The sequence below is a fragment of the Bactrocera oleae genome, chromosome 2 (genome assembly GCF_042242935.1).
Source record: "Bactrocera oleae isolate idBacOlea1 chromosome 2, idBacOlea1, whole genome shotgun sequence".
NCBI classification, from domain to species: domain Eukaryota; kingdom Metazoa; phylum Arthropoda; class Insecta; order Diptera; family Tephritidae; genus Bactrocera; species Bactrocera oleae.
This window is the reverse complement of record NC_091536.1, coordinates 229143-704034: the sequence shown is the minus strand read 5'-3', so window position 1 is coordinate 704034 and position 474892 is coordinate 229143. Positions and strand designations below refer to the sequence as shown.

At 34.6% G+C, this 474892-nt stretch overlaps 21 protein-coding genes, 5 long non-coding RNA genes and 2 pseudogenes across 69 annotated transcripts; 11 read left to right on the top strand and 17 right to left on the bottom strand.

Moving 5' to 3' along the window:
• Positions 1 to 5750: 5750 nt before the first annotated feature.
• Irc (Immune-regulated catalase) lies at positions 5751 to 17157 on the bottom strand. 2 transcript variants are annotated; one of them, XM_014241251.3, is made up of 11 exons: positions 16967 to 17157; positions 12902 to 13010; positions 12288 to 12618; positions 12070 to 12223; positions 11828 to 12015; positions 11150 to 11763; positions 10936 to 11083; positions 10697 to 10867; positions 10386 to 10506; positions 6409 to 6568; positions 5751 to 5884 (listed from the first exon to the last, which is right to left on the bottom strand). In XM_014241251.3, exons 1-11 carry the CDS (start codon positions 17055 to 17057, stop codon positions 5836 to 5838), a joined length of 2136 nt encoding a protein of 711 aa, XP_014096726.2. In that variant the 5' UTR covers positions 17058 to 17157; the 3' UTR covers positions 5751 to 5835. The 2 variants fall into 2 exon arrangements, with proteins under 2 accessions (XP_014096726.2, XP_036229636.2); XM_036373743.2 differs by having other exon boundaries at positions 10936 to 11080.
• Positions 17158 to 17790: 633 nt separating this feature from the next.
• Positions 17791 to 22306, top strand: Sf3a1 (splicing factor 3a subunit 1). 3 transcript variants are annotated; one of them, XM_014243256.3, is made up of 9 exons: positions 17791 to 18090; positions 18183 to 18347; positions 18416 to 18593; positions 18649 to 18974; positions 19031 to 19872; positions 19929 to 20193; positions 20265 to 20440; positions 20901 to 21074; positions 22035 to 22306. In XM_014243256.3, exons 1-9 carry the CDS (start codon positions 17973 to 17975, stop codon positions 22134 to 22136), a joined length of 2346 nt encoding a protein of 781 aa, XP_014098731.1. In that variant the 5' UTR covers positions 17791 to 17972; the 3' UTR covers positions 22137 to 22306. The 3 variants fall into 3 exon arrangements, with proteins under 3 accessions (XP_014098731.1, XP_014098718.1, XP_014098725.1); XM_014243243.3 differs by having other exon boundaries at positions 20244 to 20440; XM_014243250.3 differs by having other exon boundaries at positions 17792 to 18090; positions 20247 to 20440.
• Positions 22307 to 23926: 1620 nt separating this feature from the next.
• LOC106623315 (xylulose kinase) lies at positions 23927 to 35219 on the bottom strand. Of its 2 annotated transcripts, none has more exons than XM_014242778.3 (7): positions 34919 to 35219; positions 32535 to 32656; positions 32368 to 32479; positions 30523 to 31238; positions 28492 to 28713; positions 24492 to 24681; positions 23927 to 24418 (listed from the first exon to the last, which is right to left on the bottom strand). In XM_014242778.3, the coding sequence occupies exons 1-7, from the start codon at positions 34979 to 34981 to the stop codon at positions 24149 to 24151; spliced, it is 1695 nt and encodes a 564-aa protein (XP_014098253.2). In that variant the 5' UTR covers positions 34982 to 35219; the 3' UTR covers positions 23927 to 24148. The 2 variants fall into 2 exon arrangements, with proteins under 2 accessions (XP_014098253.2, XP_036229672.2); XM_036373779.2 differs by lacking the exon at positions 34919 to 35219 and adding an exon at positions 32738 to 32757.
• Positions 35220 to 36817: 1598 nt separating this feature from the next.
• On the top strand, positions 36818 to 45821 carry Patr-1 (Protein associated with topo II related - 1). Of its 2 annotated transcripts, XR_004978801.2 has the most exons (6): positions 36818 to 37016; positions 37243 to 38158; positions 38211 to 39796; positions 40291 to 40536; positions 44392 to 45102; positions 45162 to 45821. XR_004978801.2 is itself a non-coding variant. In XM_014243185.3 (5 exons), exons 1-5 carry the CDS (start codon positions 36978 to 36980, stop codon positions 44668 to 44670), a joined length of 3066 nt encoding a protein of 1021 aa, XP_014098660.1. In that variant the 5' UTR covers positions 36818 to 36977; the 3' UTR covers positions 44671 to 45821. The 2 variants fall into 2 exon arrangements, 1 of the variants encoding a protein (XP_014098660.1); XM_014243185.3 differs by having other exon boundaries at positions 44392 to 45821.
• A 4972-nt stretch (positions 45822 to 50793) lies between these two features.
• On the top strand, positions 50794 to 55967 carry LOC118683001 (uncharacterized). The gene is made up of 3 exons (XR_004978835.2): positions 50794 to 54385; positions 54442 to 54596; positions 54650 to 55967. It is a non-coding gene; the product is annotated as an uncharacterized lncRNA (long non-coding RNA).
• Positions 55968 to 56694: 727 nt separating this feature from the next.
• Positions 56695 to 57565, bottom strand: LOC138855881 (uncharacterized). The gene is made up of 2 exons (XR_011395027.1): positions 57041 to 57565; positions 56695 to 56979 (listed from the first exon to the last, which is right to left on the bottom strand). It is a non-coding gene; the product is annotated as an uncharacterized lncRNA (long non-coding RNA).
• A 1807-nt stretch (positions 57566 to 59372) lies between these two features.
• On the top strand, positions 59373 to 102389 carry Dad (Daughters against dpp). 12 transcript variants are annotated; one of them, XM_036373799.2, is made up of 9 exons: positions 62916 to 63042; positions 74599 to 74879; positions 92095 to 92165; positions 92584 to 93484; positions 95642 to 95689; positions 96116 to 96181; positions 100200 to 100409; positions 101101 to 101251; positions 101329 to 102389. In XM_036373799.2, exons 4-9 carry the CDS (start codon positions 92638 to 92640, stop codon positions 101492 to 101494), a joined length of 1488 nt encoding a protein of 495 aa, XP_036229692.2. In that variant the 5' UTR covers positions 62916 to 63042; positions 74599 to 74879; positions 92095 to 92165; positions 92584 to 92637; the 3' UTR covers positions 101495 to 102389. The 12 variants fall into 12 exon arrangements, with proteins under 12 accessions (XP_036229675.2, XP_036229674.2, XP_069962213.1 ...); XM_036373780.2 differs by lacking the exons at positions 62916 to 63042; positions 74599 to 74879 and adding an exon at positions 59377 to 59742; XM_036373796.2 differs by having other exon boundaries at positions 92095 to 93484.
• Positions 102390 to 109446: 7057 nt separating this feature from the next.
• On the top strand, positions 109447 to 120139 carry FASN3 (Fatty acid synthase 3). The gene is made up of 10 exons (XM_014243425.3): positions 109447 to 109780; positions 111164 to 111681; positions 111753 to 113570; positions 113834 to 114257; positions 115422 to 116699; positions 116762 to 117374; positions 117430 to 117704; positions 117770 to 118119; positions 118186 to 119281; positions 119350 to 120139. The coding sequence occupies exons 1-10, from the start codon at positions 109592 to 109594 to the stop codon at positions 120025 to 120027; spliced, it is 7239 nt and encodes a 2412-aa protein (XP_014098900.2). The 5' UTR covers positions 109447 to 109591; the 3' UTR covers positions 120028 to 120139.
• Positions 120140 to 126397: 6258 nt separating this feature from the next.
• Positions 126398 to 140881, top strand: LOC106622658 (uncharacterized). The gene is made up of 5 exons (XM_014241907.3): positions 126398 to 126645; positions 133595 to 133784; positions 135814 to 135966; positions 140077 to 140228; positions 140483 to 140881. The coding sequence occupies exons 1-5, from the start codon at positions 126557 to 126559 to the stop codon at positions 140697 to 140699; spliced, it is 801 nt and encodes a 266-aa protein (XP_014097382.1). The 5' UTR covers positions 126398 to 126556; the 3' UTR covers positions 140700 to 140881.
• Positions 140882 to 141844: 963 nt separating this feature from the next.
• bdwf (bedwarfed) lies at positions 141845 to 143464 on the top strand. The gene is given in 3 exon segments (XM_070110014.1): positions 141845 to 142328; positions 142331 to 142622; positions 142625 to 143464. Coding segments are annotated over 3 exon segments (723 nt in total). The 5' UTR covers positions 141845 to 142127; the 3' UTR covers positions 142855 to 143464.
• On the bottom strand, positions 142879 to 146581 carry LOC138857600 (uncharacterized; annotated as a pseudogene).
• Positions 146582 to 147503: 922 nt separating this feature from the next.
• LOC106622051 (uncharacterized) lies at positions 147504 to 160080 on the bottom strand. 7 transcript variants are annotated; one of them, XM_036373885.2, is made up of 5 exons: positions 159173 to 159256; positions 158971 to 159111; positions 151037 to 151421; positions 148862 to 149037; positions 147504 to 148803 (listed from the first exon to the last, which is right to left on the bottom strand). In XM_036373885.2, exons 3-5 carry the CDS (start codon positions 151387 to 151389, stop codon positions 148265 to 148267), a joined length of 1068 nt encoding a protein of 355 aa, XP_036229778.2. In that variant the 5' UTR covers positions 151390 to 151421; positions 158971 to 159111; positions 159173 to 159256; the 3' UTR covers positions 147504 to 148264. The 7 variants fall into 7 exon arrangements, with proteins under 7 accessions (XP_036229778.2, XP_069962201.1, XP_036229781.2 ...); XM_070106100.1 differs by lacking the exons at positions 158971 to 159111; positions 159173 to 159256 and adding an exon at positions 160056 to 160080; XM_036373888.2 differs by lacking the exons at positions 158971 to 159111; positions 159173 to 159256 and adding an exon at positions 159735 to 159994.
• Positions 160081 to 161420: 1340 nt separating this feature from the next.
• Positions 161421 to 162128, bottom strand: MED21 (mediator complex subunit 21). Its single transcript, XM_014241786.3, has 2 exons — positions 161968 to 162128; positions 161421 to 161911 (listed from the first exon to the last, which is right to left on the bottom strand). The coding sequence occupies exons 1-2, from the start codon at positions 162007 to 162009 to the stop codon at positions 161519 to 161521; spliced, it is 435 nt and encodes a 144-aa protein (XP_014097261.1). The 5' UTR covers positions 162010 to 162128; the 3' UTR covers positions 161421 to 161518.
• A 2048-nt stretch (positions 162129 to 164176) lies between these two features.
• Set1 (SET domain containing 1) lies at positions 164177 to 170207 on the bottom strand. The gene is made up of 6 exons (XM_070106064.1): positions 170102 to 170207; positions 169646 to 170040; positions 169337 to 169586; positions 165358 to 169274; positions 164660 to 165284; positions 164177 to 164606 (listed from the first exon to the last, which is right to left on the bottom strand). Exons 2-6 carry the CDS (start codon positions 169921 to 169923, stop codon positions 164433 to 164435), a joined length of 5244 nt encoding a protein of 1747 aa, XP_069962165.1. The 5' UTR covers positions 169924 to 170040; positions 170102 to 170207; the 3' UTR covers positions 164177 to 164432.
• A 4191-nt stretch (positions 170208 to 174398) lies between these two features.
• LOC106623512 (ubiquitin-conjugating enzyme E2 G1) lies at positions 174399 to 193793 on the bottom strand. Its single transcript, XM_014243059.3, has 3 exons — positions 193546 to 193793; positions 185351 to 185453; positions 174399 to 175051 (listed from the first exon to the last, which is right to left on the bottom strand). Exons 1-3 carry the CDS (start codon positions 193589 to 193591, stop codon positions 174694 to 174696), a joined length of 507 nt encoding a protein of 168 aa, XP_014098534.1. The 5' UTR covers positions 193592 to 193793; the 3' UTR covers positions 174399 to 174693.
• Positions 193794 to 196026: 2233 nt separating this feature from the next.
• LOC106623349 (calcium/calmodulin-dependent protein kinase kinase 2) lies at positions 196027 to 230030 on the top strand. 5 transcript variants are annotated; one of them, XM_014242834.3, is made up of 9 exons: positions 196267 to 196297; positions 204614 to 204678; positions 210491 to 210822; positions 217874 to 218228; positions 223510 to 223697; positions 227896 to 228129; positions 228206 to 228486; positions 228871 to 229032; positions 229769 to 230030. In XM_014242834.3, exons 3-8 carry the CDS (start codon positions 210541 to 210543, stop codon positions 228983 to 228985), a joined length of 1455 nt encoding a protein of 484 aa, XP_014098309.1. In that variant the 5' UTR covers positions 196267 to 196297; positions 204614 to 204678; positions 210491 to 210540; the 3' UTR covers positions 228986 to 229032; positions 229769 to 230030. The 5 variants fall into 5 exon arrangements, 4 of the variants coding, with proteins under 4 accessions (XP_014098299.1, XP_014098333.1, XP_014098321.1 ...); XR_004978809.2 differs by lacking the exon at positions 204614 to 204678 and having other exon boundaries at positions 196027 to 196297; positions 228871 to 229043; XM_014242824.3 differs by lacking the exon at positions 204614 to 204678 and having other exon boundaries at positions 196027 to 196297.
• LOC118683006 (uncharacterized) lies at positions 204503 to 227008 on the bottom strand. Of its 4 annotated transcripts, none has more exons than XR_011395012.1 (5): positions 226373 to 227008; positions 209990 to 210127; positions 209625 to 209916; positions 206322 to 206507; positions 204503 to 204712 (listed from the first exon to the last, which is right to left on the bottom strand). It is a non-coding gene; the product is annotated as an uncharacterized lncRNA (long non-coding RNA). The 4 variants fall into 4 exon arrangements; XR_011395011.1 differs by lacking the exon at positions 226373 to 227008 and adding an exon at positions 211258 to 211299; XR_011395009.1 differs by lacking the exon at positions 226373 to 227008 and having other exon boundaries at positions 209990 to 210492.
• LOC106623369 (uncharacterized) lies at positions 207680 to 209085 on the bottom strand. Its single transcript, XM_014242870.3, has one exon. The coding sequence runs from the start codon at positions 208899 to 208901 to the stop codon at positions 207822 to 207824; it is 1080 nt and encodes a 359-aa protein (XP_014098345.2). The 5' UTR covers positions 208902 to 209085; the 3' UTR covers positions 207680 to 207821.
• Positions 230031 to 236707: 6677 nt separating the features above from the next.
• On the bottom strand, positions 236708 to 248411 carry Ythdf (YTH domain-containing family protein). Of its 6 annotated transcripts, none has more exons than XM_014242789.3 (10): positions 248193 to 248411; positions 248084 to 248135; positions 247957 to 248002; positions 247754 to 247846; positions 247593 to 247694; positions 238789 to 238940; positions 238565 to 238726; positions 237867 to 238504; positions 236907 to 237798; positions 236708 to 236850 (listed from the first exon to the last, which is right to left on the bottom strand). In XM_014242789.3, the coding sequence occupies exons 2-10, from the start codon at positions 248105 to 248107 to the stop codon at positions 236830 to 236832; spliced, it is 2130 nt and encodes a 709-aa protein (XP_014098264.1). In that variant the 5' UTR covers positions 248108 to 248135; positions 248193 to 248411; the 3' UTR covers positions 236708 to 236829. The 6 variants fall into 6 exon arrangements, with proteins under 6 accessions (XP_014098264.1, XP_014098272.1, XP_069962169.1 ...); XM_014242797.3 differs by having other exon boundaries at positions 247981 to 248002; XM_070106068.1 differs by having other exon boundaries at positions 248084 to 248411.
• Positions 248412 to 250872: 2461 nt separating this feature from the next.
• Positions 250873 to 302466, bottom strand: stac (C2 and C2B_Munc13-like domain-containing protein staccato). 3 transcript variants are annotated; one of them, XM_070106051.1, is made up of 14 exons: positions 302265 to 302466; positions 292598 to 292850; positions 275813 to 276153; positions 275697 to 275744; positions 275456 to 275615; positions 274270 to 275087; positions 273977 to 274197; positions 270066 to 270346; positions 265338 to 265493; positions 264910 to 265275; positions 257101 to 257361; positions 256863 to 257032; positions 251175 to 251353; positions 250873 to 251114 (listed from the first exon to the last, which is right to left on the bottom strand). In XM_070106051.1, the coding sequence occupies exons 1-14, from the start codon at positions 302345 to 302347 to the stop codon at positions 251029 to 251031; spliced, it is 3423 nt and encodes a 1140-aa protein (XP_069962152.1). In that variant the 5' UTR covers positions 302348 to 302466; the 3' UTR covers positions 250873 to 251028. The 3 variants fall into 3 exon arrangements, with proteins under 3 accessions (XP_069962152.1, XP_069962161.1, XP_069962159.1); XM_070106060.1 differs by lacking the exons at positions 292598 to 292850; positions 302265 to 302466 and adding an exon at positions 289688 to 289720; XM_070106058.1 differs by lacking the exons at positions 292598 to 292850; positions 302265 to 302466 and adding an exon at positions 283267 to 283669.
• A 4106-nt stretch (positions 302467 to 306572) lies between these two features.
• Positions 306573 to 310550, top strand: Calr (calreticulin). The gene is made up of 4 exons (XM_014243268.3): positions 306573 to 306774; positions 306840 to 306944; positions 309412 to 309884; positions 309946 to 310550. The coding sequence occupies exons 1-4, from the start codon at positions 306681 to 306683 to the stop codon at positions 310480 to 310482; spliced, it is 1209 nt and encodes a 402-aa protein (XP_014098743.1). The 5' UTR covers positions 306573 to 306680; the 3' UTR covers positions 310483 to 310550.
• Positions 310551 to 316182: 5632 nt separating this feature from the next.
• side-VII (sidestep VII) lies at positions 316183 to 461381 on the bottom strand. 6 transcript variants are annotated; one of them, XM_036373693.2, is made up of 16 exons: positions 459672 to 459774; positions 457139 to 457268; positions 440512 to 440720; positions 440337 to 440447; positions 432973 to 433179; positions 426340 to 426491; positions 424312 to 424456; positions 420763 to 420893; positions 412964 to 413123; positions 406367 to 406537; positions 399627 to 399749; positions 391117 to 391250; positions 382724 to 382898; positions 372388 to 372656; positions 364885 to 365019; positions 316183 to 316622 (listed from the first exon to the last, which is right to left on the bottom strand). In XM_036373693.2, the coding sequence occupies exons 1-16, from the start codon at positions 459757 to 459759 to the stop codon at positions 316605 to 316607; spliced, it is 2358 nt and encodes a 785-aa protein (XP_036229586.2). In that variant the 5' UTR covers positions 459760 to 459774; the 3' UTR covers positions 316183 to 316604. The 6 variants fall into 6 exon arrangements, with proteins under 6 accessions (XP_036229586.2, XP_069962130.1, XP_036229582.2 ...); XM_070106029.1 differs by lacking the exons at positions 316183 to 316622; positions 459672 to 459774 and adding exons at positions 353894 to 354435; positions 459904 to 461381; XM_036373689.2 differs by lacking the exon at positions 316183 to 316622 and adding an exon at positions 353894 to 354435.
• On the top strand, positions 319027 to 324792 carry LOC106622556 (cytochrome P450 307a1). Its single transcript, XM_014241776.3, has 2 exons — positions 319027 to 319520; positions 323510 to 324792. The coding sequence occupies exons 1-2, from the start codon at positions 319136 to 319138 to the stop codon at positions 324700 to 324702; spliced, it is 1578 nt and encodes a 525-aa protein (XP_014097251.2). The 5' UTR covers positions 319027 to 319135; the 3' UTR covers positions 324703 to 324792.
• Positions 329812 to 344948, top strand: SpdS (Spermidine Synthase). 2 transcript variants are annotated; one of them, XM_014241533.3, is made up of 2 exons: positions 329812 to 330120; positions 344144 to 344948. In XM_014241533.3, the coding sequence occupies exon 2, from the start codon at positions 344220 to 344222 to the stop codon at positions 344880 to 344882; it is 663 nt and encodes a 220-aa protein (XP_014097008.1). In that variant the 5' UTR covers positions 329812 to 330120; positions 344144 to 344219; the 3' UTR covers positions 344883 to 344948. The 2 variants fall into 2 exon arrangements, with proteins under 2 accessions (XP_014097008.1, XP_014097000.1); XM_014241525.3 differs by lacking the exon at positions 329812 to 330120 and adding an exon at positions 338616 to 338822.
• On the bottom strand, positions 333884 to 335130 carry LOC138857416 (uncharacterized; annotated as a pseudogene).
• On the bottom strand, positions 345113 to 347869 carry LOC106622719 (uncharacterized). Its single transcript, XR_001330960.3, has 3 exons — positions 347609 to 347869; positions 345839 to 346363; positions 345113 to 345744 (listed from the first exon to the last, which is right to left on the bottom strand). It is a non-coding gene; the product is annotated as an uncharacterized lncRNA (long non-coding RNA).
• Positions 363195 to 363849, bottom strand: LOC138857427 (uncharacterized). 2 transcript variants are annotated; one of them, XR_011396501.1, is made up of 3 exons: positions 363667 to 363849; positions 363496 to 363594; positions 363195 to 363383 (listed from the first exon to the last, which is right to left on the bottom strand). It is a non-coding gene; the product is annotated as an uncharacterized lncRNA (long non-coding RNA). The 2 variants fall into 2 exon arrangements; XR_011396503.1 differs by having other exon boundaries at positions 363678 to 363849.
• Positions 461382 to 470339: 8958 nt separating the features above from the next.
• Positions 470340 to 470910, bottom strand: ND-MLRQ (NADH dehydrogenase (ubiquinone) MLRQ subunit). Its single transcript, XM_014238864.3, has 3 exons — positions 470749 to 470910; positions 470553 to 470699; positions 470340 to 470497 (listed from the first exon to the last, which is right to left on the bottom strand). Exons 1-3 carry the CDS (start codon positions 470788 to 470790, stop codon positions 470435 to 470437), a joined length of 252 nt encoding a protein of 83 aa, XP_014094339.1. The 5' UTR covers positions 470791 to 470910; the 3' UTR covers positions 470340 to 470434.
• Between the last annotated feature and the right edge of the window lie 3982 nt (positions 470911 to 474892).

The window sequence follows — 474892 nt, the reverse complement described above, 5'->3', positions numbered from 1 at the left end:
ATAAAAGTGCGATAAATCAGTAACAAAATGCGTCAGAGACATTAAATTTTACGAGCAGGAAGGCACAACAAGGCTTTGTAGGAGGCATTGTCAAAATTGTACGATGGACGTGGTACCGCTCACTTTTAGGTAAAAACACATATATCGGGATCTGTTGGACCGATTTCAACCAAATTCGGTACATGACATTTTTCTGTTATTCGTATATTACAGTGTCTAAATTGAGTATGCAAATAAAGCATCAATTAGTGTAACGGAATAAAACTTTCCACAAATAGTTCCTTTAAAGTGTGCCACCTTATGACCAAAAATTGTCCAAATTGATCCCAAACTTTTCAAGTCCCTACGTACTAAATATGTGGACCCCACTGCCTTTAGTTGACTTTTTACCGAAAATAGCGGTCAATGTGTGAATTATATAATTGCAATTCAGAGAGAATCCTTTCCTTATAATAGTATGTCTGAATGTCAAAAATGGGTTGAGTCGGGTCTTCTCTTAAACAAAAATACATAAAATCGGGTCAATACTACACCAACCATATAATGATTTTCGTTTTCTAACAAGTTTTATCGCGAATATGCGTAAGATATACAATCAGCCCGTCCTCTCTGTCCCCAATATATCCCATATAATGATTTCCGTCCTTCTGCCTGACTTTAAACCGTTTATTATGTGGTTTAGCGCTGAAATATAATGGAATTGGTTTAGATCTTGGTCTAAACCTAATATCCCTAATAGGAAGAATTCCGATCCTCTGGTTGACGTTTTCCACATCATCAAGTATCTCATTTGAAGATGTTTTTAAAATAATTCAAATTTGATTGTAATTTATTTACGATTTCTTCGGATAATGAATGCTTAATTTTTTCCCAACATTTTTTTTTTTTGTAAAATTTTACAGCATCTGAAGGCATTTTCTTCTTGCATGTTGCAAGAAAATAAAATGCACGGTTACACCCGAGCTTAACTCTTTCTTACTTGTTTAATATAGAGTTTTGCCAATACCTGATGTTAAATGTTCGGTTACACCCGAACTTAGCTTTTCCTTACTTGTTTATTATCGTTATAGTCACCTGTGCGCGAATACACAACACACATACTTACATATACAGGTACTTACACATGTACGAGTATGCATGTGTGATATACAAATGTACGTATATATGAAAGTATGTCATTTTAATTATGACCTCAGTTTGCTATTTGGGTTTGGGTATTTTACTTATTTACTTTTTATTGTACTATCACTTATGGTATACGTGCATGTACATATATAACGAGTTATACCTAAACTGTGGTAATAATTGACATTTTGAATTAATAATTTCCCCAATTTTCGGCTTCTTGTAAGGCAAATGCAATCTACATTGACTATATTTTGAGCTTCAGGGCGTTAACTTTATTCGGGAGTCTGTAATGGTGTTCAAAATGTGTAGACATACTTTTAAACATATAAGAAAAAAAGATTTTGAGCTGCATGCTCCTGCTGCAGTATAACAATATATATTTCTTATTAAGCGTCTGAAAAATAAGACTATCAGTTCTGAATTTCTCTAAAATCATTTACTGGTTAGTACAGATCCCGTTATAACAAATAAATTTAATTCAGTTTAATGTTAAGGAAAAATGTTACTTTTAACAACTCAAATTAAACAAATAAGTTCATTTTACCGAAACTCGGATAACCTCAACTTACTATTTGTATATGTCACACATACATACATATATGTTAGTAACCGTTCAAATTCCAATACAATCGCCGTTGCCTATCTTATCAATCAACCTGTAGGGAAAACTATATTCGATGCTTTATTTTTAGATAACAAACAACTTTTTAAAAAACCTCATTTGGATGTATTAACCCAAGCATGCAGTAACGATTCTCATAAAATATACTATCATAAGGGTTGTAACATACTTGCATACATATATGTATACATATGTATTTACAAATATAAATTAATTATGGGTATTACCAACAACAATATTGTAACAGTATCTTGAGAAATATACATAACTTAAAAGCACTGAAAATTTGGTTAGCGGTTTAGGATGTAATTACGAATATTACGTTATATTAAAAACAAACATGTTATCGCAGCCTTATTTGATTGACAGTAAAAACTTATATAAAACATAACAAAATTCAACTTAGCTGCCTGCGTCAAATATATCCAAGTAAATATAACAGAAATAGCGAAAATATAAATTAACAATTTATTGAATATCTTTTTTAATGCCGAAGTTTCTTAATGTAAGAAGTGCCCAAAACACATGCCTGATGTAAAAAATAAGATGGGCAACATTTAAAAGATGGAAACCACGACAAAGTAAAAGTTATCAAATTAGTAACGTTATACAATATTTTAGGATTTTTATCTTTTGACAACGATTTATAAACTCTACCAAACGAATTACTATTTTTGTTCATCTTACCTAAAACTAGTCAATATAGATACAGAGTTATATATGTATATAAATATTCTGATCATACGACGACATAAATTGGTATCCATAACTCTCTAACTAACAACCCTAAAGATAGTAGAAGGTAGTTTTGCATATGAATCGGTATAATTAGACAATGGCCGTACTGCCATCTACTTTTGAACGAAATCCCATCTCTCGGCAATAAATAAAACAATTCAAACCTAAATTTAGAAAATAAGCTAAGTGATTGAATGACCACTATTAAAAGTGTTGATAGGATACATTATTTTATTGTAATCGATTCACAATTTCATTAAACAAAATATTGAATTCATATGATATATAAAGCTTTGCCAACTCCTGGAACTATTTCCTGTCCTTGATTTTTACAAATTTCGAGAGTAAAAAATTTTCCACTACACTCGATATTTAACCTCGGTAAACAACTGGTACGCCCTTAATAGTACACAACACTAATTTCCTTATTTCTTATTTTACGGGGAGCCACCTTATACTGTAGACAGACATATGGTATCCGGCACAATGACATCATTGTGTACTATAATGAAAGCTCGAACAACCATATACATGCACCTTAAGATTTCAAGGGCTTCTTGCACGATATTCTAGTACGGAACTCCAGCTACTTTTCTGTCACAATATGTCTGCCTTATATGTTTTATTCAAGGTTGTAGCTTTTGGACGAATAAAGCTGTCTCTTTTACAATTTAAAGAAATTTTTTATTATACTCTCGCAACACGTTGCACAGAGTATAATAGTTTTGTTGACCTAACGGATATTTGGATCACCTAAAACTAATCGAGATAGATATGGAGTTATATATATACAACTGATCAGGGTAACGAGACGAGTTGAAATCCGGGTGACTGTCTATCTGTCCATCCATCTGTCAGTGCAAACGATAAAATAATGAGTAAAAATTGTGGACGTGGTTCTTTTTAGCATTTATTTATGCTGTGAAAATAGAGAAAATCAAATAATAACCACGCCAACCCACCATATAACGGTTATGTTGAAAATTACTAAAAGGGCCAAGATGGTAGGGAAGGGTTTTTTATAACTCGGTGTAACTATTGGACAATGGGCGTGGCACCGGCCATTTTTAGGTGAAATCCTATATCTCAGGAGCTACTAAAGCATTTACAACCAAATTCGGTATGTGTGTATCATACATTGTGAAAATGGGCGAAATCGATTGGCAACCACGCCTACTTTCCATATAAGAAACCTTTGAATTCTATCTTATTCTTTCACTTTACAGTATACAAATATCAAACATCAATGCAGTTATTTGGGTAAAACTTTTTACAAATATCAAAGTATTTAATCTAACGCCCAAAAGTTGTTGAAATCGGATTATATCTTTTCAAGGACCCAAACACCAAATATGTGGACACCAGGGCATATGGCTAATTTTTATCATGCATACTGGTTAATCTATGAATTCCTTTAACCCAAATACCTAATATAACTATTTTCAAACTTCCGGGTGACTTTATACCGCATCTATTGGTCAATACATCTTAAATTATACATTATTAAATATGTTTTATTATATAACAGCCAGCGTATATATATATAGACTAATATACGAGTCCGTAGAGAAATCGAATTTGATTTGAAAAAAGAATTAAGCAGCCGATTTTCTTCCACAAATTTCATATTTATTGATTGTTGATTTGTTTTATTTGACAGTTCACATTGCTCGTCGCACTATCTCTCCTTGATTGGTACCAGGCAAGTCGTCAATACCGTGCTCCGATTCCTCAAGTTGGTAATCGATCACCTTGTTGGAGTGTAAGGTTGTGTAAGAGCTCGCAAGGGAGAATCCATTTGTATAGTTTTCTCACTCTGTTTTCATCTTTCTTTCAATGCTAAATTCAAATTCTAATGCGACTGAATATTTGTTGAAACAAAATATATTTGGTTTTATGCTAACTCTGAAATTCTGTCCAAATGGCGTTATAACAGTTCTAGAAAATTTGTATGTAATATTTGTCATTCGACAATTCAAAACACTACTAACACCAAATGTCTTATGTGTAATATATGATCACACACGGCTTGAGCCTTAACAGCGTAAATGTACTTCCGTGAGAATGACGCTTCTTGGTTTTTGTGAGGGTTTTCCCGGTATTGGAATTTCGATGCCATCCCGCGTATCCTATGAAGTTAGATAACTCTCTCCAAAATTTCAGATTTGAGGTTATGCGTTTCTCGGTATTTGGCCAAAATAGATACTGGTTTTAATATGTTAATAGCGCATTCACACATAAATGCATTATGCAACAAAATGGCAAAATGTGACCTGATTGAAACCACCGTCACTGATTCCGCAATCTTTGACAGAGTAGCTCCATCATGGCGGGAACCTAAGCGATTTAATACTGTTACGAGTTGCGTTTCATGTATAATAGAAATTGTTTTCACGATCGACTTTGATTGAAACGATCGTTTTCCTTTATTAAACTCAAAATTGTATCTAAAGTGTTCCATGTCACATGTGTAACCTTCTTGAAACCGTTATCATCAAGTTTTTATATGACTATTTTAAATAAATAGTAGATTGTATCTGCATTCTTCACCCACGGCCAACACATACATTAGATCCTAATCAATCATATACCATTTCATCTTCTGTTTTCCATCTACTTCATTTAAAGCGTCTTTCACTTGAATATGATTGTAAAGGCTAAGTTATTCATAATGAAAATTGTTTGAAATATTCTTTTAAGATAAGGTGACAATAAATCATTACATCTATTTAATGATATTTTAATTCGGCCAAATATAGTTACAGAACCTCAAACGTCAACGTGAAACATTTTCCAATCACTTACTAAATATAACTGTATTTAAGGAATGATTTTTATTTTGCTAATAAAGGAAGCGTTATTAAGATTTTCGAGTTTTGGCGCCAGTATATTTTTCAGTAATTTTTAATTAAAGGGCACACCGGATGTAAAAATTATTTTTATTAATTATACCTTTAAAAAAATAGTAAAATGTTTTTTTTTTTTCGTTACAGCCCTCTAAAGCTTAGCCGCTCGGATCAATCAGTTCATCTTTAAACGCGTTTTTCTCAAAACTACATTTTTTAAATTTCCTTGAGTTATTAATCTGCAGCAAATGATCCCGCCACTAACAACCTTTTTCTGCATATTTTATATATAGTTCTCCATACAATGAGTTTTTGATCTGATCGAAAAGGATCAAAATTTTGAGTAAAGTTCAACTTTACTCGAAGAACTGTGTTTGTATAAATATACCGCTAAAATTTCAAAACAATTGATGGAGTAGTTTTAATTCCCACTCTTAAATTTTTACACATTTATTTAATTGATTTTTACAATTGTTCAACACTATAAAAGTCTACAATATCTTAGGGACGTAATAATTCCACATGTTCATTACATGATAACATAGGATTTCTGGAAGAAAAGAAATTTAAAACCTGGTTATTGAAATATTAAAGGAATTAATTTTATAATAAAGCATCAAAATAGTTCATATTTTAAAATTGTTAGATCTTGCGATATCAATTAGTCCATTATCAATCAGTCGATTCTAGTTTTGGTTTCACAAAATGTTAGCTATTTCCATACTCTTTGTATGTCTACTTGATTTTTTGAGTGCTTTAAAATTGTTTAATATGCTTTTTTCGAAGATATGGCGTTTCCAAAAAGAAAGTGATAATAATATGCATACAAATAACATTCCAATTTTTTTTTATAAATCAACGGGATTTTTAAGACAATTTGAAATTGTACAATGTTATAGAAATGAATGAGCTATAAAAAGGCATACTCGATTTGGTTTTGAAATTTGTTGTACTTGTATTATAAATAATTAAAAAAAATAAGTAAAAAAGAAGCAGCATACGTACAATTAAAATCAATGAACCACCAGTATCAGTACATACGTATCATACAAATAAAGATTTCAATAAACTCACTTCTCCGAAGATAAGCGAAATATATTTCCTGGCACATTTTTCAATTTAGAATTTGCACAAAGCAATTCCACGGCGTTTACTTTTCTAAATTGTACTAAATCCGTTTCTATTGCGTCTATATCAGGAAGCTGCCTCTGATATATCTTCGAGAACTGTTCGGCTGGAATTTTAAAAATGTTAGTTGGTTAAAATAAGTGGAAAAGAAAAACTTAATATTAAATTATGTATGTGTGTTATTGAATAATAATGTGAAAACAAAAAAATTTCAGATTATTACTTATGTATAAAAGCTTTTATCAATCCATTCGCTTACCTTTTTTCACCTATCAGGTACCATAAAAAATATGGGTTTGTAATTTATAATATATATGTATATGTATTATAATATATACCATACAAATATGTGTGTTATTTGGACCATATGATAAAAAAAATATGTTATCTTGTAAATGATAAAATAAAATGAATCTATAGAATAATATGTATTTGAAATAGTAAAAACTGTAAAATATATTAAAGGAATATCAAATACAAATAATAAGAGCTATGTACTGCTATGGAGAAAATATTATATCAAATGTGTAAATATTATTTGAATGAGAGCGAGAGTTTCAAATTATTTCTTCCTTTCAATCGAAGCCCCATTTGACTTGTTTTTATGTAAACGTCAACCTCTTCATACTCGTGGCTTTATAGCTTTACATCGAATAAAATCATAAATTACATATGTTGTATCGTCTTAACAACACATATTTAACATTCAAATTAATTTTTGGTTTCAACTTTAGTATGTATGCTATTGGGATACAGGAATGGCGTTGTTCTTGTTGTAACGGTTATCTAATCCCCGATTGGGTGGTCAGGTTCAGTTTAGTTGTCGTCGAGGTCATCTAACGGAAGACCCAGAAAACGAGCTGTTTCGACGGGATCGGACCACAGGAAGAAAGGTGTTAGATGAGGGGGGTTCGTTGGGAATGCAAAGAGGTGGTTAGTGTTATGCAGAGACTCATTGTATGCTGGACGTATATTTGGTATGTCAGAGTCGATTCTGAATAGATAGGAGTTTAACCTGCTACATTATCCATAACGAAGTTGCGCAAGGGTTTGACTCCAAGTATGCCATTTACTGAGAAGAAGTCGGTGAAGGTGTTAATGGCTTGACTGTAAATGGCGGTCAGTGCATGTCTGAAGTTAGTTGCGTCCGAAGTCTGGTCCGTGTACTGTTCAATATCGTCGACGTGGTCAAGGAAGGACCTCGTGATCTTCTTCGCAGGCGGTTCCGCTTCAAGCAAACAACTGCAGGGGTGGTTTCTGCGAAAACATCCTAGCATAAACTGCTTGAAGAGGAGCTCGTTATGTTCCTTAACCGGAAGCACACGGAGCTCCCTGTGTAGGTGTCCGACTGGAGACATCAAGAGCCATCCCGTGATGATCCGGAGTGCAGTGTTCTGAGAGATCTGAAGCTTCTTCGTCAGCGTTGCACTACATCCAGGTGCGACGTTGCCAACAACGTTTCTTTATCTTTTCCCCATGAGCTACTGGCAAGTGACTTGAGGATTTTGTTGAATCTCTGTACTTTTACAGTTATCACGGTCGTGTGAGGAGTGAAGCACAGGCTATCAAATGTAACACCTAAAATTTTAGGATTATTGACCATCGGAATTTTAATGCCATGGACTGTAAAGTTAAGATCCAGTCTGTACTCCTTCGTCTAGATCGTGAATATAGTAGTAGTGGATTTATTGGGGGAGAGTTTTAAACTCCTTGCAGCGAAGAAGCGAGAGAGGTCGAAAAGATAGCCGTTTACAAAAGTATAGCATATACCATCGATACAGGCAAAGTTCACCTCGGTCAGATGCAAGAAAGGAATAACGTGTATATATGTGGTTAAATTATGCATGTCGTTGTTATTTATTTTCTAAACAAATATACTTAGTAAGAACATTAATATGGAATATACTACAGTCATTTATACTTTTTTCTCCCATCTACATAACATTATTAAATATAGGCATTACTTTTGCGAAGGTTTGCTACGAAGTTTGTAACACCCAGAAGGAAACGTCGGAGACCCTATAAAATATATATATAAATGATCAGCATGATAAGCTGAGTCGATTTAGTTATTTCCGTCTGTCTGTCCGTCTGTTTGTATGTATTATATGCGATCTAGTTGCTCAGTTTTTGTGATATCGATCTTAAATTTAGCACATGACCGTTTCTCCGCTCATTTGTCAAAATGGCCTGAATGGCCACAAACTGAACAATCGATATCAAGTTCTTGTATGGTAAACGTTTTCGTTTGACGAGATATCTTCACAACATTAGGAACAGATCATTATCTAGGGCAATAATGGAATCTCCGAAGAAATTTTTCGGATCGACTCGCTATAACAATTGTCATACTAGCTGAACGATCGGAATCAAGTTCTTCTGAGGAATCTTTTGTATTTGTGAATAGTATTATAGCTTCGATGCAACCAAAATTAACGTTTTTTCTTGTTTTTAATTGATTTAATTGTCGCCGCATGCGGACATATGGTAGAATAGATTATTGCCAACCTCTACTCTGCTAACGAATTTTTCATGCTTGGTTGAATTACTTACAACTTAAATAGTTACATAAGGAAAAAATACATATTGTCATCGAAAACATTACACATTATATGTTATAAAACTTTTGGATGCGTGTGGCAAATTGCCTGAAATATACGATTATTTTGTACTTTCAAATTGTTATTACTGTGTATCAGAGCACTAGACTTTTCGTAATTCCATTCTTTTATTAGACTTTATTCTCATAGAAATATGAATCGTGAAAAAATAGACCTTCTAGTAACATATGTATCTGCCGTCGATACAGTTTTTTGAGCGGCAATTTTCTACTAATTTTCATGTTATTCGCTTACGAAATTTGTTAGGATTTTATAAGGTGTTATATATAGTAATACTAGCTGTACTTGGCGTGCCCGATATGCCCCTTTTTATACTCTCAACATGTTGCTACATAGTACAATATAATAGTTTTGGTCACCTAACGGTTGTTTGCATCACATAAAGTTAGTCGAGATAGATATGGAGTTATATATACATACCTATATAACAGTTTTAAAATTCTGATTCTGTCACTTTACAGTATAGAAAATGAGAGCCAATAGAGATATCGGGTTAGATAGCATAGTGCTGTTTAAATGTTCAAAAATTGCAGTAGCTATTTGTTGCTATTTTATTTTTTTGTAGTAATAAAATATTTAAATGATTCTTACATGAATTTTGAACACATGCTTATGATTTGAAATATGATTTTCTCGTTTATGAATTCAGCCGTTCTTGAGTTGTAAATAATGTAACTAACACGACTTTCTTCTTCTTCAAACGTGATTTTGCAACAAAGGCCTACTTTAGGACCTTCAGCAGGAATAAACGAATACCTGTGCAAATTTCCATGTGTTTCCGTGCTGTGGTTCGGACCTTCTATGGTTACATACCGAAAAAGCGTTTAATTTTCATATACATACTAGAAGACCCCGGCCACGCCTTTCTGTGGCTAAAGTATAATTAAATTAAATTAATACGCCTATAGTGCACCAATTTTATATAATATAGACAATATTCCCATCATATTTTTATATAAATGAAAGGAATTAACTGTCACTTTTAAAAATACAACTTATAAAAACGATGAACAACGACGAATATAAATTTGCTCCTCCGAATAATTTAATATCGTATACATATGTACGTGTCTACAGTTTTCTAGACATTTTTTCAGGGTATTGCATGTACTAATCCGGGAGTTATATTTCAGGATATCAATGACTTATGCCTGACGATAGAACAAACATTCAAATGCATTTAATAATATCTTTAAGTGAGTAAAATTCTGAGGTTCATATTCCACTTTATATTCACATATTAATAGTGAAAAATTTTGATAGATGTTAATGTTTCTGATGTGGTCCCCTTTAGATGCTTACCCAAAATATATTTAAATGTTGGTCCAACTATTGCTCCGAGTGAATTTTTTTCCGCCATACCACCAACGAGAAGGTCAATGTTTTCAACATTACTGTATGTACCTTTTAAAACATTTAGGTCCTAAAAAAAATGTGATGAGGAGTACATCGTCATTGCGGCAAAACTCAACAAAAATAATTATACGTAATTCAGTAACATAAAAATTTAGGGTATTGAACAAAGCAAATGCAAAAATGTGGACAACCACATATGTACATGTTTTTGCTGACTCAATGACCTTCTGTGATTTCCATTAGTTTTTAGTACGCACGTCAATTTCAATAAACCTCTCGAGATCTTTCCAGCTACCGATGTTTTTCCCAATGGAAAGCTTCAAATAGTCAATATAACCTCTTAAACCATGATCTCGACCTCGTTGAATATCGAAAGCTAGTAGATCACCATGTGTGGGTCTATTCACACCAAATTTATTCCAAATAAGCTGAATATATTTAAAGGTAATAATAATTAATTGTTAAGTTATTGCACTACAATATTTTCCGCACTTACACTTTCCTCATATATTGTATCTAATTTCATGGCATGCTGATTCAAAATCGAATCGAGTATGGTATCAATTTGTTCATGAGTATATTCCAAATCAGGCTTATATGTTTGATCAAGGAGTGAAACTACATTTTCGTTGCGGATGACACTGCTGTGTACAATATTATCTAATTGATCAAGGCTACAGATTTGTTAAAAAAATAGTAGTCGTACATACCTACTTTCTTGAGGAGGCGAACCTGATGTAGTGTACTCCACACGTTTTACTTCAGTAAAATTCTGCAGGTAATTGGGCATCATGGACATGTAAAACCGCATAGCTGCAATCCCAAATTCATTTGAAATTCTGTCAACGGTCACAGATCCCTTGTTAGGCGAAACTTCTTTTATTTTACCAGCAACATCCTCACCCAACACATTGGGCACCCACTCGTCAAAAACAATATTCCTATAGATTTGTATGTTAATTGCTTTTGCCGTTCTGAAAAGATTTTCGTCCTGCCATGATGGATATTTAATAGTTAGTTTTTTGGCAATCTGGTTATGATTTCTCATAAATAGTGTATAAATAGATATCGTTAGTGGGCTTTTGTTTACGCGAGAATCACCAGCCATGAAACATTGGCTAGTTACCCTGGAGGGATTTTTGAACGCACAATAATTACTCCAATCGCCAGTTATCACAGCTAGTCCGTCAGTATACATTTCTGAAGGCGTTACACTTGCGGTGGATTTAATTTGACCGTTATTCCACGTGCGCATGCGCTTTTGCGCCTCATCTGTGAAACCGTAGAGTTGTGATAAGTCCAAAAGGGATGTTGCTTGGTTTAACTGACAAAATTAATTGATTTTATTATTAAAGGACTACATATGTACATATAACAAAAACAATTACTTGCTCTACAGCGCCGAATGTGCATTTTGTGCTGGCAGCAACAGCACTACGAACATAATTTAAGCAGTTAACTTTAGCATACTGCGATTCATCGCTTTTTATTGTCAAAGGAGCACAAAAGGGATGTCGATATCTTGGTAAAAGCTCAAAGCTGTTACTATCGCAGCATTCAATATGACTACCGTCTCCTAAAATATATTAATTACAGTTAAGGTGACAGAAATCTATTTCAAAGCGTTTACTCATTGTTGTAACTACAGGTTGACTGAGATCATGTTCAATGAATTGAGTCCACTGTACCACAGCCAGGTTTCTTTGCTTGTCCTCGAGATCTTTTTTCACACTCAAGTTGTGCAGGGATTTACTTACCCAGAGAGGTGAAACAAGAGGCAACATCTAAAAAAAAAGTTATTACATTAATACTGCTTCCCAGTACTTACAAACGTGACTAAAAACATACCTGATAGATGCCATCCTGATAATGGCGATCCAATAATCTTCGAAATGCGTTGTGGCCATTGCGCCGATTTTCAATTATTCTTAAACATTCTTGTAGTAAGTCACTGCCTTTTGGAAGTGTCTTATTTGATAAGAATGTTTCGCAACTCTGGCCATCGATTCCATGGGGTAGACATTTATTATTGAAGACATAAAGACTAGTAGCCAAAAGCTTTCTAGCAACGTCATTGTCCATTTTGGCTTCTTCGTTTGGCAAAGCATCCAAAAGGTTATGATGTGAAATACCACCATCTTCGACAATTACTCCGGATTTCACCAGATTTTCTTCTAGCCTGTATGAAAAACTTACTACTTGACTTTAAATTTTAAAACTTTACAAAAAAAGAAAATCAACGGCTAAAAAATCAGTACCCGATAATCAATTGTGGCCTTACTTAGTTCCGATTTCACTTAGTATAGCTAAAGATAAAAACTTAACCGACAGATCGCTAAAAATGCGTTTCCACAATGTCTACTTGGTACACATCTGTCGATTAAATTCTGTTTAAATTGGTAAAAGAATAACTTGCTAACTAATATTATATGTAAGAAATTACATTTTAGCTTTATTTTTACCTTTTCTGTCTGTTTACTGATTCGATTCCGAAGTCTAAGTCACGCTTCCAATCTTCAGAGGGAATACTATTCAAGTATTGAAAGCTTCTTTCATCAATTGTGTGAGCATCTGTCAGAGGGCAAGAAATATATTTAGAAATATATTATATAACAATAATCTATCACTTTATTGACAATTTGGGGACCCTCTATATACATTAAGTCAACCTTCATATAGAAAAGGTTACAACAACTTATTTTAGATTTCAAAAATATTTAATTTGGAAGTAAATATTTTATACATCAACGTTCATAGAATACAAGGTTACGACAACCTTGACGTCCTTGAACGAACATCGTCATACTTACAGTTGGATAAATGTGAAAAACAAAAAAATTTATTTATGTTAATGTTTTTTCATTTTATTTTTGCAATTTTTGTTCAATTATCTCATATATGTATCTCTATTAAGAAATCTAGTTTCAAAATATATTTGATATAGCAAAAACAAACGTTTAATTTTGTCACTACTATAATAGTAGTTTTGTTCACCTAGCGGTTGTTTGTATCAGGTTGACAAGGCGTCTGTCCGTCCGTCCACCTGTCCGTGCAAGCGATACCTTGAGTAAAAATTGAGATACATATGTTCTTTAGCACCCAAGGTAGGTTGCCACGCCCACAACATGCCTTTAAATGAAAATTTATAAAGTGCCATAATTAAGCACTAAATGAAGATACAAAACTGACGTTTGTTACAGGGGATCGGAGTAGTGAGGGATATCTGTAGGCTAAATGGTTTTATGTACTTATCATCCAAACCATTAAATGTAATTCAACCAAACTGCATGGAAGGAAATTTATACACTGTGAAAATGAGTTAAATCAGATAATGACCACACCCACTCCCCATATAAAGGTTTTGTTGAAAACTACTAAAAGTGCGATAAATCAATAAATAAATGCGCCAGAACCATACAATTTTACACCCGATATGGTACAAAGAGCGATATGAAAAAATAGTGTAGGTGATGTCCCAATCTGAACAAAAAATTTCCGAAAAGATAAATGATAAACAAAAAAACTAGTAACATAATTAATGATTTCCAGTCCATAATACCATGTAGCCAAGGCTTGGCTGCTAAGCAGAGGCGGAGTTTGCTGTTAGTAGTGCGTCAGCCAGAGAATGGTCTGCTTATAAGATAGAGGACCCAGCGAGATTGATTGCGTGAGCTAAGAGACAAAGGTCAGCTGAAGAGGCTAAGCCAACAGCCAAGAGACCGAAGACTTATTGTGTGACGCCTGCAAAATCATTTGCTGATGTGATCATTATCATTGGTATGCTGGATGAGGGAGATTCCGAAGGAAAAATTCCTAGAGCCCAATGGAAATGGATGCAAGCCGCAGAGAATACAATAATTAATGCGTCTTCTCCACCATAGCAAACTAGATTCTCTTGCCCTATTTAACCGCACGGCAGAAGAACGGCCTGACTTCGTCCTTATTCAGGAGCCATGGGTTAATACAGGGCGTATTTGTAGACTGAGGACACCGGGGTATAATTTATACATTGCCAGCTACGTTGGTAAGGCTGGGACATGTACTATATTGGCTAGTAAAAGCTTCATGTCTTTTTATTACACAGCTATAGTAATAAAGACACAACAGCAGTAAGCTGGGAGACGGACGTGAATAAATACCGGCTGGTGCTACATGCCGTATGACGAAGAAAAAGTACCATCACAGCTGATTAAAGAGTTGGTACGAGACTGCGAAACATCCAAGTGCTCGATTTATCTTGGCTGCGACTCCAATGCATATCGCACACTATGAGGCAGCACTGACATCAACGAAGCGGGTGAATTACTCTTTAATTTTTTACTAGGAACTAAGCTTTTGTTATGCAACAGAGGCAGTATGCCAACATTTATAACTAGAAATCGACAGGTAGTATTAGACATAACACTTGTGTCGGAAAAACTGGTAGATAAAATGACCCATTGGAGAGTTCTTGAGGATCACTCCTTTTCATATTACCGCTACATGGAGCATATAATTGAAGGTAATGTAGATAGGGTAGAAAATTTTAGGAATCAGGAAAGCGAACTGGCAGATGCCCCCGCAAGAGCTAAAAAAGCGTATTCCTCATCGTCATTTCAACCAGAGCACAAAGAGGACCTAGACATCCTCGTTACACAGTTCACAGATTTTTGTCGACAAGCACTAGAGGTGGCTTGTCCAATAACACGTAGTAGGGAAAGAATTAGGTCCTCCTGGTGGTCCCCATACTTAAAAAGTTGCAGAAAGATTGCAGGAAGCAATTCAACTTAGCCAAACTATCCCCAGGGGAAGAAGAGTGGGGCAACTGTTATGACCTCTTCAGAGCAAATAAAAAAGAGGTAAGGAAGGCAAAAAGAATTTCGTGGAAATATTTTTGTCATGATATCGCAAATACGGCAGAAGCATCTCGACTTAGAAAAATAATGGCACAGTGAATACATAACATCGAATACCTTCAGAAGCCAGACCACAGCTGGACGGTATCCAGTGAAGAGTCTCCAGGCCTGTAAATGGATTCTCACTTCCCAGACAGTTCCGAGATCTACACAATGGATGGAATGGAATTCAGAAGCCAGTCCACAGCTAGACGGTATCCAGTGAAGAGTATCTAGGCCTGTAAATGGATACTCACTTCCTAAACAGTTCCAAGATCTACACAATGGAGCATACACTGGGCAGTGAAGTGGAAGCAGAGTCCGCTCCTGTATTCATTGAGATTCAGATAGTAATGTATATATAAATCCTATAAATCGCCGGGACCAGGCAGGATATTTCCGGCCCAGTTACAGCAGTCTCAGAGCTTAATAATAAACTAGTTATAAACCATGCTTAAAGGGGCACTGCAATTAAACTATATTAACTCGTTATAGAGGAAAGTCAAGGTGATATACATATAAACCAAAGGCGGGCAGAACCTTACACACCTAATTTAAATACACACACTGCAGTTTCGCAGCACGCGAATTCGAAGGGAAAATCCAGAGAAACGGAATTAAGCTCAGTTGCAGAGATTGAAAAATCTCTGGAGATAAAAGAATACACCCTCGTAGCTTTCTTAGACATAGAGGCACTTTCAATAACAGCCGAAGGCCATACTGAGCGCGCTTAATGATTTGGGAATCCCTGAGCCTCTCAAGAAATTAATTGAACAGATGCTCTTGGGTAGTTCAATTATTTCAACGCTGGGAACTTCAACGATGTGCATATCCACCCCAAGGAGGCGTGTTATCCCCATTTCTCCGGATCTGAAAAACAAAATGTTGGTGGATCTGGAAAAGAAGGTGTTGTGGCCTAAGCTGACGATGTGGCAGTTTCGGTTATAGGCAAGTTCCCGAATACGTTCGCTAGCCTAATGCAGACAATACTAAACGATATTAACCAATGGATCGCATCATGCAGACTGAACCTGAATGCTAGAAATACAGGAATAGTATTGTTCACTAAGAAACACAGTACTCCAGAAATTACGCCCCCATTATTAAGTGGCACCAGGCTAACGATAGGAGACAAGGCAAGCTACTTGAGACTATCCTAATCCTTTTCGCTGCTGTTTGTGCAGAAAGGAGTTTGACGCAATTGAATTATGAACACCCCGGTTTTTGACCGACCAGAACAAAAGAAATTTTGACTATTACATTTCTTTAGTATATTTTTTTCATAAGAAAATGTTTAACACACTGAACTGGTAATTACAGCTAAGAGATCTGAATTCTACAGAATTTTGCCGCTACAACAACAACAACAACTAAGTGACTTGAATATGTGATATGTGCAAAGTGTGTAAATAAATATTGAAAAATATACATAAATTATTGAAAAAATTCACTTTCCGCTCACGGATTTGTAATCTACATAACTTTTTTTTAAGGGGTGACCGACGGGTAATTCCTTGGAATTCATAAAAAGAAAACTTAATTGTGTCACCCCTTACAACCCCAACCCCCTACGAAGTGGGGGTCATTAAGTACATATAATATTTACCATTAAATTAATTAAATATGAGTACGGATAGGAGATCGGCAACTTACTTATATTTAGCATTAACGTCCAGCAACATATAATCAAAATCCTCAGATCCAATTTTACGTAGTAGCTACAACTATTTCGTACATGAAACATGTTATCCCAATAATTTGATATTATATAGAAAACTACAAATCTAATGTGTTCTGTTACAGTGCTACTTTAAAACTGCCTATATACGTTCTTTTATAAACACATGTTGTAACTGCGTCAACGAAATATTTCATCTTCACATCAGAATAAAAATTGAATTGATATAAGTATGTACATATAATACATATATATATTATATGTATGTATTTAAATCATTGATGATAAGGTTTCGCATCTACTAGGGCATTGATACTACATACACATGTACCTAGAAACATAAACATGTTTATCGCTTGTATGAACATCATTGACCCACAACCCGACTCATCTATTTATTTGCATTCCTACATCTTATTTATATGCACACATAAATACATATATTTATTTTTTTTTTTTTTACTAATATATATATTTTGAGAGTCGTTTTTTCTAGCAAAGCGCGAGAACGGTTGTACTTACAGCTATTTTTTTTTTTTAATTTAATTAGAGATTCTATTTATATATGGACTTCTCATCCATGTTACAGGAGCGTTTATTACAACATTGAGCAGAGAAGGTAGATATTTACATTGTCTGGTTGGACCTTCTCTATATTTTGCATTCTCTGAAAACAGGTCTTCTAGAACATTCTGGCAACTACGAATTCGCTAACTCGGTGCTTCTGCAATTTATCGTCGATTCGATTTTGTTCTATCATCCGTGTTCGTCACAATTGATGCGGTAACGTTAAGTTTTGTTATCGCACATCTCTAAATACATTGGTTTATTAAAAATGCGTTAGCCAGAGGGAAGAATTTTAATTGACATTTGTAATACAAAAACTAATTGTAATTTTTAATAGATTTCGTTATATCTTATTAAAGTTATTGACCAGAAATATTCAAGTTATTTCAAAATATAAAGTAGGTTTTAAATAAGATGCCATCGTTGGAAGTGGAAAATGGTGGAATTATTCCCTCTATTCAGGGGGACGATCAATCAAAACCTATGTCTGGACCCATAATTGGGATAATATATCCTCCGCCGGAAGTGAGGAGTATCCTTTTAACATATGTCGTATTATTAAATCTAACTTACATACTCGTATACATATTAATTTTCCTTAACCATGAAAATTATTTTTCATAGATATTGTTGATAAAACTGCTAGCTTTGTAGCTCGAAATGGACCTGAATTTGAAGCGCGTATCAGACAAAATGAATTGGGCAATGCCAAATTTAATTTTTTGAGTACAGGGGATCCTTACAATGCATATTATAGGCACAAAGTAAATGAATATAGGGAGGGAAAAGGTAAGAATTAAAAGTACTTAAACAATATACAAACTTCTTAATTCTGTATGAAACCTTCTTAAAAACAGATGCATCGGGCGGCCCAAGTGTTGTTACTAGTGTTAAACAATTATCTGTTACAAGTGCTGCACAGCAAAAGCAACAGGAACTTCTAAAACAAGTAGCTGAGCAACAATTTGTACCAAAAGACCCTCCCTCAGATTTTGAATTTATTGCAGACCCTCCGTCAATATCTGCTTTGGATTTGTAAGTATATAACTAACTTAAATAATTGTTTTTTTTTTCATAACGTATTTTACAGAGACATTGTTAAATTAACAGCGCAATTTGTAGCCCGAAATGGTCGTCAATTTTTGACAAATCTCATGAATCGTGAACAACGTAATTTCCAATTTGACTTTTTGCGACCCCAACACTCATTGTTTCAATATTTTACAAAGTTATTAGAGCAATACACAAAAATATTAATTCCACCAAAAGACCTATTAAATAAATTACGTGTAGAGAGTTCGGAAGGACGCACCAGTATGAATTTAGTTTTAGAACAAGTAAAATACAGGGCAAACTGGCAAAAGCATCAAGAAGCTCAACGTCGACGTGAAGAGGAGAAAGTTGAGAAAGAAAGAGGTAAGATACACGCTATATATTTATTATTAATAATATTATAAAGAACTTTTTGTCAGTGGCTTACGCTCAAATCGATTGGCATGATTTCGTAGTGGTTGAGACAGTGGACTATCAACCTTTTGAGACAGGAAATTTTCCACCACCAACAACACCAGAAGAAGTAGGTGCTCGAGTACTAATGGAAGAACGATTGCTGGAAGAAGATGGAGATATAGAAATGCAAATTGAGTCAGAAGAAGAGGAAAGCCAAGAGGAAACAGTCAGACTTAAATTGTCACAAATGGAAAATCGGACTGGTATACAAATGAAAAGCACTACATATAATCAACAAGGAACTAACGTAAAGAAAGATAATACACAAGTTCAAGACATGGATGAAGCCTCTAGTGATGAAGAGTCACCATCTAACTTAAAGATGCAGCCACCAGTAGCACCTCTTCTACCACCAACACACGATAAGGTTGTGGTTAAGAAATACGATCCGAAAGCTATTCAGCAAAAACAACAGAAACCAGCAACCGCAGATGAGTATCTGATTTCTCCAATAACAGGGGAAAAAATACCGGCATCGAAGGTGGCAGAACATATGCGCATTGGTTTGTTGGATCCTCGTTGGGTTGAACAGCGTGATAAACACACCGTTGAAAAAATTAATCAAGATACAGTATATGCTGCTGGTACTGCTATTGAGGCTAGTCTAAAACAATTAGCAGAACGTCGTACTGATATTTTTGGTGTTGGCGATGAAGAGACAGTTATCGGAAAGAAATTGGGTGAAGAGGAAACAAAAAAGGATGATCGTGTCACTTGGGACGGGCATACATCAAGCGTGGAGGCAGCAACGCGAGCGGCACGAGCTAATATTACTTTAGAAGACCAGATCCATCAAATTCATAAAGTATATTTATATATTTTTTTTAATAACTAATTATATAACACAAAATTTAAATATAGGTAAAAGGCCTTCTTCCAGATGAAGAAAAAGAAAAGATTGGACCTAAACCAGTTACCAACAAACCTACATTGTCAGCTCCACCACTGTCACATCAGGCAGCTATTAAAGGTCATTCTCAAGTTGGATATCATGCTGTTTCTCACCACCACCATCAATCACAGCAACTGCCGCAACAACAAACGCACAATCAGTCATCTTCGCATAACATGCCACCTTCTGCACCAATAATGATGATGCCAATGAGACCACCGCCCCCAATGTTAGGTATGGAATTTGTCGAATTCATAAAATTTCTTAAAATAATGTAAAATTAGCAGCTCCACCATTCCCCGTAGGTAGTTATATGAATATGCAATCTGGTGGACCCCCTCAAATGTCATCAGTACCAAATGTACTGGATCAAACAATGATGTCCCTTCCACTAATTTCAGTAGATGAAGAGCCACCGAACAAAAAAATGCGATCAGAAGATAATCTGATTCCAGAAGAAGAGTTCATATCAAAACATAAGGTATTTATAAAAAAAGCGTATAACTACAATGAAATTTTTTTTTATTACCAAATCGATTAACTTAATAATATAATATATACAGAAGTGCCCTGGAGACGATCAAATAATTCCATCAATGCTTTAAGTGTATTCGTGTCGTCGGCTTTTATCGGCTACACGTACGCTACACCGACTTGTTGTCGGCTCTGTTTGATGAATATAAAAAAAATTTCTGATATTTGAATTTGTCATTTGAATAGTGACATTTAAAAGATGAACAAGTGCGCGGACGAAAAAAAAACTTTTTTTAGTCAAAAGTCTAAAATGTAATTAAAAGAGAGATAAAATGATTATTGACGTGTTTGTTTGAACGTTTGCGGGCAAGACTTCACTCACGCATATGCAATGCTTGACTTAATTATTTGATGGTCTCCAGGGCTCTTAAATCTCTTAATCATATTAATAAAAATTTCTTTTGCAGAGCCCCATTACTATTCAAATACAAATTCCTAACGTAGTTGACAAGTCGGAGTGGAAATTAAACGGACAAACTATAGCATTTTCATTATCGCTCGCAGATACTGTTTCTAACTTAAAAGCGAAGATCCAAGATGAAACTGGAATGCCCCCAGCTAAACAGAAAATTTCATATGAGGTTAGTACTGTCCAGAATCCTGAATACTCATATTCATTTTTAGTTTATTATCCATTTTACCAGCTTAAATGTTGCAACCATAGTTCTGTTCTATTAACTAGGATACCTAAAAAGTGCAATGTAATTTATACCTGTTCAAGCCTTAAGGCACACAGGGAGTGGACCACACGTTATGTGGCCCCAGGCTGCCAACGCATAACTGACACAAGCCTTTACTGCGGTGCATTTAGTTCGCCACACTGCGCCGCCACTCCAGTCGAGTCGCAAACAAAGGACCTCTACGGCCCCAAGGAGCTCAACTGGGTAGCATGACTCTCAGTCTGATCAATCCCCCTCCAACCTTCATTACGCTCTAGTCCTCGTGCGAGAACCACTCGTTAACTCTTGGTTCCTCGTACAGTTGTTGTTGTTGTTGTAGCGACAGAATTCTGCCGAGTTGACAGTCCTTGGCCGGAATAAATCCGGGTCCGTTCCGGTTACGTAGAAACGACTGTTGTCGTACAGTCTGCCCTGTGGGTCAGGCCGCCATACGTCGGAAATCACATCAGTCAAATGCACCGCTCTTGTCATTTCCCGACGGGTTCCGGCATCCGGTATGGTGGCCCCATGCTGCTGGAGTTTGCCTCGAAACATCCCTATAGTGGCGTCGGCAAACAACACCACAGTGCGACAACCGTGTTAAATTTAAATACTACAAATTTTTTTAAAGCAAACCTATCTGCCAAAATTTAAAATTCAAAAAAGCATCACTGTCCTAGCTGTTACGCAAAACTTGCAACATTTGAAAAGTAGTTGCACAAAAAATTACACCGAAACCAACTGTGCTAGCTAAAAAGTAATTGTTAGTGATGTGATGTTAAATCTAATTTCAATATGAGAATATTGATATTAATCAATCGAACTTCCTTTTGACAATAAAATTGATTGCTTATTATAAATATTTGTGTATTTTCATTTCAGGGAATGTTCTTCAAGGATAGTAATACTATGGCGTTCTATAATCTACTTAGTGGTGCCACAATACATCTACAAATCAAAGAACGTGGTGGACGTAAAAAATAAATTTCTTAAAATTTTATATTTAAAACAGACAAGGGAATTAAATAACGTTTTGTAAATCCTCTTAAAATCTCTGGATTATTTTCATAAACTCAATAATTATGACTTTCTGTGTTTTATTTTAATGTTTTGCTCCATAGAAATAAAGATGTAACGATTTACAATAATATAAATTAATTTCTTAACTTACTTTTCAAATCTGTCTGCGACTATGCTCTTGCTTTGTTTCTGATAACAAAACCTATAAAATTGGTTTCTGTTACACCCAAAAACGATGCAATTTCCGTTTCGAACGTCAAACCAATAATATCTGAATTCATGACACCTACTACATTTTTTTATCGGTTTCAATTCTGATTCCGACAACTATCAGATTCTACATTTTATACAATCAATTTAATAAAATTAAATCATCAGGATGAATTTAAAATTGTTATATATGGGAAGTAGGCTTAGTTATAGTCCGATGTAAGGTAGGGATGTCTGGATAATATTACACACCAAATTAAGTTAAAATTGGTCAAGTAATTCCTGAGATATAGGATTTCACGCCCAGCGTCCAATGTATCAACAGGCTCCTTTGAAACTTTTCCGTTCATATAAGACGTGAAATTTAATTCTTCTATGGTGTTTATTTAGTGAGCAATCGCAGTGTTAGTAGTTTTCAAAATGACCGTTATATGGAGAGTGGGCATAGTTATGATTTAAAACACATTCACATACAGATATAGCATAGCATATAGAGCTAGCGCGACACAGGATGAGGGACAACAGTGCCTCCCCTGCCTCAGAGAAGCGAAAGGGTGGCAATACCGCGACCAACAGAAAACGGAGTAGTGGAAATCGAAGTCAACGCCCAGTAAACGCAACTCAGACCGCAAGGCGGGATTGCGAAAAAGCAGCGCCTTCGACCACCCAAGCCGCGAAGCGCAAAAGTGGGCAGCTGACGCCACAGGAGCCGCCTAACTCCAAACGGCCAAGGGGCAACAGCGCACAGGCGACCGGAGGCCATCACTCCACCCCGGGCAGTGGAGGGGCAGATACGGAGGGCGGTCAGGATGAGGACCAGTTCCTCATGGAACCGATCCTGTAGTGGAAGGAAGTGTGGATCCATACAGGGAAGTTGCCCAGGTGAACCTGCACCACGCGGCGTCGGCCTCGGCTGTCATCGCGAGCAGGTTCACATCGGATGGCCTTTGCATACTGTCGATCCAGGAGCCATGGATCTACAAAGGAGAGGTCAGAGGCCTCAAAAGAGAGTCAAACAGGGTAATCTGGAATCTCTCTAGTGAGAGACCTAGAATCAGCGTAGTAGTTAGACAAGATATTGATTTCTTTTGTATTTCAGGAATTTTGTTATTGAGTTCCATCTGCTCTGAGCTATTTGTTAAAATGCATATAAAGCTCTCTTTTGATCGTTCCGAGTGGGTATGGTATTGACCTCGCCTCGGATTCGTCTAAAGAGGCCCTTAGGTTTGCCAACTCGTCTGCCTTTTCGTTACCGAAAATGTTCCTGTGACCTGGAACCCAAATTATCAGGGATGTTGCAGAAAGTGATAATTTTCGGAATCAGAATTGAAACTGATAAAAAAAAACTACGTGTTATGAATTCAGATATTATTGGTTTGATGTTCGAACAAATATGTTCTAAAAGACGAAAATCCAATCAGATCCTGTGACCCCACTGAAAAAAAGAATTGGTTTGCAATATTGACAACTGAGCAAATCTGTCTCGGATTCTACAACACCTCTGTATGGACAAGTCGAGTTGACTTGACAATGAGCTTAAAGTCTTTCTGCAGTTGTTGACTATAATTGGTATAAAACATTTTATCTTTGTATATTTTGACGTTTGAATAAAAAAATATGCTTGTACATTAATATATAAAATATAAAAGACTGTTTAAGGAACAATTAGTATTTTTATAATATTACAATTATGTAAATTTAGATATTGTTTGGTATTTAAAATAATTACCAATGGGAATGTTTTATATAGACCTATTGAAGTACGTTCAATTTTGTGCCAAAACTATTGCCATTTTACGATAGCGCTCTAACATAGGTGCATAGATTTGTTCACAATCTTTGCTGGGTTCACAAATTAATTTTAAAAGATTTGGAATAAATTGCATAATATAATCATGGTAGTTTAGCGGTGTCAACGTTGAATTCTCTATATTGATATTTCCGTTGCGTATATCATTGGATGCTTTAATTGAATTTAAGTAAAGAGAATATTTTGCCCGGTATGCCGCACCAAATAAAGCCGCTTCACTTTCATTCTGCGTAAAGAAAAAAATATATTAAATTTAAAAATATACTTATTAATACAGGACGCATCATTTCATTCTTGACCTGCACAAAAACTGGAGCATTGAAAACATCCGAAACAACTTGTAAAATCGATTTATTTACCGAAGCACCACCAGTAGCTATTATTTTTGTATCAATGCCGAAATGAAAGCCCATGTTTGCAGCTACAGCTCGTTTGTGCAACATCTGTCCCTCAATCAAGGCACGAATTTCAGTTTGAGGCGATAAAAATCTGAAACAAAATACATTTGTATTTGCTGAATAACAAGTATGTATATAACTAACTTAGTTAATTTAAAATTCTGTACAAATTTATTGATGCGAGGCAAGGGGAAGCGTAGCCGACGGAATAAATAGCATATTCAAGCTATAATGATGAGCGATGCTCGAAGAATACAAAACACTAAGGCCTGTTGGAAACCAATAATAAGTTGTAGGTTTCGTTGTAGTGGAAACCAATTTGGTCGGTTTTGCTATCAGAAATAAACTAAGATCAGAGAACTTATAACAAAGAGAAAGTGCTGGTTCAAAGCGAACATCTGAAAAATTTCAACGGGGGAATTCACCTGAAATATTAACATTGTTTTTATTTTAAGCAGAGAGGAATCTGTAAAGGTTAGTTCTGTCCAGTTGTTAACATTCTGAACTTTTTAATGATGGGAACCGATCACATAGCATATTGTAAATTTTTATACTCTTGCAACATGTTGCTACAGAGTATAAGTTTCATTCACCTAACGGTTTTTTGTATCACCTAACGCTAATCAAGATAGATATAGGGTTATATATATATAAATGTTCAAGATGACGAGACGAGTTGAATTCCGATTGACAGTCCGTCCGTCTGTCTGTCTCTGCAAGCTGTAACTTAAGTAAAAATTGAGATATCGTAATGAAACTTGATACACGTCTTGGTGAAAATAAAGCATAATCGGACCACTGCCACGCCAAGAAAACGCAATTAAACGAAAGCCTATGAAATGCCATAACTAAGCACTATATTCAAGCTCATTTCAAACCCCTTAAGCACCACTACCGACACTGCAATAATGGCTGTACTTAGATGATAACCCCGCACGCTCCCCATATAACTGTACTAGTTAAAATTACGAAAAGCGCCATAAATCAATAAATAAATGCACCAAAATTTAATTAAATTTTACAACCGAGATGATATGAGATGGCTTTATAGGAACCGGTGTCAAAATTGGACGATGAGCGTGGCACCGCCCACATTAAGTTAAAACCCGTATCTCAGGAGCTACTTGACCGATATCGACCAAATTTGGTATGTATTATTATCTTGACATTAATATGTTCCAGGGCGAAATCTGACTACAACCACGCCTAATTCCCATATAACACAATTTTAAATTCCATCGGAGTCATTCACTTTCCAGTATGCAAAGCAAGCATCAATGAATGTCTCGGCATTAAACTTTGCACGAATAGTGCGCCTAAAGTGGGCCACTTTATGATCAAAAATTGTCAAAATCTCACTACACCTATTCAATCCCCAGACACAGAATATGTGGACCCCAGTTGTTACAGCGAACATTTTATCGAAAATGTCGACCAATCTATGAGAATTTGAAGGAAATCATTTTCTTATAAGAGTATAGTAAGGATGAAGGCTTCTTTTATACGCCATATATCTTACACAAAGATTTTCACATTTCCAGTTTACTTTATACCGCATATATCGGCCAATATGTGAGTTATCTTAGTGAAAACGAGAAGCGTGTTTTACTTATATTTAACAATGTATCTTTGTGTCAAAAATTGAGAAAATCGGGTGAAAACTTGTCCTGGTGTCAAAAAAAACTAATATCCACTTTGGTGATGGTAAGTGAAGTACATTAATGAAACTCAGCATATTATTAATATGTGGCATGTTAATAGTATGTGGTATTGAAAATAGATAAAAATCGGTTCAATACATCCCTTAAGCCTCATATACCTAATATACAACTTCCAGTTGGGCTTATACCGTATATACGAATTACCCCCACTCACATTTTCGTTTTCTAACAAGCCCTATAACGAATATGTCGTTCAGTGTGTGAGTAATATATTTATAAAATAAATCCAATCAGCCCTCCCTTTCTCTGTCTCCAATATAGCATATATATAATGATTTTAGTTATTTTATTTTAAGTTCATCATTAAGTTTATACTTATGATTTTAAAAATATTATATGTCGAAACATTTATTTAAATGATTTATGTATGTATATTGGACCATTATGAAGTCGTACAAGCATTGATTTGCTGTCGGCATTTTTTTATGTACATGTTATGTCAATATTTATTATTTTAATAATTATTTCTTTATCGTTTGCATTCATATGAACATATATTTAATTAAATACTAATAAAAAAAATACTTATTGTAACGTAAATATAACTATTTGAGACATACTTATGCTGTCGCGACATTTTTTGTAAATGTAAAGCATTTTTAGGGCATTTTTTTACACCTTGGGTTACATTTTTGGCCTCATAGTAAGAATTTCTAACTTAATATAATATAATACAGCATATGTAAAAAACGATGTTCGCCAACAGAAAATTTCAATCAGCAAATTGTGTATATGATGGTAGGGCATATATTGTAAATATAAATAAGATTTCTACTCGTATTCATATTTTACATGAGATATATGAATGAAAAATATTTTTTGTTGTTATTTACGTAAGTACGTAATTTGAAAATCCATACTAATATTATAAAAGTAAATGTAAGTTTGTTTGTTACGTTTTCACGCCGAAACCCCTTAACCGATCATTATGAAACTTTGTACACATATACATAGGATACTTATTATTAAAACAAAAGTAAATTTTTTACGGATTGAGAAAAAATCTTTTTTGGCAGATTTGATATTTTGTAAATGCGTTGAGAGCAGCAAATTCTGGTATGCTCGATATATGGTACGTAAAATATGGCACAAAGCACCCGACGCCTTCCGCACATAATACGAGTATTTTTCGATCAATATTACTATTAGTTTATGTTAAGAACTATTCTTCCCTTTTTAGTTTGATGTGCTTTAAAAGCGTGTTTTTTAGTTTGTATACTCTTGCAACATGTTGCTACAAAGTATAATAGTAACAGTTGTTTGTATCACCTAAAACTAATTGAAATATATATGGAGTTATGTACATATAAATGATCAGGATGACGAGTTAAATTCCGAGTGACTATCTGTCTGTCCGTCCGTCCCTCAAGCACCAATGAATATATCGGAACTTAGTCATTGCTTACTTGTTTAATATAAAGTTTGTAAGAGTATAAAATGTGGTTACGAACTTGGCCTTCCTTACATGTTTTATAAAAAGTGTTAACAAAACATGAAAATATTCAAACAGATGGAATTTAACATTATTTTATATGTGAAGTAGGAACGGTTTTAATTTCGCCAATTTTCACACTGTAAAATAAAAATGCAAATAAAGTGTTATATAACAAACTTGGTTGAAATTGATCGAGTAGTCGCTGAGGTATGAAATTTCACATGTATTTAACCCTGAACCCTTCTATTATTTTCAAATTTTAAGCTTCATGTTTCTATAGTGAGTTATCGGACTTTTGGTAGTTTTCAACGTAATCGGAGCAGTGTTATTACCCGGTTTCACTTATATTGTGTGAACCGATTCCGATTCCCACATTTGCAATACCAAGTTTCATTAAAATATCTACATTTTTAATTAAGTTACCGATTGCAATAGCAGATGGACGGACGAACGAACGAGGAAACAGATATTCCGACCCCTTTTCGTTATCTTGCTCATTACATATATATAATCTATATCTAACTCGATTAGTTTAAGGTAATACAAACAACCGTTATGGAAACAAAACTATTATACTCTGTGACAACATGTTGCATTTATTAATATTGCAAAGCAACAAAAAACGTTTGTAATTTATAAACATATACAGATTTTATTTGCGTCAACTTTGCTCATCAGAATTGCTTACGTGCTTTTAAAAATTGTTTTAGATTATATACTCGTAAATGTTTAGATTATAACTTACTTTTGCACACCTTTCGCTGTCTCAGAAGTTTCCCCCGAACTACTTCTAGTCCAGCGCAAAACTCCTTGAATGTTAGGTATTATTTCAATAGAATGAAAATGTAAAGCCATATTGCCGTAATTTCCACGTGGTGTGGAATCAAGTAATTCATTAAACTTCTTCCAGTCACTGTTGACCTCAGTTTTATTAAAATAATCACGTACCAGAGATCCGTTTCGAAAACTAACAACAACAAAAAGAAAAATTAAATAAGCTCATTGATTTGTATGGTAGTCGTTACTCTAATTAACAAAAAAATAATTTGAGTAACAATACCCTCTTGTACAGAGTCGCCCGATATTAGAAAAATGTTTTGCTGCTAGTCGGGAGTTGGGATGGAACACAGACCGTCTAACCGGTACATAACGGTGGCAATAATGAAGATATTATATAATAAAGTAATTGGCACCTTCTAAATTGGCAAAAAAAAAAATTATGTGATGTCGGTCGATTTCCCACCTATCCGACTATTTTCGATACGAAACTATTAATTATTTTTGAATGTAGTTAAAATGGTGTTATATAGGAAGCAGTCATCTAATGCAGTTTTAATGCTTTAATTGATTACACAAATATAACAATCAGGGGTCTTGTAGAATCTGATAGTTTTCGGAAACAGAATTGAAACCGATAAATAGAAATGTAGTAGGTGTCATGAATTCAACGTTCGAAATAGAAATTTTATCGGTTTTGTTATCATAAACAAAGCAAGAGTAAGCTAGTAACTAGTAAGTTAAGAAATTAATTTATGTTATTGTTACGATTTAATTTATCTATATTTCTATAGTAGAAAACATAAGAATGAATCACAAAATGTCACAATTATTGAGTTAATGAAAAAATTCAGATATTTTTGGAGGATTTACAAAACGTAATAAACGTAATTTAACACCCAAATGTGTCTTTATTCAGCCGATAACGTGATATACATACAAGTAAATGCAAGCCAAATTTCCTCTGGGGCATCAAGTGGATTACATGATCTCTTAATATATTCTTTTTAATTTTTTCGTTGCTTTTTTCTTCCAATAAAATAAAATCTAAAATAGGGGAATTCATTGTAAACTTTAGTAGACTTTTTTCAGTATTTAAAAATTAATAAACGCTTCCAAATTTATTTATTTGCAATTTTGTCACATTAGTAAATAGCGGATTCGAATATTGGTTCTTGATAACTACGCAAATCTGTCTTGGATTCCACAACACCCCTGAATAATTTTCTACTTGACAGAGTTGTCAAACATAGCAAGTATAGCGCCAATGACTTGCTTATCAAAAAAAGGAATCTCGAAAAGTAATTGAAGACAGGAATATCTTATAATTCCTATTCGATCAAGGGAAACTTTAACAAAAGAAACCAGTTGCTTGGACTGATATTTTGTGATAGTATTGCAGGCTTTTCTATCAACTTTTCATACCCTGAACAGGGTTCAGTAAGTTAGCCACGAAGAACACCCAGAAGGAAACATCGGAGACCATATGAAATATATACATAATAGATCAGCATGATGAGCTGAGTTGATTTAGCCATGTCCGTCTGTCTGTATATACGCGAACTAGTCCCTCAGTTTTTAAGCTATCGATCTGACCTTGTCCTTTCCTCACTAAGAAGCTGCTCATTTGTCGGAACGGCCGATATCGGACCACCATAGCTAATGGCTGTCATACAAAGTGAACAATCGGAAGCAAGTCTTTGTATGGGAAACTTTTTTATTTGATCTAATATCTTCACGAAATTTGGAATGACATATTTTCTTAGCCAACAATGTAATTTCCTTGGAAATTGTTTAGATCGGATCACTATAGTTTATAGATTCCATACACACTGAACAATCGGAATAAAGTGCTTGTATGGAAAACTCTTTCATTTGACAAGGTATCTTCAAAAATGAGATTGGAATCAGGTTCTTGTAAACCGAAGTTAACGTTTTTTCTTGTTTCATATTACATTGCGACCGAGTGTGTCATGATGCACGTATTGTAAAAACGTACCATAATAAACCCATAAATTGATCCATTTCAGTTGGGTGACATAGCACATGTCCTTCTTCAAGATGAGGCTGCACTTTTAAATTCATCATTAATGTATCACTTGTTCCCAAAGACATGACTAAACTGTCCTGCTCAGTTACCATTCCAGATAACGCCGATAAATTATCACCAGTAAAAGCTGTAACTTTACATTCAGCAAGAAACCCAAACCGTTGCACGAAAAAATCAGAAACATTGCCAATTATTGCGCTGGTGGGAACTGGTTCACCTAACCGCTCTTCCAGGTCAGGAGCACAGGAGTTCAAACATGGTTTCGACCAATTTTTTGCTTTAATATCAAAAAGATTCATTCCCGATGCATCCCCATAGTCTATAGGTGCAATATCGCCCAGAAACACTGAAGATAAAAAGCTGCTAACCAAAGAAATTCGTTGGGTCTCTTCATATGCATGCGAACGCTCTTGGTAAATTTTTCGAATTTGTGGACCTGTAAACCGAGCATAACACTTTGATCCTGTGATGTTAACCATCTCCATACGTCCACCAATTGCAGTTTCCATTTCTATGCATTGCTTCTCTGTTGTACCATCCATCCAAATGGGAGTACGATTCACCGTAAAAGCGGAATCATCTATTTGAATATGAAGGAACTTATCGGGATCCAAGTTCTTTAAAGTTTGTACACCATGGCGAGACCAATATAAAGAACCATGTTGCTGTTAAAATTAAAATAAATAAATTTAGTTCATAAGAAATAAACATAATCCACATAAATTAAACACAAACACACAATTTTTTGATTTTCTTTGTCAAATTGAGAGGGGAATGCTGGAATCCGTTCATAAGAGTCAGTAATTGTTGTATTACAGTGATCTGCGTTAGTGATAACAACATAATAACACTAAAATAGATCTGTATGAATTTGTTACATCTGTTCTATATAGAATCGAAAAATAGTTAGATTAAAAGTACATCCAATGGAATACCGGTTATGCAAATATACTCCAAAATTTCCAGCTATAGCTACTTACATATACACACTTGTATATATATGTATTGTATGTATATATATTTTATACTTTTATACTCTAGCAACTTGCAAGGATCAAAGCTGAGAAAGAACCCTCACATTTGAGGAAAACTTTATATTAAACAAGTTAGGAAGGGCTAAGTTCGGATGTAACCGAACATTTTATACTCCCGCAAAGTCAAATGGAACTTACTTCTTATGGTCGTTTAGCAAATTGATTATAGCTGACTACGATTGGTAATTTCTCTGCTCTCTTGTCAAAAAATTTACATGTGAAAGCAACACCAAAGTTATCGAGTTTAATTAAAGCAAGAGAGTATTCGGATACCTCATTAAAGTGGTATAACTTCTATATATTTAATGCTGCCAAGATTTGTTTTGCATATTTTACCTCCATTTTACTATTGTGAATGGTTCAAATGGCAAATGAATAACAATTTTTTTATTTTCCTTGTATTTTGAAAACAAAAGATTTAAAATAAATTATAATTTATATAAAACCAAAATAAATGGTGACAGCAATGTTATTCAAATTGATCAGACTTCTGGAAACCGGTGAAAATTAAGCTCTAAGATTCCATTACATACATACAACCCAAGCTAATAAAAGCGTATTAAAAATGCTCTTGTTTTCTAGTTTAAAAATTAACGGTTCAGTTCTGATACCTTTTGCTCTATATAAAAGTTTCTAATTTGAATTGAAATTAGGCGTGGTTGTAATTGAGTATACCAGCATTACTTATAACAAAATTAAAATACATCATCACATGCACAGCACATGTTCATTCTAGAAATGAGATTAGACCTGTATGTACCTGGGCAGAGCCACCTATCGCTTTCACAGTACCAAGATCAGCACCTTGCATCACCAAACGATCCAACACAATATCGATTGCTTTGACCCACATAACAGGTTGTACAAAAACCCTTCAAAAGAAAAATTAAATAGAATAATTAAATAGTTTGTGTCATCATTTCTTACTCATGATTTCTTGATCCGAAATTAGCACCACCATTAGTACGAAATTCAGGCAAGTCAGAGTCAAACTTTACTTCCGCAGATGCATTAACCTCTAATTTGGAAGACAACTGGACTGCTTTGAGCTGGAATATAAAAACATGGATAAGAATACATACTTGTATGTATACGCATTTATGGTATTTTTACATATTTATTACACATACCATAAAAAAAATCAATATTCTAATGATGTTGCAACTTAAGCCGTCAAATTATTTATTTAATTAACTGAACTTTGTATATTGTTTCCGGGATATGAACTCTAAAGCCGAGTCTAAAATACATACGAATATACATACATATATCTATATCTAACTCAACGATTTAGCGGACAAGTCTAAGTTACTGGAACGGACCCGGAAAGGCATAATAAATCTGCATCAAATTACGACTTAAGTATTATATAGGGAGTATTTGTTTTTATGTTTTTAATAGTGATCGAGCCATATAATCAATTGACGCAATAATCTTATCATTTCTCTCTGAACTATTTGACATTAAAAAAAAGACGAAATTTGTGAAGCGTTTATTTAAAAGTAAATTTCATTAAATGAAGATAAAGAAATAAAAACATAAATATGTATGAAGTATTAGTAAATGAACATGTTTTAACTATCTACAAAGGCGCCCAGTTACCACTACACAAGGCCTTTTTTTCGCATAATTTTTACGCAAACTGAGCAAATCCCGGTTCATACACAGACTCTCCGAGGGGACGACGAAAGGACCGTACCACTATTCTTGTTCGTAACAGCTCGCTACTACCATTTCAGCATTCCTTTTCTCTTTGAATGGTTGCAAGAGCGCTCGGTTTTAAATATATATCATTAGTTCAGAACTTTGAAGTCTGTTATCTATAGAATAATAGAAATAATTTGAACAAGTAAGGAAGGGCTAAATTCGGAAGTAAACGAATATTTTATACTCTCGCAAAGTTAAATAGTGTACTCGTTTGAGATTTCTTTATATATTTTTTTAATTAGAAGTATAAACTGCTGCCTCAGTTATATACAGTGAAGTTAATTAGAGCAATTTGTAAACTAAATTTACTCAAATTATGCGAAATCGTTCTTGTGTTTTTTGTATACGCTTATAATTGATTTTATTGTATTGAGGAGTATGAAAAGAAATCGTTTTTGGACAGTGAACAACATTTTTTTTTATTATATCGATATTATTATACATGTTTTCCTTAAAAATAATTAATATTAACAACTTTAAAAATTATGTTATTATATTGTCTTGTATATAATATTTTCAATATTAAACATACATTTTTACATTGTTGTCTGATATATTTTGTTATAAGTTTAACATGATGACTGTGAAAATATACCTATCCACCGATTATCACCAAATATTAGAAGAAATATATGTATGTAGAAATCTATATCTATCTCGATTAGTTTTAGGTGATGCAAACCTTTTGGTGAGCAAAACTATACTCTGTTGCAACATGTTGCGAAAGAATTCAACATTCATGATTCAATTATTATTTGGTATCTTATTAACATATGTATTATTATATTCTTTTACTTTTTCAAAAACTCGCGGTAATTGTATAGTTTAGGTCCCCCAACAAAGAAAACCCCGAAACTTAAATTTTTTTTTTAAATCATCTTATTTTGACGCGAAGATTACAAATCCGTGAGAGGAAAGTCCTTTATTTTCAATAATTCTATATTTTTTGACTTTCTTAAAAATGAATTTTTACAAAAATTCAAAAAATTTCACACTTTGGACAAAACCGAGGTGTTCATATTTCATTCACGTCGAACACCTTTTCGAACTGGCAAACTTCAGCCGCACTTCAAAAATATTATAATTTTCGGGGCCTCCTTCATTGGGGGACCTAAACTACACATTTACCGAACTCGATTTGAGCAAGCAAGCAAATTCCGGGATACAATTTACACCATATTACTTATTGTTTTTGAATGAATATGTAACATATTTCTTTGTTATCTACTATATCTAAATTAATTTTGGAGAGTTTCCGCAGTATTCAAATTGTGAGAAAATTATATTTGAGAAGTAATTTAACTTAAAGTAGTAAAGAAGCAAAGTAACTCGTTATTATTAAATATCGAAACCCACATACAAGTATATCCATTATCTGATCTGATAGTGCCAATAAAAATGTTATAATGGAATCTAACCGGGAAACCGAACTTAATACAAAATTTCTGGAAATACATGGGATGCATGACATTAAAATAAGACGATAAATACTATTTTTTATGTTTTCTATCTTATAGAGTATTTAACGCGTTTAAAATGTTATACAATTTCAAATTTCTTATTTCATTGTACAAGTTCAGTAAATAAATTCTCTAATATCTTACCTTTTGTGTGCTTAAATCAAAACCTAAATAAGTGCCTTTATCGTCATCAGCTTTAGGAGCCATTTCAAAGAAGTATATGAAGACCAATTGTAATAACTCATGGATTTTACAGTATTAAAGTATTAGGAATGGGGAGAAATCTTTAAAAAACTTTTAATCGCCTCGTCAACTGTAAACAGAACAAAATTATTTTCGGTCGCCTTAATATTTTTAGTCAACTATAAATTCGCCGTCTTCACTTTCATACAAAGTACTTATATTTAACCATAAACTTTTTAATCTGCAACCTAAATAGTAAATATCAGCCGTTGCCAGTATCAAACGAATGTCAAACATCGATAAGAAATTATCTAAGTTCCACTATCCACAATTATTTCACCAAAGGAAATAATTCTTGCCACTCAACTGACAGTTTATAAAATTAGAATTAATAACAGCATATTTCTCTAAGCATTCATTACATTGATAAAAAAATTTAAATAATGGCGTCCGCGAACGTTCGAGATATTTAAGAAGAAAACATAGAAGTTGTTATAGAAGAAATAAAGAAATGATTATTTTTATTTTATTATTATAGATACTCCTGCTCTTCTTCGTTTGCCCTCTGCCAGAACTCTCCCTCAGAGTAATTCGGCATGTAAGCCGAGACAAACCAGAGATTCCCGTCACTGTTTTCCAGCCTAGCAGCGACGAGCTCTGGTTCTATCTATATTAGTCGCCGCCAGGAGCTTGTGGCTCTTTGTCCTTAATCCAGAGATTCTATTTCTGTTTAGCCACGGCTCTTGGATAAGGAAAACGTCTGCTTCGTCCCTTCCTAGACGAAGCAAGAGAGCGACGGAGGACACCCTTGTGAGCTGGACATCACATCCTGGCATGTGCTGGAAGACGCATCCATCAACTGACTATCTACCCCTCGTGCTCACTGCGTGGGAGGGAAGGATTGCAATAACGTAACAACTCCTCGAGTACTTCCGCGGTGAAGGGTTTGGCTGGAATCGAGACAAGAGCACGAAGCCGCATCAGGAGATCCGATTTGCCAACCGCTTTGAGCTTGGCTCCCTCCCATACGTCCCCCACCGTCTTCTACTAACTTACCACTCGTCCTTTGTTGATATTGTATTGTCATCTTGTTCATGTTATAAGAGTTTTTGTAATACTAAATTCTTTTACAATAGTTAATTCTTCCGGTCCACTCATAGTAAAATTGAATTTCAAGTTTGTCCATAAATATGTTAATTAAAATGCTTAAAAATATACCGCATATTTACCAATATCAAAATGGTATAATATCATATTTTGTAAACAGCATTAAATATCATTTTATAACAAAAATTAAAAATATTTATAAATTGCCACCCTAACTCATAGAGGTTTTATTGTGAACGTACGCCTGGGATGCCATAGTTACAAGGCATCCCCCATTCGGGGATAAAATGTGTATTTGCTGAACTATAGTTTTTAAGATATTGTGTTTGTAGTTCATAATTTTAAATATTTTAAGTATGTAATTTCTTATATTGTTTACTCTAATATCAACTAACACATCACTAAATTTTTTCTATACATTTGTGTTAAATCAAATATTGTAAAAATAGCTCTGAATCATATTTAGAGTGGCGTAGTGTGTTCTGGGTGTATTTGTTAGATTTTTTTGGCTTAGAATCTCTCAATGCAATCAAATTTCTGTAGTTGTGACTTGTCGGGAATTTATCGTTAACTATGTTACTGGGTTTCTTCAAATACTGTAAATTCCGAACACTTCCATTGGTACGAATTTAGCAAGGAAGTGATGCCAGATATTTTTCAAATAAATTATGTGTATTTAAGAAGAAAGTAGCTTATTTATTAGTGAATTTAAAAGTATTCAAGTAGATTTCAAGTATTTTTACGTTAAGAATACATATACACGTCATTTTCTTGGTAAAATATTTCCATATATCAATCATCAAAATAATTTAGTTATATTCAAGTAAAGTGTAGGCAACCGTGGCGAATAGTCAATGGCGGCGGTGCATATATGACAAATGACAATTTCGTGTGAAATAAACAAATTTTCTAGATGGATGATTCTTTTTTTGGTTTCGACACATCAGTACCGGTGAGTAAAATGTATAATTACATTACAATAAGAAAATATGATATATATAAAATTTCCCAAACTAGATTGTAAATGATAACTGTTGACTTAAAAATAGTCAAACCATGCCTTCACGTTAGGGTGACATTATTAATCAGTAGGTCGAGTTGTAGTATTTATATGTGGATTGTGTTTTTACTTTTTACATTTATATTATTTTTGTTTGATATTATTCTGTTTTTTTTAGTACGAAGATCATGGGGCTAGTGGTCAAATTGCTGAGCCTTCTGAAGAGGAGTATGATGCCCTTAACGATGAAACATTTGGATCCGCCACTAATGGGGATTGGGAAGAAGCCCATGAAACTATGGTGCGGCTTACAGACTGCTCCGTTTCTGCTAGATCCCACAAAGAATCTTTAGATGGTGTGCAACTAATTAGTGGAAAGATTGTAACATCCTCTCAAGCTTCATCGCCATCAAAGGCAAATATCTCGCGTGGCCGTTATGTAGAGAAGTTTGCAGATTCGGATTTGGAGTTAAATCTATCGGCAATGAAGTTGGACGATGTCGACTTGAGATTCGACGATAACGAAAGTTTATCTGGAACAACTGGAATAAATTTGGATCCTAGTGTTTGGGCTACAAATCCTTTTAAAAGTTCGCACATAGCATTAGATGGTAGTGAACATTTATCAATATTTCAATCTAGAGAAAGATGTTCATTAATTGGAATGAATGATGTAAATAACAGTGAAAAAATTTTTCAACAAACACAAAATGCAAATCTTTTTGCGCAACATATACAGTTGGAGAAAAATCAGTGCACAGATATAAAAATGATTCAAAGAGAATTGCCTCACCACCTTGGCGGGGCATTTGGCTTACCCTCAACTCCAAAATTTTGTACTCTGGAAGATATTGAGAGAAATATTATTATTGAACAAAGTATACGAAAAAATCGCGATAATTATTTACAACCCAAAGACCAACGAAATCAGCATCATCAAAATCAGAAACAGCAAATTCAACAGCATATTAATGACACTGTTAGACAGTCCTCAAACACAAACACACCTCCACCTCAATCACATCATATGCAGCAACATCAAATATTACATCAACAACTAAATCAGTCAAAACCTCAAGTTCCACAATTAAAAGGTATTACAGTTTTTTATACATAGTATAAATTAATGAAATATGTTTTACATAGGTCCGCCAGGTTTTCCTAATCAAGGTCACCCATTGAGACCAAACCCTAATTTTGCAAATAATCTGACACAAAACCCTTTGGGTAATTTAGTTCACCAACAGCAAACGGGTGGTGGTGGCAATCGTCTTCCACCAGGATTTTCTTTATACTCAGCTGGATTAAGCCCGCATATGCAGCAACAAAACAATCATCAGCTTCATCCACATCCTATACTTAACCAGCATGGATTACCCCCCAATTTTCCGAGACCACTGCCAAGCCCGCATCTGCCAATCGCTTTAAATAATTTTGCAATGCATCCCAATTTTAATGCAATGCGTGCTGCTGCAGCTGTTGCTGGTATCCATCCGGCTTCTTTGGTACAAACGCCACAAGCCGCTCGTATAACACCACATCCTCCTAACTCAGCTGTCTTACTAAATTCTCAGCAATCGAATTCTATGTATAATATGTTCAATATGCGTTTAGTTCAGGAAATTCAACAAAACCATCCTCTTTTGCAAAATATTGCACGTCAAACACAACAAGTACAACAAAATATTGGATTAAACTCTCCACAAAATCTTGTACAACAAAGGATCAATATTAGTGGAATTAATAAGCCAATCCATCAACGGCGTGATGGAGGATCTGCAAACGGAAACTTGCCACATGAAGAGTTTGATGAATATGCGAATTTAATGAGTACACGCGACAAACATTGGCTAATAGGTATACAGCTTTCGCAATTGAACACGGATACTCCCTACATTGATGATTTTTACTATACGGTATACCGTGAAAAAAAAGCTATCCTTAATGGCAACCTGCGCCATAGTCAAGCACATAAAGACAACCAGTTAAATCATCCACTAACGCAACCTAAAGGTCACGCTCAGCTCATTTTAGTTCAGCTCGGCAATAAAAATGGAACGCGGAATGGTCAACATCGCGAACGTCGTAATTCAGAGAGTACCGGGACAGTTGGAAATAATAGCGGAAATTTAGGAAACATTCAAGATCAAAAAACACCATATGTTTTTAGTCCACTAAAGTTTGAAAACTCGTTAGGTAAGTTACAGTATGGAAGTGTAACAGCACCGCGTAAAATAATTGACGCTGAAATTATGGGAAATGAAAATGCAGTCAGTGGGGCTGGTGATGGTATCCCAATTACTGGAAGTTGTAGTGGTACCAATTCATCCATCCTTAAGTCAAACATAACACCTGTAGCTCCTTTAACAAGTGCAATCGGCGATTTTACATCATCAGCTCATCGTAAATCGCGTCATATTTTGTTACACATCGAAACCCTCTACCGTATTGTTTTGAAATTGGAGGATTTAAATAATCCTACTGCAATCGCTACCATTATAATGAAAAAAAAGAAAGAAAGTGAGCGCATAGCTACTTTAGAGCAGATAGAAAATGCTAGCAAAAGTCAAGAAGAGCGAATAGCCGAAGCATCTAATCCATCAACGGTGAATTCTGCGTTGAAAAACAAATTCACATATGAGATTGAAAAGAAAGAAGCACTCGTGACAAAGCTAATAGCTGGACTTTCACAAGAAGAAGTTGCAGCAATTATGAATGTTCGCAAAGGAAAGGTAATATAATAAGTATTTAACGTCCGTGATCAATATTTTAAGTATAATTGTTTCAATGTTTATAATATTTATACAAAGTAACTCTATTAATTTTTTTTCTTTTTTCAAAACTCTATAAGACTAAGACATAGAAAAATCAATACACTGATTGGTATATTGCAATATATTTGAATATTGTATAGTATTCTAATATATATTATTATTGGTACTGGGTAATAGTTGATTAAAGATAATGGTAAACTATACGGAAAGTTTGGAAAAGAAATTCTTATTTTCTCAGTGCATCATTAACCTTCAGTTTCGGAAAGCTCTATTTTCTATTTAGCAAGTAATTATTATAAGTAGCAAAAAATAACAAAATTATTTACATTGCTACGTCATCAAAATCAGCTATCACTTTATTATCTCAATTTCTCCTCCATTCTCTAAAACTTGTAAATTTTAAGTTATTATTTGTGAATTTATTTGTTTTATCATTAAATGTTATTTTATAGACTCTGATTCGGCGTATAATGACATATGTGGAAGCTTATGACATTCGTTGGACAATTTGGATGGGAGTTTTTTCTTCTTTGCAGAATGTTATAAAAAAAGATAAGGATGATACTGATGGCGTTTTATATGCACTTTATCCTGAGTTTAGAAAGCAAGTGCAACAAGCAGACTTTGAAATGATTGTCAGAATTTCAGTCTCTATACCCCTAAGTGAAAAGAAATTTAATGGCATATTTTGTAGTAAGGTAAGTTATTTTCATAATTTTGTACATTTCATTGTAGGTTATTACAACATCTGTTTTACTGACTTCATGTCGACTTTCTTAATTTGCTAGTGTTTTTAAGTTAATTACGTAATTATTATTTTCACTTTGCACTTTCTGTTTGCAAATTTCTGTTGGCAGAAAATTTTCAGGCTTCTCATTAATATCAGCTATATATTTAATTTTTTTTAATTTTCCCTACATTGAGGGATATTTGTTTACGTGAATAGAATATATAAAATTAACAATTATATTAAATGGATTACCGCTAGAAGTAATGATTACACTTTAACTAATAATGAAATTTTATATATTCTAATGATTACGTTACCTTTCATATTACATAAATACGAATGATGACATGCTTAATGTGCCCTTACTACAGTTTCTAACTCAACTCCTTTTCAATATTATCGATAGCAACCCAATTCCTAAAAAAATGGAATTAAATTATTGTTGATCTTTAACTTTTTTGTGACATTGGTGTTTACAATACTGTCCGGAAGTCTATTGGATTCTTGCTGCCGGCATACTTTATATAATACCATAACATGATTTTGCTTTGCGGATGGCTATTGAAGCGAGCATACTTGAATACGTAGATGACAACCCTGAGTTTTAATTTTTGAAAAACACTCTTTAATGTGATATTCATTAGAATTAATTTGTTTGTGCTTGTGAAATTATTGAAATAGTTTATTTACCTGCTTTATATTTTTTGCATTAATATTTTTTTTTGCATTAATATTAGTTCAAAATTCAACTGCACGAATGTTCCAATGTTTTTGATAATGGTCGACTGTGCCACAGTGTTGTAAACGGTATTGCTACAAAAAAGTTGAAGTACAATAATACTTCAAAAGATATTTTTTTGACGGATTGAATTGAATAAATAAATTTCGTATTCTTTGTTTTGTGTACTAGTCCATTCACTGCCAAAGCGAAATGACTAGTGGTAAGGCATCAGTCCCCTATTAGATGATCCTCGGATGCCTTACAAATGGTGTTTCATTACCAAACACATTAAATTTGGACTTAACAAGTAATTTACAATAGTCTAAAGCTTTGATCATATATTTATGGCAAAGGAAGATTGCCCTTTATTTATTATTAATAGAAAATTTATGTAAAATGGTTTTAAACTATTTTTAATTAGCTATTTAGTAAAAATACATGAAAAAATCAAGGTTACAATAAATTGAAAAACTTGTTGCGCTCGTTCTGAAAAATCCCTAAACTGGACAACGCAAGTCACAATTTGGAAGCATTAAAATAGAATTTACGCACTATGGGAAATGCTGCGAAAATAGGAAGTCTATACAATCTACTATTCCTAGGAACACACTTTTTGAGTAAAATAAAAATCTTTGATTCTATAACACAACAGTAATTTTTATAATCCCGAAAAATTTAACTTCACCTAAATAAACGCTAGCTCGAAACCGGTTTTAGACCCATATTCTCTTAGGCAAAGTTGTTCAGAATGAACCATAGAATATTTCCTGCATACGTGATTTTTCCATTTTTTTTGGCTTTGGCTCCCTAAATATAGTAAGTGGCAACACCTCAAGCTATAAAGCTATAATTTTTTGTGTTTTTATTTTACGAAAATCTTCAATATTAATAATTTTTATAATCTCGCAACTTTGAGTATAATAGTTTTGTTCACCTAACGGTTGTTTGTATCACCTAAAACTAATCGAATTAGATATAGGGCTATATATATAATATATAAATGATCAGGATGAAGAGACGAGTTGAAATCCGAGTGACTGTCTGTCCGTCCGTCCGTCTGTGCAAGCTGTAACTTGAGTAAAAATTGAGATATATTTATGAAACTTGGTACACATGTTTCTTGGCCATTGCCATGCCATTAATCAAGAGCAAATAAATTGCCATAACTAAGCTCCACAACAAAATACAAAACTCTTATTTGGTATACAGAATCACATTAGGGAGGGGATCTGTAGTTTAAATTTTTTTTTAAGTGGGCCATTGTAACGTCTTTTCCGGTGACCCCTCGAATAAAAGGTGCGTCCACGTTGTCAGCAAACTCCTGACAGGATCATCAAAAATTAAAAAAAAAAAACACCTGTTTTAGTTAAGACCATAAACTCGTGCTTGGACGGAGGAAAAAAACAAAGTAAAATTGGAAATTTGGCAGACCTTTTTCCAACAAAATTAAAATTTCGGTAAAATTTGCTCGACATTTCTTTTTTGTTAATAGTTGTAGAGATATTATAGAATTAAATAAGACAATAAAAACGACGACGTAAAGCTTTTTAAATCATACACTTCAACTGATAAAAGATGTCTGTTGCAAACATACTTAAACAATTTTGTTGCTTGGTGTGATAGAATTGATTGGCCATTGAATCTCAATAAATGTATGATGATGTGTTTTTCCCGTAGATCTGTGCACCCCTCTTTTATGTAATAAACCACCATACTCCATAGGAAGTTTTGAACTATGTTGATTTGGGAGTTAATATGGACCTTAAGCTTAATTTTAGTCTTCATATTGATACCATGGTCTTGAAAGAAAAAGGTGTCCTCTGTTTTGTTAAACGTTGGTCTAAACAATTTAGAGATCCGTGTATTACTAAAACACTTTATACAACTTTGGTTAGACATATATTGGAATATGGAATCTGTTCAAAAACAATTTTTACTTTTCGCCTTAAGGCATTTCCGCTGGGATTCTAGGGAAGTCTACCTCCATACACTAGTTGTTTAAAACTTAATATTACCTACACTTTCTAGAATCAAAAAAAAATCAATCTGCTCTAATGTTGGTGTAATATTATTAACAATATATAAATAATAATTTTGTTTCAATCACGTCCTGGTTTTTTTTAGACAGCTACATGTTCTTTTTATATACGTTTTTTTCTAAATATGCATTCGACTAACCTACATCATTTACACGTTTGTTACATCGTAAACATGCCACGAAAGTGTTCTAACGCCCCGGCAGTTTTTTTTATGTGTATGGAGAATTAACTTAACTATTCTCAGCGTCGTAATTTCTCATAATTGAACAGTGTTATTTAAACTATTTTGGATTTCCTATGAGAAATCGAGAAAAAACCTGGGTTTCACATAAATGTTGTGTAACGTGTGTGAGACTGCTATTAAGTTGAACAACAACCCGGACATATGCCCTTTGCTATACCAATGATTTAGAGCGAACCAAAGGATCATGTAATTTGTTTGACTCAAACGAAACGCATTACAACCATGTTCAAACACACTACTCAGTATCTAAACTTCTCTTCGGCTAACAGAGCTTTGAAGAAAAACTTAATGAAATCGCTTAGAAATGTTCGGAAAATTACAAAGGCTTAATAAATGAACTTATAAGGTCACATAAAGCTTTGAGGTTTAATATATACTTAAAAATTCATATCCTGGACTCTCATCTTTATTTCTTTCCGCTATCAAGGGAAATGGAGTGCAGGAATGCTAGCAGATTATTATTGGAGACTTAAAAATACTTTCCAGAAGCCAGATATTCACGAAAATAAGTATTTTTTCTATATTAAGCAATACTTTCTCTAAAGAAGAAAATATATGTTTTGATGTCACAAGAAAACCTGACGTGTCATTTTTTTTCATTCATATATTATTGTTAAGGGGCCCTAGTAAATTCAAAATTTGATACGAGCTTTCATGCGACAAAAAAAAATTTTTAATTTTGCTAACCAGTGTAAATGTTTATGCGTAATCGTAGACCCATCCGGTCAATGCGAAGAAAATAATCATACATCCCATTTCAATAGATATTATTTCCATAATTAATAATGGACTACATATTATCTTATTTATTTTTTGCAGTTTGGGATTTCATCACTGGTTTGCCTGGTGTTGCAAGCTGAGCATATTTATATGTCCGGCAATGATAGTACCCTTACTGATGGAAACAAGGGAAAATGGCGCTATTTCCTGGATCAAGTTGCAACGTCTTTAAATCGAACGATTCAAAACCACACAGTTTGTGCAGAAATCGAGTCAGATTCAATCCAACCGTTGATGAATCATTTTGCACGTTTTGAGGATCTAAAACTTGATTCCCTATTGGCACTTATTACTGAGGCCAGACAGCAGATTAACTAAAAAAGATATGGCGTGTATAAGAATTTAAAACATAAACTTATGAACGATCGGAAATGAGATTGCAAAACCTAAAGTTAAACTAAATAACTCACATTCATAAAAACTGTAACGGTAAACTGAAAAATTTGTTAGATATTTGCAAATTATTCAGAAGGGTTTTATGCAAAAGTATGCACATTACTAAAACTTCTTAGACTTTGACCTGTGGACATGGCAACACTTGAATGCATAATATTGTTAAAAATTAAATTCCCAGGTTAACAACAAATATGGTCTTATCAGATAAGGCTTTTTTGGGCTGATACAGCAGAAAAACTAACCGATTGTGTAGTTTTGGCTAAGTAACTTTATCTGGTAGAAGCCAATGTTTTATTTTTAATACTGAGGATCTGCTCTTCTGTTGGTCTTGAATCCATTTTTGAATTAAAATAGGTATTTTTATCTCTGTTTTTTCTTAATTAATAAAACCTTGCACTTTTAATCTTTAACAGATCTGTCACCAATATTGAAATCAGCGACTTTATCAAAACAACATTTTTGTAGATATATTGAAGAGTTTGTCAATCTTTAGCTGACGATTTAAAGTTTCAAAAAGAAATAATAAGAATTTTAAAATAATTGTCCTTTTTTATCATTGACTTTATGTATATTTATGTTTTTTTTTGGTGTTTTGTAAATATTAAAATATACATAAACTTAGTATTAGGATCAAATTTTATTTAACAAGAGATGAATATAAATATTGATATCTATTATAGAAACAATTTGTATGAACTAAAAAATAAGACGAAGGCATTCGGCGTATGCAATGAAACTGATTTCTAGTAGTCGTGACAATTTTTAATCTTCGTATCTTCCTTCATAATTCATATATACAAACAAGTACATTCATATACAAAAAATAAATAGATAAATGCTTCGTTTGGTGCTTCTCTTCTCAAATTGATTATAAATTGTATCAATAAAACCAATTATGTTACTACAGAATACTTACATCTTAAAATATATTTATTCACATATTGACGGACATTTAAATACGCGTAAAATTTATTTTTCATTCATCCATCAGTCCCTGATCCCGTTTTAACCGTGTTCGAATTTTTAAACAAATGTAAAAATAAATATTTTTCAATAACATTTAAGAATGGGAATATTTTAGCTTTTTAATAAAGGTATGGGCAAATAGTGTACCAGTTTATTTTGCTTAGTTATGTAACAATAATTTGAAAAATCGGGTTCAAGCAATGACATCAGTTCAGGTAACTACTTTCTGTGTTTTTCAAGGGTAATTATTAAATCAGTGTCGTCAAAGATATTGATGATCAACAGTTCAACAATCAAAATATAAAAAATACTTTTATAAGATATCCATATCCATACTCAAAGTTGGCTGCTGAAAAGAAAAGTCGTAATCTTGGAATCTCTTAATGCTGTAGAAGCCATTTTACTGTTACATGATCTGTTCTTATTTCAAATCACTGGTCATAAATTTTCCCCAACACGTGTTTCACTAGTTATCACGGCCGCAATCTACTAACACTTCTCCAATAGAGCTCTTTTGAAAAGTTGTTTGTCCCATTGTCTCTATCTATTCCGGCCCAAATCACTGATTCTAATTTTATTGAAATCTGCTGTGCATTTTTAGCGCATGTTTTCAAAACGGCCAATGCCCCGCTGTAGTAGCTGGAAGTCTGAAAATAATATTCCTAGACCTCTGTAATAAGGGGTTATATACAGTTAGAAGGCCGAAATAAAGTGAATTTTCCAGAAGTTTTTCTGAGAAAACTTAAGTTTATTCATCCAAAAATTGATACACATATTATGGTATCTTTTAACTACAAGTATATTTTAAGGCTTGGTACTAGTAAACTAGTCCGGGAGCTTCTCTCAAAAAAGACATTTTGCGGTGAACTCTATATCTCTGAACTGAATCATCTGAAATTAAAAAAACAAACAGATTTCGTTAAAGTAATGTTAAATCTAGTAATTAACCGAAGGAATTAGCAATATGTATTTTTTTGACAAAATGGCGGTTTCTAAAAAATAAAACGATTTTTCACCGAAATTTCGGCCTTGAATTGTTTATAAAAACAAAAATATTTATCAGAAAAAAATCTTCGATGGATTACTAAAAAATAATTTAAGAAGTTCGTGTTAAAATTTGAGACTAATCGGTTTAGCCGTTTTCGAGTAATCTTGGTCACCGACTTTGAAAAACTATTTTTTTATCTTACATGGAGTCGTCTATTCGGTAGCTTCTAATAAAATCTGCGAGCCATTCTTCCATCTCGGGTGCTCTTACGCTTTGCGATCGGAAATGTTCACGCGCTGCTCATCTTCTTTTTCGGAATATGAATGCGCATTAGGCCCAAGTGTAATTCCTATTGCCTTCATATAATACAATAGTGATGCCATTCCTTGATATACAAGCTCGCATGTCCATTGATCCACAAAATTTTCCTGCACCTTCTAACCCTAATCCGAGGACTCTCATGACAAACAAAAATCGTCGATTTATTTCATAAGAGTGCGCGACAAAAGGACTAGAATTTATGTTACGATCTGCACACTTATCACACAGAAAACAATTTTAAAACCAAGTCCTCGTTCAGAATCAGTTTAAAACTTGACATTTCCGTCACAGATCTTACATTTCACATATTCATAAATTGCTGTTATAAAATTTAAAATGCGATACTCAACAGACGGATCACGTGTAACTGAGATTTCCTGTTCTTTAAATGTTTTTGCCCTTTTTTGTTCTCGACTTACGTATGTTAAGAGATTTTCTCATTTTTATAGAAAACTTCATTTTCACGAAAAATTACACAAAAAAACATAAACGAACTCGCAAGTTTACTGCTTGGCTTCGTGGCGTATACTGGCTCCCACTCTTAAATATTTTCCAGTTTAGGGTTCGAAAAATAAAAATTTACATTTCAGGTACATTAGAAGGGAGCATTTACAATAGACAGGTGCATAAAAGGGACAGCGTTTAGGTAGTCGCTGCCGCTCCGGCCTTGTACTTCCAAGCCCTCTGAAACGCCTTTTCGAATTTGCGTGTAACTTCGAAAATATTCATCGATATGAAATTTTCTGTGTGTATTCTTAAATATATTCACTTTAAGAAAAAATCGTTTTTGAAAATTCTGAAATTGTTGTACAACCGAGTGAAGGAATATTAAATTGAGGTATTTTGGTATTATTCCTGAAACGCATCAGTTCCGTTTTACTAGTGTTAACATCTAGACCTTTGTTCACAACCCATATTTATTTTCATAATCTCACTGATTGTGGAAGGAAATATTCCCGATACCATCAATACCATCGTCGCCATATGCTATTGCTTTCACTCCTCATCCATTAAGTTGAAGTAGTTTTCCATTCAGCGCCATAAAAGCGGGGAAAGGACACCTCCTTGAGGAGTGCCTCTGGTTACGTAGCTTGTTCGTGTCGCTGAACCATTTGGTGCTATAATCATTCTGTTCAACAGTTTCTGTTGATCGACCCTTTATGTATGCATGCTCATTCGATAAGGTATCCGCTGGGATGACCTTAGTCGATTAGCCTTTCTCGAATCTTCAGTATGAAGGGGGTGAGGCTTATAGGTCTAAAATCTTTGGCGTTGTCGTGTGTACTTCTGCCCAGTTTAGGGAGGAACACAGCCGGACCCGCCGCTTTAAATGGCAAGAAGCTGTTTATAGCGTATATAATTTTCTTCTTGCTTACTATGTGGTCGGATTGTTCTGCCATATTTGCACGTACAGGTTGCATCTCCACAGGGGTTTGCTGACTATCAGGAAAATGTGCTTCCAGTAGTTTCTCAAGAGATTCTTCAGCAGAGGAGGTCCAGGCTCCGCCCGTCGTCTTGAGGTAAGATATATTGATGTGTTCCTTAGACAGTATCTTACTCAGTCTAGCTGATTCCTTACAACTTTCTATCGATGTGTTCAAGAGTCTGCCTTTGTTTTCCTAACTGCTTTATTGTATTGTATTGCTTTAAGATATATTTATATGGTTGCCAGATTTTGGTCGTATAACTCTCATTGAAGGCTTTTCCAAAGTTCCATTTGGGTTTTTAGGTTTTTAAGATTATCGTTCCACCAAGGAGGCGACTTCCTCTTTTTGAGGACGTTTAACCGTGTAGATTGATTGAAGGAGGATTCCACCTCTAGTTCTTGAGAATTACTGATTTTTTTCAAACATACTTGCTTCTAAGCTTTTTCTTGCTATCTTAATAAATTTACTTCAAGCTATTTTCCTGGGGTTTCGAATGCTGGAGAGTATCCAGGAGCGATCCGACATAGATGGCTCCTCGGATACCCTCCAGTCATCGACAACCGATGACCGCGTTTCAGTTGGTGCTTCCCCATATCGTATGTCTCGCATTGGCGTCACATCCTATTAGGATATCCTCTCTTCTGTTTTTCTCTGTCAGTCTTACTAGGGTATAGGTGGCACGTCATTGTCATGGGCCATGCATAACGACACCAGAAAGAAATTACCTCCTTCCTGTTCCACCCTTACCACCGTGTTATCTGCTGTGCTATAGTTAGGACAAAGAAATGCGTTTATATATTTCTTAATAATACATGCCCTTTCTGAATAATAATACATGCCCTTGGTTTACCTTCATTTTGCTTGTAAGAGATGTTGTAGTCGCGTTTCCTTTCACCTAGGGCTCTTGGATTAGACTGATGCCGACGCCTCCTTACTTAAGAGGATTGTCAGATTTGCTGTAGTATTTTTGAGTGCAGCAGATAAATATCTGAACGCATCTAAGCCTCTTTGACGTTCTCTAGTATCCCCACCCCCCTTAGCAACTGGCTGGTGTCGTCTTCCTTGCCCATTTTGTCGAAGCTGATCTTATTATCAGCCTTTGATAGAGCCCCTATCGACTCCTCACAAATGGCTACTAGGATGAGTGTGCTTGCTTTGTTCGGCTTTTCCTTCTTGATCAGCTGCCAGTTATCTATACCTGGTATATACTTATTCTTTAGCTTGATGCATTTTAGACACGCTTCGCCTTTTTAATGCAGAGAGGTCAGCCAAATGCGAGCACTAGGCCTCCTTGGGATATCCTTGGCGGGTATGAGCTTCAATTTTAGGCCTTCAAAGGCTTCGCTAATTTTAGAGACTACCCGTCAAGAAATCCAAGAATGCCTTGTCCGCGTATTTGATGACTCTGTAGCCCCTAAGGGTTTCTGAAGAGTCAAACATAGCTTAAAACTAGACTAGACAATCTGACGTCGATCTCCACCCATCTCTCCTGTATGGTGCTCGGTGAGGTAAAGTTGGCGTCTATGACAGCCACCTTCGGGATGTCTCTGGTCATATCACAGAAGTGCCTTGCTGCTGCTGCACTGTGCTGCTTTCGCTTGGGCTTTTTAGGCATAGTTCCCATCGCTTCATTCTGCAAGCGATTTCTTTTTTGGAATACACCTTGCCTATTGGTTTCGATGAGAGTTTCTGATTGCTTCCTTTTCAGAAAGCTTTCATGCTCCACCACTATCTGTCTTTGGAGCTTTAATACCCCTTCGTCAATTGAGGTGCCGGCAGCCTGGTCTTTGGCAATCGTACCTAGTATGAGGACCGCCGTCTTCATTGGCTATTTCTCACCAGATTTAGGGATTTCTTCCCTTTCTTACGTAGACCCTCTCATTTAGCAGCCAGTGTACTTTGGTTGGTACTTACGGCTGCTTAAGAGGTAGAACATTAGAAATTCTTACCTAATTGTAAATATTTACACAACATTCCTTCTCACCCATCCTATACCTAATTAAACTGTAAAAAATAGTTTAATTTTATAAATTATATACTAGACTATATCCTTATTTAGCTATATTAAGTTAAATTGCACCATCACCACGGGCACCTCGACAACATTTAAAAAGTAGTTGCACAAAAAATTACACCAGAACCAACTGTGCTAGCTAAAAAGTCATTGTAAGTTATTAATATTATATTAAATATAATTTTAATATTATTGTTTTATTATATATTTTTGAATTTCATAGGAATAGTAGAAAGATATTACGTCAGCTAAAGCTATCACTCTTATCATAATCCGTTTGACTTAAAGCTGTTCACAATTAATACATTTCTTTTTTTTTACACGATTCATTCTCTTTTAGTACTTTCTGGAAGATATCGATAATTTTTGCTGTATGCTCTATGTTTGAAAATGCAAATTTTCATTGCTCAGTATTTAACAATTTCAAGTAAGGGCATTAACCAGTATAAAATCAGCAATGCAAACTGCGCAGTGTTGCCAGTATTTACTGCATTACCCAAACAGCCCTTTAGTCATGTATATCTCCTAACTTCGTAAAAGGAATGTGGGTATCAATTTTGGTTGCAACCATTACTTTTACTTAAGCCCCCTCTCCGCGGCAAGGCGACTAACGCTGAATTAGCTAATTATAACTTCGTCGACTATAAAACTATGTAAACGGCTACCTTTCCAATTACGGTCTCACAGATTACCTCCCAGAGAACTTGAGTATCTTCTTCAACTGCCGTACCTAACTTTGCCTCTCTTAATGGTCTTACTTTTCCTTTGGCCCTTTTCGACTGGTTCGTTTTATTTACCGAACATTAAGTGATCGATTACTAAGCAGAAATGCAGTTTCGTGCGTTAAAGCATACGACACGGTTTCCGTAAACATCATGCTAACGCAACATAGCGTGTAGTCTCATCTTGTATTCCAATAACGAAGTTCTGAATTTTTATGTGCTATATGTATTCCACGGATTTATGTGCATGAGCTAAGTAAACTAAGCTTTCAATCTTGCCTTACCAAATTGAAGCTTAAAATCTGGAACAGAATTGTGCGGTCAAAGAATGGAGTTTTTAACATGGTTGAGCCTGTTGACATAATAGATCAATTTGTAGCTTGCGGAGACGATTTTTCAACTCATCCACTTGACCCTTAATTTTATCGTGTTTTTCCCAAATCTGCTCTTTTAACGGTAAGGACATATGTGTGTCTTTGCGCGGCCACTTCTACTTGTAGCAACAATTGTAAAATTTATTTTCAGTTGATGACTGGGTTGTTAAATAAAAGTCACAATTTAATGGCTATATACTTGTCTTTATTTGTAATTTAAATAACTTAACACTTTATTCCACGATCTTGGTGTTTATAACTTCTTAATTATACAATAACTCATTTACACTTTATTAGGCAACACTGTAATTAGACTCTGACTCTGTAACTCTTTAATTAAAGGCAGGATACCCGAAATTAAAATATCGGAATATTCAGTTGCATGGAAGATATGTGATAAAGCTGTCCGATCTGGCCGATTCCGACAAATGATCAATATAATATCCAAATCTATCTATGTATTAAATTTCAGTCGGATGTTTCAAAAACTGACGGAGAAATTTTTAATATGAATAAAATATAAACTTTGACTTAAAAATCGATGGCTCGAAACCGGTTTTAGACCCATATTACCGTAGACAAAGTAGTTCAGAATGATTCGTAGAACATTTTATAGAAAAAATCGATCCGTTCGAATGTATTGTACATACTTTGACCACTAAATAATCGCACATTTGCGAATTATGCTAATATATATTATGTAAGTATGTATTTATTCTGGAAAGAGTTTTGGTGAAATTTCGATTATTTCTATTTGTCCGTTAACTGCTGGACAAATTATTTGGAAGACGAGGCTGCTATTACCGGCGAGCACAGCAATCCTTCAAGCTGTGTCGCCATCGGCCACACCAACGGGAGCAGGTTGCGGTGGTTGTAGTACTACTGCCAAGCCAGCACTACAGCACTCAGGACATGCCGTCGTTCGCTGGAACAGAACGACTTAGCGGAGTCAAAATCCTGAAGTGTAATACTGACCCGTGGCCAACATGAGCTAAGAAAGCTGTCAGAAGGCTTCCGAAACTATGGAAAGATGAAAAACTGGAGGTGATGGCCCGCAGCAATATGTCATCGGTGGTGAACCCAGAACATGCGATCCGGCTACTACAAGGACAGAATCCGGACGTCCCTACTAGCGACTGGACGGTGAAGTTGAGAAGAATCTAGGCATAGAAGAACTCATAGCGACTTCATTTGTCCTACCGGATTCTAATGGTTTCAAACCGAGAGCTGAGGTTACTTAGGGGAACCTCCACAAAAGTAAGATCGCCTTTGCCGAGCTTCTTTTCAACTTAAAGAAGGGCGGCTACGACGTGGCTTTAGCTCAGAAACCATGGATTGCATCGAGTAACGTGGTCGCTGGGCTAAAAAAGGAGGCAAGTGGTATCTAATCGAAGTTAGAAACCTACCTATATAGGACCCACCTGCAGAAAATACCTAGACATAAGGCTATATATTATTAGAGATGCAATGGTAAAGAACTGGAGGGTGCCAAGTACACCATCATTCTCAGATTATAGGTACATCTAGTGCTCTATTATATCTGAAGCAAAGATCAGACACAAAGTTAGGACAAATCTCAGAAACACAAACTGGGATCTCTACAGGCAGATATTATAAGCAAATGACCTAGCGTCTATAACTCATAATAAAAAGCTTGAAAAAGGCGTGAATGTATTCACGAGTGCTTTTAATACAGATTACACTGTTACTCAAGCACAAAACTAAGTCCCCTTGGTATAACAAGGGGATCGGGTCTTGCAGACACAGAGTAAGGGAAATTTTCAGCTGTGCCAAGCTAGCAGAAAGCGAGGACTGTTTGAACGAGTATAAAGATCTTCTAAAATGTTAAGCAGAACAAAACGACAATCCTGGAAGAACTTTTGTAGCAGCTTTGAAAAGACCAATGGAGTGGCGAAGCTCAAGAAACTATTATCAAAAAGCTCCGCCTCGCCCGGTATTATTCGCAAGAATTGCGGAGAGTGGTAGAAACAGCCCAACTTACTCCAAGGAGCTTAGGCTGCTGAAAACTTTAGAGAAAATATTGGACGTGCACGTCAGGGTCTTAGCGCCTCCTAGAAGCTTGTCCAAAGTGCAACGCGCATACACAAAAGACAGATCAGTAAAGACTGCACTTAGACGGCAAAGCCTTTAAGATAGTGGCATATGCAGACGACATTGCCATCTTAATAACGAGAAGGTGTCTACACACCATTAGCAATATTACGACCATCCGGAGAAAACGGATCTCCTTGTGTTCACAAGAAAATACAAAATCCCTCCATGGAGACTTCCTTCGAGATATTTGACTCAAGGCACCTGCTCGGCACAACCTGGGTGACTTTCTCCTTCTCTCATGCACTGGTGCTGCATAGCTATTGTAAGGCCAATTCTGTTCTAAGGTGCATTTGTATGGGAGACAGGCAGAGTAATAATACAAATAAAAAGAAATCTTGCTCAAATTTCAGCTATAAGTGGTACAATTATTTCATTATCGAGTTTTTAAATCTTGTGCGTTGGGAACTATCCTACAAGACGGAGGTAACCAACTCACTACTCCACATGTAAAATTTCAAATCTTACACCACTACATATTCAAAACAAACTTTTTGATTTTAAATGGAAAATACTGTTGTAAGAGAAGCAACATTCATTATGCATAATTTTGGAATATGTAAAAAACAGACACACATATACATTGACATACCATTTTCCGTCAACAATGGCCAGTATTTCTTGGATAAATTTTTTTACGTAAGCAATTTTTTTGATATGCTTGTTAAATTTTATGTTATTTTATATAGATTCAAAAGACGTTTATAAAGAAGGTAAGTTCTTGAATTGTATGTTGTTTCTAAAGAATTGATTAAATATAATTGCATAGGACGGAGGAAAACTTACAATGCGCTGCCCGGACTGGAAATGTAGTGACATCAATTATTTACATTGTCTTGCCTCCTCTAGGTTGTTCGAAATATTTTCCACATCAATAAACGTATGTCCACAGTCGCGCAGAGTTTGGGTGAACGTGCTACACTGGTAAGCATGGCTAAATTAACTACTTATTAATTTACTTTGTGTTTTTTTTTAAGTGTTTTTAGATGACACTCAACCTTTCCATTTTGCTGGTGTGTCGTCAAATAACGTAACATTGGGTACGCGGCCTCTAAAGGAAATATCTCCAAGAAACCAAAAAGCCCTAACTTGCGGTGCAACGCGCGACGGAAAATAACCACCTTGCGGAAAATAACGGTCAATACTGCTATTTATGGTATACGCGAAGGACTATCAGCTCGAAAGATCAAGAATTCGTAAATGTCTACTATGATAGTTCTCTATTAAGCGGACATCCCAAATTTTCCTTACAGTTTTCATACAAATGACGCTCTAATAAAAGGACGCTTCTTTGTACGGAATTCAATTTCTGCTTACGGATTTCTAATATTCGTGTCAAAATAAGACGATTTAAAAAAGAAGTTTAATTTTTGAGGCCTCCTTAGTTGGGCGACCTAAACTATACATTTACCTCTCTAGTACTGTCCCAAAAGATCTTGGATTTTATAGGAGAAATTTGTATAAGTGGAAAGCTAGTCAAAGAACGTTTAAAATGTTTACCTTGTATAAGCATGGCTGGCGCAAAGCAGCAGATATCAGTCATTGGAAAAGCAGCTCACCTTCGTGCTTTTAAAAACATAAATGTAAAAGATTTACCAGCTCTTTGGAAGTCAAATCGAAAGCCCTGGCAAAATGACAAGAGAAAGAAAAAAAGTTTTGCTATTTTTAGCCAACGCCGCTTCACATACCAGGGACATGACACTCAAAAATATAAAGTTAATATTTTTACTCGCCAACACAACCTATGTTTGCCAACCACTTGATCAAGGAATAAAACAAAACTTCAAATTGTTATCGCAACTCTATATTATAAAAATTATTATCTCAAATTAAGGGTGCCACAGAACCTGTAAAATCAATAAACAAGTTGAAGGCTTTATATTTTATTAAAAACGCTTGGAAACAAGTTAATGCTGTAACAATACAAAACTGTTTTCGCAAAGCGGGAATCGTAAAAATTGAGTGGTTGAGTAGTGACGATGATTTGCCGTTGTTGTAAATTATTTCCCCTCCTGAAGAGATCTAAAAGTGAATGAAGCAGAATTGTTTACAGTACTTATTGATGACAGTAGCAACTCAGAAGAGGAATGAGAATCAGAAAATGATTCCGAAGCCAAACAAACGTACTGTGAAGCTATAGGAGTCAGTTTTCCAATCTAAACTTCTAAAGTAGGAAGAAGTGAAAAAGCAGCAAACAAAAATTACGAAATTCTTTTTAAATAATTATATAGGTGTATATATGTATATACTTGCATACATTGAACATTACTAAATAAACAAAATTATTTATTGTTAGTTATGCATGTGTATATTTTTTAATGCTTATACAGAAAGGATGGTCCCATCAGTGTCCGCTTCTGGGAAATTCCACTGTATGAGATGCCCGATTTCAATCTAACACGCATTTCGCCATGGTTGCTGTGTATCGAATTGAAATATTACAACAGTTTTATTCTTAATGTTGAAAATGTATATATACTTTATTTATTGGAATTTTTATTTAAAAAATTTTTGACGTTTCATAACATGAAAACCAAGGTAGCCACCGTTAGAGTATATACTATTATATCTATGTTAAGTAGCATGTTATATATTGTAGCCCTTAACTAGAAATAGCTTCCTTTTAGGGGACGGAGCCATGGCAACTTTTTAAACTACAGATACTCCTTTCTAACGCGATAATAGTTTTGTATGTTAATTTGAAGTTTTATAAGTTTTTGATAACCAGCTTTTTGTAGGCGTGGTAATAGTCGTTAGTTGAAGATAACTGTTATACTCCATAGCAACATGTTGCCAGAGTAAAACTATTCAATTTCCACTAGAAAAGCTATGATAATAAATTTTTACTCCTCATTATCTTCTTGCTCTTGATTTGCGTTTTTTGTCATCTCTTCTTATATAGAATCATGCACCAAACTATCATGATTTTATGCTTATTTTAAATATATAAATTAGTTCTGATATAAGAATTTTTTCATACTTTATGGGACCCTTAAGACCCATTCGTCTACTGTTGCTTGGCAAAGCGTTAAAAGATGAGAGCTGCCCAACATTTTGCTTGGCTTCGCGTCGAAAACTTTTTATGTGAACGTACTCATACAAAAGCGTACATCGGGCATTTCTGACAAAACAAATGTCTGACGCAAAGCGAAGTTAAAGTTATACATATGTGAATTGGCCATTAGCATACACATAAGTATGAATGTACATTCATACATGGACATCATCCATCGGAGTTCGATAGTTGTACATTATTTTTAAATCTCTGCTATTATTATCGATCATATATAGTCGACTTTGTTCAAATCTATAATAGAAAGGAAGTATAATATGTTACTATATTTACATACATACATTCGAATAAATACCAAAAACTGATGCCAATTAGTTGACTGTCGATGGCGATGGAGCTTTAAAGAGGCCGCCACTTCAGCCAAGGAATTGGTGATGGTTATACACACATACATTTATATCTGGATAGTAAGTTAGAGAAACAAATCGAGTGCGCCGTTGTCGACCCGCGGAGCCAGCTGTCGCCATTTAGTTTGTTATGATGTTTCTGATGTCGAACCGATGCTTCAGCACAAAAATAGTTAAGCACAGACAGTTGGGCAGCGAGCCTTTGCAATGGATTCTGCGCAGATAGATATTAGCTTCGACATCATGGTGCCTAGACTACAAATGTCGCCAGTTTATTTTTTTAGTGGTATGGCGGTGATGGTGGCGGCGACAATGGTGCACTAGCATTATAGTTGTCTTAATTATTTCGACTGCCACCGTTAGTGTTATTGCCATTACTAATAATATTATTAGTAATTAAACGAGTATATGTGAAGTATTTCTTACATACTACGGTCCATTTCAAAGTATTTAGGCACCTGACTTTAATTAAAAAATCCCAGAAAATTAGCTTACTACCGTTTCTTATTATTAAAACTAACTAATGCATTTACTCAAATTATTAAAAAATTTTAATTCATGTTCAGTACATTTATTGCTCCGAAATAACATAAACTACCCGAAGGCAAGATATGGTGTGGGGTTGGGGTGGCTGTTTGAAATGAAAATTGTAAGCCATATTTAAGGAACTTCTAAAAGTCAATGACATATCAATAAAGACTTTGCAGCTAAGCATATAATTTATTAACATGTACTATACTCGTACATATGTAAATAGGAGTTTATATAATATTTGCAGACATACAATAAATGGAATAATTACATTCTAATGATCTCGAACTGAACCTACAGGTAGGAATTTGCTGTGGTGCTGGATTCATATTTAGGAATATGCAATTATCATTTAGAATTTACCATTTTTAATTTATTATTTCTATATATTTTATTTTGCATTTTCATTAATTATAATTAGAGCTATTTTTATAATTTATTATTTTAAAATAATATGTTATCCTTAACTGATAAGATTGTTTTGGCAGCGCACTAGCTGTGTAGTTAAAGTTTATTACCTATAATTTATTCGAAAACGATCACCATATACATATGTATGTATGTAGGCGAGATACGTTGTTCTTGAAGATAGTATTGAGGTTTTACATGCAAATCAATAGTTCGTCCAGAGCGGCATCAGTCGGCATTTACCCATTAAATATGTATACATATGTATCCTATAAACATACGCGTATACATAGTTGATGACAAACTGTCTAACAGTCAAAGCAAAAGAAATTCATAACTATTAGGCGTCCACTGGCTACCATGTATTACAAAAAAAAAAAAAAGAATTGTATTCGAATTAGTACTCTTTAATTAACCAAATATATACATATGTATGTATGTCTGTGTAAAGCAATAACACAACCAATGCAATTTTTTCGGGTTACGCCTGCCTCATTATAAAATAAGTTACTGGAATATTATAAATATGAAAACTGCTACGATGGGAATTTCAAATAATTACAGTCTCTCAAAAAAATAAATAATATGGCGAATATGTATGTTACTTAAAATTTGAGAATTTTTTAATAACTTCAGGTATATACTTACCATACATAGAAGGTATATCGCAATTGCCACTCGCTTACAAAAAGTTGGCTATTATCAATAGTTTTAATTAAATTATAATAACATTTTTGTTGATGTTGATGGAAATGTTTAAGAAAATAAGGAGTTTTTCAAGGATGTTACAAATTGAAACAAATTAAATAATTTCATTTCTACATACATAAGTATGTATATGTATTTAACTATTTAAGAACATTATTGGTACCATGAAACTCTAACAAAATAAACCAAATTTTTGTTTATGTATTAAATTCACTCTAACGCCACTAACAGCGCGACAAAGTGGCAGCCTGGCGTCGTATAAAAAAAATCATGGCTGCCAGGCTATGGAGCCGAACTTGCCATAGAAACTCAGGAGTCAGGATGAATGGCGACCGGCAAACTGATGATGACTAGAAAGGAATTGAATTGCGCAAATTACAAAAGCATCATTTGAAAATACATACATATGTATGTAGGTAGTATGTATACTTTGTACAGCAATTTTCCCGCGCTCATCATTAACAGAACGACTGTTTATATGTACTTATGTACATAGCAAGTATGAATGAGCTTTTGTGCTGTGCTCCTTCTCTTTACATTCACAACAGTCCGAAGCGCCACGTAAGTTGTATATAAATGGACAAGTGTAATGTTCTCGCTTTTAGTCTGCTTCCAAGCATCACTAACAGTACTACGTGCCTCCTTAAAAGCACTTACGAGAACAAGTAAACAAACGTAATTTTCGAAGATGTACTCTTCGTGGGGCGTAGTAAATTTTAAAAACTCTAACAAATTTAATGTGAGAGTAATTAAAAATGTGAACATTTGAACGAAATAAAAGAGAAATATGGACTTCGCAAATGCTTAAGCAGGTGTTTTTGATAAGGACTATGTTATGAATGTTTAAGAATTTCCCTAAAAGTCAAAACTATCAATGCCATAAGATAATGCTTTTAAGAAACCTGGTTGAGTGAATTGCAGTGAATTTAGTAGTATTGTATGGATAGTAAATCTCAATTCAAAATAATAAGTTGGCAGGTTAATGATACACAAACGAGGGAAGGTAGGTGAAAAACATTTGTAACATTATTTTTGTGTTTTTGTAAATCAAAGACGACTTGGGAATAACCCGTTACGAAAGAGCATTAGTAATTGAGTTCGCGATTTCCCTTCCTTATTCCATCCATATTTGCATCAGGAAACTAATAATTATAGTGTAGTTACAACCATCTAGTGATCTAATTCTCTAAGTAGTGGAGTATATTTTCTTTGGGTGTTACAAACCAATCTAATTTGACATCAGTAATACCATGAGCCTATACGATGTCGCGAAATTTTTTTTGATTGTTATTCAGTGATTCAATTTATTGTCTTATCGGAACTATATTAAAATTTATGAATAAATAAATACCATTCAAAACCTTTAAAACCTATTCGTAAAAGAGGTTTTGGCTCTGTTACGAAAAACTTAATCAGGGGTGTTGTGGAATTCAAGACAGATTTGCGTAGTTGTCAGAATTGTAAACCAATTCTGATTTTGAATGGTGTCACAGAATCTGATTGGATTTGCGTCTTTTTGAACATATGTAAAACCAATATTCGAATCAGCTGTCTACTAATGTGACAAACTTTTCAAATTAATTATAATTTGAAATGTTGAACGAAGTCTACTAAAGTTTGCAATGAGTTCCGCTATTTTAGCTTTTATTTTATTTGAAGAAAAAAACCAACAAAAATAAATAAAAGGAATATATTAAAAGATCACAGTAATCCACTTGATGCACCAAGGGAGTCGCATGTGAAATTTGGCTTGCATTTACTTGTATGTTTGTATACATGCTGACTTTACAGATTCATATCACTTTATCGACTAAATAAAGACGCATTTGGGTGTTAAATTACGTTTGTTACGTTTTGTACATTCTCTTAAAATATCTTGATTTTTCCATAAACTCTATAATTATGACATTTTTTGTTTTATACTTATGTTTTCCCTATAGAAATAACGATAAATTAAATCGTAACAATAATATAAATTATTTTCTTCACTTACATTTCAAATCTGTCAGCAAAAATCCTATTGCTTTGTTTCTGATAACAAAACCGATAAAATTGGTTTCCGTGACACCCAAACCGATACCATTTCTGTTTCGAACGTCAAACCAATAATATCTGAATTCATGACACCTATTACATTTTTTTATCGGTTTCAATTCTGATTCCGACAACTATCAGATTCTACAACACCCCTGAATATATTATACTTAATTAAGTCGTGAGAAGGGAAATAATTAAAATTATCAATTTAACTGGTATTTTAGGTATGATCTAAATATATACCACTGTAAAGAGAAAATGTGACGCTTCAAGGAAAGTTGTTTTGGTTCGTAACCATTAAATATGTCTTGCACTGTGTAATTATTTAAGATATTATGTTACTGAAATTCTCTGTTTCAGAGAACAATAGCTTTGTCCTAACGTTTAGATGTCACGTAATTCGTCCCTACTCCTGGCTTGTCATCAACCTCTTCACAAATGTACAATTCGTATTTAAATACTTTACAGTTTTTTTAATAGTCCAATTGGGACTTTTAGGATGCCTCGTTAGAAAGGCTGCTTCAAAACTTTTCTTATACTAAGCTCTCATTTTTCTTATTTCACGGGACGACGTGACACATTATGAAGATCGAAAAAAGCAACCGAAAGTTGTCGTGCACTAGATCTATGGAGGCTAGGATAGTAATTTAACTTTAGTGTTTTGTGAGATATGCGCTTTAAACTTATTAGGGGCGAGGCCACAGATTCTCCATGCTTCGGTTCCCTTCTCTTCATTTGTGGTTTATACCAATTAGTAGGTTTCGACTAACGGCGCTTCGTGAGCGTGGCCAAGGATGACATAATACGAAACTATTTGCTTCGAGAGAGAGAGCTGTCAAAACCCACATTTTTTATAATATTTGTCAATCATGCCGCTGTTCAAAGTTCCCCAATCTTTATAATCAGGGAAAGAGAATAACAGAAAAATTAGGGAAAATGAGAGAGTCTCGTATCATGTCATCCTTGCCTTATCTGCAAAACCAATATTCTCAGAGCGCCAAGGAACATGTATATATACCTAGTTTCATAAAGTTTTCACGACTTTAACCGAAGTTATCGCTTGCACAGACAAACGGAGCGACACGATTACATATCTATTTTGACTATTAGATGAACAAAACTATTATATCCTCCTGTGTAACATGTTGCGATAGCACACAAATCTTGCAGATCGACTGTTGTGGGAAAGCTTTGGTAAACTTTTACCGAGCAACAACCAATCAGTAGTCTATCTATTGAATTTAGGAGTATATCCATGTTTTATTATTGCCAGAATTTGGAGTACAAAACGTGGCGTCCGTCCCGCGCAACCTTTTTCACTTGGAAAAATAAATCAAATCACGAATTATCCCAATGTTTTTAGACGTACTGCCTTTTGTGGCCTTCCTCAAAAAGATGCAGCATTTGTACTTGTACGGTTACGACATAAATTTGCAAACCATTACTTACCGTTAAATGTGCTGTGGTAAATTTGAAGTATCGATATCTTTATCGATCATTGCTTTGCATCAATGGTGCCTTTGTCATCAGGAAACATTGTTTTATAAAAACACTAAGGGCTGATTCACATAGAACTTATGCTTCGTTGTGCTTCAGACATTTGCTTTGACAAAAAAGTTCCATGTATGCTTTTGAATGAATCCGTTCACATCGAAGCGAAGGGCTACAAAGCGAGGGAAAATGTTGCGCAGCTTTGCCAAGCAACAGTGGCAATTTTTACTAACAAGTATCATGGCAAATAAAGCGTTCATTTTGACATACGCTTTGATTTCTTCGCGTTTATGTTATAGTATGCATTCTCAAACAAAGCGAGGAAAGTTGTATGTGAATCGGCCATAAATTTACTAATTGTAATACTTTGAAATTATTCTAGTTTAGATGAATACTCTTAAACAAGGATATATATTTTTTGTTGGGGCTACGATTTCAATTTAATAATCAATAATAACACAAATAAAGCAAACTTAGACTGTTTCGGATAAATATTTCTTTATTGCGGCAACACTGGTCACAAAATCAAATTGGGAATGTTACCAATACATTACAATGCATAGCCATACACATGTCTATGCATACATTTGCGCGTATGAGTATAGGTTTAAGAGAATTTTCCAAAGAACTAAACTTTTAGTTGCTGCTATCTGTTGGTTGACATAAGCCGTTGTTAAGTCAATTGGAACTAGTAAGCTTTTTGTTTCTTCGGGTATACGACATTTTATTTAGTGAAAATGTGATGTGCGAAAATTAAGAATTTTAAAATTAGTATGTATGTACACATATGATGATCCATATATGAAATTTGAAAAAATAATGGTGTCGTGTGTGAATTATGTGTGTCTCGAGTATTCAACTTATGTGAAGTCTGTATAAACATATATTAATAATTGAATACAAGTAAATTAAGTCAAATCAATAAAACGAAAAATTACAAAAAAATAAAAAATAGAAAAATATACAATCAGTGGAATATATGTACATGCATACATATCTATATTTATTAATAGAGCTAAAGAAATATGCTTATGTGTGCATCTTTAAACATACATACATAAGTATGTACGTACATGTCTGTTATTTGCGGCTGCTCTCATCAGCTTATCCATATAACACAAGCTTGTAGCCCAAACAGTCACCGACATTTCTCCCTTCCGTACGTCAACTGATACGATTTGTCTTATGCGAGTGCAATATAAATGAACACTCACCACCGCTTCTACCGTCCGCTTCAACAGACCGTACGGTAGGATTTCCGCGAAAATTGGATTTTTGCCGTAGGAATGAGTGAGCTGAGAGTGAGAGAGCAATCTCTTGCAACGTAGGGTTGTCAATCTCGATATTTTGTAGTATTTAAAAAATTAACTTTAATTTATATATGAAATATTTTTAAAATAACTATACATAAAATAAAATACATATTTATAAATAAGTAAACTATTTTATACAAATAGAACAATTGCAACATTTGTGAAATGAAACCAAGAACAACTGATTTCTGTGTTGCAACTACGGGTATAACTTTTGACAAATTTGGCTTGACACGGGCGGTAAGTACGGAAGAGAGGAATGTCGGCGACTATTTGGGCTATTACTGCTCATTTATGTACTCTCTTTTTTCTAAATAATTGGTATGCGTATTTTGACGAGAATGTACAGACGAATGTATACAGATATATAGTTAAGAGAGAAATTTATATTGCACCTCACATGGTTTGAGACAGAATAATTCGAAAAAAATTTGTTAAAATATGTGATTTGTTTTTGGTTGTGGCGCTAACAGAGCTTGTTTTGGGGGCCAAATTCAGATCTATCACACGAGCTACTGATATATGTATGTATATATAGGTATATACATATATATATATATACGTTTGAGTGTGTATACTTAGTACGAAGTTGTGTACCCTACAAGAAACTGCTTATGGGTTCACCAATCCACTCACATTTGTTTTGTCTGTACTGACATTGTTAAAAAGAGACCCTTACGATTTATATTGCTTACTATAGCTTTTCATATGTAAGAATGAAATAGCTGCATTCTTTAGTACTGTCACCACTGACAGTCAAATTATAAGTAAAATGACTGTCAATGTTTACGATTTTCCCAAAAGCAAATTTTGTATACGTCGAACAGAGATAGCATACATTTTCATATAAGTTTCGTGAAGTTGTGAAATACCTACATATGTAGCTGTTATTCCGTTCGATAAACCAAAAGTGTTCCGTGCTCCTGTTCAATAACTATTTTTGTGTTCGGAAAATAAATAAATAACGAAGGAGTTTTCAAATATAATATACGTAAATTATTATTAACTTTCAAATAAATTTTATCAATATGTTTAGTTAATTTTAATTATTATTTAGGCATTTGTAAATTCGAAATATCCGTGAACTGGAGAAACACGTACAGCAGAGCTTTGGAAAGGAGCAAACATGGATTCAAGTGAAAATGTCTTTTCATAAATTATTATTTGATTATATTTTTGTTGAACTCCTTTTTTATATTTATGTACTCGTATATTATTGTAACTAATTTTAATTAAAAGGTTTGATTTTATCAAAGAAATAAAAATTGTATTATATACTGCGCAAAAGAAATTTTTAATTGTGATCGATTTACAGTCCTAACTGACAAATTGCAGCTATGATAGCTTTTCAGTAATAACTGACAATTTTCAGCTTTGAAGGATTTATGATCAGAAATGACTCAGAAAAAGGCATGGGAGTGAGCAGTATTAATATATAGTGAATCAATTCTGAATATCCTTGTGTCGAAGGGAGATGCAAAATCACACATGTGATTTTTGCACAAAGCTCTTAAGAAAATTTTAGAAACTTTGTTCTGCACGCTTACAAAAATTTTTCAGCTGTGAATGTCATATTGCCGGTCAAATGACTGACACTATTATTGCAGGGTATAAAGTGTGCTCATAATATATTTACATCTATATACACAATGTACATGTGTGCTCATGAATGTATGTTTGAAGTTTGAAGATTAACTCGCAAGAATGCCAGAAAATAAAATTACAACAAATTTTTTAAGTTTCAAACTACGAAATGAAGTCAATCAATATTTTTTCGAAATTATGAAAAAACGACACGTGTGTAGATTTTTAATTTTTCTTTTCGGGTAAATTTTAGAATAGCATCCCCCGAATTTAGGGTTAAAATGAGTATGTACGTGTAGAAGAGGTTCTTCCAATTAAGAAAATGGGTGCGTTCGAGCTACGTAATAATTGCAGCAGTACATCTACTATGTTGCATATTTGCTGATACTCTGCTGATGTGCAGACAAAAATTTAGTGTTGCCGATTATTTGCATAAATTGCGTGCAAAAAGTGACAGTAGAACGTGATGCTGTTGCAAGTATTGCCAAAAATTCACGCAGGACGTGATACTTTGACTAATTTGCAGCACTGCTGTCGTGATTGCCATCTCGAACGCACCCAATATACACATTTGCCGCTGACTTATGGGTTTTGAGATATTTGCATTTAAAGTTCAAAAATTCAATTATTTAAAGTGCGTGTTCCTTTGATATATGATGAATTTTCTCCCATATCTTTAACTTTTATATCCCTTGGAGTCCATTAGTTTAAACTGGTCTGAGCACCTGCTTGTAAATAACAGTTGGCTGGGATTTAGAATAGCAATTCTGGGTTAAAATGGGTATAGAGGAGGTTCTCCACTAACACTTCACTAATTCGTTTCTACACATTGGTTTTGTATTAATAGTGCAAAACTAACTTTAATTCAATATTTTACTTTGGTTCAAATCCATTTACTCATATAATAAAAAAATGATTGCATGCAAACAAAAAATAAGTGTAGCCATATTTTGCAAACGAATACAAATAAATAAAAAAGAAGGATTATACCGGCAATACAAAATTCATAACCATGTAATGAGTAACGTAAACTCTTTCAGGTTTTCCTTTCTCTTCGTAAATCCCGGTTTTGGATCAACCAGGGTTATTTTTTTTTAAGTGCGCCCTAAGACCGCCAATGAAAAAAACAGTTTTACCCGAAAGACCTGAGGACACAGCGGTATTGGACAGACTAGGGTTATGTTTTTGATGCGCAGCCAAAGGCCGTCAACGCAAAAAGGAGTTCTAAGCGAATAAACTGAAGACACCCCGTTGTTGGAGCGACCACGGTTTTTTTTGAAGCACGTCCGAGGGCCGCCAACGCAAAAAGGAGTTCTACGCCAAAAACTGATAACGTGTTATTTATTTCCTGCCATTGGGGTATTATCTGTTTTTTTAATTCTTTTGGTTCCTTTGTAAAATATTTAGGTAAGGTAACACTGATTATTTGTTAGAATGCAACAATTTTGTTATTGGGTGAATAAAATGAATTAAGCAAAAGTTAAATATTGATTTAAAGGTATTTTTGGAGTATTTAATATTAAATAAATGTGTGGAAAGGAATTAGTGAAGTGTTAGTGGATATAAAAGTTAAAAATAAAATGTAAAATTAAATCCAAGAATCTTGTTAGATGTGGATAGGGCAGAGTTTCTGCCCAAAAGCCAATACATACATATATATGAATTTTGTTTCTAATTATACTTTATTCTTTTTGATATGTGGTCTCCATCTAAGTTTTATATCCAGAGTCATGCCTAGGTATTTCGTAGTATGGTGATATGGTTTTTGCACACCGTTAATGTACAGTGGCATAGATCTAACATTGTTGTAAGTGAAATCAATATGTGCTAATTTAGTTTCGTTTAATTTTATTCGCCATTTAGCTGTCTATTTAAATATTTTGTTTAAATGTTGCAATTTTGTAATTGATGCAGTTTGTAAATAGTAGATAAAGAATGAGTCCTAACACACTACCCTGAGGAACACTAGTTTTTAGTTCCTTTAAATCAGAGTACATAAAATAGTTAAAATATTGTAATAATAGTTAAAATATTGTAATATGCTTTTGGTAAAAGCATCAAGTACGCCATGGCAAACTTTATCAAAAGCTTTGGCAATGTCGTGAAAGACGCCCGAGCAAAGTTTTTTTTTCAAAAGCATTTTCAATAATTCGAGTTATTCTATGCACTTGGTCAATAGTGGAGTGATTTTTTCGGAAGTCAAACTGATGTACGGTATCAGCTTCCTCTCTTTAATTATGTTGTTAAGACGCGTAGCAAGCAATTTTTCCATAAGCCTTGAAAGTATTGGCAGGAGAGATATGTACCGATACGTAGTTATGTTATGTGCTGGATTTCCAAGTTTGTTGATCATAATCACCTCTGCAGTTTTCCAATTAATAGATACGTATTGTAGATTAAGAATATCGTTCATTATAGCAGTCATTTTACTTATAACACTTTGAGGAAGCTGTTGTAGTATTTCGCTGATAATAAGGTCAAACCCATGTGATTTTTTTTACTTAAATTTTTAATTTCTGCATATACCTCGTTAGTTACTAGAGGGATTTAGGTGTAATTGTAATTATGAGGTGCTAACTTTTAATTAAAACAGATGTGTCATATGGTTTAAAGACCCCTTCAAGGTATTCCGAAAAAACATTTGAGAAACACGATATAGAGAAATTTCGCTTTTGGCCCATGTCTGATCTGTCTTTCTGATTGGATGATGCTGAATTACAGGTCGAGACAAGTTTTTTGTACACTTCCCAAGTGAATAATTATTCCTATAGTCGTTAGATTAACTTTTCAGATAATAGCTAAGAGTTATATTTTTAAATGCCTTTATCTTACCGGCAAGTTTTTTTACATATTTTGCTAAGACAACTTTAGTCAGATGGAGATCTTGTTTATTGCCGCTTTTGGCATAGTCGGCGTTTTTCTGTTACCAATTCTTTAATTTCGTTAGCATACTTATGACCTGCTGTGACGTTTCATTTAATTGGTGTACTACTCCAGGCTGCATTTTGAATTATGTTTGTCAAATTCAATATTGCGTTAACTAGCTACACACTTACTACTTATTTCGACGTGATTATCAACATTAGACAGCATTTGTTTAAAGTATTTCCAGAAAGTGTTTTTATTTGTTAGTGTAAGTGGTGGTTCCTTAATAATAATACTTTCGTGTGATGTTAAAAATATTGTAAGTGCATGGCAAGCTGTTGGGATATGACCTCTAACCTTGTGTGTAGATTCGTAACGCATTTACATCACCAAAACTAGATATTCTAAGAACAACAAAGTAAGATGGGTTTCATATATTTATATACATACATGTTAGTACCCTACCTCAGTTACAGTCGTCTGACCGGCAATATGACTTTTACAGCTGGAAAAATTTTGTCAGCGCGTAGAACAAAGTTTCTATCCTTAAACACAAGGATATCCGAAATTGATTGACTCTGTAGCAACAAGTTGCGAGAGTATAATAATAAATTATGAAACGAAATTTTAACTTGATTCCATGCTTGCTCTTCTCAAAAGCTCTGCTGCATGTTTTCCTCCAGTTCATGGATATTTCGGAATTTAAAAACTAAATTATTAAATATAAATTAAAAATTAACTAAAAATATATTTTTCATATAATTATTTGAAACTTAATAATTACTAACATACATATATTATATTTGAAAACTTCTTCTTTATTTATTTAAAAGTATTTTCTTAACACAAAAAGAGTTATTGAACAGGAGCACGGAACACTTTTTGTTTATCGAACGGAATAACAGCTACATCTGTAGGTATTTCACAACTTCTCGAAACTTCTATGAAAATGTATGCTGTCTCTTTTCGACGTATACAAAATTTGTTTTTGGAAAAATCGTAAACATTAACAGTAATTTTATTTATCATTTGACTGTCAGTGGTGACAGTACTAAAGAACGCAGCTATTTCATCGTTACATACTTATGTAAAGCTATAGTAAGCAATATAAATCGTAAGTGTCTGTTTTTAACAATAACAGTGACTGTCAATTGACGGGTAAATTGACCGTCAGTACTGATATATCAAATGTGAGTATATTAAGATTGTTTTTATTATAAAAATTAGTTTTTATTAAAATTCGTCGGGTGTACGATACAATAAATAGAACAGAAACGAGATGAGCGTACACTTTTGACGAAAGAATTTCTTTGGGGCTGGAACAAAAGTCCCGTTATCTATGGCGTCGCCTGTTTATGTGGTATGATGAGTCACGTTATCAATTTAGCTTACTAAGAACAATTACTCGTATAAAAAATTTCAATTCTTTAAGCGATGATTCCTAAGATTTAAAGCCGTACACATTATGAGGGCTGGTGTACATATATATGTAAATATGTAGGTACTAGTGCGCGAAAACAAAAATATTTAAATTATATTATAGAATTAGAGTTCATATTGTGTAATATAGTACATACAGTCAACAAAATTCGTGTTCAAACACCCTATTTTTTCAGTGAAAATAGAATTTTTCGATCCAATTTAAATTTTAAAAACTTGACATTGTCTTGTTGAAGCAGATATCGATCCCTAATCCTAGTTTACAAATATCAAAGTATTTCTCAGCATTCATAATTCCGGTGACGGAACCTCCACCGAGTTGAAATGTGAGCAAAAGGTTCATGTGATGAAGACGTTTATTTTTCTCGCGCCATATTTTTACCCTTCCATCACTGTATTAAATATTAAATTTTGATTCATCTGTGAATATTATACGTCTGCCTATATAAAGGGTGTTTTTTTCGAGGTATAGAACTTTAAGTTGGCATTACTGTTCCAGATGGCGACCGATTTAGCAGCTGTCAAGTGATTTATTATCAGTTTAGTTTGGCAATTCATCATGAATAGACTCACGCCTGAACAACGCTTGCAAATAGTGCAATTTTATTTCGAAAATAATGGTTCTGTGCGGAATACGTATCGCGCACTACGTTCATTTTATCGTATGATGCGATGAAGCGCACTTCTGGTTGAATGGCTACGTCAACAAACAAAACTGCTGCATTTGGAGTGAAGCTAATCCTCAAGTGTATGTCGAAACACCGTTACATCCAGAAAAACTGACTGTTTGGTGCGCTCTGATGAATCATTGGCCGGAATTCTTCAAAAACGATGATGGTCAGAACGTTACAGTCAATGGTGATCGGTATAGAGCCATGATTACTAACTTTTTCATTCCTGAATTGAAGAACCATGATGTCCAGGAGCTGTGATTCCAACAAGACGGCGCAACAGCCGTGGCGGTCATATGCCAGAAATCATATATAAAATGTAATGACGCAAGATTATTTTTCGGATAAATAAAATTCATGTCAGTTGAATAATCCATCGTTGTTTTATTGCAATTTAAAGTTCTATACCTCTAAAAAAAAAACACCCTTACATACATTTTATTGCAGCGGATTTGCTCCTTGTTTTTTGATTTCGAAGAGTGAACGGTTTGCGCTTTTACTGTCACTCTTTGGAATTCAGTTAACATTTTTTTTTTTTTTTTTTTTTGCTAACTTTGGTACCGAAATTGTTGGATCCTTACGTACGTCTTTCACTAAAAATGACACATTTCTGGGAATTCTGTGGAATTTTGTTTTTACATTCGTTTCGACGCCTTTTTTCAATGTTTTGTATTTTTTAAATGTATTAATTATATACTGAACTATTCATGGCTTCGGTGTATTATTTTTCCAATTTCCCCGTAGAGATTTTCCGTCTTGATGCAGTTTTAAAGACAATTACCGAATGTCATTTGGAACTTCCGAACCCGTTTTATAAAAACACCTTGTTGATGACCAAAATAAAAATGATGCATAATTTATAAAAAAAATACGATCTTTATTTTGGGCAATTGAAATATTTGCTCTAGCTAACGGTTATTTGAACCCATTCTGAATTAGCGGATTATTGATTGGTGTATTAATACGAATTTTGCGTTCGCGCTAACTGAATTTTGCGAATTCATGGAAAATGTTTAGTAGAATTGAAAAATTTTTATTATCCAATTGCTTCATATTTGTTTAAATACAGTTTACGAATAAATTCAGTTTTTTAGTTTGGATGATTTAGTAGAAAAAAAATGTTATTACTTTTAAAAGAGGGTGTATGAATGGAATTTTGCCGACTGTATATACATATTTATATGTACATACATGAGTATACACTGGTGGCAGAAATAGTAGGGACAAAATCATTGGCATATTTCAAAGCTCAAAAAAACTTTTTATCAGCATAGGTTTGAATCACTAGTCACTATGCCACAATGCTTGATAACAGTACTTTATGTTTGTTTCGTTTTGCGTCAATTATTTTTAGAATGTCGACGTAAATGCTATTTTGTTTAAATGTATAGCGTTTAGATCTTGCAGAAATAATAGGGATAATTTAGCTTAAAAAGGATAAATAAAGAAATAATAATCTTTGGTTTGTATTTTGATGATGATAGGAAGAAAATTAAAATATCGGTCCCGGGTCCCGAAGTGCATTGGAAAAATGATGGTGAAACTATACAAGAAAGGGAAAATTATAAGGTAAATACTCAATATCATAAACTACTTTAAGAATATGATATTAAATGCCGTTCACCACGTGAAAAACCCTGAAACTAAAGGAGAGAAAAGCAAAACCTAAACCCGTTTCAACTAAATGTTGATATGTTATGTCCCGGATAATCCATTAAAAGCTTCCAACGACTTGAAAATGGAACTGAATGATCCAATTACAAGTCGTACAGTTTGGGAATTCTTTGAGCTTCAAAAGTCTGATTTCCGAAAAACGTTCTGAGGTTTATAAATTCAAGTGAACATATTTTTAAAATTTTGTCACATATCAAATGCAAAAGTAACAGCAAATATTGTACATGCATATAATGTTACCCTAATATGTTAAGTATGTACATATAAAGAGGTTCGAACTATAAAAATTATCCAGTTCTACATACAAAAATATTTAGGTATACTTAGCAGTCTTCAGCTAATTAGAAACGGCATTTATTTTACAATAAATACTTTTTTTCCACTGTAATACGTATGTTCATAATTTTTGCGTATATTTTATTTAAACATACTATCAACCACTTAAGGGGTTACATGGGTTGTGTCGGGTAAAAAGGCCTATTTTCAATAATTTGTTTTCTATATAAAAATTATTTATTTAATTCAAACTTTTTTCTCTCTTAAAGATACACATTTAAAAAATAACTTCTAAGATTTAAAAAAAATTAAAACTCCACCGTTGTAACGTCATTTCCGGTGACCACTCGAAAAAAGGTGCGTCCGGTGAGCATAACTCCTGACAGGATCATCTAAAATGAAAAAATATGTGTTTTAGTTAAGACCATAAACTAGTGCTTGAACGAAGGAAGAAAAAAATTAAAATTGGATTTTTGGCAAACCTTTTTCCAAAAAAATGAAAACTTCGGTCAAATTTGCTCAACATTTCTTTTTTTAAAATGGTTGTAATTGAAAAAAAAAATCATTCGTCCAAGCACGAGTAAATTGTATCTCAAACACCTGTATAAAATTTCATCAAGATCGGTTGAGGTTCACAAGAAATCTTGATACCCGACTTTGAAAATACAGTTTCGAGAAAAACGCGTTTAAAGTTTTAAGCGACCACATAGCTGACCTCGAGCGCGCAACTTTTCAAAACTGTATATCGAAAACTATTACTGGTATCAACTTGAGATTTTAGGAAAATATTCTAGAGATGTTATATAATTAAATAAGACAATCTAAAATCTAGCTTCGCTTCATAACTCCAAACTACATACATACATAGCAGACCAATGGGGCCTTGCAAAGTCTACCCGTTGTTATCTTCGAATGTTACTAAAAAGTGCCTTATTGCGTGTTGGTCTGCTATGCAGTCCAGATTTGATCAAACGTTGAGAATTTGTCCTTTGGGATATTTGGATATTAAATTTGTCTTGTTGAATGTTAAATGTCTGTTAAACATTTTTTTGGGTATCTTCGGGATTGATTGCTTCCTGCTGAGGTTTTTTGGGGCCTTTTTCTCCATGCATTGTTATAATTTAAGGAATCGATTTTTAACTTTACGAAGGCCAAAAATAAAGCTGCAGGGGCAGGTGCACAGCTGGCGCCTTTACTAATGAAGTTAATTTGTTTATTTGTTAGGAACAAATTAAAAATTCTTTTGTTTTAATTTTACACAGATTTGGCAAATTTTTATATTTTATATGCAGTTTTTTTTGTAATAATGCGATATTAACATGTGAAAAAATAAGACCACTTCTTTTACTAAAACAATTAGGAAAATGTGGTAAACTAGTTTTCATTCAATTGTGTTAATATTTATTTCTAATTGGTTTAAAATTGATCAACTTCTCTTCGGCATAGAATCAACTAGGTTTTGGCAGACCAAACTGGAATTTTCTGGCGTTCCATGAATTCCGAATAAGCTCGTCCTTGTTACTTGACGCTTTTACTTCAATATAATGCTTTAAAGTTTAAATAACTGTCTTTTTTCGTGTCCTTATGGTTGTACGCGGTTTTTTTACTTGATCATAGTTAAATAAGTTTATTGTTTGTTTCGTTACACCAGATAATGTTACGCCATTTCTCTTTAGATCGGAGCATATGTTCTTTAGCATCCTTTATCTGTTTTTGCACGTACTTTTTTGGCACCATAGGCAATTTTCTTGGCTTCGAGACTTTAGATTTTCCTTTGCGAATAGTTGATGTGTCAACATCAATATTCTAATTACATTTAATTTGTTTAGAAGAAATAAATGGTTTTTTTAAACCATTGTTTTGGAAACTTGAAGTAAATTTGCTATTGTACTTTTCTGTACGAATTTCCCTGTTTCACAAAAATTTTAATATGCTCTTGAGTTGCTGTACTTGCCCTTTCCCATACATACTTATGTATGTATGTACATATCTATTCAACAAAAGGAAAAACCAGACTCTAATTGGTTGATACAAGTAATTAACCTGAAAGTATTATTTTTACCTTATCTCCAAAAATAAGCACATTTTAGTAAAAATATTTTCGTTATTGTTTCAAAACGACACGCTGTCCTTAAAAGAAACGTGAGTGGTTCAAATAGAACACCGTAATAAACTTTTGATATACATACATACACATGTATTGCATACTTATGTACATACATATGTATGTATAATGGATGTGTGGATATTTCAAAATATTTATGTATGTATGTTCACATATCTATGATTTCTAAGAATGACAACAAGTTTAAGCATCAAATATACAAACCGAAAATATATAAGACTAAAAAAAAATTATGAAAGTAATACTACCGGTTGTGAACGAAAATGGTCGATTGAATACTTATAGACACACATAAGTATGTAAATACATGTGGTTGTATGTAGTATACATGTACACTATTTTGCATATCGCAACAAATTAATTAAAAAATGTGTACAATTCAGATTTGTTCAGTTACTGTTAAAAAAGAATTTTACGTTTATACATGGTTGATATATAAAGAGTGTTTTAATGAAAATGTACTAAATCAAACTCCATACAAATACATATGTACATATGTATATATGTATGTATAAAAAACACAGCCTGCATATCGAAATAAAACACGGATTAGGACTCAACAAAAACATATCAACGCAATATTTATCCAAATGTAAATAAAGATCCTTATTACGCAAGCAACAAAAGAAAATTTACTATACGGATATTGTTGATAAGAAATCATGTAAGTAGCAAAAATCACAAAACAAATATTTTTTTTTGTTCATGAATATGTCTATAAATAATACGTGAAAAAAGTTTGAATAAAGTAGTTGAATATAATTACTACGTTTTTCGGATATATTTTTGGGAATGTATACAGATTATAATTGTTTTATATTGAGGATAAGTGCTTGTAAAATGTAATCCAGAAATTAATGAAAACAAATGTCGAATTTTGCTTTTCTCGGCCCGCCACTGATATCCGCATACGTATACATATGTATGTATGTACGAGCAAGTATGATTTTACACAGCAAACAATTCAGCAAATATCCCACAATATATGTATGTACTTAATCAGAAAAGTATTTTTTCCGATGACCTTACACAATAACGATAAAGTATTGGGCCACATTATTAAACTATTCCTTAGTAAAAGAACCGAAATCTGGAATTTAAAATTATTTACATACATACATACATAAATACATATATATGTACTTAGGTATGTATGTGGTACAATGTGGATGGCAAAAACAATAAGAAAAGGAAAAAAAGAATTAATTTTTTGTTTCTATTTGAAGAAAAGTGCTGCAGAGTCGCATCGAATGCTAATCGAGGCAATTTGTGATCATGCTCTATCAGAAGCAAGATGCAAAAGATGGTTTCAACAATGAATTTAATGTGAGAAATGAAGAACGTGGAAGACCACCAAAAAAGTTTGAAGACGCCGAACTGCAAGCAATATTCGATTAAGATGATACTTTGAGTCAAAAGAAACAAACAATTTTAGACCATTTGAAAGTTTTGGGAAAGATCCAAAAGTGTGGAAAATAGGTGCCACGTGAATTGAATGAAAGACAAATGGAAAAAACACTTGTGAAATTTTGCTTCAATGACGCGAAGGAAAATCAGTTTTACATCGAATTATTACTGGTGATGAAAAATAAATTTATTTTAAGAATCTTAAACGGAGAAAAATCATGGTTTAATCCGGGACACTCATTAGTTGAGTAGCACTTCGGTTCCTACGCAGAAGTCGAAAATACTTAAGTAAACTAAAAACTCGTTGTCTTTTTCCGAAAAATACCAGTAGAAATTAGAAATTAATTGAGGTTTGCACCGCGACTTACATGTTTGAACCCTAAACAAAAAAATAACAGTAAATCAAATATCAAAATGTTCTAAGGTTGGTGAGCAAAACTGGACGCATGAGTTTCGTTTGGATACCCTATGAAATTATTGGTTTATGTTACCTTTCTAATATTTATTTTATTTTTTGACGTTTAAAGAAATAAGTATGCACTTAAAAATTTCAAGCAAATTGAATAATTATTGCTTTTTCTGTAGCATCATACGTTGAAGATTTGACAAACATCCGAACAGTATTGCAAACCTAGCTTTCAAAACTTTTAAAACGACCATGCCACTTTCAACTGTGTTAAATTACAGTTTAATTTGTGATTGATTTAGAGCAATGCTGGTTAGTGCAGATGGCTGTGGCGTTATGCAGTAAAGTTAGCTGGGTCCCAAGAAACCTAGTAGCAAGTTTCATTAAGTATCATCATATGTATGTATATGTCATTCATAATTAATAGAAAAAGTCTATTTTGTTACCTTTACATAACATTTTCACTAATTAAAATTGATGACGATTGCATTCATACATACATATGTATGCACATATATTCAAAAGAAAAAATTGTGCTTCTATTGCGAAATTTAATAAACATCTCAAATATCATCATCAAATTTGACTCAGATAATTGATTGACAAAAAAACTACATTTTCTCGTATTTTAACACAATTTATTATCGCCTCTAAAACAGACTCCTAAGCCCATACAAGCATGCTAATGCTTAATCCAATTTCCCCTACATTTGGTATAGGTCTCAGCTGAGATGAATTTTTTAGGTTTCGGCTTATTTTTGGAGTACCATTCGCTAGATTGTTAGACAGTTTTGACCCTATATTTAAAAGCCCACGTCTCGTCACCAGTAAGGACGCGTTTCATTAATGTAGGGTCGTCAGCTATGCTGTCAAGCATCTCTTTAGCGACATCGTTTTTGCAAAAGATTCCAGTCTTTTTGGTATGAGTTTAGCATTGACATGTTTCATACTCAAAACCCAAAATATATTAAGTCGATCCATAACATATGTTGAGATCCTCTGCTATTTCTTTGATGGCGATTTTCAGTACTGTTTTCTTAACTTTTTCGATGTATCGTTATAAACAAGGTAAACGGACGACTCGCATGAGGCAAATTTTCGATGACTTCATGACCCTCACCGAATGCTTTGTGCTTCCTAAATACTTGTATTCGTGATAAAGTATACCTTGCAAAACGCTTCTGTAACAATTTCAATGATCCCGTTATTCTATTCGAAACACAAAATTTCAAGCAACCACATTGTTCAATATTTTTTCCATGGGAAAAATCGCCAGACAAACCCTTTGCCTCGTACAAAAAGCAGCTGCCAAATACCATACACATTAATTGACATATGGAGATCAAACTTCACACGAATATAAAAAAGGTTATACCATACTAAAAAAAATTTCGGTTTGTGCGCTCAGCTTACATAGACCATGCTCAGTTATTGAATTGCCGAGCCTCAGAGCATTTAATGCATTATTTTTACTTTTTTTAAATGCAACTTTTAAATGAATATTTTTATTAAAAAATCAGCTTTTTTGTAAGGTGGAATATTTTGGATTAAATTGTCAATAATAATACCATGTAAAGTAAATGGAAAAAGTAAACTGATTTAGACACGGCTTAAATTTAATATACTTAAAGAGCTTTCAAGGGCGTTTGCAAAAAAAAACCTCAAATTGGAGAAATAACGGACACCCTAATACATATATACATGTATATATATGTATATACATACTACATCTGTATGAAACCCAATTTGTAAGGTGACCAAAGCTAAACTATGTGCGTACATATGTATGAAAGTATTTGAAAAGTATATACATATGAACATATGTTTATTTATATTCATTCGTATGGACCTACTTATGTATATACACATAATTTGCATCGTGGCGCCAAGATGTTGAGAAATTTTATCCATCCACACAAAGCTCTGTGTGCGCATCTTTCAGCGATACCTACATACATACATACAATGTATATACATATGTATATAATTCTCACGACTGCCAACTTGTGGCTTGAGCAATGCCTTTGGAAAAAAGTTAATCATGCTAATCACAACAACTGTAAAGAAATTAATAAAACGAGAACTATATTGATAAGGAATTATAAAAGATATTTGAAATATGACGTACTGCTTTGGGGAATAATTGGTTACAGGTTTTGAGACATTTGTTTGGATCACAATTTATTAAAAGCATTTTATGTAGGTACATATATGTATGTTTATAAGTATGTACATAGTATGTATGTATATTAATATGTTAGTAGCTGTCTTCGATTCGCCATATCTCTGATCGAGTTGAATTTGTGAAAGAGGTATAGCCGCTATCTTCAATGCTATCAAGTTTTGTTTGTCATAGTTTAGATGAGTTTAACTATTGTGAATGGTTCAAATGACAAATGAAAGTACAAATTTCTTTGTTTTTTCTTAAGACTTAAAATCATTTGTAGTAATTTATAGAAAACAAAAAGAAAGGGTTATTGCAATGTTTTTGACGCGAAAAAAGAATTTCTGCAGTAAGAAAGAGTTATAGCACTACAGCGCATGCGTCAGCAGACATGTTAGCGCAGTTCGATTCGCTGGACATTAAAACTTGTCGAATCGAAAGCAGGTAGTTTAATCCCTTTTCAATTCATTATTCCACTACTGTTGGACTTTGTTTTCGACAACAACTTTTTCCCTCTTCTTGATCAAACTATGTATGTATATATGTTTAAATATATTCCGCAATGTACATATTTGTATTAGTTGTTTGCGTTTTGTATTGCGATTCGAAGACAAGATATACTACTAGACAGAAAAAGTCTGCGTACAAGGTACCAACCAAAATAAATCGTTGAAAAAAATAATTTTGTATACTTTTTATAAAATCCAATGTGTTTGATATTCATTAAAGACGTTTTAAAACATCCGCTAAAGGTTTTGGCATAAAATAGACAAGCTTAGAGGTTTCAGTCCAAGAGATGTGAGCCCGATCTTCGTTAAGCACATCTTTGAATCACATAGGTGCTTTTTAGAAATAAAATCTGGTGATTCTGGTGGTGTTTGAAGCTGCTTGAGAATGTTATAGAGTAACCAAAGCTCAACTATGTCTATGCTATATGATTCGCTATTTTTAAGATTTTGGCCGCCCTAGACGGGCCGAGATATTAAAAAGCCGGTATCTTTGTAATTTTGTATTATTCTTTTTATGGAAAAATGTGTTCTTCCAACAATTCGACCGATTTCACCGTATGTTTTTCCTTCTTCCAAAAGTTTAACCATGATTTCCCTTTCAGAGGTTCCCTTTGTTTTCTTTTAGGCGAGATTCGATGTTCTAAATTTAATAACAAACTGAATAAAACAAAAACCCTTTGAAATTGCCACTTTTGCCAAAACAAGTAAAACTATAATGCTCCCGACACTTTTACCCTTGGTTTTTACCAATCTTCCCATGGAAAGGATTATGCAACAAACTAGTAATAAAGTATTTAATGTGATTTTATTATTTTTATTAGTACATGAATAAAAGATATTTTTTAACAAAATAAAATAAGACATACGTGCGTACGCAGACTTTTTCTGCCGAGTGTACATAGATACATAAAGTGAATCAAGAAAAGAAAACTTATACAGAGATATGCTTTGACTTTCAAGGGACTTTTTTCTTAAACTATTTCAGCTTTTAAACTGCAAACAGGAGTAACAATATGAAAGACCTTTGTATTTTTAGTATTTTTAAAAAAAATTTAACAACAAATCAATTTTGATGTTAACGATTGCAAAAAATTAAAATATCTCTCTTCTGAGCAGCAAAAAAAAAAACTTATACACTTACGTTGGCAACACATTAAATGCAGTTATCAAGTAGGTACCGCTATTTTTGTCTGGTATTATTTGCGTTTATACTTACTATGTTCAAAATGTATTTTTTGGGAAGCGAATTTCTTTTGTGCGCTTGCAGTTTTTGAAGAAAAAATTATGAATAAATAAACATCTCAAGATTTACAAGCTCCGGTAGTCAAATATTGGCAACAGAACAAAATTACCCGCGAAATAGGCAATATTTTCAAAAAACCACATACTATTTTTCTAAATTGAAAAAGACTGGTGGAGTTAGAAGACTTGATTGGAACAAGGAACAGCCCAAAATATCTGCTGTCTCTAACGCCAAGAGGTTGGAGGAAGCTGGCATGGCAAAAATCCAACCTCAAACTGTTCAGAATTTCTTGGTTTTAACTCAGTTTAAAGCGAGCACAAGCCACGCTTATCGAAGTGAAATATTTGTAAAGAGAAGTAGAAGTAACGAAAAATACTCCAAAGAGTATACTTATATGTACATACATACAAGCATACATATGTATGTAAGTATATCCAACGTGATAACGAATTTCGGGATTCTGTAATTTTTACCGATATGGGCCCAAATTTAATTTAGTTGGATGCAACGGTCGTCGATTTGTAAGGCGTAAGGAAGGCTAAAGCTAAAAGTTATGACTGCTCTTCAGAAGATGTGGACAAATATACCTACCATTATGGTGTATTCTATAAATAAAAGACTGCATACAATGATAGAGGGCAAAGGTGTACGTACAAAGTACTAATTTTTCTTCAAGAGTGTTAAAATGACAATTTATGCAAACTGTACAAGTTTTTTTTTGGCTTTCGAAAATGGATTTATTTTTATTCTTTTATTTTTTGGAAAAAACTGAATTTTTAAAAAAATATTTCAATTACATTATGAAAATTAATAAAAACGGACTTTTTCTCTCCTTTGGATGCAACTCAAAAGTTTTAATAGTTTAAGAGTTAAGTCACTTCAAACAAAAACAATCTCCCTGTACAACATTTTTTTTTTTGATTCACTGTATGTACATACATACATATGTATATGTATGGAAGAAAAAAATCATACACGGTATGAATTTAAAGTCTGTTTAATAACCCTGCCAGTCACGGCTAACTACTTTCCCTAGAAGTTTCAACACAATTACATATTTTTTCTTCAGGCACTAACACCAACTCATACTTTTGGGATATTTCTTTTTTAACTGATTTTGAATTTCCTAAACAAACCAAACTTCCAATCTCATTTCTTGAACTTATTGAGCAAGTGAGAAAACATATTTGTCATTAGTGCCAATATAAAAATCCCAAAAAAGAAAATAAAAATATTGACAAATGCAAATCGATTGTTTTTGAAAATACAAAGGTATGTTCACAAATTTTTTTGTAAAATTATAATTGTGTAATTGAGTGGTACAGTATAGACACATCCATAACAAGAAAGTTGGTCGAATCAATACCAAGACGTTTAAAAGAAGTAGTCCGAAAGAAAAGGAAGAGCTACGCGATATTAAAAAGTGAATTTTTGTTTTTTAACTTGGATTTTACATGAATTGTCGAATAATTTTTTTGCTTTTATTTTTGAAGTAAATCAGTTTTTTGCTTTTTTGGTTAGTTTTGTTGTTTTCATTATCATAAAAGTCATCAAGTTACAAACACACTGGTTTTTGGTCTTTTATTAGTTTATATTAAATAAATATAAAAAATGGATATGTCGAATACTTTTTTTGGCCAGTGTATGTACAAGTATGTTCAACTACGAAGAGTACACTATCGGAAGTTTCAGTAAGTATACATATTTCAAATAACTAAAATAAGAAAAAAAATTTATAGAAATGTATTTTGATTCCAGGCAGTTGATAGGTGTCTTAATAAGTCCCATATGGCTATATATGTACATATGTATCATAACCTCAAATATCGTTGGATTGGCGTCTTCGCGGACAACAAATACCACTTTTTTAACCACTTTTGGCTGGAAGGGAATTACATACATATGTACATAATGCATATGTCTGTTGTTGTATTAAGTTATTCATTATACGTTTTTATATCCAAAAGTATTATTCCGTTTATGTACAATATATATGTATGTATGAACAGTTGTCCACAAAAAAGGAGTGACATCATTAACAAAACGAATCTTTAAATTTTTAATAAAAAACATGTTTTAAGTTTAAAAATCTTTATACAAGACGTTCACTGATGATATACTTATTAATATTTCCATAGTGCATATGTTTCAATGAACGTAAAGAAAATTTAAAATCACAGTTTATGTTAACATAAAGTAAAAATTAGTTTCACATAAAAATAGGAGTATTCTATGTAGTACGAAAAGTTCTGAAAGTTTTAATTAAAATGATTTCAAACCTTTACTGAATATTAAAAAAATTAATATTTCTTTGAATAGCTTTGGTGTCTTTATAGAACATCACACTGTCTGGAAATAAAGGCTATAAAATCTTGGCAATGCTGAAATGATTATATTTCCCAATTCTCTTTTACTACTGCCAGAAATCACTCGAATTGGCTAGTTTCCGTTCAATAACACTTTTCTCATATCAGTTCTAAGGGTTTTCAAGGGGTTGAGGTCAGGAGACTGAAAAGACTGAGACATACGTATTTAACTTCAACTTCGTTGCCTCTACATCATTTTTTCTCACACTTGCTGAACTGTTTCTGGTCATTATCTTGTTCGTTTACTCATAGAAATGCTATATTCCATTAGACATATTATAACATTATCTCATGTAATATTTTAACATATGCCATTTGATCCATGAGGTCTTCACTCAAGAGAATTGGACCAACTCCACTATGTGAAAAGCTACCCTCTACCATAATTAGGGGATTCTTTTCCAAATTAGAGTTTCAGTATTAACTGATAAATTTAGTTCATTGCTGATGCTCCTGGAAGTATTAATTTTACAGTAGTGTCATGCTTATATTGGGATCGTCAACAATGGTTTCATTTGTATTTCTATAATTTCCTCCATTTCTTGTATCTCCTTGTACGTTTTTCCTAATTTTCAATTTTGTTTTTCATTTCCCACCTTACATCTGTAAAATGCTTTCCTCTACCCTCTGAACTAAAATCCAATGACTAAGTTTACCATAACTAATTAAAATTGCTGCTAGATTATGGAACTCTACTTACTTTTCTAATCTTGCAAATATTTTTTAAGTTAATGATTATTTTAGTAAGGAAATGTCTAACACTCCTATTTTTTTGTGGAAAGGAATTTCAAGGGCATCAGCAAATCCGAATGAGAATAACAATCATCTCATTATCATTGGTTTTCTGTTTTAATGTGAATATCCCGTTATGTGTATTATGCTATTGTACCCCGTCATTTACATGTGGTCCAGAAACGTTTTATACCCAAATATATTTTTGATATTGGCACTCTTATTATTTTGTGGACAACTGTATTATTTACCATTTATTTTATAATTTTAATTTTGGCGTTATTTGAACATCAAAAATTGCAATACTGATTAGCCCCCTGATGTGCGTTCAGTGACGAAAAACGTAACGTTGTGGCGCCAGTATCTGCATACATATGTATGTACATATGCATACGTTTATATATATACATATGTACATTATTATATGAAAAATTTAATGATGTTTTTGTTTTTAATGTTGTCTAGTAGCTGTATAACAACATACATATGTGAATGCATTAGTAAATAAAATGAAATTACTTGACTTGCTCTCCAACTTGAGAAACAAGTGCCAAACTTATACTTTGGTGCGCAGTATATGTATATGTGTGGGCATACACACATAAGAATTTATGTATATGGCTTTGTATGAAATCATGTTGGTATACCCGGCACAGCCATAAACCAGGCGACTCAACAAGAATATTTTTTAGTGGCGCTGCTCGTTTAGTGAGGATACTCTATATGGTGAGAGGTGATGTGGCGCAGACATGTTAGTCGTTATCTGGTTATTCACTGGCGTCGATACGTAAGCACTACTGAATTTGTTCGCCCCTGTATAGAAATTCGTTTGTGTTTGTGTGTTGTTTCTGAATGCGACTGCTTGTATGCATGCACGAGTATGTGCTTATATATGTTTATGAACCCTACAAGAACAGTGACAGTCATATGACCGGTAATATGACAGTCATAGCTGAAAAAATTTTGTCAGTTCGCAGAACAAAGTTTCTATCATTTTCTTAAGAGCCTTGTGCAAAAAACCAATGTAAACCAACGTATGTGTGCGAGTTTGCATCTCTCTTTAACAGAAAGGTATTCGATATATCTATACTGCTCACTCTCATGTCTTTTTTTTGAGTCATTACTGACCATAAATCCATCATAGCTGAAAATTGTCAGTTATGACTAAAACGCTATCATAGCGTTGACTGTAAATCTATCAAAAGTGAAAAATTCGTTTGCGCAGTATATAATATAATTTTTATTTCTTTAATAAATTCAAAACTTTTAATTAAAAGTAGTTATAATAATATACATACATAAATATAAAAAAGAGTGTAACAAAAATAGAATTAAATAATAAGTTAAGCTCTGCTGTACGTGTTTCTTGAGTTCATGGATATTTCAGAATTTAAAAATGGCTAAATAAGGATAAAAATTAACAAAAATATAATTTTATTATAAACTTAATAATAACTTACGTATATTATATTTGAAAATTCCTTCGTTATTTATTTATTTTTAATAAAACAAAAATTGTTATTGCACAGGAGCACGGAACACTTTTGGTTTATCACACGAAATAACAGCTACATATGTACATAGGTACTTCTCGAAACTTCTATGGAAATGTATTCTGTCCCTTTTCGAAAATTCGCTTTTGGAAAAATCGAAAACATTCACAGTCATTTTACTGTTCATTTGACTGTCAGTACTGACATAATAAATGTGAGTGTATTAGTGAACCCATCAGCAGTTTCTTGTAGGGAAGATATGTCTGGCTGTGCCGCGCCGCATTTGTGTCTGAATTAAAGGCGCCATCATGACGATGTTGGTAACGTTACTATTATTTCTTTTATTACGTCAGTGGCGCCCACTGGCGCCTGATGTTTAAGATGCCGCTGACTACCCGCCAGCCTGTAGCCTTATGTTATACTTGTTGTTGATTGTACGTTTGCTAGCTGCACGCAAGCCCGAGAAGGCATTATATTGTTGTTTCTCTGTTCGCACTGTATTTTCTGGCTAGCTGTCGGAGCGTCTGGTTTTCGACCGTCAGCCACAGCTCAGCGCCGCAATGTACGATATATAAATACATACATATGTAAGTATATGTGCACATGTATATCATATAGGGTGAATAGATACATACATATGTATGTGTAGTCTTATTTATTTGGAGAATAGAGAGGAGTGCGCGACCGACTTATGAATGTATGCATGTACAAGCATACATATATACAAATGTAAGTATTAATAATAAAAAATAAAGAAATATTTGCATGTTTTAGTGAATATAATAAATATGAAATAAAACATTAACATAACTAAATAAATTAATAAATAGTAAATATGTATGTAAGTATGTACAGTTTGTCAATAAATTCTTCGCAAAATGAAAAACAACATGAAAATTAAGTTATGGACTTAGTAGTTGACCGAAATTCATGATTTGTTTTATTTTTTAATTTTATAAGAGAAATCTTAAATATGTTAAGCCGAAAATAAAATAGTGTGCTACCTATTAATTCTGTGCAAAATGCTAACACAAGTCCCTAAGGCTATGTTGACACGCGGACTCTTTTTGTCGCCCAAACATTATTTCGAAAGTAGGAGACGACAAGGAAAGACGAAAGGACCGTGCTGCTCGTGTTCGGGAGGCAAGCTATGTGTTCTTGTTCGCAACAGTTTCCCGCTACGAAATTTAGCATTATTTTTCATTTTGAAATGCTCATGGTTGCAATAGCGCTCGCTTTCAAATTAAAATTTATATTGCTATCTACATTTTGTATGTTATATGCAGTTTTGTATAATATAATAGAACTGTTTTGGAAAAAATGAAATTAGGTAATCAAAAATAATTTTGTTCATCGCGTAGATCAAGTGTACAAAAATTTGAGCATGTGATATGAAAGACAATTCAGAAAATTGTCCGCCTCAAGTTGCCGGACTCGTGTTCCTTCTGTGAACGCAATGAGCGACACCGAAAGAGAATTTGCTGATAATGAGCGACAAAAGAGTTCCCGTCTGAACGCCGTATAAGCGCATGTTCGGACAAGGATTCTTTTTGACGATTAAACCGATTTTCGTAGGCGAGGGGACGACGGGGAAAGACGAAGTCGTGCTCGAGTGGCACGTTCTGCGCTTTTGTTCGTTGCTACGCAATTCGCCATTCCTTTTAATTTCGAAAATTGTTTCATGGTTGCAATAGCGCTCAGTTTCAAATTAATATTTACAATATATTCGGAAATTTGAATTTAAACTATTTTTTGTATGTAATATGTGAATATGCATATAATATGTGAAAATACATAATATAATAGAAATGTTTTAGAGTAGGGTGAAGAAGGATTATAATTAGATATTTATGTGAATTTGAGAAATAAAAGAAAATGCAGAATATTCTCCGACTCCGGTTGCGCACTCGTGTCGCTCATGTGAACGCATTGAGCGCCAACCAAAGAGAATTTGACAATTTCACAGGCAATAGATGTTGGGCGGTTTCAGTAACGGTGCAGTTACACGATAAAGAAATTGCTTTCAACTTGATCACTCAAACTAATTGTCCAAATTGATTTAAATTGACAGCCGTGGCCTACGTCAAGCAACTTGATAATAAATAATAAGTAGTTCCAAGATATCATCGTCATGGAAATAACTTAAAATCTTGAAAGTTTTGCACGAAATTAATAATCAGGGGTGTTGTAAAATCCAAGACAGATTTGCGTAGTTATCAGAATTGGAAACCAGTTCTGATTTTGAATGGTGTCACAGAATCTGACTGAATTTGCGTCTTTTCGAACATATGCAAAACCAGCTGTTTACTAATGTGACAAAATTTGCAAATTAATAAATTAGCAAGCGTTTTATAAATTCGAAATGCTCAATGAAATCTACTAAAGTTTACAATGAGTTCCGCTATTTTTGCTTTTATTTTATTTTAAGAAAAAAAAGCAACGAAAAAAATAAAAGGAATATATTAAAAGATCACAGTAAGCCACTTGATGCACCAAGGGAGTCGCATGTGAAATTTGGCTTGCATTTACTTGTATGTTTGTATACATGCTGACTTTACAGATTTATATCACATTATCGACTAAATAAAGACGCATTTGGGTGTTAAATTACGTTTGTTACGTTTTGTAAATTCTATTAAAATATCTTGATTTTTCCATAAACTCAATAATTATGACATTTTTTGTTTTATACTTATGTTTTCCCTATAGAAATAACGATAAATTAAATCGTAACAATAATATAAATTATTTTCTTCACTTACATTTCAAATCTGTCAGCAAAAATCCTCTTGCTTTGTTTCTGATAACAAAACCGATATAATTGGTTTCCGTGACACCCAAAACCGATATAATTTCTGTTTCGAACGTCAAACCAATAATATCTGAATTCATGACACCTACTACATTTTTTTTATCGGTTTAAATTCTGATTCCGACAACTATCAAATTCTACACCCCTGAATATAATGGAAAGAAAAGGTGAGTTAAGAAAGACAATCTCTATAAAAACAACTATAGGCTAAATTCAAAATCCAGATTTTTGCCTTTTTCCACTTTACTTGTTCTGCACTATAGCTATTCGAGAGACACCGACATTTTAATTTCTTCAAAAATTTATTGATATACTTATATTTTGATACCAATCCATGAATATAACGAAATATTTATATTCCCGACAATTGCATGCTATTTGTTTGCAAAACTATGTGATCAGCTGTCTTAACTTGATTGTCAACTTGTCCCACGACTTTAATGGAACAATTGATATCAAGATGGCGTTCAAGTTCGAAAAGTTAGAGTGTAGTAGTACAGAAGTGTGAGTGTATTGCAACTTGAAAGTGCCAGTTCACACACGGGCTCTTCTATTGCTCAAACCGCTGCTACGAAATTTATCATTCTTTTTCATTATGAAATACTTTCATGGTTGCGATAGGGTTGGTTTGAAATTAATATTTACATTATGTTCGGAAATTTTAATTTCGTTATCTATTTTTTGTATGTAATATACAAATATGTATAGAAAAATAGAAATATTTTGAAAAATTGTGAATAAGGATAAAATTAAGATATCCAAAAATATTATAACAACAGTATTAAATGTAATAATATATTTATATGCACATATATAAATGAATTTAAATGAAAATGGAGCTACCTTTTACTTTTTTATATTTACATAAAATATTAAGATGCTTCCATATTTATTTCTTTTAACCGCAAATTATTTAGTTCGAATATCATTTTATATTTTATTTAAAATTAATTTGGAGTAAAAATATTAAGTGTTTTTAATAATTCCCGATAGATAAGGAAATTCCAGTCATACTTTTGGCCTTGAAAATATTAATAGCGGGTATTCAATACATTCTGAGGAATTAGGGAATTCCCGTCTTAAGTATTTCTTTGAAACTATTAAGCGTATATAATGCATATTGTTCTAACATATTCAAGGTAATTCCTTGCAAGCAAAATGTGGGACCACCATCCCAATATATTGTACAAATGAAACATGCAACACACTCTAAGTGTGAAAAGGAATGACAGAAAACTCTATTCGAGTTGCTGGTGTGAATGCACAGAGCGACACCAAAAGAGAATTTGTCGATAATGAGGGTCAAAAGAGTCCCAATGTAAACACACACATTGCTGACAACCATTGTTGACAATGAACCGCCATTTTGGTGGTTTGGCAGCTCTGTTTTAATTCTACGAAAAATTTAGAGCGACAACATGTAGCAGTGTTCTACGTTTTTACAGTTTGTTGCATAAATTGCATACTTGTTAGCATATGTATATACAAACATATGTATGTATACAATATTATATCTACTTAGTCTTGCCATAAATTTTGTTACAAAGTTTACAATGCATACAGCGTAAACAAATTCGCAGAAAAAAGTACCGTTATTATACCCTGAACATGGTATTTTAAATTTGCCACGAAGTTTGTAACATCAAGAAGGAAACGTCGGAGACCCTAAAATATATGTATGTATATGTACATAAATCATCAGCATGATGAGCTGAGTTGATTGAGCCATGTCCGTCTGTCTGTGCGTCCGTCCGTCCATCTGTCCGTCTGTATACTTATATGCAAACTAGTCCCTCAGTTTTAAAGCTATCGATCTGAAATGTAATTTCCTTAGAAATTGTTTAGATCGGATCACTATAGTTTATAGCTGCCATACAAACTGAACGATCGGAATAAAGTGCTTGTATGGAAAACTCTTTCAGTTGACGAGGTATCTTCATGAAATTTGGTATGGATTATTATTTAAGGCAATAGTGCAATCTCCGAAGAAATTGTACTACAGATCTGATGACTATAACATATAGCTGCCATATTAACTGAACGATCGGAGTAAAGTGCCTGCATGGAAAACTTTTTTAATTGACGAGGCATCTTCACGAAATTAGATCGGAATCAAGTTATTGTAAGGAACCTTTGTATCTGTGAAGGGTATTATAGCTTCGGTGCAACCGAAGTTAACGTTTTTTTTTCGTATTTTTATTCTATGTTTACAGTGTCTACTCATTTAATATACTTATGTACATAAAAATATCGCATATAATAATCAGTTGTCGTAGTGGTTATCTAAACCCTCGGGTTGGTTGTTATCGAGGTCATGTAACGGTAGGCCAAGGAAACGTGCTGTCTCGATGGGGTTGGACCATAGGGAGAAGGGTTTTGAATGGGGTTTGCTGGGCATGCAAAGTGGGGGTTCGTCATACGGTGCCTCATTGCACGCTGGATATAGTATGGTATGTCAGAGTCGATTCTGGGTATTCTGAACGAAGTTGCACAAGGGTCACTCTAGATTCTCGTGGCAACTCGAGCTCTACGTCTGCAATGGGTGGTGGTTGGACTCCATGTACAACATTCACTGAGAGGGAGTCGGTCGCAACTAAGTTCAGACACGCACTTATCCCCATTCACAGTCGAGCCATGTACAACATTCACTGAGAGGGAGTCAGTGAAGGTATTAATGGCTCGACTGTGAATGGGGATAAGTGCGTGTCTGAACTTAGTTGCGTCCGAAGTCTGGTCGGCGTACTGTTCGATGTCGTCGACGTAATTAAGGAAAGACCTCTTGATGTTTCCGGCTAGCGACTTGAGTATTTTGTTTCGGCTCTGTACTTGATGGGTGTCGTAGTAGTATGAAGAGTGAAGGAGTACAGGTTGTTGAATGTACCACCTAAGATCTTAGGGTTATTGGTAGTCGGAATTTTAATGCCATCGACTGCAATTTTAAGATCCAGTCTGCACTCCTTCGTCCAGTTCGTGAATATGGTCGATGTGAACTTAGTGTCAAGCTCTTGCAGAAAAGAAACGAGAAAGGTCGGAGGGACAGCCGTTTATTTTCGAACATATGCCATGGTTCCATTGTCCGACTTCAATACCGTGCAATCATCAGCGTACGAGGTGATGCAAATTCCCTCTGGTGGTTGACGAAGTTTGGTAATGTAGAAATTAAACAGTACCGGGAAGAGGACACCACCCTGCGTAACCCTCTTTTTAATTATTCTTTATTTGGAGTTTTGACCTCGAAACAGTACGGATGATTGCCGACCGCTGAGGTAGTTCATGTCCCACCTCTTCAGCTCTGGAGAGAGCGTGGATATCCTCAAGTAGCGTTGTGTGTGTGACTGTGTCGAAAGGTTTTACAAGTCCAACGCTACGAGGATTATCCTCTCACAGGGTGGCGTTTAATTTAGGTCATGAACTATTTGTGCGCTTATGACGCTAAGTGCTGCGGTGAGTGAATGTCGGGAATAGCAAGCCATCAAGTGTTTTCACTTTTTTAGCTCTACCCATTTAGTCCGCTTATGTTGATTTACCATTTGCCGAATTTCTAAGCTGAAATCCCTTATTCGGGGATCAGAGGGGTCGAGACAATTATTGGCTGATGGTCTAATGCGAGGGATAGCATAGGTCACCAGGTTATGCTATTTATCAGACTAGCACTAACGAGCTATTACAAGTGCCCAGTATTCTGGTGGGGGCTTCGTCATTCATTGTGCAGAAAGTCGAATCGTCTATAAATTCCGGCTGCTCCATCTCCTTACGATCATTTAACAGGAAGGAAAGCCAAGGATCGAAGTGCGCGTTAAAGTGGCCTAGTACCAAAAGGTTTTCACCACGAAGTAGCGCACTTATGTTCGGGTGATATCCCGTTGGACAACATGTAATAAATTTACAAGAGTGCTTTATAGGAGCAGGTGTCAAAATTGGATGATGGTCGTGGCACCGCCCTTATTAAGGTGAAATCACATATCTCCGGACTTACTTCACCAAATTCAACTAAATTTGGTACATTATATTATTTTGGCATTCCCATATTACATGTTAAATGGGCGAAATCGGCCTGTAACTGCGCCTATATATAGCACACCTTTAAATTCCATCTGATATTTTCGCTTTCCAGTATACAAATCAAGCACCAATTAATATATCAGGATAAAAATATTGCCTTTAAGGTATGCCATCTCAGGTTTAAAATTGTCAAAATCGAACTAACTATTCAAGCTCCAGATACCAGAAATGTGGACCCCAGAGCCTATAGCTGATTTTCTATCGGCCAATTTGTAAGTTATCTTAATTCAATTTAGTGAGCGTCTTTTTCTCTGTTGCATCTCTGTTCCTAAAATGGATAAAATCGGTGAAAACTTGCACTAGCCCCCATATAACTAATATCAGGATTTTCAAAAAAAACGGTTGACTTTACTTCTTATATATTGCTGACGGTACGTGAGGTACGTTAATTGAACTCAGAGGGCATTTCTTTATGTTAATAATATGTAGTAATGCCAAAAATAGATAAAATTGTGTCATATAAAATATTGTGCCTAATAATACATTTTTTAACTTCCGATTGGCCTTACAACGTATATATAATTTTTTTTTAACTTGAAATTAGGTACTTTTGTCACACATGTGGCACTGTATATTTTTTGAAATGCCTGACTGCATATTATATACTAGTATGTAAGAATCTTGCTTTTATTTTATATTTGAAATTGCTTACAAAACCTTTTTTATGTTATTTTTTTTTTTTCAGAATTCATTAAATTACAAAGGATATTCTACATTCAAATAGAAAACTACAAACATATCAAAACCGAAATCGAGGTGATAAATAAAAAAATGTTTAAAAAAATCGTTACGATATAAAATAAAATACAAAATTATTATTTGTCTTCGCCTTCACTTTATGTTAAACCGAACAATGAATTGAATACAAAGCATTTGCTTTATGACTAAGAGAGATAGCTTTCCACTGCTTGTGGTTTTACTTATTCAGTCCAGGCATACAAATTTTAAATGACGTAGGCTAAAGTGACAAGCAAAGGCTATCAAAGGACTCATCTTAGTTTGCAGTCCGTTACATTCAATTTATTTTTCTGTTTTCTGAGCGAAAGTTTTGAGTGATATCGTATGACTGTGAAAACAGTCAGAACAACATAACAATCAAATTAAATAATGCTTTTACAATAAATACAATAAATGTTCCGAAAACATTTTATGTCCCTCCATGCTATTTCGAAAGGACAAGGAACTATGGCGTTATGCGTCAAAAAACCTGTCAAGAGATTTCGATGGGATGAGCAATCAGCTACAACAGCCGCCTCCCCATCAACATCAACACCCCCTTCAAGAGGGTGTTCAATACCAGAACTCGCAGCAATGCCAGAATTCATTCTGTCATACTATGATTACATCAAATACGCTAACATCCAATCTCGAATTTTTTGGTTCGTTTACGGAAGTAAGCTACGAACAGAAACCGAACGATTCCGAAAGTGGGTGTACTTGTGGAAGCGATTGCGCCGCTTTCACCGTCGTGACAAACAAAGAGGGACAAGCTCAAAATCAGAAACACCTCAAGCGCTCATTGCATTACTTACCGAGATTGCCTCAATGTTCCCTTCAATCGAACCTGAAGAACCCTACTATATCGATAACAAATGTAACAACGGCTGCTTCAAATACAACGGGAACATTTGCGGCGACAGTAAATATGTTGCGAAATTGTTGTGGCGTCAGCGGTCTGTTAACAGAATATCCCTCAATCAATTCGATTTCAACGGTTTCCCATCAAAACGAAAAATCAGATGTAGGCCAACAAGCAGTAGATGGAAAACAATTACAAAAGTCCCAACAGATCTTTCGAAAGCTTATGAAAATGCTGAATCGGCAACAACAAGGGGAATTACTGGATTCAGTCAGATGTCGCAAAGAAATGTCTGCTCCACACGATTCCCAATGTATTTTATTAAAACGATCCTTAATTTACAAAGAAGAGCCACATGTGATTTGCTGCCGGTTATTCCTCTGGCCAAATTTGAGAGATGCAACAGAGCTGAAACGTTTGCCAATCTGCACAACCGACCGACATTCTATTTATATTTGCTGCAATCCTTTGCATTGGTGTCGGGTCCTCGAAACAGGTAAATGATTAAGTAACAATAACACACCCCCTTATAAGAATAATATTTTAATACCATTAGAAAAATCGTTTCAATCGAAACCGCCAAGTCCTTTGTTTTTTTTAAATATCATTTAATTAAAAAAAATATCTCTAAGACCTAAACAAATGAATGATCTTAAGAAGTTTCGAGATTATTGTTTTATAAAGCCCAAAAATGTTTGATGTCTTTTGGATGTTTTGGTGAAATTAGCTTTCTCCGAATAAATCAGTATAAAAACATATTTTCTATTTTTTTTTTTGTATATGTTAATCAACTTGAATATAACGGCTTTTAGTCTGACCATAGTCTTTTTTTTTCTTGATGTCAAATATTCATCTTGTCTGCATTATGAACAATTTTAACAAAGGTAGATACATACTTACATATGTATACGGTATATTCGACAGATATGATATGGTATATGTGAATCCTACTTAACATAGAGTACTTAAACAAAAATTTAAAAAAAATCGATACAGCCGAGCTTATACACATTATGGTAGTATATTTACATATGTAGATTGGGTCAGGGGTGATAATCGTTTTTATTTATGTTTACCATTTAACAATAATATGTATTGATTAAAACCTGTTTTTTTTTTAAATTTAATTAGATTCTGGAAGTATTGGCCAATATACATACTGTATAGAATATGATACACAAGTTATAGATCATTTCGACAATATTTAGATGACAGTTGTCAAAGATTTTGGGCACTTTCTGGGATATGTTTTGTTTCGATATCCTAGTTGATACTCGAATTATTGTGCAGTAAAATATTGATGTTGTCACGCCTAGAGGCTAATATTAAAGCTAATTTGTATGAAGGATCGCCTTCTTTCTTGAGATAGTTATTTGGTTGTTATTATCCGAGTTTACCCATTTTTACTCGTATGATAGCTCTAATTTACAGTATTTGCATGAAGTTAGACTGTGAAAGTTCTAATAAATTATGAGATACCTAAATACCTAGATCCTCTATGCATGTAATTTTTTGCTTAATTTTAAATATCAAATACTCAAAATTAAATCACACATTTACCATATACATACAAGTATGTATGTATATACTTAGATTTGCCATAAATTCTGCTAAAAAGTTTATAATGCCAAAAATACGCAGAAAAAAGTACCGTTATTTTTTTATCATAATTTGTATGCAGTGTGTACTCATACTATATAATATTCAGTATAGTGTTTGCTTTTGCTCAGGGATAATGGGATGCCCAACTCTTTCCAGTGTGAGAGCGCCTCAAAATTAACGTTTTTTATAACATTTTCCATTGTAGCCAGATCGGAGAAAATAATAATTTTTGGGAATTTAATTTCTGCTTTTGCTAATTAATGGCTTAAAAGCGCAAGTGAATTTATGAGCTTCTCAAAAAATATAGTATTCGAGAAAGTCTGTTTACTGCACTATTGATCGTTTTTCCCAAACGTCTACAGCCGATGACAGAAAGAGACGTGGTCGTTCTTGCGTGGCCATGAAAGTATGCATTTAATAGATAAAAAACATTTCACTGTTGACGTTTTTAATAAGCAAAACGACAAAATCTACGCAAAAACTTTCAAATACCCTGAAAATGTTATTTTATAAGTTCAACGTGGTCCCCATCCAGCTGCTGTAATGGTTTGGTGGGAAGTCTACTGTAAAAACTTACCTCTTCACTTCTGTGAATAAGAATTTAAAAGTGTACTAATAGGATGTTTAAGAAGACGTGGTAAATCAATTAAGCAATAGTACTCTCTTCGTTGAAGAGCATTGGATCTAGTATATAGTTTAATTTTTATAACAGCCTGAACTATCTGATTACTTATGCTAACTAAGCTGATGGAGCTGACATAGTTTTTATAACTGATGAAGTGATAACCTTTTTACTATACTAGATCAACATGTGCATAAGGATGGATATTGTGAAATTTCGGCTGAAAACGTTGGACAATTTTAAAGATACAGTTCCGCTGCAAGCCAACTTTTGGTAAAATCATACGTTCATTACCAGCGGTCAGATATCCCCCAATAAATAATCACCAGCATTTAGCATTAGATAAAACGAAAATCTATTAATTATATGAATACTAGTTTATCGAATATGTTAATTTTGAGTATATTATATAAACTATTATTCTTACAGATATTGCTCCTCCGCCTTACCAGGAAATGGAGAAATCGAAATTCGAAGGTAATTTTATTTATCCATAACTCAGTCTTCCCATCGGTGAGGGGACTATGTGAATTTGCTACACAATATTTTTTTATATTTTATACCCGAACACCCGAACAAGCATAGATCGCCTAGATAAAAGTAATAGTTTTTTCGTAAAGTTAGAAAAAAGTTATTTTCAATTACTCTTATCATAATATTGTTGCATTAATTTATAGTAATGTCTTATTATATGGAATATATTAATTTATACTAATATTTTATTATATGGAAGAATAAAGTGAATTCGTATACTCCCTTTTTTTCTGGTTTTTTGAAAGGCTCGATTTTGGGGAAGTAAATATTATGGGAATATATATATATTAAATACACTTAAATATATATATATATATATGTATAATTCGAACTGATTAAATTAAATACAGAATATCTTTTTTTTTACAGAAGAAGACTGCGCCAAAATAGTAACCAACTCTTCGACCAAAAATTTCAAAATAACTGATGTTAAAGGTAGGACAAATTACTAAGTTCCCAAAGCTAAGCGCATAACTATATTCTTTATTAAAATCTAACTATTATTTTATTATCATTTTAAAAGTTTCCTTTATAATAGTTCACAATAGTCAATCCCATAATCAGTCAAAAAACCTAAATACTTGTAGTTTGTCTCCTTTCATTGGAAATTTCGATACAATGAAATAACAATAAGCAATAACAAAAAAGTTATGACAAGTAAAAAAAGACCAAGTTCAGGTGTAGCCTGAAAAGCGAAGAAATATTTGCAGATTGGCAAACTATAGATTAAAAATTTTCGCAAATTAATTAAAAATTCATTATTCGACGAAACCGTGAAAGGATTAGTCTCATATTAGGTACCTGGTTATCTTATATTTTAGGTTATAGACTCATTTAGTTTCTTGACTATATTTTGCGTCGTGTTATGAGTTATTTATATTAAAATCAACCTAAATCAAATGATATATGAGTGATATATACCCAATCAACGGGACTAAATTTAATGTTGGGTATATGAGAAAAATGTCAATCAGTTAATGGGAAATCATTTTATTAGCGATATCGGGTATATACCAAGGTCTAGTTAATACATTTTGTGAATAATCATACATATAGAAAAATATTATTGACTAATTTTCGACCTGATAAGCATTGTACAATGAATGGATCAAGAGAGAACGAAAAAAACAACCAATACCCAAACCATAAATGGCAAAATTATTCAACCAAAAATGGAAAACGCAATCACACATTCACTATTTATTGTAATATGTGGTCGTTTTTCATATTAAATATTGATGGATCGCCAGTGAATAAAAATCGTGTAATATTTATAGCTCCAGTATTTGTTCGAAATAAATCGGTTTTTTTTAAAGAAAGATTAAAAAAAAATGGTTCTGTTTTATTATTTGTTTAGTTTTTCAGACTAAACATTGGAGCAAAAAATGTTAGGCACCAATGTGATGAGTTCAGCTCTTTGAAAATGCTAAAATTTTCGTATATATTGTATAATATATAAGTAATCCCGAATTTGTATATAAAATGTACTAAATGTCCAATATTTATCGCGTGATCCACAATCCGCTATCCAGATTTCTAAATATTTAAATTTATTGTGAAATGGATCGAGATCCATCAATATTGCATACTAAATGTTCAATAAATATCGCGAACTTGGATCGCGGTCAATATATGTATATTGAACGTATAGCAGTCGCCTTAAACTCCATCAAATAAAAAGCAAGTGCTTATAAATACAAATCGATTTAATATCCTAAGCATCCCTGTTAGCCAAAAGTGGTTAAGGGGTAGGGGTACTGAGAATTTTCAAAAAATCACTTTGTTTTTTTTTTTTGTAAAAAGTAAGTGTTATATCTTGAAAATATTCTCTGAAAATTTCAAGTTGATTCTTTAATCACTTTTTGAGTTATTTGACAAAGAACAAAGAGCGCTCGGGAGCAGGTGGCTAGCGGCAGCTACAAGAAACTTTAAATTCATTTTTCTCAAAACCATGTTTTTCGAACTGGTGACAACTGTAACTTGAAAACCGCTCGGCAGAATTTAATGAAATTTATACAGCTTTTAAAATACATAATAAACTCGTGCCTGATCGAAGGATTTTTTTTTCAAAAATTTCGATTTTTTATGACCAACAGTTAGTTGATTTTTTTCCAAAAATTTCCTGAGGCCGCCATTTTGTTAATTTTTGAAAAAAAAGCTTCGATCAGTCCCAGGATTATCTATTTATAAAACAAATTTTTTTTATCCGAATGATTTTAGATTAATCTCCAAGGACTTATGATTGTCACCGCAAGTACCTTTTTTTTTGAAACTGGGTCAACACAGACAGCTAAAACTTTGGAAAATAAGAATTTTTTTTTTAATAATCGTGACTTCAATTCAAAACGTTGTATAATAATGCCATATTATACTTTTGTAAAATAACATGATTTAATAGCAAAAATAAATTACGGAAAACTCTAATTTTTCCGTGCCTCTGACTAACCCTAACTCCTTAAAAAACTAGTGAAACACTCGGTTTTCAAACTTTCAAAACTGATGAACACGCCATAGGTGGCGTGAAATCTTTCTCATTCCACAAAATTTTTAAATTTTAAATTATTAGTTAATATTATTTTACATACTTTTACTGTAGGTTTAAAATCTAAAGGTAACCTAAACTGATTACAACACTTTTACTCGCTATATATGGTATATTTCGAAACCAACAAAAAATCCGCTGTGCAAATCAGCGAAACTAAAAGGATGGAGATCAAAACCTAAAAGGGCCACCATAGAAGGCATGAAAATAAAGCATTTAGCAAGAAAAATCACATTTAGTGCCAGACACTACAACACCCCCAACCAAATTACCTTTAAATTATGTTCTAAAAGAGACTGCACAAGCAGTCGCTGCACAACTGCAATCGACAGCAGTGATAATGGCAGCACAAGCCGGTATATTCCCGGTAAACTTTTTACGCCATCTTTACATTTACTTTTCATGCATTTACTGCGCGTGCTATGAATGATTTCCTGCTGAGAGCTTCGGACTTGGTCTATCTAAGATAAACTAGCTGTAATTGGCAGACATCTAATGTTGATTGTTATGTTAGAAAAAAGTAAAAATAAAAACATTATATATCCAAACTTATAAAATTTCACAAAATTTTGCTAACTTACCTCAGCACTTTTAAAACGCAAATGACTTTTTTTCGACATTTTTGCCTCGTATATTAATTTCCCTTTTTCGGATTTTTTTATTTTCATTAATGACAGATGTGTTTTCTCATTCCCACTCATTCAATAATATTAAGAAATGAGTTAGCAAGTTTTAGGAAATTCGAAATTAGTTATGAATTAAATATCCCAAAAATGTGCGTTGGTGTTGGTGCTTGACAAAAATGTGTAATTGTGTTGAAACTCCTTGGGAAAGTAGTTAGTCGTGGCTGGCATAGATTTTATAAACCTGCAAGTAACAAATCTTAAATTTTTCAAGATCACATACGCAGGCGACTGCAATAGAATAAGAAAATAAGCGGAAAAAATAGTCATTCAGTACGAATTTCCTACTAATATTCTATTACTAAGCCGTGCTATGTTGAAAAATGTATAACTTTAAGTATGTTTTTGATACATTTTTAAATATTTTTCGATTATTGAAGATTCAAAAAGTAAATTTGCATAGTTTTGATCAAATTATTTTTTGTTGTATCAAAACACTATAAAATATTTTTAATTTTTTAAATATTATTTATAAAACATTTTCATTCTACTTGGCGTAGATTAGGATTTTTGAATAAAAAAAATTAAACAAAGTGATTTCAAACATAAAGTTTTAGTGTTACAAATAAATAGTAATCACTTGTCTGTTTATATGAGTCGGAATTTATGTCTATGCACATCTCATAAATTGACTGATAATTTCTGGTAAAAAGTCAGCCATATACACTAAGGTCCACATAATCGGTATCTATGGGCTTAAAAAGTTAAAGTATGACTTCCACTTCTTTTAGTCGTAAGATGGCACAATTTGTGTAAAGTTTTATTCCGATATCTTCATTGGTGCTTGATTTATGTACTGTGAAGCGAAAAAATCAGAAAATTTTAAATTTTGATATAAGGAAGGTAGGCTTGGTTGAGACCCTATTTCGCCCATTTTCAGACAGTAATGTATCAAATTAAGTTGAAATTGGCCCGTAGTTCCTGTGGTACAGGGTTTCACTTAATATTTATCTACATAGTGAGCTGTCGCACTTTTTAGTAGTTTTCAACATAACCACTATATGGGGAGTGAGCGTGATCCCTTGCTCATATGTTTGACTAAATTTGGGGCAGTTTACGTGTTAAAGCAACGTAAATGAAAGTCACCTTAATATTAGATGGCTTAAGGAAACAGGTTCCTATGTATATTTTTATGCTATTTGTACTTTGTTATATTTGTATTATTTTATTATTTACATTCAGTAAATTCAATTAATTTTTGAGATTGCTATTTAATTTAATATTACAGATCAAAACTCTTGGTGCCAAGTAGCATACTGGGAGTTAAATAAACGCGTTGGTAATCGATGTTCTGTACATAAACCATTTGTGAACATTTATGCAGATGGAAGGGGAAATAATAACAACAGTCAGGATTTTTGTTTAAGAGATTTAACTGCAGATAAGACTACACCATCTCGAGAGGATGTTGAATGTACTCGTCAAAAAATTGGTTTTGGTAAGTAGAAAGTTCGATCCTATACTACAATCTATTTCCAGATAATTTATGCTCAACAGATAGCGCATGTAAATAATATGTATATGTATTAGTGTGGGTAAAAAAATTATTATTTCTTTTCGCTTGTTACTCTGAAAAATGGATTTTTAGACACTTCTAAGAAAATCTCTAAAAGTATGAGCTCTTAATTGTAACGGGAAGGTCCTCCGCCTTACAATTTTTAAATCTTTTCTTATTATTAGATAGAAAAATTCTAGAATTTATTAGAAAAAAAAATCACGCTTCAAACTTCTTGAAAAATATCTCGTTTTATAGATTTTGTAGGAAATTGAATGCTCTACAAAAGTGTTTCTCACGACTTTTTCATAAATATATAAATATAATATATTTATAACTCAATGAAAAAAAAAGCATTATTAATCGAAAAACTCGTAGTTTTGTAGGAAAGTTACTGGAATTTTACTTTATAGGATTCCTATAAAATCTATGAAACGAGATATTTTTTCAAGTAGACAAGTCAAGAATAAAATAGAAAACCGTAAGTCGGAGGACCTCCCGTTAAAATTAAGAGCTCATATTTGAAGAGACTTTCTTAGAGGTGTCTAAGAACCTCTCTTTCAGAGTATCTAGCGAAAACAAAAAAATTATCGATTTTTATTTATTGTTTATTGTGTTTTAATACATTTTATAGGTCTTATATTAAGTCAAGAGCCAGATGGAATCTGGCTTTACAACCGCTCTATGGCACCAGTTTTCATTTTATCGCCAACTTTGAATGAAAGCTTATCATGCGTTTATAAAGTGACACCAGGTGATTGCCTTAAAGCTTTTGATGTTAAAAGGTAAATATATGCAACTTAAAACCGGCATTTGAAATTACTTTTAATAATTTTATTTTACATACTTCCTTTTTTACCAGGGCTCAATCGCTGATTTGTTCTTCACAATTTCCTGGTGCGGAACTAGGTCCAATAAATACGCGAAGTATTTGCATTAGTTTCGTTAAAGGCTGGGGTAAACACTACAAACGGCAAAATATTATGAAATGTCCTTGCTGGCTTGAAATATCTTTTACACAGCGGTGACATCCTATTTCTACTATATTTGAAATCAAAAATTGCAGAAATTTCAAATTCATCTTAAAAAAGTACGAACCTTTTATTAAAACAAAACTGGAATATCGTTACACACAGCGACTATATCATAGCATAATATAGTCAATTTATTTGCTGTTGCCATTTTCGCCAATCTGGCGACTACGTACTGAACATGCGTATGCTATAAAATTAAATGGAGAACATTGTCATATACTTATACAGAAAAATTAAGGAAAGCCACGAAAAAATTAAGATAGGGAAGTCCTGTGATTAAAACACTTACGATAGTTAGAAATTATTATTATTTGAATATGTTTTACATTTTAGTAAACTGTATCTGAAATGAAAGTAACATAACTTATCGAAAATAATACGAGCGTTGATCGCTTTTAGTGCCTAATTAAAATTGATACAGAATAGTCTTAAGCAAGAATAGTGTCCGAAATTGTACATATGTATGAATACTTACATATTTACTATTTATATCCTATATTTATAGCACATATATACAACAATACAAACATATGTATTAAATATATATATGTATATGCATATGCTTGTTTTATTCAGCTTAAATAGTAAAGGAGAACAAATGTAGAAAAAAAAATTTTGACTCAATACGAGATATAAAGATAAAATCCAAGACTTAATTGTTTGTATTTAAAAAAAATAGAAAAATCACATACCTGCTTACTTTATTTAGCTTATGCATTATTTTGTATGCGCATATTGCACATATATTTATATATTATTAATAGATACATCCAGAACCATAAGTATACATGCATAATACAGTAAGTAAACTTTTCTCACAGAGATCAAAAATTATAATTTTGGTATCTATGTATGTATATTAAAATAAAAAAACCCTTATGGAAAGATCTATATTGTTTTATATATTTTATTGTTAAGACTCTGTAGCCACCACATTGTGTACAGTGGCTCAGATGTAAGTGAATTAACTGCAAGGATAGTAAAATAGGTCTGCATGTAAGTTTAAAAAGTAAAAATGGGCGTGGAAAATTGGCATGTTTTTTTTTATTTTAGGTTACATGGGCGTGCAAGCAGTAACTTGTAACCTTTCGACACCTCTTACGTCAGGTAAGGTTAGGTTAGGTTAAAACTACTAAAAGTGCGATAAATCAATAGCTACTAAAGCATCAGAGACATTAAATTTTGCATCCGGGAGGGTACAAGAGGGTTTCATAGAAGCCGGTGTCAAAATTGGACGATGGGCGGTGGCACCGCCCTCCTTTATTTGTAATCACATATTTCAGAAACTAATACATCAATTTCAACCAAATACGGTACGTAATATTATCCTGATATCTTTATGTCACAGTGCGTAATTGAGTAGAGAGCGTAGTGAGGTTTTTTGTTTTAAAACGAAATAAGAACGGCTATGTGGCATTATCGACATTTATCGAAAATAAATTGGTGTTCTCCATTTTGAAACGGCTATGATAACGACATAGTAACAGTCGTTCCTTGAGATGGTCTCAATTGTAATTGAGAGCGAGATAGAAACAAGCACGATTATTGAAGTAAATATAAAAATCTGAATATGAATATTTACTGGAAAAAATCTTACGTATGGCAAAGATTTAAGAAAGGGGATAAAACCATTGAATTTCCATATTTTTTTGGAGGCATATTTCGAAAAAACTCAATGCACCTCCATGGCGGGACGGAAACGGGAAAAAATGAGAAGCTACAGCCACAGGAGGAGTTATTATTATAATATTATTGTTATTGTTGTCTTATTTATTTTATACTTAAATTCACAAAATGGTTCAAATATTTTCTTCAAAACAACAAATAATAACGTCAGATACAATGTCGCTTTAGGGCGTTATCATACTTTCTTAGTTTTAATTTAAAATTTCGATAACTTTTCATAGGCGTTACGACATACTTTAGAATTTAGAAACGAAGCGACGATAACAACGACTATAACTTGGAAACGACAATTAAAACGATAACGACAACGGGAATAGAGCCAAATATATGGTATTGCCACTAGATAAACCAACTAGATAAAATCAGGCCAATACTACACTTATCTTGCATATACCTAATAAAACATTTTCAAAATTCCGTTGGCTTTATACCGTATATATCAGTCAACATGTAATGATTTCTTCGACTTATCAGCTGACTTTAAACCGTTTTGGTGTGAGATTTTAATGAAATTAAGTGGACAAGTTTTCTTAAGAGTTACGAAATTATATTAATGATGAATTCCGATTATCTTCGGTTGAGTTTATGTCAGATATATTCATATCATTTGAGGATGATTTTAGTATAATTTTCGCCGACAGGTAGTAAAATATTTATATAATAAAACTAAGTGAATCTATGACCTAATTCATGACTTCGTCGAACAATGAAGTTGAACTCTTTCCCGACATTTTTTAATACAAAGTTTTGCCAACACTTGAAGGTATTTAGCTGGCTTTGATCCTTGTTAGTATAAAAAGTTTCGGTTACACCTGAGCTTAGCCTTTCCATACTTGTTTCTTTTAATAATCGGTTCTTATATGATAAGTTGCTACCAACAAACAAAAACGCAAAATGAATTGACAAGAAGCGTTCATGAATACCACGATCAATCATCAAGATCAATCAAGAGAACACACATCAGATTTAGGTTTTTGCAGTTGTACTGGATAGTAAGGTCAAAATCTCGCTTCAGTCTCAAGAACAAGCTGTTTATATAATATATAAGGTAATACTTAAACCTGTTTACTGTAAAGAAAACTATTGAAGAATTTAGTTGTCGTTACCTCTCTCGATTGTAGATTAATGATAATGGATTTACTTGCAAACCAACTGCTGGACAATAGGCAACCGCGTAGAAGAAGATATCATTCACTAGACCTCCCCTTTTGTTTCAATTAATTTCACCTGCGTTGAACTTCAACATCATTGTTTTTGACACATTTTTTTTTTGATTCCGCTCATATTATTTCCCTTTAAATCTATTTAATGGGCTAAACATAATTTTAATTCATACTCAAAACCGCAAATTCACTGAAGAAAGCTATGCTATTTGAGGGATGTGTACTACATGCACAGTTTAATGGCGCTGACGATGTCAAAATATCGACTAATTTTTTGAAGAAGTTGTAGTTGGAAACAGTTGTGATGATGAAAACGAAGCCGGAAGAGGGGGTTGCAGGTTCTTACCGCAAGTTTTTCGACAAGGTTTGGAAAAGGCAACCAATTCCGAAAATCATCTTCTAAACCAAGATCCAAATGAAAACCGCTTAGCAAATTTCGGCGAGATATTAAAAATTCTATTGATTGGTACTACAATTAATATATAGAAACTAAAGTTTTGTAACAGCGTCTTATAAATGATTTTTTTTTAACTAAGTATTAAGTTAAAATTTTATTCCAATTAAAATACGATTTTGTTTGTTCCTGATTGATTTCACAATTTTTTTTGCGCCAAACCTGCAAATTTTTTTTATTTTAAGTTTTTTTATATGGTATATGTATATTTGGTCCCGTGAAACCATGTACAGAGGAGAGCATCTGAATATTTAAACTGTAGGGTTTGAAAATGATTTTTGGAAGATATTTGTTGGTTTAAATATAAATGGCTACAATTATATAACCAAAGATGATAGACAATTTCTGTGCTTGGGTTTACATTGCGAAAATGGTCTTAAAAATTAAGTACACGCACGACCTATGGGAAAGAAAATAATCAATTTTCAAAATCTAAACAGCATATGGACATTGTTTTTCGTTGATACCTGCTTATAGATGTGGCGAAACGATGTCATTGTTATGTTGCAAGAAGCCCATTTCTCTATTAAACTTTTCAGTCAAAACGGTGATCTTTATATGACCAAACGTTTTTTCCGGTAAGGTCTGTCCGAAATCACAATAGTAAGAGGGTTTTGAGGGCTTTGAGGAAATATTTGTGTTTTTCGGGACATGAATGTCTATGTAATAGCAACTTTAATGTTTATTTGTCATTCGCCCACCATCGGGCAAAGTAGCTGCAATGACTGCGAATGCCATTTTCTATTATGACCCTATTTTTTGTAGTATATATGACATTTAACTTTTCTTTACTTAATCCAGTGTATAATTTACCTTAAACCGTTATTTGTTAGAGTCTTATAGATAATTAAAACCCTTTGTCATATAATAAACACAAAATTTGGAGACTATAAATTTAGAAATAACTATCATATCGTTTAAGTTGGATCAGAAAATTTTAAAGATAGTTCGAGATATATAAATTGGAACTTAATATACTATAAATAACCAGAGTTTGTTTGTTATATGGGCAGTCGGCGTGGTTGTTGTCCGTTTTCGCCCATTTTCCACTGATCGAGTAGTTCCTGAGATGTAGGATTTCATCTAAAAGATTTTACGCTCATTGTCATACTCTTAAAAAGATTTCCATAGAGCACTTACGTGCCATCTTTACTGTAAAATGTGATGGTTCAGTCATACTACTTACTACTACTACACTATATGCGAAGGTTTGGTTGATATAGCTTCAGTGATTTCTGAGATATCAACCTAAAACATATTGAAATAACGCTCACTTTTCAAAATTTTTCCGTTCCTACTTCGTCCGTTCCTACTTCGATGCCCTGTACTAAATTATAGTTTTGTATCTTAATTTATGTCCTAGTTATAGCACTTTCTAAGTTTTGCGATTACCGGCATTTGTGGACATTGATGTAGCTGCGATACACTGTATATACACGACCCAGTTACTTAGTCTTCGAAATATCCTCTAGAAGCTGCTAATTAAAAGATTTAGTGCCATATAAACTGGTATGGATTATTGTCCGAAGTTAACGTTTTTCCTTGTTCCTATCTTTTGTTATTTGTTTTCCAATTTAGGTCATGTCAGAAAAATATTGTGCCTAGGTATTTATTTTATTAGGTCGACTGGTTGCTGAGGTATGAGATTTCATTGAAAAATGAGCTGTACTACGCCAATTGTCTAATGTTAGCAGCGTATCACATAAAGCAGTGCCGTATTTTGCAATTTAATGCTTCTGATGTTTTTCTATGACAAGTTAATGCACTTTCAGTTCTTTTTAACATAACACTTGGATGGGGTTTATTATTTATAGCTTCTTTTGTTGCTTATGTTAATTATAGCCCTGAAGAAAATGTTGTAAGAGGGACTATACTAATAAACTAAATGATTAGAAAACTTCCTCTATACTTCTTTCCAGTGCATTATATTATTTGTTTTAAGCGAATATGTTTTGAAACAATGGAATTATAATTGCATTACATTAGCGTTCCTTTCTGCTTATATTAGGTAAAGTAAAAAGTTCGTTCGGTTTTTTATTGATTTTTCAAAAGATGATAACTTTGTGTACATTTTTAAGTCAAATATGCGCCGCTTTGTTCGTAAATTTGTTGCCAACGAAATGCCCACTTCACTATAAACCTCTCGTAGAAGACTGCGTCCCTATTGTCAAAAAACTCGGAGAGCCAATTTTCACAGGCCTCTCTTGAGGCCAACTTCTCACCATTAAGCGCGTTCGCCATGGACAGGAAAAGATGGTAATCACTTGGTGCCAGGTCCGGACTATAAGGTTGGTGCATTAAAACCTCCCATCCGAGCTCCAGGAGCTTCTGGCGAGTCACCAAAGACGTGTGTGGCCTGGCGTTGTCCTGATGGAACACAATTCGGCCTCTGTTGATCAAAGATGGCCTCTTCTAGGGGAGCAGCTCGCAGTAGATGATTCCTTGCCCATCCCACCAAACACACAGCAAAACCTTCCTGGCCGTCAATCAGGTCTTGGCCACCATCTGGGCCGCTTCCCCGAGCTTTGACTACGACCGTTGCGCTCGATATTGCCGTAAGTGACCCATTTTTCATCGCCAGTCACAATCCACTTCAGAAACGGGTCGATTTTGTTGTGATTCGCAGATGGAAATTCGGTCCATCATGTTTTTTGCGTTAGTTCGTGTGGCACCCAAATATCGAACTTCTTTTTGAATCCAAGGTTATGCAAATGGTTCCAAACGGTTTTCTGGCTTATCTTTATCTCCTTAGCAATTAAATAAGTGCTCACGTTACGGTCTGTTTCCACTATTTCCATGATTTTATAGCAATTTTCGACGACAGGCCTCCCGACGCGTGGTGCATCTTCGACATCGAAATTACCGGAACGGAACCTAGCAAATCACTTTTGTACTACACGTTCGTTTACAGTATCGGGCTCATAAACTAAATTACTTTTTTCAGTCGCTTTGACTGCTTTTTCGCCTTGATCGAAGAAAAATTGTAAAATATAGCGAATTTTCTCTTTGCTGGTGTCCATCTTTGACGAGCGCTCACAACGTACTGAGTCAATCAATCAAAAAACTGTCAAGGACAAACTTTTAGCGCGAATAAACACGTTCTCAGCGCCGTATAGTATGACATGATGCGACACGTAACACTAGTACTATGGACAATAACGCCATCTCTTAAATAAAAACCTTTTAAACTTTTTACTTGACCTAATATAAACATCAACTTATGTTTGTATATACTTAGTGTCATGAGTTTTTTGCACTTTCCTGCCAATTACTAATTACGATTCCGTTTTGAAACAACTTAAAAGTTTTGGTGAATATCCTGAATTTTCTCAACTTTGTAAGTTTGGCGAAATTCTGTCATTCAATATCTAAGATAATTGTCTCAAAACCCAAGTCTGTATTTCAAACTACAAGTATGTTTAAAAATTAAATACTAAACAACGACTATTTAAGGTTAATGTCCACATAATTCCTCTTAAATGAAATACAGTACACTGAATATATTAAATGTTTCTTTTGCTGAAATCATTGCACTTTCTTTTTTAAAGTATTCATATATTTTTAAATTAGGGGTATGATCGCTTTGAACCATTTGGTTTAAAATGTCTTTTAAGAGATATCGGGTGCACCTGTGTAATAAATTATGTTATAATAATGACAAAGATATATAATTATGGATATTAAATTATGCCACATGGGCTTAATTACGTGTTAATTTTTGAACTCTCAGAACATCTCACGAAAAGCTTCAGCAAAACTTTGAAATGCTATCTCAAATCGTTAATTCTTTATAGCAATTTACTCGTTAAAAAAAATATATGTACAGTGTTTTAAATACAATTCTGATTAATGTAATAATTTAATGAAAATAGAAACAAAATAAGTGAAATTTACTTCATCATTCGTTTCATCATTTAGGTGAAATATGCAATTTATTATTAATTTATTTTAAAATTTTCTTTTAAGAAAAAATTTATATTTTTCCATAAATTACTTCATAATCTGTCTGGTAATAATTATGTTTTGTAAAATAACGTTTATGAATCGCAATTGGAAATTGGTAGGGCTAGTTTCGTAGATTTGAATGTGAATTAATCGTAAGATTGAACTAATCTTTTCACAAAAGTTCCCCTTAGTCTTATGCGTTTCTAAATGTTTCTATTTTTTCTCCCAGAAATTGTAGTCATATCCCTGAAAGGAGCAACACATTCTATGAACAATGTATATGTAATACGCCATTGAATATTTTTAAAAACAGTTTTTCATACTGATTTTTTAAATACATATACATCAACGTACTGAATAAAACTTACTCATTGCCTTCTTAAGGGTTCAAATCATTTCCGTTTTTTTTTTGTAACGCGAAAAGTACAAAACAAAATCGAATAACACTTTCGATTTACTCTGGGTCAACGAACATTATTTTCATATGCATATCAATGTGCACAGGTTCGCTCGTATGCACATGCTTATAGTAATTTATGTGCTAATAAATAGATTTTAATTTAAATGTTGCTATGTTAAACCCATTCTGTTGATAGAACAAACCCTCACGAAGCAATTATATTCTGCACTGGTCTGCCCCTGCCTCATATAACCTAGCATTGTGAGCACAAAGTAATATTATAAAAGTAGCTTCATGTTTTGAAGCCTTTAACAATTGCTATTCGTTTGGCAATTCGTGCGTATATGCCCGGTGGTTTTGTGTTAACGTTAAGTTCCGTGTGTTTAACCAGGACAATTTTCAAATCCTGTGCTAAATCCAGTGTTTAATTTTTTAACAGAATCATGTCGACTAATAATGAAACACAGCAGTTAGACCTTTCCTTAAATAAGGAAACAACTTCAAAAAAACATAAAAAATATTCAAGATCATTTCCCGAATCTGAGGGCGATGAAATTGTTATCTCCGGAATGGCCGGGAAATTTCCAAACTCTCATAATATTGCGGAGTATGAGCAAAATCTCTACAATAAGGTGCATAACAAATTAAAATGTCAATATTAAAGTGATTATATGGGTAAAAAATTAATTCCATATGTGAAGTTGTAAATACCACATTAATTAAAATTTGTTATAAAATTATAGTTTGATGTGAATATACATATGTATGTACGTATAAGTCATTTTTAAACCAATAATACAAAAAAAAATATCTGAATCTACAACCGCTAAAACGTAATGCTTAAAAATTCAAAACAGCTACTTACATATCAGAAATACATGAGTTCAAACATAAATTCAGAGTTCAGAGATTCAGTGTAACTCCTGAATAATTTTATTTTCTTGATATTGCAAGTATTTTATCACAAATCGATAATTCTAGAAAATGGAAATTAAAAAGTTAACTCCGTCATTAAATAGTCGAAATTTTGCCGGGTCGGCTTAAGAATACCATCCCAGGATTTTGAGGATAAAATGGGTATGGGTGGATAGAGGATGTTCTCTAAATCAAGAATATATCCGCGGGAAACTTATGGTTTTTGAGATATTTGCCTTTAAAGTTGAAAATTTCGACTACATATTTTTTCGATTTAAAATTAATTTTTCATTTATATTTTTCAGTTTTATATCCATTAACACTTCACTAACTCGTTTGTACACATTTATTTTACATTATATAGTGCAAAAATAGCATTAATTCAATATTTAACTTATTGTTCACTGACAAATAACCAGTAGTATGATAACACTTATTATATTTTTATATATTACAATATATACATAATTATATTTTGCAAACGAACAAAAATAAAGATTATACCCCAAACACAGGAACCATAATCGGTGTTGTACAATAAAATATCTTTCAGTATTTCCCTTCTCTTGAGAAACCCTAGTGTCGGACCGTCCAAGACTTATTTTATAAAGCACGGACGAAGGCCGCTAACGCAGTACGGAATTCTAAGCGAAAAACTAATAATGTCTTATTTATTTCCTGCCATTTTGGTATAATCTGTTTTCTGTATTTCTTTCAGTTCATTAACAAAATATGTCGATAAGGCAAAACTGGCTATTTGTCAGTATGCAACCGTTTTGTTATTGTGTGAATAAATAGTTCAATATTGAATATAAGCTAAATTTGTACTATATATTGTGAAATAAATGTGTACAAACATAAGTGTAAAATCCATCAGAAACCGAAAAAATACGTACTTTAAATAGTTAAACGCAAATATCTCGAAACTACAAGTATAAGTTTTCCGCCTATACCCACTTTATACCCGACATCTTGAAACGGTGTTGAAAAGTATTCCCATTTTGCCATTATAAAATTACTATAAAAAAAGGAAAAGGTTCCATTCAATATTGCAATATTTAGTGAATGTAATAATTTATAATATAGGCATTTTTTTTCAGATTGATATGGTGGATGATGATGAGCGGCGTTGGCGACATTTTAACCCCGAGATCCCAAAGCGATCAGGAAAAATTTACAATTTGGAAAAATTTGATGCAACATTTTTTGGCGTTCATTTTAAACAAGCTCATACGATGGATCCTCAAACACGTATTTTAATTGAGACTGCATATGAGGCTGTAATAGATGCAGGTATAAATCCGAAAAGTCTACGTGGCACAAAAACCGGTGTTTACATTGGTTCGTGTATATCTGAATCGGAGAAGACGTGGTTTTATGAAAAAGTGTCTTCAGGTGGTTTTGGTATAACTGGATGCAGTCGAGCTATGATGGCAAATAGAATTTCGTATAGCTTAGGCTTAGAAGGTCCATCTTTTTTATTGGATACTGCCTGTTCTAGCTCAATGTATGCCCTAGACAATGCTTTCTCTGCTTTGCGTAATGGAGAAATAGACGCAGCTATTATTGGTGGATCGAATTTAATATTACACCCTTTCGTAACACTCCAGTTTGCCAGGTACGTTAGCATCGTAACTTATGTCTCTACTTATTATTACTTATTATTATTGCGGTAATTTCTCTTTCCAGACTTGGTGTACTTGCTCCTAATGGCTATTGCCGACCTTTTGATAAAAATGCATGTGGATATACGAGATCTGAGGCTATAAATTGTCTATTCCTGCAACGTAAACGTGATGCTAAACGCATATATTCGAGCGTTATTTACTCGAAAACCAATTGCGATGGGTATAAGCCAGAAGGAATCACCTTCCCCTCTGGAAAACTTCAGGAGCAACTGATTGCTGAATTTTATAATGAAATTGACATTAAACCTGACGATTTGGGTTACTTAGAAGCCCACAGTACTGGAACGGTGGTCGGAGACCCCGAAGAATGCCGAGCAATTGACAGCATATTATGTAGTCAGCGTAAAAAGCCTCTGTTAGTTGGTTCGGTAAAATCAAATATAGGCCATTCGGAGGCGGCTTCTGGTATTTGCTCACTGGTGAAGGCATGTTTAGCATTTCAAAATGGGAAAATTGCTCCAAACCTTAACTTCACTGAAGTAAAACCAGAAATTACTGCTTTATCGGAAGGCCGTCTGGTTGTGGTAAAAGATGTCGTTGAACTAGAGAAACCATATATAGGAGTAAATTCTTTTGGTTTTGGTGGTGCAAATGCCCACGCACTTCTGAAAGGTTTTGACAAAGAGAAAATAAATTGCGGGGTTCCAAACGATGATATACCAAGGTTATTAACTTGGGCCGGAAGGACTGAGGATTCGGTCAATTATATATTCAACGCTATAGAAAACCAACCATTGGATGCCGAATTTTTTGCTTTATTACATAATATTCAGAAGGAGGAAGTTTCTGGCATGGTGTTTCGGGGATATGCGGTGTTCGCGAAAAATGGAACCGGCCAAGTGAAAACACACGGTAGGGATGTACACCATTTCACCGGTATAAAACGTCCTATAGTTTGGGTATTTAGCGGAATGGGTTCACAATGGACCGAAATGGGAGCTTCATTGCTCCAGATTCCTACTTTTTTGCATTCCATTGAGCAGAGTCACAAGACTCTTCAATCTAAGGGACTTGACTTAATGAACATACTCACATCTACGGATCCCAGTACATTCGAAAATATAATGCACTCCTTCGTAGGAATAGCTGCAATTCAAATCGGGTTGGTAGACCTCTTGCGCTCATTAAACATAGAGCCCAACTATATTATAGGTCATTCAGTAGGGGAGTTGGGCTGCGGCTATGCCGATGGATGCTTTACTGCGGAACAAATGATTCTGTCTGCTTATTATCGTGGAAAAGTCAGTTTGGAAATTGAGAAAATAAAAGGATCAATGGCAGCTGTAGGAATGGGTTATAAGAAGATTATCAATATACTTCCTGATGGCATTGAAGTAGCTTGTCGGAACAGTGCAGAATCTTGTACTATTTCCGGGCCAGCTGAAGATATAGAAAAATTTGTGGAGGAGTTAAAAGTTAAAAATATTTTTGCGAAAGAGGTACCTTGCTCAAATATTGCATATCATTCCCGTTACATAGCTCATATGGGTCCTGACTTTTTAAAATATTTGCAACAAATCATACCAGATCCAAAACGTAGAAGTTCCAAATGGTTGAGTACAAGTGTACCTAAAGAAGATTGGGAGCAATTTGGACGTAATCTATGCTCCGCAGAGTATCACGCCAACAATCTTCTGAATAGCGTATTATTTGAAGAAACATTTGAAATGCTGCCCCAAAATTCAATAACTATTGAAATTGCGCCCCACGGATTACTACAAGCAATACTTAAACGATCGATGGCCAATGGTATTCATATTCCGCTTACACAACGCCACAATAACAACAATACTTTGTTTTTTCTTACGGCTTTAGGAAAGTAAGTACTTATCAGAACGTCAAAGTGAAATAATGTTATACATGCACATATTTGGAAATTTGAGAAAACCACTTATATTGACTTAACATTTTTATAATCTCAGGCTGTATAAAGAATTGTAATCATAAAAATTTCAACCAAGAATATTTGTTGAAGGAACCATAGTAAAGTTTAGTTTGTATGCTCAAGTCGAAAAAGTTTATTTATTATAATATAATATAATATATTTTATAAATAATATTTTACTAAATATTTGGTTTTAGATTGTTTAGCAGTGGAGTTACGTTCCCCGTAGAAAATTTATATTCGAAAATTGAATTCCCAGTATCGAAGGGTACTCCTGGAATCAGCTCATTAATTCGCTGGGATCATAGTGAAGACTGGTTTGTAACGAAATATGAGAACATGAAAACTAAATCGAGTGGAGAACGCTTATTTAAAATAAACTTAAGTAGCGATAATGAGGAATTTATGAGCGGTCATGTTATTGATGGCAAAATACTAATTCCGGCTACATGTTACCTTCAATATGTTTGGGAGACATTTTCTTTGATGTATCATGGTCCAAGCTACATGGATGTTCCGATAGAGTTCGAGGATGTACGATTCATACGTGCGACAAATATGACTTTGAATGGAAGTGTAGAACTAAATGTCATGATTCACTACGGAACAGGGCAATTCGAGGTATAAATTTTAATGTTACCAGTTAGTTGAATGAAATTTGTTATACTCTCGCAACAGATTGCAAAAGAGGATGTAATAGTTTTTTTGTTTGTAACATCTAAAACTAATCAAAGTAGACTAGGATGACAAGACGAGTTTAATTTCATGTGAATGTCTGTCCGTCTGTCCGTTTAAGCGATAACTTGAGTAAAAATCGAGAGATCTCGATGAAACGTGGTACATGTATAGCTTTGCACCCAAGGAAGGTACAAATTGCAGATGGACGGAATCGCTACGACGATAAAATGCCGTTAAAATAAAACTTATAACTTGCGAAGCAAATTCGGTATTGGAATCACAGTAGAAAGGGGCATTTGTAATTTAAAATTTTTTTAAATTTGTCCTCACCTTATAATAAGTTTTATGTACATACTTCACAAAATAATACTGCTATATCTGGGGACAAGTTTTACTAGCACCCCGCAATTGAAAATAAAATTGATCAAATTTGATATTAACCTCGCCCACTACACACATAACGGTTATGTTTAAAACTACTAAAAAAGTCTCTGGATACCGAATATGGTAAAACTCAGAGATATGCTTTTGAAATTCAAATAGATCGACTCAAAAGTGGATAATATAAACATTTTCGATATTCCAATAGACCTAATATCGTATACAACGGTGAAATATCTTAAAGAAATATTTCTAAAATGGATAAAATCGGGTCAATATTACCTTAAACCCCATATATCTAATATTCGAATTTAAAACTTTGCGTTTAATTTATATCGTATATGTATCCATTTAAACTTTCCATCTGACTTTAAGTCATTTATGTTGGCCAAAATGTGTCATATTTAAGTAAAATATTTTAACAAAATATTAGATTTTGTATCCTTGGTTGAGTTTACATATATTCCGTTTGAAAATATTAGCTTGGTTTTAATATCAATATTTCGAACACGAAGCAGAATCTAGTAGTGAAACTAAGTGAGTCTAAAGCCTATAATAATATAAGATAAAATATACCATATATATGACTTTAGGTAATCCATTTTTTCGAATGATGAATGTTGACTTCTTACGTAACATTTTTTGATATAACTTTGATCCTTGCGAGAGTATAAAATGTTCGGTTACACCTGAACTTAGCACTTGCTTATTTGTTATGTTTTATAGATTACCGAGTCTGGAAACTTGGTAGTGACAGGGCGAATACGTGAAATTGAAAATCCAGCAATACCAAATATTTACGAGCCCTATAAGGATTCGGAATTCCCAATGTTATCTAAAAAAGACTTTTACAAAGAGCTTAAGCTGCGAGGATATCATTACAATGGTGCTTTCCGCGCAGTGACACAAGCGCGTGGAGATGGTTTATATGGAAAAGTAGAATGGAAATATAATTGGGTAACATTTATGGATGCCATGTTACAAATTGAAATTTTAGGAACTGATTCACGTACCTTGCTTATACCAACTAAAATACGGAAATTAAGGATTAATGGACCTCATCATTTTCACCTCTTGACTAAAATGGATCCGGAAGAGAGAGTTTTTGATGTTTACGTTGAGCCTAAATATGATCGGATTGTTGCCGGTGGTATTGAACTAATTGGACTACACGCTAGCCCAGTTCAAAGACGTAAAGCTCCCGGAATACCTGTGCTCGAGAAATATCAATTTGTATCACATTTTCCAACACCAACTCTGGATATAACAGAAGCAATTCGTATGTGCGTCCAGTTAGCCCTTGAAAATACCCCACTATTAAAACTAAAAATTGTGGAAGTAGGCGCGAAGAATAAAGAGCCGGTGTTATCGAAATTTGTAGAAGCAATTGAAGATTTGCCATTGGTAACAGGTGATTTTCTGCTTTTCACAGATCAACAAGTTGATGATATAGCCGGTGTTCATATAGAAAACGCGAAATTTGTCAATCAAACCAATTGCCATTTTATAATTGCCAATGATCTGAGCCATGAGGAAAACGATACAATAGTAACATCAGCATATAAAAGTTTAGTTGAAAAAGGTTATTTAGTTACGAGAGAAAAAAAATTCAGGCATACTCATAATTCAACAACTTTTGAAAATTTCAATTTATTAGTAAATATCCGTTTGAGTAGTGATGAGCAAGTGTTATTATTGCAAAAGGTTGGAAAAAAACTGACATTAGAGCCGTTAGTTGTGAAAATTTCGGAAGAAGATAATGAATTTGAATGGATTACCCAAATTCAAACATGCCTTTCTAACAAAACACCAGTTATTCTTTATTGTCTCAACGAAAATTCAAATGGTATTATTGGACTTGTGAACTGTTTACGTAAGGAGCCAGATGGTAATCTAATTTCGTGCTTTTATATTGACGATGATAATGCACCAGCCTTTGATTTGGCAAATACGTTTTATAACAGCCAATACGCCTTAGGACTTGCTATTAATGTATATTATCAGGTATTTATTTTTTCACAAAAAATCATATATGTATGTATATCATAAATATTTATTTAAATTAGGGTCAATGGGGATCTTATAGACATTTACAGTTGCTATGTGATGAGATTCCAAAGCCAAGATCTGATCATATTTACGGAAACGTAATGCAACGGGGTGATTTATCCACTTTACGCTGGTTGGAGGGGCCTTTGGACATTGATAAATGCTCTGTTCGAATTGTGTACTCAGCGCTTAACTTCAGAGACGTTATGCTAGCAACTGGACGATTGGCTGTTGAATTATACGGTAGTAGTCGTCTTGCTCAGTTATGCGTATTAGGCTTGGAATTCTCTGGAATAAATGCAAAGACCGGTAGACGTGTCATGAGTATGGTAGCAAAAGCTGGTGTTGCATCGTATAACGAAAGGCCATCCAAATTTATATGGGATGTTCCAGATAACTGGACTCTCCAAGAAGCTGCTACCGTGCCAGTTGTCTACATTACGGTTTACTACGCGTTTTTCATGACCACAGATATACGAAAAGGAACGAGTATACTTATTCATGCTGGAACTGGCGGAATAGGCCTTGCAGCAATACGGGTCGCCTTGGCATACAAGCTTGAAGTATTTACAACTTGCAGTTCTGAACTAAAGAAGCAATTCTTATTAAAAACATTCCCCGAATTAAAAGGTAATTGTTTAACGATACCAATAAAAACAACTGAAAATTGTTAACAAATATTTAGAAAGTCACATTGGCAATTCTCGAGATACATCCTTTGAAACTATGATACAGCATGAAACCAATGGCAAGGGAGTTGATTTTGTACTAAACTCTCTGGCTGAAGATAAATTATTGGCATCAGTGCGCTGCTTGGGATACGGTGGACATTTCTTAGAAATTGGAAAATTCGATATGTCAAATGACACCAAACTTGGGATGAGCTGCTTCCTAAAAGAGATAACGTTCCATGCTGTTCTGGCCGACAGATTAGAATTTGCTTCAGATGAGGATATTAAAGTGAGTTTACATTCATTATAATACTTTAGTCTTCAAACATGTACATATGTATGTATTATTTGCAGTATTTGAAACATATGGTGGATGTCGATATTGAAAAAGGAATTATTCAACCCCTTCCATGTACGATTTTCCCTGCACATGAAATTGAACAAGCGTTTAGGCATCTCATAGGAGGAAAACATATTGGAAAGGTTTTAATTCAAGTCCGGGAGGGTTCCGAATCGAAACTAACGTTGCCAGTCAAAGTCTTAAATCAGATTTACTTTAAACCGGATGTTAGCTATATAATACCGGGTGGTTTAGGTGGTTTTGGCTTGGAGTTGGCTGATTGGATGGTAATACGAGGGGCACGTAAATTGATTATGAGCTCGAGTCGTGGCATATCGAAAGACTATCAAGCTTACAGAATAGCGTATGTTGCCAGTGGAATTAATATTTCTGTACTGTCATTTAAAATTCTAATATTTTCTTTTTTCAGATTATGGGAGAGTTACGGTTGTAAAGTTATTGTTAGTACTTTTGATATTAGCACGATTGAGGGCTGTATAGCTCTCCTTAGCCTTGCTGAAAATGTAGGACCTGTTGGTGGAATTTTCAATTTAGCTGTAGTTTTGAGAGACGGAATATTTACAAATCAAGCCAAGGAAAAGTTTTTAGAAAGCTTTGCTCCAAAAGCAATTGCAACAAAAAATTTGGACCAACTATCTAGATTACATTGTCCGAATCTGGAATATTTCGTTGTATTTTCAAGTGTTTCATGTGGTCGTGGCAACGCTGGACAATCTAATTATGGCATGGCTAATTCTATTATGGAACGTATAGTTGAAAAACGTGTTAAAGATGGTTATCCCGGAAAAGCAATACAATGGGGTGCGGTTGGTGAAGTTGGTTTAGTGGCAGATATGGCTGAAGATAAAATCGATATGGAAATTGGTGGAACACTACAGCAACGAATTTCATCTTGTTTGTATGAGTTGGATACATTGTTATCTACCTCAGAGCCAATAGTTTCTAGTATGGTAGTAGCTGAAAAACGCTCCGGACGCTTAGGTAATGAAAGCATTCTTGATACAATCATGAATATTATGGGCATACGAGATTTGAAATCTATTTCATTGGGAACCACACTTTCGGAAATGGGAATGGATTCCCTCATGGCTGTCGAAATAAAACAAACTTTGGAGAGAGATTTCGATCTCATATTAACACCACAAGATTTACGTTCCCTTACATTCCAAAAACTGCAAGAATATGCAGATGCCCGCGACACAGAGAGTACGAACGCTGTTAAAATGATATTTGCTTCAGATAGTAATCTTTTAGGAATGGAAATCTTATTAAGAAATTTGGGCGACGAAACACGTTGTAATGAAGTTATGATACCCCTTAAGACAGCGGCAGATGCTACTAAACAGTCTATGCCGCCAAACATTATAATACCGGGTTTAGAGGGTACAGCAGGTCAAGCTTGGTATAATATGGGCTCATATATAAAGAATAATACGAATGTTTTACAACTCCACAAATTTAGTGAATGTACAACAGTTAAGGAAGTTGCCGAAGCATGTTTTGAAGTATGCAAATATTTATTAATCATGTGATAAGTGTTATTAATAAAATTGCTATATTTTATTTTTTACAGGACGTGAAAGCAGAACTAAAATCTACAGAACCGTTTTATATCATCGGATATTCATATGGTTCATTTATTGCACTAAAATTAGCTGAAATGCTAGAAAAGGCTGGTTATCGAGGACAACTTTTACTCATCGACGGATCGCCACATTTCCTAAAAAAATTAACCCTAGCACATCTTGGGGACGATTTCAGTGATAATGATTTATATAATTTACTCCTTTCAAGTATTGTGAAACAAATATTTCCGGAAGAAATCCAAGAATTAGTGGCTTTAGAATTTAGTAAACGGGAAGAACTAACAAATAAGATGCTTAAATTTATGGAATATGTAAACAAGCAAAATTTATATAGCGAAGAATACGCCAAAAGTATGGTGCATGCAATGTTTCGACGTATACGAATGGCGGCAAACTATGACTTAGATACTAGTGATATACTTACAACACCCATAGTTTTAATACGGCCGGCAGAGGTATCTTTACAAGACATAGAAGAGGATTATTGTTTGTCAAAAATTACTACAGGAAAAGTGGTTTTAAAAGTGATTGAAGGAAACCATACGTCAATGTTGGATAATCCAATGCTTCCGCAAATAATTAATGAAATGGATCCTTCGGTTCAAGAAGATAAAAATTTTGAAGAATACATACGGGATGTTAAACCAATTACCCCTGTGCTATAAAATAATTTCAGATTTATTATGTTATTGCATATATATATAATAAGTTGTAGATTTTTTGCTCATAATACATAGTTAAAATGCCCTTTACAATAAAACTACGTATACATACAAACCGTTTTATTATAAACATTTTATGTGGGAATAAGGCAAAAAAAAATATATTGCGCTCGTTGCAACTGTATCTCTCTGATTAATATCATATAATAACTCAAACAGCCACAGACGCAAAGCATGATAGCAAGACTTGACAGTTAATAATAAGACAGAAACATATCCTTCAAACATTTATATATCGATACATTTATTGATATATTTTGAAATCTGTTGACTATCATGATTAAGATTTTAAACATGCAATATAAAATCCTCCAATGTTCAACTATTTGTAACTTAGAAGTCAACTTTTCCAGCTTTGGCGGCAGCGAGTGCATCGATAATGAAATCCTGCACTGTGACGAGCATGATCAATGAAATTTTTTTATCCTTGCTAAAGTGTAAACGAACGTTCACCACTTGAAACAGAAACAGGAAAAGTGCAAAATATTCTTAAAGCGATGCAAATATTTGGGAAAAGTCTTCCTAATTTTCGTGCATTGATGGCATTCAAAAAGTTGCATGCAGTAAGACAGGTTTCAAAATTTGCATCGTAAACGTATCGGAGGGAAAAGCTTCATTTTACAACTTATCAGATACACTAACGGAGTACAATACTTTTTTGCAGCGGCGTTCAGTTCATCTTCTTTCATATCATGGAACTGTGAGAGAATTCTTGTAAACTTTTGCAAGCTGGTGTCAAGACGCGAAATGCTAATATCTTCCCAACATATGATGTTTTACTATCTGCAAAGGGGATGTGTTATCCGGACCCAATTAGAACAAACGAATGTTGTGTAAAAGCTCTTTTGTAAGATATGCTTGACCATACAATAACTCGAATTGTTAAGGCCCATCCAAATGCGTTTAGCCAAGTCTCATTGGATGATGACAAATATGAAAATTTGACGCTCTTGTCTAAATGGGGTTGCGAGGGAAGTTCTGGACACGCGACATATCGCCAAAGTTTTATCGATCCACAACCTAAAATGCCAGATGAACCTGTGTTTTTTATTTGTATTGTGCCTTCAAAAGTGAAAATTGGTGAGGTAAAATCCTCACTCATCATCAATTGTAGCCCCCTTAAAATAATGTTTGCAAAAGAGTCTACTGATTTTTTAAGAGCCTAGATAGAGGCGCAGAGTTTTCAAATTACGAGTAAGTGTTCAGCGTAAATGAAAATCATCTTCACAAACATGCGGCATTTGTTAGGCTACGTCTAAAATAATGAATGAAATAGGTGCCATTGATTGCCATATTGATTCACGGAGCGAATACCGTCGAAAATGTACCACTTCCAATCATAGTGATGTCGGAAGAAGCTTTAGAAGCCTGAAACAAAAATTTGAGAAATTTTCGCTTGAATCATATGTACTCGCAAAAATTCGCGATCTAATACTTGTACAGTGGAGGTGGTGCCCTTACTGTTAATAACGTCGGATTACGTAATAACAAGGTTACTCAAAAGTTCGGCCAATAACTCGAGCAAAGCAGTTTCTTTTGACATTCAGATTCAGGCTTGGACTCTTAAAATTTGATTTATTTTTTTAGATAACATATTTAAAACCCCAAAATTGATTTGTTTTAAATCAATCTGGATATACCCGGACTGCCATCACATAATCTTCGCTTCTTCAGCGTGATATGAATCAACCCCAATTATGTAACGGTACACGTTAAGTAATCAAAAAGATCCCAGGAAATGTTATTGAAGCAACCATTTCGACTGAAAAATTTATTGGAAAAATGGTCCTGCTGCCACGAATTTTAATTATACTGTTAGAATATATGATTACGTTCTGAATGCTACAGTTCTCGATTTAAATGTGGCCAAATTATTAATTGAACTGAACCAATATTAACATTCAACGAATAGAGTTTAATTAAAATAAATTAGAAAATGTTTATAATTAAAAATTATAAAAACGCACCTTGTATTCATAAATACCATTTTATTGTATGGAATAGTGAGTAAAATTGTATCAAATTTTATTCGGGAGCGCATCACTATATTTAAAATTTCAATATTCCGCTCACTAAGTCATTGTATACACTAAAACAGAAGCCAGTGTAGTTTTCAAGTATATTATCGCATAATACTTATTAATATTGTAGTTAACACAATAATTTTAAAACTTTACTTTTTGAGCGATTGAACTTTTTTTTGTTTTTAGCGAAATGATGTGACGAATAGCGTCGTTCCAATCATCGTTATAGTTGGACACGCGTGGCTCGGTGCCTGGTCTAAGGAATTGCTGCGGAGCAGTGTGAATGGAATTAACGTAGTATCGGGTTTTCCAATAGGGATGATATCATTTTTAAGTGTCGTTTTGGACACTTTTAATATGTCATGGTTTATAACTTTTATACTCTCGCAACTTGTTCCTACAGAGTATTGTATAATAGTTTTGTTCACCTAACGGTTGATTGTATCATCTTAAACTAATCGAGTTAGATATAGGGTTATGGATGACTGTCTGCCCGTCCGTCCATCTGTGCAAGCTGTAACTTGAGTAGAAATTGAGATAAGATACCGTTGGTATTGCAGATGGGCGTAATCGGACCACTGCCACGCCTACAAAACGCCATTAATCAAAAACAAATAAATTGCCATAACTAAGCTCCACAACAAGATACAAGACTCTTATTTGGTATACAGGGTCACATTAGGGAGGGGCATCTGCAGTTTAGGTTTTTTTTAAAGTGTGCCTTGGGTGTATGCATTAATTCGTGCGATTTTTTTCGAAAATTAAGTCTTTATTGTGAAAAAATTGTTATACATTTAATGTTTAAATTATTGCCCATCGGAAGCTACGATATTTGCCCATCTTTCTGGCAGTTTGTGGATAGGGATGGGATCCTAAAGAAAGAACTTCTCCGGCTTGGAGGTCAAGAAAGAATCTAGTCAATTTCTGATACCCTGTTTTGAAGTGAAGCGTACTTCGGTAAGGGCATTCTGAATTGATCTGAACAAGTGGTAATCGGTGCTATGTCCCAACCACAGTTTTCCAAATAGTTTAAAACTGGCCTTGCAACATGGAGCCGAGCGTTGTAATGATGAAAAATTATTGATTCGTGTCTGGTCGCATATTCTGATCGTTTTTCCGCGATGGCCTTTTTCAAACGAATCAATTGTTTTCGGTAGAGGTCCCCATTGATCGTCTGACCCGATTTCAATAGCTCATAATAGAGCACACCCTTGTGATCCCACCAAATGCATAGCATAACCTTGGCACCATGGATATTCGGCTTTGCCGTGGATGTCGATGGTTGGCCGGGCTTCACATATGATCTCTTGCACTTTGGGTTATCATAATGAATCCATTTTTCATCACCAGTGACCATCCGATGCAAAAATGACTTCTTTTTGTGGCGTTAAAGCAACATTTCTGACATGCAGAATCGACGTTCGACGTCTCTTGGCTTTAATTCATAAGGCACCCAATTTGCAAGCTTCTAGATAAGTCCTAATGATTTTAATCTGGAAACGGTTGATCAACCCCTAATACCTTTGCAAATTCTTCTTGAGTCTGGCATGGATCTGCGTCGAGCAATGTCTGCAATTCTTCGTCTTGAAATTTTTTTGGCTGTCCGGGTCGTTCTCCGTCGTCTAAGTCGAATTTGCCACTTTTAAACCGTGCAAACCACTTTTGGCACGTTCGTTCGGCTAAAGCATGGTCACCATAAACGTCCAGTAAAATACGATGGCTTTCGGTAGCACTTTTCTTCATGTTAAAGTAATGAAGAAAAACTCCCCGCAAAAACACTTTATCTGAAAATGACGCGAAATGACAGTACCTTTGAAATGAATATAGCCACAGATGAACACGACACGAACTAATACTAGTAGAGCCCTCTCTTAGAAAATAGCATGAATTAATGAATACACCCAATAAGTTCAATGTGCATATCTCCTATACCACTGAAGCTATAATAACAAAATTCACTGGAAACAAATGTGTTAGCATCTCTATCGACGGTGTGAAAATGGGTGAAATCAGGCAACCCCGCCCACTCCCTATATAACGGTACTGTTAAAAACTACTAAAAGCGCGATAAATCAAGCACTAAACAAACCAGAGACATTAAATTTTATCTCTGATTACAACCACGCCTATTTCCCATATAACATCATTTAAATTCCATCTGTTTTTTTCACTTTCCAGTATGCAAATCAAGCAACAATGATTATATCGGCGTAAAACTTTGCGTGAATAATACGTTTAAAGTATGCCACCTTGTGACCAGAAATTATTTAAATTGAACCAAAACTAGAAACCTAGGTACTGAATATATAGACCCCAGTGCCTATAGTTGACTTTTTACCAAAAATATCGGTCAACATAGAACAAGGCGGCAAGATCCACAAAGAAATCTAAAACGAGTATACCATTTGACTTTACGAGAGTATAAAATGTTCGGTTACATCCGAGCTTAGCCCTTCCTTACTTGTTTTCATTGTATTTAGTAATGTTTACAATTCCATCATGGAAAGATATACGCAAAAACAACGTTTTCAAATTATTGAATTTTATTATAAAAATAATCGTTTTCAAATTGCGGACCATCGGTCCGTACTTCTTTCGAAAGGAAGCTGGTCACACCGTTACTGCCAATGAAGAGCGGTATGGGTCGATGATAACCAACTGTTTATGGCCGCAATTGGAAAAAGTTGATCTTGACAACAAGACGAGGCTACGTGCCACACAACACGTGCAAAAACCGAATTGTTTCGACAAAATTTGGAGATTCGATAATTTCAAGAAATTATGGCATTGAATGGCCTCCAAGAAATTGCGATTTAACACCATTAGACTATTTCTTGCGGGGTTGTTTGAAGTCATTTGTCTTTAGCAATAAACCAGACTCTCTTCAATCTTTAGAATTCAATATTAAACGTGCTATTCATGACATACGACTTGATTTAGTGGAAAAAGTGCTCGAAAATTGGGTTCATCGAATTCGTTCCTGCAAAAGAAGTCGTTGAGGCCAGTTGAATGATATTATATTCAGAACTTAATTGTATCGATTGTACTTCACACTAAATAAAAAACATTTCAATTCCCTTAACAATTAATCAGTTTTTTTTTTTTAATTATATAATATGACTATTATTGGAAAACCCTGTATTTTCGGATAGAATAGTGCACATGATCGCTTTATCATCGAATAGCGCGTGCGGAATGGTAATAGCGCGCAGGATAGCGGTCCAATGAGGGTAAAAAGAATAATAATCTGGTGAACGATGTTCCATATATTTGTAGCTTGGGTGTATGCAGTGTATCGGGTGTTGTAAGTTGTATTATTATTTTAAAAATTATAAAAAATTAACATTTTTCCCGTATTTATTTGTTTATTTTATTTTTAGTGCCTCTATTCAAGTGAACCAATTCACGAAGCACTATGTTACCGCTGCTGAAGATTTACAGTTACGAAATACCGTTAACTGAAGTATATCCCGTACTTAAGCTGATTTATTTCCACTTTTATTTTATTATTCTGAGCTTCGGTCAGCGATAAGATTAGCTTTTATTTCCTTCATCGTAATGAAAGTTATCAAATATTAAAAATAAAATACATATGTAGACCTGGTATATACCTTTTGCTAATTTACTCTTTGTTCATTGATGAGCTTTAAGCCGTGTTCACAAAATCAAAGGCAACATGTAATAAGTTCTGTCAGTTTGGCTAAGGCCACAGTTTTTTTAACCTAAATATCAGTGAACTTTATATCTATAAAATATTGGTATATCTGTTTTTTGTGATGAAGTTTAAATAGTACAGACTAAAAAAACGTTGATCCACTTTAACTGCAGCGAACCGCATTATTGTCATATTTACTGTACATACATATGGTAAGCATGTGACTTGAAAAACAGGGATGTTCACGCCATAGCTCATTTGGCTCCTTTTGGGTTGCAACAAACATTTAAAATAAACAAAATATTTTTTAAGAATAATATCTAAAATGATTTAAGCAAGCAAGTTATCTAGCGCTGGATGTATGGCATTTCAGGTGTAAAAAAATATTTTACTGACTAATTACCAGAGCTTTTGTACCACGTTTATAGACAGTTTATATAATATCTATATTCATTATTATCGCAGTAAGCAAAAACAGAAGAAAAAACCTCCGAATTCCACAAGCGGTTCATAAATTTAATTTTACTACCAACTTGGTGTGTTATATAGTTCCGATTCTCAATCAATTGAATAAATTGTATGGAATTATGGTTTTACAAAGTGTAAACCCAGTATAACAATAAATAATTTAATTATTTAGCAATAACAATTTAAGTTTAAAGTTGTACTTAATACAAGGCAAATTGATCGAACAAATAACGACTGACATCATGCCTGTGCATAGTTCATTGAATACCAATTATTTGACTTTGTCGTTTGTGTTTTTCTCGCTGTCTGGGATATTTTGATAGAAATGTACGTGAATAACTACTTAGTGTGGGTGGTTTTGCTTAAAATTCTATTTTTTATGGATCCCACAGTCGCAGTTGAACGGAAAATAAGGTGAGTGTACATTTTAAAACAAAACTACTTAGCTATTATGCGACAAAATGCAAGGCTTCGATTACCAAAATCATGTTAAATATTTAAAACAAAGAAGTTAAAAAAGTAAACAACCCAATTAGAACGGTACAATACAATGATTTTTCTAGAATTACATAATGAAATAAATTTCTTATTATTAACACATAATGTGTGAACATTTCATATCAAGCGGTTATGTTATTTCTGTTTCTGAGGTATAGATTCAAGTGTGGTATTCAAGTTAAAGTATCCATTTGGGAAGAAAGTAAGGAGAACAATAATACAAAATGAAAATATGATATTAAGTTTAGGCGGGGTAACAGTTTCTGGGTCTACTAGTAGAAGGGGAGTTTTCAAAATCGATCACATATGTTGAACTACATAAGTTATTTTTGCATATCTCTGTTATGTAAAGAATATTGTGATATTTTTAAACTTGTAAAATGAATGAATATAATTTAAACAAACTTATTACACTATGTTACACAAAATAGTTTATATATACTTACATATATGTAATATTGATGGTATAGGCGTCTATCAAATGCCCTATAAGTAAATGTGATATCCGATTACTCGTACATGTTGTGGATAATCTGAGTAAAACTTTTCTAGTTCGGAGATACTTATGTATATATTTAATCAGCATACATTTCATTTCGTACAAAAGTGATTTATTTTATTTTTTGAGTGCGCTTTAATTTATTAAAACGATAACTAACACTTAAATTTCATTGTTTGGATAGATGTATAAATACATATTATTAATAAAATGTTTATTTTCCCTTTCTCCGGACTTTCTAAATCTAACTATAGATTAAATCGACATAAAATTTTTTCATTCAATAAATAGCTTCTTCAATTTGGAATGTTCTACAATGTACCTTGTGTAATAATATCGTGAACTTCAATGTTTGTATTGTATATAAAAAACTGTTTATTTCTTAAAAAATAGATATTACGGAAATGGTTACAATATGCTTTGAGTTAACACATTTTAGTTTTTTTTTTACAAAACGTTTAACAAAAGCAACGCTTTTCTTATTACATCTTTCACGATAAGTATCGTAAATCTTCAAATTTTCACTCAATATTTTTTAAAATATGTATGTACGTCAATAATTAATTCTTTTACTTAATCTGTTAAATCTATGAGCGTCAATTCTAACCGAAACTCTTGTGTACGTGTGATCGTCATCCCCTTCTTATGCAAAGGCCTTAAAAATAAAAAGCTCGACAAAATCCCAAAAAAATGTCTTGCTTGGCGGCTATTCGCCAGTGCGGAAGTATAAATCAAGTAATGTATGTTACTGAGTATTTACAGAAGCGTCTTTTGCCTTTAATAAATAAGGACCCAGTACCCTTTCGGGCTGCTCTCGCGACATATCATTTTGGAAAGATTGCTTTAAAGTGGTGCCAAGGCAATAGAATGGCTATTGTTCCTAAAGAGGCAAATCCTCCGAATTGCCCAGGCCATTTGAGATTTGACCATTATTAAAGTAAAACTATTGAAGACCCCACAAGCTGTGAAAAATGAAAGGAAGTTAAAAAATAAATAAAAAACAGATTCTATGCAAGCGCTTATGAAGGACGTAGCCAAAATTGTTATTATTCGCCTAAAACAAAAACAACAAAATATGTTTTTTAAATTCGTATCAACCTACATAGATGTATGTAAACTATAATTGTATAAATATTTTTGAGATTTAAAAATAAATATATGCTTACATCGTTATTGGTGCGACCAATTTTTTCCTTGCACATACATACATACGTTCAGCCATATAGCCTTTTCTTACAGGAGTTAATTGATCAATTAACCGGCCTTTGCTCGATTAAAGCGCTATTTAGATCGATTTACCATACAAAATAAAAATCTGATTTTACTACATTAGTTCTTAATCGAATACAAATCGAGTTAAAACTGGAATGCAACTCTGCGGGTTGTTGTCCATGCTTTGTTTATTGATCAAATAGCAATTAGCTGAACGTTAATGGAGCCTAACGTTAACCGAGTAGCCGGCTGTGTGAAAGGCAAAAACTGGTTTCTCAATTCTAATCTTAATGTACAAAATTTATTTTGCTGTGTGAAAAGGCTATTATTGTAAACTTCATGTGAATAAGCCAATCCCATGTATTTTTTAATTTTGAACGGAAAATTCATATAAAAAATTTTTTGTGATTAAAAACTTTTGTTCGAATTCCGATTATGCTATTGCGAAGCTCGGCAATATGTCACTTATATTTTTGTTTTGATTTGGTGGCATAGAAAATATTTCTAAATTTTGAAAGCCAATTACGCGACACGCTTTAAAGATGTGCTGTTATTTTCTAAATTTTAATTTCGAAAAAACTTAAAGTACAAAATACATATACTAAAATTTTTTTTTTCGTGTATATGACTGGCTTATGCCTCAATAATGACACCCTATAGAGCTGCTCTAATTTTACACAACGAAGCGCATTGGAACGATATTGCTTTCGCATATGCATACCCGAGTTATGGAACTTCAGCTTAAGGTCCGAAATTGACTGTTTTAATATAGTTAAGAAGCTTTTATATTATTATACAGACAGAAAATAATTCTAACCATCATTTAGCTGTGAGAGTGTACCGATAATTCTCAATAGTTGCAAAAGATTAATAAATTAATTAATATTTGTTGGATGTGGTACAAAATGGCTTGCAAATGGCCAGGCCCAGCGAGAAGGGGGTAGGTCGGGGGTGATCTCCCCCGAAAGCGAAGTTCTCGAAAAGGCCCGTATTTTTCAAAAAATTAAGTGAATAATTAACAATTTGAATGCTTTTGATAGGAACTTAATTCGAACATTTACTTAAACGTTGTTATTACCGATATAGGAACGTTTTCTTGTTTTTGTAAATTGTCATGAAAAAAAACGGCAAAGCTATTACCGCTTTAAGTTGCAAAACATTGAAAGATTGCCATTTGCAGGGCTATAATAAGGTAGAAATATAAGCGGTAAGTATGAAGGAGCGAAAATCACATCCAACGTGAATAAGTATGCAACTTTCTCGCCCACACGTTGTATTTGGTCGGAGTCGACTAGGCTGAATGCTGTCCTCGAGCAATAACTTTTTTGGTGTTGTTCGAAAATGTTTCAATATTTTCAGTAGCACACAACGTTGAAAAATTCTAAAATCCAAAATACCCAATTCACTTCACTATCTTTCTAATACAAGGTGGTCTGCTAGAATCGATGCCGTCAAGCCATTTGCGACAAATCTTCCCGGATCGATAAACGCTTTAAAAGAAGTTAAAAAACTAAACCTTACGGCAGAAACTCGTCGAGACGTTGATGGTAGTTTGAAATACATGAGAAAATTTGGGTGTGTTTTGATTGACTCCATATGGGTTAAAATCCGTCAGTCGATCAATGACAGAAACTTGAGTCTTTAGGAGATCAAATATAGAAAACCTTGTGAGTTTGCAATTTCTGGAAGACAAATTTCTGCAGAGAATTTAGAGCGTGTCGAGACGATTTTACTACCAGCAAGAACACAGAAACGACCTACATGAAGGAGAATGGAAATTGCAGTAAAGATGAAATTGAATTTAAAAGAAACACTTTCTATGACATACTTGACAGCGTTATCTGTGAAATGAAGGGAAGATTCGCCGCCGTGAATGACATAAACGAATCTGATGTGGAAAAGCTCACTTCTAAGTTACAAATAATTGAACATCGGAGGATTTTATATCGCATGTTCAAAATCTTAATCATGATAGTCAACAGATTTTAAAATATATCAATAAATATATCGATAAATAAATGTTTGAAGGTTATGTTTCTGTCTTCCAGACGAGTTGACATATGTTTGTCTGTCTGTTGTCCGTCCATCATTGCAAGCTGTAACTTGAGTAAAAATTAAAATATCGTAATGAAACTGAATACACGTATTTCTTGGCAAAAAATTTACGAGTTCGCAGATGAGAGTAATCGGACTACTACCACGCCTACAAAACTCCATTATTCAAATACTTAAAAATTCTCATAACTACGCCCCAAATTAAGATACAAACCGTAATTTCCCAAACCATTCAAGTTATATCACCCACATTTGCACAGGACAAATCACTTTCATACCTCTTACGACAGCGTGAAAATAGATGAAATCGGATGATAACCACGACCACTCCCCATACAACTTTTTTGTTATAAATTATTAAGGGTGCTATAATTTGATTACTAAATGCGTCAGAGACATTAAATTCTACACCTAGGATGGCAATATATTGGGTTAAGAGTTTACCCAAATTGTCTTTTCTTCTTCACTTTGATCCCAATTACCACTTGCGTCTCTTATGGGAATGTTACCCAATTCCTGTGGCTTAAAGTGTTTTTGGGCTTTCCAAAGGGGTTTTGCTTGTTGGTTGAATTGGGTTCAATTTCTTTATATAATTTCAGGTTGTATTCTTTCGCCCACTTAAGCGGTTTTCTTAATTTATGTAGAGCAGACATCAATTGCAGCTGAGTAAAAGGGGAGATATTTACTTGCCATTCACGTCTAGTTCGCCTTTTTCAGTTACAAGCTTTTCTATTTCAATATTTGTGATTCTTCTGAGACCAGTCGGCTTGTAAGTTGTGTTTGGTGTTGTTGGATAGTTGCTTTAGTTATTATATCATTGATTTCGCTAACGCTTTGGTCAATATCTCTTTCTGAGTTTATTCTGTAATCAATATGTGGCTACTGATATTTTAACCATCCAACGATACAACCGAGGGTTGTTCGCATAGTTTTACAAGTATTAGCACAGGTGAATCATCAGAAGATAAGTCAGTTCATGTATCAGCAGTTATAAGTGATCTATCTATATTTTTGATTACAGTAAAATCAATTAGGGCCCTTTTTACGGTTTTCAACTCCACTCGGATTTTGTTGGAATCACTGGGCTAGTATGTCGGCTTACTCGGAGATACTATGTCAAGGTTATTGCGCCTATTCGTAATAGGTAAAAGAGGTGTCTTCCTTTTGGATTAGTTAGACATGAGCCCCAATACATATATATGCTTTGCATTGAAATCATCACCTGCTAGAAATCTATTTCCTAGGGTGCCAAAAAGTCTTTAAATAGGCAATTTATAATTTTAAAACGAGGTGGTCAATATACAACCGCCTTGTACCTCTGTACCATATATTTTTGATTTAGAAATCTAATGATTCCCAATGTATGTTTGTGATAATAGTATTGCATCTATATTTTTTTCATTTAGAAATCGAATGGTCTTCAATTTTTGTTGGTTAACACCCTTGGCCTTCCATATACAAATGTTTAGTTTCGCTCATTTTTGTCTTAAAAATTTTTGCAACATTTGGTTTTGAGCTAATTGTATTTGCCCAGGGTTGCCTTTTGCCGCTTTTGCATAACTTCCTTGGACCACATTATTCTTAACAATGCCAGGTTTTAAACCAGTGATTTCAACTATTGGACTATTTGGCATTTCGTTACGACATGCTTGAATTCCGAGCGACAACTTTGATTTCAAGTCATTATTTACAAGACAACCCCTGTAAATTGCAATGTGATTACCTCCACAGTTACAACATTTTTCGTTAAATTCCCTTTTTAATGGTACATTTGGATGCAGGGTGTAAATCACGACATACTACACAAACACTACGTAGGGTTCAATAATATTGGCGTGTCCATACTCTTGGCTGTTTGTGCATTGTACCGGACCACTTATTTAATGTGTCGTTAACATACGATATAGAAGATCTTTATATTGAGTATCGGATGCGTTTCATTTTTCTTCAGCTGGATAGTATTTGGTATCAATTCAATTTTGAACAATCGTTGTGGTACTTTATTTCTATTGAAACTGTTTACAACCTTTACTACGTTCTATCGGAGACTCAATACCTTTAATAACTACAACTAGAATATATTGGAGGCGGTTTAGTAATTAGTAATGGTTTGGACTAATTTTACCAAAATACATCAAAGGCCCGAAGGCCGTTTGGCCAAAAAAAACTGTAAACGGTGTATTGCCAACGAAATAACTTGTTTCAGCTCACTGCTTAGGAAAAATAATATCTTTATTATTATATTATTATATCATACAATAATTTCAACTACAAGTATAGTGTAACAACCACAGGATAATGTACATATTTTTAATTATTTATTTCTAGCTCATTTTTGTTTTTAATTTATGATATTTTATATAGTAATAAACTAATCCAAAAAATTACGACGAAAAGCGAATGTTGTCACATGTTATATTATTTAAATTATATCAATTATATAGCCTTTCTGCTTTTGTTTACTTTTATTTACTAAAATAAATATATATGATTGAGTTAACTTTTAAGTACAATATAAAATACCAATAAACTATTTCTAATATATTATCTATAAGGTTAATTCTCGTTTATATAAATTCGAAACTTATTTCATTCCCCTCAATAATAGTTTCAATGTCATATTCTGCAATTCTGACCTAGATGTCCAAAGTTATAAACGACATGATTTATTATTCCTATTGCTTTTTTAGACATCAGATTATCTGCTCCATTAATGTGCTTACTGACATCTTGATTTGTGAGATGTCATTCTTCTCTAAGCTTGTATATGAATGAAATGTCCTCCGTATTGTAAAAACTTGCACATGAGTTCAACATTCCTTTTACATCTGCACCAGCCGTGCTTCGTCTACGATCACAAAACTACACATAAACGCCTTCAATTGTTTAATTTAATTTGCGATTAAGTCTGAGCCCGAGTAATTTGATTTTCTTTTTAGAAAAGCAAGGAGCGCATGTTTTAGGTGTTACAAACAATTGTTATAAGAACAAAACTATTATATGCAGTAAAATGCGAGAGTATAAAAGATAAAGAATACGGGTCATATACATATTAAAAAACACCTCATTTTTTTTTTCTCTTTTTCTTTTCCTATGCAGACAGAGTCATTTTAATTCTTCTGAACTCGAATTGTCACAATCGAATGAAGAGGACGAGGTAAAAGTTGATCCTCGCTGGACAAACATTAACGCAGAGGTGGATGTAGTAATCCCAATGATTTTAAATCATTTGCATAGTATAAAAATCGAACATTTGAATCTACCGGATATAACAGAAACGATTTCTTTGGTATGTACTTTTAAATAAATTGATCTAGGTAAAGCAAGAATTTCTCAGCTCAAGCGCTACCGAACACTTGATACTGTTATAAAGGCCTAGGGAATATGTCTAGGTATCAGAAAAACTTTTCTGTAAGAAAATTTGTAAATAAATTCAATATTATTTACTAGGCGATATCGATTAATTACGTTTTTCTAATCTTATTTACTTCTATTACGTATCGTTTTAACTCTTAGTTTCATTTCTATATCTGGCTTCCTATCCGCAATATTTGTTTTAACATGTCTGTCGTTGTTGTTGTCTTTATTGTTGTAACGACAGAATTCTACCGAGTTGACAGTCCTTGGCTGGATTAAAATCCGGGTCCTTTACGGTTACGTAGACCAGGTTGTCGTGGGAAAGGGAAAACTTTTAAATAGTCTGTCAACACCACTGCTTGTTAAGATTTTCCATAACATTAGTTGAAGTGCCTGCTATAATATTTCTGCTAAATAATTTGGAGACCAATTACTCATTTGAACACACAATGAATTTTTTTCAGTGGTTGATTGTAACATAGCCTTCCAAATATAGTATACTCCAAATATTTGTCTTTTAATTAGATATAAGAAGATATGCACTTTTAAAATTTGCTTAAGCTATAATTGCGATTAAAGTTTGACTTAATTATACGAGGTGTATTCAAAGGAAAAGGTGAATTTTAATTTTTCGCGGGCTGTGTACATTCGATTATCAATATTTGGTTTTTGTTATAATCGGACACATATGTTTATCATGTGCTTAGGAGCCAATTTCGATTAGCAGTTTTTTTTTTGACAACAGAAAAACAGAAAAGGTTACTTTTTATGTGCTCTTCGATTTTTGCCAAAAAAATTTGACATTTTGGGCAAAAGCAATGTCGCATTAGTATCACTCAGGATTTGTTGAATGACGTCAACAACGATTCGGGTTTGCTCAAACATTCATAACTGGTGACGAAACGTGGGCAAGCAAGAATGGCTCAGTGTTTCGTGGGTATATGGTTATGACGTCGAAACCAAGGCCCAATTATCCCAATGGAAGCTGCCAGATGAGCCAAGACCGAAAAGGCACGCCAAGTTCGATCAAATGTGAAGGTTTAGCTCATTGTTTTCTTTAATTATAATAGTGTGGTGCATTATGAGTTCCTGCCAAAAGGTCGACAGTTAATAAGGAATACTACAAAGAAATTATGCAACGTTTGCGTGAAGCAATACGGCTCAAACGATCGGAATTGTGGAAAAACAAATCGTGGATTCTGCATCACGATAATGCACCAGCTCACGCATCAATGCTTATTCCTGCTTTTTTGACCAAAAACAAAACCGTAATCATGCCTCAACCACCGTATTTACCAGATTTTGCTCCCTGCGACTTTTTCCTATTCCCAAAACTGAAGAAACCAATGAAAGGAAAGCGTTTTGCCACAATTGATAAGATCAAATCAGAATCAAAGAAAGAGCTGATGGTCATACCGAGAAGCTCATTTCAAAGATGCTTCGAGAATTGGAAAAAGCGTTGGCACAAGTGTATTATATCCGAAGGGGATTACCTTTTCCTTTGAACACACCTCTTATATCGGACAATGTGTGATGAAATCGGGTGGAGTTTATTCTTGAATAAAAACGGGACCGGTTTGTCCGTGTGTTACTCTAGCCTGCTGGCCCATGTGAAATATGTAAGTTCTTTTAATGAACTTGTATAGGACTATTTTCTGGTGCATATAGTACTTGAGTTAAAGCCAAAATTAAAAAATTAACAGATCTTTCAAAAAAGTAACCGAATTCAGCCCTTTCTTCCTTGTTAAGTATTATCTAAGAATAAATATATGACTAGAAAATGTTTGGTGAATATAATATTTTTTCTTTTTTTTTTTGCTTTTGAAAGGGCAAATATGAAAAGTACTCCCAAATTTATCCAATATACTGTCAATTAAGGCGGTCAAAACGGTATTAAGAGTTTCTCCACGACTTTAGATGTACATTTTAATAGATTACATTAAACATTCTTATTTTTACAGACATTTATTTTGGTCGTATACCAGACACGCCTGATTCTAAGCAACGGAATAGTATATAACGTGGAAGGTATAAAGCGACACCGAGATGCTATGATGACTTACGAGGAAAAAAAGTTTTATATTCGATTTGATTTGAAAATAAACAAATTACAGGTAATTTCAATAATATTCTCTGAATATTACAACCGACATATTTTATTTTGTTTTTATAACATAGGTGTATTATATTTGCAAAGAGTATAATAGTTTCGTTCACCTAAAGGTGGTTTGTCCCAGCTTAAACTAATTGAGATACAGATAGAGTTGTAAAAGGTTTATCAAAATTATCAGGATAATGAGACGAGTCGAATTCTAGAAGTCTGTCTGTCCGTAAGTGTACGAGTAAGCGATAACTTGAGTACATATTGAGATAGCTGGATGAGACTTGCAAAACAGAATTGGTTGGTTAGCAAATGAGTGAAGCTGGACTATTGCCAGACCCACATTGTGTACATATCTCACAAACCCCTAAAGCTGTAAGTTGGCTGAAAATTTTCTGCGCTCGAAATGAAAAAATACTGTTTTTGGTACGAATAATATTTTTTATTCAATGTAACCTCCCTTAACTTCTACACACTTGTTCTAATGATCCTCCAATAATTTTATGCCATCCCTATAATGACTTTTCAGAAGCTCTGCAAAATACCCATCAACGGTAGTAATAGCTTTTTCATTCGACGAAAAACGCTTTCCACGAAGGAATTGTTTCAGGTTTCTGAAGAGGTTATAGTCGATGGGAGCCAAATCTTGTGAATACAGTGGATGCTCAAGCAATTGTATTTTAATTCGTTGATTTTTGTCATTTTTAAAACAGCTTTGGGAGCAGATGTATTGTCTTATCAGATAATCAATCAACAAAATTCTTTATGCATCACAAAAAACCATAACCATAACCTTCTTTGTTTCGTTGTGACTTCGCCTGCGTTGGAGCTGAACAACCAGCTTCAGTCCACGGTAAACGTTGTAGTTTCAATTTAGGATCATGGTAGTAGATCCAAGTCCCATCCATAGTTTTAAAACGACGCAAGAAATCGGTTTTATTCTGCTTAAAACGCTCCAAATTATGCTGAGAAATTTGGTTTCGATCCAGTTTTTGTTGAATTATTGACTTGCTCAATGATTTCTGGTGTGGTTGCGGTTTTTGGTCGTCCTTCGCGTGGATCGCCTTCAAGCTTAGTACGACCATGTTTAAATTCAACGGTGAGTTTTGAAGGTGAAGACTCCTTATACACTTCTAACAATTGTTCATAAATTTCCTTTGCTTTTAAACCTTTCAAAGCAAAGAATCTAATCACTGCGGGATATTCAATTTTTCCATTTTCAAAAAATACTCTGACACGTCAACTTCAAATGGCTTGTAAACAAAGAATTAATTGAGAAAATTACTTGTAACTTTGCATGTATTCTCACAACATATGTATGTACCAACTAGAAAAAAAAACATTGGAGCAAGTAGTGCTATGTCTTGGTGAGACCAACATAACAATTTTAGGGCCTGTGTCTGACTTTATACAAAAATTGTTGGTAAACTTGTAAGATGGTGTATTGAAATTAAAAGGGCGAAACGCATAATTTTCGATACATGTACCATAGTTTGGTGTCAAAAAGGGTGAAACCGGTCTACAAACTACCCTACTCATTATTATCGGTCAGTTTATATGACAGCTATATGCTATAGCAGCTTGTGACTTGTGCAACATTTCAGATCGATATATCAAAAACTGAGGGACTAGTTCGCGTATAGAACTACAGAACAGACAGACGCACATGGTGACTGGGCTCATCTTGCTGAACATTTACATATTGGTGTTTGATCCCACACGTTCTAGTTTTGTTTAGAAAATTAAGGACAAATATTGTGATTTACTAAAATATTTCACAATATTTAGTTTCTAGTGATTTAAAAACAATAATTTTTTTAAGTAAATAGTTTAAATATAATATTTCAAAATGTAAGTTATTTAGATAAACACTTCTCCCGTCGTCACATGCGTACGTGTGCGCGATCTAAATCAAACTCGTCGTCTTTAGTTCGCATTCTCTTATTCGAAGCTTCCCGAAAACACTTGTTACGAAAAAGGGTTTCAGTGTATATGTTTTTTATAAAATCCAGCATTTCTTTCTGGGTGTTGAAAACTTCGTGGCAAGCTTTATATACCTTGTTCAGGCTATCATGATATTGCTCTAGACTTTGGTCTAGCCTTCAAACTCCTAGTTTTATAATGATTTCTGCACCTCTGGTAGATTTATATCTAATATACGCAGTATATCAAATTTTGACCCTTCGATTGAGTTTATATCATATATGTATATCGGTATTAGCCACCATATAAATCTATGCAAATATATATTTCGATTAGCATGATGACTTCCGGTGGTAAAAGTTATGGCTATTGTATTTATTACCTGCTTACATCACTAATGTTATGAATACAGTAATTTTTGTTTTGGATTTTATTATTAATAACTCGGACATAAAGAAAAATGCTGTAATGAAACTAAAAGCTACACAACCTATAAGACATATAAATTAATATGATGTCAAGTATGATGGTAATCCAATCACAATTTTTATCGAACAACAAATTACACTACTCAACAAAAAAAAAAATGTGCAGCTGATGTGCTAAGAGATCTGAATGGGTGTTTGAGGTGCTCTGATTACGCATTTGAGTTCAATTCTCCATCACGTACATCTATTTTTTTCATTTTAGTAAATGATGGTGATTTGACCTCTACACCTTTTGAATACATCACAAACAATTATACGTGTTAGGAAATTTTTATTATCGTTTTCGGTTTTAGCAACCCAAAACTAGCAAGAAACAGCCTCTAACCCCACAGTCGCAAAATGACTGTAAACTAGTGTTATTAATTCATATCCTTCCATCTCTTCCTTACTTCCTTTTCTCTCTAGAATTCGTTTTGTAAGTTCTAAGTTCTATAATTAGATTTTACTTAAGCGGTTAGTAAAGGGTGCTTAAAAAATGTTTTGTCAACTCTTAACCTCTCAAATGTTTCTATTTATAATACAATAAAAAGTACTCACCAAGGAGCCTATTGTTCAACTCTAAGGTGTCGCTAACTGCTAGAAGTTTAGCTACTTAGAAACAAGAATGATACAAACAATATGGCGCCATCTAAATAGTCGATGTTATGAATTAAAGATTGAAAATATACGACATAGAAAAACCGTCAAATGGCATGTAAATTGTAAAAAAAAGACGTAAACAGTTTTGTTAACTCGTGTTTTGTATAAGGGTTTGTATAAGTGTCAAAGTATTTTTGTAATATGCAAAAAATTGAATATCCCGCAGTGATTAGATTCTTTGCTTTGAAAGGTTTAAAAGCAAAGGAAATTTATGAACTATTGTAAGAAGTGTATAAGGAGTCTTCACCTTCAAAACTCACCGTTGAATTTGAAGGTGGTCGTACTAGGCTTGACGAAGATCCACACGAAGGACGACCAAAAACCGCAACCACACCAGAAATCATTGAGCAAGTTCATAATTCCTCTTTAGAAACAATTCCTTCGTGGAAAGCGTTTTTCGTCGAATGTTTTGCAGAGCTTCCGGAAAGTCATTCTAGGGATGGATAAGTGTATTGCAGTTAAGGGAGATTACATTGATTAAAAAAATATATTTCGTACCAAAAACAGTATTTTTTCATTTCGGGCGCTGAAACATTTCAACCAACCTGTACTTATAGAACAAAATCATTAGGTAGGTGAGGTGAGGATTAAGGGAAACTTGAACTGATTTTATCCATTTTTAGAATCAGATCACATTATTATTAGCAATATAGCTTACTTAATTTCATTAAGATGCCTTATTAATATACAGACATTTTCTGTATAAAGTCAACCAGTTTGATACCGGCTGCACTAGTTATTTTGTTACTCAAAGTGCAAAAATTCTTTTTAAATGAATGATATAAGTTTTATTATGCAATGTGCCGCGGTGTGCGCTAATGAAGTCATTCCTATGAAAAATAAGCTCAATAACTCATCAACAATAGCAACTAGGAATTCAAACATACCGACTTAGTAAGAAGAGAAAAACTACTGAGATGATGGACGATATGAAAAAATAGTGTATTGACTACAAAGTGCATTAATACATTCATTTATTAAATTTCATTATGGTAATATTGTAAAATGCTACACAACATTGTAGACTCCGAGTTAATTTAAAACTTTTAATCTAATTTTTGACTCCATTTCAGTTTGAATACAATTTTCTTCTTCAAGTAATGCCCATTGATGGTTATGGGAAGGTAATGGGTAATTTGGAAGATACAATTATCCATGCGGAAATAGCAATAGATGTGACCAATATAAGCTTAGCCCTTCAAGATTTTCGCATTCTCGACTACAGGTAAGAAAAAAACTTGGATTCTTAATTACATGTTACTTTAGAAGTATGTATAACTCAGAAGAACTAATTTTCATTAACAAAAAAGAAATTTATTGGCGTACATACAAAATTCGTATCCACATAGATTACAGGTATCTTATTCACAAAACCAAAACGGACATCTAGTAGGAGTTCAAAGGATTTGATTTAACTCTAGTTCTTGTAAAATACATATATAACTGTATACTATATTATTTCTCATGTCGTATTTATAGAAAGATACATGTTCAATTGGATCAAATTCAAATAATAAGAGAATTAAGTGGATTAATTTTGTCACCAATTACAAACTTATTCAAGGAACGAATAAGAACTTCAATATCGGATGGTTTGAAAAAAGAAATGGAATTGATATTTAACGATTTTAATGAAGGCGATCCTTTACAACTTCGAATGTTTGCCAAGCAGTTGCTTGCCGGATTGATAAGTTAATTTGATTATTATTAGATACATGTATATATGTATAATATATGTACTTAATTAGAGTTGTTGTGTAAACCAAGTTTGGTTTGTTTAGTTGTCAGAATAATTGCAAAACTATTGTGATTTTCAATAGTGTCACAGAATCAGATTTAATTTCCTTTTTTTCCAAATATAAACAAAATCAAAGCTGTCGTATTGCAGTTTTTATTTTATTGGTGGAAAAAAGTTGCGAACACGGAAAACTAGTTTTATACTATTGCAGTTCTTAGTTTATTAAAGGACGAAAGAGGCGAGAAACGAAAACGAAAGATTTTAGGGGATTATAGTAATCCAATTCATGTCCAAGAGAATCATAAATATAATTTAGTTTTTATACCGAAATATACATACTTACATGATTAAAAAATTAAGAACTTTTTTTGATTAGCTGAGTCGATATACGAGAACTAAGGCAATAATGCAATATCTGAAGAAATTGTTTACATCGGATCACTATAGCATATAGCTGTTATACAAATAAAACGATCGGAATCAAGTGCTGGCATGGAAAATGTCATACATAATTTCTATATACAAAGATAGATATATCAGTACAAATTGTTTTATATCTTAGAAAATTTTAATAAAGCAGTGAATCAACGGAAGCATTGTTTTGAATGAATGTTTTGATTACATATGTACATATATACTTGTACATATGTAGTGAGAAACGGGTCACAGATATCGTAGCTAGTTATAACCAAAAATAACCCAAGAACAAAATCTACAATCATCCTGTAGATTTATATATTATATATCACCGAAACATTTATCAATGTTATTTTTTTTCTTTCAATTAGAAATTTTAAATTTATTTTTGAAAAACTATGTAAGAGTAAAAATTCTCTCTTTCTTTTCTTAGTTTACGAAAATTACAATGATTTGCTCGATCCTAACGATCCGTTTTTTTAACGCGGTCAAAACTTTTAATATGGTACTCATGATATGGTCTCCATATCAAAATGGCACATTCTAGCTTGGACCATACTATAGATATCTTTCCAAATAGACAAGATTAGATGGACAATCGTATAGTATAAATAACTATAAGAAAATATAAATCAGATAGAATTAAATTATTTAAGATTTCATTTAAATCAGTAATATAAGAAGTAAATATTAAATATATGGTAAGTACAACAGCCCACCCGAAGATAATTATTACGGTGAAATCCTTGAAATCGTATGGAAAATGAAATTAGAACTTACTTGCCGACATGACAAAATACATTCTGTGGCTAATAGATGGCGCTTATTTCGAAATTATTGGAACCGCAAAATCGAAATATTTATTGAAATCTATCCGTTGATGAGTGAACTGCATAAATTGACAAAAATTTAGCATTTGCAAGTATTTATGTAAAAAAAAATAGCTGAGGACGTTTAACTATGTTTTGAATGCGTATTATTTTCAGAGACAAGAAGCATTAATACACCAACAAAAATCAATTTGAATTACTTGTGGATATAATGAAGTTGCACCCAGACATAGCTAAATTATTTTCTCTAAGAGCACCAACGGAAATAAATACTTTCTGGGAAGACACTTCAGAAAAGTTAAACGTTATGGGCCATCCAGTCAAGGGTTAATATTGGTTAATTTAGAGGTTCGGATTAATTTTAAATTTGCAGTTAAAAAGAAAATGGCGAAAAATACAAAGCATATTTTTGGAACAGGTGGCGTGCTAAATTTAAGTTCCCTCGAAGAAGAGATCAGCGCTATCCTTTCCCTTAATACATCAGTTGAGGAATTAAAAGGCATACAATGTTTTTAAACATCAACAAACATTTTAGATGACCTGCCTAGTACAAGTAAGAAGAGACATTTGACGTCTGACCTGATTTCTGATACTGATTTATCCTGTACACTTCACAAGAAACAGAAAGTAAACAAAACGATTCTATAGAGGAGCAAATAAATATCCAAAAAACGATAAAGGACGATGTTTCAAAAGTCCTTAACACGCTTATGAAGCAACAGAGCGAACATGCCCAACAGTCTGAAACAAACAGGTGGCTTAGAAAATTCAATGAAATTGAAAAAGAAAAATTTAAGAAAATGAAGCAACATAATGCTGTTATGGAAAAAAAGTTCATCGATATATTGGAATCCAAAAAAATTTAGAACTTGAATCATAAGTTTTTAATTTTAATTTAAAATAATTCGTTTTAAATTTTCATTTCCTCTCCGATAATTTGATGCGCTGATGATTTTCAAATCCCTCATATCTCATATGTGAAAATTATGACTACTGCCGGGATATTTAGCGCAAATTTATCGTATTTGCATCTTGTGGGGGCATACATATAAAAAAGATAGAAGAAAGATAGAAAGTATATAGAATACTGAGTGAAAAGTCAATTTTGAAAAAGCCTTACCACCATAACATTCAAACTTGATAATCTTTTGCGGTTTATATATAGAGTATTATCTCTTGATTGAGCCATTATATTTACGTGAGTTGCATCAACTGCCATTGTCAAACCAGGAATTTTTGATTTGCCAAAAAAATATGTGTTTGCTTACAATTTCTCGTTAATGGAAATCCACCTTGAACTTAGCCTGTACTCAAGAATGTTGAGTACTTTATCTAATATACCACAAAATGTCGTTTGGGCCATATTTATGGTGTATTGAAGACATTTCCAATACAATGTTGGTGAAGCTTTATTTTAGGAAAAAGAGAACCTTGTCTTTTGTCATTTCCAAGTTCGGCTGTGATTTAGAATAGCAAAATGGGTATGTACGGATAGAGGAGGTTCTCCATATTAAGAAAATATACATAAATATACATTTAATTTCCACTGACTAATGGTTTTAAGATATTTGCATTTAAAGTTCAAAAATTCAACAACTTAAAGTGCGTATTTCTTCGATTTATAATAAATTTTACATTTAATTTTTAACTTTTATATCCACTAACACTTCACAAATTCGTCTTCACACATTTCTTTTATTATAAATAGTGCAAAAATAACTTTAATTCAATGATTAATTTTGATTCCAATCCATTTATTCCTACATAAAAAAAAGGTTACATGCAAGCAAAAACTAAATGTTACCATATTTTGCAAACGAAAAAAATTGATAAAAAAGGATTATACCGTCAATACAAAATTCATAATCGTGTGATGAGTAACGCAAACTCTTTTAGAATTTCCTTTCTCTTCGTAAATCCCGGTGTTAAATCGAACAGGGTAATTTTTTTGAGGCGCGGCCAAAGGAGCTCCACGAGAAAGAACCCAGCACACCCCGGTGTTCATTCATTATTAATCAAAGAAACGTGCACTTTAAATAGTTGAATTTTTAAATTTTAAATGTATCTCAAAAAAAAAAAAATAAGTCAGCGGCAACTAAATGTAATATTTTCTTAATCTGAAGAACCTCCTCTGTCCGTACATATCTATTTTAACTTCGAATTCGGGGATGCTATATGATTAGGACCAATATTTTTATACTCTCGCAACCTGTTGCTACAGAGTATAATAGTTTTGTTCACCTAACGTTTGTTTGTATCAGCTAAAACTAATCGAGTGTAGGGTTATGTATATATAAATGATCAGGATGAAGAGAAGTTGAAATCCGGGTGACTGTCCGTCTCTCCGTCCGTCCGTCTGTCCGTCTGTCCGTGCAAGCTGTAACTTGAGTAGAAATTGAGATATCTTTATGAAACTTGGTAGACATGTTTCTTGAAAGCGTGAGACGGTTGGTATTGCAGATGGGCGTAATCGGACCACTGCCACGCCCACAAAACGCCATTAATCAAAAACAAATAAATTGCCATAACTAAGCTCCGCAATAAGATACAAGACTGTTATTTGGTACACAGGATTATATTAGGGAGGGGCATCTGGAGTTAAAATTTTTTTTTAAAGTGGGCGTGGTCCCGCCTTTAATAGGTTTAATGTGCATATCTCCTAAACCGCTAATGCTATAATAACAAAATCCACAGGAAGCGAAAATAGTTGAAATCGGGTGGCAACTCCGTCCACTCCTTATATAACGGTACTGTTAAAAACTACTAAAAGCGCGATAAAGCAAGCACTAAACACGCCAGACACATTAAATTTTATCTCTGGGATGGTATGAGATGACTTTATAGGAACCACGTTCAAAATTAGACAGTGGGCGTGGCACAGCCCACTTTTAGGTGAAAACCCATATCTTGAGATCTGCTTAACCAATTTAAACAAAATTCGGTGCATAACGTTATTTTCATATTTCTATGTTATAGTAGTATAGTAGTATAATGGGCGAAATCGGAATACAACCACGCCTATTTCCCATATAACACCATTTTCAATTCCATCTGATTCTTTCACTTTCCCCTATGCATATCAGGCAACAATGATTATATCGGGGTAAAACTTTGCGTGAATAATACGTTTAAAGTATGCCACCTTGTGACCAAAAATTGTCTAAGTCGAACCAAAAAATATCAAAAACGGAAAATAAACCTCATTGCATGCATTTTTGCAACATTTTTGTAAGAAAAGGAAACGCTATTAGATCGCTGAAATAATATGCAACTATAAAACTAGGAATATTGCTTTAAAGCCACTGCTGGGTGCTTTTTGGCTGGTGTGTTGGAGCAGAATTATGCTGGAAGATCCAATGCTCTCCATCGAATGGTCTGCAGCTATGAAACTAAAAATATTGCTTTTAAGCCACTGCTGGGTGCTTTTTGCTGGAGCAGACAATGCTCTCCATTGAAGAGACTAAACGTTGAACCCTTGGAATAACATTTTTTGCGTCTTTGGAAGTTTTAGCGTAGATTTTGTCGTTTTGCTTATTAAAAACTTCTTTAACAGTAAAATTTTAATTTAGAAAAATGTATTTATATGGTTTTAACCTAGTCTTTTAATAACAATTATTTCTTTCTAAAAACCATAAACTTAAAAAAATTAATTATTTATCATTAAACAACAACGTTATAGAAGAAAAACTAAAATATTGCATTGAAAAAGGCCTATATATATAACAAAATTAACTTTTGAAAGATTTTAGTATTTAGTTAGGCTCTCGTTGCGATCTATAACCTCTTGAACCCTCCGTGGTTTCGAGGGCTATTCCAAGCTTCTTCTATGATCTCTTTGAGAATAGCAACGCTAGAAATCTGGTTTATCTTTTTTTTGCTCTAAAATTCCCCAGACATGTTCAATTATATTTAAATCCGGGCTTTTTCTTTTTCTTCTATGATCTCTTTGAGAATAGCAGCGCTAGAAATCTGGTTTATCTTATTTTTGCTGTAAAATTTCCCAGACATTTTCAATTACGTGAGGTTTATTTGCCTTGGAGCATAAAGAAGCAGCCCGTTCTTAACAATCCTCAATATGTGTTTTGGATTATTTTGGTGGAAGATTCAAGATGCTGCCTGAACCGAAGTCCAAAATATCCAAAGAAGGTTTCAAATTATGTTCCAACAAAGTCTTCTATTTGTTAAGATCTGTATTACCTAATTAAAATTAATTTAAAAAAAGGTAATCTTCCAAACCCCAGAGGCCCCAACTGTCTCTCCGTATTCCTTACTTGTTAAGAATCATTTTGATCAACCGGAACGATTTAAAGTCAGGTGAAAAGACGGAAATCATATAAATATATATTGGGAATAGAGAAAAATATTAATTTTGACATTGCTCAGCTATACTCGAAAACATATTCTGAAGCAATTTTATATATAAACAAAATATTAATACTCACTGAAAAGCATTATAAGTAGTATATGGAAGTTGAGGGTAGTATTAGCCCGATTTTATCAATTTTGTCAATACCACATACTACTAACATTCCACTGACTAATAAAATGTTCCCACTGTTTCATTAAGGTACCTCACATACCATTTCCAATCATGTAGATTAAAGTCAGACGAATGTTCGAAAATCCTGATACATGGGACTAAGGGAAAATTTTCACCCGATTTGATCCATTTTGGACACAAACATACCTTATGAGTTAAACACGCTCTCTCATTTTCATTGAGATAACTCACATTTTGACCGATATATGCGGTATAAAGTCATCCGAAACATATTTTGCCCTACGGGATTACTTCATTTCGAGTATATAAAGAGATATGTCTACCACTTTTGTTAGTTTAGTTTACGTGATTTACTTCGTTTCGTTTAAGGTTATGCACTGTGTCCATTCCACTATTTAGTTAATTAAAGATTGCATTCTATTGGGCGACTCTACTGAGCCACATTTCCAAATACATTAATTTTATTGTGATTTAGTAGCGATTCGTGTGGTATCGAGTATTTTAGTTTTATTTAAATAGTTTCAAATGGATTTTAGTGCAATGGCCAGCTCCTGGGCAACCGAAACAGTGCTTATTACCGATATTTTCGGCAAACCTTCCAAAGTGTGGTGCATCTTTGACATCAAAATTACCGGAACAGATTTGAAGAAACCAAAATTTCGCCTGATTAACTTTTACAATTCAGGACTATAAACACTATTCACATTTTGAGCCGCTGGCTTGATTTTTCACGTTTAACGAAGGAAACCCGTAAAATATGGCGTATTATTTTTTTAGATACAGATTATTAAAATCATATTTTGGGAAAATTGGAGACTTCTCTTTGATAGATCTTATATGTACATTAAATTTATTTTTTTTCCAAAGTCGTATGGTAAAATACATGTTTTCAAAATATCCTAATGTTGAAGAGTAACATTTCATTTTTATTTTAAATTTATTGTAAAAATGAATAACATCTTTATATATTATATATACCTATATATGAAATAAATAAATTTAATCAAAGATATGTAAAACGGTGTGTAATAAATATTTATTAGAAAATATAAAAAATCACTTGTTTTATGTAATAAATATTCATTGGAAAGAAATCGGATCTTACAGTACTTTCAAATTAATAAAAAATGCTTTTAAAAATTTTAATAAATTTGTATTATAGTAATAGGTAAGGTAATAAAGTTCGTTAGCTTCCAAAATAATTAAATTTTTAGTCTATTTCTCTTGGTGGTAAACGACCACTCTTGTTTTCGATGCTTTGTTACTGCGTTTTCATAAGGGGACTATTTTATTTGTACGCAAGACAATTGATTATATAAGAAATGCTTAAACAGTATAGACTTACCATAATTAAGCTTTAATTTTATATAAAATATAAATAATTCTAAAATATATTTTTTCTGAATCGGTTTAACAATATTTACTACTCAAACCAAATTTCAATTAACTTCTGTTTATGTTGTAAATCTAAGTTTTTCATTACTTTGTTGAATTGAATCAATCTAAAGTCATAAGGTTTAGACTAAAACTTTTGATTTCCTTAAGGCATGGAATTTTGCGGGTTTTTAAATTATTAGGATAACTTAAAAATTTCAAAAAAATAAACCAAATAAACCACATGCCTTTAATTACTATAACAGTGTATTCTTCTATCGCCAACAAGTATACAGATTTGATTTGTTTAAAAATAAATAACTCAAAACTGTTCTATATATACACTAATATTTTGATCTTAATTTTTGAACTATTTTTATAAAGTTATATACTTTATTTAACTATCGTAATTCCAAATTGTAAACTTGAAGGTTTCTTTTTGATCTTGGTGGCGGTATTGGTGGTGTCAAACTAGGCTTAATTTCAGCAGTATTTGAAGTTTTAGCTTCTAAAGAAGGCGAGGTAGTGCTTAAAGATGGTACGGCTTTAGATGCAATATTAATAATTGAGAACGGGTGTACTTTGCGCAGTCTGGTATACAAATTAAATTTTATATAACGAGTAATTTTCGCTCTATACAAAAACCCAACGCTAACTGTCATAAAGAAAATGACTAGCAAAATTAGTGAAATTATCAGTTTGATATAATTGAATTCTTCGAAATGTTCTTTGGGTGTCTGTCCGTATTTTGGATTTTCTGTTGCCCTTGGTTCGGACGGAGAATCCGGTTTGTTTTCGTGATCATTAATTGCGATGTCAGAACAAGCGCGAAACTCTTCTTGTGGTCCACAGCCTAGAGCACCATTTCCATCCGGACAAATACCCCAGTTATTACCAGCTAAATAACGCCATTGCAAGACACAATGCTTACAATTCAAACCTTTCGACGAATACAACTGATATTAAAATAAAATGAAATGGGGGTTTCACATCATTACCTTTAGGAAGTTGGGCTTTAATATCATATATTAAACTGCCATTTCTCGGATAAAATCTAGTTTCAAGATCAGTTGACATTGATTGACTCAGCAATCCTGACTGTATTTTCAACAAATGTTGGTCGAAACACTCCTGCTGGGCATATGGTTGTAAGCAAATACGAAACTCAAAATACCTGTAACAGTAAAAAAATAAATATATTAAGTTATATATTGGAAAGAATAATATAAAAATCAGCCATAATTTCGTACATCCACTTTATGGGTTACACATAATTTGAAATATGTACATCGAGGAAGGAAGGCAGAGAAATATTTTCAGGTGTTCGAGAACTTTATATCATGTAATAAAAAGTTGCTATCAAAAAATTCCTGCAAATCTATCAAAATAAATAAAATATTGCTGGTGCTAACGTATTTAATTTACAGAGATGTTTTTTTTAAAAGCCAAGTATATGTCTATTATCTTAACGCCTCTTTATTTTATGGAATAGTCATTGAAATATTAAACAGTGAAAATTTAAAGCGTATAAATGTTACGCCTTGCTCCTGCACGTAGCCCTTAGCCCAACATGTTGTTACAAAATCGGACTACAACCGCGCCTACTTCCCATTTAACACAATTTTAAATTACATCTGATTCTTTCACTTTCCATGCAAATCAAACACCAGTAAAGTATTTGGCACGGATTAATTAATAACTTCAGAATAATAAAAAAACAATCTCCGTTATAGTTTTTCCTTTTAATAGTTAAAAAATAAGAGCAAATTTTGGTTAAACTCGAAAAAACAATATTAAAAAAATATTAATGAATTAATAAAATTAATATCTTTTTTTTTATAGAAAAATTTAGTTTTTAAAATAACAATTTACGCTTACGACATTAAAAAAATTTATTCGGAGTCAGAAGTATTGGAAGGACAGTTGCACGAAAGGTTATTTTCAGCTGAAAGTAACAGTTTCACCTCTTCGTCCAATGTAATATTTCTTTTTGCAAATTTTGATGATGTTCTGGATTTCGATGAGATTAATGGAATTAATAGAAGATATTTTTACGCATTTCACATTCACAATAGAGAATATTAACAAACCAAACAATTACTAGCCCGAATCAATTTAACATATACGCCATAGAAGAACGGCGAACTCAAAACATTGTACATTATCCAGAAGTTCGATTTCAAGGACGAATCTACACGAATACAAATACGTAAAATGCACAGAAACAAAGTATTAAGCAAATACATACCTGCTTCTTTTAATTAAAACAGTAATATCACCAAAAATTTAACAAAATTTAATATTTTCCAAATATAAACTTGTTACAGAAAAATGGTGAAAATTTTTTTTGGAAAACCTTAGAATACCGTCCCAGGCTTTCGGGGATAAAATGGGTATAATAGAGGAGGTCCTCCAGATCAAAAATATATAGATATAGCCGCGGGAAACTTATAGTTTTCGAGATATTTACTTTTAAAGTTGAAAATTTAAACTATTTAAAGTACGTATTTTTTCAATGTATAACGAATTATGCACTTATATTTTTCACCTTTATATCCACTAACACTTCACTAATTCGTTTTTAGACATTTAATTTCTCTTATATGATTCAAAAATAGCTTTTTTTCGATATTTAAATTATTCTTCAATTCTAATCATTCTATCCCTCTATTACATCATTTTATCACCGAAAGCCTGGGACGGTATTCTAAGGTAAGGTCTAAGGTCGACCCAAAATTTTACGTACACTCGTCGCGCCATACTTCAACTTTGAAATCTTGCAGCTGTGTAAATATATAGAAAAACAAAAACAAAAGTTGTTAACAGTTACAGTATGCACTGCACGTGATGCGAAGATGCATGCAAGGAGAAGTCCACAGTTTTTTGTTTTAATATATTATTATATAATCACAAAAAAGGGTTTTAATAGTTTAACGGATACATGTATAATAATATCATAATAAATGTTGGGTATTTTAATTTAAATTCCCAAAAATTTTATAAAAAACGCAAATTTTGAGACACTGGAAAGAGTTGGGCATCCCATTATCCGTGGTTTTAACCATTCAACAATGGTATAAAGATGATATATGAATATGTATATATACCTATATTATTTTCCTCAAAGCAATATACGGTTTTCAAATTGTACTTAATGAATGAATTTTACGTACCCCATGTGACTGGCTGTGAGTTCAACACGAATAAGCATAACAGATTCTGGTGAGTATTTCCTTACGATTACTCCTTTTCCCCAAAAACCACCGAACTCATGAGGTCTTGGCTTAGGTAAATCCCATGCGTCACCACACTCACCGCATTTGCCGTTGTTTTGCTTCCATTGACGTGTAAATCCACCACAATATAATTCGTGGTCATTGTAATTAGGTGGCGTCTGAAATCCATATCGCCATGCTGATGCTCTACTAGGTGGTTCAATCAATCGTCCGTGCCCACAACACTGTGGTATATTAGCGGTATAGAAAATTACCAAATAGGAGAGAGCAACGTTAATAACAGAATACATTATTTTTAGGTGTACAATTATCCTTTTAATACCTAAAAAATGTAAGTAGATGTATGCGCAGTATAAATTATTTGAATGATTATTCACACGGAAAAGCAGATAAGTAGTTAATTGATATACTTGTAGTAAAAACAAAAGTGATGTTGTGATGTGTAAATCTATAGATATTTAGATATGTACTTAGTCCCTCCATAAGCTCTGTTACAAGTTCAGGTCGTTAAAAAAACGAAACTCTTATAATTATATTGAATGAATGATGTACAACATTTTATTCGGAATCGTTTTGCTTTCATACAAGCACTCGAAGGATTGATGAATAGCAGCACGCGCAGTTTCTATTGGTATTGACGACGCGGCTCGAACCAAAGATTATTTGAGACTCTCCAAATTCTGTGTGGTATTCGACAGGCCATGTTCTCCAACTCTGCACCTATGAAACCAGGAATATAGATTTTAAGCCACTGTTGGTAAGTTTTTCCTTGTGTGCTAAAGCAGAATCGCGCTGGAAAATCCAATGCTGTCCATCGAAGATATGTATGTATGAATAGTGTTGCTTAACTGCTTTACCACGCCTTGTAAAACATCCTGCTGGTTCACTTTTGCTTCAGGTTAACCCATTTTTTACAGAAAAAAAGAAGTGCAATGCTTTACAGAAAATTGATCAATATTTTCGGTAATATGGGGTCCACATATTCAGTATCTGCGAGTTTGGATAATTTTAGTCCGATTTGGAAAATTTGTGGTCACATAAGGTGGCACACGTTTCAGGCACTATTCGTGCTAAGTTTTATCCTGTTATATTAATTGGTGCTTGATTTGTATACTGGAACGTGAAATAATCAGATGGAATATTATATGGGAATAGACGTGGTTTTAGACCGATTTGAGCCATTTTTGCACTGAAACATTGGATCGTCAGTCATGCACCAAATTTTACTGAAATCGGTCGAGCACTCTGGCCCATTTATTTATAGATTTAGCGCTCTTTTTTGGCAGTTTTTAACAAAACCGTTATATGGGGAGTGGGCGGGGTTATCATCCGATTTCACTTATTTGTCGTAAGAGTTGTTAAAGACTTTTCCTGTGCAAATATGGGTGATATAACTTTAATGGTTTAGGAAATATATACATTGTACCTATCAGGGGCCGGGACACGACCACGGCCACTTTTTAAAAACTTTCAAACCACAGTTGCCTCGTTATTGCAATTCGTTGTATCAAATTATAGTTTAGTATCTTAATTCACGGCTTACAATTTAAACAAGGATACACGTGTACCAAGTTTCGTGCCGATATCTCAATTTTTCACAAGTTACAGGACGGACAGACAATCAACCGGATTTCAACCCGTCTCGTCGTCCTGACCATTTTTATATATGTATGTAGATAGTTACTACATCTATCTCTATTAGTTTTAGGTGTTACAAACAACCGTTGAGTGAACAAAAATTCAACTAACTTGAAACTCTGTAGTAACAAGTTGCAAGAGTATACAAATTTTTAATTTTTTAGACGATTTTATGCCATTTAGCACGATTTAAATCGGAATATAACCACGCGTCCTTTTTGTAGATATAAGCAAGTTTACTGGTCAGGGCAATTGTAAATAGCACAAATTTAGGGTAATACCTTTTTTTTGTCACACGCAGTTGGTGGAGATGGTTTTGGAGACTTGGTATTAGATGTTATTGATGAGCTGCTGGTTGATCAAGTTCTTGGCGAAGATGAAATATTACATTTTGCCTCAGAGAACGCTGACTCTATAGAAAGCAACGACAGTGAAGAACCTGTTAAACTTACTGCATATTTAATTTCTGAAGGACTTCAACTTGCAAATAAGCTGAGCTGAAATATTGTATGGCTCGTTACAAAAAATTATATAAAGAGGTAGAGAACAGAGAGTTAAAAATGTAGATGCCGAAAAAGCAAGTCTATATAAGTCAAAGCTAGTTTTGTTGGGGGATGATAAGTATACAAGTACCTACATAAAATACGTGATATTGTTGGGATTATGCCTGCCTATAATATTCATGTCAGTCTATTGGGCCTTCTGAAGAAGTACCTATACGAAAGTTGATGAGTGTTTTTATGTTAGTAAGTATACAATGTATGTCTTTATAAGGAATTTCACAGAAATTTATATAATATATCTTTTTATCGCCATTCACATGCGCACTTCAATATATATATGTATATATGATTACATGCTACATTGTCTCTAGGGCAAAACATTTTTTCTAGGATTCTTTTCAATAAGTAATGGAAAATTAGTACGATATTAGTATACAATATGATATTTGCGGGATTCCCCTAAAATGTCGCGTTGTACGAATCTAGCTAAAGGGTATTCCTCCGAAAGTTTGAGGGTAATCCTCAATTGCCAGTTCAGAAATGTAAAATCAGATATATCAGTAACCTACTTTTTTCATATGATCAATGTCTTTTTTTTACAAGGTTTTTTCTGGAACCAATTTACCGTGCAGAAACAGAATTAGGTATATAATATATATGAGTAGACACTCTGAACATATTAAAATAGAAAAAAGGTACTTTTTCCTGCGAATTTGTCCTCGCTGTATGCATTTTAAACTTTGTGACATATTTTACAACAATTTATGAACTTAGGAACAATAACAGAACTGTGTATGTAAGTATTCGCCTGGAAACTAATTTAAAAGAAAGGCCGCAAAAACTACAAGGAAGTAATGGAAATTAAACAAGAAAAAACTTTACTTTCAGTTGCACCGAAGCTATATTACCCTTCACAAATACCAAAGATTCCTTACAAAATCTTGGTTTCGATCGTACAGTTTGTATGGCTATATGTGCAATGATCTGAACTAAGCAATTTCTTCGGAGATTTCAATATTGCCTTAGACAATAACTCACGCAAAATATCGTGAAGATTTCTCGTCAAATTAAAATGTTTTCTATGCAAGCATTAATATGGTTTGTATCGCAGATCAGAACACTGGTATACCCACAAGACGCGTTAAGCAACAAATTAATATATAAAGTGCTATAACTAGTGCTCAATAATTTTTGGTTCACCTTCTAATAGGCGTAATGTAGATATGTGTATATCTCACAAACTTCTGAAGAACAGCTTTCAACCGAAATTAAAGGGCTCGGTACGAAAATGAGCGCAATCAATGATAACAAGGTCCACTCTTCATTCAAAAGTTATGGTTACTAAAACTACGATAACTGTTTAACAAAAAGCGTAAAAAATATTAAATTGTACCCCGAAGATTTTTTCACTTAGACTATCTATGCATATCGTACCTATGAGACAACACAATAAAATTCATAGAGCATATTTTCCTGATAACAATTTTACTGATAAAAATATGCTCTGATACCAAATATTATTGGAATCGATTCAATATGCCTCAAGTAACTAATTTTTTAACTTCCTTACAATCATATTGGTTATACTTTAGTAGTTTAGTCCATTAAAGTTTACAATGAGTTTCGCTATTTTAGCTTTTATTTTATTGGAAGAAAAAAGTAACGAAAATATTAAAAGGAAGAAAATAAGAGATCACAGTAATCCACTTGATGCACCAGGGGAATCACATGAGAAATTTAGCTTGCATTTACTTGTATGCTTATATATATGCTTACTTTACAGATTTATATAACATTATCGACTGAATAAAGACGCATTTGGGTTTTCAATTACGTTTATTACGTTTTGTAAATCCCCTTAAAACATCTGGATTTATTTTTAAAACTCAATAATTATGAGTGTTTGTGTTTAATTTTAAAAACTAAGATAAATTAAATCTAAACAATAATAAAAGTTAATTTCTTAACTTACATTTCAAATCTGTCAACGACTATCCTCTTGCTTTGTTTCTGATAACAAACCCGATAAAACCGATACAATTTTTGTTTCAAATGTGAGACCAATAATATCAGAATTCATTAAACCTACTACCCTTTTTATCGGTTTCAATCCTGATTCCGACAACGATCGGTGTTCTACAACACTCCTGACTGATGAATTCATATCTTGCTTGCAACTATAATATATGTGTATATATATTATATAATATATAAAAATATTTCGTTTTGTGAATTTTGTAAGAAATTGAATGCTTTATAAATAATTGTAATAATGAGAAAAAAAATAGATAACTGTAACTTTTTCTCATCATTCGTTTTGTCGCTCATTATTCGCAAAATCTCTTTTGGTGTCGCTCTGTGCGTTCATACGACAAAAAGAGTCCAGCAACTCGAATCGAGTTTTTCCGTCATTTCTTTCCATAAAATTTTCGCGAATGTTTGTGCGATTCGGCCACGTGACTCTTGAAGTGTATTGTATATTTCATTTGAATGTAGTGATGGTGGCCTCACATTTTGCTTGCAAGGAATTACCATGAATGTGGTAGAACAATATGCATAATACCCGCTTAATTGTTTCAAAGAAATACTTAAGTCGGGAATTCTCTGATCCACCAGAATGTATTGAATACCCGCTACTAATATTTTCACGACCCAATTTATAACAGGAATTTCTTAATCTTTCGGGAAGTATTAAAAACTCATAACTTTTTTACTCCATATTTTTTCTATTTATTATAAAACATTCATGACTTAATTACGATTCTTGTTTTAAACAAAATGATATTCGAACTAAATCCTTTGCGGTTAAAAAAAATAAATGTGAAAGCATGTTAATATTTTATACAAATATAAAAAAAAGTAAAGCTTCCATTTTGATTAGAATTCATTTATGTATACTTATATTATTACATTTAATATCGCTAAAATAATAGATAACGAAATTCAAATTTCCTAACATATCATATGTATTCATTTGAATGGGAGAGCTATTGGAACCACGAAATTCCAAAATGAAAAGGAATGCTGAATTGCGTAGCAGCGAACTGTTACGAACAAGAACACAAAGCGGAAAGAGTAATACCTTTAATAGATCAACAAAAGTTTTAATCTACTTTTTAATAAATTGTGTGGCATGAATTAATTATGAGAAAAATCCTTGTAAAGGTAATTAAGTAAAAAAAAATACTTATTCAGTAAATACTTATACAGCTGAATTTTGGTTGATCTTTTAAAATCCGGTATTATCGATATTAACTCAATCCGATTAAGGGATCGTGGGAAATGTTTCGAACATAAAGAGTCCAGTCCAAGAATCTAATATACCTAGGAATATACTTTTTTATTTAAAACGTTTTTACCAACATCATATCATTTAAACTGCATTTTTAATAACGACCTTCACCTTCCTTCATCTCATTGAGTAAAAAAATTATTCTTTATTAAAACGAAAATATCCATTTAACTGACAATAAACTATGGCTTACTTGATGTTAACAAGTTCCAAAGGACTTGACTGATCACAGCACATCAGATTTGACCTCAACATTTTTTTCATCGTAATATAAATCAAAACTAAAGTCCATTTTAATAATTATTCAGCGATTTCTGAGCAATAACTGAATTGAATAGTGTTGGTTTTTAATTTAAAAATGTTCAGCTGTTTAATTATCTCTCAAATCTTAATATTCTAAATTGGCAACACCAATGTTAACTGAATGTAGTTGAAACCCGTAATAGGGGTTTTTATTTGTACGTATTAAATCCCAGTAATGTAATGTTCCATAATTATTCAGTAAATAATAATCACTTAGCAGTAGGGTTCCTGTTTTTTAGATAAAGTTTAATATACATAAGTAGCAATGATTAGTTCAATCACGAAACTTTGCATCTCTTTCTCTCATTTCACATTTAAAACGAAAAACCCTAGGATATACATATGTATTAAATATTTTATTATTTTTGCGTATATACACAAATATGACAATCGCACAAACAATGCTCAAGCTCATCACTTTTGTCTTTTAAATGTACAGGATTTATATAATTTATTGCCATATATAAATAAATAAATAAATATGTGGGGCGGCAATGATCTATGATTGTTTTGAATAATTGTCCGAACTGATGTGCAATTTCTACCAATTGTCTATGCCATTTTGGGGGTTATTTTAGATTAAACTGAAAGATATTTAATACTATTTTGCAATACACTTCTTTTAATTTTTTTTACTTCGTCTCCATTACTACCAAAACCGCAAAATGTTAAAAAGTCTATAAATTAAAGCTTTATTAAGATTGTTTTTACTATAACAATGAGTTTGTATTTAAATTAGTGGGTATACGATACAATAATGCGTACACTTTTGACGCATGAATTTCTTTGGTTCGGCAACAAAAGTCCCGTTATCTATAGCCTCACCTATCTGCGTAGCATGATTAGTACCGTTAGCAATTTAGCTTATTAAAAACAAAGCATACATAAAAAATTTCAGTTATTTGAGCAATAATTCCTAAGCTTTGAAGCAGTAAACATTTATTTTACAATAGAGAGTAGACTTATGAGGGCTGGTGTATTGACATAGATACATGTATCTTCGTGTATGAATACATATGTATGTATATATATTTACAATCAGATCTGTTAACTGAAAAAATATTATTTTTACTTAATTCCATCACCTCAATATTAGTTTACAATATTTCCGCTAAATAATAAAAGTTCAGGAGGAGTCAAGAACTTTTCTTATTAATTGCCGTCCCTAAATAATAGCGACAGCTGAAAATTACTGTCAAAAATTCCTCGTGCCCATATAATTTGTATGGCGCATACCTAAATTAACGCGTAAAATGTCAATTTCATATGTCAGAATTTTCTATGGTTTGGTACACAGCATTAAGCCCAATTCGAAGCCAAAGCGGTATTAGCTGGTATTTAAAGCACAATTTGGCAACTACGCTAAACATGCTCGTATTCTTAGCTTTTGCTCATCACTATTGTTAATTAAAGACGTGAAAATTCCCTAAATGGAAAGTTTATTCATTCATTCTTTATATTACCTTTCAACAAAAATAGTAAATAATATACAACGAGTACTACCTACATATCTGATCTTTAAATTCGGCTTTTAACAATTTTCAGATGTTTGGTTTTCAGTCAATTTTTTTTTCACAGAAATCTGTTAACCCAACAGCAAATATAATGTATTGAAGTCTTGTTGGTATATCAGTATTGACCGTAGTTAGTACAGACACAAACATACACACATACGTACATTTATATATACTTTTGTATGCTTCAACAAACATACATACTATGAATGAGTATATACATATGTACATATGTATTATGTGCCAAGCTACATATATGACGCTTAAACTTGTTTATAAGTATGCCCGTACTAAGTTTGGTAATGATTCTCCCTTATAAATATAAAATTAAATTGGGGTTAACGTAACTTAATTTACTTATTTTATGCAATCGTTTTATGAAATGTTGTATTTATATATGTAGATACAATTTATAATTTTGTACACTTTGCTTTTAATCCTATTTGAAATTGAATTATATTTATTTAAATTAAACCAAATTAATTTTCAAAAGGTAAATAAACTACAAATGATTTTTGAGAAATTTTACTTCACTGAATTGTTTTAAAGCGACTAACTTCCATATTTTTTGTAAAATAGGAACTATATAAATATAATAGTTCTTCTCTTTTAGTGGTTTACCACGTAATATTCAGTATATTTTAGTTTCCATTGTAAACTTAAACCAGGCGTAATCAACGACTCAAGTTTGAATCCACTTTCACCAAGGGGTAGCAAATTATTTATTCTAGTAATAGTCCCGTCACAATGAGCACTTTTCAACTACAATGAAAAAGCTACCATATGCAAAGAAACTAGCTAAACAACATTTTTTTTAAATTACTTTTAGATAAGGTCACCTCAGTACTTTCTACTGTGATGTTCACGAAAGCCTTACAGAACCACTCAGCACAACATGGATAATATGATACGAAATTCTTTTATTTTGCTTGTTGAGCGATCCCTGATCTCGTAGTTTAATTTGGCAGCACTGTCATGTCAACTTTTTGTAAAGATGACAACGAAAACAACGAGACACAACTTAAAATTCCGCAGAAAAAAATTACGGAAGCAGGGCGTTATATGTGAGATCAGGTATTTACGAAGTTTAACGAGCATTTCTAACTTTTATTTAAAGAGACTTAAGGAAGAACGGGTATTTATCGTTTCAATTAAATGTCAAGGTATACAAAATATTATAAAAAAATTTATTTATTAAACATATAATTGAATCAGGAAAAAAAGAAAGGTTCATGCTTAGGTTGTTTTAAACATGTAAGTGTTTTAAATGTACAAAAAAAAATTTATTGACGTTAAATGTTAATTTTAAAAATTGTTTGTGATTAATATATATATATAAATATGTACATATAAGTGTTGAATAAACGAATGTCAATTATGTATACCTTAGCTGTGGAATGGAAACCAAGAAATGCTCAAAAATACCTTACAAATCTCAAAATGTATTTCTTCCCACTGTCTTGACTGTGTTCGAACCCTTTTTTTCGCTCATTATCGGCAAAATCTCTATTGGTCTCGCTCATTGTGTTCACCCTAGCGATACAACAACCTGTGTTGAACAATTTTCCGCATTTTCTTTCATATCACATTCTTAAATTCTTGTACACTTCTGAAACACGGTGCATCAAAAATTTTTCATTAGCCAATTTTTATACTTATTCACCCTTTTCTAAAATATCTCCATTAGAATATGGATATTTACATACATGTTTGCATATCACATACAAAAAATAGGTAAAAAATTCAAATTTCCAAAAATGTCGTAAATACTCTTTTGAAACCGAGCGCTATTGCAACTAATAATGAAAAGCGCTATTGCAACTAATAATGCCAAATTGCGTAGCAGGGAAACTGTTAACACCAAGAACACAAGCGAGCATGAAACACGGTTTCTTCGTCTCTCCCCTACAAAAACCGGTTTGCGCGATCAAAAGGGCCCTCGTGTCAAAATAGTCTTACAGGTCGTGCAAGAACCTATGTTACCATACTACGTAAGATCAATTTTCATACAAATGTAAACGTTTATGTAAAGAATTTTCGTTGTTCGCATTTTGCTTTACTGAGAGAAAATGTACAATATATTGAGGGAATTTACAATTATCCTCAATTAAATTATTATACAGATATTATAATCTATAATAATATTGTAACAGATTTCTCGATAAGTCGTCTACCTTGAAACTCAATCCAAAGTTCGATCACTGGATTGGTAAATAAAATTCCAAATTTATGGGCTATACTCTTATCTTTATTTCTAATTCTAACAACTAAAGACTTGTTTTTATGGAGTTATGTCAAGTAAAAGGTGTACAAAACAAAACCCAGAAATCTTACCGAATTGAAGCAGTCCATTAAATCGATAATTGAGGGAATCCCGACTTTAACCCTTCAGGACGCAATACATTTCAAATTAGGTGTAGCATATGCGCGGCTGAGCATGGAGTCCATTTACGGTCCATAATTTTTAAATATAACTAATTATATAAAATAAAAAAAAAAGTTTACTATACCATAAAAAAATGTAGTGCGTTTATTAAAAAAATAGTTATTACGGTTTGTTTTTGTAGCACGATTCGTCAGCCACCCTGTATATACAAGTTCATACATACATATGTGAATATGTATATTATATGGATGATTCTTTAGCTATAGATTTTAATTTTATTTTTTATTGTACCTTTTGCTTACTTGTAAATATTGTATTGCTGAACTAAACTGTTTTCGATTTCTTCCGTAAATGTAAATTATGACAGTTTGGTAACCGTAATGGTAAATGTATGTATAGTTTAGGTGCCCCAACGAAGGAGGCCGCGAAAATTATAATTTTTTTAACTCGCCTTATTTTCGGCCGTGATGCAAAAAAATATACCTGGTCAGTCCAAAACTGGGGAGTTCATAATTCATTCGCGGCGAACTCCTTTCAAACAAATCAAGGACAAGTCCACAAATTACCCTAATAAGTTATACGCACATATGTACATATCTTATTAATCATGAACAGAGGAGAGGTTAATGATTAACCCATATTTATCTAAACCCAAATTAAAGCTATTCCAAACTAAAACAAACAATTCTTTAATATTTAAAGTAATTTATATATTAGGAAATGAATTTCAATATTTCCTTTGGTGATATTCAACATCAGATTGAAAAATTCGGCAACTATAATTTATAAATAATTAAAACGATTGGTGGACGATACATGCATTTCTAATTGTGCCTGTGCAATGTCTTCAAGCGCTATTTGTATTTTTTCTAGTAAAAGCTCGCCACTTTGAACAGTATCGTCAAGCCTTTTAGCAGATTCTTGATTTTCAATTTCCAGTCTTCTGAGGCTTTGATGTTGAAGCTCCGTTGAACTATCTTCATTTGGTAATGACTCAATTAGCGTGTCTATGTCTTTTGCACAACGTGAAATCAGCTGTGCAAATAGTTGAGCGTAATCTTCTTGTGTGTTTGTTCTTATTGGGGTCTGGGAGCCCATCCGATCAAAATTTAAAAACTTGCTTGGATACGATGTCTGCTGAATTATACCAATAGCGTTGCAAAAATGCTCAGCTTGCTGAAAAGCAAGAACATTAAAATTTTTTCATGAAACAGATTATTTGTTAAAATTACTTGATTAACTGTGTCCTGCAATTGTGTTAAACGGTCGGACATGTTTACGTTACTAGAGGTAAATAATAATAATGTGAAAAATATCGATATCCTTCACTATATCGGTAAATGTGGAGAAATGAAAAACGAATTTACTCGATAAATCGTCTACATTGAAACTCTACCTTGAGTCCGATCATTCGATTCTTAACCGGGCGGCCACACGAGTTAATAGCCGTTCAAAAACTCAAGCATTCACGTTTTTACGTTGCGGCCACACAGACAAGTATTCGAACTGGCATGTACCTTTTTTATGTGGCCATATGTGCAAGTTCATTTCGGAAAATTTTCCTGGGCGAAGGAACTGCCTTATTATAACGTGTTTTATATTTTATAATTAAGCGTGTTTTGAAAACTCTTTCCATATAAAACTACTAAAAAAAAAATTATTTAAAATTTCCTTTCTTGGATTAAATATATACTTACAAATGTACGCATATATTTCGTATAGAAATAATCTGCATTGATTAAACTTTTGGCAGCGTAAACGCAATTGTGTAAAAAAATTATGGAAAGTTCAAGTATGTCTAATAATAAAAAAAATAATTATAATAATAATATTAAAGAAAATTTTTGATTTGTTGTGTTTGCTGCACAATCCGGCAACGCATATATAGTAAATTTATAACAAAACTTCACCACTAGAACATTGTGGGGACTACGAATTCGCTGTCTAGTTGCTTTTGTGAGTTTATAGTCCGTTTGATTTTGTTCTATCATCCGTGTTCGTCACACTGTCCTTCACTTAAGTCTGATCGTCTACAAATCATCTCGTCCTTCTCTTATTGCAGTTAATTCCATCCGTTTTCCGGATACCTAGAGTCTGCTACATTCCTGGACTTTAAGCTGACTCGAGATTCCATTCTTTATGATGAATTCGTCCGCTCCTGGTTCAGCCTCTTGTTACAATATAAATTTTGGCCAAAAATATATACATATATGTAAAAATGCTGCTATTTGATATCTCATCTAAAATAATTACTAAAATCTTTATAAATTAATTACTGCATAACTAAAAACATGTAAATTAAATAGAAATTATATTAGAATTTCAATTGTTTAATTTATAAGGAAAACAGTACCCGATACGTTAGGCAGTGGTAAGCAATGAATAACCCAACAAATAACCCATAGAAGCTGACGAGGTAACCGATCAACCAGTTTTCTGCAACCAATGGCAAACTAAACAAATAAACTATGAACCACTTTTTTTATTTTCATAGGTAACCATTAGAGCAGTCAAAAATATGTATGTAGCATTTGCGCAAAAGCAATGGAGAGAGCGAGTAACATAATCACACCGACGTGTAGTAAGAGAGGAGAAATCGTAACATTTTTCTCTTCTACTTATACATAAATTACTAAAAACCTAACGGTAACCAGTAAGGTAACTTTTATCCATTTTGTAGGGTAATTTCAGTTTAGCAAACTAACTGCTTTTCGGTATATTACGCCAACTCCCGCCAACTTTTTATTCAACGTTTCTTTATCAATATTATCTTTACTGTCAGATTCTCTTTAAATATAATATTAATAAATTACTTTTTGCTAATTAATATTAATTTAATTTCTGATTTACAAGTTCTTTATAATATTTTTAGTTTTTTTATATCCATAATTATTTACTTTCTCTTTGTGTTTGAGGCGATTCTTTTTAATTCGTTTTTTCGGTAATGCATGCATACAAATATAAGTTGACAAAATTTAACCTAGCTCTTTGGGCATCGGTATTCAATTTCTCCCGGGTCATAAAAAGCTTTGTTCATGATAATATCACAACAACAACAACCAAAATGACAACAAGCAGACTTCAACACATCTGGTACAGGTAAGAGTGGCCCAGGAACTAGACCTAGTCAGTTCAGTTTCATCGACGATCATTCGCCAGAGTGCGCACTGTTTGGAGAGCATGCGCAATATTCCGTCATGCAGTGGCACTCAAAAGGCGGCTACAAAAGACCCGCAGGAGTAAACTCCGCCGTGCGTTAATACGGATAGCGTAGCAGGAATCAGAAGCGCTAACTGACGAGGAAGCGAAGGGGCCGCCCCTCTGGCACTGGCACAGTCGAGCAGGTCGCTACTGCTACTGTCGCAGCAGGAGTACTTAACGAGTGTCTCCTGTTTTTGTTGAATAATCCTACTGTTAAATTACTTAATTTACTACACAGCGTTGGTTATATAATATATATATTTTTTAATTTTCAATTCTTAGTTGACAAGATTTCCATAAACGAATTTTATACATCTTTAAGGAACTAGATATTTAACAAAAAATAAGTTACTGTAAATAACAGTAAACTCAATAAACAGATACTAAAAATAAGTATATTTATGTAGTGCTTTATGACTAAACAATATTACACAAATTTAAACTTACATAGATGTATCGATACTTAATGAGGTAATCTTTAGAACTAAAATCATAATTAATTGAGAGTCCCTCTGCACCCCTGCGCTCCGCATAAACAAGGAATTTTTTCGTCTTCTAAAGGAAATTTATAATCATAAGTTATTTCTTCGTTTATTCCGATTGGTTGTTTGGAATAAATTACTATTTTCTTTTCAGATTCTATCGTAATGACCTTCGCGTAGCAGTTGGGCTATAAAAAAAAATATTTACTTGAAATTAAATAAATTTTATGATTATACTTACGTTGCAACTGTGGTTGATAAAGCGAGCTAAATTACCACACTTGGTGGCGTCAATAATTGTTTCCATATCAATCCTAAACAAATATGAGCTGCCGATTCCTATTGCTTCATATTTAGATTCTCTTAAGTCCGCAACAATTGGACGTATCATTTGTCCAACATATTCTATAACCATTTCATCAGCCGCAATCGGTTCCATTGCAAAAAGACCCCAATCATGTATAGCTGATTTGGCAAACTTTAGTTGTTTTTTTCTAAATTTTAATTGATTAAACTTTAGTAATTCAGATTCTCCAATTGAACCAAAAGCAGTAAGTAAACGCCTTTGATTGGATCGCGCTTCGCGTGAAATTCCTTGCATTTTGGAAATCAACTTATTATGCGATTGTTGCAACTGATCATCACTGCGATCTATGCTTAAGGCATTTTCTACATTCGATTTAGCATGATGATACTTATGCTTAGCCTTCTCTCTAACATCTAATTTGTAATAACCTTCAGTACGAGCACAACCAGTTTTATGTCGCTTAAGTTCATCTTCTCTTTTTCGTTTTTTTTGTGGAGGTGGTACGAAAGAACGGTCTGTTATACAATGATCAACCCAATGAGTATTATTTAACCAGAATCTACAAAAAAAAAAATAAATAAATAATCATCATTTTAAGGTTTATATTAAATTAATCAAATCCGGTTAATTACCCATATGTATCTTCTTGTAAATGAATTTCATAACTTTTTCGAATAAATTCTATATCTTCAAAGTCAATTCCTTTTGTAAGAAATTCATATAGCACCATCAATTCGTCAGTTGCATCACGAGCTTTAAACAGCTCTGCGGGAATAAAATTCGATTGAGATACTAAATTTTGCAAAATATCTCTGGACATGGACTTTTTTTCCACAGCAAGGTCGTACGAATTTTGTGTTATGCATTTTTTTCTTCGAATTTTTGTAGAATCCTTTCTTGGACGACCAGGCCCAGGTTTAGAATTTTGACGCTGAACTATTTGCTCCTCAGAAATAACAACTTCGGTGTTGCTTCCAAAAGCATTAGTATTAGCATAAGCACCATGATCATGTTCTAAGTTTTGTTGATTTTCGTTATCATTTTCTCTGTTAAAATGTGTATGTTTCTTCCTCTGGTTGCAGGATGTTGAAGTATCAGCTTGGGGATTTTCGTTATCGTTTTCTCTGTTAAAATGTGTATGTTTCTTCCTCTGGTTGCAGGATGTTGAAGTATCAGCTTGAGGAGGTAAAGAATAACAATGCTCTAATGCAACCTGACTAGCCTGGCTTGCTTGACTTGAACCACCATCAGAGGACGGTGACATTTTCACATCATCACTAAATTCTTTGTATACTTCATCTGATTGAATTTTTTGAATCTCAACCGTACTAGGCTGTTGGTTATTTAATTCAGTTGAGTTTTTATTTTCTTCATCAATTGCGATTATACTTGCAACACTGTTTTGCGAAGGTAAAGGTGAAATAAAAGTTTGAATTTTTTTTTTAATTTCTTGTTTCTTTTTAAATTTCAAACCATTTTTCGATTTAGAAGAGAGAACTGGCGCAATTTTCTCCCTCTTTCCTTTATATTTATCTCTCTTTTTAGTCGCTTCTTCTATTTTTATAGTATTTCTTAAATTTTCGGTAGCAGTTTCTGTTTGAGGGAGTAATTCAGAAATATCATTTACTGCGAGAGGTTTATTTTTTAAATCTTTTACGCTTCTAAGACTTTTATCCTGAGTTTCGTGCAATTTTAGTGCTTGTTCCTCGAGGAACTCCCGTTCTATTTGTGCCATATACTCTGTGTTTCGACGACGTCGTTCTTGATATTCTCGCTCTTCCTCGGAGTCACTATATATTCGGTCATATTCAAAATTCGATACATTCTTTCTTTCCTTTTCAGTGTTATTTATGGTTCCGACATTGTAAACAGTAGCGACGGCGCCTCCGTTTTCATTTGCAGAATTTAAATTATCACTTGGATATTTTTTAACATTTTCCTCACAATCCTCGGTAACTGTAATAGTGCTATCTTTACTAATGTCTTCTAAGTCAGATGTAATAGAAAAATTTTTTTGCGTTTTAGGCGATTTCACGTTATCTTTTATTACATGTTCATCATCGCTATCTGAATATATGTAATTTTTTGAAGGTATAGATTTACATGTTTTATTATTTTCTTTATTATAGTCAGAAATCAGACCCGATATTTGTTGCCTTATGCTTATATCACATTTTCCATTCTCACGATTATAATTATTTTCTGAACATGAACTAAATTCTTCTTCAGACAATACACTATCTTCACTTGTATGTCCCTCATCACTACTGTCTTCCAAATCTGAAGACGAAAAACTAGACGCGCTGGCCTTTCGTTTTGATTTTGGTAAAAGTTCAGAGCAAGCCACAATTTTATTAGTTTTGTTACGAACGTTATTACCATCTGCATTGACATCTTCCTTTTCTGAATCCGAGCCATGAACCATTTCATCTTGATCACTTAAATGCTTTTCATAGTCCTTAGTCTCTGGAATTGATTCTTTACGGATCCGACGGAATGAAGGTAATTTTGGTATCGACGCACGAAGTCCAAGACTTGTAAATGAATTCAAATCAGACATATCACACTGACTATTAATTAACTGATTTATGTCTGGAGCTTTGTCAATACTTTTAACCACCGATGCAATAGAAAACTGTGAAATTTGATCACTGTTAACAGAAGTTCTTTCCTTATAACGACTTTTTTGCAGTTGATCATCCCACCATGTTTCGAAATTCTTATAAGCAGTATTTTCTATCATTTTTTTATTGAAGTCACGTTTGAGTATTTGCTTCAATTCAATGCTTACTCTTTCGACTACAGCGTCTATTTGCTTCTTAAATGGATCATTTTGATTGTATCCATAACCAGCAAATGCTTTGTAATTGTCACTACCCAATTGGTGAAGGTAATATCCGTAATCATCATTATATGATGAACCATAAGACAAGCTGCTAACCCCAGGCATGTATGACGAGTGCATGTATGCAGGATTGGGAAAGTGGCGAGATATTGATGTATCAGCGTAGACTTGTAAAGAATATGCGAAATTTTGTTTAAAATATTCATTTTCATTATTTTGATAGGTATAACTACATTTTACGTTGGATTCTGTAAAACTCGCCGTAACGTCCGATGTACTACTTCCCTGTATATGCTTTATATTTTTATAAGCTCCATCTTGAGACGATACATTTGACAATGGTTGGCGATTATGTCTGTCATCTTCTTTGATTGACTGAATAGGACTCAATGATTCTTTTTTATGAAGAATTTCGTCATCACTTGAAGAAATGTCACTTGCGTCATGTTGCTCATATATTTGTGACTCTTTACTAAATTTTTTATTCGTCTCTAAACTCTTCCTTTTTATTTTCAAATTAGAGTCTGAACACAATTCTACATCATCTTGTTTGACTTTCACGATTTCAACTTCCGAGTCACTACTATCAATTTGTAGAAACGGTGGAGCATTTCCAAATGATTTCCTTTTAAACATCATTTCAATTCTTGTATCTAAATCAACTTTTCCTAAATCTGTAATATCACTTTTATCTACAGATACAGAATTTTCCTTAGTTTCTGCAGGAATAACTGATCTTTTAACAGTTTGTGATTCTGCAATAGTTTGAGGGCTTGTTTGTCCCGGTGGCAGAGGTTCGGGATCATCCCAATCTGGTGTTTTATCCGGGGGAGGTGGCGGGGGAATATCTACACTTGGTTCGGATTGAGGTTGTGGAGCAGTCCAAGTTCTCTGCCCAATCCAAGGATTTTGAGATGATTCGACATTAAAGCCATATGATGGAAATCTGTAATTCTGTTCTAACACAGTATTTATTGAAGGCCCTAGTGTTTGAACAGAGTTATGTGGAAACGAAGATCCGAGATGATAAAACATAGACGTTTGAGGAATTCTTGATTTGACATTATAGTTATTATGCGTTTCATATTCTCTTTCTTCTTGTGTTATAAGCCTGCTACGATTCTTATCTTTTTCTCTATCTTTATCACAGCGATCACTATTTCTTTTACGATAGTCGCGTTCTATGTCAATGTCTCGACGCCTATCACGATCCCGTTCCCTATCACGTGTTTTGTGATATTCTCTTTCTCTGTCACGACGATTCCCACGGTCTCTGTTTCTTTCCTTAGAAAGTTCTCTATCATTTTCAGATCTATTATAATGATTCTTCGTACGATCATATGACGTTTGATACGAATATTTTTGCCTACTACGTTCTTTATCTCTGGATTCTCGACTTTGCAATTCATCAGTCATATGACTCCGGTACTTTTGTTGAGAGTGTTGTGAAAATTCACGCTCATTACGAAATTTTTGATAATTTGGTAAATCTGCTGTATTATAAATGTCCTGACTCTTAAAATCATGCTGTGATTCCGAATTAATATATGTTGTGCTGTTTTGAAGTGTAACACTTATTGGATGATGTGTAAACGAATTAATTGGGGTGTATATAGTGGAATTATGTTTTGGTTTTCCAGACGTAAGTTGGTCCACAGTTTCTTGACAAATTTTTCCAAATGGATCATGAAAAACACTTAAAACCTAAAAAAGGATACAAATTGTAATTATTAAATTGAATTGAATAATATTCACCACATTCTCACTTTTCCCATAACGGATTTTTGGTTATATTTTTCAATACACAAGCGAGCAGCCTTTGTATTTTCGAAAACAATATGAGCTATACCAAGGTGTTTATTAGTTACTGGATGGTGATGTATCACTAATTCATCGTATAAACCACATTTACTTAACATTCCAGCCAAAAATGTGTTATCTATGTTGTCATTTAAGTTTGACAAAGTAATTTCGATGGGTGGAGGTTGGCCAACGTAATTTTGATCAATTTTATATCTGTAACATATAAATGAAATAAAAGTATAATGCGAAAGCATATATGGAAACCAATTTACCGTGGTATAATAAGAACCAATGGATCCACAGGTTTTGCACGCATACGTACAATGGGATTCCGAGGATCTCTGGGTACCATGGATGAATATGGTTGTTCCGGTGTAATACCATCGTAGCGATATATCTTAATTGCTCCTTTTACCAAGGCTGGGTCAGAAACTAATTTAAAATTGCGTAGAGTTTTTGATTGCAACTGCATATTAGATACTGTATTATTTTGATCGAGATTGTTTCCATTACTATGAGCACTGCTCGATAACCGGGTTAATCCATCCATTTAGGTATGCAATAAATTTCAGAGATTATACGAAAGAGGCTTTTAAGTTTATATACTGCACTATACTCTTCCGATCAAATATATCCAATTCACCTATCCATGACAATGCACTGGGAGCTAGAGTAAATAAAATAGTCGCTATTAACATAACATATCTAAAAGTCAATATTAATCATACTTTTAACAAAACTGTACACGAACCGCCAATAATTTGTCAGAATTACTTTCCACAGAATATAATTAACAAAACACAGAGGTGACACTTCGCACAAAATATCGATAATTCCGGTAACATATTGTGCCAATCACATATGATAGAACAAAATCGAATCGACGATAAAATGGCAGAAGCAACTAGTTAGTGAATTGCCAGAATGTTTTAGAAGTCAAAGTGTTGTCGTGCTAAGTCGCCGACATTCCTCCCTTCCGTACTTACCACCCGTATCAAACCAAATTTGCCAAAAGTTATGCCCACAGTTGCAACGCAGAAATCGGTTGTTCTCTTCTGTTTTCATTTCACCAATGTGGCCATTGTTATATTATATATATCAAAACCAAAATCAAACTATTAAAAATAGTCTACATATTTATAAGCAGGTGTATTCGACTGTGATTTTGAGTTGTTTTAAGAATACTTCAAATATCTTCAAGTTAATTTTTTAATTACTACAAAATGTCGAGAAGTCCTGCTGTTGTCTAAGTAACTGTGTCCATAAGAACGTGTGTTTTTTAATATTTGACAGATATATGCCTGTCTCATGTCATCGTCTATGTGTTCAGCGTTTGACACTGCAGTAACACGATCAAGAACTTGCTTTCAAGTTGAGCACACAAACTGTTAGTCGAAATTGATTTAAATTGATAGTCATGACGAAAGCTACAAGCAACTTAAAAATATATAATAGTTTGAAGCTGCCGTCGTCATGAAGACCGCTTAAATTCCTGGCAAATTTTGCACAAAATTAATAATATGTTGAAAAGATGGAGTGAGAAAAAAGAGATGAGTTGATGTTAATCAACGTTGTACGAAAACAATTAAAGATTATATTCATAGTCCAGATTTTTGCTTTATTCAACTAGTTCTGCACTAAACTATTTGAGAGACACAGACAATTTAATTTCTACAGAAATTGAATGGTATACTTATATATTGATATAAGTCCATGTGATCAGCTATTTTAACTTGATAGTAAACTAGCCCCACGACTTGAAAGGAAAAATTGATCTCAAGTTCGAAAAGTGAAAGTGTCCCAGTTCACTCACGGAACTTTGGCGGAAAACATTAATGTTGAGGAATATGTCTTTCAATTGGAATTAGAGGAAGAGACAACGAAGATAAAAGAAAAGGAAGAGACTCGCTCATCAAACGCTATGAACGTAAATATGATTTTCGGTACAATATCGCAGATGTCAGCGCAAATGTTTCAGATGTCAACGCAAATATCGACACAGGAGAAAGGGCAGGATGCAAGTATATCGCAGATGTGAACTCAAATACTGACACAATTTATAGAGCAGTATGCACGTATGACCCAACAAACAGCAGAGGTGTCATCACAAATGTTGGCACAACAATCTATATTGTCCACGTTAGAAACGCGGTTGTCAACGCAGTTGGAAGAGCAGTTCGCAGCGCACGATACACATATATCAGCGCAGGTGACCTAACAAATAGCAGAAGTGTCCTCACAGATTTCGGAAGATCGGAATAAAATTAAAACTGAAGTGGATGAATTGAAAGATCGTCTCTGCGTGCTACAATTAAATCGGTCAGTTATGTCAAAACTTCCACCCTTTGATGACACTGTTCCGTTCCATGCTTTTAAGCTTCAATTCGAAAAGACGGAATCTTCAAATAAATGGAACCCTGAAGATAAAGGCGCTGCATTGTTCATTGCATTAAAGATTCTGCAGCGAAGATTTTACAGACCACTTCAAAGTGCTAGGCGAGTAGTCATGAAACGTTTATGGGTACATTGGAAAGACGGAATGATAGTAAGCACAGTAAGACAGATCTTCCAAATGGATTTGCAAAATTGCAACCAGAAAGCCAATGAGTCTCTGCAGGAGTTTTCTACAGACATTGAGAGGTTAGCTTACTTAGCTTATGCACATAAATCCGTGGAATACATCAAAGTCACGAATATTCAGACCTTCCCTAATGGAATACGAAATAACACTACACGCTTCGCTGCATTAGCATGTCCAAAATTGATATTTGCGAAAACTGTTTCGTATGCTCTGACTGTATCTCTGCTTAGCAAGCAAATATTTAAAGTCCATAAAGTAGAAATATAAGAACACATTTGGAAAAAATTGGCAACATGCAGAAAGCATTGAAAAAATTTACAGAAGCGCGTAAGAAAAATGATGGTGAGGTGCCCTCAACGTATGCAATCACAAACGGCAGTTCATTGAAAGTTTTTCGCACTATTTCAGAGACTTATGCAAAATCTGGCCAGTATATATATTAGTGCAATAGTTTTAAGAATCATCTAAAAATTCTATTTGGAATTTTTAGAAAGGGTGCTGCCATCACCAATTTTTGCAACCACCGCACTTTCTCCTGGTGAACCCAATCTGAATAAAACTATTCCGAGTTGTAGCTCCACAGAAAACTCTTGCATTTTATGAATGATTCCTCATTTGAAATCAGTCTTTAAATATGATTAAATTGTGGCCGATTAACTCCTAATATTTGGCGGATGCGATTCTCATCCATTGAAGCCAGAATATCATCGTGTCAAGGTATTGATTTTGGAATCAAATTTACACCTCCCTTCCGACACTTCATGACAACGTAATAATTTTGATACAGTTCGTCAAAAGCGTTGTCCATTTCATATTCTTCCTTTTCACTAAAAATACCATCACGTGACATCTAAAAGTGACGACAAAGCTATTGTTCTCCTTTTTAAGAAGAAACCACTGCTCAGTCTAACAGCCGTTTTCACGAAACTAATTAAGGTGAAAAATAATTAATTTCAGTTTCACCATTTGATTTAATTTTTATTTAAATGATCACGCTTTGAAATTTAAATATTAATTAAATACGGTTAAATATGCAAATATGTTTACGTTTATCTACCAGCTGATTTGGAAGTAACAGAAGATAAACATATTGTGAAAAATGTCATTTGGCAAAGAAAGTGATATGGAGAGGGATATTTTAATAAATATATTTATAAATCGTCGCCCTCATTTAATGAGGTTTTACATATTATGACGACGTTGATTTTCGGTATAGATTTCGTCTGATTTAACAGTCTACTTGGATGCCACAACAACTGGTTAAAAACAAAATTCAGTAAAAATAAATAAAATATAAGTAGGTATACGTGAAAGTACTGCCAATTAAAAATTCTGTTATTCTTTGAAAAATATTGTAGAAATATGGCTGTCTCCCGAATTAATGCTTTTACTATCATTGCGTTTCTTTGCAACGGCCCCATGCAAAGAACTTACACTCGCCAAAAAATAGTTTTTAAAAAAATAACTTTTATATACTAAATTTAATAATAATATTAAGTGGTTTATTACTAGCAGGGCCCGATCTAGCTATTTAGCCGCTCCGGGCAAATATTATTTTCGCCGCCCTTTACATACACAAAGCTATTAAGTCATGAGCTAGTTTTGTTGGCTGATGCTAAGTATACAAGTACCTACATAAAATATGCGATGTTGTTGTGATTATGCCTACCTATAATATTCACGTCAGTCTATTGGGCCTTCTGAAGAAGTACCTATACGAAAGTTGATGGGTGTTTAGTTTTATGTTAGTAAGTATACAATGTATGTCTTTATAAGAAATTTCACAGAAATTGATATATTTTTTTATCGACATAGTTATGTACCTTTCAACTTTTCAATTTTTCAAAATTTTTCCCTGTTTCGGGCTAACAATTCATCTTTTGGTAGCTCTCTTAAGGCATATAGGTTATACAAAAAAGCAAAATGTTTACTGTGCTCAGAAATCTGGGAAAATAATAATATAAGTAAATTTTGCCGCCCCTCATTTTTTGCCGCTCTAGGCAAATGCCCGACTTGCCCTCCCTTAGATCGGGCCCTGATTACTAGTCTATTGCATAATCCCGTAGAATTTAAAGCAATGAAAATCTGGCTCTATAGTTTTATAGACAAATTTACAAAACTTAGTAATTTGGCAGCGCAGAAAAGTACAAGTAGTGAAATGGGAAAAGTATCGGAAAGTAATAGTTTGGAAGAACAAATTCTTTCATACAAAGAGTAATAAAAAAAATTACAAACATATCTGCGTTTTTGTATCTCGGCGCGTCCAGGGTGACCAAAAATACTAGCACGGCGTGAAAGTCGTAACGTTTTGCAAAGTGTAAACAAATCCTTCGATACTGCATCCGAAATCGATCAAGATATTAAGAAAAATTATAAGAAATTTCTCTGCACTGACACTATACCCCAATAATTACATACTAACTATTTATATTATAAGTTAAAGATTATATTTCAGTTGATAGAAATTTATTGTTAAATGCTTTATATAAATTATTTATGTTTCCTTGCACATCAAAATTATTACTTTTTAAACTACATAGCTTTTAGTGCCAACTTTCCAATAACGACTAATTTAAACCACATTTCAAATGAAACGATTGAAAAATGTACAGTTTTTTAATTTTGCAAATAGCGTCACCAAAGAGATATTATCTATGCAAGTGACAAAAAGTAAGTAATTGATTTGAATGTACCAAATTGTTTATAAATATATATAAAAAAACAAAAAACTGCAAATCTCTATGAACATTCCTCTTGGCTCTTCCTTACGCATCTAGCGACTTTTCTTTTAAACTCCGGATACGACTCTCTCCACTCCTTAGCAGCATCAACATTAGCTGGAGATTCATCGTTTGGATCAGCCAACATTGATATCACAGATATCAATATCGTTTCAACGGTGTGTACTGGTAACCAACGTTCAGATGCCTTTTCGTATCCCCATTTATCATCGCCCGGCTCGTGTAAAATAGAAATACATACATCTCCGTTTTTTTCAATGTTAGGATGCCAAATTTCTGTCACAAACTTCATTCGTGGAGGACGTAAAGGGTATTCTTTCGGGAAATACAAATGCGCTTTAAAGAAACCTCCTTCACTGCAAATAAAATAATGTAAGTATATTAGTTATTGAATTAAGCACTTGTATAGTATAAGTAATAAACAATAAAAACTAGAAGAAAACAAGTAAGGATGTAACCGAACATTTTATACTCTCGCAAAGTCAAATAGTATACTCGTTTGAGATTTCTTTGTGGATTGACTGATATTTTCGGTAGAAGGTCAACTATAGGCACTGGGGTCCACATATTTAGTACTTAGGGGCTTAAACAGTTTTGGTTCGATTGACTGATTTTTGGCCACAAGGTGGCATACTTTAATCGCATTATTCACGCAAAGTTTTATCCCGATACAGTCATTGTTGCCTGATTTGCATAGTGGAAAGTGAAAGAATCAGATGGAATTTAAAATGGTGTTATATGGGAATTAGGCGTGGTTGTAGTCCGATTTCGCCCATTTTCGCACTATGACATAGAACATGAAAAGAACGTTATGCACCGAATTTGGTTGAAATCGGTTAAGCAGATCTCAAGATATGGGTTTTCACCTAAAAGTGGGCTGTGCCACGCCCACAGTTTAATTTTGAACGCGGTTCCTATAAAGTCATCTCATACCATCCCAGAGATAAAATTTAATGTCTCTGGCGTGTTTAGTGCTTGATTTATCGCGCTTTTAGTAGTTTTTAACAGTACCGTTATATGGGGAGTGGACGGAGTTGCCACCCGATTTCAACTATTTTCACACCGTCAATAGAAGTGCTAAAACCATTTGCTTCGAGTGAATTTTGTTATTATAGCATTAGCGGTTTAGGAGATATGCACATTAAACCTATTAGAGGAGGGACCACGCCCACGTCTTGTATCTTATTGCGGAGCTTAGTTATGGCAATTAATTTGTTTTTGATTAATGGCGTTTTGTGGGTGTGGCAGTGGTCCGATTTCGCCTATCTGCAATACCAACCGTCTCACGGTACCTAGAAACATGTCTACGAAGTTTCATAAAGATATCTCAATTTTTACTCAAGTTAGAGCTTGCACGGACGGACGGACAGACAGTCACCCGGATTTCAACTCGTCTCTTCATCCTGATCATTTATATATATATAACCCTATATCTAACTCGATTAGTTTTAGGTGATACAAACATCCGTTAGGTGAACAAAACTATTATACTCTGTAGCAACAGGTTGCGAGAGTATAACAAATGGCGTACGGTTAATATAACGATTATACATATACATATAATATATGTATTTATGATATGTATATGGCCAGACATTGTATTGTATTGTGAAAAAGTTTACCAAAATGTCACAAGCGCCATTATTTTTTTCTAGTTATTAGTTTTTCGAAAGCAATTTCAATATTGAATATTTACAAAATTAAAATAAGGTTTTTGGAAATAAGACAGTTAATTTATTAGACTCAGTTACATTAAAGTTTATTCTCTACTTCTTATACTCATTAATCTGTAGTGGGTGATTAAAAAAAGGAAGTAATGTTCTGTTTATATTTTCGTTTTAAAAGCTATTGATCATTTCCGTGCGCATATTAATGAGGTCTATTACATGACTTGTATCCACTTTGTAAAGGTTGATGCTTTCAACAGCTTCCAAGAAACTCGTTCTCGTTGAATATATCTTGTTCAGAAACAAATTCGCCGTTACCGTCATCTGACACTACGAAATCTAAAATTTTTTTCCTAATTATAATTAATCATGCCATATGTACCCCTTATATATGTAGTCAGTCGACTCGTATGCACAATGTAAATCTTGATATATCGTGCCCGCTTTAATATATGGTACAGCAAAATTGTTGGATAGTTGAGGATGATGATTGAGAAACACAAGTTTTTGTTGTTGAAGTGGAGTATCTAGATAGATAGATATCTAGTGTATACTATCTAAAGTAACGTCCAAAATTTAATGGTTTTTTTATTGCTGAAACTTTGGCATTATCGATTAAAATGTTGAGTTCAACTCTGTAGTCTGGTCGAAGGACTGAATTGTGAAGATATTTGCAGTAGATTAAGCAAAGAATAGTAGCGAAGATGGATGTTGAGAAAGATGTTTCATTTCAAACACATGTCATCGATTCAATTGCCCGAGGTCAATATCGCAGACCCAGAACGAGACGGAACTTTCTCCGAAGATAATTCACTTTGTGGTACGCAGTTTCATCAAGGTGTATTGTCGGGCCATACTTCTTTAAAGAAAACAGTGTAACAGTAACTGTAAATTGGCACCGTTATTTAAAGATGTTGAATGAGCTTTTTACCCAGAATTGCGTCGAAGACGTATCCCTTTTAATAGCGTTTTGTTTTAGCAATTTTCAGCCGCGTACTACGCCGCCACTCCAGTCGAGTGGTCAACAAAGGACCTCTACTGTTCCAAGGAGCTCAAACAGGCTGCATGACACTGAGAAATCCTGTTTCCTCGCACAGTCTGTTTCGTGTGTCAGACCGCCATACGTCGGAACGTCACATCAGTCAAGTGAAATTCTTGTACTGGATGGTGTCACTTTCCGTCGTGTTCCGGCCTGCGCACCACACGTGAGTGGAGTTCGTCGTACGTTGCATACTGTGGCGTCGCCAAATAACACCACAGTGCAACAACATACCCTGCGGAAATTACAGCTGCAATAACCACCACCTACACGACGCTCTCTCACCCCCTGGATCGTCACTAGACACCCGAGACAAACCTGACTCATACAATTTAACTGCAACGGCAGTTTGCACAATGAATGCGAAGCCCCTACCAGAATTATGGGCACCTGTAATAGTTCGCCGGATATTATCATCGCTAGCGGTGGTCTAATAAATAGCATAACCTGGCGATCTATGTTAACTTTAGCATCAAACCACCTCCCCATAATTATCTCGATCGAGAAGCCTCCCGACTTTATTTCTGTGGACAACCGCACCATTGTTAACTTTCACAAAGCTAACTGAGTCAGCTTCGCAGAATTTACCGAGAGCATCATCGGCGCTCTATCCATTCCTACGGACGTCATCTTTGGCTAGCGTCAATTCCGCAAGGTGATCGTTGCTGCTACCGCTCGCTTCATATCGGTTGAAAGAATCTCGGAACTCCGCCCCGATTTCCCAGCCGAAGCAGCTGTTTTAGCCAACGACAAAACTAACTGGGTCGGCTTCACAGAATTTATGACAGCACCTTTCTCCGCACTACCCATTCAACGAGCGCCATGCTATTGTAAGGTTGCAATTCAGTTTCAGTCCCGTGATATTGTACTTCATCGCAGAAATGAGCAATTGCAACGCGTTTCGGAATTTCATCGTACTTACGATGCAATAGAATAGAATAGAATAGATTAATTTTGAGGTATGCACCGCGTCTATTGTACCCTCCCCTAAGTCACAACGACTCATCAAGCCCCAGCATGTAGATAAACTCCAATATTCTGCTGGGTGCTAGTGAAGCGATACAATCCCTGTTTGGAAACATGAATCCAGGGCCTTGATTCTGCGTCTGCAGACTGCTGTGCATTTAATGAGCAGATGTTCTGGGATTTCCGGCTCTATGTCGCAGAACCGGCAGTTTGCAGAAGAGACTAAGCCCATGTTGAAGATATGCTTCTTAAGCCCAATATTGCATTGGAAAGTTGACGATAGCTACTATATCAATATACCAATGAACCGGTAGTTTTCTAGTCACATTTTGCAAATATTTTCAGTTCTACGTCTACAAAAAAAGTTAGTGCCATGAATATTTATTCGTATCGATTGATGGTTCATCCACAAGAACAAAATTATATCTTGAGATGTGGTAAACTATTTTATCAGAATTGAACGTCTTAATTTTATTCGTTTCAACCAAGCAAAATTAAGATTCGAAGAATAAATTCATTTGCAAGATGCGATAGCGAATGATGCTAATGTTAATGATATCGGACGTTTATCTATATTGCCATCTACGTACACTCGCCAGAAAAATTATCCGTACACCTCGACATGAAAACAATAAACTGAGAAATTTGTGATCAAATAACTTATTATGTATAAAAATAGTATCCAAAAGTTCTATTCAGTATTTTTACTACACTTTCCATGAGTTTTTTTTTTAGACATACACTTTAAAAAAAGTTTCACAGAACAAAAACAAAAAAAGCTCACATAATGAAACAGAAAAAGTATTCGTACATTTTGGTTATAAATAAATATAATTAAATTATTTTGGAAAAATTTAATATCCTAATAACTAGTAGGATAGCCCTTACGTTTTAGGACCTCGGCAAGTCGATGTGGCATTGAATGAACTAGTTTGGATGTGTCATGATTTGTAATTTTCGCCCATTCATTAATGATCACATTTTTGAGCATTTCTCTGGAGGTTATGGTGTGTTGGCGGATTCTGCGCTCCAGTAAATCCCACAAATGCTCGATGGGGTTGAGGTCTGGAGATTGAGGTGGCGAGCGCAATTGATTTTTTATGTTATAAAGCAACCAAAGCCTGGTATTGTGCGCCGTGTGCTTTGGATCATTATCCTGTTGGAACCAAAAATTATCACCAAGCCCCAACTGCTGAGCACTTTCCTTCAAATTATTTTTTAAAATACTTAAATAGCCGAATTGATCCATTATTGTATCTATAAAAACGAGTTTGCCTACTCCTTCTGCCGGCATACACCCCCATACCATCACACCTCCTCCGCCATGTTTGACGGTGGGTAAAAGATTTTCTTTATCAAGTGCAGTACCACTCTTACGCCACACCAACTTTTTTCCTTTAATGCCAAAAGCACAAAACTACCTTTCGTCGGTGAATAAGACAAGTTCCCAAAACTCCCGAGGCTTGCTGATATATTTGTTTGCAAAATCCATACGTTTCTGTCTATTTACTTCGGATATAAAGGGCTTCCTACGCGCTACACGTGCGTGATACCCATCTTTCTTCAAAAATTTTCGTACAGTATCTTCATGGAGATCCTTGTCGAACAAATTTTTAATATTTTCACATATTTTCGAGGCAGTAAGTCGAGGATTTGCTTTTACTGACTGTAATATTGTTCGGTTTTCTCGAACGGTTAATATACTCGGTCGACCAGAGCGTGGCTTTGGCACAATCGACTTAGTTTTTTGAATGCTTCCACCACATACTGCACAGAAGAATGTGTCCTTCGTATCATTTTACCTATTTCTCGGAATGATTTTCCTTCTTTTCTGAGTTTAAGAATAATTTTTCTTTCGCCAGCACTAACTTCTTTAATTTTAGGGGTCATCGCGAATTTATGCACAATGAAAAATTATAGTAACTTTAAGGTCAACCGTCAAGTTCGAGATCAATTATACAATACAATATAAGCGCTTAAGGGAATGTATTTGTCACCATATTACAAGGGAAATATCCCGTTTTGATATGTACGGATACTTTTTCCGTTGAATTTAAGTAACTGTGTATAGTTTTTGTTCTAGGAATTTTTTGTCTAAAAGTAAAAAACGTATGGAAAGTGTAGTAAAAATATGAAATAAAACTTTTATATACTATTTTTATACATAATATTTATTTGATCACAAATTTATCAGTTTATTGTTTTCATGTCGAGGTGTACGGATAATTTTTCTGGCGAGTGTATATTGGTAGCCCGCAGCATATGGACGAATATTGAGAAAGGGGAATGTTTTATATACGAAAATATTCTGCTATGGTAAAAGCAGAGAACGTATATCATAGAGAAGGTTCACAGTGCGGCCATTATCAAAATATTTCACGTTTCGCAGGGGAACTGAAAAAGATGAGCGTGTTTCACCACATTTGGAAGGGGTACTGAAAACGATGAGCGGTTTCACCAAATGGCTACAATTAACATCAGGGGACTGAAAAATAGCAGAATTGAGCATTTTCAATGTTAATTGAGAAAAATAATGCTAATTTCAATGTTAAGAAATTTACGCTTACAGATTCGTATATTTACAATGCGCAATCGACTTTGCATATAATTTGAAGATATTCTGCCTATACAGGGTGGCTAACGAATCGTGCTACAAAATTAAACCGCAATAAATTTCTTTTTAGTCAATGCATTACATATAGTTTCTTTTTATTGTATAGAAAATTTTATTTTATTTAAGCAATTAATTATTCCTCCATTCTCAACCACGCATATGCGACACCTAATTCGGGATTGCATCAATTATCTATTTAATGGACTGCTTCAGTTCAGTCAGATTTCTGGGTTTGATTTTGTACACCTCTTGCTTGACATAACCCGATAAGAAAAGACGAAGCGGTCACAAATATTCTTATTAAAATATATATGTATAATTATGTTTGCATGTAAACAAATATGAAAGTACCCATTATAATTGTTAATTTGTCTATATGCATCGTATGTATGTAAATATGTACACTCATTGTTTCATGTGAAATCTCCGTTGCCACGGACAACCAATGGCCGAAGCTCACGTTTTTTGTTTTCTTGTCAAAGAGTCACTGTGTCGAAGGACTGACGCGACGACAAAGCGTCACAACATTGTGCTGTTTGTAGAAAATCCGAGCTGTGCTGAAAAAATATTAACGAACGGCCGCCGATTGTCACCGCTTCCCTTGCCGCTCTAACAGCTTTGCCCACAAATCATCGTAAATATGTATGTTTATATATGAGCATGCATACATATTGACGCAGATTTTTGTGAGACACGGAAAGAAGCTTTGTTGCCAGTTTTGTCAATTTTTTCTGTGTTTTGTGGGCTTGCGTGGTTGCAACTTTTCCCTTCCAGAGGGAATATCAGAAATTTGTTCTATTTATGATTTTTAGCTTTTGCCATCGTCGCGAAAAGAAGCTTGTTGGCAAACGCATGCTCGGGGAGATGAGAGGGTGTCTGTTTTTATGAATGAAGCGAGGTTGCTTGTTGAAAGTACGCCTGCGTTCATGAATGAAAATGTTGTTGTTGTGTGATTTACTATAAATTTGGTCTTCGCCTATTTGGCTGACATATTGACTTGTGACGATTGTTGTTTTTGTAGAACAAGTTTGTAGTTTTTGCGAGTGACATATTTACGAATATATGAATGTAGGTTTGTGTATCCATTATTTGTGTAGCAATGTCATAAGCACATATGTATGTATGTACATATAGAGCAAATGTTATTACTGATAAATGATAATAACTTGATTTGAATTTGAATTGTACTTACATAAGTACATACATATGTATGTATGTAAGCTTTAAATCATGAAAGGTGTGATTGGCATATATTACTATTTAAATATATTAAGATTTTTAAGATATTATGTTAGTGTGTTATGTATGTATATAGTAAAACATAGCAGATACATACATATGCATACATAAGTACTTATATGAAAGCATTTCATAATATCAAACATTAGCAATATCTAAAAAGCAACTGCAAATATTCCTTTGAAGTAGCATATTTTAATTAAAATGTAATAAATTTTTCATGATATCATAGATATTCAGAAAATGAATTTCATATCTATGAATATGATTGCATATAAACGTATAAAAATATAAGCTAACATGCGGCTGTAATATCAATGCAAATTCCTGAGCATAACTTTCATACAATGCTCAACTCTGTTCACGCGCCACTGTTAAAATTTCTCCTTCCGAGCCGACTGTGGTGAAATACCCTCATCGCATTTTGTTAGGTTTTGACAATTCACACGCTGGTCCGTAGTTGGACCTTTTCTATATTTTACATTCTCTGGTAAAAGTTCTGCGATTAACGCCAATTATTTTATGATTTAAAAAATCCCTAGAAGCATTTAATCGAACAATGCAAGATTCACGTGGCAATCAACAGCTTTTTGGTGATGCTTTGATATTACTATCAGGGGATTTTCGTCAAATATTGTCTGTCATTCCTTGATCAACTTAATATATATTATAATAATATATATAATATATGAAATAAATGCCTGTTTGAAGTCATCAGTTCTTTGAAGATATGTACAAAAATTTACACAACTTTTTGAAACAATTGTTAGAAATGGGTGATGGCAAAATACAAATCGACAGTTCCAACGGACTGATCGCTGTACCGAACAATTTGTGTACAATTGCGCAATCGATAGATGAATTGATTGAATGTGTTTTTCCAAAAATTCTACACAATTACAGAAATCATGATTGGTTGAGAGAACGCGCCATTTTAGCACCGAAGAACATTCAAATCAATGCCATTAATTTTCAAATTCAAGCGAAACTGGCAGGTGTAGTCACGACATATAAATCAACTGACAGTGTTATAAATCAAGATGAGGCAATGAATTATCAAATTGAATTTTTAATTTCATTGAAACCCGCTGGTATGCCACCGCATTGCTTGAATCTGATAGTTGGTTATTAGATTATATTATTTCGAAATATCAATCCACCAAAACTGTGTAATGGCACCATGAAAATGTTATTGCCAAATTTGATTGAGTTAAGATCATAGAACTACTAAATCAAAAGGAGAAGTTTGTATCTGCTTATCCCTATGATTCCAACTGATATGCCATTTGAGTTCAAACGATTATAATATCCTGTGCGTTTATCATTTCCGATGTCCATCAACAAGGCACAAGGCGCAAACACTTCACGTTTGCGGTGTGAATTTGGAGGAGTCATGTTTTTCACATGGCCAACTTTATGTTGCCTGTTCCAGTGTCAGTACCCCCAGCCATAGCTAGCAATTAATAATATATTTTTTTGTTTGAATAAATGAATTTGATATTTCAATTAAACTTTTTTATACTCTCGCAACCTGTTGCTACAGATAATACCGTTCCCACGACAGTCGGGTCTACGTAACCGGAACGTACCCGGGTTTATTCCGGCCAAGGACTGTCAACTCGGCAGAATTCTGCCGCTACAACAACAACAGAGTATAATAGTTTTGTTCACCTAACGGTTGTTTATTCCACCTAAAACTAATCGAGTTAGAATAGGGTTATGTATATATAAATGATCAGGATGAAGAGACGAGTTGAAATCCGGGTGACTGTCTGTCCGTCCGTCCGTGCAAGCTCTAACTTGAGTAAAAATTGAGATATCTTTATGAAACTTGCTAGACATGTTTCTTGATACCGTGAGACGGTTGGTATTGCAGATGGGCGTAATCGGACCACTGCCACGCCCACAAAACGCCATTATTCAAAAACAAATAAATTCCCATAACTAAGCTCCACAACAAGATACAAGACTCTGATTTGGTATACGGGATCACAATAGGGAGGGCATCTGCAATGCATTTAAATTTTTTTTAAGTGGGCGTGGTCCCGCCCCTAATAGGTTTAATGTGCATATCTCCTAAACCGCTAATGCTATAATAACAAAATTCACTGGAAGCAAATGTTTTTAGAACCTCTACCTACAGTGTGAAAATGGGTGAAATCGGGTGGCAACTCCGCCCACTCCCCATATAACGGTACTGTTAAAAACTACTAAGAGCGCGATAAATCAAGCACTAAACACGCCAGAGACATTAAATTTTATCTCTGGGATGGTATGAGATGACTTTATAGGAACCGCGTTCAAAATTAGACTGAGGGCGTGGCACAGCCCACTTTTAGGTGAAAACCCATATCATGAGATCTGCTTAACCAATTTCAACAAAATTCGGTACATAACGTTATTTTCATATTTCTATGTTATAGTGCGAAAATAGCCGAAATCGGATTACAACCACGCCTATTTTCCATATGACACCATTTTAAATACCACTTGATTCTTTCACTTTCCACTATGCATATCAAGCAACAATGATTATATCGGGGTAAAACTTTGCGTGAAAATACATTTAAAGAATGCCACCTTGTGACCAAAAATTGTCTAAATCGTACCAAAACTGTTCAAGTCCCTAAGTACTAAATATGTGGACCCCAGTGCCTATAGTTGACCTTCTACCGAAAATATCAGCCAATCCACAAAGAAATCTCAAACGAGTATACCATTTGACTTTGCGAGAGTATAAAATGTTCGGTTACATCCGAACTTAGCCCTTCCTTACTTGTTTTTATTTCACTTTATACGTAGGGAAGCACTGCATATAGAATAATGAAAATCAATACATATTAGTAAACCAATTTTTTATCTTAATCTGTATGTCTTATTTTAGGAGTTTCAAAAATTGTTAGGGGAACAAAATATACTTTGTGCAAATTGTTAAGAGATTATAAAAATGAGGTTGTTAGATGCTAACCAAACCTTATTGTTTTAAATTACAAAAAATATATAATATGATTAACATTAAATTGTGCTCTAATCATGTGAGACTATAAACCATATTTCAAAAAAATTTACATTTCTTAAACAAATTATTTCACTATATGGAATAAGTTATGAATGTAGACGTATAACTTACTAAAGTGTATCCGGAGGTCCTATTATGAGAACTTCCCATCGAAATATGTCGTTTTCATCAATCAATCCTGCCGAAAATCCTTCTACGGGATTTTTATTCAACTCTAAAAGAAACAATTTAAAATAACTTTATATTAATCCCATATTTAAACAAATTGTAATAAATAGCTAATTTAAATAAAAATTAGTGTTACTATTATTTGTATATTTAATATTCTGTTATGAATTGATTATATATTTATAGAAAAAACGATCAAGCAAATATTACATTTTTTGGAGGACAGTACAATAAACGGTTGTCTCGGGCAATGTGAAGGCTAATCCAGATCAATTTGAGGTAATATTGTTATATTTATGTACTACATGATATGGCAAAACCGATTTTTTTTACGAGGCTTGGATCAAACCAATTTTTATCGAGAGATTTAGTCATAAGTAAATGAAGTTAGCATTCAAAATATCATCATTAGTTTCAGTCCTAGTTGGCGGAAAAGTTTTCTTCTCATTTCAATAGTGCGGAACATTTTTCGGTGAAGGTTATATAACAGATGCTATACAATATAAGAAACAATATTTGAACGGCGCATAAATAACTACCACCACTCATTTTTCAGTTCACAGAGTCTGTATTATCGATGGAGAATAATGAAGCAGAGATGATCCTCAAGCTTTTCAAGTTACATAATTTTTTTATTTTTTTTTATAAAAAAATATAATTTATAATAATAACTTTACATATACTTGTAGAATATGCATATTTATATTTACGTAGAGAAACTCAATTTTATTTGATAAATTAATTAAACTTTCTGCACATATTTATTGATTATTTGCATTGTTTTGTTCAAAGATCGTTTGTGGTTTTATCTCCTCTTTATTGGTTCGAGCATGCACTTCGTATTAACTCACCAATTTAATGATCAGATTCCTCAAGTTAGTAATCGTCATCATAACCTTGTTAGATTATAACGTTGTGTAGCAAAGAGTAACAGCGGATCCATTTCAGCATTCCAAAACAGTGCTCAATTCCAACTATATTGAGACTGAATAGTATGCCCTTTTTCCATTTAAGTGGAAATTTTTTGCACTATTTTTTTTTTAATAATTTGCATTTATCAACCATTGTAAATAAATATATTCCTCACCAGATCCAACACAAACCATCAAATATTTCCACAGATCCAAAGATTTTCTATGGATCATGTATGTATACAAGGTGTGTTCCAAAGTAAACAGTAAAAAAGTAACAAAGTAAACTCTAGCGGCGCCCTTTATATGTCGACTAGTGCGTTAGAATCCGCTATCCTTTTTCGACTTCCAGTAAAAATTTCATGACATTTCATCTATTAGAAGTGAAGTTATTGCGTTTTAAGTGTCAGTATGTTTTTGTCATCGGTGCGAAAATGAGCTTCGAACAAAGAGCCAACATTAAATTTTGTTTTAAAATTGGTAAAACTTTTACTGAAACGTTTCAATTGATGAAACAAGTTTATGGCGATGATTACCTATCCCGTAGCAGAATGCACGAGTGGTTTAACGTTTGCAAAGTGGTCGTGAGGACATAAATGAGAAATGAGCCGAAAAATCGTGCCGAAGTCAAAAGTGAAGATAATGCTGATTTGTTTTTATGATTCCAAGGGTATTGTCCGTTAAACGTTAATGCGAAATTCTACCTTGGATGGAAGTTAGCGTTTGTTGCACGATAATGCGCCGTCTCATCGATCGACGCTTGTGGCCGATTATTTGACCAAAAATCACATTTTAACAATCAACCACTCCACGTATTCACCTGATATGACACCGTGCGACTTCTACCTTTTCGGAAAAATGCATTTGCCGATGAAAGGAAAGCCTTATGCAGACGTGGAGGCCAGCTAAAACACTCGTTCGACATGCTTTTGGACCGTGCAAAAAGCTGCATTAAAGCAGAAGGAGACTATTTTGAATAAAATTAATTGATTTTGCCGATAAAACCACTTGTTCTGTCTTTTTTTTTAAGTCGCAGATTGTAAAAGAAATTGATCCGGACAGGCAAAAAAAAAAACGTTTTATAATATTAAATACCAATCTTTATTTTCCATTTAAATCTAGGCTCCTGAGGCTATACATATATGTCGACAATCAATAAAATTTTTCATACACTTGTTGTAGGACTCGGCATGGATGGCCCTCATTACCTTCAGCGAATTTGGTTTTTTCGATTTCGGCTAATTTTTGAAGTGCCACATGTGTTGAGAAGATATTGATCCAATTAAACCCCGCCAACGCTAAAAAAAAGTTCTGCGGGAAAAAATTTTGGTACACCCCGATGTTGGACCGACCAGGGTTATTTTTTTTTTTTTGAAGCGCGGCCGAAGGCGAAAAAGGAAAATTGTCACTTTTGAAGAAAAGCACCGTTTCGTTTTTTATTTATATAAAATTATCGTCTGAATAAAGACGCATTTGGGCGTTAAATTACGTTTCGTAAATTCTCTTAAAATATTTGGATTTTTTCCTTAATTTTTGTGTCCCTATAGAAATAACGATAAAATAAATCGCAACAATAATATAAAATTTTTTCTTACATTTCAAATCTGTCAGCGACTATCCCCTTGCTGTTTCTGATAACAAAACCTATAAAATTGGTTTCCTGACACCCAAAACCGATACAATTTCTGTTTCGAACGTCAAACCAATATTATCTTAATTTATGACACCTACTACATTTTTTTATTAGCTTCAATTCTGATTCCGACAACTATCAGATTCTACAACACCCCTGATTGATTAGATCTTGGTTTGTATACGGGAAAGTGAAAAAATCAGATGAAATTTATAATTGTGTTATATAGGATGTAGGCATGGTTTTTATCTGAATTAACCTATTTACCAAATTTGGTTGACATCGGTTGAATAGGTCCCAAGATATGGGTTTCAACCTAAATATGGACGGTGCCACGACCATCGTCCACTTTTGACACCGGCTTCTATTGAGCTCTCTTGTGCCATCCCATATGTAAAATTTAATGGCTCTGATGCATTTAGTTATTGATTTATTGCACTTTAGGTAGTTTTTAACAAACACCGTTATATGGGGAGTGGGCGTGGTTATCACATATTTTAACGCTGTCACAAGAGCTTTGGAAAGGATTTGCCCTGTGCAAATTTAGATGATGTAGCTTGAATGGTTTGGAATATACATATATACCTATTAGGGGCGGCTTGGCTCGATATATGAAAAATATGTTACAAAGCATAACATGCTTTTCTCATAATTTTACTGTCAGTTTCAACGGCCCAAATCTGACGGCTGTCCCAGCTTAGGTATGAATTTAGTTGTGCGATGAGGGAGTTTAAGGATATGTTGGTAAAAATTAAATAAGAGGAGTGGAGGAATTTTGTAGGGGAAAATAGGAACGACCGTTCGTAAGAGGGCGAATTTCACCTCTCTTCGCGTTGGTGACACTATGTTATCAACGTGGAGAGAGTGTGCGGGGGCTTTGTTAGGAGCGTTTTTTCCTAGGATGAAGGTTCGGGTACCTAAAGCATAAGAGGTACCTGTCCCTCCATTAGATGATGGTGAGTTGGGGTAGGCCTATGGTTTGGTCAGGTCTAAACGGTCTCCAGGTTTTGATGGTTTGAACGGAGAAATGTGCAAAATCTTGTGAAAGGTCATTCCGGAATACTTGGAGGCCATTTATGATAAGTGCGTGTGTGAGAGAGTTATTTTCCATGGAGTGCCCAATGTACTTGGGCATTAGGGATCTCGGGCTATGGGGATTAGCTGGACTGACGGACGTTTAGATGTTAGCGGTATGATCTCCACTAGTCGGAATGCCGAACAGTTTGGGTCTGGGAATTAGAGTTAGATTCTTGTATGAATGGTGTGGTCACTAGCTTCACTAGCACCTAGCAGTATACTAGAGTTCATCTATATGCTGGGGCTAGACGAGTCGTTGTGACTTAGGTGAGGGCAAAATAGACCATAAGTCGCGGTGCATACCTCTATCCATATCTATCTATCTATAGAGCTCAACCCTTGATTACCAGTCCAGGGGCTCTTTGAGTTCGCTCCAACTTGCTCATGCGGACTGGCTCTTCGGGGAGTATTGTGGTGTTTGTGGTTGATACCTGAAAGCGGGAAGAATTGACTTTTGTCAGTTCAATGTTGAGTTGCATTACAACCGGGTGCCGGAGCCAAAGTCTGGCAGAGGTTTTAGATGGTCATCGAACCCTGCCAAGGTGGTTAGTGTGTACATTCCACACTACTAATCAGTACTAAAAAATGCCTTTCAGGGCGCTGATCAACGCATTGATCTATGCTTTTGAGCGCCGTGGGGTAAGGCTGTCATCAGCAGGTACCCACGTTAAACACACCGGGCGTTGTCAGTTTATATTATGAATTATTTTTCCCTTTTTAGTTTGAAGAGCTTTAATAGCGTGTTTCTTAGTTTCTTTAAACTATAGTTATGAGCTTTTTCTGATATGCAGTAAATACTAGCAATGCTGGGCAGTTTGTACTTCTGACTGAAGCCTTTGCATGGAACTCCTAAACATTTGAAATTTGCATTTTCAATCATAAAAAAGTGAACAATTTCAATTAAAAAAAAAAAGGTACAAAAAGAGAATTAGTCGTGTAAAAAAAAAAGAAATTTATTAATGGCGAATAGCTTTAAAGTCAAACGGATTATTTCAAACGTAAAAGCGTTGGAGTACTTTACGCAATCTCTCTGGTATATCCTATAAAATTAAAAAAAAAAAATCCACAAAAATAACTAAATTATATTTAACATAAATTAAAGTTGGTTTCGGTTGTAATTTTTCATGCAACTACTTTTCAAATGTTGCAAGGTTTGAGCGTTTTTGTGCAACAGCTACGATAGTGATGCTTTTCCGAACTTTCAATTTGGGCAAAGATGCCATGCTTTATCGAACCGGTTGATTCATGCAAACTGCGCAGTTTTGCATTACTGAAAACGCCCTATTTTTTACTTTTTAGTTTTATGTGCTTTAAAATATTTTTCTAGGTTTTCACTTTTTTTAGGGATGTTCTTGAGTAATTTTGTTATTCAAATCAGAACATGGTAGGTCTTTATTTTTTATTTTTGGCAGTGTCTATCAAACTGTTGATTCATATGTCACATTACCATTCAGTTTCAGTGACACTAAACAGTTACAAACATACATATGTACATACAAACATACAGGTGAAGCTAATAAAAGCCTTACAAAAAAGGTTGTACCAATGCAACTAAAAATTGTTTATTAATTCAGTTTTAGCGCAGTTGAAATGGATCAGTCCGGTCTAAATTTGATCTTGAGCTATGACAAAACACATTTTTGTAGGAATTGCCGCACTGCCCATTCCTATGGACGTCATCGTTGGCGAGTGTCAATTCCGCAAGGTGATCGCTGCTGCTACAGCTCGCTTCATACTGGCTGGAAGTATCCCAGAACTTCGCACCAGTTTCCCAGCCGCAGCAGCTGTCTCAGCCAACTAGCGCGAAACCTTCCGCCATAGCAATCCCTGGGATCCTCGAATTAGGGATCTCAATTTGGAAATTCGGCAAATGGTAAACCAACAAAAGCGAACTCTCCAGCGGTGTAAGTAAGCTTTGGACTACTGTCAAGGCCTTGTCTAATCCAAGGAAACATGACGATCGGGTTAAAATTCAATTCGATGACCATGCCTCCACGGACCCAAAAACTTTCACATTTCACCCTTCGACAGACAACACCAAACGATGTGTTACCAGACGGCTGCGCAAAATGCCAAAAGACTTGCCCCCACTTACTTTCACCGATGGGAAGTTTAGTGTCATCAACAAGACAAAATCGTCTGAATCCAATGGTCTGATGGAAAAAAAACATGCTGATGCTAAAACATCTATGCTCGACAGGCGTGAGCTAGCTCACCAAGGTCCACAACCTGTCTCTGACCACTCTTCATATACCCGATATGTGGAAAGTCGGAAGAATGGTCCCACTACTTAAACCTGAGAAACCCGACAACAAAGGGGAGTCTTATCGTCCGATAACTCTTCTTACCGAAGTAGTGAAGACACTTGAAGACTTGAGCTGTTTAACTTCTATACCTCGAAGCCCCCTCACCACCAGAGGGAATTTTCATGACCTCGTATGCGCGATATTGACGGTCAATATCCCTAAAATTTTAGGTGTTACATTTGACAGCTTGGGCTGCTCACTGCTCACACGACCGCGATAACTGCCAAAGTAAAGAGTCACAACAAAATCCTCAAGTCGCTTGTCGACAGCTCGGGAGTAAAAGACAAAGAAACGTTGCTGGCAACATATACAAGACAATTGGCCGCCCGGTCTTAAACTACGCTGCACCGATATGGTCCCTGGATATGGTGCATCGCAGATGAAGAAGCTTCAGACATGACAGAACACTGCACTCCGGATTATCACTGGATGCCTACAGTCGAACACCTACACAGTAAGTAAGGCCCGCATACTTCCGGTTAAGGAACATAACGAGTTCGTCACCAAGCTGTTTCTGCTGTGATGTTTTCGCAGAAACCACCTCTGCAGTCGTCTGCTTGTAGCCTCTCAGGAACATCAAGAGGTCCTTCCTTGACTACGTCGACGACATTGAACAGTAACCGACCAGACTTTGGATCCAACTAACTTCAGACATGCACTGACCGCCATTCACAGCGGAGCTATTAACATCTTCACCGACATCCTCCCAGTGAATGGCGAACTTGGATTCAAAGCACCACCGACCAGTTTTTTTTTTTTTGAAGCGCGGCTAAAGGCCGCGCATTCAGAAAGGAATTTACGAAAAACTAATGATAATGTATTTATTTCCTACCATTGAGTATTATATGTTTTCTTTATTCCCTCTGGTTCCTTTGTAAAATATGTAGATAAGGTAACATTGACTATTTGTTAGAATGAAACCCTATTGTTATTGTTTGAATTAAATGTATTAAACAAAAGATAAAATTTTAATTCAAGTTATTTTTGCAACCCTTAATATTAAATAGAAGTGTGGAAAGGAATTAGTGAAGTGTTAGTGGAAATAAAAGTTAAAAAATATGTGGGTTATTTGTGAAATCCGATTTTTTTGTGACTTTTGAGTGTTTTTCTTACCTTTATATAAAGAGATTTAATATAGTTTTGAGTATTATTTGCAGAGTATTAATTTGCTTAGCAGTACCAATTGTCAACGGATTTACATATTTTGGTTAGAATTCCCAGCAAATGTTTTGTAAACTTCGACTTCATAATAAATTATCAAAAGATATGGTATATGTATACTCGTAGTTTAGGTCCCCCAACTAAGGAGGCCTCAAAAATGAATTTTTTTTTGTTTATTGAGTATATAAAAATAAGTAATGTTCATGATTAGGTTATTTAAAACATGTAAGTGTTTTGAAATATTAAAATATTTTGTTAAATTGATCTTTAAGAGTTAATTTTGAAAATCATTTGCGATTAAAATATATATGTACATATATTTGGACTGCCTATAGTTTGTTAAACTAATATTAATTATGTGAATTTTTCTTTTATATGAAAACCGAAAAATTCCCAAGAAATACATTAAAATCTCAAAACGTATTTCTTTCCTTAGTGGCACCACTGTCAAATATTAGAAAAAAAAAAGTGAACTTTTACAGCGCTCTCTCATCCTTGCAGACCGGAACATTGCTAAATCGACTTAGCTTGTCGCGCTGATCATTTATATATATACTCTAGATAGTATCCAAAGTTTCCTTCTGCGTGTTACAAACTTCGTAGACATCTTAATGTGCCCCGTTCACGGTATAATAAATATGGTGTACCACATGTTAATTCATACTGTCAACGAGATAAATGCATTATGCTAAAACCTACCTAACCTAATTGAACCTCTATTACATTAAAATTTCCCTGTTTACACATAAGTATTACAATACTAATAATAAATATAAAAAAATATTCTAAGCAATGATCAAAGTAAAATAAACCGTTTGTCAGAAGAAAAAAATTTTCAGAATCAATTACATTATTCATAGCAGGGTAGGGATGTACATATGTATGTATATCGAAAACCGTTTTTCCTTGTCTGTACAATCTTCACATTTAAGATCTAATACAAACTGAAACAAAACTTCCCTAAGCATTAAGAAAATTTCGTTCTTGTATTCAAATTGAAATGAGAACATACTCCCTAAAGAGTTTAATACATAATATATGAGCACTCACCTGCTAATTGTTTTTTTAATAGCAAAGAGGATTGCAATTCAGACATTTTAAAATCAAGCTATATACCACTTTACAAGGACGATAATTTTTTCTTTAGTAAACCTATATCTACTTCTTTCTCAGCTTCCTCCCGAAGAACAGCTTATACCTTCAATACAATAATTTTCCCAAAATAAAGCCACCGTTTACGACAGCAGCAAAAATTTAGCATCGGTATAATTTAGTAATGTACAAAACTAATCTATCGATTTCCTGGCCATACCAGTGTTGCCAATTGATAAAATCTCATGCAAAACTACCAAAAATATTTATTCTCAAACCACGCAGTTAAAGCAATTGCGAATGAAAGAATATAACATATGAATGAAGAAACAAAATTATTAAACCAGCCACAAAATTTTGATAAACACAAAACTACATTACATTTTTATTTAATGTAAAAACATAACTTGTACAAAACATACAATTAAGCAAGACTAGGCAAAATCAATCCAAAATTAAATGGCTCCAAAATAAATATTGAACTAAACATCGAGCCATTTGAGCAATTAAAAAAAATTTGAAAATTCGAATTACTATTTTTCATACTCTTAATACCTACTAACTCTCTACATTATACAAGTAATAAAGTAAAAATTGTACCAATTCCAGACAAAAATAATAATGAAATGTCGTAGCTTTTTCTTCTGCACTGGTCGTATAGGTTCCATTAGATCTTTTAATAGCTAATACTGTGTCAGTCTTGCCTCTGGCCAGAGCCATGGGCAGCCATGCTGCGCCTGGAGTTAAGAAGACGTTTTCACAGAATATTTTAAAACTTTGCTGTTTAATAAGGGGCAGCATGTTCCTTCTGCAGTCATCCACTAAGCTATGTACTGTATATGTACGACCAGGTCTTAATTCCTCATCCACCAGCATCTCATCGCTAGTTCTGGCGCCATCAACCTTACGGTGTGTCATCCGAATCGAAGCAGCTGAGCCTCCTAGGGGGAGCTTTCGTAGGGTTTGCTCTATTAATACTGGTTGCAGTAGAAGCCGCCTGATGAGCGCTGCATTTTAATTTTAACACAATTTTAGTTACACGCAGAATAACAAATGGGTTCCAGTTTGACAAAAAATAAGTTTTTCAATGACTATTATAAATTTAAAGACATATATATATATTTATATTTTGCATTAAGATGAATAATAATTGAGAATTATATCCAAATACAGGAGCCATAGTTTTTTACGTTAACTTCTCTTGATAAATCACGGTATTGGATCGGCCAGGGTTATTTTTTTGAAGTACGGCCGAAAGCCTCCAATGCCGAAAGCAGTAGAACGCGAAAAGAATAAGGATAACCCCTTGTTGGATCGGCCATGGTTATTTTTTTGAAGCGCGGCCGAATGCCGCCAATGCGAAAGAAGTAGTACGCGAAAGGAAAAACGACCAATGCCTTCGGCCGCCAATGCAGAACCAAAAAATCTTTGTGGTATTTTTTGTTATTATTTATTTGTTTTGATTGCTTTCATTCGTTTGGATATGGCAAAACTTATTCTTTGTCAACATGGAACCCATTTGTTATGGTGCATATAGCGAAAATTGTTTAAAATAAAATGCTTATTTAAAGCAAATATAATAATGCATACAAAATAAATATGTGTAAACAATGTAGCGAAGTGTTAGTGTATAATAAGTGCATAATATGAAAGAAAAGTTAACTATAAATCGAGAAATTGCAAGATAAAATTCGTAAAGTTTTCAACTTAAAATGCAAATATCTCGAAAACTCTAAGTTTCCGCCGGCTATAAATGTGTATATTCTTTATCTGAAGAATCTCCTCTATTTAACCATATTCCTATTAACTCTGAATGGGATGGTTTACTAAAGTTTCCCCAGGAAATTTAAAATAAGCACTTTTAAATATTTTGTATAACATAGTTAAGAAAAGCTTTAGTGATTAAAATATATATGTATAAAACAACCTAATATAGTTTACAAAGCTTCCAAAACAACTGTTGATTATGTACAATTAAGCGGTGGATTTCAAAAATTCCTATGAAAAAACTCTAACGGATTTCTCGATAAATCGTCTACCTTCTAACTCACTTGAGTTCGATCACTTGATTGTTAAATAAAAGTCCCAATTTATTGGTTATACACTTATCTTAATTTCTAATTCCAATAGCCCAACGATTTATTACTCATTATCCGAATTTACAACTTCTTAGTTATATCTCAATATTTCTTAACACCGCAGTACTCTAACCATGGATAAATTCTAACAAGAACTGTGTCTGCTTCATAAACCGACAGCCGTTATATAGTATTGTAGATCTATAATAAAACCAGAACATTCTAGCAACTACAACTTCGCTGTCTAGTTGATTCTGGTATTTTATCGTCGATTCGATTTTGTTCTATTATCCGTGTTCGTCTCAATCTGTATTTCTTTCTAAAGGTGGCACCACTGTTAAATGTTATAAAAAATTAAAATTTTGACAGCACTCCAGCGAATTAAAAAGTATCTTACGGTAGAGTCTGCGCTCTACTATTAAATCAAAACATTGGATTTATTGTTGATATATTTGGATATATTTTTTCTTAAAGGTTATCTAGTGTGAAAAAATATATTAAAATAATTTAAAGTGCATGAGACTAACCGCTGAACTGTCAAAAGTTTGTGCAGTGAAAGCATGTTGAAATTATAAAGCCCAATTTTTGCTAATATAAGTAAATATTTTGCATGTATAAGTGTCATGATGCTTGTAAGTAAAATTAAAGTAATAATTATATACGTCTTTAAATAGTTTTATTATAATGTATAAAATATTGATAAAAATTGATTTATTGATGCTTTCTATAACACCACATGCAGACTGCAAAGAAGTGAATATCACCAAACATACGTATCAGTAACTTATGCCCAATATTAATAGTAAAAAATTGTGGTATATTAAATACAATTCAGGCGAAAGGTTGATGACTACTCCATTTGAAACTTTATTTTTAATTTAAATGGTACCCCGTTTAGTATAAATGGATGGACAAGAAATGGGGAAAGAAAACTTCACAAAAAAATTGCAAGAGGCTGCAAATATAATATTTAATGCTGTGCGAAACAGTTGCGCTGGTAATGGGCTTACACTATTGGCGCTACCTACTCCATTTTCATTTCGGACTGAACATTATATGTACTGTTCCAACAACTTTATGACTGTAAAATGAGATGAGAAAAACATTTGCAATTAATTTTATTCAAAACTATATTGGAGATTGTAGAGAAGGCACAGTTGTCGTCTTGTTGGTTGAGTGCAAAAGTAATAGTTGGTGGGTGAATAGATCGAAACTTCTCCAAATTGGAATGTAAAATTACAATTCAGATTTTTACTTTGAAGTTATTTAAGGTTTTTTTTTTTGAAATCAGTTTCCGTTCTCTGCACTCTATAGGGGCTTATAATTCAAAAGCAAAATAATTCTCTCAGAAAATTCTCATCACATTTTGGGATTTTCGACCATGGCCTGATAGTTTTCTATTAAAGGTCATTGGGTTTTAAAAAAAATTCTTGTTCTTCTTCTTGTATAGTATGTTGACTCGTACATAGTCAATACAATCTGATGGTAAAAGGTTGGAGATCATGTCGTGTCTCCAAACCCATTGTTTTACTATAAAGTAAAGAGTAACTATCAAGACTTAAACCTTATAAACACGAAAAGTAAATCCTTTCTATATTTTTGATGTTGTCTTTTGAAACAATGTTACTCAAAAGACTCATGAAAAATATGGTAAGTATGGTGTGATAGAGAGGTTTCGGCTTAGTAATAGAATAGAATAGAATGAATATGACGTTTGCACTGCGACCCAGGGTCTATTGTGCCCTCTCCTCTATTTCGCACTACTTTCGCGATCATATTATTCAATTAAAAATGAAGAAAAACTTATAGTGAGGTTTCCCACGCAAGGGCATAAAATTAATATTATCCATGCCTACGCTGAAACACTAATTGACTGCAGAAGGCACTAATTTGGAAATATCGCGGAAAAACTCCCCGGCATCATCTGTCATTTAACTGCAGCTGCCAACGAAATGTAAAAAGTAGTCTTATGCGAAAGTGAGGGATAATTTTTTGAAGTGACACCGAAGACAGCCAATGCATAAATAAGTTCTTCACGAAAGGACTAATCACACTATGGTGTTGGATTGAACAGATTATTTATCTTACGCTCGCCCGGGGCCCTCTAATATTCAAAGAATTCTACTCGAAAACTGTTAATGTAGGTATATTTTTCGTACAATTGGGGTATAATCTCTCTTCTTTATTTCTTCCGGCTCGTTTGCAAAATACAGGTTGGTTGAAAAGTTTCTGCTCTCACCAAGAAATAGTGCTACCAGCTCCAAATTTTTGTTTTCACAAGTTGGTACATCTGTCGTGAGAACACATTTTAATATGGAAAAAATTGAATACCGCGCAGTGATTACATTCTTTGTTTTGAAAGGATTAAAAAAAGGAAGTTTATGAACAATTTTAAACACGGTCGTACTAGGCTTGAAGACGATCCACGTGAAGGACGACCAAAAACCGTAACCGCACCAGAAATCATTGAGCAAGTTCATTATATTGTTAGTCAAGGTCCAAGTTTGACTAAGCGTGAAATTTCTATAGGCATCTTAGTCGAACGAGTACTTCATCTTCACATGGAAAATTACATATGAAAAAGCTGTTTGGAAAGTTAGTGCCGAACATGTTAACAATTCAACCAAAACTGGATCGAAAACAAATTTCTCAGCATAATTTAGATAATTTTAAGCAGAATATATTTTTTGCGTCGTTTTATAACTATGGATGAGACTGGATTCTTAAATTGGAACTAGAACGTTTACCATGGACTGAAGCTGGTTGCTCAGCTCCAAAGCAGGTGAAGTCACAACGATCAGCAAAGAAGATTATGGCATCAGTTTTTTGGGATGCAAAAGGACTTTTTTGATTGATTATTTGCAGAAAGGTAAAACAATCAACTCTAAATATTATTGAAGCCTTTTGAATCAGCTGTATGAAAAAATTCGTGAGAAAAGATCTGGTTTGCAGCACAAAAAAATAATTTTTCATCAAGACAATGCACCTGCTCACAAGGTGTTTTAACAATGACAAAATTCAACGAATTAAAGTACGAGTTGCTTGAGCATTTGCCGTATTCACAGGAACCTGAAACAATTCCTGCATGGAAAGCGTTTTTCATCGAATGAAGAAGTTATTACATCTGTAGACGGGTATTTTGTAGAGCTTCCTGAAAGTCATTATAGGGATGGCATGAATTATTAGAGGATCATTGGATAAGTGTATTGAAGTTAAAGGAGATTATATTGAATAAACAAATATAATTCGTACCAAAAACAATATTTTTTCTATTCGAGCGTATAAACTTTTCAACCAACTTGTAAGTAAGTTTTGGTTGCACTGATTATTTCTTAGTATACTACCTTTTGTTATTGTGTGAATAAATAGAATTTAACAAAAAGTTAACTGATGACTATTTTTGCAATAATTATTGCATCTTAATTTTTTCGTAAATTTTTAAACATTTTTTATTGAACGAATAATATAATTTTTGCGTAGTGCGTTTTGAGGATGAGAAATAACTGTTCCGAAATAGTACCCGATGTCAAGCTTAAAATTTTTATTTAGTTTGTAATTTATAATGAATTTTAAACTTATATTAAACTAACTCTACATTACAGCTTCTATAATGCAATTTTATATTAATCAGTGCTAATATTCAAAATTATATTTATTTACACAACAAAAAAAAAAAAATAAAACAAATAAGAAGTGCTTCTATATCCGCATGTACATATGTATGTATAATAAACAAATCAAATTAGTAGACATGATACAAAACTATTTGTTTCATGGGAGTACTGTCAAAATGTTAATTTTTTATAACATTTATCAGCAATGTCATCATGCTAAAAGTATATTAAGATTTTCGTATTAAAATTAGATATTTTTCCGAGGGCGCGAAGAACTCGAAAGTGCCATTTCTTTCACATTTTCTCATTAATATTAGTATGATAAAGTAGTTATTAGCTGTAGAGCTTTTAGCTTCCAATAATTTATCAAAATTTATTCTATATCCTCGCCACATTCCCACACATAATATACCCTTCAACACGTTGTAATTACACATCAATGTAAATTTTATTACATACCAGATATATAACCTACACAAATTAGGTAATTTGTCAGAACCGCCGAAATCGGACCACTATAGCATATAGCTGCAATGCAAACTGAAGGATCAAAATTGTGTCTTTTTTATTTGACATCTTGTCATCATGAAATTTGGCAAGGATTATTGTTTAAGCCTACGTTACAATCTTCGAAAAAATTGTTCAGATCGGACCACTAAAGCATTTATACTTGTATGCCATACAAACGAACCGATCAAAATCAAGTTCTTGTATGGAATCGGTTGTATTTGTGAAGGGGATTTTAGCTTCGGTGAACCGAAGTTAACATTTTTTCTTGTTTTTATTTTCGAATACACATTGTCCTGAAGGCTGAATTCCAAGGGTATTAATATCTTTAAATTCACTTTAGCTCACTATACTATTAGTCAATCGTTATGCTCTACCCATATAAATTCTATATGAATACGTAAAGATGTATGTACGTCCACCTTTTTTTTCAGTTTATTCGTTTCGGATAAATAAAGCTAACTTCTGCAGTTTTTTATACGCTGAAGAGGGTATATTATATTTTCCATATATAGCGTGACGAACTGATTCGATGTAGCCATGACCATTTGTCTGCCCCTTTGCATATACGCGAACTAGTCCCTCAGTTTTTGAGATGTTGATTTGAAATTTCGCACACGATTTTGCATAAGCCGATCAAAATCAAGTTTTTGACTTTTTTCGGGGTAACTAAACCTTTTTTTTTTTTGAAAGATTGACATATCTGTATACACATTTATACCTAAACTATTAACATTTTAGTTAGCTCATGAATTATCGTTCGCACCACCAAAAAAAATTATTGTTATTAAATTAACAAAGCTAACTGGGTCGGCGTCACAGAATTTACCGAGAGCTCCTTCACAGCACTACCCATTCCTACGGACGTCATCGTTGTTACTGTTTAGTTTCTACATTTCGAAACTCCCTCAACCACCAGGGAATTTTCATCACCTCGTACGCTGATGGTTGCACGACATTGACGTCGGGCCATGGATTCGATGGCATGTGTTCAAAAGTAACCGGCTATCTCTTCGATCTTTCTCGCTATTCCCCGCAAGGAGCTTAAAACTTTTCGCGGAAACCATCCCTGCAGTCGTTTGCAACATCAAGAGGTCATTCCTTGACTACGTCGATGACATCGAAAAGTACGCCGACCAGACTTCGGACACAACAAACTTCATACATGCACTGACAGCCGTTCACAGTGGATCCATTAACACCTTTATCGACTCTCTCTCAGTGAGTGGCGTACTTGTAGTCAAACCACCAGCTCGAGTGCCACGAGAATCTAGAGTGACCCTTGCTCAACTTCGTTCTGGGTACTGTAGCAGATTAAACTTCTACTTATTCAGAATCGACCCTGACATACCAAATATATATCCAGCATGCAATGTGCCCACGCATGACACTAACCACCTCTTTGCATGCCCAATGAACCCCACTCATTTAACACTTTTCTCCCTATAGTAGAATCGCGTCGTGACCCCCCATCCTGAACCTCACCACCCAAGCGGGGAACAACAACAATAACTAGACGATCGAAGCAGTGGCATTTTTCTCGCCGAAACTCTATTAGAGCGGATCTACATTACTCTCCTCTTTTTAATAATATTTTCTGTCATTTTCACTTATTTACTTGATATTGCTTTAATTTTTTACTTTTTATTTTATTTGTATGTTTAATTGTTTTTTTACTTTAACATTTTGTAGTGTCAAATCTACTGTGATAACACAAATGTGACAAATAGATGGTGCTAAATCAGAGTCGCACAAGGAGACTTCGACTAGGTTAGATTCAAATCTCCTCGGTGACGAGCAGATTTGTGAGATAATCTACTCAACAGCCTAAATCTTGTGATTAAGTATCGGTCAGATCATGGTATTAGCAAATGATGTTTTCCAGATTACGAATTTATTTATGAAAGTTTGTTGCTCTGGTTTTTATGGTTAATGAATATTTCATATTTTGATCAATTATCGGTTTGTTAGTAATAAAATTTATTTTTCGGGTCATGATTAGGGTTATGCATGCCTTTGAAAATATGATGAAAGTTCTAATAAAAATTAACCGTGAATATATCTAGACTCAGTCTAGCACTTTAGCGTTTCAAAAACAATTCGCAATCTCAAAAGAAATGATGTCACCAAATTCGCAGAAATTGGTGCAGTCTACCAGTGAAGTGAATAGCGGTAAAAAATCTATTTATTATTAAGTTCTGTTACAATTTGAGCATATGTTATTTGAGCGATGTCCAAATTTTATTCGAATTGGTCACTTTTTTCTTTTACACAAGCCATTAAAAGTTTCGGCCATTGATTAATAGCAAGAACCAAAGATTTTTTAAGACCCAAATTTCAGTGGGGTATTTCACAGTCCATGTTCTCCCATTCTGACCACAAACTGTAGTCCAATTAATTTAAATCTGAACTTCCAGCCAGTAATCCTGCTTCTAAGCCACTTCTAAGCATGTGCTGGAGTAAAATCTTGCTGAAAGATGCAATGCTTTCCAGTATTGCTTTACTGATTTACCATGTCTTCTAAAACATACAACACTAAGTGAAGTTTAATACGTGATCAAATTAGGAATACTGATCGTCATTCGCAGAAGAGCTATTAACACTTACATTGACTCCCTTCCAGTGAATGGCGACCTTTGACATACTAAACATATTTTTTTCATGCAAACACTTTCCGCATTATACTAACCATCTCTTTGCATGCCCCGCCAAACTCACTCACTTTTGCACCCCTCACTCTTTGGTCCGACCCCGTCGAAACACCCAATTTCTTGGACCTTCCGATAAGTTATTTCGATGACAGTTGATGTCGTACTTATAGGTATACGCTACAACACCAACAATCCAGGGTCATAACAGCTGCAGCAAATCAACCAGTTATATATTGCCCATCAGGATATTAGCCGAATATCGATGTGCTTCTTCGATGTGAAAGCCTTTTGGTACGAGTTATGTTATGAATTATCTGTATATGAATATTTCTGTCAAATACTGTATATATACATACATTACATACATAAGTAGAAGAAGATAAATCTTTTCGCCGTTCAGTTTTTAGGCATTAACTATATGTTTCACATAATATTACCACCCATCTTTCTTATCTAGTAAACGCGATTTCTTAGATCTTTAATTAGAGAAGTTATAACTGTAATTACAAATTTTTATGTTAAAACAATCGCCCTTATAAACCTAAATATACTCTTTTATAGTCGCCAAATCTGGTTAACAACAATTCAATAAAATGAGGTAATAGTTTGTGATCATACAGAGAGAAAAACGGAGGAAAAAATACTTTCGAATAACCTTAACTTTCTGATCACCCCAAACTATAGAAATAGAGAACCCAACAATGTCGTACTATTAATATTTTTGGGGGTTCTTTTGACAAAAAAAATACGTTGGCGAAAAAGGAAAGACTTTGTTAACAATTGATTTGAGAGTTTGACCTTGGTGTTTATGGCATATTTCTGTATTCTTTCTGATCACTTTGGTTTATTTTTTAGTTAATTTTTGTTTTTCAATTATAATTTTATATAAGCGTAATGTAGATACAAATTAATTTAAAACAAATTGGTAAGCCTTCTTTTGACCATTCTTTTTCTGGTTTTTTTTGTTACTTTTTCTTTACGTCTGTTATTTATCCTCGCTTACGAATTGGATTGATTTTACTTAATATTGTTTTGTCTGACAATTGTAGATACATTTCGCATTGGTGAAAACAAATTTAACTTTATACTTAAACACATTGTAGATGAACAAAATCGAACCAAGCAGACATGACAAGTAAAAATATATTTCAAAAGGTAGTAGCGCTTATAGGCCATTAAATATATATGTTAACGTAGGCTGCGAATGATAATCAATCTTAGTTTCAAGAGATTCAAGATTCAACTCCAAATTGTCGTATCTTTAAAAGTTTTGCAAGAAATATATAATTTAATTGAAAAATATAAAAAAGGAAATTTGCTTTTTTCAACTTTACTATTCTTCTACAGACATTTGTGCAAAAATTGATTCATATGCTTTTACTTTGATATCATTTTGTTTATACAATGGAATATTTATATTTCATAGAGTTGTATGCTTTTTTATAGATAACAATTATTCACGTTTTATGGAATTTATTAATTGTCCGATTTTTTCACAAAATTATGCGATAAGCTGTTTTGACTTGATTATCGAGTTGGTACAAAGTTTAAGATCATAGCAACTTAAAAACAGTTTCTTGAAAGTGCAATCTTCGGGTATAGCTATCTTCAATACGCCAAGTTTAAATCAAAAGTAAATACCTTTTGTTTGACAACAAATTTTGTGCAATCATTTGTGACAATTATATCACATTTTATCTATTTGTAATTGTCTATAATCTGAAATCTGTAAAAACAAATCGGTATGTATAAATGTAAAATAATATTGTAGATGATTTAATTTTTCATTCAAATAAATCTTTCATAACTTGGTGTCTGAAATTCTTAAAATATTTTGTGTCAAAAAACTAAAAAAAATTACAAAATAAAAAAATTTTAAATCAACTGATCAGCACCAGTTGGAGTTTTAAGGTAGTACACTGGTAACTTGGTTTAGAAAACTCGAAAGTACCATATATTAACAATGCATTGTAAAAATTTTAGGACGAAAATTGAAATATTAACGAAGTTATAGCACCTACACGTGAGGGTCTCGTAGTAGACTTCTATTTAAGAAAAATGTCACTTTTTTCGAAGTCAACCATTTTTTTATTTTTCAACGAAATTGTTTTAATCATAGTTTCAATCAGAATGACAACCTCAAAGAATAATAATCTTTTTGATTTTTTTGTTTCAGATGTCCTCTAGCGACCAAATCACCGGGGCCAGCCATCTCCTTTTTTTTTGAGACGCTCACCAAGTGTACAGTGGCTCGAAGCTATTTTAATTTTAAAAACTAAGAATAAAAAGAACAAAACAGGAAGAAGAAAATAAAAAAATTGAAAATTTAATTTTTCATTGCAAAATAAGAATTAAAAATTGAAAATTTAAGTCTTGATCCCAAAATCAGAATTCAAAATTGATAAAATAGAAATCGTTTGAACGTGTACGAGTGACGACCACTGCTCTAGAGAATTAAATATGATAACTCTGTACGAGATGTAGCTCAAAATGTTAGAACTCGAAGTATGCAAGCGCGAAAAAATTTAAATTAAAAAAAAATTTTTTTTAATTTTTATTTTATTTTAAATTTTTTATTCCGGTATATGGTATTAGAACTTTGAAACCTATTTTTTATTATGATTTCGAGGTTACAAAATATAAAATTAAATTAATTTAAATGTTAATTCAATTATTATTTAAAGCATTATTTGCAACCCTCAAATGACCCAAAGGTCATAGGCTCACTGAGTTTCATTACTACATCATAACTCAAATGAGATATATGTGATATAAACTCAATAAAGCGGGTAAATTTATTATATTGAGCGAATGAGGAAACCGTAGTAAGATCTGGACTGATTGCATTAACTTGGTATTACACAATACTAATACTTGAGAACATGTTTCCACGCTATTTTTATAAAGATAGCTTATACACTGAGTGATATATTGGGTATAAAAAATGTTAGAATAATGAAAGTTTGTATGTAGTAAATGGGAACTGGGTTAATCCGTTCCGACGTCACACATTTTCGACATTAAACTATAGTATAACCAGTAATATCTTTCAATTAATTTTTCTAAGATATCATTTATTGACCGATTTAACTCATTTCTGACACAACGACATGTTGTTATCATAAAAATATTTTCTCCGAATTTAAAGACTAATCTGACAGATTGACCGATATTTTCGATAAAAAGTCACCTTGGCATTGGGGTTCACATATTCGGTATCGAGGGGCCTGGAAAGTGAATTATCGCACTTTTAGCAGATTTTAATATATCCATTATATATAGGGTTTGTGGCAGTATCATCCGATTTCACAAATTTTCATACTGTTTTCGATTAACGACTTTCTGTGGACGCGGTTTCTGATTCCGCCTCTCTACAATACTAATTTTCTTTTTCTGCAATGGCGGCTACCATTGCGAAACTACCATACATGTACTTTTTTTTCATAACTAGCTTAAAATTAGTTTGTTTTTGGGCTTTAAGCGATCGGTAGTAAAATCCGATATGAACGGGATCGAGAATTTAAGTGCTTTGTTGGAGAAAAATATCTGTAAACACCACATAAGTACAATAGTTTGTTACTTATGAAAAATGTATGGAGATGTTCGGGTCTCAATCAGTGCGCAGTATACCAAGGCATCATATTCGACGCAAAAATGTTGCAGTGTCGCAATATTGGTGTAGTTATTTGCTTGATGGAACCTATTTTTAGTAGAGTGCAGCATAAATAGACGAGAATAAAGAAAAAAAGGTGGAATCTATTCCGACTACACTATAGGCAAAATGGTACCACACTAAATATTAAATATTATACTCTTGAAACATGTTGAAGTTAATCGAGCTAGATATGTTTATACCATATATAAATGATCAGGTTTATACATACTTGTCGTTTATAAATATTGATGACGAGTTAAAACCGTGTTGACTGTTTGTCTATCCGTTCGTCCGTCCGTGCAAGCTCTAACTTGAGTAAAAATTAAGATATCTTGGTGAAACTGTGTACACATATTCCTTGGCATCGTAAGAAGTTTGGTATTGTATATGAACACTGGCATGCCCGCAAAACGCCCTTAAATGAAAACGGATAACGGGCCATAAAAAATCTGTAAATTAAGATACAAAACTTAAACACACAACAATTCGCGAAATCTCATATCTCCGGACCTACTCAACCAACTTGAATCAAATTTGGTACAAAACATTATTACAATATTTCAATACCGATATTACTGAAAATCTACATCTGATTCTTTCATTTCCAGTATACAAACCAAGCACCAGCGAATGTATCGGGATGAAACTTTGCACGAAGATGTGCCACCTTATAACTAAAAATTGTCAAATTCGGACTATAATTGTTCAAGCCATCAGATACCCAAGATGTGGTCAATCTGTCTGATATATTATTGCAACTCGGAAAGAGTCCTTTCCCTATTATAATATACATGTATGTCAAAAATAGATTGAATCGGGTCAATACTCACATACACATACAGCTAATATACAGATTTTCGAACTTCTGGCTAAACATTAATGAAACCCAGGGAGCATTTTGTTGGTATTTGGCATGCTAATAGCATGTGGTATGGCCGAAAATAAATAAAATCATTAATGAAACCCAGGGAGCATTTTGTTGGTATTTGGCATGCTAATAGCATGTGGAATGGCCGAAAATAAATAAAATCGAATCAATACTACCCCTATCTTCAATTTATGGTATATAAGGTTTTCAAACTCCCGGTTGAACTTATACCATATATATTGATCAGTATTTAAGATATCTTGGAAAAATTAACTGAACGTATAATATTGGATATATTGTAGATAATGTCCGCAACTGCTATATCCTACATAATTTTATTTTCGTTATCTTAACAACCTTGTGCCGAATTTGTCGTTCAGTGTGTGAGTAATATATTTATAAAATTTTTTTAAATTGTCTTCTCAAGTATATACCTATAAGCAATGTCAAAATTAATGCAATCAGCCCATCCCTTTTTCTGCCCCCGAACTTAACTATTCCCTTCTTGTTTTTTATTACTTTAAAATATTTAAGAAGAATATAGAGTCTTTCATAAAATAAGCTAATATATAAAGCTTGTTTTTATTTTGGTTTTTATACAACGTTATGCAGCATTTCAAATTGCCCTGTCACAGTATATAAGTTGTATCACATTTGCAAAACCAATAAGAACTAAATGTAAAATTAATATCTTTACACCAAATTAAAAACAATACAAATTTATATCAATACTCATTGATTAGATTATTTATTGTTTGTAGAACATTTTTACAGCCGTGGTGAGGTGATTTAACTACAATTAAAGATAAATAAAATTATGTAGTATTTAACGTGTTTTTGTTAATGATTTAATTCAAGTACTTAGTGAATATTAAAGCATATCTTAAGGCTATTTGGCATCTGGTTTATTGGATAACCAAATGGTATGCAATTATTTTTAGATGAATCTATATATTTCTTTTCACTGCGTTGTATTCTTCTCGATTCCACCCTCCCGCTATTTATTTCTCTGTCGTAATATATTTGTAATTCTTTTAAAATAGTAAATAATTTCTCAAAGTCACTTTCCGGGGAACGTAAGAAATTGCACTTTATACTGTATTCTTTAAAAATGAAACAGTTAAACAAACGTTGCATTTTAAATTCCAGCTGTTGCATGAGATATTTAACCCCAACTTTTGTCATTGAAAACACATTGTATACCGTTTGTAATCTTGTTTCGGTGGCACATTTATATATCTGTGTTGACCATTTTTGTAAAAATTCAAAATATTTATTGAAACACCAATTATCAAATAAAAAATTCTGATCATGTAAAATATTTTGCTGTATATCAGCATAGTTTTCAAATGTTGTTCGAATGATGTATAGAGCATTGTTAATATATTCCATTCCCTCGTCAATTATTTCGAAAAATACAACATTAAAAAATTCCATTTCAGCAAAATAATTCGTTAACTGCAACTTAACGTGCGGTAGCAACATTTGCTGACCGGTAGGTACACGGCGGAGTTTCATTAAAAAAGTAACACTTTCATTTTTACTGATTTGCAAAAATATTTCCGATTTAAACGCGAATTCTTTTAAGTGATGGGATGCTGTTCTGTAGAACTCCATGTGATCATTTAATTTCTGCCATTTCTGCTGCGATCGCTCCAAGCTTAACTTATTATCGAGCGTTTTTAATATTATTGAAGTTGTTAAATTTTTTTGTAAATTTTCTAAGAAGTTGCGCAACGTATTCTGCAACTTAATTTTGACAATTTCGGCATCTTGTCCAGATTTGTAATATATATTCGAGATCTTTGCATCAAAGATTTTATTATTATTTCCTGATAAATATTCGCCTTCTTGCAATGTATAATGATTTGAGTTTTTGCATCTAGTTACTTGTGAAATTGCAATAATAAAGATGAATATTGCAATTAAGGAACTCTCCATTTTCACAATATATATTTTTTATAGTGTAAGGAAATTTTAAAGCAGCTGGATTACGATATGCACCAAATATATTCTATAAATTAAGAATATTTGCTTATATTTAGTTCTCTATAATTAGATACCATTTGTTATGAGTTGTGTCGTCTTACGAGAGGGTCCTATGTTGAAATGCATTTATATGAAATATACATATCTGTGTACATATATACATGAATATGGAGATCAGCTTTTTAATAGAGATGTGTTTTTCTATATATTTTGTGTTAAAAAATCTAAGTATCTTTAAGTTAAAAAAAAACATAGTTTTGAAGATATTCGAAGATTGAAGATTCATTTCAGAAAATTGCAAATGTGAAGACAGTAATTTTATTGCAGTGGGTCCAGAAACTACAACTATAAAGATTTAGACATATACCTACTATAATCAAGAGAAATATTTTCAAGTTCGTTTAAAAGTATGTATATTTTTTATTTTTCTGAGTGCGATTTCAAAATTCTACATCTAAAATATGAATGAGTATTAAATTGTGTTTGGTGTTTATTAATTACTCCTGTCTTATAATTTTATCTTAAGCTAACTTATCAATAATCTTTTGAGCTATACAAAAATATTGGTTTTAATCATTGAACCGTTTCAATCGAAAAATTTATCGATACGAGCGAAAAATATTATATGATAATTTTATCGAAAATGAAATTTTCAATAAAAATTAACTTACTCACTGGCTTGAAAATATACATGTCGCAGCTCATAGATTTTCGTAGAATCGAGAAAAATTGTTGAAATCTATCCATATTTAAAAAAGTTGAACGTTTGTAAGTATTTAGTGTAAGTATAAAATTTACTGAAGTCAGCTGAAATGCTTCATGGCAAAAATAACCAAGGTTGGATACTCCAAGAAAGCAATGATCCGAAACATAGGAGCAGACTCTGTACTCAATGTAAATAAAGAAAACCATATTGTTACTTGAAATTGGCCATTACAGTCCCCAGACTCCAATCCAATAGAGAAATCTTTAAAGAAAGTCAAAATATCAAGAAAACATTTAACGTCAACAAAAAAGTTCATTCGCTTAATTCCACCTACCTGGAAGTCGCTTCTTATGGATTATGCGGAAAATTTAGGTGCAAGTTGCCATCAAAGATCTCAGGCTATAATAGTCAACGCTTGAGATTGGAGCAATTTATTTTCTTTAATTACAATAATTTTCCCAATAAACGCTACCTACACTTTGGAAAACGCAAATGTTATGTTTTGAATGCACTGTACAAAATATCAAAATCATGCTATTGTATGAGTATAAGTTAAGGTGTACCTCTAGGAAACATATTATTTGATACTAACTTTTTGAATATTATATAAATTATAATAAAAATCATAAAATATAAACGTTGAAGCTACATGTGGCATGTGGCTGCAGTTCAGATTTTGGAAGTAACTAGCCGAAACACCACGTGCTTTTTATTCGTGTCAATTATGGTATATGGTATTTATAAAATGTAACAAAATTAATGAAAGTTTGACCGCTTATGTTATATTGCCTAAAATAAGAAAATTTTATATTAACATGATCTCTTCTCTATTTAGATTCGTTAAGTTCTTCTTCACCAAACGAAATGCGAAAGAATACAACTTAAATGAACAGTATGAATGAAAAAAGTAATATCAATCCAGATATGGACAAATCGACATCTCCTACAAATGTATATCCAACACAGCCTTTAAACCATGTTACATCGAAACTTCAGTGTCTTGAAATGCGATCCATGTATCCAAATGTGCCGTATGTAAATCCATACTGTAGTCCTCAAACTAATCGGCGAAGACCTCCGTTAAAAGAATCTCGTCGCGTTTCAACGGAGCAATCTGGCAGTTTTTTACAATTAAATCAATATAAGCTTATGGACCAAATTGGCCAGGTAAGTAAATGCATTTAATATGTCTTTAAGAAATATTTGACCGAGGTACATACATGTTATATGCTACTTTTTAATCCGACTAAATGTGTCCGAATTATAAAAACTTGATTAATTTTACCTTTCTAACTCATTATTATGGTCCTGCACAGAGTTAATCAAGTTTAGGTATTATTCCTGTTAAGTTAATTTTTTCAAGTATCCTTAAGTTTAATACAAATAATATAATAACTAAATGCTATTCGCATTATATTCCTAATTTAATTGTTTTGCATGCTTTCTGCAATTAAATTGTGGATTTTTATTGCTTGTTACTATCGTCCGACTTGTTACTGTCCACTAAAGGTTGAATTTTAAAATCGAACGGTATAATGTTTATTTTTCAAGGTTGAAAAATACACATATGCTTCAGTTAGTGACAGACGCAAAACTCTATACCATATAAGCTAAACGACCTATCTTATGAGATCGCAATGTAAATGAACACTAACCTCTGCTTCTACCGTCTGTAACGTGTGATATTCGTGGGATAGGAACGAGTAACGTGATTGTTCTCTTACAACGCAGGGTTGCCAGTCTCGATACTTTGTAGTAATTATAAAATAAACTAAAAGGGTAAAGTTCATATTAATAAGTCCATTGGTAACACAAAAATTTAAAAATTTAAATAAAATGGGGTGAAACACTCTGATATCGAAAATGAATTCCTTTAATGAAATTAAACCCATAAATAACAGAATGAAATGTCGCCATTTCTTGTGTAGAGCTTTTAATTTCTATCACCTCACGCATACTGGGTGAAAATCTGCTATTGTACATAAAGTTCAACACTTTGCGGAAGTCAACTAATAACAATTATTCACGAACATTTTTTGTGCTAACCTATTTCGTATTATGTGTTGACGATTCTTGTTTTCTTATGTTACCCTTAACCCTTTACGCACTTGCCTTGCATGTCATTCAATCATCGCTCGATCTACTTCCCGTTACAGTCACGTCAAACCCCACCTCCCCGAATTTTGCATTAGTCGCCACTTTCTCCCTCTCCAAAACAGAGGGAGTGCGGATAACTGCCCACATTTCTTAATCGGTCTAGCCTTGTGGATCCTTACACCTAGTGACTAACCCTACTTCTTAACAACTTTTTTAATGACTTCTTTAGAGGAAGTTGAAGGCTCTTTACTCCTGACCACAATCGACCAGTTCTAAACAGGCCTCGGCGTCACCGGTCGACTTCAGTACAGGTGCTGGAGGCGCAGGCATATCGGCTCCAAACACTAAACTGCTCAACTCCCCGGTGATGCGCAACATGAATGAGCACATTGCGATAGTACCAAAGGTACAGTACAAAATAAATAAAAATACGCACTTACCGCTACTCAGTGCCAGCCATGCCGTAAAATGCGTCAGATTCAGAAAACAATGAATCGTGAAATCGGAAGTTAAATCCACTAGGAAATCAAGACATTCTACTACTAACTTTGACAAGACCCTAAGAGGCTTCCGTGATTTCAAATGCACTAGGCTATATGTATTTGGATATAAACATATTCCTTATCATCAGCACACTCCTTGCCAGAATAAAAAAAGCTTTCTTTAATTGCTGCGATTTCCTCTCGGAAGACACTGCAGTGGTCTGGTAGACGGTAAACGATCCCTGTGCCCTTGACCCCCTCGACCCTTTTCCACTCTTCTCTGGAATGAAAATCAATATTGGGGACCGATTTTAAATTCAATTCTGTAGTATTTAAAAAATCGGTAGTATTGGGTACAAACAAGAGCTTTCTAAGTATCATACAATGCGCCTTGCTAGTGGCGACTAATAGGAAGGATTCCCTCAGTCAAAGAGCTGACTTCGCTCCCAGTTGCTTACAGAACAAGTCCGTTCACAGAAGTGTAAAACTACGTTAAGTACCTGACTACGCGTTGTTCTGAGAGCTCCACTGGTGCAAATACTATTTGCTCTTTGTATGCTTTCCATACTTCTTACCGCATATTTATTTTCCGTTATTGGCCACCATACCAACCCACCGTAAGTCATAATCGGCTTAACAACTGCCGCGTAGAGCCAGTGAGCTACCCGAGCCGTTAATCCCCATCCTTTTACACGTGTAAGTTGCTATAGCTGCTTTCTTTATGCTAGCGTCTAAGCTTGGTTTTCATTAAAGCTTCTTATCCCCAAGTGGCTTGCCTTATCTCTTATTGCTAGCCTGCTTGAAAGCGCCTTCTATGTCTATGAAGGCTACGAAGATGTATTTTTTTACCTCCAGAGATTTTTCAATCTGCCACTACCGAACTTTGTGTTGTTTCTTTGGATGTTCCTTTAGTCTATTCGTCTTTTCAACGTTTTTAAGAGGAATGAGGAAAGACTAATTGATCTGAAATCCTTTGGACTAGTTTGTGAGCTTTTGCCCACCTTTGGTGTGTATATTACCTTGATCTGAGCTATCTCACTTCTCTTCTCCTTCGGAAAGTTTTGCTTAATTAATTTGGTTTCTGCAGTTTTTCTGTAAGTTCTTAAGCCTCTGGAGGCCACCATGAAGGCCTTATTCTTCCCCTACTCCTTGTTATTGAACAAACCACCTCCAGTGCTTGCAGGCAAGAATCCGTGAACTGTTTAACGAGCATGTCCAGATCTTTTGTGTTCTCGGGTGCAATGGTGGATTCATAGGAATACGTTTTTGTACTACTACCTGTACCCTACCTACATTTTCTTCAATCATTGGGTTTACTTGTATATCAGTTCTTCCGACATGAGTGTTATGTCTAATACCTCCTTGTCGGTTTCTTGTTATAAATGTTAGCATCTACCTCTGTTGCATAACAAAAGCTATAAATAGTAAATAGTTAACCCAGTTCCGGCGACACCTAGATCTGCTGCATTGATTTTATTTAAACTTTATATTTTGCTTATAATGAAAACCACTCGACGGTTTGAATTTTTTTTTAGATTTTTGCATTTTGCCCACGGGAATGTGGTCGAAAAGCCGACCATCAGCCGAAAACAATACTCACTAATGTAAAACAGTGTGAGTTTTTATCATTTATTTTGTTCGAGGACTCAATTTCACATTACATTTTATCCAAATAAAAAAGGAGATACATAGCAGAAGTAAGTTTTAAAAGACTTTTATTAAAAGTTTAATATCTTAACTTCATATTTCGTGGAATTCATTGAAACACAAAACATACAATACTACATCGCATTGGGTGTATTTATAAGACAAATGATTGTGACAATTTTGACAACGAAGGGGCTTCTCTAATTTGTCAATGGATTTTCGAACAGCTGTTGACTGTGAACGTCTCGGAAGTCGAAATTGACGGTATTGCCATTCGAAGAAAACTTTTTGCAACGTAAATACGGAACTGTAATTAATCAAATTTTTCTGTTTTTTGTGGCATAGATCTTTCAGTGGTGCATGACATTCCCTTCTCATATTTGAGGAGAGTACAATGAATCTGCCAAGCGTTCACCATTGCGTTATCCAATCCTTTTTTTTATGAGTGGCCAATACAACTTTTTGCCTCGAACACGAATTTAATAATTGTTCATGGTATTATCGAAGAGATCAACGCCATCCATTCGATTATTGTATGCCCATACGCTGTATGGCATATCAACATAGCCGCCTTTCCATCGCTTCATACGATGCAGAAGTTCAATTGCTTCATGATTCGATGCAATGGTCACGACAGAATTGTCGTTCCAGCAGATTATTGTTTCGATCAAACGTGTAGTCTAGCCAGCCACGTCCTTTCTTCATAGATGATAAGATGTCATTAAGGTTTCGTATTCAGGTTTTCGATTCTCATTTAAACCGCTGTATGGAATAAACGAATACAAATGCAGGGGGGCGTTCCTGCGAATCACACTGGAAGACTTGTTCGGGCTCGTGGACAACAACCGACTAACTGCCTGCCTGGAAGGGTTTCTTTTTATATTCATGACCTAGGAAACTTTGAAATAATTTTATTCTGGAAACATCTAGAAAGGAAGTTCTCGATTATTCTATGACTTGTAAACAAGTTTTCAGTCGATTTTTAAATTTACTGCTCCGTAATCACGAAAAATTATATGCATATCAGGCGACTCCCCGTCTTGTATGCTTGGATTATGATACTTATTACGTTAAATTGTTCGTAAAAGTACGCTGTAATCAATAACGTCCACAAATAATTTTCTGTTGAATTTATAGTGTATTAATACATTGGAACATTGGAGTTCACCAGAAAGATAAATAATGAAATGGAGATGTAAGTCGTATTGTTTTCGGCTGGTGGTCGATTTATCACCCAGGGCATTTTGCACATTCGTCATTATTCTATACTACAACCAATCTGGTGTCAAAAACATTTCGCGTAAAATATGCGACAAACATCACAATATATCAGAAGTATTATTTTTTGCAAAATTTTTAAACAAATATTAAATTTAATTTAAAAAAAATGTGGGAAAACAGGTCTTTTGATAATCTGGTAAAATTAAAAAAAAAAAAATAAATTATCGCGGCAACAGTTTTTGTTAAGCAACATGACATACAAATATTGCCTCGAGGTTATAATTTGTTCACTTTCGACTCGGCGATTTTGTTTACTTTTAATCATTTGCTTCGGCGTCAATAACGGTACTTATAACGCTTTAAATATGCCTACTGTGTGTTAATTTTTTCTTTGAACTTAAGTAAGCATTTACTTTGTTTTAATGTAAGTTATTGTGTTGACTAAAGTAACAAATTGAGATTTTATCAATATTTAAAAAATTATTTATTAGAATTTATATCTTTAAAAAAATAATAACTTTTTCATGTAAACCCCAGTTGTATGCTAATTTTTGACGCTGACTGTATCTACTTGTATATGTACAAGTACATACAAGTATGTTAACTAAAGTATAGTGAAATTAAATTCAATGAAGACTCGGACCACGATAGCGTCAACATAACTCCGGCACTCATTGACCGGAGCAACTCTCGGGGCAAATTACTCAAAAGACCCGGACACCCTTTGCTAACTGTCAATGGTGCGGGTAAGCCAGCCCGGGGTAAAAATTCTAAAATGCTAAGACGACCCTTCGCTGCTATGGGAAAAGGAATTTGCGAAGTTTCAAGGGAAGTGTGGGAGAGCGTTGGACAGTGGACAGTAGCTGGATTCCGACCATTCCGAAAGAGAAAATGATCATACCTCGCGAGGTAAAACCGGATGATGCACTGTGGCTCCTCAAAGGATAATGTCCTGATTTGCCGACGAAAGATTGGATGGTGCTAAAGGTCATCAAGTCCGGTAAGGAGGATGGCAGCCTGAACTATAACTGATCTTCGTCTTCAAAAATGTGTTTGATTACTTCAGCTTCGTTCTCATGTTCAAGCGCTTCAACTTTAACACCAGTTTCCTACATTTCTCCAAAATGTGGGACCGCCGGGGGATTAAAAAAGTTATTTGTTAATTAGCCACTTTATCTGCCTTTTGGTTGGTTTATAAATACAGAACCTTTTAATGTCTGTATTTTTAACGGCTTTTTATATATATCGCCTGTGTGAATAACTTTTATTTTTGCTATTTGAATAACAGGACTTTTTATATTGCCTATATTTTTAACAGGCCTTTTTTTATTGTACAAGGCGAAAGAAAAAAGATTTTACCCACCCTATTACACATATATTTAATTAGATAAGTTTATTTTGAAAATTGTATTAAAGAACAAGAAAAATCATAATAAAATCGGAATGAGTTAATTCTCACTCAATGAAAGGTTTTTAATTTTTCCCACCAGTGGTAAGAACTTAAAGTTACTTTCTTGAGTTTATAATACCTATGGGCCTTTTATAGAGCTCAGGCAATATAATAAGACCTGTACTAAAAATACAGGCAATATAAAAAATACCTTTATTTAAAAAACAGGCAAAATAGAAAAATTCCTCTACAAGCAATATATACATTTTGGTCTATCGTGTTTAAAAAAAAGAGCTCAGCCAAAGTATAAAAATAATCCTGTTAAAAATACAGGCAATAAAAAGTCTTATACTTATTAAACAGGGTAGGTTAAGTTAGAGGGTCGATTCTCAGAAGGATCACACTTGCACAGCTTAAACGCCGGTCCGTTGTGGTACCCAAAACTCCTTTGAGCTGGATCAATAGACCCTTATATGTCGACAAAGCGCTTTGTGAGATGGCCAATATCTATTTCAGCCAAATCTTCTGGTCCGCCAAAAGTGTGATTGCCGATATGTTTCAGCCTCAGCCTAGCAAAAGCCGGACAGTGGAGGAGAAAGTGCCGGGTCACCCTCCTCCTTACAGTTTTGACAACTAACATCGGATAGTATTCTAAGCCGCACCGCATGACTTTCTATTGGAACAGGCAATATATGGAAAAAACCCTTTACAGGAAGTATATAAATTTTGGTCCATCGAGCTTAAAAAAAAAAGCTCATACAAAATTAAAAAAAAAAAAAACCTTATTTTTGCATTTTTTTCCTATAATTATTTTCGTTCTTCAAATACCTATATAATGTTGACAGCACATTGGGCTACAAAAAACTTTTCTATCTTATGTCTGACGCCATCTTAATATGATTTAATTTTTATGCACATCCATATCGTCTCGTAAAATCCAAAATATCGTACCATCAAAAAATTTAAATCAATTTTTTTTGTTGATTAATTTATTATACAAATATGTACAAATTAAAAAATTTCTCAATATGCGTATTTTATCTATTTTATGCCGTTTTTTCCTTTTCTGTAAACAAGCGATGTTAATTTATTTTACACGATTTTAAAAAACATAAAAGCTATTCGCTTTGTTACGTTTCCTTGCTTTCCCATTGAATAATTTAAGGAATAATCCAACATAATTTTGTGCCATTCTGGCTGTTTGACATTTTCTACTCTTAAATAGACGAAGTTATGTTATATAGAAAACTCTATGATTTGTATTCCAATGGTTTCATCCTCATATAATACGTTTGGTATATTAAATCTATTTAATTTAAAAATTAGTATTGTTCAATATAAGCTAAGCCATATCTTTGACATATCTTAAATGTATTTGTAGGGCTCATATGGGCTAGTTAAACTAGCTTACTCAGAAGAGGACTCAACTCATTACGCAATGAAAATTCTTTCGAAACGTCGATTGATAAGACAAGCAGGATTGACTAAGCGTGGCCTAATTAAACCAATTTCACCATTAGAGAGAGTTTATCGAGAAATTGCCGTGTTAAAGAAATTAGATCATCCAAACGTTGTAAAGTTGTTCGAAGTGTTAGATGATCCGATGGAAGACTCGTTATATATGGTTTTTGAACTAGTAAAACAGGGATGTGTTTTGACCATCCCAACAGATTCACCGTTAGCTGAAGATAAAGCTTGGATTATTTTTCGGGAAACTCTACTTGGTTTGGAATATTGTAAGTTATATAAAACAAATAATATTCAAATTTAAGTTTTTATATTTAATTAGTGGTTTCAGTATGGAAAGATTTTCCAAACAAGCAAATAATTTTTATGATCTCACAACATGTTTCACAGAGTACGTTAATTTTGTTCACCTAACAAAACTAATCGATGTAGATAGTTATACAGAGTTATATAAATAATGAGAATCACGATACGAGTTGAATTTCGGGAAACTGTCTGTCAGTCCACCGTGCGTCCCACTGATGCATATACTGCCTGCTCTCTGTAGGCTTTCCATACGCCTCGCTGCGTATTTCGTTTACATTATTGGCCACCATACCAATATACCGTATGTCATGATCGGTCTAACAACTACTGTGTAGAGCCAATGAGCTACGCGAGGCGTTAACCCTCTTTTGGGCCTACTATCATTTTGCAGGTGTAAAGTGCTGTAGCCGCTTTCTTCACCCTAGCGTCTAAGTTTGCTGTCCATGAAAGCTTCCTGTCTAATATTAGTCCTACGTATCTTGCCTTATCTCCAATTGTTAGTCACCGTCACTATAACTTCTGGAGTATTCTGTTTCAATAATATAATATTACTTAACGTTGTTAGGAGGAATGAGGTGAGACTAATGGGTCTAAAATCCTTAGGACTTGTACGTGAGCTTTTGCCCGCCTTTGGTATATATATTACCTTGACTTTCCTCCATATCGAAGTAATATACATAGTTTAATTGCAGAGCCCCTCTAAGAATGGTTGTTATCCTAGTTATTATGTAGTTCTGGGACTGCTGTAACTGAACCGGAAATAAACCGTCAGGTCCCGGCGATTTGAAGGGCTTGAAGCTTTTTATCGGCCAATATACATTGCTTTCTGACACTATATCTATAGGAGAGGAATTTATTTCTAGTCCACTTTTATGAATATGCTCCATTGTATGGCTTTCAGAGCTATTAGTAAGCCTAAAGAGTCTTCATAGATACCGCCCAGCTATGCGCCAATGCTATGTACCAATTGTGCGATTATTTTCCTAAGTCGAGACGCTTCTGCCGTATTCTCGATATTATTACAAAAATGTTTCTAAGAATTTATTTTATGCTTTCCTAACCTCTTTTTGGTCTGACCTTAGGAGGTTGTAATAACTATTCCAATCTTCCTCGCCTTGGGATAGTTTAGCTAAATTAAACTGTTTCCTGCAATATATCTCTCTAATTTTTTAAGTTCGGGGGACCACCATGGGAACCTAACTCTACCCCTACTACGTGTTATTGCACATGCTATAACGATGTAACATAAAGCGTTAAGGTTTTTCTTTGCAATTATACATGCCTTGAACTTGCCTTCGCAATTAGCCATATATAGCTTGTAGTTCAATGTCCTCAATCCACAAATACGTGGTGACAAGCTCAGGCTGTTCTATTACCGCGCTGTTCATTAGGGCTACTGAAGCTGGTTTGCTGTGATGGAGATTAATTTGAAGCAGACGGATTTACTATTTTCCTATCTGCGTCGTCTTAAGAGTCGCTCAGGAGCTCTCTTTCAGTATATAGTTTAGAGAGTCTGTCTTCAAGCTCAGACCCCGAATAACAGTGAAGTCGTCACTCGAGGACTCCATAAGGTCGTCTACAACATCGGCGTCCGACTTTTAGGTAATTTTTTAACCTTTTTGAATCTATGGTCAATCTCCCCGTTACTTTTCGTCAGTGGTTCTATGGATTCTTTTGTTAACAGCAGCAGAATCTGCATGGATGCTCGTTTCGTCTCCATACCAGATTCCGCTGCGGGGGTTTTCGAAGACTTTGAGCAATCTCCATCCCTATATTGGCAGATTCGGGAGCCATACTCTTGGCTTTAATCAGGGCTATCCTTCTTATCAACCGCTACCAGCCTGGTCCCGGCGAAAACCTTCCCTACCATGGCTATTGCAGGCATCTGTGCATGACGGTGGCGGACCTGGATTGCTTAATAGCATTTTCAGCGCCACATTTTCCAGAGCAGCTTGCACCCATTTCCATTGGGCTCTGGGAAATTATCGTTTGGGATCTCCCATCTAGCACATCAATGATAATGCGGTTTCGGGCCACGGTTTCGGGCTTACAACGTGATATTGTGGTATCTATTACCAGTCGACACCCTCGGGAAGTGTTCAGCGGGGGATTTTTGCAAACCATAGTTTTTCTGTTTCCTTACTAGTATAGGACATCGGACTACTACAACCATGCCTACTTTCCACATATCATAATTTTAAATTTCAAATATGTTATACTTTCCTTTTAGAGTATATTAGTTAAGCACAAATTAAGTTATGGGAGTAAACCTTGTACAAATAGTGTCTTATCAAGTGTACCGAACATGTGGATCTCAGTGTCTATGGCTGACTTTTTGCCGAAAATATCGGTGGATCTGGTTGATAATAATTTCAAAAATTACTGTATTGTATATATCGGTCAATCAATTTGTGAGATATTTGAATAAAATTCAGACACTTATTTTTCTTATAATAATAGTCGTAATGTCCAAAATGGATAAAATCTGTTCAAGCCGACATATCCTTATTATAGGAATTTTCAATCTTCCCTTTGACTTTAATGTATCGGTCTATTTGTGAGGTATCTTATTGAAATTCAGAGAGAACCTTTTGCTGATAATAATTTGAATTTCTACCTATGGTCTAGTGTAGATCGAGAAAAGTTGTACCGAATGCTTTAGAATTTTGCTTATTGAGTTTAGTTCCAAGAAAGATGTAGTCAGTCACATCCCAAAAATTCAAAGATCCGTTAGCGACTTTCAAATATATGGTATGCTATTTTATTTATAAGGTCATGTGCGAATATAACACTTTTCAGTTAAAAACTAAAATTCGCTTTTTGTCTGTTTTGTAACGACCATATTATTGTCATTGAGAAGAAAGGAAAGAAATAGAGAACTGTGTATCATTTTCTAAACCAGTTAAAGAAGCTACCTAAGCAGTGTAGTCTGTGTATCTATAATCAGCTTTATTTAAGTTATCAAAAACCAAATAAACAAGAAATTTGGATATCTTGAAAATGACGCCTTGTTCACCATCACAAGTCCTTCTAGTACTTCTTCATAAAGTGATAAAATGGATGCATTTGGATGATGAACACCTTAACGGTTATGTCCACAATTTTTAAAACCGATTAATTTCATAGCCAAGTAGACGATGGACGTGAAACCGACCATTTAGGTGAATTCCTATATCTCTGGAACTGCTCGACTAATTACAACCACATTTTATGTGTTTCGGATCGTTGTTTATGTTGAAAGCTACTAAATGTGTGTTAATGCGCTAAAGAAATGCGTCAGAAACATTTTTACAGCAAAGAGTTTAAATGGGACAATTAAACAAAAGCTTCGGATTCCAGTAAATAGCATGTGCTTCCATTAGCAGCACCAATAGCCATCCTATATGCAAAAAATTAAATAGAAGTAAAAATCTATTTTTTTTGCTTCAGAAACTTGAAAATAGGGTTTATTTTCACGGTATAAACTCATTTTTGACAATTTGTATTTTCTATATTTTGTGTTAATTGCTATAAATAACTTTTTTTACGACGTTGTGTAAAATACTTGTAGATCTAGGAGGAAGTCATCTAAATTTGTTTAATTCCCATATTGCATTCCAATAACAATAAAAAAAACATTAACTAGTTTAATAAACAGAAAGTTATAACGGAAAGAGTTGATTATATTGATGTTGTATGTTTGGATTCTATGGCAATTGTATATTTTGCGTAATACGGCAACATACCGATTCCAATAACTTCTTTAAGTGATCACTAGATCATCGTATCATAATTGAATTGTATATGGGTGTATGTATGAGTATGTACACATATGTATATTATCAAATTCGATCACAGCAGAAGGTTCACTTAATATGTTTCAATTTCATAATCATAATTCTCCAAAATCAGGAGTACTAAATAAAATAGGGATTTCTTTACATATTTTATTTTTCCACTGTTCTTAATTTATATTAAAATATTCAAAACTCGTGGTGTTAAAAATCCTGAATTGCGGCTGTATGTATAATATGAATAACTGAAGTTATGTGCAGTCGGCATTTAAAAACATTCTAAGTTCTTACTTAATTGTAAATATTTCCGCAACCTTTCTTCTAACGCATCCAACACCTAATTAAAGTGTAAAAAATAGTTAAATTGATTAATTTGTGTATTTTTTTAAAAGCTGTCTGCTACTTCTTCTACTTACGAATTTAAAACTCTATCCGCGCAACCAAGCCAAGAATAAAAAGGTGATTTTGAATCTACCATCCAGGGCTATCAGAGATTTCTGTTAAAGTTTCTAGGAGTTTCTTAAGACCCCAGTTCGATCTCTGGGTTGTTAAATAAGTCCCAATTTAATGGCTATTCACTTATCTTTATTTCTAAGCCAAACAAACTAACGTTTTACTACTCATTATACGGCAACACTCTAACTAGAACTGTCTTTGCTGCACAATCCAGCAGCCCTTATATAGTAGATTGTTAACAAAACTTCGCCACCAGAACATTGCGGCATTTATGAATTACTATCTAGTTGATTCGATAATTCTGACTGATTGACGACAGCCTACTTAATAAAATCTTTGATTTAACTTCTCCAAGGTTGTCGTGCTCCGCTCTGCCCAATATGATATTGCGACTGAGCTTTCTGCAGCTATTTCTCCACTTGTTTTACATTTGTTCAACTCCACGTAATGCATTAACCTTGCAATTCTGGATCTTCTTCACTCGTTTTAAGCTATGTTGACATACTTGTATGCTCTCCATGCGCGTTCAACAGTAGTAACATACGCTCCACATAACGCGCTAAAGGTAGCCAAAACAACTTCTGTTGAACATTGAGTATCTTCCTTTTCTTGTGTTATCGTTGTTCCTTCCCCTAATTCCAATTGAAATACATATTCGTCAATATTAACGTTTCCATGGTCTTTCGCAACCGTGACTGTAAGTCGGCCTATATTCCATTTGTTGCCAAATCACGTTGCTGCAGCTTCTTTTTTATATATATTAAATTTTTACATCTTGTAAAGAGTGCAAATTAATATGTTAAAACGATTTCCAAGCTACATCCTTAATGTAAATTTTGTTAAAATGCTATTTAATTTGTTAAAACGATTTTCCAAACCAATAAATTTCAAATTTGAAACTCTTTTCCATCTTATCAGCATCTTCATTTTTATTCGGGAATTAGCACCAAATTTAATAATGATTGATAAAGAGTTAATATATCAAGTTAAAACTATTTTATTTTCCTTTTTTCAGTACACTATCAACACATTATCCATGGTGATTTGAAACCGGAAAATTTGTTGCTCACTGAATGCGGGCACATTAAAATTGCCGATTTAGGGGTGTGTAACGAATTTTTCGGTGAAGATGCAATGATAAGTAGTGGGAGTACGGCAGGCACTCCAGCATTTAGAGCACCAGAATCACTAAGACTCGGACGGGTAAGAAAATTTGTACTAAACATATTTTTTTTAATATGAGTTTAAGAACAAAAATGTAAATTAAGTAGTAATAAAGTTAATCGAATTATATTTTTATAAAATTTTGTAAAAAGAAAAACCTTCATAAGGCAACTATAACATTTTTTAGCACAGGTAATTTAATATAAATGTTATTAAATGTAAATGTACAACATATTGGTACAGAGTATAATAGTTTAAATATATAAATAAATGGTCACGATAACAAGACGAATTGAAATCCGGGTGACTGTCTAGCTGTCTATCCGTGCTGTAACTTCATGAACCTTGGAACACATGATCCTTTGCACCATAAGAAGTTTGGTATTGTACATGGGCGTAATCGGTCCCCCGCCACGCTCACAGAACGCCAATAATCGAAAACCTATAAATTGCCATAACTAAACAGCAAATTAAGAGCAACGAATCGCAATAATGGGGGCCCCTTTGAACTTAAACTCATTAAAAAGGGGGCGTGGCACAGCTACATAACTATAATTTGCACAGGACAAATCCCTTATACACCTCTCACCACTGCGTAAAAATAGGTGAAATCGGATAATAACACCGCTCACCCTTCATATAACAGTTTGTTAAAAACCACGAAAACTGCGATAAATCAATAATTTATTGCGTCAAATACGTTAATATTTACACCCGTGATGGTGCAAGAGGGCTTAATGGAAGCCAGTGACAAATTTAAACGATGGGCATATCACCGCTCACCTTTCGGTGAAATCACATATCTCCGGATCTATCAACCAATGTGAACCAAATTTGGTACATCACATTACACTTGGGTGCACTCCTATGTTACAGTGTGAAAATTTGCGAAATCGGACTACAACCACGCCTACTTCCCATATAACACAACCTTAAATTCCAACTGATTATTTCACTTTTCAATAAACAAATCAAGCACCAATGAATATATCTATGGCATATACAAACTTTGCACAAATAGTGCCTTTAATATTAGTCATCTCTCTCGAGTGTAAAAATTATCAAAATCGAACCAGAACTGTTCAAGACGAAAATATCGGCCAAAGTGAAAGATATACAATTGAACTTCGGAGAGAATCCCTTTCTGAGAATAGTTACTTCAGAAACAATTATTGCAATTTATAAGAACAAAGTATAATGTTCTGTAATGCATCTGAAATATTTTTGACATTGCATCATGTGTTAAAACCCAATAAACCGGCAGTCGATGCGCACTGAGAAAATCGCGCATCACAAATAAAGTCGACGCTTTTTGACATTATGCAACGATTGTAAAGCTTGGTATTAGTTGGTTTATTAAATCGTACTAAATTTGCATTAAATTCTGAGATTATGGCCAATAATGTAGTTATGATAGCAAGATTATAATATATGTTGTGCTTGTATTTTCGATGAAACGGTCAAAATTATTTATAATTAAACTATTTGGTTTTAATTTTAACATTTTTTATATTTATACGCTCGCAAAAAACACAGCTTATTGCTAATGTAAACTTTGCAGTAAAAGTGTTCTGTAACGTCAAATTATACAACGCATTATTTTGCAAAGTTGTTTGACGTTGCATACCGACGATGTATAAATACTGTAGTCATACTGTAGCGATACTTTGCAGTAGTACGTTTTCGAAGTCAGCCTACGTCTGTGTGTCAAAAATAGCTTGATAGCCATAGATTTAATAGAAATATTTTCGAATTTCTGGTTGACTTTATACCGAATATATCTAAGTTACCTCAGTAAAAGTGAGTAAGCGTGTTTTTCTAATAACGGTGTATCTTTGAGCCCAAAATGGAAAAAAGCGGGTGAAAAGTTGCCCTAGCTCCATATAACATATATCAGTAGTTTTAAACTTCCGGTTGACTTTACTCCTTATACAATATATTGGTATGTGAGGTACCTTAAATAAACTCAGAGAGCATCTTTTTCTATTAACTGAACGTAAAATGTTTGATATACTATAGTTTAATGCCGAAAATATGTGAAATTGTATTATACTACACGTTTCATTTTTCGTTATTCTAACAAATCTTCTGCCGAATATGTCGGTCAGTGTGCGAGCTAATTATTTATGATCTCGAACAATCAGCCCACACCTTTTCTGTCCTCAATATACCCTATATAGTGATTTCCAACTTCCCAACTGACTTCTAAGTGAACAAGTTTTCCTAAAAATTATGTGAGGTGTAGACCTTGGTCTAAACCTGAAATCCCTAATATTATATATTGAATTCCGATTCTCTGGTTAACGTTTTTCACATCAGCTCAATATCATAAATACTCAATATAATAAATTTTATTTTGATCGATTAGTTTAGATAGTGGAGCTGCGACTACATAAACAAGCAAAGAATACATAAAAAAACTGTTCTTGAAAATCTTTGAATCACTATTAGGGAAGTTGCAGAGGATGTTGGCATATCGATCGGCTCATGCCATTCAATTTTCTCGAATGTTTTACATATATATCTTTGGTTGAGTTAATATCACATACATCACATTTGAAGATGTTTTTAATATACTTTTAGCTAACGCAAAGTAAAATATAACAATAAAACTAAGTAAGTCTATTACCTATAAAAATAATTTAGTAAAATAACACTTGCAAGTTGCAAGAGTATAAAATGTTCGCTTACACCCGAACTTAGCCCTTACTTACTTGTTATATATTTTTCTCTTCAGTACATTGATAAGACCTCTGGGCATTAAATTCACAAGTTTCTGTATCCTCTGTAAAAATTTTCGCCATTTCTTTCAGTATACCCTTAATGTTATAGAATGTTTTCGGATATTTGGGGTGATTATCCTGCTGGAATCAAAAACTCTGTTCCATCCCCAGTTTCTGAGCTCTTTGCAGTATAATATTTTGTTAAATTTGTATATCTGGTCTATCTGGTCCATTATGAAAACACTAAATGTGAGGTTTCCAACATCGTTGGCTGCCATACAACCTCAAACCATAACACCGCTTCCACCATGTTTTACGCTTGGTACCATATTTTTTTCAGATACCTTTCTCGTTTTCTCCAAATCAATTTCTTCCCTTTTATCCCAAACGTAGCTCGGATATATATTGCAATGTCTTTTTTTAGCACCGTATTGCATTAATTTATAAGAGCTCTTTATGTATGTGAATAGGGACTTTTGTATCATCATATAAATTTTAATCAATTTTAAAGCTATGGTATTGCAGATTCTAAGCTGAACATGGAAACATCTTGCGAAACATTCCTTTTCAATATCATTATAAAACACATGATTATTAACAAACACACATAATTCCAAAGAAAATTCCAAAGAAAATTCCAAATAATTTAATCCAAATAAAAAAATATAATAATAATAATTTAGTTTTTGTGTCAACTATGACTGTATAACAGTACGAAAATAATTAGTGCACTTGCTGAAACAAAGTTTGAAAGCTCACAAGTGAGCGAATATTGAGAGCAAAACAAAATAAAGAAAACCAATATTCCATTGATTTTTAGTTGTAAAAAAAAATAAAGAAATTTGGGGGGATTCGAAAATATATGATTTCGCTGAAACTCCACCAAATTCGCCATTTCTCCCACTATGCAGCGTGAGCACCCATGTTTTAACAAACCATGTTTCAAATTTATTTCCAGAATATACATCAAAATTGTTAATCATGGTCTTTATGGTAAATAATTTTCAAATATAAAATTAATATTATATACATATAATATATGCTCTCTGTATTTGTTGGATTTTAATTGCTGTTTATAGTAAAAAATATTTAAATTTAACAAGTTTATAGTTTATAGTAAAAAATATTTAAATTTAACAATATAAGAAATATGTTTAGTTTACTTTTATTACAGAACACACTTAATGTAATATTTAGCTATTTAAATAAAGTGGTAAAGGTATTCAACAGAATCGCTGTCGTATCGAAATGTGGTGTGGGCGATGATCCAATTCTGCTCCAGTGTACTACCTCCATTGTAGTACCGAAAATATAATTTTTTATAAGTATAAACTTTGTTTGTATACTTTGTTTCAATATCTGATGTTGCTAAAAATTGAAGAATATTTTCAACAGCATGATTATTAATACAGGAGAAGACATATACATACATATTATATATTCATCTCAACCCCAAATCAATAATGTAGCCCAAATTTTAAACCACTGTTATGGGTTTGCTTGTTTCATTTCAGCATTTCTTTTGTGGGAAAGCTGCCGACATTTGGTCTTTGGGTGTAACTCTTTACGCTCTGGTTTATGGAAACGTACCATTTATTGCAAATTCTATTCCAATTTTATATGAAAAAATTAAATTGGACCCTCTTGTACTTTTAGAAGAGCCAAAAATTAGTGAACAACTTCAGGACTGCATTCGAAGAATGTTAATAAAAAATCCTGATTCCAGAATTTCTTTACAGCAACTTAAAGTTAGTAAAATTTTTATTAATTAATAAATAATAAAATTACAAATGTCAAGTAATCATGTATATATATGGGTTTCAGGAACATACTTGGATAACTAAAGAAGGTTTGCACCCATTAGCAAATGAGGGTGAGAACTGTGACTTGGTTAAGGTTAGTGAAGAAGACATCAGTACAGTTGTGCAGAGTATTCCAAAACTAGACACACTGATTTTAATTAAAACGATGCTGAAAAATCACTCCTTTGGAAACCCATATGGTAGCGAAATTTTGCATAAATCACATCCACGTGATATAACTCGTTATGAACAATTTGTTCGGGCTGGCCGCTCTAATTCTGCTCCTGGGTCATACACACAGCAGTAAGTTTATTTTTTAATTAATTTTGTATATGTTTGGTTTTTCGAAACTCAGATTTCGATGAGACTGTAAATTGTATTTATAGGAGTTAAATCAGTATTACTTGTATATAAAATCTATAGTTTCTTATTAACTTTTTCGAATATGCGGCGAAGCCTCGCTTCTCTGCCTCTGAATATATATTATGAAATATAATATACTTCTTTGATAAGGAAACTTATGGCCACATTTTTTACAATAGAAAACTCAGTTACTTATCTCCTAATGATGCGGTCTTATTTAACCATTCATCAATGGATTTTTAAAGTTCCTACTAATAGCAGCTCTACAAGAAAACAACTAATTAAAGATATAATTATTTTTGTATCACTTATACATACATATAGGACATTTATTAGTAAGACAGTCAGTGGTACGTCATGGAACAATACAGTTATATACTTCTCCAAGTTCTATTGCCTCAGCTACAACTTCATCATTCTCAAAAATTATGTGGGATAATATATGGACAACAAGAATGGGTAGAACATTCCGATGTTTCGTCAAGAGTGAGTTTAAGGTGTAGTCAATGAGGGCTAGTAATATAAGATAGTAGTATAATTAAGTATTGTAAATAACAGCCTTCGTAGAATTTTGTGTATAATAAAATATACAAGCGTTAGTAGTCATAGTTAAACGTAAAACCCACTTTATTTTTACTATTGTCATAATCAGTTTATTACATATTTTTATTCAAAACGTTTTTTTTAGTTTTTATTAGTAGATCTATTGTGTTAATTTAAAATATTATTATTTCATGCAGAGTTTACCTTGAGGTCATTATTTAATTGATTTTGCTCGAAAATCGGATATATGTAGGAACATGCCATATACATATGTGTAGATCAATGTATTTATGTTGCACATATATCTGCGATCCCGAACAGCTCATATTTCGTTGAAAAAGTGTGCAGCCGGTTTCATGGAACAAATTTTCAACAGTTTTTATAAAAATTTAATTAATAAAAAAATTGTTGATACATAGTTTTTAAATTTAAAGCTCTTGTTTTATTTTTAAATTTATTTTAGCAATGATTCTCAGTTAAACCATCATAACATTCTCCGTGGAATGTCCGTTGTACTAAAATTTTACCTAGTACGAATTCGGTTAACCGATTAAAGTTAGAATTAAAAAAATTATTTAAAATTGTTCTGCAACATATTAAATAAAATTTGATTACTCCCTCAGCTATATTTGCTATTCATATAACTAATTAAGTTCGTATTTAATTTTTTTAATTCTAGTGACATGGATGATAATGGAAAGCTACGATCACTTACAGAACCAGAAAGGGGAAATCATATACATTAATGACAACATTAATTATTGCATATGCACATATAAGAATTATTATGTACACATTTTGAATTTCTTGATCCGAACTTAAACACATTAACAATGCAAACGTCAGAAAGTAGCTTATTGTGATTTTTTACAATAAATTATTATTATACAATAACGATAGCAAAAAACAAATAAATTTACATTTATTAAGAATATTAAAAATGTAGGTCAATTTATAATTTGTGAGGTACTCCATACTGCCTATTGCTGCTTTTATAAGTCTTGATGATTGATTTCACAAAATTTATCGTAGAGTAAGCAATTTTGCTTTATTTTACTTGCTGGTTTCAAGTCTGCTTAGATTTAATTGGAGGCGATCAATTCTAAATAAGCCAACTTTGCACCATGCCGGTCTTGTGTTTCAGCTCATTGTATTGAAATAACGAATACTTAATTTGGAAGCACTCTTCAGCAAATTGCGTTTTTACCATAAATGAACGAATATACACTCTTATGTACTGTACCATAGATGAAATAAAAATTCAGAAGACGACATTCACCCTCTCACATGCACTGCAATAATATTTATATTGCTTTTGTACCGGTATTCTAGAAGCTTTTAGTCTTATTTAAAAGCCTGTTGCATACTTCAACCTTGTGCTTCGATTTTTAGCACTGATGGTTCATTCTGGGCTCTGCGACCATAAAATCAGCTTCTGAGAAATCTTTGCATGGTTTTCGGTTTTTTATGAACCTTTTTCAATTCTATGTCTAGTTTTGCAAGAGTTTTATTGACGTTGTTAATTTAGAAAAGTGAAGATTAGGCAGATTATCATAAATTTGAAAATAAAAATTAATTATTTAATGTATATATTTAAATCAATTTTGCGAAAAAGTGAATAAATATTAAAATGAACGTTAAATTTTATCTTAACTTTAACGGCGAAAATGTTGAGATAAAGACTGTCGGGCATACGAAAAAAACTTAACTGGAATCTACTGGAACTTTCATACAAAAATTCTAATGATAGTAAAAGGTTTTTAATAATGAACGAGCGGTTGTACTTCCTCCATTGAAGGTTTGGGTAATGTAGTGAAAATTACTGGAATACGAGTTATTTGCATACAATTTTCCAAATTATCCATTTAAATATTAGTCTATTGAAAAAATAATGCATTTTTTAGTTGGCATTTTACTAAAAGTTTTATTTTATATTTTTGAATTTTGAAAAGATTACGCTGCTTAGAAATAAATTTGAAAATAAAAATTAATTATTTAATGTATATATTTAAATGATTTTTGCGAAAAAGTGAATAAATATTAAAATGAACGTTAAATTTTATCTTAACTTTAACGGCGAAAATGTTGAGATAAAGACTGTCGGGCATACGAAAAAAACTTAACTGGAATCTACTGGAACTTTCATACAAAAATTCTAATGATAGTAAAAGGTTTTTAATAATGAACGAGCGGTTGTACTTCCTCCATTGAAGGTTTGGGTAATGTAGTGAAAATTACTGGAATACGAGTTATTTGCATACAATTTTCCAAATTATCCATTTAAATATTAGTCTATTGAAAAAATAATGCATTTTTTAGTTGGCATTTTACTAAAAGTTTTATTTTATATTTTTGAATTTTGAAAAGATTACGCTGCTTAGAAATATATATTTTTTTTATATTTATGAATTGTTTAAATTCAACATAATGAAGATATAAACTATCCTATCTCTTAAGTTGGATAAATTGAACACAGTGTGCTTAATTTTACTAAAAAGGGTTCAGTTTAGGAGTTAACCCTGGAGAAAACGTGACATGTAATTTTTATACATATACTTAAATAAATATCTATTATATACATAACATTCTGGTGTCACGGGGCTTGCTGCCAAATTGCCGCAAAAGGGCTGGCGGGTAAGTCTGAGAATCGGCCAACATCTTTTTTTTTACCCTTAAATGTTTAAGGTGGTCCACCCCAAATATTATTATTTGTTTGTTTTCTAGACATAATTTTTGGTTTTTATTTTTACATGATTCATCATTGAAAAATATATACAATTTTTAATTTCCCCTTGTACGATTAACCCCAGATTTTTAATCGCAAATTTTATATTATTCCGTTCCATCCGCAAGACGACATTCGAAAATAATAATTGTAGTAAACTATAACTTTCATGTATATTTCTAACCATCAATCAGTTGTCAATGCCAGGTGTCACATCTGAACCAACAAACATTACGGAGTAGAAATTAAAACACTCTATACAGTTTTGTCCATTTTTATACTATCGCAATATGTTGAGAATATAATAGTTTTGTTCACCAAACGGTTGTTTGTATCACCTTAAACTAATCGAGTTAGATATAGGTTGTATATGTATAAATGATCAGGATGAAGAGGCGATTTTAAATTCGGATGACTGTCTGTCCGTCCGTCTGTGCTGTTGAGATATCTTTGTGAAACTTGGTACACATGTTACTTGGTACTGTAAGACGGTTGGTATTGGTGTAATCGGACCAGTGCCACGCCCACAAAACGCCATTAATCAAAAACAAATGAATTGCCATAATTATGCGCTATAATATGATACAAGACAGTTATTTGGTATACAGGATCACATTAGCGAGGGGCATCTGCACATACATTTTTTTTAAGTGGGCGTGGTCCCGCTCCCTAATAGGTTTAATGTGTATATCTCCTAAACCGCTAATGCTATAATAACCAAATTCACTGGAAGCAAATGTTTTTAGAACCTCTACCTACAGTGTGAAAATAGTTGAAATCGGGTGGCAACTCCGCCCACCCCCCATATAACGGTACTGTTAAAAACTACTAAAAGCGCGATAAATAACTTTTAGGTGGAAACCCATATTTTCAACCAAACGGTACATAACATTCCTCTCATATTTCTATGCTATAGTGTGAAAATAGGCGAAATCGGATTACAACCACGTCAATTTCCCATATAACACCATTATAAATTCTATTTTATTCTTTCATTTTCCAGTATGCAAATCAAGCAATAATGATTATATCGGGGTAAACCTTTGCGTGAATAATTCGTTTAAAGTGTGCCACCTTGTGACCAAAAATTGTCTAAATTGTCAAGCCCCTAGGTACTGAATATGTGAGCAGCAGTGCTTCTAGCTGACTTTTTACCGAAAATATCGGTCAATGTGGGAGATATATAATTTAAATTCGGAGAGGATCCTTTCCCGATGATAGTATGTCAAAAATGGGTTAATATATATTTATAATATACCTGATATAAAGATTTTTGAACTTGCAGGTGATTTTATACCGCATATTTCAGCAAAGAAGTAAAATACCATAACAAAATTTACTGGAAGTATAATATTGAATATACTATAGTTTAATGCCGAAAATATGTGAAATTGGTTCACAAATTACCTAAACTATCATATACTACAAATATTGACTTTCTTTGTTCTAACAAACCGTATGCATCTGAAGGTATTTCCCTGGCTTTTAACCTTGCAAGTTGCGAGAGTATAAAATATTCGGTTACCACCCGAACTTAGAACTTCCTTACTTATTTGAAGTTAGCTTTGTAGCATATTTGGCTGTGTTTATTGATAAAATACCAATCAGCTAACGAATTTTAATCATTAGAATCGATCGTTAATCGAGACTATCGTTATTCGAGAATCCCGCTGAACTGAACGCCGAGCCGGCATCATTTTTGAAGAAGTATTGACCGATGATTCCACCGGCTCAAAAACCACACCAAGCCGTTGTTTGTAAAATGCGCCAAGTCGTTCCATACGCCGAGTTGCTGCGAACGGCGCCGAATGGACTCTCCACGGTCTCTCCACCCTCAGATACGGCCGATATATTTTCTTCACTGAGTGCTGGACGTGGTCTATTTGGTCGACTATTATACAATAATGAATGCTGGGTCTCAAGATGGATGAGTTCGGGTGTTGCGAATAGTACGTTCAGTAGGTAGATTATCTTGACCATAAGTTGAGCGAAGGAAGCGAAACACATTTTTTACAGAACGTGAATTTTCGTAATTTCGCTTAACGATTTGTAAACGTTGTTCAGGCATAAGTCTTCCCATGCCAAAAAATAGTATAAAGATAACTTTAAAAAAAGATCCTCTACTTTGATCACCTGTTATAAGTACATACATTTGTGAATTTATTTCTTTTGTTATTTTGGAATACTAAGTACATTTATATTTTTTCTAAGGGAATTTTCAAAATATGCTTGTTTTATTTTTTGCAGTAATTTCCTGTATTATTTTCTGCTCGAATATATTGACTTCCATTGTGACTTCTGTCAGCCTTCTCTTTTATTTTATAATCACATCCAACACTAACTTATAATTGGTACAGGGAAGGAAGGTGCAAATGGTAGAGGAGGAGGATTATTGTTTGGTAATTCCCATGTATCAACATCCAAGTTATGTTTTCCCGGTACCATTGGCGGAGGAGGCATACCTGGCCCTTTCTTTTTATGACTTAATGTTGAAAGATTAGTCTAAAATTATACTACGTTATAAAAGTGATAAAAAAATAAGCTATCTACTTGTTCGTTGCTCTTAAAGCCACTTTTGCTGGCTGCGAAGCAGTTGACGCCCACGTGGAATTTTTTGTGCAACAGAACCTGTCGTAACTGCTTTCTAATCCTCATTGGGAGCGCTTACAATCGCTTTGTTCTTAAACGTACCCATTGTATTACATATTTTCTGGTATGATACCTATTAATAAATGGTATATAACTTTTCCCACCCTTTAGCCTTTTGAAGTTTTAAGTATTGTCGGATATATGTTTTGCTCTTTTTTGATTCCCTCATGAATATGATTAGAAGTCATCTCTTTTCGTATAGCTGAAGGGTGGAGTGGGGTTAGTTCGTGCAAAGCCAGGCATGTTTTTGTGAATTATATGTGCCGACACAGGTAAAATCTCTTTATGAAAACAAATGGCACATTAAAGTATGTTATCCGAAGAATATTATATTAAATTTTTACGTAGAATTATTAAAAAATACAACCATGACTGCAATTATTCCAAAGTGTCTCGAAAAAGGAGGGTTGTGATGCCCCTCATAACTTGGTACTGTTTCATCCGAAATTGAAAAATCAAGACACCAGTTTTTTTCCAGGTCACGCCGAGAAGGCGACAAATTTGGCTAATTTTTTATTGTAAAATAAAATAAGTTTTCGGAATTATCTCGTAAATTACGCACGCTTTGTGTTCTTGTTCGTAATAGCTCGCTGCTACCCTTTTCAGCATTCCTTTTCACTTTCAAATTCTTTGAATGGTTGAAAGAGCGCTCGCTTATAAATGAATTCGTTCACAAATTTGAATTCTGTTATCTATTTTTTGTATGTAATATGCAAATATGTATGCATAGAATAATAGAAATATTTTTAAAATTGTAAATAAGGAGAAAATTAAGATATAGATTATGGATTTAAGAAATTATGAATTTTTAATACTTAAAGATTAGGAAATTCCTGTTATAAATTTGTCCTTGAAAATATTAGTAGCGGATATTCAATACATTCTGGTGGATTAGGGTATTCCCGTCTTAAGTATTTCTTTGAAACTATTAAGCGGGCAGGTATTATGCATATTGTTCTACCATATTCATGGTAATTCATTGCAAGCAAAATGTGTGGCCAACATCTCAACATACAAATGAAATGCAACACGCTCTAAGTGTTGAACCGCACAAATAAGAAAATAATGTGTCTTCTTTCCGTTCCCCGTGAAATGAAAACGTCTACCGCCTAGAATATGACGAAAACTGCTTGGTTTCCGAACCTGTGCTCACCGACCCTATTACGGTTTCCAACTCAAACGCAATTTGGTCGATGTTTTGAAATTCGGTATATAGTGATTATATATCAACTTAATCGGTTAAAAAAGTTTTGGTTGGAGTATTGTCGAACTACAACTTCTTTGTGGTGTCACGCTTATCAATACTGTGCACATGCGGTTGATTAGAACACTATAAAACTACAACTGCTACCAGGAATATATACACTAGTGCAGTAAATTTTGTGAAAATATTTATTTAAAATGAAAAACAGCTAAATGAACTATTTAGAATAATTTTAAACTATTTTGTATCATTTATTTTGTACAATTACATAGAAAAAACAAAGTTGCTACAAATTGATAAACTTGTTGAGCTAGTGGAGAAAATCCAGGAAATGAAATAGACAAGCCAAAATTTGGAAGCTGTAAAAGTAAAATGAGGGGCCTGCGGGAATGTTGCAAATCCAATATAATATTGCTAGGAATGCACTTTTTGAGTAAAATTAAATTTTTAAAGCATTTTACTCCTCTTCACTCATTTAGGTTTTAATCCACCCCGTACAAATACGGTGTTCTATTAATATTTAAAACCTCTAGTCGAATGTTAAAATCATTTTCACTGAAACGAGAGTGTGCATAATTTTAATTTAGAAGGTGCGGTAATTCTTCACACGTTTTTGGAAAAGTTCGTTTATCTTATTTAGCAAAGAACCAAATGAATTTTCAATGTCCCAATAATTTTTTGTCTAAAATAAATGTTTAGTCCTTTTTTCCAACTTCCCTTTTCATACAAATTCAATTTCATTTTTAATTCGGATGTAAAAAAACACCGTTTGTTTTTTCTTCTACATACATAAGTCCAAAAGTTAGTTAGTTTTACATTTCTTTTAAAGAACTTAAACATGGAGTCATACAAAGGATCACATAAATGTTTGAATCCCCTCATTAGTTTTCTAATAATTACAGAGTACTTTAATGGAAAGACGATGAAAATATTTTTAATTAAATGGCTTGGTGGAAACTCAATAGTTTAATACTACACGTATGATTAGAATATTTCGACGCTTAAGTTTTCAATGAAAAAAGTTTACACCATAATAGAAATATAATTGAACTCTTCATAATATATTGTTCAAATAATTTTTCTTCATTGTATTACTGGTTTATCTTCGTAATAATATGTGCAAAGTTAATAATCATTATAGTTAGCTGTGGGTCATGTATTATCAGTAGCCATATTCGTTGTCCTAAAGAAAAAAGCAAAGTTATTACTAAAATGCTTATTTATTTTCTGTTAACTTACTTTTAGCGTTTCTTTAGCTGAGGACCGATATCTTGTTTCTTTTTCATTTAAATCCCGTTCCTTGTTGTGCTTCGAACGTTGAATATAATCGAGCTTAGAGCCATATCGACATCCATATTCATTATTATCTCTATCTACCTCAGTATCAGCTCTATCATCTCTTTCTTTTTGCTGTGAATCTGAAGATAAGTTCATTTTATGGCTTTCATTTCGACGCTGTTCATTAAAGTTATGGAAACTTCCTCGATAAGAATTATTTCGTTCACGAAAACTGGCGGTACCACTAGAGAAAAATTTTTGGCATCCGCCAGTTACTCGAATATCCCTTTCCCTATCACGATCATCACTTTGGCGACTATAATGTCTGCTTATAGGTGGAGTCGTTGTTACATTATCGTATGAAGTTGGCTTTTTTGACACTTCCTCTTCTTGTTTTTTTTCATAATGATAAAAGTCGTCAAAAATGGATGTAGAATGTTTATAACAGTGGAGTATTTGAAGAACTTCGATACCTTTAGCATTAGGCACCTCTTGAGTGTCGCGTGAGTTTGTAACAGATTTATTGTCATTGTTTTCTAGACGTATGTGCCTTAATTTAAGGTTCGGAACATCCTTCACGTAAATCCACTTCACTTTGAACTTTCCTTTCCACTTATCTTGAGACCATACGCTTGACGTAGAATTATAGTCAACAGCGGTAATCATTTGAGCCATTCCACAGAAATGACCGGAACCATTTACAGAAAAGAAGAGAAGAACTTGTCCACCCTCCTTTTGACGTTCTTTAAAAGCATCATCTAGTCGCTTGTTGCCATGATCAGTTGAACACCAAATTTCATACTTTATACTTCGATGAATATCATCTTCGGAATATGATTTAATAACAAAAAATCTATAAAAAAAAAACAACATCAGAACTAAAATTATTTGTACAAATATTACAAATGTCAGATAAGATACCTTGCTGAAGTTGCAATATTTAAGTCAATTTCCAAGGGATTGTAATTGTTTTTGTCATATAGTTTTTCAAGCACTGCATTTGAAACTTCTGGAGTTATTTCGTCAACATTCTGGCATGATTCAAAACTTCGTTCACCAATATCTTTTAGAGTAGATTCTTGTTCCGTTAAACGGGTATAGTTTCTACGCTCCGTGAATCGACTTTGATAACCACAATTTCCAATATTATTATCGGAACGACGAATATGACCTAAGTTCGTAATTCCAAGCCCCCGATTATTTTGTTCCAAGAGCTGTAAAGACCAGTTCTTACGCGAATTATTTATAGGTGAAGTTCGCGCACGTCCATAATTACTATTATTGTAATTTGATTTATTATCTTCGCGAATATATTGACTCCCTTTGTGACTTCTATCAGCCTTCTCTTCTATTTCATAATCACATCCAACTCCAACTGTATAATTGGGATCAACTTCAATAAATGATTTATCAGTCGATGGAGGTGGTGATGGTAGAGGAGGAGGATTATTGTTTGGCAACTCCCATGTATTAACATCCAAGTTATGTTTTCCCGGTACCATTGGCGGAGGAGGCATACCTGGCCCTTTCTTTTTATGACTTAATGTTGAAAGATTAGTCTAAAATTATACTACGTTATAAAAGTGATTAAAAAAATAGGCTATCTACTTATTCGTTACCCTTAAAGCCAATTTTGCTGGCTGCGAAGCAATTGACGCCCAAGTTGTCTTTTTGGGTGCCACAGAAGCTGTCGTAACTGCTTTCTTATCCTCATTCGGAGCACTTATAATCGCTTTGTTCTCAAATTTACCCATCGTATACATATTTTCTGTTCTGATGGCCTGTTATTATATATACTTTTTACTTATTCATTTGTCTTTTTTCAATGCCAAATATTACTTACCCTGTTGATGTTTGAAGGATTGTCGGTCATATTTTTCCCTTTTTTTTGATTCCCCCATGGGTTTGACTGGAAGTCGTCTCTTTTCGTATAGTTAAAACTAGCGGTTTTCCCATTCTTTTTAGCGGTGTCTAAAAAATCCAATATAATAATCGCTATAGGTATATACACAGTAAATATCAATATTAATTGAACATTTTGGTTTTGGTAATACGAGTAAAATATTTAATTACAAAAAACAAATAACTCATTTTTTAATTAATTAATAAATGTTATTTTAAGTATACTTATTTTTTAAGTATTAAAGTAAGATCACTGTAATCAATATAGGCATCCAAGGGATGCGTTCAGAATGGAGTGATGTTACCAAGATGAAAGTTTGAGTCCACACCATTTGACATTATTAGATTCTAATCTTAGGTGAACAACACGTGGAAGTCCCGATTGTGAAGGTCACCAAAGCGTTGATGGTATGCGAACGCCTAGGTGGTAGAACGTGAGGCTGCATATCAAGAATACCATATCCTCGTGCCCAACCGCTGCGCTAGATGTGAGCCTTGACCACACTTCGACATGGAAAGAAGAGAGTAGCGTAGTAGAATTGGCGCTTAAAAACTGACTCTCATTGGAAAGAAGCTACCAATGGCACTATTTTCTAGACACGTCATTAAGCACCACGAAGAATGGGAAGATTCACTCTCGGAAAGTACATACAAGGAACACTATGGAATGGTATTCATACAGCCACGCATCAAACTGTTAGTGACCTTGGGAACGCTGCGAAAAATTTTCAAGCTGAGGTCTACGTCATTAGCAGATGTGCAAGATTGTTCTACAGAAGAACTATCATGGTGAATGTATTGTCATTTTCAGTTACAGTTAAGCGGCACTTCAGTCAATTTCATCCGTTACTAGGAGCTTTATTAATACTCTTTGTTTCAACTGGATTAAATGAAATGTTGTGTTAACAGGAGAAGGCACACGCGTCGCGTTTTATGAAATCATTTAACGCAAACCTATGCAACTTTTAATGCCAATGTACATATAAGGAAAATTAATGGTAATCTGACTCATCAATTTCAACTACGAATTAATCATAATCACTCGCAATTTTCAAAGATCAACGCCGGGTAAAACCTTCATGTGTAGCCTAAACTTTATATTAAACAAGTAAGGAAGATTTAAGTTCGGGTGTAACCGAAAATTTTATACTCTTGCAGCTTGAAGGATCAAAGTTGGCGAAATACTTATACAGTGCGCGCATTTCGTTTAGCCGAATGCGATTTGTTTGAAGTTTTTGACCCTAATAGTTCAGGAAACAAAAAAATTTCTCAAAATCAATTTAGTATGTGTTTTATTATCAAAAATTTTGTAAAAGCTAGAAATTTCATTGTATTTTATTAAAATAATAGTGAAAAACTAAAATAACAGTACATAATTAATATTTTATTTTGCTCTCATTTTATTAAGCCGAAAATGCCGTTAGGTATACTTTCTATTAGTTTTTTAAAATATATTCATGAATTTTTTCTCAACTCTCGTTAATTGCGATCTTAAGATCAAAAACATTGTTAAGTTGCCGTCCATTTTTATAAACATCTTTAGTCAGAATGCGCCAGAGATCCTCGATTGGGTTTAGGTCAGGACTGCATGCTGGCCATTTCATTTATTTTATGATTTTCTTTTTAAACCAGTGAACTGAATGTCTTGTAACGTGGATAGCAGCGTTATCCTGGTGGGATATTGGTTCGAAATTTCTATATATGGTATAAGACCAACCGAAAGGTATATGTAATCTAATATGATGAATTGACGCGATTTGATCTAATTTTGACAATACCATTTACTATTAACACACCACATAATATATGCCCAGCGTGCAATGAGTCTCCGCATGACACTAACCACCTCTTTGCATGCCCAACGAACCCCACTCATCTAACACCCATTTCCCTATGGCCCGACCCGGTCGAAACAGCTCGTTTCCTGGGCTTTCCGTTAGATGACCTCGACGACAACCAAACTCTAACTTATCACCCGTTACAATAACAACAACAAGATAACACATACTATTATATATAAGGAGTAAAGTCAGCCAAATGTTTGAAAATCGTGATAAGGGTAACCCTAGAGTAAACCAGAAATAATATATTTGGTATTAGGTATATGACGGCTAAGAGAAGATTTTATCCGATTTAACTCATTTTTGACATACTGATCAGAAAAGGATTTGCTTCGAATTTCAATAACACATCTCACAGATTGACCGATATTTTCGATAAAATGTTCGCTGTAGGAACTGGGGTCCACATATTCGATATGTTGGGGTTTGAACAGTTGCAATCATAATTTTGACAATTTTTTGTCATAAGGTGGCCTACCTTATGCACACTATACGGCCAAAGATTTATCCGATACATTCATTGCGCTTGATTTGCATACTTTAATGTGGGCGGTGCCACGTCCATCGCTCTTATAAAGCCAACTCAGGGGTAAAATTTAGTGACTCTGGCGTATTTATTCATGATTTATCTCGGTTTTAGTAGTTTTTAACAAAGCCGTTATATGGGAAGAGGGCGGGGTCATCCATATTTACAATGTCGGTAGGGGTGTTTAAAGAATTTACTCTTAGCGAATTTGGTTATTATAACTTAAGTGGTTTAGGAGATAAGTGCACTAAACCTTTAAGAAGGCGGAACCACGCTAAATTACCGTTTTGTATCTTACTTATGGCAATTTATAGGTTTTTGCTCAATGGCGTTTTGTGAGCGTGGCAGTGGTCCGATTACGCCCATCTACGAACTCGTCTTTTTTTCCCAGGGAATACATGTACCTGGTTTCATTAAGATATTTAAATTTTGACTCAAGTTACAGCTTGCACGGACAGACAGACGGACGGATGGACAAACACTCAACTCAACTCATCTCATCATTCTGATCATTTATATATGTACAAGTATATATAACTCTTATATCTATATCGACTTGTTTTAGGTGATACAAACAACCGTTTGTTTTTCACAACAAAACTCTGTAGCAATATGTTGCAAGAGTATAAAAATGGTGCGAAAGAATTCAAAATTTATTATTCGAAGAGAGGGTGAAGGGATTACAATCATGTTTGGTACCTTATTAACTTATATTATAGGTAGTAGGCTGACTTAGGATGCGGCTATATATTGCTTCATATCCGAGATAAGATATTAAAATCAATCTAGTTAGCTTTAATAAGAAATATGAAACGGAAATCATCATATTCATACCCTGTTTAAACTCAACTAGAAAGTCGGAAATCATTATATCGGCTGTATTTGGGAACATGTTTTCACAAAATTTTATGAAGATAACTTACACACTGACAGTCATATTCGGCATAAAGTCTGCTATAATAACGAAAATCGTTATATGTAGTATATGATAATTGGCATTATTCGCTTCAACCAGAGACATTGCCAGTAAAAATTTTTTTTCGTTTACAGTTGGGTTTTTGCACAACAAAAAAAACAAGGTGTTGGCCAAAATTACAGATTCTTGTAGATAGGATTTGGGTTAAAATTAAGGCAATTAAAACTTTTGTTTACATTTTTTTGTATTCTTGACCTCAAATAAACAAAATCAATATATTTGTAAGGTATTTTAATAATTCGTTTACAAATTAATAAATTTAAACTTATGTTCACTTCATGTCAGACATTTTGAATTAATTGAATATCAACTGACTGTTCTTGCCCGCATAGCCAACACAATTTGAATATATGAAATAAGCTAAGTGTGTTTGTCAACGATAAGCTTATGACGCCTAATATAATCAATATTAGACGTTCACATAATTTCGGAAAGGTATATTACATATTGATTGATATACATGATACAAAGTCATCCGGAAGTTTGAAATCCGTTTATTGTATATATTGGTGCTAAAAATATCAGAAAAATTATTTTTGATTATTATAATAACAATTTCCCCTACTTTCAATAATTATATCACAAATTGACCGATATTTAAAGGTAAAAGGTAGCTTTAGGCACTGAGGTTCACATCTTCGATATCTGGCGGTCAAGGCAAAATCTTCCAAATCCATTGGCTCTGATGGAATAAACATGCTGATGCCACGGGAGTAAGTTTCCTAACCAAAGTCCTCAACCATTCGCTGACCACTCTTCAAATACCCGATGTGTGGAAAGTCGGAAGACCACTACTGAAACCTGGGCAACTCGCCAACAAAGGGGAGTTTTATCGTCCGATAACTCTCCTTTACCCAGTAGTGAAGACCCTTGAGGCCTTGCTACTCCTGACATTCACTCACAACCTGAGCCTAGCAGACCACCAGCATGGCTTCTGAAAAGTGCATAGCACCACCACAGAAATTAGCGTCATAAGCGCACAGAAAGTTCATTGCCTAAACCAGAAGTCCTTCTGTGAGGAACGATCCTTGTAGCATTGGACTTGTCAATCCACGCTCTCTCCACGGGTGAAGCGGTCGACAATCATCCGTACTGTATCGAGGTCAAACATCTAAACTAAGAATAATTAAACAGGGGGTTCCGCAAGGTGGTGTCCTCTCCCCATTAATGTTAAATTTCTACATATCGAAACCAGAGGGATTTTCCATCACCTCGTACTCTAATGATTGCACGATATAGACGTTGGGCAAGGAATCGATGTCATGTGCTCAAGAGTAAACGGCTATCTCTCCGAACTTTCTCGCTTCTTCTCTGCAAGGAGTGGCATTACAATTCCGACAGTCATTAACGCTAGGATTTTAGGTGTAACTTTTGGCAGACTGTGCTTCTTCACTCCCCACACACCCACGATAAATGCCACAGTACAAAGCCGGCAGCTTATTGTTGGCAACACGGCAATCGGCCGCCCGGTCTTAAACTACGCTGCACCGATATGGTCACCTGGATGTAGTGCAACGCAGACGAAGACGCATCAGACATGTCAGAACACTGCACTCCGGACTATCATGGGATGCCTCTTGGTAGCTTCCGCCGAACACCTACACAGCGAGGCCCGTATGCTTCCGGTTAAGGAACACAATGACTCCTCTCCAAGCAGTTTCTGCTGAGATGTTTCCACCCTTGCAATCGTCTGCTTGAAGCGGAACCTCCTCCCAAGAGCATCAAGACCCTTCATTGACTACGTGGACGAACAGTACACCGAACAGACTTCGGACGCAACAAACTTCAGACATGCACTGTAGTCTACTCACCACCCATTGCAGACGAAGAGCTCGAGTTGCCTCGATAATCTAGAGTAACTCTTGCGCAACTTCGTTCTGGGTACTGTAGCAGATTAAACTCCTACCAATGCAGAATCGACCCCGACATACCAAATATATGTATATGCAGCATTCAACGAGTCTCAGCATGATACCAACCACCATGTTTTGCCCAACTCACACCTTTCTCCCTATGGTCTGACCCAGTCGAAAAAGAATGTTTCCTGGGCCTACCGTAAGATGATTTCGACGACGATCAACCTGAACCTTACCACCCAAGCGAGGATTAGATAATCGCTGCAACAACAACAACACCAATATGTAAGATATCATTATTCTATTATATCAAAATTAACTGATCGTATAATATTGGACATACTATAGTTTAATGCCGAAAATATGTGATATTGGACTACGAATTACTTCAACTTTCGCAAAATTTTTTAGTTTTGCCACACGTGAAGGTATTTCCCCTGCTTTGATCCAAGTTGAAGGAGTATAAAATACTCGGTTACACCCGACTTAGTTAAAATATACTTTTTTCTTTAAAAACGAATAACAAATAGTTGAATATTGATTCAAAGCTATTTATGCAATATTAAATACAAAATAAATATATTTGAAAAGGTAGAAACAAATTAGTAAAATGTAAATGTATGAAAAGACATATTATAAAAAGAACACCCATTATAAATCCGTTCCCACGACAGTCGGGCTTACGTAACCGGAACGGACTCGGATTTTTATCCGGTCAAGGATTGTCAACTCGAAGAAGCTAAAATATCCAAAGAATAATGGGGTATAAAAAATCTTTATCTTGATTTTGATAGGTCAGTTTGTACATTAAATATTTAATATAGTCGTCCGATATGAACAATATATACTGCCAAATTAAAAGTAATTGTCCATAAAAGAGCTTGATTTTAATCGGATGCAGTCTGCAATTAGCAGTTGACTGAATATGTTGTTGCGGATAGATCCATATTTTACGTATGAAATTAAATTAATTCTTACTCGATAAAATATCAAAGTCCCTTTTTTAAATGTCAAATTGTCCAACTATAATTTAATTGCCACTCTACCTGTAATATTAGTTTTAATACATTTATTTGCATGTGCACATATTGAGAAAGCTTGTCCCGGTTCAGACCCGTTGATTTGCTTTGTTACACTGCAAACGCACTAACACAATGTCATTTTCTGAGTCGTTTGGTTTTGGCCGTGTCCATCCCCGCTCATGGCTAACTCGGCTCAGCTCATCACGCTGATCATTAATACATATACTCTATTGGAGATCCCTACATTCCATACTTAATACCATACTTAAAATTTTAAATTTATGCATTTTAAATACGAATATCTTAAAAACTGCCAATTAGCGGTAGTTGTATATACACATTATCTAAATCTGTAAGGCTCCCTCTAACAACCCATAGCCATTTTAAACCCGAATTCAGGGGATACTATTATATATCCCAAAGCTTAAAAACTTTAGTGTACCATTCCACGATTTCATGGTTAAAATGGGTAGAGGAGATTCTCCGGATTAAGAATATATGTAATTATAGCCGCCGAAAACTTATAGTTGTAGAGATATTCGCAATATAAGTTAAAAATTTTACAAATTTTATCTTCCAATTTCTCGATTTATAGTTAATTTTTCTTTTATATTATATTATGAACTAAATATTCACTAACACTTCACTACATTGTTTTAACACATTTAATTTATATCGATTATTTTGATATTTGCTTTAAATGAGCATTTTACCTTTAAAAAATTTTGGTAAATTTTGGTAAGTTAATTTTTTCAACATTTCTTTTTTCAAAAAAAAAAAAAAAAAAAAAAAAAAAAAAAGTTTTTTTTACAAGGCCGCCAGTACAGAAAGGAGTTTGACGCGATTGAATTATGAACACCCCGGTTTTGGACCGACCAGGGTTATTTTTTCTCCGATATTCGTCCATACCATTAGATCGCAGCGCAAAATAAATTGTGACGGTTACAGTATTTTTTTTCACAAGAAAATGTTTAACTCGCTGAACTGGTAATTACAGCTAAGTGATCTGACTTCTGTAGAATTTTGCCGCTACAACAACAACAATTAAGTGACTTGAAAAATATGTGCAAAGTGCGTCAAATATTATATATTTGTAAATACATACATAAATTATTGAAAAAATGCACTTTCCGCTCACGGATTTGAAACATTCGCGTCAAAATAAGACGATTAAAAAAAAATTTCATTTTTGAGGCCTCCTTAGTTGGGGGACCTAAACTAGACATTTTCCAAAATTTTCATTATATACATAATTATAAAGGGTTCCATATTGACAAATAATAAGTGTTGCCATATTCTCTTTCATTCCTGTATTGGCGGCTTTCGGCCACGCTTCAAAATAATAACCCTGGCTGATCCAACACCGGGGTGGTCCTTATTCCTTTCGAGTCCTACTTTTTTTTTTTAATTGGCGGCCTTCGGCGGGGCGATCCAACTCCAGGGTGGTCGTTATTCCTTTCGCGTACTACTTCTTTCTGAATTTAAAGCAAATATTAAAATAACTGTATCAAATAAATATGTAGGAACAATGTAGTGAAGTGCTAGCGTATTATAAGTACATAATATAAAAGAGAAATTAACTATAAATCGAGAAATTGCAAGATACCATTTGTCAAATTTTCAACTTAAAATGCAAATATCTCGAAAACTATAAGTTTCCGGCGGTTATAATTGTATATATTCTTAATCTGGAGTAAATATATTATATAATATATTAAAAATTATAAGTGTTCTGCAGATATGCAGATTTAACCTTCGAGAGACAAGGCCGTGTCATATATGACACTTTCAACCATCTTCTATGTATGATAGGAACTTAGATGTGTCTAATTTTTCTTTTATAATAGGTATTGATTGTAGCTTTTTTTATGATTTTCATAACCAATAAATGTTGAATGGGTTCAGATTGTGTTTGTACTCATGTTGCCTGAAAAAAACTATCAATAATTACGTAAAGGGTGCATTTGGGGAAAGTGTCGCATACGACACCGCCTTGCTACATATGCCCTGAAAAAATGCCTTGTCTCTCGAAGGTTAATATCAACGACCCCATTGAGTTATTTCAAAGCACAAAAACTTTTTATCAACAAAGGTTTAAATCACAAGTCGTTGGAAATTTTTAATTTCCGTTGTTTTGCTTTCCCTTATTTTAGTTTCGGTTTTTTGACGTGAAGTAGTTTTTAAAACCGTCCCTTTGACGTGTTGTTTTTTCTTCCTTGCTTAGTTTTACCATCCTTTTTCGTTCAAGACAATTGCAAGGCACGGTCCATTAAAAAAATAGTACAAGTTTTTTTGATATCACATATCATGCACAGCGACTTGTGATTTGCTCTTTGAAATAAGTCAATGGGTCCCTATTTTTACTGCACCAGTTTATATACATATTCTTATATGGGGAACCTCCTTTATCAGTCCATATCTATTTAACCTCGAAGAAAGCTATTCTAAATCCCAGCTAAAATTAATATTGTGTTTAAAAACAAAATATAGAAATCACTTTTTATTTAAGAAAAAATTAACTTACCACTGTTTTGTTTTCTAGGCTTTTGATTATTCCGGGAAACATGTTGACTCTCCTTTACATTGAATGGGGGATATTGAAACTGCATTGAACTCTGATGAGAATCTTATAATAAAATACAAGATTAGTTATTTATATATGTATATTGTATTTCAAAAACATACATGTATTTTCATCGCCAGGAGATGATAAATTTTCATACGAAGCTTCGTCAACTTGCTGACTCCAGGGAATATTTCGCTCCTCTACATTTTTTGCTTTTTTGCCAAAAATTAACAACAAAAAAACATATATATACAAAGGAATAGTTTAGTATCTTATAATTAAAACAAGCTTATTAGTTCACTAGTCATAACGTGAGACTAACTTTTTGGGAATTCGGGCGCTTTACCTGTGTTTCCAGGTGCTTTCATCTAGATTAAAAAAATGTGAGCAATAAAATATATATTTTAGCATTAGTAATAGTTTTATAATGAATTTAATTCAAGGTATACCTGTTCTGAAACGCTTGTAGACATTTGCCGTGAATTTTTGTATTGTGCTTTCCTGGGGTGAAAAATGAACGATTTATCGACCGGATATCGAAATAATACTTTTGTTTACCTCTTAAAATATAATATATATGAACACGGTAACACACAAATTAACTTTATACAATAATTTATTTAGGTTGGCAGTCAAACACTTGATATCTAAAGTTGTATATTTTTACTTAATTCGACAATTGCAAAAACCGATAAACGAACAAAAAGCGAACATACACCAACAAAGAACACACGATTCGACGCATAAACTTCAGATATGTTTCATTCCCAAATAATATATTTGCTCTTCATAATTTGACGCATCTCTAATAGATCTGTTAAATGATTGAGTCAATGGCCTACTGCAGTGATGCCAAGTCCCTCAAAATAATTCTACATTTACACACACTAAAATGTAAAAATATCTTCACAAATTTTAAGCTGTGTGCCACTCGATAGAAAGTAGCGTTAACTTGCAAAATTAGCATGTTTAAAGCAATAAATGATACAACTGCATGTGAGCTCGTATACAGAGACAACAATGGGCATGGCGCCATCCATTCATAGATGAAATATTCACTTTTCAACCAAATTGGGAACATAACATAACTAAGATATTTTTATGTTACTGCTTAAAACTGACGGAAACCGATAGCAACCACGACTACTACCTATATAAAGCAATGTTAAATGTAAAGCGGAGTCAAAGCTCTCAATCTTAGATACCGAATATGAAAACCTCAATGTGCTTGGTTGCCTATATCGAAAATATTAGCCAATCTGTAAAGTATCTTAATGAAATCACAAAGGTTATTACTCTCTTAGCCCTCCTATACCTAATACCATGTTCAGACCAAAAATGTGAAGTGAATATATTTCATATAAGATAATCTATTCACTAATCTAGACTGTCCTGACTACTATTAGTGATTTATAAAACATACACATCGTTTAATATTTATTAAAAGAAAACATTGTAATGTCGTACTTTGTTAAGAAAAATAGTCTTGTTTTAAATCGTTTCCATTTAATGGACACATTTTTTGATTTGGGAAGAAGTTTCGACTAACTCTTAATTACGAGATTTAGGCTGTTGAGTAGATTATCGCATTAAAGCAAGATTTCGTACGTGCTATAAATTATAGAAATAAAAAGTGTGTGGATGTATAACCTGAATGTATAACCTTTGCGGAAGAGGAAGGTTTAATTTTATCAAGGAAATCAGAGATAGAGGGATACCCAACTCATTCCAGTCTGGGAGCGCCTCAAAATTCGCGTTTTCTTATAACATTTCGCCTTGTAACCAGATCAAACAAAATAGTTGTTTTTGGATATTTACATTCAAACACCCAACATATATTAGGTTAAAAAATTTAATGATATATTCCTAGTTTCATATTTAATTACAATTCGAAGTAATCATTTAATTTGAATTCGCTATCTATAATTACTCCAAGATATATAATGCATACATAATATTAATTATATGGGTCCAAGAATCGAACCTTGCGGAATTTCTTTCTTAGCCCTTCCTAAGTCTGATACCTTTCCGTTTACTTTTGTTCTTTGGTTTCTATTTTCACTCCCCGAATCCCATATTTACTTATTTTTCGTATCAAAATCTCCCTATCTAGTCTCAAATGCTCTCCTAAAGTTCAAAGAGACGAAAGATAATTTTTGTTCGTAAAGAATTTATTGCTGATTCACATGAGTGATGCTTGCGAATGCCCGATTGGAATTTTGATAGTTCATTACTCTCCAAATTTCTATCATTCTAAATTCTTCAATACTTTTTTTGAAATTACGTCAAAACCTCCTGAACTCAGGCAACTCTCAAAGTTCAGGAGGTCTGACGTTTAGCAATTGGAGAGAGGGACGGCCAGATTGAAAACATACAGGAAAATATGTGAACAGAGGGATTTTTGCTGCTGTTGAAGATCACTAACAAAAATTGGAAAACAATGAAAATGAAAGAAAACGCGAAATTAAAATGTATGTTATGATATCTTTTGCGAGCTCATGCTTAGTAGTATTGATTTTCAATTGAAAATTTTTAAAAACATTTATTAATTGAGATATAATACATTTGTTCTTTTGATTGCGCATTGAAAGTTCAAAAATTAATTGTTTAATATATCACAAAATCGCAAAAAAAAGAGTATAAAAAGTTTCTGCATATGTTTAATGGATACATGTATAATAATATTTAATTTTAATAAATGTTGGGTATTTTAATTTAAATTCCCAAAAATTATTATTTTGTCCGATCTGGCTACAATAGAAAATGTTATAAAAAACGCTAATTTTGAGGTCCCCTCACACTGGAAACTTGGGTATCCCATTATCCCTTGCAGTCGCCATAGTCAACCGCAATCGCAGTCGCAGGAAGCCAAATCTGGTGAATATGGTGGTTGAGGTATGATTATGGCCAAAAAAATCACGAATAAGCATTGATGTGTGAGCTGGTGCATTATCGTGATGCCGAATCCACGATTTGTTTTTCCACAATTCCGATCGTTGGAGCCGTGTTGCTTCACGCAAACGTTGCATAACTTCCTTGTAATATTCCTTATTAACTGTACGACCTTTTGGAAGGAACTCATGATGCACCACACCATTGTAATCAAAGAAAACAGTGAGCAAAACCTTCATATCGAATATCGATAATGAACAAAAATATTTGTTTATAATTTTTGCTTTGCCTCTGTAGCGCCCAAATGTTATACAATATCCAATATATATCAATAAAAGGATGAATATTATTTAGAAATTTCAACTTTATTTTGAAATACTATTTTCAATTAAAAGAAAGTCGTTTTTTTAGGAAAAGTTTAATACGTGTACCTATTTATAATATAAAAATATAATGTATAAATAAATATAGTTATTAATTACAGTTTAGCCTTCCCACAAATTCATATTTTACTTCTTAATTTTTTTAAAAAATCACGTGCCTGTTTGTCACCCTGTCTATATTCTAACGCACGAATAGTTTCCGATTCTGCAAATACGTTAAGAGTTAGTAAACATAAATTAAAAAATTAAATATTACATTCATTACCTATGTACTGTGGTCGAGATAGCTCCATATGAATTTGTTCATTTTCCTTAGCCATGAGGTCCGCAAAAGTTATGTAACATTCACCTATGTATTGACTGGTCATACCAAAAAGGTCTTTGTCTTTTATGCTAAATAATATTAGACTGTTATGTTTGGAAAGTTGTTCTTCTGTTAAATTGCTGTAAATGTAAAAAATAATTTAATTAACAAAAATTTTAGAGTATTCTACACCGAAAACTACACTAAACACTAAACTAAGCATGGCTGCAACTACGCAATGGAAAAATTCAATATATTGAAAATAATACATAACTTCTTTCCAGCACGCTTCTACAAATTGCTTTCTTGCCTTGAATTTGGTTGAATTTGTTTTTTCAATAAATCATTCAAGAAATCTGAACCTAAAAATTCATTGTCCCAGACGACTTTGAAATATTAAGAACAGAATTTACCTTTTTTACTTTCGTAACCGATAAAATGCTTGAAAATGAAATTTAAATTGTAAGACACGGTCTTTATACTCTCGCAACATGTTGTATAGAATATAATAGTATTGTATAATATCTAAAATTAATCAATATGGCGAGTTGAATTCTGATGTCTATTGTCCGTTCGTCCGTCTGCCCGTGGAAGCGATAACTTTAGTAAAAAATTATGTATATCCGTAACTTCCCACAGCACTAATATGATAAATATGAGATAATTAGATAACTTTTAATATAAATATCTAGGACATGAAACAAAAAGTAGTATTGAATCTATGTCAATATACTTTAATATACGTGTACCCACCTCATTCTAAGGTTTGCGCAGCTATACTGGCTTCTAAGGTCAAGGTCGTGCTTTAGTCTAAAGAACAAGCTACTCATATATAAAGCAATATTCAGACCGATCTGGTCGTATGGAATTCAAATCCGGTGCAGCTCAGCTGATTAAAATTTTAAAGTTATTCTATACTTTCAAATTAAAGTTCTTGGCAGTATATTGGGTGTGCATTTTTATGTTAGAAATAACATCCTTCATAGAGACTTAAAAATGCTTACTGTAAAAGAAACTATAACAGAATTTTGTAGTCGTTACTTCTCTCGATTGGAAACAAAAAAGATATTTAGATCTCCACTTTAGTTTCAATTCATCTCTTCTTCATTTATGTAAAATATATTTTATTGTACTTCAACATCATGGTTTTTGCCAGCAAATTCAGTTATTGTCATTTTAATAATTAGACAGATTCTAAATCAAACTGTATATTGTACAAAAAAAAAATATACATATACCAGTTTTGTTCAGAAATCTAAGCAGCATGCCAGCACAGTTGGGTGGACTAGAAGGGTGCTCAGTGCCGGCGACCAGGCATATCAAAGGAGGACTGGAAGCGGGTCGCGCCAGTTTTATCCGTGGCCTTCATGAGGTGGTCAAGGGAACTCCAGGTCACTTCCTAGTTGTGAGAGTGCGGGTTGGCAACATGGCAGAGCAGATTCACGCAGCTAAGCCTAACCCTTTGGCGTATTTGAGAGATATGGTTGGAAAAAGAACTTGTGAGTAATGGGGAGTGGCTACAGCTACACCTGGACGCTCACCTTCCCCTAAATCTATCTACGGAAGATGTACCCCTTGGAGAGCTTCAAGAAGTCTGTACAACTTTCTGGATAAGCGTCGAACTCTTTAAGCCATTTAAGCCTTCGATACCAGCACATGTTAGCGTGCAAAAATGTGTTATGGCCCCCGAAGGCGATTACTAGAGCTCTTGATAAGTTTGAAGTCGAAGCTAATCTGAAGCATGTCATCTAGAATGAGGAAGTGTCCCGCAAGGTGTCCTTTTCCCTTTTCTCTGGATCCAAGTGGTAAACAACTTACTGAACAAACTTCAGGATGAGGGGGCCAAGCCATAAATCTAAATAAAACTAAACTAGTTTTATTAACTAGAAGATACAAAGTCCCTAATGTTACTCGCCCCTCGTTGGGAGGCTCTCTTCTTCAACCGGTGGATAGGGTGAATATTTAGGTCTTATCCTTGATAGGACGCTCTCATGGAAGCCAAACATTAGAAAATTCATTGCAGCGAAGACTATTGGACTTACGGAAGCTGGGTATATGTGGGGCCCCGAATAGGGCCACTCTGAAATTATACACTACTTCGATGCATCACATCTTGAGAGATATTTGGAGGCGGGGAGAAAGCGTTTTTTCTCGGATGGTTTGAAGTTAAGAGGGAGGCAAAGTCATCTGTAGGGAGCTCTTTATAAACACTAGTTTCAGGTTACCAGACCACTGTAGCGTCTTTCAAGCGGAGGTGGATGCCATCAAGGAAGCAGAAGATATTCAGCTTCGAAGTGCATCTTCCTTTAGAGAGGTGTGCCTGCCCTCATTAGCAATAGCATCAAGATTCTTCTGTATTACACTTGTTTGGGTGCCCGGCCACAGCGATACGGCCGGATGCAAAGCCGATGAGCTTACTAGGGAGGGCATACTTATCACAATTTCTTTCGAAGCTAGTTGGTATTTTTGTCCTCTTGCGTTCTAGCGCTGGACGTGTGGACCTGTGAGCTCAGCAAGCTCTGATCCACAACCAGACCCTGTGCGTTTGCGAGATCCTTCTGGCTCAAAGTGAATCATAAGAGGTGCGACTAAATATTTTGTCGGCCGCTCTTTCCCAGAACTGTATGGAGGACAGAGAACCATCTAGCAACTTCTTCTCTATTGTCCGGGAATACAAAAAAAATATCTCGGTAGACACACCTTCGGCGAACCAGCGAAGTGACTATTAATCACTTTAACAAATGTGTAAGCTCAAAAGCTTCGTGGATCTATGAGAATCTGGTGATAAATTTTTAGGAGTTTATGGGTAACACAAAGGCTCAAGTGAGTTCCACCGATTAGGATCAACCATACTACCTAACATACCCGGAGGTTAAACCTGTCCAAATAATAAAAGTATTTTGTTTGTAGACAGAAAAATCATAAAAAAGAACATAACATTTTTTTATACCAAACCATAAATAAGGTCTTTAAAAAAAGAATACTAAATGTTTGTCATTAGTTTAAATTATTGTGGTATATTATCCCGTATATAATTGGTCGCAATGATCTAAAGAAAACCGGCAGCTGTGACCCTTGAAGGTTAGACCTAACTCTTTAGCCTGACTACACTTTATTTTTGGCGAAATAAAAATAACACACATATTCTACAATACATACTTCGAATGTTGCAGTGACATCAAAAAGTAATACAAAAGTAAAAAAAAAATGTATTCAAAGTATTGATCATTGCTTTTTAAACATTTGGACCACCTTTCTGGATACCATGTTCGTCTTTTGAAGCAAACCAATCAGGCACCCAACTTTCAACTTCTGCGTAGGAATCAAAGTGCTACTCAGCCAATGCGTGTCCCATCGATTAAATCAAATGGTAATCGAAAGGTGCCAATTCTGGTGAATACGGCGGGTGGGGTAGCTCCCAGCCAAGTACTTTGTATCCTGTATCCTGAACCGCTTTTGCTTTGTGTGCAGGTGCATTGTTGTGTAACAAAATTGCTTGCCGTGCTTTCTGGCCCATTCAGGTCGTTTTTTGATGGATGCATGGTTTATATTGATAACTTGTTGTCTGTAGCGATTAGTATTAACAATCGCATCAGATTTTAGAAGCTCATAGTATACTACGCTCTTCTGATCCCACCAAAGACAGAGCATTGCTTTTTTACCGCATTGATCTGTTTTGCAGTCAATGTTGATGGTTGTCCCGGATTAAGCCATGATTCTTTTCGTTTAGGATTTATTAAAGATAGTACATAATTTTTGCTTGTGAATCAGTATTAAAATTGTCCACTTTTAGGTAAAATGTTATATCTCAGGTAATAGACCTAATTCACACATACAATATGTTAATCAAACACCCATGAATATATTTTATAGAACTCAGCACAAGTATTGCATTAAATATTTGTCGTCTAAAAATAGTCAATATTGGGTTACAAGAATGATAGAAAACAATATTAAGCCAACCAAATTCATGTGACGTCATTCTCATACATATTTTATTAGTTTTTGGTAAAACTTTTGAGCCATTTTTAAATAAATACTATTATCTATTGACAACATGATTGCTAATTAAGTGGATGTTTAAAAAGGATAGTAATTGCGACGTATCTAGCAGTAGTTTCTTTTATTGTACGCAAATATTTAATTATTTAAATATACAGATGCCAATCGGCAATATACAACTAAAATAAGAATTGTAAAATTTGTCACAGCCTAAGTTGAAAAAAGTAACGGTAAAGACTTGCCCGTCACACATTCAATATTTATTGTGATATTTGGATATTTGCGCGCTACACGTACAATACTTATCGCGTCAGTTTTTTGTTTTATTATTTCTTTGATTTTTTGTTCGGTTTTTTTCTAAAATTCCGAAAGAAAACTGAAGAAAAGTTTCTATGGTTTTGAAGACAAAAATTTTAAATTTATATATGATTACAAATAAATTATTAATTTTTAATAAAAATCGCACGATTTATAATTTTTTCCAAAACTTTGTTCCGTTGTATTGCGAATTTACATACAAAATGTCGTGGGTTGCGCGATCAATATTGAACGTTAAGATATTGATCGCGCGATCCACGAATCGGATTTCAAAATATTTAAATATTTTGTGATCTGGATCGCAATCCATTAATATTGCAAGCTACACGTTTAGTAAACATTGCGATCCTGGGTCGCGGTCAATATACATTGAACGTATAGCATAAGAAGACCTTCGACATATGACTGTCTTTATACCGCGGATATTGGTGAATTTGTGGGATATCTTAATTAAATTAAGTAAGTGTCTTTTCTTAATAAAAATGTTTTACAAAATATTCATTAGGTACTTCCCCTAACTTATATACATACATATATCTAATATAATGGTTTTCGTTATTCTTTTCAACTTTATACCATCCACTAGGTAGAAAAAGTCTCCGCTTACCAATTCGTGGAATGTGTTTCAATAAAAAAATTTATAAAATATATACGTTTTTGAAGTTCTTTTCAGAATATCAGATGTGCATGCTAATTGCATTACAGTCGCCAAATTCCGTGGAATTCCTATGTGCGTTTGCAAAGTTAAGTGCATTTTTTGAATATTACTTATACAGAATAAGCAGAAAAAGTGTCCGCTCACTGCTTATTTCATTAGTTTATTGAAGTTTCAATGCCTTTAAGATCTGTTAATTTTTTGTACGTTGTTGTCAATAATACAGATTTAGATAATCGAAGGAAAAATTTGCAATTTGTGTGTAAATATTTCGAATTATTCAGCGTTAATCGAAATGAGTGCAAAATATTAAAAAGGGCTGGATATCATGGGCGAGTGGCACGCAAAAAGCCATTAATTTCCTTAAAAAATCATATGAAAATGCTCTTCATTTCTTTTGCAAACGAACATATAACTAAGCCTATATCTTTCTGGGAATCGGTTTAATGATCGGATGAGACGAAATATTGTATATTTGGAATAAAAGGAAGACAGATGGTGTGGCGAAAAACTTGTATGACTTTTGAAGCACGAAATCTTACTTCAACCGTAAAGCATGGTTAATATGATAGGAATTGAGTAGATTTGATTTTAATATATCGACTAAATTTGTAATATTACGTAAAATTTTTACGATGTACCAAGTGAATAAAGATCAGCCTAATCGTACTTACATTTTGAATATTTCGTCGTATAATGGAAATCGCGTTTTATGATGAACAGACGATTTATATATTTGCATATTGACAAATCTGTTAGTCGGATAAAAATTAACCTTAACAAATGAATCACATGATCCATTTTGATCCATAGGTACCAAGTTTCTCCCGTTCAAAATGTGAAGCTGAAATATCGTTAAATAATTTAACAAATTTTGAATAATAATTTACTTCAAATTTAACTATTTCTTACCACTAATCCGGTTTGAGTAAAGTTTGCTTTTATTGTCAGTTGACCGTATTCCGACTTTAAAATTCCTTGTTGACATCCCAACAATTCAATATAATACTGATGAATTAGATCAGAGGTCTCATAGGCATGTAAATCCAAAGCCTTTTCAACTTCTCTCAAGACTTGAATATCTGATAGAACCACGTTTCCAATCTTAAAACAAGATGTCATCACTGATAATGTTTGCTTTAAATTTTGGAAAAAAGATGGTGGCCGTCGTTTCTAAGAAAGAAAAAGTGTATATTTTATTTTTCATACAAAGCAATAATGCTGAATTTTTAATAAATTAACTTTTCTTATTATTAATTTTTATTCTTAAAAAAAATTTAAACTAATTAACAGTATATTGAGTCAATATGTTTGCTTTACTGAGAATATTTTTGAACGATCATTAAAACATATTTAAAAATCATTGATAGTAATTATATTTTTAGTAAACATAATAAAATAATAAAAAAAAGTAATGTCAAACCGAATGTGAAAAAGTTACTAAGTTAGTTAGCAATTGATTATATAAAGCAATTATTAAAGAAACGGCTTCACACACATATTTTCTAAAATTTAATGTTTAACAATAATTTGTCAGTTGAACCATTCATAACAGTCAAAAATATGCAAAACCAAAGTTGACAATTTTGAAGATAGCGGTTATACCATTATACGAATTCAACTCGATAACTTTGTAGTTGCTTTTGAAAACAATTTTTGTGAAAATAGAGCAGCGTCCAAAGATAGACAGCAATGAATTAACGAATCTAAGACATCTAATATTCTAAATAAATGACCATGTAATCATTATTAACTGACCTCATTCAATTTAAAAGTGATTTGTATATACAACCTAATTATTATAGCCATTAAGCCTATAAGAAAAATTAAATTTAACTGTAATCAGGCTGTATTCCTAGGCAATCAACTGGTCTGCGGATGACGGTAAAGTCAAAGTCGGTGAAGACGGTGTCTTTAAGAAATGACGATAGGATAGGGGGGGTCTAAAATCTGAAAAAATCGATGACGTAATTTATGGACGGCCCCTAAGCATAAACATGCTTATCTCTAAAACATACAGATAACATAAAACACACACACGCATGTACAACAACACAACAACCCTATACACACATTCATACACATTTAATTAGATAAGTAAAATTTGTAAATATTATATAATAGCTCAAACAGTCAACGACATTCCTCCCTTCCGTACTTACCGACCGTCCCAAACCAAATCTATCAAAAGTTATGCCCGTAGTTGCAACGCAGAAATTAGTTGTTCTCTTTTGTTTTCATTTCACGAATGTTGCCATTGTTATATTTGTATAACGATTTTTCACACATTTAGTTTTTTAGTTATAATGTAAAAGCTCAAACTAAAATTCAACTATTAACAAGTAAGGAAGGGCTAAGTTCGGATGTAACCAAAAATTTTATACTCTCGCAAAGTCAAATGGTATACTCGTTTTAGATTTTTTTGTGGAGCTTGCCGTCTTGTTCTATGTTGACCGATATTTTCGGTAAAAAGCCAACTATACGCACTGGGGTCCACATATTCAGTACCTAGGTGCTTGAACAGTTTTGGTTCGATTTAGATAATTTTTTGTCACAAGGTGACATGCTTTAAACGTATTATTCACGCAAAGTTTTACGCGGATATAATTATTGTTGCTTGATTTGCGATTTCACCCATTTTCACAGCGTCGATAGATATGCTAAAAACATTTGTTCTCAGTGAAAACTGCAGATGCCCCTCTCTAATGTGATCCTGTATACCAAATAAGAACCTTGTATCTTGTTGTGGAGTTTAGTTATGGCAATTTATTTGAGGGCGTGGCAATGGTCCGATTACGCCCATCTACAATACCAACCGTCTTACGGTACCAAGAAACATGTTTACCAAGTTTCATAAAGATATCTCAAATTTTACTCAAGTTACAGCTTGCACAGACGGACGGACAGACAGTCACTCGGATTTCAACTCGTATTTTCATCCTGATCATTTATATATATATACAAGTACAATACTTGTATAACCCTATATCTAACTCGATTAGTTTTAGGTGATACAAACAACCGTTAGGTGAAAAAACCTATTATACTCTGTAGCAACAAGTTGCGAGAGTATAAAAATAGTTTACCTATTTAGATATAAATGTATTCGCCTGTGATTTTGTTAAAAATATCGAAATTGGCAACCCTGCCTTGCAAGAGATTGCTCTCTCACTCTCAGCTCACTCGTTTCTACGGGAAAATCCAATTTTCGCGGATATCCTACCGTATGGTCTGTAGATGCGGTGGTGAGTGTTCATTTACTCTCATAAGATAGGTCGTATCACGGAAGGAAGAAATGTCGGTGACTGTTTGAGCTATAGGGAATTTAAAATGAAATTAGAATGAAAATATTCTCAGCTCAATACATTTAGGAAACAACATATGCAGAGCTTCAGAAGCGAGCGGTATACCTTGCAAATCAATTAATATCATATAAAACAGTTATGAAAATGCAACTCGCAAGATCCTTCATGATACTCAGAAAGACCTTTTTACATGTAGGTCATTGAGACAGGGATGCGTCTTGTCCCAGTTATTATTCATTACGTCTATGGATATGGGTTTAAATCTTAATGTAAACTAGAAGACCTGAAGTATGCGGATAAAACTCTCTACCTTAGCAAATGAAACTTACAAAGCTGGCTTGAAAATCAAAATGACAAAGACAAAAACATGAAGAGTAAATGCCAATAATACTTTCTCTCTTGACATTAATGGCGCGCAAATCGAGAATGTTTCACAATTTGAGTACCTGTCAGCGGATGACTATATGCATGGCCATTTGATAACAGAATAAAGCAAAATCCAGCTTTGCTATACTATCGAATGTTTGGAAAGAGACATGTATACTAGTTAACTATAGGCTATAGTAAGTAAGTGTAAGTGAAATGGCTATAGTAAGTAAGTGTAAGTGCAGTAAGGAATGAGACACAATAAAAAACAGACCAACTTAAAATAATTGAGGCCCAACGAGAGGCAGAAAAAGTTGTAACTAACATTTTAGAAGAAAATATTGACAAACCACCATTTTAATGTTTTTGATGATTTTGTTCATTGTAATTAAATAAATTTTAAAACAAGAAAATTGTTGATGCTAAACATATATAATCTTTGTAATACTACGATATTTTTTAAGAAAAATAAAAGGCATATTCCATAAAAAACCCTAATAGATAGTGTTGTTATTCTGATTAGTGTAAACTACATTTTAATGAGCCATAAAGACAATTTAGAGGACTAAATAGGAAAAAATTAGTAATTTACAAACTTGTAGGCGAAATATAATGGACGCTAATCAATTAACGGTCTTAAAACAGGCTGCCATGACTGGCAACAACAACAGACTTTTGACCTTAAACTGCAACTATTGACGGAGCAAATGACTGCTGGGAAAACTCCAGAAACATTCAAACCAGTAAAAAATATAATATTACCCCAGTTGAAGTATGAGGAGCCCCTTGATCTGGTAAATCGTTACCAGAATTATATGGGCAAATAAGTTCTTATGTGTCCTGGCGACAGGCCGCCCATACATCATATGAAGTTATTAGAAGTTACCAAGGCAGCTCGAGGTTCAGGCAGTTGGAATAATTAGGAATAAAAAAGGGTGCATTAGCAAAACCACTGACAGATATGCTAAAAGGGGACAATGGCAAACACATTTAACAAACTTAAAAAAATTCTGTCTTCAGAGCTTCCTCAAGGGGTTCAAGAGCTGTAAATAGGAAAAAAAAAAACCAATAATCTTGATATCAAGAACTCTTAGAGAAAAAGAAAAATAACTAGCAACAAATGAAAAAGAACTCTTAGTAATAGTGTGGGCACAATATAGTTTTAGAAATTATCTATATGGAGTAAACGAATTGAATAGTTATACGAACCACCGACTAAAGCTGTCTAAAATTAAACGCTGCAAGTCTCTTATAGATAGTTTCAACGAAAAGATCTTTTATAAGCCAGGTAAAGAAAATCATGTCGTCGACGCATTGTCAAGACAGCACATTAATATGATAAAGGTTAAAATGGAAGCACGTTCTGACTGTGCCTCTACGCAATCCATTGCAAAGGTGGATAAACCAGTCAATTTCTTCCGAAATCAAGAGGGCGGAAGTCTATCTAAGTGGTACTTTATAATATTTGGATAAAAAAACCGGCATATAATTTTATTTTGTAGTATAGGATCACTATTAAAAACGTTGCAGCCTACCAGTTTTGGCAAAAATTCAACACCGGCTCTCAACGAAGAATTCCGTCATACAAAAAAAATGATACCGATATCTTCAACGAAGGTGACCAAAACGAAATAATAGTTGTAAAGCACAACCGAGCTCATATAGCTACGCAAGAAAATGTGAAGCAGATCTACAACGACTATTGACAAAAATGGTTTAAAAAGCAAAAGAACTAACAGCAAATTCTCGAATTTGTTCAACGACATCCAATTGCTTATTAGAGCTATGCCTGTACCAGGTAGCATCGCAGAAATATAATATTACACGTCGATAATTTCTTTACGGAACAGAAATATTTTCTAACATGCGTAGACAAATTTTCAAAATTCTATGGTGCAGAAAATTGCATCTAGGACCACCATGGACGTAAAACCACCTATATTACAACTAATGAACATTTTTACGAACGGTAAAACAATATACTGTGACAATGAAAATTCACTAAAGGCAAACACCATAAAAAATTGCAAACGCTCCGCCATTTCATAGTACATAAAACGGGTAAGTAGGGCGTTTTCACAGTACCTTGACTGAAATAGCTAGGTGACTGAAACTCGAAAGAAATCTGAATGACACCATCGATTTGATTCTATTAGCCATTATAGAGTACAACAAGTCAATTCATCTCCAACTACCGGTCAATATTACGGAATCAACTCGAAATCGCATTGAAAAGTTATATACAATTGACCTCTCATATCATAGAAGGGTCGTCGTAGGCTAGGCTATAAACTTAACACGCTTTATACAGAAGAATTAGTTGAACAGGATCTAGGCACGACCGTTCTTATAAAGGCCTTCTGGCTTCATAAGGACAACCTTCGAACACCCTAACATATTAATATAATTAATGTCGCACTCATTTGGAGATTTACGGCAAGGATATATCTTTTGCTGACAACTTTATCGGGAAAACTCACAAACTACACTAATAATAACTACATTCCTATCCTAGACGGAGACGCAATCGCACTTGACCCACTACACTAAAAGAGTAAATACTCTATCCCAATGAAATGAGGCAAAGGTAAAAAAAAAGCGAAATAAATGTTTGAGATTTCGCAGAAACAGAATACGCATATACATACTTGTACATATATACTTCAAACGAAATAAAGAAAGGAACGAAGTGAAATTAGGTATCGTATTGAGAGACTTTTTATAATCGAGAATAAAATGGAAATAGCCACTATAAACCACATTTAAGCCAACTTCAGGACTCCCGGGTAGGATCGAATGATGGTTGTTAAAATTGCAATCATATCATTTACGAGTGATATAAAAAGCAGGGAACGAAAATATTTCGTTTTCACTATCAATGCTTTCCTAAGAAAATAATTCTGATCGATATGACTGGGCTGGGGAGGAGCATATTTTTCGAGTCGAATCAACTTCTATACCGAAATCGGTGCCCATATCACAGATCAGCGAGTTGACTATCTTAGACGAAGAGATTCAAGACGCAATGACGTGTTTAAACCAGGACTCGTGTAAAGCGAGCCCGTATTATCCATTTCGTCTGGAGATGTCAATAGTAGGTGATACCCTATTACGGGGAACTAAACTAGTAATCCCACGAAATTTGCGAGAAATAATTTGTGCCTCGCACAGAAGAGACATTCAGGAATAAGTAAAATGAAACGAAGGAGGAGGTCCCAAAGTGTGGTTACCCTGCAAGGACAAAGATGCTGAAAAATACGTCAAGTCATGTCAAGATTGCCTTATGCCTGTGACAGACATATGGTAACAATTCCATATTACAAATACTATGGTATTTTGATTACTACGGTTGATGACACATAGAGAAATGTAGTAAACTCAAATATTAGTTTTGTTTCATAGGTAATAGATAATTCAAGATGCTCGCACATGTTCTTAAACACATGGCTATATTTATAAATTCCTCGCAGTTTTCCCACATGTTGGCTCCAAACTTCTGTGAAAGCTGTGTCATGAAATACCACGATGTAATATGAAGGTATTGTTACCAGCAGAATACTACATTGCTCACATGGTAAAGTGCTCGTATGATGGTGACACATATCTGGTATTCGTTCCTAGTATGGTATTATTACCACATGTCTGTCACAGGCTTTATAGTGTCAATGTCATCAGAACCAGCTCCGATGGAGAGGCACCCTTTCCCGAATGATCCCTGGAAATGCCTAGCAACTAATATCTTGGGTTTCTTACCTAATGGGGATAATATATTAGTACTAAATGATTACTACTCATATACATATATATGGGGTTGAAATTGATCAAATCGATATCATCCAAAATCATTATTGATGAAATGGAAGAGATATTTTCAAGATTCGGATTTATAGAGACATAAGCGTTGAGTTTAAAAGTTGTTGCAACACCAACGGTATTCGGCTTATGATTACGCCCCCATACTGGCCCCAGCCTAACGGTGAAGTAGAAAATATGAGCAGGTCCCTAGTGAAACAATTAAATATAGCTTATGCAAGCTGTAAATGTGAAGTGTTTGCGTTGTAGGTGCAGCTAAAGAGATAGGCAAAGCAATGGAGGTATGGTACAAAGGAGGTATTTCAGAATTTGAGTGGAAGAGGTACGGAATGGCGATTAATGACCCCTGCAGCTTCACATCAAGGCGGAATTTATGAGACTGCTGTAAAGTCGATGAAGTATCATTTAGTTCGAACCATTGGTCTGCGAGTACTGTCTGTTAAGCAGCTTTCAACCTTACTTAATTCTTAATTCACGTTCGTTACATCCGCTGAATGATGATCCGTCTGATCTGACAGACCGTTTGATCTGACAATACACTCTCATAACAACACATGACAACACCTGAATTAAATATATTGGTGACGGCGACCGTGTCTGACGGGGAATTGAATTATTTTTTATAATTAATTAATAATACTATTAATTTAATAATTGTATGAATATATCTGTGAATTATAATAAATTTGAAAATTGGAGAATATAACACTAACGACCAGCAATTAATTTTTATACACACATTTTTTTTTAGTTTTCTATAGTTGGTGCCATGGCTACGAACTTCTAAAGCCCTGTTTCTCTTGATTCCACTTATGTTTGATTTGTTGTCAACACTTATCGATCGGTATTAAGGCGCATTGTGCAATTTATATATCTTTATACAGTCCTATTGTTGTCCGTTAAAATTCTTACAAAACGCACGAAAACTTAACAGTCGGCCGACAAGGTTTGATCTGTCCTTATTCACATAGAGTTATTGTCTACTCAAAATAAACAATATAACTGTGCGTTATGGCATCGATTGGAGACCAAATTAAACCAAATTGTTGGAGCAAAAACTTTTCAACCCATGTAGTAAACTAAAATAAGTAAGTAGAAAGCTAACAGACCTGTGACTTGTGTTTACTGACTTTTATTGTATAGTAACCGCAATGTATTCGTTAATGTATTTTTTCAAAGTTTTCGAAGCAAGGGAGTTTCGCAAAAACCGCTTTTTTTAATATTTTGTACTACTCACTTCTAAATTTGATTGTATCAGATCGTACATCACAACGGAAAGTTCGGTCCAAATAGCATCTAAAATTCGAGCAAAGTTGACTTCATTTAGAGTATTATATAATGTTTTTAAAGATGATTCCATATACATCATGAGCTTTTCCATAGAATTAGAATCTTCATGCAAAACTTCAGCACCTTCTGCTAGAAATCGTTTAATCGAAGGAGCCATTTTCCTGCCAACAATATCAATAAGTTCTAAAATTTGATTTTTTTGAGTATCCAATGCATTTTCGATTAAACTTTTTATCGTAGAGGCACAGCGATCTGCGTCGAGGTTTGTTCGGAAATCACTGATTTTTTTAATAAGATCATCTGTTTCTAGCTCCTACAATAAAAAAAGTAATTTTATAGGAATTAAATGCTTTTATGTACAAATTATATACAAACCTTAATGAATGTAGGTAAGCTTTGTCTAATATAGTCGATGTTATTGATTGCAAAACACCATTCAGCTGAAACAATAAATAAATCATTGTCCGTTGTTTGAGATTCCACATACCGCGACATTCTCTTGGAGTAAAATACACAACACCGACAAACATCCTATTGAATTTAAATAAATTATATAAATATATGCCACAATTATACAATTAAATGATTAAGAAAGGACTAAGATCGGGTTGAACCAAAAATTAAATGCTTTCGCAGGTTGAAAGAATTAAACTGGTAAGGAACGCTTAAGTTCGGGCGTAACCGAACATTTTAAACTCTAGCAATTAGCATGGACTAAATAGGGAGAAATATTTTCAGGTGTTGGTAAAACTTTATTAAAAAATTGTGATATGAATTCCATATTCGTCGTTGAATAATTTCAATTTAAATATTCTCTTAATATTAATTTCATTGAGACATCTTCTATATATGCCATATAAGCTCAAAACAAAGCCGAAACGCTGACTCTATAGAAAGCTGTGGTAGTAAAGAACCTGTTAAATTTACTACAGATTTATTTCCAGAAGAGCTTCAACTTGCAAATAAACTGATCTGAAATCTTGTATGGCTCGTTACCAAGAATTAGCAATAATTGGCAAACAACGGCTCATAACAGAGTTCACTGTTAAAAATGGAGATGACGAACGACCAGGAGAAAGTCCATTTCAAAATTATGCTAGCGAATGCGAATAACTGACGATGACCTCAATTAAATTTATGTTCCCGATTTTATGTTTTTCATTATATTTTTTTTTTGTTTTAATTTTTTCTAACCTTACAAATCTAGTATCCTATTCCTTTTGTTAACAACAGCTATTTTACATAATTGTTTTTCGTTCTTGAGCTTGACATATATTTATTATACATTACTTTTAAGCTTAGAGTGCATATCTTTTTTTCTGTAATACCAATGTTTGTGTAAATACAAATTATACAATATATGTGATTTAATGAATTTGTTCTTAATAAAGCGTTGTTTTTCACTAATTTTAATATGTTTTAAAGATAAGGAAGAATTACGTATTTTTGCGTACGATCGTTTTTACACGGTTTTCTCTGCAAACAATCTACCGTGTAAAAACAGAATTGAGTATAATAAATTTGCAATGAAAAGAGATATTCAACAGATTCTTTTTATATTTTATTACAAAAATTCATACTTTTAGAAAACAACAAAAATACACATTAAAATTATACAAGTAACGTAAAATTAAACGCATGAAACGAAAATTGAGTGAAAGCTACAGTTCCCGATATTAACCATTACCAGATATAAACGAAATGGATTGATTTCAAGTAAGCAGGGATGTTTACTCACTTAGCTTTTATTTAATTTTTTAATCCTTTCACAATTCGTTTAACATACTTCAATTTCAATTCAAACAATTTCACTTCAATATTTTAGGTTGGTGAAAAAGACGATGGTTGAAATGTGGGTGTATAGTGTGGTAGGTTAGTTGTATGTGGTTGAGTTGGTGGGTGATATGTTACGTTGCACTTGTATGTGGTGTTGTATTGTGTTCTGTTGTGTTGTATGATGTTGTACGGTGGGTTGTGTGATGAGATGCAAAATTTCGCGGGATCAGAAGTCGCATGACAATCCCGGGGCCCCTAGGCGTATTAATTGCGTAGAAGTCTCTGCAACTGTTGCAGGGTGCTCACTTCAATCCGGTTGCTCTTTGTCGCTGGTTGGGATGATCATAGGGTGGTGGAGGTGGCTGCGAGCGTGCCGCTCTGGATGACTTCGGTCGATGTACACTTCGGCGCTGGACGGGATTCCCGTGGGCTTTCACTGCTGCTGCAAATGATTGGCTGGGCGGACTCATGGCGCTTTCTTATATGACCATCTCGTCCCCGATGGACCTTTTCAATGCGGCTTAGTCGCCATTCGGTTGGGAGGAAGGCATTCATCATGTATGATGACGCATTCACTCGCATTTGGTTCCTTCTGGATAGTTTTCCACCATGTGGCTCTTATGGAGATCTTTAAGGTAATATTCCTTCCATCTATGGCTCATAATGAAGTACCCTAATTTTTTCCCATCGATCTATTAAATTGAGTGAGTCTCCTTCTGCCTCAGGTATTGCGAGAAGTGGAGCTCCTCTGAGGAAATGTCCATTTGTAAGAGTTGTGAAATCGGAGGGATCTGGCGAGAGTGGTGAGATAGGTCGCGAATTTAGTACGGCTTCTATACGAGCGAGTAGTGTGGTAAATTCATCATAATTAAATTTATGATTACCTGCCGTTTTCTTTAAATGGGACTTAAAGCTTTTTGCAGCTGATTCCCACAGTCCGCCCATGTGGGGAGAACATGGAGGTATAAACTGCCAATCGATTCCTTGTGGTGCATATTTTTAACAATTTCTGGGGAGACTTCTGTAGAAATTTTTACAAACTCTTTCTTTGTGGCTCTTTGAGCTCCGATAAAGCTCTAGCAAAATCAATCCCAGCGATGGTAAAGTGAAGAGCCAATTACAGGTTCAGGTGGCAATGCTGCCATGATCTGCGTACGTATTTTGTGCTTGTATAATGTGCATTGCTTACATATAAAAATCGTACTTTTAATTTGTGGCTTTAGGCGCGGTATATAAAATTCTATTCGGATCATTTGTTGCATCAAGCGTTGCTTACCATGTAATGTAAGTTGGTGAAGATATATTAGAAATAAATAAGTAAAACGAGATTTCTCAGGAATAATAATGGGATGTCGTTCGTTATAACTAAGGCTGGAATTCTGTAGTCTTCCATGTGCCCGGATTAATCCTTTAGTGTCCAAAAACGGATTTAAAACGAGAATCGAGCTTCCCCTATCGAGTGGTCGTCTTTCTCTCGGTAGAAATAGCGAGTTTGTATAAATGTGATAAGGCTGAACTTGTTGCAGGTCAAAATGCGTTAGTTGTACGGAAGGATCATTTGTTATTCCTTTAACCTTTTGTTTAATTCTTTGGATAAATTTAAACATGTAAGCGAATACTCTTAGTGCTTTAGGGAATGATGAAAATAGATGTTATACACCATCCTCTTCAGGAGTGATATAAACATTTTTAATTCTCCGAATTTCAGGAGCTATTATATTGCGAGCGGTGCTAATTTCTCTAAAGTCAGCTCATACCATCGCAGAGATAAAATTTAATATCTCTGGCGTGTTTAGTGCTTGTTTTATCGCTCTTTTAGTAGTCTTTAACAATACCGTTATATGGGTTCACACTGTCGATAGAGCTGCCAAAAGCATTTGTTTTCCATGAATTTTGTTATTATAGCTTTAGTTATTAGACCTATGAGGGGACTGCAGATTTTTCTCCCTAGTGTGATCCTGTGTACCAAATAACAGTATTGTATCTTATTGTGAAGCTTAGCTATGGCAATTTATTTGTTTTTGATTAATGGCGTTTTGGGGGGTGGCAGTAGTCCAATTACGCTTACAGGTGCTTTTAAACTTAAAAATGAGTAACTCTCAATGATTTTTTGAGCTCTTCTTGTGTTTGACAACACTTTTCATCGAGTAATGCTAGTTCCTCCTTGTAAAACTTTTTTGGCCGCCCAGGATGTTCTTCGTCTTTCAAGCCAAAATCACCGCTTTAAATTGTGTAAACCACTTTTGGCTCAGCTAAAGCATATTAACCATAAGCTTCCGCCAATATACGACGACTTATATTTTTTACATATTAATATAGTATTAAAAAACCCCCCTCAAAATCATTGTTTTCAAAACTTGAAATGAATGATGGAATAATAATTAAGTTACACCGTCTCTTGGCAAACCGGACAAACAAAGTTATAGACCCAACAATATAAATAACAAAAAAAAAAAATTATTAAAAACAATTTACTGTTTTTTGTTCTAAATTATTTCATTAATAAGAAATAAAAAATGCATGAATCAATTATATAAGGTTGTGTTTTTTCGAATAGTGTCAAATATGAATTTATGTCGTCTGATTACTTTCTTATTTACAATACATTTTATGATTTTGTGTGATTAAATCTATTCTTTATCAAATAACAAAATAAAAAAATGTTTACATATGAGACCTTCTGATCAAAATGCTGCGTTTTTCGGGTACAGAAATTTAAATAAAAAAAATAAAAAATAAGAATTTTTGTTGTGGAAATGCGTTTTTAATGGAAAATATTAATTAAAACTTTCAAGAATAATTTCGAAACAAAAGTTTATTGTATATTTATTGCATTTCCTCACAGCATCTGATATTATATTATAAAATCTAGAATTTATTTAAAACTATATGAATTTACAAAGCTTTCTACATTGAATAATGTTTTGATGTATACAAATATTTTAACATTTTTTATTTTTAGTTTTTGAAAATCTTTAACCTGAAAGGACTTGGATTTCGAAAATTACGCCAGATTCTGTTTTTTACCAGTAAGATAGTTATCTTTTAAACAAAGTTCTGTTCGAGAATTTTCTTTGGCAATTATTTATCTGAAAAAATGCCATAATCCTGAATAGAAGTTTATAAATGACAATTGTGGGATTATACTTTTACTTGTGGCCAGTAGCGATAAGTGTAATTTCTAAAACTATATTCATTCATATTTGCTGATAGTAAAAGAGTATTTGAAGTTATATGAAGTGTTTTTCGCATTCAGTGAACGAAGCGTGACTTCCACACATTATTTATAAAAATAAATTACTCAATATATTTAATTTAAATACTTACATCAATAATTTTGGCCACAAATGTGTATGATCCCTCAATATCTGGCCAATCTAGTTGATGCCAGAATATCTTTATTTGATAAAATATAGCTAGAGTATCCACTGCTGATGAGCTATATTTTACAGTATCATCGACGGCCTGCAATTGATCCAGTTCAATGGCTTTAACAATACGATTTAAAGCTTTAACAATTGAAATGTCGAGCCAATGAGTAACGCCAGGCATAAACCAAGAATAAAACTTTTCTAGGGCTAACTCGTAATTCGTACATATTGATGTACCTAAAAAATTTGGTAAGTTTATAAACATTTGCGTATAGAATTTGACTAAATATTAAATGGTTTTTATTTCACTGTAAAAAATAATAAATAACAATTGTTGAGCTCGAAAAATAATAGGGGGATTCTCTTGATCGGTATCAAAACCGCTCTTTGTCGGTATCAAAAGTCATTGTGGTTTTATTTGTGAATAGTGTAAGTTTTTTTTTCAACCTCCTCGTAAAATTCAATGATTGACAATGAACTCTGTCTGAGCGTAGCGAGTTCTTGTTTAAGTAGATGTAATGTCCGAGTAAGTGAAATCTAGACAACTAAAAAATCGGATGATAACCCTGACCACTCTACCCATATAACCGTTTCGTTAAAAACTACTGAAAGTGCGATAAATCAATAACTAAATGCGTCAGAGACATTACATTTTACTACCAGGAGGATGCAAGAAGGTTTACTAGGAGCCAATTTCAACGAAATTCAGTAGGTCACATTATCTTAGCATTCCTATGGTACAGTGCGATGTGCGAAATCGGACTGCACCACGCCTACTACGCATACAACACAACTTTAAATTACATCTGACTCTTTCACTTTATATCAATGAATACATCGGAATGAAACTTTGCACAAATAGTCCCTTTGAGTTATGCCATATCATGTCTAAAAATTGAGAAAATCCGACAACAAATGTTCAAGCCCCCAGATGCGAATACGTGGACCCGAGTGTCTATGGCTGACTTTTTACTGAAAATATCGGTCAATGTGTAAGCTGTATACCTAAAATTCTGAGAGAATTCTTTTCTGATAATTGTATGTCTGTTCTTCTTTAGCTATCTATATTATTTATCAATATAAAGTTTAGTAAAGACTCATCCCTTTCGTTGCGTTTCCCCGCTGCCTCATACTGTGTGGTGCGCATTTGGGTCTACGTCTTTAACCAAGGGTCTCTTAGTTTTATCCGCCACGTCCACCACCCTCCAGAGTTCTACTAATGGCGCTTTACCATAATGAGGCATGTAACAGAAGGCAAGGAGTAGCCTCTCATGCTTGCCATTCTTTACGGCTACTACAGTCAGATCATCTCAAGAGGAGTTTAGATAAATATATAACTGCACACTTTTTTTACCATTAAGGCTGCTCTTACAGTGTTTGTTACACTCGGAAAGTATGTATAATATGTTGGCGATATCGGAGCCGATCCTCTCTAAATTGTGGAGAAGTTCGGCACAGGCGACCTTGCTCTTATGCAGGTTTGTTTGAAGGCTCACTAATAAGTTCGGGTTCTTCGAGAGGTAGGGTTGAATCTCCGTGCATCGTGGAGCTTTAATGTGGTTTCTAGAATCTCTCCTAGGTCTTTCTCTACCTCTCGCTCCTCTAGCGTGATTTCGTTGGTGTTGGCCAGGTTGCGGTTCTTGCTACGCTATATTTCCGAACCAATCGTATAGTATATCCGCGGTCGACTTGTTTCTTTGGAGAATGTAGTTTTGGCTGGCATCCTCTTTGCCGGAGTTGATGACGTTCAGCACCCTCCAATCTTCCGTTGGCACATCAGGATTTTGTTTTCTGAGGAACCGGTTTTATCATGCGAGGTATAAGAACCTTTGCCTTCAGAATAAGTGAAATGCACCTACAGTCCACTATTTCTAAAACGGCTCACACCCACAGGCCTAGAAAACTGGCAACCGCTTTTTTTACCCATGTCAGTGAGAGATCGTTTTTACATTTTAGGATCTTGACCCAATTGAGCCAGCTCGCCCTGCTCTCCATTCAGTCTTGCGAAGAGCGCATCCAGAAATTTCAGCTCTACCGCTTTTCATTTCTCTTCCGTAAATTGCCCAAGGGGTTTGCTTCGGTCAATGAGTACCACGATTAAATGCCTCTTGGCTATCTCGCTGTCCATCGCTGCCGCCCTGCACATTAAGGGTTTCTCTTGATCGAGTCTGGCGTTTAGCCTTACAGCGTGGTCTTTTTTCCTTGATCGTTTCGCCGGCCCCCTTGGCTGCAATTCCTCCCTCGATCCGGTGTGCGAATGTCGGATCTATAAATGTGGATTGCGGCCACGATGCAAAATATGCTCGGCCTTTTTTTTTTGCCGTAGCCCGAGCGAACCTTTCCTCTTCCTTCTTCGTCCATTTGGACTTGCAGCTAAGCATTTCATAGATTTTCACCGCTGCTTTGTAGGTCGTCCTCTGCCTAGTCTTTATCGCCGTAGCAAAGCGTAGTGTTGACGCTTTCAACGCTTCCGAGGTCTGAGTCTTCATGGACTGTAGTATTTCTACGTTGCAAAGCGGGTTTGGTAGTAGCACTACAACTGCTGTTAACTGCTCCTTTCATAGAAGTTGTATGGCATAGGCATAGCAAGGAAACTCGTTGTGCCCGCCGGAGGGAGCAGCACTTTTGTTCTTTTTTGTCCACCATACTGAGTTTTGTTTTCAGGGAGCCTCTACCCCTAGAGTTTTGTACGTACCACTAGGTACCTCATTAGCAATGGCAGAAGTACAACACAGTGTCGTATGCAAAGCAAGTTACCAGGAAGAGAAGATTGGATATATATCTCCGGCTTAGCTAGACGCCGCCTGCTTGGACCACCAAGACCTACTCCAGAAACTAGTCTAGATGTTAAGCCATGATGGTGCCAGAAGCAACATCCATTGCCAAGTCAACACCCTTGAGGAGGATATAGCTAGGAGGATTTCCGCCGACCATAAATAATATAAAGGTATAAAGTCAACTTAAAGTTCAAAAATCTTTATATAAGGTATATGCGGACTAAGGGACGTATTAACCCGATTCAACCCATTTTTGACATACAGATAAATTATTATCTGGAAATGATTCTCTTTGAACTTCAATTATGTATCTCACAGATTGACCGATTCTTTTTAGAAAAATTAAGCAATAGGCACTGGGTTACCCATATTCGGTATCTGGGGCCTTGAACTCTTTTAGTCCGAGTTTGACAATTTTTGTCATAAGATGGCAAAGTAAAGCTTTCCCTCGATATGTTTATTAGAGCTTGATTTTTATACAAAAAGGAACAGAATGAGATAATTTTAAAGTTGTGAAATATGGTATGTAGGCGTGGTTATGGCCCGATTTCGCCTTTTTAGCACTATAATATAGGAATTTTGGCATAATATTATTTACCGAATTTGGTTGCAATTGGTCGACTGGGTTCTAAAATATGTGATTTTACCTAAAGGTGGGCATTGTAACGCTCATCCGATTTCACTAATTTGATCACTGTGGGAGGGGATGCCAAAAATATATGACCTAAGCAAATTTGGTTGATTCAGATTTAATGGTTTGTTGGATGTGTACATTAAATCTATTAGAGGAAGAGCCCCCATGCCCACTTTTTAAAAATGTTCAACTAGCGGGTGCCCCTCACTACTGGGATCTCTGCACCAAATTACTGTTTTGCATGATCTTTGGGATCGGAATTCAACTCGTCTGTCATCCTGATCATTTATATATACCATATATATAACTCCATATCTACTTGGATTAGTTTTAGGTGTTACAAAGTGTCACCGTTAGGTAAACAGAACTATAATACTCTGTAGAAGCTTTTTGCGACAGTGTAAAAATTCATGTCATCAATTTTGTTAAAAGTAAAAAATTATTATAGTTTCTTACCTAAGGAAACAAACCGCTTTAATACCAAATATAGTTCGAAGAGTGTTGTTCCCATGTTGAGGGATTCTTCATCCAAAAAGTTGGAAAACTCCAAAGAATCATCCGGTATTTCCATTCTTTTAATATGTGCACAAACGTTCTCAACTTTTTCTTTACATATATCGAACAAATTTAAATCATAATATTGGAAAAGAATACCCGAATAGTTAAATCTTAATTTTCTAAACAAAAAAAAAAAAAAAACAATAATAATAATTAAATACGTTACTTTGTAGTGAAGGTATTTAACTTACTGATAAAAGTGTTTGTCAAAATGCTCCATTCCTCTTTGTAAATCAGATCGCACCATTTGAATAAGCTTTATCAGAAACTGTAAGTTTTCTTCATCATTGTGTTCATCACGTATATGCGGCTTACTTCCTTCCATAATATATTCCAACCACTCTTTTGTAGCAGTATTTATAACTGCTACTAGAACTAGATCAATGTTCATTACATCTTGGTTCTTTAGGCTAATAAAACCATACATATTTTCAGGAAATATGTCAATCATTGGTTCTCCCAATGCTTTGATTTTCGAAATAATATCTAAAACTTCGCATAGTGTGCTAACAATATGTTTATCACTAACATTTCTAGCGCGAATTTTCCGCACAATTGAGAAACATGACGGTAAAATTCGTTTCACTCCTTCCCAAAACATTTTTACGTCTTCACAATCTGATTGAAGTAATTTTAGTGTGGGTATAACAATATCTAGAGTATTGTTAAAAATATTATAATTTAATTTATGATTTTCATGAATCTTCGAGTACACCATCCATTGGCAAAGAGCACATTCAAAATTTGTAAGGCCACTCTGAACTGCATGTTGTGACCGAATAAGTTCCGCATTTGTAGTAAATTTCCCATTCCACCAGTATTCAGCTACTTGCGAGCTTTCCAACTCATGAATCAGTAATAGGTTTAATAAGTGTTTATGTTCTTGAAGAGCAACACGTTTATTTTTTTCCGCACTCAATGTCATGTTGAGTAATACCGAGCCTCGACTTTTTGTTTTAGAACCCTTTTCTAAATTGTACCAAACAGTTATACCTGAAGTAGAAATTGACTGAAATAAGAGACATTCATTTATTTCATGTGCACATTCATATTATATATATACGGATATTGTATCTTAAATGATAGATACCACAAATTACGACACTTTACATCTTAACCAATGTAAAGGCAACTGCTCGCTTTTTTCGTTTCAAAATTTTGTTGACCAGTTTTTACTGCATTAGTCGTAACCAAAAATGATAAACTGCGACATACCACAACAAAAACGAAAGGAAAGAAAGGTGAAACATAGCAAAAATGTCAAACCTTCATAGTCCTTCATGACATATATAGTACATTTTTTATAATTTTAACAATAGTAACGAAACGAAATTATCGTAATTTACATTTCTATCATTCTTGGTTTAAATATCACACCTTTAAAGTAATTGCTGCACGACCAATTAATTCATTATCATGTTTTCCCGTAGAGGCGGTTTGTGCAATTTCTTTCATCAGCTTACTAAGTCCTTTAACTCCTTTTACATCGAGTAATTTATTAACCTTTTCTTTGACAGTTTCTGCAGCATCAAAATCCCTTTGAGTATAGTAATACATTTGCATGAATTTTAGCCATATTTTTCATCATCATTCAATATATATTTCATATAATTCTTACCATATTTCTATCACCAGTACCTCCTCTTTAGGGTTGTCAATAATAGGTCTATAAATTTCACATATATATAAATTTACAGCGGCTAAGAACTTAGCACATAGTTGAAGTTAACTTACAATGAGAAATGCTCTTCCCAAATAGGATTTAGCGTTGTATGCTTTACAGATGTATTATAACGATGCGAAGCATTCGACTCCAAATAAATAGTAGCAAAAGGATCTGAAAATCCGTTTGCATCTTTTGGCAATAAATTTTCTGCTTTAATAATTTCTACATTAAGACGCATTTTAGGGGGTTCTTTTTGTCGTGCCATTCTCAAAATTTCATCATGCTTTGCATTTGATATTTTGAAAACTTCTTGCGCAAATTCCAAAAGAATATCGGGACATACGTCATAACTGTCACATCCAAAATTATTGCATATCTCAAAAAGAATTTCTTGGTAAAGATCATCAATCTGAAAAAAAGGACACTATTTAATATCTTTATGTACACTGATATATATTTTAAGAGTATACAAAAGTTTTTAGTACAATATGTATTCATAGAAACAAGTATTTATTATTTTTATGAACATAGAATCCTCCTAAACGGTTTGAAATTATTTATGTAAATTTTGTATTTATGTAATAGGTGTCGGTTTGTACGAAAAACAGGAAAGCAGCTAAAACAGAACTTTACACCAATGCAAATTCGTCTCCTATTTTCTGTAGAGTTGACTGCAGGTCTCTCGGCCCGTATCATCGGTTTACAATTACTTCGTGCAAGGACCAACGATAATATTCAGCGGAACTATGCACAGTAGTGCATGGCAGCGATTATTATTCGCCATGTCCCATAAGTAACTGATGGACAATTAAATATTTACAATCGTATTATGCTGGGTGAGGACAAGGTTGAATATTTCTTTTGCAGCTGGATTTAAGAAGAACTGGCAAAACATTTTTCCTTTTGCTTATTCTCGTCTAAATACGAACAATAATGGTATTGAATTTTCCTTTGAATCGTTTTGCAATGCATGAAGACAAAACAGTATTAAAGCTGCATATTCAAAATAAGCCAAACATAGTGTTCCACTTGGATGGGTTTTAGAACACCGTCTTAGGATTTCGGTTATAAAATGGGATGTGCGGATAGAGGAGGAGGATCTCTTTCTTGAGATATCTTGCTGAAACTTGATACACGTGTTCCTTGGGAGGAGGAGTTCGTAGATGGGCGTAATCGGACCAACAGAACGACCTTAATCGGAAACCTATAAATTGACATAACTAAGTCGCCATTTAAGATACACAACTGTAATATAGTACAACGAATCGTAATAACAAGGGGCACCTGTGCCTTGAATTTTTTTTAAGAAGTGGACGCTTAATATGTTTAATGTATGTATATATCTCCCAAACCATTTACGCGATATCACCTAAATTTGCACAGGACAAATTATGAAAGTAGGTCAAATCAGATGATAACCACGGCAGCTCCCCATATAATGGTTTGGTAAAAACTACTAAAAGTGTGACAAATCAATAACTAACTGCGTAAGAGACATTAAATTTTACATAGAGAATGAAACAAGAAAGCTTTATAAGAACAGGTCTCAAAATTGGACGATGCGCCTGGCATCGCCTACATTGTGCTGAAATCACATATCTCCGGACCTAGTCAACCAATTTCAGTCCTAGGACTATTTATACTTTACCATGTTACAGTGCGAAAATGGGCGAAATCAGACTACGCCTTCCTCCTTCTTTTAGAACTTCTGGCTGACTTTATATCCCATATATCGGGCAATGTGTGAGTTATCTTAACAAAATTGTGGTGGGGTGTGTTTCTCCTAACGGTCTATCTGTGTGCCTACCATAGATAAAATCGGGTGAAAACTTGTCGTAGCCCCCATGTAAGTAATATAATATATTGGTGATGGTATCTGAGGTATCTGAATGAAGCTCAGAGAGCATTTTTTCTGTTAGCAATATGTAGTAATGCTAAAAATAGATCAACTAGGGTCAATACTACCCCTATCTTCAAGTGTACATAAAATGATTTTTATTAATAATATCAATGGTTAATGCAACAAGATCAGACCTTTCTCTGCCGCAATATACCTTGCATAGAGATTTCCAACTTCCCAGCTGACTTTAAACCGTTTACCTTGCTCAAAATTTGTGATATTTTAATGAAATTAAGTGAACACGTTTTTTTAGAAATTATAGAATGATATTAATGATTTACCGCTGAATATGTAAGGATTTTGTGTAAACCTTGGTATAAAACTCATATCCTTAGTATAATGAATTCCCATCCCGTTTGAGTTTATATCTATGTGATTCATTTGATCACATTTCAAAATGTTTTAAATATTATTTTAGTTGACGCAAAGTAAAATATAACAATAAAACTAAGTGAGTCTATGTCCTATAATAAAACTTAATAAAATACCAAATTTGATTGTAATCCATTCAGGATTTCGCCGAATAATGAATGTTGAATTCTTTCGCAATATTTTTATACTCTCGCAACCTGTTGCTACAGAGTATAATAGTTTTGTTCACCTAACGGTTGTTTGTATCGCCTAAAATTAATCGAGTTAGATATAGGGTTATATATATATAAATGATCAGGATGAAGAGACGAGTTGAAATCCGGGTGACTGTCTGTCCGTCCGTCCGTCTGTCCGTCCGTCCGTGCAAGCTCTAACTTGAGTAAAAATTGAGATATCTTTATGAAACTTGGTAGACATGTTTCATGGTACCGTGAGACGGTTGGTATTGCAGATTGGCGTAATCGGAATACTGCCACGCCCACAAAACGCCATTAATCAAAAACAAATAACTTGCCAAAACTAAGCTCCGCAATAAGATACAAGACTGTTATTTGGTACACAGGATCACATTAGGGAGGGGCATCTGCAGTTAAAAATTTTTTTTTAAAAGTGGGCGTGGTCCCGTCTCTAATAGGTTTAATGTGCATATCTCCTAAACCGCTTTGTTTTTAGCACTTCTATTGACGGTGTGAAAATAGTTGAAATCGGGTGGCAACTCCGCCCACTCCCCATATAACGGTACTGTTAAATACTACTAAAAGTGCGATAAATCAAGCACTAAACACGCCAGAGACCTTAAATTTTATCTCTGAGATGGTATAAGATGACTTTATAGGAACCGCGTTCAAAATTAGTCAGTGGGCGTGGCACAGCCCACTTTTAGGTGAAAACCCATATCTTGAGATCTGCTCAACCGATTTCAACCAAATTCGATGCATAACGTTCTTTTCATGTTTCTATGTCATAGTGCGAAAATGGGCGAAATCGGACTACAACCACGCTTACTTCCCATGTAACACCATTTTCAATTCCATCTGATTCTTTCACTTTCCACTATGCAAATCAGGTAACAATGATTATATCGGGGTAAAACTTTGCGTGAATAATGCAATTAAAGTATGCCACCTTGCGGCCAAAAATTGTCTAAATCGAACCAAAACTGTTTAAACCCCTAAGTACTAAATATGTGGACCCCAGTGCCTATAGTTGACCTTCCACCGAAAATATCAGTCAATCCACAAAGAAATCTCAAACGAGTATACCATTTGACTTTGCGAGAGTATAAAATGGTCGGTTACATCCGAACTTAGCCCTTCCTTACTTGTTTTTATATAAAGTGTTGCCAACCCTGAAGGTATATAGCCAGCATTGATCCGTGCAAGTTGCAAGAGTTTAAAATGTTCGGTTACAATTGAATTTACAATGAATTTTACACTTACAGGTACACAGAAATTAAAAAATACTGCTTTTGGTACGTCATATATTTTTGTATTCAATATAATCTCCCTTAACTTCAATACACTCATTCCAATGATTCTCCAATAATTTTATGCCATTCCCATAATGACTTTCCGAAGGCTCTGCTCTGTTGTTGTCTGTGCAAGCAGTAACTTGAGTTTTTGAGTTGAGAAATGAGATAACTTTATGAAACTTGGTACACATGTTTCTTGGTACCGTAAGACGGTTGGTATTGCAGATGGGCGCAATCGAACTACTGTCACGCCCACAAAACGTCATTAATCAAAAACAAATAACTTTTATAATAGTTGTAAAACTTAATAAACTTTTTCCCATAAAAAACCATATTAAATTCCATCTGATTTTTACTTTCCACTATGCAAATCCAGCAAAATATATAAAGAAATCTCAAACGAGTATCCCGTTTGACTTTGCGAGAGTATAAAATGTTCGGTTACATCCGAACTTAGCCCTTGCCACTTGTTTTTAATTGTTAACGTGTGCGGCACTAACTTACCAAACAGCTTTTTTATATGCAATTCTCCATTCAAAATATGAAGTACTCGTTCGTCTGAAATACCTATGGCATTAGCAATTTCACACTTAGTCAAACTTGAATCTTCACTAACAATATTATAAACTTGCTCAATGATTTCTGGTGTGGTTGCGATTTTTGGTCGCCATTCGCGTGGATCGTCTTCAAGCCTAGTACGACCAGATTTAAATTCACCAGCCCAAAATTCAACGGTGCGTTTTGAAGGTGAGGCCTCCTTATACACTTCTAATAATTGTTCATAAATTTCCTTTGCTATTAAAGCTAAATTTTTTATATATTAAACAAATACTTCGGCACGTCAACTTCAAATGGCTTGTAAACAAAAAATTAAATGGCAATTACAATGACTTGTAACTTTGCATCTGTTCTCATGACAGATGTAGCAACTTGAAAAATATGGAGTTAGTAGTGCTATTTCTTGGTGAGAGCAGAAACTTTTCAACCAACTTGTATATTTTTCACTTTTATACCCACTAACTCTTCACTAAATTATTTTTATACATTTATTTCGTATTTAATAAAATAAAAAGAATGATTATACTTCAAATACAGACAAAAGAGGTGATAATGGTTGACGGGCAATAAACAATTGTTCAGTATTTCCCTTGTTTTCAGAAACCTTGGTGTTGGGCCGATCAGGTTTATTTTTTAAAGCACGGCCAAAGGCCACCGATGCAGAAACGAATTATACGCAAAAACCTAATAATGTGTTATTTATTTCCTGCATTGGGAGATGATGTTTTCTTTATTTCTTTCGGTTGTTTAAAAAATATGTACATATGGTAACACTGATTATATTTGAACAAAAAGCTAAACATTTACTTAAATATATTTTTGCACTATTTACCATGAAATAAATGTGAAGGAACGAATTAGTGAAGTGTTAGTGGGTATAAAAGTAAAAAATATATCGTATATATTCTTGATCTGGAGAAACTCCTATATACGCACATACCCATTTTATCCCCGAAATCTTGGGACGGTATTCTAAAATTTTCCTATCCACTCAATGAAACAAAACAATGGAAAATTATCATCTTGGATAAATGCCGTTTGGCACACAAACATTTGGTTGAGACCTTGAACAAGACAATGAAAGAAATTAAAAACAACTTATACCGCGACACCATCTTATTTATTTCATGTACACGGCCATTAGATAAAGACTTGCTTTTAATCAACACCACTTTGACATAATGTTGAAAAAGTACAAACTTAAAGTAAACATGCGTATTCAAATGCTTCAAGAACGATAATCACTGAATATTGTTCCAATGCAAAAATGTATTGCTGCACGAGTCCCAGTGATTCTTAGTGATTAATATATAAGTCACAAAGCTAAACGATATCTGTTTGTGCCTTAGGGAGTCTGCAGAGTGGACGCTGAAAGTCGAGCCATGCGCAAAGTTGATGAATGCCAGAAAAAAACTTCAAAACTGTGTGCGTACTTCTTCATACGAAATCGCACATGCTGCGCAGAGTGGAAGCTAACCGAAACCAAGCGTAAAGCTCATCAATGCGCGAAAACCGTTTTGAAGAGTTTTCGGCGCCGATTCGCGCTGTAATTGCGAATATATTATACATTTTATATTTACAAAAAAAAAAAATTGCCAATAACGTCTGTTTAAGATTTATTTTCTATTTTTTATTTCATATCACACGATGCACCCTGTGCAAAGTGTTTCTCTATTTTCTATCATTCCGTACTTCAGTTATTTGCTTCAACTATTGTACTATTTCTGTAAGTCTTTCTTCTTTTTGGATCGCCGCAATAAACAGACAGAACAGTGTTTTTAAGTTTAGTCCTGCGTTTTATTGAACATAATTTTCGGTGCCTCCTGTGAGGACTAAGAACATTGTTAACTTCGAGAGTTTCAGTTGCTGAATTACATAAGTAAATTATCTTGACGCTATCTTAAAGAATTAACGCGATATTTTGGGGTAAAGTTCAGTTTCTGCAGTAGCATTGTAAAGCGTAACCGCACTTTACATGTACATATATTGGAAATGGCAGAAATATATCTTCGCTAGTTTCCTGCATCTTCTGTTACTCGCCCCTTGGATCAGGTGCGCAAGTGCGAATTAGATTCATCCAAGGCCGAGCAACTGTTGAATTCGGCGAGATCCCATTACGATCACATGCTCGTAAGCCACGAGGCTCCCCTCAGTCTTCCGAAAGACGAGGAGTTGGAAGTACATTCAGCATGGTGGGACGTCACTGAAGAAATGTACAACGACCTATGTTTCAGTCTTATGCGCTTACGTCCGACGAAAAGTGACGAGTTACACGCTCCCAGGGAGAGCAATGTAGACTCGTCGGTCGTTGGAGCCGTTGCATATTCCATCATTTGATGGCGCGGTACATAATTGGTTGGCATTTAAGGACGCGTTCGATACTTTAGTTACCATTTTATCATGCCACAGCCCCATTTCTGGGGTCGACGCGGACGATCTCCACTCTCAACTAGATGGTGCGCCGCCTCTTGCTTCACGTCCAAACATGAACACATTGGGTGCAAAGTTTGGGCATTCGTTAATTTCGAGAAATGGCTCAGTCAAATGGCCAAGAGGCACTAACTCTATATTATTTTCGCTGAGGGTATGTTAAATCAAAGGTTTATGCCAATCAACCAGCAACGCTCCCGGAACCCGAACACAAGATTTAGCGCACTATCGTCGTAATTCCATACGAAATGCGGCACCGGTCATCGAAAATTGGCGTAAACAGACTTAATGGCGCCTATGTTTACATCTCCTTACACTAAAATCCCGTTATCACAAAAATGAAAATAGGAGTATACATTTTTATTTTTGCATTTTGAACTTAAAAATATTAAGAAGAAATACATGTAGAAAATTTGAACTGAATTACCTATCTACATTTAGTTTTTAGTTCACTTAAAAAATAGTGTCGGGTGAATGCAGACTTTATTGACTATGTGTATGTAAATGAAACCATGTGCGACATGACCTATGTTATAGGTTTATAACATACCAAATATGATTGCAATCCATTCACATTTTCGTCGAATATTGAACTTATATGCAATATTCGGTTCGGTTGCACTTGAACTTAGTCTTTTCTTACTTATTTTTTTTTATTTTATTTTTTTTTGATATTGAAGAGAAGTATAATATAATATTCTTAATGTGAAATTGTAATAAATTAATTTCAACTAAAATGGTGACTGAACTATTTTTCTATGAGCATATACAATATTTGAATTCAAACTCACAGTCATCAAATGACATGCAGATGTTGCAAATTGGTCAATCAACTGCCTGCGAATCCCACGAAAATGGTTGCTTGATATGCTACCATTTTTGTTCAGCATTTTTGAAATTTCATTATACGAACTAAACGATGGTATTGTTTGTAATTTTTTATTAGAAGATTTTGAATTCAAACATAAAAGATTAAGCGCTTTACTAAATGCGGCGCAAGTGCTTCGGCTCGAGATTGGCTGAGGAAGTGAAGTAGTGCTCATTTTTTGTAAACGAAATCCAACACACGTAACTTCTGAACACAAAACTGAAGAAAAGAAATTTCACACTCTTATGCAGTTAGTTTTCACGAAATAATTTTTCCTTAAAATAAAAATGCGCCGCTATTGAACCTTATAGATTTAGTGCTAAAGTTTAGCAGAAACGAATGAACCAACTACATCAGAATCCACGTAATAATGCTTATGCGTACATATCACATACTTTGTCCATGAACCACTTTGTACATTTGGTTGAATGTTTAAACATTATAATACAGTATATACCATATAGAACATAAACATGTGTTTTTCTCCGCGAGCATCATCAAGAGGAAATACGCTCGTTTCTTTCAATGTTCGTATTTTTAGATTGTTAAAAGCAACTATTGATAATGAAAAATTTCGAAAACCATAATACATATGTACATTTATTTACATATGTGTATGTATGATAAGTAAAGCATTTGCCAACAGAATTCGCCATATTATGTGCACAAATATACTCTAATATTATTTACTTTTTCTAATTATTTACTTGGGTAATATTCACTTCGGTTACAAGAAAAGTTGGGATTTCCTTGTTCAAAATGATATTTCAATGAAGTTTGGATATTTGATATGTGGAGTTAGCAACGATTTTCGAATTGTTATTAGCAAATAAGGAACTTGGAATGATACTAAATTTATAATGATTGACCCAAAGTTGATGTCCTGTGTTCATTTTCTTAGCAAAATAAATTTACATTAAATTTTGTAAGTAGAATAAATTTAAGAATATATGGCACATATGTACATACATATCTATATGTATATCCGAAAATATGCTTGTATTCTGTTTTACAGAAATTATTATTTTTTCAGTCAACAGTCAGGTTGGTCGCTACTAGTACCGTGTTGCCAGGTATTGCAATAAAAAATATTCGAGCAATGTCAGGCGTAAAATAGTGCTTTTAATTTTCAAAAAAACTCAGATATCAATGTGGAAGGGCCCATTCTGCAAAAATAAGCAATGGAAAGCAGAAAGAAATTTTACTTCATGAATTCCTCTTTATGATTAACGTTATTATACAAGTACTCTTGTGGTTTGAAAGTTTTAAAAGGTGGGCGTAGCCCGCTCCCTAAAATGTTTAATGTATCCTTTCAAACCATTTAAGCTACATCAACCAAATTTGCACAGGACAAATGATTTTGACATATCTTGCGTCAGTGTGAAAATAGGTGAACTCGGATGATAACGACGCCCACATCGCATAAAACGGTTTTGTTAAAAACTACTAAAAGTGTGATGAATCAATAACTAAATACATCAAAGACATTTAATTTTAAATCTAGGATGGCACAATAAGGTTTTATAGGAGCAAGTATCAAAATTTGACGATAGACATGGCTCCTCCCACAACGCAACCACGCCTACTTCCCATATAGCAATTTTAAATTCCATTTGATATTTTCACTTTCCAATATACAAACCAAGCACCAACGAATATATAGGGATACAAATATACACGAATATTGCTTTCTCAGGTTCAAAAATTGTCAAAATCGGACTATAACAATTCAAACCCCAAATACCAGAAATGGCTGACTTTCTACTGAAAATATCGGTCAATGTGTGAGATTTATAATTGAAATTAGAAGAGAATCTCTTCCGGATGGTTGAATCGATATTTCCCTTAGCCCCCATATACCTAATCGAAACATTTTAAAATTTCTGGCTGACGTTATACCCCATATATTGGCCAATGTGTAAGTTATCTTAGTTAAATTATGTGAGCGTATTACTCTCCTAACGGTGCACCTCTGTGCCTAAAGTGAATAAAATCGGGTGAAAACTTGGCCTAGCCACATATAACTATTATCAGGATTTTCAAGTATCCGGTTTGCTCTCCTCCCTATATATTGGTAATGGTATGTGAGGTACCTCAGAGAGCATCTGTTTTTGTAAATAATATGTAGTAATGTCAAAAATAGATAAAATATGTTAGATATCTCAGCAAAATTAACTGAAGCTATAATATTGGATATACTTTAGTTTAATACGTGAAATTATATTATATTATTCTACAAATAATAATGTCCGTTATTTTAACAAACCTTGTTATATTAATGGTATAGCGCTGAACATAATTGGATTTAGTCTAGACATTGGTCTTACATCACATCCCTAATATCATCAATTGGAATCTTCTGGTTAACGTTTTGTACATCAATCAGCGTATAAAATGTACGGCTACACCCGAACATAGCTCTTCTTTACCTGTTTAATATGAAGTTTTGCCAACACCTGAATATATTTCCCCGGTTTTGATCGTTGCAAGTTGCAAGAGTATAAAACGTTCAGTTGCACCCGAACTTAGCCCTTCTTTACTTGTTTTAAATTAATTAATTTATAAAACAATGTACAACTATTGCATGAGACTAACAGACATCATACTTATACACGTTTGTTACATCGTAAACACGCCACGAAAGTGTTCTAAAGACCTCGACAGTTTTTTTGCTTTTAAATCTCAGCGCCGTAATTTCATGTCATTATTTGAACAGTGATATTTAGACTATTTTGAATTTTCTTTGAGGAATCAAGATAAATCCTGAGCTCCACATAAATGTTGTGTAACGTGTATGAGACTGCTATTAGGTTGGGTTAAAAAAGAACCCAGACTTATGCCATTTGCTCTACGAATGATTTGGACCGAACCAAAGCATCATGTAAGTAACTGTTAGTTTTGTTTGACTCAAAGAAAAGGCACTACAAAAGTAGCAAAGTTTAAACATACTACCCAGTATCCAAACTTGTCTTTGGCCAACAGACCAATCCTAAATAGTACCGAACTGCCTGTGCCAAAGCCTTTAAATCGATCAGGATTATACTCCGCAACTTGTTCTATGTCAGATAATGAAGTATCTGAAGATAATGACTCAAGGTATAAACCGCACTTATTGACATAAAGTTATTTAAACGATTTAGTACGTAATTTGAATCAGTCTAATTTACTTCCTCTTGATTGAAAAACTTTTTAGCTTCAACATGCTGACAATGAAATATAACTTTGCGTTTTTAAAGCAGCTGATTTAGTCTATTGTAATAATGTTCCTGTTTTGATGAATTTATTAAAATTTGAATATGATCCAAAACCACTGGCGATTGTTCATTGACTCCTCAAAAACTAGTTTGAAAGCAAAGTTGCTGAAATAAACTTTCTTCAGGGCCAGTTGCTTATTGTTCTGACATGAAAGAAATTTCTTCTGGAATACAGTAAATACGCTTGAACAATTTGTGACAGTTTCAAAGTCATTGCACTTTTGCTTGGACTACAGCTTGGTTACACAAAATTTTTGGCTGTTTAATTGCAAATAGATCACTATACAAAGAAAGTGTGGTCCAAGCGTAAATCACTCACTCGCAGGCCATAAAAATGTTCAAAATGATCCTTTAGTGAGCCCTGGTGATATTATTTTACCACTATTGCACATAAAGCTCGGCCTGATAAAAACTTGTGTAAAAGCTATGCCTAGAGATGGCAGTGGATTTGTATATCTGAAATAGAAATTCTATAAACTCAGTGAGGTTAAAATTGAAGATAAAGATTTGGAGTGTAATATGCCCTTAAAAATACATATGCTGGATCTCATCTGGATTTCTGTTTCGCATATTTTAGTGCTGTGAGTGACGAACAAGTCGAGAGGTTCCATCAAAACATTTTCTTAATAGAGAAGCGCTATCAACGGAAATTGACCGCAGGGCTACCAGAAGATTATTGTTGGATACTAAAAAAATAACATTCAGAAGCCAAATATTCACGAAAATTAGATGTTTTTTCTATATTAGGCAATAATTTCTCTAAATGTCTTAAGGAAATATTTGTTTTGATGTCAAAAGAAAGTCGAACGTGTAAATTTTTTTTTCATTCACATATTATTGTTTAGTAGTATATAACAAAAAAAGTCAAAATTTTGTTAACCAGGGGAATTAATCTACATGAATTATTCGATGAAGATATTAATACAGTTCATAGCGCAGAAAGGAGTAATATGGGTTACATTATAATAACCCAACAGCCTATTAATTTATTCAAAATATAAATCAAAATTATTACAAAACAAAAATTATGAAATTTGACACAACTTCAATGTAACAAATAATGATGCTCTCATGGATTTCATAAGAGAAAAACTACCTGAGAAAAAACTTGCCGTAGTTTATTGCCAAAGTATTGAATTATACAAAGTCATTTCAGTTTTTATACTATTGCAACATATTGTACAGAGTATAATAGTTTTATTCATCTGACGGATGTTTGTATCACCTAAAACTAATCGAGATGGATATAGGGTTATACATATATAAATGATCAGGATGACGAGACGAGTTGAAATCCGAGACCCTGTTTGTCTGTCCGTCCATGCAAGCGGTAACTAAGCGAAAAATTGCGATATCTTGATTAAAGTTCGTAAAAAATTATGATAAAGTTGCACATTCTAGAGGCAGAGGAGTAATGTAAGTACCCATATCACCTACATATGTACATATGTACATATTATAGCTACACATATATGTACATTCATATTTACATACAATTAGAACTAAATCTATTCTTTTGCAGAAATACATATATACACAAAGTACAAACTTGTACTCATTTGTGGTCCCTACTGTACAAATATATTAACACTAGAACTACGAAGATTTACCATATACCTATTTCAAATAGGTCTCTCTCTCTCTGAAAATTAGAAGCGTAAGAACAAAATAATCTATAATATTATTATATACATAAATTTAATAAAAAATCATGACAACATCGTAAAATATTAAATAGCAATAAAGAGGAAATGGTATAAATAAATGATGCAACCGGTCATTTTGACCGGTTCGTAGTTCTAGTGTTAATATAAACTTTACAATTTTGTTCATAACATTGTACATAATTCTGCTACTAAAACTCACACTACGGGTGAAAACGTTGAAAAAGGAACTTACAAACTTATACTCATTAGATCTTAGGGTTTCAGTAGGTATCCACTCAACAAAGGTTATGTTCAAAACCACTATAAGTATAATAAATTGTCAGAAGCATTTAAATAACCGAAAAGATTGAATACCAGTATAAAACAAGAAAAAACTTCGGTTGCACCGAAACTATAATCCCCTTCACAAATACAAAGCTTTCTTACAAGAACTTGATTCCGAATTAATTTCGTAAATATACCTCGTCAAATAAAAAAGTTTTCCATGCAAGCACTTTATTCCGATTGTTCAGCTAATATGGCAGCTATACCTATGCTAGTCATCCGATCTATACAATTTCTTCGCATATTGCATTATTGCCTTAGACAATAATTCATGCCAAATTTCTTTAAGATATTTCGTCAAATGAAAGTGTTCTCCATACAAGCACTTGATTCCGATCGTCCAGTTTGTATGGCATCTATATGCTATAGTAATCTGATCTAAACAATTTCTTAGGATATTGTATTATTGCCTTTGACAATAACCTATGCCAAATTTCGTAAAGTTATATCGTCAAATGAAAGTGTTTTCCATACAAGCACTTGATTCCGATCGTTCAGTTTGTATTGTAGCTATATGCTATAGTGATCCGATCTATACAATTTCTTCGGATATTGCATTGTTGCCTTAAAGAATAATCCATACCAAAATTCGTGAAGATACCTCGTCAAATGAAAGAGTTTTCCATACAAACACTTGATTCCGAATGTTCGGTTTGTATCGCAGCTATGCTATAGTGGTCCGATATCAGCCGTTAAGACAAATGAGCAGCTGAATGGGCATGGCTGAATCAACTCAACTCATAATGCTGATCATTTATATATATACAATATTTTATAAGGTCTACGACGTTTCCTTCTGGGTGTTACGAACTTCGTGGCAAACTAAATATAACCTGTTCAGGGTATACAAATTTTATCTTAATCTAACATTATCTTGACATCCTTAGGATACAGTTCGAAAATTAGCACAACCGAACTACACTTTTATATATAGCATAATAAATCAGATTCTTTCTCTTTTTTATCAATAAAGATATCGGAATAAAAATTTTCAACATTCAGTTATAGCGGTATTAACACAAGATATTTATATAAACTTGAGCGAGAATATTTCGATTAGCATTAAATCATCCGGAGAAATCTACATTTACATTATTACCGTATAACTTGTACTCATTTGTGGTCTCTGCGATGAGCCATATGTACAATTTCGCGGATACGTTAATAAGTAAAATTAACATATTTGGAGTGTGAATGAAAGCTACAGTTAAAAATATTGTCATGATGACACAACCAAATTGTATACATAATGACTAAAATATATTTAAGCAAGAAAAAACATTAACTTCAGTTGAACTGAATTTACAAATAAAAAAGTTTCCATACAAGAATTTGATCTGTCAGTTTGTATGGTAGCTATATGCTATAGCGATCGTTGGACAATATTTGAGCCAAATTTTGTGAAGACATCTTAAGAAATAAAAAAGTTAGTACACAAGGAATTGATTTTAATCGTTCGATTTGTATGGCAGCTATATGCTGTAGTGGTCCGATCTGAAAAATGTTTTCGGATATTGTATCGTTGGACTATAATTTATTTCAAATTTCGTAAAAATATCTTGTCAAATAAAAAAGTTTTCCATACAAGAACTTCATTATGATCGTTCAGTTTGTATGGCACCTATATACTATAGTGGCGCGATAACCGCGGTTCCGACAAATGAATAGCTTTTGGGGAGAAAAGGACATGTGAGAAGTTTTAGATCGATCCAAGTTTTGACATTCGGTATTATCGATATCAACCAAACCGGTCAAAAAAGTTTCGGTTAAAGTGTTGTCAAACTTTAACTCTTTTGTGGTATTACGGGTTTCAGGTCTGTGCCATTTTTAAAGTGTTTTGCTCCTTTTCAGTCATTTGTGTTTTTATCCACTGCGCACGAATACGGCGTTCATAATATTGGTCATGTAAAAAGTTCGTTTCTTATTGATTTTTCAAAACATGATAACTTTGTGTATATTTGTCCGATTTAAGTCAAATATGCGCCGTTTTGTTCGTAAACTTGTTGCCAACGAGATGCCAACTTCATTATACCCCTCTCGTAGAAGGCTACGCCTATTGGCAAAAAACTAGGAGAACTAATTTTCACAGGCCTCTCTTGAGGCCAACTTCTCACCATTAAACGCGTTCGCCATGGACAGGAAAAGATGGTAACCATTTGGTGCCAGGTCCGGACTACAAGGTGGGTGCATTAGGACCTCCCATCCGAGCTCCCGGAGCTTCTGGCGCGTCACCAAAGACGTGTGTGGCCTGGCGTTGTCCTGATGGAACACAATTCGGCCTATGATGATCAAAGATGGCCTATTCTGGGTGAGTGCTGCCTTCAAGCGGTCCAGTTGTTGGCAGTAGACGGCCGAATTGAGCGTTTGGTCATAGAAGAGCAGCTCGTAGTAAATGATTCCTTGCCAATCCCACCAAATACACAGCAATACCTTCCTGGCCGTCAATCCGGTCTTGGCCACCGTCTGGGCCGCTTCCACGAGCTTTGACCTAGACCGTTTGCGCTCGATGTTGTCGTAAGTGACTCATTTTTCATCGCCAGTCACAATTCTCTTCAGAAACGGGTCGATTTTGTTGCGATTCAGAAGCGATTCGCAGATAGAAATTCGGTCCATCATGTTTTTTTGCGTTAGTTCGTGTGGCACCCAAACATCGAGCTTCTTTTTGAATCCAAGGTTATGCAAATGGTTTCAAACGGATTCCTGGCTTACCTTTAGTTCGTCAGCAATTAAATAAGTGCTCATGTGACGGTCTGTTTCCACTATTTCCATGATTTTATCGCAATTTTCGACGACAGGCCTCTCGACGTGTGGTGCATCTTTGACATCGGAATTACGGAACGGAACCTAGCAAACCACTTTTGTGCTACACGTCCGTTTACAGTATCGGGCCCATAAATTAAATTAATTTTTTCAGCCGCCTTGGCTGCTTTTTCGCCTTGATCGAAGAAAAATTCTAAAATATAGCGAATTTTCTCTTTGCTGGTGTCCATCTTTGACGAGCGCTCACAATACTGAGTCAATCACGTACTGAGTCAATCAATCGAAAAACTGTCAAAGACAAACTTTTAGCGCGAATAAACACGTTTTCAGCGCCGTATAGTATGACATGATGCGACCGTAACACTAGTACTATGGACATTAATGCCATCTCTTAGATAAAAACCGAACGAACTTTTTGCTTTACCTAATAATTAAAACCTCTTTTACTGAGCCAGCCTAAAGTTAAAATTATTTAATCTGCATTTTTGATAACTACCGTCGGCAAGAAAACGTAGAGTTTGTGGTAATGTTCCTGTATCTATTATAGTAAAAAACAAACAAACTGCTTATTTAAACGAAAATGACTTATAAATCTGCAACGAACATTATTTAAAAGCCATTTAATTGTCAATAAAACTTTGATTTACTTGGCCTTAGGAAGTTCCGATGGGTTTGAATGATCGCGAAGGCTTTATCGTATGCGCAGCACATTTGGTGCCAACATTTTTGTCATCATAATATAAATTAAAACTAAGTCCATTTTAGTAATTATTCACTGAATTGAATTGTTTTAATTTTACGTTAAAACTTTTCAGCTGTTTTATTATCTGTTAAATATACACTTTCTAGGTTAGAAATACCAATGCAACTTCAACGGAAATTAGTTAAACCTCGTAAAAAGTTGGAGTTAAAGAGTTTGGTTGAACTGGTTTTTAACATCAACTCAATTGAGTGGGGTTGAAAACCGTAATAGGTGTATTAAAAACTGAGAGACTAGTTCACGTATATACAGGCGAACAAACGGACATGGCTAAGTCGACACACTTATCGTATATATGAGGCCATTTAAATTTTTTGGGCCTCCAGCATTTCCTTCTGGAGGTTAACTTCGTGGCAAACTTAATATACTCTGTTAAGGGTTTACAGGTATATAAAATGTAGCAGCAAAAAATTGGCCTCATACAAGTAAATATGCGAAATTCTTCTTTGAGCCAGGGTGTTAATAGAAAACTTATGTTAATTAACTTACATTCATTCCTATAGCAGATTCCACCAATTCTTCCTTGCAGCTTTTTAACTCATGGATATGTAAACTCTCTTCGGGACCAATAGATGGAAGATTTTTATTGCATTCATTTTGAGTATCAGCTTTTTCGTTATCTGCTTCATAATCAACTGCGAATGGTTCAAGGTTGGTTTTCATTTCTGTTTCTTCTAAATGCGATTTCTGCTTCAAAAGAGACCCAAACTTTTCAAAGAAGCCACCATCGGTATCTTGTAATCTATGATTGAGTTAAAAGCAAATTTTTTGTATGAATATGAAATTATGGTACAGTATATTAATAGCGAACGGGCAGCACTTGTAGCGCAACCCTGCGGTAACATGTCTTCTGACGCATGCGCAATGTGTTACGATTCTTTCTTGGTGGAGATATTTTTTTTTTGCGTTAAAAAACATTGCTATAACCATTTATTTTGGTTTTCTATAAATTATTGTATTATAATTGATTATAAGTCTTGTTTTAAAAATACAAGAAAAAAAATTTATAATTTCATTTGTCATTTGAACCATTCATAATAGTAACAGTAAGTTAAAATATGCAAAATAAAACATTGCAGCATTGAAGATAGAAGTTATACCACTTTAATGAGACATCCGCATACTCTCTTACTTCAATTCAACTCGATAACTTTGTTGTTGCTATCACATGTAAATTTTTTGAAAAGAGATCAGAAAAATGACCAATCGAAGACAGCTAATATAACGTAACCGTATAATAATATACGATAGCACGGTTTACGTTTTATCTTGAAATGTATTACTTTTATACGCACATAAACAACAATATCACCCAAAACCTGAGCGTTCCTTCTGACATGGTTAAGAATGCTCAGCACTATACATACAAAAATATATACAAACTTATTGCTGTTTACACAGTTATACTCTAAATATAATAAAAATTAATGGAATAATATAAACATAGCCAAGTCAGTTTATCGTTTTTAGATCGTCGCGGATCCCGTCAAGCGCTAATTTACTGGCTAGCCAAATTTTATATGGAACATATTATATCTTAAAGATAGAACGGTCGCCAAACTATTTTAATTTACGGGAAAGGCCGAAAACAGTTTGGTATATATATATATCTCCACATATGTATATATAGATATATATACGTATATCGAAAAACATATTATATAAAGTGATTGCCTTTTATACTTACATTTGTGTATTTAAAACGCACTTTACTTTTCCAACAATATACCAAAGTGTTTCAAGCAAATTGAGAATTTAACAGAGAAAGACAATTTGGCTTGGGAAGCTCTAAACGCAAGATATGAAAACGAGAGAAGTTTGGTCGATAAGCAAATAACGATATTAATGAACTCAATTCAAAAGTAAACAAAAGAAGAAGAATTTATCAAACTTCAATCCACTGTTTCAAATTGTTTGTCGGTTTTATCGCCACAGAATATTCCCACAGACAGCTGGGACCCTATACTGGTAAACATATGCACCGCCGCATTACCAGAAAAATCATTATCTTTATGGGAGCAATCGCTCTCATTACGCAGAAAATGCCCCACGTGGTAACAAATGACAAAAAATAGTCAGAACGTTCAACGCGACCTAAATAGCAGATTCCACAGACCCAAATCCAGTAGCACCAAAAATTTGAATAGAAGCTTCTTCAAAAATCAAACGTGCACATCCGAACAGTGCAAACAATGCGAGAGATTCAAAAAATTGAATATTATCGACCGAAACAATTTTGTAAAAACAAAAAGAACTGCCTGTCACATGGGCATACACTTAAAAAGTGCAAAAGCAAATTTAATTGCGTTTATTGCCATAAACGGCATCATTCAATGCTTCATTACAGCACATTTTCCAGCTCATCCCCAAACAGCGCAAATGTGAAAAGAGCCACGGGTTTAGTTGCACCAGAAAATCCCGAAGTGCGAAATCCCGAAAATTACCAAAAAGCACCATACTGCTCAAAGGCATAAAAAACCCAAACGCTACACAGCGAAAATCAAAGTAGAATACTACTACCCATAGCAGTCGTCTCCATCGAACCAGGAGAACGGTTTAAGCTTAGCGCCTTAAAAAACCAAGAATCACAACGATCATTTATAGCGTCTAGAGCTCAAAATAGGCTACCACTGCCAACAAAACTGGTCAATTATGAAATCACGCGGATGGGCGGAAGAGTAGTTCAAAACTGAAATAAAATCTGCCCCAATTACCCTAACTTCCCCAAAGCGGATAAACGCATTCAAACAGAAGTTATTGTCTTACCGCAACTAACAAATATGCTTCCAAACTATCACATAAATAGCAAGCATTGGCAAAATGTTTCACACCTAAAGCTAGCAAATCCCAACTGCAACAACCCCACTCAAATAGATCTTCTATTAGGCAGCGATCTCATACCACAGATAATACTCGAAGGTATTGGGAAAATTTCAAACACACTTCTGGCACAAAATACTGTTTTTCGTTGGATCCTAGTTACGGAACCAGTTACCACTATGACAACTCAAGTTGAGGAAATCTCAAACGAATACCTCAATTACCAGTTGAGAAACATTTGGGACTTAGAAGAACTCCCCCCCATTTCAATTACAACCCCAGAAGATCAGTATTGGGAAGACCTTTACAAAGCCACAACTACTAGATCAGATAATGGTCGGTACGTCGTACGACTACTACTAAAACAACAATTTGACTATCACTATTGAGAGACTCAAAACCTATTGATAAAAGAAGTCCCCTCTTAGTTCTAAACCCATTCCTAGACATGAAAGATATTCTTCGTATGAATGGTCGGCTTTCCAATTTAAGCCTAACGTATAACGGACACCATCCCATAACTGTGTCAGAGAAGTCTTGACTTGCCACATTAATCCACAGTTATATCCCCGTACTAATGCTTCATGCAGAACATCGCCTCATGCAACATATGGTTCGCCAGGAATTTTATATTCCCCGACTTAAGCTCCAAATAAAGAAGTGCATTTTCATGTGCAAAATCTTCACTACGCATAAGCAAAAGATGCGAACACAGACTATGGCAGCAGTTCTCCCGGAACGCTACAACTTCGTTCTGCCTTTCTCCAGAGGTCGATTTTGCTGGGGCTTTTCAGATAGTACGCGTCCCAATACGTTAATTGGCAATTTATAGCGCCGAGCACTCCTCATATTAATTATAATTGAACCCGGTCTCAATTTAAGGCCCTCACAAACCCTCTCGGAAGATCCCTCCGACTTCCAGCCTTAACTGCAGAGCACTTTCTCAAAGGAGCCCCCATTCTGGCCACACCTGAGTCAGTCGTTGAGTCGAGTTCTAAATCACGATTTCAGCCGCCGATGGAAAGAAGAGTACATAATGGATCTTCATAAAAGATACTGTTGGAAGACTCCTGAAAAAGCAACAAAACTTATAGATTGTGTCATCATACATGATGATTGTCTACCCCCTTTGTCATATGAGAGTCGTTGTTCTTCGTACCCAAACCGAAACGCTGACCAGCTCGTGAAGCTGTGCTTTTTACCAACCGCACATAATAACGACAAAGCAAGCGATAAACTATAAACCGATAATAATCCCGAAATCATATTTAATAACCGATTCAATAAACCGACAAAAAAACGCAAAGACAATAAGTTGTAAGCTCGACAACAATCCGATAGTATATAATCTAACGGGTTGATCAATATGACGACCACTTCATCCCACAAAAAGTTTTAGAATGTCCATTTCAACATATATCTAACAACTTTATAAAACCCAATAACCTTTTCTACACAGATAACTATGGACGCATATGCACCTATTCCAACGCCTGCTATCCGGTCGGCTATCAATGTGTCGCGACCTAGCCTTACTCCAGCGCAACGAGCTGTAACTGGAACCGCTCCTCGAAGTGGCACGCGACCAACACCAAACATGTAACCGCAGAGCGTCAGGTGAATCATTGAAACATTTTCAGTGGTATGCAACCGATGCAACGGCAGCAGATTGTCCCGTCTCATGGGCATTGTCTCAATTGTTTGACAGCGGTGCCAAATATGCGGCTGGCTGCATCATACGTTGCTCCATCGCAACCCGAGATGCGACATCGGTCAGCCGCCTGCCGAAAACAACACACACCAATACATACAACTAGACACAACCACCGAAGGATACCAACATACACCACACACGATCTAACCACTCTCTCTGTCTAATCAACAAAAAGGATCGACGACTGGATGCGTCCCTTTTTTTCGATTGATCGCCGTCAGAAGTGAACCTGCGAATTGAACACTAAAAGTGCTATAATTCACTAAATAAATGTGCCACAAGGATTAAATTTCACAACCAGGCTTTAAGGAGCAAGTGTAAAAATTGGACAATGGGCGTGGCACTGCCCACCTTTTGGTTAAATCTTATATCTCAGGAACTACTTTACCAATTTCAACCACATTTGATTCTTCCTATCACCATGAAAATTGGCGAAATTAGATGACGACTACACCTACTTCTCATACAAAAATCTTTTAATTTCCATCTAATTCTTTCACTTTACGGTATACAAATCAAAAATCAATAAAGTTATCAGAGTAAAACTTTTCACTAATACATAGTGCCCTTAAGTTATTTCATCTTACCCTCCAAAATTGTCGAAATCTGACTATAATTATTCAGAGACCCTTATTTTTTCCGAACTTATCAGTAAATTTGTGAGGTCTAGTATTAAAATTCGGAGAATATTTTTTTGATGACAACATGCCTTTGTGCCAAAAATCGGGTCAATATTTCTTTTAGCCCCTTATAACACAAACAGTCACCGACATTATTCCCTTCCGTACTTACTGCCTGTATCAAACCAAATTTGTCAAAAGTTATGCCCGTAGTTGCAACGCAGAAATCAGTTGTTCTCTTTTGTTTTCATTTCACCAATGTTGCCATTGTTCTATTTGTATACACGATTTCACACATTTAGTTTTTTAGTTATAATTTTTCCATACCATCCCACGATTTCAGGTTTAAAATGGGTATGGTTGGATAGAGGAGATTCTCCAGATCAAGAATATAGATATATATAGAAATAGCCGCCGGAAACTTATAGTTTTCGAGTTATTGGGATTTTAAGTTGAAAAATGGGTTTCATGTTGACAAAAAATAAGTGTTGCCATATCTATCTATATATATATAAAAAAAGAAAGTGTGTGTGTGTATGTTCCGTGTAGGCTCCGAGACGGCAGGGCCGATTTCAATGAAACTTTGAGGAAATCTTTAGATTGACCTGACGAGTAACCCTGTAACAAAATATCTATAAGAAATGGATCACGACCGAATGGCTCAATCACGAAAAAGACTAGATTTAAAACTTGCGGCGTTCAACTACAATAAAGATGACGATTACAGAAATCACAAGGATGTAGTGATCGGTACAATGAACAAAGTTTGTTCACATTATGGTGCTTTGAAGGTCGCGAAAGAAAGGCCTGGAATGTGCTGTTCGAACGGTAAAATGGTTGTGTCACCAAGAGAAAGTTTGTAAGTATGCTCCTTATAAACTCCGAAACGGCTAAACCGATTTCAATAAAATTTTTCGGAGGAGCTTCAGGTTGACCAGCGAGTGATCCTGTAAGATTTGGTGGCGATCGAAAATTAAAAAAAATCTTTATTTTTTAATGTCAATGACATTTTCTTTTACTACTGATCTGTTATTGTTTTTATTACACAATTCTGTTGACATGTGCGTCGTGTATATTTATGTTATTTAATCAAACATATTAGAGTATAATGAATGATATTGAAGTATAAACAATATGACCATGTAATTTAACTAAAATTATCGCGAAGAGTAAGCCATGACTAACAGATGAACAAAATAATATTTACAATCGGATTAAGCTAATTGCCAGATAATTTCAGCCCTGTTTTAGACGGGAAAAAAATTAATTTGCAGTGTCTGGGAAACAAAATAAAATAATTACTTAAATCAAAACTGACTCTGTAATCGGGTTAGATTGACAGCAAAAAATGCAGAAATTAAAATTAAACAGCTAACTCAAATATAATTTAATTATACCTTAGCCACAGCAAGGCGTGGCAGGGATCTTCTAGTCTATAGTCTATTATAAATTTTTATATATTTATATTATGCAAACGAATTAAAATGGACAATAATAGAGGATTATACCCCAAATACATGAACCAAAATTATTTTCGTTAACTTCTCTTGATAAATCACGGTATTGGATCGGCCAAGGTTATTTTTTTTGAAGCCAATGCAGAAAGCAGTAGGACGTGAAAGGAATAAGGACCACCCCAGTGTTGGATCGGCAAGGGTTATTTTTTTGAAGCGCGGCCGAAGACCGCCAATGTAGCACAATTCCCACAACAGCCGGTTCTGCGATACTGGAATTGACCCGGATTTTATCCGGCCAAGGGCTGTTATTTCGACGATCTAACCCTGTTTGGATCGGTAAGTTTTAGATTAAGTTTGTCGTCATTGGAGCAACGCCTAGCAGCAGGGTTGCTCCGTATCCTCCTGACCAGTGCTGGCATCGAGTCCAACCCGGGCCCCGAGGTATTCTACTGCTGCGTATGCGCAAAAAGGCTCCATCCAAATTCCACCTCGGTTAGGTGCAATACATGCAATGGATGGAGCCATCTTAAAACCTTCTCGGGCCTTAAGACACACAGGGAGTGGACCACGAGTTACGTGGCCCCATGCTGTCAACGCAATAATGCGACATCTGCCTCAACGGCCGTGCAACCTGCACCATGTTCGAGCACTGCGCTGCCACTCCAGTCGAGTGGCCAAGTTAGGACCTCCACGGTCCTAAGGAGCTCACATAGACAGCATAACTCCCAATCTGACCAACCATCGTTCTTTGGCATTCCTGCCTGTCAAACGATCGTAGGGGAATGGAGCTGGCGGAACACATTGAAGATTCGACGTTCTGCACAATGAATGACGAAGCCCCCAACAGAATTATGGGCACCTGTAACAGCTCGCCAGATATTACCATCGCTAGTGGTGGTCTGATAAATAGTATAACCTGGCGACCTATGCTAACTCTTGCATCAGACCATCTGCCCATAATTATCTCGATCGAGAAACCTCCTGACTTTATTTCTATGGATAACCGCACCTATGTTAACTTTAACAAAGCTAACTGGGTCGGCTTCACAGAATTTACTGAGAGCACCTTCAACGCACTATCCATTCCTACGGACGTCATCGTTGGCGAGCGTCAATTCCGCAAGGTGATCGCTGCTGCTACAGCTCGCTTCATACCGACTGGAAGAATAGCGGAACTCCGCCCTAATTTCCCAGCCGAAGCAGCTGTATTAGCAAATGAGCGCGACACCCTTCGCCATGCCGATTCCTGTGATCCCCGAATAAGGGATCTCTATTTGGAGATTCGGCAAATGGTAAACCATCATAAGCGGACAAAATGGATAGAGCACCTGAAGTCCTGCAACCTCTCCACCGGTGTGAGTAAGCTTTGGACTACTGTCAAGGCCCTGTCAAATCCGAGGAAACATGACGATCGGGTTGAAATTCAATTCGATGGCCATGCCTCCTCGGACCCGAAGAAGTGCGCGAGCTACTTTAGCCGGCAGTTTATACTGCACCCTTCGACCGACAAGGCCAAACGATGTGTTACCCGACGGCTGCGCAAAATGCCAAAAGACTGCGCACCACTTACTTTCACCGATGGGGAGGTTCAGAGTGTCATCAAAAAGGCGAAATCGTCTAAATCCATCGGCCCTGACGGAATAAGCATGCTGATGTTAAAACATCTAGGCCCAACGGGAGTAAACTACCTCACCAAGGTCCTCAACCTGTCGATATCCACTCTTCAAATACCCGATGTGTGGAAAGTCGGAAGAGTGGTCCCACTGCTGAAACCTGGGAAACCCGCCAACAAAGGGGAGTCTTATCGCCCGATAACTCTCCTTTCCCCAGTAGTGAAGACACTTGAGGCCTTGTTACTCCCGTCATTCACCCACCACCTGAACCATCAGCATGGCTTCCGTAAAGTGCACAGTACCACCACAGCACTTAGCGTCATTAACGCCCAGATAGTTCATGGCCTGAACCAGAAGCCACCCTGCGAGAGGACGATCCTCGTAGCGTTGGACTTGTCAAAAGCTTTTGACACAGTCAATCACGCAACGCTACTTGAGGACCTGGAACAATCAACGCTCCCTCCAGGGCTGAAGCGGTGGACCATGAACTACCTGAGCGGTCAACACTCATCCGTACTATTTCGAGGTCAAAACTCCAAACTCAGGAAAATTAAACAGGGGGTTCCGCAGGGCGGTGTCCTCTCCCCGCTACTGTTTAATTTCTACATTTCAAAACTCCCCCAGCCACCAGCGGGAATTTCAATGACCTCGTACGCAGATGACTGTACGATATTTACGTCGGGCAATGGAATCGATGGCATGTGTTCAGAAGTAAACGGCTACCTCTCCGATCTTTCTCGCTTCTTTTCTGCAAGGAACTTAACACTCTCCCCCACTAAATCCACAGCGACCATCTTCGTCACTTTGGACAGTCTGTGCTCTTTCACTCCTCATACGACCGCGATAACTGCCAAAGTACAGAGCCGCAACAAAATCCTCAAGTCGCTTGCCGGCAGCTCATGGGGAATAGACAAAGAAACGTTGTTGGCAACATACAAGGCAATCGGCCGGCCGGTCCTCAATTATGCAGCCGCAATATGGTCGCCTGGATGCAGTGACACGCAGAATAAGAAGCTTCAGACTTGTCAGAACACTGCACTCCGGACTATCACGGGGTGCCTCTTGATGTCCCCAATCGAACACCTACATAGCGAGGCCCGTATGCTTCCGGTTAAGGAACATAACGAGCTCCTCTCCAAGCAGTTTCTGCTGGGATGTTTTCGCAGAAACCACCCCTGCAGACGCCTGCTTGCAGCGGAGCAGCCTCCTAGGCACATCAAGAGGTCCTTCCTTGACTACGTCGACGACATCAGACAGCACGCCGACTAGACTTCGGACGCAACTAACTTCAGACAGGCACTGACCGCCATTCACAGTGGAGCCATTAACACCTTCACCGACTACCTCTCAGTGAATGGCGTAATACGAGTCAAACCACCACCCATTGCGGACACAGAGCTCGAGTTGCCTCGCGAATCTAGAGTGACCCTCGCGCAACTTCGTTCTGGATACTGTAGCAGGTTAAACTCCTACCTATCCAGAATAGACCCTGACATACCAAACACATGTCCTGCATGCAATGAGTCTCCGCATGACACTAACCACCTCTTTGCATGCCCAACAAACCCCACTCATCTAACACCCCTCTCCCTATGGTCCGACCACGTCGAAACAGCTCGTTTCCTGGGCCTTCCGTTAGATGACCTCGACGACAACGAATCTAGAATTTATCACCCAAACGGGGATTAGATAATCGTTATAACAACAACAACCGCCAATGTAGCCGTTTCCACCACAGCCGGGTCTACGTAACCGGAACGGACCCGGATTTATTCCGGCCAAGGACTGTCAACTCGGTAGAATTCTGCCGCTACAACAACAACAACAACCGCCAATGTAGGAAGAAGTAGGACGCGAAGGAATAACGACCACCCTAGTGTTACTTTGCTCATTTTGTTTACATTGTTTTATCCGTATTATATGTGTAATTACCTGCTTTCATGCTCGGTGGGTGGATTAGTTTTCAATTCTTGTAGCTTTGCAAACATGCTTTTCCACATTCTTTCCTCATCCATATTATATTTTATGAAATTCCAGCAATTTCTTGGAGTTTAAAGATAACAAGTTATAATGGCCAAATATGACTCAAAGCAAGTTATTTACACAAAACATATGTTAATGTCTGCCAGTTCTACTAACTTAGCCATCGTTTAGACTTACGGTCAAATTTAAATTGATATTTTGGTTAGCAATGTACAGATATTAATAAGCAGAGATGGAATTTCACATTTTTAACCGCGCTAAGTTTCGTCAAAAATATGTACGAATATGTAGTCCTGCGTTGAGGAACCTAAACTATACATATATACCTCGAAATTAAAAATATTATAAAACATTTTCTATACAAAAGACATTTTTTTCGAACAATTCATTAACGCGAAAAATCAGTTAACGTATTTTTAATACGTACATACATATATAATAATTTGATTTCCTCATACATATTGTGTATTACTCTTTCTGCGAATGGCAGGCACCTTGCCGTGGTGCAGGGGCTTAAATCTTAAGGCATTCTCGGCACCTCCTAACCGGTGTGAGCGGTGCTGCTTGGCACATCTCGCACGCGTTGTCAGAGACGTACGGCAACCAAGAGCTGCCACCTCCTCATCCAGGGTGTTATGCGACCCCCGTGCCCTTTGGATGATTTGCAGCCTGGAGGTTAGTTCGGCTGTATTTTAACGGACCCTTTCCAACACTGGGCCCCATTGGGAAGTAACGGTGGTCTTGCCACGTCAAGGGCCTCTGGCGCGGCAGAGCTTTGTTTTTCCTTTTTGAAACGCTGACCCGTCGACTCTACACGTTGAGCCAAGAGTCGTATGAACAAGATGGAAACTAAGCCAAACCAAACCACAAGAACAACCACAACATCTACGACAAGCCAACAACCACGGCAAATGACTAAATACAATGGCAAAAACAACAGCACCGTTGTAGGTAAGGGGTGTTTAGGAGCTAAGCGAAAGTTTAGAAAGGAAGGGTATGTGCGGTGCCAGCCTTATGCGGTACCTGAGGCAACTTCAGAAAGGAAAAACTCCTACTCTTGAGTCAACGTCCGGTCAACGCAAGTCAGACCTCTAGGCGGGGAAGCTACAAGGCTAAGGGACAACAATGCATCGGCGGCCGTAGGCCATAACTCCGTCCCGCATCCCCCCGAGCAGTGGAGATCTGCGGATGCTCTTAAAGGTATACGAATGGCTGTGCTGCATCTCATCAGGCGGAGACGCTGGGGTCGAAGCAGATCACCGTGCTCCAAGATCTCCTCTGGGAGAAGATATTCAGAGGGTCTAGGTACGAAGCATCCTTCCAAGGAGTGTGCTTTAAAAGAAACATGCTGCAGGTGCACTCCTAGAATGAAAGATCTGCTAACTGGCTGAGGGAGATCGCTCTCAATCTGGTGGCTGGAAAGGCCCGTCTGCGCAAAGAAGGGAGATGCCAGTCAAATGCTTTTGTGAAATTTTGTGTTTGATGGATAGCTTGGTGGACGTAAGCGAAAGTAACTTCTAATAATGTCTCTTCTGGGGGACATCAACAGTTTCACAATTGGAAACATGCGCATTGCGAAATCTCTTTCTCTCTCATTCTTGGGTATAATTAGTGCATTAAGTTGTGTACCAGTATTTACGACTTGACTGGTATTCTTAATCTCAGCAACAAAACCTTCTCTTAAGATACTTCTTGGTTTACTGAACTAAATTTGATCGCAACACTACAACTAGGTATGATTTACTCAGAAATTGTTGCGTTAATACTCTTTAACAATGATGGCAGTCATTTAGTCTGAATTACTTTATAATTGTCCAAGTAATTCTCTGTCCAAAACCGCATTTCCATAGTTATCTTGTTTTTGTTGAAATTAATATAAGTAGATTGTTTTGATATTTTGTAAGCAACATAATCACGTAAAAGTAAAAAAAATCAATTTCTAATAAATTTCGTAAATACTGTGTTTCAAAATCAAGATTTTATTATTATTATTATTGGTAATTATACTTTTGACTGCGTCATAGAATATTTAATGTTTGTTATCGACATATTTTTTTTATTCAGATTTTATATACTTCTCTAAATAACAAAATGTAACCGCTGATGGATGATTTAGCGAAATCGTGAATTTTGAGCTTTCAAACTGAACATGTGTTTCAGCAAGTGCACTATCTATTTTCGGGCTCTTTACAGTACAAAGTTTGTTCACACAAAAATATTATATTTATAATTTTTTATTCAGGTTATTGGTTTCATTGAAATTACTAGGTATGTATTTAATTTAAAAAATGTCTTCGTGATCTGTACTTATATGTTTTAGTGCTTAATCGCACTTTTTTACCGCCCTTTGTAATAAAGTATTTTAGCATATGTAACCCAATTTTCTGTGGAATAAAAGTTGCTAGCTAGCTTTTGTTTTGTTTGTGAATATGATTATTGTGTATGTCAAGTTGAAAAATTAACTGCAGATTTGATCCCGAATAAGGGATCTCAATTTGGAGATTCGGCAAATGGTAAATCAACATAAGCGGACAAAATCAATCTCTCCAACGGTGTGAGTAAGCTTTGGACTACTGTCAAGGCCTTGTCTAATCCGAGGAGATATGACGACCGGGTTGAAATTCAATTCGATGGCTACGCCTCCTTTGACCCGCAGAAGTGCCACTTACTTTCACCGATGGGGAGGTTCAGAGTGTCATCAAAAAGGCCAAATCGTCTAAACCCATTGGCCCTGACGGAATAAGCATGCTGATGCTAAAACATCTAGGCTAGACGAGAGTAAGTTACCTCACCAAGGTCCTCAACTTGTCGATGTCCACTCTTCAAATACCCGATATGTGGAAAGTCGGAAAGTGGTCCCCTACTGAAACCTGGGAAACCCGCCAACAAGTTTTATCGTCCGATAACTCTCATTTCCCCAGTAGTGAAGACACTTGAGGCCTTGCTACTCCTGACATTCACTCACCACCTGAGTATAGCAGACCATCAGCATGGCTTCTGAAAAGTGCACACTATCACCACAGCACTTAGCGTCGTGAACGCCCAGATAGTTCATGGAATAAACCAGAAGCCACCTTGCGAGAGAACGATCCTTGTAGCGTTGGACTTTTCAAAAGCTTTTGACAGTCACAGTCAATCACACAACGCTACTTAAGGACCTAGAACAATCAACGCTCCCTCCAGGGCGGTGGACTATGAACTACCTGAGCAGGCGGCATTCATCCGTACTGTTTTGAGGTCAAAACTCCCGATGACAACCAAACTATAACTTATCATCCAAACGGGGACTAGATAACCGCTACAACAACAGCGATAATACTGCCATTCTCCAGAAATTAAAAAATTTTGCGTAATTTTGCACAGAATGGCTTTTGGGTATAATGTAAACGGAGATGCTTTTCGCATATATGTATGCTTAGGAAACTGTAGAAATCTTTGTAGCACCTTGGCTCTACTTGCCTCCATCGATTCGTAAAGTTTTAAAACATTTAATATTATTGAAAATGTTTCGTTACCAATAAGAATGATGTCAAAAGATACGGTTGAAGCAAGACCCAAAGACTTACGCAATTATATGCTGAATCACACTCCGAAAAACTCGAGACTGCATACCATGGAAGACTTAATCGAACCCTTTCATAACCCAAATTCTAAAAGTATCTCGAAGTACTGTAAAAAACATACATGTTGATGATGAGGTTAAGCATCTTCTTTAATATTTCCAAAAGCTGTGACTGGGAATAGTTTTTAAATAGCATAAATATATAAGAATTTGTTACGTTACACTTCAAAATTGTTATATTTCGAAATGTTTCACAAAGCGCCGTCAGATTGCCGATTTCTCAAAGTGTGCGCTGAGTAGATCTGTTCGCTTTCAATTGAAGGATTTGAAAACTTTTTGTGACTGTCACGTATTGAATTGCAAAATTGTCTCTAATTTAAAATCTCAAATTAAGAGAAATGTGACTCTATTAAATTACCGAATCTTACATGCAGACTTACCAATATAAGGCACGTTTATGTCGTGTATGACCACTTTAACGATAGCTAGCTTGTAGGGTTGCCTGTCTAGTAAGGTTTTATGAGTGAGAACACCTTATTTTTAGGGAACTTCTCCTCTGGCAGCTCTGTTTACTGGCGAGTTACTTTGTGTTGTATCGCTTTTATTGGTTGAAATATGACCAATCCGAATAGACCATCTGTTAAATTGTTTGATTCTTTTTCTCATCTGTCGAAACCGTGTATGAAAGAGATAAGGGTAGCATATAATTTTACCGGCATTAGCTTGAACGGAGCATTTATTTCAGTTCTACTCTGATTATACCGAAGTGAATTTGAGTGCTGTTGGATAAATAACGTCTAAGAATGTATTCGTGGATAATTAAAATATTACCCATATTATTATATACATCTGAGATTGTAAAGTCTGAAATATATTTAGAAGATAATTTTAAAGATGGTAATGTTCTTTGTATGTACACACATAAATTAGATTTATTGATTTGGAGATGTAATTTATTTTAGATACTTGGGAGAATTTATGGATATATAGTAAACATCCTGGCAAGGAGTTCGGCAAATTTGTAAGAAGTTCTGGCAGATTTTATAGAGATGAAAATGTTGATAAGGGTAAGCAAAATACCAAATATTGTTTGTATGTTAAGAATTTTATTGTTATACTAGTTAATGTCTTATTAAATCTGTAAATATGATGGAAAACTTAAGTATACCGTCCCAGGCTTTCGGGGATAAAATGGATAGAGGAGATCCTCCAGATCATGAAATTTTAAACGTAAATATCTCGAAAACTATAAGTTTTACGCGGCTATATCTATATATATTCTTGATCTGCAGGATATTTTCTATCCGCCCATACCCATTTTATCTCCGAAAGCCTGGGTCGGTATACTAAAGCGGACACGTATATTGTGCCGTATTATGTGTAGCCAAAATACTATGCCTGTAGGCCTGACAGCTTCTACAATAGTCGTTGTAAGGTACACCTAGCCTGCTGACATGCCTACCAATTAGACAGTGACCTGTTAGTACTCCAATCAGAGTTCTTATGTCATTCCTTTTGAATTTTAATAGTCGGTTTGTGCGACTCACGCTCCATTCCTGCCACGTTAGTCTGCTAGTTGAGCAAGTTATTGATTGCCTCCACCGAGACTCAGATTTGTAGCATGTTCGCTGATTAAGTGTTTGCAAGTTTGCCAGAGGCATAAAAATTCCCTCTTTTTCAGGGGTTAATTGTAAAGTGGTACCTGTTCTGGCTAGTTCATCTGCTTCACAGTTACCAGGGATATCACTATGCCATGGGACCCATTGCGGGTTTATCGTAAAGTAGGATGTTAGATTCTCTTAATAGATCAAGACATTATTTCACTATCTTTGATGAGACCATAGGAGACTTGAGTGATTTCAAGGCTGCTTGGCTATGCGTATATATATATATATGCTCCTCGTGGTAAGCACACTTTTTGTCCATACCACAAGGCTTTCTTTGATTGCTGTGATCTCCGCCTATCTTCACCCTAGCATCCAAGTTTTGTTTCCATGAAAGCTTCCTGTCTAAGGTTAGTCCTAAGTAGCTTGCCTTATCTCCAACAATTAGTCTGCTACCATTTAATACTGGCACCGTCACTACTGGAGTAATATGTTTCCTGGTGATTAATACTAGCTCTGTTCTACGGAATAACGATATTCACTTATCAAATTGAGTGCATATTACGGAATGTTATTTTAAAAGTAATTGGTATCAATATTTTATGTAGTGCAAAATATATATCAAAACGTATTTAACGAATGCCTACTTCAATTTCATTGCTCGGAGCTGTATATTGTTGTCGCAGACTTTGGTTTTTGAAATATTTGCATTTAAAGTTCAAAAAATGACATATTTAAAGAGCTTTATAATGAATTTTATACTTATATTTTTAACTTCTATATCAACAAAAACTTCGCTATTTCATTTTTACACATTTAGTTTATATTGAATAGTCCAAAAATAACAATAATGAATTTTTTTTAATTAGGTGAACTTTCTCTATCCGCACATACCCATTTTACCCCGGATGTTGGGATGCTATTTTAAATCCCAGCCCAATTGTGCAACTGATTTACCTTAAAATCGTGTTTTTTTTTAATTATATAAAATTTTACATCCTATGATATTAACAACTATTTTATATGGACTAAGGCCTAATAACAAAATATACTTGACGTTTTTAGTGTTGTTGTTGTAACGGTTATCTAGTGCCCGCTTGGATGGTAAGGTTGTCGTCGAGGTCATCTAACGGAAGACCCAAGAAACGGGCTGTTTCGACGGGGTCGGACCATAGGGAAAAGGGTGTTAGATGAGTTGGGTTTGTTGGGCATACAAAGGGGTGGTTAGTATCATGCGGGGCCTCATTGCACGCAGGACATATGTGACGTTTTTAGTCAACAATAAGGCCGAAAACCCTAATATAGGAAAAAAAGAGAAAAGTTTCAAAAAGAAAACAAGGAGAAAGTGCATGTTTTTTTGGATAAAGCTACATGATTCTAAATTATAGCAATCCATGGTTCCTTCAAGTATACCATTACATCTTTTTTCTGTGGTGTAGAACACAAATTATGCCAGTACCGACTGACACTGAAGAGCGAGCAATAGTACTAGAAGTAAAGGCAAATCCAATTTCAAGCAATGTTCAAAAATCAATAAATATAGCAAAGATATCGGGTAAACCCATAATTGACAATACAATCAGAAAAATATTGCACAGAAGCGGCCTGCATGGACGAGTACCACTCAAAAAGCCCTACATAATACTAATTCAAATGTTAATTCAATTATTTTTGTAATGCATTATCTGCAACCCCGTAAATTAGTTATTATACATAACCCTTTCAAAATATTCAAAAATTCATATTGTTAAATTTAATTATCGATATTATCAAATAATTATACAATACTTATCACATACGTATCGTTATTTCTTAAAAAGCAAAAGTAAAAAATTATGTTATACTACAAGTAATTCTATTATTACTATATTCACTTATTCATTACAAAATACTAGTTGTTACACATGTTTATAACAAGATAATTTTTTAGGTTTGCAAACATCTCAAGATGCTCGATTCTATGCAGTATCGAGAAAATTTGAACCATTCAGTAACGACAATAAAAATTTAATTATTCAATTTTCTGTGAAGCATGAGCAAAATATTGACTGCGGAGGAGGTTATGTAAAAATTTTCGACTGTTCTTTGGATCAAACTGATATGCATGGAGAATCCCCATATGAAATAATGTTTGGACCAGATATTTGCGGTCCAGGAACAAAAAAAGTTCACGTTATCTTTAGTTATAAAGGCAAAAATCACCTTATTAATAAAGACATACGGTGCAAAGATGATGTTTATACTCATTTCTACACACTTATTGTAAAACCAGACAACACATATGAAGTGTTGATTGATAACGAAAAAATTGAGTCCGGGAACCTTGAAAATGACTGGGAATTCCTTCCTCCAAAGAAGATTAAGGATCCGAATGCCAAAAAACCAGAAGATTGGGATGACAAAGTATGTTATATTTTTAATATTTATTACATTTTTATTTTTTAATAAAACTATTACATACAAGCCAACAATTCCGGATCCAGAGGATACCAAACCTTCAGATTGGGACAAACCAGAATATATTCCTGATCCAGATGCTTCTAAGCCTGAGGATTGGGATGATGAAATGGATGGCGAATGGGAGCCACCCATGGTAGATAATCCAGATTACAAAGGAGAATGGCAGCCTAGGCAGTTGGATAATCCAGATTATAAAGGCGCATGGGAGCATCCAGAAATTGAGAATCCAGAATATGTACCAGACGACAATTTGTATTTAAGGAAAGAACTCTGCATAATTGGATTTGATTTATGGCAAGTGAAGTCAGGAACAGTTTTTGACAACGTACTTATAACTGATGACATCGAAGAAGCTTTCAAGAAGGCATCGGCAGTTAAAGATATACAGTCTGGAGAAAAAAAAATGAAAGAAGTCCAAGATGAAGAGCAACGAAAGAAGGATGAAGAAGAAGCAAAAAAGAATGCGGATAAAGAGGAAGATGATGAAAAAGATGAAGATGAAACAGACGAGGCGCTGTTAAATGATCATGATGAACTATAAATAATAAAATTATTATTTACGATTTTTACAAATATATTTAAAAAGACTTGATATTTATTATTTTGAAATTACTATTGTTCTTTTGCGGATAAGAGTTACGGCTTAAGAGTGTACACACTCTCGTTATTTACCTTAAAACATTTTGAAAAATCAAATAAATATTAAAAACTTGAAGTAGTAGATAATACAATAGAAAGCATAGTAATCTTTACGTCACATTTGTGAAATATAAGGTGTAGAGTCATTGTTTCTGAACTGTTTGATGTTTGTCTAGAAAACATTGTAGTAGTTTTTTATTTTTATTTTTGTGAACATGCTACAGCTTATGGTTTCACTATTTTACCAAACCAACCCGAACCAACTATACTTTAACTTTAATTCCCTTATTACGGTTTTCCAAACAACCCAATTTTTGATACCCGTATCTGCTATGAACCGTTTAGCAGAGAGGGCGTTCTGTATCAACAAATGGTAGTTAGAAGGGGCAAGGTCTGGGATATAAGGAGGGGGAGGTAAATCTTATCAAACTATTTTCCAAGTAGATTTTAACGGGTCTTGCACCAGGTTTTAGAAGCTCATAATAGAGAATGACCTGATCTCACCGATTACGGAGCATTATCTTAATGTCAATATCAATATATTCGTCTTTTCGGAGGACGTGGCTGGTTCTTCATATTTGAGTGAAAAATGATTGATACAGAAAAAACAAGGAATGCGAAAGACTAAAGAAGGCAGTCGACTCGAAAACGCAGTTTACGTTATGCCAAAAGTTTGTGCATATATTTGTCGTACGGAATTTTGTAAAAACAGAAAAATTACGGGAAATTTAAAAGTATAAGTCGGCCAAAGATTCTAACCACGCGTGAAACCCGTGCTATTTCATAAATGGCATCGAGCTCTATGAAACAATTCCCACAACAGCCGGTTCTACGTTACCGGAATTGACCCGGATTTTATCCGGCCAAGGGCTGTTATTTCGGCGATCTAACCCTGTTTGGATCGGTAAGTTCTAGGTCAAGTTTGTCGTCATTGGAGCAACGCCTAGCAGCAGGGCATCGAGTCCAACCCGGGCCCCGAGAAATTTTACTGCTGCGTTTGCGCTAGAAGGTTCCATCCAAACCCCACCTCGGTTAGGTGAAATACATGCAATGGATGGAGCCATCTTAAGACCTGTTCAGGCCTTAAGCCACATAGGGAGCGGACCACGAGTTACGTGGCCCCATGCTGTCAACGCAATACTGCGACATCTGCCTCAACGGCTGTGTAACCTGAGCCATGTGCGCGCACTGGGCCGCCACTCCAGTCGAGTGGCCAAGATAGGACCTCCCCGGCCCTAAGGAGCTCACACAGACAGCATGACTCCCAGTCTGACCAAATAATGAACCGAAATATTTTATATATACATCCCCCCAGTTACATGTTGCCCAATAGGATATCACCCGAACATAGATGCGCTACTTTGTGGTGAAAACCGTTTGGTGCGACTTTAACGCGCATCACGATCTTGTCTGTCAAACGATCGTAGGGGAATGGAGCTGGCGGAACACATTGAAGATTCGACGTTCTGCACAATGAATGACGAAGCCCCCAACAGAATTATGGGCACCTGTAACAGCTCGCCAGATATTACCATCAATAGCGGTGGTCTGATAAATAGTATAACCTGGCGACCTATGCTAACTCTCGCATCAGACCATCTGCCCATAATTATCTCGATCAAGAAACCTCCTGGCGATTCGGCAAATGGTGAACCATCATAAGCGGACAAAATGGATAGAGCACCTGAAGTCCTGTAATCTCTCCACCGGTGTGAGCAAGCTTTGGAATACTGTCAAGGCCTTGTCTAATCCGAGGGAACATGACGACCGGGTTGAAATTCAATTCGATGGCCATGCCTCCTCGGACTCGAAGTAGTGCGCGAGCTATTTTAGCCGGCAGTTTACACTGCACCCTTCGACTGACAAGGCAAACGATGTGTTACCCGACGACTGCGTAAAATGCTAAAAGACTGCGCACCACTTACTTTCACAGATGGGGAGGTTCAGAGTGCCATCACAAAGGCCAAATCGTCCAAATCCATTGGCACTGACGGAAGAAGCATGCTGATGCTAAAACATCTAGGCTCGACGGGAGTAAGCTAACTCACCAAGGTCCTCAACTTGTCGATGGCCACTCTTCAAATTCCCGATGTGTGGAAAGTCGGAAGAGTGGTTCCACTACTAAAGCCTGGGAAACCCGCCAACAAAGGGGAGTTGTTGTTGTTGTTATAGCGGCAGAATTCTACCGAGTTGACAGTCCTTGGCCGGAATAAATCCGGGTCCGTTCCGGTTACGTAGACCCGACTGTCGTGGGAACGGAACAAAGGGGAGTCTTATCGTCTCTCCTTTCCCCAATAGTGAAGACACTTGAGACCTTGTTACTTCCGACGTTCACTCACCACCTTAGTCTAGCAGAACATCAGCATGGCTTCCGGAAAGTGCACAGCACTTAGCGTCATAAACGCCCAGATAGTTCATGGAATAAACCAGAAGCCACCCTGCGAGAGGACGATCCTCGTGGCGTTAGTTAGTCAACCACACAACGCTACTCGAGGACATCGAACAATCTACGCTCCCTTCAGGGCTGAAGCGGTGAACCATGAACTACCTGAGCGGTCGGCATTCATCCGTACTGTTTCGAGGTCAAAACTCCAAACTGAGAAGAATTAAACAGGGGGTTCCGCAGGGTGGGGTCCTCTCCCCTTTACTATTTAATTTCTACATCTCGAAACTCCCTCAACCACCAGAGGGATTTTCCGTGACCTCGTACGCTGATGACTGAACGATATTGACGTCGGGCAATGGAATCGATGGCATGTGCTCTCTGATCTTTCTTGCTTCTTATCTGCAAGGAGTCTGACACTCTCTCCCACTAAATCCACAGCGACCATATTTACGAACTGGACGAAGGAGTACAGATTGGATCTAAACATTTCAGTCGATTGCACCGAAATTCCGACGGTAAACAGGCCTGAAATTTTAGGCGTTACACTAGACAGTCTTTGCTCCTTCACTCCTCACACGACCGCGATAAATGCCAAAGTACAGAGCCGCAACAAAATCCTCAAATCGCTTGCCGGCAGCTCTTGGGGAAAAAACAAAGAAACGTTGCTGGCGACATACAAGGCAATCAGCCGGCCGGTCCTAAATTATGCAGCCCCAATATGGTCGCCTGGAGGTAGTACCACGCAGGCGAAGAAGCTCCAGACCTGTCAGAACACTGCACGCCGGACTGTCAGGGGATGCCTCTTGATGTCCCCAATCGAACATCTACACAGTGAGGCCCGTATGCTTCCGGTTGAGGAACATAACGATCTCCTCTCCAAGCAGTTTCTGCTGGGATGTTTTCTTAGAAACCACCCCTGCAGTCGCCTGCTTGTAGCGGAGCCGCCTCCTAGGAATATCAAGAGGTCTTTCCTTGATTACGTTGACGAAGACCGGACTTCGGACGCAACGAACTTCAGACAGGCACTGACCGCCATTCACAGTGGAGCCATCAACACCTTCACCGACTCCCTCTCAGTGAATGGCGTATTACGAGTCAAACCACCACCCATAGCAGACGTAGAGCTCGAATTGCCGCGCGAAACCAGAGTGACCCTCGCGCAACTTCGTTCTGGATATTGTAGCAGGTTAAGCTCCTACTTATCCAGAATAGACCCCTACATACCAAACACATGTCCTGCGTGCAATGAGTCTCCGCATGACACTAACCACCTCTTTGCATGCCCAACGAACCCTACTCATCTAACACCCTTTTCCCTATGGTCCGACCCCGTTGAAACAGCTCGTTTCCTGGGCCTCCCGTTAGATGACCTCGACGACAACCAATCTGGAATTTATCACCCAAACGGGGACTAGGTAACCGTTACAACAACAACCACAACATCTCTATGAAAAGAGCGGCAACAATAAAGAAAAATCTTGCCTACAAGCATACACTAGGAAAATTCTGAGACCTATCAATGCTTAACCAGAGAATTTAGAACTAGAAGCTGCAATTTGAATTTTGTATGATGCCCGATTGGACGGCTAACAGAGCTGAAAAATTGAGATCAAGGATTTCAACATTTTCTGTAGTATTTGCTGTTATTGAACAGAAATGAGAATTTATAACAACGTTCTCTTGCAGAAATACGTATCTCCCAACATAAAGAGAAAAAAAATAAAATGAATGAGAAAACAAAAAATAAAAATGTCACTTCACATATGCATGATTATTTTTTGTCATATAAACGATTTTTATAATAAAAATTGATAAAATATGATCCTATCTGTCGAAGGACTGCCGCGAAGACAAAGCGTCACAACATTCTGTTGTTGGTAGAAAATCCGAGATGTGCCGAAAAATAAACGAACGCTCGCCGATTGTCACCGCTTCCCTTGCCGCTCTAACAGTTTTGCACACAAATCAACATATCAGTCACGGAAAAATATTTTAGAATTGTAAAATATTTTAAATCGACAAAACCTTTGTTGCCACTTCTTCCTGTGTTTTGTGGGCTTGCAGGGTTGTCACTTTTCCCTTCTAGAGGGAACAACAAAAAGTTGTTCAATTTATGATTTCTAGCGCATGCTCGGGGAGATGTGTAAGGCGTTTGCTTTTATGAATGAAACTACTTAGCTTATTGCATGTGCGCCAGCGTTCATTAATGAAAATGTTGTTGTTTTGTGATTTACTACAAATTTAGGATTTCTCAATTTGGCTGCCATATTGGTTTCTGACGCTGCTCATGCTATTTGAGAAAATTGTTGTTTTTGTATTTTTTCTATTGGCTCATATACTTACATTTGTACGCATATATATGTATATATGCAGATTTACGTATGCATTACTTATTTTGCAATGTCATACGCATATTTGTACATACATACTTACATATAGAGCAGTGCGCGCACATGTATTGTATTTATTGATAAGTGATAATATAATATATTATTATATTATATAATATAACATATTGATGTACATATGTACACACATAAATTAATAATTCTGTAACAATTGAAATTAGAAAATTATTGAAAAAGTAAAGAGAAATGAATGAGAAAATAAAAAATACAAATGCCACTTCACATATGCATGATTATTTTTTGTCATATAAACGATTTTTATGATAAAAATTGATAAAATATTTTTTTTTTGCATAATCTTTCGCATTTCATCATGCCTCATTTGTGCAAAAAAAAAATATATTTGATCAATTTTTATCATAAAAATCGTTTATATGACAAAAAATAATCATGAATATGTGAAGTGGCATTTGTATTTTTTGTTTTCTCATTCATTTCTCTTTATGTTTGGAGATACGTATTTCTGCAAGAGAACGTTGTTATAAATTCTCATTTCTGTTCAATAACAGCAAATACTACAGAAAATGGTGAACTCCTTGATCTCAATTTTTCAGCTCTGTTTGTCATCCAATCGAGCATCATACAAAATTCAATTTGCACCTTCTCGTTCTTCTAAGTTCTCTGCTTTTATGACTTCATAATGGTGTCAAGTACATGAATTATTTTAAGAAATATATCTTTTATTAGTAATAATTAAAAAGTATTTTTATATATTTCTCATAATAAAGTAAAAATGAATTGACATAAAACAATTAAAAAAATAATAAATAATAGTTCAATAAAAGGAAATATATTATAAATGGCATATCAATATTCCCAGTTTGGCATACATATTATTCTCTCTTCAATATTCGCCGGTTGGTTATGTTAAGAGAGCGTGTGTGTACAGATTCACCGGTGTTATAAAAGCAAGAAATGTTGTTTGTTTCTTCTGCGTACTAGCGTAACTCCTTGATAAAATTTTACAATAAAAATGTTCGCTGTCAAACTTGCACCTTCTCGTTCTTCTAAGTTCTCTGATCACACAGCATAGAAATCAAAATTCAACAGAGATTTAAGCTGTTGAGTGGATTATCTCACTAATCTATTGAATGTAGCAAGATTTCGCCATATAAAAAGTACACTTGTAATCTCGTCAGTGAGGTGATTTGAAGCTAATATACTCGAAATCTCCCTGTGCGACTCTGATTTAGCGACATTTGTTTGTCAGTAAGGAAATTTATCACATCATCACAGTTGTTTTAGATCCTGCAAAGGGGAAAAAAATACAAAGAGACAAATATATTAAAAGCAATGTATCTGAATTCAACCGGCAATCGACTTAAATTGAAAATATTTAAAACAAGAAGACTTTTATTTATAACAAAGTATAACATAACAATTTTTTTTTAAATATATTTTGTACGATGTAAATTTATAATGTCAAAAACAGCTGTTTTATAAATCTCTAGTGGCAGTGAGGATAGTCTAGATTAGAAAATATATAAAATTTAATCTAATGACTTAAAATTTTTAAGTCTTAAAAAATTTGTGAAAGCACTAATTTGCAATAATGCAGTTCAGTGAAATCGCTATGGAAGTTCTGGAATTGGAACAGTGAGTCCGTTGATTCGTAAGATACCTTAGTAAAATTTGGCGATAATATTTCAGTGAGCATTATGTCAATCGGTTAATTTCCGTATCGGTGTTGGGATTTCGATGTAAGCCTGATTGTTGTAGTATTCCGCAACCTATGAATGGTGGGGTGAAGCAGGGCTCAAAGTATGCTGATCGATACCTATAGTAGGGGAATATTGGATAGATTGACGGGTGCTTCATCGGCAAAAAAAGAAGGTCCTCAACTGCAGCTCACAAGTGGTAAAAGTGTCGGTTGTATAAACAAATCACTCGAGCACTCTCTACGCTGCGAGAGGTGTGGAAACGAAATATATTAAATATCATGGACAAGACGGATATTCCATTTCATTCCAGAGGCTCAAGTTTGACCTCTATCAGAACATTTCTCCGCAACTCCTCGCTCCATTCGCACGATTGAAGGATAACATGATTAAAAAGAACCGAAGAATATTGTCGACAACTTTCTGTTTAACGCGAAGTTATTCCGTTCTCTATGCGAGGCCATTAGGATCATAAGCAATAGGTTTGGAAAAATGGTTCTTAAAATACTTCCAATACTTCTTCTAAGTTCTCTAGTATAAGTATTCTGATATTAGTTTAATGGGGGTCAGTGCAAGTTTTCACCCGATTTTATCCATTTAAGGCTAAGAGATGCACCGTTAGACAAAAATACTCTGACTCAATTTATTAATGATACCTCAGATATTGGGCGATATATGAGGTATAAAGTCAGCCGGAAATTCGAAAATCTTTCTATTAGGCATATGGCGGCTAAAGGAAATATTGACTCGATTCTACCAATTTTTGACATACAGACATATTATCATGAGGAAAAGGTTCTCTAATAAATTGAATAATATATCTCACACATTGACCGATATTTTCGGTAGAAAGACAGACATAAACTTTCTGGTCCACATTTCCGGTATCTGGAGGCTTGAATAGCTATAAAGGAAATATTCGTGCAAATATTTATCCCGTAATATTTATTGGTGCTTGATTTGTATACTGGAAAGTGATAATATCAGATGGATTTTAAAGTTGTATTATACGGTAGGTAGGCATTTTTGTAGTCCGATTTCGCCCATTATTCGTACTGTAATATAAGAATTTCAAAATTATGCTAGGTATAAAATTTGGCTTAAATTGGTGGAGTGGTCCGGAGATATGTGATATCACTTAAATGTGGGTGGTGCCATACAGTTTTGTATCTTAATTTGTGTCTTAGATATGGTAACTTATAGGTTTTCGATTGATGGCTTTATGTGGATGTGGCAGTGGTCCGCTTACGTCCATTGACGACTTTACTGGTTTTACGATGTCTCAATTTTTACTCAAATTACAGCTTGGACAGACAGTCACCCGGATTTCAACTCGGCTCTTCATCCTGATCACTTATATATATAACCCTATATCTTACTCAATTAGTTTTAGGTAATACAGCAAGCGTTAGTTGGACAAAACTATTATACTCTGTAGCTAAATGTTGCAGGAGTATAAAAAATAATTAGGATGACCTGACGAACTGAAATTCGAACCTCTGTATGTTCAAACATGTCTTTCTGTGTGTGAGTTATATATTTATAAAATTTCTTGAAAATATGTCCTTGAGTATACGTAAGCAATGTCGAAATTTAGCTATTTATCCCAAAGAACCATTGATTTACTGTGTGCCGTATTGCTAATAGCATATTATATTTATGAAATAAATTATTTGAGAATTTAATCATAAAATGGTGTTCAATAAGTAAAAATGCGTTGAAATGCGAAATATACATTTTATATTCAAGTGCTTCAAACTATTATATTAAAACTAATGTTTAAGTTGGAATAATTTTCCCTACAAGGTATTCTTTTTCATATGATAATTACTGAGCTTCAGTTTAAAATAATGCATGCACATAAATCCACATGCATGGCTTTAGTCATGTAAATAACAACGATACCGAAGATATCAAATTTATGTAGACATAAAATTAACATATTTTTAAAAAAAATTGCGAAAACTGCTACATCTAGAATTTAAAATGTCGAATAAGCACTACTTTCTTCAATTTGTTTAGATATATTTTAGATAAGAATATTAGTTGGAACGAAACGTTCACAACTCGAACCTTACCTGGATTAGTTTTCAACAATTAACAATGCTTTTTTTGTGTTACTTAATTATTGCAACAATGAGCTTTTGGTATCTCCTCATATTAAATAAACATTTCCGTAAGATCAAAGTGGTAACAACTGAACCTTCAAAAGAAGCTAAATTTTATCAACAAGCACCAGGGCCTTTGCCATGGCCAATACTTGGTAATCTACATTTGTTAGCATCTCAAAAGCCCACTGCAGAATTATTTACGGATCTTTCTAAAAAATTTGGAAACATATACTCGTTAACACTGGGAGCTACCAAATGTATCGTTATAAATAATTTGGAATTGATCAAAGAAGTACTTAATCAAAACGGCAAATTTTTCGGAGGACGGCCAAATTTCATGAGATACCATCAACTCTTTGGAGGAGACAGAAATAATTGTAAGATAATATTTTCATATGATCAATGTTTATATTATTATATATTTGTTAATATTTTTAAGTGCTTAAGATATGTATTAAATTAGTTTCTCGAAAGCTTTTTATGGAATTCGGATTAAGTACTACTAATCGTGCATAGGCACAAAGGTTTTCTGCTGCGTATTATGTATTGCCATAGCAAGTTGTATGCGTAACATAGTGGAAACTGAACCTTCTCAAAATGTCAAGTAAGTGTGAAAATTTTCATTAAGATGCTTCAGTTGTTACTCAAGCTATCGCTTGCCCAGACGGATACATAACATACAAATGTTGCATATGCAATCAATTTTTACTACGAATTATTCTCATATCTTGATTAAAATATTGTAGAATTGTGAGTTAATTTCAAGGTGCCCTCTTCTTACGATAGTGTGAAAATAGGTGAAATCGGATGATAACACCGCCCACTCCCCAAATACCGGTTTTCTTTAAAACTACTAAAAGTGTGATTGATCAATAACTAAAGACGTCAAGTAGTTGTGGCACCACCTACTTAAATTACATATCTCGAAACCTGCTCTACCAATTTCAACCAAATTCATTGCATAAAATTCTGACAATACTCCAATAATACAGTGCGAAAATGGCGGAAATCGGATTACAACCACGCCGCATTCCAGTATACTTGTACAAATACAGCACCAATTAATAAATCGGGACAAAACTCTGCACGAATAGTCCCTCTTAAGCGTGACACCATATGACCAAATATTGTCCAAATCGAACTAAAACTGTTCAAGCCCCTTTGTACCGAATATGTGGACCCCAGTGCCTATAGTTGACTTTTGACCGAAAATATCGGTCAATGTGTGAGATATACAATTTAAACTCGGAGAGAATTCTTTCCTGATGATGGTATCTCTAAATGTCTAAAATGGGTTGAATCGGGCTAATATTTCCCTTAGCCCTCATATACCTAATATAAAGATTTTCAAAGAGAAGAGTTACATTCCGAGGGACTGCCTGTCCGTCCGTCAGTCTGTACAAGCTGTAACTTGAGTAAAATTTGAGATATCGTAATGAAATTTAATCGAAACCCTTTGTATAAATTGCCAAAACTAAGCCGCACCTGTGGTTTGAAAATTTTTAAAGAGCGGGCTTGGCCCCGCCCCCAGATAGGTTTAATGTACCTATATATCTCCCAAACCGTTTGAGCTATATCACCCAAATTTGCACAATACAAATAATAGGTGAAATCGCATAACAATTTACGGTATACAAACTAAGCATGATTTTGGTAAAAATTACGAATTACAAATTACAATAAATTGATAACTAAATGCGCCAGAGATTGCACAAGAGGGATTTCTTTATAGGAGCAAGTGATAAAATTGGACGATGGGAGTGGCACCAAAAACATTTTAGTGAAATTACATATCTCCGAACATACTCCGACAATTTAAACCAAATTTGGCTCCTATGACTAGTTTGACATTCTCAAGTTACATTGCGAAAACGGACGAAATCGGACTACAACTACGCCTACCTCCAACACAACTTTAAATTCCATCTGACATTTTCAGTTTCCGGTATATAAACTAAGCACCAATTAATATATCGGAATAAAAATTGCCCGAATTTCGCCTTTATTGTATGCTATCTCAAGTCTAAATATTTTCTAGATCGGACCATAACCATTTAAGCCCCCAGAGACCGGAAATGTAGACCCCATAACGGATGGCTGAATTTATACCGAAAATATCGGTCAATGTGTGAGATATACATATAATATGTATATATATTTTTGAACTTCCGGCTGATTTTATACCCCATTTGTACATATATCGGCCAATATGTGACATATCTTAATTAAATTGAGTGAGAGTGTTTTTCTTTTAATGGTGCAGCTCTGTGCCTCAAATGGATAAAATCGGGTGAAAACTTGCTCCCCATTAAACTAATATCAGAATACTTATACATCCGGTTGACTTATATATTGTTGACGGTATGGGAGGTACATTAATGAAACTCAGAGGGCATATGTTTCTATTAATAATATGTAGTAATGCCAAAATTTGATAAGATCGTGTCAATTCCCCATATACCTAACAAAAGATTTTCAAACTTTCGGTTGGCTTAATACCGTATATATCGGTCAATATGTAAGATATAATATATATATTGGAGTTGGATCCCTAATATCATCAATTGCCATCTTCTGGTTGACGTTTTGCACATCAACTCAATATATTTAAATTAGCCTCTTCTTTTAAGTTTATGGCAGATATATCTCATGTGAGGATGATTTTAATATAAATTTCGCTGACTTTTAACTGCTTTGAAGGGCGCTCGAAAACGTTACACTTACTAAAAAGATTGAACGCGTTCAAAGAGCGGCTCTCATTGGCATCCCGTAGCACCCGTGGACATTGTCGGCAGGTGCTTTGATCCGAGGTGTGTGTATATGAAGAGGTCTGATTTAGGAGACGCCGACATTTTCTAAATCAACTGCATTCCTGAAAACCTAGATCATTACGTCGCAGAGGCAACTCGTAGCGGATTTTTCGCTGCTCACACACCCACGACCGTGATGTGGATGGAGAGAAGTTGCTGCAGAATATGTAAAATCCATCTCTTTGCGTTTTCTTCACACGTTCACTATGCCGTCTGTACATAGAGTATAAATCAACTAGCTCTTGCAACATGTTGATACAGAGTATAATAGTATATATATATACCATAAATGATCAAGATGACGAGACGAAAGTGTGTGTTCCTTGGCAAAAAAGTGAGGATGAGTTCATAGATGGGCTAATAAGTTTGATGTATATATCTCCTAAACCACTAAAGTTACAATAACTAAGTTCGCTTAGGAAAAACCCTATAAGAACCACTACCGGCAGTGAGAAACTGAAGGAAATGAGATGATTTAAGTATAATTTTCGCTGACGGGAAGTAAAATATAGTAAATAAACTAAGGGAGTCCATAGTTAAAATATACCAAATTTGATTGTTGGGCGAACAATGAAGTTGAACTCTTTCGCTATATTTTTTAATAGTGCCAACACCTGAAGGTATTTAGCCGGCTTTGATTCTTGCAAATTGCAAGAGTATGAAATGCTCGGTTACACCCGAACTTATCCCTTCCTTACTTGTTTCTCTTAAAATTGCTGAAGTTTCAACGCAAAATTGTAACGGTGGCATTGGGCATAGTTGTTTTAGATTATTAATTTAATAATATAATATTGTATTATCCTTAAATAATATTATTAAAAAAAAAAAACTGAATAATTTGGGTAATGGCGATTGTAGCACTCAAATTTGGTCAAAACCATTTTCCTTGCCTGCTTATGTCCGAGTTGAGAAATGGATTGAGATTTCTAATACAAAATTATTTAAAATTCCTTGAGATTATTCCACTGACTGAGTTTAAATTTAAAATTTTTAAATTTGAGAAGCAATTTAATGGATAAAGTCAGTATATATAATAATGTGGTCAGGCCCTAAACTCTTCCTCTAGCCCCAAATTCATTATACAACAATTTTCGTTATTAATATGTTTAGTTATACTGTGTATATTGTTCATTATATAATATAATATAAGATAACTATATATGTCTATAAAAAAATATTGGGGTAGTTAGGGCTGAAATTAATATAATGATATTCGTGAACATTTTTGGTTCTGTACTGAATATATACATCAGTATACTTGTATATATATTTATATAATAACATAATTCCTTTATTATACTTTACTTTCATTCCAAAAGTAGGTGAAAGATGAAGGTCGTGAAGGCATATCTGTCATAGTGATTATTAGCTCTATTCTGAATATAAATTTGGCAGATATTTTTTACTGACCACAAAGAGATTTGTCATCAAGAATTCAAATGATCAAATCCGACGAGAACATTTTAGAATTTCTGCTATATAATTCAATGTACTAAACATCTACATATTATATATTGAAATAATAAAAAAATTCATTTGGTTTTTTAATTACTCAGCTCTAGCCCTTTGTGATTGGTCAATTCTGCAAAAAAAGAGGCGCAATCTGGCTAGAAGACATTGTTCACCGCGGGACACATCTCCTTATTTTAGTAAGATGTCGAATGTTGGATGCTCAGAGACTAAAATTCTGATAGAGAAGCTTAAGGAATCAAATAATAATAGTAAGCATATACCGATAAAGTCGTTTGTTCAACGAGCTTGTGCAAATATGTTCTTTCAATACATGTGTTCTGTGCGTTTTGAATATAATGATTACGATTTCTGTGAAGTCGTTGACTTTTTCGACGAAATCTTTTGGGAAATAAACCAAGGATATGCGGTTGACTTCTTACCTTGGTTGGCACTGTTCTACAAAAACCATATGAGTAAACTAATTCACTGGTCATCGACTATACGCAGATTTATTTTAAACCGAATTATAAATAAAAGAAATGAGTTAAACTCTTCTCAACCACAAGAAGATTTTACAGATGCTTTACTCAATAGCCTCACTGAGGACAAAAATGTTTCACGCGACACTATAATGTTTATGTTAGAAGATTTTATTGGAGGACACTCAGCAGTAGGAAATTTAGTTATGCTTACTCTGATATATTTGGTTAAACACCCCAATGTTGCAAACAAAATTCAATTAGAGGCAGATTCAGTTTCAGGTAAAGAACAGCGAATAATCAGTTTTTATGATATCGATTCTATGCCTTTTACTATGGCTACAATCCTCGAGGTTTTAAGATGTTCGTCCTCTCCGATAGTCCCACATGTGGCAACTGAAGATACTGTAATATGTGGTTATGGAGTTGCAAAAGACACTATTGTTTTTATTAATAACCATAACCTAAACCACAATAAGTTTTACTGGAAGAAGCCTAATTGTTTCCAACCGGAGAGGTTTTTGGAATACTCCATTGAGAAAACCGATATGAATCCAAACGAAGTTAAAAAAACCAAAAGCCAATTTTGGCAAATAAAAAAAAACATGCCATATTTCTTACCATTCAGTATAGGTAAAAGAACATGTATTGGGCAGAATTTAGTACGTGGTTTTGGTTTCATTTTAGTAGCTAACATATTAAGGCAATTTAATGTATATTACGAAAATGTCAATAATATAGAAATAAATATGGGATGTATTGCACTTCCGGCAAAACCGATTCCGATAGTTTTAGTAAAAAGAAATAAAAATATTTAAAAATTACTTACTATTTATGAAATTTATGTTTGAATTATTGTGTCAGCACTGTTTCTATAAAGTAATAATAATGTTATTTTCGTACATGTATTTACCTTGTTTACTTCTTCTTAACTCAATCAGAATTGATCTAACATTCGCTAACCTTTAATTTCATTTACTTCTTTTTTTTCCTTTCCCTCTTCCGCTTTTATGTTCCAGATTGGTTGTTGCCGAACATTTCCCAAGTGCCAATATTTCAACCGCTCATAAGTAAACTTGTGAATAATTATATAATTTGGTCTAAACTTTCAATGTCCAGGATCAATTAAAATATCATACTGATTTTTACAATTATTGTCAAACATCTTTAGAATGCATAATTCACTCTTTGTATAGGTTCGTACTGTGTTGTACTGAGTACGTAACTGTTGTTTTGTCAGGGTGACGAGATGTGTTAGATTCATATTTATCTGTTCGTCGGCCTGTGCAAGTAAAGTAAAGTAAAACTTGATGGAACTTGGCACCCTGAGGAGGTTTGTATTGCAGATAGGCACAATTGACCCATTGCAACGCCCATAAAATAAAGTTAAGTGCAAAATTTAAAACTGCTCTAGTAAATACAAATTACGACACAAAACTGTAATTTGGTAAAAGAGACCTTAGTAGCGTAGTTGGGGTACCTGTGGTTAAATAATTTAAAAAATGAAGGCATAACTACGACCCCAATAGGTTTAATGTAAATATCTAACAAATCACTGCAGCTATATCAACTTCCTGTAATATATTAAGCATATATTAAGGATTTTTCAGCTTCTGGTTGACGTAATATCGGATATTGGTCCAAATATTATAGCTTGTTGGCGGAAATGAGTGAAATTAAATTATTTTAAATTTAAAATTGTGTTGAAATATGTTATCAAGCAATATGTTGTTAACAAAAGTAAACACAATATGTCCACACCTTATCTTAGTCACAATATACCTTTATGCGCATTTTGGACTTTCCAATTAATTTTGTGGCATAGCAAGTGTAGTCCCTATTGGCAAAAAACTCGGAGAGCCAATTTTCACCGGCCTTTCTTGAGGCCAACTTCTCACCATTAAACGCGTTCCCCATGGACAGGAAAAGATGGTAATCACTTGGTGCCAGGTTTGCACTATAAGTTGGGTGCATTAGCTCCCCTCCGAGCTCCAGGAGCTTCTGGCGAGTCACTAAAGACGTGTGTGGCCTGGCGTTGTCCTGATGGAACACAATTCGGCCTCTGTTGATAAAAGATGGCCTCTTCTAGATGAGTGCTGCCTTCAAGCGGTCCAGTTGTTGGCAGTAGATGGCCGAATTGAGCGTCTGGCCATAGGGGGCAGCTCGTAGTAAATGATTCCTTGCCAATCCCACCAAACACACAGCAATACCTTCCTGGCGTCAATCCGGTCTTGGCCACCGTCTGGGCCGCTTCCCCGAGCTTTGACCTATACCGTTTATGCTCGATGTTGTCGTAAGTGAGAAACAGGTCGATTTTGTTGCGATTCAGCAGCGATTCGCAGAGGGAAATTCGGTCCATCATGTTTTTTTGCGTTAGTTCATGTGGCACCCAAATATCGAGCTTCTTTTTGAATCCATGATGCAAATGGTTCCAAACGGTTTTCTGGCTTATCTTTAGTTCCTCAGCAATTAAATAAGTGCCCACGTGACGGTCTGTTTTCACTATTTCCATGATTTTATCGCAATTTTCGACGAAAGGCCTCCCGACGCGTGGTGCATCTTTGACATCGAAACTACCGAAACGGAACCTAGCAAACCGCTTTTGTGCTACACGTTCGTTTACAGTATCGGGTCCATAAATTAAATTAATTTTATCAGCCGCTTTGGTTGCTTTTTCGCCTTGGTCGAAGAAAAATTGTAAAGTATAGCGAATTTTCTCTTTGCTGGTGTCCATCTTTGACGAGTCCAACTGAGCTAATCAATCGAAAAACTATCAAAGACAAACTTTTAGCCCGAATAAACACGTTTTCTGCGCCGTATAGTATGACATGATGCGACACGTAACACTAGTACTATGGACAATAACGCCATATCTAAGAGATAAAAACCGAACGAACCTTTTACTTTACCTAATATTACAATAGATAACAAATTGGTCATCAAACGATAGTTTATAACATCTCTAACTAATCGAGATAGATAGAGTTATATATCTACATATATCAAAATAATTAGGATGACGAGATGAGTTGTCTGTCTGCTTGTCCATTAATATTATTTTTCACTTTTACGTTTGAAGTGCTTTAAAAGCGTGATTTTGAGTTTTTTTTTAAATTATATTTATTTTTCACTTTTTAGTCTAATGTAAAAAGCATGTGTTTTATCAAACTGTTGATTCTTTTGTTACAGTCCCACCTACACACATGTAGGTGAATCTAATAAAAACGATATAAAAGCAATAAAAAAGTTGTTATTTTTTAGAAGTTTATAAATTAATTAATGAAATAGAAAAATTAGCAAATAGCAAATATCGCTTATTGCAATCCATCATCAAAAATAGGTCTGAAAATTGAGCGCGAAGTTAGACAACTCCTTAAAAGATCAAATAGTTAATACTCAGTTGTCATTATATACAAATAATTCGCTACTGTCCACTACACATTCAAGGATCATTTATTATAGATCCTCTCTGCGTCTCCAGCTAGAAGAACGTGAGACCGGGAAAAGCAACTTGAATATATCTTGATAAAACTTTATACAATGGGTTTCTTAAACCCGAATCACTTGAAATAGAGTAGGGATAGGCATTCGTAGTTTAAAATTTATAAATATATGGACCCCTAATAGATATAAGAAACATGTATCACACCGCTAAAGTTAAATCCACTAAACTCGCTGAACACAAGTTTTTCTAACACCCCCTCTTACAACGAGAAAATGGACGAAATGCGATGAATACGTCAGAGGCATTCAATTTCACATCTGAGATGGTACGGAAGGCCTTCAAAGGAATCGATATAAACTTTGGATAAGCTGAAATCCTATATCTTAGGAAATACTGCAGCAATATAAAGTAAAGTTCTGTGCGGAAATAGCCGAGTCATGAAAGGCAAGAGAGTTTTTAAGCGTCGAGTTCTAAAACTGCTCAGCTACATAAATAAAAATTTCAACAGCTAAGATTTAAAAAGATATAAATTTTTTTTTCGATTTTATTCATTTATTAGGAGAAAGCAAAGTATTTCACATTTTTAAAAGGGAGTTAAATAAATCAAATGTGCAGGAATGATCTACAATATTTTAACAGTAAGGGTCTAAGCTACCACGAAAAGCGGACCGGGATATTAAATTTAACTTCAAACAGAGGAGAAAAGAACTGTAAACTGTCTGGAAATGTCCTAAGGCGAAAGAAAAACATTTTTTTTTAATCTCTAAATATTTTATAATTAAGTTAAGGAAATTGAGAACACCTATGGCTTTCAACACCATGGTATCAATGTGAAGAATTAAGTTTAGGGTCCATAGTAACTCCCAAATCAACCAAGTTGAAAACTTGCTCTAGTCTATAGTTTGTTACTACATAAGGAGAGGAGTGCACAGATTTACAGGGATATCACATCGCCTTACATTTTTTGAGATTCAATGGCAAATCTCAGCACTTTAATTTGCGATCGGATTTAATCGACTATATTTCTTCGCCTTTTATTTCGTCTAAGTCGCGGATCTCTACCGATAACTCATAGGACGTGGAACATTGCCTACCTGTTTCTTATTGTATATTTTTGAGATCGACGTATGGGCAATTTTCGTAATATAATATTATTTATTTTATTTATATTATTATTACTTTCTGGGTCGAACCATAACACCCATGCTCCCCCATATCTGGTGAGGCTAGTGATATGAAGGTTAGTTTAAAGCCAGGGTATTTTTTCCTTATGTGATATCTTCTCGATTTCTTCCGCAATAAAACGACTAGCTCCTCTGAAATTAAAGCCATTGTCAAAAGTGATTCGCCGTGGAACTCCCCGTCGTGAGATAAACGATTTCAGTCGGTGAAATCTCAAATATATACAGCACGTATGGTCCAGCGGATAAAAACAACTTCGCAACACTTTTCATGCCTTCAGTTTTTGATGAATCAAGTATCACGCGTTGTACTGTTTCTGTTACAATTTTAGGCTATTTGAATTCAAAGATTGTTTAGACCGTTTCTGGTAGACTTAGACTGTCCTATGAACTTAGCTAGGCGAAGTCCTATAATGGCTTCCATCAACTCAGGTCCCGGTATCGACAGCGGCTTTAACGGGGCAACTAATAGGTATCAACATGTTAATCGGAATTTATCAATACGTCCTAGCTTTCGCAGCCAATGCCACCATGCAGAGCGTTTCTGATCGTGCACGGGTTCGTACTAAGTTACGCCCGATTGCAACACATCTTGTAATATAATCTTAGCTTTTATTACAATAAAATCTAATACATACGTTGTAATAGCGTCGAAGATAGTCATCACCACTCTAAGGATTTGTCTGAAGTTGTGAACAAAGGTTAGTCGTTGCTGGTAGGCAACAATTAAGTACCGAGAAACTTTTGGAGTTCTGATCCTCACTATATGAAGCATTTGTTTGTGAACTTATGCTCATATGAGAGCGGTGAAAATTTAGAACTCGACAACGAGTTCTACATATCGAAGCCGTCTTCATAATGGATGAAGCGAACCTCAGTTGCAAGTAGGGAAAAAACTTTTTATATTAAATCGATTATCGATTTCAATTTCGATTTTACATTCTTCGGTCCTAAGAATCGATTACTCGACCATCATAATCGATTTTTTCGATTTTAATCAATTCTATTTTAAAATATCAATATTTTTTATAGTTAATAAATGAATTAATTAAAACGCAATGTGCTAATTCAAATTTATTAAATAATAAAGCACAAAAATCAATTGATAAATAAATTGTGTGTGTTTTATTAACTAAAGTCTAGTCGTACTGTTATTATATTTCACCATCTTCGCACATTTATTACATTTTACATTATTGACTTTTTTAAAATATATCTACACGACGCTAGGCGCCAATTTTATAAATATATTGAAAAAATAATAATATTTAGTAGTAAATATATAAATAATAAGTCCTGCAAATAAATAAGTATACAATTTTCAACTTGAAGGCAACTTTTTTCGTTCTGCCGTGTGGTAAAGCCCCATTGATTAAGAACGCATTATTAAAAATTAGCAAAGACAGGAAAAGAGCTTTTGCAAACCCTAATGAGGTTTTACCTTATAATACTTCGGTTGTGGTTACCATTGGAACAATAGATGAGGAGCACGTTTATGCCAGACTCTACCCCTATCCCATGGGTACAGTTCAGAAGACTCCCTTTCGGTCTGAAGAATGCTGCTTGCATTTTCCAGAGGGCCATTGATGATACCATACATGAGAAAATCGGTAAGTTTTTCTAGGTTTACATTGATCATCTTCTCAGAAGACGAGAAGTCTCGCGTCTTTTTTGGGTTCATAGTCACCAGTAATGACACGAAAATAGACCTGGTGAAAGTAAAGGTTATTCAAACATTTTCAGGGCCCAAAACAGTATTTGATAAGGGCGGTTCTGCCCTCACGAGTTGCTGTAGGTGTCTCATAACAGGCTTCGCGGCGATAGCAAGGCCTATTTCTGAAATATTAAAAGGGGAAGATGCAACGGTCAGTAATCATAGATCGGGGAATAGTCCAGTGAAGTTCACAGAAGCGCAATGACAGGTGTTTCATAATCTTGGCGTCTGAAGATGTCATGTTTAGGTATACAGATTACAAGAAGCCATTTGATCTAATGACCGATGATCCAGCCTATTGCACACATGCAGTGCTATCCCAAGAAGGACGTCCAATCACAATGATTTCAAGAGCATTGAAGGACAGCTACTGGCTATGGTTTGAGCACTGGGCAACTCACGCTATCGAAAATTGCATTGTTTCTCTAACGGCAACGTTTTGTCGGCTTGCAGCGGGAAGCCCTTGCGGTAGAAAAGACCATGCTGGAGGCACAGCGCATTGCGAAATACAACTGAGCAACTTGGATGCAATCACTCGCGTGGACGACGGAATCACCATTATCAGTGATAGATCGACTAATGTGCAAGTGGACAACGGCACTGAAATTTTGGTGCATGATACGTACCTGGCTACCTCTATCTACCGAGCCGCAATCAAGTCACATTGATGTTCTCATAATAATGTACATAACAGAATCCCTAAAATTTCTAACACTTCCTTATAGTATTGTACATTAGTGCCACCCAAGATATTTTCAGGCTCCCGTACCTTAATCGATTAAATGGACGTAACTTGGAGAAAATTCGAAAGTTCAAGGAAGAAGCCGGAACAGATCGTGCTTATCGTACGGAATTCCTTGTGGAAGCTATATGTTGCGCGTTCATATGTGTCGGAATCACTTGTTGGCGAATCACCATGGAAAAAAAATCTGCAGAGAAGTTATGAAAGATATTACAAGGATTTCTTACATACTGACCGATGTCAATAGTTCCTGCAAACAGCTCAAACCTTTTCTGGCCCCAATAGACCCTATACTCGTCAAGTTATAAAAACAATTTGGTCTATGACCTATAATTGCGTTTTTTCCAATAGGGAATATTTGATTTCTAAGTGTCGGTTCCGCCATTTCTATCATGTCATTGCAAAAGAAGTCGTGGAGGCAATTTTAATGATCTTAGATTCAGAACCTAATTGTATAGATTGTACTTCGCAATATATAAAAAAACATTTTGAATTCACAAAATATAAAAACAATAAATAAATAAGTAAGGAAGTTCTAAGTTCGGGTGTTACCGATCATTATATACTCTCGCAACTTACTTCTGGTGATGGCAAAATTTTCAGTATCTAGGGTCTTGACAAGGCGGCATACCCTAAACGCAATATTCACGCAAAGTTTTACCCCCATACAATCATTGTTGCTTTATTTGCATAGTGGAAAGTGAAAGAATCAGACGGAATTTAAAATGGTGTTATATGGGAAATAGGCGTGGTTTCTATAATATAGAAATATGAGAATATTATGTACCGAATTTTGTTGAAATTGGTTAAGCAGATCCCAAGATATGTGGTTTCACCTAAAAGTGGGCGGTGCAATGCCCCCAGATATAAAATTTAATGCCTCTGGCGTGTTTAGTGCTTGATTTATCGCGCTTTTAGCAGTTTTTAACAGTAACGTTATATGGGGAGTGTGTGGGGTTGTCATCTAATTTCACTCATTTTCACACTGGTGCTGGATAAAGGTGCTAATAACGTTCGTTTTTAGTGAATTTCGTTATAATAGCTTTAGTGGTTAAGAAGATATGCACATTAAATCTATGAGACGACCACAATCACTTTAAAATGAAATATATAAATATGGCAATTTATTTGTATTTGATTAATGGCGTTTTGTGGGCGTGGTAGTATCCGATTACGCCCATCTGCAATACCAACCGTCTTCAGGTACTAAGAAACATGTGTACCAAGTAGCATAAAGATATCTCAATTTTTACTCAAGTTACAGCTTGCAAGGACGGACGGACAAACAGTCACCCGGATTTCAGCTCGTCTCCTTTTCCTGATCATTTATATATATATATCTAACTCGATTAGTTTTAGGTGATACAAAAACCCGATAGGTGAACAAAACTATTATACTCTGTAGCAACATGTAGCGAGAGTATAATAAAGTTAAGGAATCACCATACTCCCAAGGTGTTACAGTGACGCACCTAGACTTACAAAAAGCAAAGTTGGCACTAATCGTATCTATCTAAGCGTTCTTTATATGGGTGGTTCTTAGAATGAGCTATAAAAAGCTTCAAATCCTACTTCAAAAAAGTGAGCGAAAATCACAAATCTCACACTCACAAGATCCCTCTTCAAAGGTTTCAAAGGAGCACCCATTCTGGCCATATCTGAGCCAGACGTGGAGTCGCTAAACTTAATAAGCCGGTGGTAAAGAAATTTTAAACAAACAATACAAAAAAACAAAAAACACACCACACTTGCGAGGACTCAAGGAATTTCACCCCACACGACGACACCACCACACTCAACCTTAAAGAGTAACATGCATGAAGTCACCTAACAAAAAAAACCGGATCATCGCTCCCGCGGCATTCGCTATATACAATTCGACAGCTCAAGACATTCGATTGTACACTGCGCCGCGTCAACATTTTTTCGAAACAAAGGCAAAGGATGTTGGCCGATTCTCAGACCTACCCAATAAGCATATCAAATTTTATCAAAATCTGTCAGAAGTTCGGCAACAAAGAAGAGAATTTTATATATTAGATAACTTACACATTAACCGACATAATAAAGTTAGAATAACGAAAGTCTTTATTTGTAGGATATGGGAATTAGGGTAATTCACATATTATTGGCATTAAACTAGAATATCCTATATTGTACTTTTACTTATTTTTTCGTACGATATTTTACATATTGACCGTATATACGGTATAACGGTAAGCGTAGGTTTGAAAATTTGATATAAGGTATATCGGAGATTGTAGTATTGACCCGATTTTATCTATTTTTGGCAATATCACATAGGTTAACTTAAAAGTTTGCTTTGTGCCTAACTTTGGACAATATATCCCTACACCAACTTCGTCATACATTTTCGCGCCATCCATACAAATGTTTAGTGTGTTGCGTTTAGCTAACATACTGCCAACCATATTTTCTTATGTTTTCTCTATATGTAAATTCTCCTGCAGCCAGTAGTCGCCCCGCCCATTTTTCTGCGCAGTTTTCAGCGAAGAGGTCTATAGGTGGCAGGCTTAGCCCTAGTTCAAGGTCCGCCGTTGGAGTGCTCCTTAAAACTCCCATTATGCACAGCGCAGCGAGTCTCTGAACTATTTCCATTGGCTTCCGGTAGGTGGATTTCCGTATGCCTGTTCACCATACTACTGCATCGTAGAGCAGAATTGATCGAACAATAGCTGTGTAGCACCAGTACATGAGAGAGGTTGTACCGAGCATCTGCCTACACGCATATATGGCACTACTAGCCGTTCTCACTCTTACTACCACATAGTGCCTCCACAGCAGCTTGTGTCCAAGACTACCTCAAGTTACTTGGTGCGGTCCTTGAGAGAGAACTGTGTCCCATTTATCGAAGGGAGCCTCCATGTAGGGATTTTGTATTTTATTGTTAACGCAATCAGATCCGTTTTTCCTTTTGCCAAGGTACGGATAGAAAAAGCGCATTCTGCAGCATGGCTGGAACGACTCCACCGGGAGATTTATATGGGTCTAAGGAGCGGATTTTATTTAATTCTCTATTATGATGTTTTCGGTGAAGTTTACAGCGCTATTGCCTTCACAGCTAGGACATATCACATGTATTGTTACAGCCAGGAAAGTGCACACGGACTAGGCCTTCTAATGAGTCCTCACAGTGTCCGTCCACTCCCCGCAACTTTTGCGAATTATACCGGGCGAGGGGGCGCTTTTAAATAATAGTTTTGTGAGCCTCTGCACTTTGTTAGTATTTTTTAAGCTGCTACAAAAGTTCTTCTAGGATTGTCGTTTTTTCCTGCGCACCAATTTTTTGTATTCCCTTAGGATATTTTTATACTCGTTCCAACAGTTGTGGCTTTCCGTTAGCTTCGCCCAGTTGAAAAATTCCCGTACTCTGCGTCTACAAGACTCAAGCTCCTTGTTTTAGCAACAGGGCTTCGTTTTTAGCAAGCGTGATAAAAAGCTGTATTAAGAGTATTTGTGAATATAGTTACGCACTTTTTAAGCTCTTCATTACACGCAAGGCCTAAGTCTCTTGCCGTATTTTATTTGCCTGTAGATATTGCAGTTTGTGTTTCTGGGATTTCTCCTCACCTTTTTCTGATCTTTGCATCCGATTTAATGGAGAAGTAGATGTACCTATGGTCAAAGAATGACAATGTGCTTAGCACCCTCCAATTCTCTACCATTGCATTTCTACTGGTATAGAGCGTTATGTCTAGGACTTTTCTGGAGTGGGTGCAATATAGATAGGTTCCTCACCTCTATTAGCTACCCCTGGACCACTTTGTAAAATAAAATTGAGTAAGGACTCACATCTTCGATTAATGTCGGAGCTGTCCTAAATCGTATGATGGGCGTTAGCATCAGCGCCACCAACGCCTGCTTCTTTATGCTGGTTGTAGCCACCAGCCTTTGGAGCTCTGCCGTTGCATATTATAGGATGCAAGGAGTAAAGTCTCATCCTTGACACCCTTTACTGCCACAACCGCCAGGTCATCTATGGAAAGATGTTCTTACCCTGTTATTCACGCGCGGGGTGTATGTTGTGTAGTTTGGTGACTTTAGCCCAGCAACCACGTTACCCGATGCAATCCACGGTTCCTGGACAAAAGCCACGTCGTAGCCGCCCTTCTCAAAGTTGAGAAGAAGCTCGGCGGAGGCCATCTTACATTTGTGGAGATTTATCTGGAGTAACCTCATCTCTCGATTTTGGACCCTCAGAATGCTTAATGGGTTTCCTCTCCACCTTCTGTAAGAGAAGTGAAGTCGTCATGATCTCTTCTATGTCGAGCTCCTTCTCCACTTCACCTTTCTCCAGCGTGTTTTTGTCGTCGGTTGGGTGGCGCTTTCTGAGACAAATTCCATCTTCCCGAACATCGCATACAGAATGCCGTCTGCCACCTTATTTACCTCGAGGACATAGCTTTGGCCTCCATCCACATACTGATTTTGCCACGCTTAACTCCTTCCAGTTCGTAGTCGGTACGTCCAGATTGTTTTTTTTACGCGTTTATATTCACAGCACTTTTTTGGTCTGAGTCTTCATGGACTGTGGCACCCGCGTGCTGTAGAGCTGGTTTGGCAGTAGTACTATTGTACAAACACCGCAACCTGCTCCCGTTGCAGTGGATGTGTGGCTGCTGGCGACACAGCTTAAAGGATGACGCTGTGCCCGTCGGTGATAGTAGCCTCGTTTCCTCCCGAGGTTTGGACTGATATCCCAGTCCGCTTCGTTCCGTTTTTGACTTCCATTTTGAATTCTGTGAATCGGACCGCTAGGTACCTCATTAGCAATGACCGTTGTAGTCACTCATTCACCTGCTTCTAAGGTTTCATATAAAGCAGCCCATCAGGGGATGATTGGTGAAATACATCAGCCTTCGCTAAATGCCTCCTGCCTGCAACGTGATGATTCTGTTAGACCAGAGCCGGCTTGAAATAATGACGTTGTAAGCAGCGACACACATTGCCCAATCGACACCCACGCGGAGGATACAGCTATGAAAAATTTTTACGACCAATATCACATATCATTAACAGAAAAATATTCTAACTTAGTTTCATTAAGATACCTCTTTATATATAATGGTGGCTATGACAAATTTTTACCCAATTTTTTCCTTTTGGTTGGACATGACACCATTCGATTCGTGGTTTGGCAAAAAGTCATTTGAGAGTATTCGAAATCAAATTTATTGTTTTGAATAAAAAGCATAGCAGGAAGTATCTCCCGAAAGGCGAGGAACGTGTGATGGTTGGCTACTGAGGATCAGCAAAGGCATACCGATTATATAATTCGAGAACAGGAAAGGTAACAGAAGCACGTGACGTAATTTGCCTTGAAAGTGACTTTGCGGATGATAACGTAAATCGTAATGAATCGGTAACTATGTGTGAAATGCCGCTATTCAATCTGGAGTCAGAGTCGGCATCTTTTACAGAAGAAGAAAATATGGAAACCGCTGATGCCGAATGAAGACAATGAAGATGAGTCAAATATCAAGAACGGTCGTGGGCGACCAAAGCTGATCCGTACAGGAAAACCGGGGCGTTCTAGCAAGCAGTACAACATTTTGAATAATATGACAACTGATTATGTGGCAGCAACAGAAACAGTAACTCCGGCATTAAGTTCTGATAATGCCAGTTAGTGGATGGCATCGATGCAGAAGGAGATGGACAGTCTAAAGCCCAATCAAACGTGGTCATTGGTGGATCTACCGAAGGGTGAAAAGGCAATCGCCTGTAATTGGGTATTTGCAATGAAGCGTGACAAGGATGGCAACATCGCTCGTTTCAAGTCTCGTCTAGTGGCAAAAGGCTGTGGCCAGATATTCGGTGTCAACTACACTGAAACGTTCTCTCCTGTAGCACGGTATTCTATAATACGTTTAGCAATGGCCATAGCGGTTGAGAAAGGTATGTGTCATTTGCTCATCTCAACAGTGAACTGCAAGATGTGGTGTATATGAGACAGCCCGAGGGATTGAGCCTCAAGCTTCAGAAGTTGTACGGTCTAAAGCAAAGTGGTCGCGAATGGAATACAAAACTCAATGGGGTGCCACTGAAGATTGGACTCATGCCATGTGCTAGTGAACCGTGTTTGAACACACTTTGTAGTAGAACGGATTCCAGTATGGTCGTTGTCTATGTTGACGATTTCATTGTTGCTAGTATATCTAAATTGAAAGAAAAGGAGAAACTAGCAACGTTACTGTAGGTCACAAACAGTATTTTGGAAACCTACTTCAAGAATAAGGTATGAGTAACCGCAAGGCGAAGTGTGCTAGAGCGAACAACGCAAGCTATCAATCTCTGATTGGTTCGCTATATGGGGGCTTGGTAAAGTATATGTTTGGACTTTCGGTTGACTTCTAATATCGGTTAACTTAGGGAGCATCTTTTGCTGGGATGTCTTCATTTCGGAAAGGGGTCATTTCAGGACAATACTTTACCTAGCCCCCATATACCTAATATAAATATAATTACTTTATATCGGTAATATCAGTCAATGTATCTAATATCTTCCTAAAAGGAAAACATTGAATTAAGCTAAAATTAATGTAATGAGTTCAGATCTTCACCTAGCACTAAATATACGCCATAAAGTGATTTCCATGTGTGATATTTTAATGAAATTAAGTAGACAATCTAAAGAATAATAGTTCGCTGAATATGACTAAAATTGGTCTAGAACTTGATCTAAACCTCATATCTCTAATAAGCTTATTTCCCATCCTCTGGTCATAAAAATTGCCATAACTAATCCGAAAATGAAGATACAAAACTGTAATTTAGTAAAACCTATCGCATTAGTGAGGGGTTTGAAAATCTTTAAAAAGTGGTGGTGGTCCCGTCTCCTAACAGGTTTAATGTATATATCTCCTGAACCATTCAAGTTATGTATATCACCCAAATATGCACAGAGCAAATCCATTCGACAACTCTCACTATAGTGTGCAAATAGGTGAAATAATAATAACACCGCTCACTTACTATAGGTATAACGGTTTTGTAAAATCCAATATTACACCCGCGATGGTACAAGAAAGTTTTATAGGAATTGGTGTCGAAATTATACCGTCCTTTAGGTGAAATCACATATCTCCAGACCTACTAAACCAAATTCGGTAAGTAACATTTTCCTACTGTGTTACTGTGGGTTAAAAGCGAAATCGGACGAAAACCACGCCTGCTTACCATATAACAGAACTTTGAATTCCCTCTGATTCTTCCACTTTCCTGTGTATAAGCACCAACGAGTATAACGGGATACAAATTTGCACAAATAGTGCATATAAGGTATGCCATCTCAAGTCTAAAAATTGTGAAAATCGGATCATAACTGTTTAAGTCCTCATATCCCGAAGATTTAGACCCCAGTGCCTATGTCTGTCTTTTACTACTTGATCGGTCAATATGTGGGATATATAAATTAAATTCGGAAACAAGGTTTTAATATTATAACGTAAATACAACGTACGAGAGTTTGCGAATCTTAAAACCAAAAGTTCTATGTGTATGCTATGTGGAACAATACAGAGATGTTACCGATAATGAGCAACAAAAATCTGTATGAACTGATTACAAACTGTGCATTTACCAGCATTGTTATCTGCATTTTTTCCTATCGCAATGTGTTAGGGTCAATAAGCACACGAAAGCAAAAGTTATAACAGTACTGTTGAAGACTACTGTGAAATAGAGTGCTTTTTCATAATGACGGACAAAATCTTAAATGGGTGGTTCAGTGAAATTCAAAATGACTTGTGGCCGGGCCAAGCATTTTCATTAAAAGTAACAAGAGTTATTCATGAAGAAAAGTCAAAATATCAGGATATTAAAGTACTAGACACGTGAGTATTTGTAACCCTCATACAATTTTAAATTGCTATATATTAAATATAAAAATTACGTGGCACGTTGCTTGTGCGGTTTAAACTCCTAAACTATTAAAGCGATTTAAAAAAACATTAAACACACTTTCTCCAGTTTAATCTAACTTAAAAGATAGCATAGTTTACAAGTATATGTTAATTATGTCAAAAGTCAAAAGAATTCATAAATAACAAAAGCATTTTTCTTCAAATAGCATAAAAAATAATAAGTATTATAATTTTAAGTAAAATGCCAAATGCCGAGGAAATAATCAAATCCCAACAATCACTTGGCGAAGATATTCGGTGACGCTGAAGGAAATTCGCTTGGTCGTCAAAAAGATCACCGGAAATCTTCTTGAAACATTTATTTTGACTGGGAGTTTAATGGAGGATTGGTTCGGCTGCAGCAGACCAGTCTTTAGAAAGCTATAGTTTCTCATTGATTTAACATTCGCCATGACTATAAATAATTTAATTTTTAAAGAAAATTTTAAGTGATATTTTGGTAAAGCTTAATGCTTTATGTAATTCATAGAGAAATTAGATTATAAGACACTGGTTTGAACAGATACACAAATTTATTTAATTCACAAACTTTAAAAATGATACGCAAATTTATATTCTAAAAAAATGTTTCAAAAATATTTTTACGCTCATATCGTGATAAATAATTCATTAAAAAATCCTTGTTATAATCAAATTACCTTGATGAGAGTACTCTGAAGATGAAAAAGTGACTGAATAAAACAAGATTGTGCGGGAAGCCACCATGAAAGTGAAACTTTTTACAGATAGTAAGCATTAAATTGAATATTTTTGAAAAGTAATACGATTTATGTCGTTAAAATTGCGTATTTAATATTAAATATTAATAATTGATAAGGCAAATGATAATAGTTGGCCAGATATCAAACTATAAATTTTTATTTCACTTTATTCATAAAATAATTTGTCTCAAGTCACAACTTATACTTTTAAACTAGAAACTAATAATCTGAAGGAAGAAGTTCGGCAATAAGATCGATTATCAAATAAGCTACTCGTATTAAATGTATTTGTTCTGTTGGTGAGGGTACGTCGGTTACTTCATTCTCTTTTATTGGTTTATAAAATATTTCATAATCATATTTCTCTATAAAATTTAGAGAGGCATTATATTGGAGTATTAAGTATTGTTATCGGAATCGATTTCGTCTATTTGTTATATATATTTGTCTAGATTCTATTCAAGATTATTATGATTTTCATAGTCTGATTCCTTTTTCATATTCTGACATTGTAGCGTATGTTTCGGCAGATCGTATTTCGTCTTCATGATTGGAAGTCTTCGTTCTTGGTATAATGTTATTGATTCATAATTTTTTAAATTAATTTATAATCGGTTTTTAATATTTTTAATATTTTTAAATAATGTTTCACATCATTTTTTTGTTTGGAACATTGCATAAAATTTATCGAATTAATCTTCCACCCTTAAGAAATTTGCGTCTCTGCAAATTCTTGGTATAACATTATTAATTCATATTTTAAAAATCTCTCAAATTAATTTATAATCGTATTTAAAATTTTTTATATTTTGTTAATTTTTCATAACATTTTCGAATTTGTACTTGCGTTTTAATTGCGTTTTATAGTATTTTGTTTTCCTTTTATTTGATGTGTGTATTCGTTGCAATTTGTCTGTTAATTACTAAGTCATCCAACTGAGTTGACTAATGATGCCTTTTTGATTAGGCTAAGCAATTTTTTTTTATATTTTGCTTGTACTTTCCATACAAATTCTGAATCGACTCTGTGTCTTAATTTTTATTCTCTTGCAACATGTTGCTACAGAGTATAATAGTTTTGTTCACCTAGCGGTTGTTTATACAACCTAAAAATAATCGAGTTAGATATAGGGTTAGGTATTGTATATATAATATAAATGTCTGCCCGTTTGTTTGTGCTGCCGTTTGCTTGAGTAAAAATTAGGATATCTGTACACTTGTTCCCTGGAAAAAAATTAAAGACGCGTTCGTAGATGGGCCCAATCGGACCACTGACACGACCAAAAAATGCTATTAATCGAAAACGTATAAAGTGCCATAACTTACCCGTAAGTTAAGATACAAAACTTAAATTTAACACAACGATTCACATAAAGGAGGTGCACCTGTTGAAAACCTTTCAAAAGTGAGCGTGACCCCGCCTCTAATAGGACACAATGTAAATAGGTAATTGAGTTTTTTTACATGTATTTCTTCTTTATATTTTTAAGTTCAAAATGCAAAAACTCCGGCATACCTCGCCTAATTTCAAACAAATTCAATGCATAACACCATCCTAATGGTTCTACATTACGGCACGAAAATGGGCAAAATCGGACTACAACCACATCTACTTCCTATATAATACAATTTTACATTTCATCTGATTCTTTCACTTTCCAGTATACAAATCAAGCACCGATTAATATAACGAGATAACTTTGTACTTATAGTGCCTTTAAAGTACGCCACGTTATCACTGAAAATTGTCCAAATCGAACCAAAACTGTTCAACAAAATATACACACTAATTGTTAAGGGAATCCAAATGTTTTTTATTTAATGTAAAGCACAATTGATACAATTAAGTTCTGTTATACAACATCATTCAAATGGCCTCCACGACTTTTTTTGCAGGAACGACTTCGATGAACCCAATTTTTTGGTACTTTTTTCACTAAATCAAGACGTATATCATGAAAAGCACGTTCAATATTGACTTCCAAACCGTGAAGAATGACTTCAACTTAACTCACAAGAAGTAGTCTAATGATGTTAAATCCCAACTTCTTAGAGGCCATTCAATGTCACAATTTCTTGAAATTATCGAATCTCCAAACTTTTTACGCAATAATTCGGTTGTTGCACGTGCTGTGTGGCATCTTGTTGTAACCAGCTGTATCAATCTATACCGCTCTACATTGACATTAACAAATGGAGAACGATTATTTTGAAAATAAAATTGAATAATTTGTAAACGTTGTTCTTGCGTATATCTTTCCATGATGAAATTGTAAACATTACTGAAAACAATGAAAAATAGATTACAGATCATGATTAAAAATAGCCGAAACGACACTAAGAAACCATTTCATCACACTAAGAAACCAATCATCTTGGAACCCCGATATATTTAAAAAATTGATTGAATATCTGTTTAAGTATACTTGAGCAATGTTCAAATTAATACAATCAGCTTGTGACTTGCTCTTCTCCCAATATAATGACTTCCATCTTTTCACCTGACTTTAAACCGTTCATGTTGGTCAAAATGTAATATTTTAATGAAATTAAATAGCCAAGTTTTCTTAAAAATTATATAAAGTTAAGCGCTGAATTAGAATGGAATTGGATTAGAGCTTAGTCTAAACCTCACATCTCTAATATAATGAATTGCAAATTAACGTTTTCCACATCATATATACATTAAACAAAATGAATTTTGGAATCTTTCGCAACATTTTTTAATATGGAGTTTCGCCAAGACCGAAGGTATTTCCCCTGCTTTGATCATTACAAGTTGTAAGAGTATGAAATGTTCGGTTATACCCGAACGTAGCTTTCCTTACTTGTTTAATATAAAGATTTGACAGCACCTGAAGGAATTTTCCGGGCTTTGATTCTTGCAAGTTGCAATTGTGAACTACGTCGTTGAAATACTTTAGAGTTTCCATTATTTGATAAAAATGTTTAACTAGGTTTCTGTTGTGTTTTTCTCTTTTACAAAGTGAACAATTATAAATGGCTTTGGTTATTACTTTAAATGGTTTAGGACAAAAAAATGTTTTCTACAATTCACGAAATATTTCCTGTATGCCTCTAGTTTTCGTTTTCTATTATATGTAATTAGTATTATTTTGTCCATTAATTTCTGTTAGTTTTACCTTTAACACATACAATGTTAAATATTTGGGTGGAAAATTCTGAGTATTAAAAGCTAGTCGTTCTCACAAAAAATGCACAATAGCCCCTTTTCTGCAGTACTTTTGCATTATTTCTTTTAAATTTTACTTTTCTGTTTTAACAAAATCTGATTAAGACCATAACTAAGATGGATTTGATTTTGGTAATAGTGAACTTATTCTTCTGTAATAAAGATGTAATTTATGGCAAGTTATCCTCTTGTACACTGTGAACTGTCCCGTCCGTGAACCATGTCTACCTGTTCTCCACTGTTAGCGTTTTGAGTATTTCATTATTAAATACGCTGCAGTTTTGCAATCCTCATTCTTTATGTATCTGCTAAAACTATCTGCAACCGTGATGTCCTTACCTTTTAAATATATCAAAATCGTACTCGTTAAGAAAAATTTTATAACCTTGTATTTTCATGTTAGGGTTTTTGGGATTGTTTAACCACGTCAAATGTTTGTGATCGATTCGAATTACAAATTTGCGAGCAAACAAACATTTCTTTTTTCATAGTGGCATAACGAATCTCATGATCAGCGAAAGTACGTGAGGCAAAGCTAATTGCACAATTTTTGGTTCAATTAACCGGGGAAACAAATAACCGATACTCGTTTAATTGTACAATTCGTTCAATTACAGGATTCCTAACCAATTAAAAAAATGCATATGTGCACTTTAAGTATTTCTTGAGTTTTAATTAAAACTGAAAAGTATAAGGAACAAACACAAGACAATTCACTTATATGTTTAGAGATAGTTTATAAAAACCAAAATAAACTTAAGGAACAAAAATAATTCGTGTTATTGTATATATGCAGCACTTGCATTCACATATTAGAAGTCGTTGCTTACATTTTTAAAATGTCAATTGAAGAAGTCTGTAACTATTTTTTTTGTATATTGTTCAATCTAGGTGAAATAACATGCGATTCCAGATTCCCTAATTCACACAAAAACTTGTCTTCTAAATAATAATATGTTCTTGTATGTTTGTATTTTAAATCTTCGATAACTAAAAAAGGCTCCTTCTTTCTCTTGCTCCTCAACATCAGCATTATCCAAAATATCGATATCAGTTTTTATAAATCAGGCTAGTACTTTACTAAATATACATATTTTTTTTTATAAGAAAATCATATAAGTTTCGCCGAAAATGTTGTACACCATTAAAGTAAGAGGAAAAGGTAGATTACGTCCCTATTTTTACGTTCTTTGTGACTTACATACTATAATTTCCAATTTTGAGACTAACGTCGGTGAAAATACTTTTTTTACTTATGACTCAATCTCTCGAAAAAGATTGATTTGTTCTAATACGAGCCGAGTGTTTTAACTATAATTTTGTTTTGTTTCTTTCAGTGCCACGTATGGAACATGTTTAGTTTTGGATGGAATTATTCAGTGCACTACCCGGGATGAGTTTTCCTACCAAGAAATGATATCATTTTTACCGTTAAATAGTCATCCTACTCCAAAAAAAGTTCTTATTGTCGGAGGTGGTGATGGAGGTGTTGCGCGAGAAGTTGCGAAACATCCATTAGTTGAAGAAATTCATCAAGTAGAAATTGATGAAAGAGTAGTTGAATTATCAAAAAAATTTTTACCACATATGGCGTGTGGATTTGAAAACCCCAAAGTTAAACTTACCATTGGAGATGGATTTACATATATGAAAGAACATTTCAATGAATTCGATGTAATAATAACAGACAGTTCAGATCCTGTTGGCCCTGCAGAATCACTCTTTCAAGAAAGTTACTATGAACTTATGAAAAATGCGTTGCGGCCAGGAGGCATCGTGTGTTCCCAGGGAGGAAGTTTCTGGTTAAACTGTGCGTATGTTAAGAAGACTATGGATGGATGTAAAAAACATTTCCCCATAGTATCATACGCTCATACATCAATTCCATCTTATCCATGTGGACATATTGGTTTTGTGATTGGTTGTCTTGATTCGAATACAAATTTCAAAACCTCGTTACACAATTTCAGTGAAGCGGAATTAGAAAATATGAAATTGAAATATTATTCCAGAAATATACATTCTGCGGCTTTTTCATTACCACGATGGGTAGAATTATTTCTTTCTAACAAATAATTAGAAACAAAACTTTAATGTGTTTTAAAATAAAACAACCCGAACAATAAACGTTTTTTGAACGGCTATCTACTTTTTTATCATATTTTGCTGATAAATTTTGCAAAACCATCTATTATTCTTAAATTTACAAATACTATTGCATTCGTTACTTCATCGGTTAGCCATCTGCTACAGAAAATTTGTTGTTCCCTAATTTGTTATCATTTCGGTACAGAAAACTGGTTATTGATTACATATTTGGTTAGCCATTTGTGTAAACTGAATGATCTTATTCCTAAAATAATTTTATTATGAATTTACATAATTATATATTACAGTTTCATTCTTCCATTTTATATTTTTGAACATTTTCTAACTTTATTTTGTTATTTTGTGTTATGGTACAGTAAATTAACATTTACATACATATGTGTATAAACACATTAACAGAATTATATACATATTATACACTTGCTAACCCGACAAACGCTGTTTTGCCATTAACGTTATTTTTAGAAACAACTAACACAATAAGTGTGTGGGGGATCAAGAGAACTAAAGTATACTTTATTTAAGCTAAAAAATTATTTTTTTATTAATGAATTAATTTATTTATTTAATCATCATTACAATTATCGATAGCTACATATACATATATACGAGTACATTGAAAATAGTTCATATTTCATATTTCTACTACTAATTATGGCAATTAAAAATAAACAAATATTAATCTCTCAACACAATTTACAATATTTTTGGTCAGCCCATCTTTGGCAAATAAACTGGATGCTTTGTTCGCGTGAGAACATGCCACATAAAGTTGTACGTGGGAAAATATTGGGCTTGGGAGTTATTGATCGTCCTTGCGAATACCAATCTAACAAAAAATTGGGAGCGTTTGAATTCAATTGACACATCTGTAAGAATCATAGGGACTCGTCGCAGTAATATATTTTCGCCTCGGTACTTACCATTCAAAATGGTGGCTTCAATTAATGTTTTTTATTAAGTTTTTAATGACTAAACTTGTGCTGTTGCTAAGCCGTGGTAGGTTAAAATACGTAGCAAAATAACCGGAGATCCAACCTTCAGTTGTAAATGGTGCAGTAGCATGCTCGGCATATGTGATGTATTCAAAAATTATTAAATCGGATAATTCACAGCTTCGTTGGCGTCGCAAACAACATCGATAAATTTGTATGACACCAAGATCCCTGGCAACAACTGTCGAATCTTTAAATTTAATCCATTGACGTCCAAACTTTTTGCTGCCATAATCGCTCTTTCTGCCGGCCACTAAAGATTTTTCTATTTTGGGAAATATATTGTCTATGAGAATGGTTGATGATTGTGCAGAAATACGTCAGTTTTTGCACCCAGTATTTTCATGTACATCAACTTTTCCATCGCCAATACTCAACAGTTGTTTTGCGAAAACAGAAAGTTTTGCAGATGAATCTGCGTGCGTTGAATGTGGGATAACGGGAAGTGTCTGTCTGAAATCACCCAAAAGGAGTCATAGAGTGGCGCCAAATAGTATGCCGTTGTTTTTTATGATGATTTAATATTATTGTATTATAATATATTTAATATTTAATATTTTATGTATGATTTAATATCCTATCCACTGCCTCATGTGAAAGTTTGTGTGCCATACTGCCATTTTAGATGTAAATATGAATAAAAATTGTATACTGTTTCAGCACTGTGGTCAAAAACGATTGCTTTTGTATGTGACGCACTGAATATGGGTTATTTTGAAAGTTTAATGGCAGCTTAAATGCTGAATGAGCCTCCATCTAATAAAGTTTTTGCAATGCCACATGATGTAATGGCCAATGCGATACCATTTTTGATCGTATTTCAGTAAGAAGTTTTGAAATAAATAATGTTTTTCCAGCTCCACCTTTTGCGTCCAAAAAAAATCACCCTTGCCCTGCCGAAACTGCCAGCATTATGCGGCCGTAAGTTACTTTTTGTTCATCATTTAGTCGCTGCCAATTAGACAGTACCAAACTGCGTTTCACCATTTATATCTGCATTGATTAAATCAGATGAACTCCGATTTGGTGAACTCTAACTGAAATGGCTAATTGGTGAATTTGCAATTACAACGCAATGATACTCAGTAGTAATAAATTCTTCGTTGTACATTGCGTCACTGAATGACATCGTTGGATCGTTGCACCTTGTACGATGTCGATAAAATATATCATCAGCCATCAAATCTTTATGATTGTCCCACAACATTTGTACTCGGATCGGGAAACATGTCTTCAGTGCAATAGCAGACGACTTTGTGTTTCTGTGCAATTTAATGGAACTGCAGCAAGAATACTGTCCCCATCTTCTAGCAATCCTAGTACAAGATACGCATCTTTATACGTTGGACACTGTTGTCTATTTCTTTGCGTATATCTTGAAATGACAATGGTACGGTGACATTAACCAACAAAGGTTGCAGATAAAAGCACATAGTCTGCCTTGGATTAGCTGTATATGCACAATTATTATAGCACGATCTCGTTCGTGAAAAAAACGTGTTGGCCTTTTTAGAGATGCACAACTAAATGGATAATTGATGAATTCTGTTTATGAATTTGGAAACCCAACATACACCAGGCAGCTTAATTGGAGCTAATAAAGCGGCCAATTTGTTACGGCGTTATTACATTTCATTTATTTGAGGAGCTTATATATTAATATTTTCAATTCTAAATTCACTTCCTTTAATCACATACCTACAAATATATTTGATGCTCTTCGCCGAACTGCAGAACTTAACATTAATATAAGTATTAAAAGTGTATGTTTGCGATATCGATATTTTTTGCACTAAGAAATAATGTTAAATTCACTAGGAGAATAAAATTAACTTGAGAAATTCAGTAAAAATTAAAATGAAACGTATAACAGTAACTGCTAGGATCGAAACACAAACTCTACTCCGTAATGTTGGCTGGTTCAGAAATGACAACGGGAGATACCTGGCGGTGATAACTGATTGATTAATAACACCATACATGCGAATTATAGTATACTACAATACAGTTATTATATTCTATTGCCATCTTGTGCATCAGTGGATGGAACCGAATAATATAAAAATTGAGATTAAAAATCAGGGTTGATCGTTTAAGGGTGAACATTTATTGTAGAAGCTAATTTATTTAATGATGAATTGTGTAAAAAAAACCAAAAAAATTTGTCCAAAAAAGAAAAAAATGTAATATATGGGGTAGACCACTCCTAACATTTAGGGGTATAAGAAATAGATGTAGCATATTCTCAGACCTACCCGCTAAGAACACCAAGTTTAACGCCTTTGATGAGCTTCTCTTTTTTAATTTCCTAGTCGGGAAAGAAAACAAGAGCACATTCAATATTTTCTTGAATAAGGACGTAATCTGGACACTTGAAAGCATCAAAACGTGCTAAGTTATCCAGAGAAACCAAATAAAAAATATTTTTGTAGAACTCTGTTATCAACCCTTGTTGTCGTGTGCAGAAAGCAGAAAACTGAATTTTGGAGTTTGAGTATAGTAAATATCTTTAATGAAAATAATATTATACTCTCGCAACACGTTGCAACAGAGTATACTAGTTTTTTCCACCCAACTGTTGTTTATAATACCTATAAATTACAAATATATGTTTATATATATGATCAGGTCAGGATGACGAGACGTGTTAGAGTCGAAACGGGTGATTGTCTGTTCGACCATAGTCACGCCTTCAAAAAGCCCTCAAGCGAAAACTTATAATGAGTGTACACTAAGCCACAAATTAAGATACAAAAATGTAATTTGAGACTTTACTGAAGGGCCTCTATGGGCTGAAAATTAAAAAAAAAGTGAACGGGACTTCTTATAGGTTAAAAGTACTTATCTCACAAGCCAATATAGCTAAATGAACCAAAATTGCTAAGGAGAAGCTTCTCATATGGTGTGAATATCGATGTAGTCGATTGATAATTATACAGGTAAATTTTAAAGTGTCGTAAAAAAAGGCAATTAATATTTTTACTATCCATATTTTATTAGTAATATATTAGAATTACAAGAATACAAGAAAATATCGATTTTTTTTTATTTCTAGACTAGAATGCCTCCTTAGGTCAATATGTGCGATATTTTAATGAAATTAAGTATTTACCCAATTATTTAATTAGGCGTTTCTTTATCCATAAACTTAGTATGATTGAAATCGGTCGAAACCACAATTTGTCCCTTTATTTCAGTTTCTACTATTTAATATATGTACAATATATAAGTAGAAAACATCTTAAATAAATTAAGGGAAAATATATTAATAAGCATTATACCATTCGGTAAAACGAATTATTGATATGGGTATATAAGTACTTTCCCTGCACTAGTAAGATGAATATAGACATTTGCTTTAGTTATTGTATTTAATTTGTTTACTGAGCAGTCACCACATACCCGCGCACCTAACCTTTAAGCAGAATACAAAAACGCAAAAAAGTATTTAATTTTGCGGAAACCGACTTTTTATCCCACTGTAATTGCAATAGTTGTGAATTTAAATTTTCAATATTTATCCCGATGAAAAAGATGTTGCGATGTGAGCTGTGTTGTCAGTTCGAGAGCCAAAATGAAAAGGGACCTCCGCTTCTGTGCAATCCTATTTGATTTTTGATAGCTCATGATGGCCAAGCCACCATTCGGTAGGTGGTAGGCAGTCTCCAGGCTTTGGCGCTTTTTTTGGAGTTTCCATCTGTACTTTTTATGAATATATTTTATATACTCTTTCTTCATTTGAAATCACGATGAAGAATTTTAATTTTTTTCCATCGGTTTAATGATAGTAGCGACTCCATGTGTGGCTCAGACATTGACAGAATTTGTGCTCCTTTAAGAAAGTGTCCTGGAGTTAGGGATGTAAAATCTGAGGGATCTTGCCTGAGAATTGTGAGTTTCTGTGAATTAATAACAGCTTCAAATCGAATTATTAATGTGGTGAAACTTACAGTTTCCCGCTACTTTTTGGAAGTGGGATTTGAAGCTGATTTTCATAAACCACCCAATTAATACCTTGAAGAGCGTACTTTGTATCAGAGATGGTATTTGATAATTTTTAATTTTGCCAAATTTAGTCCAACAATCTTCCAAAATGTAGTGGAGAGTGCCGAAATTAATCCAATTCCAATACATTTCTATAAATAAGATTTCTTTTTGAAAAAAAATTTTAACACAAAAAGAACAGTATTTTTAATACGTCCATATAATTTGATTTTGTAATACAATAAGACCCCCCTTTACGCCGTTTTCTTCTTCATTCTCCAAAATTGTGTATCCGCATGCAACCATACATACATTAATCTAACCAATGTACCATGGCGTTTTATTCAATTTTAAGGCTTATTGCTGGCGGCGAACATTAAAACAGATGTTTGAAAAAGTAGACCGGAAAGAGAAGCATGAATGCAGTCGCCATAAATAAACCTTTCTTGGAATAAGATGTCAAAAAATTAGCAATTAGTTTTTATACTCTTGCAACATGCTGCTACAGAGTATACTACAAGTAGTTTACTTCACCTAAAAGTTGATTGTATCACCTAAACCTAATCGGGTTAGAAATAGATATATACATAAATGATCATTGGAACTTGGTACACGTTTCTTAGCAAAAAAGTGAAGACAAATTCCATGGGCGTAATCCGACTACTGCCACAGCCACAAAACGCCAATATTCAAAAACATATAAAATGTCATAACTAATCACTTAATTAAGATATAAAATTTTAATTTGGCACAGAGGTCGCAGTATCAAGGGGCACCTGTGAGTTAAAAACATTGAAAAACGGTAAGTGGCTCCGCCCTCTAACATGTTTAATGTAGGTATATATCTCCTAAACCACAAAAGTCATAATAACCAAATACACAGGGAAAATATTTTTAGCGTCCCTACCGACAGTGTCAAAATTGGTGAAATCGAATGAAAACCCCGCCCACTCCCCATATAACGGTTTTGATTAAAACTATTAAAAGTACGACACCTCATTAAAGAAATAAGTCAGAGACGCTTACTCAAAGGATGATATTATTAGGCATTACAGGAGGCAATATAAAAATTGTACAATGGGCATGGCACCGTCCACTTTTAGGGGAAAACCCATACCTCGGGATCTACTGAACCTATTTTAACTAAATTCAGTAGGTAACTTTACTTTAATATTATTGATATATTGACCACAAGCACGCCTACAAGTACTTCACATACAAGTATATGACAATTTAATTCCGTCTGATTCTTTCACTTTCCAGTATACAAATTCAGTACCATGAATACAACGAGAACTTTTCTTGAGTAACGCCCTTAAGGTATGCCACCTGATGGCTAAAATTTGTCCAAATCGAACCGAAACTATTCAATCTTCTAGGTACCGAATATGTGGACCCCAGTCCCTATTGCGTGTCAAATTTGGATTGAATCGGATCAATAATTCCCTTAGTCCCCATATACCCAATACAGTGCATCTTTGTGCCTAAAATGGATAAAATCGGGTGAAAACTTGTCCTAGACTCCATTTAACTAATATCAGGATTTTCAAACATCGGATGTGAGGTACCTTAATGAAACTCAAAGAGCATCTATTTCTGTTAATAATATGTGGTAATGTCAAAAATAGGTACAATTTGGTCAATATTTCACCTATCTCCCATATGTCTAATAAAAGTCCAACCATCGAATCTTTGTGATTATCCCACAACATTTGTGATCGGGACGGGAAACATGTTGTCAGTACTACAAATAGTAGTATCCCGTGCAGTTAAATGCTTCTTCAGAAAGTATACTGTCCCAATGAATGTTATCTTCTAGCAAGCTTAGTTCAAGGCATGCATCTTCATACGTTGAATACCGTTGTTCATTTAGTTTACGTATGTATGTATCTTGATTTAACAATAGTCTGTTGTCATTAACCAACATTCGCAGATAAAAGCCTTAGTCTGCCTTAGATTAGCTGTATATACACGACCCGGAGTATTTGCTTTAAATAAACCGGAGCATGCATCAACTGGTATGCGTTGCTTGCTGGGCATCAATTTTTAAGATTGAACCCATGTAATATAGTGTGGTTCTGCGGAATAGAGCACTGTTTGTGCAGAGGCACCAAAAGCATCCGTATGATTACAAAAATTCAAAAAATTCGGCAAGTGTAGTTTTGGTGAATTTTTAGCACTATCGAAAGTTGTTTTGTTCGTGAAAAATACGTTTTAGTCGTTTTCGCGATATATAGGGTAATCTAATAGGGATAATATGTCATGATTTGTAATTTTTTTTCATTGCATTCAGAAATGTTTACAATTTTATCATGGAAAGATATAGGCAAGAACAACGAACAACGTCACTGTTCGGCGAATTGTTGAAAATTTCGAACGTACATTTTCTTTACATAATGTTCAAGTGCCAATAAGACAAAAACCGCTAGATGTAATAAAAATATTACTGCCATTTAGGCAAGTGTGTCTGAAGATCGCAATTTGTCGATTTCACTTAATATTGATGGATATAAATATATTCGATATAAAGCCAACCGAGAGTTTGAAATTCTTATTTCATTCAATTCCATTTTAGGCAAGAAGATACCATGTTATTAGAAAAATATTCTTTATGAATTTCATTAAGTTTACTTACATATTAATCAATAGATGCGGCTAAAGTCAACCGGAAGTTCGCTAATATTATGTATATGAGAGGTAACGGAGGTATTAGTCTGATTTACCCGTTTTTGACGGGTTATGGTCTGATTTTATTTATTTTTGAGCGTAAGATGAAAGACCAAGAGGGCGATATTTGTGCAAAGTTTTATTCTGATAACTTTATTGATGTTTGATTTGATTACTGTAAATTAAAGGAATCAGATGGAATTTAATCCGTTTTCGCTCATTTCCATGTTTCAGAAACAGCACACGCCGAATTTGGTTGAAATTTTTTATTATACCTGAGATATAGTATTTCACTTAAAGGTGGGCGATACCACGTCCGTTGTACAATTTATACATATCCCTATAAAGCCTTTTCTTACCAAATTGGTTGTGAAATTTAATGCTTTTGCCCACTTTAAAAAAATTAAAAAAATTTTTAATAACGTTATATGGGCGTCTCTATGACCTCTGCAATACCAATATCTCTTGAGTACTAAAGAACATGTGTACCAAGTTTTGTCAACTCATCTTGTCATCCTGATAATTTTTATATATGTTTATATAAATCGATATCAATATCTATTTCGTTTAGTTTTAGGTGATACAAACAACCGTCAGGTGAACAAAACTATTGTACTCATGTTGCGGGAGTATAAAAATGTATGAAAACTGTATAGAAAGAGAAAAACCGGGAGCCGGTTTCTTTTCATCCCTATATGATGATCGTATTAGGGTGAAAATTTAGAATTGCATGTATTTTTTAATGCTGAGTCATAAAAAAATAAAAACATAAAAATGTTGTCAAAAATTTTTTTTTTAAAATATTGGGGTGGACGCCGTTAACATTTAGGAATATGAAAAATGAATTGTGGCCGATTTTCAGACACACTCGATAAACACACCAATTTTTATCAAAATCGGTTCAGTCATTTCAAAGTAGTTTGGCAACAAACACCGTGCTTTAGATGATACAAATGGCCGTTAGCTGAACCAAAATATTATATTCTGTAGCAACATGTTGTTAGAGTATAAAAATAGAACAAAAGATAAATTAAAAGAAAAAATTATGCAGTTCACATTATGCAATTTCAAGTCGTAATTTTACTTTGAATATATTAAGTACTCAAGTTTGGTTGCCTTACCCTTTGACGCCGTTAGATAACTCGAAGGTTTATCTGCTGAGACGGCTGATGAGCACACTTTAACCAAAACAAACCATACTGTAAAAACCCCTCTCAAAAATACTTTACTTAGCAGTCGTAATAATTGCAATACCAATTTCTCTTAAATGCGCCATTCATTAAAAAGCTTTAAATATATTTTTGATACATAAAATTTTCCAAAGCGCTAATATAACGATTTTTTAGAATTTATTATTTGCTTAACACCACAGCTAAAATTTGAGATCTAAAGAAATTTTTGAACATTTTGATTATGTAATTGTTATTTATATACTTTCATTACAGGGCTGTCTTATATACCCTGCATATAATTTATAGTCATACAGTACTCTCTCGCTTAGACATTAGGGGAGTTTGAGCTGATATCTCGTCGTCTGAAATGCTGGTATTAATTTGATATTTCGCCCGTAAATTATTTTGTTTATATCTTCGGCTTGCTTGTTCGTAAGAATTGCATTCATATCGTTTACCGGGATCTGGAATTGATTGCTCCAAATTATTTAAATTGACTGCAGAAAAGATTTTTGATGTGGATTCTGGTGCAAGTGACACTGACTTCGTCGATCTGCTCAAAAATTGCTGCATTGATACATGTGATTGTTTGGTATTCATTCCGATGACTAATGAATTATATCCAGAAAACATTTCATTTTGAATGTGTTTTGGTAAACTGGATTGATTTATATTGTTTAAGTACGCATTTTGTGATGAACTCTGTAAAAGAAATAAAAATATATAAAAACAAGTAAGAAAGTGCTAAATTCGGGTCTAAACGAACATATCACACTCTCGCAATGAGTAGGGATCAAAGCGGGGAAATATTTTCAGGCAATAGTAAAACTGTTAATTAAACAAACAAGGAATGTCTGAGTTCGAGTGTAACCGAACATTTTGTACTTTCGCAATTTGCGAGCTTCAAAGGCTGGGTGTTGACAAAGCTTTATACATATTATGAAATTTTACGAAAAAATTAATCAAGTACTTATATATTTAGTCTTGCCATAAATTCTATTACAAAGTTTACAATGCACACAGCGAAGACGAATTCGCAGAAAAAAGTGTCATTATTTTTTATTATATGTAATTTAGAAGTAGCGAGAAGTGAGATTCTTAAAAAATTTAATATTTCGAAGATGTTTATTTACCGTACTATTGATCGTTTTTCCCAAAGGTCTATAGTTGATGACAATAATAGAAGTGGTCGTGCTCGCGTAGTTCAAACTGCATTCCCACCTCATAAAAAAACAATTCCATTTAATTTCATTACAATATTACACATTTTGAGTATTACAACAAAGTTAAAACCGATTATGCGGACCCCAGTATCTATAGTTGACTTTTTTTTCGAAAATATCGGTCAACGTGAGATTAATTGAAATCCATAGAGTAATATTCCTGATAATAGAATTTCTGTATGTCAAAAATGGTTTGAATCGGGTCAATACTTCCCTAGCCCCCATATACATAATATAAAAAATTGTGTACTTTTCACTTTACACCGCATATATCGGTCGATATGTGAGTTATCTCAATGAAAATGAGAGAGTGTTGTGCTTGTTGTAATATTTTAATGAAATAAATTGAATTAGAATGGACTTGATATAAACCTCATATCCCTAATATAATAAAAGGAATTCCGACCCTTTGGTTCCCGTTTTCCTCATTAACTCAATATATCAAAATTAGTATTTTCGGTCGAGTTAATATCACATACATATATTTTATTTAAAGGTGTTTTTAATATAAGTTTAGCTGCCGCAAACTGAAATATAGCAATAAAATTAAGTTTATGGCTTAAATATAAGTCTAAACGATGCCAAATATGATTGTAATTTATTCAGGATTTCATTGAATAATGGATGTTTAATTCTTTCGCAACATTTTTATACTTTTACAATATATTATGTTTCCACAGAGTATAATAATCTAAAACGAATCGAGATAGATATAGATATATATATATAAATTATTAGGATGACAAGACGAGTTGAAATCCGGATGATTATTTGTCCGTGCAAGTGATAATTTGAGTAAATAACTTGAGATATCTTGATGAAACTTGGTACACATATTCCTTGGAATCCATGGGAGGTTGGTAATGCAATTGTTGGGCTGAATCGGTTCATTGCCACAAGACGCCATTAAACGGAAACTTTTAATATACCATAACTAAGCCGTAAATTAAGATGCAACACTGTAATTTGGTACAAGAGATCGCAGTAGCCAGGGACATCTGTGCGCTAAACATTTTTTAAAGGTGGGCGTGGTCCCTCCTCCTTAATAGTCCTCCATATATTCCAAGCCGCTTAAGATATTTCAACTTAACTTGCTGAGAATAAGTGATTTTAGCACCTCTTCATACGCAGTGAAAATGGATGAAATCGAATGAAAATCCCCACTCCCCACATATCGGTTATTTTAAAGACCACTAAAAGTGCGATAACTTACTGAGTGTGGAAGGACTTTATAGGGAAAGATGTAAAAATTATATTGTACAACGGTCGTTCACCTTTAGGTAAAATGCTAATATATATTAGATGCTACTAAAAAATGTCAACCAAATTCGGCGTGTGATGTTTCTGAAACTTTAAAATGAGCGAAAACGGATGACAACCACGCCGACTTTCCATTTAACAAACTTTTAAATTCCGTATGATTCATTCACTTTACAGTATACAAATCAAACATCAATAATGTTACCAGAATAAAACTTTGCACAAATAGTGCTCTCAAGGTATTTCATCTTACATTTAAAAATTGTCGAAATCGTGCTATAACTTGTGCCAAAATTGGGTAGAAGCAGGTCAACACTTAACTTAGCCTCTATATACCTAACATTCGAAACATCCGGTTCACTTTATACCGCATCTATCGGTCAATGCATAATAAATCTTAATGAAATTATCTTTTCCTAATAACAGTGTAACCTCTTTCTTTAAATGAATGAAAGCACAGAGATACTTCCCTTAGTTCGATAAAAAGTTGTGCCAAAACTAGAAGAAAGTATGAAATTTTGATGACACACGATCTTAGTCTTTCTTACTTGTTTTTAATGAGTTACCGTTATTCGATTTAACTCATTTTCATATACGATATTCCTGGGCTAAAAAAATAGCAATATGACATTCCTCGCAAAAAGCCATTCAAAATAAATTTAAAAAATGTGAAACCGCACATTTTATACCTACTTTCGCAAGGTAAAGTGAAATATGGGATTTCCGTATATATTCTAATTAAAAGTAGGAAGTATTGCATCCATTATTTACAATCTCAGGCAAAAGGATACTATGTTATTAGAAAGAAATGCTTTCTGAATTTCAATAAGACTTTTTACATATTGGACGATAGATGCGGCATAAGCCGACCAGAAGTTTGCAAATATTTAAATCTAGTATATGGGGGCTAAGGAAAGTATTCACCCATTTTGAATCATTTTTGGCAATAAGGCATTCTTGCATGACAAAATTATTCTCTACCAAGACTAGAGCTCACAGATTCACCGATATGTTCGGTAAAAATCGGCCAAATGCAATGGGGTCCAGATATTTTTAATCTGGGTCCTAGAAAAGTTGTAGCCCTATTTCGACAATTTTTGACCATAAGAATAAATACTTTAAGGGCACTACTTGTGCAATGTTTTATCACGATATATTCATAGGTGCTTGATTTGTTTTTTGGAAGTGAAAGAATCTAATGGGATTAAAAAATTTGTAGTTTTCAAAATAACGGTTTTATGGGGTGTGGGCGTGTCTATTATCTGATTTTACCCAGCGTATGAAGAAGGGACAGACTTCTTCCCAGCGTGGTTGGTTAAGTTAGATTTAGCGGTATGAAAGATGTGTACAGTAAGTCATTTGTAAGAATTCAACCCGCATCATTCGAGAAAACGAATGTATTACTTGTACAATCAATTTGGTTATCTTAATGACTTATGTATATTATGGGTCATGAACTCAATTGGTTTCTTTACCTATTTTGACTTGAACGAAATATTTTTATTAAAATCAACTAAACGATCATGTATGTAACTGACTATTATTTTGGTTTGACACACCACCCAGTATCCAAACTTGTCTTCGGTCAACAGATCCATTTTAAGTAATGCGGAACTGCCTGCCTCGATCAGAAAATCAGGATTCTTCTCCGGAACTTGTTCTAAGTCAGCACGATAAAATATCTGGAGTATTCCAAGTTTTAGACCGCAAACTTAGGCTGTGCCACGCCCATTGTCCAATTTTGATATTGATTGTTATAAAGCTCTGTCGTACCGTCTTGGAAGTAAGTATTAATGTCTGCCATATTTGGTTAATGTCGTAAAAAAGTTGAAAAAGTTTATTATAAGCAAAATTGGTGAATAAAGCTTGAGTAGTTTGGGAGATATACTTGTACATGTGTCACTCGAACTTCAGCTCAGCATCCTAATCATTTAAATACGAGTTTATACTATTTAACCCTTTATCTAACTCGATTAGTTTTAGGTAATAAAAACAAACGTTAAGTGAAGAGAACTATAATACACTGTAGCAGCATGTTGTCAGAGTGTAAAAAATAAAAATAAAACAAGTAAGGAAAGCCTAAGTTCGGATGTAACCGAACATTTGATCTCTCTCAATTTTACATACATATTTTCGGCGTTAAACTATATTATATCCAATATTAATCATTTAATTTTGTTAAGATATCTTACATATTGACTGATATAAATGACATAATCCCAACAGGAAGATTGAAAATCTTATGTTACTGTATGTAGTTTCTAAAACTCCTTACTCCTGGTGCGGAGCAATAATAGACTTACATTGCAGTGAGATGCATTTTGATTTTTATTTAATATTTGAAGGCTTTATATAGGTAGTATATTTTTTAAACTATTATAACTAAGTAATTATATGTGTATGTGTATGTGAATATGTATGTTAAGTAAGGGGTTGTTTTCGATGCTCACAAGCAATTGCCGAAAGGTATTTTTAGAACCAATTGGGTACAATGTGTACATACTTGTATAAACATGTACATGTTCTTATCTTCAATCAATATGCGTTTATTATCGACTATTAAATGAAATGCATGCGTATTGCATGTGTTTTGAATGTGAATGCATTTTGTGTTTTTATGTATATATGTATATCTTTCACTGCCTTGGCATTGTCGATGCTAAAAAATAAGCGTGTTCAAAGATATTTGAACAGATAGTATTGACCCGATTTGATCTATGCTTGACAAGACAACATATTATTAACAGAATAAAATGCTCTTTGAGTTTCATTAAGGTACCTCACATACCATCACCAACATATATGATTAGTTATATGGGGGCTAGGGCAAGTTTTCAGCCGATTTTATACCTTATAATCACACAGATGCGCCGTTATTAGAAAACACGCCCACTCAATTTTATTAAGGTAATTTACCTATTGGTCGATATATGCAACATAAAGTCAACCGGAAATTCGAAAACGTTTATATTAGGTATATGGGGCTATTGACTCGACCCGATTCAACTCATTCTGACATTTTTGACACATCCTCGGTATATAGGGGGTTTTGCTTAGTAATGGCATTTTATATTTTTTCGATTAATGGCGTTTTGTGGGCATGGCAGTAGTCCGATTACGCCCATTTACAATACCAATGGTGCCAGGGAACAAGTGTACCAAGTTTCATCAAGATATCTTAATTGTTACATAAGTTACAGCTCACACGGATAGACAGACAAACGAACAGATAGTCACACAGATTTCAACTCGTCTCGTCATCCATATCATTTATATACTTGTATATATAACAGTGTTGCCAATGTCCGGGTAATTACTCATTTTTCGGGTAATTCGACATTAATCGGGTAAGTAAGCAGGTGATTCGATCGGGTAAAACCGAGTAATCAGCCTAATTAGGATGACATATTTTTTATGGGTAAAATTAACGACAAATGATTTACCTCGTATTTAAATTTATATTTTACCGCTTGTAACCATAACTAGTTTCAAGTGATATATGGGAAGTATGCGTGGTTTTTTGTTTAATATCGCCAGTTTTACGCACTGTAATATGGAAATGGTGACGTACCATCTCGGGTGTAAAATTTCTCTCGCGCATTTAGTTATTAATTTATCGCACTTTTAGTAGCTTTGAACAAATCTGTTATATGAAAAGAGGACAGGGTTATAATCAAATTTCATCCATTTTCACACTATCGGTGGAGTTTTTATAGGATTTGTCCTTAGCGAATTTGGTTATTGTAGCTTTAGCGGTTTAGGTATATTAAACATATTAACGGGCGGGGCAACTCCCATTTTTTCAAAAATTGTATACCACAGGTGCCCTTTGTAACTGCATTCCCCTGAATAAAAGTTTATGTCTTATTTAAGTGCTCAGTTATGGCATATTATAGATTTTCAATTAATAGCGTTTTGTGGGCGTGGTGCGATTACGCCCATATACGAACTCGTTCTCACTTTTTTTCCAAGAAACACGTGTACCAAGTTTCATTAAAATATCTTAATTTTTACTCAAGTTATCGGGTGCACAGAAAGACGGACGGACAGCCAGAGTGAATAAACTCAATAAAGAATCTTTAGACTCTTACCGCTGGTGGAGGAAAAATAGAGATCTTCATTGAGCTGAGAATATTATCACTCTGATTATACTCTCGCAACTTGTTGTATCGAAATTAGACTAGATTAGTATTTCCTGATAATATTATTCTGTATGTCAAAAATGAGTTGAATCGGATCAATACTTCCTATAACCCTCATATATCTAATATAAAGATTTTTAAACTTCCGCGTGACTTTATACCGCATATATCGGCCAATTTGTGAGTTATCTCAATGAAAATGAGAGCGTGTGTATTAATCTTAACAAGGTCTGTGCCTAAAATGGATTAAATCGGGTGAAAATTTTACTTAGCACCCATGTAAATATATCAGGAACATTCGTCTGACTTTACTCCATATAATTGATGATGATATGTGAGGTACCTTAATGAAACAGTGGGAGCATTTTATTTGTCTGTGGCATCTTAATAGTATGTGGTATTGGCAAAAATTATTAAAATTGGGTTAATACTACCCTCAACTTCCATATACTACTTATACTACTTTTCGTTATTCTAACCAGTTTTATGCTGAATATGTCGGTCAGTGAGTATTAATATTTTTTTTATATATAAAATTGCTTCAAAATATGTTCTCGAGTATAGCTGAGCAATGTCAAAATTAATATCTTTCTATATCCCCAATATATATATGATTTCCGGCTTTCCACCTGACTTTAAACCATTCCGGTTGATCAAAATGTGATATTTTAACGAAATTAAGTGGATAGCGTTCCGTCTGTGCAAGCTGTAATTTGAGTAAAAATTTATATATCTTTATGAAACTTGGTACACATGTAAGTAAGACCCGTATCGTAAGACGGTACCTGTCCCACCTACATAACGCCATTAATCAAAAATAAATAAATTGCCATAACTAAGCTCCACAATAAGATACAAGACTGTTATTTGGTATACAGGATCACATTAGGGAGGGGCATCCTTTTATAACGGATCTGTTAAAAACTACGAAAAGCGCGATAAATCAAGCACTAAACACGCCAGAGACATTAAATTTTATATCTGGGCTGGTATGAGATGACTTTATATGAATACCCATATTTGGTACATAACATTCTTCATATATTTCTATGTTATAGTGTGAAAATAGGCGAAATCGAATTACAACCACGCCTAATTCCCATATAATACCATTTTAAATGATACCGAATATATAGCCTCTACTTCCTATTGCGAACTTTTTATTTAAAATATCGTTCAATCTGTGAGACATATTATAGAAATTCAGAAATAATCTTTTTCTGATAATAGTATGACTGTATGTTAAAAAAGTGGTTAAAAAACTAGTGAAACGCTAGGTTTTCAAACCTTCGAAACTGGTGAAAAAACTGGTGAACTCGCCATAGGCGGCGTGACAATCTTTACCACTTTGGCTTTGCACGTACGTATACGTATGAGCAGGCATCTCGGTTGCACTCATTTAGCAGTGTCATACAAAGAACATACTCATTTAGCAATGTCATACAAAGAACATACTTGTATAGCTTAATTGCTCTAATTTCCCTGATCATCAGCCGTCGCAGGTTTGAATTTTCGGATTCCTAATTTAAAATATTCTTAAAATTTCAAACAACATTTTTATACTCTCGCAACCTGTTGCTACAGAGTATAATAGTTTTGTTCACCTAACGGTTGTTTGTATCACCTAAAACTAATCGAGTTAGATATAGGGTTATATATATATAAATGATCAGGATGAAGAGACGAGTTGAAATCCGGGTGACTGTCTGTCCATCTGTCCGTCCGTCCGTCTGTCCGTCCGTCCGTGCAAGCTCTAACTTGAGTAAAAATTGAGATATCTTTATGAAACTTGGTAGACATGTTTCTTGGTAGCGTGAGACGGTTGGTATTGCAGATGGGCGTAATCGGACCACTGCCCCGCCCACAAAACGCCATTAATCAAAAACAAATAACTTGCCATAACTAAGCTCCGCAATAAGATACAAGACTGTTATTTGGTACACAGGATCACATTAGGGAGGGGCATCTGCAGTTAGAACTTTTTTTAAAAAGTGGGCGTGGTCCCGCCTCTAATAGGTTTAATGTGCATATCTCCTAAACCGCTAATGCTATAACAACAAAATTCACTAGAAGCAAATGTTTTTAGTACTTCTATTGACGGTGTGAAAATAGTTGAAATCGGGTGGCAACTCCGCCCACTCCCCATATAACGGTACTGTTAAAAACTACTAAAAGCGCGATAAATCAAGCACTAAACACGCCAGAGACATTAAATTTTATCTCTGAGATGGTATAAATTGGCTTTATAGGAACCGCGTTCCAAATTAGACAGTGGGCGTGGCACAGCCCACTTTTAGGTGAAAACCCATATCTTGAGATCTGCTCAACCGATTTCAACCAAATTCGGTGCATAACGTTCTTTTCATGTTTCTATGTCATAGTGCGAAAATGGGCGAAATCGGACTACAACCACGCTTACTTCCCATGTAACACCATTTTCAATTCCATCTGATTCTTTCACTTTCCACTATGCAAATCAGGTAACAATGATTATATCGGGGTAAAACTTTGCGTAAATAATGCAATTAAAGTATGCCACTCTGCGGCCAAAAATTGTCTAAATCGAACCAAAACTGTTCAAACCCCTAAGTACTAAATATGTGGACCCCAGTGCCTATAGTTGACCTTCTACCGAAAATATCAGTCAATCCACAAAGAAATCTCAAACGAGTATACCATTTGACTTTGCGAGAGTATAAAATGTTCGGTTACATCCGAACTTAGCCCTTCCTTACTTGTTAAATTTGAAATTATTATTTTTTACATATATTTTATTTTACATACTTTTACGGTTAATTACAAATGTTAAGTTAACCTAAACTGATTATTACGTTTTTCCTCACTATACCATATAGGTATATTCGGAAACGAAATAGGTATAAACTGTTAAAGCTATATATAATACCAAACATAATATAAACAAATTCGCTTAATTATACCATATGTCACTGAAATTCAACCTTGGGCTGGATTTCATTTGTTTGTGAATGAGTTCCCATTTATGATGCAGCAAATAAGTGATTCCCTTTAAATACAAATCAAATTGTATAATGCGCAACTGATGAATAATGCACAACAAATTAAAATATTGCTAGACGCTTAACAACGATAAAGTAAAATATACAAAATAACATTACAATTTTCTCTAAATTTTCACAACGACAAGCTATCGTTAAAGAATCTTGACCGGAGCATATATAGAAATCCATCATATTTTGATTGAAACGTTTGTATTCCTGGAAATAAATACATTTTTACCAAAAACATATCTATTATTTAAGTTATTTAATTTGCTATAATAAACAGACATCCACCATACATATCTGCGTTAATGGCTATGCTAGAAATTTATAAAATTACACAAAATTTTGTCTTCCTTTTAAAAGCAAATGATTTTTTCTTTTGACATTTTCCATTTTATTTTCCCTTTTTGGAATTTTTTATTGGAACTAATGACATATGTGTTTCCTCATTCGCACTTATTCAATAAGATCATGAAATGTGATTTCAAGTTTTGTTTGTTTGGAAAACTCGAAATTGGTTAAAAAATAAAAATATCCCATAAGTGTGCTTTGGTGTTGGTGATTAAAGAAAAAATGTGTAATTGGGTTGAAATTTCAGAGAAAAGTGGTTAGCCGTGGCTGGCATCGTTATTGACTTTGTGTCGCATGTATATTGGTTTTGGTATGTGAAAGGTACCTTAATGAAACTCAGAGAGCATCATTTTCTGTTAATAATGTGTAATACTTATACCTATATTGGTCAATATGTAAGATATCTTAGCAAAATTAACTGAATGTGTTATATTCGATTTACTATAGTTTAATGCCGAAAATATGTATGTAAAATTGATTCACGAATTACCCAAACTCCCGTATACCACATATAATGATTTTCATTAATCTAACAAACCTATGTCAAATAATGTAATAATGAAAGCTCGTGCAATCAGCCCAAACCTTTTCTGCTCTCAATATACTCTATATAGATTTAAAACTAATTTAGTCTATGACTTAGAATATAAGTTAATAAGACACACATTTGATTGCAATCCATTCACGATTTCGTCGAACAATGAATGTGGAACTCTTTCGCATAATTTTTAACATAAAGTTTTGCCAACACCTGAAGATTTTTCCCGGTCTTTGATCCTTGCAAGTTTCAAGAATATGAAATGTTCGGTTTCATCTAAACTTAGTATTTCCTTACTTGTTTTAAAATATTTTTTAACTTGTTATGATATAACAAAAATAAAACACGTATGCACATATACTAATTTTCACGAGGTATTTATACAAACGGTTAAAATTTTATATGTTTAGACATAATTTCTAAATCTCTTTTTTGCGGATATTTATTTATTTGGATAGAGGGCTCTATTCTATAAAATGATATTTCAATGATATTGCAAAAGTGGTTTCAAGAAATTTTAAATATGAAAATAGTTCTAGGCTTTTGAATATTTTTTCTATGAAACTTATAAATTCTAAAATCATTGTGTTCAAAATGTAATTGGTTTGGCTTACCAAATAGGCTCGAACCGGAAGATCTCTTCTTATGGTGAGTGATAAATGCGATATAACTTCAGGTTGCTTTGAAAACTGATTATTAATATTAGATCCAATTGTTGCCACTTGTCCCATCATTTTTTCTGTTTGTTCCTTAAAAAAAGTAATAAAAATTATTACTATTGAAATAAATAAAAAAGGGATATGTATGTATGTATAAAATTGTAAAGTTTAAAACGTTATTTCCCTAATTAAAAGAGAACACTTGAATTCGAGATAAGTAGGTATTTGTAACTTGTTTTTTTCATTTTGGGTTTTCATGCCACATTTGAGAGTAAAGTTAACATTAAATTTAATATTCGTATTAAGTAGGTATAGCCTGAACGGGTTATATTCAGTTTGCGACAAAGTTTGTGATAACTAGAAGAAAACTTAGGAGATAGTATAATGTATACTAGTACACCATAAATTACACAGTGTGACACTATTTTACGATAATACGTCTTGTTTATTTGTTGACACTTTTGGAACTAAAACTCAAACCAAATCTAACCCTAGACGAAATCTAAGATTGGCAGCGTCAGCGTAAAGGTAAGCGCGCATGGCCTGGGCTTTGATAACGATACTATCAAATAAAAAATATTTAAGTTGTGGCTTAGCCAAATTAATAAAAAGTGAACGAAAACGTATACGTACTATCCATGTTTTTGATATCTTATTAAGTGCAACAATAATAAGGAATTCACTAACGCTGCAAATAACAATTCACAAAAAACTAACAAAAGTATAACATATGCCTATCATTTTATTAGAAAAACGGTCAATAGGGCACTTAAAAAAAATAGTATTATGTTGGCCAACCATCAACAATGGATCTACAGCTTGTACTACATTTTTATCAGATGCTTAATTGCCACTCCTGTTTTAGCTTTTTCGCGGTTTTAATGGTATGATTACCCCAAAACGTGCTCAATAACGTTTAAATTAGGGATCGGTGGTGGTATACTAAATTTAGGTGAGCCATAGTATGGCACCATCCCGGGTGATTACAATATTGACGTGATGACAGGGCGGTAGATAAAGGTACTCAATGGCGCTAGTGGCAGTCCAGGACTTTTACTAAACAATCGGCTGAAAATGGACATTTGCTGTTGCATAAAGCGGTTCGCAATACAAGTATATGGTATAGATAAATGTGTATGCTGACAATAAACATTTAACCTATCAAAAGGCAAGGGGAAACCGTTGAAGTATGTTTCCCAGCATATCATGTAAAAATGGCGTAACAACGTTGGATTGGTCCTCAGTCAACGCAAATCGAGGGTGTTAAGAATCACCAGAGGTAAAACCAAACAAACTTTAAACAATGGAACATACTTGTAGAATAGTAGAAATTTATAAAATAGCGGAAAACTAGCCAATACGATAGAAATAAAGAAACTTAACATCGATTTACTAGGCATAAGGAAAACAGGGGGACGAACTAGAATCTATTTCTCAAAATAAAAGTTTGCTTCTCTTTTAACGAAAATAAAAATTATATATAAGAGTTCGTTGTGAGCGCTCGTCAAAGATGGACACCAACAAAGAGAAAATTCGCTATATTTTACAATTTTTCTTCGATCAAAGCGAAAAAGCAGCCAAAGCGGCTGAAAACATTAATTTGTTTATGGGCCCGACACTGTAAACGAACGTGTAGCACAAAAGTGATTTGCTAGGTTCCGTTCCGGTAATTTCGATGTTAAAAATGCACCATTTAATTGCTGAGGAACTAAAGATAAGCCAGAAAACCGTTTGGAGCCATTTGCATAACCTTGGATTCAAAACGGAGCTCGATGTTTGGGTGTCACACGAACTGACGCAAAAAACATGATGGACCGAATTTCCATCTGCAAATCGCTGCAGAATCGCAACAAAATCGACCCGTTTTTGAAGCGGATTGTGACTGGCGATGAAAAATGGGTCACTTATGACAACATCGAGCGCAAACGGTCGTGGTCAAAGCTCGGGGAAGCGGCCCAGACGGTGGCCAAGACCTGATTGACGGCCAGGAAGGTTTTGCTGTGTGTTTGGTGGGATGGGCAAGGAATCATCTACTGCGAGCTGCTCCCCTATGGCCAAACGCTCAATTTGGCCCTCTACTGCCAACAACTGGACCGCTTGAAGGCAGCACTCATCCAGAAGAGGTCATCTTTGATCAACAGAGGCCGAATTGTGTTCCATCAGGACAACGCCAGGCCACACACGCTTTTGGTGACTCGCCAGAAGCTCCTTAAGCTCGAATGGGAGGTTCTAATGCACCCACCTTATAGTCCGGACCTTTCACCAAGTGATTACCATCTTTTCCTGTCCATGGCGAACGCGCTTAATGGTGAGAAGTTGGCCTCAAGAGAGGCCTGTGAAAATTGGCTCTCCGAGTGTTTTGGCATTAGGGACGCAGTATTCTACGAGAGGGGTATAATGAAGTTGGCATCTCGTTGGCAACAAGTTTACGAACAAAACGTCGCATATTTGACTGAAATCGGACAAATGCACACAAAGTTATCATCTTTTGAAAAATCAATAAAAAACCGAACGAACTTTTTACTTTACCTAATATTATGCCAAGCATTTCGCTACGACTAGAAAGTGTAGGTAGATTTATAAGTTTTAAACGACTAGTGTATGGAGGTAGACTTACCCCAGAATCCCATCGGATGCTTAGGGTCCATATTAACTCCCGAATCAACATAGTTAAAAACTTGCTCTAGACTATGGTGCTGTATTATATAATATAAGGAGAGGGGTGCACAGATCTACCGGAAAAGCACATCGTCTTACATTTATTAAGATTCAATGGCAAATCATTTCTATCACACCATGCAACCAAATTGTTTAAGTCTGCTTGCAACAGACACCTTTTCTCCGTTGACGTGTATGATTTAAAAAGCTTTACACCGTCAGCGTATAATAAAATTTTTGAGAATTCTATTACTGAGGAGATATTGTTAATAAACAACAAGAACAGAATCGGGCCAAGATGACTTCCTTGCGGAACACCTGAAGAGGCATTAATTGTATCTGAAGGAGTATCCTCAAATATCACACGTTGTGTTCTATTATAAAGATAAGAAGCTACCCATTTAAGAAATATAAAACATATTGGATATAATATCATTATCACTTGAAATAATAGATTTGTATTTCATCGCGGACGGAAATTTGGAAATCCTGCGCTTGGAGTTGACGAAATCATAAAACGATTTTGGATTAATTACAATATTCTTTTTAACTTTATTTAAGTAATTATTATAACATTTTTGTTAAGGTCAAAATATTGTCGACGCAATATAGAATATTTAAATAGCCGACAAGTGAATCGGTATTTTTAAAATGTTTAAAGGCTCGAGTTTTTCAATTTATATAACTCTTTCGAAAACCACGGAGTTGTACTTTTACTTTTACTAACAAATACGAAGGATAGGCTTAGCTCATTTAACCACACATGTAATAAATATAATTAAAACTGAATTTAATGCTTAAGCCAGAAGAGAAAAGATCGAATAAATCGCTGCCAACTCAGCTTAGGCCGTAGAAATGAGAGAAGAGATCGATTAGTTCAGTCAAGAGCATAGCTTATAGTATCGAACGCATTATGTAGCTCGCTTCCTAGAAGGCTTTATACGTGAAACACCATCAGAAATCAAATCGATTACATTCTGATCAACAATCTCTTCTCTGCTCTTCAGTAAAAAGGTCACCCCATATCCAGGAGCGGGTTTAGTGGCGAAATTTTCTCTCAGACTAGATGTAATTTAAAAATAAACTTAAAACAAAACTGAACAGAACAGAAAATGTCTCGAATATAAAAATACCAAGTATGTAAGGGCTAAGCTCGGGTGTAACCGCCCATTCTATACTCTCACAATTTGGAAAGATCAAAGGCGGGGAAATTCTTTCAGATGCTGTAATTGTCAATTATATTGAACTAAAGAAGTATTGTCCTGATTTAATCCATTTTAGGCAAGAGGATACACTATTATTAAAAAGGAATTATTTCTGAATTTCATTAAACTTTCTTACATTACGGAAGTTCAAAAATATTTATATTATATTATATTATATTATATGGGGGCTAGTATGGGAAGCACTGGAGTGAATGCAGACAAATTAGTCCAATGTTGATACTTGAGATATTTCTTAAAATCATTCACGCCAGAATAATCTTAAGTGTGAAGAACTAATGGACAAGGCGCTATTTAGCTCAGAGAAGGTCTTGGAACACACGAGACATTGTTATGAATACAAGTTCTGGTTCAAAACTGTAAAAATGTTCTAAAAGATTTATTTTAAGCAATTTTTATTATTAATTTAGTGCGGGATTATTTGAGAGCTGAGAGCTAAGTATTGATGCTTTAAATGCTATTTTGTGCCAGTCATCTTTCAACTTGTACGTTGTTGCTGCATTTATTATCATTGCAATTAGTTATTGCGTATACATGTTGTATTAACAATTGCTAATTTTATTGCGTAAATTTTTTAATCGTAATTATTATTATTATATTATTGCACTAATTACCATTATTTTACATATTCGATTTTGTTTGACTTATTGTTTGATATTTAATTTTTTGAATTTTTGTCGTTTTATTTTCACGGCTTGTAATTGTAATACTCAAATAGAATCTGATCGCTTTGTTTCATGCTGGATTCAAAGATATAATCTTAGATGGTAAGGGACTGAGTTGGTCATTCTTAAAATGTAAATCGAATGAAATAAATCTATTTCAGACGCAATGGCTTCATAGACATGGATCAAAACTTCAAACCTTCTCTGAAAAATTTGAGCATTATAGATAATTGTTGAAACCCTTTAAATGCCTAAATGATTTCCACGAATCCTCCAAACGTAAACTTCCATTAGATGAAACGTTCATCCAGTTCAGAAGAGAGAGATAATATTCAAAGTCGTAAGATTATCTTCAATAAAGATAAAAGGATATCATCTTTTAAAATAGACAGCTCTCTCGAAAAATTTCAAAATCTTTTAGATGGCGCATTCTGGTCACAAGTTGCATTTTTACGGGAAAAAGTAATTAAAATACCGAAAAATCCGCGGAAATAATAACTGAGTGATGGAAGTTTGCTGTGTATTTATTGTCAAAATGTTAGAAGTCTTAACACAAAGTCCACTGAATTGTTTTTACATGGTACTTGTTATAATTTTAATATAATTACTTTTACACAAACATGGTTGAAACCTCACACTTTTGATAATGAGATATTAAAGATCCAATTTCAAATATTCAGATGTGATCGACTAAACATAATCAAAGGAGGATTTCTACTTGCAGTACATTTTTCTACCCGATCTGATAAAGTCCTCGTTCTAAAAGTAAAAGTACAAATCAGTGGTTCTCGACAGCGTTAATAAAATTAAAACATACTGGTTGACTATTCTATATATTTAGCATTGAGTCGACAATATTCGGACCTAAACAAAAAAAGTTATTATAATTGCATAATTAGATATGATACCCTTATGTCTCCTTAAAAATTGTCTCAAATATATACCATGTTATACTTGCCGTTGACAAAAATATTTAATTTCTCTCTTAAACAAGGTTATGTATGGTATTTCCTTCAATATGGAAACGGCCATTAATAGTATAATACCTTTGCATAAAAGTGGATTGAGGTCATCCATTGAAAACTATAAGAAAACATAGGGGACTGCGAAACTCTTATCAATATCTACAATTATTGAAGCTATTGTCATAGAACAAATAACTTTTTATATTTCACCTTCGCTTTCTTATTCTCAGTATGGAAAATATAGGGAAATAAAGGGAAATCTACTTTAAAAAATTTGCTTGGATTTGTGAACCATGTATCGTTAAAATTGCTCCCTTGATCTCGGAATGGGGAGTTCTGAACGCTTTGCGGCAAAACACAAGATAGCAATCGAATATAATAATAGTTGTATAATTTTCTCGTATAGTTATATTATATCAACCAATCAGTTATCTCCGCCAGGTGTGTCCCGTTTTCACTTCTCAACCAGCTAACATCACGGAGTAGGGAGGAAAACAATTCGGCTTCCATTTTCTCACTCTTTATACACTTTTCGTAAATGTTATTTTTTTTGGTTTTATTTGCAAAATGAATCAGCTATTTTCCATAGGCTCAATCATAAAAATAGATGCCCCGCAAACAAGGCACACCAGTTGATGCTGTGCCTCGATTTATTCAAATCAAATAATTTGGGTCGCCTATATACAGTCAATAAGTAACTGTGCTATACAAACAGCAACACAAATATTACTGAAGTAAAAGAATCATTTTATTCGTTAGCAAAAATTAGTAATGCCAAAATAAAAAAAAAATCGAGTCAACACTATTCCTATCTCCCATACACCAGTATAAATTTTCAAATAATAGATAAGGGCAAATTTAGAAATCTCATATGGAATAAGTTCATTCCTCGATTAATCAACAATATTCCCTGATTGATGATGTTGACGAAGCTGTATTTCTACAGATTATTTTCTATCAATTATCAAAACAATGTTAATATATCACGAGGTAAGTTCCCTCGTCGTGAGGTCTCTTCACCCTCTCATTGCCTTACGTTCTCTGTAGTTGCCCGGAATTTAGTCTCGATTAGTTTCCAGTAGTTCAAACAACCGTTAGGTAAATAATGTAATTATAACCTGAACAGGGTATTTTAAGTTTCGGAGACCCTATAAAATATGTACATAAATGATCAGCATGATGAGCTGAGTTGATTAAGCCATGTTCGTCTGTCTCTCTGTATATACGGGAACTAGTCCCTCAGTTTTTAAGCTATCGATCTGAAACTTGGCACCTATCCTTTTCTCACTAATAAGCTGCTCATTTGTTGGAACGGCTGATATCGGACCACTATAGCATATAGCTGCCATACAAACTGAACAATCGGAATCAAATGCTTGTATGAAAACTTTTTTATTTGACGTAATATATTCACGAAATTTGGCATGAGTTGTATTATAAAGCAACAATATAATCTCCGAGAAATTGCTTAGATCGAATCACTATAGCATACAGCTGACATATTAACTGAACGATCGGAGTAAAGTGCTTTCATGAAAAAGCTTTTCAATTGACGAGGTATCTTCACGAAATTTGGAATTGATTATTTCTTAAGACAATAATGCAATCTCCGAAGAAATTGTATAGATCGGATGACTATAGCATATAGCTGCCATATTACCTGAGCGATCGAAATAAAGCGCTTGTATGGAAAACTTTTTTATTTGACGAGGTATCTTCACGAAATTAGATCGGAATCAAGTTCTTGTAAGGAACCTTTGTATTTGTGAAGGCTATAAAGCTTCGGTGTAACCGAAGTTAACGTTTTTTCTTGTTTTTATAAATATTTAGTTAATTAAAATATTTAAGATTTTTGATTTTGTCAGTAATCAGGTATGTGTACAAAAGTTTATTTTAAAGGTAATTTTAAAAACTTACTTCAATCATATAAATTGGTTTTGAGAATACCTGTTTATCGATATCGAGTAGCTCAGGGATAACATCTGGGTTTCTTTCATCACTTTCGTTTATGTCCATTTCTTTACTTGCTGAACTTCGACTCGAAACCTCCCATAAATTGTGTTCATGCGAAAATTCTTTTATTATTTGCCTTGAATTTTTACATGTTGTACGTAGAGAAAATATTATTGCCAAAATTGCTACGCAGATTGCAATGCTTAGTACCATACTAAGTGATAGAAAAGGTGAGAAAACAAATTCGGCGCGGTGATTTAAAACTGAAAGAAAAAAGTTTTAAATTCCTTAAAATCAAGTTTTTGATAGAGATCAGTTATAAAACGTTAGGAAAAGCTAAGTTCGGGTGTAACCGAACATTTAATACTATCACTTTTTGCAAGGGCCAAGGCCGGGGAAATATTTTGACTTTATATTAAACAAGTAAGAAAGGGCTAAGATAGGGTACAACCGAACATTTCACAACTTGCAAGGACCAAACCGGAAAATATCTTCAGGTGTTGGCAAAACTATATTTTAAAAAATGTTGCGAAAGTAATCAACATTATTTTTTTAACGACATCGTGAATGGATTAAAATCATATTTGTATCTTACTAATTTATATTATAGGTCATAGACTCAATTAGTTTTATAAGTTTAAGTCTGATTTAAAGTCAGATAAAAGGTCGGAAATCACTACATATTGTAAATTTAGGGCCGAAAAAGTTTAGCCAGTTCCACCTATGAATTCAAAAATTCCTTATACATTGAAAACTAGTCTTTGTGTACTTACCAAATACTAGTACACGATCGGTGTCGTTTCAAATTTCTGTTCTTTAAAGCAATCCTTTTATATAATTTCCTCCTTTTCAATGCCTGTATTGCTAATTTGAAATACTTATTTTTCTCCTTCAAATTATTTATTATTTTAATCTGGTTTGCAGCTATAACTAAGATACGATACATTTTCTTGCATTATGTTTATTTTCTTTATTTTAATTTTAATTTTTTTGCATTAGGTGAAGAGTGTCCACATATTTGGTATATGGGGGCTTGAAGAGTTTTGGTCCTTGGTCTTGGACAATTTTTGTTCATATATGTATTTGTATACAGGAAAGTGAAAGAATCCGATTGAATTTAAAATTGTGTTATATGGAGGAAGCCTGGTTTTTATCTGATTTCGTCCATTTTCGCACTATATGGTAAGAATGTCAGGTTACTGTTACCTACCGAACTTGGTTGGTAATGGAACATATAGTCCGCCAAGAGTTCCCCGACTTAAGCCCCAAATAAAAAAATACACTTCCGAGGGCAAGATCTGCACTATACATAAGCAGAAGATGCGAACGCAGACTATGGCAGCACTTCCACCGGAACACTAGAACTTTGCTCTGCCTTTCACTATTACAGATGTCGGTTTTGCTGGGCCTTTTCAGATAAAGGCGTCCCTGCTAAAGTCCCCTACCCTAATGAAAGGCTATGTGGCGGGTTTTGTTTTGTTTACGACAAAAGCGGTGCACCTAGAGCTATGTATGAATCTGACAAAGGAGGCTTTTCTCGCGGCATTTGCGCGCTTCGTCAGACGACGCAGTTTTCCGTCAAAACCTATGAGCGACAATGCCAAAACATTTATCAAAGAACCACAGAGAAACAGTTTGAGATACCGATGGAAAACGTCCGAAAAGGCGCCGATGGTCATATACGAGTAGTCGATCTTCGAGGAAAAGGATAAATAATTGCCAAAGTTATTGAAGACAAAAAAAAAAGAATAAAATATTTGAAATTGATTTTTAATTAGCTTTCTTTATTTTGTGCAGTGTTATCTAAAGTTAAAAAGGTATGTTAAGCGTTAGTTAAATGAACATAGGTTTCTTGGCACCATAAGAAGTTTGGTATTGTAGATGAGCATAATCGGACCACTTCCAATTCCACAAAACGCCTTTAATCGAAAAGCTATAAAATTCCATAACTAAGCACGAAATTTAGATATTAAACTATAGTTTGGTATGGAGAATTGCATTGGGGAGGGTATCTATGTTTGAAAAAAATTAAAAAAGTGGGCATGGCCCGCGTTAGGTGATAACGCCCACTCTCTAAATAACGGTTTTGTTAAAAATGTCTTAAACTGCGATAAATTACTAATGGTCAGAGATATTAAATTTTACATCTGGGATGGTACAAGGGGGTTCTATAGGAGCCGATGTCAAAATTGGACGACATTTAGGTGAAAACCCATATCTCGGGACTTACTTCACTAATTTCGACCGAATTCGGTATATATCATATGTTACATTACGAAAATGGGTCAAATCGGACTACTATCAAGCCTACTTTCCATATAGCACAATTTTAAGTTCCATATGACTCTTAAACTTTCTAGTATACTCTATAGTATAGCTTCACCAGAGGTAACTACAAAAGAAATTTTAACCCGGTCAATAGGCAAATTGAAAACGAATGGCAGTCCCATCGAATACGATTAACGAATGAAAATAATGTTAACGAGACTAATAATAGTGGCAATTAAACAGATTTCAAAAACATTTATTTACAAAATATAAAGAAGGGCCCTACTGAAATATGTATTTGCTGCGGCGGATTATGGTTTTGACACCAAGTTCGCAAATTAAATTTCGAAACTATTGCGCACGGTCACCCAACTGCTGCATCCGCCTTCTTTTTAATGCAAAAATTTCCTTCGGAAGATGGAAATTACAATTTTTGTGCTGCTTGCAAAAATGCGATTGATAAAAAGAACGTTCCAAAAATATGATTAACTAACGGTCTAGACTTTCCTGAAATACCGGATTGTTTGAAAGGTTTAACCGCAATTGAAGACGTCTCATAATGCCTAGATTGCCTTTTATGACAATCAGTCCGTTAGGATATCAAGGTCAGAGTTCTCTCAAAGGTGCTGTTGTTAAACCAATTTCTGTTAACAACATTGTAACATCTCTATCAAGATCCTTTGATGAGGCAAATTCACTTAAGATACGCCCCGCAAAGATTATGGAAGCTTTGCAATTTTTAATGAATACCCCACTGTATCGTGAGAACAAAATACACATTAATGAGAACTGAATTTCAGAATTTAATGACCAAGAAGGAGTTCCGTTTATTGCATTTGCAGACGATTCCCGATTGGTTTAATCTTTTCATGCGGAACAAACTTCTCATGTTAATACTTCAGTAATAATATTCCCACGGTTCTTTTACCTTCAGAACTTTGTTCAAAATTTGATTCAACACGATGATGATTACAGGTTTTGAAAGGCATTGGATTCTCTCCCGCGCACTGGAAAGCTGAGAAGAAAAAGGCAATCGCTATGATTCGCACATTTGGGCTTCCAAACTTCTTTATCACTTTGTCGGCTGCAGAATCTCATTGGGTTGTGCGTTTAGTCATCCTCTCTAAAAATGTTGATTCTAAAGATATTTCGGAAGAGGAAGACAAGAGTTTAACAACCCAAGATAGATTCCGCTTAATTCGGTCAGACACAGTTACTTGTGCTAGATATTTTGACTACCTCTATCGACAAATTCCTAAGCTTTTTGAAGATAACGCCAGCATTTTTGTTGAGCATTATGTCACAAATTTCACTACTACTGTAGAGTGGAGTTTCAACAGAGAGGTTCCCCGCATGTACATGGCATGTATTGGCTTAATAATGATCCCAGGATCAACCTTCAAGATCCTCAGACACTCTCTGATGTATTAGTTTTATTGACAATTATATTTCTACAGATGGTTCGTTCAACTACTAAGAAAATTATTTGGGTTATCAAAAGCATAACCACAGTCCGTCTTGTATTAGAGAAATAAGAGGACAACAGCTTTGTCGTTTTGGTATACCATATCCACCAATGCCTTCAAAGCAAATACAATTACAGAAACAAGTCAAAATTCAAAAAGACACAAGGAAAACTTTTTCAGAAGACATTTTTACTTTAAACGATTTGAATATTTCTTGTCTAATAGTAGAATAAATATGTCTTTTGATGATGATAAAAAGAAAATTACAGGATCGTTTTATAAACGCTTATAATCCTCTGATTTTGGAACTCCATATAGCAAATATGGACATCCAATATATACTGGATGCATAATTATATTAATAAGTCTAACAGTTAATTTCTAGGCTCTTAAATGAAGCTATATCAGAGGTAAGTGCTGGAAACCTAGAGCCGAACTTCAGAATCTTCCTTCATGTTCGATTGAAATATTCGTAGCTGGTATTTTAGAATGTTATAAACAAAGATCGGATCAATTACATCTAGTAGAAGAGCACAAGACAGTGATGACAAAGAAAAAAATAGAGGGAAGACGATAATTTACCAGAAAGCGGTGTGATAATGCCTCTTAAAGACGGCTGCGGTTTTGTTAAAAATCGTACCAAACCTTGTATAATCGGTACAACCCAGATTTGGCCAGAGTTGAGAATTTCAGCGAAATGGTAATGCTTTACTATCCATGGCGGAATGAACAGCAATATCTCATTGAAAACGATAGTGAGCAGACTTGCATAACACATCGTATTCTAATTGAGGAAAGATGATGTTTTTGAGCAAAGAGAACTTGAAAATGTTCTAGAAAGTCTTTATAATGAAACAGACTTAGAGCAAGGTGCACATAATTAAAAACCTATCGTGGCAAATGAGTTCAGAGTGTTGGCACTTCCAGAAATAAACCCAAATATAAATTTGCTGGAATTTCATGGTGAAGATTGAACAGATAATGGCACTGAGTCTGATTGCAATATTAGACTTATTAAACTACCCCCTTTAATTCCAGTTGAGGAATTGTTTTCTTTAGTTCAAAGTCTAAATACTAAGCAAAGAACCTATTTGACACATTTGACGCACCAGCTAAAACCAAGTCGCCCATTTTATGAGTTCATTGGCGGCGGTGCAGGTGTAGGAAAGAGTCGTTTGATATCTGCAATATATCAAGCTCTTAACCGTCGTTACAATTCTACACCTGGATTCAATCCAAGTTACTTAAATGTTCTTCTTTGCGCACTAACGGGTAAAACAGCATTAGGTAAAACAGGAATAGGCGGAATGACCCTTAATCAATATTCTCTTTACCTTTTAATCAGTTGAATAGAGAGTTGAGGCCACTTAGCAATGACACAGTTAATTCATTACAGACTTATCGATTTAAAATAATCATAAGTGATAAAATATCTATGGTAGGTGCTCCTATGTTTAGCCCTCTCGAACTCTCACCTGTTGGAGATAGGTAGATATTCTCTCCTAATCCCAATGATGCATACAGCATTTTAGTTGATTCCCCTTTGTAGGAGTTATTTAAATACTTTGAATTAACAGAATTTCCGAGACAACGGGAGGATCAGGCCTTTGCAATGGCATTAAACTATATGGTATCTAGTACTATGAGAAATGAGGACATATCACCCATTGAAACTCGTGTAGTTAGTGTTGAGGAAGTTCCCGATGGTGCCATACATTTATTTTGGTCCAATGAAGAGACCAACTGAAGCTATCCTTTTAACTGCAAAAGACTCAGTTATAGAAATTTAAAATAAGTAAAATTGAAAATATTTTGGAAAGAGTTTAACTTTTAAAAACTTCTGAAACGCAGGGAATGCCTTATTGATTAACACTAAAAACCTCCGCCAAATATATGATTACAGTGAATATAAACACGCGTGATGGCTTGGTTAATGGGGCAGCTGGACAACTTATGCAAATTGATTTCCATTGTTCTTTTCCAACAACTCTGTGGATTAAATTTTTGGAACCTTCTGTTGGTTTCATAGCATGATCAAAAAAACCTCATCCTCTAGAAATTTCTTGGACACCATTTGAAAACTTTTTAAAATCTTTTCAAAATAAAAGAAATGAACAAATATCAATTGAAAGAAATCAGTTTCTAGTTGTTTAGGCTGAGGGAATCAATTTTCATAAAAGTCAGGGTGCCACATATAATAAGGTGGTAGTTCATACTCGACCCAGAATGCCTAGAGGTTCAATATATGTCGCTTGTAGTCGGGCTACTACTGCAGAAGGTGTATTCATCATAGGAAATTTTATTCCTCCTAACAAATTTTCTGAATCGGATCCTGTATTGGAATTGAACGCAAATAAAGCTCTGACAACAAGTTTAAATTTTATGATTTCCTGAACATCACATTTTATTCCATAATGTTCAGAGTCTTCAAGCTCACATTAATGATATAAGAAGCGACTGTTTGATGCTATCTTTAGATATTTTATGTTTTGTAGAAACTTGGAGTTATCCTTGCGAAAATTTTGATATACCAGGATTTACTCCAATTAACGAGTTGAGAATAGCACGGAATAAGCAACAGAAATATACGGGGCATTATATAAGGTTGTCAAATATCTCCCTTCCGCTTTTTTGCTCTTCATTCAATGCTTTATAAAAAGTGTTACACTGATCGGATTTAGTTAAAATTTGCGCCGTTTTGTTCGATGATCTGTTTCCATCCAGACGGCAACTTCATAATACCTTCCTCGTAGAAGCCCCCCTCCTTATTTGCGAAGAATTCGGACAGCCACTTTTCACAAGCCTCTTTTGAGTTCAACTTCATGGTAATTACTTGGCGCTACGTCCGGGCTATATGGTGGATGCGATAAAACCTCCCATCCGAGCTCCCGTAGCTTCTTACGAGTCATCAACGAAGTGTGTGGTCTGGCGTTGTCCTGGTGGAACACTACACCCTTCCTGTTGGCCAATTCTGGACGCTTCTGGTCGATCGCCTGCTTCAAGCGGTCCAGTTGTTCGCAGTAGATGGTAGAATTAAGCGTCTGGCCATATGGGAGCAGCTCATAGTGGATGATTCCCTTCCAATCCCACCAAACACACAGCAAAACCTTCCTGGCCATCAATCCCGGCTTGGCCACTGTTTGGGACGATTCACCGGCCTTCGACCATGACCGTTTTCGCTTGATATTGTCGTATGTGATCCATTTTTCGTCGCCAGTCACCATCTGCTTCAAGAATGGGACGAGTTCGTTCCGTTTCAGCAGCATATCGCAGGCGTTGATTCGGTCCAGAAGGTTTTTTTGCGTCAAATTATGCGGCACCCAAACATCAAACTTTTTTTTGTATCCAGCCTTCTGCAGATGGTTTGGTGACTAACTCCCATCTCCTGGGCGATGTCACGGGATGCCATATGCCGGTCTTACTCGATGTATTCCATGATTTGATCGGTATTTGTCGTCACAGGTCTTCCGCCGGCTGGCTTATCCATGGTGTCGTTTTCACCGGCTCTGAACCGTCGAAACCATTCCTCCGCGGTTCGAAGTGATAGAGTACCATCCCCCAAAACACCATTAATCTCACAGAACGTTTCTCTAGCGGATTTGCCTTTAACGAAGGAAAACTTTAAAATAGCGCGAATTTCGGCGTTAGTGAACTCCATGTTTACACGTCTATAACTGTTGAACGCAATATCCAAACTAATCATGCATAGCGTTGTTTTGGAAGTTATGTCAAGACCTTTCAAATTATGTATAGTGTTGCCAGATACGAGCTCTGTAGCGCTTTGTACATAGCCGCGAAATTCAAAAGACAAAAAAGCGGAAGGGAGATACATATAATATATGCAAAGCATAGTAATGCTAGCTCTATAGAACCAAAGGCTGTAAAGAAAATTTATTCAGGCCGCATTGTTTTTAGAAGCAGTTTTGTTTAAATGTTTCAATATTAATATTCTGGTTCTATACAGAAATTCAGTTTTCTCTGTCAGACATTTAATTGTAGAACTTCAGGAAGTCCTTACTTCTGAGTTATGCAATCAAAATGTGGTAATTGTTGGAGATTTTAACATTTGTTTAATGTCTACAAGAACAACGATAGGAAATCTGCTCCAAGAAAAAAACTTTAGTTCCCTGCTTGGTGTAGAATATTCAACTACACCTGCCGGTTCACAAATTGATCGGACACTTTCAAACATGTAAGTATAGAAATTTTGACAATAGTTTTTAAAATAATTTTAAGAAAAACATGTAAATAATCTAATTAAGAAATTTTAAATTATATGTATAATTTGTTTTTATATAAGACATTATTGTATAAATATATGATAGAAATTAAATAGTATAAGGAGAAAAGAAATATAATTTGGATAAATGTATAAGAATCTCTATAAAAATTTATGTTTAATATTGTAAGTATTACAAGTATATACAAATTAATATGATAATATAATTTTTAAAGTTGTTAATATTTATTTTTTTTAAGCTAAACATGTATGGGGTGTATGCATTAATTCGTGCGGTTTTCTAAGAGAGGGCTCTACTAGTATTATTTCGCGTCGTATTCATCTGTGGCTATATTCATTTCAAAGGTACTGCCATTTCGCATCGTTTTCAGTAGATATAAATTGTTTGAGCGTGAACAACAATTTGTTTCATTCATTTGAAAATGTCGAAATTTGTACCAGATAAAGTGTTTTTGCGGGGAGTTCTTCTTCATTACTTTAACATGAAGAAAAGTGCTACCGGAAGCCATCGTATATTACTGGACGTTTATGGTGACCATGCTTAAGCCGAACGAACGTGCCAAAAGTGGTTTGCACGGTTTAAAAGTGGCAATTTCGACTTAGACGACGGAGAATGACCCGGACAGCCAAACAAACTACAAGACGAAGAATTGGAGACATTGCTCGACGCAGATGTATGCCAGACGCAAGAAGAACTTGCAAAAGTATTAGGAGTTGATCAAGCAACCGTTTCCAGACGATTAAAATCATTAGAATTCATCCAGAAGCTTGGAAATTGGGTGCCTTATGAATTAAAGCCAAGAGACGTCGAACGTCGATTCTGCATGTCGGAAATGTTGCTTCAACGCCACCAAAAGAAGTCGTTTTTGCATCGGATTGTCACTGGCGATGAAAAATAAATTCATTATGATAACCCAAAGCGCAAGAAATCGTATGTGAAGCCCGGCCAACCATCAACATCCACGGCAAAGCCGAATATCCATGCTGCTAAGGTTATGCTATGTATTTGGTGGGACCACAAGGGTGTGCTCTATTATGAGGTATTGAAATCGGGTCAGACGATCAATGGGGACCTCTACCGAAAACAATTGATTCGTTTGAAAAAGGCCATCGCGGAGAAACGACCAGAATATGCGACCAGACACGAATCAATAATTTTTCATCATGACAACGCTCGGCCATATGTTGCAAGGCCAGTTAAAAACTATTTAGAAAACCGTGGAGGGAAGTAGAGGGAAGTCAATGCAGAATGCCCTCACCGGAGTACGCTTCTCTTCAGAACAGGGTATCAGAAATTGGATTGATTCTTTCTTGACCTCCAAGCCGGAGAAGTTCTTTTGGGATGGAATCCACAAACTGCCAGAAAGATGGACAAACATCATAGCTTCCGATTAGCAATACTTTGAACATTAAATTTATAACAATTTTTTCACAATAAAGTCTTAATTTTCGTAAAAAAACCGCACGAATTAATGCATACACTCAATATAATAATATCGATATAATAAATAAAAAATATTATTCATTGTCCAAAAACAGTTGTAATGCATTCTATATAAAATCAATTATAAGTATATACATAAAAACACAAGAACAATTTCTCATAATTTGAGTAAATTTAGTTTACAAATTGCTCTAATTAATTTCACTGTGTGTGAATAACTGAGGCAACAATTGCGATTTCTAATTATTAAAATACATAAAGAAATCTTAAACGAGTATACCATTTAACTTTGAGAGAGTATAAAATATTCGGTTACATCCGAACTTAGCTCTTCCTTACTTTTTTAATATAAAGTTTTGCCAACACGTGAAAGTATTTCCCCGACTTTGATGTTTGCAAGTTGCAATAGTATGAAATGTTCGGTTCCAGCCGAACTTAGCCCTTCTTTACTTGTTGCTTATATATTATTTCAAATTTACTCGGTGTTTTTCAGTTTTCACTTTATCATTGCTTTACGTTCTCTGGAACAACGGCAAAGACTCTTTTATTACTTATCGTTGCTGTGTTATCAGTTAAGTAGAATTTATATTTGACAGAACTATGTTGCTGTAATTGTTGTTAATGTCGTTGTTATGTGGCTCCAAAGTAAAAATTTTTAGTCATCCCTGATCCTCTCCGTTTCGGCGGTGCTGTTTAATATTTCATTTCAACAATATTGATTACGGGGTCAAGGGGACCAGAAACAACCATTACTATTATGAAGTTGGATACAACAATCCCAAAAGCGAACTTTACGGTCTTGCTTATTTTAAGATAGGAGGTTTGTAACAGATCTTTATAAATAGCTTGCGTATTTGTTTTAAAATGCATATAACAGCATATTTTGTAATTATATAGATATATACGTTTTACCTTGCCCTGCATTCAAACTGGTATCTACAGTTTTAATCACGTCTACATTTAAAATCGTGGCATCTGACCGCCCTTTCAAATTAGATGCAAAAATTGATAACATGTATGGATTTCCGGGAATAAGAGTTGTGAGAGTGAACCTAGGATGAGATGATGTTTTATTAACATACAGCTCCTGAAAATACAAATTTTACAGTAATAAGAAATTGTTTTATAGATAGTAAGCATATAAAAGAATTGAAAAATTTATTTCTTTTTAATATTTATGAAATGGAGAAATGAGCACCAGTGAAATATATTTGTCGTATCATCTTTTAATTTTTCGGAATTCAAATTTTGGATCAATACACCTCGCAACATTTTGCACTGATTCCATTTTTTCATTGATCTATGATTATCAAAATGATCAAAGGGCAAACTAAATTATACTTAGTATTTTAGTAAATATGTTACTCGAATTACCTTAAGAAGAAAATTTGCATGTTACCACAACTAACCAACATAACCAAGACGAAGGTTTTTGTCCTTCTTATTGGTTACTACATATCAGTCAGCTTCTGTAGGCTATATATAATATATATTATACTCTTGCATCATGGTGCTACAGGGTATAATAGTTTTGTTCACCTAACGGTTTTTCGTATCGCCTAAAACTAATCGATATAGATATAGGGTTATATATATATAAATGATGAGGATGACGAGACGAGTTGAAGTCCGGGTGACTGTCTCTCCTTTTAAATATTTCACTTCCCTTATGCCCTTCGGTTCCCTTTATAACGTATATATCTATCGGTCAATGTGTAAGAAATTGTAATGAAATTCAAAAAGAATCTTTTTCTAATTTACATTGTATCCTCTTCCCTTAAATGAATGCAATCATGGCGATACTTCCCCTAGTTTGATGTAAAGTTTTGCAAAACCTACAGGTGTTCTATGCCTTTTTGAGTTGCAAAAGTATGAAATGTTCGGTTACACCCGAACTTAGCCCTTCCTTACATGTTAGTAACAGCTTAAGAAAAGGCACACACTTAAGACATAACAGAAAGCTTTCAAAATTTAATGCTTGGTATAATAATAACTTCATGAAATTTCAGTGGTTGGCAAACATGTATATGTGGTAATAGAGAAGGTTTATGGTAACTGGCCATATATGTATGTATGAATTGTCGTGTCTTCGAAGGGGTACTAAATACAGAGAACGTAAAGCAATGAGAAGGTGCAGGTTCGACAGCAAACATTTTAAAAATTCCAACAAGCGAGTTCTCCTCACGAAGAAGAAACTCACCTCGTGATATATACTTATTAATTATTACTAAGGAATCTGTAGAATTACAGCTTTGATAACAGGATAAACCAGGTAATATTGTTAATCAACCGGGAAATGAACATATTTTATATGATATTTCTGAATTTATTTAAATATTTTATTTTAACTTAATTTATCTTCAACTAGAAGACCCCGGCCACGCGTTATTGGGCTGAGGGATACCATACATTCGAAAAATTATATTATTATAAACTATGCAAAACTGTAAAATGGTACTTATGAATAAAGACGAAAACGTTATAGGCGGATTCAAAATCCACGGGTTTAAAATTTGAATATAACCTAAAAATTTTAAAGTCACAAATCAACTTACGATGTTGTATTTTTTATTTCATTAATTTTATTTTCTAGTTTGTAACAAATGAGTAATTGTTGATAACATTTAAGATAATGAATAAAGTAGATATGGTAGATCGTTATTAATTTTTAACAAATATACTTAAAGTTTTTAATGATAAACATTTTTAATTTAAATTTAATTCAGTTATATGTATTCTTGGTAGATGCGTTGGTTTCCCCTATACGGCAATAGGGAACTGTAGGTATACGTGGCAACAGGACAATGTCTCCATTAAATTTTCGGGTTGTTTTTGTTGTAGTGGCGGAATTCTGCCGAGTTGACAGTCCTTGGCCAGATAAAATCCGGGTCCGTTCCGGTTACGTGGAGCCGACTGCCGTGGGAACGGTAACGTGGATAAATTTTCGGGTCAAAGTGGTTGCTTTAATAACATTTCCTGTGATCTTTTTGATTACCAAACGTGTACCGTTGCATAGATGAGGTGGGTTTAAATTACGCTGATGAATAATAGGTGAACTAATTTTCAACCGAACAATATGTGATGACAGACAGTGAATATGTAGAGAATTTTTAAATACAATTTGAAAATTTAATTTTTCATTTTCATCAGCAACAGCAGCGTTTGACTTTAAATACATCAGATCACCATCTACGTTCACATCTACGTTTTTGGGCGCTATTGTAGCCTATTATTGTATTCGGAAAAACTTTTTGCACCAATTCGTTTATGCTTTCTATGATCTTACAGAAGTTCGATGCATCCCGTTGTTATTGTAGATGCATGTTGGTTTTGGAAGTCAATTTCTGTAAATTACGCCATAAAACTGATTATTTGAAACATGTATTAATTTCATCAACGGGGGTTTAACGTAGTATAATCGGCAGTGTTTATCGAAAATCACCAGATAATAAAATGAGGGGGCCACTGAAGATCCGCGCGTTTCCACTCAAATCTCGCAGTGTAATATAACGCGCTTCCAATGCTTTGCTGTGACACATTGTACATTCGTTACATATGGCAGTTTCAATGCTAAATGCGCTGTTCGGCCACCACCCAAAAGAGTGGCCGCAAATCCAGATGATGCAATAGTCAGTGCAATATATTTTCTAATCGTCTGGTTGCCTGTATCACCGAGTGCATCAATGAAAATGTGAACTCCACCGCTTTGTTTTGTTATTTCACGCATAACTCTGCCATAGGCAATGCATTGTTTTGATACCCACTGCAGTAGATTTTTCTGAACAAATGTCAGGTCAGAACCAAAGTCAGGTCAGAACCAAAGTGTCACGGTCGAAAAGGTCGTTTGCTGGTCAATTCGAAACAGGCATTCCCAGTTGCACCAGTGCCTCGTTAGCTGATGTCAATCAAAATGCCTCATTATACACATTTGGAGTGAATTGAATGTTCGGATTTTAGTTCGCAGCGCGCAAACGAGGTAGACTATCTTAACTCATGCAGTCCTTGTACTTTTCCCAAAGATCTTTTAGATTAGATGGAAAGCAGGTATTCTATATTATGGCAAATAACATGCATATTTGCTGTGGCAGTATTCGATGCATCTGCGGGAACAGTGCCCCAACATGCATCATTCTCAAGAAGATTATGTGCCTGACAAACAGCTGACCGTCGACTCTTCTTAAATCTTGGAAAGACGTTGGCCCACGTAGATTGATTAACAGCAATCGCAAATAGAAGCATTCTGTATTGTTCGGATGAACATCCCCCTGCGGGTAGGGGTAAGAATTTACCCGCGGTAAGGCATGCCTGTCGTAAGAGGCGACTAAAAGCCAATATGCACTATGACTGTTAATTTATTTTGCCCAGAAATATCAGCATAGTAAATGATGTCAGAAATAGTGCTATAATACTCAGCTTGAACTGATATTATAGACTTTAAATGAGATTCCAAATAAAAAGACATTTGAAGTTCAAGCGACAAATGTCACCAGTCATTGAGCAATGGGTTGCTCAACTGGCAGTAGTTTCGGCTACACAGTCTTACCGGAGACTCAACTCTGGTACCACGGGGAGCAGAAAGCCCTTGGACTTCGGTCCAATCTGCTCATTGGGTTATGGCTCCTTTGGGGAGATTCGTGGTTGAAACCTAAATGCAGGAAGCCTAACTGTTTTTTCAGTTCTAAAAAGAAGTTGTAAACCCAGTTGCTTGGTTTCGTACCCGAAAACGGAAGAGGTTTTAGGTCGGCCTCGAGTCTTACCAAGATGGTATTGTGGGCCCAGACACACTGCCACTGGTAACCAAATTAATACTTGCAAATAGCTCGTATTATTTGGGGCGCTTATCAACGCACTGTATTGATACGTTGTGCTTTGGAGCACCGTGAGGTAAGGCCGTCGCCGGCAGGTACTCACGTAAATCAATAACAAAAGTTGTTCGGATGAACAATGTACCTGTGCGAAGCATTATATTAATAGTCTTGTATTCTGAGAGTTAACTTTTGAATCTGATTTAATTTGTTGAATGTTCTTCCTTGTACATTATCCCCTGCATATTTGACCCTCGGTAAATTGATTTTATTTGAACCACCTGAACGATCAAAAATATAGGTATATTCAATCACATGTGGGTTCTCAGAACCGCAAAAACGGCAATTTTGGGGATTAACAAACCCATCAATTGGAAAATGTGCTTCATCGCTTAGAATGATTTTGATGATATGAAATTTTCGAATTGCGGTCGCCAAGCTTTCATTATTTTTGAAATATTGTTCAATAATGAAGACATAATGGTCTATCGTGTAACCAGAGAACTTAGAAGAACGAGAAGGTGCAAATGGAATTTTGTATGAAGCGATTAGACGGCTAACAGAACAGCTGAAAAATTCCGATCAGGGAGTTCACCATTTTCTGTAGTATTTGCTGTTATTTAACAGAAATGAGAATTTATAACAACGTTCTCTGGCAGAAATACGTATCTACCAACATAAAGAGAAAAATGAAATACTTTAAACAAAAAATGCAAATGTCACTTCACATATGCGTGATTATTTTTATACTGTCGCAGTTTGTTGCTACAGAGTATAATAGTTTTGTTCACGTAACAGTTGTTTGTATCACCTAATCGAGTTAGATAAAGGGTTATATAATATATATATTATATAAATAATCAGGATGAAGAGACGAGTTGAAATCTGGGTGACTGTCCGTCCGTCTGGCCGTTCGTCTGTGCAAGCTGTAACTTGAGTTAATTGAGATATCTTTATGAAACTTGGTACACATGTTTCTTGGTACCGTAAGATGGTTGGATGGGCGTAGAGGCATCTGCAGTTAAATTTTTTTTAAAGTGGGCGTGGTCCCGCCACTGAAGCCATAATAACAAAATTCACAGGGAACAAATGTTTTTAGCATCTCTATCGACGGTGTGAAAATGGGTGAAATCGGGTGACAACCCCGCCCACTCCCCATATAACGGTACTGTTAAAAACTACTAAAAGCGCGATAAATCAAGCACTAAACAATAGACTTTAAATTTTATTTCTGGGTTGGTATAAGATGATTTTATAGGAACCACGTTCGTGGCACCGCCCACTTTTATTTGAAAATCCATATCTTGGGATCTGCTTAACCGATTTCAACCAAATTCGGTACATAATGTTCTTCTCATATTTCTATGTTATAATAATGGGCGAAATCGGATTACAACCACGCCTATTTTCCATATAACATCATTTTAAATTCCATCTGATTTTTCACTTTCCAGTATGCAAATCAAGCAACAATGATTATAGCGGCGTAAAACTTTGCGTGAATATTGCGTTTAAAGTATGCCATCTTGTGACCAAAGATTATATAAATTGAACCAAAACTGTTCAAGCCCCTAGGTACTGAATATGTGGACCCCAGGGCCTATGCAATAACCTAAGTCGTTTCATTCATAAAAGCAAACGCCTTACACATCTTCCCGAGCATGCGTTTGCCTACAAGCGTCTTTTAGCGACGATGGCAAAAGCTAGAAATCAAAAATTGAACAACTTTTTGATGTTCCCTCTAGAAGGGAAAAATGACAACCCTGCAAGCCCACAAAACACAGAAAAAAGTGACAACAAAGCTTTTGTCGATTTAAATTATTTTACAATTCTAAAATATTCCGAACCTTCTCGTTCTTCTAAGTTCTCTTGTGTAACTGCTCCGTTTTTACTAAGCCTAAACTGTCAGCTGTCGATTTGTTTTTTTATAGGGTTGTTAACACTTTACTACATAAAAGTGGGCAAATTTAAATCTTGCGTAAATTTTGGGACACCCTTTATATTGCTTTCCTTAAGTGGAGAAGGAATCTTCTTCAATAATAAATACTATTATCAAATTTTGGCAAAAACTCAAAAATATTTATAATACAAGTAACCGTAAAATTATACGAAAGCATTTTTTTGTAGAAAGCAGATTTCATCTATTTTCACATTTACCTCGATTTGTATTTTAAAGATTTAATAATGTCTTGATGCAACAAATAATATTTTAATCAAAACTACGTAAATTTATCTTTAGAAATTTTAGTAATCGGAAAATATTTGAATATTTGAAAAAATAATTCTAAAAATATTATATTAAAACATAACATGGCAATACACAGTAGCAGTTTTTATCTTTTTTTGAGGAATTTGGATCTTTAGTGGTAGAATATTAGTAGGCAACATGTACCAAATGACTAGCATGGCCGTTTTAGTAGTAGAATTTAGACAACCCAAACCGAATGCTTGTTTTTGCTATTAGTTTGCGTATGTGTTAGTGAAAAATATTCTATTGGTTACTTGTAGGTTTATATTGTACAATGGCACCAGATGACGTTCTCTATTACGAGAAGCAAGTAGGTAGAAATGTCCGAAGTAGCAGAAATCAAAAAATGAGCTTAGTTGCAGAAGTTCTACATCTGCAGGAGCACAGTCAAAACAAGTTTTATATTAATGAACATATTCGCGGAAAATAATGCTACGAAATATTTAATTTGTTGCATCATGTTTCGTATTGTTTTGTCGAAAACTGACCGAAACTTGGTCGATGCAACAATACGTTAATAAAAATCGAATTGATAAGAGAGAGTCGTATATGTGTCGATTACCGCGATCTTAACGCAGTTACCGTTAAGAAACAGTTTCGACAAAGTTATCCGGCCGTGTAAACTGCAACTCTAGATATAACCTCTGGGTATTATCAGATATCTTTAGAATTTAGCCTTTCTTACACAAGATGGTGTTACAAGTAATCGAAAATCTCAAATATAGGGTGGTTCACGAAACGTGCTACAAAAACATACCTTATTAACTTTTTTTCTGTGTTAGTAATTGTCCTACTTTTTTTTCACAGCTTGTTAAAAATGAATGCTTGGGATACCGAAAAGAGGGTTTGTATACTGCAGCCATGGTTTTCAGTCGGTCATTTCCGTCCAAAGAGAATTCAGACGGGATTTTGGTGACACTACCCTCAGTAAATGGACCATTATGAGGTTGGTTCACAGATTTGCCGAATCTGGAAGTATCGCAAGAACACCGTATTATCGAGGTCCAATTATTCGTGTTCAAGAAACAAGTGCGTCTAATGCGTCGTAAATTCAGGCAAATACGAAAGTTTCGACTTGCAACTTATCGCCGCAACTTGGAATTAGCAGACGGTCATTACAACGGATAATTCATGATGACTTAAACCTGTTTCCGTACAATGTTCAAATAACAAACCGGTTGAACTCTTTAGATTTGTCTATTCGCCTGGAATTTTACGAAAAAACTATTGAAATGACCGAAGAAATGTAAACAAGTAAAATTTCCGTATATGAAATGAATAAACTCCAGAAATAATCCACGAGAGGGAACTTCACCCAGAACGAATCACTGTGCATTTTCATAAAGATGTATTGTTAGGCCATACTTCTTTTTAGCAGTAACTGTCAATGGGCACCGTTATTTAAAGATGTCGAATGAGTATTTTACCCAGAACTGTGCTGAAGACATATTCCTTTCAATAGCGTTTGGTTCCAGCAGGATGGAGCAACTGCACACATAGCCAGACCAGTTATTGCGGAGCTCCAACGAAAAATTAACATCAAGAAACTCCACTTTCAACTGGCCCCCAAGATAACCTGACCTGACTACAATAGATTTTTTTATGGGGTTATGTCAAGCAAGAGGTGTACAAAACAAAACCCAGAAATCTGACTGAACTAATGCAGTTCATTAAAACGATAATTGAGGCAATCCCGAATTCAAACCTTCATACCGCAATGAATAATTTTCTAATTAAGTGTCGCTATTCGTGACTGAGCATGGAGTTTATTTACGGTCCATAATTTTTAAAAATAATTAATTGTATAATTAAAATATGAGATGATTTCCAATAAAAAAAAATAAATGTAATGCATTGAAAAAAAAGTTATTTGGTTTGTTTTTATAGCACGATTCGTGAGCCGCTCTGTATAAGAACCAATTTATTAGTTACGTGGACAAAGTTATTAACACTACACCAAAGCGAGAATCGAAGCCGTGTACGACGACGGCACAGCGCGGGCGCTAGTTGGTTCGGCGACGGTAACAAGACATTTGCAAGAGCCCTTCAACAACACATACATATTTTAACATAATATTATACAATAGATATGTATGTATATCTGAAAGGTTAATAAGTATAAGGCATTTCGTGATCGCAATTTCGATAACATTATTTATATCATCAACTCCACAAAAAACACACTTCTTACTTTCAAACTATCACATTAATTCAAATTTGATAATCTGGTATAAAAAAAGGTTTAAACTTACCTTGGAGTACATGTTTCTAACTTCCATTACAAATAGTTGAGGCAGCCCTCCATTAAAACCTTCAATGCACGATATCGCTATCGACAAAACAGAGATGTTTACCACACTGCAGTTGTGAACTTGCTCGGGACGACCTTTAAAGGTAAGAAAATAATAATCCTCTTTAAACTTTTAACTACGTATTGCCTACAAAATTTATAAATTAATCAGTAAAATAGTTTCAACTATCAGTAAACAGTAATCTTTATAATTAATGTTACTAAAATATGCATTAATTAAATGCGTTATTTAATTCGGATGGTACAATTTACCTGAACAACACATAGTTGTGGTTAAAGTGGAGTTCGGAAGAATTGGGAATTCGTTCTGTATGACCCAAAAGTAATTAGTGTAAGTAATGGTTCTACATAACCGCTTCTCGGAAATATTAAAATGTTACAAGTCGCTATAAAAGTGAACATATATGTATGTATGTATGATGTCTAGTTGTAACAAAAGAGTGTACTTTCTATTTCAAATTAATCAGTGTTCTACAATATTTCACGATATTGCTCGAAGTAAATGACTTTGGAGAAATTACTTTCGTGACTGCTACCAACTATAAGAAATTATCTACAGCCAAATCATTACTTCAAGAAGTATTTAGGAAGGATTACTTTAGAAATTTTATTTTTCTGTTAACCTTCGGACACCCCATACAATGTTATTGGGTTGCGGTTTGCTTACTTGTAATATTCGGAAATATGCCGTTTCCTGTGTTTTAGCAACCCATTTTCACTTTTTGAATTTATACCGTTCTAAATTATTCATATACTTCGCACAGCGTATTTACGTCAGCTATTTTTTAATTTTTGTGAAGGGACACAAATGTGAAATATCATTTTAATTTGCTTTTTATTTGATATTTTGTCCGCAATATACGATAGATGATTTATTCCAAGATTTGTTGTTTTTTAACTATTCTTCGCTTTCAACGAAGAAAGGTGTTAAGGAGACGCAAACGCCGCTAGTCCGTTCATCCTGCAAATAAAGATAGAAAGCCAAATGGCTACTTTTTAAAATTAAAAAAATGGCGACGACAAATATTCGTTTTTTTGTTTTAACCGGCCGCTGTATAACATAAAATTAAAAAAAAAACCAAAACAATAAATAAAGTGTGGAGGAGCGACTGGTAATTGCATTAAAGTAAGTAAGCAAATGGTTATATACATACATACATATATGGTTTATATAGTTTTTATTTATGTACATATGTATGTATATTTTCAATTCATGTTTTAGGTACCTCGCTCACGAAACAACTTTTGAAGTCGTTGTTTAAATCAGTTTAATATTTACTTGTTTTAATTTTATTTCAAGGTGTTTTCCAGCAATCTTTGTTTGATCAAACAATCATGGGAAACAGCTAAGACGAAACAAATCAATTTTCAAATACCGGTTATCGGAAGCTTGGCGAGTATAAGAAAATATCTTTGGTATTTTAACTGCTCGCTGGCATGTTCTACGAAAGGTCATAAACTTTTGCCCCGAGAAATGCGAAACAATTGCGTTAACGTTGGTATTGTCTAAATACATTTGTAGGCATCGGTTTCATTTCAAGAGAGTCATGTATACGCTAACTAGTATTTTTTTTATTAATTTTTTGGTTTTAAAAAGTATTTCGTAATTTTCACTTATATATCAGTATATACATACATATATAGTTGAGGTAAAAGGTTTTTATGAGAATGGTTTTATAGTGCTAACCGTGGAAAAAATTCCCAAAGGCAGCCGAATCTGCATAACTATCGACTAACTACTGCCGACTATCACGCTCCACATCACGGAGCACCTCTAACCATTCCGACTAAGAAACCGGAACGGACCCGGAGGTTTTTCAGAGAATATTTAATCCTAACTCGTAATTATAGTAATTTTCTTCGCATTTTTTATTCTGCAAAATCTTTAATAACATCTGATAAATTTATACTGTCGCAAACATTGTATTTTATTGAAATCATAGCCAATCCAGATAATCTTTTTTGTGTCATGGTGGGTAACTTTTTATTATTTTTAATTTAGAAAAGCTTTTTTCACCACTTACAACTGTTACTGGTAAAGTTAAAAGGATCCTGAGCGCAATACTGATATTTGGGCCAAATCTTAAATCTGTTACAAGTTGTAAAACATCTTGAGGAGATAAATTACTATTTAAAAACATACAAAGCACTGAAAACTCTATGTTATATATAGAACAACAATGTTCTAACAATTCATCTTTTGGTCTTTTGGGAGTTCTCTTAAGGCATATATGTTATACAAAAAAGCAAAATGTTTACTGTGCTCAGAAATATGGGAAAATCTTAATTCTAAATAGTTTATGGCTGTATCCATTTTTTACTTAATTGATAAAAATAAATCTACTTAATAGGAAAATAAGTACCAATCACTATGCTATTGTCTTTATAGAAGGGTAATCCCCTACGACCCAAATCTAATGATGTGACTTAAATTTTGTTAAAAGTATCGATACCTAACAAATATCGAACAAAAGGTTGAAGGATAGGAATAAGTAAATTTTGCCGCCCCTCATTTTTTGCCGCTCCCGGCTTGGCCCCCCTTAGATCGGGCCCTGTTGAGATGAGTCGTAAGCTTATCGACGTATTTGATGGCGTATTTTCAAATTTCTTCATGAATTGTAGGAATCATGAGATCTCTATATATATTTTCGTTCCGAATATACCATAGAGCACAGACAATTTGTCATAAAAGTCTAGACTGTCTTCTTTGCACTTTCTGGACATTAGACTCGCAAGCACTGCCCCAAAGCTGAAGCAGTTGTGTTGATACTACCTACCTGCTTGAGGATCCTAGCTGACGCTTATAAATGTTAGTGTCGTCTGTTAATGTGTATGTGTTAGGATTTGTGGGCATGTCTGATGTATAAATTAAATATAGGAAAGGAGCTAATATGCTTCCTTGGGGTACACCTGCAGAGATTTTCTTTGTTGAGGATAGTTCGGCCCTCAATATGACCTTAAAAGTTGTATCCGTTAAGTAGCTTTTAGGAAGTTTATGTGGGTTCTCAGATAGCAGTCGAATTATTTTGCTGAAGAATACTGCTTATTTTCAAAAGCCCATCTAATGATAGTGGCGATTCTATGTACTTGTTCAATTGTACCCTGATTAGCTCGAAATCCAAACTGATGTTCAGGGATTATTTGTCGCTCATGGAGGAACGGAGCTAAGCTTTGGAGAAGAATTTTTTCGAACACTTTTAATAATATTGGTAGCAAGCTAATAGATCTATGTGATGTAATTTGACTAGCGTCTTTTGCTGGCTTGGGAATCATAATTCTTTTCTTAACATTGCGTTAAAAATGAATAATAAAATTCTTATAGCACAAGTGGGTAAATTGATTATCATTAAGCCTTTTTCACGTCAAGGCTTTTAAAAGCGGCCTGTATGTGAGAAAGTCGAAATTGAATTGGTGCGTTAACAATATTACTTATGTTTGGTGGACTGATATGAGCATTTGTATTGTGCGCCTTCTCCAGACTGTTTGCAAAAGCGTTAACTTTTTCGGTGGAGGTTTTGGAAAAATTTTTTTTTCCAATCTTAAAGGTTATTCGTGAGTTATAGGACATTTCATGTGCCTTACGGCTTTCCACAGACTATAATTTATGTTCTTTGTTGCATCCAAATTCTGAAGGTAGTTTGCGAGTCCGCATTTTCGTTTCAGCTGCAGCATGTTTCGCAGTAACGTAATACAAGTACATCTATTCAGCTGCGTCAGGGGAGACGAGCGAAATTGTTGCGCAGGGTGAGAATTGTAGGTGAGTGATCAGATGATAAGTAGTATGCTGAAGTAACTGTGTACTCGTTGCGTTTAATGCCGTTGTTAAAAGCAAACAATCTGGCGACTTGTTAAAGTCCGTTGGCCAGTATGTCGTTATTCCTCAAGTGGCAACGCCGAGATTATTTGCCATTACTGTATCATACAGCTGCCTACCTCTATGGCTAAAGAGTCGGGACCCCCAATAAATTTTTGGCCAAGCGAAGCAAAAAACGTTTGAAACCTGACTAGTTCAATTTTGTGTCTGGGGGCAGTAAACAGATGAAATTGCGATATTTGAATCTAATATATTTATAGTTGTGGCTTAGCCCCATGCTTTTTTAATTTGATGCTTAGTATCATAGGTGTAGGAGCCTTTGATTCTAAAGCAGTTCTAATGGGTAAAGTGTGACCAGAAGTATGTCGATACCTTCTGTGTGCAAAAATTGTTCAACTTCGAGTTTATGTTGGGATAGCCCCTATACGTTACAGTATTGTATTTTCAGTTGGCTCATTTTTTTTAAAGTAAAACTTGCAAAAGCATGTTCTGAGTTTTCATCATCTCCTGGAGTATACTCTGCATATTAGACATAAAACTATTTATTGTCTGTATGAGGTTATCGATTGAGGTCGAATTACTATTAGCTTGTGGACCATCTTTTACAACATTGGCATAAAAAAATTTTGGGCGTTTAAATCATTTTGCTTACCACTAAAATGTGGCCTTTGTACATCTGTCCGTAATGCTTCAGGATAGTAAACGTTTTGTTTATTTTATGCCAGGTTACTAGGTTGAGTACTAGCAACAGAATCAGAGTAGAGGCTAGGAAATTGAGATTTCTTATAGTTAAAATATGCGGAGTTACGTATTACTTTTGGTTTCATAATGTGCGTGTACACCTTACAGCCCTGTAACTTGCGGTATGGTTTTCCCCGCAATTACTGCATTTTTTGATTTTGGTGTCATTTTTGGCGTGCAAACATTCTGAAGTGCTATAGACATCGGCGCAAATTATTCAAACCGATGGTAGCTTACATTAAGTCTTCGTGTGCCCAAATTCTTGACAATTAGTGCACTGCACCGGACTCTGACGTTTTAGGGGCTCTTCGACGGTAAATCTTCTATTCAGAAGATATCGCAAGTTATATATGGGATGCACTGAGTTCTTCGATTTTATGTGGGATGGATCGAATTTGGCTGTGGGGCCTTATTCTTATTTAAAATATTGTGCATTGATCTTACACTGTAACCCTCTTCTTCTAGCGCGCTCTTAATGTCATCAGTAGGCACAGAGCTATCTATGCCTTTTATTACAACTACCAGGCCTTTGGCGTTTTTCAGCTGGTACTTATAATAACTCTCTATCCAATCGTCTGGCAATTAGGCGGTAATTTTTTTCGGTGTAAGCCTGAATCTTTGTTTCTCGAACCAGGCCCCTGCGAATAGAAGCAACATGGAAGTGTTCTTTAAAAACCAATTGAGACATCATATTTACAATTGTGTTCGACGTTTGTTCGCGCAAGTAAATAGGGGGTGGTTTGTGGTCCTTTCAAGGACTCTCATTGTCCTCGTCTTCTGCAAAATCAAGGATGGAAACTCTGTTGCCATCCTTAGATGGTTCACCTTGTGTAATTTTTAACTGCTTAGCAATACGTTGTTGTTGAGTGCCCTTGGGGCTAGCTTTACGTACCTGTTTGCGCTTGATGTTGAGCTACTGCTGATGTTGTTGGTGCGTTGGATTTTTGTTGCTATTTTTTCTTTTACGTCACTATTCGATTCTAATTTTTTTACACTCATACATGCGGATAATGAGTTACTACGTACGTCAAGTAAGCACGGCCATCAAGTTTTTTTATTTTTATTTATGTTTATTTTTTCGCTTTCCACTTCTGTAAAAGTGTAATACCCATTTTTGCCAGTTACTCTAGCATTTTATTTGTTTATAAGTGAGTTAGTTTTTTCTAGTTCTCTTATATTATTTACTCTAAAAGAGCTGAGACTGTTTCTCGGCCTCGCCTCATGAAGAGGTTCAGCCATTTTTATTTCCTAGTATTATCTCTACTGGTTATTAGCAACCTGTCGTTTGGGCGATTATGCAGTTTGATGTGGAAGTTTTTATTTTGATTTTATATCACCAATGTGACAGCGTTGGCTCACCGTGTGACACAAACAGCTGATGTGCACTTAAGGAGGTGGAGAAAATTTTTTTTCGCGAAAACTAATTAATTGATTGATTATTTAATTTTTTTTGTTTAAAGAACTTGTTCAGATTCGGTGATTTGTTTTGTGCAATTTTTAACAATTACTGCTACTAATCCCAGGAAAGCGATGTGTAACGTGGTGACAACAATATTGATGCCCCCGGCGATCCGCCTACAAATTACCACAGCCTGGACTATTTGTAAATCGTCGTCATTGCGGATCAAAGTTGAATGTTGATCGCACTCAATCGCTTTTTCACTTTCACACACAGCCAGTAATGCTACGAGTTTGTAGGTAAGGGGCAGCCGTAAGTATTAACAATAATGAGAAATAAAGTACAAATGCACTGTATTATTATACCTAATTCAGCACTAGATCTTGAACACAAGGTTTTTCTATACAAGTGTATTATAAAGCCAATATGGACCTACGGCATTCAGCTTAGGGGCAGTGCTTGTGAGTCTAATGTCCAGAAAGTGCAAAGAATACAGTCTAGGCTTTTACGACAAATTGTCTGTGCTCCATAGTACATCCCCACTAACCGTTATTATAGAAAATTAAGATATTTTGTACGATTTTAATACATAAAAGTTGGCACGTTGGTGCTAACCCTAATTCTTAAAATTAGTCTTAAGATTTTAATATATTATTGTAATTTTCTTAAGAAAAGATTCCATAAAAAAAAGAAGAAAAAAAAATTTTACGCGACTCGATTTCGCTTGCGTGGACAAGCGACCAGCTCATATTTGAGCAAATTTGGTAATAATAGCTTGAATGGTTTGAAGATATGTATATTCATCTTCTTAGAGGGCGGGGCCTCGCCCATTTTTTTTTCAAAATTTGTAGACCACATGTGCCCGTTGCTACTGCGATCCCCTGTGTCAAATTACAGTTTTTTTTATCTTTATTTAGTGCTTAATTATTGCACTTTATTGGTTTCAGTTTAATAGCGTTTTACTGGTGTAGCAAACGGGCATCTGTGGTTAGAAAATCTTAAAAAGGTGAGTGTGTCGGATAACAACAATGTCTACTTTCCAAACAACACAACTTTAAATTCCATCGCATTCTTTCACTCCTCAGTACACAAATCAATCAAATCAAATTATTCTATTATATTCAAAACAATATATTTATGAATTATCTTAATAAAATAGAATGAGCGTATTTTTCTAAAAACGGTGCATCTTTGTGCCAAAAATGGTTAAAATCAGGTCAATACTACCCCTAGCTCCCATATACCTAGTATACCGTACCGTATATATTAGTCAATGCGTCAGGTATCCTAGAAAATTAAGTAAAAGTAAAAAATGTTCGGGTACACCCGAACTTAGCCCTTCCCTACTTGTTTTTTTTTTTTTTTTTGCATAACCCTTGCACACATAAATTGTATATTTTTAGAACAATAAGAAGCTGAATCAAGCAATTTACTGTTTTAGCATGAGGAGTGGAACGAATAACTGATTGCAGATTGGGGTATGAAATTGACCGCTTTCGTTTTGAATTATACCTGAATACCTGAATGAAAGTCACTTTCGGATTTAGTACACCCAAAAACATTGGAATTAGGCAAAAAATCAAAACAGCTCTAAACTTTTTTGAATATAATACACAATTCAATCGAAATGGTTGTATGGGAGATATGTGATATAGTTGTCCGATTTTCTTTATTTTTTATGTCACTGTAAAGCATGTGTTACAGAACAGTTCTGCCAAATTAGATATTCTAAGTTTTTTAATTAAAGACAGGCAATCGGAAAATAGAATAACGGACTAATCGGTTGTATGGGAGATATGTCATATAGTTATTCGATCTGATCGATTAAGACAAATAATCAATAGAATGTCAAAATGCTCCTATGTATTAAGTTACATTCGTTTATCTCAAAAATTGAGTAAGAAATTTTCATAATCCCTAAAAATTAAACTTCGCTCAAAACCGGTTTTATACTCATATTTAAGCAAAGTTGGTCAGAATAAACCACAGAATATTTCCCGCATACGCGATTTTTCTATTTTTTGGCTTCCTGTAAATCAACCCGCTCTACTATATACGCTTAAAGTCGTTTGAAAAAATTTTCTTCGCTACAAATAAACTTGAAACTTATAAAACATAGTTTAAGCGAAAAAAACGATTTTTTTTAGTTCTACAGTGACCATACCTCTTAATAAAACGGAGCTAAATATTTTTACAATACTGATATGGCATTCCATTCACTAATATAAAAGGTGTCGTTAACATACATAAATTTAATTTCGAGTATAAAGAAATAAATTTGCGAATATTCTTCGAGTTTTCTAATCTATTTTTCCAAACATTCGAATGTTCATTATTTCAATGGTTGAATACTAAAAGTGTAAATATCCTAAGACTTTGCAATCTTTACGATGAAAAAAAAAACTGTATTTTCCTTAAACATTGCTTGCTATACTCATGATGGAAATTTAGAATTAGTGGACAATGTCTGAAAGTTTAATTTATCCAATTTACTTACCTGCAGGGATAATGTGAAACATGCAGGGAGATATTTGACGTCCTATACTGTTTGCGGCGGTACAAAGTAGAGTTCCATAATCTATCTCTGTGAGTGGCGTATATTCCACGGTAGATATTAAGCCTAAAAGATTGAGTAAATTTGATGTATTGTACGTTCAAAGTTTGGAATGAAATAATTTTCAAGGATTAAAGCATGAGGCATACATATTTAAAGGGGTTATCTTAACTTTTTATTAAACAAATAAGAAAGGATTAAGTTCAAGTGTAACCGAACTCTTGCAACCTGCAAGGATTAAATACGAGGGAATTCTTTTAGATGTTAGCAAAACTTGATATTAAAAAAGGTTGCGAAAGAGTTTAACTTCGACGAAATCATGAATGGATTACAATCTGAATAAATTCCCCGATTTGTTAGGCAACACACACTACCAATGTTAAAACATTTCACCACTTCACTTATAATCGCGTGAATAAATTAAATAAAAATGAGATTGTATCGTATACAAGGTTGAAACGCCGTTATTATAAATATATAATTATTGATTAAGGACTTAACGCATGTGTCCGAATAGAATCAGAATTACGAGCTCTGCAAGGTGTCGCTTGCCGCAGTTATATCGCACGGGTTGATAAATTGAAAAGAAATGTTGATGTGGCTCGTAGACGAAACAAATGTGTTTAAGCGAATGAAGCCGTGAGGGTAAAGATCCCGTCCTTTTTGTTTGTGAGGTAGTGTACAGGTGTCGTGTTTTGGTGTTTTGCGTTGTCCTGTGTGGTGTGTTATATTAGGGTGTGCTATTGCTTTTCCAAGTGGAGCAGTGTACTTGGAGGGGAGTTTAAACTCCTGTTGAATGTATTTTAGCATACTGTTGATGGAGTAGCCGAGGGCACGATATCGTATATCCATATTCTGCTACACATACATAAACAATTTTTAATTATATTTTGTATATATTTTGACGTGGATTTTGTGCTTGAGCCAAACAACTTTATTTGAGTTGTAGGGTACCCTTTGGTAAGATCCTATTATTCTTTAAGGATAGCGACTCCACGCCTAGCTCAGGTGTGTGCTCCTTTGAGAAAAGAGCCTGCGGTTAGGCCTGTAAAATTGAACAGATCTTGCGAGCGTGCGGTGATTAACCGGTTACGATTTGTGTTAATAATGTTCACAATTTTTAATAATTAATTGACACAACGACACCGCTATCCGGGATAACGCAACACACCTGCCGATCACCACACCAACCAAAACCACAGATTTTCAAGCGGTCTTTTCCTTTTTTCGTGTTAAAAAAAAAACATCCTAAGTGCTGTGTAGTGTACTAAACATATATAAACATATATACAAAAAGTTATATATATACATATACACTGTGTTTTCCTTGAAAAAAAAACTCATATGCGCATATTTAGAACAAAAATATGTAATATAGACTTAAAAGTGGTTTGACAAAAAACAAAAAACAGAAAAAAAGAGACAAAAACTTAAATTACATATTAATTTACATTTAAACAACAACAATAAACAAAAAACCGGCGCGAAAATAATCCCAAAATCATAGCGGGCGCGATCCTAACAACAAAATTTAATCTTACAAGTATATACAAATAACACATACGTATAATAAATATCAGTACACTGTGTTTGTAGTTTCAATTACACTAGATTTCTTAACCAGCAAAGTGCTTAGTGTTTAATACTTATGTAGTGTTTATAAATACATATGTGCACACATTTACACCAGTATATTCAACCTATACACCGAACAAGAAAGGAGTCATAGCAAGGACTCAATTACAGTGTAAATCACGCTAATCGTAGATTAGATTCCGATGTACGTCTGTCCGAACGAAAAAGATACTCGAGGTCATAGGTCTCGGCGTGAAGACCCCGCGGTTCGATCGGTTGAGCAGGTTGTAAATATTGTTCAACATAGAACAAGTTGACAAGATCCACAAATTCGCTCTGAAGAGCAAATAAACAATACTCGAGGTCATAGATCTTGGCGTGAAGACCCCAAGGTTCGATCTGCTGAGCAGGTTGTAAATACTGTTCAACATAGAACAAGGCGACAAGATCCACAAATTCGCTACGATGAGCAAAGTAGGAACACTAGGGATCATAGAGAACTTCGCGCAAGAAATCCTGAGTATAGGAACTTAGAGCGCATTCGTGATAAAATGCAAAGAGAACATGCAAGAAGAAATCATGAAATAAGGAGAGAGGAGCGTGCTAGACAAACAACGTCGACAGCTTAGTCGGAGGGGTGTGAGAGAAAAAATTTTGAATCAGAGAGGCCTTAGACAAGGTCAAGTTCGCCCTTGCAGAGATAACCCTGTCAATAGGAAAATTTAATACGAAACCGATTAACGAGAGAAAATAATGTTATAGAAACTGCTAATAGTGGCAATTGAACAGATTTCAAAAACATTTACTTTCACAATTTTAAGTAGGTCCCACTGAAATATGTATTTGCTGCGACGGATTTTGGTTTTCACACCAAGTTCGCAAATTATGTTTAGCTAAGAGTCTAGACTTTCCTGAACTACCGGATTGTTTGAAAGATTTAACCGCAATTGAAGAACGTCTCTTAATGCCTAGATTGCCTTTTATGGCAATCAGTCCGTTATGATATCAAGGTCAGAGTTCTCTCAAAGGTGCTGTTGTTTATATACCAATTTCTGTTAACAATATCGTGACATCTCTATCAAGGTCCTTTGATAAATTTCATGTGATGCAAATTCACTTAAGAAGGCGTTTGTAATACAATCATAATTACATGATTGATACCATATGCCCAGAAAAGATTATGGAAGCTTTGCAATTCTTAATGAATACCCCTCTGTATCGTGAGCACAACATACTTATTAATGAGAGCTGGATTTCAGAGTTTAAGCACCAAGAAGAAGTTCCGTTGTTGCAAATGCAAAGGTTTCCCGATTGGAATTCGCCGTTTTGACAGAAGGGCGTGTACCACTCCAAATTTGTTCTATGATTACAAAAAATTGGAACTGCTACTAATTAAGAATAGTACATTAATTTTTCTTAGAAAGTTTTCAAGTTTTTATTCAAAACTTGATTCAACACGATGATGACTACAAGGTTTAGAAAGGCGTTAGATCCTCTAGTGCGCACTGGAAAGATGAGAATAAAAAGGCAATCGCTATTATTCGCCAATTTGGGCTTCCAACCTTCTTTATATTTTTATCGCCTGCCGAATCTCCGGGGTTGAGCTTTTGGTCATCCTCTCTGAAACTGTTGATTTTAAAGATATTTCGGAAGATAACGCCAACAGTTTAACAACCCAAGATAGATATCGTTTAATTCGGTCCGACGCGGTTACTTGTCCTAGATATCGACAAATTCTTAAGCTTTTTAAAGATAACGCCGGCATTTTTGATATCTTCAACATATTATATCAAGCTCTTAACTATCGTTACAATTCTACACCTGGATCCAATCCAAGTTCTTAAACAGTTCTTGTTTGCGCACCTGCGGGTAAAGCAGCATTCAGAATAGGCGGAATGACCCTTCATTCAATATACTCTTAGCAATGACACAGTTAATTCATTGTATTTCAGACTTTTCGATTTAAAATTAATCATAATTGATTAAATATGGATGGTAGGTGCTCGTATATTTAGCTCTGTTATTGTTTGGTGATTTAAAGCAACTCTCACCTGTTTGAGATAGGTGGATATTCTCTCCTAACCACAATGATGCATACAGCACTTTAGTTGGTTCCCCTTTGTGGAAGTTATTGCAATTGCATGATGAGGACATATTATATCACTCATTGAAACTCGAGTAGTTAATTTCGAGACAGTTTCCGATGAAGCCATCCATTTATTTTAGTCCAATGAAGAGACAAATAATTTTACGGCCCTTAAGCTCCGTCGAGTCCCAACTGAAGCTATCCTTTCAAACGCAAAAGACTCAGTTAAAGGAATTTGTATAAGTGAAAATGAGAACATTTTGGAAAGAGTTTAACTTTTAAAAACTTCTGAAACCCAGGGATTGCCCTATGAATTGACACTAAAAACGTACGCCAAATATATGATTACAGTAAATACAAGTACAAACACGTGTGATGGCTTGGTTAATGGGGCAGCTGGACAACTTATGCAAATTGATTGCCATTGTTCTTTTCCAATAATTCTGTGGACTATATTTTTGGAAACTTCTGTTGGTTTAATAGCACAATCAAAAAAGCCTCATCCTCTAGAAATTTCTTGGACACCAATTGAAAAGGTTCTAAGATCTTTTCAATATAAAAGAATTGAACAAATTTCAATTGAAAGAAATCAGTTTCTAGTTGTTCGGGCTGAGAGAATAACTTTTCATAAAAGTCAGGGTGCCACATATAATAAAGTTGTAGTTCATACTCGACCCAGAATGTCTAGAGCTTCAATGTTCAAGATATATTCATCATAGGAAATTTTATCACCTAAAACTAATCGAGTTAGATATGAGTGAGACGAGTTGAAATCCGGGTGACTGTCTGTCCGTCCGTCCGTCCGTCTGTGCAAGCTGTAACTGAGTAAAACTTGAGATATCTTTGTGAAACTTGGTGCACTTGTTTCTTGGTATCGTAAGACGGTTGGTATTGCAGATGGGCGTAATCGGACTACTGCCACGTCCACAAAAAACATAACTAAGCTCCACAATAAGACTGTTATTCGGTATACAGGATCATATTAGGAAGAGGCATCTACACTTAAAACTTTTTTTTAAAAAGTAAGCGTGGTTCCGTCCTCTAATAAGTTTAATGTGAGATATGCACATTACCGTTAAAGCTATAATAATAAAATTCACTGAGAACAAATGTTTTCAGCACCTCTATCACAACGGCCACTTTTAGGTGAAAACCCATATCTTGGGATCTGCCACCCGGATTTCAACTCGTCTCTTCATCTTGATCATTTATATATATATAACCCTATATCAAACTCGGTTAGTTTTAGGTGATACAAACAACCGTTAGGTGAACAAAACTATTATACTCTGTAGCAACAAGTTGCGGGAGTATAGAAATCGGATATGTGGGAAATGTTCTACGGATCATTCTAAGTATCTTTGAATGAGAAAATATGGATCTAAAACCGCGAAAATGGGTAAAATCGGATTATAATCACGCCTATTTTCCATATAACACCTTTTTAAATCTAATTAATTAATATTAATCTGATTCTTTCACTTTCTACTATGCAAATCAAGCAACAATGATTTTATCGGGGTAAAATTTTGCGTGAATAATGCGTTTAAAGTATGCTACCTTGTGACTTAAAATTGTATAAATTACTAAGGCAACAGTTCCTACATCTTAATATAAAATATAAATAAATCTCAAACGAGTATACCATTTGACTTTGCGAGAGTATAAAATGTTCGGTTACATCCGAACTTAGCACTTTCTTACTTGTTTTGTATAATGCAGGATATTTTGTGTTTATATACACGAAGGTAAGCATTCATAGGCAATAAAAAATATGCATATATTTACATATACTACATACATCATATATTACGATATGATCCATATCGAGGTTCCTTGCTTTTTTTAAGAAAAAAAACACAGAAAATTCAAATTTAATGGAGAAGGTTTGTTATTATTCAAAATAACATTTTTTGGAATTTTTTTTAAAGATTATCTCTTTCAAATGTTGGCCGCGGCGATGTCTCAGATGGTCCATTCATTGAGTCCAATTTTCTTGTGACTGGTGTGTTGAGTGCATCAGGGCGGCCTTTTTAAATCCAATATTGCATTGCTTTCCAATTATCTATTTTACTTGTCCTACATTATATTAACTTAATAATCTGGCACTGATCAACGAAATAAGAACGATTTTATGTGCCGAATTATGACAATAGATGAATTATGGACTCATCATCCAATCTACAGTCTTCTGAATGGTTGTTGACGGTGAAAGTCATCAAATACTTAACCATTAACAAGATTTTCTTTAAATGGTAAAAAAATTAACTAACTATAATACTGAGCATTAAATGATCGTTTGGACGTGAAGAACAAAGTTAGTAATGATGCAAAAAATTGAGCAACTTGGCGATATTGGATTAATAACTTTTTTGAAGTAAAAAACTACAGGCTATATTTAAACCATAGAATGCACTAGCACATATGGGCTCAGAGTAGTTGCAGAGTTTGAAGAAATATATAAAATCATTCATTACTTTAGAGCCTCAAATCCTTTTCTTCCTATATCCATCCTATGTTTGCCTTTAGGCACTGTGATTATTTTGTTCAATAATCAAGATTACATATTTAGTGCCTACTATAGCGAAAATATTCATAAGCTGTATTACAAGTCATATACAGCACCGAGGCTTTCCTACTTATACCGGTACGGTATAGGATAAGCTATTGTTGAATGAGTTCTTTAAGTGTACAAACAGTACTCCAAACTTACGTAAAGATAATCTTTTTTCTGTAGAAAGTCAAAATAATAAACATTTTAACCATTATACCTTTTCAACCAATCGGAAATACTTCCAAACGTTTGGACTTATTCGATGGTCTGTTGAAACTTTGTGCCAGTATTCTTGTGAAGTCTTCGACTAACACGAAATTTTATGAATTATCCCGGTTAATTCACGAGTTTCCATCCATGCGCCATACTCCATCATTCATTCAGGAGTATTATAGTTTTTTGTAAAGTCAGCAAAAAGTTTGGTCTACCTAGAATAGTGTATATCAATGTTAACTTAAATAAACAAACCTGTTTTCGAAATATGATTCGTAGCGACGTCTATACTCTCAATGGAGTTATTGAAAATCCAGTTAAAATCCACAATTGGTGGATTCGCATCTACCATACATGTAACATTCACATTTTCATGTTTTGCAACTCCATATACTTTTAATTGATTTGATAAACAGATCGGAGCGTCTGAAAAATGGAATATAAAATAGAAAAGAATTGAGTTCATACTCTGAGTTCTATTGTCTTTACTTCTAGTATTTGTATTATATATTGTATATAATATATATATGTATGTATATACTCTGAAAAATGCATGTTATTAATTGAAAAGTTGCACTGAAAACAAAAAAATCTTCGAAGAAAATTTATTAAATTGAAAAAATAAAGTACATGCAATTGGTAAAAACATACAAAATAATTTAAGAAAAAATTGTAATTACGATAGAGTAAGATTGTTATAGTCTCACACCATCTTGGAAAGAGCAAAACTGTATTGTTCACGCTCACTCATATAACGGTTTTGTTCAAAACTACTACATACGTTAGAGCAGGTAGAATTTTATTCTAAACAAGTAAGGAAGGGCTACGTTCGGATGTAACCGAACATTTTATACTCTCGCAAAGTCGAATGGTATACTCGTTTAAGATTTCTTTGTGGAGTTTGCCGCCTTGTTCTATGTTGACCGATATTTTCGGTAAAAAGTCAGCTATATGCACGGGGGTCCACATATTCAGTACCTAGGGGCTTGAACAGTTTGGTTCAATTTAGATAATTTTTGGTCACAAGGTGGCATACTTGATTGATTGCTTGATTTGCATACTGGCAAGTGAAAAAATCAGATGGAATTTAAAATGATGTTATATGGGATATATTCGTGGTTGTAATCCCATTGCATTTTAGTACTATAACATAGAAATATGAGAAAAATATTATGTACCGAATTTGGTTGAAAGTTTTGGTGAAAGTGCTAAGGTGCCACGCCCACTATCTAATTTTGAACGTGGTTCCTATAAAATTATCTTATACCATCCCAGAGATAAAATTTAATGTCTCTGGCTTGTTTTGTAGTTTTTAACAGTACCGTTATATGGGGAGTGGGCGGGGTTGTCACCCGATTTCACCCATTTTCACACCGTCGTTAGAGATGCTAAAAACATTTGTTCCCAGTGAATTTTGTTATTATGGCTTCAGTATAGGAGATATGCACCCACGCCCACTTTATAAACAAAATTTTAACTGCAGACGCCCCTTCCTAATGTGATCCTGTATAACAAATACGAGTCTTGTATCTTGTTGTGGAGCTTAGTTATGGCAATTTATTTGTTTTTGATTAATGGCGTTTTGTGAGCGGAGCAGGGGTCCGATTACGCCCATCTGCAATACCAACCGTCTTACGATACCAAGAAACATGTGTACCAAGTTTCATAAATATATCTCAATTAACTCAAGTTACAGCTTGCATAGACGGAAGGACGGACAGACAGTCACCCGGCTTTCAACTCGTCTCTTCATCCTGATCATTTATATATATTATATATAACCTTATATCTAACTCGGTTAGTTTTAGGTGATACAACCAACCGTTAGATGAACAAAACTATTATACTCTGTAGCAACAAGTTGCGAGAGTATAGAAATCAGGTATGCGGGAAATGTTCTACGGATCATCCTAAGTATCTTTGAATGAGAAAATATGGATCTAAAACCGGTTTCGAGCTAGCGATTTTTTAAGTGAATTTTTTTTGGAATCGGAATAAAACTTTCTACGTAGATGCATTTTGACATTCTAATGAATTGGCCATATCGGACAACTATATCACATATCTCCCATACAAGCGATTATTTAGTTATTTTATTTTCCGGTTGCCTGCCTTTAATTAAAAAGCTAAGAGCTTGTAATTTTTAGTTAAGACCCATATATTCTTAGGCAAAGATGTTCAGAATGATCCATAGAACATTTCCCACATACGCGATTTTTTTGGCTCCTTTTAAATCAGCTTGCTCTATTTCAGCTTTAAAGTTTCCTATAAGTAATTGGTTTTTGATCATTTGCCAATCAATTAATCATTGGTGTACGGGTGTCACCTCTAATCCAGCAGAAACGAAAATATAAAAAAGAAATGTGCAACTGAAATGTTAATTATAAATTCTCATAAAAAGTTTATCATCAATTTCAAATATATTATTTATTGTTAACTTTTACACATGGTTGGAAATAATTCTTATATAAAGAAATACAACTCAACACGAGTCACGAGCTCTCGACAACAGTTTATGGAATACGGGTGCGGATTACATTCCTGTTTCATTATAAATTTTTTTGTAATTAAGATATTCGGTTCCATATATTTCAAGCTTCTGGATTTCTCTAAACCACGGTTTTCTTCGGTTCAAATGCTTCAGTTTTTTATACTAATTTATATGAAAAATCCCTTTTAAAAAGCTTTATAATTGATGTCCCTATTGGTAGAAGCAGTACTTATGTACATGTAGAATGACAATTTTTACACTTATTATTGTATAATAATACATAGGACAGAGAATATAGATTATAGAGAAGGTTCTCAGTGTGGCCATTATCAAAATATTTCACTCTTCGCAGGGGAACTGACAACGATGAGCTTGTTTCACCACTTTTGAGAGGGGTAGTGAAAACGATTAGCATATTTCACCACAGAAAATTATTGGCATGTTTCGCTACAATTAACATCAGGAGACTCAAAAATAGCAGAATTGAGCATTTTTAGTGTTAATTGAGAAAAGTAATGCTGATTCCAATGTTAAGAAATTTACGCTTACAAATTCATTTATTTACAATGCGCAAACGACTCGGCATATAATGTATAGATAATCTGTATATATTATGATATCAAGGACATAAATATATACATATGTTCAAAATGACCTATTTCTTAAATCTTGATGAATTCCATAAATTCTTTCGAAATATATGTGCATATAATAATGTAATGATTATATTATTACCTAAATATTTAATTAATATACATACATTTTATTTATTCTGTATTTAAACTGTATGTTTATGTAATGTATAGTTTCAGCACCGAATGTCTTTTGTGAATTTATTTTTATTTCCATTACAGAGCAACGAAAAAATTCGATGTCTCTCAACATCTGTGCCAGTCGATACCTTTGTGTTCCAGCTACTTCTATAGAGTCGGAGGTTTGATTGCTAATATCAGACAAGAGAACAGAAATTAAGTCTAAAAACGTCAATAAACTACTATTTTTACGTAACGTACTCAATGGAATCGTTTTTATACTCTTGCAACTTGTTGCTACAGAGCATAATAGTTTTGCTCATCTAATGGTTGTTTGTATCACCTAAAACTAATCGAGTTAGATATAGGGTTATGTATATATAAAGGATCAGGATGAAGTGACCAGTTGAAATCCGGGTCACTGTCTGTCCGTCCGTCTGTGCAAGCTGCAACTTGAGGAAAAAGTGAGATATCTTTACGAAACTTGGTACACATGTTTCTTGGTACCGTAAGAACGTTTGGAATTGCAGATGGGCGTAATCGTACCACGCCACGCCAACAAAACGCCATTAATCAAAACCAAATAAATTGCCGTAACTAAGCTCCAGAATAAGATACAAGACTGTTATGACTCTGGGATGGTATGATATGACTTTAGAGAAACCGTGTTCAAAATTATACAGTGGGCCCACTTTTAAGTGAAAACCCATATCTTGGGATCTGCTTAACCGCTTTCAACCAAATTCAGTTAATAACATTCTTCTCATATTTCTATGTTATAGTGCGAAAATGGGCGAAATCGGACTACAGCCACGCCTACTTCCTATATAACATAATTTTAAATTCCATCTGATTTTTTCACTTTCCAGTATACAAATCAAAAACCAATGAATGTATCGGATTAAAACTTTGCATGAATAGTGCCTTTGAGTTGGTATTCCCTGACTTTGATCCGGGCAAGTTGCAAGAGTATGATATGTTTGGCTACACCCGAACTTAGCTCTTCCTTACTTATTTATGTATAAATTTATTAATCTTATTTTACATAAATATATAAAAAAAAATTCTTTTTCTATCTCGTCTGCTCTCAGACACATTTATAGAAGTACATGAATAAAATTTATATAGGGTGATCCATTTCGAGGTTCCATACTTTTTTTAAGAAAAAAATAGAAAATTTAAACTTAGTGGGAAATGTTTTAATCAATCGAAAGGACATTCTTTGGCATTCAATGATTATCTCTTTCAAATGTTGAGCATTTCGACTGGTAACTGGCGAATGGCACGCGTGATGTTTTGCTCCAAGGCCTGAATCGGGATTATCCGCATAGACTTTAGACTTTACATATCCCCACAGGAAAAATTCTAACGGTGTAATATTACACGATGTTGGTGGCCAATCGACCGGCCCAAAACGTGAAATTATCTGCTCACCGAAGTGTTATCCCACAAGTCCATTGATTTATGCGATGTGTAGGAAATGGCGCCGTCTTGTTGAAACCAAATATCGCCAAAATTACGAGCTTAAATATCAGGTACCAAATAGTGGGTTATCATGGCAGAATAACAATCACCATTGACGGTTATATATCCATTGAGCCAGAAATGGGCCTCATTGCTAAACCAAATTTGGCTCGAAAACGTCGGATCTTCTTGGAAATTTTCAAGAACTCATAAAGCGAGGCAATATCGCTTGGGAAGGTCGAGCGGCTCCAGTTCGTGCACAAGCTGTGTTTTGTACGCTTTCAATTTAAGATCTCGACGTAAAATGAGCCAAATCGTTTCTTACGTCAATCCGAATTGCTGCGAACGGCGCCGAATCGAATGTCCACGGTCTTGATGTATACTCTCAACTACGCCCGCTATATTTTTTTCACCGCGTGCTGGACGTGGTCAATTCGATGGAATATTATCTAATAATGAATGCTGAGTCTCAAGAAGAGTGATCATGTTGCGAATAGTACGCTCAGTTGGCCGATTATATTGATCATAAGTTAAGTTAAGCGCGCGAAACACATTTTTTACAGAACATGCATTTTTGTAATAAATTTGAACGATTTGTAAATGCTGTTCAGGCGTAAGTCTTTCCATGATGAAATGTCAAGCAATACTGAACAAAAATAACATAACAGCTTGACACGATTCATGCGTAATCTGTCAAAAAAAGGCTATTAAAAAAAGGATCTATACTTGGATAACCCGTATGTAACTTTATTAAATTTTTCGTGTTTTCTGCGATTGTTTTATAAATAAATCTTATGATTATTTCATAAAAATAAAGGGTTCAAAGCCAAAATCTCCTAATTTAAACGAAAAAGTAAATTTCAATATTTATATTATCGATAGGAAAATGTACGCAAACTATTGAGTAGTCCGACTATCGATAGTTTTGCAGTTGTAGTCAAGAAACTGAAAACCACATTCTGAAATGTGGACAATTCTTCCATCAGTACATCCTTATCTTGTACGCGAAGATTGAAACCGGCTTCTATATATTTGATGGAATCAAACCGAACTGCGTTCTGAAAAATACATTTATTTACGAAACACAATTGTAAATGCGAATGCAAACGAATTAGGAAGAATGGTTATATTACAGTATACATTCACAGGGAGACCACGGCACATATGTACATGATGCAATGACATACGTTCGCGCATATAATCGCCCAGATTTACTTCTCACATTTACATGCAATCCAACATGGAATGAATTTAAAGAACTTCTAATAGCTGGACTATCATCTTCAGTCCACCATGACACTACCGCGTGCATATTTAAACACGCATCGCGGTTTTTGGTTTGGTTAATCAACGAAATTACGCCAGACAAAATTGACAAATTCATCTCAGAACTACCAGATAAGGCCAATAATCCTGACTTATTCAACGTCGTTACTAAAAATATGTTTCATGATCCATGTGGCGCATTCAACTACAATTCACCACACATGTCTGAAGGAAAATGTACGCAACGATACCCAAGAAACTTGATTTCTGATACCATCACTGGTATTGATGGATACCCAGTGTATCATCGACGATTAGTTGAAGATGACAGCAAATCTATTGTTCTGAAAGAACGGAACGAAAAGGAAGCGACCTGGCAGTCTTTGGAGTAGGGAATGTGGCCGAACCCTCAATGAAATCAACTAATACCAATTTGGACGCTATGAATGCATCGGCTAAAAAGATTCAACGTCGCAAACACGGTAAAGTAGTTGAAGGAAATCGCATTTAGAACTCCAGTAAGGCATTGGGTCGTCTGTGTACTGTTCACTCGAACAGTACAGAATGCTTCTATCTGCGATGGCTGTTAATCAATGTACGTGGACCGACATCCTTCCAAGACTTAAGAACTGTCGACGGTCAGCTGTACGCCACTTATCGACAAGCATACCAGGAATTAAATCTTGAGAATGATGCACAATGGGACAAAGCACTCGCTGATGTGATGATGAAAATACGCACGTTATTTGCTATAATATTGACAAGCTGCTTCCTATCTAATCCACAGATTTTTGGGATACACAATTTGTGGGCACACAGTTTGTAGTTGAAATTAGATTGCATATTATTTTATTTTTGAAACCCCTGAATTTTACTTACATAAGATGTCCAGGTTGAAGAAAGGGCTTTGTCCTTCTCCTTCGGTATTGTATCCAATGCACGAAAAATTACCACCACTTGCTTTATTAACACCTTGTAGAACCAACGAATGATTGCTAATGATTACACCTTGTGATATATTAGTTGGTAATATGTAACCCTGAAATCGTTTTTAAAAATAAAAATTGGTACAGTAATAACAAAGTTTATAACTTGACTAAAATATGACAGTATGTGCTTAAAAACAAGAATCGAAAACTTAATATTAATAAATACAGTTTCAAACAAATTAAAAAAGGTAAAGTTCGGGTGTACGTTTTATACTCTCGCTCTCGATCAAAGGTGGGGTAATACACTCATGTGTTGCAAAATTTTAAATTAAACTAGTAAGGAAGGGCTAAGTTCGGATGTAACCGAACATTTTATACTCTTTCAACTTGCAAGGATCAAAGCCGGCCAAATACTTATAGTAAGTATTGGAAAAACTATCGATCAAAAAATGTTGCAAAAGAATTCAACATTCCTTATTCGACGAAATTGTGAATGAATTACAATAAAATTTAGTATCTTATTTATATAGGTATATATTGAAGATTAACTCTTTCAAATGTTGGCAGCGGCTACGTCTCAGATGGTCCAACCGTTGAGTCCAATTTTCTATTACTCGTTCGAGCATTTCGACTGGTAACTGATTCCACCTTTCCACAAACCACACCCAACCGTTATTTTTCTGGATGAAATGACAGCTCTTGAATCTCTTCAAGTTACTCTTTGTCTCAAATGCGGCAATTTTGCTTGTTTACACACCCATTGAGCCAGAAATGGGTCTCATAGCTGAACAAAATTTGGCTAGAAAATTTCGGATCTTCTTGGAACTTTCAAGAGCCTATAGAGGAACGCGATGTCGATAAGATTTCGACGCAAAATGTACAAGTCGTTCCATACGTCAGTCCGAGTTGGTACGAACGGTGCCTAATCGACTTTCTACGGTCTTCGTGTACACTCTTAGCTACGGCCGCTATATTTTCTTCACTGCGTGCTGGACGTGGTCTATATGATGGAATATTATCCAATAATGAATTCTGGGTCTCAAGATGGGGGATAGCGATGCGAATAGCATACTCAGTAGGCCGATTATATTAATCATAAGTTGAGCGAAGCGCGCGAATTACATTCTGTACAGAAAGTGAATTTTTGTAATAAAGTCGTCTAGGCGTAAGTCTTTCCATTATGAAATGCCAAACAATACTGATCAAAAATTATCTGTCAAAAAAAGGCTATTGAAAAGAGTACTTCCACTTAGATTAACCGTTATTATGGATCTCAAATGAGATGTATGTATGTTTGGTATCATCCAAAAGAATCACAATTTCAGTCTGGACTAATCATTATATGTAGTATATAGGAGCTGCTGTAATTTGTGGATTGATATCGCACATTTTCGGCACTAAACAATATATATATCTAACATAATACTTTCACTTAATTTTGCTAAGATATTTTACAAATGGACCGATAAGTAAGGCCCATCGGAAGTTTTTATACCCTGAAAAGGGTATATTAAGTTTGCCACAAAGTTTGTAACATCCAGAAGGAAACGTCGGAGACCCTATAAAATACATTCACAAATGATCAGCATGATTTTTGATTGATTTAGCCATGTCCGTCTGTCTGTATATATACAAACTAGTCGCTCAGTTTTTTAGCTATCGATCTGAAATTTTGCACCTGTCCTTTCCCCAATAAGAAGCTGCTGATTTATCGGAACGGCCGATATCGGACTACTATAGAATATAGCTGCCATACAAACTGAACAATCAGAATCAAGTGCTTATATGGAAAACTTTTTTATTTGACGAGGTATTTTCACGAAATTTGGCATGAACTATAATTTAAGACAATAATGCAATTTCCAAAGAAATTTTATAGATCGGATGACCATAGCATATAGCTGCCATATTAACTGAACGATCAAAGTAAAGTGCTTGCATAGGAAAAATTTTCATTTGACGAGTTATCTTCACGAAATAAGGCATGAGTTATAGTCTAAGGCAACAATGTAATATATGAAAAAATTGTTAAAATCAGATCACTATAGTATATAGCTGTTATGATAAGTTCTTGTAAGGACACTTTGTATTTGTGAAGGGTATTATAGCTTCGATGCAACCGAAGTTAACATTTTTTCTTGTTAATTCTTATATAATTCTTATACATTTTCTTATATACGGTATATGGGGGCTAGGGAATATTATTACATGATTTTATTCAGTTTTGGTATAACGGCGTATCATTACCGAAATAGATGCTCTCTGAATTTCATAAAGGAACCTCACAGATTGACCAATATACGAGGTACATACATATATGGTATAAAATCAGGCGGATTCGTGAAAATCCATATCTTAGGTATACGGGGACTATGAGAAGTATTGCCCTTATTGCATCCATTTTAGGCAAGAGGATACACTCTTATTAAAATGAGATTATTTCTCAGTTTCATTAATATAGACTGCATCTTGGCCGATAGATGCGGTATAAATTCAACCGTAAGTTCAATATTTATATTAGGTATATGAAATTAGTTGTCACCGGATGCTAATAAAAGCGTTATAAAAATGGCTAAGTAGTCAGAGACATAAATGGAAAAACTCGAAATCTTCGAAAAAACAGTTTTACAGCTTTCCGTACAAGCACTTAATTCCGATCGTTCATTTTGTATGACAGCTATATGATAAGTAAGCAAGCTATAACTATAGTAAAAATTGAGATATCGTTATGAAACTTTGTACATATACATGTGTATATATCTTAGTCAAATAAGGCGGACGAGTTTGTAGATGGTCGTGATCAGTCCACCGCCACATCTGCAGAACGCTATTAATCGAAAACCTATAAATTGCCGTAACGAAGCCGCGAATTAAGATACATAAGTGTATTTTGGCATTATCAATAGCAATGACACCTGTGGTTTAAAAAGTTTTAGAAAGTGGGCGTAGCCCGGCCCTAAGAGGAGAAGAGAGAGTGAAAATACGTGAAATCGAATGTTATTAACGCCCACTCCCCATGTAACGATTTTGTTAAATGTACTAAAAGTGGAATAAATCAATAATTCAATGTTTCCGAGACATTTAATTTTATATCCAGGATGGCACAAGAGGGCTTTATAGGAGCAAGTGTCAAAATTAAACGAAGGGCGTGGCACCGCCACATTAAGGTTAAATCAAATATCTCAGGATTATTTTGACATTACCATGTTATGGTGAGAAAATGGGCGAAATCAAACAGAACTCACACGTACTTCCCTTACCGGAAATGTGAATCCCAGAACCTATGGTTGACTTTTACCGAAAATATCGATCAATGTGTCAAATATATAATTGAAATAAAGAGATACTCCTTTCCTGATAATAGTTTGTTTATAAGTGTAAAAAGGGTTGACAATAATTCCTTTAGCGCCAATATACCTAATAGAAAGATTTTCGTTCTTCCGGCTGACCTTATACCCCATATAACGGCCAATATGTGAATTATCTAAATTAAATTGAGTGAGCATGTTTTTCTCCTAACGGTGCATCTCTGTACCTAAACTCGAGTGAAAAATTGCCCGAGCACCCAAATAATTAATATCGGGAATTTCAGATATCTAGTTAACTTTACTCCTTACATATTGATGATGATAAGCAAGGTACCTTAATGAAAGTCATAGAGAATCTTGTTGAGTCACAGATTGAGAACCACTGCATTCTTCGGCCATATGCAATAGTGTTAATTGTGTACTCAAGTCATTCTCCTTTTATAACTGTTAAAGGTACATAATTTACAAAAATACACTTGTATGTATATATGCAGAAATACAAAACGAAATTATGTATTATGCGGTATTAAAATATTGTTAAGAATAGTATTTAAGGAAAAGAACTTTGGAAAGAAAGTTAGTCGAATAACTGACCAACTCATAGCTTCATTACTCGACCCTTTGTCAATTTCAGCGATGCTGCACTTTCGATTGGACTTTTCGCTTTTTATATATTTGCGCGGTTACAAAAAAGCTTCGTAGCCCTACGTGTTTTTATGCCTAACGAGGGGTTCGAGTAAGTTGTATTGGAGTGTATTGGTCATTACTAGCCCGGTTTGATTATTTTTTTTGCCATAAATTAACTAATCATTTATTACTTAACTACTGACTATAAGTATAATTATAGTTATTCAAAAAAATTTTTAAGCCCCTATAAAGCACATATGTATGTTTAAGATCCTGTTCTGCAATGTGTTTGGACAAGCTAAAAAACAACGCATTAAAAACATCGTCGACGCCAGCTTGCGACCAGGTGGAAAGTCTCTTTCAGCTCCGGAACACAAATGCATCCTGGAGTCATATTTTAGGCAGATTGAATGTTGAAGATGGAGGTCGTTCTGACCTGGAAGAACTTTACATCACAACTACATGGGTTATCCAATCGCAACTGGCAAAAGAGACCAACGTTTCACTTTCAATTTAACAAATATTCAAATGTCAATATCTGGACAACACGAATGTGCAACCGAAAATATCGGTGAATGAGTGAGATATGTAATTGAAACTAACTGAGAGTCCTCTCTTAATAGTAGTACCTATGTCTGTGTGTCAAAAATGGGTTGAATCAGGGTAATATTTCCCTTAGCTAATAGAAACGATTTCTTACTCCCGATTACTTACCCCATATATCGGTCAATATGTGTGTTATCTTAATTCAATAAAATAAGCGTGTTTTTCACCTGCTCTGGTGCTTGGGATCATTATCTTTTTTAAAGAAACTTACATCACACCCGTTTACGTCTTTTGGAGTTTTTTAACTCAAGCGCGATTCCAAAACGACTGCGGCATCTTTTTGTCAAAATAACTTTTCAATCTCGAATCACCCAATCTTCTTGGCACAGTACGTGATAAAATATTTAAGCTGCAGGACTCTTTTCTTTCTCTTGCTGAATTTAGTGGATATTTTTTGGTTTCCATTGCAATTTTTCAGTCATTTTGAAAAGTGGTTTTCGGTTTTCGTCTACATAATGTTTTTAAATTTTGTGTTGTTCCTAACTATTTATGTTTTTCCTCAATTTGCCTGGCTCCAGAGATCGAAATACCATATTTCTTTGCCAAATCTTCCTACTTGTATGTTGCTTCACTAGCACGATTCACTAGCACCAATAAATCTTTTACCTCTTTTAAAACGGCTTCATTGAAAAAGTATGCAATTAAAAAGTTATTTCTTCTTTTTATTATAATAAGTTAACTAAAATTTAGTTACCCTTGACTTTAAATTAAAATTTTATTCCCAAAAAACTAAAAAATTAACTACTGCTGTTTACAAAGAAAGATTCAAAACTGCTGTTTACAAATAAACTTCAAACCTAATACTAATTTAAGATACACATGTTTCCACTTTATTTTGTCTGATAGTGTACCTTTTACCGTATACCTATATATTATATTATATATATATATTAGAGGGTTTGGATAGTGCAGAGGTATCATGCTTTGCAGTCCGTCGCTTCCGTCCAAAGGCAATTCAGACTGGATTTTGGCGGTACTCTCCCCAGTAAATGGGCCATTATGAGGTTCGTAAACATGTTTGCCGAATCTGAAAGTATCGCAAGAAAACGAATCCGAATCAAGATCCGTATGTTCGTGTTTAAGAAACAATCGCGGTTATTGCATCGTCAATTCAGGCAAATCCAAGAGTTTCGACTCGCAACTTATCGGCGCAACTTTGAGTTAGCAGACAATCATCGGATAATTCATGATGACTTTTACCTGGGTCCGTACAAAAAATTATTGAAATGATCGAAGAAAACAATAACTTGATGAATTGCTTGTTTATGTCTGATGATGCCCATTTTGATTTAAACAGAAATGTAAACAAGCAAAATTGTCGTATATAGAGTGAATCAAATCCAGAAATAATCGACGAAACGGAATTTCACCCAGAACTAGTCTGTATGGTGCGCAGTTTCATCAAGGTGTCGGGCCATACTTCTTTGAAGAAAACGGTGTAACAGTAACTGTCAATGGGCACCGTTATTTAAAGATGTTGAATGAGTATTTTACCCAGAACTGCGTTGAAGATCTATCCCTTTCAATAACGTTTGGTGCCAGCAAAGCGGAGCAAATGCACACATAGCCAGACTGGTTATTGCGGAGCTCCAACGAATTTGAAAACAAATTCATATCAATATTTTCGCTGGCCCTCAAGGTCACCTGACCTGACCAAGCAAGAGGTGTACAAAACAAAACCCAGAAATGTGACTAAACTGAAGCAGTTCATTAAATCGGTAATTTAGGCAATCCCGACTTCAACCATTCAGGTCGCAATTAATAATTTTATAATTAATTGTCGCATGTGCGTGGCTGAGCATGATGAAAGTTTCATTGAAATCGGTCCAGTCGTTTCGGAGCCTATACGGAACATACACACACACTTTCTTTTTAAATTTATAGATAGATAGATATGAGAGATTGACCTGATTTTATCTATGGAATTACTATATAATGTTAACAGAAAAGTATGATCTCTGAGTTTCATTAAGATACCTCACTCACCTTCAACAATATATGCGGTATAGAATTAACCGGATGTTTTAAAACCTGATATTAGTTATATGGCGGCTAGGGCAAGTTTTCACCCGATTTTATTTATTTTAGGCACATAGATGCACTGCTATTAGAAAAACATGCTCTTTTAATTTCATTAAGGCAACTCACATATTGACTGATATTTGCTACACAAAGTCAGCCGGAAGCTCGAAAATTTTCTATTAGGTATATGGGGATTAAGGGAATTATTGAAGCGAATCAACCCACTTTTGGCACACATATTATTGTTAGATAAGGTTTCTCTCGGGGTTTCTATAATATATCTCACAGATTTACCGATATTTTCGAGAAAAAGTAATAAAATAATAAAAAAAATAGGAACTGGGGTCCAAATATTTGGCACCTGGGGGCTTGAACAGTTGGGATAATTTTTGGTTATAAGCTGGGACACTTCAAAGGCAGTATTTTTGCAAAATTTTAGTAGTTTTTAACATAACTAGTGGGCGGGGTTACCCTACGATTCCATCATTTTCACAGGGAAAAAAGTTTGCACCCTAAACTTCATCTTACGTCCAAAAATTTTCGAAATCGCACTATAACTTGTGCCAAAAATAGATAGAAACATGTCAAAACTATTCCTACCTCTCATATACCTAATATTAGATTTTCAAACTTCCAGTTGGCTTTATACCGTAAATATTGGCCAATATGTAAGATAACTTAGCAAAATAATTGAAAGTATAATATTGAATATACTATAGTTTCTATCCCTAATATACTTTTTATAGTGATTTTCGACTGCCCACCTGTCGTTAAACCGGTTAGGTTGGTCAGTATGTGTGATATTTTAGTGTAGTTTCCTAAAATTATATCCCTTAGTGTTTCATATAAATAGAATTGGTTTAGACCTTGGTCCAATATAATGTAATGTAATGAATTTAGATCCTCTGGTTGACGTTTAGCACATCATTTCAATATATTAAATTTAGCCTCTTCGATTGAGTATCTGTCAGCCCGAACTAAGGCTAAGTTCTTACTTGTTTAAACTATACATGTTTTTAGATTTTTAGAAAAATTAAGTTATACACACGCACACATAAACTTTAAATATGTATGACTTAACAAACTAATTGTTCATATTTCCAATATTTTCTTAATTAATCTTCAAATTAATTTTGAATGACTGTTAATATCTATGCAAGGTAACAATGAATGCATATGTACATACGTTATGACGCCAATCTACTCGGTAAACGACTGGATGTGCATTTATGACACAGTCAAAATAGACATCTGCCCCTTCTCTAATAGTATTTTGCTTTAAAGATGTTCCAAGTCGTATTTGAACTTCCGGAATATCTGGAATGAAAAAAAACAAAAAATGTAATATTTATATAAGTTTGAATATTGTATTAGAATTAATTAACATGCGAATGCAGTATAGGATATTAATCAAAAAACAAAAGAGATGTTTCATAATTATTCATGTTTCGGCACATTAAGCACGGGTGTATGTCAATATGGGATTCTCCCGATACTATATTTCTTAAGAAATGTTCTTTTATTAAGATATCGTATATGTATATCGACCCAAAATAGAAACGATAAAAGCAATATAATAATTTAACAATGTTTTTGGGTTACACGCTCAGAGTCGTTTTCATATTTCCCATTTTTGGACCGCGCAGATGTACGCATTTCGGTAGACTTCTGCAGCATTTTATCCATATTTTCTTCAAACATTTCCCTAGGTATGTTCTTCTATTTCTACTTGATAAGCTTTAAATGTTCGCATACAAAGCAGAAATACAGTTTCGCTTGTTAGAGCATATGACCAATTTTCAATTTTGCAGACTTTTTAATGGAACGAATAATGCAGCGACTTTATCTACAGAGCCTGTTGACATAATTGGCCGCTTCAGTTGTAGCTCGGGGAGATACTCTTTCAACTCATCTACTTCAGGCTTTTAGGTCATCTGCGGCGATTTACGCACCTTCTGCTCTTTCAACTGTGAGGACTAGAGCTGCAAATCAATCGATTGGACTATCGATAGTTTAATTTTCGTCCCACTATCGATAGTTCATTTTGCCTATCGATGGTTTATGCCTTAACTAGACTTACTAATATATTTCATAAAATTATAAAATTTTTCTTAATAAACTACAAAATGATATACTCGTAGTCTGGTAATACCAAATGTGAAGCCTAATTTTGGATAACATCGCAGCAAGTCATGCCTATGGAAACTAAAAGCATTGAAGTAATTAGAGCGGAAACTAACACATACACACCATGCAACTCATAAGTCCAATGCGTAAGAAAGGGATGAACGATCACACGTACAGAAGAATTTCGGTTAGAATTGTCAATTGGTCATAGAAACTTTAACAGAAATCTCTGATATCGTTGTTGGGTAATTAACCGGTGATTTAACAGGCTTGCAGGGATGGTGGCCTCAAAATCATCTTTTTATTCTTGGCTTGGTTGCGCGCATGTAGTTTCAAATTTGTAAGTACGGAAAATTTTTAAAACAAATTATAAATTTTACTATTTTTTAAACTATGCTTAGGTGTGGGATGCGGAAATATTCACAAACTACTACTCTAATACTCATTATCCGTTGCTTATCGCTGTTTAGATGATTCTGACAAGTTATCGTCGATTCTCTTTTGTACTGGCATTCGTGTTCGCCACAATATGTATGCGTATGTCTCATAAAGAACCCGAAAGGAATTGAAAATACATATCTTTTCATATTATTTTTCCCATTCAGAACGTATTTTTTTTGTACCAACTCCACTAGTACCATTGTAATATTGTTTTCTTGCAACAGAAAATTCACAAAGCAGCCTTATTTTAGTAACATAACGCAACATTTTATACTCTCGCAAAGTCAAATGGTATACTCGTTTGAGATTTCTTTATATATTTGATTAATTAGATGTAGGAACTGTTGCCTAAGTTATTTACATTCAAAGTGAAACTAATTAGAGCAATTTGTAAACTAAATTTACTAAAATTATGAGAATTCGTTCTTGTGTTTTGTTGCATATGCTTATAACTGATTTTATATAGAATGCATTACAACTGTATTGAGGAGTATGAAAAGAAATCGTTTTTTGACAGTGAATAAAATTTTTTATTTATTAAATCGATATTATTATACATGTTTAGGTACCTCACATACCATCACCAATCATATGGAGTTAAGTCAGAGGAATGTTTAAAAATCCTGATATTAGTTACATGGGAGCTATGTAAAACTTTCACTCGATTTGATCCATTTTAGGCACAAAGATACCTCGTTATGAGTAAAACACGCTCTCTTATTTTTATTGAGATAACCTCCCCGGAAGTTCCAAATTCCTTATATTAGGTATATGAGGGCTATAGGAAGTATTGACCTGATTCAACCCATTATTGACACAAAAACCTACTAGTTTCATTTCTTTATTTGTTATATGAATTTAAATTATATCTCTTACATATTGACCTATATTTTCGGTAAAAAGTCAACTACAGACAATGGGGTCCACATATTCAGTACCTAGGGCTGGACACTTTTGGTTCGATTAGGCAATTTTGGGTCACAAAGTGGCATACTTTGAACGCATTATTCACGCAAAGTTTTACTCCGCTAAAACATTTTTGCTTGATTTGGAAAGGGAAAGAATCAGATAGAACTTAAAATGGTGATATATGGGGAATAAGCTTGGTTGTAATCCGATTTCGCCCATTTTCGTATTATAACATAAAAATATGAGATGCATATTTTGTACCGAATTTAGTTAAAAGCGGTTAAACAGTTCCCAAGATATGGGCTTTCACCTAAAAGTGGTCGATGCCACCCCCACTTTCTAATTTTGAACGCGGTTCCTATAAAGTCATCTCATACTATGCCAGAGATAAAATTTAATGTTTCTGGCGTGTTTAGTGCTTGATTTATGGCGCTTTTAGTACTTTTTAACAGTACCGTTATACGGGGAGTGGGCGGGGTTGTCACCCGATTTCACCGATTCAAACTGTCGATAGAGGTGCTAAAAACAATTGCTCTCAATGAATTTTGTTATTATAGCTATAGCAGTTTCGGAGACACTCTTGTATCGTATTGTGGAGCGTAGTTATGGCAGTTTATTGGTTTTTGATTCATAGCGTGTTGTGGGCGTGGCAGTAGTCAATATCAACCGCCTTACGGTATTAAGAAATATGTGTACCAAGTTTCATAAAGATATCTCAATTTTTGCTCTAGTTACAGCTTGCACAGACGGACGGACAAACAGACAGTTACCCGGATTTCAACTGGTATCTTCATCCTGATCATTTATATATATATATATATATATATATATATACCTATATCTAACTCGATTAGTTTTAGGTGATACAAGCAACCGTTAGGTGAACAAAACTATTATACTCGTAATCCGCTTTACTCGTAATCCACTACCAAAATAGTTATTATGTGTGTGTACACTTTCCATATTTTAAAACTTCATCAAATTGTTCAACCTGGATACAAGCCCATAGCTTCAAGTTTCTTGTGATGTAGGGATCTTTTTATATCTATTGCGAGGTAAATTTGTACTAATCTATTATCGATGACTGAATTTTGTGTAGACAAAAATAAACGTGAAACCAAACATAAATTAATACAACTTTAAATTAAAAAATTATATGAATATCAGAAATATTTCGTACAGCGTTAGGACATATATTATACAACCACATCTTTAATACTTTCATTGTTTTTGAAAAATGTTAAATTCTCAGACTTACACTGTATATCAAGAATCCATCCGTCTTCTAATGGCATTACTGGTTTAGCAAGGTTATACGATTTACAGGAAAGGTATTTTCCCGAATCAGATTTCTCGAAAATGATTGATAATGTACTCGTAGTTTGGTTTCCATCGCTTGATATCTGAAATAGTTGAAATAAAATTTTGCTAATAACAACCTGTTCTAATTTCTAATACAAAACAAAATAATTTCTATTAACAGAATATGTTAAATTGAGGATAATCTTGTACATAGGTAAAATCGATCCTTATATACCGAAAAAAACTCAAATTATATTAGTTTTTCATTATATAGAATTATATTGTGATATTAATTGCAATATACTTTTTACTACCGATTTTTTTGTTATCCGAAACCAGATAACACAGATTTTATTTTTATGTCTATATAAATACCTATAATATTAAAATTGTGGCAAAATACCACACATAATAATAATCGTTATTATAGAATACTTTATACCGAATAAGTCGATCAGTGCGCGGGTAATCTTCGCAAAAATTACGTGGAAGCATGTTCTCGACTATACTTAAGCAATTCAAACGTTATTTCAATTAGTCCAAACCTTCCCTTAGCCCCAATATACCTCATATTATGAGTTGCGAAATTACCAATTTACTTTAAACCGTTAATATCGGTCATTATGAGTGATATTTTAATGAAATTAAGTGGAGAAGCTTTCTTAAAAATAATGTAGTTCAGCGCTGAGCAGAAATAAAATTTGTCTTAAACTTCATATCTCTAATATAGTTCTTTACATCTTTTGGTTGATGTTTTTAAAATCTTTTTTTGGCAATCACACATGAAACAGGGTTTATCGATTCGCCTATCGAGTGGTCCGATTACCGACAGTTTTGCAGTTCTAATACACAACATATTTTCAACATTTTACTAAACGAACGCGTGATGTTGCTACTGTTGCCGAGCTTTACCAAAGAATGTGGTGCCTTGTTATAAAAGGAAACACTGCGGTAATGACTACAGCTCGAACACACAGTTATATTTCCTATCTTTTTTTTGTAACAGCTTAAATTAAAAAGATATAACGTTATCTATACCAAAATTATCTGGATGACCAGTCGAGGTGAATTGTGGTGATAGGGGGAATAAAATGAGAGTTTTGTTGAATCTTGGAACACATGCTCCCTGGCCCTATGAGAGGGTTGGTATTGAAAATGGATGGAATAAAAGAGTTCCAGCGCCCACAAAATACTTATAGTCAAAAAACTTTAAAGGGTTGTAAGCTAAACTAACCTACATTTTAGAATACATAAAATGTCTGTGGCCCACGGTATTAAACAATGTGAGAATGGCCTCGCCCCCTTGAAATGCTATGACTAAGAACTACTCTTTAACTTTATATTATATAATTCAAACACCATTGAGTATATCGGAACCAAACTTTGCACAAATAGCGCCATCAAAGCGATCTCTAATCTAAAACTGTTGGAAATCAGACGATTAATTTGCAGCCCTCAGTCACCAAATATGTCGACATCGGAGCCCATAGCTAACTGCTTATGGAAAATATCGATTAATATTTGAGATATTCTCCTAGTCCACATATTCAAATTATAAGTTTTCCATTCTTTCAGTTGACTCTATACCATATACATCGGTCAATACGTACGATAACTTAACAAAATTGAGCATCCGTATAATCTTCCTCACTATGTATAGTTTGCTAAGACACCGCCTTTGAGCCTTAAAATTGCGAGAGTACTTGTATAAAATAAGATATACCCGAACTTACCACTTGTTTTTCTTTAAAATATTAGTCGGTCGATAACTTTCCGATCATATGAATATTTAAGGTAAATCTAGTAGTACAATATTTAGTTGAAGCACTTACACTTCGTATTGCTTTTATGTCCATATATTTATTATAAAAATGTAATTATTGCAATGCAAAATGCTAATTCTTTAAGTAAACTAGAGCTGGAAATAATAGTAACAGCGTTTATTTGCGTTAAATATTATAAAAATAAAATGAAACAAACTTACGGTTTCGGTGGTTTTTTCCAAACGTATATCATTTTGCCACCATGTTATAACTGCAGGGGGTCTACCTCCAGCGCTTTGGCATAATAGATCATAACGGCGCCCGGCAGAAAGAGGCTGGTGTGCGCCAAGTAAACGAATACTCAACGGAGGAACTGTGTAACAAAAATAAAACATTGAATAATACAATTAAATTGTGCGAGTTTTGATTAACTAACGGTTGTTTGTGGCATCTAAAACTAACCAAGATAGATATAGGGCTAAACATATAAAAATAATCAGGCAACGAATTGATTTCTGTCTGCCTAAATGTAAACTTAAGTAAAAACTGGCATATGACAAAATTGGAACACGATTTCTTAGTATTCTGAGTTGTTTACGTCATAGTCATACTTGTCTTAAGTGAGTTGCACCAGCAAATTTACTTTTCGACTTCAATAAACAGTCGTCCAATTTCGTAATATCAAATTCGAATCGCCACATAACGCACTTGGGAACTTTGATGACAGTCGAACAGATTACTAATCAGACAAGTCACTAAATATAAATATAATATATGGGTATCCTATATTCAAAGTTTTTTTTATCAAATTCGCAGTGGATGTCGCAAGCAATTTTATTGACACCTTTTAGGCAAAATATTGTAGTACGGATCACACTATGGAAGAAAGCGAAAGTTTCAACAAGTACTTTTCGAAAAATCATGTTCGAATTTAAAATTGTTTTGGCATTTTAAAATTGAAATTCGATAGATTTGAGGCACTGAAATTCAGAATGACAAATAAGTAAAATAAACAACAAGTAAGAATTCAATACGTATTATTTGAAGAAACCGAATTAATTACAATCAAATTTGATATCTTATTAACTTATATTATTGATCATAGACTCATTTAATTTAATTAATCAAGTTTATTAACGCAATTGAGATACATATGTACCATATAACTTATATAAACTTAACCAAAGGGTTAAATTTAATATTTATATACATATGAGGAAAACTCACTCAGAGGATGGGAAATCAGCTTATTAGGGAAATGAGATTTAGGCCAACTACATTATTTTTAGGAAAATTTTTTCAATTACTTTCAAAATATCACACATATTGACCGACATAAGCCTTTTAAACTCAGATGGAAAGTCAAAATGGATCGAAATAACTATATCGCGTATATTGAGGCTGAGTCAAGATTTGGACTGAGTACGTCAACTCTTGACATTACTAAATCAATTTCTAGTAAAATAGCTATTTGTGCAATATGTTTTTTTAATGTTATTTCTCAACACTTTGTTTTTTATATATGATGTGTTTCTAAAAGTAACACGTTTATATGTAAGATATCGAATAACATAAATATATATAAAAACAGAAATATTACATTTAAAAAAATTAATTTAATTTTGCTCATTAATCATTTAAAAGTACTAAAGCGCATTTTTGACCAAATATTTTGTTGAAAATAAATACCTGTTCAATCAGGGTTTAATTGTTATACATATAAATAAGAAATACATTTTGTTGAATTTGGATTATTTGCAGTCGTCGGCCCATTCTTTAACGATGGCGTCATTCAGCTGTTTTAAAGAGCCGTCCTGTTTCGTAGCTCCACAAATTTTTGCAGAAAGGATCCGGAGTAAGGGCGGGCCACCCCAACAACGGGATGTTATGTGTTTCGAAAAAAGCCTTTGTGTACTCTGGTGCATTTATTGGTGCGTTGTCCTGTTGAAATATCCAGTTTTCATCACACTCACTTTCCAACAGCTCTACACATGTTTCCGCATTCATACGAGTAAAACCATCACACCATCAGGGATTTCCCACCATGTTTGCGCTTGTGGTAAGTCTGCCGAGGATAGCGGGTATCCCTCCAATATTTGTGGGAAGCGTCAGAACAATTGAAGTTGCATTTTTTTCATCGCTAAAAGTAACAGAATTGAATTCGTCTTCCCAAAATTTGCACTTTTCATAAAAAGCAATGCTCGCATTTCTATGGCGTTGTTTGAGGCGCGGTTTGGGTATTTTATTTTCATATCAACTGGCAATCCTTTCGCAATATTTGGTTAATTCGTTGACGAGTAACTGATAGTCCTAGTTCGGCTGTAATTTTTGAGCAACTCAGTTGTCTAATGTGACGTTTCGCAGGACATACTGAGAGCGGTTAAAAAGGATGGAAATCCTAAATAGCTTAGAGAAAACGTTTTGCAGATAAGAAAAACTACTAAAGGAGAGATCTCGTTCGAACTAGGAAGATAACAAATAGAGAGTACTCATGAATACCGAGATAAAATAGATAGGATATTAGTAGACTATGCGCAGATAAGAGCCTCGACTCATCAGCTAACTGTTGACATTGTCGACTTGAACAAAATCACATCGAATAATGAATCTCTTCGATGGCGATTTAATAAACCACATTAAAACGGCTTATACAGGTACACAAAAGACGGAAGTAAATATCCCAGTACAACAACAATGCAACTGCAGGGTCTGAACTGAACGAAAAAGCATATCAGTTACTTAAATAAGCAAAGATGCTTATTAAGAGGTTGTATAATTGCTAAGTGGAAAGATACAGTTTTGTTTATAATTAGCGTAAAGCTGCTGTATGGAGGTTGCCCCCCTCTCTAAGATGAATCGTTCCCGATTCAATAACATTTCTTGTTTCCAACTTTTTATATTTATATATTCCTTTTAACATTTTGCGATTTCTTTGTCAATTTTTTTTTTTTACCGTCTTCTTGTGTGATTGCTCTTGCTTCATAATATTTGCAATCGTTTATAAATTTTGGATACTTAATATGTATATGTATATAACAATTACATCTTTATTTTGTACTACCTTAAAGTTAGAAATGTCCATTAAATCAGTCAAGTCAATCGTCCGTCATTGTTTGAGTAATTAATATTAGAAATATTAAGGGTATCATTTTCTATATATATATTCAAGATTTAATATTATCTTTATGTAGTATTCTATTTCTGTAGTTAATTCTAAATCTTCTTTTATAACTTGTTTTTAATTCGCTTTTATTAGCTTGGGTTGTATGTATCTAATGGAATCTTAGAGCTCAATTTTCACCGGTTTCCAGAAGTCTGGTCAACTTGAAACTTTGCAGACGATGACATTGCAATAATTTGATAACAGTTTCCCATTATTTTAAAGGTGAGCGTAAACCACACCCTAAATGGTTTAATGTATATTTCTTCCAAACCGCTAAAGCTACAATAACTCAACTAAATTTGCTGAGGAAGTCCTTTTAGCCCTTTTTCATACGCTGTGAAAATGGGCAAAATCAGATAATAACCACGCTCACTCCCCATATAACAGTTATGTTAAAATATACTAAAACTAACTGACGAAATATATGCGCCATAAGCATTAAATTTCACAAACAAGATGGTAGGGAAGAGATTTATAGGAGCAGGTGTGAAAATTCTTTTAAAGCGTTTTTTTTTTTTGTTTTTCTAAACAATTATTAATCTTTATTTGTATTTGGGCCTTTCTCTCTCCTATTATTTTTTTTTAAGTATTGTATATTACATACTTATATATTCTTCTTTTATGGTTTGCATCTAGCAAAAGGGATATGGGTATAGTTTATTGTTATTTTCAATTATTGCCGTGATTTCTGCCTTTATATCCGTCCGAAATGGTAAATTCACGTTTATTTTTATTATGGTAAATTCACTTTTATTTTTATTATTATTTTCTTCAAATATTCAATTCTTTCTTTATTTATGCCGGTATTTTCTTCGGTTGGTGCTTCAGAGAATTTTTCCTCCAAAGTAATTTTGGTTATATAATTTTCTTTATTGTCGGTAAGTACGTCAACTGGTGTTGTAGAACTTTTTTGTTCCACAGTCAATTTTTTATTTTTGTTGCCGGTATTATCATCGCCTGACGTTGTAGAATTTTTTTTGGTGGGGGGGAGCGTATCGACTTAGGAAAATAATCCACAATCGGTACAGAGTATGGGATAGCCGGACCATAGCTGGACAGTATCCAGTGAAGAGTGACTAGGCCTCCTAATGGATACCCACTTCCCAGGTAGCTCTGAAACCTATACAGTAGAGTATACACAAGACAGCGGAGCAGAGATAGACTCCACTCCTATAGATATAGTGTCCGAAGGCAATGTACGCTGGGCGATTATAAGCTTCAAGTCGCCGGGACCAGATGGTTTAAACCTGGCAAATGCGTATTCTAAAGAAAAATCCACAGAAACAGCACTAAAGTTTGTGGTGGCGGAGATTAAAAAAGCTCTGGAAGTTAAAGATGCACTTTATTTGCCTTCTTAATTATAGAAGGTGCTTTAAATAATATCCAGCCTAGGGCAATACTGAGCTCCCTAAGGATATTGATAGCTCTGAACCTCTTAGACAATTAATTAAAGAGATCCTCACGAGCAGGTCAATAATTTCAACGCTGGGAGCTTCAACGATGTGCACATCTGTAGAGGTACACTTCAAGGAGGGTTGTTATCCCCATTTCTCTGCATCCTAGCAAGGAATTAGTTGCTGTTGGATCTAGAAAAGAAGGGAGTACTTGTCGTTGGGCCGTATCGTGCGGACTAAACTTAAAAGCTGGTATTGTTCACCAGGAAACACAAAACTCCAGAAGTTACGGGGCCAGTATTAGATGATAGCAGACTAACAATTGCAGATAAGGCAAGCTTCTTAGGACTAATCTTAGACAGTAAGCTTTCATGGAAACCACACTTAGATGCTTGGGTGGAGAAAGCAGCTACACACCTGGTAGCTCATTTTCCCTACACAGTAGGGTATCTTAGACCGATAATGACATACGGCATATTGGTATGATGGCCAATAATATTAAAGAAATACGCGGCGAGGCGAAGGAAAGCAGCCAGCATTTGCATCAGAGGAGCTCTTAGAACAACGTCAAGTAAAGCACTAAACGTCACTTTACATGTACTGCCAATAGGCTTGTTCTGTAAGCAAGTGGCAGCGGAAATACTCCCAATTAGTCGCATGCAATAAGGGGAATTCTTAGATACTTAGTGAGTTCCCGTTTCTGGGCACTCTCACGGATTTTTGAAATCCAATAGAATTGAAACTAAATTCGGTCCCCAATATTGCTTTCCCCACCAGAGAACATTGGGAAAGGGACGAGCTAGACAGGAATGCAGGGATTAGCATCTTTACTGATGGGTCCAAACTAGATAATCGAGTGGGAGGTGATGTCTTTTCAGCAAAACTAGATACCAAAATCGCGTCCCGGTTACCAGACCAAGCGGAGAACGCAGCAGTCAAAGAAAGCCTTGTTGTTCTGACAAAAAGTATGCTCACAACAAGAAGCATATTTATATATACGGATATCTAATCGGCTTTGAAATCACTGAAGTCTCCAAGGGTTTCATCAAAGATAGTGAAAGAACGTCTTGATCAATTAGAGGAGCTAACATCCTCCTTCACGTTAACCGGGAATGGGTTCCAGGGCATAGTGATATCCCTGGTTACTGCGAAGCAGATGAACTAGCCAAAACATTCGCCACTCTACAATTAGCCTCTGAAAAATAGGGAATTTTTATGCCTCCGGCAACTTGTAAACATTTAATCAGCGAACATTAAATCTAGCTGAGTGTCGATGAAGTCAATCACTGACTTGCTCTATATTGGTGATAACATGTGTTTAACCATTAACAGAAAGCAACTCTCGCAACCTGTTGCTACAGAATGTAATAGTTTTGTTCATCTAACGGTTGTTTGTATCACCTAAAACTAATCGAGATAGATATTGAGTTATGTATATTTAAATAATCGGGATGATTAGACGAGTTGAAATCCGTGTGACTGTCTGTCCGTCCACCGATAACTTGAGGAAAAATTAAGATATCTTGATAAAACTTGGTACATCGCACCCAAGGAGGGTTGGCATTGCAGATGGGCGGAATCGGACTATTGCCACTAAATTATATTAATCGAAAACCTATAAAGTGCCATAACTAAGCTCCAAAATAAAGTACAAGGTCCTCTAAAAAGTTTATTGTACATATCTTCTAAGCTATTCAAGCTATGATAATGAAATACGCTCAGGGCAAATCTGTGAAAATGTGTGAATTCGGATTATAATACCGCTCCCTCCCCATATGACGGTTTTGTTAAGAAATACTAAAAGTGCGATAAATTTATAAGCAAATGCGCCAAAAACATAAAATTTTACAACTCTGCACGAATAGTGCCTTAATTAACTTTTCCTTGTTCCCAGATTTAATTATGAAAGTCAGTAGTTTTTGAGGGCTCAGGGCTAGTCGACCACTTAAGCAAAAGCTTCTGTATAGATACATAAATCACCGATTTTGCTTATTACCATTTAGGGCATTTAGCGTGCAGGTCACAAAAGAAAACCATGTTTTTCTGTTTTGGAAAGCAGCGTATTATTTGTTGATGAGTAAATATGAAACAAAAGTGAAACGACATTATACTTTATCAAGCAGAAGGGTTTTTCGTTACCCACAGTTGCGTGCAATATTGTTGGAAAGTAAAAAAAAAACATCGGCTGCGTCAAATTTATGTTGCTAATATTAAAATAATACACATGCTTGTATCCTACATACATATTTTTACCAAAAAGATCAAATACAATCATTTATAACACGAGTTGTACTTACAGTTCATATCGATTTGTACAATAGCCTGAACAAGTGCAGCTTTAAGATGATTACGGGCTTGACAAGTAAGCCGTCCATTTAGGTGTTCTCTACTCAAAGGTCCGAATTTAATGACACTTTGAACAGATTTGTTTAGAATGTCAGTAGCCATTACGTATTCTATATTGAGGTCTTCAAAAAACCAAGCTAATTCGGGAGTGGGATTACCTAAAATTAAAAATATCATGTAATATTCTTAAAGAAGTAAAACAATATATATAATATTATATAAATATATGTACTTATATATATTATATATATATATTGTAATATTATATAAATATATGTACTTATATATATTCATGTCAAAATAAAACTTTTTGTAATTTTCTTGAAATGTTTTTACACCGTTGTTTGCGATTGGTATTAAGTTTGGTTATCGGAACTATTCTAAAATAATATAAATAAACTGGATATTAGTTTGGAAGTGTGAGATATTTCCCAAATATTTTTTTTTTCTTTGAGTTATAATGCATACCTTTCCCAGAGGACTTCATATATTTATATCTTTACAACATGTTGCTACAGAATATAATAGTTTTGTTCCCCTTGGTTGTTTGTATCACCTAAAACTAATCGACTTAGATACAGGATGTAGAGACGAGTTGAAATCCGTTTGACTGTCTGACTGTCCGTCCGACTATGCTAGCAGTAATTTGAGTAAATATTGAGATATCTTGATGAAATTTGGTACACATGTTTCTGGCCGCCGTAAGACAGTTGGCATTGCAGATAGGCGTTATTGGACCATTTCCACGCCCAAAAAACTAAGCCGCACAATATGACACAAGGCTGTTATTTGGTATAACGAATCACAGTACAGAGAGGTATCTGCAGTTAAAATTTTTTTAATAAGTGGACGTGGTTCCGCTCTCCTATAGGTTTAATGTGCATATCTCGCTAAAGCTATTATAACCAAATTCACTCAATACAAATAATTTAGCATCAATATTGACAGTGTGAAAATGGTTGAAATCGAGTGTTAACCCCTCCCATTCCCCATATAGCTGTTTTGATTAAAACTACTAAAAGTGCGATAACTCATTAAATAAACCAGTCAGAAACGTTGAATTTTACACATAGGATATAATTAAGCTTTATACAAGTAGCATCCAAAACAAAATTTTGGACAATGGTCGTGGTACCGCCCACCTTCATAAATTTTCACCACATTCAGTAGGTAACATTACTCTGATACTTTAATGTTATAATGTGGAGATGGGCGAAAGCGGTCTAAAACTACGCCTACTTCCCATATAACAAAATTTTAAATTTCATCTGATTCCTTCACTTTCCAGTATACAAATCAAAAAGCAATTACAATAATATATAGGGTTAAAATTTCTCACGAATAGTGCCTTTAAAGTGACAATTAAAAATTATGCAAATCGAACCAAAACTGTTCAAGCCCCTAAGTACCGAATATGTGGACCCCCGTACCTGTAGTTGATTTTTTAATAAAAATATCGGTCAATGTGTTCCTTTCCTGATACTAGAACGTCTGTGTGTCAAAACTCGCGTCGATACTTCCCTTAGCCTCCATATACCTAATATAAAGAACTTCGAACTTCCGGCTGACTTTATATTGCAAATATCGGCCAATATGTGAGTTATCTCAATTTATATGATAGGGTGTGTTTTATTCATAATAGTGTATCATTGTGCTTAATATGGATAAAATTAGGTGAAAACTTGACCTAAGCCCCTTATAACTAACATCCGGCTGACTTTACTCCATATGATTGGTGATGGTATGTGAGGTACCTAAATGAAACTCTGGAAGCAGTTTATTAATCAGTGGTTAATAGTATTGGCAAAATTGAGTCAATACTACCCTCAAATGCCATATACTGATTATATAACGATTTTAGTTTTTCTAACAAGTTTTATGCCGAATATGTCGTACAATGTACCCCAATGTACCCCATATAATGACTTCCGTCGTTCCACCTTACCTCAAACCGTTTGGGTTGGTTACAATAAGATATTTTAATGAAATTAAATGGACAAATTTTCTTAAAAATTATGTCGTTTGACGTTGAATTAGAATATGTACCTTGGTCTACACCTCATATCCTTAATACAATGAATTCCTATTTTCTGGTCGACGTTTTGCGCGTCAACTCAATATATATTAAATTTAGCATTTAATATCATATACAATACATACATATATCTCATTTAAAGGTGTTTTTAATACAATTTTAGCTAACGCGATCTAAACTATAACAATAAAACTTAGTCAAAGTTTATGACCTTCAATAAAAGTCAAGAAAATACGAAATTTGATTGTAATGTATTCACGATTTTATCGAATAATGGATATTTGATTCTTTCTATTCCTAGAAATCGCTAAATTCGAACAGTGGAAGGGAATGGAGGTGGAAACATCTTCTTTGTTTTATCAAGAAACGATAAAGTAATTTTTAAAGCGGACGAGAAAAGATAATTTTAGAAAATTTTCAAAGCATAGTATGGAAAAGTTGAAAAGTGGAATATTTGACAGTCCTCAAATACAGCAAATAATGACAGATACAGATTTTATCAAGGCATGACAGGTACAGATTTTAGCAGACCCCTCCATTTGCCATCTTGGAGAACGAGGACCTCATATAGACGATGAGGTGTCACCATCGAACTTTTAATATTATTTATATTCAATTCCACACCGCCCGTTATATAGCCTATGTTCACTGAAGAGAGTGTAACTTGCGAACGTTAAAAGAATTTTTAAAATCCGTCAAGAGTTTTCGGGGTCTATTCAATTCAAACAAACAAACAACCAAATATTTCCTTTTTATTATATCGGCTAAATGAGCTAAGCTTACCGCCATGATACACTTAAACCATCACTCTCAAGGCAACACTGGTACACACACCACACCTGGAAACAACAACACACACTAATACACCACACCTGGAAGCAGCAGTATACACACACACCAATACGTGCAGGATACCAATCCACCACAAGTCTACCAACGTTCAAAACGTCTGTCCTCGAAGCGAACAGCCTTTTTCACTTCGACTGGTGATCCGGCGGTATCGGCGAACTTGCGCGAGCAATTTCCTAAGTAATTCTTACGCAGTTTTTAAATAATATAATTATAATTATAAGCGGAATACTATTTCGTTAAGTTGTAACAAATATCTCTTTTATAATTTGTATCTAATAAAGTTTATAAATCGAAACTTTCGGGTTTTTCAATCTGGTTGTACGTCTCGAGTGGTTAGTGCTCCCAGTAATTGGGTTAACTCTTTACAAATATTAATATAGATGAACAGAGAGAGCGGTTTCATCAGGATCTAATAGAGATGGAAATAAAGTATCAAGGTTGATGGGATCGTCACAGGATGGCAGATTACTACTGGCCCTTACAAATAAAGTGTCAATTGAAAAATGATAAAATAATTGCCCATAAAAGAAGAAGTTTTATGGAAATATATACACCATATGTTTTCGACAATTTTCTCGCGGTTTACTTAAATTTTTTCTTTTTTTCAAAACAACACTGTTTTTTTTTGTTATATTACATTGCAAAAAGTTCAATATTATATACAAAAGAAAGACTTACAAGTAACTTGAATATGAATTAATTGTATAATTATTACAAAATTACAAAACTACTATGAGAGTATTGTTTAGTTTAAAGTATCACTGGGTTTAAGACGTTTGAGTCGTCTTAGTGGTCCTTCTCTAGAAGTTAAGATGGCTACTTTTTCGTTACAATGGCTTTCCAACTTTGCTTTATGTGGTGCTACAATTTTTAATATTTCTCCATACCCGATGTCGGTCCGAGTACTTGTTTATGGATGAGGAACCTATTTTCGATGGATAACACTGATTTTTTACCAATTAACCTATTGATATTCTTCTATTGTGTAATTGCAGTCGACTGGCAGGTCATGCGTGAATAGAATATAAAGAACAGGGCCCAACACCCCACTTTGGGGAACGCCTGCTTTTATTTCCTTAAGAATAAAATACTCGTATCTCCGTGTTTAACGCGGAAGTAGCGAAATCAGTTTCAATTTCGAAAGCAGACCTTTCTGGCCAACTTTATCGCACGCCTTTGAAACATCCAAAAACTCGGTGAAATTTTTTTTCCTAAAAGTATTTTTCTATAATATGTGTAATTGTGTGGATCAATGGTAGAATGGTTAGCACGAAACGCAAATTGATAGGCTGGAATTATGACTTTTAGTTCTATGATTTTATTGAGACGTTTTATGAAAATTTTCTCAAAAAGTAACGACATTCTCAGTAGAAGCGATATGAGCCTGTAAGGCTAACCAGGGAAACTGTTTTTGAATCATGATAAATTCAACAATTTTCCAATAACTTGGCCCATATGTAAAATGAAAAGACTCGTTTGTAATGTTGGTAATTTTTACTTTACTTATTGGAGAAAGTTGTTTTAGAACCTCAGTAGTAATCAGGTCGTAACCGGGGAAGTTTTTGTTTTTCAGATTTTTGAGCTGCTGTTATTGTTGTTGTTGTTGTAACGGTTATCTAGTCCCCGCTTGGATGGTAAGTGATAGTTTGGTTGTCGTCGCGGTCATCTAACGGGAGGCCCAAGAAACGGGCTGTTTCGACGGGGTCGGACCATAGGGAAAAGGGTGTTAGATGAGTTGGGTTTGTTGGGCATGCAAAGAGGTGGTTAGTATCATGCGGGGCCTCATTGCATGCAGGACATGTGTTTGGTATGTCGGGGTCTATTCTGGATAAGTAGGAGTTGAACCAGCAGAAACTGCTTGGAGAGGAGGTCATTATGTTCCTTAACCGGAAGCATAAGGGCCTCACTATGTAGGTGTTCAATTGGGGACATCAAGAGGCACCCCTTGATAGTCCGGAGTGCAGTGTTTTGACAAGTATGAAGCTTCCTCGTCTGCGTTGCACTATATCCAGGCGACCAAATTGGAGAGGAAGGCGTAGTTTAGGACCGGTCGGCCGATTGCCTTGTAAGTTGCCCACAACGTTTCTTTGTCTTTTCCCCAAGAGCTGCCGACAAGCGACTTGAGGATTTTGTTGCGGCTCTGTACTTTGGCAGTTATCGCGGTCGTGTGAGGAGTGAAGGAACACAGACTGTTCAATGTGACGCCAAAAGTTTTAGGGTTATTTACTGTCGGAATTTTTGTGCCATCGACTGAAATGTTCAGGTCCAGTCTGTAATCCTTCGTCCAATTTGTGAAGATGGTCGCTGTGGATTCAGTGGGGGAGAGTGTTAGGCTCCTTGCAGAGAAGAAGCGAGAAATATCGGAGAGGTAGCTGTTTACTTTTGTGCACATGCCATCGATTCCATTTCCCGACGTCAATATCGTGCAGTCATCAGCGTACAAGGTCACTGATATTCCCGCTGGTGGCTGGGGGAATTTCGAAATATAGAACAGTAAAGGGGAGAGGACACCGCCCTGCGGAACCCCCTGTTTAATTTTCCTAAGTTTGGAGTTTTGACCTCGAAACAGTACGGATGAATGCCGACCGTTCAGGTAGTTCATAGTCCACCGCTTCAGCCCTGGAGGGAGCGTTGGTTGTTCTAGGTCCTCAAGTAGCGTTGTGTGATTGACTGTGTCAAAAGCTTTTGACAAGTCCAACGCTACGAGGATCGTCCTCTCGCAGGGTGGCTTCTGGTTCAGGCCATGAACTATCTGGGCGTTTATGACGCTAAGTGCTGTGGTGGTGCTGTGCACTTTTCGGAGGCCATGCTGATGGTCTGCTAGACTCAGGTGGTGAGTAAATGACGTTGAAAGTATGATGATAAAACTTTTTGTGTTTTCAAATGACGGTATTAGAGGTAAATGAAACTGCTTTTTGAGTGAGTATAAAATCAATTATTTCAAAACTTTGCGGAGTGGAGTTGCCAGCACAACTGATGACACTCTATTGCAAAAACACAAAACATAATAATATGTCCTGTGCCTCTGATAAAAAAAAACTAACTTATTCCAATCTTTTGAGCTTACTTCCTGCCCTTTTTTATACTCTGAACGGGGTGTATTAATTTTGCCACGAAGTTTGTAACACCCAGAAGGAAACAAAGAAGACCCTCTAAAATATTTATATATAAATGATCAGCTATGTCCGTCTATCTGTCCGTCTGTCTGTATATACGCCAACTAGTCCCTCAGTGTTTGAGATGTCGATCTGAAATTTTACACCCATCCTACTCTTACCAAGAAGCTGCTCATTTGTCGGAACGGCCGATATCGAACCACTATAGAATATAGCTACCAAACAAATTTGACGTAATATCTTTACAAAATTTTACATGATTTATTTCCTAATTCAACAATGTAATCTCCGAAGAAATTGTTCAAATCAGATTACTGCAGCATATAGCTGCTACACAAACTGGACGATCGGAATCAAGTGCTTGCATGGAAAACTCTTTCATTTGACTAGGTATCTTCACAAAATTTGGCATGGATTATTATTTATGCAATAATGCAATTTCTGCAGAAATTGTATAGATCGGATGACTATAGCATATATCTGCCATATAACTTGAACGATCGGAATAAAGTGTTTGCATGGAAAACTTTTTTATTTGACGAAGTATCTTTACGAAATTGTATCGAAATCAAGTTCTTGTAAGGAACCTTTGTATTTGCGAAGGGTATTATAGCTTCGGTGCAACCGAAGTTAACGTGTTTTCTTGTTTTTCAAACAATACATACCAAAACTATGCCAATACGAATAGGTCTGGTAAAGTTCATGCCATAATTTTCTATTTTTTAATTTCAATGTTTAAAAACTTACTGTTGTATACTAATGAGGAAAAATAATAAATTTAAACTTATTAGTACTCTTCTGGAGAAAATTTGACGACAACGAAACTTCACATCTAACGAAGTCAAAAATAATGATTTGTGGTTGGTATCAACTCCCATTACAATTGTTAGTGACATAAAAGATTTTATACTTTCAAAAAATTTAACTACAATACGAGCTGAAAGCCTCTGAAGCTAGTGCTCCTTTTACTTTGTAAAATAATAATTGTATTATTATTTTTCATATAATAAATAAATAAATATTTAACGATCTTACTAGCATATTTCATTTCAAATAATCTTTGTTCGAAAATTCGCTGCTCAATAACTATAAATAAATTAGTCAATATATAGCCGTTTTTCTTCTCCCTTTGACATTCCAAATCTGTGAGTAAACCATTTAAGAAATCTGTGATATATTGGTCTATTGAGCAACTGAGAACGAGCAAAATTTGGCCTGAATACAAGCCGGAATAAGTAAGTATATATAAATGCTTAGTTTAATTTAAATAAATATGATTTATATTATGTATTTTCATTATTACTATTATTACCTCCAATAGCTTCACATTTTAGTATCACGAAATCGCCTACATTGTATGGTCCAGCCACCGTTGAGCGTTTAAATCCATTTTCATCCCTTATGATGATTTCTTTAGGCAACGCTAAAATAGATGATATTAATCTTTACACTATCGCCAAAAGTATGTACTTATATAAAGATCTTACCAATTATTATTAACACAATTCGACTATTGTAGGTTTGTGCTTTCATGAAATCAACGCGACATCTGTACACTCCGGTATCTGATATTTGACTATTCCGGATAATTAGTTCCCCAGGATTGCCCTCGAATAAAAAATAAGCTCGGTTGCCAAATATACTCTCATCTGACCACCTCCTCGCGGTTCTAGTTATTCCAGATCGTATGTCAACACTACAATAACAAAAAAAACAATACTATAACATATTTACATACCAATACCACTGCACAATACTCGGTTTAATGATTTTAAATAAGCCTAGTTTCGAAATTCGAAGGCAAATGTTTCGAAGAAAGCTAACTTCAAGAAACTGAGAAATTACTTTTTTTACTTATGGCTGAATCACTCGAAAACATTTAGTTTGGTTCAATACCAAACCTTAAAAAATTGGGACTGAAATTGGATTAACAGTGTGCAAGAGCAATTAGAACCAACAAGCAAACATAACTCTTATATTAACCTAACAAATGAAAGGGTTTAAGTTTGAGTGTAACCGAACAGTTTATACTCTCGCAACTTTCAATGATCAAAGCCGGAGTAATACCTTCAGCTGTTTCCAAAATTGTATGTTAAAAACTGTTGCGGAACAATTGAACATTCATTCATCAAATCGTGAAAGGCTTACAATCAAATTTGGTATCTTATTAACTTATGTATATTATAAGTCGGATTTCCTCAGTCATCGATTTAATAAACTGCTTCAATTCAGTCATAAAAAGTATTCCAGTGCAGTCAAGTCAGGTGACCTTGGCGGAAAGTGGATTTTCTTGATAATGATTTGTTTTTAAATCTTTGTTGGAGCTCTGCAATAACCGGTCTGGCTATATATGCAGTTGCTTGATCTTGCTGGAACTAAACGCTATTGCAAAGGATGCTTCTTCGGCGCAGTTGTTTGAACACGAAGATACTCATTTCGATGGAACGGTCCTCTTGCGGTACTTCCAGATTCGGCAAACAAGTTTACCAACCTTACAATGGATCATTACTACATACTTGGGAGAGTGCCGCCAAAATCCCGTCTGAATTCCCTTTGGACGGACATGACGGACTACAAAGCATGGTACCACTGCACTTTCAAAACCCCAAGATTTCTACTATTCTGACCAGTAAACTTGCTTGTATCTACAAAAAGAGAATTCGTCTAAATTTGTGATATGAACATATTTCACAAACATTAAATCTGACAAGTGAAATGTAATCCCAAAAAATTTTAAATCATGCTAACTGGAATAAAATCATGTAAAAAACTACATTTTTTTTCAGCCGTTTTAAATCAAAACCATGTAAAAACAGAAATAGGTATATACACATAGCCAATAAAGTCTGCGTTCACGCGTAACATTTTTTTAAGTGAAGTAAAAACACAATGCTAATAGGTTAAGTTAGGTTAAGAGATCGATCGTTAAACAATGCGCTTAGTTTTGAAAACAATGTCGCAACTATAATCTTAAATAGAAAAAGAAAAAATGACAACGTGTTTGAACACACAATGTCGAAAAATACCAAAAACAATTATCACGCTATATTAGATGATGATCTAGGAGAGTGCAATGAAACATTGCAAAAATTCGAACAACACTTTCGTTCCAATAATCTAAGTAAAGAATATGAACATAATGAAACTAGCAATACAGCAAAAAACAGCCCATCAACAAGTGCAGCGGCAGCAATAACTTCAGCTGTCGTCTCTCACAAAAACGACACTCGTGAAGTTAATTCGATCCCAAACGTCAAACAAAAAATAAACTGCAAAAACATTCTTCCAACAAACACATTCGACATCGAATCAAAACGAATAATAGTACTAATAAAAGACGGTCTAAACATAACACAATTTAAAATCAAAGAATATAATCAAAATAAATTAGTATTGTTTTAACCAACATTGAAGACTATAAAAAAGTTAGAGGGTACTTAGAAAAAACAAAAGTAAAATTCTATTCTTACACGCCTAAATGTTTACAAACAAAAACATACCTATTGAACGGGCTAAACGGCAATACCGACCCGGAAGAAATTTTTAATGAACTTTGCACATATCAAAACAATAACCTAAAAATTCTTAAAGTTACTCTATTTACTACAAAAATTTCCACTCAACGCAATTAAAACTACCTATGGTTATGGTTCAAACAAGTGCCAAAAGTAAGGTTAACGAATTAAAAGCAACCAAAACTGTTTTAATATCACTGCATTAAATGGGAACCCCTACGAAAAGCTGAGATTCCGCAATGTAGAAACTGTCAAAGTTTTTTTCACAGCGCAGCTAATGGTAATCTACCACCAAGATGTGTCAAATGTAGGGGAACACATAAAAGCAAAGATTGTACCTCATTAGACGCAAACCCAACCGAAAATGATAAGGTGTATTGTGTTTTATGCAAAAAGTTTGGGCACCCAGCTGCCTACAAAGGCTGTGAGCGGTATAAAGAGCTTCAACAAAAAATAAGACTGAAAAAAAAACAACCTAATAGCTACGAAAATAAACACTAACCAAAATTTTACTAACTCTAATTGAAGTTATGCAAATGTCTGTAAACAGTCAACTCGTGTATTTTGTGATACCAATAATAAAAATTTTCAAAATCCATTATTCGAAGAACTAAAAAATACAATGTTATCTTTAAGTAAACTATTAACAGTTCTGCAGAAGCAGCTGGATATATAAACGGCAAGAGTTGACGCAATTTACAATACAAGTATAATAGATACAGCATGAATTCAGATCATACTATTACTATTACTCAGTTAAACATAATTTCTCTTAATGTCAACTCGCTTATTAATATAAGCAGGAGAATAGAGCTAGGCAAATTCTTATCAAATAATAAGCCCGATATTGTTCTGTTGAACGAAACTAAACTTAACACAAGGCACAAACTAGAATTTATAGGGTATAAATTAATAAGAAAAGATAGATTGTTAGCATCGAGAGGGGAGGAACCGCAATTCTAATTACAGAAAATATAAAATACACGAACGTCTACAACCAACACATCGATACCTTATCCTATTTAGAATCTTGTGTAATAAAAATACATATGCCTCCGAATAACATCATGTATATAGTTTCAGCCCATTACCTATAGGTAGTATTAACGACACATTTAAATCTGAACTCAACACAATCTTTGAATCCTTAAACCTACAAAACCCGAACCCCTATTACATATTAGCCAGTGATCTCAACAGTAAACACACAGACTGGGGTAACCCACAAAACAACTCTAAAGATAAATCACTAAAAAATTGGCTGACCTCCAACGAATTAAAGTTCAGATGCAATATGTATGCTTCGGGTTTTTTATCCTACGAAAGAGCTAATTCCTTTCTTGATATTTGCATTTATGATCACAGAATAGATATTCACAGAGCCAATAACACAGTTAACTGCTTGAGATGCATTGATTACGATCACTGCGCTATTCAAATCGTTGCGACTAATAGAGACACCACAAACTATTTTACGTTGTTACTACTGCACAAAATTTAAAAAAAATCTTAACATGCAACTTCAAAGTGTATCCATTGTGCCAAACGATAGAAAATTGAGCAACACAGAGATTGATTTGCTTTATTTAAATAATATTGTCTTGAAAGCCATAGAAAATAATGTACCAAAAATAAAATTCAATAGCCCTACTAAAACTCTTGTAAACTTGCCTATCATAAAAAAACTGCTAGCAGAAAAAAGTAAAATCCTGTCAGCCATACAAACATACCTACCTCCCACGACACCTCAAGTAGAAAAAGCAAAACTGAAACTTGTAAAAAAAAACTAATAGATGACAATATTAAGAAACATTTTAATAACCAACTCGAACAAAGACTTTCAACCTTTAAGACTAACGAGCCCTCAAAGTTTTCCGTTATTAAAAAATCGTTTTTAAAAGATAACAATAATAGGTACAATCAGTCACATAAATATCCCCTTAAACTCATCCCACATAATCCAAAACGCTGGCTTGAACCCCGAACTTCTGCAAAAAGACTTAGTTAAAAACAATTATGTTCAACAACAACAAATTTATAAATGAAATAGTCGGGACTCATTTCGAAGCAGTTCATTCTACAAAAGAAAGTAAACCCAACAATCCAGTCCACTTTCAGGTACAAAAATGCTTTAAAAATTGTTCGAAATGAAAATTTTATTCGACAGCACTCGAGCGACCAAACCAAACTTCAATACCAACAAAATAGCCAATAATTTAAATGACGACCAAACGGAAAACATTTATGTTAGTTCAAATGACCTTACAGACGTATTCTCTAAACTAAAAGGTAAACTAAAAACTCAATATCATTCTAAAAGACTTCTCCTCAGAACTAATATAATATTAGAATATTGCACTTTATTCAATAATATGTTAACAATGCCTACTTCCTACCTAACTGGAAAACAGCTAAACTAATTGTGATACCAAAGAAAGGTAAGGACAAAACTAACTTGAAAAACCTTCGGCTAATTACCTGCCTGCTACCAAATATTAGTAAAGTTTTTGAAGTTTTGGTTAATATAAATATAAATAAAGATACTAAAACCAATAATTTAATAAGCAATAAGCAATTCGGGTTCAAATACAGGCATTCGACAACCCTGCCATTAATCTTTTAGTCTCCGAAATAAGCTGGAACTGGAATAAGAAATATAAGTATACTTCTTTGACCATGAGAAAGCATTAGATCAAGTATAAATCGAAGGGTTAATACTTGTATGTAAGCTCATCAGCTATAAATTCCCTCTCCATCTGCTTACACTTATTTATAACATGATATCCGGAAAAAAATTTTCAGTTCATATAAAAAATACACGAAGCAGTCGCGAATTTCATGTAGTAAATGGTCTGCAACAAGGGACAGTAAATGCTCCAATTCTGTTTAATCGTTGCATCCTCGACTTAGTACAAAAAATGGACAACATTGTAGCCTTCGCTGACGAAATTGTCATTTACCACCCCGACAGAACGGTCGACAGCGTTAACAGGAACCTGCAAATCAAATACAATACTGTTGAGGATTATACAATAAACTGACATCTCAAAATAAATATTAACAAATGCGAAAGTATCATTTTTCGCCCACCCGTTAATAAATGTAACTCAAACGTTAAAAAAATGGAAGGAATTTAATATAAAATCCAGTGTAGCAAATATCCAAATTCAGCGCAAGGAGAGTATTAAATATTTTGGTATTCACCTCGATAATGTATGAATCACTAGTGAGACCAATACTTTCATATGAATGTTCAATTTGGTTAAATATATTTCCTTCATATATGGAAAGACTCAGAAAATTCGAGAGAAGAATACTCCGATCATGCACATCGCTGCATAGGTCACAGAATAGTAATATCCCCAGAATTGATTGTCACATCACAAATCTAATTAGAAAGAATATAAGTCGCTGCCGATATGATGACAATAACACTTTAATAAGAGTTCCTTTTTACGAAAGTGATGAACACTTTGCATTAGCTATTGCAAATTGATTTGCACCACCAGAATCCTTTCTCTACTTGGACAAAAATGGCTTCATCCAAAACGAAGACAACATCCCAATAATCTATCACATATTTACAAGTAGAGGAGCTAACAACAAAGTAGTCACTTTGAAAATACTCACTGCTAAAAGCAAACGATTCGACAAATACATTCCGTTTAGAGACAAAACTGAAACCACGTTGACGAAACAGAACTGCTGATGGCTATTCAATGATATTGAAAACTAACTCACTTCATGACACATCTGGTCTGATTTCTTGTTCTTCTTTTAACCATTTTATATTAAAAAATCATCTATGCATCGTTTTTTTAATTTTTCCTTGCAAGCAAATACAAGTATATACTTAATAAAATGTTACTAATTAGTGATAGCAGAGTACTCGGAAGCTCGTCTAGAGACACTGTACGTACGTTTCGAACACTTTTTCGCCAACTTCAAAAACTCTTTTCTGCTTGTTCGGGTTAGATCTTTCAATGTTATCCTGTTGGGCTTTTGCGATTTTTTTTTTTTATGGTCCGATCGGGGTTTGACTTGTGACCGAGTTTATGGATCGATTGTAGGCTATTGTTGCCCTCAAAATTAACTCGGCAGTGTCATCAGACATTTTTTCTAGTTTAAAAGATCTAGCTATGTCCACAAAAGTGCCATGGAAGCGTTTCTCTTGTCCATTTGAACAACTGTGAAGAGATGGTGCATTCACAATGTCTATGTCATACCCGTTTTTTAACAGTGATCTAATTGTCTCCGAATTCAAAGCATCTTCATTGTTGCAATAAATTATTTTTGTTTGAGGAAACAAATTAAGAAGATGGATAATGGGCATTATTTTTTACATCCATTTACGTGCTGGTCGCGGTCGGTGGCGTTTTTATCTGTAAAATGTATTAGGTGGCGTATTTTTCTTCCAAAGAGTATGACGTCTCTTTTTAACCGATATTTGGCTTATTCGAGATTGAACTGGTTCTTGAAGCAATTTAAAGACTTTTCTGTCGAATCGATCGTGTAGAATAATGATATCGCACTGTGAACTGTTGCAGCATCTGACTGCACTTTATTTTCCAGATTGTTCACATTCTGTCCGGATAGGGCATCCGCCCCAAAATTTTCTTTGCCGGGTTTGTAGAACACTTTTGCATTGTGTTCATCAATGTATGAATTCCATCATTTGATTTTCACATTTGTGTTCCTATCACAAACAGTGAAGGTGAGGGATTGGTGGTCTGTAAAAATGTTTATTTCTTTTAACCAAGACAATGGCTAACAACTCTCTTTCGATTGTGACATAGTGCGCTTCGCTTTGTTTTAGCGTTCGCGAAATCATGGTAATTGTTTGTCTCCTTGGGACAGAACCGCACAGATGCCGTCCATGGAGGCGTCAGTGGTTAAGTCAAAAGGCTGTTTGAAATCTTGGTACATGAGAATAACATCCTCGGATGTCAAATTTCATTATACTCAATTTTTACCTTTTTGGACATATGTTTGCTCACCGTGCTATTTTCTCCTTTGAGAATGTTGGTCGAAGGCCTCGCTATTAACGCGAAGTCCTTAATGAATCCCCTGTAATAACTAGCTAGGCCAAGGAATGATAGTAAACTGAATAAATTTTTTGGCCCAACATATTCCCGCATGGTTCTAAATTTTTCAGGGTCAGTTTTTATCCCGTTTTTTGGTTACTACAAAGCCGAAAAATTCGATGCTCTCTTTAAAGAATTTCGTTTTCTCTTGTGATACCCTCATATTGCCATCGCATAAGCATTTTAAAATTGTATCGATATGCTTCATGTGCTCGAACTCATTTTCGGAAAAAATTATGACGTCATCCAAGTAAACGTAGCATATCTTTCCTATGTGTTCCCTCATGTCGTCAATGGTTTTTTGAAAAATGCTTCCCGCATTTTTGAATGCATGCAGTGGATCATTGTCACACAGCGACTCAGTGTCCTCTTCAATTTCAATTGCAACAGCCTCTGCTGCGTTTTCGTATCTTAATTTCTCTTCATTAGGGTCACCCTGAACAACATTGATCACTTTTGAGCATGTCTCTGGGGCCTGTCCCTGCTCAGCTATTTTTTTTTTATGGTAACCATTGCTGTTTTGCTGTTTCTTGACGAAATGAGGGTTTTTTCTGCCCCGTTCGTCCCTATTATGCTTTCCCTGCTTTGCATTGGCGCGGTTTCTATGGTCCTCTTTCCCCTGATCTCTTTCTGCTATAGCTTTGGCGTATGAGGCCGAAAACACGCTACGCTCGATTATAGCTTCTGCTTCTCTAGCACTTAGGAAAATTAAAAAAAAAAATTCTTTATCAAAACTTTGTTTTATGATAAGACAAGACTTTCCACCACAATTCATTCGAATCGGTGAAGGTCGCGTCCAACTATTTGTCGATTTGACATGGAATGACCCATGAGACTGTGGCGTGGTTTTTGTTTGATTTCGCCAATTTCACACAGTAATGTAGGAATATCCGAATACCGACATATGGATTTTCCCTTAAATGTAGGCGGTGTCCCACCCATAGTCTAAATAAATTGCGAAAAAAAAATTCTAACGAGGTTGTTTTTGAGCTTTGATGGACAGTTAATATTTCGTTGGATAGCCTTTCGATTTTTTAATTACACTCAACCTGGATGGCATGGACTTTACCAGCTTTTGGGTCACTGAAGCTCCATTCTTCAATTAACGCAGCTTTCAAAGATTCTGAGAGCTGTCTTCTGATTTTTTTTTTTCTAAATAATCCCACAAATGCTCGATAGTATTGACATCTGGAGATGGGGCCATTCCTTAACAATGGTGCGGTGTGTTTTGGATCGTTGTCGTGTTTGAAAACAAATGATGAAAAAATAGTTATTAATTAAAAGATTTTGAAGCGAACAAATACTGTGTGCCAGTCGAAAACATACACATGACGGGATTTTTGGTTTTTACTGAGATAATCAAACGGTTCTTAATAACGGGAAATGTGAATGACATCGATCTATCATACTCAGGAAGGTGATGTTATGTATAATTGTTATTGTAAAAAGCACGAAAAGTTTTATTTTTATTTTGCAATTAATATGACTTTTTTACGCATATATGTATGTACCTAGTGCATACTTATTTTTGTGATACACTGTATGTACATTAAACTTATTAGAGGACGGAGCGATGCCCACTTTAAAAAATTTTCTAGCTTACAGATGTCCCTTGCTATTGCAATCCTCTGTACCAAATTACTGTTTTATATTTTAATTTAGTGCTTAGTTTTGGCATTTTATATGTTTTCGATTAGTCACGTTTTGTGGGCTTGGTAGTGGTCCGATAATCCACTACGAACTCGTCCTAATTTTTTTACCAAGGAACACGCCTACAAAGCTTCTTTATGATATCTAAATTTTTACTCAAGTTACAGCTTGCAAAGACAGACAGACGGACGGACAGACACTCATCCCAAATTCAATTCGTCTCTTGATCATTTATATATTTATAATATATAACTCTATATTTTAAGGTCATATAAACAACCGTTAGGTAAACAAAACTTTTTTCATTAACTACAATATTATTACTCTGTAGCAACATGTTGCAAAAGTATATAAATATAACGAAAGAATTCAACATTCATTATTCGTCGAAAATTGTATTAAAATCTTCTGCACAAGAGATATATCTGATATAAACTTTACCGAAGAGACTAAATTTAATATGTACATTGAGTTGATGTGCAAAACGTCAACCAGATGAAGACCGTATGAGATTAAGACCAAGGTGTAGACCTACTCTATTAATCTTCAGCGCCAAACCATTAATATAATAAGGTTTCTTAGAATAACGGAAATTATTATATATAGTATAATATAATTTCACATATTTTCGGCATTAAACTAACGAATATCCAATATTATGCGTTCAGTTAATTTTGCTAAGATATCTTATATATTGACTAATATACACTGCATGAGGCCAACATAGAAGTTTAAAAATATTTTACTATTTATATGGGATATATATTTTGGCATTACTACATGTGTATAATATTAACAGAAACAGATGATCTTTGAGTTTCATTAAGGTACTTCACATACCACGAACACTGTATAGGCAGTAAAGCCAACTGAATGTTGTCATGTAAATCCTTATATTAGTTATTATTGTCGGGTGTAAAATTGTATGTCTCTGCCGCATTGAGTTATTGAAATAACACACTTTTTACAGTTTTTAACAAAACCGTTATAGGTGGAGTGGGCGTGGTTATCATCCGATTTCAAGTTGTTGCAAAAGGTGTCGAAATGATTTGTCCAATGCAAATTTTAGTGATATAGCTTGAATAGTTTGGGAGATATATACATTCAACTTATTAGGGGTCGGGACCACGTCCACTTTTCAAACCGCAGGTGCACCTCTTTATTGCGATTCTTTGTACTAAATTACAGTTTTGTATCTTAATTTGCGGCTTAGTTATGGCAATTTATAAGTTTCCGAGTAATGACGTTTTGTGTGCGTGGCAGTGGTCCGATCATGCCCATCTACGTTCTCGTTCTTTCTTCTTTGCCAAGACACGTTTGGGTTAATTTCGATATCTCAATTTTTCTCAAGTTACAGCTTGCTCGGGCAGTCAACCGGAATTCAACTTATTTCGTCATCATGAGGAGAAAGTGGACACTATACGAAGGACTGCTTTTAGCAAAAGCCAGCAAATCCAATATGTTGTATACGGCACCTACATAAATAATATATGGGTACAACCATAGACATAAAATATAAGTATGATAAAATGGTAAATTCGCTGTTTACATTAAATGCCATTAGAGTAGTTACATGGTAATACCACCAGATAAAATGGCTTCTGAGCCCAAATAACGTATGTTTCCAGCAAGCTATTCGGCCGTCCGTTAACAATTGAAGAAGGAAAAGAAAAAGACAAAAGAGTCTAAATGAATGCCAAAACCGTTGGGATGCAGCAACCCTAAAGAGCGATAGACTTACTGAAAAAATTTAAATTTAGGTGAATAGACAGCATAGACATACGAATTTCTATACGACGCAATTTCTAACTGGGTATGGTCGCTTTGGAGAGTACTTGTAAAATTACACATATATCGATGGACAAAACGGTGGCAAAGCTGCTTAAAAGCAGCTTTTCTCCGTGATGTTGGCACCATATATCGTAGCTTATTTTTGGATTGTGCCACTTATGGAGCCGCAATATGGTGTGAATCAACGATGATAGTCTCGGGTCGCCGAAAAGTTCTCTCAGTGCAACGTTGTATATTGCTTGCATGTTTGCCTGTATGTCGCACAATTTCAATGGATGCACTCCCTCTTGACCTGATTGTCATACAGCATACTGTTGTATTCAGGTTAAGAAGGGGTTTGAATGTGTCAATGCTGCGGAATAACTGGATTTCCGATGACCATGAGGAAAAGGAGGGATATCTAGGGAGCAATAGGCTTAGGAGTAGGTGACCTAAGAATACATCCGGAACGTTAGGTTTGCTGAGGGTAACACGTAAGATTCTGTCCGAGTCGCGGTTTTCTGTTTACGGTACATAGGTCTCTGAATGCGTTCTTGCATCAGAAGCACCTATCTGATAGGTCGGGGTATTTGTTTGAGGATTAGCTGGACTCATGGACGATTAGATGTTAACGGTGTGATCTCCACTAGTCTAAATGCCGAACAGTTAGCGCCGTTTGATATGTTTGCGAGTAAGTTGTTTAGGCGGTGAAGGCGTTTAACTGAGAATTAGCGTTAGCTTTTTGTGTAAATGGTGTGTCTGTGTAATGAGCGTATGGGGTTAGACCCCTGGTTACCAGTTCAGAACAGTATAGAAGCTCAACTGGTAGTAATTTTCGCTACAAGGTCTGACCAAAGACTTAATTCTGGTACCACGAAGTGCAGGAGCCCTTGGACTTCGCTCCAACCTGCTCATGCGGCACGGCCCTTCGGGAAATATCGTGGTGGCGATACCTCCCCCGAAGGCGGGGAGAACTGAACTTTTGTCAGTTCAATGTGAAGTTGCATTGCAACCGGGTGCCGGAACTAAAGTACGGCAGAAGTTTTAGATGTTCTTAGAACCCTACCAAGGTGGTTAGTGTATTTATTTCACAATACCAATTCACACATATTCATAGTTATTTCGCAGTATCTCAACCACTATCTTCGGACCTTGGGAAATTGAGTTAATTGTAATCGGAGTTCTTGCACTTGGACACCGAAGCAAATGTCAAAAACAAAGGGACACCACAATTATTTGCAATAGTATAGTTAAATTAATAATTCATCATAGTATGCTCAAACTGATCAAACTAATAATTGTTTATTCGTTACAATTATTCACTGTATTGTTATATCCCCTTCTCCTTGAATCGATCCGATGATGCTCATATAAAACGGCTAGCTTTGAGACAGGGTGTCTAAGAATTCCACTGCTGGTGCGTACATAAGCTCCTTTTATAATGGCGCAAACTTCTACACGACTATGGTTCCATTTTTTCCGCGACATATTGACATCCCGTACAAACACCAAATCGCCAACCTGAAGTGGTTCTGGCCTTTCGAACAACTTAGTTCGATGAGTGAGTGTTGGCAAATATTCAAGGATCCATCGTATTCAAAATGTGTCTTTTAACTGTCGGACGATGTGTCACCGTTTAGGAAGTACGCAAGGTTTCTCGGCGGCATCATTGACGTTTGCGCGGTTTTGCAGCACTAAACAAAACTGGTTTGGAGTCAGTGGTTCATCTTGGTCTAACGACGGCGGCAGATGTGTGTTTAGACTAGAGTTGATGATGATGATCGCGTGTGCTCGCGAAGTGCAATATCATTTAAGGTTATCTTAAGTACACACTTTCACACCTTATCTTACGTTCCTCTATGCCACATTCTGCAGGGTTCTTCGGACAAGTTGTCCTGAATATGAAGACAACGAAATACTTCAGGGTATTGTTTTCTTTCATTATTGGCACCGACGATATTTTTACCGTTGTCCTCACAGGCAAACCGCGACGGTTGATAAAATTTCGAATTACAATAACGGACGCATTTGTTGAAAGATCGCAACAACTGCCAGGTGAATGTCTAGTATTGTAAGGCAGGTGAATAATGCCACCGTTTCTCATTATCGACCAACAGTTACCTTAATAGGACCAAAATAATAAATAACTTTATAAGAAAAGGGTCTCACAAATCGAGTTTGTCAATCCTTTGACAATTGATCCATCATAGGCTGCGACAGGTGAGAATTTTTCTACTCGGCGGCGAAGAACTCTAATTGATATCGGTCACTGCCAAGGATTTCAGGCCTACTAGCATCTTCTCGTTTTTATTGAAAGCGCTGGAGAGGCTTATAGACTGGAGCTTAGTATGCCTACTACAAACAGAGGTCGGCAGACACTGCTCTACACGGCGGTTTGTAATTGCTGAAGAGAGCCCTCACGCATAAGAAATACGCGGTGGCTCTCTGTCATCATATTTACATAACCTAACCCAACCTAAGCAAATACGAACTGTCTGGTATAACATTAATAGCTTGCTGAGATGGTAATAAAGTTGAAGGCATAGAGTCAGTAGTGGTCAACGTTTATAGCAATAAAACTGAGGCTAAATTTATGGCCTTCAATATAAGTCAAGAAGATACCAAATTTTATTGTAATTTAATCACGATTTCATTTAATAATGGATGTTTAATTCTTTCTCAACATTTTTTTAATATAAGGTTTTGCCACACCTGAAGGAATATTGACCCCTCCAACATACTTTATGTAAAAAACTCAAACTTCGGTTTGGCTTTATATAAACGTAAAATATTAGATATACAATCGTTTAATGCCGAAATTGTGTGAAATCAATCCACGAATTCCCCCAGCACATATCTACTACTTATGGTATAATATTTTGCGTTAATTTGATAATTTAATGAAATTAAATAGATAGTTTTTCTTAAAAATAATGTAGTTTATCGCTGCATATGAATGAAATTGGTCTAGACCTTTGTTTAAACCTTATAATCCTAATATACTGGTTTCAACCTCATATACCCCACATATTAAATCTAACCCCTTTGGTTCAGTTTATATCACATGTATCATGTTTGAGTTAAATAGCTTCATTTTATTAAAGTTAACATTTCGGAGAAAAAAAATAGTATTGGCACAAAATAAATCTATGATCAATAACATAAGATACCAAATGATAATCGAATAATGAATGTTGAATTCTTTCGCAACATTTTTATACTCTTGCAACATGACCACCAAACGGTTGCTTCCAGATACATATATTTTCTATATACATACATATATTTCTTCTAATATTTGGTGATAATCAGTGGATAGGTAGCCATTGGCAGCTTATGAAAGGTTTAGATATTAAGACAGAAAGAAGAAAATCTACATACCTGCTCTACATATGTGTGTACCATATTTAATTATATATAAGTTATTGTTAATTTAGCCTTCATGAGCAGACCTTTCAAAATAGGTACCATAGATCCCCCTGTTTTAAAAAGCGTTAGACAAAAGCAATTTACGGAGGGGTTTTCTGAGCACTTAATTTCAATACAATGAAATACACTACTAATTTCCAAAATATAAATATAACTAAATATTATGCATTATTATGTTATTCTAAGTAAATATACATAGGTATACAAAATCACGTAAGCTGTGTGTACAAAAATATACCAAAACAAAACTATTATACTCTGTAGCAACATGTTGCAAGAGCATAATAAATATCAGTACACTGTGTCTGTACCTTCAGCTACACTAGATTTCTTGACCAGCAAAGTGCTTAGTGTTTAATACTTATGTAGTGTTTATGTGTTGTACATCTAATTTAAGAGATTTTGAACATTTCCTGTCTGATAGTGGAATAAATATGTCTTTTGATGATTATTTGTTAGCCCTTAGATAAAGTTTATCAAAAACAAAATTTTTCTAAAAAGAAAATTACAGGATCGTTTTATAAACTCTTATAATCCCCTGATTTTGGAAGTCGATAGAGCAAATATGGATATCCAATATGTACTGGATGCATATGCTTGCTGCAAGGAAATTTCTAGGCTCTTAAATGAAGCTATATCAGAGGTAAATGCTGGAAATTATACTGTTAAGCAAAAACTTAAACATATAGGTCACAAATTTATATCAGGCACAGATATATCTGCACAAGAAGCAGTATATTGCTGCATTGGGCTCCATCTTTCGAAAGCAAGTGATGCAGAAATATTTATAAATACCTCTTGACCTGAGGAACGTGTTCGAATGGTGAAACCTAGAGCGTTTAGCTGATTTTGCATCTATGTATAAATATTTTAAATCTAGTAAAAGAGCACAAGACAGTGATCATGAAGAAGAAGAGAGGGAAGACGTTTTACCAGAAAGCGGTGTTGTCATGCTTATTAAAGACGGTAGCGTAACAAACCTTGTATAAATCGGTACAGAAGGTTTAACCAAGATTTCGCCAGAGTTGAGAATTTCCGCGAAATGGTAATGCTTTACTATCCATGGCGAAATGAACAGCAAGATCTTATTGAAAACGATAATGAGCAGACTTACATAACACATCGTATTCTATTGTAATTGAGGAAAATCAAAGAAAATATAATGTTTTTGAGCAAAGAGATTTTGAAAATGTTCTAGAAAGTTATTATAATGAAGTAAACATAGAGGAAAGTTCTCAAAATGAACTACCTATCATGGAAAATGAGTTCAGAGTGTTGATATTTTCAGAAATAAACCCATATATAAATTTTTTGGACTTGCATGGTGAAGATTCAACAGATAATGGCACTGAATCTGATTGCAATATTAACCTTATTACAGTATCCCTTTGCCAGTTGTTCCGGCTGAGGGAATTACTATTCATAAAAGTCAGGGTGCCACATATAATAAAGTTGTAATTCATACTCGACCCAGAATGCCTAGAGCTTCAATAACGAGCAATAGAAATATACGAGACATTATAATTTATGCAAAGTATAGTATTGCTAGCTCTATAGAACCAAAGGCTGTAAAGAAAATTTATTCAGGCCGCATTCAGGAAGTCCTTACTTCCGAGTTATGCAATTAAAATGTGCTAATTGTTGGAGATTTTAACATTTGTTTAATGTCTAAAGGGACTACAATAGGAAATCTGCTCCAAGAAAAAACTTTAGTTCCCTGCTTGGTGTAGAATATTCAACTACCCCTGCCGGTACACAGATTGATTGGGCATTTTCAAACATGGATCCTTCCCATGTTAATGCAATTACTTTTGAGACAGTACACAGCTATCATGACAGTATATGTGTCTCTATTTCCAACTAAAGTTGTCAGACTTAGTGCAATAGTTCTTAATTTTTTTTTATATATACTCAAACTAAAATGGTATAGGAATTTTGACAGTAGTTTTTAAGACAGTTTTAAGAAAAATATGTAAATAATCTAATTAAGAAAATTAATATTATATCTATAATTTGTAATTATAAGACATTATTGCATAAATGTATGATAGAAATTAAATAGTATAAGGAGAAAAGAAATATAATTTGGATATATGTATAAGTATCTCTATAAAATTTTTTATTTAATATTGTAAATATTATATACAAATTTTTATCATAATATAATTTTTAAAGTTGTTAGTATTTATTATTTTTATGTTTAGCTTATTATAAAAATATCGATATAATAATTAAAAACTTTTATTCATTGTCAAAAAACGATTTATTTTGATACTCATCAATTGTAAACATTCTATATAGAATCAATTATACGCGTATACAACAAAACACAAGAACGATTTCTCATTATTTGAGTAAATTAGGTTTACAAATTGCTCTAATTAATTTCACTGTGAATGTAAATAACTGAGGCAACAATTCCTACTTCTAATTATAAAAATATATAAAGAAATCTCAAACGAGTATACCATTTAAGTATATGCGAAGTTAGTCCTTCCCTCCATTTTTTTTTAATTTTAGAACACATTCAATAAAACAAACATAATCTGAATTAATTATGTCTTTTTGTTCTTCTCTTACTCTTGTGACCAAAAATATCAAACATACTTTCCATATGTACTTGTATATGTATATTATTTTTATTGTGCAACATTTTTGAATTTTACCTGTAAATAGGAGTTCCCTTATCCTCACGATACCAAAGAACTAGAACGGCTTCATCACCAGATTTAGCAGTCATATTACATGGTAAATGTATTGTTTCACCAATAAGGGCTTCTATTTGATAAAACGGTACTGAAATAGTAAAGGGTTATGTAAAAGACATTAATAAAGTCGCTAATTTAATTGTGTTAAAATATTTAGAATAAAATATAGAAATTTTCATATATTAGAGCTAGGTGAGGTGTAACCGATGTTTCCTTAATACATGTGGTTTTGAATAAGTCAATACTTTTTCGGAGCTGGCCTTTTTCTGTTTGGTTTTCCATTTCATAGTGAACAGTGAATATAGTGTAAATCGTGCTAATTTATTACTAAATTAATGACTCGGTTCACGCGACGCATCGCACACTGCGGCCAATATTCGTTCGACATAATTGTCCATCATAGTCGATAATTAGAGGAACAATGGATCGTTTTCGCATCACTTTGTCGAAGGATGGGTATGTTAATAAAAAAATTGTCACATCCCCAAAAAGTCACGTATGATTAAAGGGACGTATTTATCCATATTTCTTCTTATATAATGTTACAGTCAATGGAGAACGCTATCGAGCCATCATTAATGCCTTTTTGTGCATGAATTGGATGATATTGATGAGGACGACTTCTTGTTCCAACGAAATAGTCAATTTATTAAAGGAAACTTTTCGACTTTACACCGATCATGTGCTCGTAACGATAATGGCAAATAAAAAAGCTTAATTCTTGTCAATTAAATAATTATATGCGTTTTATTTTTTGTAAAAAACCTCATGTCTAAAACAAACACCCTTTATAAATAAACCCATCTTGTTAAAGAGTTGTCCATTTCCTGAGAAGTATAAGTATTATTGTAAATTTTTTCCTTTGTTCAGTTCCATTATGGAACAAGTAAGGAAGAGATATTTTTGGACTCGAGATGGCACAATTTAAAGGCACTATTTTTTCGAAGTTCTATCCTGATATATTCATTGATGCTTGGTTTGTATGCCTAAAAGTAAAAGAATCCGATGGAACTTAAAATTGTGTTATATGTGAAGTAGGCGTGGTTGTAGTCCGGTTTCGCCCATTTTTGCACCGTAACATGTGATTGTTAGAGAAACATTATGTACTGAATTTGGTTAAGATGTGTTTTTCCTGGGATATGTGATTTCATCTAAATGAAATTCGACACCGAAAAAATAAATGCCAATAAATGTTCTTTCGAATGATAATAAACATTCCCATGTTTTTTCTTTAAAACAGTAGAGAACCTCGAAATGGATCACCCCATATAATAGTTTTGTTCATCTAACGGTTGTTGTATTACCTAACTATAACTTATGTTTCTTATTTCGGTTACCATAAACCTATAGTTTCAATGATGAAAATTCCTGAATAACCTACATGTATTGTAAGATAATAAAAATATTTTGAACAATATTAACTTGTCATTTATTCAATAAAAGGAAAAAAAATTGTTTTCTTATCGATCACCACGCTCAAAAAGTGTAACATAAATTAATATAAAAAAAAAACTTGAATTAATATCAAAAAAAAAAAAAAATTACATAAGTTGTAAAAAAACACACTAATTGGAAAATTATCTACAATGATGAAAGCAAAATATCATTGTTGCCTTCAGCGACGTTCATTCGCCTCAGTCTTTGCGTCAGAAGCAATAGCCATTCTTCTTGCCAAATAGCAAAAATGAGTATAACAAAGATACTTGTATAATCCTCCATGACCCCTTATCATCGCTTAAAGCTATCTTAAAAGTAAATTTTACTGGCCAAACAATTTGCCAATTCAGAGATATCCTCACCAATGTAGGAAAAATAAAACTATCATGGATACCCAGTCACATCGGCATTCAAGGGAATACTCTAGTAGACTCCGAAGCCAAACTAGCATCATCTCCCTCAAAACTCATAAATATCATTAACTAAAATAGCATCAAAAAAGTTGAAAAAGAATGCTGGGACAGAAATTAACACTACAAAAAACTCACAAATCCCAACAACCAGGAGACAATGCGTTATACATATATACACGCTTTCGACGAGGTCACTCCAGATTAACACACAAACACATATTGGAAAAGATATATAATTTGCTTATTTCGGAAAATGAAATTTGCTATCACATATACATAATTATTATACTTTACCTTAGTAATACTACACAAGACTTCATCTTCCGATTATCTTACTAGATCATTGAGGTTTGATTATTATGATTCGTACCTTTTTTTATGTATTTAATTCCCATTTATAACGTACGTAAGGTATTCCTTACAAAACTAAAGTATGACACTACAACAAAGAACTGTGTATGTAAGTACAAATAAATTTTATAATTAATAATTAGCGAACTCTTTTCAATTTTTTGGTGCATAATTAGGTGTTAATTGTATGATGTGGTTAAAATTCCTGACTTCCTTGCTCACAAATACTTTTATAAGTAATCCTTCAAATATATAACTAACAATATATCGGTGCTATTTCAGTTATTTACTTATGTTTTGTGTTTTCGGAGAATCAGCTTTCCAGCAAACAAACAGCGCATTACTACAATTACATATGTACAAGTATATAACATACATATTTTTATATGTACATGTGTGAACAAAAGAAGCTTCACATACAATTATTATACACAGCTTTAGTTTTTAATATTTTTAATTCTTAACTTTGTTGGAATATACTGGAAATTTGTAATTAAATCAATTTGATATTATACCACGTACCGTCTTTATTTCCGTGCGTTGTGACCAGAAATATTAATAAATATATAAGTATTGGCAGAGAATTTTTCATTATTATATTTTATTTTAAAATTTCATTCGGCAGTAAAAACCATAAATCAATGATTTTTGCGTTTTTAAAATGCAACATAAACAAAAACAATTCATTAGATTGGCACATGAAAATGCTGCATCGCATATGCACTAAATTTTATTTATTTATTTTCAGCATTGTGTGCTAATGTTTCTTCACTGTCTCACATTGAAATATGAGTATGTAATGAATTTAAGTAATTTCTATCATTTTAACAAAATTTTGTTCAATAATACAATACATTTCACAGAGTGAACAATACCATTTAATATTAACCTAGTTGTTGCTACTATGAGTTCGTAGTTAATGATTACAGTTCCATATAACAAACGTATTCGGTATTTTTACACACTTGCAAATTCACGAGATGAACGTATCCCTATTTAATCAGCTAGAAAATATTTGGCACAGGGGTTCAGCTAGGTTTGAAATATTGTATATGGTATGTGTTCTTAGTTTTTCTAAACTTGACAAAGCTTTCTTAAGCCACTAGAGCTATCTCAACAATTGGAAAATATGCGCTTCTCTACTTTACAAGTATGACTTCCTGCTGGTTTTATGAAAAGGGTACTACACGAATTCTCCCTTATAATAAATTTTAGACATGTGGTTTTCAATAAGAAATAAAACGTACATATATAATTTAATCTTATGGCCAAAAATTTAGCTCAGTTATAAAGACAAGGGTTTGCAATTATGTTTAAAAAATTATTTCAAGGCGTCAATTGTCTCTGGCTTATCTGAGTAGACAAGCGACTTCACATAACCCCACAAAAAATAGTCCAGCAATGTTAATTCGCACGATCTTTAAGATCGCCACATGTCCACAATGCAAGATAATGCGATCACAAATATTTTCTTTCAATAATTTGATTGCTTCGTTGGCTGTATGATATGTTCCACAGTCTTGTTGGAACCAAAGGTTGTCCCCATCAACATCCTTCAATTCAGGCAGAAAAAAGTTATTAATCATGACTCCGTAGCGTTCCGAATTGACTGTAATATTATAGCCGGCTTCATTTTAAATAAATAAAAGAATAGATTAATGATTCCTTCTGGCCATAAAGCACTTCAAGTTATGTGAAACCGATTAATGGTTGCTTTAATTACCGACCGAATATTGGCCACACCGCACGATGTAACGCGCGAGCCGAAATGGGAAACTGAACTGAGTAACAGCTGACAAAAAGACCAGCTCAAAAAGTATTGCCTCATTAAAAAACACACGTCTAAACCTAAACACCCGATTTGCTAAGATGTGAGAATAAAAAAATAATTATGACTTTCAAAGGTGACCCAGAAACTGATTGGGTTCTCGTCTTTTTGAATTTGCGTGTTTTATTTGACCAACACCTAAAGCTATTATTAATTTTTTTAAACGCCAAAATACAATATAAAACAGTCCAGTTACAGAAACAAAAATTTCAACAAATAAGAATAAAAATAACGTTATAATAATACAATAATTTTTTATTAAATAAAATCATATACAGTTGTTAATGTTGAAAAGTGAGTCAGATAAGTCAAATGTGCAGGAATAATAATTTAAATCATGACATACCCAGCAAGACAGGTAAAGGTTAGTTAACTGGTTACCGATAGGTTATCAGTAATTAATGTATTTGTTATCGGATAGGTTAATTTTGTTGTAACCTCTGGATAAAAGTAAAGGCCATTCACATACAACCTTTTTCTCTTTACGGGACAGTTCATATTGAAACCACGAAGCGCAAAAAACAAAGGGCATGTCACAATGAACGCTTTGCCTTTAGTGTGTCTCTCTTATAAAAATGACGACGGTTGCTTGGCAAAGCGTGAAAATATGGGAGTTTCCCAACATTTTGCTTAGCTTCGCGTCAAAAACTTTTTATGTGAGCGTACATCGAACTTTTCTGTCAAAAAATTTCATTCCATTCATTTCCGTTACGGAATTTCTTGATTCAGTCTCCGAACTCAAAGCCTGCGATAGAAGCTATGCAATAGCCTAAAAATGACCGTGTCACCAAATATAGGTATAACAAAATTTATTAACGAAATTATAAACTTTAAAAAGCATTATTTCTCCTAAGCTTGTATATTTCGGAAGCCGATGCAGGTATCCTGATTGCAGGAGATCGTATGGGTTTAATCAAATATATATATCCCGCAAGATCGATGTCGAATGAATTTAGGTGATCGAATTGGTTGACAAATTAATTGTAGTAAGCTTGGTCGCTTTCGTATCGAAGTGTGTAGAGGCAGCGATGATCCAATGCCTTTAGTATTGTTGGTGATGTGGGAAGTCATCGTGTGAGCAGAGAGAGATCCAACTACGGGCAAGCTTGTGAATTGTCAAAACCTAACAAAATGCGATGAGCGTGTTTCACCACAGGTGGCTCGGAAGAATAAATTTTAGTAGTGGCGCGTAAACAGAGCTGAGCATTGAATGTAAAATATGCTCAAAAGTTTGCATTGATATTACAGCTGCATGTTAGCCTATTGGCTTATATTTTTATACTTTTAGACGTAAACAAAAATCCGGGTTTGCTCAAACGAAATGACATCGAAATTAAGGACATCCATCCATCCCAATGGAAACTGCTAGATGAGCCAAGACCGAAAAAGGGACGCCATCGTGGATTCTGCATCACGACAATGCACCAGCTCCCACATCAATTCTTGTTCGTAATTTTTTGACCAAATAATCATGCCTCAACCACCGTATTCACCATATTTGGCTCCCTGCGACCTCTTTCCCAAAACTGAAAAAAACAAATGATAGGAAAGCGTTTTGAAATAATTTATGAGATCAAGTCAAAATCGAGGAAAGATCTGATGGCCATACCGAAAAGCGCATTTCCGCAGTGCTTTGAGGATTGGAAAAAGCGAGGGGGATTACTTTAAAAGGGGCAAAATAGATATTGATGAATAAATAAGTAATTGCCAAAAAAATCAAAATTCACCTTTTCTTTAAAACAGGCATCGTATATATACATAACATACAATCACTATAAACTTAATATATTACAATAGTAATTAATGTAAATCCTACCTTTCAAATACCTACCTTATTACCTATTTCAAATCTCGATACAATCACGTATCAGTAATAATGTGCGCTCACTGCTCTATATAAATACATATGTAAGTATTAAACACTAAATACTTTGCTGGTCAAGAAATCTAGTGTAACTGAAAGTACAAACACAGTGTACTGATATTTATTATATTCTTGCAACATGTTGCTACAGAGTATAATAGTTTTGTTATGGTATATTTGTGTTCACACAACTTACGTACTTTTGTATACCTATATATTACATAGATATTGACTAACATAATAGTCCATAATATTTATTTATATTTATATTTTGGAAATTAGTAGTGTATTTCATTGTATTGAAATTAAGTGCTCAGAAAACCCCTCCAAAAATTGTTTTTGTCTAACGCTTTTTAAAACAGGGGGATCTATGGTACCAATTTTGAAGAGTCTGCTCATGAAGGCTAAATTAACAATAACTTACATATAATTAAATATGGTACACACATGTAGAGCAGGTATGTAGATTTTCTTCTTTCTGTCTTAATATCTAAACCTTTCATAAGCTTCCAATGGCTACCTATCCACTGATTATAACCAAGTATAAGAAGAAATATACATATGTACATAGGTATATAGAAAATATATCTGCAAGCAACCGTTTGGTGAACAAAACTATACTCTGTTGCAAATTGTTGCGAAAGTATAAAAATGTTGCGAAAGAATTCAACATTCATTATTCGTTTATCATTTGGTATCTTATTAACTTATGTTATTGATCATAGATTTATTTTTTGTCAGTACTAATTTTTTTCTCCGAAATGTTAACTTTAATAAAATGAAGCTATTTAACTCAAATATGATATATGTGATATAAACTGAACCAAAGGAGTTAGATTTAATAGATGGGGTATATGAGGTTGAAACCAGGATATTAGGGTTATAAGGTTTAAACAAAGGTCTAGACCAATTTCATTCATATGCAGCGATAAACTACATTATTTTTAAGAAAAACTATCTATTTAATTTCATTAAATTATCAAATTAACGCCAAATAGTATACCATAAGTAGTAGATGTGTGCTGGGGGAATTCGTGGATTGATTTCACACATTTTCGGTTGAAAAAAAGGTTACAGATTACATTCACATCGAAATTGTTGGGCAACTCTTATCTTTTTACGCTCTGACAATTCGGCATATTTCTATTATTTACCAATATTTTTGAAAGTGATAAAGGGCAAAGAATAGTTCTTTTGCGTGCTGAAAGGAGTTCGTTGCAAAAGAACTATGGACACCCCGGTGTTGGACCGACCAGGGTTAATTTTTTGAAGCGCGAAGACCGCTAGTGTAAATATGAGTATGGTATGATTCGGTGGCCATGGATGATTGTTTTTTATGTTGCGCACTGTATCTGGGTCCTTCCACAACATTTGTCATTCATGTCATCAGTACTATAGCCAATAGTAGACGAATTTGAGTTCTTACATAGTTTAATGCTGCTTCAGCAACCTTACTGTCCCAATGATTGTCATCTTCTAGCAAGCCTAGGGCATGCAACTTTATACGTTGGATACTGTTCTATTATATATTAAAATGACAAGGGTCCGGTCGCAGATACAAGCACTTAATCTGCCTTGGATTGACTGTATACATGGTACACGATACAAATTTTTTTAACATCAATTGGTGTGCCTTGTTTATGGGGCATCTATTTTTATACTCTAGCATCATATTGCTACAGGTATGGAGTATACCACCTTGCGGAAGGTAATGCCCAACACTGATATTTACACGCAGAGCACTCTCATCTTGGAAGATCAAGAATACGTAAATGTCTACTATGAGGAGAGGATCAAGAATTCGTAAATGTTTACTATGAGGAGAGGATCAAGAATTCGTAAATGTCTACTATGAGAAGCCCGATTTCATTCCAACACGCTTTTCGCCATAGTTGCTGCGTATTGAATTTAAATATTCCATGTGTAGTGCATAGAGGTAGTGTGTAAATTAATGAATGCTGTGCAGTAGTTCTACGGCTTGTATGCGAGCTATCGTCATTTGGCCTTGTTATGTGAAGTAATGACAGCTTAATTAATATATGTAGGTACAAATATTATATATGTATAATTGAGGCCATATATCGGCATCATAATAATGTATAACTATGAATAGTTTAATCATAACTGATAATAATAATATATATTATAATTTTAATATAAAAACAACTAATAGTGCAATTTCAACACAATTCTGTTGCAGGTATCAAGACGATACAAGAAATTTGATTAGGTAAATTGGTGGAATCCTCCTTCCCATACCACCGTTGCCAAATAATCAAATTTCTGGACGTTACGAAGAACAATTTGTGGAGTATCCATGGGTTCAATTGCAAGAGTTTGTAGATTGTCTTTGTCACCGCCAGAAATGAAATTGTTGCCATCGGCTTGGAATATAGGCGAGCGTCGAACACTCTCAAAAACAACACCGCTATCGGAAAGTGTTGGGCGCATCGGTAGTATTCTAAAGCCGACCCGTGTTTTCATTAGTATTGGCCAACTATTTTGTAATCAACCTAAATTGGACTGGATACCATTTGCGGACCGTTTGCATATCTACAAATAATACGACACGAAGTTAGTCTTTGTTTAGTTACATATGCATATGAATTTTTTATTTCAGAGGAGTCTTCAACAGTTTTGCTGACATTCTCTCAGCACACAAGGGTGCAAACCATATTTTTTATGCATATACACAGATTTATAATTATAGTAGTTATATGCCGTCTTGCAAGGTATGTTCCAACAGTAATTTTTAATAGAAGTGGAAGTTGTTTTTGTTGTTGTTGTAACGATTATCTAATCCCCGTTTGGGTGATAAATTCTAGATTCGTTGTCGTCGAGGTCATCTAACGGAAGGCCCAGGAAACGAGCTGTTTCGACGCGGTCGGACCATAGGGAAAAGGGTGTTAGATGAGTAGGGTTCGTTGGGCATGCAAAGAGGTGGTTAGTGTCATGCGGAGACTCATTGCACGCAGGACATGTGTTTGGTATGTAGGGGTCTATTCTGGATAAGTAGGGGGTATAAGGGTCACTCTGGTTTCGCGAGGCAACTCGAGCTCTGTGTCTGCAATGGGTGGTGGTTTGACTCGTATTACGCCATTCACTGAAAGGGAGTCGGTGAAGGTGTTAATGGCTCCACTGTGAATGGCGGTCAGTGCTTGTCTGAAGTTAGTTGCGTCCGAAGTCTGGTCAGCGTGCTGTCTGATGTCGTCGACGTAGTCAAGGAAGGACCTCTTGATGTTCCTAGGAGGCTGCTCCGCTGCAAGCAGGCGTCTGCAGGGGTGGTTTCTGCGAAAACATCCCAGCAGAATCTGCTTGGAGAGGAGCTCGTTATGTTCCTTAACCGGAAGCATACGGGCCTCGCTATGTAGGTGTTCGATTGGGGACATCAAGAGGCACCCCGTGATAGTCCGGAGTGCAGTGTTCTGACAAGTCTGAAGCTTCTTATTCTGCGTGTCACTACATCCAGGCGACCATATTGCGGCTGCATAATTGAGGACCGGCCGGCCGATTGCCTTGTATGTTGCCAACAACGTTTCTTTGTCCTTTCCCCATGAGCTGCCGGCAAGCGACTTGAGGATTTTGTTGCGGCTCTGTACTTTGGCAGCTATCGCGGTCGTGTGAGGAGTGAAAGAGCACAGACTGTCCAAAGTGACGCCTAAAATTTTAGGGTTATTTACTGTCGGAATTTTTGTACCATCGACGGAAATGTTCAGGTCCAGTCTGTACTCCTTCGTCCAATTGGTGAAGATGGTCGCTGTGGATTTAGTGGGGGAGAGTGTTAAGTTCCTTGCAGAAATGAAGCGAGAAAGATCGGAGAGGTAGCCGTTTACTTTTGAACACATTCCATCGATTCCATTGCCCGACGTCAATATCGTACAGTCATCTGCGTACGAGGTCATTGAAATTCCCGCTGATGGCTGGGGGAGTTTCGAAATGTAGAAATTAAACAGTAGCGGGGAGAGGACACCGCCCTGCGGAACCCCCTGTTTAATTTTCCTGAGTTTGGAGTTTTGACCTCCAAATAGTACGGATGAGTGTCGACCGCTCAGGTAGTTCATGGTCCACCGCTTCAGCCCTGGAGGGAGCGTTGATTGTTCCAGGTCCTCAAGTAGCGTTGCGTGATTGACTGTGTCAAAAGCTTTTGACAAGTCCAACGCTACGAGGATCGTCCTCTCGCAGGGTGGCTTCTGGTTCAGGCCATGAACTATCTGGGCGTTTATGACGCTAAGTGCTGTGGTGGTACTGTGCACTTTACGGAAACCATGCTGATGGTCTGCTAGGCTCAGGTGGTGGGTGAATGACGGGAGTAACAAGGCCTCAAGTGTCTTCACTACTGGAGAAAGGAGAGTTATCGGGCGATAAGACTCCCCTTTGTTGGCGGGTTTCCAAGGTTTCAGCAGTGGGACCACTCTTCCGACTTTCCACACATCGGGTATTTGAAGAGTGGATATCGACAGGTTGAGGACCTTGGTGAGGTAGTTTACTCCCGTTGGGCCTAGATGTTTTAACATCAGCATGTTTATTCCGTCAGGGCCGATGGATTTAGACGATTTTGCCTTTTTGATGACACTCTGAACCTCCCCAACGGTGAAAGTAAGTGGTGCGCAGTCTTTTGGCATTTTGCGCAGCCGTCGGGTAACACATCGTTTGGCCTTGTCGGTCGAGGGGTGCAGTATAAACTGCCGGCTAAAGTAGCTCGCGCACTTCTTTGGGTCCGAGGAGGCATGGCCATCGAATTGGATTTCAACCCGATCGTCATGTTTCCTCGGATTTGACAGGGCCTTGACAGTAGTCCAAAGCTTACTCACACCGGTGGAGAGGTTGCAGGACTTCAGGTGCTCTATCCATTTTGTCCGCTTATGGTGGTTTACCATTTGCCGAATCTCCAAATTGAGATCCCTTATTCGGGGATCACAGGGATCGGCATGGCGTAAGGTGTCGCGCTCATTTGCTAATACAGCTGCTTCGGCTGGGAAATTAGGGCGGAGTTCCGCTATTCTTCCAGCCGGTATGAAGCGAGCTGTAGCAGCAGCGATCACCTTGCGGAATTGACGCTCGCCAACGATGACGTCCGTAGGAATGGATAGTGCGTTGAAGGTGCTCTCAGTAAATTCTGTGAAGCCGACCCAGTTAGCTTTGTTAAAGTTAACATAGGTGCGATTATCCACAGAAATAAAGTCAGGAGGTTTCTCGATCGAGATAATTATGGGCAGATGGTCTGATGCAAGAGTTAGCATAGGTCGCCAGGTTATATTATTTATCAGACCACCGCTAGCGATGGTAATATCTGGCGAGCTATTACAGGTGCCCATAATTCTGGTGGGGGCTTCGTCGTTCATTGTGCAGAATGTCGAATCGTCTATCTGTTCCGCCAGCTCCATCCCCCTACGATCGTTTGACAGGCAGGAATGCCAAAGATCGTGATGCGCGTTAAAGTCGCCTAGCACCAGACGGTTTTCACCACGAAGTAGCGCATCTATATTCGGGTGATATCCTGTTGGGCAACATGTAACTGGGGGGATGTATATATTAAATATTTCGAGCTCGACATCGCCTGACCGGACAGCTATACCCTGACATTCTAGGGTGGTGTCCCTGCGGTCGATGTCAACATCGATTAGACGATATTGCACGGTGTTGTGCAATATGAAGGCTAGGCCTCCACCATTATCCCGCTCGCGATCCTTACGTAAAACGTTGAAACCTGCACAACTCAGAAGATCTGAGCGGCTGTTTAACTTGGTTTCTTGGACCGCAGCTATCGTTACGCTCTCCCGGCTCATAAATGCAACTATCTCCTCGATCTTGCTCTGGAGTCCGTTGCAGTTAAATTGTAAGAGTCGCGTTTGTCGCGGGTGTCCAGTCGTGATCCTGGGGGTGAGTGGGGTGCGTGTAGGTGGTGGTTGTTGCAGCTGTGCTATCCGCATGGGCGGTTGTCGCACTATGGTGTTGATTGGCGACGCCACTGTTTGTGATTGCGGGGGCAGACTCCCACAGCATGGGGCAACATACGACGCACTCCACTCTCGTGTGGTGCGCAGGCCAGAACACGACAGAAAGTGACACCAGCCAGTACAAGAATTGCACTTGACTGATGTGACATTCCGGCGTATAATGGTCTGACACACGGAACAGACTGTGCGAGGAACCAGGAGTTGCTGTGTGGTTCTCGCACGGGGATTGGAGCTGGATGAAGGTTGGGGGGGGGGAGGTTGGTCAGATTGGGAGTTATGCTGTCTATGTGAGCTCCTTAGGACCGTGGAGGTCCTATCTTGGCCACTCGACTGGAGTGGCAGCGCAGTGCGCGAACATGGTGCAGGTTACACGGCCGTTGAGGCAGATGTCGCATTATTGCGTTGACAGCATGGGGCCACGTAACTCGTGGTCCACTCCCTGTGTGTCTTAAGGCCCGAGCAGGTCTTAAGATGGCTCCATCCATTGCATGTATTGCACCTAACCGAGGTGGAATTTGGATGGAGCCTTTTTGGGCATACGCAGCAGTAGAATACCTCGGGGCCCGGGTTGGACTCGATGCCAGCACGGGTCAGGAGGATACGGAGCAACCCTGCTGCTAGGCGTTGCTCCAGTGACGACAAACTTAATCTAAAACTTACCGATCCAAACAGGGTTAGATCGTCGAAATAACAGCCCTTGGCCGGATAAAATCCGGGTCAATTCCGGTATCGCAGAACCGGCTGTTGTGGGAATTGGTCCTGGATTTGTCATGTCATGTGATAATCATATTATTTATGACATGTTTGCATAATTTTTCGATATTATACATATGTATGTTTCAATTCAAATATTTATGGTACATATAATGATTTCAAAACAATATGAAAACAAAAAAGGAACACATTATCTTTCATTTTGCAACCCTTTTGATATCGTGTGAATAGAATTGAACAATCAGTTAAGTATTGAAATAAAGCTTATTTTGCACTATATAATGTAAAATGAATGGGTACAAACGAATTGGTGTAGTGTTAGTGGAAATAGAAGTGAGAAATGTATGTAAAATTCACTTCCAATCGAAAAAATACGTACTTTAAATAATTGAACTTTTCAGCTTTAAACGCAATTATCTCGAAAACAATGTTTCCCGCGTCTATTTCTATATATATTCTTAATCTGGAGGACCTCCTCTATCCGCCCATACCCATTTTATCCCCGTAATCCTGGGACGGTATTCTAAAGATGACCCAAAATTTTTGAGTTGGGAACACTGCCATTTTGTAATTAGATCACTAAAGAAAAAACAACTTTTTACACTCTGAGTAATTTATTTTTAATTTTTCGCTTTAACAAGACAATTAGATATTAGTCGTACATATTTGCTCTGCAATTATATAAACCAGTTATTCTTCAAACTTGGGAGCAGGAGATTTAATGTTACTGTAATCTCTTATTGGCGAATAGAACTGAAATGATATTTATATGAGCAAACCACAAAATTAATCAATATATTCTTTTAACCTTGTATTGTTTTTCTTTATATTCTTGCCATGGCTCGGGATTCGATGAACGATTCCAAGTTACATCAGGATTTCTTGTAGCTAACCGCAGAGTGTAATATACAGCCCCAAGTGCTCCAGCTCCGACGCACACATATAAAGGGATTAACTGAACTATAATTACAAAGGATCAAGATAAACGGCAATAGCTAACTTACCGCCGGATTTTTTTTTAAACTTTGCAATCCTAATCCCTGCATTTTAAAGTATTTTACTCTTTTCTGATTTCTTACTAGTAATAAACTGAGTTCTATACGTAAATATGGTTATGCAACTCTTTATGAGGGTGTTAAAATATCATCGAAAATCGATACAAATTAATTCAAGCAACGAACATATTTCTATCGATATACACAGCACAGTTAGACGCTGAACACATAGACGGCGCCAAGCCACAGACAGCATCTGTCAAATATTAAAATACTGTGACGAACACGAATACCAAAACAAATCAGAATCCACGATAAACTGCCAGAAGCAATTAGACAGCGAATTCGTAGTTGCCAGAATGTTCTAGTGGCGAACTTTTTTTTAAGATTTACTATGCCATTAAATTGGGACATTATTTAAAAATCCAGTGATCGAACTTAAGAGTGAGTTACAAGGTAGATGATCCGTTACAATTGATGTCAAAAGTGGGATTGTCAAATAAATTCCCAAAGAGATAATTATTTGAAAATGGCCAAGTTTAACGACTTTAAGATTACACAATTAAAGAAGAGCTGGAGCAACGTGGTTTGGTGGCAAATGGATTTAAAACTGAATTGCAATCACGGTTGCGAGAGGCCATGGAGGTGGAAAACATTAATATGGATGAATATGTCTTTCAATTGGAATTAGAGGAAGAAAGAGAGAACGATTATGGAATAAAAGGAATAGATTTGCTCATCAAATTCTATGGACATAAACATCATTTTGGGTATAATGTCGCAGGTGTCAGCGCAAATGTCCCAGATTCAACGCAAATAGTATGCAAATGTCGCAGATGTCATTGCAGACGTTAACACAAATGTCAACGCAAATATCGACAGAGTGTAAAGAGCAGGATGCACGTATGACCCTACAAATGTCGCAGTTAGAAACGCGGTTGTCAACGCAGTTGGAAGAGCAATTCGCGAGTTACATTGAAATCGGTCAATTAAGTCAACAACTTCTGCCAAGGTAAAACCTCCAACCTTTATTGACACTGTTCCGTTCCATGTTTTTAAGCTTCAATTCGAAAAGACGCCATCTTTAAATAATTGGTACACTGAAGATAAAGTAGCTGCATTGTTCGTTACATTAAAAGCATCTGCAGCGAAGATATTACAGACCATTTAAAACTGCGTGGTAAGTAGTTATGAAACGTTGATGGGTGCATTCGAAAGACGGTATGGTAGTGAGCACAGGAAGCAGATCTTCCAAATGGAGTTGCGAAATCGCCGCCAGAAAGCCAATGAATCTTTTCAAGAGTTTTCTACACATATTAAGAGGTTAGCTCCCTTATCCTTTGCACATACATCCGTGGAATACATCGAGGACATGAAAATTTAGATCTTCGTCAATGGAATACGATAAAACACTAAACGCTGTGCTGCTTTGACACAGGAAATTGCATCCCTGCTTTATAATCGAACATTCTAAGTTTATAAGTAGAAAAAGAGATCGCACTTAGGTGAACCAATTACTTGAAAAAGTTTAAGAAAAAATGCAGAAAGTACTGGAAAAAACTACAGAAATGCGTAAAAAAATTAAGGTGGGGTTAAGCTTAAGCTAAAAAGACAACGTGGTTGTTGTTGTTGTAACGGTTATCTAGTCCCCGATTGGATGATAGGTGATAGTTTGGTTGTCGTCGAGGTCGTCTAACGGGAGGCCCAAGACACAGGCTGTTTTGACGGGGTCGGACCATAGGAAAAGGGTGTTAGATGAGTTGGGTGTGTTGGGCATGCAAAGAGGTGGTTAGTATTATGCGGAGCCTCATTGCACGTAAGTAGGAGTTTAACCTGCTACAATATCCAGAACGAAGTTACGCGAAGGTCACTCTGGTTTCGCGAAGCAACTCGAGCTGTACGTCTGCTATGGGTGGTGGTTTGACTACAAGTACGCCATTCACTGAGAGGGAGTCGATGAAGGTGTTAATTGCTCCACTGTGAATGGCGGTCAGTGTTTGTCTATAGTTCGTTGCGTCCGAAGGCCGGTCGGCGTACTGTCTGATGTCGTCGACGTAATCAAGGAAGGACCTCTTGATATTCCCAATAGGCGGTTCCGCTTCAAGCAGACGACTGCAGGGATAATTTCTATGAAAACACCCCAGCAGAAACTGCTTGGAGAGGAGCTCGTTATGTTCCTTAACCGGAATCATAAGGGCCTCACTTTGCAGGTGCTCTATTAGGGACATCAAGAGGTATCCCGTGATAGTCCGGAGTACAGTGTTCTGACAAGTCTAAAGTTTCTTCGTCTGCGTTGCACTACGTCCAGGCGACCATATTGATTATGCATAGTTTAGGACCGGCCGGCCGATTGCCTTGTATGTTGTCAACAACGTTTCTTTGTATTTTCCCCAAGAGCTGCCTGCAAGCGATTTGAGGATTTTTTTGCGGCTCTGAACTTTGGCAGTTATCGCGGTCGTGTGAGAAGTGAAAGAGCACAGACTGTCCAATGTAACGCCTGAAATTTTAGGGTTATTAACTGGCGGAATTTTTGTGCCATCGACTGAAATGTTCAGATCCAGTCTGTACTCCTTCGTCCAATTTGTGAAGATGGTCGCTGTGGATTTAGTGTGGGAGAGTGTAGACTCCTTGCAGAGAAGAAGTGAGAAAGATCGGAGAGGTAACTGTTTACCTTTGTGTACATGCCATCGATTCCATGTGGAAAATGTGGTCTGTACTCCTTCGTCCAATTTGTGAAGATGGTCGCTGTGGATTTAGTGTGGGAGAGTGTCAGACTCCTTGCAGAGAAGAAGCGAGAATGGTCGGAGAGGTAACTGTTTACCTTTGTGCACATGCCATCGATTAAATGTGGAAAATGTGGCCATATTGCACGCAACTGTAACCAGTCTAATTTAGTTGGCAGTAAATGCAAAGCTGAGAAAGCAAATGTCAAATCCAACCAATCGTTAAACTAAAGCGAGCCAGCCGAAAAGGACACGGGCTGGCTACCGCAAACAAATGATCTGTAATTTTCATTTCACAATTAAACAGGAATACAAGTAACGTTACCGTTAGTGGTTGTGTAAACGGCAAAAAGCGTACACTCACTATGGATACCGGCGCGTCAAATTCCAAAAATTGATGTAATCTGGTTAATAAAGAAGTAAACCGATTAGCTGAGGCGAAGTTGCGTACTGCAACTGGAGAAGGTACTCAAGTTCTCGGAGAAGTAACGTGCGAAATCGTAATTAGAAAGGCAGCCATGTTACACATTTTTATAGTGGCAGATATCGTCTACAAAGTTGTAATGGGAATAGACTTGCTAGCGCATCAAAGAATCAAAATTGAAATGGAGAACAGAATTCTGACCTATATAAATATGAAAGTGCCACTTATGTTCAGTTACGATACAAGTACAACGTAAGATGAGGGCCGTACAGAGAGCCAGCAGATTCCACCATAATCAGAAGCAGTTATTTTGCAGAAAAAGATGAAGACTATGGGCCAAACAAGTTGTGGATTGTTGAGGCCACAAAAAAATCTACACCAAACTTACTTATGAACAACTTCTTGTCAGATACTCATCCATATTTGATAAGATTCAAAATCAGGAAGTACTAAAGTTGTGAAAAAATGTATTCCTTTAGCAAAACGTGAAGTTGCAACCCAGACCATACGTGAAATGAGCGAAAGCAGCGTAATCGAACCATCAGCGAGTCCATGGAGTTCACTTTTAGTACTGGTGAAGAAGAAAGATGGCAACATGAGATTCTGTGTGGACTATAGAAGGTTGAATGATGTAACGAAGAAACACAGTTATCCACTATCTAGAATCGATGAGACGCTGGACTTCTTATCAGGTACAAAATGGTTCCTAACACTTGATTTGAAAAACAGTATTGGCGAGTGCAGGTAAACGCAGAAGACAAAAAAAAACGACTTTAAGAGTTGGAGATGGTCTATGGCAATTTACCGTAATGCCTTTTGGATTACGTAACGCTCCTTTAAAAGGACTTATGCTTATGAACCAGGTAATAAAAAGAATACACTGGAAGACCTGTTTGGTACACCTCAACGATATCATCGTGTTGGGTAAAAGCTGCGATGAACACTTTAAGAACTTGAAAAAAGTTTTTCAACGGATAGCTAGCATTGGACTAAAGCTGAGTCCAAA

Excerpts from the sequence above, each read along its gene's own strand:
- Irc (XM_014241251.3), bottom strand. The coding sequence starts at position 17,057 with ATGTTTCATGTACGAAATAGTTGTAGCTACTACGTAAAATTGGATCTG. Across the intron at positions 12,016-12,069 it reads ACCTGTAGTTACAACAATGA|GAGACGGTAGTCATATTGAA; the intron begins GTAAACGCTTTG and ends AATATATTTTAG. Across the intron at positions 10,868-10,935 it reads ATACAATATATGAGGAAAGT|CTTATTTGGAATAAATTTGG; the intron begins GTAAGTGCGGAA and ends AAATATATTCAG.
- Sf3a1 (XM_014243243.3), top strand. The coding sequence starts at position 17,973 with ATGCCATCGTTGGAAGTGGAAAATGGTGGAATTATTCCCTCTATTCAG. Across the intron at positions 19,873-19,928 it reads AGATCCATCAAATTCATAAA|GTAAAAGGCCTTCTTCCAGA; the intron begins GTATATTTATAT and ends ATTTAAATATAG. Across the intron at positions 21,075-22,034 it reads AACAGAAAATTTCATATGAG|GGAATGTTCTTCAAGGATAG; the intron begins GTTAGTACTGTC and ends TTTTCATTTCAG.
- LOC106623315 (XM_014242778.3), bottom strand. The coding sequence starts at position 34,981 with ATGGCTCCTAAAGCTGATGACGATAAAGGCACTTATTTAGGTTTTGAT. Across the intron at positions 31,239-32,367 it reads CGATAGGTGGCTCTGCCCAG|CAACATGGTTCTTTATATTG; the intron begins GTACATACAGGT and ends TAATTTTAACAG. Across the intron at positions 24,682-28,491 it reads ACAGCGAAAGGTGTGCAAAA|ATTTTTATCGCCTCAAACTG; the intron begins GTAAGTTATAAT and ends ATTTTGTTTCAG.
- Patr-1 (XM_014243185.3), top strand. The coding sequence starts at position 36,978 with ATGGATGATTCTTTTTTTGGTTTCGACACATCAGTACCG. Across the intron at positions 38,159-38,210 it reads TCAAGTTCCACAATTAAAAG|GTCCGCCAGGTTTTCCTAAT; the intron begins GTATTACAGTTT and ends TGTTTTACATAG. Across the intron at positions 39,797-40,290 it reads TGAATGTTCGCAAAGGAAAG|ACTCTGATTCGGCGTATAAT; the intron begins GTAATATAATAA and ends GTTATTTTATAG.
- Dad (XM_036373780.2), top strand. The coding sequence starts at position 59,679 with ATGGATAGTAAATCTCAATTCAAAATAATAAGTTGGCAGGTTAATGAT. Across the intron at positions 59,743-92,094 it reads TGATACACAAACGAGGGAAG|AATTCATTAAATTACAAAGG; the intron begins GTAGGTGAAAAA and ends TTTTTTTTTCAG. Across the intron at positions 95,690-96,115 it reads GGAGAAATCGAAATTCGAAG|AAGAAGACTGCGCCAAAATA; the intron begins GTAATTTTATTT and ends TTTTTTTTACAG.
- FASN3 (XM_014243425.3), top strand. The coding sequence starts at position 109,592 with ATGTCGACTAATAATGAAACACAGCAGTTAGACCTTTCCTTAAATAAG. Across the intron at positions 109,781-111,163 it reads AGCAAAATCTCTACAATAAG|ATTGATATGGTGGATGATGA; the intron begins GTGCATAACAAA and ends ATTTTTTTTCAG. Across the intron at positions 116,700-116,761 it reads CTATTAATGTATATTATCAG|GGTCAATGGGGATCTTATAG; the intron begins GTATTTATTTTT and ends TATTTAAATTAG.
- LOC106622658 (XM_014241907.3), top strand. The coding sequence starts at position 126,557 with ATGTACGTGAATAACTACTTAGTGTGGGTGGTTTTGCTTAAAATTCTA. Across the intron at positions 135,967-140,076 it reads TGAAAATAAACAAATTACAG|TTTGAATACAATTTTCTTCT; the intron begins GTAATTTCAATA and ends ACTCCATTTCAG. Across the intron at positions 140,229-140,482 it reads TTTCGCATTCTCGACTACAG|AAAGATACATGTTCAATTGG; the intron begins GTAAGAAAAAAA and ends TCGTATTTATAG.
- LOC106622051 (XM_070106100.1), bottom strand. Across the intron at positions 149,038-151,036 it reads CTCACAGCCAGTCACATGGG|GTATTTTGAGTTTCGTATTT; the intron begins GTACGTAAAATT and ends TTACTGTTACAG. Across the intron at positions 148,804-148,861 it reads TAAAGCCCAACTTCCTAAAG|GTTTGAATTGTAAGCATTGT; the intron begins GTAATGATGTGA and ends ATTCGTCGAAAG.
- MED21 (XM_014241786.3), bottom strand. The coding sequence starts at position 162,009 with ATGTCCGACCGTTTAACACAATTGCAGGACACAGTTAATCAA. Across the intron at positions 161,912-161,967 it reads TGCAGGACACAGTTAATCAA|CAAGCTGAGCATTTTTGCAA; the intron begins GTAATTTTAACA and ends CTTGCTTTTCAG.
- Set1 (XM_070106064.1), bottom strand. The coding sequence starts at position 169,923 with ATGGATGGATTAACCCGGTTATCGAGCAGTGCTCATAGTAATGGAAAC. Across the intron at positions 169,587-169,645 it reads TTGGTTCTTATTATACCACG|ATATAAAATTGATCAAAATT; the intron begins GTAAATTGGTTT and ends TATATGTTACAG. Across the intron at positions 169,275-169,336 it reads AAAAATCCGTTATGGGAAAA|GTTTTAAGTGTTTTTCATGA; the intron begins GTGAGAATGTGG and ends ATCCTTTTTTAG.
- LOC106623512 (XM_014243059.3), bottom strand. The coding sequence starts at position 193,591 with ATGTCTGAATTGCAATCCTCTTTGCTATTAAAAAAACAATTAGCAG. Across the intron at positions 185,454-193,545 it reads ATTAAAAAAACAATTAGCAG|AGTTGAATAAAAATCCCGTA; the intron begins GTGAGTGCTCAT and ends TGTTTCTTTTAG. Across the intron at positions 175,052-185,350 it reads GGACCTCCGGATACACTTTA|TGAAGGAGGTTTCTTTAAAG; the intron begins GTAAGTTATACG and ends TTTTATTTGCAG.
- LOC106623369 (XM_014242870.3), bottom strand. The coding sequence starts at position 208,901 with ATGGAGAGTTCCTTAATTGCAATATTCATCTTTATTATTGCAATTTCA.
- LOC106623349 (XM_014242824.3), top strand. The coding sequence starts at position 210,541 with ATGAACAGTATGAATGAAAAAAGTAATATCAATCCAGATATGGACAAA. Across the intron at positions 210,823-217,873 it reads TTATGGACCAAATTGGCCAG|GGCTCATATGGGCTAGTTAA; the intron begins GTAAGTAAATGC and ends ATGTATTTGTAG. Across the intron at positions 228,130-228,205 it reads TTTCTTTACAGCAACTTAAA|GAACATACTTGGATAACTAA; the intron begins GTTAGTAAAATT and ends TATGGGTTTCAG.
- Ythdf (XM_070106068.1), bottom strand. The coding sequence starts at position 248,107 with ATGTCTACAAGCGTTTCAGAACAG. Across the intron at positions 238,941-247,592 it reads GCCTAGAAAACAAAACAGTG|CGATTATTATATTGGATTTT; the intron begins GTAAGTTAATTT and ends ATATACCTATAG. Across the intron at positions 238,727-238,788 it reads ATCCTTCAAACATCAACAGG|GCCATCAGAACAGAAAATAT; the intron begins GTAAGTAATATT and ends ATATAATAACAG.
- stac (XM_070106051.1), bottom strand. The coding sequence starts at position 302,347 with ATGGATGAGGAAAGAATGTGGAAAAGCATGTTTGCAAAGCTACAAGAA. Across the intron at positions 292,851-302,264 it reads CCCACCGAGCATGAAAGCAG|ATTACAAGATACCGATGGTG; the intron begins GTAATTACACAT and ends ACTCAATCATAG. Across the intron at positions 251,354-256,862 it reads TACGACGAAATATTCAAAAT|CAATTTAACAGAAGAACAAC; the intron begins GTAAGTACGATT and ends TTACATTTACAG.
- Calr (XM_014243268.3), top strand. The coding sequence starts at position 306,681 with ATGTATTCGTGGATAATTAAAATATTACCCATATTATTATATACATCT. Across the intron at positions 306,775-306,839 it reads AGAAGATAATTTTAAAGATG|ATACTTGGGAGAATTTATGG; the intron begins GTAATGTTCTTT and ends AATTTATTTTAG. Across the intron at positions 306,945-309,411 it reads AGATGAAAATGTTGATAAGG|GTTTGCAAACATCTCAAGAT; the intron begins GTAAGCAAAATA and ends ATAATTTTTTAG.
- LOC106622556 (XM_014241776.3), top strand. The coding sequence starts at position 319,136 with ATGCTTTTTTTGTGTTACTTAATTATTGCAACAATGAGCTTTTGGTAT. Across the intron at positions 319,521-323,509 it reads TGGAGGAGACAGAAATAATT|CTCTAGCCCTTTGTGATTGG; the intron begins GTAAGATAATAT and ends TTAATTACTCAG.
- SpdS (XM_014241525.3), top strand. The coding sequence starts at position 338,686 with ATGACGGACAAAATCTTAAATGGGTGGTTCAGTGAAATTCAAAATGAC. Across the intron at positions 338,823-344,143 it reads GATATTAAAGTACTAGACAC|TGCCACGTATGGAACATGTT; the intron begins GTGAGTATTTGT and ends TGTTTCTTTCAG.
- side-VII (XM_036373689.2), bottom strand. The coding sequence starts at position 459,759 with ATGTATGTTATATACTTGTACATATGTAATTGTAGTAATGCGCTGTTT. Across the intron at positions 433,180-440,336 it reads AAAATGTGAAGCTATTGGAG|GTAATCCCACTCCCGAATTA; the intron begins GTAATAATAGTA and ends TTTTAATTTTAG. Across the intron at positions 406,538-412,963 it reads CTTCAACCTGGACATCTTAT|ACGCTCCGATCTGTTTATCA; the intron begins GTAAGTAAAATT and ends TCCATTTTTCAG.
- ND-MLRQ (XM_014238864.3), bottom strand. The coding sequence starts at position 470,790 with ATGCAGGGATTAGGATTGCAAAGTTTAAAAAAAAATCCGGCG. Across the intron at positions 470,700-470,748 it reads GTTTAAAAAAAAATCCGGCG|TTAATCCCTTTATATGTGTG; the intron begins GTAAGTTAGCTA and ends ATTATAGTTCAG. Across the intron at positions 470,498-470,552 it reads ATAAAGAAAAACAATACAAG|TTCTATTCGCCAATAAGAGA; the intron begins GTTAAAAGAATA and ends ATATCATTTCAG.